Genomic DNA, 576,716 nt, shown 5'->3' with positions numbered 1-576,716 from the left:
CTTGTGTCCTCTTCCTTGATGGAACTCACAGTGTTCAGTATCTCTCCACCATGCAGGTTTGACCTGAGGCTCATAATTTGATAACTTAGGTAGAGTGATCAAATTCTGAGAAATGAGTTGTCGCATCACCGTTTCAATGGGTTCCCCTAAGGGAGTGTATGTGCGTTTTTGTTTTTGTGGACGAGGTCTTGGTTCATCATGAGATGTGATGCGACCTTGATTAGGAGGAACATTTGTGTTATTTTGAGGTGGAGGATTTTGTCCTGCAAATCGAACCACAGGTTGTGCATTTTGGATAGTTCGGGCATCCACAACCCCATCGTTGACGATATTTTTATTCTTGTTCCAGAAGTTTGGTTTATCGCTATTGAAGCGTGGGCGAGGACCATCTTTTGGTTCATTAAAGATTTTGATGAGTCCTTTTTTGATGAGTGCCCTTTCACATTTTATACCTTTGGTGATCATATCGTTAAAAGAATCTGTGTCTTTGACATCCAGGTGAAATTCCATTTCTTCGTTTAAGTTGGAAATGAAAATTTCCACTAGTTCTCGTTCAGGTAACTGAAGAGAACGTCTGCTAGACATTTGGCGCCATCGTTGCAGGAATACTGCGAATAATTCACCTGGTTTTTGTTTGGTGTTGCATAGATCAGCCATGGTGATGTCGCGTTCAATATTATAAGAGTAATGAGATAGGAACTTCTGGATGAGTTCCTCAAATGTTCTAATGCCACCTGGAAGTCGGGAAAACCATGATGTGGTTGTTCCTCCCAAGCTTTGGGGAAAAAGGCGCATTAGGTATGTGTCCTCATAAGCTACTTCAAGACAAGCAGAATGAAATTCTCGAACATGATCACGGGGATCCCCCTTTCCTCTATATTTTTCAAATTTGGGTGTTTCAAACCCGCGTGGAAAGGGTGGCATATAAAGATTCCTATCAAACGGATAGGGACAGATGTCGTTAAGTGAAAATTGATTGGTCTTAACACCACTATGAAGTTGTTGGGCGAGATTCGCGACTTGTTGCCGCAACATCTCCATTTCATTTGGAGGAGGAGGTGGTGGGTTACCTCGAGGGATGTTATATCTGATGGGATTTCTACCTCTTTCCTCCTCATGGCGACTTTGTCTTTCTGATGCTTGTCTTAATTGGGCAAGATCAAAGTCTGAGGGGAGTTTGGCTCCTTCTTGAGCAAGTCTTAAGAAGTGAGCATCTGCGTTGCTCCTTAGTATTTCATCAAATAATCTGTTAAAATGAGGGTTATGCTGAACCCTTTCGATTGTTGAAGGAGTGGGTGTACCTGGGTTTTCATCATTCCCAGTTCCTCCAAGTGCTTCTTGAAATTCTTTGAGGTTGTCCTCTTCTTCCTCAATTTCCATTTCTCGTTGCCTTGATCGTGATCGGGTTTGAGCCATTTTGTTTACAAGTTTGTGTTGAAGTTGATTGAAGATGATGATGAGTTGTTTGATGAAGGATTGATGATTTTAGTGGATTGGTGGTATGTAGATCTCTAGCACTTTAAGGTAGATGCAACCGAAATTCCTTCTTTGAATTGCTTGTTTGTTTTGATAAGATTTGATGTGATAAGGTGTAGAGAAATCTGAGATGTGTTACAGATTTTGACTACCTAGCAATGAGAGGATTCACTCATGAACTAGTTTTAACCTGCGTAGATGTGTCTCTTAGGATGAGCTTATCCTAGATGTAGAAACAATCTAAAAAGTGATGTGATGTGTTTGATTTCAAGCAATATCTAAAAAGGAATCGTGGGACAAGAACCTCTTAATGTTTTGAGAGTTTTGGGATGGATTGATGATGAAGTGATGATGTATGAGTGAGATGATGGATGTTTTTGTTTTCAACTTCAATCTTTCAATAAAAACTTTGTGTCACAAATGGGACAAACTCTATCTCTTCCCTTTCAGGCGTTGGTGGCACTTCTCGAGCTGTGTTGTAGGTGATACAGATGTTTGGGAAGAAATTGGGATTAATCTTTCCTCCTTGATTTTTGTGATAACTCAGAGCTCTATATTGCATAAAAGCTCTACTGTTCAATGATTCTGAATCAAACTCGTTTGTTTTACCTTGAAGATAGAGATGCATGCGATGTAGAAAGACTCTATGTGAGACAAAGATTTGTCTATTGAGATAGAAGAATTTCCTCCTTTTGATCAAAGCCTTTGAGCTTAATGGTCTCCTTCTTAAGTTGATATTCTGATGACACTTCTTCTTTCGCAAGATGTGAAGAATGGTCATAAAAGTTGTGACTCTGTGTTGTTTGCACTTTGTTTTTGATGTTTTTGGTTGTGTTGACAGATGTTGGATGAATACTTTGTTTTTGAAAGTGATTTTCTGATTTTTCTTTGACAAGAAAACAAAGCAAGCACACAAACACAAGAATGTTGCCTAAAAGGCACAAATGAGTATGGGTCTAGATCAACCCAATCCTTGGACTTGTTTTTGACCCTTCCTTTAGATTTATTTTAAGGTGTATTTCCAAAGCCTGAAGTCGGCTCAATTCGCACTAGGTCTGTAAAACGAACACACTTCAAACACTTTTTATCCCTAAGGTCAAATGGCCAGTTGTGATAAATTTAGCCCACATCTTGATATTTCTTCGACTTTGGTACTACATACCTTATGAATCCCGCCATGGCAGGTAAGGATGTGATATACTAAGTCTTGCACGAGCATAACAAATAGATGATCCCTATGATGGGGGAGTCACCACTTTTATCAAGCCACAAGTGACTTTTCAAAAAGCTATGTTTCTACTCAAGGAAATATGTATGGTGAGTATCTTGGGAGCAAAACCATCTATGCTCTTGCACTAAATTATACCTCAAATATCCTCAATCAATAGAACAGGTGGGCTACTACTTAAAGGTGTTTAGTCATGTTCGATGTTTTTGGACATAAGTTCATTCTGCAGTGACTCACTTAAGAGCCTTGTAACTGGTGGTGGGGCCCATTTGTCCTTTCGGCCAGTTACACTGTAGGAACAGCTATACCCAAGGCTACAGCTTTCGCTCACACCTGATTTCTATAGCGGCTCGAAGGATTTACCGCTCAAGGTCGTTCCCAAGAGTGATGTGTCTCTTGGCAGGCCTCTCTTAAAAAGATAAAATGTGAGTGTTACTAACACTTTTCTCTTGCACCTAGGACCACGAAAGCCAAGGGAGAGGATAGTGTGTGTTAGAAGTAGGACCACTCGACCAACTCTTTGCACAAGTGTGCCAAGCACGAAAAACACCTGTTCTTTTTAATCTATCATTGCAATGTGATCTAACTATTTGGAGATGTTGCTCCAACAATCATGGTGTTCTTTTTAATTTTCAAAGGCAATTGTTTGAGTAAACTAGAATTTGAAAATCCTGGTCAACTTAATGAAAAACACGTTTGCATGAAGTAAGATTGCTTTAAAAATGAGACAAGTTGATTGTGAATTTTATTTGCACCAAAAATGGAAGTGTGGATTGTGAGTTTTATCTTGATGCAAGAAATAAAATTTGCCTTGTTGATTTTAAGCACCAAAACGAAGTTTGTTTCCTAACTTGCAAAAAAAAAATAAAGTTGTTTTTGTATAAGTTTGTGGTTCTTTTTACCTTTGAACAATGAAATTCTTTTTAAGAGCCCCAAACAAATGTGTGATTCTTTTTCAAAAGCCCAAATTTGAAATGTGAAGTTAATTTTAAACGAAAATAAAAAGTGAATTCATTTTTAAAACCAACTTCAAAAACAAGTTAGTAAAAAATATAAATCTACTCTTTAATCTAATTTAAATCTGCACAAAAGAGAAAAATAGTTAGTAAAATCCGCCTATTTGGTGGGCTTCTACAAGCCTAAATTTTTTTATTTTTTATTTTTTGGTTTTTTTTTTTTTTTTTTGGTTACAAAGTGATTTGTACAACGTTTTGTTACAATAGCGCTAGTCTGCGTTTGAACAGAGGCACTATTTAACACAAACGTATTAAAAGAAAGGGAAAGACAGAGAAGGGAAAAGCACTGAAACAGGGGGAATAGCGCCAAAATAATGCCAAACGCACCAAAACAGTGTCAAAATCGCAACCTGTGTGACATTTTCAACATTCAAACATGTTATTGGTTAAAAAAAAAATGATCTTTTTGGTGTTTGGATTCACGTCAGGTTCACCAAATGATGCTCTGCAAAAAGGATTAGAAAACCTGTTTGATGGAAACACACACAAGAGCACAAGAAACAAACGTTAGTGTTAGCAACAAAAGATTATCCTAAACAGGCATATCAAGAGAGATATTAAGCATGAAATAGAAAGCATATAAACATAAAATGAAATAGCTAATCAAGATGCTCATAGTTGCTCCTCCCTTGTTCCTCTCCTCTCCAAGTCCCAAATGAGTGTAGCTCTCAGCAGCTTTTTGCACTATGGATGCTTATGGAGGATTGAGATTTAATACTAAGCTTCAAATATGAAATGAAAAGCTAAATACTATGCTAGAGTAGATAGTGATGCTATGAAAAAGCTCTATGCTAATGCCAGTATAACAACAATACTCTAAAATGCTTCTCCTTTTGCTTGAGGAGAAGGGTTCTATTTATAGAAGAAATAGGGAAATGAAGGGTTAAGATTGAGCAATCTTAACAAGGGTTAGGATTGAAAGTTGGGGATCCATGTGCACAATTGGCACCAATAAAATGGTGACAAGTTTCAACATAGGATTGGGTTGAGAGAAGAGGTTGGAGGCATTAAAGGCCTGAGAAGACCTCATGGTTATCTAGAAGGTAAGGGTCAAGTCTAAATTAAGATTACCCATTGGATTAAGAGTTAATCCAAGGATAAACCTTTGTGCAAATGTTTAAGAGATAATCATGGTCAAAGCATTAATGGCCTGATGAGACCTTTGGGTTGGGTAGAGGTTGAGTCAAAACAAATGTTTTAACCATGTGGGAGGGTTGAATTAACCATTAATGGTTATTGGAGACTTTGGGGATTAAGTGGTTGAAGGTTGAAAGCCTTCAATGGTTATCCAAGACTTTGAGGGTTAATTTGTTGAACACACAAAGCATTAATTGCTTTTCAAAGACTTTGGAGTCTTTGAGAAGTGACTCCAATTTGCTTAGGAATGTGACAATATTTAGGGGATGGATTAGGCTAATTAGGAAGGGTTTAGAAGAATTTAGAAGGGGTTTAGGCATACAAGTGGATTTTGTAGGAAAATGCAAGTGGGAGAAATTTTGGTATTTTCAATTAAAATAAAATCATTTATTTCAATTAAATGGTGTAATTTGCATTTGGATAAATATTCAAATAAATATTAATTTATTTAAATGAGAAAATGAAGATAAAGCATTTAAATGCTTGAAGACTTTGAGGGAAACCATTAAAGGCTTGAAGACTTTAAGGAAAACCATTAAAGTCTTAAGAAGACTATAGAAGGAAGCCATCAAGTTTGAAGACTTTAAAGCCATCAAGTTTGAAGACTTTAAAGCCATCAAGTTTGACTACTTTAAGGGAAACCATTAAAGGTTTCAAGTGGGTGAGGATAAATAGGATTTTAAATAAATAATTTATTTAAAATAGTTGTGCAACTTGCTTTTGTAGGAAAATACAAGTGGGTGGAGGATAAAGGTGATTTAAATAAATTATTTATTTAAAATAATTGTGCAACTTGTATTTGTAGGAAAATGCAAGTGGGTGGAGGATAAAGGTGATTTAAATAAATGTTAATTTATTTAAATGTGAGAGGTGGGATTTTTGGGGGATTTAAATAAATATTAATTTATTTAAATGTGAGAGAATATTTAATTAAATAAATATGATTTATTTATTTAATTAATGGTCTGAATTTGGTTAAGTGAATTAAATCAAATAAATTGAATAATTTATTTAATTAATAGGAGAAGAGGGTTAAGATGAATTAATTAAATATTAATTTAATTAATTCATTAATTGATGGTTAAATAATCAAATAAATACTAAGTATTCATTTAATTAAGTGGACAAATTTATGTGACTACACAAATGAAGATAGAAAAATGGATAAACTATGCAATAGTGCCCAACCCAAAAAGTTGTCACTAGGCCAAGGACTAAACTACTGCAATAACCTCTATTAAGCTAATAAGCACACCACCACATGACAACAATATGTGGATATGTACAAAGTGACTCTGTAGGATGACCACCGCTATAGATTTTTGAATATTTTTACTTGGTTATAATGTTTAATCATGAAGTACATACTAACTACTTCCTACTCCTACTCTACTAGCGAGTGTTCTTTACAGTTTAAGTGGACTACTTCCTATTCATTATCTCATAGAGTTAGAGCACACAAAGAAAGACAACAGATCGAGACTAGAAAGAATAGGAGTTGTGTATAAGCATAGAACACAAATATGATATCAATAAAAAAAGCATACTTAGTTATCCATCCCATACTATAGAAATTCACATGTAATACATAAAAGAACCTTACAAAGCTTGTAACAACTTATATTGTTGTCCCATCCATCTAATTTTTGATAATATTCATACCAACAAAATTGACAAGAAGAAACCTAAAGTTATAACTTCCCCAAAAAATCCACAAATAAAATTGTGGAGACATTTGTTTTCAAGTATCATTTACAATGCAAATTTCCTTGCCAATTACAAAAAAAATGCTACTCTAGTGGTAACTCAACTTTCAAGGGTTGAAATTGTAAAAGCTCCTCTAGCTTGTAGCTGTGTGGAAATGCAAAATGACTTACCTTATTGTTGAAAAATTAATTGGCATATATGGCAAATTGCTGGTTACTCCTTTGGTTTAGAATTAAGGAGCTAGCCATCAATGGATGCTAGGTACAAAGTGAGCTTGAATCCTACAAAATATGCTAAAATGGTAGCCTGAAGCTTATGTGGAAACCATCCACATACAAAAATTAACCGTTGACCTCCAAATATTTCACTTACTTGAGGGTCCTTTGGAAGTTTGACAAATGTGGGACCTTGATGCAGTCTCTTGAACAAGCTTCGAGATTTTAGAATTTGACTCTTCGGTATTATTGGGGGGGGAGGTTATAAAGGGAAAAAAATAAACATCAACCTAGCTAAAATAAGGAGATATTTCAATGTAGAGCTATTACAACACTTTAAATAGCCTTTCATAAAATCATAAGGAATTGCCATTTTTCAAGATTGAGCACAACACATTGGAAACCCTTCATAGTTGGGAGGAGAACAAGACACAAAAAGTCAAATAGACATAGAGAATAACATTTGAATCCTCTATGTGGGAAGCACCTATCAAGGCTCAATAAAATTGTGTAGATCCTTTGAAAATCCTTTGAAACTTTCACAATAATTTTTATTCATACATTCTATTCACCTAAAGCATGGTCTAATTTCCTAATTTGAGGAAAATGGAAGAGTAAAAGATCCTTACACGATCCATAGAGAGGCAAACTTGGCACAATCCACTATGTTTTATTTCTATTGAGAAGAATAATCATGCAATATTAAGGTCAGGGCTAGTTAAACTAGGTTTTAAGCATAAACAAATGGTGGACTATTGAATCTTGTTGTACACAACCAAATGCTAAGAGGGGGGGGGGGGGGGGGTGAATCAACATATATTAAATATTTATCGACTTAATAGCACAATCATTTACCACATTTGTAGAAATAAAGAACGAAAAACACAAAAGCAATCGCACATGAACACCATGATTTTTACATGGAAAAACCACGGTGAAAACTATCTCACTATATGAAGAACATGTTACAATGTTTAGGCTCAAGGCCAAGGAGCTCACTGCCCCTGATGTGGAATTGCAAGATTGAGGTGCACAACCTCAGGACAAGATACAAGAGACTTGCAGACATTGAAGATCACTTCTTTAGGGCAAGATATATTACATATGAAATAGATATCAATATTTTTGAATTGTAGGTAACTACATCCACTAATATGCTGATTACAAAAACATATCTAAAACTGCCTTCATTGTTGCACTATTGTACTTTTGAACCTCTGCATTGCTTCACAAACACTTCATGCAACACATACAACTCACATATATCTACAAAATGGTTTCATTCCTTTTATAGCATTCACAACCAAAGCAACATTGATTAGGTTAGCCTAATTAGATGTAACATGTAGAATAAAAAATATTTGGCCCAAAACAACATTTAATGCATTGTAGAAGGGAAAATAAAATGTGTGAGGCATCACACCATGTCAATACACCTTCTTGTCCATCCCAAATCATCTCATATAGATCCACATGAACCAAAGAATCATAAGTTGGCTCCAAATTATAAACTGATTAAGGCACACCAACTCAACTTACTCCAATTGCAATGTGGACCACCAAAATCTCTTGTCAATGTATAAGATAGCATCGCCTTATATCTACGAACCTAAATCAATGAACCAGAATGCAATGGATTCTTATACACTATCACTCTGTCACTATACACCTAAACATAGAATGACATACTCTAGTTGCAGATCACAAAAATCATCTCCAAAGCTTTGAAAAATGTATATTATCGTTTAATATACTCTATGAAGTGACTGCAATTAATCACCAACCATCCACATGACAACTAAACAATTCATTGTGATTTCACTACACATCAAATCCTGACCAAGGATATTGCTAAGTTACATATCTAGATCAACAAGCTAGACATGAATGACACCAAGAACTCGTATTTACAACATATATATCTATAGAGGCGGGGATTTGTTACCTTTAAGATAAGTCTATAGAGAACAAATCTATCCGCCGCTACCTCACTTATACTGGCGCTAAGGGTGAGCTAGGCGATAACAACAAAATAAAAGTACATTTATAAGGAATGATTGAATGATTAAAGCATAGAAATGATAAAATATAACAATTTGAGCTAATAGCATGGTACAAACTTAAGAGTAGGTTATACCAAAGAATTGGGAAGGTGTCGAGTTTTGGATGCTAGTATGGTGTGCAGACGTTTGTGTGATGCATTGTCATATGTATGGCCATAGAGCACATAATTCCATAGAAAGGTAACAATGACTCTCCTCAACTATGCATAACCTGCTCTATTCCAAGGTATACGCCCTTGCTCTCCTTGTGCTATGCAACACAACGCTCGAGTTTATGACATGGCTTAACCGCCTCCTGTGGATTCTATAAGTCTAGTGGTTTTATCGGGCATTAATAGGTCGATCTTTTGGTGCAATGGAAACCACACTTGTAACATGCTCATCACCTACACACACGAAGATGGGGGAAAATGTTGGGGCTGTATAGGGGCACGCCTTAGTTAGACCCCCATTTTGGTATTTCCACCTCCACATATAGCCAGATAGATAGATTGGATAAAAGATAAAAGATAAAATGCAAATAGACACTATGCTCTGCTTAATGGAAGCACACCAAGTAGATAAAAATGATATATTGATAAGCTAAATGCACTTAGATGATAGATACACTTAGAGATATGATAGATAAATTGCACGTAATGATAAAAGATAAATGAATGATAAAGAGAAGACAAGGTGTGTAGCCACAGACCCCTTTTTTGAGATATGAGAGTGATGAAGATCAAGATACATTGCTTGTTGCTGCAAGATGATTGCAAGAGTGTTGTGGATATAGATAGCTTGAGAGTGTTCAAGAGAGAGAGATAAAAGAGCCCAAAAGTAACCCAGTGTAGAACCCTTTCAAATGAGCAAAGAAGGGTTTTTAAAACTGGGGAAAGGCGCAGAGAGCCATTACAGCCGAAAGGAAGCCAAGGGACACACGTTGGAAGACGTTTGATTAACTGCAAGATGCAAGACTCTGCATATCTATAGGGATGTTTGTGAGACGCGTAGACGTCTGCACATTGCATTGTCGTCCTCTCAAAGATAGGCCCAAATGGGGTTTCACGGAAAATGAGGGCACTTTGCCTTTGGGGCCCATGATGTCAAAATGATGGAATTTTGATCAGGAGTATGTCATTAATGCATCGAGCGCCATGCGTAAGTGTCATAAATGCACTAGGCACAATTTAGGACACTACATTTTGCCCCCACTTTAGTGGAGTGATCAACTTAAGGGATCAAGCACACTAAAGTAGTTCTAGAAAGATAAATTCATTCAGCCTATGCAGTGCAATGAATGCAATAAATACTTAGCCCAAAAAGGATACTGTAGAGGGCACAGAGTTAGAATCGACAATCATGGATGATGCCCCCAAATATCCACGAGAAACCACAATATTCAACATGGTGATTCCCATACTGCAAAATTTAAAAGTTTGTCAACACGAAAAACAAAGGAATCTACTTCGGCAAGAAGAATGCTTAAGAAGCGTTAGTATAAATAGAAGAGAAGAATATGATAAACGTGAGTATATGCCCTTTTTTGTTTTACCCCAAGCAAGGTGGGAAAAACAGGAAGGAAAACAAGCCAAGATTGTCCCAAAATGATCAAGAAACATTTCGGGCAAAAATTAGGCTATATACTCTAAAGAGGGCCCCAAAAAGGGTCAATTTTATTATTCACTGTGAGTATTTCCGCTAAGATTTGTATAGTTTGATAAAAAATGCTATGTAGATGGGAGAATAGAGAAATTAGGATCAAGGAGCTTCGGACCGTAGAGGAGCAAGGTGATGATCTCGAGTAGGTACGCCTTGAATCACACTCTTATGCTTGGTTTTATGCATTTTTTTAGCATATTTGATTTTGGTGCTATGCAGGCATCCAAGGGATGCATTCGGGTCTTGGTGCCGCATGTTCATTTAGGGTGTGCTCCATCATTTGGGGATCATGCTTTAGTCCCTCCTAGACGCTGGCGTCCATGAGACACACTACTATCTCAAGGATGCGTTGTCATCCTAATCAATAGATTGATAGAGACTAACTAGAGGTTCTTGTTTTCGTGCAAACTTTGCCCAAGATGCAGGAGCATACTTCGGGACATATGCTATAGACACAGTGGGACCGGGTGAAGGAGTTATCAACTAACAATAGATGATTGCTCAAGAGAGTGGGACTCTGGTGGACCTTCCACCTACCAGAGTTCTAGCTCCACGCACCGATGTTGCGAGCCTTGATGAAGAGATGGGATGTAGACATCGTGTCCTTCCATCTTCCCATAGGTGAGATGACTGTGACTCTCATAGACATCTACCACATCCTCTGATTACCCATCCGGGGGCAGAGAGTGTGTGTGTGAAAAGTGGAATAAGTATTTGCAAGTTGTAAGACACAACACTTCAATTAAGTCATTGCATGCATGGTTAGACATATATAATCATGAATATAAAAACCATAACAAATCAACCTATTGCCTTCTAAAAGATGTGAGTATAGACTTTCCCTCATATTTGTAAAAGCAATACCAATGACTAGACTACACCAAGACGAAGGATTTAATCTACATGAGCACAAGATTAAGCTAAATGGATGCAAGATTAGGCTAGATGAATGAAAGATTAAGCTAGATGAATGAATATTAAGCTAAATGAATGAATAGTAAGCTATATGAATTCAAGCAATCATGATTAAACTAAATATGAAAAAAGCTAAACTAAGATGCAATAATCTCAAAGCACAATATCTTCAATGACTCCAGAGCAAAAACTGCATAATAACAATAAATCTCCAGGGTGTTTTGAATGAGAGATGAAGGCTGAATTTATAGACACTTAAAAGAGAGACCAACGGTCAAGATTGATTAGCAATGAGCGGTTGAGATTATTCAAGAAAAAACACAATTTAGGATAATTGAAATAATTGAGAGATTAGATTTAGTTAATCTTGAGATAGATTCCAATTATAGATTGATTGAATGCATTCAGATTATAAGTCTGAGTTTGCATTGGAGATTAAATTTAGTTGATTCCACGCACTTGAGATAAAAATAGCTGATTCCATGCACTTTTCTTTAATTTGCTCAAGATTTTATTTAGAAAAAGGCTTTTTAATGCGATTGAACTTATTTTCTCAAAAGCTTTGAGTTTTAATTTTAGAGAAAATGATTAATTCAATTTAATTGCTTTTCTAATTTTTCCAAGTTATCTCAATTTTAGAAAAAGAAACATCTTAAGTTTGATTTCTTCTCTCAATTTAATTCTTTTCTTTTGTTTTCAATTTAACTCTTTCTTTTGCAGATTAATTCCTCTTTTTGTGATAAATCTCTTTTTGTAAATTAATTCATTTTTTTGTGATTAATCTCCTTTTTTAAATTAATTCCTTTTTTTATGATTAAATGATAAATTTATTTATTAATTAAATATGCTAGGATATTTAATTAAATAAATAGGTTTAATTGATCAAAATGATTTACTTGGAATGATTTAATTAATTAAATAACTATTTAATTAATGTAGAGTGATTAATATGTCATTTAACATTAATGATTGAGAAATTAATTAATTAGTGCTCAAGGTTGTTTTAATTGCCTTTTGGTTAGGACCTTGGTGATGTTGTCGAGATTAGGGGCCCATGGTTTACATGACCATTTTTAGGGTATTACATTTGCCCCTCATTGAATTAATGTGCGAGCAACGCGTTGGTTCAAAGAAAAGTTGATGTCAAATAGATATTGGTTCTGAACTTGATGGATCACAAACTGATGAAGAGCGATATGTTTAGCTTGATTTCAAGCGATGAACTGAATAGATTTGATACCGATCTTGAACTTGACTGAACTAGGACCGACAAAGAGCGAGCTACCGTTCTTGAACTTGATTGATCACGAAACAAGCATCGATCTAAGACTTGATTGAACTAGATTGAGCGAGAGAGGCAATCGATTCTGAACTTGATTGAACAAGAATCAATTGAGCAAAGCGATAAAACCGATTTCAAACTTGATTGAAGAAGAACCGATTAGCAAGAGAAAATATCTATCTTAATTTGATGCGATTTAAAATTGAACATCGATTTGAAGATTGATTCAGATAAGGACAAAGATTGATATGCCCCTAGAGATTGCTTTATTTGACATCGAAGAATCTCAACTTGATAGGACATGATTTAGTTAAGATGCCCCTAGTAACAAGGTTTAGTTGATTTTCTTTGTTTGAAAATAATTTTTCTCGACTTTAGATGAAGATGATTTGAAAAAATTTCTCAACTTTTGATGATCATAATCACTGAAAATATGTTATGAGTATGCTCCCTTGGGAGCGAAATCAAAAGATAGCAAGGGTACAATGATTGTAGGCAATTTTTAGCAATGATAATTATTTGAGCACGAAGATTGATGTTGAAGATTAAAATCAGAGTTGATTTAAGAATTTAAAATGAGATTTAGAATTGAAGTGAGCGCAAAATGATTCAAAAATTGACTTGAGGATGAAAGTGCTAAGTGGTCAACGTCATGAAATTTTGACTAGAAAATTAACGTTAGATTTTGATTTCGATCTCGAAAATGGACTGAGGACAGTCGATTTAGCTTAGGGTACAAGTTTTACATCCATCAAAGAAAGTTGAAAATTAGGGTTTGGGCTATATAGGGGGTTCAATTTGTCATTTTCAATTCATTGTTACCTCTCAAAGTTTGAAATTTGAAAAACCCTCTGCAAAGAAAAATGGCCATTCTGATTCAGAAGCATCAATTTGAGCGGCAGAGATGACATAATCAACCACAAAACTACGACCCAACAGTAAGTGATCAATCTTTAGCCTGTGCATTTCTTATTTTTTGAATTTTTGTTAAATTTTTGCAATTTATTTTTTGTTCAAAGTCATTTTCATCGTTTTGTTGTGTTGTTGAACACTCTTTCTCATACGACAATCTGTCCTTCTATTTTTTTGTTTGGGCAAGTAAGATTTGTCATCTGGTTTCCTCCCATGAATTGTACGAGAGTGTTCTTGATAGTCCATTTTCTTGTGCGAGAGGATATCATTTATCGTATGGGAATGTTTACTCGTGCGGGGTGTAATGTTTGCTCGTATGAGTTTTTGCTTGTCTGTGAAAACTCCTATAAAAAACAACAAGCATTTTTGAGAATGTTGTAAAGCGGAAAAATCGAACCTTGGTCGTTCTCCCCTCCCCAACTCCAAGGAGAGAGAAGGGAGAGTCACTAGGGTTGATGGTTTTCACTTAGGAGGGACTTTACATTCAAAAGAGGGGTTGAAGCCCACAAGATCCAATCCCACGCAATGCAAGATTGGATTCTATATGAGTTTCAAGGGTTAAGATATCAAGGATACCCTCTTTTGTAAAGAAATGTGGAAAGAATGATTGAACTAGGAATGCATGTAAAGTAGGAAAGATTCGCTTATAAACAGAGATAGGGATATGGGATGAAGCTGCGGACCTGGAATTAGCAGTAAAATGTCGAGATGGTGCTGTTCTGCAAATTTGAGCAAAAGTTGACGGGACGATGGTGCCCGGCGTGCACACGGTCCTCCGAAAAATCCGCGAAACAAAGGTGGATCTGTTCGTCTCTACACAAGGATTCCAGATCTTCAATTACAGCCGCGTACCTGCAACCTACACACAGAAAAGAGAGGACGATTGGGGGGTTAGGGATGAGGGGTTTGCGTTTAGGTCGAACCCCGGTTTTGGAATTAACAAAGAAATGAGAATGTTGTAAATGTAAATGTTTGTAATGTAAACAAGTACTGATACCTTGTTGTAAGAATGTTTGTATTCTTACATGCGAAGGTGTAATGTATGTAGTATGTAATGTGTTGTAAGTGATCTCCTCTTCAATGGTTGAATCCTTGTCTTGAATGCAACACTTAGCCTTGAATGGAGACTTAGAATGATCAATTTCTTGAATGAATGCTTGAATGCTTGAATGCTTGAATGCTTGAATGTTTGAATATCGCTTTCGCCTCTTGCTCACATATGTCCCCCTCCCTTTTTGAGAGAGGAAATGTAGTTTATATACTTGTCAATTAGGGCTGATAGACTGATTTTCCCGACCTTAGGCCGACCAGGAAATGTTATTTTCCAATTTGCAAACTTAAAGACCCGAAGCCCCATAAGAGACTGGGCCCAAAATAAGGTTAAGGACCAGGGCGCTGGGCGCCATGGTCCTGGGGGACCAGGGTGCTGGGCGCCATGGTCTTGAAGGACCAGGGTGCTAGGCGCCATGGTCCCACCTCCAGGGACAGCAGGGTGCAAGGAGGGATCAGGCCAGGGTGCTGAAAAATGTAGTTTTTGGTGTCATGAACAAGTTTCGGGGTCTCCATTCAGGTTCCGTGTTGCATCGCCATCATGAAGACCCAAATGCAGTCGAAATTGCAAGTGTCGCAATTTTAGGATGCTACATTTAGCCCCCACTTTAGCGGGAGTATAAGCGTACGCCCATACTTCTGGTAAAGTACAAGGAAACAACATTGAAAGACTTTCACCACGTCAAGGAGGCAAGATACACCAAGCCCCCAGTGGACTAAGGATCTTACGACTTCGATTGACAAAGTAAAAGGGAAGATCATGAGGGAGAACCATGACTATCAGTAGTAAGGTTCCCTCACTATGAGTCATGCAGGAAAAATACCAAAAATTTTCAAGGCAAAGCTAAGTTCACCAAGAAATTTTTTAGAATCTTGAAGAGATATGAACGGAGTGTATGCCCCCTATGTTAAAGTGATCGCACATGCCTCATCGGGGGTGATTGCTTTAAGGTAGTGATACACATAAGAAATGAGAAGGGAAAGGAGCATGTTATCACAAAGATTTAGCCCCCAAGTGTGAGATAAACCCAAGGATAATAGACACAAAACACAAAGCACGAGGTGACTTCACTTTCCTTGGGGTCAGTATGTTGTATGATAATTCATTTATATCATATGTATGTATGCATAATTGTTCTTCATTACCCAATCAAGGAAGGTCACCTAGAAGAAGGGTGCACATGTGTCTTTTGAGTCAGCATGAGAGAGATCAAAAGAGATCTCAATGCTTTGCATCATCCTCAAGTAGACAACACTAAGGACAACAAATAGAAGAATGAGAATAACACATAGAAGAAGTAACAAAAGAGATCAAGAGAGGAGGAGAGAGTCTGCTATGCTAATGAACTAGTCTAGCACGTCATCCACCCCCCAATCTTGCTGATCAATATTTCGGGAAGGCAGGAAACACGCTAGAGGAGGAACATCCAACACAGCAGATGGAGCTATCACAAGATCCAAACAAGGGCTATGTTCATGTTCCAAGCCACGTTGTTCTTGTCTAGGAGCTAGGATAAGTGCTTTAGAAAATTCGTTAGATAAATGGTTATCAATATCAACATATTCATATTCACTATCAGAAGAAAGAGAAGTAACATTTTCATCATGAATAACATTTTCATCTATATCATCATCAAGATTTATAAAAATAGGATCTTTAACTCACACAGGATCAAAACCATCATGCATCTTATGTTTAGGAGATTTTGACTCAATTTTCAGCTGAGGAGAAAATGGAATAATACTAGCTAAAGGTGTTTTTGGGGATTGCAAAGTTTGGGAAATAGCTGCACGAGCTCTAAGACGACGTTTTCGTCGGCGTTCACGCGCAGAACTATTTCATCTAGTCTTAGTAGGAAGTTGAGAAGATTGAGGAGGAGGAATGTTCTCATCCTTATCACTTGGGTGTTTAGGTTGTGGTCTCTTAGGTTGAATAATAGGAGAAGAGGAAGGTCTCTTCTCTCTATAAGAGGAAGGAGGAGGAACTGCTCCATATAAAGGAGGAATATTTGGTTTAGGAAGGAGACCAAGTCCATCATGACAAGGAGGTATAGGTCTACCTTTAGAAAGTTTATTAGACATAGACATAGTCACATCCATAGGGATGGGTTGGGAATCTTCTCGAGGAAAGACATTAGTTTTATCTTTCAAAGGAAGAACTTCCTTCTCAAGAATGATAGGAATATCAAGTTTGGGTGTTCTAGGTTCACTTAGAGATAGGATCATATCTTTTTTCCACTTTTGATAAGATTTGAAAAGATGATCACTTCGCGGTGGAAGAGATTGAAATTGTTTAGGCCAAAAATAATCAATAGGAACGCTAGAAGTTCTTTCAGCTGGTTTAAAGAGACTATGATTGATAGTAACAACTTCACCATTATGGGGAAATTTCAAACACTTGTGAATAGGAGAAGCAATAGCTTTCATGGAAGATAGCCAAGGATAGCCTAGCTCACACGAAATTGTTCGGATGATGGAATAATAGCAAATCTCACATCAAGGGATTTGTTATGGACCTCAATAGGTAATGTAATAGAACCAATTGCAGGAGAAGAAAATGCATCAAATAGTTTCACAACCACATTTGTTTTGTCATAGATCACTTGATTCAATTGCAAAGTAAAAAGAAATTCTTCAGTAATGACATTAACCATACAAGAAGGATCGATAAGCACTCCACAGCAAGGTGTATTCTTGACTTTTGCAACTATATATAAAGGACCATCAGGTGCCCTGATATATTCACTGGAATCAAATGTGATGGAAGGTACTTTAGGGATTTTCTGCTGCTCCACAAAGTTAATCACATTCGGAGTCATAGACACAAGACCATCAGGTGAGAAAGAGGAATCATTAGTCTCAATCACATTAGATGTATGAGAAGGTAATGGATAAGTAAAAATCTTAAGATTTTGGTTAGGAAGAGCTACAGATGTGTTGCCTTTATCATTCACACCTGAAACAGAGATAGTATTATTATCAATCAAATCTTGAATTTTACCCTTTAAAGCAAAACATTTTTCAGTATCATGCCCAGGTTGACGATGAAATTGACAAAAAGATTTGTTATCAAAATAGGGTGAATTAATCTTTGCAGGATCTATTTGCTTTATAGGAGGGAGGGTAAGCACATTTCGTTCCAATAACTTATTCATAATACTATGCAATGATTCATTCAAAGGAGTAAACTCTCTTTCTTTCTTGAAAAACTTAGAAATAGGAGGCACACCTGATGCTGCATTCACATTGTTGTTGGTAATGTTTTCATTGAACATAATGAACTCTCTATTCGGTTTAAACTTCCCAAATGGTTGTTGACTACTATCACTCTTATCACTCAGAGCCATAGGATTTGCTTGTTCCATTTGACTCACAGTTAGTTGATAATTGTGAAGAGTTGCGCAAAAACTGTTGGAAAGAAGTAAACTCAAAAAACAAAAGTTTTTCTCTAATATCTTTTTGTAAATTAGAAATAAAAATTCTTTGAATATCATTGTCAGGTACTAGAAAAGAAATTTGAGCACACAAATGCTTATATCTACCAATGAAATCAGTCACTTTTTCTTTAACACCTTGTTTACAATGCATTAAATCAATCAAAGTAACTTTAGGACTTATATTGTTTTGAAATTGTTGAATAAAAGCATTTGCAAGTTGTTGGAAAGAAGTAATAGAATAGGAAGGCAATGAGCAATACCATTGTAGAGCCTTATCTCTTAATGTTCTAGTAAACAGTTTTGCAAGCAACCTTTGGTCATGAGCAAAATCGGTACATATTGTTTGAAAGGTCTTAACATGTGATAGAGGATCACCTTTACCATTATAAAGTTCCAACTGTGGGATTTCAACATGCTTAGGGGGGATAGCTTGAACAATGTCAAGAGAAAGTGGGCTCGCAACATCAAATGTGGGCACACTAAACTTAGATTGATTCATAGAAGCAATTTGTTGCTGTAAAGAAGAGACGGTTTGTGCAAGATTGTTAATGGTCGCTTCAGTTGAAGAGTTCATATTAGACATGTTAGATTGTGATGGAGGTATTATGTTATTGAAAGAAGGTATTGATTGAGAGTAAGGTGGCGGGACACTATGATGGTTAGTCATAGGAGATGATTGCAAAAAAGGAACACTACAAGGAGGAATGGAATGGTTAAATGAATTGCCCCCTTGTGTCATGTTCATTTGTGGAGATGTAATAGGGACACTCATTGAAGGAATGAATGAAGAAGTCGGATTGAATGAAGGAAGAGGGTGGATTGAAGAAGAGGGATTGCCCCAATGATTGGTGATCATAGGTGGAATGTTTTGTATTGAAGTAGTCATTATGTTTGATGTAAAAGTAGGTATACTAGCAATAGAGGTTGTCAAAGGGGTAGAATGATTGACTTGAGTAGGAGGTTGTGTATAACCTAAAGTTTCGACACAACTCTTCATAGGCATCACATTCGAATCCACAATGTGTGCAATACTACGTAAAATATCAATTCCATTCTTATCACTTTGAACCATACATTTTAGACCCTCAATTAATGAAAGAGCTTGACTATCGGGGTATTCTTGAGACATCCATTGTTGAAAATCATCAAATTGGTTATCCAATTTTGAAAGTTGTTCTACAGAAACCTCATGGAGAGCTTCTTCATCATTAAGAGGATTAGAGGAATTACCCATGTCCTCATTAAAAAGGCCATTCAAATTAGGTTCCATCTCCTCGGTAATTAAACCTTGGGAAGACTTAATTCTAAGGCTTCATCTAACGGGAATAGTGTAAGTAGGGCTTATTGTTGTAAAACTCATGCACTAGAGAGAGAGAGAAGATTTTGAATTTTGAAAATAAAGTTGGCTAAATTGAACAATGAGATAATGATTATCCAATTTGAACTTTGTGATAGAAGAGGGAAACACAACTTCCAAGAAAGGTAGGCACAATTGAAAATTAGGGCCAAGTGGGTAGCACTTAATTTTAATTGTTATCTAGAAAATTGAAATCTTGAATTTTGAATTTATTTTTGAATTTAGAGGTAGTAAATTTCAATAAAATCAGCCAATCTCCTAGATTTAAGCTGTTAAATGCAATCATGACAATCTCCCGAAGTTTCAGAAAAAATGTCGGGGACCGTGGCGAACGGAGTGCACACGGTCCTCGCAACTTTTTTCGAAATTTTCAGGGATGAAAGTTATGATGATTTTAAAGCTACTCTGAAAAAATTGAGTGATTTTACGATCTGTAGATAGGCCAAATTAAATTTGCAATCTCAAAATTGAACCCTACCAAGATTGTTGAAAAATGCAAAATTTGAATTTTGAAAAAGAGAGGGAAACTGAAATTTTGAATTTTATGATTTTAGAGGGAATCCTAAAAGCAATGCAAGCTTTGAAATTTAAAAGTTGACTCAATTTCATGCAAAATTCAATTTTGAAATCAGAAGTCAAAGTTGTTGCAATTAAACACTTAATTTCAAAAGTCACAAATTGCAAAAAATTTGAATAAAGCACTGAAACTTCGAATGAATGCCAACACACTTTTCAGATTTAGGACTGTAAGAAACACAATTTTAACACAAAATTTTAATTTCAACAATTTTTGAATGGTTATAAGCCTTAATCCAAGCAATCACTAGACCAACTTTGACTTTAATTTTGAAAGTGTTAGAATTGATGAAATCAGCCAAGATTCTGGATTCTAGCAGAAAAATACAGTAAGATCTAGCTCCCGAAATTTCAGAAAAAATGTCGGGGACGATGGCGCTCGGAGTGCACACGGTCCTCGCAACTATTTTCAAAATTTTCAGGGATGAGAGATATTGTGATTTTGTTGCGGAATCCAAAGTTACAGCCGATTTGGAGGTGTTTTGATCAGTGAAATCATCGGTCAAAGGTTGAATCAAGAGGGTTTTAAAAATTAGGGTTTTGACACTTAACCACTTAATTTTCAGAATTAAAGCACAAATATGATTTGACAATTTGCAATAGAAGGGTAGATCTGAAACAAGCATTAACAATTAAACATTTCACAAGCTCAATTACTAAAAAGAAAATTTAGGGTTTTTATGCAATTAACCTCTAAAATTTGCAAAAGATCAAACATGGAAATGTAATTAAGGAAGCAAAATTTTTTTTTTCTTCAGATCTAACCATGAATAATCAGAATTAGGATGTTCACGTCGGGTTCACCAAAATGTAAAGTGGAAAATCGAACCCCAGGTGTTCCCCCACTCCAAGGAGAGAGAAAGGAGGTCACTAGGATTGATGGTTTTCACTTAGGAGAGACTTTACATTCAAAAAAGGGGTTGAAACTCACAAGATCCAATCCCACACAATGCAAGATTGAATTCTAAATGAGTTTCAAGGGTTGAGACATCAAAGATACCCTCTTTTGTAAAGAATGTAGATAGAAGGATTGAACTAGGAATGTATGTAAAAGTAAGAAAGATTCACTTGTAGACGGAGATAAGGACACGAGATGAAGCTATGGACCTGAAATTAGCAGTAAAATGTCGAGACAATACTGTCCTACAAGTTTGAGTGAAAGTTGACGGGACGATGGTGCCCGAAGTGCACACGGTCCTCCGAAAAATCCGCGAAACGAAGGGGGATCTGTTCGTCTCTGCACAAGGATTCTAGATCTTCAATTACAGCCGCGTACTTGCAACCTACACACAGAAAAGAGAGGACGATTGGGGGGTTAGGGATTAGGGGTTTGCCTTCAGGTCAAACCCCGGTTTTTGGAATTAACCAAGAAATGAGAATGTTGTAAATGTAATGTTTGTAATGTAATCAAGTACTGATACCTTGTTGTAAGAATGTTTGTATTCTTACATGCGAAGGTGTAATGATGTTGTATGTGATCTCCTCTTCAATGGTTGAATCCTTGTCTTGAATGCAACACCTAGCCTTGAATGGAGACTTAGAATGCTCAATTGCTTGAAGGAATGCTTGAATGCTTGAATGTTTGAATGTTTGAATATCGCTTCCGCCTCTTGCACACATATGTCTTTCCTCCTCTTTTCTAGGAGGGGAAATGTAGTTTATATACTTGTCAATTAGGGTTAGGAGACTGGTTTTTCTGACCTTAGGCCAACCTAGGAGCATTATTTTCCAAATTGCAAACTTGAAGACTCGATGCCCAACAAGAGATCGGGCCCAAAATAGGGCCAGGGACCAGGGCGCTGGGCGCCATGGTCTTGAGGGACCAAGGCGCTAGGCGCCATGGTCCTGAAGGACCAGGGCACCGGGCGCCATGGTCCTGAGGGACTAGGGTGCTGGGCACCATGGTCCCACCTCCCGGGACAGCAGGGTGCAAGGAGGATCAGGCCAAGGTGCAGAAAGATGCAATTTTTGTGTCATAAACAGGTTTCAGGGTCTCCATTCAGGTTCAACATTGCGCCACCATCGTGAAGACCCAAATGCAGTCGAAATTGCAAGTGTCGCAATTTTACGATGCTAGAGTTACACATGAGGAAGCTAGAAAGGAATTGAAGTGTGAATTTGACAAATGTTAACAAATTGTTCGGCATGGGGTTCCTCGTTTGGTAGACGATGTAGGAGTAATTAAAGATAAGACTATATGGATTTATGAGTGCAAGTCTTTACTTAGTGCAGCCCAAGCCATTGCCAAAACATATATCCTTGATATGAATGACACTGCCAACCAGTTCGATAACTTTTACACAATCGAGAATGCGGCCAAGGATGCGATCTTCAACGCTACAACCTACAAAGATGTGGGCTATTTGCGACATATTCGGAAATGTGGACAACGGTTGGATCGAAAGTCTTAGTTCTTTGTTTTAGTTTTTGTAATGTAATTGATAATTTAGTTAGGTTGTTTAGTTACTGATCAGTTAGTTGTTAGGATAATGGAAGGGTGTGTCCTTCCATTCGTATCTCTTAGCATATAATTTTATAATGAGTCATTTTGTATGAAAAAAGGCCAGGACTCAGAAAACAGATATTGCCTGGCAGGACTGCAAGTTATATGTATTAGGGAAGTCTATAGAACAAAGAGGTATCTTCTTATGCAAAACAGACTGTAATGGATTATTGTCAGGTGCAGCTTGTATATGAAATCATCTCTTAAGGATTAATATATGAAGGTTCATTGTTTCTTTTCCTAAGTATTATGCATACTTTTGTGTTGATGTTTTATTCTGTCCTCTTGATAAATCTATTGCATGATTTACTATGATGTGCCATCACATGTTGTTACATTAAAAGTGATATTGGGTTCTTCATTGTTGTGTAACACATACTGAAACCTTCATAGTTGATAATCAATATTGTCTCAGGAGTTGATAGGATTTTCTTTCCACAAAGTATCATAAATATCCTTGGATAGAGGCATTGGTCTGCTATTTATCTTTTAAGGTTTTGGTTGGTCATGCATTCAAGGTCCCTGATAGAGAAACATTCTTCTTGAATTCTATATGAACTGATCTTTACATATTTATTTTAAGTCCTGAAAGCATTCTTATTCTTAATATACTATTATAATCATTTTTATTTCTTTTCAAAGGCATTTTATTTAAAGAACTTAATAAAGCATAAATTGCAAAACAATAGATTGCCAGTTTTTGTAATTTGCTAAAAAGCTTAAATCCACTTTAAACAATCTCTTTTGTGCTTGGGAGAAAGAGGTATACCTACCCAGATTCAATGGAGCCTTAAGTGCAGAGGGATTTGGTCTTCGACCATACTGTTCGTTGCCCAATGCTTGTTGGATTAGTTGAGGAATTGGCAAACCCTTAAGTTTTCCAATCTGTGGTTTTGGGAACCAAGATAATCAAAGATTACATGAGACATTCTTCTATGCCACAACCAAATCTTAGCAATCAAACAACTTTTCTCACTAGAATTCAAATGAAAAATGTTACCTTCAATCTTAACTCTAGATGCAATCTCTATACCAGAGGCATTCAAGATCTTGCATTTACCATCTTTGAATTGTAGATCATAACCCTTATTTTTGGTGTAAATAATTATTCATCTTGGATATTATTACACTATACTTAAGTTTACTTAGGATAATGCATTTCATAGTAGTTTGGGTATGAGACACTTGGGTGTTTGTACCACATTGGGATAGTGTGTGTAGGAGAATTTCCACCTTTTATGGTGTTGATCGTGTTGTTACATTCCACCTCATGTGGAATATTTTATTGTTTCTCCTACCTACACAAACCTATTTCCTACCTACCCTTGTTTCTTATTGAGCCACATGTCATATTTGTGTGCTCACATATCCATATAGCCTTGCCTATATAAGCAGGCTCATCTACATTGTTTGTAGGGGCAACTATTGAACAACAAGTAATGATCCAGTTGATCAGTATTTTCTTGATATAATACAATTTATTTCTATCATCTATTTTGTTCTCTCTTATTTGTGCTTTCCATTGCCTCTAGATCTTGACAAAATCTCACATGGTATCAGAGCCATTAGAGTGTCATGAGTCTTATGCCAGTCATACGAAACACCGACACATGGAGAAGGAGCTGGAGGAACCGGTCCATGGCTCAACATCGGTAGAATGCTACCTCCAATTCCCTGTATGTTCAATGGATGCTATTTGGGGTTGTGTATTTTGGAGCTTTCTATTGCAGATTATTATTGAAGCTTGATGGGTTAAATATGAGGTTATCATTGGATTGAGGAGGTCCAAGAAAGTCAATTTTGCCTTTTGTTTCATCCAAATCGGACTTTGAAGGCCAAATCTAGAGACATTTGAAGTTTGAAGCTGCAACGGAAAGAAATTATAATTTTGCAGACAATTTTCAAATAGTGATATCTCACTCATCCGGACATCTTTTTTCGAGCAATTTTTTTGTTTTGTTTTGGGGTAGAATTTTGTGATTTGTATAGTGGTGCAAGATTTTTATGATTGTCGGATACAGGTTTTTCTGAAATCGTGAAATCTCGATTTTTTACAACTTTGGAGGCTTTGTTTGGGCTCACATGGACGCCTTTTTAGGTGTCATTTTTTTTGATTGTGCATAATTTTTGTCTACTTTCATAATATATCATTTCTTTGTAGTGATTTTGAGTAGAAATTGTACTTTCAATATTTACTCATTTTTTGGCGTATTTGGTACTTGTATTTTGCTTGGATCTCAGTTTAGATCACTAGTAGTATTTGTTGAGGTATCTTACATCTCATTTTTGAGAAGTTGTAATTTTTTTGTTTGAATATAAGGGGTAAAAACTTTATTTGAAAATCAGAGACAAGAATTACATAGAGACCCAGAGCCCCAAAGCTCCAGCAAAGAACCACCAAACCATCCCTAGATCATCCAACTTCATACCCAACCATGTCCTCAGTGAAAATATTCTACAAGTCCTGACAATAATCTCCAGAGAGATGCTCCCAACCTTAAACTTTCCAATCACTACCATGTTTCAAGGCCTACTTGGCCAAATAATCAGCAGTTCTATTCCATTCACAGGGGATGTGCATGAAAGAGACCTATTCCATTAAAGAAATAATTTGGAGAATCTGTTGAACAACCCCTGCCAACTGCCACTGAATCTCGCTCACCTTCTGCTCCATCAACAAGGTAACAACAATCTGTGAGTCCGATTCACAAATCACCTTCCTTCGACCCAGTTCCCAAGCACGTTCAAGGGCATAGAGAATCGTCAATCCCTCCATAAAGTTATTAGACTACCACCCTTTATGCAATGAAAAGAGGAAAATGACCTCTCCCATGCTATTCCTACCAACACCACCAACTCCAACAGGGCCTGGGTTACCCCTAGATGAGCCATCAGTGTTAATCTTGATAAACTCATCCTGAGGGGGTATCCACCTTCCCATTCTTTGCACCTTCTTCATGGCCCGTCTACCTCTCCCGACACAAGTTGAGGCCAGAGACAACTCCTGTAGACCAAGCCTACTCACAATATCAGTCTCATCCCTACCCAAAGGAAAATTGACCTCACATTTCGCTTCCATCATCTCTCAGATCATTGCAATGATTCTATTCCAAACTTGTTGAACTAACAATCTGACCTCATGAAAGATTCTCCTGTTCCTCTTGAGCCATATCTGCCACAGAATGAAGATGGGCCCAATATACCAGACAATGTGAAGGAAGGAGGAAAGGATAGGAGGTCTGCCCAAATTGCTCCAGAACTCCACCAGAGAATCCGCGTGGATACAAGGATGCTTCCACACCCCCACCAATAATGCCAAATAAGTCGAGAGAATGGATATCTGAAGAATAGGTGTGAGGAATCTTCCTCCCCATTACCACATAAAACACAGATAGAGGGCCCTAGAAATCCCCTCTTGCAGATATTGTCCCAGGTTAGACATCTATTCAAAGCCAAAGTCCAAGCAAAGCAATTACACTTCGGCCAAGACATATTACTCCACACTTGTTTCCACCAGTTCACCTCTCTTCCCTCAAGTCTTCGGTACAACAATTACCAGTATCCACTAGCCATCATAAACATGCCCTTAGGATTGAGAGACCAAGCCAACCCATCCCTACCCTTGATGGAGCTACAATGTCTACTTGCGAAAATGCCCTGCAACTCCACACACTCTTCCTCCATCCCAGCAACCGGCCACTCATCAGGAGACTTCCACCTTTCCAACTCTAGACGTCCACACCTATAAATAGCCTTGAAGTCACTCACCCTTGACCATCCAGCCTCCAAAAACCTCAAGCACAGATTCCCAAGGTTAGGGAACTGATCAAGAATGGGAGGGTAGCCATCCCAAGAGTCTTTCCAGAAAAGGACCTCCTCCCCCCTCTTGCAAATCCAAAAGAGTCCTGCCTTAATGAGAGAAGCTCCCCTCTTGAGAGTATACCAGATCAAAGAGCCCTTTCCCTCAAGCGAATATCTAGGGATTTCCTCCATCAGGACCCTCTGCATATATTTGTTGGCCAAAATCTTGGCCCAGTCCCGATCCGACTCCACACACCACCTCTAATACAATTTAGCCGCAAGAGCCTCCCCAAAAGGAATAGATTGCCTTAAACCAAGCCCCCTTGACTACTTCAGACTACAAACCAAGTCCCAATTGAAAAGACTCCATTTTGAAGAGGAAAGATTGCCTGCCCATAAGAATTGCCTAGCTAGAGAGTCTAGACCCTTCAAGAGCCACTTAGGAGCCACATGAAGCATACATCGATAGATCGAAAGAGCCTGGGCCACCAACTGAATCAATTGAACCCTCCCAACAAAGGATAGCCATCTATGAGTCCAATTTTCAACTTTTGAACAAAATTTATACAAGATACCCTGCCAAGACTCCCTAGGAGGGTTACCAGGAGAGATAGGGATACCCAAATAAATCAACGGCGGGGAGCCAACTTGGAATCTCAAGATAAGAGAAATCCTTCGTTGAATAGCTTCAGGAGTGTTGAAAAAGAGAATAGAAGATTTATCCTCATTGATCAGTTATCCTGACGCCACAAGATAAACATCCAAGACCATACGCAAATTATTAGCTTCTCTGATCCGAGCAAGCCCCACAAGAGCCGTGTCATCCACAAACTGCAGATGAGACTACAACTAAAAGTCATTACCCCATCTCCAACCCTGAGTAATCCTGAGACCCACATTATGCTTAATCAGCCTCCCCAAATCCTCAGCCAAAAGAATGAAAAGATAAGGGGAGAGGGGGTCCCCCCGACGGAGACCCCTAGACGTACCAAAGAGCTCAGTATGATCTCCATTGATGATCATAGAGAAAGAAGTAGTCGTAACACAACTCATAACCCACTGAATCCACTCATCAGCAAAACCAAACTCCTTGAGGATCTTCTGAAGGAAGGACCACCAAACTCTGTCGTACGCCTTAGCCATGTCCAGCTTGATAAACATATCTTTTTCCTTGGAGGTTGCCATAGAATGAATGGTCTTCATGGCAATGACCACCCCATCCAAAATTTGACACCCTTCCAAAAACTCACTCTGCTCCTTAGAGATAACATTCCCCAGGCACTTCTTCAATCTATCCGCTATTAGCTTAGAGATGATCTTATAAATCATATTGCAAAGAGAGATGGGGCGGAACTGGCCTAACCGGTCAACCCCCTCACACTTGGGAATAAGAGAAATGAAAGTTGCATTCAATGCCTGAAGCATCTGCTTATTCCTCTGGGACTCCTGCACCACCTCCAGTAAATCCAACTTGACAACATTCTAGAATTCTTGAAAGAATTCTATTGGGAACCCATCTGGTCCAGGAGCTTTTCCTTTCCTCATGTGGAAGACAATCCTCTCAAGCTCTTCCAACAAAATAGGACACAAAAGTTGCTCATTCATCTCCCCCATGACAAGAGAAGGAATGCAAGAGAGAACTCGGTTCTCCTCCCCCGTTTCCCCCTGCGAGTCCTCCTTGAAAAGGGACCAGAAATACTGAGATGCCTCCCTAGATATCTCCTGCAAGGATAAGCACTGTTCGCCTCTGTCATTAACCAGAACCGGGATGGAGTTTCCATGCCTTCTAGCTTTCACTGAGTTGAAGAAGAAAGCAGTGTTCTTGTCCCCCTCCTTCAGCCAATCAATACGAGCTCTCTGCTTCCAGTAAATTTCTTCCCTAAGCTCCCATTCCTCAACCACCTTGACAACCCTATCTTCCTCCTTGAGAAAGTCCTCAGACAAACCTTGCTCTCTGATTTCACTAGTGATCCCATTCAACACAATTAGAGCAGCTTATTTGGCATGAAAAATGTTCCCGAAGCCCTGTCAATTCCACTGTTTGAGCTGAAACTTAACAAATTGCAGCTGCTTGGCAAAAGAGTACATGGCAGTGCCAAAGGCTGGCCTCCCTTTCCTCCACCACTCTGCTACCAGAGCCTACAAAGAAGGATCCTGAAGCCACATCAGTTGGAATTTAAATGAAGGTGAGCAAGCAACCCAAGCTGAAGAAGAAACCAGCTTGATGGGCCAGTGATCCGACCCTCACCAATCAAGAATCTCCAAACTGGTGGACCACCCCTCGCCAATCCAGAAATTAGAAACCAAGAAACAATCAAACCTCTCTGCAATCCAATACTCTCCCACCCTCCTATTGTTCTAGGTGAACAAGCCATTACCAGGTTTAATGTCAACAAGTTGCAGCAAGGAAATATTATCCTAAAAAAGGAAAGAAGAGGGTTCCAACAACATCACCCCCCTTCTTCTCACTCAACTCTAGGATGGCATTGAAGTCTCCTGCCATAATCCAAGGATGAAAAGGGGCCAGCCTTCGCATACAAGAAATATGAGATCATAATATTTGCTTCCCCTAAAGATCAGTAGGGGCATAGATGTTAGAAAACAAAATGAATTCTCTAGTCTCGAAACTAGAGATAACCCTAGATAATGAAGATCGAGAGGCCATCCACCAGACCGGGTGAAAATTTAGGGGGTTCCAAAGATAGGCCACCCCTCTAGAGGAACCACCTGCCCCAACACACTGACACTCTCCTCGAGCCCACAACTTTGGCACCAAACCCATCATACTCTCCACTATAAGTTTAGTTTCTTGCAGAAATAAGACATCAAGCAAATGATTCCTAATCAACTCCCGAACAACTTTTTGTCTAGGACCACTGTTCAAGCCCCCCACATTCCATGAAAGCACAATCATTTTGGAGGATTGGAAAAGTGAGAATCCAAAGTCTTTACCAACCCTGACTCAACCAAATTCTCCCCCATCAATTTGATCTTGTCCAAATCCTTCTTTCTGCCAACCTTTGAACTCTTCTCTGACGCACTTTTCTTAATATCTTTTTGATGCAAACCCAGATGAGCGGGGGTCTTATTACTTTTGGCCCCAGCCGGTTCCATTTTCAAAGCTATTGGAGATCCCTCCACCTCAACCAAATTCACCTGAACCCTAGAAGTGAGTCCCAACTGAACCCCTACTGGTTGATCTATCTCCATTTGCTGGCTTCCAACCACTAGCAGGGCCTGGATAGGGTCCTCTAGTGCTCTTTCCGGAGCCTCCCCTAATGCACTTTGATCCAGTGGGGTTAATCCCAGATTAACTTCCTGATGGCAAAGGTCATCCAAGGTCTCAAATCTATTAAAGGTATCCTCCTCTTGTCTCTCCTATAAAGGCGTCTTTTGTCCTCGGTTCCTATTCTTTATCTTAACTGGGACAAAACCATCAGCTCCCCCAACCTCAACTGACATAGCAACTTTCCCTTTTTCAGCCCTATCTTGGCTCAGTTCCAACTGTTGAGGTTGGCACACCACCGGTTTATATCTAGGACACTTACATTTTAAATGACCATACTCATGACACAGATGACACTGAAAAGGTAAAGTCTCATAATCTAACTGCTAAACCCAAGAATAAGAGCCTGCACACATATCTATAGCATCTAACAAAGGTTTACTAAGATCAGTTTCAACACAAATACGTGCAAAGGTCATTACCTTTCTCCCCAAGGTTTGCGTAGAGGATCCCACTGGCTTCCCAAGTAGAGTGGCCAGCATCCGAAGCACATCTTCCCGACAGCATTCCATAGGAAAACGTGGTAAAAAGACCCACATAGGAACCCTATTCGGGAGTTCCTCCGAGGGGTTAAACCTCGCATGCCAAGGTTCGATGAACAACCCCACCTGGTTGTAAAAATACGGACCACCTTCAAAGACCCTATTGCGATCCTCCATGCAGTTAAAGGTAACCATGAAGTAGTTATTTGCCAGTAGCATAATCTCTATTTCCCCCTTCGGAGCCCAAGTCCTTAGCGCCCAATTTTCCAAAAACTACAAAGAAACCCTCATTCCCAAAAACTTGCAATATAGCGAGTGTTTGGAAAAATATTCGACGTCTTCTGCTATCATCTCCGGAGGAATAACCACTTTTGGCCTCTCACTGCATCTCTTCAAGCAACCATTAATCTTCAAAATACGAGAGCTAACGACACTACTAGACCCCGAGTCTGAGGAAAAAAGGTTATTATTGAAAGTCTTCATGCTCTATGATGGAGGTTTTGAGCCCACCGTGACACAAAAATCCATGACTGGCTGAGCCTTCGAGGCCTCCCCACTAATACTCGCCATAAAGCTTGAGGCGGATGACACCCTAAACACCAAAGGGGCCCAAAAGATTTAAAAAAACCCCAAAATGCCACCCCTCCCCAACACACCCGGGATGGAGGTCCACCCATGGCCCCCAGCCTCGCTGGAACCTGCTACCTGCGTGGAAAGGTGGCCAAGCCACGTAGCTTGAACCCACTCATAGCCCACCGCTCCTCTCCCCTTCCCCCTCTGCTGCTCCCTGCATTGCCCTGGCACCCCCACTTTGTGCAGACCCTTCTGCGCACCTTGGACACTTTGCAACCACCCCCCATCATGGGCTAGAGCGATGCCCTAGCTTGGCCCTCTGCACCTCATGCCCACGCGACATCATTCCCTGCATTGTGAAACTTTTCAGATTAAGAAGTTGTAAAATTTAAATCAGAAGTCCACCTTGCATTGTTTTGAAGGTGGCCCATTGTACATGCACTAAGTATAAAGTGCCAAATCATGATTTGGGGGGGGCGGGGGGTTTCTTGATTGAGTAATTTGGGGGGGTGTCTTATGTGATTGTGCCTCTCTCTATCTTGTGTTTTTTCCTTTTTACTGCTATGGGTTCTCCTAAGTTTCCTCTCTTAACTCCTCATAATTATGCTACTTGGAAAATCGATGCATGGAGTAAACTTATGGAAAAAGGACAAACTCATTATATTGATGGAACTATTGTTGCTCCCACTGATCCTAAGGCTGATCATGTTGGTCACTTGGATTGGCTCACTAAAAACATCATGGCAATTGGTACCTTAAGAAGGTATGCATCAAAGGATCTCATTTTTCATATTGAGAAATGTACTCTAATCAAGGATGCTTGGCAAAAGTTTCAAGACTTGTATGGTCAAGTTGATGAGATTAGGGGATATCAAATTGAAAGTGATCTCACCATGTTAGATCCCAAGAACTTTGATACTATACAAGATTCTGTCACTAAGGTAAAAGAGTTGAGGGCACAACTCAAGGATTGTGGAATTGATAAGAAGGATACTCAATTGATCTTCAATTTGATGGGCAAACTTCCACAAGAATATGCAACATTTGTTTCTAGTTTCCAAACTCATAAGATGACAATGGGTTCAAGCTACACAATTCCTACATTTGATGCTTTCGCTGAAATTTTAATGATGGAACAAACTAAGTTGATAAGCATGGGCATTCTTAAGGCTTCTAAGTCTCAAGCATTAGTGACAAATCAAGGGAAGAAAGGAAAGGACAACTCAAACAAGAAGAAATGGCAATCAATGCCTAAGGACAAAGCATTACCTTCTCCACAACAAGGAGGTTCATCCTCTTCCAAGAGGGAGAATTCACCAGAGAGGGAGAGACCTACTTGTGCCTATTGTAAAAAGTTTGGTCATGAGGAGCGTCATTGCCATTCTAAGAAGATTGACGAGCTCACACATATCCTCAAAAAGCATAACATTGATTTGCCTAATGTCTACAAGAAGGATGATTCATCAACTTCTACTTCCTCGCAATCAAAAGGAAAAGGGAAAGCATTCATAGCTTCTACAAGTGGGAATACTCACTCTTTTGGGGCAAGAAAAGGAAAATCTCTTTGTGCTACTACAAGTCATGATTCAAGGAGATGGCTTCTAGATTCAGGGGCTTATCATCATATGGCATCTTCGCAGTCTATGTTCTCTTCATTTGAGCCTTGCACCATGCCACAAATTTTGATGGGCAATCATACATACATGGATGAGATTGGGAAAGGAACTATTGCCATTGGGGATAGCTCCTTCAGTGATGTGCTATGTGTACCCCATTTGACAAACAATCTCCTTTCCATTTATCAAATCACACATGGCACAACTAAGAAAATTGTGGAGTTCATACCTGAGTCAGTTTTCATTAGAGACTTGGAGACTAGATATATCATTGTGATTGGGGTGGTTGATCATGCATCTCGATTATACTCCTTTTTATATTTTATTGATGATGATGATTTCACATATGATGATTCTACACATGATGATCACACCTCTTGTGATGGTTCAGATTTTGAAGAGAATTTTGGGTAATTGAACTTGGGGATTCTCACATGTGACCCCGTTCTCAATCCTTGTGTTTCATCTCCTCCTATTGATATCACATCACCTATTGCACCTGATCATGCAGATAGTGCGACAATTTTGCCTTCTTGTGATTCAGTGCAACAGGATATTCCATGTCTTCCAACTTCAGTTTGATGGGATGATTACTTGACAGACATTGCAGGTTTGTTTGTGGAATCCTACATTGTAGATTTGGGAGACATAATTGATGATATTCATCCTCTTTAATGAAGATGATCCTTCTCTGATTGTTGCAAGGGAACACTCTGACCCTCTTGTTAATTCTCTACATGATCACTCTTTCGAGGTTGACATGATTGTGGATACTTATGTACAACAGTTGGAGGAGGTCTCTTTATCCTTAGAGGAGACATGTGATTCTTTGGGACATGTTCTACTTTCATCTCCACTAGATCTTGGAGTGCCTTTTTCAGCAGTGTGGAATAGTTTACCACCTTTGGAGGGGGTATCTTTTAGCATTGACATGGAGACACTTGAGCAGTTTTCAGAGATTCCTTTCATCATGAGTTTTTTTCATACATCTTCCCTTCATGATTGGGGAGACTTCATGGATCCACCTTTCATTTTGTTTCTTCCTAAGGGGAGGAATGTTGTTTGACGTTCTTGGAGTAGTTTCTTCATTCATTCTCGAGCTTTTATCATTGGTGTAGATTCCACATTGAGGGGGGGATTCCTTACTTCTCTTCTTCTCTCATATGGGGGGGGACTTTTTCGTCACATGGGTTTTTGTTCCTCACTTACTTCTATGAGAGTTCTCTTGTATAGCTTTCATCTATCTTTTGGGGGAGGGTTTGTTCCCATTGGGTTTTTCTCTCTTTCCCAGCTTTATGGGAGATTGCATTTGCATTTGCACATGGGTACCTAACATGGCCTCGTAGTTGGGACCCATCTTGCATTGCTTAGTTGCAGTGTAGACTTTAGTGCATTCCCCTAAGTTGCACTTAAGGGGGGTGTTGGTGTAAATAATTATTCATCTTGGATATTATTACACTATACTTAAGTTTACTTAGGATAATGTATTTCATAGTAGTTTGGGTATGAGACACTTGGGTGTTTGTGCCACATTGGGATAGTGTGTGTAGGAAAATTTCCACCTTTTATGGTGTTGATCTTGTTGTTACATTCCACCTCATGTGGAATATTTTATTATTTCTCCTACCTACCCACACTTATTTCCTACCTACCCTTGTTTCTTATTGAGCCACATGACATGTTTGTGTTCTCACATATCCATAAAGCCTTGCATATATAAGAAGGCTCATCTACATTGTTTGTACGGGAAACTATTGAACAACAAGTAATGATCCAGTTGATCAGTATTTTTTTGATAGAATACAATTTATTTTTATCATCTATTTTGTTCTCTCTTATTTGTGCTTTCCATTGCCTCTAGATCTTGGAAAAATCTCACACTTATCAACCATCTGTCCAACACTCAAAATATTATGCTTCAAACCTTCAACATACAAGACATCATCAGTGTTATGATTACCATCAAAAGAAATAGAACCTCTCCCATGGATTACACAAGATTTGTCATCTCCAAATCTAACTATTCCACCATCATACCTTTCCATGCTTGCAAACTTTCTTTCCTCACTGGTCATATGATGTGAACAACCGTTGTCAATCACCCATTCACCTTTTTCTTCTACCTTAGCAGCCAAACCTTTCCCCTGAACATAGCAGCTAGTGGAATCAATAGGCATAGGCCTATCTTCTTTAATGAAAATAAACACAACTTCATCTCCTTCTGATTCTTCATTTGTAACACCTTCATTTGCAACATAATAACAGATCTTCTAGTTCCTAAACTTCCGATTAGACTCATAAGGCTTATCATACTTTTCATGCTTCTCATATTTGTCATTTCTATCAAACTTATCAAACTTATCACGTCTGTCATACTTAGGCATTATCTCTGGACATCTAGAATCAAAATGTCCTATCTTATTATAGGAAAAACATTTTAAGGGAAACTTTGCATCATACTTACCGACACCTTTAGGCAATCTCTGGGCAATCAATGCTTCAATATCATCAAGCTCTGATTCTTGCTCTGCTATCTCTCTCCTTTCTCTTTTATATTTGGATATCCTGCACTCATTAGGATCATATTTCTGATTACCAGACATGGATGTTGATGCTTTTAATTCTATCTCAAACTTTCCATGTGATTCTCCAAATTCACTCAGCTCAAATGCAGTGAGTTTTCCAACCAATACATCTCTTATCACTGTAGTTACACTCTGGATCTCATCAACATCGACAACCTTATGTTTATAAGCAGGAGGCAAAGATGTTATAACTTTAGCAACAATCTCATCTTCTTCAATCTTTCCACCGACAGATCAGATACCAAGAACAAGCTCATTCACCTTAGCCATGTATGCATGTATGTTCTCATCATCTCTCATCTTCAATGTCTCATACTTTCCTTTTAAACTCTGCAACTTAGTAACTTTCACTTGACTATCACCTTTATACAGGATCTCAAGCTTCACCCAGATCTTGTGTATGGTCTAAAGTTCCATAACATTTGTCATTTCAGAGTCAATCACGACACTAAGTAATGCTTCCTTCGCTCTGATGTTATATTCAACTTCCCTAACCTCATTAGGAGTGGATGGTCCATTATGAGGAACAACATAGGCAGTATTAGTAATCTTTCAATAATCTTCTCCAAGAGATTTCAAATGCACCTCCATTTGTTTCTTCCATATAGTGTAGTTGCTTCCATCAAACCTCAGACTGTCCTTCTTGACAACAATATCTTGAGCTGCCATCCTAGATCTCCTCAAGCGATTAAGCTTCTACTAGAGGATCTATCTCTGATACCAATTATTAGCAGCAATCAAGAAGGAAGACTAAGAGGGGAGGTGAATCAGTCTTCATCGGATCTCAACAAATTAAACTTTAGAACATTAACTGATAAACCACAATAATAATAGATAAGAAAATTAACAACATAACACAAAAGACCAAGATTTTGATGTGGAAAACCCGGTTAAGGGAAAAACCATGGTGGGAACCTACCCACAATAAGATGATACTCTATAGTAGTATGTGAGAATATTACAATGGGGAACACACATGCATTCAGGCACACTTCCTAGATCTCACTGCTCAAAAGATATATGCCTGGAAGGCTACAAGCCTCAGGGAAGTCTCACTGACTTACAATATGATTCAGACTACAATCCAGAAGGAATGAACTGCAATAATAGCATCTACAAATGCTTGATGATAGTTCTAGTTAAGCACAATTGTTTGCTTTGCAACATCAATCTCACCACAACACTTTGCTAAATGGTATATCATTTTTTCACACATTTACCTCTCTCTGATAATGCAGACACAATACCAACACCTAAATTACATATGTATATCACCTATATATTCAAATCATCAACCTTGATAACAAGGTCAGCTAAACCCTCAACCCTTAACTCATAATTACAAAAAATACATTACACGATACAAAGATCGACCACTGGACCAATATTATGATTTAAATTACATAGCATGGACCTAATTCAAAGTCCCAAATGATTACATCCACCGAAAATCCCGCCAATATCAACCGCAACACACTACACCAGAAATATTGCATAACACACAAATTATCACTGGTTCTTAGAAATCACAAAAAAATTGCACAACAATCAATGCAGATCGCTAAAACAAATAAGACACGACTAGGAAACATCATCAAGCATGTTAGAATCATCCAGAATAGTTGCACCAACACCTCTTTTCAAATCTTCATTAGTCAATGTCTCAAAGCTCAAGAACACAACCAATCAACAACTGTCACGAGGAAAGATAACTTGCGGAGCACCAAATCATGAATCATCTAAAATAAGATACATAAGGTCACCCAAACAATAATCCAAATTATCAACACAAGATTTGATCACACCGGTAATACTAGAGGGAATACCAAATTCTGCAAAATAGTGATCAACAAAACCAAACTACAAAAAATCGGACCAAAAATTCTTTCCAAACTCACCAGAATAACTCATAGGAATATGTTGCCATCAATGACAAGAACATACCCTAGCAACAACAATGACCAACTAAATCCAACAATCTCCCCAATAATCCAACATAAATTTCTTTTGATTTATATACAGATGTAGTTTAGAGACACATATGCCAACATCATGTGTTTTTGTAGTAATGAGATACATGTACAATGATACTTTATAGTGACATCATACATACATACATACATACATACATACATGCATGCATGCATACATGAGTTTCAGTGTTCCGATCTTATCTTGTGTCATTATGGTTGGATGTACTTTTAGCTCTATATGCTCATTATGCATGCTCATGTGATGGATGGTTTAGACTAGATGTACATCATGATTTAATTTACATATTGTTGTATATATATATGATTAAATTCTATGATGATCATTGTATAGATATTTTGAGACATAGACATGACATGTATACATGCGTGCACACACACACACAAACATATATATGCATAGTCACTCCATAACACATAGATGATTGGATGTCGTGTTGATGAAGATATATCATGACATGACTACTGTAGAGACCTGAGTGTCATGCACATGATACATACAACTTTCCTTCTATGTATAATATCGATGTAGGTGCAAGGTGTTGATAGGTTCCTTAAGAGGAGTACCATCCATATGCAATAAACTGTAGGCACCAGAACCATAGACAAAGGTGACGATGTATGGAACCAACCAATTCGGGCTAAACTTTCATCTTTGATCAAGTGACACGTTGATATTTCTTTGATTCTCGCAAAGCCAAAGATCTAGGTCACCTATCTTAAAGGCTCAGGGCAACACACTCTGGTTATAGTATTTAGACAAATACTTTTTGATTGAAGATGTTAAAGGGCCTTCAAATCACGCTCATACAACAACTCAAGCTGATTGAGGTGAAGGGTATGGTAAGAATCATCATCAATAATCCCTTTCAAGGAGATGTGTAATGATAAAATCTCCAGCTCAAGAGGCATGATAGCATCGACGCCATACATGAGGTTGTAAGGCATTGTCCCTGTAGCCATACGTACACTTGTGTGATAGGCACATAATGCATATACTAGCTAAGTATGCCAATCTTTACCATGTTTGTTAATGGTCTTACGTAGAATCTGTTCAATAGTCTTGTTAGATGCTTCCGCTTGATCGTTAGATTGAGGATAATAAGGTGTAGAAAAGTGATGTTGGATATGAAACTTCTAGAGAAATTGCTTAACCTCTTTGTTCTTAAATGGTGTACCATTATCAGATACGAGGGTAGTAGGCAAACCAAAATGAGAAATGATGTTATCCATGATGAATCCATAAATCAGTCAATAGTGGTGGATCTCAGTGGTATATCTTCAACCCAATTTGTGAAATGATTTGTAGCAGTGATGATAAAGGTATGACCCTTAGAGGAAGGGGGAGATATATTTCCAATCATATCCAACTCCCACATTTGAAAAGACCATGGAGAAGCTTGAGTTTGGAGCTCCTATGTGGGGGCTCAACTCAAGTTACTATGTTGTTGGCATTGGGGGCATTTCTTGACAAAGGTAAAACAATCTTGTTCCATTGTTTGCCAGTTATAATTCATGTGAATCAACTTATGGATCAAGGATTTTCCCCCAAAATATCCACATTTAGAGCCTAAGTGGGATCCTTTGAGGGCCAGGGGTATCTCATCTTTTGTCAAACAACATAAAAAAGGGCCATTATATGATCTTCAATAAAGGACCTTAGATAAGAGAATATAACGAGCAACAAGTTTTCGAATCTGCACATGCGAGCTCTTGCTATTGTCATCGGGGAAACTTTTGGTTTTGAGATAATTATAAATGTGTGCAAACTATTCTCCTAAATCGATATGGGAAAACATGAAATTATCGAATTGGCTTTGATCAGTTACAACCTAAGAGCATAGGACTTGTACCATGAAATGATATTCATCTTGGCCAAAGTTCAGGCCTATAAGGGAAGCAACACTTGCCATTGCATCCACATGACGATTTTCTCTCTGGGAAATATTGTCGATCATATCAGTAGAGAAGTATTTTAGTATGGTTGTGACCAAATCCCTATACTGAGATAACTTTAGGTGATTAACCTGATATGCACCTGTAACCAGCTTTAAAATAAGCTCCGAGTCCCCATGGATAAAGATATGTTTCACTTCCATGGCAATCCCAACACGTAACACAACAATCAAGGCTTCGTACTCAACAATATTATTATTATAATGAAATTCTAAACGGAATGAGAGAAGCCCTGGTTTTCCTTTAGGTGAGACCACGACCACACCTGCTCCTAAACTAGTCTAACATTTTGATCCATCAAACTACATATCTCATACGAGCTCTTGACCAGTGATTAATATATCTTCATCAAGGAAAATATCTAAAGCAAGAAAAGATTTTTTAGATGGGGCATTAGCCAAATGATTGGTGATGACTTTCCCTTTGATTGACTTCTAAGTTATAAACCTTAGGTAAAACTCAGAAAGAAACATCACCCATTTAGCCAATCTACTTGAAAGATCAAATTTGAAAAAGAGATGTTTAAGGATGTCATTCTTAGCAATGATAACCCGTGTTTTTTCATGAAGGATGTAATGCCTTAACTTTTGTGTCACAAAGATGAGATAAAAATTGTTTTTCCATGATAGAATATCGATTTTCATACTCTATCAAAGTGTGGCTAATGTAATAGACTTCTCTCTCTCAGCCTTCGTCATCACGCTGAGCTAGCAAAGCTGCTAGGGCATGAGATTAGGTAGTGATGTACAAAAAGAAAGGTCTATCGGGCATAGTAGACATTAGGATAGGAGGGTTAGCCAAGTAATTCTTAATAGAATCGAAAGCTTCCTGGCATTCGTCATTCCATTTAAAACAAACATCCTTCTTCAACAACCGTGTGAAAGGAAGGGTACGATCATCCAATTGCGCTACAAACCTGCAAATGGCCTGAATCTTCCCTTGCAAACTACAAAGCTGAGAGATGTTTTTAGGTGGAGGCATGTTTACAATTGCGTCGATCTTATTAGTATCGATTTCGATTCCTTGATGGGAGACAATGAATCCCAAAAGTTTCCCAACATCCACACCAAAAACACACTTAAGGGGATTCAGTCTCATCTTGTATAATCGACACCTCTCAAAGACCAACCGAAGATTTTCAATATGTGCTTGACAGGCAAAGAATTTTACTAAGATGTCATCGACATAATATTTTAAGATTTTATGGATAAAATCATGGAATATCAAAGTCATAGCTTGTTGATAGGTTGCTCCTGCATTCTTCAACCCAAACAACATGACAACATAACAAAAGGTTCCCCAAGGAGTCATGGAGGCGGTTTTATATTGGTCTTTTGGGTTAATGCAAATCTGATTTTACTCTGAGAAACTATCCATAAAAGAGAGAAAAGCATAACCTGCGGTTGAATCTACGATCATGTCAATGTTCAGGAATGGAGAATCATCTTTGAGAGAAGCTTTATTGACATCCCGAAAATCAATGCAAATACAGATTCACCCACTAGGTTTTCTAACTAGAACAATGTTCAAGATCCAAGGTGAATAGTCAATGGGATGGATAAATCCAGCCTTTAAAAGCTTTTCTATCTCTGTCTTGACTAGTAAAGCCACCTTAGGATTCATTTTTTGAATATTTTGCTTCACGGGTTTAGCGTCAAGACTTAGTACAATGTTGTGTACCATAATTGACTCATCAATGCCAGACATTTCTTAATAAGACCAAGCAAAGATGTCGGGGAACTGCTGTAAAAGATCATAATATTATTTGAATTATTTAGAGGATAAACACGTCCTGACTTTGATGACCTTATCAAGAGTCTTATCACTCATAACGATTAGTAGTCTCTCCACTAAGGAGTGTACTATAGTCTTTTGGATGAGAAATGGGTATATGTTCGTCATTATGAGATAAAGGTGCCCCCTATTCAATGGATTATCTATAATACGCTTGGTATTGAAACAATAAGGGAATCAATGTTATGATTGTAAGGGGAAAATCCAACATACACACCTAGAAATTCCTTTAAGGACTCTTTCGATGGAAAAATGTCCAAGGGAACTTCATTAGGCGGCGCTGCATTATCAATGAGTTATGGATGAATAAGCTTAAGAGGAAAAGGGTCAACAAAAATCATGTCAACTGTTAACCATGGCTTTTCCCTTCGACTCGTATGATGATATCCTAGTCCATTATTGTGGTGATGAGGTTTGACTTCCAAAGGAATTAGAATACCTTGTTCATTAGGTCAACCTTTTCCATCATAACCGAGCTGTGATAAGAGCTTATATCCAGGACCATGAATATCATGCAATTCCTTAAATGAAGGAGGTTTTGTATAGAAAAGGTGATCAACATGATAAGAATCACCCGACTTTATAGATGCATAGTCATCTTTTGTACCTGGAGTGAATGAAATATTGGGAAGATTCAAGTGGATAGGATCCACCTTGTATTCATCGACATGAGAGTCAGTGAAATCTAAGGAGCTCCAATCATCACCCAAGCATGCATTTACCTTGGATGGAGAAGGCGATTTAGTTGAAGAAGATTTGTTAGGAGTAGACTCCAAGGCTTGTACCTCGAGGAGATCTATATTTGGGGAGCCTTCTTTTAGAGAATCCTTCTCCTTAGGTAGTTTCTCTTTCATAGGATCTTGTTTCTTAGGAACTTCCTCATTCAGGATCTCTTCACTCTTCTGTTCTTCCTTTTTAGGCGATGGGACAAGAGTAGAAGCTGTCACTGAAGAGGATAAGGTAGGTATATAGTTTTGAAAAGAAGGCACAATCGAGGCTTGACCAATTGCTGCTATTTGACAAAGGCGCATAGCTTTGGGGTCAACCTTTATTGTGACATCTTGGTTATTAGCTACAAACTATACAAATCCATGAAGTGTAGAAGATATAGCTCCAAAAGCGTGAAGACATGGTTTACCCAAAAAAAGATTATAAGGCAAAGGACCTGACATCACATGTAAAAGGGTTGGAATAGTAACAGGTCCAACCTTCAAGGACAATATGACCATCCCTACATTGGCTCTACCATTGTTACTTAATCCTTGGATAAAAAAGGAAGAAGTTGCCAAGGTGTTTGGACCCACCTTGATTTTTGGTAATATATCCAGGCTACAAACATTAAGCGCAGAGCCCATATCAATAAGTGTTCTTCTAATACCAACACCATTCACATGAACAATTATCATTAGAGGATTTACCAAATTTATCACTTCAGGAGGCAAAAGTTCATGAGGGTAGAAAGTAATATTCAGTGAATCTACATGAATGTAATCCATCAACGCATTCACATACGCTAGTGTTGTAGAAGAAGGCCATAAGATCTTTTGCAAATCTTCTTGTAGCATACCTTGATACACCGGAGCAGTTTGAAGAAAATCCCATAGTGAGATCTTAGCGGGAGTAACCTTAAGTTTCTTAATAAGTTCATAATTACTAGTTTGTTTATCTACTGATAAAGGTGCTTGAGGAAGATTAGGCTAAGAAGGTGGTAAAGAAACTTGTGGTTGATCAAAAGTTTTCTTATTCCTTTGAGTGTTATATGTGTGAGCAATGGTATTGTAAGACAACTATTTATATTTGCTTAAACTTAGAATACAAATTAGAAGTTTCTCCTTTAAAAGGTTTTCCATTAATGGTTTTGACCTTCTTTGGAGAAGGATTTGTTGCGGTCACATAAATGTAAGGTCTCTTAGGCCTTTGAGCAGCTGCAGAGACAACAATAACATTAAAAGACTTCTCATTTTTGAATGAGGATTTTGTGGAGGATGACACTTCTTTTACATCTCTTTTGGATAGAGGCATTCCTAATAAGTCATCTAAAACTTCATCCAACATATCGAAGTCATCCTTAGATAATGCCTTGTCAAAAGCATCATACTCCAAGAGGCAGAGATCTGACATTAAGCATTCACGTTAGGTTCACCAAAATGTAGAGGGGTTTGTTACCTCTAAGATGATAAGTCTATAGAGAAAATATCTATCCACTGCTACCTCACTTATATTGGCAATAAGGGTGAGCCAGGGGATAACAATAAAATAAAACTACATGGTACAAACTTACGAGTAGGTTATAAAAGAGAACTTGGAAGGTCTCATGTTTTGGACGCTAGTGCAGTGCATGGACGTTTGTGCGACGCACTGTCATTTGTATGGACATAGAGCACATAATTCCATAGAATGCTAATAGTGACTCTCCTTGACTGCACAAAACCTGTTCATCATCTACACACACACAAAGGGGAAAATGTTGGGGCTGTATAGGGGCCTACCTCAGTCGTTCCCTTGTTTTGGTGTTTCCACCTCCACGGACAACCAGATAGATGGATTGGATAAAAGATAAAAGATAAAATGCAAATAGAAACTATATTCCATTTAATAGAAGCATACCCCTATTGCAAGTAGATAAAAATGATATATTGATAATCTAAATGCACTTAGATGATAGATACACTTGAAGATATGATAGATAAATTGCATGCAATGATAAAAGATAGATGAATGATAAAGAGAAGATAAGGCGTGTAGCCAAACCCCCACTTTTGAGATATGAGTGCGATGAAGCTCAAGATACATTTCTTGTTGCTGCAAGATGATTGCAAGAGTGCTATGGATAGAGATATCTTGAGAGAACTTGTAGAGTGTTCAAGAGAGAGAGATCTAAGAGCACAAAACTAACCCAGTGTAGAGCCCTTTCAAATGAGAAAATAAGGGTTTTTAAAACTAGGGAGAGGTGCGGAGAGCCGTTACATATGAAAGCAAGCTAAGGGAAACACGTTGGAAGGCATTTGATTAACCATAGGATGTGAGAGTCAATAGATCTATTAGGATGTTAGTGTGGCACACATACGTCCTCTCGAAGATAGGCCCAAATGGGGTCTAAGGGCAAACAGGGGCACTTCGCCTTCGAGGCCCATGATGTCAAAATGATGGGATTTTCATCATGAGTTTGTCATTAATGCATTAATGCACCGTGCACCATGCATAAGTGTCATAAATGCAATAGGTGCAATTTAGGACTCTACAATATCATTGGTTGATTTCCCAGAAGGAAACCAAAAATAGAACATGACTAGAACTAGAATCAGAACCCCTTAATACAAGGTGCCTTTTTGGATTAAAATAGAAAATCCTTCTACATGGGAGATGGTGACTGAAACAAAAAAGAAGCCTACATATCCATTGTATATCAATGGTCATCATGATGGTGTTGCAACTACCTTCATGATGGAAATTATGCATCATTACTTCTCTCTTATATGAAATGCATGAATGCCACCTAAGATATCCTTCATTTTGTTCCAACTGCTTAGGTAAAATGGATCCTTGAAGCATGTAGATATATACTTGGCATTTAAATATACACCCTCAATTTGGCTATGCAAAGTATATATTTAAATGACAAGTAGATATTTAGATGACAAGTATATATCTATGGAATTTAGTAGATATATATGGAATTTAGATATCTACTAAGTCAACACATGACAAGCTCCACTTGCATTGTGAGCTCCTACGTTCCCCTATCAAGTTTTCCCATAGACGAGACATGTGGGGTGTTAGTAGAGTTTTTTAAATATTCCCAAATTTGTACTTCTCTTCAAACCTTGTGGAGTCAACACGTGGCATGGTCTTCTACAATGCTAAAAGAGAAAAACCTTTGCTTGAAACTATGTGAGGCCACTATGTGGCATGCAAGTGCGCCTTTTGAAAGATGAAGGCCCACAATATTGCTAAGAAATGTGTAGAGCTGCCATGTGTCACACTTTGCATTGAGCTTGTTGGTTGAAAGGTGTGAAGTTCACGGGTCATTCAAAAATGAAATAGCCAATTGGAAGGAAAACACCATCATTGAAGTGAAATCTCTTCAAAAGGTGAGATTATGGCATTTTCTCTATCAATGCTTTGAGCATTAACTCTCAAAGGCTATAGATTCATCTATAGATCTGACCACTAATGGGAGCACCTTCGCCCGTGGAGGTAGAATCCATGACCTTTGGTTTGTAGTCCAAAAGGATATCCATGCTAATAGATAATTTCTTCTTTGTTGATTAATTTCAAATACCCTCAGATTTGTTCTCAATGATGAATCAATGGTTTGGTTTTCTGCTTGACAATCCTACTGATGTCCATCTTTGCTCCATGTTAGTACATCATCAATTTGCATATGCTTGTTGCATCTCGTGGCCTTTATGTTTCTTGTGACCAGATGATAGATATTGCACATGGTTTTACCTCAACTGCTAATCATGAGAATGTGAGTGTAAATCTTCCTTTTGTTGTTATCGCTTGATAAATGTAGCACTACTTTATTTTGTAGAATGTCGTTAGTCAATATTTATCAAATTTATCACACGAGTACCTTAAAAAAGCCTTTTGGTTTGATAATTCATTTTTATTTCTACATCCTGGGATGGGGCTATTTCCTTAAAATCCAATATCTATCCAACTACTAGGACAAAGTCACCTTGAAGGGGACCACAAAACATGTGCACAACTGCACTTAAATAAAATAGGAACCTAAAACACATAATCCTCATAAGGAGGATTCAACTTGTGCAACAACACTTGGGAGAAAAAATTGACTAACCTAACGTATCCTACAAAATAATGGGGAAAAACTAAACAAAACCATTAACTATTTTTACAAAGTAACTTCCCTTTCTTATCAGCCCCTGATATTTTACATGAATAAATGGTTGAAAGAGGGAAAACAACAAACAACAAGCATGCTACTGGAATGTCTCCCAAGTAATAAGAACAATGAAACTTTCCCATTTTAGAATATTATCTTTGTATATCTAATGGATAGGAAATTCACGTTCCTCTTGAAACTTTTTTTCTTGCTCGGAAGTATGTATTACTTAGGGCAACCTACAGATTTCCTATTGGGCTAGATGCTTGATGGGGGATCCTCTTGATAACACTGAGTGATTAGTAATGAGACGTGCAATGAGACCATAATTGTATTATGCTTCCTTTATAATTTGTTGATGAATGTGAATTTATCTTGATAATTTTTTTGATTGCATGCTGATTTAAACCCTTTGTTGTTTCTCAAGCTTTCCCATCATAGGAGATGATGCTTTAATGTCAATAGACAAGCAAAAGGCTTCTAATTCATCCCATAATTGAATTTCATCAATCTCCTTCTCACCTTCTTCCTTGCGGTTAACCTCACAATATAGTTTATTTCCAAGCTTTATCACATCGCTTTGTTGCTAAAAAACTACCTTCAAAACTGGCATAAGCTTGTTCTTTTCCTCCCCTTCATATAAAATGGGAAGATCATTCAATATGAAGCATGAATCAACTTTGTTTCTCTTTTGTAAATGATCCACGCCTTTCTTATGTGGTTGTTCACCTTCATTTTCCTTTTGCCAAGGGAAAAACACTTAGTCTTTATGAGCCTCTGGAAGCCCATTATTAATAGGTTGTTCATCTTTCTTTTCTTTTCCAAGTGACTAATCTTCATTCTAGACCACGAGTGCCCCATTAAAAAGTGAAATAATATCAAGACATAAGGACTAAGAGAAATTTTTTTTGCAAACATGACCAAGGAATTCAGCCTTCTTGAGTGGGAACAGGCTCTTGAGCAATCTTTTTCAATGAAATGATAGGTCTGGAGCCTCTACAAGTAGGCGATTCATTTGAAGGTATCCTCTGTATGGAGCCTAGAATTTAGAGCTTATGGGTTTTAAATGTAATTTTCTCTTTTTAGATGAGTTTTTTTTTTCTCCCCTAGTACTAGCTCATATTTCTCGTAATTACTCTTGTTGCTTTCCCTAGGCTTTCCATTTCTGTTGCTATAGTTGAACTCAGTGAGGAAGTTGATCCTGATATTTTTGTTCTTTCTCAAGGGATTTCAGCTATGCTTGGAAGTCCAACATGATTTGATGCCAACATTACTAGGATTTGTTGTGTTTTAATGTTGGATGAAAGTGTGGGAATGTTGATAGGGGGTAGAATGAACCTCTTGGGTTTGTTGAGAAGTGAATTCATGTTGTCGAAAAAGTAGCACAAGAGTAGGTAAGGGGTAGACATTTGGATCTTGCTCAATCATAGTGAGAGGACGTGGAGAAAAAATAACATTATTACTCATTTGACATTGTGGGTAGGAAAGTAAATGGTATGTATTTGCATGTAAATGAGGAGGCTTGAATTAAAATGTTTGTGACCTCTTTCCATACTAAAGCATGAGTTGGGCGAATGTTGTTTAAATTGGAACAATAGATCCACCCGAGATAAGGATTCTAAGCACATACCTGTAGAGTCATTTGGATGTTCCGATTCCCAACAAAGCCACCAAGTGCTTGTAGAGGTGCCTCTTAAGGCTAAATATGTTGAATAACAATCAAATCTCCAACAATAAAACTCTCATGTCCCACCAAGTGTACAAGAAAAACCATTGACTTTTAAAGTTTTCATTTACTTGAGGGCAGTTTGGAAGTTTCATAGATGTGGTACCTCGATGCATTCTATGAAACAACCTCTTGGATTTTAGAAGTAGGCTCTTCGGTATTATGGGGGGGTTTGGAAAGGGAAAAGATTAAACATCAACCTAGCTAAACTAAGGCGATATGCCAATGTAGAGCTATTGCAACACTTTAAATCTCCTTTCATAAAATCATAGGGAACTATCAATTTTTGAGATTGGGCACAACACATCACAAACCCTTCAATGTTGGGAGGAGAATGAGACACACAAATTCAAATAGACATAGGGAATAAAATTAACATCCTCTTTGTGGGAAGCACCTGCCAAGGCTCGATGAAAATGTGTAGATCCTTTGAATCTTTCACAATAATTGAGCATTCATAGATTCCATTTACCTTGTAGAGGGGAAAAAATAAACTTCTTCGACAGGTGGATAAGAACCTCTCGAAGATTCACTAAACGACCTCTCGACTCAACATGTAGTGTCTTTGTACATCCTCTAATAGCTCTTTGCACAAGGATGCGTGCACAAATTATGGACAACAGCGTGACGCGCTAGCGTCTTGTGCGGATAGAATGCAAAGTTCGCACAAAAGGGCACAATATAGTAGATATGTGTTTTAGATTAATTTAAATACGATAAATGTATATAAAAGAAGGTAAAACAATTATATAAATAGAATAAAAGCCACAAAGGAAAGGAAGAAGATAATCTCACAATCGGTCCATGATATGAAGCCTCCAGCCAAATGAATCTTCCCTAATGCAACCTGTACACAAACCAGAAAGGAAAAATGTTTTGGGTTGCTTGGGGACTTGCCTCTGTCAAATCCATGTTTTGGTGTTTCCACCTCCACAGATAGCTAGATAGATTGATAGCATAAAAGATAACTGCAAGATAAGATAAATGATAAACGATAAATGATAGAAGAGGGATGTGATAAATCCCAGGATGCTCAAAGATAGGATAAATAGATAGATATTACTAAGGAGACATGAGAAAGCCAAGAGAGTTGCAAAAGAACATTGTGAGAGCTTGAGAGTGCTGTAGCAAAATAGAGACTGTTGTAGTGTTGGTTGAAAATTTTGTACACTTGGAGAAATATACAAAATTGTGGTTTCAACCATAGCGTGTGAGTAAAACTCTCCTAATTAAGGGAAGGATCCCCCTATCTAACTACAAATTTGAAAATAAAATAGGATAGGACAACAATCTTTCTTCTTCTTTCAAGAAAGACAATATCCTTTTCTCTTCACAGAAAAGGATAGCGATTTGATATAAACAACAGTAACCACTTTCAAAATGAAATAAGAGAAAGGAAATGAAGTTTCCTGAAAGCGCAAAGACTTCCGTCACTTCCTTCAAGACGGGACAACAATATCAATCTCAAAGACTTGATTATGTGAAGTCCTATCTACCCTTTTCTATACTAATGCTATAAAGAACAAATTATAACATCTCAAAGACTGAAATATCTTATTCTTTTCTACTTAAAACAATGGGAAGTAGTATAAGCTCAAAGACTCACAACTATTTCTCACAAAATCTACTCCTAAATTCTCCTAAGAACAAGTGAAAGCACAAAGACTTACGACTTCTCTCAACAAAATATTTATTTTAATCGATATTAACCTCAACTACTTGCAGCACAAAGACTGCAAATCAGATGTGATTAATCTCTTTAAGAAATACTTGCAAGAAAGATAATATTGAACACAAACTCAAGAATGTAGCACAAAGACTCAAAGCTTGAGCAATTTTCTTCTATTCCTTTCAATTCTTGAATTCACACATGAAAGCTCAAAGACTTCTTTGTTGTAAATTTGGCAGAGTTTTTGCTTGCTTTCCAAAAGATAAAGATTACAATAGACCCCCTCGAGTATTTATAGGAGAGGAGTCATGAGAAAAAGGTGGGAGAATCCCAACTAACTTGAGAAATTCTCTCAATCACCAAGACTTATTCAATAACTAACTATGACTTATTCCAACTATAGTCCTAATTGAACACAACTTGTAGTTGCTTTACATGTAATTACAAAAGTGCAAGTAACGAGTTAACTTGCAATTACAAAGTTATTTTTTCACATGTAACTTGTGAAAACAAAATTACAAATACATAACTAAAACTATTCCATGTGTCTAAAGACACGACTCTAACTGCATCATCCTTTGTCTGTGATGATGTTCATGTCGCTTCAGGATGCTAGAACTTGAAGTATTCTAGATTGGTAAAGGCATCTTGAACCAAAACGAGAACTTGCATCCTTATCTTCTTTCTTGGGGTAGTACTAGCTTTTCAAGAGGGAAATGGTTGCCTTCCTCTTTTCATGTCATGACCATCTTTGTCTTGAAAGCATTCTATGCTCTCAACCATGAATTGTTGTTGTATCTCTTCTTTGTATCTTCCTTCATTCTTGAAATCTTCTTGCAAAATAAGGCCCATGCTTTAATCCATTGATTTGGTATATCGTGTGTGCAAACCGAACTGACAAGGGAAGGGATAAATTGATGCAAAAATGGGCTCACAAGTGAATTTCGGGTTTCGAAAGTTGCATTACATGTGCGGGAAAAACAAGAGCATTAACTTGCAATTGTGGAGAAAAAACATGCAACTTCATATGTGTAATGGGTAACTACAAGTTTGCACTTGTAATTGGACCTTTAGAACTCATTTTCAAGTGTTTTTTGTGTGCATTTTGGACCAATTTCGGGTTCTGGATGGTTGATCGCGGGTAGACTTCAAATAGGGAAAATGAATGAAGGTGTGAAATGAGTGGATGAAATGGTATGTACGAATGATTGAAATGAATATGAGTGAAAATGAAAAGATTTTGGGAAGATCGTCTTCAAAAACATGTAATTCGCTTCTAAAAACCCGATTTTGAAAGAGAGGGTATTTCACATCTTTTCAACTTGGAATTTTAACCAAAAATGGTTAAATTCTTTAACCGTAAGGGAAGAACAAAGATTTCCAACCAACTTGTAATCGAGATTTAAAATCCCGAATACAAGTAAAGAGGGAAAATGAGGAAGAACAATGCAATTCAAAAATTGCATATCAAGGGGAAAAACTCTCTCACAAAACCGATTTTTTGGGGGAAGAACAACATATTTACAAAATTACAACTAGAAAGGAAAACTAAGAAAACAAGAAAATAAGAAAATGAAACAAGAAAAGAAGAAAAAACATACCTTGGTTCAAACTGAAAATGCCTCTCCAAAAGATGATCAATCTTTGTGTTGAAGAAGACAACCCAATAAATAGAGACAATTCAAAATGCCAAACCCTAACCACGTTTTTGCAAAAATGCCAAAAACTGAAAAACGTGGCAGCAAATACAAGAGAAATGGTGTGAAAGATGTTTGAATCTCCTTCTACCCTCAAAGCCTTAGCATACCAAGCCAAAACGATTCATAAGATTGCCGATTCGTGGCATCTTTAATGGAGAAAAACGTGGTTTTTGGTAAAAATGTGTTTGCTATCATAAACCAAGAAACCTTCAACTTTAACCTCCAAATGGCGTGAAAGGTGTCTACCAATGTATGAAAATGGAATCCTAAACGCCTTCCTCTTCCAAAAAATTCTCCACAAAAATTTGCTAAAAATCCTCAAAAAACATTTTTTTCTTGCAAATCGGGTTTTTGGGAACAAATAACAAGTTTGAATTGCATGAAACAATGAAAATCGAGCTTTTTGGAGGAAATAACAAGTTTAAAATTTCACTTTTTCAACTATAAGGCAAAATCCAGGATTTTTAGACCAAATAGCAAGTTTAAAATTGTAAAAAATGCACTCTATAGGCAAAACCGGGTTTTTTTGACCAAATAGCAAGTTTAAAATTGTCAAAAATGCACTTTATAGACAAAATCGGGTTTTTTAGACCAAATAGCAAGTTTAAAATTGTCAAAAATGCACTTTATAGACAAAATCGGGTTTTTTAGACCAAATAGCAAGTTTAAAATGACACTTTATTCATTCCAAGGTAAAATCGGGTTTTTGAGAGAGATGTGCAAGTTTAAAATCACTTGTAAAGGGAAAATAGAATCCCTACAACAAGTTATAATTCACTTGCACACATGCAATAGGGGTTTAAAATCTCTATTACATGTAAAAACCATTAAAGTGGGGGTTTTAGAAAAGAACTACAAGTTTACTTGTAACTTAACCAAAAAATCTCTATTTTAATTAGAAAAAGCCAAAAAATAACAAAAACAACAAAGGGAAAATAAAAAGCAAATTACAATTTTTATTTTTCAATAAAGTGCACATGTAATAAGCTAAAAATTTCCCTACAAAGACCAAAACAATGGAAATCATTAAAACTTGCAGTTCAAGGAAAATTCTCCACCTGCAGTCAAGGAGAAAAAAATTGATTTTGAAGGAAAGACATTGCAAACGAATCCAAAATGCGATGAAATTTGAAACGTAGTTCGAGGATGGACTGATGATTAAGCCAGTCCAAGGATTAGTCAAAATTCTATCTCGGGAAGCATTCCATAGAGTAAAATTTTTATTTTTTCACAAAATTTTTATGTAATGGTCATTCATTTTCGAAAACAAAAATGAGGACAACACGTAGCAAGTGAGAGAGAGTTGAAGAAAGTTGTGAGAGCTCAAAGAATAAGCGAGGTTGTGTTCAGAATCTAGAGTGAGTGAATGGAGAGAAAAGATCGATTTAAAATGAGAGAAGAGGAGGGAAAAAGAGGGTTGGTGAGCCGTTTGAAAGGTTTGCGGCGTTTTCCACCGACATGCGCGAGTGACAAGTGGAAAGGCACGCCCATAACTGACATTCGAACGTTAAGATGTCGCGGGACAAATGCGCAACGCGCAAACGTCCACACGTCACACTAGTGTCCAAATGAATCACACTTTAAAACAACATGAGGCAAGGGAGACACAGAGTTAACAAGAAATAGAAGGGGTTCTTGAGCATCCTGAGAGGGAAAAGGTTGATGCAAGGGCTAAAGTGAGCCTACTCTAATACTAGAGGAATGGACACCAAAATGATTACAAAAATATAGGTCAAATTACAAAGGGGTTGCAATTTTTGACTCTACATACCTAAAGCATAGTCTAATTTCCTATTTTGATGAAAATGAAAGAATAAAAAATCCTTACATGGTCCACCATAATTCAAAAATTATATTGGAAATTATAAAAGCTAAAACTCAGGCTCACTGATAGTTATGTCCACTTCAAATGACACGGATCATTGGAGGATATTCAAAAGGAGACAAAACTCATAGATAAGCAAACTTGGTACAAGCATTTTATTTCTATTGATAAGAATAATAATGTTTGGGCTAGTTTCAATTGGTTTCTTGAGCGTACAAAAATGGTGGACTAGTGAATCCATCAATGGTCAATTCCCAAAAGTGAACCAAAAACATAACATAACTAGAACTAGAATCAGTACCCCCTAATACAAGGTGCCCTTTTGGCTTAAATAGAAAATCTTGTCAAGTGGGAGATGGTGCTTGAATCGAAAATAAGCCTGCATATCCGTTGTGTGTCAACAATCATCATTACGGTTATGCAATTGCCTTCATGCTGGAGATTATACATCATTACTTCTCTCCTGTGCGTGTTGAATGACTGCCACCTAAGATATCCTTCATTTTGTTACAAATGCTCAGGTGAAATGGATTCTTTAAGCACACATATATCTACTTGCCATTTGGATCCACACCCTCAATTTGGCTATGCGACACATTTTGATGCGTTTTCTGCTTCAAAATAGCCTGTAACATGCTTTGGTCCTTCATCCGCTGTATGAATTCCCAAGATAACTGTCGTGTCAACACATGCAAGCGAGATGTGAGCTCGTCCACTCCCCTATTGGGAGTTCATAGTATGTTGGCGGGGGGTTTTTATTCCCTCTTCTATACTTCTCCCATAACCCTGTGAAGCCGACACGTGGCATGGACTGTTGTGAGTGCTAAAACGGAAAAAACCTTTCCTTGAAACTACACAAGGCCACTACGTCTTTTGAAAGACGATGGATCACAATATTGCTAAAAAATGCACAGAGCTGCCATGCGACATGATTTGTGTTGAGCCTACTACTCAAAAGGTGTGAAGTTTGTGGGTCATTCAAAAAAGAAAGAGTTGCTCCAAAGGAAAACACCATTGCTGAAATGAAATCTCTCCAAAGGGTGAGATTATGGCGTTGTTTCTATCAATGCTATGAGCATTAATTCTCAAAGCTTGTAGATTAATCTACATTAACCATTGCATTAATGGTGGTATTGCATTCCTCATCCTCCATCAACAAAAGTACATGTGAATTCACACCTCTAAGATGAACAACTTCTTTTGGGTGGGAAAAAACTCTTCTGGAGTAGTTGTCGTGTCAAATATGGTCTTTGTTGGTGTCTTTGGGTCATGTCTTGAGGTAAGTAGGAACCAATAGTGCAAAACATGAGAGTTTTAGAGTTTTTATGGTCGGGTTATCTCATGACCCATACCATTGTTGAAGAGTCAAGGATTGAAAATTGAGAATGTTAAGGGATTCTTCCCTTTACGCATACACATAATAATAGGTCGAAACTTGCGATCTTGATAAGATAATATAGTGTGAGATATTGATGATTGGAGAGTGGAGATTGAGAGTTAGAAGTACAAGGGTACATTCAAACCTACAATCTAAATGAGATTGTGTAGTGAAAACTATTGATGATTGGGGTTTAGGAATACTTCATACCTTATGTCACATTAGAAGTATTCTTGTATCGTTGACTTTGAGAAAGTGTATAAAAGAAAACATTAAAAGTTAGGGATCAGAGCAACCAAGGAAAAGGTACTTGGGTAAAGGGATAACCTAAACTTTGTCTCTAAAAGGTAACTTAGTGTGAAGGATTGGGTATCAAGGTTTGGATGTGTTGGTAAATAGATTTGTCACTGCGGTCGTTCACCTGAAATTGATCCTGTTTGCTCGATGAGCAGTGACAAACATCCCAACAGTTGGAGAGATTGGCGTAAACCCACAATCTTCCTTTGTGTTTGAGAGGGGAAACTCCCTCGTATGATAGGGGTATTTAGGATTTTTGTGTACTTTTAACCTAAAAGTACATAAAGGAGAAAACATAGAACCTAAACAAGATTAATAACAAAAACCCTACTAGAAGACATACGAACAAGAAGTAGGATTCCATAAATGATAACAATCACAAAAGGGGTTACCACCAAAACGGTTAGTCATGCAACAATGATGAAATAAGTACAATAAACCTCGACACACGAAGAGATAGGTTGTACTAGCACATGCAAGTCAAGATACCATGAACTGATGTATTTCATCAATGGATTTCACCAATACATAAAGGGATTACTAATTCAACATATGAGAAATTAGCAACAATAACTCATGAATACATTCAAGACACACGAACTCAATGCATTCTTCATTATTCTTTTTGAAAATAGACAAGTTCAAAAACCCCTTAGTACAAAGGTATGAATATCAAAACATCTCGCTTAGTTTCTCTACAAAATTCTGCAGAGTTTTTCCCATCTGTAAGAGTCCCTTGTACATTACAAATAGCCTTCTATTTATAGGCTTGTAGGATAACTACCTTATAACCAACTTCAATCTTGGGTTAATAACTGACTCTTTTCTGCATAAATTTCAATGAGTTAATAACTTACACACTTATGCACAGAAAAAATCAATTTCCTAACCTTTGGTTACAATAAGCGACACAAGTCAGTTTTTACAAAAATAATATCAAACCCATTACATTGAAGAAATAATTCGTTTGTTGATTTTGTCGAGGTGGCCTCCATCTTAATTTGCTTCATTCGCACTTGTAGTTATCCCAAAGTACCAACAATTGCAGTATACTAACACATTAACATTTTGACCATTAACCTAAAAGAAATACTTGCCTACAAATATATTGGCCTCACGAACATGCTCTCCAATTGCATCTATATTTGTCAATCATTCTTTAATTTCATAACACATATTTTCATAATGGGAAGGCTCGCATGATGGCATGATTGATTCTTTGCATTCATACGTTGTGGATTCCATCAATCATATTTTGAAGAATATTACTATTCATGTGATTGAAGTATGTGCAACCATCTTCCACTGAATAAGACACATACAAAATGGTTCAAGAGTCCTTCATTAAAAGATCGTGATAGCTCTACTACAAAATACATTTTACCCGAGTCATGTTTCAACATTTTGCATTGCATGCCTGCGGGAGCATTCCCATCTATAACTTCTTAGGAAATCCTAAATTCTATTATGCTTTGTGGACATTCATACTACGTGAGAAATTGGCAAATGTTGTGACATGTATTTTTTTTATCCTGCTGATCGGGTTTATGCAATTGAAGTTGATCTGCCACCATCAACACCTAAAGCAAATCCATTTCCAGTCCCAAATCGGGATGCAGTTCCATATCCATAAGATCCAACACCAGTAGATGCAGCCCCTACTATTCTATGGTTGTTCCACCAAGTCGAAGCCATTCATCCAAGCTGCTCACTGAAAGCCACAACTCAATCGTACACTACAGGAGATTCATACACTGCTGCTACAGTAGCCACCTACAACCCCGCATTTCTATGGATCCCGATCTCTCCATTTTATGTACCCATTTACTAGGTGAAGTCTCTCTTGGATATTTTGGAATTAATTGGGTTTGGTTATCCATGAATAAAGCTTTATTAATGTTCCTCAATAATATGATAGGTCCTTGCGGATTTTGAAAGACTTGTTCTTGCGGAAATCGCCTCATTCTTATTATCTTGAATTGGCCATGACTTGCATTACTGAGAAAAATCATCAAACCTTTCATTTGCATTGTGTCTAAGATTCCACATTATAATTTGGATTATACGCAAATATTTCACGTGCAATGTCTATACTTCCACGATTTGCATTTTATAAACACGACATTCTATCAAAGGGTATATTGTACTGGCTATACTTCCACATTCTGCAACATTTTCTAAACCTCTACCACGATCTTCAATACACGACATTCTCTCAATGGCTTCATCGCATTGGCTATGCTTCTCACGATTTTGCAATCATGTTTACCGGAGCAGTTGCAACTACAACATCTGACAAAATTCCTCTATCTTCGTGGTTTGATCTTGTGCATATCCTATGATCATTGCATTCAACGAGACCATATTTCTTTAAGGCATTCAGTCAAACAATTCACACACTGTGTCTGAGCTTTCCATAATTGCAAAGGTTAAAGTGCATTGTCCATGCCTCCACATTCTGTCGAGTATTCTGTCAAACAAATCACGTGCGTTGTCTATGCATTCACTTTCTGCATCATATGTGGTGTTTTATCAAACAACTACAGCACTGGGTAAGCTTCCATGATCTGGAGTTATGATCACAGTGATTCTTTCAAATAGCTGTAATGATATATTCTTGCTTCTGCGATTTGCATGCATTTCAAACTCCAATTTTTGGCAAAAACAGATGTGTCTTTAACCTGGTTTGAAACTTCCATTTTATCGTTGGCAGGGAGGATGCTAGCAAAGGTTGTGGAATTCGGCCTTACACTTGCAGATTGCACTTGCTTGATAGTTTCTAAAGCTTTTCTTAACACATTGTAGCTTATCTTGCAACTATCGTAAGAGATAACATCGCTTTGAGGAATTTTGTTAAACAGTTTGGATGTGCTATCAATGATTCCACATCTTGCATGTACCCCTACATGCGGTGACTTTATACCTGCAGATTGCACTTGTTCAACAATTCACTCGACTTCCCTTATGCTTTCACACTTGGGTGTGTATCGAACAAAGCATTTCTAACTTTAAAATTTAACAAGTTCCCTTTCCATGATGCTTTAATGCATTTCTACGACTATTTCAAAGCTTCCACAGTGATACAAGAAGGAAGGAAGTTCTACCAGAGCAGTTGAAACTACAACATCTAACCTCCACAATCGACAGCTGCTTAGGCACATGACTACGGTGTCCAAATCAACAGCTTAAACATGTGTATAGCTTGCACCACGTCTTTCAGAGCAATTGCAACAAAACCTCTGGTGAAATCACTTCATCTTTTACACATTGATGAATGTCCATAAGCTGTTCTTTGTACACACAAAAACTCTTCTGGAGAGGTTAAGAATGCTCCAAAACGGAGCATTTCCAACCTTCTTGACAAGGCGGGCCCACAAGGTTAAGAAATGAGGTTAGAAATGCTTAATTTTGGAGCATTCCTAACTTTTTTGTGAGAGGTTAGAAATATGGGTTAAATGCCCAAAAACTGAGCATTTCTAACCTTTTTGGCAAAAGGCTAAGAAATGAGGTTAAGAATGCTCAAAAAGTAAGCATTTCTAACCTTCTGCTTCAAAGATAGTGATTTTGACCTCGGAAACCATTGATCACGGAGAGGAATCAAGGATGAATGCAACTGATATTTTTAGACAACTTTTTATCGCAAATGACCAGAGATATTAAAATAATTTAAAATATTAAATTATTATTTGAGAAATAATTTAAATATTTTAAATTTATTGCTTTGGCTGGAGAAAAATGACACAACTTTCAAACGACAGGGAGTTAGGTCTTGAAATTTGAAACACGCATTGATGATAGGGAGACAAGCCAACAACACCATTTACTCCTCATGAGGAATCCTAAAATGAGAGGTTTTAATCATTTCTAGGCAACAAACACCAAAAATTGAAGGTTTAAAATATGACAAAGTATGAACTAGGTTCAAGTGAAAGTTGGCCACGTGATACAAAATGACGCTTAGATCCTGACTGTCAATTGATTTCCCTCAATTTGTGATCATTTTTCAAAATTCTTCCATTTTTCATATTTTGACTAGTAATGACCTTGGACAACGTGCTCAATACTTACGCATAAACACCCATTGGATCTTTACTCGACACTGAGATTGATTTGAAGTTCAATTTTAAAACTATGCCAAATATGGGGGCAACAAGATGAAATGCCTGTTGGAAAGGGGAAGTCTAAAACTCTCACAAAGGCAAGGGAAAAGAGCAAAGGATGGATGAAAGGGATGTCGAGGATGAAAACTTTGAAGTTCTAATTGGGTAAGGGAACAAAAGCAAGGAATAGGTGTAATGTACACCAACATTGGAAATTTCTGTATCCTAATAGGAACAGACGAACAAGGTAGTGTTGGGTAGAAAGATGTACTACAGAGGGAAACTTTGACATAGGAACAATCCTTAGGAATTTTAGCATAGAACATTTACAGTAAATTTTTTTAGGGCATTTGCAATCTCGAACATATGAGAGACACATGGGATGAAGAGAGAGAACACTTAATGTAAACTTTGACCAAAGGAGACCCATTAGGAAATATCTCAAATCAATTATTTATGATGGCCACAATTAGCCAAAGAGCATAAAGGGGATATGGTTCAAGCAAAATTTGGACATTATGAAATTGGATTGCAACAACAACCACAAGTTGACTACTCATATCACTATGGAAACTATATAAAAAAGGGTGTACTAGGGTGCTTTAGTCAAAATTTATTTGCGCTTTGTTTATATTGGATATAGACTTGAAGTGCTTTCTTGTGACTTTTTTATGTATTTATAATTGTTTCGATTTAAAACTATTGACTGTTGGAATAAATTAATGTTTATCTTAAATTCTAAAAATTGGGTTTTGTAATCTTATAAATAAATGTTGAGCACAAAATTTCCTAATTAAAATTGATGCTATATTTATGCTATTAAACTTATTGTTCTAAGTGAATGTAGTTTTTGCTTATATGGATGTCATGATTTCATCTAATATTACAAAGACTGGATTGAAAGTAGGTAATTAATGTCAAACTTTGTATTGATATTATTTATACATCTAGGTTGTAGCTTGAAGTTGTGTATTGCAAAAACATTTTTCTTTCAAAGTCTTATGTGCATTAGTTTGTTGGTTTTTGCTTTTAGTCAATAGAAAGGTGTTGTGATATTTAGTGTTAGTTTCTTTTAATCTTAGTATAGAATCATACAATCCATTACTCTTGTTTGTTAAAAAAGAACCATTTAAAGTCTTGTGCCCGTACTCAAGCTAACAAGATAGGGCTAAAGATTATTCCATTTATTTCACTACTAAAAAAATCCAAGAAAAATTGTGCATAATATCAACAATTGTAGATTTGTCTATATTTTAAAATTTAAAGTTGACATTAGTTTTTTGGAGACTTCTCCTTATAATTTGGAAGTTTTACCTTACAAATTGTTTCAATCTAAATTGTCCCAGAGAAACCAAGCCAACAAAGATTAAGCCTAAAAATTCTCATGATTCCATCTTATAAGAACCTATTTGATTAGAAGGAAGTAAAAGTATGCTCACCCTAAAGTTGAAGCATAAAGAAAAAAAGATATTCCATAAGTGACACATGTATATAAGACCCTAAAAGAAACCTTTCCTCAAGGCAACTTCCAACACTAGGATTAGTTCGTCTAATCTATTAGAAACATGAGCAAAAGCACTGGAGGTACCACCTATGGGAGACTATGACATACCTAAGTCTCCCATACCTAGTTTTATATGGCCTCGTGGTAGCTAAGAATGAACTTTTCTTTTCTATTAGTACCTTCCAACTCGGATGAATCTGTCAAATCTATCATAAGAACTTTTCTTTTCTATTAGTACCTTCCAACTCAGAGATGAATCTGTCAAATCTATCAAAAACATGAACAAACCATTGCAAGTACCACTTGTGGGCTTGTGGAAGTTAAGAATAAAATGGGCTTCATGTGCATCTATATGCAAGATTTTGGTATTGCTAAGAGTATTAAGTAGGGGGAAGTTATAAAAGGAAAGAAAGAGCTTAGGAGCTATTAGTTAAGGGATACTAGATGCTAAAAATGGAGACACAAAGACATAATCGAACTAGAATTTATATGTTTGATATCGGTGTGTGGATAGAGGAGTTTGAAGTTGCTACTCAAAACATCTATGAAACAAGACGACGTAGCAGACACAATCACGAAAGCAAAAATTAGGTTGGAATCTTATCAGAGTTGAAATTAGAAAGAAACATAGGAATTAGGTGGTATGCCAGTTAGTTCGATCAGGGAACTTGGAGGAAAGAATTTACTTTAGGTTTTTTTTTGGGTGAGAGCTGACTTAAGTAGGAAACAAATCAAATAGATCAATGGTAGTTCACTGACCTTCCCAATAAGGATTATAGGAAGAGCTCTTCAGTCATCAACAAAAGCATCAGTTAACAATAATTCAACTAACATCACCAATAATCCCTGCAAGAGCACACACCATCTCTAAAATGATGAAAACGAACACCATCTCTCACAAATATTTCTCTTCTAGATAGCTTAGATATAAACTTAGTATAAGTATGACAGTCTCCACACACACGAAGATTCTTAATCACCCGAATGGGTGTTCCATGGCATGTACTGATTATTCCAAAAGCTATGGCTAATCTTTCACTATGACCACATAGAATATGTTCTTTCTCATCATCGTCCACATCCTGTAGCACAAAATTAGAATCTGGAACATACCCTGCCTCTTTCATTTCCCCAGCCCAGCTTTGAAGCATGGAGTAGATTTCTTCAATTTGAGGATGTGATTTGTCTCCAACTTTAAATGTGTGTACTCTGTTTTTAACTTCCACCCAGCTGCATCCTGGCCTCTTCTTCAGCCCTCTTTTCTCCATCATCTTCCTTACCTTTCCTTCCTCAACCCAATTGCCGGCCTCAGCAAAGATGTTGGACAACAACACATAATTTGCAGCATTTTCGGGTTCTAACACAAAAAGGTGTTGGGCAGCACGCTCTCCTAGCTTTACATTTCCATGTACTTTGCAGGCACCCAGCAATCCTCCCCAGACGCAGGCATCAGGTTCCACTTGCATCTTACTAATGAATTCGTATGCTTCTTTCAGGTGGCCAGCTCGGCCAAGAAGGTCTACCATACAGGCACAGTGTTCTACAGTGGGTGAGATATTGTGTTCTTGCTTCATAAGTTCAAAATATTGCCAACCTTCATCCACCAGACCTGCATGGCTGCAGGCAGAGAGGATGCTAGTAAAGGTTATGTGATCTGGCATAATGCTTTCGTGTTGCATTTGGTAAAAGAGCTTGAGGGCACCCTCACCATGTCCATGCATAGTGTAAGCTGAAATTATCGCATTCCATGAGACTGTATTTCGTTGATGCATTTTGTCAAACAATCGGTGTGCATCTCCTAAACACCCACATTTACCATAGGTGTCAACAAGGGCACTCCCAGCAAAGACGTCTGAATCGAAACCATTCCTGGCCATATAACAATGTATTTCTCTGCTATACCCCAGAGCTACTAAGTTAGCACATGCAGGAAGAACACTGGCAACGGTGACCGAGTTGGGTTTAAGGCCTGCTTGTTGCATTTGGCAAAAGAGCTCCAGAGCCTTGTTAGAACAGGCGCTTTGAGTGTAACCTTGAATTAGTGCAGTCCATGAGACCGTGTCGGGCTTCATGCCTGCAGATTGCATTTGGTTAAAGAGTTTCATGGCCTCAGCTGTCTTTCCAGTATGGGAATACCCAGCAATCAATGCATTCCAGGTAATCAAGTCAGGCTTCAGACCTTCCCTTTGCATTTCATTAAATATTTCAAGTGCCTCTGCATCTTGCCCATTGTGAGCATACCCTGAAATCATTGAGTTCCATGCAACAAGATCCCTATGAGGCATTTTGTTGAACACTTGGCGTGCGCAGTCTAAACTTCCACATTTGGCATACATGTCTACAAGAGCACTTGCTACAAAGAGATCTATCTCTAACTTGTTTCTGACGATATAATCATGGATATCTTTACCCTCTTGCAGAGACATCAAGTTGGCGCACGCTTTAAGAACACTTGGAATGATGAAGTTGTTTGGCTGCAAACCCAAACCCCGCATTTGATGAAACAAGCGAAGCGTTTCGTGCCATTGCCCCTGCTTGGCAACTCCTCCAATTATCACAGTCCATGACAAGCTGTTTCGTTGTGGCATTTCGTTAAACACTTGTTGTGCATCTTCCAGGTTGGCACATTTAACATACAAGATTGCAAGTTTGTTTCCTAATAGAATGGTACGATTAGTTCCATTTTTAAGCACATGGGTTTGCAGTTGTTTGCCTTGTTCTAGAGCTTTCATGTCAGCACATGTCTGCAAAAGATAAGCGTAGGAATGAATATCAATCGGAATACCTTGCTTGAAGATCTCCGCCAAATTCATCAATGTCTGATTGCTTAAAGCACTAAAAGAGGTTGTACAAGCTTGACGAACGACAGAACCTGCAAGGGTCATCTCTCCACATTATATTTCTTAAAGCCGTGTTTTAAACACGAGCAACCTATACATGGTTACAGCATAAGATAAAGATTTTCGAGTCAACACTTTTTTGGGGGAAGGTTCCAATGGTCCTCCTAAATGACGATTCGAACACCGCATTGTTTTTACAGAGTTACTAAGGCTTGATCGCTGTTCTATCAAGTGCATTTCGGCATCGGGCTAAAAACTGAAATGAGGATTAATTCTACGTCTCCGGGGTTAAGAATAATTTCTGAGGTTTTAATGAGTTTTTTAATTGTTTCTTTTGTAAGATACTAGCATAATTGACATTAATGTTCTTATAGTCTATTGCACTTAAAAATAAAGTGCTGTTGTTTTTTTATTTTCTATTTTATTTTTCATTTTTATATTAGAGATTTAAACTCGACACAATGTTGTATTTTATATCTTTGCATTTTCTTTTATATTACAAATAGCTTATCAGATAAAAAAGTATAAATATAATAGTTCATCATAACAGATTATAGGATCACGCAGGGTCACTCAAGAACACTATGATAGAATTAAACATCACTAAGTAGCTCATGTATGGTTGCCAAATGACATTACTCTCTCTCTCTCTCTCTCTCTCTCTCTCTCTCTCTATATATATATATATATATATATATATATATATATATATATATATATATTCAATCATAGGTTATGCAAGGCTTGCATGGTATAGTATATACAGATTTAAACATGTCCAGGGTTTGTACAAAATAGACAATTATTACACATATGCTGAAAAATTAGAATAGAGCATTTTTAAAAGTTCATACTTTCATTGTACTTATTGATATTATTGCACCCAAATGGTGGATCAATATCAAATGTGTCTTCATTTAACCTTACAACTTCCAAATTATTCTCCTTGGTTTGCAATAAAAAGCAATCCTCCTTTGAATCCAAGATCTTTCTCTAGGGTTTTATTGACTATTTATTGTTGTATCTATTTTGGAATTCTAGATAGCTTCTCATAAAAGACACATTGTTAGTCTTGTTGAATGACCAATGTCTTATATTTTTATTTATCGATGTCCATTATACTAGACTTAGCAACTTATCCTTGGAGATCTCCATTGTTAAGGTAATCTACACAGAGATGTTATGAAAAATGAGTCTTCTACTAGACTCAATAAGTACTCTCCTACTGTCTCGAAATGAATCTTCATTCCTAGCTTTCCATAAAAACCACAAAAATTTAGAAGATGACACGAATCAAAATAAATTAAATGGTTTGTTCAAGACATTCACATAACCAAAATAATTCCCTACCAATTGAACCTAGACCCTTATCCCCCTAATCCTTGAGGTTTGCAAAAAACAAGTTCTAGATTTCTTTGGTATAAAAATAATCAAAGAAAATGTGATTGATATTTTCAAGCTTTCTACAAACAACACACAAATTGAGATTGGAAGAAGACAAAAAAATAAAGTTGTTTTTGCAAAATAAGTAACCACTTGAAATATGTTATTTTTGGTTGTAACACACTTGACCAAAGAGACTTAATATTTTTGGACATTTGTTTCTCAGACATTACAAGTGTTCAACAACTATTTAAGTGCAGGTAGTTATATCCAAGGTTTTAATCAAAGAACAACATATTATTCTAGGTTGCACTTTATGTAAATTAGAATCGCAACACTTAAATTTATGAAGAAAACCATTGCATACCATTTGAGTTTATGAAAAAAACCATTGTTGCCCTCACACTGCACATGGAATCAAATAACCTTACATGCTTCCCTCAAAACTGAATATGCTCTCAAATGAGGAGGAAGGTTAAACTTGGTACGAGTTGAGGCCCAAGATTTCAACTAATTGTTCCACAATATATTATTAAATCTTTTAATTCCTTTTATGAATCATGACTTAGCAGAGCATCCTTGCAATAAGGCAAGGGGCTTGCCTTATTAGTTAAATTCCACCATAATGAACTTAATGGATGTATTTTACCCTTGTTTTGATCTAAAAAATCCAATTTCTTTAATATGTATTCTTACTTGTTCCCAAGATTTCCATGAGCTTTTAATAATTATTAGACCTAATAGAGGATTAGGGAATTTGCCAAAGATTTCCATAAGCTTTTAATAATTATTAGACCTAACAGGGGATTAGGAAATTTGCCAAACAATAAGTCATAGAGGGGTAGATACTCCCAAGTTTTATCTTGTTTTGGAACAAGTAATTGTATATTATTACTTACTAGGATCTTTCAAGGTTCATTACCTTCCAAAGACTTGAGAATACATTTGACTACCAAAGAAATACCATGATTTTTTAGATATTTTAAACATAAACCCCCTCCAGGGTTATCTAAGCAACACGAATCCCACTTAACAACATGTTTCTTTTTGTTTCATTTCCCATCAAACCACAAAATTTGTCTAATCTTCTTTTGAATTCCATTTATTTGGTAATTGCAAAACAACCACACAAAAGAGTAGTATAGACAACAATAGAGTATCTTTTGACATACTTGAATTCCACCCACCAAAGATAATTACCATTTATTCGACATACATAGTTTTTTTAAATATATTTTCTCTTTTATCCAATCTCACATTTCTTTCAAAGATGGTTTTACAACAAAAGGGATACTAAGGTATCTAACTTTTTTTGTTAGGGCTTCTCAATTAGAACTTATATTCAACAAATCAGTTTGGAGGGTTATTTTCCCAACTTAGCATAATAAATTTCACCATAGATAGTTTTTACTCAAAATCCACAAAACAGAGTTTTAGTTTCTACTTTAGATTATCAAAATTGTCTTCCTTGAGATTAACAAAAAGAATAATATCACCTACAAAATGAATGTTTAAGAGGTTATCGCCATTGGGGGGATGTAATATCCCAATAATTTTTTTTTTGATTTTTTAACAATAAGAGATACAAGCAATCACCACAACCCGTTAAGGTTAGAGAAATAATCCAAACTGCTGAAAGGGAACCCTTCCACCTTTTGTTCACCGAGAGCCCCTTCTGGGAGGGTGAGAGTATACGGTGTTCCGAGGATCGTTAGCAAAAATAATCAAACTGAAATTACAATGCTTGGGCAACAAGCCAACCCCTTCTACTTATCCAACAGGATAGAAACCAAACTCTTGGCGGTAAACTGGCCAAGGGAAAATGACAAGAAACTGAAATTCAATCACTCTACCGCATATTTCAACGGGAGGACATTACATTAAACTATCACTCTACCACATATTTCAGCGGGAGGATAATTGCATTAAACTTATCACTCGACCACTTATTAAGTGGGAGGACTGAGTACATAAACTGAATTTCAAAGTAAGAAGGCGGCTAAGTCAGCCTCTTCCACTTATGCAGTGGGAATTACAAAATAAGGACAACAAGAATGATTGATCAGTACTACTGAAACAACCTTACAAAATTAGAGGTGAAAGAAGGAGAGTAATGCAAATTTCTACAACAAGAATATAATTTTCTGTTACAATCAATCTGCAAGCTGAAAATACAAAACAACAGCCCATGGAAACACCCAAATGCTCATAACTCCCTCATTTTTCATCCAATTTGACTCAAACCAGTCCCAATCCCACCATAATTCACTCACAACAACAACCAATCAAAGCTACAACCCCAACAACCCATCAACTATTTGGCATGCATCCCAATGCAAGCACAAAATCCAATGCTAGACCTAGGAAGTTCGATTTTATCTAGAAAAATCATTGCTCAATTAAACTTGCTAAAAAATTACACAATGTATCACCATGGCTAGGAATGAAGGATGAGCTGGTACCCAGAATGATGGAGTTGCCTGGTTAAGAGGTGTGAGAAAAATATACTTTCAACAGTCCTGCAACCAACAACCGGAAAACACTCAAATCCCACACAGAACACTCCATAATCTGCAACTCATTCACCAACAACACTAGGAATACAAGGGCACAGCTAAGTACTATCTTGCAAGTACAAAACTGAGACTTAGCTAGGAAGCCATAATTCGAAGCTCAAATTTTCAGTTGCCAAACCGATAGCATAACAATGCAATTTTCATAGATAGTGCAAATGGGAGCCCAAGTCTCATATTTATAACTTCACTCCTCAAACCCAAATGCAATTCCTCCAAATTCAACGCCTTGCATTTGCATTTCATTCCACTACATGTGGACCCAAGTGTAGCACCACTTTTCATAAGTCAAAACTCATGCCAAAAGGGAGAGGACCCACGTTAATCACTTGGCAAATAATAGAGATGCAATGTGAAATAATATTCGTCTAAAATATTTCGACATCCCATAGTACACATGAATTTCGCCAAAAACTTAGGATAAAATAGGCATTAATCCCAAATTTAATAAACCAGTAGCCAATAATCAGATTAATTAAATATTAACCTTAGGATAAGGAAATAATATTTAATTATGTCGAAAATGACTCTTGTACTGATTATTATCACAACTAGGATGAAACTAAGCCCAGACAGCCATAGAACTGTTGCAGAATCAGTACCCTGTCTACTGCCAAAAATAGAATTGTGCCACACTGCCACTTACTAAAAATAGTAAGTCAAGAACTAAAGCTCAGAAAAGCATGATCTTCGCTTCCAAAGGCAAAGCATGTAGAGCTCAGTAGGACAGTAACACCAGAATGGCCATTCCCCGACTTACTAAAAATAGTAAATCATCGTTTCATCAATGATGGACCCTCATTCTTCATCCCACCTAGCCTACGGGTCTCAGGAATAGGCTAATGGACCACTGGAAGGTCATCAGTGAGAAGGGGACATTATAGGGGAGATAAACCGTTAATCTTAGGATTCATAGTTGAATCCCTTAGAAGATAGTAAATAGCATTTAATGAGACAATCACAAACAAGGTAGTAGAAAAGAAGACAACCTCGCCTTACTCACCTTTGCAAGATGAATTGTTCAAATAAATATTTGTTAACGTACATTTGAGCAATTGCATCCTTCAATAATGTGTTAACCATTCGATAAAAGCCTTTTGAAAATTCAAATGCTTCATGAGTCATCATAATAAAAGACCATTCTACTCTTTTATATGCCTTTTCAAAGTTAAGTAGGAGCATACTTGTATTATGATTGGAAAATATTGCCCATTCCATAGCCTCCCAACTAGTTAGGAGATTTGGAAATATATACCTACTTTTGATGAATCCTATTTGAGTGTTGCTAAGAAAAGTGAGGAGGATCTGAAGCAATCTTATGGCTAAAATATTTGCAAGTATCTTGTAAGAGATATTGAGTAGGGTAATAGTTCTTCAATTATTTATTATGGATTTATCTTCTTCTTTATGCAGTAATTTAATTATACCTTTATTAATGTTGCTACCTAAGGAGAATTTACTTATAGCTTTAGTGTAAACCTATATCGGGTCTTCACTTACCCACTCTTTGTTCTTATAAAATTTCTATTGGAAGACCATTGGCCCTTGGGGATTATCATTGTTTATCTTTTGAATGACATTCACAATTTCCTTCTTAAACACTCTCTTACCCAACATTTCCACATTTCTTTAAATAATTTTTCTTGGTAATAAAATTTTACAAAACCTCATGGCACTGTGTCCCTATGATTTGTCCCCTTTATATGGAAATAGATCTTTGTAGAACCTATAGAATTGATTTTTCACCTCTTCCAGGTCACTCAAAAGAATCTTATCTAACCATACATTTCCAACCTTTTCATTAACACCTTGTTCTTTTATAAACCTAAATGAGAATTTAGACCCTTTGTCACCATTTCACAACCAATTTTTTTTTCTCTAACCCTTAATCCTTGGGTTTTTTTTCATTTGTATATTCATTAATAATTTTTTAGTAGAGATTAATTCTTCATTTAATCCCATATTCCTAGGATGAATTTGCAATTCAGTTTCCAATTTGAATAATTTTTCTTGGAGATCATTTTTATATTTTATGTCATCCAAGTCTCTTTTCTTACCTATAGTTTGAAAGATGGGAGTCCATCCTTTGATGATATTTCTATCCCATCTATCAATAGCTGACATGTCTTTTAGAATCTATCTATTAATTTTTATAAGAGTAAATATGGCCTCATTATATTCATCATATTTTAGCATAGAAGTATTTACCAAGAATTTTCCATCCTTCCTACTCTATATAGGACTTTCTTTAGCTATAAGGATCTTCACATCAATTGGTTGATGACCTGACAAGGAGAAATGATACACTTTTACACTACTACTATCCTAAATCTGATCAAAACTAAAGAAATGTCTATTAGCATAGAATATATCTAATTTGTAATATATACTCTTATTCACTTTTTGGGAATTACACCAATTATACCATATGTGCTTGTTTTCTTTTTAAGTTCTTCAATATGATCAAATAGATTAATTTTATTCTCCATTATATACTATAATTATTTCTCATTTCTTTTCCTAACCATTTCCATACCTCTAGATGTATCTTCACTATTCTCAATCATTTTAAAGTCTCCTCCCACAATTGATGGGATGTCCTGTAGACTAGACAACCATTTCTAAAGCTCAATTCTATCTTTGTATTCTTTGGAAACATAAATTGAGCATAATCCAAACTTCATGTTTTCATTTTCAATGATATTTCATACAACTCTATTGCATGGAGAGACTCCATATTCTATCACAAATAGATATCAACTACTAGATAACAAGATAACAAACCCTCCTTACACTTTACATGCTCTATAAAGGATTGGACAACCTCTTCCCTTATGAGTTTTAGATTATCTTCAATAGAGAAGTTAATGACCTTTACCTCTTGTATAATTACAACAACTTTGTTTTTATCCAGATTTAGGTATCTCCCAACAATGTATTTCCTATAAAGGGATTATGGTCTTCTAACATTGCAAGTAGTTCAATTGATGATCATTATTACTTATAATTGAGATTCGTCCTTATAATTCCCAAATCTATCAAAAGCATTTAGAAAGTTTTCCTTATCTTTGCTTTTGGAGCAAGGTTCCATATCTTCTTTATTCTTTTTCTTTCTCTTCTTTTTCCCTATTTTTATCCATCCATTTACTAAAGGAAAGTTTTATCTCCTTTTCACAATTCATCCTCATTATTAATGGAAGAAGCCTCAATGTTAGTATAGACATGCCCATCTCTATACTCTTCAATGGGAAAATATCCTAATTCCCTTGTTGGTTCCTCATTAGTATTGTCATTAGCGCTTCTCTACATGGTATTGAATAAAACTAATAAATGGGCATTTTTAATCTATCAATACTTAGAATTAGGAAAAGATAGAAAAGTAGGTCTATTCACCTTATTTGGATCTTATATTTCCTCTTAGTTATTCCATTTTTCATTGTCCTCATCATTGGCATTTCTTTGGTTAAACTCTTCATCATTAACACCATAATTTTGCATATTCTTTTGTAAGACTAACATATGATCCTTTATTTTCTGACCAAGGTTAGAGTTAGGCAAGTATTTTTTAGTGATTTTAATCACATTATTATGTTATTCTATTATCTCTTCTTTATTCAATATACTTTCTTTCACTCTTAGCACCTTTGTGATTACCCTTGTCTAAGACTAAATTTTGAGAACAATTTATTTGTCCAAGGTTAGATATAGGTAATAAACTCATAGAAGGGATAATCACATAATTCCATTCCATTTAGGGAGTGTTACTTAGGAATATCTTTTGTAATTGACAACAAAATGTATTTTGTTTCAGTAATACCCCTACCCTAATTAGACCCTTTTTTACCTCGTTGACCATGGTTGACTTTTTAGTGGCTTATGCGGATGATCGATTCATTATGATTGTGATGTTTTATCCTGGTATTATGCTTTGGAGTGTGATTTGTTGTATATGATTATGCATTATTTCTTATTGAGGAGTAGACTTTTATTAGGCACTATTTCTTTGAATAAGTAGTTGCTAATTTTGCTTATGCATTGTATTTTTTAAAGGATGAAATGTTAGCTTTTTTTATGTGCTACTAACAATGGACTAACACATTTACTTCATGTGTGAGTTGCACTATGTATATGTCGTCATGTATGTGTGGAAAGTATATGGGGTGCGAGGAGATGATTTCTCGTCACTCACTTCAGTGAGACACAGAAAGTCACGTTTCTCCTTCACCGGTGTGTTTACCGTATTTGTATATATATGTATGTGTGGTTTGGTGATACATGAATTGTAGGTACAAAGTATCAACTCCACCTGGCTCTACAGGTCTGAGCGTACCTAATTAAGCCGATGGAAGTGGAGGAGATGGTTTTAAGGGCCTAAATGTCATCCCCAACCCTTGCTCGATTGTGACCATTGTCAGTCATTTGTCAACCCTGTCAAATTGCCAAGTAGGCCACTTTTCTGACATTGGTATGTGGGTCATGTCTTTATTTTGTTTAAATGGAGTTTTGCGTGTTATGCATTTTGTGAATTTAATTATTCTCTTCTTATGTTTTTGATAAAGATAAATAGGTTTTACAGGGACTTGAAACCCAGAGTATTACAGACCAAGGCCAACAGCCAACCAGAAAATAAACCTAAGCAAAACAGGGGATAAACCCCACATAGACTGAGAGCCAAAAAAACAAAAACAAAAATGCTAAAAACCAGGGCAAAGCACTCAACCCAAAGAGTGCATCAATACAATATTTTTCTGAATAATCCACTTGTTAATTTTCTCCAAGTCCTCCATGATGAATCTGGAGGTTCCGTGGTGCTAGCTTCGGCTCCTGGTTCTAGTGCAAGGACTTGAGCTAGTCTTCCCACCAACAACACTCTGTCCACCCTCCAAGGCATTCTTTTTTTGCTTTTCCCCCAAGGGAGGGTCACTGGCGATGGTTCTGGTTCTATAGTCAGCCATCATGGAATTAATTTTCTCTAAACCATCAGCACCATTGTTCATCACCTGCCTACTAATTTCCACCAGATTGTTCAGGTTTTCCCTGATATCACTCACATACTCTTCCAGCTTCTCAATTTTGCAGTCATGAACGACCTTCATAGTTTCAACATCTCGAGATATCTTTTGGATCATGCTCATGATCTTCTCAATTTTATTGGGCTTAGGGGATTCCGTGAAAGTATCAATAATTCCCTTAATCCAATCTTTCAGGGATCCAATTTCCTTATCCACCCACTTCTAGCAGTTCTCCTGACTTCTAGTAGCCTCAAAAAATAGATTTCCCAGCACCTTCTCATCCTTTTTCTCGCCTTTATTATCCTTATTCACAAACCCATGTTTCTCATTATCCACATTGATGGGGATGTCCAACCTAATCTTGTGGTCCAGGACTTTGGACCCACTAGATTTGGTTAATTTCATTTTCTTTTTGGTGGGGGGCTCTAGGTCTTGCATTTTTCTACTGCTAGATTTGAACTTACTTGCCACCCACCTTGGAGGATTGGTTTTCCTGCTATTGTTAGCTCTCGGGGTCACCATAAGCTCCCCTTCTTTCTTTGGTCTATACTCAGGGTCCTCTCTATCCTTGATGTCACGCCAATCCATGGCAGTACCACTATCACCCTCATCCATCTCTGTGTCAGAAACAAACTGCACATTAGGGTTAGAGGAGGAAATGTGGGTGTTATCCTTGGGGGAGGGTTTAACTTCATGAGCTTGGGCGTATTCCATAATCAACAAGATAAGCCCTTCATGAATCACAAGGTTATCCTGGTTTTCAAAATGTTTAACTAAACTATTCTCCAAAGACGAAACCAAGTAGAAGGGGATAGAAATAATTATATCATGCCTAAAATGATTTAAGATAGTTAAATGATGCAAGAAAATGCTAGCATATCTACCATTCAGGGTGATGTACTTCATGATGAATTCAACCATATTCTCTTCTTATGTTATTTAATGAGTAATTAATTATTAATACCTTATGGTTATTAATAATTAATGTGTGTTGTGTTTATTAAATTAAATTAAGAGCACTTATGTGGTTAATTAGATAATCAATCATTCTTAATTGTTTAGTTAAAGTGATTGTTGAATTATTCGTGGAATTTATATTATGTCTTGAGTATTTGTTTAAAAAAAAAAAAAAAAAAGGTTAATTTTTACTTTGTAGTTATTAAAATATCTATTGTCTTTTGGTGTTTTAAAAAAATAATAGAATTTTTAAATATAGTCATGTAAATTTTTTTAACAAAGATGGATTTTCAATTTTGAGGAAAAAGTGAATTTGTGCCCTAAAAGAAATTTTTGGGTGAAATTCTTTATAATTTGGATTTTTTTTTAAAAATAGGGATTCTTTTTCTCTTTCTCATTCTTGAGAAATTCTTCCCCTTTGTTGGTTATTGGGGTTTTGGTGAAAGCTTTGGCATTTTTGGGAGGATTGGGAACTCTTCTCAAATTTGACTTCCAGGAAAGCAATGGAAGGTTGGAAATTTTAAAAAAACTTTGTTTGTTTATGTCCTTGTCTGTTGTTTTTCTATTTCCTCTCTATTTGGGAAGAAAGAATGGATGGAGATCTGGTTTTCATGTCACATGTTGTTCTTTCCTGTCTAATTGTTTTGTGTTTTGTGAATTTGGAAATGGGGGTTTGTTGTTTTATCCAGCTTGTGTGTGAGTTTATTTTAAAAAAAAATGGTTTGAAAGGTAGATAGAAAATAAGATTTTAAATTTTAACAATCCCCAGGAAGACAAAATAATTTTATGGAATTGATGTTGTGTTTTTTTAACCTGCTAGAACAAAGGATTTATCAAAATGAGTTTGAGGATTTGCTATTTAAATACAACTCTTTGTCTGATTTGTAATATCTCTGTTAAATTCACAGAGAAGAGAATTTAAATTTTTTTATTAATAATATATAATAATAATAATAATAATAATAATAATGTATTTTATGGGGGGTCGTGGAGCCAAACCCCACGACGTGGGGAGAGGCTGCCGACAAAAATGGGCGCCCCTCTACCCACAACAGTGGGGACAGACGACCACGACTGTGGGCGCCCCTTCCTCCCACAACCGTGGGGGGAGGCGTCCACAACGTGGGCACTTCTCACACCACGCTATAGGTTGGGAGGTGAACCCCAACATGGGTAATTGCAGTTTAAAATGAACAATATTTCAATTTTGACATTTAAAATTATATATATATATATATATATATATATATATATATATATATATATATATATATATATATATATGGGTTAGTGGAATTTTGATTTTTTTAAAGGATTGTCACATTTCAAAGTAAATTTATTTTCTACCTTAAAAAGCGTGCAAGATGAACATTACTAAGTTTTATGGAAAAATCATTGCATGTTGTGATAAGTGGGTAGCTTAGGTAGTTGATGACTTAGAATCTTGGAAAATTCTTCTAAGACATTAGATTTCCTCTAGTTTACCTTATGGGAAAAAGTTGGCAAGGATTCAACTTCCAGAACCTTCTTATCAAAAGTGCCTTTGACAATATTAAGTAATCTTTTTTGCCTTTGAGGTTTATAAGCCCTTCCTCAAATGGGTTGGAGATGGACTCAAAACTTATATCTTTCAACAAATATAATAAATTGTGGCTTCTTGTTATTAATATATTTTTATTAATATATTTTTCATTGGTGAAACACCTAGAATCAAATTCATTTGTCTTTATTAGAAATGCACTCACACCATTTTAGATTTAGCCACTTCTCAAGGTTGGATCTTATCGCAAACATTTCAACAAAAAAATAAGATTTCTAATTTTGACTTGCTTCAAGTTTTTTCTCTTAGCTTTGGGTCTCTAAACCATGAGTATTCTTTGCTTGTTCTTAGACCTTGCACTTTTCAACTAATAAAAAACCATTGCACACTATGAGATGTTAGCAAAATCAATCATAATAAGACTTTCTTTGATACCACCTTCCCTAAAAGGACTTGATATATAATTTGAAGTGGCTATTCCACACTCTAGAATATCAAAAAATGGATTTAATTAAGGTGTAATCTACTAATTATCTCAATATAGACAAAAACAAAAAGATGCACATCTATTCTAAATAAATGCATAAAATGCTATCTAAATGAAAAAACAAATAATTATTCACATACATAATTATAACACAAGATATATATGAAGAGACTGACTCAAGGAACAAAAATACAAAAATAATGAGCAAATCTACTCTTTCGATTACTAATCCAAAAATATAGAGGGGGATTTCACTGCCTCTATCACTCGTATACTACCCCTATGCACACCACCCTAAGAATGACACGACCTATAATAAATTTTTATTTTAACACCAACAATAATAGAAGCTTAAAACTAACAAATACATACTCCACTCTTACATGAATGAAGTTCAAAGTTGCATTGACTCCAATAATCCATCATGCAATTCTTGCAAGTGCTTCAATTATTATCTAAAATTATAGACAATGAGCTCTCAATGAAATTCCACTACACAAGAATAAGAAACAAATGATTTACTCCACACATGGCTTCTTTATGCTCCTACATATAGATTTATATTCTTGCAAGTGCTTCAATTATTATCTAAAATTATAGACAATGAGCTCTCAATGAAATTCCACTACACAAGAATAAGAAACAAATGATTTACTCCACACATGGCTTCTTTATGCTCCTACATATAGATTTATAAATTTTTGTTCATCTACAAGATGACTACTTTAATTTAGACATGGTGAATTAATTTCATCCCAAAAAACCATTAAACAAAGTCTCTTAAATTATGGTACACACTCTACTCTCATTGATCCTTGATGACACTTCCCAACTTTGGTCTTTGAGTACCACCTCTCAACTCAAAGCATTTCAATATCTCCTTTTGTATTATGTTCTACCATCTAAAGGAACAAATGTTTGGGAAAGAAGGTGAAGGGTCATTTCCCACTCACAAGAATGAAATGGCTTCCCAATAAACAATAGATATGTGCTAACAAATGAAATTGATGTTAAGAAGGGAGAATAGATGCCCATGATAGTAGTAATGCAAACCAATATCTTGCTATAACAAGGAAAAAAAATGACTATGCACATAGGAAAGGGAGAATCAACCACCACCACGTGATAAGGGAATCGCCACTCTCAGCTACTACGTAGTACACTTGTATACTTCCTATCCCTTAAAATTCTTCATCACCCCTTCTACCATTTCATCTTCATTTTATTCTCCTTCTACTAATGATTCCACTTATATGTTGTGTGTCTTGAGTTGTTTCAACCCTTTTTACATAACCCATGTCACTCCTAGCCATTTATTTCACCCTTCCCATGATACTATGAATTTATTTAGAGTCCTTATGTTTTCTATTTCATTTAAAATTTATCCTCATCCCATTGCCATAACTCAAATTTTAATTTCCCATTGATTCCTCCCATTAATCCCTTATCAAAAACTTAGAATGTTGTGACTAGCCAATTCTATGAGTAAAAACCAACTTTTCCCATCTTAAAACATGATTTAATGAAGAAACCTATCACTAGATGATGCCCTCAAGCTTAAGGTCCCTTAGAAAGTTGAGATGGAACTGTATTCTTAAACAATGTCCATAGTTTTTCCATCTTATAGGGTGGACCCAAATTTTTATGCTCCCACCCAAATATTTGAATGCAATATAATTAATTGCTATGAATTCCAACCTAGTAATTTCTCGTCTTATAAATCACAAATGAAGATCTTTAAGATTAACCACATTTGCTTCATTTTACATAGGAAAATATATATTTGATTTGTTTGTAACACTTTATCTAACTTTTCTCATGGATGATAAACCAAAACCATTTAAAAAATCCTATGAGTGGGTTAGATTCATTCCCAAATAATAAAAAATAAATTATTTGGCCATTAGCAATAGTGCAATGGGATTCTTGAGACTAGGTGGTTGATTGATGCAACCATGGTTCAGTGGGTCCTCGAAGAGAACTGACCAGATCATGTAATAAGAGTAACACAACGGAAGCAAAAACAACTCATAGAAATATAACATAATCAGACATCCGCATCGTCATATATTTATCATAGAACATTTGGTAATCAACCAGTTACATGTAGGCTAACATGCCAGATTACAATCCATCTGGAACTCTCAGAGTTATCCAGATATCTAATCATGAATCTAGAACTTCATACTAATCAATGTCCCCCTAATGACTACAAAAAACAATATATATATCCTCTGGAACACATCTAGGTTGACCACAAAATATTACATTAACCAAGGAAAGAAAATGAATCGTGTAAGACAAGTTGGCCCCAAACGTGAAGATCTCATCCGCTAAGAACAATTCGAAAGTATGGACCATGAAGGAAGGTCGATCGAGGGCCTAATAATATCGAGTGTGGTGCCAAACTGATCCGCAATCCCAAAAATCGCTCCAAAAAAAGAAGAAATCTCCAACTTAGACGATAAGCTCAAAACTACTCCGAAACATAGAAATAGTTAGTTCGGAAGGAACAACTCACTGGAAAAGAATCCAAATGAATCAGAAATCTAGAATAATGCACAATAACACGCCTAGAACCCAAAAATATGATCTGCAACAAAAGATAAACAACTACCAGAATACACTGAAAGAAACACATAAATCCGTTACATGAACATAACAAGAACAAAACTAAGGAAATATTTTTGGTTGATGCAAGATATCTCATAGACTGGGGATGCTCTTGCATCAGACACCCCGGGTAGAAAGAGATGTTCCATAAGTGGCAACTCAACAACATCGAAAAGGATTTAGAATATAAACCGCATGCTCATTTCTGATCCAAACATCTTCCTTGTCTGTAAACTGCTTCCTTTGCTCTTTCGGAACATCAGCCATATTCTCCAACTTCTGGTTCTCTTTATTCTTTTTTCCTTGCTTCTTACCTGCACACTATTTCTTCTTACTCCTTCTCTCTTTACTCTATATTTTGGATTTATTTCTGCCACAAGACTTCATCCGGTCTGCCACCATAACCTTACGACCATCCGGTTCCATCCCGCTATCAGACTTATCTACTAGATCCTTCTGCAAATACATGCCACCAACTGGTGTAGCCTCTGCAACTGGCTTCTCATTACTGCAAATATTCCTAAGACTCAAATTTTTCACTTCTTTCTCCTTCTCCCTCAAGGAAGTCAAAGTGAACTTTTGCCCATCCTTCTCAATAGTGATCAAGTCTCTTCTACAATCATAAATATCTCTTCTATCAAACTGTCAAGGTCTACCCAACAAAACATGACAAGCACTCATAGACACAACATCACATAAGAACTCATATCTAAAAGGTCCAATATTAAAATGCACTAAACACTGGTCCTTCACTTCTATCTTTTGATCATCTTGTAACCAACTTACCTTGTAAGGATAAGGATGCTTAAGCCTCTGCAATCCAAGCTTCTCCACCATCTCCTCATATTCCAAATTATCAATACTTCCACTATCCACAATAACCTTACAACACTTACCACCTGATTTGCATATAGTCCAGAAAAGACTCCTTCTGTGAGTAGGTCTGCTATCTTCACTGCTCTGCTCCATCAAATTTCTCCTAAACGTAAGAGATTCTCCCTACTCTGGTGCACATTTAGATTCAGTGATTCTAGCTTCCTGATCCTCATTCGTAACACAATTTATTGTCACCCCTTGCTTGCACTCATAAAATCTATGTCCGATCTCTCCACACTCAAAACATCTGCCCAATAATCCTTTGCTGCTATTGCTACTGCCTTTTTTCTCCTTCTTATGATTAGGTTCTTTACTCAACTTAGGTTTTGGCTCTTCAACCACTTTCTGGTTCTCTAAATTGTCACTCGTCTGCCCCTTATATCTCTCTTTTGCTCTAGGGTTATCCTGTTGTCTTCTTTTCACTTTCTCCTCAGCTTTCAAAGAATATTGGTAAGCCTCGTCAACTATAGAAATATTTAACATACTCATCTCATCACGAATTTTAATTGCAAGTCCATTTATGTACCTAGCCACCTTTTCCCTATCCATCTCTCTATGTTGAGATCTGATCATTACCTTGTAGAATTCCTCAGTATACTCTTTCACACTCATGTTTCTCTGCTTCAAGTTCTACAACTTCTCGAGCAATTCCAACTCATAGTGTCCGAGAATGAACTTAGCCTTCAATCTTGCAACCATTTGTCTCCACTAGGTGATCTTCATTTCACCATTCTCCACTCTGTCTCTCTGCAACTCTTTCCACCATAAGGCAACATGCCCTTTCAATTTAGTTTGTGCCAACCTAACCCTCTATGGGTCCTTAATACCCTCAAATTCAAAGTAGTCCTCCAACTCTGCAATTCAATCAATCAAATCCTCTGGATTCATTGTCCCAAAAAATTTGAAATCTCCACTCTATGTATTTGACTTGCTTGTGCCACTGCTCTAAAAAATATTTCCTCTCCCATCTCCGGTTCCTTCAGCCTCTTCCACCTCAAGCTCTTCTCCAGCTTCTTCATATTCATTCTTAGACTCCAGATTCCTCCGCAAACCAGCCATTGCGTTTCAGATCTTGTTCCTCATCTCATTCTTGAAATCCTCCATCATCCGCTCTACCCTCTAGGGGTTCATCCTTCTACGTGGCATCTCCTCCTTTGCTTTGGTGCAACTGCATCAATTTCCTCACACTCGGTGATCTATTGAACACACTCGCAACCTGCCTCCACTCGATAGTCTATTCACCTAAAGGAATGCCTCAAGATTCGCAACTAGCTCTGATACCACTTGATGCAGCCATGGTCCGGTGAGTCTTCAAAGAGAACTGACCAGATCATGCAGCAAGAGTAAAACGACGAAAGCAACAACAACACAAAGAAATATTACAGAATCAAACATCTGCATCGTCATATATTTATCATACAATATCCGATAATCAACCAGTTACATGCAGGCTAACATGCCAGATTACAATCCATTCAAAACTCTCAGAGTTATCTAGATCTCTAATCATGAATCTAAAATCTCATGCTAAATGATGTCCCCCTAATTACTACATAAAACAATATATATATATATATATATATATATATATATATATATATATATATATATATATATATATATATATATCTGTGTGTGTGTGTGTGTGTGTGTGTACATATATGTACACACACACACACACACACACACACACACATATATATATATATATATATGTATATATATATATATACATGTATATATACATATATATATATATATATGTATATATATATATGTATATATATAGACACACACACACACACACACATTCTTTGGAACACATCTGGTTCAGCCACAAAATTTTACATTAACCAAGGAAGGAAAATGAAATGTGTAAGATAGGTTGGCCACAAATGTGAAGATCTCATCCACCAAGAACAATTCGGAAGTGTGGATCACAAAGGAAGGTCGGTCGAGGGCCTAAGAATATCGAGTGTGGTGCCAAACTAATTTGCAATCCAAGAAATCGCTCCAGAAAAGAAGAAATCTCCAACTCAGACGATAAGCTCAAAACTGCTCCGGAACGCAGAAACAGCTACTTCGGAAGGAACAACTCAACAGAAAAAACCCAAATGATCTGGAAATCTAGAATAATGCACAATAACATACCTAGAACTTGAAAATCTAATTTGCAACGAAAGATAAACAACTTCCAGAATACACTGAAAGAAACACAGAAAACCGCTACATGAACTAAACAAGAACAAAACTAAGGAAATATTTTTGGTTGATGCAAGATTTCTCATAGACCGGAGATGCTCCTGCATCATTGATTTTCTAGGATTTGAACTATGTGAGCAAGTTCCATCTCTAGGTTTAATTACAATTAATTTATTTTTCTAATATTTTTGTACTTTTACTATTCTTATCCCACACATACACCCTTACAATCCATAAACATTTTGATTTACTTATATATCTCCCCATTCTCATTATTCATGCTTTTACCTTAGGTTTTTTGAATTTTCACCCAAATCCTCTAGTAAACCACTTTGTGATTTAGAATTATAAACATTAAAAATATCTTATTTTATTGTTCTTTATTCATCATAATCATTTCAGCATTGACCTTGTATGAGTGAAAGTCCTTTTGTGACACCATTTTGAATCGTAAGCTATTACCATGTAAAACTCTCACTAGAGTGATTCATAATTGAGGTTCTTCATTCCTATATTAGTCCTATTTATCATCCCAAAATCCATTTGTATTGAATGAAAACCTTGTTTCCAAAACTATTCTCCCACCTCACTAGATTTGTTGTTATTCCATTTGTCATAGCCATCATGACACAAGTTTTAATGGTTGTGATTTAATTCATAATTATTTCTTTGCATAGATCAAATTAATGGCCTAATAGTTTTTGTATATGCTTTCCATCATGGAAGTTTGATTGCAATTAGTTTTAGATAATATGTAAAGTTTCAAAGAAGTGTTAGAACCAAATTGAGATTTTTTTTGACATAGCTAATGCTTCTCTTGGTAGCTAAAGTTTCTCTATTGTTAGGAGGAATCAAGGTTGCTCTACAGGCTATCACTTGTTAATTATAGGGCTTATTTCAATGTTTTCTAGCTCACTTTGATACTAAATGTAAGTATCAATCTTAAGAATCTATCCATCCTTAGAATTTAAAAAATATATTAGATGATATTACCAATTTGTCTATTTATCTCAAATTTGCCAAATAACTAGGACCTACTAGACTTTTAGTTAGTTTCCATAATTTCTCTATAGATCAAGACTTGATTTTTTTTTATGATGCTTCCTCATACTTTAAAAACTAATCACTATGAATCATATATTGTCATTGTTCTACCTTCCAAGTGAAACTATTCTGACTTAAGTTACATGCATTTACCAAGCATCATAAATTTATTGTCAATAAACTGCTTTCTATTGGTCATTGTCAAGTGGGCACTTCTAAGAAGTTGAGAAAATTTTTCAATGATAAAGATTACCCCCTAGATTTAATCTCACAAGCAAATCTAAGACCTAATTTTGAGAAAACGTTCACTAGGTCTGCTTCTTTGTACAAGTGCATTTGAAGCCACTTATTCATTATTTTTCATTTTCAATAAGACCAAATTCGTTAATTGTTTATTTCCATGTCCTACATTTTTCTAATTTGCATAGTTTGTCCAATTTGCAATCCAATTGATAAGCCTAGCTCATGTGGTTACAAATTATAGCAAGGTTTGTTGGGGATAGTCTTAGGTAATTTTAATTTGCACATTATTTGTGTTGGCATATTGGCATAACTGATAGAGATGATGATGTACTAGTAAAGGATGTTGATGATATATTGATGGACTGTTGGTGATGATATCATTGTGATATGATGCTTTATGATTAGTTATTTGTGTTGTCATTGATGACAACCATGTTTGTTTATGTTTGGTAGATCATCTAAGTTATCTAAGCCTAATCGGTAATGAAATGTTTGCTAAGTTGCAGTCAACTGGTAAGTAGGAACAATGAAGGAGATGGTTGCAGTAGAGATACGTGTTGAGTTAAGTGTTGCGGTTTGGAATGTATGCTTATGACATTATAACGAGTCTATGATTGGAACCACATCATGTTTGGAGAATCGAAAGTCATGTTTGTAATTGAGTGTTGTTTATTCAGTGCAGGGTTTGAGAACCGATGACAAGATCTTTAACCGATGATGATTTATGGTTTGGCGGTGAATCTTATCATGTTCATTACTTAGTGGTGACGTGTCAGAAACCTCGTGTGATGATAAGATTGCATTTAAGCACGTATATGGAGTGAATTTCTTGGGAAACAACAAAGTGCTTAGCAGAATGTGTTAAGGTTTTGACAACTTATCAGATCGATGTGTGGTGATGTGTTATGATCATTCAACAACTGTAATTATTTTGAAATTTGTTGTAATGATTTGTATGATTATCTATAAATGATTTTTAATGATTTGATATGATCTATGATGTAAATTTAATGTATGTTGAATGTTTCTAGGGTTTTGTAACTGACCTAATTGTAAAGTGTTTTTAGGTTGAGTTTGAGAAGGTTTAGTGTGTCGGTGATTAGAGAAGAAGAGTGTGCCGAACCAGATTGATATGTTTGCATGTGTGAAGAAGATTGGAGCTGAAATGGATCTGTACTAGCAAGCAGAGAGTGCATTGATCAAATCATTTACATGTTGTTTCCTAACAGTTGCAGCAGTATTAAAATCCCTTAATCGGGTAGGTCCTAACATTCATGATCTTGTAAATCCCTTAATCGGGTGGCTCATTAACTTGGGTTTAAATCCTTTAGCAAGGCTACTCCTAACAGGGTAGAGCTCGTAATAGAGTTGAGGTTAAAATCCCTTCACTAGGCGACTCCTAACAAGGTCTTCTCTTAACCGGGAATTATTGTAAAGCTCCTAACCAGGCACATTCCAAAAGAGTGCAAATATTTTGTGGGTACCAATTCCCATCGTGGTTTTTCCCATTTGGGTTTCCACTTGAAAAATCTTTGTGTTCATGTTGTGGATGGATTGCTGAGTTATTTATTTGATGTCTTTACTATGTTTTCTTAATGATGAACACTTAAGTAGCTACCAATAATAGTTTGGTAAATATGGTTTGAAGACCGTTTGATCAACTACGGGTACTAGTTATGAACTATTTTTACATGACTTCTTCAAATAATCACCAATGCAATGGATATGTTAAGATTCATCCCCATAATGTCCATCAAAGCACCTTATCAAGTGTCATGCTTGTTGCCCCATATTTTTAGCATGCAATAATATTTAAGGAAATTGACCAACCTACAACATTATTGCAAGTAGTACTATCACCCAACATAAGTGGATCTAATTGACGGAAGTGTTCTAACACACTGCCACTATTTTGAGTTGGCGATACACAAAATCCCAAGTCACATGGAACCTTCTTAGTAGTGCTATAAATAAATTTGCAACCATTTAAAACAATTTCAATACTATTACATATCGCACCTTGACTTGAACCAAAGACCTTTAATATTGTTGTAGCTTAAACTTGTATAACCAAAACACTTAGAACCCCATTGATTGATTCAAATCAGACTAATCCAAATTTAGATCACTTCATCTTTAAGAGCTTGTGCTTGATGTTATGCTTCACACGATGGGTTTTCAACCTTCTTAGCTTAGTGGAAGGATTGTTAGTGTAATTTTGATATTTTAGTTAAAAGATATACCCTTGAAATTTCTTTAAAATTTCTGAATCCTTTTTCTCCCACCCTTTGTAAGCTTAACATGTTATGGGGATTGAGTCTCCCAAGACTTGTATATGTTGGTTTAAACACATCATGTTACAAGGATTGGGTTTCTCCAAGACTTGTATATGTTGATTTAAATTATTTAATTGTTTATATTGATGTACCTATGACTTCCTATCGATTGAATACTTTTACATGTCATGATAGCTCATCCAAGACTTACTTTTTGTATTCTAAAAACCTTTAGGCATCCACTCTAGACTTGTCATTTAGTTCACGATGCTTGGAAGTAGATACATAACTTTTTCTTACCCTTTTTTACCAAGGTTCTTTTCATAGAGAACTATTATAAGGATTCTTCTTTTAAACAAGATATATTATTGAACCTCAAATTTTGTAGCTTTTCTTATGCTTCAACTTGGGAAAGTTGAAAATAATGCTATTTTTATTTCTAATATTAAGAACATTAATTATTTTGATAAAATTCATGTTCATACCTCTACATCCTTTTAGATTTAAGTATAGACAGAGAAGGTGGTGTTATTCCCAACATATCTAGGATATTCTCAATAATGAGGGAGTGCACCTTGCATCACGAGTAAAAGTTTGTCTAATGACCCTTCCTTGTGAACACCACCACCATCTTTGAGGTGTTAGCGTCATTCTGAAGTTTTTTCTTATCACCTCCTTTGTACAGGGACCAAACTCCTTTCCCATGGGAGAAATCTATTGAACCTATGTGATTGAAGTTATTGTTTTTCCTCCACTTTGATTTGAAATTCTTAGGATGGCTAAAAGATCCTTGATCTTCCACTTGGATAGTTTTATAATTTGAAAATCCTCCTCCTTCCTTTTGGTGTGTTGGCATCTATTCTAGTTTTTTCATTTAGCTTCATGATGTTTGGAAGTAGATACATAACTTATTCTCACACTTTTCACCAAGGTTCTTTTCATAGAGAACTATTATAAAGATTCTTCCTTGTAGACAACATATATTGCTTAAATTCATTCTTTGGAGCATTTATTATTCTTAAACGTGAAAAATCTAAAAAACAATGCTAAAACTATTCATTCTTCTTTTTCTTTCAATGAAAAATTCATGTTCATACCTTTGCATACTATTTAGATTCAATTATATGACGAGAAGGCGGTGTTGAAATACCCAAACATCTCTAAGATCTTCTTAATAATGGGGGAGTGCACCTTGTTGACAACCTTTCCTTTTGAACACCACCACCGTCTAGGAGGTGCTACTCATTTTGAAGTTGTTTCTTATCACCTCCTTTGTAGATGGACCAAACTCCTTTCCCATGGGAGAAATCTATTAAATCTGTCACTAAAAGTAATTGTTTTTCCTCCACTTTGATTAGGAATTTTTAGAATGGCTAAAAAAGATCCTTGATCTTCCACTTGGATGGCTCTATAATAAGATAATCTTCCTCCTCCCTTTTGATTTCTTTGCATCATCCTAAAAAAGATCCCCGATCTTTTGATTTCCTTGCATCATTCTAATTGAGATCCTTTAGCTTCCACTTGAATAGTTCTATAATGAGATAATCCTCCTCCTCCCTTTTGGTTTCCTTCCATCCATTCTATATTTGTTGTTTAGCTCATGATGTTTGGAAATATATACACCTCTTTTTTTTTGTACCTTTTTACTAAGGTTCTTTTTATGGAGAACTATTATATAAATTCTTCCTAAACTTCGTAAATCTTTTTACTTCGCTTCTACTTGAAAAATTAAAAAATAATACCATTTTGACTACTAAAGAAAAAAATTATGTTCAGACCTTTGCATTTTTTCGATTAAGTATGGGAAGAGAAGATCTTAATAACGAGAGTGCACCTTGTATCTTGGCAATCCTTCCTTGTGTGAACACCAACACCATCTTTGAGGTAAAATTTTGCTTGTCAATCCTTCCTTCTGAACCCCAACACCATCTTTGAGGTGGTAGAATCATTCACCTAGCAAAGTCATTTACACAACTAGGGGAGAGGACCCAATAGTTGAGCACCCTTACTTAAGATTTCTCAAAAATCCTACGTGAAAATTTCAAATCACTCCCAATTTTTTACATTAGCTTACTTGACAAGTGCCTTGCTTATAACTAAAGTTTCAAGGTCACACCATCAAATATGATGCCACATCAACATGCTTTTTGCCAAGGTTTTTAAAATAACCAGAAAAAAAAAGAGACCAATAGTCGTAGTCGTACAAAAGGGAGACCCATTGTTGTGGAGCTGGTGCGAAACCATATCATTGGTTGCTTTTAACAACTATGGGTAGTCATCATCAACAATAACAACTTTAAAATCACAACTATTGGTGCAATGTTGTAAAAAAAATGGACATTAAATTAACAAGTGTGGATATTAAATCAACAAATATGAGTTTTAAATCAAATTTCATGCTTAGGTATTGAATCCTCTCCCCTAAAGTTGTTTATTAAATCAACAAATATGAGTATTAAATCAAATTTCATGCTTAGGTATTGAATCTTCTCCCCTAAAGTTGTTTCTTATTACTTCCTTCGCAAAGGGACCATGGCAAGTTTTTGGAGGAAGGTTTTCCTCCAAATTGTCATTCAAATTTATTTAGGTTATCGGTTTTCCACCAAATTATCCATATTCAGGTTATTGATTTTCATCCATTCAAGTTTATTCAAGTTATTGGTTTTCCTCCAATTCTTATTTTCTCTTATTGATTTTCCACTGATTCTTATTTTCTCTTATTGATTTTCCTCCATTCAAATTTATTTAGGTTATTGGTTTTCCTCCAATTCTTATTTTCTCTTATTGATTTTCCTCCGATTCTTATTTTCTCTTATTGATTTTCCTCCATTCAAGTTTATTCAGGTTATTGGTTTTTATTGGTTTTCCTCCAATTCTTATTTTCTCTTTTGAGTGGTTCTATAATAAGATGATCATCCTTTTTGGTGCACTTGCATGCACTTAATGACTTGGCTTCATACCTTTAACTTTTATTTTGTATTATAGATTTTTAGCCAAAGATCTTTCTCTTGGGTGGTTCTATAATAAGATGATCTACTTAATGACTTGGCTTATACCTTTAACTCCTATTTTGTATTATAGATTTTTTTCCTTATTTTTCCAAACAACACCCTCTAAGAAATTTAGATAGTTCTCTTTTATAAGACTCTAGCCTTAGTTGCATAATTTTTTACATTTCATTTAACAATCATACTATAAATAAAAAATAAATAATTATGAAACTATGAACAAAAATATATAGAGAGGTCTATAAACAATGGCTGATATATTTTCATAATTTCAATTCCCAAACCCTTTCAAAGAAACTTAAAACATCCATTACAAAGTTTCATTACTACTAAATTTTGTAGATGAAGATTTTTTGATTTGATTTTCCCCCTGAAATCTCTGCTACATGCCAAGATTTTAGAATTGAAGGCCATGGCGACTGTGCCAGTCGGCAATGGATTCCTCCGGGTATCTCCCAAATTTCTTATCCGTTGCAGCAGGGCTTTCATCGAGTTGAACCCACGAGGGCTTAAAATCAACCATGATATGGGTTTTAGTGGGAGGAAGTGGCAGATCTGTATCAATAGCAGAGGCAAAGGGGTGGATGAGGTCTGCCCATTGCGGATCGTCCAACCACAGTGCAGATCCACACTTTTTGCAGAACCTTCTCCTCGCGCTGCTCACCTATAAATACAATCCCAGTCAGGAATCGTTTTAACCCTAAAAATTCAACCACAAGAGAAAATCCCACCTGAGCAGAGGAGTCCTCTGGATTTTGAATGGCGGCCTGATATACAGTAATGTTTTCTTCTCCGCTCACTATTAAAGTACTCGCTTCGCCTGCCAGATTAATGGCGTAACCTCCACCCCCTGCAGTCTTTCTGCATACTCCGCAGTAGCATAACTGCGTTCAAAGGAATTGACTCAACTATAAAGAAATGAAATTTGAATGAAAAATTGACAGCAGCGAATAAATACCTGGTAAGGAACGGGATTCTTGGACTCGCAGGTAAATTTAACTGCCCCGCAATGGCAACTTCCTTGTAACCTCATTTTTCTTGGCTGTTCCTGTTTTCTGAAACCGAAGCCTTTTGCAATTCATGAGGGATCTTGAAGACCATCTATTTAGATTAGCATAACCGTTACCGTGACGTGGGTTAATGCATGTTTGGCAGAGTGTAAATCTGATCGCGTAGTTTTATTTTGGTATACAATTGTAATAGGGGAAATGGCATTTACCCATATGCCCTTTTTAAGGCTTTCCATGTGTTTTATGTAATAATAATAATAATAAGGCTTGAGATAAAAGATTTTTAATAATGTTTACCATGTACGGATCTCTTGTAAAATTGCTAATCGTTTCTTGGGACTAGACTTTCTGTAATGAATTTTGATTAAGGGGTTTGTAGTTTTGTCTAACGTACTTAAATTGTCAAATTTTAATGTGTTTTTATAGTTAGTAAAGATATTGTTGTATGTCGAACATTCTATGGTGAAGTGTCATTCATTTTCTTTTCTCACTCTTTTTTAGGCATTCCAATAAAAAAGTAGGGAAAGTCGCCAATTTGGATTTGAATCTATTAAATTCAATAGAATTTAGTTAATGAAATGATATAAAATTTATTTTTATCAATTTATGTTTAAAAATTAATTTATATTTTTTGATCTTGTATTTGTTATTATCTAAATTAGGTTTATAGTGTGAAATTGATTGAGCTTATTTTAATGATCATTGAAATAATTTCAAACTTTTATTTTCATGATCATGGATTTAAATCTTGAAGTAATAATTATGTGTCAACTTACCACACATTTGTGTTGATTTATGTGTTATTTTGTTATATTTAAAATCATTCATCATTCATTTATAATCTACTCAAGAGATTATGGAAAAAATATTATTAGGGAACATTCATGATACATCTATAGCAACATTATTAGAGCATACATCAACATGCATCATCTTAGACATCCTTGCATGCTTTTAGACATCCTTGCATGCTTGTTTGCTATCTTTAATCATTGTTCCAAAGCTATTGTATTGGTCCTCATAAAGACTTGATTGAGAAGAACATAACCCTCATCCCCAAAATAGTGTATATGAACATCATTTTCCCAAAAATAAAACACAAACACGAAAACAATCATATTATGGTTATTATATTATGGCTAGTCATTTACATAGATACAAAGTTCTAGTTCCTACACTAGTTTACATCCACAAATATGGAAATCAAGTTTGTCCACATAAATCTGTACCAAATTATTAAAACCATTAAATATAGATTATAAGACATTTATATGATCAAATCTTAAAATTCTAACATATGAACAAATCATTTTTTTATAACATTTGTAGTATATTCCATTATTGAAACTTGAGCTAAATATCACATTTAATCTATTTGATTTCTATAATAAAAACGATATATTAATTATTCTAATCATAACAAGTTTATCTATCTAAACTACTTAATTGATTACTTTGATTATTTAATGAACATAGTTAAATTTGTAAGAGCCATTTTATCCATTACAATAGTGTAAAAACCCTTACCTACTCTCTTTAGCAATGCATGCTTTTATTGCTTTAGAGGAATAAAACACCCTACAATCAATGTCTACGATGATACATGTAGTAGTGAGGTAATTAAATAAATTAATCTAGATAAAGAGTTAACTCCAAAAAAGCACTAAATAAATATTAAATTGAGAAAGAAGTGTCAAATTTGTTATTGGATCTATATCATTGGAGCTCTAACAAACTAGAAATTGATTTATATTTTGTTTAGTGTCAAATTTGTATGAGTAATCTTGATCTAAAAATTGATAGCTCCAAATTTTTTGTGTGGCCCTCATCCTACAATTGCTTGACCTTGAATTGTGCTTTTATATCCATAATAAAAATTTTCACCCATGTGTACCAAAACTAGGTGGCTCTTATAAGCATATGTAGGAATTACTGTCAAATGAAGGAATATCTAACTTGTCTTGATTGCAACTAAGCCACGCCTATCAATTCAATAGTATTTGAGTAAGATTAAAGACACACCAAGTCGAATGAAAATGCCTACGCATTTGTCCTTATTCATGTAAGTGTTGATATATACAATGTTCTATATGCTTTTGTAATGATAATGTATGATCAAATTAATCAACAATAGATGTTTAAATGTCCCAAGAATTTATCTTTTTACATAATTCCCTAGCGATCAAATTTCAATATTCACATGCAAGTTGGCAAGTAACAAATAGTTAAGATCAAGTCAACTTGGACACATAATTTTGAATTTGACTTTGAAAAATAGAGACCAAGGCAACCCTAGCAACCATTGATCTAGGGCCAAGGCTACTTGAGTGGCGTTGACCTAGTGTTAGGAATAAGGTGTCATTTACCTTGCAACCCTATATATATTTTATGTGTTGTCAACATTAGTTGTTATATGCATTGATGAAGGAGATACAACATTATTGATTTTGAATTCATTTATGATATTTTCTCATTCCTAGACACTTGAGGAAGAAGTGTAGAATATTGTAATGATGGATGGAGCTCATGGGAGTTATTGGTTGACAATGCCTTTGTAGTTATGTTTTATATTTAGGGAAACATTGTTTGATCCCACATGACACCCTTGTGAAGTTGTTGATGTGTTTATAATTCTCATAAGATGCTCTCCAAGGTGGGCATGATACCATGGTTTGGATATCCATTATTTGTATAAAACCATTTGTGGCTTTTCCCTCTCTCCTTGTCTATTTATTGAAGCTATGAGATAATAGTCTCATATCCTTATTTATAAATGTGAAATGTCTCCTTCTTCGACTTGGGCTAATATGGAGTATTTAAAAATAGTATTTTAATTAATTAAATTAAGTTGCCTAATGTTAAGGTTGTGAGTGATTATTTAATTAATTTTTGTAAAGTGACTTAAAAAGTGTTTCTATAATTAAGGTGTTTTACCTTGGTTATTCTCCACCCAAGTCCTAATTACATGTCACTTAAGCTTACTTAGGGAACCACACTTGAGTTTTTGGAGCATCTCCACTTTAGGTGGCATTATCATGTTATCATTTCCACTTTCTGTGGTGACTCCACTTTTAGTGCCTTTATCACATTATCATATCCACCTTTCATGGTTGCACTTCTCCACCTTTGGTGGGTGATCCACCTTTAATGGTATTATCATGTGATCAATTTTCCACTTTAGGTAGGATGATAGGTTGTCATTTTTTGTTTCATGTCATAAGATTATGACACTTGTCATAATCTTATGCACTCATATGTTCTCACCTTGGCTATATAACCAAGGGGTCTCCTATGTAATGTTCATTCATTGCATATCAATTCATGGAATCCAATTGATTCTATTATATTGCATCATTGATAGGTATACAGTTTATTCTTATCACATTTATTCTCTCTTGTTGTTGTGCTTTCCATTTGGTCTCTAGATCTTGGATGGATACCTTCATAGCCACTTATTGCATGGTATTAGAGCTTTTAGAGTGTCATTGGTTTGCCATTTTGAGAGAATTTTGGTGCAATTTGGGGTTTTACATTTTTTGGGCTTTCTATTGCAGGTCAAAATTGGAGCTTGCTAGGTCAAATTTGTGGTTATCATTGGATTGAAGAGGTTTGAGAAAATCAGAATTACCTTTTGTTTTATCCAAATCAAACATCAAAGGCCAAATCTATAGTCGTTTGAATGTGGTTACTAGTCCCATGAGCGATCTACAATTTTGGAGCACTTTGGGCTAAATCAGACCTCGTCATCATGCTTAGAAGGATCGAGAATCCCAACATCGCCTATCAATTCACCCAAATCATCCACTATCACTCTAAGCTGAGAAAATTTCCTCCCCGATCATCATACAGACTTGTAGGTGTTGGCAATTGACACTCATCGGATTCATTTTGTTGTCATTGATGACAACAAGTTTAGATGGAAATCATTTACCAGCATTAGGAGGCATATACCGGTAGACACTGGCTTTGGAGCATTCAGGGCTACTCCGACACCGACACCGACATTAGTACTTGAAGGAAGCCGACATCAAGGGAGATTTTTTTTAGTAAATCATTTTGTAATTATTGTTGAGGCCGACATTGAATAACTTTTATAAAAACATTGTAAGCCGACATAAGGCATATTGTTTGTAATGGGTATTTAGGTTAGTTTGCTAGGTCATTTTGACATATGTGATAAGGATATGACATAGGAGAACATAGCAAAACTGTATAATGCGAAGTATATGTATATAGATAATTTGTATGCAAGTGTTATATCATGCAATGATATGTAGATAGCTTGGAAATCATTCTTGGAGGAGAAGGGATACCGGTAGTAGTGTTCAAGGTTTATGAACCAGAACTCTATTTGGCATAGCAGATGCATTTTTGAGTTCAGTTTTATTGTTTTAATTCAGCAGAAGCTTGTAGTCAGTGAGACTCTTTAGTGATGAGCAGTATGCTCTAGGCAGTGTGCCTTCCTACATGTGCATGCCCCTATTATATGTAATATCCTTTCATATGGCCAGTGAACTAATATTGTGGGTCACAAATCCAACCATGGTTTTTCCTCTTTGAGGTTTTCCACGTATAAATTCTGCGTGTTATGGTATTCATTTATGTGGATGGTTTATTTGCTCCATGTTATATGTTTACCAGTTTATATGGGTATGGTATAAAAGGATAAAATCTAGTGTTACCGACAGAACACTGATTCACACCCCCCTCTCAATGTTCTTGGATCCCAACAATTGGTATTAGAGCCTGGTACCTCGAAAGAAGTTTAACAGCTTGAGGAAGATCTTGAAACCAAAATATTTGAACATGGCTATGGAGAAGCAGCTTGAGATGGCTCTTGAGGATTATGATGTTGAAAGGATGAAGAACTTGAAATTGCAAGAAGAATTGAATTCTGCAAATGAGTTCATTCTTATCCTGCAAGAAAGGTTATCATCAGCTCAAGCCAAGAGAAAAGAACTTTTGCAAAACCTGGATGATGAGGAGAAGAATGCACTTAAGGAACAATGTTAGAAACTAAGTTAGGCAAACATGCTCCTGAAGAATGAAATGCAACATCTGACTATGAGGTTATCAAAATATTTTGAGGACAAAAAGAAGAAGGAAGATGAGATCTTGTTATATCTCTAAAAAATAAATTTGATGAATGTGGTAGATTGACTCATGAGAATAATTTGTTGAGAACTGGTTTGGCACACTCTCAGAATAATGAACAAGAACTTGAAAGACAAATAACTACTCTGAGAGATGATTTGACTACTGCAAATGAGTATAAAGAAAAATTCAGGATTAGTGCTGCATAGTTGGATGACTTATTGAAAAGACAAAGACAGATTGATGATTCTAGAGGACTTGGATTTGTACAAGGTGAAAGCTCCGATACTGCAAATGAAGATCAGACAATCGATATGCATAACTCATTAGAATAGAGGAAACTGGTAAGGCAATCTAATGCTTATAAATTCAATGGTAGATGTTTTGTTTGCAATAAATTTGGGCATATGGCTAAACAATGTAGAAATAAAGAAAATCAAAACTACAATTCTGTTCTAGGTCAATGCACAAATTGCAAGAAATATGGTCATAGATCAGAAGATTATAGAATGAATGTTAAATGTCATGTGTGTGGAAAGTTTGGACATTTTGCTAATCATTGTAGGTTAAGGAATGACACCGGATTTGTCAAAGCAATTCAGAAAAAAACAATGTTACATGTTATGCATGCAACAAAATAGGTCATATTGCTAAATACTGTAGAAGCAAGACTCAATCGGTTAACAATGATAAAGATAATGAGAAAGGAACATAGAAGGTAGATGAAATACAACAAGATCACACCAAGAGATGGGTTAAAAAAATTTGAAGAACTGAGTGGAGATGGATCTACACCGGTAACTCCACCGATAGAACAAGGTATTCCTCCACTGGTAGGAAATTCCACTGGTAATTGAGGCATAAGCCTTAGGGGTTGGCAAAGTCATTTCAAAATCCTGTATATTACCTCGGAGGAGATCCTAAGAGATCTGGAGAGTTGTGTTCATAATTGATGAAGGTTCACTCGACACAAGACTGTGAAATCGACATCCGTAGGGTTGTTTGTGAAGCATTTATTATAGAGAAAGATTAAGGTTTTATTCGCTGATAAAAGGGGTAAGTGAATTCATTTTCACTCACTGAGCATTCAAGCATTCAGAGCGAAGAAAAGGTAAATTTTAGGCGAATTAAGAGCAAGCAAAGGCATTCTGAAAGGATTTCAAGCATAAACACTCAATCTTCCACTGACGTTCACTTTCAGGTATTCTTCAAAATGGCATCTAGATCTTCAGCTCCTACTTTCATTGCAAATCCCACCATTGTCGAAGTCAAGGATAGATTAAGGCCCATATTAAAGGAGGTTCCCGAAATTGCTAAGGAAGACTCTACGAGAGCATTTTCTAGGGTTCCTGACGACGTGATGTATGTTGAAGATGTGATGGTATACGTTCACTGCACCCTAGAGGATCTAGGCACAAAGGACATCAAAAGCATGTATCAATCCATGATACTGGGAGACTCTGAAACCATCAAAGTGGAATGCAAAGCAATTGAGGATTTAGGGTTAACTGATATTTTGTACATATCGGAATTCAAGGATGAAGTTATTAGATACATTATGAGCAGGGTTCACAATGAGTTTATCTGGTTGGATAGGCCTTACATGATCACGAAGGAGGCTATTCAAGAAGTCACTAGCTTACCCAAAGTCGGACAAGAACCTGACAAGAAAATTTCCAACACAGAGGTCAAGAAACTCACCGGTGCAATTCCTGATAGCAGATCAATGAGGATCAACACAATCACCGACACTGATGTGAAATTTGCAAATTTCATCTTCATTTGGGCTCTCACCTTGGCCTTCGTGTTCTGAGGTCTGATTGGAGACTTGATTATACTCATACCATGTATAATTGCCATATTTTTGACCTTGCACTTCATTACCTGTCATTTTTTTGTGCTTCATTGATCAGGACTAGGGCACAAGCGCCCTCGTCCCATCAGGATCAGAGCACCCAACACCTTGGTCCTCCCAATTAGGACCAATTTTTGGGCCCCTTAATAGTCACAATATTTGAGTGGTAATCTTGACCCTGTGTCGTCTCGTGTTGAAAAATTAAGTTGTTTTTCGACAAGCAAGTATAAAAGTACGTCTACCCCTCTCATTTTGATATATCCAGAAAAGCAATCACACATCTATCAAGAAATCAAATTCAAGTGAGCGAGTAATTAGTCTTCTTTCAAGCATTGGAGCAAAGGTAGAGTCAAGATTCATGCATTGGAGTTGACATTCATGTTCTATGCTATTGAAGACTTCATGAAACCCTAATTCCGTGTGGAGACAAACAAATTTTCATAAGGAGGTATAGCATTTGCGTTTTCGTCATTATTCAACATCTCCCTCAAAAGAACATTTTCATTATTGCAATTCCATCATATTTCATTTCGATTTCATGATTAATTCCAAAACCAGGGTTTGACCTAAGGAAAACCCCTATTCCCGACCTATTTCCCTTCTATACCGTACGCATGAACATGTACGGAGTTGCGATCTTCAGAATTGACTTTATTTATAGTGATGAATCAATCCCCCATTAGAGTGTAAAAAGCATGGAGGACCAGTGCGACCGTCACTACAGTCCCGACAAATCAGAAGCTTCTTCTAGGAACATGTTCAAATACTATTACAATCCTTGGATCTAGGATCGTGGCTCGATCTGATGACTATAGCTTATTGTTCATACATTGAGAAGAGAGATATTTTATTAAAGTTGAAAAAATGGTAACAATTGGTTGTTAAGGGATGTTAGACATGCCCATCAACTTAAAATAAATTTCATTTAGACAATTGCATGCTAAAGGATGTTGTTTCACTTTTGAGTTAAGTGTATGGAAGGTAAAAAAAATGAGTCTTAATGATTGTTAGAGGTAGTAAATCAGGCATTTTGAATGTGTTAGAGAGTTAGATTGAAGTGAGAGCTACAATGGTAGTTACAGACAATAGAATGAAGTCTATGTGCTAGAGAGTTAAATTGAAGTGGGAGCTGGAATGACAGTTGCAGACAACAGAACAAAGCTTCAACATAAAAGGTTTGGTGACAGGAGTAAGAGAGGTCTTGAGATTTTGCATAAGAAGGATCAACTTCTAGGTCTAAAATCGATAGATTTTGAGTTGTGTGAGCACCGCGTATAAGAAAAACAAGAGAGGACAAGATTCTCCATGGAACATGAGAAGTAGTTCAAATGACTATTAGAATTAGTACATTCGTATGTCTTTGGCCCCACAGAGGTAGTATCAATTGACGAATTAAATTATTTTGTTACTTTTTTAGATGACTGCACTAGAAAAGTTTGAATTTATATATTGAAAAGAAAGTATGATGACTTCACTATGTTAAAAAAATTCCAAAGCACTTATAGAAAAACAAACTAGAAATAAGATTAAGTTCTTAAAAACTAATAATGGGGGTGAATATTTTTTAATATAATTTGATTAGTTTGGTGCATAGAATGATATTTAGAGGATTAAAATTGCTCTTCTAGCACGACAAGAAAATAATGCAACTAAAAGATTGAATATAACCATTTTGAAAAGAGCGCTAAGTATTTTCTCAAATGCTGGTTCAGGAAAACAATTTTGGGTGGAGGCAGTAAATAACATTAGTGTATTTGATTATTTGAAGTCCGTCCTCTCAGTTAGATTTTAAAGTTCTCAAAAAGATTTCAAAGTTATCAAGAAAAAGTGGCTGTGAAGAGAATTTCCTATAATCATTTATGGGTGAGAAAAAAGAATGAAGCTTGAAGTGAAGTCGAAATGATGTATCTTTATCAGATATAGCCACTACGATTTATGGATCATGTATTGAAATAAGTCAGATGTAATAGAAATGTAATTTCTCATGAAAAGTAATGCTAAGTTTGCCAGACCATGGGGATGCCTGCAAAGGAATATGTGCCATTGGAAGTCATCATCACTGGACAATATACTATTCAAAATCTGCCATTGCCTAACATTCCTAATATTTCAATGCAGGATCAGGGCTATCCATATTCAACACAGCACATAGGAAATACACCGCAAAATATTTAACAACCTTTAATACATGCTACGCCACCCCCAAATGTTTCTCCAAACTTTGCCTAGGGATCCTCATACTCAATTACTATGTAGCTACGCAATTTACATCAACCATCCATCACATTAAATCTGTCACCAAATACAATTCAGTTGCCCCATGTTCAGACTCTACTGCCAAACCGGTTTCAATAATGAAGGGCGCAACATCTCACAAGAATCACCAAGGAGCATGGGACTCTTGCAAAATATAATGACTTCATTCAACATTTATTGTTTTCAAATGGAGCTGAAACTGCCATGTTTGAAGAAGCGTGTCAAGACTTAGACAGTAAACAGTGGATTGAAGCCATGAGATATGAGATGGGGTCCTTGATAGAAAATCACACATGGGATGTAGTGATACTCCCACCTGGCACCTAGTAAGAAAGTATTGAATATATATGGATATATAGGTTGAAGTAAGGAGGCGGGAAAAAGAGATGTAAGGCCAGATTGGTGGTGAAAGGATATGATCAACAAAAGAGTATTGATTTCTATTAAAGAAATTCATGAGTTGTGATAAATGATTTCTATTAGAATAATGTGAAAATGATTTCTATTAGAACAATGCTGAGACTAACCGTTATTTATGATCTTGAATTATAACAACTTGATGTCAAGACATCCATTCTACAGATTAATTTGGAAGAAAAGTTGTACATGAAAAAACTTGAAGACTTCAAGAAAGAAAGTGAAGAGGATTTAGTTTGGAGATTGAATCAAAGTTTGTATGGGCTGAACCAAACTCCTTGACAATAGTATTTAAAATTTGATTATTTAATGGCTTAGCAAAATTTTATTAAATGTGTATTGAATCATTGTATGCATTATAAAACTTTGGAGAATTGTGAATTTGTGTTGTTATTGTGTTGATTATATACTAGTGGCATAAACTAGCAAGACTGTATTCAATCGATTAAAATAATAGTTGGCAAGGAAATTTTTGATCAATGATTCGGTTGTTGCAGAAAAAATCTTTGGAATGAAAATAATCAATTATAAAAATAAGAAGGAAATAAAATTATTAGAGGAAAAATAAACAATAAGATTTCACTATGTATAGTGACATCAAAACTACAATTCATCTAGCCAAAAATCCAATATTTCATTCTCTAAACCAACACATAGAGCTTTGATATCATTTTATAAGAAGTGTACTTGAAGAAAGCAAGTTGAAATTGGAGAAGATTCATACTAATCCCAATCCTCTAGATGCTTTGATGAAAATGGTTGCAAAAGAGAATCTAGAGTTTTGAAAAGCTTCTCTTGATCTGGAAAACATATGACATTAAGCTTGAAAAAGAAGGTGACATCTTCAAACTTAGCTATTTGCAACATGAGTTGGACTTCAAGTGGGAGGTTGTTCAGTTATGAAGTCAAAACGACACAATCTTTGAGTTCCTTAAGCTCTTCACATTATTATGTTCTTTTTACTCTTCATTTCAGTGATAAATTTTATTGAAAAAAAAATTAGGAAGAACATTTGCTATTGATGATAACTTATGCAATTGCTGCTTGATCATTTAAGGAGAATAAAAAATCTGTTGTTCTCATGGTAGCCAACTTCATTGAACCATGCAATTGTCCTCTCCATATAGAAGCAACATTTCTAAACACATCGAGTTTGAATGGCGTCAACAACTCTCTCTCCCGCCTCTGCATCTGCGACTTCCCTCACGACGTCCCCTGCTGGCGATGGCCCTCCTCCGCTTGTCGTTCCCCCTGCTTCACGTGCGTGAGATGATGGCGTTGCTTGGCCTTCGGTCTCTGTTGCTGACGTTGCTCGGCCCTCGGCATCTGCCGTTCCTGCGGGGGATTTGCGGGGTAAGGGTTCCTCTTGTCCCTGTCTACAAGGTGGGCGACCTTCCAATTTGGGGCAGAGTGAGGCTCAGAGGTATTGGCCTGGAAGACAAAATATTGGTGAGTTCATCCCTATTGTTAATGTCATCTCAGTTAATTTGAGAGATGATACGCCAGAGGAGATTGCTTACAATGTGTCTATTCTCTCTTCAAATGGTGTGATTTGCTGGTTTAGGGATTTTTGGCCTTCTCTCCCTCAACTGCACACCTTGGTCTCTTATTACTGGTAAAGTCCATATTTTCTCATGGCTAAGGGGTTTTTTGTTGCTAAGTTTGATAATGTCCAAGATAGAAATAAAATCTTATGTGATAATTTTTTTAGCTGGGAGGATAAATTTCTGTTAATTTCAAGCCTTGGCACCTTGATTTCAACCCTTCTACTGAAATGTTCAATAAGATTCCAACTTGGGTTAGGCTCCCTAATCTCCCATTGCATTTATGGAATGATTCTCTTTTAGAGGAAGTGGGTAATGCCTTGGGAGATTTCTTGATGATAGATGATGAATCTTTGATATCTTCCACTCCACATTTGCTCACATACTGGTTGGTTTGGATGTTTCAAAAGGGTTGCTCGCTGAGATTTTACTTAGATTTTCTAAGGGTTCTTGGGTCCATGCCTTGGACTATGAAGGGATTCCCTTCCATTGCAGAACATGCTTCAAAACTGGTCATGCGACGACACATTGTGGTTTTGAGAGAAAGGCATCGACTACCACATGTTGGAATGGCGCTTCTCATCAGCATTATATGGTAATGAAGAAATCTGAACAACCTAGGAGTTTTTCAGATGCACGGTTGCTACAAAATCACAAGATCTTAGGGTATCCCCTATTGGGGTTGCTGAAACCGTGCTAGAGTCTCCAGTTGAAACCCCTATTGCGAGAACGAATGGGCCTTAGGATGCTACTTCTGGAGATAATGCTTTGGCCGTTAATTCTGGTGGCCTTTCTGATAAAGCCAAGACAACAAATATTTCTATTTCTGGTGGCCTTTTTGATATAGCCAAGTCAGCAGGGACTTCTGAGTCTATGGATGCTAGCTTTCTCTCACAGATTAATGATGCACTGAGGTGGCATGACTTGGCAGCGCAAGTGGAAGAGGGTTGGATTTCTGTCAAGGGCAAGAAAACTAAATCCTCTAAGCCCTCTTTTGACATGACTCTCCGCTCCCACAAGAGTAGCTCAAAATATAAACCATGATGGTTCTCTTTCAGGGGCTGGTTTTTTGCTGGCGGCAAGCTGTTCTTTTTGCAGCATTGTGTGAATGGTTGCATGATGTTTTTTTTGTAGTCTTTTTTCCTTGGTTGTTTGTACTTTTAGGTTGGACAACTTTTTGGTTGCGGGTTCCAGATCCTTTCAAAATCTGAGTGTAAAGGGTTTCGGCCCCTTCAAAACTTGATTTTCCTTTAATAAAAAACTTTAGTGAACCATGTAATTCATGTATTGATAAAGGAGAATCTTGAGGTGTAAGGGCAATTTTGCATCACTCAAAATATATCCTAATAAATATTTTATTTTTTATTTAGTTTGTTTTGTATGTAATTTATTTTGGTAAACAAGTTTTTAATGCATTTTTACTATTACTTACACTTGAATAAAATTATTGTTGTTTTAAATACTTAGAGGTGAACATCCCATTTCATGATGGATTATTTTAATATATTTTATGATAGGGAGTATTGTGATGAATATTTTATATTTTGAAATCAGCAATCAATTTGCAATATAAGACCGAAGGGAGCTATTGACTATTTTTAGAAGTAATCTATAATAACCTAGATATGATAGAGAATCAAATAAAGATAATATATTAATAAAAATGGAGAGAATCTTGAACGTCAAAATTGAGGTTATTATTCATATATTTTCAAGATTTAAATTTTTTAAATGATGAGATTTACCAAGTGAGAAAAAGAAGCTTTTATTGGAGGACTATTTGTGACATTTTTAATTGAAAAAAAAAGGAAAAATGTACCAAAATATTTTTGAATGAACAAGAGGAGATTTGGGAAAGAAAAAGAAAAGATATTGGAGTTCTTTACAAATTTGGGTGGTGCATGAAAAAAATAAAATTACAAGAAGATAGCTACGACAATGCATTTTTGGCTCCAAATTGTAGTCTTTTAGCATGTAGTTTGATGTTCTTTATTGGTGCAACATTCAAACTTTTTAATTATTTTTTGTGTAAACTGTCATATTTTGTTGTATCTAGAGGTTAAATAATTTGTATGTTGAAGAGAACAAGTTTTAACATCGATAAGATCATCTGATTTGAAGACTTTAGTGATTATAGTGAAGCTGTGCAATTTTGAGTTTGTTGTCCTAGTTTAGATGAGTGTTGTATAATAGTTTTTGTTCCTGAAAAAAGGTCTTGAGACCCTTGTTTGACTATGATTCCATATTTGAAATGGGTTGCTTGCTTTCATCTTGTGTAGTTGCAAAGAGAGTAGTTTATGTGAGTATGTTTATAAGGGGAGTACCCTTCATAAGAGTCCTTAATTTTATTTTTGTTAGTATATGAATAAGGGGAGTATCCTTCCATCAACCGGTATCAAAGCATGAGTTCCTAAGTATCTAGACAAATCGCCGATTGTGATAGTTTGCACCACGGTCCAAGGTTGTGGTGTGCATGCAATTGCTTGTTCTCCAATAAAGATCAAAGTTGGGTAAAAGATGTACAAAATATTCTCTAGTATGGGAAAATAGTTAGAGAGAATTTTGAGAGGTGCATCTTTTAGAATCTTTGTTGGGTAGAGGATAATTGCTAAATGTGAATGAGTTTTTCTGAAGATACTTGAGAGCAAAGGTGTCTTTGAAAAATAATGACTTGATTGTCTTGAAGAGGTTAGTTGTGTAAATAGACATGGAACAATATCAAAGGAAGATAATCATTGAAATGATGATGGACATACATTTGAGATTGGCTATATTGGAGGCTATGCAATGTGGAGAAGTTGTAATTGATGTGGTCAAGAATAATCAATAATATCATCTATATAACATGAAAGAAAAAAAGAACCAAATCATAGCTAAAACATGTCTTTAAAAGGCATGGATGTGTTGATGGATGAGATTGTAGCAAAGAAGCGCGATGCTAAAAACCACGTTGTTCTAATATTGTTTTGTTTGCTAATACGAAATTAGGTGAATAAATAGAAGATATTACAATAGTTTGTTTAGTTGAAGACATGAAAGAAGGAAGCAAAATTGAAGTTGCAGGGATTGCAGAGGATGAAGATATGAATACAAAAGTTGTAGAGATAAAGAGTGAGTTGACAACAAAATAATAATAATGATGATATGTTATTATGGATTTTAGAGAATTGAAAAAAAATGGCTTGCATTGGTTGCAGATGAAAGAAATATTGCAGTGCTAGTAGTGAAAAAAAGAGGTAAAATTTGGAATTTCAGATTTCTTTGATGATAAATATGATGTCAATTCACATGTAAATCATAAGGATATGAGGAAGTTGAAAAAGGAGTAAAAATTGTAGGGGTTGAATGAAAGCTGTTTGCAAACAAGGAAAATGTTGAAGAAAAGATGGTGATAAATATTATGATTTTCATATTGTTTTTAATGAACTATAAAGTGGTGTTTGTGAGATAAGAGAGGAAGTAATCATTTTTATAAAATTTATTGTGAAGATATGTTCTAAGAAAATAAGAAATAGATGTAGTAGTTGAAATAATGGCTTTGAGGGTCCCATATATGATAAGGCAATTGATGAGGATGATCTTATAGTTAGAGAGGAGATGAAAGGATTGATAATTTATTTGAAAAATAAATGTTAGAGGCATTTGATAAGGAGATGGGGGAGGAGGTGCAAATTGGAGTACATGAATCCCATGATTACATTGACATTGTTTTGAATGTAGGAAAAGAATATGATCATAGCATAAGCATGTCTTTTGGAAGACATGAAAGACACATAATAAGTTGCAAGAATATCTAGAAGGAAAATACTATAGATGTAATGGTTAAATTTCATGATTTTATTAATGATGAAGATTATACATATTTGTATGTAGATGTTGAGGATGATGAGATAGAGTAGGATGATGCATTTTGGTGGAGGTCAAATTATAGTGGGTTGACTCCTACGAGAGGGAGAAAGAGGGGATAGAGAAATCAATTAGATATAGAAGATAGGAGGATTAAAAACAAGCATATAATTTTCAAATGTTCGTGAGTCTCCAACTCACGGAACATATTATTTATCTCGGGTGTCTAATGTAGGGGCATTTTAGAGTGAGAAAAATCTTGCTCATCCATAAATATTTCGTAATCCTTTATTGTATTTTTATTTAATTTGTTTTCTAGGTAATTCATTTTGCTTAAAATAATTTCCAATGCATATTTACCATTAATAATTTACTAATAGTTGAATAAGAGTCACTATTGTAGTGAATATTTAGAGGTGAGCATCCCATTTCAAGATGGATTATTTTAATATATTTTATAACATGGAATATGGTGTCATGAATATTTTCAAATCAACAAATAATTTACAAGATAAGACCAAAAGGAATTATTGACTATTTTTTGAAGAATTAATCTATGACAACCTGATTATGACAGAAAACAAAATAAAGAGAACATTTTCAAGATCAGTGGCTATTCTTGCTCCAAAAATGCATTAATGTACTATAGAAAGTCGCATAATACGCAGTTTTGGAGGGTGTCAATAACAAGAATGATTTTGAAGCCAGAATAGCTGCATCCGAAAGTTACAAAGGGGACACAAGACGCTCTTATTGGGGAGGCCATTTTTAAACCTTTTTTATTATGCCAAAACGTTTTGAACCAAGAGGAATTTGTATGAGAAAAACGGAAGATATTGAAGTTTATTTACAAGTTTGGGTTGTGCATGAAGAAGGACTAAGAAGAAAATGCAAGAAGGTAGCTTCAACAGTGCATATTTGGATCAGACAACAGTTTTTAGCATATTGTTTGATGTTCTTTATTGCTTTGCAACATTCTCGATTTTGTAAGTGATATTTTTGTTGTAGAACATCACATTTTGCTATAATTAGAGGTTTGATGATTTGCATGTTGAAGAGAACAAATCTACATCGAGAAGATCACCCGATTTCAGGAAATTAGCTCCAAATGGTAGGGATTACACAATTGAGAATTTGTTGTCCCAATTCAAATGAGTGTTGTATATAACATTCATTGCTGCTGTAAAAAGAGTTCTTGAGACCTTTCTTTGATTGTAATTCTAAATTTGAAAATGTTTAATTAGATAAAATATGAAATTGTGTTGCTTGGTCTCATCTGGTGTAGTTGAAAAGAGCTATGCTTCTGAGAGGAAGTACCCTTCATATTAGTATTTATTTTGCTGTTGTGAGTATGTGAGTGAGAGGAGTACCCTTGCAACATGGTGTATGTGCCATTTGTGTTTACTATTTAGTCTGCTATAATTTATATTGCGCTGTTTCCTTAACAATAAAGGAGAAGGGTAGGATTCTTCATGTGCACGAGGCCAGAAGCCCGATTAAGAGGAAATCATAGCAGCAACTTAAGTCGGTTGAACCAAGAAAGGAGTAGAACAGCAAGATATAACTTCAGCATCTGCACAGCCAAAACGATTTCCCCAGGATAACTTGTTTTTTCAAAGATTTCAGATTCTATTTTTAGACTCGATATAAAAATATCAGTAACTATTGATATTAGAAGATTTTATTTTAGATGGTTTAGAAATTAGTATTTTTAGTTCAAAGCTGAAAACTGTCGTGTTAAATGCAATTTTTAAGTGTTTTTAAATGCATGTCCAATTTTTTTGTGTATGTGAACCTTGCCAATTGAATACAAGTGATTAGTTTCAGTTTGTGGGATTTTGTGAATGCTGGTATCTTCAATTTTCAATGCGTTTTATCTAGTCTCTGAAATCTCTACAGAAATACATTAATGCGTATATCTTCAATATTGAATGCATTTTATCTAGTTTCTGAAATCTCTCCAGATATAATGTTTAATTGTTCAAGAGCTATAAAAATCTTTGCATGTTGATTCAAATTTCATATTAGCTTGTGTTCTATATCAGAGGAACAGGAATTTTACTTACACGTGTTGATTTCTTACCACACTGAAATTGGAATCAAAAGTTTTACAAAAATTTGAATCTTGTAAATATGGTTCATAGTTTTAATATTTTAAATTATAAATAAGTTTTGCCTTCTAATTCAAAACGAGGTTTTAGCTCATTTACTGTCTGTTTGAACTCTATTCTTAAAAGGGCAAATTCAAACGCTAACAATCTGGTATAGTAGACTGTGAAAAGAGTCCATAGCAGGAACGCAGGACAGATTCCTAGCATTAGAAACCTTCGTATCAGATAAAGTGATTCTTAAGTCACAGGGAAACCTTCAATTTGAGTTTGTAGGAAATCATGGCGTATAAAAAGAGCATTAAGAGAGTGAAGTAAGTCCACCTTTGGGAATTTATTTTAAAGGAGAAAATATTGGAGCAAACACCAAGAAATAATGTAAATTGTTCTAACCAAGGAAACAACTCAAGAGAATTGCCTTAGAGAAAACCGAAAAAATAAGGCAATTTGAGAACAGGAAGAGGCAATGTGGAGACAGTGGTCTTGAGAACAGAAATTGGAATACATCATTCTATAATAAGACCAGAATACATTCAAGAAACAAGTACCAAGCACACCATGTTAGGACAGAGGAGATTTGACCTACTAGCACCAGCGGAAATGTGTTCATATGCTAGATTATTCTGGACTCCTTATGGACTTGACAAAGATAAAGTAAGGATACGGATTTCCAGTACATTGTTACAAGTTTCCGAGTGATGGAGATAATCAATATTTCTCTAAAACCATTACCATCAATGAATTCCACACCATTGTTTTTAGCATGGCGGAAGATAAGTCTCCAGGTGTGAACATAATTTCAATAGAATTTTATCAATTCGCCACCGTATGATTAAAATGACTACCTACGGGCACTAGAATTCAGTAGTACATTATTGATTCTCAATTCGGCTGATAGCACCTTTCGAAGATTTATTCTCAAAAGGTAGCAGGGCTGATACAGTAGACCAATTCACATCATTTTTTGTAGAGGCAAAAAGCAAATCCAAGAGCGAGTGATAGTGGCAGAGGAGGTTTTTACTAAATACATAAAACTGAAGAAGGTTGGATAGAGAATCTAATCTCATCGTTTAGCATCACTCTCCACCACATTTGTTCTGGCATTCTTCTCCCTGCATAGTACAAGCCCATGCAAATTATTTTACTATCTAATATCACACAATTGAAAACTCTTCTGAGTGCTTGCCAAATTAAATTTTAGTATGACCAATGATATAGAAGGGTTAGTTCCCAAAGGAGCGTCGGGATATATTTCCATGGAGTAGGAGGTTCTATGAAACAAATTTTTTTTTATGTTACATGATTATTTGAAATATTTTCTTTGAAAAATAGCCTTTCCTACTTTTTAAGACTACATATTTCACCTCCATAGAATCTTTTTCTATTTTTGTGGAGTAGTTATTATTTAAATGAAAATATGCCATCTAAAAAAAGGTAAGGCTGAAAATGAGCAGCCATTGTTTATGAAAAAAATGCCCCCTCCTTTCATAAATTTCTTTCCCTCTTTTATTCCCTCTTATATTTACCATCATGTACTGGTTTCATATAGTTGGAGACAAGTGGCGAGGGTTCTATTTTATGTCACTGTTTAGCTTAACATCTTAAAATTAGTATTGAAGAGATAAACCTAAAGATTGGATATGTTTTGAGTAAGTCATATATATATATATATAACAAATTCAAAATATAATACACTTCATAATAAATGTTCATTTTTCCATAGATATTATTATATTATACAAACATTTATTTATTAATTTAATAAATAAACAACATATATTATATAAATGTAATAATAAATATTTAATTATTAATTTAAGAAATTGAAAACATATATTATAGAAATATCATAGTAACATTTATATATTAATCTAAAAAATAGACAACATATATTATTTATATAAATAAATATCAACATTTACTTATTTAAATAGATTAAAAGTTAATATCGAAAAATTAAAAAAATATAAAATCAATAAATCAAACAAAAATGAAAAATCAAAGAGCTGGAAAAAGAAAAGAAATTGTAAAATCATTAGGGTTTTCCCTTTCGTGCGAAGGGAGCAACGATCAGATTCGAATTAGTAAAGACGACAATGTAACTGGCGCGAACAATATTAATCCCTCAGCCGTATGCTTGACGAGCTGGTTTCACGCACTTTCGAGGAGTTTGGCATCATCTATGCGAATAGAGAAGCATGCGTTTCGCTGTCTTTTCTTCTCCTAATGGCGGATAAAACTAGCGATATAAACAAAACGATAAGTTTAAGGGCTTAAAAATTTGAACAAAAACCCTTCAAAAATAAGTCTGCAGTTCAAAACGCCCAGGATTCGGTTGGACATCGCCACGTCATTGTTGGAGTCGACCAGATTCACCACGGGAAAGTTGGGAACGTTTTAGATGGCAAAATTTCGAACCCTAATCGAATCCATAGGAGATTCAAACCAATATCCGATTCCAGACGGTTTGTATCCGGAATCGGCCTATGCCGATTTGGTAATTTTTGGAGTCATGTGGTATTTTTGGCAATATGTAGTTGCTTATTTCCAGCTCTATCTAGCCATGTGGTATTTTTGGCAATATGTAGTTGCTTATTTCCAGCTCTACCTATTTTTCCACGGCTTATTTTCAATTCTGAAATAATAGCTGCTCCATTAAAATAGCACAAGATTTTAAATTATCTTTCTCAACAAATTTAAATTTGCATAAGCTCTATTTTTAAGGAAGAGGTGGTTCTATGAAGAAATTATTTTTTTGCTACAAGATTATTTGTAATCTTTTCCTAAAAAATAAGTCCCTACTTTTTAGGTCTCTAAATTTAAGCAGGTGAAAATGGGGTGGAACTAAAAATCACCCCATCAGCTTAGGAATATTTTATGCCACTTGTTAATCATTTGAATTTTAGAGGGAAACTAAATTTATTTACCATCAACTTGCTTAAATTTAGGAGTTTAAACTTCAGTTGATGTGCACTACAAATTCATGGGACCGCTAGTATCCTTAAATCTAGGAGCTTAAACTATTAAGCTAAACTGCACTACAAACTTCATGGGACCACCAGCTTTAAAATATTCCTAAAAAATATCAGCAGCGCCTGCTTTATTTTTTAGGAAGCCCCCCATCAAGGGACCTTAGCCTAAGCAGCGGCATGGGGCCTTGCCCTCAACGGTGAAATTGGGGTGGGGCTAGAAATTGCCCACCAGATTAGGAAAATTTTATGGACTTGTCAATTAGCTAATAATTTAGATTTCAGCCAGAAAAAAAATATAAGGAAAATGATGTTTATTTATTATTTTTTTATTCACAGCATTCATGAGACCAACTACTTCCCTAAATTTTGAAGCTTAAACTTTTAAGCTAAACCATATTGCTAAATACATGGAACCACCAACTTTAAAATATTTCTAAAAAAACTCAGCAGCACCTACTTAAGTTTTTTTAGGAAGCCCCCTCCATGAGACATTACTCTAACTCTCCTTTGGCGATAAAACAAGAAACAAACAAGGTTTTGAATAGCATGTCAGCGGAGACTCAAATATTTGATTTTTCTTATCATTCACAATTAGCTAATGGATTGAGTGGAGGCTACAAGAATCCTATTCTTTCCTACATTTAGTACTTTATTTAAGTTGTGATTGATATGAAATATGACAGGATCTTACAAGGACAACGTTGATTTCAGTTTAGTCTGCATTGGATTGGTTTAACAGCTTCATTTATATGGAAGGATTTTCTGAGGCTGCATAAAATTTGTATTATGTTCAATTTTCGTTCACTAGGAAATTAAGGGTGCAAGTGTTATGATATTTCAAAAATATATATATGTTCATACAAGAGTTCAAATCTGAAGGACCTTTCCAGAATTCCAAACACAGGATGATGCACGTATACCCTTCAGTATTTCGGATGCTATGGAATCTATTGTACCATCAAATATGAAGTTGCTAAATCTTGTTTTTGCTTAGAAGTGGTGCATGAACATTCAGATGTTTTTGCTAAATAATTTGTATTATGTTCAATTTTCGTTCTTCAGGAAATTAAGGGTGCAAGTATTATGATGTTTCCAAAATATATATTTTCATAACAAGGGTCAGTTGTGCGTTCAAAGCTGAAGGACCTTTCCAGAATTCCAAACACAGGATGATGCATGTATACCTTAAGTATTTCGGCTGCTATGGAATCTATACCATCAAATATGAAGTTGCTAAATCTTGTTTTTGGTTAGAAGTGGTGCATGAACATTCTAAGGTAAAAAAATATATGTAAACAAACTGAACTGCAGTCATCAACAAACAAAAAATAAGGTAAAATGATTGTTGCTCTTGGTATTCACGATCAAAAAAATTGGGTTAACATAGATGACATTAATTTTGTAATTGTCCAGAATCCAGATAACGACCTCAGCAACCTGGTATGCACTTTCTTAGGAATCACTTTCCATGTTTCCTTTGTACAGTAAGTAGAACATGCTAGAGAGGAGAGAACCTCCTATATCCTAGAAGAAAATTGAGGTACAAATATTTTATAAGGATAGCTCCTTATTAGCTCTGTAACTCTTGCCATGCATATAAGATAGATTCTCATGAAGCCACAACCATCTCATTTACATGCCACTTTTCAAATCTTAGATCATTTTTGCCATACACCATCATCCATGTACAATATTAAGAATAGCTCCTTATTAGCTCTAACTTCTCCAATGCATATAAGATGGATTTTCATGCAGCCACAACCATCTCACTTCAATGCTAGTTTTCACATCTTAGATCAACGTTGCTATATGCTGTTATCCAGTGGCGATGTTAGGAATTTTTACATTCAATATGTTGAGCTTGGATAGGGGAACTGCTGCAGCCACGGCAACTTCTTCAACTGTTGCAGGTGAGCGTAGTGAGAACCATTGACTGTTACCCCACTCTGCCCTCCCAGCAGCAATAGCTTGGCGGACAGCAAAGAGAGCACTGCAACCAATTATTTGTACTTTTTCAATAATACAAATTTGAGATTCGGGAACCAAAAGCATATCACTCCTATAGTACACTATCCGAGTTGAACTGTTGCATTAAACTCACCTACATGCAATACCATATGGTGGTTCACCAGAAAACTGCAAAAAAGGATGCATTAAAAGCTCTTCTCAAAAACAAAAAAAATTAATCTATGATAACAGAAATGAATTAGTACTCAAAATAGATTGAAAACAGACTGTTCTAAAATATAAATGGGAAAAACATTGGAAAAGGGTCCATAATACATATAAAGCATATATTGACAAATGCAGAATCTTCTACCATGTAAAAAAATAAAATTATGCTAACTGAAATGATCTATCATCTGTTTGTAACCATTGAAAAAGAACTAATACTCATAATTTGAACCTTAGAACGCAAAACTCCATATGGATTAGAGCTGTTGGAAAGAAGAGCCACATTGAAGATAACAGGTATGTCCTTGGATGTAGGAGGCTTGTATTCCCATGTTCCATCCGTTGTCAACTTCGTCAATTAAATGCAATCAAGGAACGTGTTAGAGAAACTCTAAAGCAATGCAATGAGCAATTTTACATTATATCTCCGATTACAAACTTCACATAATGCCTATAATACTTTTGGTCACATAGTATCGAGATTATTTTCTCCATACTAAAATAGACTTGCTGCTACATGAAGAATCCAAAAGTCAAATTAAAGTTAGATGGAGGTTAAAGGATTGACATTTGACACCAGATTGTATGCACCGATTTGTCATGGGATTGCACTCAACAGCAGGCCCTTCGAATGTTTTATCAAAAGAGTTGGCATTGTGCATTCAGCAAGGAAGTAATATGTACTAACATTCAAAGATGAATATTTCTTGTGGCAAAATTTTAATCGGGTTTGCAAATCTGTTACCTTTCAGCAAGGAAGTAATATGTACTAACATTCAAAGATGAATATTTCTTGTGGCAAAAACTTAATCGGGTTTGCAAATCTGTTACCTTGCCTGTTTGTTTGCTAAAAACTTTTTGTTCCGAAAGATGGTAACCCAAACCTTGAACAAATGCACCTTGAACCTAAAAAGACAAGAAAATTTATAGTGAAAAACTATTTTATATATTATAGCACAAAATAGCAATTCACCAACTTGTAAACAAATGCTATAACATGTCCCATTGCATATGCCATAAAAGTAGAGTTACAAATAAGTTTTTAGGAGTTTTAATACAACGTTACTAGGAATTTGTAACTGTGAATGAAAAAAATGTTACATGATGTTTTATAGGTATTCAATTGCATAGTATTTTTTTTCAAGTTTATCTCCTTATATTTTACGGGATTTGATATTTCATCTCTATGGACATTATCTAAACGTAACAAGTGCTAAATGGACTATTTCTAGTTTTATACTAATAAGATGAATTCTTATGAACCACTAATCATAAAATATAATTATAAAAATTACCTTTAGAACTATACAACTGAATCCTCATAAAACGTCATATAATTTAATACAATGCAAAGTAACATCTAAATTTATATGAAAATATATTAAAAAACATATTCATACAATGTTAATGCATGTTTTTGATTAAGGTAATTAGGGTTTTTGAAAGGGCCTAGAACCTTGAACAAAGAGAAGAATAGAGCATGAAGCACAACAAGACACCAAAGAACAACCGAGAGGAGCTACATTGAGAGTACAAAAGACAAAGCATTACAAAACCATACAAATTACCAAAGTAGCATAAATCGTTTGGGGGAATTAATCAGCAAACCAAAAGTATAAGATTTTTTGAAAAAATTGGGGGAAAATTGGATTTACAAAAAAATGTAAAAAATTACAGAAAAACAATAAAAACTACTTTTTTAAAAATATTTAAGGGCATTTAGCATAGAGATATCATAGGCAAATAAAATAGAGACTTCAACACATGAATTGTAGAAAATAGATTCATATCGTTGATTACATTGCACAAAACATACCACAACATAAATAATAACTAGATTGCAACACTTGTCAAAATGTCAATTACAATATAGTTTTATGACTTTCTACAAAATCAACCTTAACCTAAGTACAAGATTTCAAAATATAAACAAATTTATTGATATTAATTAAGAATTTATATATTTTTTAATTTATTTAATATCTTTTATTAGTATCCTTTATAGATCATTTTTAAAAAATACCCGTTTTTGTGTTATTATGATAAAAAACAGTATTTAATATTGAAGTTGAGATTCAATACATTTCATATAAAACATCTATATAATTATTTTATTTGTAACTCTAAAAACAAAATAAAAATACTAAATTCTATTTTAAAAAATATTTATATTTTTAACATTGAAAAAAAAAACACTTAACTTTAGTTTTAAAAGTATAAAATCAAACTATAATAATTTTGTATTTCAATTTAAAAATAAAAATAAAAATAAAAGTACCAAATTATATTGTATTTGAAAAACATATGATTAATAATTATATTAAAATAATAGTAAATTTAAATATATTAAATATTAATTTCAATATAAATTTTATATAAATAAGATGATAAAATGTAAAATCATTGCTTGAAATTTAATAAAATATAAAAAATTCGGATTAAATTTGGATTTAATATAAAATTTTTGGATTAAATTCAGATTAAACTCGAATTTAATATAATTTTTTTTTTATATTAAATATAGAGAGACCAAAATAAGGAGAGTTTATACAAAAACATCAGAGAGATTATCGCATGAACATAGACATCCTCCTACCAAAAAAGAGTTACAAGAGAGAGTATATACTAAATTTAACATAATAAAATTTAATAATAGTATTCGATAAGGAAAAAAAATTGAAAAAAATTAAATTAAATTCATCTTATATAAATTAATTTTTAAATATAAATTATTAATCTAAAAAATATTGCATTAAAATTGAATATATTATAATAAATTTTAAAATATTATCATATATAAGTTTAAAATTTTAATTTAAATATTATTATTATATGAATCATATATTAAAATACAACTTTAATATATATATTTGAGAATAGACGATTTAACATGGTCGACAATAAATTTTTCATCTCAACCGTCCGCCTGTGTCTGTGTCTGGAATTGCCGAACAGAAAAAAAAAGAATCGAAGCTGTAAAAAAATTAATTTTGAATACGTTTTACTGAAACTCGTTGTGCCCTAGCAGCCAGCAACAAAAAAATCCGTCTGCAAAAGATGCGGCCAAAAAATATTTAGGGTTCGCGCTAGTTAGGGTTAGCGTTTTTTCCATGTTTCTTCCATCGTTGACTGTGCAAGCTTGCCAACTGCCAATTAATCGCGTATAATCGTGATTTTTTCTAGATGTTTGCTTCCATGCAAATTACCAACCCAAAGTCAGGGTGGTTTAAAGAATTGTTCCAAAGATTTTTGATTTACCTCAGTATGCAGATCATTCTCCTGTAAACTCCTTTTCTTGTTATGAGGATAAATCCTAAAACACCAATAGATCCCTCATGCAACCCCTCGGGTTTAGGAGAGGTAACATTTCAATAGGAGATTTCTCCCTATTAACTGCCATTTGTATTTGAATAAAATTAGTAATAGACGCCTTAATAGAAGTAAGCATTTGTTACTATTTCCTCCAAACGGAGTGGCACTTCTTATTGCTCAAACAAGTAGCAGTAGGATGGCCCAAATTACCACAAGAATTCCAAATAATAGGAGAGCCTTCAAATTCAATTTGCTGAACCGAATTACCAAATTAGGAAGATAAGTTTATCTGAGTAGGAAGCACCTAGTTCTTTTCTACAAACACAAAAAATCTAGCAAATAACAAAAACTTCATGAATTTGGTGATAGCGTTAGTAGCAAAATATTCTCAAAAAAGATTGACAATAATCATAAAAATCTTTTCATTCCATTATTCTAATGGCAACCTTAGAAAGCAAACCCAAACAAGAAACTTGAAGATTATATCATTCATTGGGTTGAAACTTGGAAACCACTTTTTGAGACAGCCCATTCTTTTGTAATATCCCGATTTTGAAATAGGAATTAATAATAAATAATAATAGACATAAAATCTATACAAATACAATATACTATAATTAAAATCTAATTAAGTTAATGAATGGTCAAAAGGTATGGAATGCAGAGTTGTAACTCTCTCAAACATGGGATATAAGAGAGATAAGAGATCATTTGAAAAGGGATGAGGAGGGAAGAAATGAATGCAGCATGGGAATCAAAGAAAGATTAAAGATTAATGGAGGAATTAAGGAATGGGAAGTAGATAAGGTTGTCTCCTTCAAAGGGCAAGAATTATGAAGGGTTGCACTATTTCAAAGGGTGCTAATTGTGAAAGGTTGTGTCTCTTGTCAACGGGCAGGCATGATGAAGAGATGTGACCTCTCCCTCGCATGGGAAGATATAAAGGGAAGAAGGTTCATTTGAGGAAGAGATGGAAGGGAGATCAATTTAGAGAATAATATATTATTCTCAAAAGTGGTGACTTAATTGTTATGAAAGGTGGTGCCTCAATTCCTATGAAAAGTGGTGACCTAATGGTTATGGAAGGTGGTGCCTCAATTCCTACGAAAGGTGGTGACTCTTCCACCAATAGAGTATAAAGGAGAGATCATTTAAAGGGTAGGGAGAAAGAGGGAACAAATATAGGGCATATAAAGCAGATTTAGGAGCAGATTTAAAAATGGAAGTCAATCAAGATCGATAAGATCAGATTGAATATTAGTAATTAATATACAGATATTAGAACATACTTGTTGTTTGGTATGTGTTATTTATGCATAGCATGATGAATGCTACTTATATCTGCTCATTGATGATTAATAATATGTTGTGGTTTATGACTGATTAATATATAATATATAGAATACATGCATAATATTGGATTCTTTATTCGTACTGATTGTTGATTAAAGTTAGCCATGGTAGAGAAACTAGGGAATTACAAGTACGGGAATGGTGATGGGATCATCTTCTAGGTACACCACCTCATAGTATAAGACCGAGGAGTCCCATGGGGCCAAAGGGGTACAAAGGGTACCACTTTTGGGCTTAGAGAGGATGGACTTCTGGGGCAGCCTATTGTGAATGCTCCTAATACTCTCTATCATGGTAAATAAATGCATTAAGAAAGTTTAATCATGGAAGTAGGATAGAAGTGGCAAGATTAAGGGGAACGGTTATAGGGCACCTCACTAGGTACACCACCTCATATGGATGGCACAAGCCACATGAGGCCAAGAGGGATGGTATATCCGCTCTTGGGGGCAACGTAGAAGATCTCTAGGGCACCCTATCAAGTCACCTTATCCTCGATTCCCTATGGTTGAATTTCCCCAATAAATTAGAGATATGTTATGATTAAGCTTATGTTCCTAACCTAGTAGGAAAGTTACTTGAAATTATGATTTTAGGGCAAAAAATTAGGGCATTTATACAATGGGACATTACAAATGGTATAAGAGCATGATCTTGCCAACCTGCAGCGAAAAGCTAAAACAATGAAATGCATTCTATTCAAAAGCAATTTAAAGGTCTAAGAAAGGGATCTATAAGCTCAGTCCAAAAACAAAATCAAGTAGACCAACATTCTATATATGTATGCCTTTGACTACTTCATGACTAATGTGTGCTAAGCATGCTTATTCCATATATATTCAATATGCGTGCTTTTCTCATGAATGCCTTGTGTTTGCTTCATGTCTGATATGTTTTAAGCATGTATACCTTGTCTCTTATGTCCATTTATGTGTTTCTTCATGACTGATGTATGTCCACTCCATGAGTGCCTTTCTCATATATGCTTTGTACCTTATGTGTATTTATGTATTGCTTCATGCATTACATGTATACTTCATGTCTCCATGTAGTTATGTGTATTAATTCATGTCTTACATGTTTTACGTGCATGTTTCATGCTTTACACCTTGCATGGATGTGTATGATAAATAACTTACGTTTGTGTGTACTTCATGCTTTACATGTATGCTTCATGTCTTACTTGTATTCATGTGTATACTTCATGCTTTATGCCTTGTGTGTATTCATGTATATGATTCACGCCTTATGTGTATTCATGTGTATACCTCATACTTTATGTGTTTGCTTCATACCAAATTTGTTTCAGCATTTTTACTCCATGCGTGTTTTATGTGTACACTTTTCATGTATGCTTGGTGTCTTGTATATATGCTTCATATCTTATGTGCATTTATGTGTTTGGCTCATGTCTGTCATGGTGTGTGTGCCTTCCTAATGCATGCCTTATGTCTTGAATATGCTTCGCATCATGTTTGATGTGTTTTCAACAAGTTTGTTCCATGTGTGTTTCCAAAGCAATTTCATATTGGGAATCATCTTCAAAAACTCAGGATCATTGCTTGAGGACAAGCAATCTTGGCGGAGTGGACTGTGATGTCCCCATTTTGAAATAAGAATTAATAATAAATAAAAATAGACATAAAATAATACAATATAATATACTATAATTAAAATCTAATTAAGTTAATGAATGGTCAAAAGGCATGGAATGAAGATTTGTGACTCTCTCAAAATGGGATACAAGAGAGAGAAGAGATCATTTGAAAAGGGATAAGGAAGAGGGAAGAGATGAATGAAGCATGGGAATCAAGGAAGGATTAATGAATGAAGAAAGGAATGGGATGTAGATAAGGTTGTGTCTCTTTCAAGAATTATGAAGGGTTGTACTATTTCAAAGGGTGCTAATTGTGAAAGGTTGTGTCTCTTGTCAAGGGGCAGGCATGATGAAGAGATGTGACCTCTCCCTCACATGGGAAGATATAAAGGGAAGAAGGTTCATTTGAGGAAGGGATGCAAGGGAGATCAATTTGGAGAATAATATATTATTCTCAAAAGTGGTGACTTATTTGTTATGAAAGGTGGTGCCTCAATTCCTACGAAAAAGTGATGACTTAAAGGTTATGGAAGGTGGTGCCTCAATTCCTATGAAAGGTGGTTACTCTTCCACCAATAGAGTATAAAGGAGAGATCATTTAAAGGGCAGGAAGAAAGAGGGAACAAAATATATAAGGCATAAAAAGCAGATTTATGAGCAGACATAAATCAGGAAGTCAATCAAGATCGATCAGATCAGATGTAATATTAATAATTAATACACAGCAATTCCAACACACTTGTGGTTTGGTATGAGTTATTTATGCATAGCATGATGAATCTTATTTATATCTGCTCATTAATGGTAAATAATACATTGTCATTTATGGCTGATTAATATATATGTATATATAGAATAAATGCATAATATTGGATTCTTTATATATACTAATTGTTGATTAAAGTCAACCATGGTAGAGAAATTGGTGAATTACATGTAGGGGAATGGTGATGGAGTCATCTTCTTGGTACACCACCTCATGGTATAAGACCAGGGAATCCTGTTGTGAGGTATTCACACATCGCTCCATTTCAAACGTGGACCCCCGCTTTTTTTTTGCTTTCTAGGGTAGTGTTAGAGTCCTTAGCTATTAGCCTTTACATTGAAGAGGTATCAATAGGGAAACCCTTAATCAATTCTAATCAACAGCACAGGTGTTTCCTTGTTCATCCGGGTGACTTATATATGTTACAGTGAGAGGTGACTTCTAGAGGCAAAATTTAACTAAGTATGCCAAAATTTCAAGTGCTTCTCTCCCAGAGCGAATTTCACTCCTTTTGCCTCAAGTTGAAGGTGAAATCATAAGCAAGGTGATTTTTGAAGACTTTTGGTGTGTAGAAGCATAAACTAAGGCATAAAGTGATAAGATTCAACTCAAAAGGGTACGTTTTCAAGTCACTTCAAGTGCTCAAGGTTGAGGGAGAAAAACTTCAAGTGCTCCTCTCGAGGATTGAAATTCACTTCAAATGTCCTTAGATGAGAGCGAAATTGTTCCTAAAACGCACCATGAGCCTAGTTTCAACAAACTCACATGGAAGGAATGAAAAATCACTAAGTGTCAAGTTTCAATCCACTTCGGGTGAACACTTGTGCAGCGAACTTCATGTGCTCAAGTCTCAAAGCAAAATTCCTCCTAAGACTTCATTTTGAGCATGGTATGATGCATTAGAGTTGAGAGAGTGAGTGAAACAGAGAGAAGGAGAGTTAGAGTTTTGATTTGAAATTCACTTCAGGTGCATGACCTTAGGAGCGAACTTCATGTGCATCACTTTTGAAGCGAATTTGCCTTAGAAGTCTTGTTTGAGTGCGAATTAGAGCGTTTGAGTTATCATGAGTAAAGATAGTTTTGATTTGAAGATCACTTCAAGTGCTCCTCTAGAGGAGCAGATTTCACTTCATGTGCTCTTTGATAGGAGCAAAATTTCCTATTTGGCCTTCCATGAGGTAAGTTTGACATGTTTTCATGAATGAATGTTTGAAAAACCCAAGGTTTGAGTCGATGAAGCAAAGTAACTTGATGGAGAACAAGTTTAGTTCTGCTTTGAAATTCACTTCAAGTGCATGCAAATTGGAGCAAACTTCAAGTGCATTCAAATTGGAGCAAACTTCAAGTGCATGCATATTGGAGCGAACTTCAAGTGCATGCAAACAGGAGAGAACTTCAAGTGCATGGATGTTGGAGCGAACTTTACTTCATGTGCTTCACTCTCAGAGCGAAATTCCTCTAGAGGCCTTTCCTAAGGTTAGTTTGTCATATTTTCAGCAATAAATGGTTGAAGGACTCAATATTAGAACCCATAGAATGAAGGGAAATGAGTGAAAGCAAGTTCAATGACAAGGTCGAAGATCACTTCATGTGCATCCAAGTTGGAGCGAACTTCAAGTGCATAGCCTCAGGAGCAAACTTCAAGTGCATCAAAGTTGGAGCGGATTTCAAGTGCATCAAGGTTGGAGCGAACTTCAAATGTTCCTTTCTTGGAGCAAAATCTACTTAAGTGCTCCGTGCTAGGAGCGAAAAACAATTCAAGTACTCCTTCATGAGAGTGAATTTTTTTCTAAATGCTCTTATCAAACCTACAAACCACATAAAATCAGAAATTATATCAAATTAAGAGATTATAGAGGCTATACATCATGTATGCTTGATGCTCATTCGTTTGATTTGCAGAAGATGAAGAAAGAAATCAAGGGGATCACGTTGGAGGAGGATCAAAGCAAGTGTTCTAAGGAGGAAATTTCAATGTTAGGGTCAAGAAGACGTCCTCAAGAGGAAAACTTCAACAAAAAATACAAAAAAAACATCAATGATGGTGATTGCAAAGCAAAAGGGGGAAGATTGTAAGATCTACACCACTATGCAAAGGAGGGGACTTCATAGACAAGCACAAGAAACATTCACTAATACAAGGGCATGATCCAGCTACTCAAGGTTTGATGCATTGAAAGAATCAACAACATGAAGGGAGTCATAGAGAAGGAATTCCAAGGGAGAGAAGCAGTGGTAGCATCAAGAGTTCGTTCCAAGGCAACATCAATACTTCAAAACTAAGATCTATACCTTGCATCTTCATGATTGAAGCATTCAAGATGATTGCACCAAGAATTCTGACTTCTCTTTGGTCGGGAGGAAATGATATGGAGACGAATCCACTTCCTCGTCTATATCAATTGCTTCGACAACCGCCGCATGAATGAATCACTGCGGATAGACACCCACCCTATATAGATATAGTTCCCTCCTCACACGCGCTCCCCAGGGGCTGGAACCTCGACCGATTCATTTTTATCCGGCTGCCCTAAGGAATATAGGTTGGTGGGCGATGCAATGATTTCATTGGAATGGAGATAGATTTCGCGGATCGGATCTCCGGATCCATATTCATCACTCCCCATCCCCCTCTCCCTCACTATTGCCGGAACCAGGGAATTGGGGCTTCCTCACAAAGTTCAGAAGAATTAATCAAATTTAGAAGATCATCATCATCACTGCTGAAGTTGGATAATGTTGAGTATCAAGAAATATTCCTTCATGATGATCTAACAAGTCTACAAGTGCAAGTTGAAGTGGCATCCTAGTCATTATCCCAGTCACTACTCCACCAATCAAAGAAGTTCCACATTAGCATGTCTAGATGCAATGTACCTGACTCATCCATGATGGCACAAACTTCGAGGCACCTACCCCCATTATCCATTGGTCGAATATCCCAGAGAGGATATGTGTCCAAATATTGTAAAATCTTGGCCATTGATCTCAAATTGATCCGAGCCATTGAATTGTATTGAGAGCATTATAAAAGGCTCAAGCTCTTCATTTGTAAAGGTTAATAATAGATAGTCTTAGAAGAATAGAATAGAGAACAGTTCAATGGCATATAGCAATTAGAGTAGAAGTTCGATTAGGAGAAGGCAAAGATTGTTTCCAAACCTTGTTGTAAAGAGCAATTGATTTCATTGAAGTTATGGTGAATTTGATTTGTTGCTTCAACAACTTGCATGGTCTTTACTTCTCAATTTATTTTCATGTTGATTAGATTGAGTGGAAGAAATTATTGGATGGATTTACGTGGAATCCGTTTAGTCCTTACCACTAGCCTCTTGCTAATTGTAAGGGTGCCTTGCGTGGTCAATTGCAATGACATGCGCTTAACTTCAAATCGCTATACATCCATTGTTTATGCATTGACTTGAATGGCGATCAATGTTTGATGGTAATGATTTGAACATCTTTGAAATCCCTTCGAAGATTGCACTGAGCTTGTGTCAAATTGTTTTGTTTGATGGTGAGACCTCGCCCAGTAGGATTCCATCTAATCGGTCACCCATATTCTTGCATTCTAGGCTTTAAGATAGAATTCCTCAACCCTTCATCTTTTGTCCTTTTTTTCAACTCAAGATAGTTTAGGATAAAAAACATCGCAAGATTGCAATATTGGATGATCAAGATCCAGCGATTTAAGCATTCAACAATTCAACGTAAGTCCCCTCATGATTCCAGCATAATCACATCAAACCAACGAGCTTATCCACACACTGTGACCTGACATGCAAGAACTTTGGAGTTATCTCAAGTGATCCTTAAGCGAATCTTCAGCATTTGAGTAACTTCGTTCAAGAGAGGATAAGATACTTTTAGGTATTTTATTCTGTGTTTGCATGTGCATAAAAACCAGAGTTCCATGACTTGCCATGACTCGCCAAAACTCGGCAAGTCACGGGCCGAGTGACCCTCGGTGAGTCCTGGGTGGCTTAGACTCGGCAAGGCTGACCCGACTCACTCTAGGCAAAAATCACTAGAAAATTGATTTTTTTGCCGAGTCCTATCGATTTTTTGTTGAGTCCCGAGTCGGGTCAGCCTTGCTGAGTCCGCGTCGAGTCTAAGTCTCGTTTCTATGATAAAAACACATCAACAAGTCCCATGGGGCCAAAGGGGTACAAAGGGTACTACCTTTGGGCTTAAAAAGGATGGACTTCCGGGGCACCCTATTGTGAATGCTCCTTGTGCTCTCTATCATGGTAAATAAATGCATTAAGAAAGTTCAATCATGGGAAGTAGGATAGAAGTGGAAAAATTGAGGGGAATAGTTATAGGACGCCTCACTAGGTACACCACCTCATATGGATGGCAAGGGCCACATGAGGCCAAGATGGATGGTATATCCGCTCTTGGGCCTAGGGTAGAGGATCTCTAGGACACCCTATCGAGTTACCTTATCCTAGCTTCCTATGGTTCAATTTACCCAATAAATTAGAGATATGTTATGATTAAGTTTATGTTCCTAACCCTAGTAGGAAACTTATTTGAAATTGTGATTTTAGGGCAAAAAACTAGGGCATTTACAAGAAGGGCTTTCTTAGAAAGCAAGGGCCATCTAGATGAATCCTTGAACAATCCTCTAGATAAGAAAAAGAAGAAAGAAAAAAAAATTCGTGCGGCTGTTGCACATTACAAGATTCAGAAATGTTGAATGGTATTCATGTTACACCAATTGTTTCATGAAATGCTTTTGGGCTAAATTCAGAAAATTGCAAGTGTGTTTAAAATTTCTTGGTAGAGATAGTAAAGTAGGTACCAAAAACTTAGATTAATAATAATTGAGAGCTTCAGTTACTAATTTCTCTTCATTTATATGATTTTTCTACCAAATTTCCCACATTTTCTTGGCTACTTTCTAAAGGTGAAATTAACCTTAAATTTCCATTTCCACATTGTTCAATTAAATGCAGGAATTCTTGCAAAACTTATTTTTTATCATGGGATTTGTGTTGAGTTTCTTCAATAATGTATGAAATGCTTTTACAATCATGACTTATACGTAGGCTTTTAAAACATAGCATCTCATTGCTTAGGCGGCATTTACTTCCTTGATGTAAGACCAAAAAATCTCTTTTGTTCTTCTTGGAATCCAAATTGTTTATCAACATTTATGCTAACTATTGAAAGACTAGAACCTGTATTGGCATCAAATTTAGAATATTTTGCAAATGCAGTCTAGGGATTACTGGATAAAAGAAGTTACTAATCATTAGTGTGTTATAAATCGAAGGTGGGATTTCAATATGAATAATTCTAGAAGCCGAGGAAAAGCTACAAATGGATAACCTAACACAAGGAAAGGAAGAGCCAAACAATGGTAATATTAATTAAATACAAATGATGATAGTAATTGCCAAATTCACAGAAAAGATGACAAAGCAATGAAAGAAGTATTAAAACATATCACACATTTGGAGTGGTTTTTACTTGCTTTTGTTCATGTGTTTGGAAATTCATTTCTTAAGTTCTCAAACTTTTTTTTTCCAGATGCGCTTTGTTTCATGTGTCGGAATATATTTTCATTTAGTAGGCCATGATGGGATCCACAGAAAAAGAGCCCACCTTTAACACCCTGAAATGTTCTTTCTTAGGAGAAGGATTCATGGGGAGGTGGAGGCATGGAAAGGAATCTAGCAAGTACCTGTCCAATGTCCACAGCAGGATTTAAGCTCTTTCCACAATCCAGTAGAACATCTGCCCTCAAAATAATTGTTTCTCCTATAAAAGAAATATGTAACATAAGTACTGAAAAAACATAGAAAGTAATAAGAACATTTTCTTTCTCTACTTAAATTTCTAAAGATTCTAGATTATTATCACAAATAAAGCAGTGCCATTCATAAAATTTCTGATATTATTTAGCGATTTCCTACTTAATGAGAATATAACTGACCAGTTAGCATGTCAACTTCTACTTCAGTGACACCAGCTCCAAATGAGACATACCTAGAGAAGCACCCTTTTGGTCAATTACTATAACCACAAGTTGACAACATTTATGTGCTAGAAATGCCAATTATGTATTTACTCATCCATCATCCATCATCCATATAATGTTTTACAACTTGAAAAGTTTCATGTCATGCCATTGTCTGTTTTGATAGAAACTTCAAGATCAATATATTAATGAGGAAACATTACAGTATAGCTACCTCTATTGATAAGGCCAGGAAAAAGCAAAGAAGATTGTAAGGCAAGAAAGACAATACAACTATTCATCAATAGGAAAAATCTTCACAATGTTCAATATAAGCTTCAACCAAACCTTAGAAGCTATGCAACAACAAAATGCTAAAACAAGAACTACATTTTTATCGATTTTAAAAATACCAGTTTGTCGGGACTTGCCGAAGACCTGTGTAGAATAATGAGACTGGATCTGAGGTGGTCCTGGCAAGGCCCTATGCCCAACTTGCAGACTTACCTTGGACTCGCAAGCTTATCAGGGCAGATGTGTTACAGAAAAACGCACTTTAAAAACCAAGAAAAAAAAGGGCAACATCATTTCCTACTGTAATTAAGTACTAGCACATTTAATCACTACTATGACCATTTTGAGTTTATATTCGTTTACCCTGTGCTGTCAAACTATTTTCATCCTCTCTCACTTTGTTTCTTACTCTTTTGAAAGGAGCCGAACATTGCTGTAAAAGGAACTGATAGTTGATGTTTGATTTGTGCATGTGAAAAGGTGGAAGGTGAGCCACTAGTCAGGGATTCACCACATTCATATTATACTCCTGTACCTAAGGTTCTTATTGAGGATGATGTTGCTCCTCAACAAGAAGTCACATCACTACCATCTGGTTCAAGAACACCCATGACAACACAGTGATTTAGGATCTTTCTTCATAGAAGAAATTTATAGATTAAGAACATTGAAATTATAGTTTGTAAATTTTTATTTATATTCAAACTTGAAGTTGATATGCACAATTGTATTGAGCTCAGTTTTTTAGTCCATGATGATGTGCTGAACTCTATTTTTTATCTATATGTGAAGGAAAACAGTAATATATTCTTTAAATTCAGTATTATGTGTGTTTTTGAAGAATAGTTTTACAAATTTATATGCTTTTTCATCTTGGAAAAATTTGCTGAGATTTTCCCCAGCTTTAGCCGAGTCCGAGTGTTTGAGTGTTTAAGGGTTTGCAAAATTATTGCTGTCAGAATTTTTGAAGTATGCACGTGACTTCTAGATTTTGGGAAAGCAAAAAGCAGAAAATGCATTATCTTGATTTTTACCAACTGTATTTCATAAAAGTCTGAGAATAATAAGAAGTTAAATGAACATACAAAGAAACATCTTAGCTTGATAGGAAACAAGTACTTCCTTCCGATTATTTCCATGCACTATGGCATAACAGATGTAACTTATATTTCTGTTTATGTATTTCTCCTATATTTATTATGAAAAATCCAATGAAATTTCAACTATTGCATAATGTGCACAGAAACACTAAATATTGAAGATTGTATTCTTAAACAAGAAGAAATAATACATACTGAAAGGGTCCATTGGGGCCTGGTCCAGGATAAATTCGACCCCGAGCTTGAAGATCAATACCAATATCTAAAGCTTTTGCAATGAGCTTCTGCCATGTAGGTTTTCCTCTTGTTGATGAAAGCATTTTACTAATACATTCAAGGCGGCTCACAAGCTGCTGACACGAGTCCTGCAGAAATATCCCAGTGAGTTGTCAAATATATGAACTCTTTCATTATCTTGGATAATATTGATGTTTGAATGTTTCGTTGTCACATAAAATTCAGAATTTGCTGAAACATTTCATATCTGAAATATTGAACATGACCTTATTTCCCACTGATTATTAGGTATATTACACATTCTACATTGGAGAGTAAAGCTATAGCACCTAATTTAATTAATGAAGTTTTAATAAATTTTGTCAACTTCTATATTAGATGAACATAAGATTATTTTCACTCCATGCAAATTATGTAAAATGCTTTTGGAAACAGCTGTAAAAGTTTTTGCATGAAGGTTTCAAATCACACTTTAATCCATCATCAGAATCAGAATGATAGTTGTTTCCAGAAGCTTTTTACATATTTATCATATTTGTTTCATTGCATTACAATGATAAATAGGAATATCACAATGGTAAATCACAAAGGTAAAGGGGCAACAAAATTTATATCAACAATTCATCCAACATAGAATAAAGTCAAGCAAAGATAACACACGGTTATATCGAGGCCATAATGATATGGTCTGAATTGTCCAAAACTGAAGTGCCATTTTCTTTCTTTCTTTTGGGTGAAGGAAGGTTTGATGTCAAGAAATCAGTAATGCTTAACAAAATAAATATATAAGCCATATTTTGCAATAAAGTTTAATGTGCATTAACATTCTAATTGCTTATACATTTAGATAGGTAGAAAGACATGCGTTCACTTCTAGATATTTTTCAAGTGTGTTCACTCTAGTTTAAGCTGCCACTTTCTATGCCTATGCCTTCCCTTGCAAAGATCCGATTCAGCTTTTGGTGTGACAGTCTTCATGAAAAAGAAAGATCAAGCCATGAGAATATGTCGGCTTGGAGAAAAAAAACTTTCTCAGCAAAATTCTCCTGACTAGTGATATCCATTACCCATAAGATATGAATTATTTAGCTAGTTCATAGGAGCCACTATTCTTTGATTAATAGAGCTCAACGTTAGCTACGATTAAGTATGATTAAAGAAATATGCTATTATGCATGTTAAAGAAAGCTCTTACATGGTCACAAGGAGTTTCTACTAATGCTCTTCAATCTAACTAGTGTTAACTGGTGCATCCACCATAATTGTGACAAAGATGAAAACAGCTCAGAGTTTAAGAAAATTCATCTCTCAAATGAGATTGATTTTCATCAAAGAATATGCTAAATACTTAAAAATAGAACTTAAATCTTAAAAGAAACATTCTATGCAAAACCTACATTATTGGAAACACATAAATTTAGAATCAAACAAGACTGAATATGAGCAGAGGGCCAAGGATGGGATGGCCAAGGCATGCCCCTGCTACTTCAAATACCTTGTGGGTATGTCCCAAGGCACACCCAGCCTTAGATACCTCATGGGTAGATCCCAAACGTACCCACAAGGTACTTGAAGGTTAGAGGAGTGCATTGATTGTCTTGTGATGTGCCTAGGTACTCCCAACTGCACCCAAGCCTTTCCAATAGGTTTTAAAAGAATGTCTTTTCAACTTCTAAAATATATTTTAAAGCCTACAAAACGCTATAATGTGATTGGAAACCTCAAAGGTGACCATTCAACACAACACACAAAAACAATCAATATAATGTGTGTGTAATGCTTCTGGATTTGATTGTGTGAGTTTTTTTGCATCAACGTTTCAGATCACACTCTATGATCCATCATTAGGATAGCTACCTCTATTTTTCCAGTTTTCCAGTTTTGCATTTGTGAAGCTAGCTATTTTTTGTGAAAGGTGAAGGATTGAAAAGGTGTCAAAGTCACTTGCTAGATGTTATGGGAAGGAACTAGCTTACTTAAAGGCGTTTTATCAAAGGTAAGTAGTTTGTGAGATTCTTTGAAGCTTTTGAAGAAATTTTAAAATACATTTTCTCAAAAGTAAAATTTAAGATTTTTCATTAATTTGTTTTTTGCTGTTATTAGGTTTATATGTATAGTAAGATTTAAATTTTCATTTTTACCTTCTTTTTTTTTTTTTCTTATAACAAGCTAGTCAAAATGACTACTAGTTCAAGTTAAGTAGTCCCAAAGACAAGTAGACACTTCAAATACTATTTGTGATGTCCGCGATATAATTAAATAATAAATTTAATTACTTTATTGTAAGGCCCCAAATTTAATAACAAATCTTTCGGGCCCTTTTATTTAATTAGATTAGGCAAGTCTTGGTTGGTTGTGTCGGCCCGTTTGTAACCCTTCGGGAAGTTTCCCGGAGCCCATATATATGGCCGAGTTAGTCTTTGTCTTAGGTAGGCAAATTTTGGTATTTTCTCTTGTTTGTGCGAATTCCAGTTGGAGTTCAGCTTGTCTGTCATTTTGGAGGTGAGAGATCCTCCCTACCTTTCCGAGTCTGTGTAATCTGTTGTTCGATCATTATCAATATAATTTCCTGTGCATGTTCGAATATTCATTATCTACACCTAAGTCTCTTGTGCCTGTGATAATAATAATTCATTCCACTACGCTATACAACTTCGAACTGACTAAGTATTTGAAGGGCTCGAGGGCGGAACTTGGCGAGCATACACCCACCGTATGGCCCACTACCGTACACCTCCATCCAATGCCCACCGTACGGCCCACTACCGTACCCCTATCCAACTCCAACCACACCTTTGCACCTTCACCGTACGGTCACACCGTATTGCCATCCCTCCTCACACCACCATACATCCTCTGTGCCCTACGGTCTCCCTCACTCCACCATACAACATTCACACCATACGGCCACTCCTCTCACCACTGTACGACCTATTTACCGTACAACCCTTTCCCTTGCCTTGCCAGCCACACCGTACAGTCAGGGAACATTAGTGGTATTAGAGCTGGTGATCTTGCCAGCCTGTCATGTAGTGGATGCAAGTGTAAACCAGAAGGAGGTACCATTCGGCCGATCGAATGGGGGAACCACAGGATCCTGCAAGAGAAGTCATGGCACTATTAAGGGAGCTAACCAAAAGCCAAGCTCAGCTCAACGACACCATAATCAGAGGGGAGAAACGACAACAAATCATGGAGGAAACCTTACGACAATTAGCCTTGGGAAAAACGAATGGAGAACAGAATGGGCAAGGCGATGATTTGGTCACGGGAAGGTCAAACGTCCAACACTCACATTCATGGCCGTTGATGCTGACTTTTCCTCAGAAATCAGAAGCACCACGCGGGGAGCAAGAACCCACCTTTTAGGAGATGCAAGCTCAGTTGAACCAAGATTGGAGGGATGCAAATCTTGAGGGGGACATATCCTTCAAGGATTATGTTGAGCTCCGGATGAAATACTCGAGAGACAGAAGTCGGGGCTATTATGGACACTTTAACAATGACATCAAACGGAAGGTTGGCAAGATCAACCTGTCATCCTTTGATGGGACCGGAGCAACCTCGGCACGAGCCTGGGTTCAAAAAGTAGATACCTACTTCCAACTCAACCCGATGCCTGAAGATGAAGCTATTAAGTTTGCAGCACTCCACCAAGAAGGGGTCACGCATGAATGGTGGCATCATGGAATGGTCACTCTCGGCCATGACCAGATAACCTCCTATGCGGAGTTCACAGAGAAGCTCATAGATCGATTTGATGGGAAGGATCCAAAACTCAATTTCAAGGAGTTGGCGCAACTAAAGCAGTTGGGACCTGTGGACAGTTACATCACAAAATTCCAGAGACTATCCATGTTGGTAATAGACATCTTAGAGCGGAGATTGGTGGTCTTGTTCATGGACGGGTTGATGGAACCACTGAAAGGTTGGGTGAAAGGGTTCAACCCCAGCACGCTCACAGAAGCAATCAAAAAAGCCCATAACATGGCAACATCTTCCTCTTCCAGAAATTTTGCACACACCAAACCACCTTTGTTCTGAAGGAGAAGGATAATAAACCCTTCCCGAAGGGGTCATCGCTCGATGAAACCACAAGACAGGAACTTAGAAGGAAGAAGCTTTGTTTTCACCTGCAAGGAGCCATGGGAACCAGGACACCGATGTTTGGGCAAAGGAAAGATTCACTATATTGAAGTGATGCTCGATGGAGAAGAGGAGCATGAGGAAAGTGAACCACCAAAGGAAGAATCTGCCGAAGAAACCAACCTGGCGGAGAGAATCTCCACATTGGTACGGAGGGGAGGCGTCATTGCCACACTGGCGGGTACCCCAAGGTGCAGTGTATTTAGAGTACGTGGTACACTCCAAGGGCAACGAGTCCTTGTTATGCTCGATAGTGGGGCCTCGCTCAACTTCATAAACTCATCACTCGTCACCCGAAGGGGCTTGTGTACAAAGGAGCATGAAGAGTTCGATGTCAAGGTGGCAGGAGGCAATCTCCTATCATGCACTCACCTGGTTCTGCAATTGAGCATCACCATGGGAAATTACACGGTGACCAACGATTTCTTTGTAGTAGATCTAGATGACACGGATGCCATATTGGGCATTTAATGGATGGAGACCCTCGACCAGTACACGCAGAGCTTCAAAAGGATGGAGTTCTCATTTGAGGTGGATGGCAGGAAGGTGGTTCTCAGGGGAATGTCGAATGGCGGCCCGAGGGAGATTTATGCCAAACGGATGGAAGCCATCTTCAGACATGATGAAGTAGTCTGGGCAGCACATTGCTTGATCTCAACAAAACCTATGAAAGAGCAACCGACTTACTGCGAGGATGAGGAACTTCCGTCGGTTTTGGATAAGCATAGTTTGGTCTTCGCTGATATTCCACCTGGCATACCCCCACACTGAGGGTTTGAGCACACCATCAAGTTGGAGGAAGGAGCAAAACCCGTTATCATCACACCCTATCGCCACCCGAAGAAGTTCAAAGATGAGATAGAGAAAACGATCCAGGAACTCCTCGATAAAGGATGGATCCAGCCCAGCTCTAGCCCCTTTGTGTCCTCGGTGGTACTGGTGAAGAAGAAGGACAAAACTCTCAGAATGTGTGTTGACTACCGTGCATTGAACAAAAAGACTATCAAGAATAGATACCCCATTCCCAGGATTGATGAGCTACTGGACGAACTACATGGCGCAGTCTATTTCTCCAAGATTGATCTTCGCTCCGGCTACCATCAGATCTGTATGAGGGAGCAAGATGTGGAAAAGACAACCTTTCGTTGCCATTACAAACACTATGAGTTCTTGGTCATGCCGTATGGATTAACCAATGCTCCGACGACTTTTCAGTCCTGCATGAACCACATCTTCAACAAGCAATTGCGTAATTTCCTATTGGTATTCTTCGATGACATACTCATCTACAACAAGACCTGGGAGGAACATGTGGGGCATTTGGATGAAGTATTGGGGATTATGGAATCACAATCACTGTATGCCAAAAGGTCCAAATGTGAATTTGGAATGATTGAGGTCCTGTACTTGGGTCACGTCATCAGCGCCCAGGGGGTACAAGTTCACTAGGAGAAGATTCAGGCAATTTTGGATTGGCCTCCACCCAAGACTCTCTCGGAGCTGCGTGGATTTTTTGGTTTGTGCAGTTATTATAGAAGGTTTGTGAAGGGATTTTCACAGCTTGGGGCACCACTGACAGATTTGACAAAGAAAGGATCCTTTTGTTGGAATGCGTAGGCGCAACTGACCTTCGACAAATTAAAAGAAGTTATGAGTACGTGTCTAGTTCTGGCACTACCAGACTTCACTCGCCCTTTCATCCTGGAGTGTTGTCATGTCCCCTTTCTAGAGTGGACATCAGAGACAGAGGAGTTGGCCTATCATTGGAGTCTCGTAGGCTAGCAGAGGTTGATTGGGACTCATTCAATGCATATAGTGACTGGATTTTGGCTTTACAGGCAGTTTGGAGCCAGTTTGGAGCAATTCCTAGATTTTAGGGGATATCCCTAAATTTTAGGAGGTCGTGACAGTTGCTAATCATGAGGTTATTCACGACCTTTCAGATGGTTTCAGTTTTAGGAGATTTGGGTGTGTTTCCTAGTTTCTAGGAGCATCCCTAGATTTTAGGGATGAGACTGCCAGTTGATCCATGATTTCCGACATCAGTCACAGACAGGTGACAGGTTCAGTTTCAGGCTTTTGGTGTGTTTCGAGCTTTCTGTAGCTATTTGGGTTATATTTTTAATATATTTAAATATTTCCTAAGTTAGCATTTTAATATTTTCAATAAGGCTATGTCTATAGCCATTTCGGAGTAATAAGGGGTTATTGGCTTCATCTGGATTCGTATGCCCATGTGTTATAGCTCGTTGGAAAGGTCTTGAACTTTTCTAAATGATTTTCACTTGCCAGGGTCCTTTTGGCGCTTGGAGTTATTTTATATTGAAAAAGTGGTGTTTTTTCTATACTTGGGCGCCCAATATTGGGAAATATGACTTTATATTAAAGCGCGCTTTTCATATATCTTTAGGGTTCGATTTGGAAGGAAAGAGATATAAGGAGAAGGAAACCTAATTTCTCATTATCTTTTACATATTGAAAACTTGTTGGTGCGATAATGCTTTGGTAGAGCAATTCTTCAATCTGGGATGCAAACCCCATGATTGGTACTGGTTGGGACGTAGCCCTCAGCTATTGATTGGCAGTGGATTCTTTTGGCATTAGCATTATTGGTCAGAGTGCATGCGCTATTCCTTGTGGAGATTCAGATTGCTTGGTGAGGGTTTCAACAGGGTGGTTGAATTTCCCAGCTGGGGCGTGATTGTTTCAGCTTGATGCCACCATTACAGCAGGACGCTGGAGGTGGTGAAGACTTTCATTCAGCCATAGCTGGTGCTCTAGGTTTGTGTTCATCATCTACCCTTCAGTTGGCGTCATTATTGGATGTAAGCACATCCCCAGTGCGTAGGGAATAATTTGGATATTATAAATCAGAAATCTGCCTGGTATGATTTGTATCAATTCTGATTTAATTGAATGTTCTTACTTGTTTCAGCTTCCTTCCTTATTTGCTGTTCTTTATTCATTACTTGCTTATATATTCAAAAAAATACAAAAAGAAACCAAACATTCTGCAACTTCTCTCTATTCTGTAAGACCATCAACAAAATCACAGGAAAAATATAGTTTATTATTTTAAAAATTACAGCGGATCAGCAAGGGGATCCATCAGGGATCTTTCAAGTGCGATGCCTCGAGAGAAGGCATTGGAGCGGTGTTGATGCAAGACCATCACCCCATTGCGTTCGAGAGTCGGAAACTCTCGGGAGTTGAGCGGTTGTACTCCATCTACGACAAGGAGATGCTCGCCATCATGCATGCACTGGTGAAGTTTTGACAGTACCTCGTCGGGGCAAAGTATGTTGTGCAGACAGACCACAACAACTTGCGATATTTCTTGGAGCAAAGGGATCTGAATGAACGACAATAGAAGTGGGTGAGAAAAGTCCAGGCATTTGATTTCGACATTGAATATTTGAAGGGCAAGAATAACGTGGTCACTGATGCCCTATCAAGAAGGCCTGCCATATGTTCTTTATCTCACATTTCGGCGGACTGGAAAGAACACCTGTTGGTTGAATACTCCAAGAACACTTTTGCCTGCGAACTGATGGATGGTCAAGTGCAGGATGACAGATACAAGGTGGTTGACGGCATCATTTACTACAAGGACAAAATTTATCTAGTACTCGAGTCCAAGATGAAGGAAAAGATTCTGAAGGAAATGCATGACTCTCCCTTGGCTGGACACCCGGGATACTTGAAAACCTATAGATAGATCCGAGAAAGGTTTTCTTGGAAGGGGCTTAAGAACGACATCCTGTATGTACGGGAATGCTCCACCTATCAGCAAAACAAATCTAAGCATACCCTACCGGCAGGACTGCTGCAACCACTGCCAATCCCCGACCAGAAATGGGATAGCATCTCGATGGATTTCATTACTAGGCTCCCCAGAGTGCAAGGAAAGGATTGCATTTTCGTCATAGTTGACCGCTTGACCAGGTATGCATATTTCTTTGCCGTCCCCACAGGATATCAAGCAGTTCAAGTGGCTGAGTTGTTCTTCCGTGAGGTATTTCGCTTACATGGTTTACCACGAAGCATAGTCAGTGACAGGGATAGCCGTTTCTTGAGTACCTTTTGGATGGAGTTATTTCGGTTGGCAGGAACCGATTTATCGCCCAACACAAGCTACCATCCGCAGACAGATGGACAGACCGAGATTGTGAACAAATGGCTGGAGGGTTATCTCAGGAACTACGTCTCAGCTCAACGGAAGGCTTGGGTTCGCTGGTTACATTTGGGTGAACACTGTTACAACACCACTTATCACATGTCGATAGGCATGCCACCTTTCAAAGCACTGTATGGTTATGAACCTTCTTCGTTTGTTGACCTGGCATTGGGAGAGAGTCGTGCACCGAGGGCCAAAGATTGGCTTCAAGAGAGTTTAGACATCCTGTCATCTCTCAAAGATAACCTGCAGAGGGCTCAAAACCAGCAAAAGATGTATGCTGACCGACACAGGATTGAGCAAAACTTTGAGATTGGCAATTTGGTATACCTCCGACTTCAACCGCACAGACAATCCTCCTTGAAGACAAGTGGTAAGGAGAAGCTGAAGCCGCGTTTCTATGGACCCTACAGGGTGGTTCGGAGAGTGGGTGAAGTTGCCTATGAGTTGGAGCTTTCTGAGGGGAGTCGGATTCACAATGTTTTTCATGTGTCATGTCTGAAGAAGGCCGTCGGGCAGCGCGTCACAGTATCCAAGGATTTGCCACCCATCGACGAAGAAGGGAAACTAGTTCTGGAGCCGGCCGAGATCATCAATGTCAGAGAAAAGAGGTTGAGATCACGCGCAGTCAAGGAGTTCCTTGTGCGCTGGAAGAATCTACCCATCGAGGATGCCACCTGGGAAGGTGAGCAAATTTTGGAGCATCCAAGCTTGCAATTGCTTGAGGGCAAGCAATTTTTGGTCCAGAAGGACTGTGGTGTCCCCGATATAATTAAATAATAAATTTAATTACTTTATTGTAAGGCCCCAAATTTAATAACAAATCTTTTAGGCCCTTTTATTTAATTAGATTAGGCAAGTCTTGGTTGGTCGTGTCGGCCCGTTTGTAACCCTTTGGGAAGTTTCCCACCGCCCATATATATGGCCGAGTTAGTCTTTGTCTTAGGTAGGCAAATTTTGGTATTTTCTCTTGTTTGTGCGAATTACAGTTGGAGTTCAGCTTGTCTATCATTTCGGAGGTGAGAGATCCTCCCTACTTGGCATCCGCAGTTTCGGTGGGAGTCCTCCTCATCCTAGTCTGTAACTGTTCCGAGTCTGTGTAATCTGTTGTGCGATCATTATCAATATAATTTCTTGTGCGTGTTCGAATATTCATTATCTACACCTAAGCCTCTTGTGCCTGTGATAATAACAATTCATTCCACTACGCTATACAACTTCGAACTGACTAAGTATCTGAAGGGCTTGAGGGCGGAACTTGGCGAGCATACACCCACCGTATGGTCCACTACCGTACACCTCCATCTAACACCCACCATACGGCCCACTACCGTACCCCCATCCAACTCCAAACACACCTCTGCACCTTCACCGTACGGTCACACCATACTGCCATCCCTCCTCACACCACCGTACATCCTCTACACCGTATGGTCTCCCTCACTCCACCGTACGACATTCACACCATACGGCCACTCCTCTCACCACCTTACGACCTATTTACCGTACAACCCTTTCCCTTGCCTCGCCAGCCACACCGTACAGTCAGGGAACATTACACTATCAAACATCACCTCTATAGAAATATTTTCTGGTGATAGAAAAACTTCCAAGAGTTGGGAATTATTGTAGCATTGTAGTCATTGTAGAATCAATTATAAGAGCTTATACGATTGAGTGAAAGCTAACCTCTATGCTATGATTGGCCTAAAAATTAGAGTTTGTCAAGAAGCAAACAAGAAAGGTCTGCCAAAGGAACAAATTATGACATATACTAGAGAAAAAGAACTTGAAATTGTGAATGAGAGAGCAAAATAAAAATCTCATCCTTTGGCGAAATAAGGATTAGGGAAGCCCTTCAATAGTGGCTGCCCCCACATCCTTTTTTGGAGACACCATCTACCAAGAATAAATCCCTCTATTTCTTTTCACAAAAAATGCCAATTGGAAAAGGCATTTCAAAATGAGGTGAGAGACAATGCAAATGAATACATTGCATGTTCCACTTATGCCAATATTCTTCTTTTCACATGGTGAGATCACCAAATCGGTGAGAAATGGTGCTGCAATCAGCCACACATTTTGGTTACACAAGTCCTTGGTACGAGGAGGTGTGCACCACTTTATTAGCAAAAGAAATTTCTTTAATAGAGACATAATTAAAATCAATTGGGGATTCATGGGTCGAACAAGAGTGTCCACTGTTTTTGTTGGATGGCAAGATTGTAAAAACCAGCCTTTAATAAATGTCATTGCAATGTCCCTTAAAGGGGCAATGGTTTTGAAAGAATTTGATAATGAGGGGCAAGTGAAAAATGCAAACTTCATTTCCAAAATCCTCATTGAGTTCATAGAGATGGTGGGTGCTGAAACATTATCCAAGTCATAATGGACTGTTGTACCCAATCCAAAACTTTATTGTTATATACAAGAAGCTCCTTTGTCATTAGCTAATCGTCATTTGTGTGTAAAACTTGTGTTATGGAAAAACTAATCTTTGACAAAATCAAATTGTCATATCAAAATCCAAAGAATATTGAATTACCGAATGTTCGTAATTTGTTCATCAGTTCTAACTTTAAATATTAATTAATAATTGATAATTTATTATTGGTTTTTGGTTCATAATTTTAATTAAAATTATTGTCAAATATTATTAATTTATTTATTATTATTGCCCGTCATTTTAATTTTGAATTATTAATTATTTTAGAAGTATTATAGAAATTAAAATTAATAAATAAAAAAAATAAAAAATCGAATGATAAAAAGCCACAGCTCACTTTCTAAGTGCTAATACAATTAATTTACATCATCAAATTAGAATCATTTAAAGTCACCATTGACCATTCAAAAGTCTATTTTTAACACACTCTAAGAATAGCTCATCATCATTTTTTGAGAACATGAGCATATTCTACAACAAAGCTATTATTGTTAGACTCTGCCACATGTTTGGATGTTGACCCTAAAGATGTCACACAGGTTGATGAGGAGGCGACACAAGAGGGATTGATTGGGGTTCCATTGGATAATGTAGCCCATTGTAGTAGCAATGGCTCCAATTTAGACTCTGATTTTGATGCAATATTAGCAAATGTTGATTAGGGGCAATGACAAATATTCCATGCATTTGTCAATTTCTAATTGAAACTTGAAGTATTTGGGCATTTTATTGTAATTTTGGTATAATATATATGAACATTGACAATGAGAATAGTTATATTTTGTCAATTTGTGTGTCCACTCATGTGAAATATCAACTTAACTCCAATGCTATGTGTTAAGGTTTTATAATGTTTATGATGAATACTTTATCAATGTTATCGTATGAATATTTTAAATTTCTTATATTTTTAAGTTTCTCTTTTTTATATTAATCATCCCTTGCCATCCCCTGGGACCAGAATCCCACCCCCTTTCTGGTCCCTGCTCCCTACCATTGCTGTTAACTGTCATCCCCATTCTAGAAACTTGGTGTAACATAGACACATACAAATTAAAGAGAAACCATTGCATATTTTAATTTTAATTATAATTCTACTTACCAGAGCATATGGTTGTTTTCCACAAAGCAACAGATATGTAGGACTGTAGCTTAGTTAAAAGTAATATTAAAGTCTCTTAATATGGAATAACTCTGGAATCAAAACCAAACAATTTAGATAACCTAGATTTTTTTTTAAAGAAATACAAACATTCTAGCAAAAAACACACTTGAAAGCTAAAGTAATATTATGAATTGCAGCACAGTTATGCCACATTCCTAGCATAAGTAAGATAGTTTACACTGTACATAGTTGGATGTGGTTTTCAGATATGATTGTACCTGAACTGCCTTTGCACACAATTCTGATGTTACAGAACCTCCACTTTCTGCTACATTATTTGCCACTATAGTAGTTGTTGAGTGCACATAGATCTCATCCATGTCTAGATGACCATCAATTAATGATCCCAATGACATTGCAGCAACCTGTTAAAAAGTTATAAGTAAAAAGGAACATTTTTCAATCCTGATTTCAAAGTATTCATGATGATTCATACTGCTCTACACCCAATACTGTCCAAAAATTTGAAGGAGGAATGCATTCCATTTTGTGTTTAAATTGAATCATAACACATACCACACACATTTGCATAATGTAAAAATCTTGAAATAGGATAAACAAACTTTTAAGGTTAAAAATAAAGATGAAGATAAAGATATGAATATGATCTGACTCAAACGTGATTCATAGTGCTCTATAATTCATCAAAAGTTCATTCCGTTGGTGTGCAAATTGAGTCATGATGCATACTTCACAAAAATGCATAATGCATTAAACTTGAAACAGCATAAGCAGACTTTAAGATCTAAAGATAAATATAAAGATACAAATAGGATCTAACTCAAAGAACTAAATGGAATTGAACAACTAGAAACAGAAACAAACACATATTTCTATTATTGCTCAAAGAACTAAATGAATTAAATAACTAAAAGCATAAACAAACACATATTTGTATTATATCATATACACACCATTCACAGATGCATCAGAATACAAAATCATCGGCCTTTAAGTTTCATTTAGATAGTCAAATAATATTATTCACACTCCAGTTTTAAGTGGCTGTTATCACTTATCTTGTAACCCTTCATCTTGCTATTTTCTATTTTCAACTTTTCTTGATAGTAAACAACACCATATTGATAAAGAATAATTACTGGCTCCATCAAAATGATTGACATGAACTTAAGTCACATCAACATTCTAAAGCTAATTTAAATTTTGTAATGTATTTGTTTATGCACATGTACATTCGTAGTGACTACCAGTTCAATGGAATCCTACATAATAAAATCTGAGACAAAGTCAAATGAACAAGCTTATTCATACCCTTGTTTAGAGAATGTGAGTATTAAATGTTATCATCAATTGGAAAAACAACATTACCTGAGCAACTTTAACATCTAGTCCCTGTCCAAGTTCACATCCTGAATGATAAATGCTAATACTACAATCTGGATGAACATTCACCAAACAGATCATTTGCTGCGCCTCCCAGAAGGCATTGAACTTTACAGGTACCAAACTTATTCCTCTTTTCACCCATTGGTTCTGATCATTGAAGGTCTTCACGTCTTTGGTGCGCTTTTCATAATTGCTTGATGCCTGTCATTGAGAGACAACAAAATAGGTGAAATGACAATCTAACCCAATTTTGCAGTATGCAATTCACTGTTCCTGAAGGTTCCAACAAAGTTCATCTCGACAATTCTTTACTGAATTAAAACACAAACAATTATGATTTATAGTTACACACCAAATAGAAGTTCATATTATTTAGATCAGCATAGCAGAAACAGCACACTGCATTGAGTGAGGCCAAAACCGCCAATAACATATCAAAGAGATTTAACACACAAAGGATGTTGCTTATTAAAATAAGAGATGAATTGAAACTAGTCCTTACATCCCTTGTAAAAATCAAAACCAGCGTAGTTGACCATAAGTGATTAGGAAACCCTTTCTAATAAGAACAGAACAGTAGAAACTCTCAGCAAATCTAAAATCCATCTTGACAGGGGAATGGAATAGATTAGTAACAATGTAGGGCGACTGCAATTTAAAGAATTGAGGATATCAACAAGGCTCAAACTTTCACGTAACCTTTATTGATTCATGCCTCCGAATCCAAACATTCTAACACAATCTGTTTAAACTTCTAATGATGACTTAATGTTATATAAGAAAATCCTGAGATAAGTAGGTGAATCAGCATCCCTTTTTTGAGACTAATATAAAAGAAGTGGTATACCAAATTAGACTAATATTCAAATAGTCCAGTGCATATTATAACCAAGGACCTTAATAGGATATGGGTAGAAAAATTTATCCATTAAAACCACCTCTTGAAAACTTCTAAACGAATGGCTCGAGCAGACAAATTGGAATAATAGTTGATGTTGAGCCTATGCTGAAATATACCTTTCTAGAATAGCCAACAATTTCCAATGAATTTTCTAAATTTTTGAAGTTCTTTTTATTTTTTTAATATCTTTTTATTCCCAAAAATTCTGATTTTTCCAATATAATATTTGAGCAATAAATACTTATTTGAATATAATTTCTCTTGTGAATAAAATATTCATTTCATACCATGGGGGGCTGAATTCAAATAATATTTAACAAGTTCAGAAAATGTTATATAAAAAAGAACCTTATTAGGAGGTTGCGTTGACTTCTATAGACCTTCACGTCCTCCTATTATCTGCTGCAACTTCCTGTGTTTTTATACAGTTTAGCATCATCCAATAGAATCACATTACAAAGATACTCCCCATGGCAGCCACTTTGGACCTGTTGATTCCTTCCACATCAATGATCAACTTTAAGAGGTTTGGATAACTTTAAAAAGCAGTACAATTGGGAATTTATTCTCTACAATGATCTTTTCACTTTCAACAAATTCCATGCCTACTTTTCGATTGGTTCAGGCACCACTTGAGTTCCATCACTACGGCTAGTTACTATGACCAGTAAAATACGATATAATCTTCCAATTTATCCCAGACAATAAAATTTACAAAATCAATATTTTTTATTTTTACAGTTTTTTCACAAATCTGCTGCCATATGTAAAACCTGCAAATTCCACTTGTAGGTCTAATTTTGACCACTGATTGAGGTCAACACTCGAAACCAGAAGATTCTCATTCCCCAAATCTCGAAGATTCAAGAGGGTTTTCATCCTCAAGGAGAAGTGTTGAACCAAAACTTGCATAAGGGTTTCTTAAAATTGGTAATGATAGAATGATTTGCTTTTACCAAAATTTTCTTCTTTTGTACTTTTTCTAACAAACCCTAAAAAGTAAATTTTTATTATTTTTTAATTTTATTTTAAATATCCTTCTCTTTTTAATTATTATTTATCTTTTTGGAGATTAATGTATCTTTTATTTGAATATTCACCATTTTTCACTTTATGAATTTTATTTGATTTAAATTTTTTTGTGCTTATTAATAATAAATTGTAAATTTTTTCAACATTATAACTTGGGTGCTTTTTGGACACTTAATAGATTATTATTATATTATTCCCTTGTAAATCTCCCCTCCAAACTATGGGGAATAAAGATAGGATTCGTGTTTTTTGATTTGACTCAATTCAAAAATGGGGACATTACAATCCGTCCTTCCCAAAATTGCTTGCTCTTGATTAATTGCAAATTGGGGTGCTCAAGAATCTCTACACCCTCCCAAGTGGCATCCTCTATAGGAAGGTCCTTCCATTATACCAGATACTCTATAACTATCTCCTTCCTCAATTTGCTTTCTTTGATATCCAAGATAGACTTAGGTACCAATTAAAGTTTACCTTCATCATCCAAAAGAGGCAACTCAATAGAACTAGCATGCTACCCCAAGCCCTTTGAATGCACAAAACATGGAACATGTTGAGTATCCTACCATGGTCCGATAACTCAAGCTCATACACCACCTCACCAATTCTCTGTGTGATCATATATGGCCCATATAAATGGGGCTTGAGCTTATCAGCTCCACTCTTCTTGATAGAAGATTGTTTGACTTTGTATAGATGTAGCCTCAACAAAACCATGTTAACTCAAAACTCCTCTTTGTATGGTGCTGATCCACATACAATTTTTGCTAGTTTTGAGCATATTGGAAGTTTTCCTTCAAAATGCTCGATATGTCATGGCTTTGTAAGAAACTGTGCCTAATTTGAACTCCAAGTTTTTCTCATTTTCCCTTACTCAGGTCTGAGACATTATGTCAAACAGTTTGCATGTTTACTTAGTATGATATTTTTTCTTCCAAGTTTTTACAACTACACTATTGATGTTTAATTACACTTACGAGTTTATGTAAAGACAAGGGCCATCTAATATTCTCATTCATACATTCAATTACAATTTGAAATTGCAGAAATCCGAGAGATAGACCAACTTATATTATTAAATTCAGATTACCATCTTCTAGATCATTGCCATTAGTTTCCAGAAATATAAAGGAATCAATCTTAACAATTTCTGACCTGATGCACTGGTTGCAGCAAGATCGACCATCAAATATAATCTTTTATGATTCCCACGTTCTTCTTGCTTCTCCTTGCTGAGCCTCACAACTTCAGAAGACTCCAAGCCAATAGTCACAGCTCCAGGAAATAAGATACATTTATCAACAAATTCTCACGTTAGCATGCACAGAATCGAATAGTCTCTAATCGACCCCATGTAGGATATCTCTGCAAGGAAATACACTCAAAACTGGGTTCGAAATGCTGAGGAAAGCCTGCGTTTGAGTTTTGGAGACCTCCGGTAGAAAAGTGAGTGTAGAATGTTAATGGCACGACACACGGAATCACAATGATAATCTTCCCACAAATCCTCATGCTGGGAAAGACAGGCATATCACCCCTGTATAATCACCCTTCAATGCCAATCATGAATGCAATTAAACCCAACCTTCCTTAGTTGCCTTTACAAGCTAGTAAAGACTATGCCGAACTTACAACCCATCTAATGAAATTTAATGAATAATAGTGGAAATCATGCTTATGCTATAGAAGCCTATTGTGATGTCTTCACACATTGGCCCATTGCAAATGGGGACCCCCAGTTTTTTTTGCTTAGATTAGGTGTCTTAGTTTTCTTAGTTTCTTTAGTCATTAACCTTTGCTAATGAGTAAGAGATGTCAGGTTGAGGTCTCGTTGTAAAATTGCTTGAGGTTGTAAGAAGTTGTCAAAAATCTCAATATGTTGCAGATCAACTTAGATTGATAGGAAGTCCCTTGCAGATCAACCTAGGTTGGTAAGAAGGTGAAATTACTTAAATAAATGCTAACATCCAATGATGAGAAAGAGATTGCGAATCAATCTAAGTTGACAATGAAAAGTGACGAAGAGCACTTTAAGAAGCATTTCGACTTTAACAAGTATTGAACCTCCTGCACACCAACTTAAGTTGGAGAGAAGTAAACAAGTACTACAATGTTGCCTGCACATCAACTTAGGTTGGTCGGAAACTAAATGCCTATTCAAACTTAACTCTCAATGATGAGAAGGATACTCAAGATCAACCTCAAGGGATAGGAAGTCGATCTTCCTTAGAAGAGAAATAAATGTTAGAGGAAAAGAGATGGATTTGCATTTAAATCAAGAGAATTTCAAGAGGTAAAGATAAGTTGATTCTTTAAGAAGGTGAAAAATGAAAATCTTAAGTTGCAAGGATGAAGGTTGAAAATTGTCAAATATCAAAATCGAACCTCCAAGGTGTAAGTTGGTAAAATTGTCTAAGTATAAAACATGGGCATCATCTTAAGTTGGTAAGAAGGGTGAGACTTCTAAGTTGCAGTGATGAAGGTTGGAAACCATCCAGTATCAAAGTCGAACTTCCAAGGATGTGGGTTGGTGAATTATTAAGAAGATGCAAATTAATCCAAGATTGTGGGAAAAAGCATCCAAGAAAGTAAGATCAAGATGAAACGTCTACACTTGGACGGTTGAGTAAGGCGAATTTAAGATATCAATAGGTTAGACAGATACAAGTTGGATGAGATGAAGTTTGCTGGAAAATAAAGAAGGATGAATTCGCTAAGCAAAGACAGATCAAATCGACCCCTAACAAAAGTGCAAAGATGAAACTTTCAAGTTGCAAGGGTGGAGGTTGGAAATACTTAAGTATCAAGGTCAAACCTCTAAAGATGTAGGTTGGCGTCAATCTAACCTCCAAAGAAGCAAGTTAGAAAATGATAAAGCAAATTCGAACCTGGACAGCTGGAGGTTAAAATCATTAAGTTTCAAAATTTGAACCTCTAAGGAAGTGAGTCGGACAAATAATAAATAGTAAGACGAATTTGAGGAAGAGCCAAACTAAGATGGCTGGGAGTTGACACAAAATTGGAAAATGTTAAGAAAGGTGATTTGGATTTTAATTTCAACAATTTTAAATTTACTTGCTAAAGTCGGCCCTCTAAAGAAGTTGAAAAAATGCAATTTATTAAGTAACAAAACATTTTTGTTTAAGTCGGCTTCGTGAAACTTTGAAAAGATGCGACTATGGTAAGTTGAAGCATATAAAGGTGTGGAAGTGCATGCTCATTCCTTCATATTCACAATCAGATTCACAATCATAACCTGCAGGAGTAGAGGTTAAAATCTAATCGAACTTGTTTCAAGTTTGGGTAGATGAAGTTGAAAGCATTATAGAAATTGCTTCAAGAAATATTATCGACTTTTCCTAAGAACTAGCCAACCTCAATCCAATCAGCTTTGAATCTGTATCAAAAAAGTACTCAGCGAATTTACCTTAAGAACTGAAAATCAGAGAACTGATCAAATACCATGAAATCTACCTTAAAGAGGATACAGCTGGAAAGAGGGATCTTCAAACATCAACTCGAGGAAGGAAGAATCAAAGGGGCTGGTCAAAGACCAAAGCCCAAAGGGTTTTAACTCTGATTTTCTGAGAGTAATCAGACTTTTTAGAGTCACAAAAATCAGGTTTTGTAATGCAAATTAAATGAACTATCATGCTATTTTCCAGAATTTAACATAGATAATTCTATTTTTGATCTGAAAGCATTTGTATTCACAAAAGGAAATCAGAACATAGAAGTATTATTAGAATTAAGCTTTAAAATATTCTTTAAACCTTCTAACTTCTAGCTTCGTACATGAACATGTCAGGGGAAGATACACAAGGCAACTTGAAGAAGGCGAACTGGCATCATAGAGGAAGGTTGAAAATCTTAGAGATAGAGAGTATCACAACATCAACACATTTGAGTTAAGGAGATCCACACATTGAGGTCTAGCTCAACGTTCCGAGGGAAGGACATGCTTCACATTTCAACATCAAGGTCATCAACATGATAGAAGATACCTCAAAGATGCATGAAGAAGATACACGTCACATGGTTTCCAAAGGATCAAAGTCTACTTTTCAAGACAACAACATGTTCCAAATCCAAGGCAAGGAATTTCAAGATCAAAAAAATGTTAAGGAAGGAAGTACTTCATGATTCGAAGGTTGAAATTGTGAATGCATCACAAGGAGGAAAAATTCCAAGTTAAGAGTGAAGAAGAATGAACATGATCAAGGAATGGAGATAGTTTCAGAAGGGGTTGATGTGGCATCCTATTCGCATTCAAGCCAATCAAGTTGCTTCCACATCAGCAAGTCCAAGTTCAATGAACCTGATTCATCTCATGGTGGAGCAAGTGACACATGGCGCCTCATCAAATAATATTTTATGTACCTAACCTATTCTCTCATTGGTTAGAAATCAAGATGGACATGTGTCCAATTCATTGTAATGATCTTATTGGCCAGAAGGAAGTTTGTTGTAACAAATCCTAGTTGAGGTTTTATTGTAAAATCTCTGCCATTGATCTCAAATTGATCTGAGCCTTAGAATTGTAAGGAGCACTCTATATAAGGCTCAAATCTCTCATTTGAAAAGGGTTAATAATAACAAGAATAGTTCAAGAATAAGAAGAATAGAATAGAAGATAGAGTAGAGGTTAGATTAGGAGAAAGCAAAGATTGTTGCCAAAATCTTGTTGTAAAGAGCATATGATTTCATTGAAGCTATGGTGAATTGATGTGTCATTTCAACAAGTTGCATGGTCTCTACTTCTCAATCCATTTTTATGTTGATTAGATGAATGGAAGATCTTTGTGCATGATCAATGGTGGAATTCACATATCCATACCACTAACAATTTGCTGATTGTAAGTTTGCCTTGTGTGGTCAACTGGAATCCTTAAACGAGCTTAACTTCAATTGTTGTTCACACTTTGATATGCATTGCCTTGATGGTATCCTTGTTGATAGTGACTTGAACATCATGTGCTTACCTTAGGAGATCGCACTAAGCTTTGTGGATTTGTTCCTTTGCATGTCAAAACAAGCCTTAGTTGAGTTTCTCCAAAGATTGTCCACCGTTCCTACGTTCTTAGGAGTAGTGTAGACTTCTTAAACCCTATCCTTTTGCCATTTTATTTTCCAAGCAAGTAGTTAGAATCTAAGTTCCAACAACATCTAAACATTCAAGCATTCAAGTATTCAATGGAAGTCCCCTTGGATTACCAACAATCACATAAACCAATTGAGCTTATCCACGAGTCAAGAGCTAACAGTAGAAACCTTGGAGTTGTCTCATTTGATCGCGAAGCATAGTATTTGAGAGACTTTATTCAAGAGAGGATAAGATACCTTGGTATTTTATTTTGTGATCGATTGTGCTAAAAAACACACCAACAAAGCCATTGTTCAACAACAATGATTGTGTAGCTATGGTTGCATGCTCATAATTTCTCAAAGAAAATTGAAAGTAGATTGTTTTGATTCACACTTTGTATAAGCAAAATTTCTTTATTTACATTGTGGCTTTGGAAGTTTAAATATTTCCTTCATGAAATTGTGTAGTGCCCACTCGTCCAAAACTTCTTGTCGATATAGATTTATTGTTCTTTGATTTAGCTAGGAGTTAGCATCCACAGATATATTTTTTTCTTCAAATCTTTGTTTACATTGAAATATTAATCTCTACTTTAGCCAATAGGAAAAGATCACTTATCCTTAGTAGCTATCCTCCTTTAAATCTCAAAACCTTGCTACAAGTATTGAATATTGACAATCTATTGGTTGCATCTACAGAAAAACATAGTTAATTAGATATTTAAATTTATGGAAAAAACCCCCTTATTAAATCTTGTACAATGTGAAAAATTGTAAATTTTGTTAGTAGCTTAGGGTTTTAGGTTTAATTAGGTCTCAAGGAGCCTCCCCTTATAATTTGAAGAATGGTACTTCTACTACCATACACACTATTCTAGTCTGAGTTGTCCTAAAATGGACAAATTGAAACACTAACATGCACCAAATTTTTCCAAGATAGAGAAAAACAAGAGTTTTGGGGAAGGATGTACAAACCTTCCCATGGTCCCTATAATCAGTTTCTTTTACCAAATTTACGTCACTACTAAAGCTTGTATCTCATTAGCAATGTGTTTGTCACTCATTTATCACTCATCCTAGTAGACCAAACTCTAGTTTCCTTGAAATATGAGGATCCCTCTAGTCCAAATCTAAGTTTACAAACTTCAAATGAACTACCATATTCATTGGGAGTATTTTATGATGCCAAATTTGTTCTTTAGATTCTCGAATTGAAGAACATTTCATATTCAAATGCTTCCCTAATATGAGATTTAGGGCAATTCTCTCTTCAACAACTAACATCACTGCATCAAAACTTGTGTAACCAATATATGTTTAGGTCTTTTCTTATGGGAGATGATTGGTAGTTAACCTACATTGACAATTTTGTAAATTCATGATGCAAGAGCATCCCTAGTTCTTGACAATCTTGCATCAACCAAAAACATTTTAGTTTTAGTTTGTTTCTTGTTTTGTAGTTTCAGTATTTCTTTAAGCATTTCATTTTGTTTGCTCACCGGATGTTGCAAAGCTGGATTTGGTTCGTGGACATGTTCATCAATCTTATCCTTGGGCCGTGGGACATTTGGATCTTTTTCTGACAAGTTATCGCTTCTAGAATATGGGACAGTTTTCTTTCCTGTGTATCGGAGCCGCTTGGACCTATTTTCTATTGGTGATTCTTGCAGATCTTTCTCATAGCTTGTGGAGTTTAATTTTGTTGTTTACAACGTTCCTTGGTTCATGGCCGACCTTCCTCTTGGGTCCGCACTTCATTGTATGTTGCTTCCAGAGGGATTCCTTGGTGGAGGCCGACCTTATGTTCTACACGTTTCATTTTTTTTCATTCTTCAGTGTTTGTTCCTTCTTGGGCCAACGTGGATCATCCTGGAGCTTGTATTTCATATAAATCATTGTATTTGTGCTTCTAGAATCAATCAAGAAAGAATATATCGAAGATAGAAGAATAATCATAAGACTTAGAGATCCGGAGTTGGCTGGCATTCTTACTTGAGCCTAGATACTGTGTAGTTAGGCCTATGAGCCGAATCTGTGAGCCCGCATGATGCTAGAAGTTTGTAATCAAATTCTATGATATAATAAAGACTGATTTTGCATTGTCTCCATCCCATTGTGTTGTTTGTGTTGTGTTTTATTTGCTGCACGGTCCAAATTGTTCTCTTTGAGGACCCTCCTAACCGTGATTGCACCAATTCAAGTCATTCAAAGTGGGACATGCTATGATAATTAATTTCTACTTTCATCATTCAATCGCCATGAGAAGGGAGAGAACACCTCAACAACAATTTAAGCTCAATTGGTAGGTCATAAGGCATCTCAAATCCAGTGGTTCCGTTGACCCAACACTCAACACTAGGTTTTTGGAAACCTCAAAGCATAGAGGAGCTTTTGGGTGAAACAGTAGTCACATCCTTAAAATATCTTTTCCTCTTTTCACCCTTCTTCATTATCCCTTCAATTATTTTGGGCAGGTTGGCCTTAGCTAACCTAAGATTTTTATTTTAGATGCAAATTCCTTTATTTTTCGTGTATTTGGTGAGAGGTAAATTGGCACTCCCAATTTCCTTTTTATATGGAATTATTGCACTCTCATGGGCTAATTTTAGCCTTCAGTTGACATTATTAGGTAAATCAAACAAACATAATATAAATCCAAACTCCTTCATGGTTGACTGCAAATTCAGAATTCCACAAACTCTCTAAACATTTAAATTGGAAATTAAAAGAAAAAAGTTCCTTTTAATTGAGAAAAATATCTGAAAAAGGAATTGAACTACCTTCACAGTATCAAAAACTAATTTTGCATTACAGTATATGAGTTCTTGACCAGAAAGTGCCATGTCTCCTTTAGTATACATATTGAGTTCCCGGACAATATCAGGCAGAAGTCCTAGTGCATGTGCTATGTGCTCCATCACTGTTTCAATCATGACTGCTGTCTCAACAAATACTGCATGACCAATGGATGGATTGGATTAGTACAATAATGGAAGAGCTAAATTATAAACAAAAAGGAAACATTCATACATAACTCAAATCTAAGCAACCAATAAATAAAAACTTTCACCTAGTTATTGAAACCCCATCAATTTAAATGCCAATTCAATCATGTGATAAATTTATGATATGGAATCATAACTCAGAAGCAAAAGAAAATGGTCAAGTACCCGGTCCTCTCATGTAGGTACATGCAGGCAAGTTAGTCTTGGCTATTTTTCCTTCAATTCTCCAGTTGGCAATGTTATATACCCCATCAATAAATAGTGGGATTGAACTCAAATCTGGATACTCAAAATCAAAGTGGGCTCCCTATGATGAAACATACAAAAAATGGAAGTTATGCTTCAAATAGTATCAAATGAAATTGATCTACTCGATTACTACATGCTATAATAGAAAATAACTATGGGAACTGTGAAGATATATGGTCCCCAAGACTATTCTCTATGAATCATTTAGCCATGAAGTACAACTCTTAATACGTGCAATTTTCTAGTGAAGAGAGTTGACAGAAAAATGCCTAGAATAAAACAAACCTGGTTATTGAACACTTCCATCTGAATTGCTGAAATTTTTCCATTTTTCTGAGAAGCAACTTTATACTTGCACAAGTATGGACTTCGACCACCAACAAGCTACATGTGCCAGCATTAGGGGCATTTTACAAATATCTTATAGAATTTTAGAAAATATAAACGAAATGGGTGATATATTAAGTACAATAAACAGTTTAAAGGCATGGCTGAATAGAGAAAAATAAAGTTTGATAATAGTTATCAGGTATAAACATTACCACTAGAGATTATAAAAACACCCTCTCATAATAGACTATTAGTGGCTTTAGTATGACTACCTTGATTAAATAATGAACTTAAACAATGATTTTAAACTGAAAATTGTACTAAGAAAATATCTTTGTAGTTTATTTAGGTTAAACCTATGTTATACAATAGATTGTAAAAAATGATGTTATTAAACACATATATGCTCAAGGTCTAAAGTTAAACCATAGTTTGCAAACCGGAATACTTGCAAGAAATTTTCTTGGGTGACTTTTTGCTATTTACTTCCTTGGCAAATTGTGGCACTTAACTTGTGTGGGTACCTGTGAGTATTTGACATGTCCAGCACTTAAACTCACTGATATAAAAAAGTGGTTTGGATGCAAGATAAACATTGAAAAACCATTTTATTTTCTTTTCTATAAATCCTCACACCCACACATCTTCCTAACACTCCATTTGTGCATCACTAGAGCATCTTTGTGTGAATTGGAGAGGATTTGAAGTGCAGATTTGAATACTTTCAGGTTTCCAGGTTGATTCTTTTTCCTTATTTTTCTCAAGCATGTAAACTAGCTCTAGCATGTATATATTGGGTTTGTACACATTATAGTAAGTGTTAAGGATAGCAAGTTCCTTAGTTTATTTTAGCCAAAACTATATTGATAGATAGCACCAGTTATCATGTTGAAATAGATGGGAAAACAAAGATTGTGAATAAATGGGATGAGGGGTATTTGAGAACTTATGTATAAAGGTGGCAATCAATATGGATCAAATGGCTCATCTTGGGGAACATAGCTAAAATACAAATCACATGTCCATTGGTAACTCTATTCAAGGAATTATGGAAATGATGTACTAACTTTTATGGATTTGGTTATTACGGTCAATAGAGTGCAAAGGGCAAGAGACCTAGTCAAGCAAAGCCAAAAAAATTAAATTCACTTAAGGAGAACCTCTAACAAGCATAAATGTAGAAAAAGGTGTTTGTGATTTCGCATCACATTTAGAGGACTTTTGAGGTGGGCCATGTGGTTTTCTTGAGATCACAAACTTATAGACAGTCTTCACTCAATAGAAGTGGACTTGAGAAGCTCATACCCCACTTTATAGGCCTTACAAGATCACATAGAGGATCAGAGAGGTTGCTTGTGAACTTGAGTTGCCAAAGCATAGTGGGATTCACAACATCTTTCACGCTTCATGCCTCAAAAGGACACTTGGACAACATATCAGTCCTTTAACAAATTTCCATCCTCTAAATGATGAAGACAAGTTGATTTTGGTATTAGAAACCATTATGGATGACAATAAAATATCCCACCTTTACTATGCCCTGTTTTTGCTGGTCTGAATCTTCTAAGTATGTTTTTGAGTGCTTTGGTTTGGTTTTTATGAGTTTTCAATGTGTAGATGTTTTTAGCATGATATGAAGCAACTATAGAAACATTTAACATAAGAAATAACAACAAATATATGGACTGGTATAAAAATCAGAAGTCTTGTATAGTTCTGAACAGCAAGGTTTTCTTATTAAATTCGACAAGTTTCAATAAAATGACATACCGATTGTTGCCTTCAATGTTATGATACATAAAATGCCAATCAACAAGGTATGGATGCTGATTACAAATCTGACTATAAATCTGATTTTTATTGCAGACCTGAAACAAGGATGAGGCTGTCCCAAATGTCTGTCATAGCTCCTTAAATCACCTCCAAAGGTTAGCGCGCTAGGTCTCCAAGCTAAGTGCCCAAACCCTTTGTACAACTTAGCAATGAAATTCTATCAAGCCTTTGTTCAAACAAATCCAAACCTTCCTGAACTGAAGTCTGATATTAATTTTGCCAGGTCTGAAACACAAATCTGAATGATGACAGATGCCAACAATCACATAAAACCCTTTAAAACATGACGTTTACCTCCAAACCCTAGCTACCCAAGTTATTATGAAAAATGTGGCAATTAAACCTCCAAATCTGAAGCAATATGTCTTCCACTTGCAAATAATCTTCAAACCCTAGCTAATATGATTTTCCTTCTTTCAAACCCTAGCTGGTTGAATCTCCAAAATGATGTAAAACCTGCATGTTTGCCACATACAGGTAAACGATTAAATGCAGAAAGTAAATGCACAAAACATAATGGGAATATATTAAAGAACCAGTCCCTGTATTAATTCAACAGTCCATGTAAATCAAGTGCTTATAACATCACACCCAGATACGACCATCATGATCCTACTTCGAAGGAAAGGTATGCAATATATAATACCCGAAAGGGTGCGACCAACTGTCGCGTCCAACTGCCCTTCAGGAAGACTAACTGATTGCCGTAACCCACAATTACCGACGACAACATAAAATAATGATTATTCCCGACAACATCATCCCCCCCAAGAAAAGAATAATACAAAATAGAGATGATGTTCATACACTAAACATAATTAAGGTATAGAAGAAGAAGGGGGCTGAGGGGGCATCCCTGAAGCAGCAAGTGGTAGGGCTGATGATGATGCTGGTGTCAATCGTGCATGCAGATCGTACACCTGCTGTGTCCGTACCTGCAGGTCCCGCTCAACAACCTTTCTATGCTCAATTGAGACTTAACCATCCGGGCAACCTCCAGGAGCTTTCTCTCCTTGGCATCCAACGTCTCTTGCACCTTGACCAGACTAGTGCTCAGGGTCGCCTGCTTTGCCCTTGCATCCTCCAACTCTGCAGCTAACCGTGCCTTCTTGGCTTCCCACGCCGCCTCCCGGCGATCCAAGTCTCTCTGCACGGCCTCAACCTGGGTGGCCAACTCCTCCTGAGCTCTCTCCACGGCCACCCTTGCAGTTAGATGTCCTGCAGACGTGGACTCTATTCGGTGAAGAGTGTAATACCCTTCCTTGAAGGTCTGCTCAATTTGTCTCCCGAGAGACTCCACTCTACTCTCCACTACTAGCGTGCTCACTGCCCACGCGGCCAACATCTCTGCCGTCTCAATTTCTGGCCATCTGCCTCTCTCAAAACAAGCAGCAAATGCCTGCGGACAACCTTCCCGCATAAACTTGAGCAGCTGCTCCAACTCCTGAACGGTGCTGTCAAGGCCCTTCGACTGAAGAGAGGTGATAACCTCCCGCCCTTGAAGGACCTCCTCCTGCAGATAAGTCTATACCAACTCCTGAAAGTAAGTCTACCCTAGGCCCACCATATCTTGGAGGTAAGCCTCCACGTCTACCCGTCCTGGCTGCTTGGTCTCTGTGTGGATCTCTACCCTATCTCGCTGGCTATCCACGTGGACCTCCGCCATCTGCTCTAGTGCCAACTCCCTGCCCTGCACCTCCGTCGAGTGTGTCACATCTCTGGGAGAACCTTCGCTATCTAAGTCCACAACCTCTGCGTCTAAGTCCTCCCGAGGGTCCCTGCGCATGGGGGTAGCCCGTGAGGGAGAAATGGTAGTAACCGGCCTAGGCGACATGGGTGTCATCTCGAACTCCTTGCTCAATCAACTGTCCTCCTCGAGGGGGCATAATATCCCCCCGCCTAGTGTTGCTGCTGTCGTTGTCTGATCGTGCCCCTGCACTTTCCTTGTGGGTATGGATTCACCCACTTCTTCTGATGTAACTATCTCTGTCTTCCCTTCCTCGGTCCCTGATGGCAGCCTCATTACTACCGGCAGCCTTTGCTCCTCGAAGGTCGGGATGGACGCAATGCCACCCGTAGGCTGACTCAAATGCGTTGAGGCGGTCAGCATGGGTGTGGCGAACAAGACTTGGGGTGGGGGTGTGGATGCTGGTATGGCCTCGACTAAGCTTGCCCCACTATCTCTGTCTGAATCACTCAAGGCTTCCGAGGTCTCTTCCCGTCCGCTGTCAAAGTCGTCAGACTCGGACACATCCTGCCTTCGCCTCTTCTGCCCTGCCGTAGGTGTCAGCCTTACATCCATATGTCGCCAATAGAAGATGGGTGGCTCACCTGGTGCCAGTCTACCTACTGGTTTGATGTCGACTTCGTCTTCCGGCAGCTGGGAACGCATGGCCTCCAGGAACAACCCAATGGCATAGTGCGGCATGTAGAAGGTGAGGTGATGTAGAGTCATGAACTCATACATCCTATCAGCAAGTACTGTAGCCTAGTCGTACTATACCCCATTCATAAGTCCATTCATCAAAATAATCTAAGGTAGGGCGATATCCGATGCACGGCTGGACCTGGTAAGTCGGCTCTTCACAACATCCATGATGCAGCGCCAAGGCCCTTCGGCTACAAATGAACTTTTCATTCCCCTATTTTTTGTGGCGTTGGTCACAGAGGCATGTTCAGCCGGTGTAAGGTTGCGGGAAACAATCTTCACCCAGTGTTCCTTCATGTCCTTATTCATTTTCTTAGCTTTCAACTCCACTTTCTTCCCATTGTGGCCTGGTATGCCAAATACCCTTGTAAAGTCAATTGCTGTGAAGGAAACCCTTAGCCTATGGTTGTCGTAGTCAAACGTGCTCGTTCTGGAGGTAGCGTCAAATAGGTTGACCATCATTCGCAGTGGTACCTTGAATTTCTTTATGGGAAAAACAAGCATCTAGATAGCCCTGTGAACTCCTGCTCGCTGTAAATTCTTTTTCACCTCGTGATCTGCAGCAGTCTCCTACCACCACTTGCGGCACTCGGCTCCATTCACACCCTCGAACACAATAGTGTCGGTGGTGACCTTTCCCGTGGCTGTGGCTGTGGCTATCTTTGGCCCGTGTTTTTGTTTGCTGGCGCTAGTGCTTGTATCCGTGCCTCCTGAAACTTGAACTCCGAATGGTAAAACCCCCGCGGTATTGTCCATGTTTGTCTGCAACTTTGCTCGCCAATGGTGTTTGCCAGCTGAATGCATTCCCCATATTTTGCCTCTCCTTAACGTGCCAGCTGATATATGGCTAACTGTAGAACCGTTACACTACTTCCCCTTCCCTGCGGCAATGGTTGCGTACCCATGTGACTGCAACAGCCCCTTTCTTCTACGACGGATATGCCAGGAATCTCTTCTTCCACGGGACTGTCGCCTTTTTCTTCAGGCCGAAGGCCTATGGCTGCGTGTGCGTTGGTTTGGCATGGGCTACGTCTTATTTGTGTCGGCTCTTGTGGTGGTGGTTTGTGTGGTGGTTCCACTGCACGGGGTTCTTCCTATCGTGGGTGGTCCCACTGTACGGTGGCTCCACCGTGGCCTCTTTTTTTTTTTCAATTTTTCAATTTTTCTATATATTTTTCCAAATTTGTTTATTTATTTATTTTTATTTTTTTTCAATTTATTTTTCCACTTAAGACTTGCTGGTGCCGCTGTCGCTTGTGGTACAGCTTCAATTTGGAGCCGTTCATAGCCTGGGGCACCTGTTTTCCATCCAACGTTGTCAGTCGGATGGCCCCGTTGGCCCCGACTTTGCGAATTCTGAAGGGTCCTAGCCATCTCACCTTAAACTTCCCTGGTTTGATCTCGTTTTTCTCGTTGTATTTCAAAACCAGCTGTCCTAGGGTGAATCTTACCCGTTTTAAATGTTGGTCATGCCATACTTTTCTTCTAGCTTGTGTGACCTCCGTGGCCCACTGCGCCACCATTTGACGCTCATCCAGCTTGTTCAAGTTGTAAAGCCTCTCCCACAGGCTTTCCATGTCTCCGAGTCTATTTTCAAATGCTATTCGCAGACTCGACACCATGAATTGCACAGGCACCATTGCTTTCTGACCATACATCAGTTGAAATGGAGTTTGACCGGTGATCACCTTGTAAGTCGTTCTGTAGGCCCATAATACGGAGGGTAGCTTCTCCTCCCAGTCTTCCTTTTCTACCCTGCAGGACTTGTAGATTACCGACACCAATATTTTATTAGTGGCCTCAGCCTGCCCACTGGCGCGGGGGTAGTACGGGCTCGATAATGAGTGGAAAATCTTAAACTCGGTGGTCAACAGCCGTATGACATGGTTCACAAAGTGGCCCCCTCGGTCACTTTTCAACTGAATAGGTATGCCATATCGCGTAATAATTTGTTCATAGATAAATTTAGCCGTACTTACTCAGAGTTATCCGGGAGAGCCCTCGCCTCCACCCACTTAGTCAAGTATTCTCTCGTGACCACAATGTAACGACACCGTCGTGTACGGCTAGCCTTAAGAGGCCTTACAAAGCCGAGTCCCCATTGTTCGAAGAGTTCCTGTGCATGCGAAGGGTTGAGGGGCATGAGGTCCCGCTTCAAAGGTTTATCCACCCATTGGCAAGTGTCGCACCCCACGACCCACTCCCTGGCGTTGTTGTGTCCGGTTGGCCACCACAACCCTGCTAGCAACACCTTGCGTGCCTTAGTGTCCGGGCCCATATGTCCGTCTGCGGGTCCTTCGTGTGCCTCCCTCAATACACTGGGGACTTCCTCCTCCATGACACAATGCCTTAGTACCTGGTCTAGTCCCATTTTGTAGAGTAAGCCATTGATCAGTGAAAAGGTCTTGCTCCTTAATACTAGCTTCCTTTGTTCCCCTGGAGGTATGTCCTTCGAGAATCGGGATGTCGACAGGTACTCTCCAATATTCTTGTACCACGAAGGGAGTACGGCTATTTGGAACAACTGCGCATCCGGGAAGTCATCATTTACTCCCTCCGGAGGTTCCCCCGACTTAATCTGAGATAGCTGATCAGCTATGACATGGCTTCGTCCTGGTCTTACCACAATTGTAAACGTGAACTCCTGTGGGAGCAATAGCCAACGACTTATCCTTCCTTGAATAATAGGCTTGTTTACCAGGTACATTAGTGCCTGGTGGTCTACGTAAAATGTGAATGTTGTAGCGAGTAGGTAATGTCAGAATTTCTGTATGGCGAAGACCATGCCGAGGGCTTCGTGTTTCGTGGTACTGTAGTTCTTTTCAGCCTTGGAGAGCAACCTGCTCGCAAAATAAATTGGATGGTCCAACCTGTGTCCCCCTACCTGGGCTAGTGTAGCCCCGATGGCATAATTTGAAGCATCCACGTGAACGTGGAATTCCTTATCCCAGTTTGGGTATGCGAGTATGGGTGCTCCCATCAATCTTGTTTTTAGCTCTTCAAATGCGTCGCTTTGTGGCTTTGTCCATATGTATGGCTCCCCTTTTCGTGTCAATCTATCCAATGGGTGGGACACCTCAGCGAAGTTCTTTATGAACCTCCAGTAGTACCCTACATGACCAAGGAAAGACTATACCCCCGTGACGTCTGGAGGAGCTTCCATTTCTACTATGACCCGAATCTTGTCAGGGTCCATTTTCAATCCTTCTTTGCACACAATGTGTCCAAGCAATCTTCCCTGTGGTACCATGAATCTACATTTCTTCGGATTAAGGGCCAACCGTGCCCTTCGACATCTCTCCAAGCACTCCTCGAGGGCCTTTGGGCGGTCCAGGAAAGCTTTGAAGTTCTCTACGGACATCTTGTCGAAGATGTGCAAGATGATGCGCTGAAAGGTCGCCAGTGCATTACATAGGCTGAATGGCATTTGGTTGTATGCATACACACCGTCCTCCACCACGAAGGTAGTTTTCAACTTATCTTCCTCGGCGATGGATATGTGGTTGTACCCAGAGAACCCATCCATGAAGGAGTAGATTTCATGTCCAGCGACTTCCTCAAGGATGCTGTCGGTGAAGGGTATGGGAAACGAGTCTTTAATAGTGACAGCGTTTAGACATCGGAAGTCTACACAGATCCGAATCTGATTGGCCTCTTTCTTGAGGGAAATCACAATGGGAGACACCCATTCGCTTGTCTGCACCTTAAAGATTATGCCCGCTTCCAACATCCGCTCAATTTCGTCATTCACTTGTGCAGCATAATTTTTGTTCATACGGTAAGGCCGCTTCCTTACCGGTTGGGCTCCCGGTACCAATGTTATGCGGTGTACACATAGCTCTTGCGGCACGCCCTTCAGGTCCTTGTACGTCCATGCAAAAACATCGTTGTATTCGAGGAAAATTTTGAAGGCTCCGGCCTTCAACACTGGATTCCAGTCATCTCTGGCAAGGATGATCTTGGGGTCACTCGTCTCCCCAAGATTTGTCTCCTTCAAATTGGCTTCCTGATATTTAATAGGTTCGCCCTTCGGGAGCTGGTGTGCGGGAGTGTCATTCACAGAGGCCTCCCCTTCCTTGTACTCTCCGTATTCTGGAGGAAATATATCTGGTTCTTCCTCGATACTAAATACATTGCACGAGGGTGTAAACAATTCATAATCCTCCATTTGCCAGTGGAAGAGGCCATTCATGGAGTCCCCGTCATCCCCCGAGCATGCTTTCAATTCTAATACCCCTTCGTCACTGGGCTCCATTCCACATCGGTCTTCATTCCCACCCAACTGGTCTCCTTCAGAATCGGACTCGAAGGAAGATGCCAACTCCTCACTCACCATCTGCGTATGGAGATCGATCAAGTACTTCCTCCCCACGCTTTCCAGGGAAAGCGTATTCCACTTACAACTATGGTTTGCCTTTGCTACAATTAGCCACCCACATCCAAGAATGGCGTCGTACCCTTTCTGCTTCAGTGGAATCACTACAAAGTCCAACATGAATGGCTGCGTGCCGATCATCACCTGCTGGCCCATGAGGGTACCCAAGGGTTTAATCCCATGTTGATCTGCCCCTAGTAGGTTGAATATGGGGGGCCACAATGTAGGTTTTGCCAGTTTTTTCCATGTCTCTTATGGGAGCACATTTACTCCTGACCCTCCGTCCACAATGGTGTCCGTCAAGGTAGTCCCCAGGATGCCCATGTCTACCACCGCAGGGTGGTGTCCGCTGTTGACTACTAGCAACATAGGGTCGACCGTGGGGCTTATGACCTCCTTCATTTTAGCTTGTGTGGGTACGGAGTTCAAGATAGCCGTTTTCAACTACGGTATGGTTTCAAGGAGGTCTTGAACCTTCACGGGTACCTCTATTTGCAATATTTGCCATAGGATTCTCTCTTCTCCCTTCATCCGTGACGGGCTTGTGGCCTCGTGGCTACTTTGTCCTTGTGCGGCCATTTCCTTTGTGATCTTGACCCTTGCTTCCCGCACTCTCTCGGTCTCCGTGCAAGGATCGAGGTATGTGGTCTTTTTGGCTTGTGCCCTTGTGATTGCCAACATTTCTGCCTTCGTGGGTTTGATGTTCAAAAGGTTTACTCCTGGCTTTAGGCAATTTGCATCCTCATGGTCGCCTGGCCCACACCAGCGGTAGAGGTGCTGAGGGGTGGCTTCCTTCGTGCAATCCCGGGCGAAGTGCCCCCACTGATTGCAGGCTCTACATTGGATCATTGGTCGGCCCTTGGCGTCATACTGGACACGGCTTCGGGTATTGTTATTCCTTCCACCGCTGCGTTTGTTGTCTCGATAACCTCCAGATGATGCCGTTGTGTTGGTTTGCTGGGCCGTACCCGCTGGTGCGGATGTTGTGGCTTGCTCAGTGAACAACACTTGCGTATTTTGGGTCTTCATATTGTATGGGCACTCCTTGATGGAGTGTCACATTACTTGGCAAATTTTGCAAAAGGCCTTCTTCGAGCATGTACCCTTCGTATGTCCTTCCTCCTTGCACTCCATGCACCACACGTCTCCTTTGGTCCGGCTAGTAGAGCCTTTCATCGCTTTGAATTCCCTCATCATACGCTCCATGTCCCTCTGCAGGGCCGTCACTTCCAATAAAAACTTGCTAGACCATGAAAACTCCTTACCTCCATTACACTTTTTGGTATTGGCCATTCAAGTATGGCTTGTACTTTTTCCTTGTCCATCTTTCGCCATCCTTGGACACCACAATGCCCATGTAAATCAGTTCGGTCTGCAAAAATAAACACTTCTTGAGATTTATTTGCAACTCCTCCTCAATGCCTGCCTCAAATGCTCCAAGTGCTCCTTCTCAGACTTGCTAAACACTAGAATGTCATCCAAATATACAATCACAAATTTCCCTAGGAAGGGTTTCAAAACCTCATTAATCAGTCTCATAAAGGTACTAGGTGCATTAGACAATGCAAAAGGCATAACCAGCCATTCATATAAACCATCACTAGTCTTAAATGCTATTTTCCATTCATACCTGTTGTGACCATTTCACACATCGCCCCATTTGAAATGGGGACCCCCTCTTTTTGCTCGCCTTTCGCTTCGTTTTTTTAGGGTTTTGTTAGTCAGTCAATTGTCTGGATTTAGGGTCAAGCCTTAGGGTTTTAATTGCCGTCTTTTCAGGCCAGAATCCAGTCAGTTTTGAGAGCTTTTGAGCTTCTTTTGTAAGAATGCAAATTTTGAATGCAATAATTTCGTTAAAATGGTCTATTTTCAATTGGAATTTTGAGTGCAGAGCTTAAATTTGTCTAAGTGTTGAAGATGAAATGTGAATTTTTGTCCAATTGAGTAATTTTGACCAAATTTTGACTTTTTTGATTTTTGATCCCGGGCATTGGGAATGATTCGTTTTTGCCTCATGAATTGATTAAACTTGTGAAATCATGTTATTTTGGCCTGTAGGAGCAAAATCGCTCCTGTCCCTCAGTGAAGGACCGGAGCTCGTTTTCAAATATCTTACTGTCCCTGCAGAGTCAAGATGAATTTCGAATTGGAAGTAGTAGAGAAAGGCGTGATCTTTCCGTTGAATATAAATTGAAGAATTTCACGAACACGGAAATGCCTCCAGGAGTCAAAATCGCTCCTGTCCCTCAGTGAAGGACCGAAGCTTAAAATCAAATATTGCCTCGTCCTTGCAGGATTTTAACGACTTGATGATTTGAAGAGGTCCAAGGAAAGATGTTTTATCAAATGAATATAACCTGAAGTGTCGTCTTAAAGGAGAATGAACTAAAATGCTAAAATTGCTCCTGTCCCTCAGTCAGGGACCAGGGCGAAGTTCTTTGTAGCTCCCGTCCCTCTCCCAGGGACCAGAGCGAAGTTCTTCATAAGGCAAAATCCAGGCAAAAATCAAGTAAGTTTTATGTTTGAAGGCAAGAAAGGAGGTGAATCGAACCCGTTGAAGACAAATTGAATGTTACCAAACGTCAACAAGGGACCTAAATGCCCAAGTTTGCTCCTGTCCCTCAGGCAGGGACCAGAGCGATTTTTGCCTTTGACAAATTTCTTGCCAAGTTAAAATGGATTCCAAGGCATGGATGAGTGGAAAGGTACATTACGAATCCGTTGAAGATAATTTTTGAAGGTGATAAGGTAAGATGAAGCCCACAAGAGCAAGATCGCTCTTGTCCCTCTCCAAGGGACCAGGGCGATATGATGGTTATATTGCCTTTTATCCAAGTTTAGACCACTCCAAGACGAAGTACATGGTGGTGAAGACATTTTAAGGCGTCTTAGTCAAGCACAAAGTTACAAAGGTCGCCAACATCGAAAGATTTGCACTAAAATATCTCAATTCGCTCCTGTCCCTTAGGAAGGGACCAGAGCGAAATTTGCATAAAGGCATAAATTTTGAAAGTTTATCACACATCAAGTAACTAAGAAGGATCAAAGGACTTTATTTTACGCGTTGAAAGTAATTGCAAGTTGGCCGAAACAAGGACAAGCTCAAAACATTGAAGTTCGCTCCTGTCCCTCAGGAAGGGACCAGAGCGATATTAATCATATTGGCTAAATCTCTCAAAAATCACGTGAAGTCAAGGTTTTTGCGGATCACACAAGGTCTAAGGCATCATAACAAGGTGATATGCAAAAGGGTTAAACGTTAAATGATCATCAAATTGAACAAAGCGGCTATATCGCTCCTGTCCCTCTCCAAGGGACCGGAGCGATTTGCATAGGATCCTTCATTTTCCTTCAAATGCATGTCAAGGCAAGTTTATACAAGATCAAGGACGCCCTTTAAGAGGCAATGAACGAGGAACCAAGGTTAAAAAATAACGCATTTTGGCTAGAGCTTCAAGATCGCTCCTGTCCCTCTCCAAGGGACAAGGGCGATGATCCTTCCAACGTCTAAATGCCTCATAAAAGTCAAGTGATACAAGCATGGAGTAAAGAAACAAGGTTATTATTCGCCTCGTGATGGAAATTTGAGATCAAAGATGCAAGATCAAGGAGAAAACACTAGGATCGCTCCTGTCCCTCTCCAAGGGACCAGGGCGATATTTGCCAAAGCATTTATTTTCCTTCGAAGAAAGTTGCAAAGGGTTCAAAGCGTTGTTTGAAAGGTAATAAAGGGGAGTCGATATCAAGAATGGAGAATTTCAAATGAAAACATTAAGATCGCTCCTGTCCCTCTCCAAGGGACCAGGGCGATATTACATCCAAAGGCACTAGTTCGCACAAAGCAAGGCAATCAAGCTCGAAGGACCCAACAAAAATAGCAAATTCAACGTGAGGATCAAGACTTTGGACGTCAAAAATGCAAGGATCATGACCCAATTGATGGATCGCTCCTGTCCCTCAGTCAGGGACCAGGGCGATGAGGTTTGTATATTTCATTTTCAAATTTTGGCGCTCAAGCACACATTTTTGAATTTATTTAAATGCTAAAATTCGATAAGTTTGAAAATCTAATTAAAATGGCATTTAAAATTTGCGCTTAATATTTATTAATTATTTTGCCTTTATAAAAATCGAAATTGTTAAATTAAAAACGAAGGCATTTAATAATTAATTATTAATTTAATAAAAAAAAAATCAAAAGGAGTGCTTGGTTTGTGAGAGTCGGCCTTGTTATTTATTAAAAAATCGTTTTAATTACCTAATATTATGAAAGTCGGCCTATATGGAGGTGAGAGGTAAGCGCTATAAAAGGAGGGTGAAAATCTTCATTTTCTCATCATCATTTATCATCTCTTGCATGCGATTTGGAAGACAAAGGGAGAAGTGCGAAATTGAGTTCAAGTGCGAATTTCATTTCAAGTTAGGAGGTACGAATTCATATCCAAAGGAAGGCGCAAATATCATCCAAGGAGGTGCGAACTTGAAGTTTAAATTGTGCGAATTTGCCAAGGCGTTAAAGAGTACGTCAAAGACTTGAAGGGTGGTGAAATTGACAAGAGGAACGTTGCTTTGAAGATCACATCAAGGACATATCAAAGGTGGCGAAGTTGATATTTTAAAGAAGAAATCACGTTGAAGAGAGATCTAACGTCAATTTCGCCTAGGCGATTTTATTCTTTTGCATTCTAGAGTTAGTTCTCAAGTTGAGGTATGGCGATTTGGTTTTAGTGTTTTAAGTTTTAGATCGTCATAGCTTAAATTTTGAATTTTTTTGAAATTTTGAATTCCTAGCTCGATCGTTTTTTAGGAAATGATAACTCAAGGACTTATCATGAAGTTTCCTAAAAATATTCTCTAATCTATGTTATATATTGCAAAATCTAGTTTCTCATTATGAAATGTTGTGTAGGTATGGCAACCCCTAAGGCGGGAGCATCCACCAGTCGTTCAGCTCTCATGAAAGAAGATCAGAAGACCGAAGAAATGGAGACTAAGATCGTGTCGAAGTGGAGCAACATTGGAGATACTAACTTGGGTAACTTTAGCATGAAGAAGTTTCGAGAGGTCCCTTACATTGGCAAGCCATCACCTGTCGCCTGGAGAATAATCGAGAGTGGCATCATTAAGGCGGCCGGCTTTCCTCCAGCCGTTCAGTGCCATGAGTTGATGATCGAGTGTGCTCGCCACTATGATCCACAGTCCAGAACGATCGTGTCCAATGAGGGAAACACTTTGGCGTACCTTTCAGAGGAAGCTATAAGTGAAGCTTTCCATCTTCCAGAGCACAGGGACATGATATACAAGAGCATAGAAGGAGCCAGGTCAATGTACGAAGATGATCCAGATGCTTGTCTAAGCATTATCAACAAGAACTGGTTACTCAAGAGCCGTCCCCGTCTAAGCAAGGTACCGAACACACCACACAGGATTGATTTCCAGGAGGAGTACAGAGATTTGATTACAATGCTCAACCGAGTTATAGGAGCCCCTCACGCCTTCTATTTTGAGAAGTGGATGTTCTACTTCATCCAGGTGATTGTTCAGGGAAAAGGTACGATACATTGGGCTAGGATGATTAGCCATTGCTTAGACGTACAGTTGAGGAGACTCAAGGCTACTAAGTCCTTCCACATGAGTTCATACGTCATCTATGCCTTGATTAGGAGTTTTGAGTACGCAGGACTACCTCACAGAGGGGTGATTGGAAGAGGACCCGGTGAGGTCAGAGCTTGTGATTCCTATGCCTACTTGCATCATCCGCCAGGAAGCAACTACAAGCTAGTTAATGATACCTTCACGATGAACATCACAAGGACATTGCAAGGTGGGATTCACAACAGATTATCTCAAAATGCACAGGAATTGGTGAAGAGGTACGGTGCTTGGTTTATTCAGTTTCCGAAATTCACTTATATTAGAGTGCATGGATGTCCTTTACCTCCATACATGTTGCCGAGATATCCGACAGACAGAATTGTGTTACTTGAAGTAACAAGGCAGTTGGCAGCATATGCGAAGGCATTCAGACACAGACATCAGAATGGAGTTCCAGTACCTATCATTTTGGGTAATTCAGTTGAGGTATGTCCTAATGCTTTAGCTATGGATGACGCAGAGAAGGAGTTAGCCTTGTATTCTTTTTCAACCTTTGCTTTGAGAGAAAGCTTTGATCCACATGGACATTTAGAGGAAACAATCGGTAGGAAGTTTAAGCATGAGTACCAAATAGAAGATTTTATGATGAATCTCTTAGATGATCTCGAAGTAAAACGGAAAATGCATTCTAGATTGCCTTTGGATTTCATCAGGAAATGCAGGATTTATAGAGTGGCCGACCAAGCTCAGGACAGTGGTAGGCATATCCAGTCATCCTATGATCGAGAAAGCAAAACAATAAGGTTGGATTGGAATGAGCCCGAGGTCGTGGATTTAGATGCTTTAATGGCTCCAGTTTTGTCTTGTACTCGCAGATGGGTTGACGTACAGCATCAGGATTTGAGAGAACAAGGCATAGCTATGACTTTCACTTTGGAAGAGAAACCAGCCGAAGGTGGAGCTAGTGTGAGTGAAGGCAATCCTAATCCTAGAAATTCAGGTGAAGGTAACCTTCGATGTGCCAGTGAGGGCAATCTCCATCCAAGAGGTTCGAAGAGGAAAGAAAGACCTGGAAAGAGAGAATCTTCCAAGAAGAAACAAGAGGCCAACCGAGATCGTTCATCCGGCACATCTTCTAGACCAGAGAAGAGGACACTTCAAGTGGAAGAATCCATGGAGTCGATGGTACAGAACGACAGGCAGGAAGAAAGACAGGCACAGCAAGGGTCACCAGATGGATCTCTCTAAGATTATGAGTTAGATGAAGATAAAGAGGACAACGAAATGACATCTCCTCCCAGACAAGAGGAAGTAGTGCATAAAGAAATACAAGTTCAAGAAACAAGATCAGCTATCCCAGATTGGTTGAAGGAAAGATTAACCAAGGTGATCGTAGTAGAGGACGAGGACAATGCAATTGATTTAGAGAGCCTTGTTGGACGTTCTCACGAAGTAACAGAGAAGAGAAAGGCTACCAGGATGTCCAAGATGATTCGAGATGAGACTCGATCCAGGAAATTGCAGATAGCTACACCGGCAGTAGACAAATATGAAGGTGAGATCCTAGCAGAGGAATATGATATACAGACTTTTGAGCTAGGACCATCCACAGCAGAGCAGACGTTGGATGATGCTACCGACTCATTTGAAGCATTAAAAGACAAGCTTAGAGAAGAAATGGAGAAGAATAGAAAGCTTGAGAGAGAGGTCGGTGCATGGAGGACATATTTCAGTCACATCAATGAACCTTTGGGACGTCAGGATCTAGCTAGGTCACCAGTGCAAGCACTTCCACTTCAATCAATCAATGAGGCAGAAAGATTCAGGAACATGGTCCAACGTACAAGTAATTGGATGGATAGATCTCATACAGTGGCCATAGAATTTATAACAAGAATGATGAAGATTATTCATCAAGCTATCCAGGTTCTTGAGATAATCCACAATTTGATGATAACAGTAGCCGCATTTGCTCATACCAAAGATGTTATCATTCCTGTCTTGAAAGTAATTAGACATACATCAAGGAAGGTCTTAGCACAAGAGAAGATCATAGATGGAGGACCTCACAGTTTGCTTCAGTGGTCAACCTTACTCCATATGAAGAATGTTTTCTTCGAGGACATCAGTACTAGATGTAGCCAAGTTGAGGAGGTGATCAATCCGATCCAGGACAGGGTATTTGAGGTACTTCATACCATTTTTGGCAGAAGGATCGAGGTCGAGACAGATGTGGATATGCAGGAATTAGAGGATAGAATCAAGGTCATCTTTTGCAAGGACGCTAATGTTACAGATGAGCAATATGATCAGATGTTTGCCACCATGCTCCTGATTGAAAGAACAAAGGAACTTGAATCTACTTGGGACGCAGCTCTTCTAGATGCATTCGATCAGGTCATCCACTTGGAAGAGAGTATGAAGAATCTTCCCGAGATTCCAATTGCAGAAATTGAAGGAATCGTGACAAGATTCATTGCATATGCCAAAAAAGAACATTGGAAAGGGAATAAGATTCTAGATGAAAGGTTGTTATAGATGACATGGCATCTTATTTGTCATTGGTTTATGTCTCCTAGGTTTTTGTGCCAAATTTAATATTTGGCTATGCATTTAATATTGTTCAGTAAAAAGGAGGCCATTTGTAACAAACCCTAATTAGGGTTTAGGTGTCATGATCTTGACCGTTGATCTACTTTCAATCTAGACCTTTCATTGTAATTGAGGATGCTATTTATACCCTCACTTTCATTTCATTTGAAATGAGGTTGTTTTTTTTTTTTTTTGTAATAGAGAAGAGAGATAGCTAAGAGATTAGAAGTTAGAAGCAATTTTATTTTGTAGCAAGATTGAGTTTTGAAGAGAGGAATTCAAGCAATTGTTGTATATGATGACTTGGAAATTAATGAAATATTGAAGTTATGGTGTTTTGTTGCAACTTTCTTGGTTATCTTCATGGTTGTTAAATTTACTTGAATCATGCTCAATCAAAGTAGTGTGTTAATTTGAAGGACATAGTGTGAGACTTGATCTTTGGTAGGATTCCTAATCCAAACCACTAGCTTCTTGCTGATTGTAGGAACGCCTTGCGTGGTCGACTGGAGAATACCTTGAATCCCTTAATCTTCAATCATTATTGTACCTTAGATATGTACCTTCGTGGTAGTATCTTTGATCTTTGATGTATTGAATATCATTTTGTTACCTTAGAAGATCGCATCAATTTCAATTGAGTTGTTATCTTATGGCAAAATTGAAGTTGGTTGAATCTTGCCAAGTCATGACTACACGAAGTCATTCTTAGGGTTAGATTAGATTAGACCTCTTTCAAACCCTACTCTTTTGTTATTTTTGAATAGTTTCTTAGTTTAGCAAATCTTTAGCTTTCGGAATGTGTAAGACCCCTTGAAGGAAACAGCAAATCACATCATACCGCTGGAAGCTTGTCCACACGTAGAGACCCTACTAACCAGAACCTTGGAGTCTTCCTAACTGATCCTTTATGCGAATCTTCAGCAGTTAGAGGCTTTTTCTCAAGAGAGGATAAGATGCCTATTGGTATTTTATTCTGTGTATGATGGTGTATAAAATACACGTCAACAATACCCTGGTTTGATTCTTATTTGGTGGCAGCCACTTTTCACGTCTATCTTAGAAAAGTACATGGAGCCACTTAAACAGTCCATTAAGTCTTCAATTCTAAATATGTGAAACCTATATCTTATAGCCATTTTATTAATACCCCTTCAATCAATGCACATATGCCATTCCCCTCCTTTCTTTGGTACAAGTACTGTGGGAACAGCACAAGGGGCTGAGACTTTCCCTTATCAAACCCTTCTTTAAAAGATCCTCCACCTGCTTCCTTATCTCTTCATTTTCCATGGGCGTCGACCTATAGGCTGCCTTGTTGGGAGGGTAGCTCTTGGAATCAAATCCATGTGGTGCCTAATGCTCCTCATAGGTGGCAACTCACTAGGCAAATTAGATGCAACAATATCTAAATATTCATTTAAAATACCTTGCACTTCAGAAGGCAAATCATCCAGTTTTGTAGAAATAAACACATGCCTAGGTTTAAGAACCAAAGCAACTCCTACTTCCTCATTCTTCATATCATGTATGAATTCCTTACCACTTACCAACATTACCATACTGTTGTTGTCCTCTTCTTACCCTTGGAGAGGCATCAAGGTATGCATAACTCCATCCTTCTCTATGGTATATGTGTTCTCCCTTCCGTTATGCACTGCCTTCCTGTCAAATTGTCACGGCCTTCCAAGCAATACATGGCAAACATCCATGGGCATCACATCACATAACACATTATCTTTATAACTTCCAATCTGAAAATTAACATAGGCCTGCCCATTTACTAACAATTGATGTCCTTTTTGTAACCATGATACCTCATAAGGAGATGAATGCTTGATCCTTGTAAGGCCTAACTTATCTACCATCTCTATTGCAACAATATTGTCTATACTACCACTATCAATGATTAATTTGCAACATTTACCTTTGGACTTACATTTAGTTTTGAACAAGGCTCTCCTTTGGATTGGTTCTTGACTTTCTTTTTGGGGCTTCAACAAGACCCTCTTTAGAAACAATGATTCTCCTGATTTGGGTTCCTCCTTGTGGTGAATAGGTGATCTTACACTCTTTTGGTCAGCATGGACTATTTGATCACTTCTCTCAAACTTTGAATGCTCTCCTTGAGATGATTCAGAGCATTCCCAACTTTTGTGTCCATATTGGTTGCACTTAAAACACTTTCTAGTAAACCCTCTACCTGTAGCTTGAGAACCACCTCTACCATAGGATCTTCCACCTTTGTTTTGGTAACCTCCTTTATCATTGTTGGCTGTTCCACTAGAACTTCCAGCCTCTTCTCCTTGATGAGGTTGCTGTCCTCTTGTAATGTCCCCTACTTAATCTATTTCAACATACTAAAGTTGATTGATATTCTTCAATTAGTTATTAACAAGTTCTTATTTATTTTCCTCATTAGATGATTAATTTCATTATTCATAGTTTTTAATATAGATATCAGACCTTGCTACTACTTCAGTTTTAAGGGAGAAGGGTCTATTTATGTTACCAAAGCGCTTAGAGACCAAATACAATAGGTTCCCTCACAGTTTACAGATCCAAGCCCTTACCTATCTTGGGTCTATACCCTCGAAGCTTATGGGTCGCTGATTCCCACCCTATCTTGGGACTTACCTATTGTTTGGATTTAGACTGCCCCTCTTTGGAACATCTCATTCCCATCTTCTTAAATGCTAACAATAATAACATGATTTAGACTATAAGAATACTAATTTTTTATGTATTATGAATATATACGAAATTAAGTATGACTGTCATACATATTGCAGTCCATATTAATATTACTATTAATTATGTATAAGAACATTATCAGGTTCCATAAATTAAGCATACACACTCAGCTCATCCCTATGCATATCACCAATAACAAAGATGTTACTGCTTGTAACTTAATAACACTTCTGATGTTACTGATTTGTAATGTCCCTTTGTCTGATTACTATGGAGTAGGTACAATTATCTAATAAGACTTGACCTGAGAATATGACTTTCCTTTGCAATTGATATGGATTATCAAAGATAAGTAATGAGCATTAATAACGTTATTCAAAGAGCAATGTAGGAACTGATTAGAGGGGTGCAGTACTCCTTGGAAATACACAAAATGGTATTGTTTCAACCGACTGATTTTATATACTGAACTGTGTGTTCCTTCTGATACAAATCTGATCTCCTTATGCAGAAGTTATCTTGACTCCGGTAAAAGCTTTTAGAGAGAGTTCAACTGGATCCACAAACAATAGCTAAATTCCACCATCCCCTCTTGAAAGATTATGACTGCTTTTTTATACTTTGAGTTGGGTATGGAAAATCACAAGGATGAGGCACATCTCGTGTCTCTTGTTGATCGTCTCCTTTCATAATTATTAATCGCATGCATTAGTAGGTTCTTGTACTCTTGCTTAAGACAATCACACCTTTTAACTATATTATGCTGATCGCATCTCAGATCAAATAACCAATCAAGGATCAGTTAGCATTATTTTATAGTCTTCCCTTGGAGGCGATAAAAATATTATGTTTCATTTGTTTGTTCGATAATTACTCATGGATGATTCTCCCGTGTTCCTTTTGGTTTGACTATTTATTGATTAGTCGGTCCTTTCCTTCATTGAACATGGTTGGTGTGTATCATGTCCATTGATCTTAATCATCACAAGCGCTGTCATGTCGATAAGGATTCTGAATTCTTCATGATACGAATTCTTCCTTAACCGCTATCGTAGAAGACTTAGTATTATGTGTTGCCCTCTCATACTTCTTATTCCTAGTCTCAGCCACGTTCCTTAGACAATTCATCATGTATGCGATCAATGATGTATTACGGGAATTGTTTGCTCTTCACTAGATAGTTCCGTCCTTCCTTGAGGTAGAGCATCGATCATATGGGATGAAATAATTATATATTGCTTCTCATGGCTGTGAGACTTCAGCCTCTTCCTTATACATTCTTTAGTCAATGATTCCTTCTAATTCACATATCTGTTTCTAGTTGACAATTTCTTGGGGACATGTATTTTGACAATTTATGTTATATTTTATATTTATTAAATAGCACGTTATATGATAAGTGTAATATATAGTATTTTATGGTAAAATTTCTTTAATAGTTAATATAATATTACTAATTGAAATATGAACGTTACATTAAAATAAAACAATAATAATAAATAATAGTCATAACAAATAATAAATATTAATAATCATATATTAGAGGAAAATCGTGAAGTCTCATAAATGAGACGATTTTTTAATATTATTAAATGTTAATTAATAAATGTTTTAATTATCGTATTTATTTAATCCAATGTCCAAAGAGGGGTTATGACACCTCTACTAGTTTGTTGTCCTGTTCCTCTAAAACCTCTTCCCCTCTTCTTCTCTTGCTGACTTTGCTTCCTCTGTAGCTTCTCTTTTTGCCTTAATAGCCAGTTGATAGGCCTCTTCCAGACTTCTACGGGACACAAGACTTAATTCATCTTGTAGCATATACTTCAGCCCATTCATGTATCTTACCACTTTCTCTAAGTCCTCCTCACTATGCCCTGATCTAATCACCGGATTATAGAATTCCTCCGTATACTCCTTCACAGACGTTTCTTTTTGTTTTAAGTTCTGCAATCTCTTGAAGAGATTAGTTTGATAGTCACTTGGAAGGAACTTAGCCTTCAACTTTGCAACCATCCGATCCCAAGAATTTATCTTGTCTTTATTTTTCCTCCTCTCTGTTTGGACAAAGTCCCACCACATAGCAGCGTGGCCTTTCAATCTGGTGCAAGCAAATTTAACTCTCCTTTCCTCTACCACTCCCTCATACTCAAAACACTTGTCTAAATCATTGATCTAGTCAATTAGATTTTGACCACTAAAGCTTCCCGAATAAGTAGGAACCTTTATCTTTGTCATGTCCCTATGCTAATTGTACATAATATGTTTGCATATATGTATTTAAATTTCTGATATTCATTTAATACTTATGTCGCTACTCAGAAAACAGTTCAAACCTTATTGTGTTAGATTAATTAGTGAATATTAATTAATATGAAATCATAAGTATTGCGTTGATCATTAACAATTATTGTTGAATTTAAAATTAATATACTTAATTAATATACTTAACATACCTATAATTATTAATGTAAATATTGCATAGGATGTGTAATAAATATAATATTAAATAAATGCACTGGGTCTGCGTCTGAAGAGAGACACGACCCAAACAAATACAAACAAAAGGGCAGCGAACTATAAAGTAATCACGTCTCTTCTAAAAAGAGACGTGACCCTCAGTTTGACCCGCCACATACTATAAGACAAACACATCAAAGGGGGACAAGGGATCACGGAGGAATATATGGAAAGGGAATCGACTACAGCCAGGAGACCGACTGCCAGGTATGCCATCATACTCAGATTCTAAAGGATATGAAATTATTGGTACGTTAAAATCGTAGCCCTACAAATACGTCTATAGAATGATATTTCTGTCGCTGTTTAAACCAATTTCCAAACTGTATAAAATATACTCCATCACGGTGAACTTTAAGCGATTCTAACAGATCTTATAATTCTGATTAAAAGACTAAAAATAAGCATCTTTTACAACTTGCACCAGTATAATAAATAAGGTAATGATAAAGTCTAAACAAAGAACACAATAACATCATATGTAATAACTTATCATTATATGGCTGCTCTTTGAGAGGAGGGGGATCTGTAGTGGGGTCGATTGCCCACCTAAATAGCCCACCTACTGTGTGAAGATGAACCAGTAGGCCAAGAGGGCAAGTGACCGCTCCTGGGTTTGGGTCTGGCATGATGAACCACCATTACCATCCATCGTCCTTTGGAAAGATGCAGGTCATTTATAAGATAAAGTATAAATCTGTTTGGGAGAATAATTAGGAGACTGAATCTATGTGATTACCCCACTCAATTCTCAATGCGTTAAAGTGAATTGAGTATGAACAATAAACTGATGTTTACTAATTCTGGAATGGCAATTGTTCAATATTATTTCTGTTTCTTGTATTTGTAATCGATGTATTTTGTGGATACTTTCGTACGACTTCCGTTGTGTTAATTAATACAAATATAGTCTTTTATGATGAATAATTAAATTCAGTTGTTCCATTAACCTAATTCCCAATTGTATGTCCTAGTTTCTGACCTGTCTCCTTATAATTTCTGCCAGGCAAACTTATCAGTAATAGTAATCTAAGAAGGGGACATCACAATCTTGGATTTGGAACCCACATTCAATATAGTCCTCAATAACCTTTCCTCAAATCTTTCAAGTTCTTCATGTTCTTCCTCATTATCTTCCTGTACTTGTTCTTCCTCTTCATCATTGCTCACACCCTCATCAGGGGTTCCTCTTCTTTGGACCCTTTCTAAGGCATCCATTTTTGCAATCAAATGCTGCAACATCTCGGGAACTCTTTCACCATATTCTCTTCTGCCTCTTCCTCAGGCTCCTCCTCTGCCCATTCTCCTTGGAGGCATTCTATCCACTCAACTTAAGCCCAATCTCTTTTAGAATCTGATACCACTATGATGGCACGCCTTGTTGATCACCAAAATACATATAACAAATAGGAACTTCAATCAAATAACAAAAGCAATAATGATGGGAAGTTTTGGACATATAACCAATGTTTGAATAAACAACAATTATACTTCAGTTGTTACAGGCTAAGTCACAGAGTTCGGGATTCGGCGAACCCATAAACACTGCAAAAAAATTGTAAAAATATGCCTAAAATTCGTAGGGTTTCCATGTCACTGTCTCGGTTTTCAAAGCATTTTTTTGCAGGCGCTTTTTAGGGTTTACATCATTTTTTTTTAATAAATATGATGCCGATTTTGTGTGAAAAATAATTAGTTCGCGGAGTAGGGTTTTCTATTTGTTTTTCCGCTTGCGCCGTGTTCATTCCTGTGCGTCATGCCTGTGAAGTACATCCGTGTTCGTGCCTGTGCGTGTTCACGCCCTGTGTGATCTCCCTTCGCGCCCTATTCGTGCCTATGTGTGTTGGCGCCATTCGGGCCTGCATGTTCAAGTAGGCCATTATTTCTTCCCACATTTTTTTTTATATTTTATAATAATTTATTAGATATTATTATATTAAGATATTCTATATTTAGATTTAAATGTTTTTATATTTTATATTTATATTAAGATATTCTCCAATCTTTTATATAAATGTTTTTATATTTTTATGTTTTATTAGATATTAAGATAAATTTTATATTTTATTTTTATATTTTATAATAATTTGTATTTTAGATAAATTTTATGTTTTCTAATTTATATTTTAAATAGATGTTTTTATATTTTATATGTTTTATATTTTATGTTTTATGTTTTACATAAAAAGGTAAAACATGTTTTAGAAGATATAGTCAGATTTAATAATAAAAATTGATATATTTTTGTTTTATGCTTATTGAAATATAATTTAATATTACTTTTCCTTTTTAGAGTCAAAAGTAAAAATTTCATATATTTAGTTTTGATGTTTTTTAAATAGAATGTAAATAATTTAAATACTAACTATTGTTTTTCTTTTGAAACATTACAGATTGTAACAAAATGCCTCCTAAAAAAATCAGATTCTCTAGTATGGAAATATGTGACACATGATGGTAATGAGCTCTTTTGTAAGGAATGTAAGAAACCTTTCAAAGGAAGTTTAACAAGGGTAAGAGACCACTTACTTGGAATTAATGGGGGTGCAGGAGGAGGTGTTACTGCATGTCCAAAAGTGACTGCAGAAATGAGAGCTGGTTTAGAAAGAGAACAGTCCTCTTCGATTGTAGGAATGCTCAAGATGACACAAGAAAAACAAAGAATTCAAGAGGATGTGTCCAGGTTCACATCTATCTCTTCCTCTTCCAGTTTACCCAATGCCTCTTCCAGTTTACCCAAGGCCTCATGTGCATCAGGAGGAAGTGGAACATTGAAAAACTTTTGGAAACCGGTAGAGAAACAACAAGTGGATGATGCATTGGCTGATTTGTTTTATACAAGTGCCATTCCATTCAACGTGGCAAGAAATCCACATTTTCGTAATGCAATTCAGAAAGTTGCAGAGTTTGGCAAAGGCTACACACCTCCAACTTCAGAGGCTTTCAGAACAACTCTTTTAGAGAGGTCAAAAGATAGAGTGACAGAAAAGTTAGCTGAGGTCAAAGCTTCTTGGAAAGTAACAGGTTGCACCATATTGAGTGATGGATGGTCAGATATATGTCAAAGGCCATTGATTAATGTTTTAGTAGCTTGCCCTGAAGGTGTTGTCTTCTTGAAAGTGATTGACACCATGAACTAGAAGAAAACTTCAGAATATATTTTTCAGATACTAGATGAAGCCATTCTTGAAGTAGGGGTGGAAAATGTGGTTCAGGTGGTTACTGATAGTGCAGTGAATTGTGTGGGTACTGGGAAGCTGATTGTAGAGAAGTACCCACAGATATATTGGAGCCCATGTGCAACCCATTGTCTAGATTTGCTACTTCATGACTTGGCAAAATTCCCATGGATACATGAAGCAATCCATAGAGGAAGAGCAGTAGCAAATTTCATTAGAAACCACCGTCTCACATTGAGTCTATACAGACAACATGCATCTAGGGAGTTGTTGAGGCCTTGTGACACATGGTTTGCTTCATTTTATATCACTTTGAAAAGAGTGATTGAAGAGAAAGCAGCTTTGAGATTGGTTGTTTGTTCCAATGAGTGGGAAAGTTCAGCACTTTCTAAAAGTGCTAAGGGGAAGAACATAGAGCAAATCATTTTGAGCAGAAACTTTTGGGGGAGTGGAGCAAAAGTTTTGAATATATGTGGACCAATTGATGATGTTCTTCGTATGGTGGATAGTGACACTCCTTGCCTTGGCATGCTTTATGAAAGCATGGACCGTTGTAAGGAATCTATTCAGCGAGCACTAAATAATGTAGAAGCAGAGTACATGGAGATTTGGGAGACAGTTGATTCCAGATGGAAGATGATGCACACACCTTTGCATGCAGCAGCATGCTATTTGGAGCCTAAGTTATTTCATATTGATAGACAAGCTGATCCTGAAATCATGCCAGGGTTTTATGAAGCCATTAGCAGGTTTGAACAATATAGAACAATTGCAGGTCTAATTTGAGACCAAAATTGGAAATACAAGAGAGCAGAAGGGTTGTTTGGAATAGAAGCAGCTTGAGATGATATGACACAAGATGAGGTACCTGGCTATAGATGGTGGATGAGCTATGGAGCACAAAATCCTGAACTACAACGCTTTGCCATTCGAATATTGAGTCAGGGAGCTAGTTCATCAGCTTGTGAGAGGAACTGGAGTTGCTTTGACCACATCCATTCCAAAAAGAGGAACAAGTTGCTGTCCGGAAAGTTGGGAGATCTTGTCTACATTCAGAGCAATTTAAAATTGTTCATGAATGATCAGCAAATGACTCCACATCTTCTTCACAACAACGAATTTCAGAAGGCATGGTAACTGGAGTTGCAGATGAGCTTGAGGATGACTTTGTGGATGATGAATTGAGCAGTGATACTGATGATGATGATGATGCTACAGCAGCAACTTAGCCATGTGCTCTTGACGACCTGGAGCTTTTTTGAAGCTCTATAGTCTTGAATTTTGATTATACCTTTTTGACTAAAAACATATTCGCAGTCTTGATGACTTGTAGGCTTGTAGCTTTTTTGAAGTTCTAAAGTCTCAACGTTTGATTGTATCTTTTTGATAAAAAAAAACTTGACAATCATGATATCACATGTTTCCTATGGTTTATATTAAGAATGTTGCATCTTTCTATAATGAATTTGAATCTATTCTGCAGTCTTAAGTATATTGATAATTTGTTTGATATATTACTAATTTAAAAAAATAAATTATATAAGGCGAATTTGGTGCCGAATTTTTTTTCTGAACTTTTTGCCCTTGCCGAACTTCATCCGAACTCCATAGCTGCCGAACTCGAACTCGAACTCGAACCTTGTGACTTGGGTTACAGGAACAGGTTTCAATTCACACAAACTTCAAAGAACTTCAACAAGAGAATCTGCACCAAACATAATTCACCAATCATTACACTGTGATTCAACTTCTACTGGAATCGGACTGTCTAACATTTCAATCATTATACATCCTATAGTTGTCTACGACCTTCTTTCTTACAGGCCCGATTGACCAATTATGATCGGCTTCTTCACTTACAGCCTTCTCTTGTCTATTTCTCTGCTCTTCTTCCGTGGAGACTAACCAACCCGAATACACTAGCAATCCCCCTTTAAATAGGCGGACAATCAGTTGTATTAACGCCAAACTGCGAACGGGGTTGTCGTAATTATCGAGTTGTTGCTTCCCATCTTCCTGTCGCCAATTAGACAAAAAGCCCTTCAACAAGAAGTTCAAAACCAAAACTAACCTATAGAGAACAAACTCAACAAAAAAACAAAATTGTAAGAAGGGACACAAAACAAGGAATGGGAAGGAAATGCCCCTGCATCAGACCTCCTAGGCAGAAAAATGATCATGAGCTCGTGCCCATGAGTTCTGCAATAGAATAATGCAACTAATTGAGTTCAGATTCAGTGAACCAAGAAGCATCTTCTACTGGATGATTTTTCCACTTCACCAGATATCTAAAGTATTCATGCCTTCGGGTTTTCTTCCACAGCTATGTATCCAGAATGTACTCTATGTCTTGCAGAGATGAAGTCCCTTGCTGGTTTCCAGTTTTTGACAGCTCTATCTCTGTTGTAACATCCTCAATAGCTCCCTTATAAGGATACAAATCTACGACATTAAAAATGGGAGAGATGCCAAGGTTCGATGGTAGAGCAATTTCATATGCATTATCTGAAAACATTCTGAGAACTTTACAAGGACCAACCTTTTTCATTTTCAGTTTATTGTACTCCCCCTTTGGAAATCTCTCCCTCTGAAGGTGAGCCAATACAAGGTCTCCAACCTCAAAATGTATCTCCCTCTGCTTTTGATCAGCATGTTGCTCGTACTGCTGATTTTTGCTTTTATATTGAAAGAAAGGGAGAGTGCCATCTCAAGAACTACGATTATAGACTAAAGAAAGAAGAAGATCAAAAGAGGGGGAATTCGTATTGAAATTGAGAGAATTAAAAAGTTTACTAGCTCTGAGCATACAAGAATCAACCTATTTCTAATTTGAGAAGACCCACTAGGCCAGTTAATTTCCAAAGATCTAAAAGAATAGCAGAAAGAGAAGACATGATACAACAGGTGTGATAGCACTCAAACTCAATGAAAAGGCAGAGTATCCAATATATTAGGATGACACGATCAGAAGACAGTGTGAATGTGAATTCAAGCATAGAGAAATATCTCAATGGAAAAGTAGTTACAAGTGTCCAAAAGGGGCTAACTGATGGTAGGATACTGGAAAAATTATTCAAGAAAAGATTGAGAATGTTGGAAGGGCCATTTCGATAGTAGGAAGATTGTCAAGCAAGAAGCTGGTTAAACCAATAGTGGTAGAAATGTTGAAGGGAGGAAGCTTGATGACTAGGGTGAGAGAAACTTGGGTAGTGGAGGGGATAAAAGATCTGATTAAAATAGATAGGGTACTAAGTGGCAATTTTGGGTCAAAAATTGCACTCTTTTTCCTAAAAATAATAATATTAGACTTCCAAATCAACTATACTAACTTGAAGTTAATTTGTATACAAACAATCAGGTAGTAGCAAAGGAGAAGTTGTCAGTATGCTAGAAGATGAAAAGGCTTGTCAGGCCCATCAAACTAGAGGAAGATACTACCAAGACAACCACCACAACCTTTAAGAGACTCGAACACTACGCTTCTCTGGAAGGAAACCTTTAAAGACATCAATATGTGGACATTTCTAACATTTTATAAACAAGTATGAATCAAAATAATAGCTTTTATAACTATGAAATTGTGCTAAAATTTCGTGATATATATTTATGATTGTTGCATTGCTGTCCTGCATACAAATATCATACAATACTGATGCATAGAATCAGTTTAGATGCTTCATCAATTTACATTGATGATCCCAGTGTAACCATTGAAATTGTCAGATTATGTATAGGAAAGTGTAATGGTTCAGACAAAAAAGACACCAAACCAGCAAAAGGATGGATACAAGAAGTAAAAAAAATAAAGCAGAATGTGCATATGTTTGTCTGGGCCTGAAGGAAGAATTATCCACAAGACATTCATAATGATCAAATGTGAATATGTCCATTGGAAATAGATTTAATTTCTAAATCATTAGAGCTTATTATGTTTGAACCACAAGACCTACTAATAGGTTATGAGACAATAATTGTATCCACTCATGATTCAAAGAAACTTCTCTGTATGAGGCAGAGGAAAAGAGTGATAGAGCAAGGAATGACAAAAAGAGATCCTTCTATAGGGTAGCAGACCCAATCGTCCATGGCTTGGAATAGGAAAATATTTGGCAACTGGATGGAATGACAGCCAGCTAGTGTCCATCAGTTTCATACGTCAAATGGCCCTATTAACTTGAATTTAAAGTGTCATAGCAATCAAATGGTTCTTTCAGCTTATATGGAAAGTGGATGGAACTAATGCATTTCCCCTGTTTCTTCTATCAAATGGTCTTTTTAGCTTAATAGTATCCTTTCACATCGCATAGCTTCACAGCTTCACAGGTTCTATAACATTAAATGTTCTGTTAATTTTTGTAATGTGTTTGTTTAAAAATGAAAATTTTTTGTAATGTGTTTGTTTAAAAATGAACAAAGGAAGAAGCTGTACCTGCATATTTGTATTTAGATCAAGCAAGAGACGAACAGGTTTTTGAAGTTTATCAGCAGCCATTGCACATGCCATTGCGACTGGGGGCGTTCTATTTAACTTGGCACCATAAGCACCTCCAACACGTGCTACATTTACCTTTTACAAATAAAAAATAAAGCAGAATGCTTAGCAATGCTTTATTCTGTTTGTGTAATAAGGTATCAAATTTTGGATGAACCACAAGCATGGTCTGTACCACAAGAGAAAGACCCGGAATCTTACATTTACTTTGTGTTGCGGCCTGTTCAAGGCTACTGCAACACATTGTTGAACCTATCATCATGTAACATCCAGACATTGTAAGTACACAAACTAAAGCATTTCAAAGAAGAAAACATTTAGAATTATAGAGAAATACTTGGTCTCACCTGTGAAGGGTTCTGAGTTGATGAGTAAACAGTCATACAACCCTCCTCACCAGGTATACATAAGGACCTTTGTGTTTCCAAATGAAAATGGTATTGATGACCTATACTAACCTGCAAAAATTTTAAAATAGATATAGCTCATAGTTCATACAAAGGTGAAAGGAATACACGATAAATAAAATTGCTCAAGCACCATTACTTGTTTTGATAATCAAATGTTCATGATGAAATTGGGATTTGCATAAAGTGGACAAATAGCATACATTTTTTAACAAAGAGAAATGTGCATATCTATGAAGTGTATTATAACAGAACAGAACTTTGTTCAAGCCATAGTGGCCATAAAACGATGGTAGGATGGTACAGAAAACAACTGTATAAAATAGTACAACTACTCAAAGAAAACTCACCAAGAGAGAATTAGAAAAACTGAAAATCTATTCATATGGGAGTGAAGTGAGCAGATATAACAGCAATTAAACAAAAACCATTAGTGCTGTTTCATCAAAGACTGATTTTGGGCCTTCTCCAGAAGGAAGGGTATGGCTCCAGTTTCCTCTTCATAGTGATTTGGCACTGCAACAAATTTTCACAATTGGATCCTTGTGTATATGACAGGTGGCTGCGATGCAAAACTAAGCTGTATGTCATTTGTTGACTTTTGGGAGCAGCTAGGTTGAAATTTACTAAATAGTTACAGCAAGATTTTCTTTATTCTTTTCCTTGGTGAGAAAAACACCTATCGCTTCCTCTCTGTTTAGAGTCTTAGACTATGCTGATAATTGAACCCTAAAAGGTTGAGAAACTCCATTGCTAACTCATGCATTTGAAGGAGATTCTGGTGTTCTTTCTGCCAATTAATGTGGGTTAGTAACAATGGAAAGTGAAACAGCTACTGAAAAAGAGGGATGCCAGCTTCTTTCATCCATCTTAAAACCAAGTCTAGCCAAAGTAACATTACAGGTGGCCAAAGGGATTACCAAAAAAGAATTGGGGTTTCTATGTTGAGGATTCTGATTGGTGGGGCGAGTTTGTTGTGCTGGAAGATAAGAATAGCAGGGATTGGGACAAGATGAAAGAGACAATGTTTTCTTGGTTTATAAGTTTTGTGGGAGGGTAGTGACTATACAAATTCGAATGAAAGTAGCAGTGCAAAATCTGCAGCGAAGGTTGAAAAGATCTGCAGGTGTGAAGACTCTTCTTACCATATTTTGTGTGATACTTGTGAAAGCCAAGAAAGCAGGGATTGAAAGAGTACTTGGATTTGTTGACAAAAGAGAGGCTCATAGGTTACCTATCAGAGCATCGATGGCCATTATCTCCATAGTCATATAAAACATAGTTGAAAAAATCAGACTTGGTAATAACTCAGCAGACCCAAAAATTTAAAAAACTCAGGTCTAGGGTAAAATCCTGGTAATAACTTGGTAAATTTATCGAACTTTTGAAAATACATAGTTTTTCTAATACTCTTCAAAAACACACATATATACTGAATTTGGGTTTATTAATTTACAATTAACCAGTTTATTTGCTACTAAATTACTAATTCATAACTCAAGGTTTCTAGAAAATCACCTTTTTTTATATGATTTGGTGAAGTTGATACCGCGTCTAGTTGTTGGTCAATAATATTGAGAATTTATCACGGTGGTGGCCCACATCCAAACATAGATATAAAATATCAAAATATTAAAAATAATCGAAATTCATGGGTACATATAATCTAAATGTGATAAAATCAATTTATTTTGCCAATAGTTAAGATTGAAGAATAGATAGAATTTAATATAAGAAAATCTCAACCACCCATTAATTGAAAAAGTAAAGAATAATATTAATCGCATATTTAAAATAAGATCACTGCTATAATAAAACTAATAATCACATATTTAAATGCTCAATATTTTTTGTAGCGATTTTTCCCCTTACTAGGGCACACTAGTAACACAAAATAATTCTGATTATTTGCAGCAGTCGTCCTCATTTGTGCCTTCAATTTTTGCAACTGAAAACAGTAAAAAACCCTCAAAAAAATCATAATTCCAAAATAAATCGATTATCAATGAACCACGAAAAATGCATTTCCCCCACCAAACCCCCATGTTTCCAAGACGAGGATGTCTCTGTGATGCGAAGATGGGGATGAGGTGTCCCTTTGTAGTTCCAACATTGCCACCTCCTGTCCAAAGATGCCGGGGACGCCTAGATATCTCCGGAATACTTCGAGGATGCCCAGGTGTCCCTTGGGAGTCTCCGGGACATGTGGAAGTCTCTCGTCTTGGGACGCCACAAAAAAGCATTTAAAAAAATAATTTTTTTTTTCTTGTTTTTTGCGCTAGGGTCGAACCCTAATGCGATGTGGGCCCTATCCATGCTCTCTACCCTTTACAAAACCCTCTCAAATACTCTTTTTTTCTCACAATTGGTTTTTGGCCAATCATTCAGTGGAGATGGGGCAAGTTCAACACTCCCTTGCATATGGCTGCCTATGCATTGCATTCTAAATGGTACAAGGCTAGGCCTAGTAGAATTACACCAATTCAGGATGATGAGGTGAAGGTAGGGTTCTTTAGGTGCATTGATAAGATGTATGATCCTAATAATGCTAGCATGATTCACACTTAGTGGACCAAATTTGCCACTCTTAGGGGTTATTCTGACGCAGCTAAGATGGATATAAGAACTATGGCACAAAAGGACCCAATTTTGTGGTGGACTTGTCATGGGCAAAAATATTTGACTAACACTCTAGCCATTCGTTTTCTATCTCAAGTTTCTAGTTCTTCAGCTGCTAAGAGGGACTAGTCTGCTTATAGATTCATCCACTCTCTTAAGAGGAATAGACTTACCTCTAGGAGAGAAAAGAAGCTTGTGGTTGTACATAGTGATTTGGATCTCATTGACCGCAAGACACTTGTGTACAAAGAGAGTTCAGCAACACAATGGGATGTAGAGCCAGAGGAGCCATCAACACCGTCCCCCGCTACCCCCTGCCCCTATCCCCCCATCGTCCCCAAACTTAAGTCCTTGGTCCCCCAGTCCCCACATCCCCCCGTTTGGAAACTTGGTGGAACATTAATGATTATATGCTAACACTAAACAAGTTTTCCATGAGTTACATGGCAAAAAAGTGCACATTTTTGTAATTTTTTGAGTAATAATCCCCACAATTTTTCTACAAAACACACTGCCAAGTAATGGAGCGATTAAATCATTGGGGTTTCCGACCTACAAGTACTCATGAGTCTTGCAAGTATCTGCAGGGTTTTTCAACCATGTGATAAAACATTGAATGAAGTATGAAATGTATTTCCAATTCTTTTAAGTCACTACTGTTAATAATTTTATTTTTTATATATATACAATTGTGTTTGTACCTAAGAATTTTTTTTTTTGTACTAGTATACACAAATCCTAAACCCATACATGTTCCCATATCCATAGTGGCAATTTTACTTTTAGGTACATAATTTGATTTCTACATTGCAAAGCCTAAATGAAAATAGCACTTCCATTCCTATATTGCGATTAAATCCTGAAATATCGATGATTTTATCCTAGAAATTCTTCTTTTACAAACAAAACAAGGATTCTATATTTTTGTAGTTACTAGTGTTTCTTTTTTTTTGTATGTATATAAATTATACAACCATATTTGTACCCAAGAAAAAAATTGTTGTAATAGCATAAATGAATCCTAAACCCAATATGTTCCCATACACATACTAGCAACTTAGCTATCAAGTACATTATTTTATTTCTAGGTTGAAAATTGTTGTACTAGCATACATGAATCCTAAACCCAATATGTTCCCATACCCATACTAGCAACTTAGCTATCAAGTACATTATTTGATTTCTAGGTTGAAAATTTAAATGAAAATAGCACTTCCAGTCATAAAAATTCTTCTTTTACAAACAAAGCAAGGATCATATATATATATAATGCCATACCTATACCCAAGAAAAAAAATTCCACCTTGGCATACACGAATCCTAAACCCAAACCCGTTGCCATACCCTACTAGCAACTTAGCTTTCAGGTACATAATAGGATTTATAGGTTGGAAATTCCAAATTAAAATAGTAAACTCATTCCTAAAAATATTATTAATTCTCCTAAAAATTCTTCTTTTACAAATAAGACAACAGCAAAGTAAGTTTGAGGTCATTCCCTTGTCATTATAAATGAAAAATGAAAGAAATAAAGATGATATTGATTTTATCTACGTTCCATCATATCCTTGTGTTGTATACAAAAATAGAATAAATATTGTGATCGTTGAAATTTGTGAGGCTCTCAAAATGCTCAAATTTTTTATTTAATGGCATATATGAATCCATGTGGAGTGCCATAATTAAGTAGGCCTGTGATGTGCCAAAACAAAGAGAAAAAATTGAATGGGATAGTCAAGTTAAAATTTGGTACAGCACTTTATGTTTAGGGTTGGCATCACAAATTAAACTAGATACATGGAAGGAAAGAGTTGCAATGAGGGAGAGCATGTGTGTCATGCCTTGTCCTTGAGAATCATATTTTTTTGCTTATCAATGAATATAACCTAAATGTAGCAATTAAATTATTGTTAATTAATGAATGTTTATTTATTAATTTAATATATTTAATTTAAATTTGAAATAAGTGTAACAATTATTATTAATTAATTAATGAACGTTTATTTAATATTATTAATTAATTAATATTCATTTATTTATTAATATCTGAAACTATTATTAATTAATTTACTAAGACCAGAAATGATATTAAAAACAACAATGATTATGATTATAAAAAATATAAAGTTTGCGATTTCATTAATACATGACAACAGTTATTAATAATTATAAAAGAATATCAGTATACAACGATAAAGGTGATCGTTGTGGATACCTTATTCATGGTAAAGAGACAATTCAATTGCATAAAGTCAGATTTGTTAATATAGACAGGCTTGTTTATATTTACTATTTGATGCGATTTACCATTACTTGAAAGGGTGCAACTTCCTTAACGAAAAAATGACTTTAAATAAATGGTTGGTAAGAACGAATAAATCAAAAGGTGCAGACGTGATTAATGCTAGATGAAAGGGCAGTTATAAATGAAAGGCCAAACAGCCACGATGGAAAGGGTATGTCTCTCAATGAAACAAGATATAAGAAGAAGCCATTTTGGGAGATAAAGGGAGGAAAAATTATTAAGGCACGGAGATAAGGGAATAAGAAAAAACAAGAAAATAATGGAAGACAAAAAAAAAGGTGGCAGCAGTCATCACTACCTGAAAAATAAGTACGGATATAAGATTGCTGTTAATACAATAGGCTGCTATTAATATAATATAATATTGTTAATACAATAGGATGTTGTTAATATGATATAATATTGTTCATAGCATACAATATAATGATGTCAATATAATATAATATGATCTTGTGAATATAATATAATATTGTGTTGTCCTCATTTTTGAATTTTCAAAAATGTGACAATCTTTACAAATATTTTGCTCAAAATGTGTCATTTTTGTCTCCAAGGCACTTTTTACAAGGTGCAAAACTCACATTTGTTAGTGTCAAATCATTAGGGGTGTCTTTGCCATCATTGTCCAAATTTTGGTGAGTTTTGTTCTTCTTTTTCCTAGCTTTTTGTGCAATTTCGGGTTTTAGAGCAGTCACTATAGGTTGAAGATTTTACTCTTAAGGCACGCTTCCCAAGGCAAAAAAATTGCCCCTTGATGAATTGCACTGATCGTCGGTCCATCCTCAATTCACGTTTCAAATTTCACCACATTTCAAGTTTGTTTGCTATGTTTTTTCTTAAATTTCGGGGTTTTTCTTCCTGATTGCAAGTTTTAATTTTTTCTTGTTTTAGTGTTGTAGGGAAATTTTAAAACAATTAGAAGTGCACTTTATTTAAAACTTGTCACTTGTAACTTACTTTTTATTTCCCCCTTGCTTTTTATGTCTTTTAAGTCATTGTAGGAATTTTTTGGACAAATTGGAAGTGAATTTAAAATTATAAGTTTAAAAAGAACTTGTAATTTCTTTTAAAAGTTCCTACTTAAGTGATTTTAAGTTGTAATAGGGATTTTATTTCCCTATTACAAGTTTTTATGTGTTGCTTTTAGTTGTAATGAGAATTTTATTTCCCTATTACAAGTCTTTTTGAGTTTTTGAAATCTTTTATGTTTTATTTTTACTTGTAATGAGAATTTTATTTCCCTATTACAAGTTTTTAAGTTTTTATTTCTTTTAAGTTGTGTTTTTTTTTAAACTTGTAATGGGGATTTCATTTCCCTTTTTTTAAGTAGTTTTGCTCTTTCTTTTTGTCATTTCTTCCCTAAAACCTGAACTTGCCTTAGGAGTTGAAAAAGTGAAACAATTAAAATTTGTAAAAGGGTTTTTAAAACCCGATTACATGTCTTTTGCAAGCATTTTAAACTCGTTCCTTCTCTCCAAGAACCCGACCTGAGTTTTTCCCAAGAAGTTCGAATTTGAATCCATTTCTTTTGCTTTGAATCCGGATTTGATGGTGCCAAGTGTTGAGGGAAAGAGGCATGGGAGTTTTTGCTTTCATTTTTGGTGATTTTCTTGCCACGTTTTTGCCCTTTCTTAGGCATTTTGAAACAGCAAGTCGTGGCCCTTTTGGCCATGTTTTTGGCACCCTATCAATCCATATTTACAGCATTAATGTAGGCGTTTTTGGTTTCCTTGCTTCCATACGTGGTTTGTTGGGCGTATTGACACGATTTTCTTCCTCTTTGGATGTCGTTTTTGAAGGAGGATGATGAATCAAAATCCGTTTTTGGCTGTCAAGGGTTTTCAGCATGTCTATTTATGGAGCATTTCAGTTCTTCCCAAGCTCATTTTTTTGGTCTAGGGCCTTTGACCAAGCAAGGATTCGGGTTTCTAAGTGATCTTCCCAAATGGATAAGTTCTCTTAATGCAATTTGTAAATTTGCATGATTTTCCCCCTTTTTAGATTTTTCCCATTCATTCGATTTCGAGTTTTATAAATCTGATTGCAAACAAGAGTTTTTCCCATTTTCCAAGTTTGCCATTACCGGTTGGTATCATTCTTTCCATTTTCCCCTCATGTCAAAACCCAATTTCATCCATTCATTTCACTTTCATTCATTTTTCCCACTTAAAAGTCTACTTGCAATCGGAATTTTAAAACCCGATTGCAGTTGTGCCTTCACTTGCAGTTGGAATTTTAAAACCCGATTGCAGTTGTGCCTTCACTTGCAGTTGGAATTTTAAAACCCGAAATTGGTCCAAAATGCACTCAAAAAACACTTGAAAATGAGTTTCAAAGGTCCAATTACAAGTGAAAACTTGTAATTATCCATTACACATATGAAGTTGCATGTTTGTTCTCCGCAATTACAAGTTAATGCTCTTGTTTTTCCGCACATGTAATGCAGTTCCCAGAACCCAAAATTCACTTGTGAGCCCTTTTTTGCATCAATTTATCCCTTCCCATGTCATTCTTGTTTGCACACATGACCTACCAAGTCAATAAATTAAGGCATGGGCCTTATTTTGCAAGCAGATTCCAAGATTGGGGAATGCTACAAAGAAGAGATACAACAACAATTCATGGTTAAGAGCATAGAATGCTTTCAAGATAGAGATAGGTTTCTTACTTCAGCCTTGCAAAAGACTTCCCTCCTGAAAAGCTAGTACTACCCCAAGCAAAAAGATAAGGTTGAAGTTCGTTGGCCAAGGACACAAAGATCATTAAGGATGCAAATTCCCATTTCCGGTTCAAGATGTCTTCACCAATCCAGAATACTTCAAGTTCTAGCATCCTAAAGCAGCATGAAGATCATCACAGACAAAGAATGATGTAGTTAGAGTCATGTCTTCGGACACAGAATAATCTCAATTATGCATTTATAATTTTGTTTTGACAAATTACATGTAATGTCAAATTTGTAATTGCAAGTGTCACTTTCACTTGCACTTTTGTAAAAATGTAATTATATGTAAGGCAGCTACAAGTTGAGTTAGATTAGGACTGTAGTTGGAATAAGTCATGGTGGTTGAGAGAATTTCTCAAGTTAGTTAGGATCCTCCCACCTTTTTTTCAAGGATCCTCTCCTATAATACTTGAGGGGGGCTATTGTAATTGATATCTTTTACCAATACAACAAAATTCAGCCAGTTTGTATGTGCACTCTAAGACTTTGAGCTTAGATGTAAATTAGATTGCTTTCAATAAAAGAGGCAAGTTGTGTTGAGACTTTGTGCCAATTCAAGTTGTTATGTGACGACATTTTCTGGAGTTGATTGTGAGTTTTGCTCTATTGTTCAAGAGGGATTTAAATTCAATCTTGCAGACTTTGAGCTGCTAATTGTATTTAGAGTTATATGTTTGGTTTTCAGATTTGGTCTTGTAGACTTTGAGTTGCTTATCATATTTGAACCTGGTGTGAAAAACTCAAGTGGGAAAATAGCTTGTAGACTTTGTGCTGCTTCTATTTTAAAGACTTGTGCATGTAAGGTGAAGTGCATCATGTAGTTAGACTTTGAGCTGCTATATACTGTGCTTAGTTAGCAGAAAATCATCTAAAAAGGTTGATAGGAGAATAGATAGTTGAAGACTTTGAGCTTTTTTTCTGTTTTCCCGTCCTGGGGAAGTGATGGAGGTTTTTGTGCTTTCATGGAAACTTTGCTTCCCTTTATGTTCCAAAAATTCTACAAAAAGTCTCATTTCTGTATTTGTTGTTATTTATTTCCAATTGCTATTACTTTTTTGTGAAGAGAAAAGAGTATAGTTTTTCTTAAAAGAAGAAGAAAGACTGTTGTCCCACTCATATTAGATTAGTTTAGTTTGTAGATAAGGGGAGCCTTCCCTAAATTAGGAGAGTATCATACTCACACACTGTGGCTGAAACCACAATTTTGCACATCCCCCAGGTGTACAAATTTTTCAACCAACATATTGTTAATTCAATATGATTAATATGACAGAGGAAAAAGAATAAGAAGAATGGTTATTATAATTGGTGATCACCCAAGAAGACTATAACTGGTTTGGTCTCATGGATTGCTGGTAGCTTAGGCTAGTCATCTTTCTGAGGGAGGGAACCACATATTCTTTTAGGGAATCAAAATATTGGCTATCCTATTATGAAAAGGGGTGTTCCATTTATGTGCATTATGAACTCAGTCATACTAGAGGCTTAATAAAACTCTTCTCTATTTTGTTTATATGATGCAAATGCTTAATATATGAGCTTCTATCAACCTTATTACTTGATCTTCGCGATGATTGGTTTGCTCAAAGATTTTGGTGTTCCTTTCTCACCAAATTCATTAGAAAATTAAATATGGGGAACTTTGACTTTTTTTTGAAGTATGGACATTGTGTCACCATTCTACTTTAACTGAATTTCCCACTAGCACAATCTACTATAGATATTTTAATATGGTGGCTTGGTGAAGAAGATCTCATCTGCTATTTATTTCCATACTTTTGTTTGTAGATTGCAATTTATAGAAATAGCGTTGAGAGCCAAACTCAATGAGAACTTAGAAAGCCAATTGTTGATCCAAACTTGGACTTCGTGCCAAACCTCAGTGAAGACCTCAAAGAACTATATGAATTTTAAAAGTCATTAGAAAATAGCAAATTTTAAAGAAAAATACTTATTGTATTGTATCTCATATCAAAGCAACTTCAAATACACAAAAACCAGTCATCTAGACCTACTATTTACTTCCTACGGTGAGTTGTTCAAGTTCATAGAATAAACAAGAAATGCACACAGGACATATAACCAACCACCTCAATTATATTCCGAACATAAATTAATATCAACAGTCAAAAGAATATGGTAGAAAGATGTTTCCTTTATTGCATTCCAAAATTTGGTACATCATAATTATTGTCGAGGTTCCCTTACATGGCAATATATACTACTTGGCAATTGGTCGACGTACCAACCGTCATAACTGACACAAGAACCCACACAACCGACTCCACACATAACAAAAATAACATAAACCATAACTTAAGAGTTTTATTCCTAATTGCCGCCTAACAATAGCCCCCCAAAAAGAAGTCGTCTTCCAGACGACTGAACAAAATGGAAGCTGATGAAAGCTAAACTGGAACTAATGTGGAGAGGGATGAGAGGGCATCCCTGGAAGTACAGACGATTGAGAAGTGCCAGCCCGTTGTTGAAGGCACTGGGTGGCCGCAATTTCCCATTCTCCTGCCATCTTCACCATATGGGCCGCCTCAAGTACTTTGTTGCAAGCTTTCTAAAGCTCCTCGCTCTGGCCGTGCAACTCATTATCCTTCTCCACCAGGCTAACCTCTAGTCTCGCCACCTTGGCCGCCAACTCGGCCTTCTCCTCACCACTCGCTTCGAGGTCCTGGACATACTTAGCCACAGTCTCCTCCAAGGATGTGACCCGAGAGTGCTCCTGGCTCTTCTGTATGTGATGGGCCAAAGTTTTTCTGGCACCCTCGACTTCTCGTACCGCCTGATCTCGTTGTGTTGTCACGATCTCCATCCTCACTACTGTCGTCCTCCAATGCTTCAGGACCAAGTCTCGGAAGGTCGTCTCCACACCACGCAGAGAGCCATAAATGTTGTTCTCCTCAGTTACAATAGCATTGGCCATCCACGCACTAATCATCTCAGGGGAAAACAGTGACAGGTTCCGAGAGGCTATCTATGCTAGATGGATTTTCGGGATACAATCAGATTGAGGTTAGCGACCCTGATCAACATAAGATTGCATTTACTACTCCATGGGGTACATTTGCATACTGCAGAATGCCTTTCGGGTTGATCAATGCAGGGGCTACTTTCCAACGAGCTATGGACTTGGCTTTCCATAGTATTGTAGGAAGGTATATTGTAGTGTATCTTGATGATCTTATTGTTTTTTCTAAAGATCGTGAAAATCATCTTTTTCACTTACAAGATGTACTTGAAAGATGTCGCAAGCACAACATCTCCCTTAATCCCAAGAAGTCAGTTTTTGGGGTGACCGAGGGAAAACTTCTTGGTCATATTGTTTCCAAGGAGGGTATAAAAGTTGATCCTGAGAGGGTTAAATCTATTCAGAATCTCCCTTTGCCATCCAACAAGACTGTTGTTCATTCTTTTTTTGGTAAGGTAAATTTTCTGCGAAGATTCATTCCTGACTTTGCGGAGAAGACTCGTCATATTGTGGATATGATGAAAGGAAAGTCTGCTTTCCATTGGAATTCTGAAGGAAGAGCAACATTCAATAAAATCAAAGATGCAATTGCTCATGCACCCGTGTTGGTTTGTCCCAATTACACCAAGGAGTTCATCATGTACAGTTATGCTTCCAAGCATACTCTGTCGGCTATTCTGATGCAGAAAAATTCAGAAGGGATTGAATCTCCTATCGCTTTCATGAGTTGTCCTTTGAAGTCCCATGAACTCAAGTATTCCTCTATTGAGAAGAATGCCTATGTAGTTGTTAAAGCAGTTAAGAATTTCCGTTTTTACATCTTGAATTCCCATACCGTTGTGTTAGTCCCTGATACATCAGTCAAATCTATCTTAACACAACAGGATTTTGGCACAAAGAGAGGAAATTGGATTGCTAAAATCCAAGAGTATGACTTGGAGATCAAGCCTACAAAGCTTGTTCGAGGAAGAGGATTCTGTCAACTGATGGCGGAAGGTATTTTAGAGGAGCAAGAATTGGATGATTCTGAAGATCTTCCCAAAGTATTGTTTGTTAGTACTACTGATGAATGGTACTCTAATATAGCATTTTTCTTGACTTATGGTGAATGTCCACAACATTTGTCGTTCAAGGAAAAAAGAAGTGTCAAGTTGAAAGCTGTGAACTTTGTATTATGGGATACTGGTTTGTACAAAAAAGCCATTGACAGTACTTTCCTCCGTTGTGTTGACAAAGCACAACAAACCAAATTGCTGGAATCTTTCCATGACAAGGCTTGTGTAGGACATTTTTCTGTGCCAGTGACTGCTCACAAAATTTTGAGAGCAAAGTATTATTGGCCTACGCTCTTTCAAGATGCTTTCCGGTGGGTGCGTAAGTGTGTACATTGTCAGCGGTTTGTAGGCAAACCAAAGCTTGCAGCATTACCATTGAAGCCGGTCATTGTTGAAGAGCCTTTCCGGCAATGGGGCATTGATTTCATTGGTGTGATCAATCCCTCTTCGAGTGCAGGTCATTCGTATGTCCTTATAGCTATTGATTATTTCACCAAGTGGGTGGAAGCAATACCGGTAAAGAACGCTACTTCTAAGATAGTATGCAGATTCCTCAAGGAGAATATTATCTCTAGGTTTGGTGTTCCATTCAAAATTGTGACTGATAATGCAGCCACCTTTTCTTCCTCAGAAATTTCACAATTCTGTTTTGAGTATAATATCTTGTTAACTCATTCATCCGATTATTATCCCCAAGGTAATGGTCAGGTGGAATCTAGTAACAAGAATTTGATTACTATTATTCGCAAGCTTGTGGAGGAAAATCAAAGGTCCCGGCATAAGGCTCTTTTTGATGCTTTATGGGCGGACATAATCACACCCAAAAGGGCTATTGGTATGTCACCATTTCAGCTTCTTTATGGGATCAATGCAGAAATACCCATCACTTTGGAACTTCCTGCTCTCAAGTTGGCTAAAGCAATTGAAGACCAAACTTATGAGAATGCTTTAGACAAAAGGATCATGTATCTTTCTCAGCTGGAAGAACAAAGAACACAAGTGGTAGACCGGATTGCTCAGCATCAGCAACAAGTTAAAGTTCTTTTTGATAAGAAAGCAAAGCAAAAAGGATTCCAAGTTGGTGATCGTGTTTTGCTATGGGATAAGCGAAGGGAACCGAAAGGTTTACATGGCAAATTTGATTCTCTTTGGCGAGGACCCTTCACTATTCACCGTGTTGCTGGAGAAGATAGTTTTATCTTGGCTTATCATGATGGTACACCATTTGCGCTGCCTTATAACGATCAGCATTTGAAGCATTACTTTGAATGAAGATTCGAGGTAACTTCTTGTAAATAATGTCTTTCTCTTGTTTGTTTTGCGTCTTTTGTTTGTTTGTTTTTACTTTGTTTGACTCTGTGACCCAATGGATAAGAGGAAGGCACTTAGAGTTTTGGATTCTTTTCTTTCACAATCTTGAAGGATAAATGAAAGAATTCCCCAATCAGAGCCAGTTGTTGTCCTCATTTTTGTTTCCAAAAATGAAGGACCACTACATGAAATTTTTGTGAAAAAATGAAAAATTTTACTCTATGGCACGCTTCTCGAGGCAGAATTTCGACTAATCCTTGGACTGGCTTAATCCTCAGTCCATTCTCGAACTGCGTTTCGAATTTCATCAAATTTTGGGTTTGTTTGCTATGTCTTTCCTTCAATATCGGGTTTTAAAATCCCGACTGCAGGTGGAGAATTTTCTTCAAACTGCAAGTTTTAATGATATTCATTGTTTTGGTTGTTAGGGGAATTTTTAGCTTATTACATGTGCATCTTTATTAAAAGATGTTACTTGCAATTTGTTTTAAATTTCCCTTTCTTGTTTTTGTCTTTTTTGTTGTTTTTTGGTCTTGTTTAGTTAAAATAGGGATTTTTTGACTCAATTACAAGTAAACTTGCAGTTTGGTCAAAAAACCCCACTTTAATGGTTTTTGCATGTAATAGGGATTTTAAATCCCCATTACATATGTGCAAGTATTTCTAACTTGTTGTAGGGATTTTATTTCCCTTTTACAAGTAATTAAAACTTGCAGTTTGCTCCAAAAAACCCAATTTTGGCCTAGTAAGTGAAAAAGTAAAATTTTAAACTTGCTATTTGTCTTAAAAATCCCGATTTTGGCTTGTAAGTGGAAAAAGTGAAATTAAAACTTGTTATTCTCTCCCAAAAACCCGATTTGCATTCCCTTATGCAAATTTGAACTTGTTTTTTGCTCCAAAAAACCCGAAATGCAAGGAAAAACGATTTTTGACCATTTCAAGACAAATTTTGTGGAGAGATTGTTGGAGGAAGGAGGCGTTTTGGTTTGCATCCTATTTCCATGCATTCTTGGACACCTTTTGTGACATTTGGAGGATGCATTGACTGGTTTTTCGCCCTAAATCAGCAACCACGTTTTTCATAAATGCCACTTTTTGAGGGATTAAATCTTCAACAAACTGCAAACTCCTAAATCGTTTTGCCCTTTCTCACCTAGGCGTGGAGTTTGGGGGAAGTTTTGAGCTATTTAATGATGCCTTTGAAGATTGAAATGGTGGCCACGTTTTTCTTCACGTGATTCCTTTGGCTACGTTTTGCAACACTTGTCTCCATTTCTCCTACCCCTACTTAGGCATTTTGCTCCAATCCTTTTGGGCGTGCTCTCTCATTGGCACTTTGATCTTCCAAATTTGGGATTGCTGCTACATTTATCAATTTGGGGCATTTTTGCAAAAACGTGTTAAGGGTTTTGGCATTGCGGATTGCTTCTATTTTTGGTTTTTCTTCTTTTTTCCAAAAATTGGTTGCATTTTTGGAGAAGCATTTGCATTTTCAAGAAAGGTATGTTCTCTTTCCTTTCTTTCTTTCATTTTATTATTTTCTTGTTTTCTTAATTTTCGTTCTTAGTTGCATTTTTTTGGCATGTGTTGTTCTTCCCCCAAAAATCAGTTTTTGTGACAGGATTTTTCCCCTTGGTATGCAATTTTCGAATTGCATTGTTCTTCCCAAAATTCCCTCTTTACTTGTATTCGGGATTTTTAATCTCGATTACAAGTTCGCTGGAAATTCTTGTTCTTCCCCTACGGTTAAGGAATTTAACCATTTTTTGTTAAAATTCCAAATTAAAAAATGTGAAATGCCCCTCCCTTGCAAATTCGGGTTTTGAAAACCGGATTACATGTTGAAGAGTTCTTCCCATTTTCATGAAAATGACTTTCCCAGATTTTCCCATTTCTATCCATTCATGTTCCCCATATCCGTACTTTCCGTTTCCGTCATTTCCCGCAAGTCAAAATCTCATTTTTCGTCCATTTCTCCATTTTCAAATTTACAAGTGTACTTGTATTCGGGTTTTAAAACCCCGATTGCATGTATGTCCTTTCCAACTTGTATACTTGCAAAAATTCTCCCAAGATCCGAAATTGGTCAAAGTCAAGATTTTCCCATTTCTACATATTTCCTCTCTTCCTCTCACAAAATCGTGAAATTCAAGAATCAAAGTTTTACCCATTTGGAGAAGGAAGAATGATATTTGCAGCTGACTATGATGTTGCCTTAACTCTCTTAAGTTTTCATCACAGCATTCCAGGTTCACAATCAATGTCAGATTTGCCGGCATCTCAAAGGTTCGCGACAAGCAAAATTTGTTAAGTAAGAAGCAACTTCTAAAGGGTACTCATTTTTTCTTGGATGAAGATCTAACTATGAGACAACTAGAAGAAAGAAGGGCTAAAATGGCAAAGATTAGGGCAGCTAGAGATGAAGGAAAAAGAGCGTGGTTGTTCAATGGCAAAGCAGTAATTGCATATTTTGGTCCCCAAAATAGGACAGAGCAACAAGAGAGCAGCAAAACAACAACAACAAATGGAGCTAGGTACATTGCAACAAAAACCTTTCAGCCGTATAGAGATGAAGACTTAGCACCGAGCCTTGCATCCCAAGGCAAATAGCAATCAAGATCTACCCAGGCCTCTTTGAGTCTAGTTTGTTGGAACTGTAGAGGCTACCCTTGGAGACGTGGGCCTGGGTTAGGGCCTATTGCGGAAGGTAGAGACGTTATTTGTCTTGTTGAGACTCATGAACACGAAGGTTGTAAAACTCCCACGTTCGAAGGTTATTCAAAAATGACAGTGTGGAACAAAGCAGCTAGCAATGGCAAGGGTCATGGTGGGATATTGGTGTTAGTGAAAGAAAAAGAAGGGCGTCTCATTCAGCTTGAAAAAGAGGACTCCAATAAACAGTTTTTATGGTTTAAGATCTCAGAAAATTACAATTTTATTAGGATTGCAGCATGTTATTTTGCTCCGCAGGTCTCCAAAACTTACAAGAAATGTGGTCTTGACAGCAAAGACCCCTTTGCTGCCCTAAAAAAAGATATTGATGTGTTCTCTCAGCTTGGCGAGGTCCTCCTTGTGGGGGATTTCAATGCTAGAACTGCAAGTGAACAGGCTTGCATCTTTAGCTGTAAAGATGATTGTAATCCTATTTGGCTTCTAGAAGAAGAAAATCATCAATGGGAGAGAGTGTCAGAAGACACAAAAGATTGCAACCAATTTGGGGAAGAGTTGCTTACTCTCTGTAGCATGTTTGACTTAATTATCTGTAATGGTCTGATTAGATGGACAAATTCCAGCAATTTCATTTGCAACACTTACAATGGGGCGAGTGTGGTTGACTACGTTGTTTGTTCGCATAGCCTATGTGAAAAAATCGAAGATATGGTGATTGGTGAACATTTATGGGACCTCAAATCAGATCACAAACCGATCTATTTAAGTATTGTTTGGGTAGAAAAGAGGTATTATGTGGAAAACAATCAACCTTCCCTACAACAACATTCAAAGGGCAAAATTCTTTTGACGCAAGAAAATGCTTGTATCTTCCAGGCTGCTTTGGAGAGACATCTTAAATGGGAGAAAAAGACATTTCATGATCTCAACAGTCATAAGTTAACAAATCTGATCCATATGGCCCTCTCAAAATGCAAAAGAACAAAAAACAAAAATTCTGAGACAAATTGTTTCCCGGTGAATGCTTGGTTTGATGAGGAATGCAAAATGGCTAGAAGAGGTTTAAGAAAGTCAAATAATAAAGAGACTCACATCAAAGCTTACAAACAGATTTTAAAGAAAAAGAAAGCTGATTTTATGTGTACTAGGAGGGAAGAGTTAATTTTTCTTAGCAAATATAATCCCAAACTGTTTTGGAAAGAGCTGCAATCAAAAAAGAAACAGATTGACAATAGTATCACAGCCACTCAATGGTTTGATTATGCTAGGCAACTTTATGAACATGATTTGGAGGTGGCTCCCCCACCCTTGGTCAACATTTCTACTAATCTTTTCACCGTGCAAGAAATTGAATTGGGTATTAAGAAATTGGGTGTTGGTAAAGCTAAAGACTTAGGTGAACTTCAAGCAGAGTTTCTCAAGTGGGGCATGAAAGTCCTTGCCCCTCATATTGCAAAAATATTCAATAACATCATTCCTCATGGGTTGCCTAAAGATTGGACTACAAGTCTTGCTATACCTCTTTTCAAAAGTGGAGATGTCAATAACCCCTCCAACTATAGGACTATAATGATCAATCCTTTGTTTGCTAAGTTATTTGGCAGCACAATAGAAAATAGAATCAGCAAATGGGCAGAAGAAAATCATAAACGTGCAAAAGGCCAAGCTGGTTTCAGACCTAAACATTCCACAGTTGATCATGGTATTACTTTGAGACACATCATCGAAAAAACCTGGGAGAAAAAGGAAGATGTCTTCTGTTGCTTTGTTGATTTCAAAAAAGCTTTTGACACAGTCCCACGTGACAAACTGTGGCACAGAATGGAAGAGCTTGGTATCCCGGCTCATCTTAGGGCTTCTGTTCATAGGCTTTATGAGGAGGTTAAAGTGAAAATCAGAACTCCTGATGGCATTTCAACTAGTTTTAGGAGTGATATTGGTGTCAAACAAGGGTGTCCTCCTTCCCCTACCTTGTTTGGCTTATACATTGACAAACTTGAAGAATGGTTAAACATACAGAATGGTGATGGTATTCAATTGGGTGAATTTGTGATAACGCTGCTCCTTTATGCTGATGACCTCATTTTGCTTGCTAATTCCGCTCTTGGTTTGCAAGAGCACTTATTTGCCCTTGAGCGCTTTTGCAATATTGTGGGAATGCAAGTTAATATCAGCAAGACGAAAATCATGGTTTTCTCAAGTAGAAGGAAACAAGAGCAACATAAGTTTTACTTTGAAGGTAGCATTCTTGAAGAAGTTGCAGATTACAAATACCTTGGAATTGATTTCAACAAGAGTCTTAGTTGGGAAGGTTGTAGGAAGAAGAGAACTCTAGGCGGCTGGAAGGCACTCTATGCACTTCAAAATAGATGCAGAAAGGCTGAGCTTTGGGATTGGAAAACCATCCAAACGCTTTTTAGGCTTTTGGTGTTGCCGGTTATTCTATATGGTTGTGAAGTTTGGGCCAGCAGTACTTTAGATTCTCAATGGAAGCAAATTGAGAGAATGCAAAAACGTTTGATCACAAGCAAGTTCAAAATTAAAAGCACGGTCCCATATGATATCATGTTAAGTGAAACGGGTGCTGCCCCTATTGAGGCAGCTGCTATGGTGAGTCTCATTAGCTTTTTAAAAAGAACCGAGCAAATGGGAGAAGATAGATGGCCTAAGGTTGTTGTCAACGACACTTTGTGCAAAAGGAAGAAGACGTGGATGAAACAAAACATCAAATGGTTGAAAAAATGGGATATTTATTTGAACTCATGCCCCACAAACAGCAAGGAGATAAAGGTCTTCGTTATGGAAAAGTTTTACAAGAAAAATTGGAGTATTGGGTTAGGAAGGAAGAAACAATACTATATTAATGAGTTCAACCCCAATTATGATCATCTTCAAAAAGTCTATATAGGGGCTAATATATCATGGAAGGCTAAAATTCTAATCGCACAGCTTAGAACCAACTCTCACCAACTTCGGTGTGAGACCGGGCGGTGGAAAAGGCCAAAAGAGATTTGAGAAGAAAGAGTTTGCCCGTTTTGTGTCAGCGGGAGGGTGGAAACTGAAAAACATTTTATCTTGGAGTGTGAAGCACTTAAAGTCAGCCGGGAGAAGTTTGCCAATTTCCTAACTGCCAGCACATGGTATAACCTGTTCAGCGAGGAGCATATCGTGAAGATGGGTGCTCTCATCATCAGCTTGAATAAGCAGAGATCAGACCTTAAAAAACTGATTCAGCTTGATCAGATTGTCCCATAGGCTATTCTTAGCCTCGTGGACGTTAAAATTCTTTCTTTCTCCAACTCCAAAGAAAATGAAATACAAATATGACAAATATCAGAATGAGGTTGCACCTTCCTAGGTTTCTTCTCCTTTGAATTGCATCAGAGACATGGAGATAGGGCACGTTGATATGGCAGAATTCGTCAATAGGGTAGAAGATCCACAGGATAATAACTTGCAGTGGCTGTTGGACAGCCATATCCATCATGCATCTTCCTTCCCGGTGGCTGCCCTAGAACCTGAGTTCGTTCTTGCATGCGCCCATCATTTTGACAAGGAATCAAGAGTCATCAAAAATGATGATGGTGAAGCTATAATTCGTCTCGATGCGGATACAATTGAGAAGGTCTTCAGAATACCTCCTACACCTGTTTATATGGAAATCACCAAAGAAAGTGCAGTGGAATATTACGTGAAGAAGGAAAAAGATTGCAAGCGGCACATCAATAGGTGAATCCAAGAGCCACGATCTTTCTTCTCAAGGTGGGCAAAGTTGTATCGTTGTGATTTCAAATGGGGGATAGGAGACACCATCACTCTTCTCAGCAGGATGATGGGCCTTGAACATTCCAATGTCTTTGAGCCATGGATGTATCAATTCATTATGTTCATATGGCAGTCACATCACATTTCATGGGGGGAAGTCATCAGCGATGCCTTGTGCGAACAACTTGCAGCAGTTCCTACCACCATGACCTTCTTCATGAATTCCTATTTGGTATATTTAGCAGCATCACTTAGACACTTTCCAGGTCTTTCTACCAAGGGTGATCGCTCACTTATACCAGTTTGGGAATATTATGACCAGTTGCCCTTGAAACCCAGCAGACTGCATTTCAGAAGGGTCCAAGATGCATTCTTCGGATATTTCATGTGTCAGTTTGACAGAAATCTCAGGAACAAGAGAGTATCAGATGAGGCATGGGTCAAGGTGTCTGAGTATGGGTGTTTGTTTCTGCAATTTCCTACCTTTACCTATATGAGGATAGGATGCTATGATGGTCAACCATACATGCTTCCGAGATACCCAACCGATAAGATAATTCTTATGGAGTTGGGAAGACAGATCATGGCTGTTCACACTTTTCAGTCTGCTAGACACAAGGTTGGAATGGGGATCTCTACCAGAAACCCATTGAAAATTGGTCGATACTCCCTTGTCACATCTGTGAAGGCTAAGGCCATGGAGGCTGAATTGCAGGAAATCAAGCTTAAAAGGTTTAAACCTAGAGCTGATTTTGATTATAGAGGAATGAAGGAGAAAATCAAGAAATCCTTTGTGCATGTTCATCGCATTGAAGACATCTGGGTAGATCTCTGCACAGAAGCCGAAGTCCTCAAGATGGATTACTGCAGGCTCACTGTTGAGCAAATTGTTGATTTGAACTTGGCAGATATCCCACAAGGGATGATTGATGACGGGCATATACTTGATCCTGAATACACTTCACGGAGGGTTGAGGAAGCTCCACTTCCTTTGATCCAATGGTCGCACAAGGAGTGCATCTCCATCCTTGATAGATTTCAGCCTATCTTGGCCAACTGTAATGACCCCTTCTCAAACCTGATCCTTTCTGCAACCGTTGGTCTCTTTCTAGGAAGCTCGGAGGCCAGTCGGAGGGTAAAATTAGGGTTTCCTATTTTTGAGGAGGTCTTTTTGGATGGGTTCATCGTCGGCTTTTTCTGATGGTTCAGAGGGCTTCGCAACGATGTCTTCATCTCAGTTTTTGGAGCAGTTTTCAGAATTTACTATTTTTAGTAAGTTCTATTTTTGGCAGGGCTCGCGTGGCATCGGGCAATCTCTACATCCTGTTCAGTTAACTCCAGGAGCATGGTCAGGTTCTAGCTTCAGATTTTGGAGTTGTGTGGTCAAGTAACTTTATTTTAATTAAATAATCATTATAATTATAAAGTTGCTTATCCCCCCTTGGCCTAGTCCAACAACTTAAAAACATCACTTAAAAGGGGGACTTTATGGGTGGCGCCCTCATGGAGGATTTAATTAATATTTTATCCTTGGCCAAAGTCAAAACATGGCGAAACTTACCAAGGTGATATTTTTATATTATTTCATTGACTTTTTGGCTAGGTGTGATGGCGCCATGTTGAGGAGGGGATTAGGGTTTGCCTTGGAAATCGAATTAGGGTTTTGAGGAGGCAAGTGAAGCTATTTATTGGAGTCTTGGGAGGATTGAAGGGATCTTTTGGCAGAATTTGTATTTGGGCAGCCGTCTGGCTCTGGACATGCTTCAAGGAATGGAAGCCTTCTAGCATAGGCATCTCTTCTTGCTTGAAAGATAGCAACTAGGGTGATTATATTCTCTATGTAATTGCATTTAGCTGTAGTTTATCATCAGAGTTTTCATTGTAATCATTTAGGCTTATAGTTCATTCAGTTTTCTGCATCTAGAATTTCCGCGACTAATTTCATGTTTTGTTCACAACCAGAAAATACAAAAAAATTGCATTGTGGGTATTAGTTCTTTGCATTTGCCTCACCTAGGCGTTGCATTCCCTAGGGTTTCAGCAAGTTTGGTTCATGCATTTATTTTTAATGACAAATCGTATTTTGCAGCCAGCCGTACCATTTTAAATGCATTGGAAATCGTGCCATTTTTCATTGTGAGGGTTTTGCAGTGTTGTTTGAGTCTTTCGCAGGTTTCCACGTCACCAAGGCATTTTGCAACTAGTTTCCAGAGGAAAGAAGATTGTACGAGGAAGAAATGAGCTGTTGGCAGTGATCCATGGGTTCGCGGTTGAATGTGCAGATTTATGTTGAATCAGAAACTCTCTTCTAAAAGGGGAGTTGTGAAAGAATTTCTTTTGATTGTAATCTGACCAGTAGTACTGGTAGTCTTGAACTGTGATCTTGGTTGTAATTGTCAAGCTAACCAAACTTATCTTATCTACCTCCATCCTATGGTAGCTCCTCTCCCTGTTGGGATTGAAAGCACATCCTGGATGTCGAGTGTCTTTTCAGTTTCTGCAATCAATTAAATTCAAGCATTTAAGTTTCACTCCGTCATATGGTAGCCCCTATCCGTCTGGAGTGGGTAGCACATACTTGGCGTTGAGTTCCTTCCAGTTCTAGATTTCAGGGACCCTCTGACCAATGCTCGCCATCCCGGCGCCATACTGGTTAGAGTTCTTTGCATAAGCAACTAAGATCCTCTGACCAATGCTCATCCACACGGTGCCATTCTGGTTAGGGTTGCTTCAGCAAATCAAATACTTTTTCTCAGAACTAATTGATCACTCATATAGTTGTTGTAATTAAGTTGATCAAAAATTTCAAAAAATTGGCTAGGGATATTTCAGTGGTATCAGAGCCAAGATCCTGCCATCCTGTGAGCAAGTCTGTCTATGAGTGACAGAGAAAAAAGATACTGGGCAAGAGAAGATAAGAAGGTTGGGAAACAATTCCAGTTTCATCAACCTCCTGAGGGTCAGACAGCCTCAGAAGTCTTAAGGGCTCACTGGGAATCTTCCGGGGAATCTAACATGGCTGAAGGAGAAAGGTCAATCGGGGGAAATGAGGGGTTCATCCGCAACAGAGATGATAGTGGAAAGGAAAGAGAAAGATCTCTGAGTCCTGGGAAGAGATTTGAAAGGAAGATGGATGCTTTAATGGACATGGTATCCCTCATGATGGGAAGAGTGGGTCAGAACACCACTCCTCAGAATAACTCAGGCCATAGAGGAGAATATAGTGCCTCCAAACCCCAAGATGAACATGCAGGCCGGGTAGTACCTAATAATACCAACATATCTTCCAGGCCCTTTAAACCCACTTTCCTGGCACCTACAATCAACCAGCCAGATCCCGAGGAGAATGCTTCATTTGTGGAGCAGTTGAGACTCGGTAGAGCAGAGTATGATTCTCTGCCTGATGACATCAAAATGGATATGTCCTATAATGATTTTATGGATCATAAAAGGAAAAACAAAGGACAAGGGAGGTATTATGACCAAAGGAGATCATTCAATCAAGGGGATTTGTACCAAGCTGTCAACAAAGTCATCCTTCCACACTTTGACGGGAGTGAGACTAATTCAGCCCGAGCTTGGATTCAGAAGCTGGATAACTATCTAGCTCTTAGGCCAATGGCAGAAGAAGAAGCGATTAAGTTCGCTACGCTGCACCTGGACGGAGTAGCGCACGAGTGGTGGTACCATGGCCTCATTACTCTTGGTCATCGATCTATCACAACGTATGATGAGTTCACCACTAGGCTCATCGAGAGGTTTGAGAAGAAGGATCCTGAAATCCATTTCAGAGAGCTTGCTCAACTGAGACAATATAGTACGGTCGAGGCTTACATTGCAGAGTTTCAAAGGCTCTCAGTCATGGTGACTGGAATCACGGAGAGGAGACTGGTGATTTTGTTTAGTGAAGGGTTGACAGAACCTCTCAAAGGTTGGATCAAAGCCTTTGACCCTCCATCACTGCAAGAAGCCATGAAAAAGGCAAGGAACATGGAGTGGGCTGCTCCTAAGGCCAAGTTTCAGTCAAATTCCCCCTTTCAGAAAAGGGATAAGGGAAAAAGGCCTCAGCATAGACCACCCTTGAGACCTTAACACCAAGAGTTCAAGAACCGCAATCCAAATGTTACCAGGTTGGATCCAGAAACCCTGAATGAACTCAGAAGGAAAGGGTTATGTTTTCGGTGTAGAGAAAAATGGTCTCAAGATCATGTTTGCCAAAAGGGGGTTAAGTTCAATCAGATTGAATATTATTCTGCTGGTGAAAGTGGGTCTGATTTATCCGACCAGCAATCTGATTATGAAGAAAGTGAAGGTGATAGAGCCCCAGAAGAATCTGGAGATGAAAAGGAGTGTGGTGGAGTCTTGGCCCAGCTCTCTAGTTTTCAAAGAAACGAATCATTCAAGGTTCGTGGGATGATCAAAGGGCAGCGAATTGTTGCCTTGATCGACACCGGAGCAACACATAACTTCATTGATGAAGTTGTAGTAGCCAAGAAGGGGCTGCAAACTGAAGAGTTTGAAGGGTTCAAGGTCATGGTTGCAGATGGATTTCATATCTCTTGCACCAAGAAGATTTCAAACATGACCATGCAGTTGGGAAACTACGAAGTCAAGGATGACTTCTACGTAGTACACATTGGGGATACTGATGCTGTCTTAGGTATTCAATGGCTGCGATCTCTTGGAGAGATCTCCTTGAATCTGCAAACTATGGAGTTAAAGTTTCAATCAGATGGGAAGAGAGTAGTTCTAAGAGGCATGTCTAATGGAGGTCCGCGAGTGGTGTCATTCAAAAGAATGGCAAGACTGATCCGTCATGATCAAGTTGAATGGGTTGCCGAATGTATGATCCTCCCTGCAAGTCCCATTGAGGCTAAGCGTGATCAACCTCCTGATATCCAGTCTCTGCTTGCAAAGAAGAGTGCAGTTTTTGCCGACTTGCCTCCTGGACCTCCCCCTGAACGGGGTTCAGAACACATTATAGAGCTCAAGGAAGGAGCTAAACCAGTGATCACAACTCCATACCGGTATCCAAAGAGGCAGAAGGATGAAATAGAAAGGAATATTCAAGAACTCCTGGAGATGGGTTTCATTCGCCCAAGCAAGAGTCCCTTTGCTTCAGCAGTAGTGCTTGTTAAGAAAAAAGATGGGACCATGCGCATGTGCGTGGACTATCGTGCTTTGAATCAAAGCACCATCAAAAATAGATACCCCATTCCCAGAATTGATGAACTCATTGATGAGTTACATGGGGCCAAGTTCTTTTCGAAGATCGATCTGAGGTCGGGCTACCACCAGATTCGGATGAGGGGATCTGACGTGGAAAAGACAGCCTTCAGATGCCACTATGGCCATTTTGAATTCCTAGTCATGCCCTTTGGGTTGACTAATGCTCCAGCCACCTTCCAGTCTTGCATGAACCGTGTCTTTCAGAATCAGTTAAGGAAATTTGTGCTGATATTTTTTGATGACATCCTGATTTACAGCAAGACTTGGGATGAGCACCTTAAACATTTGGAGGTAGTGCTTAGTACCCTAGAGTCAGAAAGTTTGTTTGCAAAAGCTTCCAAATGTGAATTTGGAATGGAGGAGTTATTGTACTTGGGTCACATAATCAGTGCTGGGGGAGTAAAGGTGGATCCGGAGAAAATAAAAGCAGTAATGGATTGGCCACCTCCCGAGAACTTGACTCAATTAAAAGGATTTCTAGGTCTATGTGGTTTTTATCGGAGGTTTGTTAAGGGGTATTCCCAGAATGCAGCTCCTCTTACTGATCTCACCAAAAAGGGGGCCTTTGTTTGGTCCGAAAGAGCTCAAGAGGTGTTTGATAAATTTAAGAAAATCATGAGCTCGTGTCCAGTTCTAGCCATTCCAGACTTTTCCAAACCATTTGAGTTGCAGTGTGACGCATCAGGTGAAGGAGTTGGCGCTGTCCTGATGCAAGACAAACACCCTATCGTGTTTGAGAGCAGAAAATTGAGGGGTGTGGAGAGATCCTATTCAATTTATGACAAAGAAATGCTTGCCATTATGCATGCATTAGCCAAGTTCAGGCAGTACTTGGTGGGAAACAAGTTCGTGGTAAAAACAGACCACAATAGCCTCAAGCATTTTATGCACCAGAAGGATTTAAATGAGAGGCAACAGAAATGGGTGAGTAAGCTGCAAGCTTACGACTTTGACATTGAATATGTCAAAGGGAAAAATAATGTCGTGGCCGATGCTCTCTCCAGACGGCCTCATCTTAGCTCATTGTGTGAGCTTACTGCAGATTGGAGAGACATGTTGCTTGCTGATTATGCCAAAAATCAGTTTGCAACCAGCATTTTAGAAGGTACTTTCCATGATGAGAAGTATCAGGTGGTTGAGGGATTGATTCACTATAAGGGAAGAATCTTTTTGGTGGCTGATTCTAAGCTCAAAAGAAAGATCCTTGTGAATTTTCATGACATCCCAGTTGCTGGCCATCAAGGTTTTTTCAAGACCTATAGGCAGATCCGCGAAAGGTTTTCTTGGAAAGGTCTGAAGAAGGAGGTGCAACGCTACATTCAGGAATGTCCTGTTTGTCAAGCGAATAAGAATGAGCATACATTGCCCGCCGGATTGCTGCAACCACTTCCCATTCCCAATCAAAAATGGGAAAGCATTTCAATGGATTTCATCACTGGGTTGCCCAAGGCCCAAGGGAGGGATTGCATTTACGTGGTGGTTGACAGATTAACCAAGTTTGCTCATTTCTTTGCCATTACCAGTACTTTTTCTGCAGCCCAAGTTGCAGATTTATTTTTTCGAGAAGTGTTTAGGCTTCATGGAGTGCCAAAGAATATTGTAAGTGATAGGGACAGTAAGTTCCTAAGTACATTTTGGCAGGAAGTCTTTAGAATGAGTGGTACTGTGCTGACTCCAAGCACAAGTTATCACCCCCAAACTGATGGGCAAACTGAAGTTGTGAACAAGTGGCTGGAAGGCTACTTGAGAAATTATGTGTCAGAGCAGCAGAAAGCTTGGGTTAAGTGGCTGCATATAGGCGAGTATTGCTACAACTCTACCTATCATATGTCAATCAAAATGTCTCCCTTCTTGGCACTTTATGGGTATGAAGCACCCAGCTTTGCAGATTTGGTGTTTGGGGATAGCAAAGCCCCTTTAGCCAAGGATTTATTGCAGCAGAGTCAAGACATAATGAGGTCCTTAAAGGATAATTTGCAGATTGCACAGAATCAGCAGAAGTTATATGCTGATCAGAGACGGGTAGAGCGTTCTTTTGAGGTTGGGGACATGGTCTATCTCCGGTTACAACCTTATAGACAGTCTACTCTCAAGAAGAGTGGAGCTGAGAAGCTGAAACCGCGCTTCTATGGACCATTTAGGGTCATCAGGAAGATTGGGGCTGTAGCTTATGAATTAGAGCTACCTTCAGATAGCAGAGTGCATAACGTCTTCCACGTGTCTCGCCTCAAGAAGGCACTTGGACACAATGTGGTTGCTTCTTCACAGTTGCCACCGTTGGACGAAGAAGGACTATTGATTCTAGTTCCCGAGGAGATACTTGATGTCAGAGAACGTTCTTTGAGGAATAGAACTGTCAGAGAATATTTAGTGAAGTGGAAGAACCTACCTTTGGAGGATGCAACATGGGAAAATGATGAGATATTGCAGCATCCTGGGTTGCGATTGCTTGAGGGCAAGCAATCTTGGGGAGGGCGGACTGTAATGACCCCTTCTCAAACCTGATCCTTTCTGCAACCGTTGGTCTCTTTCTAGGAAGCTCGGAGGCCAGTCGGAGGGTAAAATTAGGGTTTCCTATTTTTGAGGAGGTCTTTTTGGATGGGTTCATCGTCGGCTTTTTCTGATGGTTCAGAGGGCTTCGCAACGATGTCTTCATCTCAGTTTTTGGAGCAGTTTTCAGAATTTACTATTTTTAGTAAGTTCTATTTTTGGCAGGGCTCGCGTGGCATCGGGCAATCTCTACATCCTGTTCAGTTAACTCCAGGAGCATGGTCAGGTTCTAGCTTCAGATTTTGGAGTTGTGTGGTCAAGTAACTTTATTTTAATTAAATAATCATTATAATTATAAAGTTGCTTATCCCCCCTTGGCCTAGTCCAACAACTTAAAAAACATCACTTAAAAGGGGGACTTTATGGGTGGCGCCCTCATGGAGGATTTAATTAATATTTTATCCTTGGCCAAAGTCAAAACATGGCGAAACTTACCAAGGTGATATTTTTATATTATTTCATTAGACTTTTTGGCTAGGTGTGATGGCGCCATGTTGAGGAGGGGATTAGGGTTTGCCTTGGAAATCGAATTAGGGTTTTGAGGAGGCAAGTGAAGCTATTTATTGGAGTCTTGGGAGGATTGAAGGGATCTTTTGGCAGAATTTGTATTTGGGCAGCCGTCTGGCTCTGGACATGCTTCAAGGAATGGAAGCCTTCTAGCATAGGCATCTCTTCTTGCTTGAAAGATAGCAACTAGGGTGATTATATTCTCTATGTAATTGCATTTAGCCGTAGTTTATCATCAGAGTTTTCATTGTAATCATTTAGGCTTATAGTTCATTCAGTTTTCTGCATCTAGAATTTCCGCGACTAATTTCATGTTTTGTTCACAACCAGAAAATACAAAAAAATTGCATTGTGGGTATTAGTTCTTTGCATTTGCCTCACCTAGGCGTTGCATTCCCTAGGGTTTCAGCAAGTTTGGTTCATGCATTTATTTTTAATGACAAATCGTATTTTGCAGCCAGCCGTACCATTTTAAATGCATTGGAAATCGTGCCATTTTTCATTGTGAGGGTTTTGCAGTGTTGTTTGAGTCTTTCGCAGGTTTCCACGTCACCAAGGCATTTTGCAACTAGTTTCCGGAGGAAAGAAGATTGTACGAGGAAGAAATGAGCTGTTGGCAGTGATCCATGGGTTCGCGGTTGAATGTGCAGATTTATGTTGAATCAGGAACTCTCTTCTAAAAGGGGAGTTGTGAAAGAATTTCTTTTGATTGTAATCTGACCAGTAGTACTGGCAGTCTTGAACTGTGATCTTGGTTGTAATTGTCAAGCTAACCAAACTTATCTTATCTACCTCCATCCTATGGTAGCTCCTCTCCCTGTTGGGATTGAAAGCACATCCTGGATGTCGAGTGTCTTTTCAGTTTCTGCAATCAATTAAATTCAAGCATTTAAGTTTCACTCCGTCATATGGTAGCCCCTATCCGTCTGGAGTGGGTAGCACATACTTGGCGTTGAGTTCCTTCCAGTTCTAGATTTCAGGGACCCTCTGACCAATGCTCGCCATCCCGGCGCCATACTGGTTAGAGTTCTTTGCATAAGCAACTAAGATCCTCTGACCAATGCTCATCCACACGGTGCCATTCTGGTTAGGGTTGCTTCAGCAAATCAAATACTTTTTCTCAGAACTAATTGATCACTCATATAGTTGTTGTAATTAAGTTGATCAAAAATTTCAAAAAAATTGGCTAGGGATATTTCACCAACACTAACGCATGGCTGAAAAGTAATGCTGTTAGACTTATCAAAATCAAGGTTGGTAAAGAAGATGACTCTATAGGTCCTCTTGGACGGAAATCTGAGATTCAGAATGACAACAAGGAGGGTGCTTCATCTTCGAGCACAAGGATCAAGTTACGAGTCAGTTGTGCAATAGTGCTTCCTCCTGAGGAGATGACTGTTCGTGGGAAGGAAAAATCACGATTCCATGTTTAGGTGATCGATCTGGATAATCCAGAAGAGGGGCAGCAATCTGATGATGCTCCTAAGTCTCCAATTTCAGACTCACCTCATGAGGTCATTCCTCCAGTTTCCATTGAAACGCCTCTTTCTCCTCCTGATTTGCTTGTAGATGAGTCTCCTCAAAATGCAATTCCCATTTCAGCATACGAGCCATCTCCTGATCATCAACAAGAAAGTGTGTTGAAAGTTCCTAAAGATATTCCTACTTGCATCCAGTTATCAGAAATTGATACTTCCACTTCTGGTTTTGAAGAATTCATGAGGCAATCTTCATGCCCATTGGTAACTGAGCAAACCGTGGTCGCTGTCCAAATAGATATTCCTCCCAGGATGACCATGGTAATTCAAACAGAAATTGTTTCTCCTTTGCCTACGGCTGTTACTGGAAGAGAGTTGATGACTTTGCCTCCATGGCGTAATTCTTTTACCCCGAAAAGGAAGAAGCAAGAAATCTCACGTGATGCCTTTGATTACCAGCAACTCAAACAATCCAGATCCAAAGTTGCTAAGAAGGCCAAGACTATCTCTAGGGTAACTGTTGATAGCAACAAGATGAAAGTAGCTGAAATTGTGGAACCTATTGTAGATAAGCCACTTGATGAAATGTTAGCTGCTGATTATAAGGTTACAAGGGTAGAGTTGGGCAAGCAAACGCACGAGGTCATTAAACATGATGCTCAGTTTTCTGTTGCTTCACTGGTGCAAAGGTGTGATGAGCTTCTAGTGAAGAAAGACAAGCTAGAAGAGGAAAACCGACAGCTTATGGCAGCCATTCATAAAATCACAAAACCGGCTGCTGAAGGGAGTAACTCCATAGGTTCTTTTGGTTCCCAAGAATCGATTTGTGGAGTGGAAAGGGCTGCTCAAAAGGTACAAGCACTAGATTCCTGGGTTGATCAACTTCATGATCAATGTGTACAAGTAATAAAAACATTTTTCAAATAATGTCTAAACTAGAGACCATTGAGGAGAAACTGGATCAGACTTCTAACACTTTCAAAAAGAATCTGGAAAGTGTTGAGAAAAGTCTGACAATCTGGCGTACCATGCCCCAACAACAGCTGAGTATTTTGTAGGAGCATGCCATCATCTCTTCCAGGGTCATGTACTTGGAATTTGAAGAACTCCTGGAAAACAAGACCCTTGTTCTTAAATCCCTCATTGAGGAGATCGGTGATGCAAGGAGATTCCGGGGTGAAGTTTACCGAGATATTGTCTCACATTATGAAAGGGCCTCATGCAACATAGTAAGTCAGGATGGAGAGCTGATTCTACAAGAAGAAGTTCTTGCTGATTTACAGATGAGGATTCATAATGAATGGAGGAGCAAACAATTCTCGACAGCTTCGATTCAAGCATTGATGAAACACCAAGCCTTTCTGCATGAAATCCAGTCTATCCTGGATAAAAACAATTCTGCGCTCCTCCGCTGTCACGACACTATTGTGAACACTATGGTTGTTGCCAAGAACACCCATGAACCGAATTCCGAGGAACTACAAGCGAGCATCCGGAAATTTCAAGGATTTGTGTCTTCACAAAATGCAACTTAGTTGTTTTCAACACTTAGTTGAATTTTCCCTCTTTTGTAATCTTTAGTTGTAATTTAGTTTTGGCAAATTACATGTAAAAGTATTTTTTGTAAAATGCAAGTTACACATTACTTGCACTTTTGTAATTACATGTAAGGCAACTACAAGTTGTGTCCAATTAGGACTGTAGTTGGAATAAGTCTTAGTTAGTTGAAGTAATTCTTAGTTAGTTAATGAAGTCCCAGTTAGTTATTGAATGAGTCTTGGTGGTTGAGAGAATCTCTCAAGTTAGTTAGGATCCTCCCACCTTTTCTCAAGGCTCCTCTTCTATAAATACTTGAGGTGTCCATTGTAATTATCATCTTTTGGAAAGCAAGCAAAAACTCTGCCAAATTTACAGCAAGTCTTTGAGCTTATGTATGTGAATTGAAGGTTTTGAAGAATAATAAAGAAGGATTAGTCAAGTTTTGAGTCTTTGAGCTACATGTTTGAGTTTGAATCTTTTTATTTCTTCTATGCAAAGTGTTTCTAAAGGAGCTTAGTCCAATCTGATTTGATGTCTTTGAGTTGCAAGTAGAGAAGATTAATTAAAATAGGAAACTCTCTTGAAGGAGCAGCAAGTCTTTGAGCTTGCGTCTATTCTTGAGGAAAAATTACTGTTTGATAAGAAATAGTAGCAAGTCTTTGAGCTTGCATTAGTTCTTGTCTTTGTGTTAAAATAATAGATTATTCCAGTCTTTGAGCTGTTATCTTTTATTCGTTGTAAAATTTAGTACAACAAAGGGTAGATAGGACTTCCAATAGTCAAGTCTTTGAGCTTGATATTGCTGTCCCATCCTGAAGGAAGTGACAGAAGTCTTTGCGCTTTTAGGAAACTTCATTTCCTTTCTCTTATTTCACTTGAAAGTGGTTATTGCTGTTCATATTCAATAACTATCCTTTTCTGTGAAGAGAAAAGGATATTGTCTTTCTTGAAAAAAGAAGAAAGATTGCTGTCCCATCCTATTTTATTTTCCAAGTTGTAGTTAGATAGGGGGAGCCTTCCCTTAATTAGGAGAGTTTTTACTCATGTGCTGTGGTTGAAACCACAATTTTGTATACTTCCCCAAGTGTACAAAATTTTCAACCAACATGACTTGTAGTCGGTACACCAGAGTTCTTTACCCTCTTTGCCATTCTCCTTGTCGGCCTTCAACTCTCTCATCATCCACATCATATCCCTACGGAGGGCTTGTACGTTCTTGGACTCGCCATCACTATCTCCATCCGTACTGTCATCGTCGCTTGCCTTCCTCTTCCCTTTTGATGTTTTGTTTTCACTTTCAATATCCATTGCTCTGTTGTAGGCCTCGTCGTATGACAACGGAGAGATCACCTTCATCTTTCTTCCGAGGGATGGTACGAGGCCCTCCACAAACCATCTTTTCTTCAACCCATCATCTGACTGATTCTCCATCTTGTTTAGTAACTCCTTCAGCCTACGGTTATAGGCCCGGACACTTTCACTTTTCCCTTGCTTAGTACTATAGATCTGGGCCACAATCTCATTATCATCCCTCAAGAGCTTGATTCCTCTTGGAAAGCCCTCTTCAAAGAATTCCAACTTGTTTTGTGTTGGGCATCAAAGTTCGTATACCAGTCAATCACGATCCCCCAGAGATTGGCTAGGAACTCTTTCAACTAGTAATCTTGGTCATCTTGGCCGTTCGCTTCCCATATGGTTACACATGTTTTGCAGTGTCGTACGGGGTCCTTTGACCCATCGCCCATAAGTCTTGGAAGTTTTTGCTTCTCTAGAGTGTTCTGGTTGTGTGCCATTGCTTTTACCTGGAAGGTACTCTGTCCCGCCTGGGAGGTGTTATGTGCTGCCTAGAAGGTGTTATATGCTGCCTGGAAGGTACCATATGTGTTCAACCAGATTGGACCGTTCGGCTCCGTACGCGAGCTTTCTGTGCGTCCCCCTCTGTCCTCCGCACCTTAGTCACCCTCACTCCTATAGTCCCTCCTTCCTGGGGTTTTTGGCTCTGGCCCTCCAATTTTTGACTGTTCCGCAAGAGACAAACTCCCAATTCTATACAGATTATTTTCAAAGAGTTCGGCGACCTCACCTTGTAGGTCCTGTGCGACCTCTTCGTCACAGTCTGATGCAGGAGCATCCCCGGTTCATAGCAATCTTGCATCAACCAAAAATGTTTCCTTTCTGTTTGCAGTTTTAGCATTTCTTTCTGTGTGTTCCAGATTTGGCTCACTGGAACCTGTGGAGTTGGATTTTGCTTTAAGACCTGATCATCTTCCTTATTTCGAAACCGTGGAGTATTTGGATCATTGTCCGGCAAGTTATCGCTACCAGTTTCCGAGACAGTTTTCTTTTACCAGTTGCTTAGACCTATTTGCATTGGTGATCTACCAGATCCCTTCCGTAGCTTGCGGATCCCTAAGAGTTGGTTTCGATGTTCCGTAGCGTGTGGCCGACCTTTTCCTGTGATTTACACCATCCTTTGTATTTTCCGGAGGAATTTCTTTGGCAGAGGCCGACCTTGTTGGTTTTGCATGTTAGGTCTTGTTCTTCGGGTTTTGATATTTTTTTGGGCCGATCAGATCCCCTTGGATCGTATAAATCATTGTAATAGAGCATTAGAATGCAATCAAGAAGTTAGATTGAGCATAGAAGATAGATCTTAAGATTTGAGGTCCCGGTCGTGACCTGTTCTGTATTTTGAGCATGTTTTAGCAGGCCTGTGAGCCGGTTTCTGTAACCCAGTTGTTACCAGTTGGTTGTAATCAGTTTTCATGATATAATTCAATCTGTTCTGCATTGCCTCCATCATGTCCTTGTGTTTCCGTTGTGTTTACTCTTGCTGATCGATCAGGACTGATCTCTTTGAGGTCCCTCCTAGCCGGTGACTGCTTCATAGTCGAATTGCTCCAATGGATTGCTCTCAGACTGAGTACCGGTTTCTTCACTCGATGTCAAGTGAGTGGCCTGGTCGGCGAGATCTTACTCCGCTACGTCCGGCAGTGGTAGGTTGCTCACAACCTCTACCAACTAGTTCCACATACACGGTTGTTAACTCTCCCGACCACGGCTCCAGCTCTTGCTCTGCCTTTCCGAACTCTCCGGGCCTTCAGCAATCTCCCTTAGCTAATGGCTCCACTCGTTTTGTTCTCTAATTCGTAGGGATCTCCGTACCGACCTCTCGCCTACCTCTTCGTTGGTACCACACAGTTGGTCTTTGTTGGGAGGTAGGGGCATTAATTGCTAGGGTTACAATGTCTGCTCGTATCCCTCTCTTCCTCTTCCCTACAGCTCCTTTCTTCGTACTACTGCAGGATTTGCTGCTGACGACGTTCACGACTGATTTCTTCCCTCTGCTCTTGTCGTTCAATGAGGTTCCATGCCAACAGTTTAGGAAGGCTCCCAAGAAGATCAAACACGACAAAATTTACTGTGAGTTCCTCACGTCCAATGCCCTCAGGGACCGCTCTCTCTTGATCTTCCCTCTGCACGTACTGGGTGATGGAAACGTCCCACAGTTCCACCAAATCCTCTGTCAGTTGATCCTCCCACACTTCTGCTTGCGTGGCCTCTTCGTGTGTATCACCTTCAATGACTATCAACTGTAGTTTGAATGGTCGTCCCATTAGTGGTTATGTCATGTCCCCATCTTTTTGATGCAAATCCCACATTGCATTTGATGAATAAAGACCCTTAAAAATTTCGAAGTGTCAAAAGTTAATAAGGAAAAAGTAACTTTTATAAAGTTACTTTATAAGCCTAAGTTTCTTTTTTTAATAAAGGCTTATGTTTGAATAAAGTGCTATGCGTACCTTTTATTAAAGTGGCCCCTTTAATGTCAACGCCACCCCATTGCTCAAATCACTTAAATGACATGGCATGGTGGGACCCTTGTCATTCTTTAAAAGCCTTTAAGCCTTTAAGCTACGTTGACCCAAAAGATGCCAAGGAAGATGCTTTTTTAGTTGGATTCCAATGGGATATTCCATTTAGGGTTATGCCACTCTTTGGAAAAGGTTATTAGATATTTTGGAGGAGGGAATTGGTATTATGTTATTATTTTTATTTCTGATTTTCTCTGCTCTGCATTAGCAACAGAAATTGCAGGTGATTGGAGGATGTAAACCCTCAGATCTGCATTGATAGTGGAGGTGTACCCACTAATTTGCCCACGTGGGACAAGGATGTGCCTTGTCTAGACCCATTGGGGGTCAATTTAGCAACAAAACCAGCCCAACAATCACCATTAGGTATGATACATCAGTTTTGAGCAGTTTGTCTTGAAATTGCAGCAAGTGTGGGTTTCATAATTGCAGCCGTACCATTCCAGGCAGGGCCGTACCATTCTAGAAGGTTGTGCATCAATTTAAAATTAAATGGAGGGTTGTAAATCCATTTCTTGTGCTCGATCTCATTGTTGGAATTAGAAAGGGTAGTGTGGAAGAAATCACAGTCAATTGACTAGATTTGCGATCAGGGTGAGCAAAACAGTGGGAAAAGAAGGTCAAAATTGTATAATTTTGCCTGGTAAAGGTTGGATATCCAGCTGGTAATTGGGTTCTTGCCCAATTTGTTATTGGTAATTCATCTTATGGCAGAACAAGCAGATTGGATCCACTGATCTGCTCTTACACCATCTTTCTCAGCTTGTATCCATTTTCTAGATAGCAAACCAGCCTCAAACCCTAGCACTGGATCCTTGGTATGTTTTCTACTTGTACATGTGAATGTTATTTCACTTCTAGATGATTGTAATCTGCGGTGATATAAAAATCAGAAGCTGATCTCTTGATTACAGTTCATTTTTATGTTGTTTCTTGTCACATGTTGCAAACCCCATCACCCAAAAAACAACACAAAAGAAACAAACTCTTCTGCATCTTCTGTCTAGTCTCTAAGAACACCAAAAAGGCCCCAAGATATAGTTTATTAAATTAAAATTTAAATAGGGCAGCAAAAGACCTATTTAGGGATCTTTCAGGTTACCACCTGCTACCATATTGATGTCTAGAATTCGAATTGGCAACGGCACCAAAATGTTTACTCCCTACGGTGAGTTGTTCAAGTTCACGGAATAAACAAGAAATGCACACAAAACATATAACCAGCCACCTCAATTATATTCCGAACATAAATTAACATTAATAGTCAAAACAATATGGTAGAAAGATGTTTCCTTTATTGCATTCCAAAATCCGGTACATCATAATTATTGTCAGGGTTCCCTTACATGGCAATATATACTACTTGGCATTTGGTTGAGGTACCAACCATCATAACTGACACGAGAACCCACACGGCTGACTCCACACATAACAAAAATAACATAAACCATAACTTAAGAGTTTTATTCCTAATTGTCACCTAACATCTACCATATATGTGTAGACAATGAAATAAGTAAAAATTACCACAATACAAAACAAAAATTGCTTTTATATGCTTAAAATTATTTCCTTCACACAAAAAATTAATTTGGAAATTCATGTACATGAGATTGGCAAAAAGTTACATCAAAAAACCAAATTGAGGTTGAGAGAACCACTCCCAAAAATAGATACAAGCCACTAGAGCTGATGTCTTATTGTGTATGCCAAAGAAGCAATTGCCGACATTTAATCCATAAAAGAGGTAGCAACATCATCTTAGTCAATTTCTTTGTTTCTAGTTGCATGAGTTTGCACCTCCCCTTCTTCCATTGCTATAATCTCCACTCCACAATCGCCCTAATTGACCCACTCGTGATCCTACACCAAAAAAATTGTGTCATCCTTGGTGATCCACTCAAATGTGGGATCATATTCCAACGCAACAAAAATTCATTCCTCATATGTAGCAAATTTTTTCTTTTGATGAAGGTATGGGTTGTAATGCACAAATGCAAAGTCATTCAACACTTGCATTGGCAACTTATTGTGCTACTTGGAGTGAATATGCTCAAACATACTTCCATTGTAAAGCATTGCACGGTTAGCTCTAGACATGAATGGTAAATCTTTGAAGATTAGGCACATTAGTGCCAAAATTTTTTCACCAAGCATATAATCATAAAATTAAAACAATTAAGATTAATAAATTGAAATAATACAAAATAAAAAAATTAATAACAAAGAAAGAAAATATTTAAATTTAAAAACAATGTTGCAAATAATGCAACTTTAACCTAGCCTAGTAGTCATTTGTATCAGTTTGTGTCTCAAGAAAAGAGATATCCCAGTGCTTGTTTATAAATTTGAATCTTAGTTATGATCTTCATTCTCATGTATTAACTCATCCATTGCTTGTATCATGTTGTAGAGCCCTTCCATAAAATCCCTATCAATCTTGAATCTCTTAAGAAATTGGAATGTTAGGTTGAGGGAGAGTTCATAGGCATAAAGTGGCCTATGAAATTGTCTTCTCCAAGGCTGGTCTATAACATCCAAATGGGCCCATATTTGTCCCATACCACCATATAATTGTCTAATATGCTCCTTGGCTCAGTCTTTTCCCTCATTTAGGCGCCTTGTTGGATGTTTTCTATAAACAATACGAAGGAGAGAAACCAACAACTCAATCACCTACAAATAGTCAATATTCAAATGGTTGAAGAAATGACCCTAGTTACTCTACAATTTAAGCCTTAATTTGCAAATGAGGGAAACAAATTTATAGACAGCAAAAAAAAGAAAACAAAATAAGCAATAACAACTTGCTTATGTAATCTACTTGGCAAGGATCCAAAAATAGGATTTTCCATACCCAAACTACCCAATCAATTTGACAAATTATCTCAAAGTATGAGTGGCTCCACTGGTCACTAGCAAACATTTACTTCAAAGAAGATTCTGCTTGTAGAAAAGATAGTAAGTTCATGAATAAGATTGCAAACCAAGTCACATAATGTCAAACCAACTCCTTTTTGCATGCAAATTATTTCATAAAGAGAGTACCCAACCATGGTTAAAGTATATTTACTATTGATTTCTCATGATCCAGAATTGGCTTGACCCAGTCTAGCTTTCCTGTGTCCTCTGACATTAGATCAATGTAATGTATTAAGCAAGGAGTATAAAAAATGTTGGATTGCCTCCATTAATAATCTAACTACAACAACATAATTTTTATCTATGTTGGTGACTAATTGCACTAGATTTTCCTTCCTTTATATCACCAAAACTTCTTCCAAAACAACACACAAATAACCTGCAATTTTTATTTGACTTCAAGAAGATTGTGCCACCCAATGAAGTTGGTAAAAAATCAGCAGTATCCTTTTTTTTCTATTATCCATCCATTGGACATGATAGCACAACCCATCCTCCTCCAAATAGCTTGCTGCCCATCAATAATTAACTGTGCGTCAACCACCTTCTTCATCTAAATTAGTGCCGAAAGATCATCAATAGAAGGGAACTCCTAATCAGCCACAGAAATTGCATCAACCATTGCTTTCCAAAAAAGGGGATCTAAAACAAACAAAATATGTATTTTAGAATTTCCTTTTTAAATGAAAACCCTAAACACTTACCAAAATCATGAAAGTAAAATTTATAAATTTTAATGTTATCTTGTTGCATTTAAGAATGTCACAAAAATAGTAATAAAAATTGCCAATTGCACTCCTTGCTGCTATGTGGTTGTCCTTGCTCAAACTCATGCTTTCCAATGCTATTTGGGAACAAAAACACTGCATGACAAAAACCAACTCCGCAAAATATGCACTCAAGGCCCAATGCTACTAGAAATCAATCCACTTATTAGCATTGAAGAAATTGATATGCAACTATTTGTTGGTTTTTCATGACTCTTTTTCATTCTTCTCTTCACAATTCTTCAATTGTACTATTACCTTCCTCACAACCTTAGGCCCAACAGTTTACACAATGAAGCATCAGTTCAAGGATGCAAACATTGTTTTCTTTAATAAAATTAATACTCCCTAAAAAATCCACACCAAAACCCTTGCCCTTTCTTTGTGCCTAGCCTACCATACTTCCATGAAGAGTCTTTCCTTTGTGATTTTGACATATTCACAATATAAACCCTAAATAATGGAGAGATTAAAAAAAAGATTTAATTAAAAAACACAGGCAATGAAGCTTGAGAAATGCACGATAAAGAAATTAAAAGGAAAAATGTTTATAAAAAACATAGGCAATGAAGCTTGAGAAATGCAAGAAAAAAAAATTGAAAGGAAAAAAGTTTTAAAAAAATGCAAGCTTTTTTTGTTTAAAAATAGATAAAAACTCTAGGATTTTATCTTTTATTTTTTCAGATTTTGAATTTACAATGTATAATACTGAAAATATGATTATATAATGGTGGCCCTATGGACTTGTCAAATCTAAGCGACTCTACACAAATTCATGAGGCCTACAAATCTAATCTATAGAATCACTAAGATCACTTCGGACTTGAACTCATGATTTTGAGGGAGTCTTAATCTGCACAAACTTATGAGGCCTATGAACCCAATCTGTAAACTTGCCAAGGTCACCTCAAACTAGACTTTTTGATTTAGCATAAGTCCTCAACAAATCTCAACACTATGGTATAAAATTTAAATAGATGTTGCATGGTTTCTTCATTCTGTTAGCAATTGGAACATCTGTTTGGCCTCAACTTACACAATTTCTATAATTGAATGGTTTGGATTCTCCTATGATTGACAAGCAAAGGAAAAGTGTTATTTTGCGATTACTTGGATTAACCATTGTTGTTTCCTTTCCTTATCTGTTATTTGATTACCATTTGTTATGTCTCAATAGGTTGAAGCAGAGATGCTTGTATTTCACTTTTCAAGAGATACTGTTAAGAGTTTTGAGCATTGTGTTTGCAGGCATTCTGGTTGTTGAAGTAGTCAAAGGTTCGAAGTCTTTTTGTCAATGGCATTAGCTAGATAGTGGGGTTTCCAATCCAATTTTCCTCCCAAATTTTGTCTGCTTCTGCTCCAATTTTTCTTGTGGTTTGTTGAGTAATCTGTTCCATAATATTTTTATATGCTTTGTCACACTCAAAACTTGTATTTCCCAAATTTCTTTTAAAGGATTGATTGTGGGATCTTGTAAGCATTTGAGTTTGATGATTTGTGCCCAATTTTTGGTGGATATGCTCCTATACTCCATGCTAATTACATAGCCAAGGTTGTATTTAATGCCTTTATTTTTTTTTATATTCAACCCCCCTTTTCTTTTTAACTTTGCATATGCCTTCCCAAGCCACTAGTTGGTACTTGAAGTTCTCTTTTGTCCCTTGCAAAAGATTTTTTTCTAGAATTCCACGATTTTGTCTTGAATACTTTCTGGAATTTTGAGAGGTTAGAGGATGAATTGACACTCTGTGAAACAACCTTATATACTGTATTTTTTCTGCCAGACAGAGCCAATTGGTTGTACAGTGCAAGGTTTTGTCCTTGAACTTGTGAAGAATGGGCAACCATAGGTTTATTGTTTCTTTCCTATTAATTAGAAGCCCAAAATAAACCTTTGGAAGTGATCATCCTCTGTATCTAAGAGTCGAAAAAAACTGATTTGGTTTCCTTAAGGGTACACATTTGAAGCATATACAAAGATGCCTACACAAATCAAATTTAGATATGACACATCCTTAATATGTTAAAAAGATGGCTTACAATGGAAGTACAGATTATACATAATTCAATGAATGATATAAATGTCATCTCTAATTACAAGCTATAATGATCAAAGACACAGATGGTGTAGATGAAAAATCACCTAAACATGAGAATGCATTTAGGTTTCAATATCCAAGACATCTCCAACTCTTAAGGAATCATGAAAAGATCCCGTTGTTAGAATGACAATAAAGAATAATACAATATGTATTCCATGGATCCTAATATGGTGAAATGTCATGGTCAAACACTAATTGTTATTGTAAGCATACTATCAGATTCAAGATCACCTGTGTGCATTTGAGCGGTTACAAACATCCAAGATTATTTGCAAATTGATTCAAATAGACTTTAGTAAACTAATTTCTAAATATTTTTCATTGATTAGATGGAATTCAAACAAAATGTAAAAAGCAAAATTTCCACCAGTAACAAGTGAAACCTCATTTAATTAAAATTTCATCAATCAAACTGAGACTTTATAGGTTATGCTAAGCAAAGAATAATTGGCATAAAGTTAGACGCTTACCTCTCCTTCAACAATGACTTCGTCAGATCTAAATGAAGAAGCTACATTTCCTGTGATTAAAGGATATAATTTAGCGAACTGAGGAAAAGAATTATAACATGAACTTGATTCTTCACCCTAATATAAAAATAGAAGTAAGCACTGTAGTTTATTTACATATGAAACAGATCTTCCATCAGATGAAAATTGAGGTAGTATGATTTCACAACAACAATTATCATATCTGTTCAGTTTTTGGAACCAACTTCATATATGCTTGTGAATTCAGCATTTTGAGTCACACTAATGGACTCATCATCAGAGGAACAAACCGGTGTAAGAATTATCATCATTATTTTGATAAAAAGTACCAGTTAAGGAATGTATCAGTAAAAACTTACAGAAAACTCAACACCAACTACGAAGGTTAAAGGAACAGGAACTCAACATCAACCTCTAATTCACTGAGAAACATAATAGCAAGGAAACTGGATTTGAAAACAAAATAATATTGTGAAAACAAGAATGTTAAGCACCTAAATGATCAAGAATGACTCCTGCCAACAATAATGTTCCCCAATAATGAAATGGTCGGTACAACTAAGGTTCACATCAGGAAAGAAAGATCAGTTGTGTATTTTACCTTGGTTAGTAGAGTTTGGTCCATCCATAACTCAGGGTTCCAAAACTACCATACCACATCTTTTACCTGGAAAACCATGTAATGTCCCCATCTTTAGTGAAATTGTTTCTTGAGATTTTGCTCAGTTTCCAAGATTTCCCGCGAGCTTCTTGGGGAGCTAGGGAGAACTCCAGACTTCTTGGAGAATGCAAGTTGAGTTACTCTTGGTTTCTATTTATGGAAATGAATCCAATTTATGGTATGGATTGCAATGACACTTTCTAAAGTGTTTATAGACACCTGAGATCTTCTCCAAATTTCTTAGAGAGCACGTCTATTCTTAGTAAATCACTAAGTTGGCACCAATCTTCATCCCATTGCTTCAGTTTCATCATGGCATGATCAGAATTGTTTTGATGTTTCAGTGCTTTTCACAACTTTGGTGAATTATTGAGCTATTATTTGATTAATTCACTAAAGTTGTCTAATGTTGGGCAATATTAAAAGAATAACTTAGTATAATAGCTCATTAGAAAGGTGATTAAGTATTTTAAATGTTGGACACCTAGATAAGGGGGGTTTTGCTCATGAAATGTTATTATTATTTCAAAAAAGTCATTTTTGAGGGATAATAAATTATTATAATTTTTAAATTGCGAGTTCCTTCCAAAAAGCTATAAAAGGAGGTGTTGGGGCTCATTCAAATATGATGTTGATCGATATTGTTATGCTGTCAAATTGAACCTAAGAGTTCTTCCACAGTTTTCTAAGGAAAAAAAACCTCTTTAAATTTCTAGTTTCAGGTTTGAAAGGAATTCCTAGCTAGACTGGTGTGATTTTTTATTTCAAAAATAACCAAAGTGTTTCAACATAGTTTTCAATTTTCGATTTCACTCATGAAGGTTTTTTGATGTTTTCTAAGGTTGCAGATTATTGGATATTTTTGTGTTGTAGGATACTTTACTGAGTTTTGGGGGCATTTGAAGAGATTTCTTCTGTGTTGGCCGTACCATTCCATGCTTTGGCCATACCACTCTTGCTGGATGTAAATGATGGTATCATTTTCTAAGTTTGAATTTCATTTGTTGTTTCGAGAAGCCTTTCTGATTGTCCTTAAAGGCCATAAAAACCATTTAGAGAAGATATAACAATATTGGAGGCTGTGCTATTTATCAATGATGGTCGTACAGGCTTCTTGGGAGGTGGTGTGGAAGTTCTAGACTGAAGTGCCTAGTCTCTGGGGCTCCTTTCATTCAAATTTGTGGTGGTTTGGTACTAGCAGCTATTCCTAGGCCATTTTGAGTTGAACAAATGAAGATTTGATGAGTTATGTTGATTATATGCTTGCTGCAATGTTTATCATTGCCATTTTCAGCCATATGTATGATTGAGGTTAGTATTAGTCTGATGTAGTCTTTTCCCAATGAGCTATAATGATGATTTTGGAGCTGATTTGACATGGTGTATCAGATTTATATCATTGAGGTGTGAAGCGAGATTGACGAGTTTCCTAAGGTGTTTTCCTTGCTGTCCATATTGTTACAGTGTGCTTTCAGTCCTTTGTAGACCCACACCAGCTTTCTACTTCATCTATTTAAGGTATCGAGTTGTTATTTACGTAGCTGGGTTGTTGGGCATTGGTAATTTGGCACTTTGTGGAGGTATTGCAGCAATTTTCTTTATATCAACACTTATATCAGCAGTACTTTCCTTTATCAGTACTTTGTGTCGGCACCTTGTTGTATCAGCATCTTTATTGTAGTTAAGTAGTGATGATAATGCATGTGAGGGAACAATGTAATGCTTTGGATGGTCATATTGCCAAAGGCTATATCCTTCCTCTGCATTTCATTTGTAACAATAAATGGTAATATTGCTAGTGAATTGTTTTGATATTGCTGATACTTACCCCATTAAACAAGTGGTTTCATTTGTGATTGCCCACCACTAGACAAGTGGAAGGAGCTTGTTAATTACTGATAGTTTAAATAAGCTTTCCCACGGAAAAGTGGATGTGCCACTAAGATTTCCCATGGAAGTGGATGTGCCATTGTAATTCTTGTTGACTAAATGTATGTTTACTTTCCTATATTGAAATGCATCCCATTGAATAAATGGTAATAGCCGACTTATTGCCTAATGCTTTCTTTTCTACAATTGGCTTTCAGTACTTTGTAATCCATAAAACCCTATCACCTTGCCCTTTATGGGATCTAGATAATCAAAAAGTGGAATGGAACTATCATGCATTCCATTTCTAGTTGAGTTAACATATTTCAAAAAAAATCTGAAGTAGTTATTGTTGTGACGTTTTCACACATCACCCCATTGCAAATAGGGACCCCCACTTTTCATTTTTTTAGGGTAGTTGTTTTGCTTAGTTTGTTTATCTTGGCAGTAGTTTTGCAAGTCTTTAGCCTTTTCTCATGGGAAAGGGGGGTATGCATTTTGAGTCTAGCATTGTAAATTGGGGGCATGATTGTGAAGAATGCATAGTGTGGTTGAAAGTTGTCACTAGGGGTGGAAAGTTGCTCAATGTTGTAGAACTTATCAATCTCGTCAAAATTGCAAAGTTGTCAAAATGCAAGAAAAGTTGCAAAAATGTTGTCAAGGCAAATTGTTCAAATGCAACTATGCAAATTGAAATGTTACTTTCAAGTGGAAAATCACTTGCGATTCCATCAAGAATTGCAAGTATTGCATATGAATCTTGCTCTACAAATTGTGCAAAATGTTGCAAATACCTTAAATTTTCACCCTAAATTGTTACATTTTCGCCACAAATTGTTAAACAAAATGTTACGTATTCACTTCAAAAATGTTGCACTTATGCATCTTTATTACAAAATGGTTCGATCGAAAAAAATGTTGCGTAAGGATAAAAGTCCGCCAATGATTTCTCTCTTCAATCTTTGCACTAAGTAACATCAATGTGGGAGATCATCTCAACTCCGCCATTCACCTTTACAACAATGCCAGAGTTTGCTTAAAGTCCGCCACTGAGTTTTGATGAAATCTTTACACTAAGTGAAAAATGCTAAACTTTCTCAAAGTCCGCCATCATGAAAGCAAAATGTTGATCAGCTTGTCAAAATTTGGCAATCTTTGAGAGTCAAATTGTTAATCACCATGCAAATTCTGCCATTATGTGGATCAATAAAATTGTTGTTAAGCATGCTAAGTCCGCCCTTTTGGTGAGGTAAATGTAAAACTCTCCTAAAGTCCACCACTTTGGTAGGTGAAAATAGTAAAACTTTCATAAAGTCCACCACTTTGATTGACAAAAATGCTAAATTTGCACAAACTCCGCCACTTATTGGAGTAAGAATAATATTAAAGTCCACCATGGTGTAAAGACAAAATGTGCTTAAGGGGTGAATCTCCACCATTGCAAATGCTAAATGTAAAACTTTTTCAAACTCCAACATTCAAGAGGAAAAACAATGTCAAACTTGGTTAAACTCCGCCATTGGAAAATTGTGAAAAATGCTACAAAGAAAGTGCAAAACTTCTCCTAAACTCCGCCATTGCAGATCAAGGAAATGTTAAACAAGTCCTCAAGTCCGTCGATTTAGGTTAAATTTTGGCAAGTCATAACAATGCCGGACAAGGTCCATTGTGAGAATATAATGCCAGACATGTCTCAAAGTCCACCAATGATTGTGCATTTAACCCTTTAAACCTGCTCATGGAAAACCAAACCCTCAAGTCGGCTACATGGATGGGAATTCAGATTTCAAATTAAAAAAATAAATGCGTAGGTCATCTCAAGTTAAGGAAGGATTAATTGAATCATTTGAATTCTATAAGAGGAGACGGATTTTCATTTCAAAAACATTAAGTCAATTCAAGATGGAGGAGACCTACCAGTCAGGAGCAGAAATCAGACATATAGGCAAATTGCAGCAGGTAGAAGAGTGCGAGCTTAACAAAGATGAAGTGCTATTAGTAAATACATAAATGCAGATCTGAGTGAATTAGAGGAATGTGAACTTGAGGATGGAAGGAGATCAGACTTAAAGGGATGAGTTTGTTTCAAAAATTATGATTTTATGCAATGTTATTGATGTAGCTCACAAATATTTGTCTTTCTTTTCAGGTTATGGGAACTTCACAATACAAAGGATGCTATTACAACATCAAGATCCTTACTTCAAGGGGTCGAATCATGGAAGGAGGGAGGAACACCTCAAGGGCGTGGAAAGATATCCTAATACACAAGGAGGTGTGAAGTGAAACATCTCCACATGAAAATTCAAGTTTTCAAGAGGCTAAACACATTCAAAGTCCGCACTACAACATGAAAGCTCAACACATTTAAAGATGAACATCAAGACTTCATGAAGCAAGAAAGAGGTTAGGCTTCAAGGCAAGGAGGTCAACATATACACCTCACAATTTCAATACTGAAAAGGATGATGCCATGATAATCTTGAATTTCCTTTGAAAATCCAAGAATCAATGTTAGTACAAGGAGGAGATCGCAGTCACATACATTATGCATAAAAGGATTAAGCATGGACATTTTCAAGGAATTCCAGGATCAGGGATCGCTTCACAATGAAGGGCTCTTCATCAAGATAGGCCATTGCAAAATGAGGATGCAAGGTTCAAGATGAAATGCATCACAAGGAAGATTCCCAAGTATAAAGATCAAATTGTGCAAACATGATCAAGGAAGCAAATGGTTTCAGAAGAGTTAATCAAAGTTAGAAACTTGATCACTTAGATGATACAATTTGGGAATATGCCCCATCTTCATCGTGTTGAACAACAAAATAATGTTGAGTATCATGAGATATTGCTCAACCACAAACATTTCTTCATAGTGATCTACAAGGCATGTTGAGGTGGTATCCTAGTTGTCGTCAACCAATCAAGTTGTGCCATATCAGCATGTCCAAGTATATCGAACCTGATTCATCAAGTGGAGGAGCAAGTGACACATGGCATTATATTGGAGTTTGTTCAACATATTTCTCATTGGTTAGAATTCAAGGAAGGACATGTGTCCAAATATTGTAATTTTCTCATTGGTCAAATGAAGTTAGTTGTAACTAACCCTAATTAGGGTTTTATCATGTAATCTCGGCCATTGATCTTGAATCAATTTGAGCTTTTGAATTGTAATTGAGACCTCTATGTATTGCTCATTCCTCTCATTTGTAAAGGTTAATAGTTAGTAGTCAGAGAATAGATGTTAGTTGGTAGCATTAGAGTAGGAGGAAAGGAGATTGTTGCCAAGGTTGCCTGTAATAAACATACTATTTTCATTGAAGAGATGGTGGATCTTGTGTTCTATTTCAACTTGTTGCATGGTCTCTACTTCTCATAGTTTAGATGTGCTAAATGAATGGAAGATATTATTGTTGACGAATGGTGAATCCTAATGTTCATACCAATTTGAGTTTGTTGATTGCAAATTGCAGTGCGTTGTTAGACTGAACTTATCTAAAAGCTAACTTCAATTGCTATATGCTCATTTTACATAATGTTGGTGTGCATAAGTGATATGAAAATCATTTGCTCATCCTTAGTAGATTGCACCGTCTTTGTGTAGTTGTTTCCTCATGGCAAAGCAAAGCTTGGTTTGGTTGCACCAAGTCAACAATCATTTCTTACATTGTTAGGAGTAGCTTAGAACTTTCTAAACCCTTATATCTTTTATCTTTATTTTTTCCAAGCAAGTTAAGTTTAGTTTCCACACTCCAATTGTGATTCAAAACATAAGTCCCCTTCCGATTCCAACAAATCACATCATAAACACTGAGTCTATCCAACACTTAAAGTCAATTGTTCGCATTGTAAACCTTGGAGCTGTCTTGTTTGATCACATCGTATAGCATATGAGGTTTCCTTGTTCAAGAGAGAATAGAATACTTTGTGTTTTATTCTGTGGCCTAGGTGTCCTAAAAAACACATCAACAATTATTATAGTGGTATCAAAGCTAGTGATCTTTCCAGCTAATTGGGAAGCTAGCCCTTGTTGCAGATTCTTCAATTGCATATCATTGTTTCAACAATTGCTACACCTTTCCATCCACTAGTGACAAAGAAATCAGAAAGTTTTTATTCACCTTTTCGTGAATCATGGAATTCAAATTTGAAGGAAAGCTTTATATTGTAGGAAAGAGACTACAACACCTACCTCTATCTAAGGATGTACTACTAGCATTCTGGATACAATGGAGAGTTATTTTTCAGAAATAGATCAGCTCAATTCAAAAAGATAAATATTGTTGTGGTCCTTACAATGAATTTTTTAGTTAAGCCAAAAAATTTGAGTCATCCAGATCAGGAAGTAAGACTTGCAATTACTTCTTGTGTTAATGAAATTATGAGAATAATAGCTCCTTGGGTTCTTTATGAAAGATGTTTTTTAGGAGGTATTTCAACTAATTGTGGAAGGTTTTCAAAGTTTGGATGATATGAGGAATCTTTCCTTGTGCTAAGAGGGTTAAAAATTTGGAAACTGTTGCAAAAATCAGATCTTGTGTTATTATGTTAGTTCTTGATTGCAAAGATCTTATTCTTGAAATGTTTCAACATTTCTTGGGTGTTGAATGAGAACCATGTGGATAATGTTATTTTTCTATGCATACCATCATGAATTTGATTGTGAGGCAATGGACAAAGAAAAGGAGCATATTAGACAATGTTATGGTAGTGTTCAAGCCAAAAATGTGCCCATTTGGGATATCATTGACCAGTGTTGGATAAGACAGCTTTATAAGCTACTTCATGCTTGTGCAAGCTTCCTCAACCCAGCCTTCCAATATCTTCATAACTTCAAGGTTGATAAGGAGGTTATGGGAGGCCTCTCACCTCGTAGAGGATGTGGAACCAGGACCACAAATGAGTCTGAAGATTATGTCTAAGATTGAGATCTACAAACAACCTATATGAGATCTCTTTTTCAAGACATATTCAAGATAGCAAGAACAACTAGTATACCTAATAAATTTTCATTGATTGAAATTTAAAATTTGATTTATAATTTAATGATTTTCCTTTATTGTGGTTGAATGACCTTGGGTCTATGAATCAAAACTTATGCCTCCACCACAAGGGAAACTTAATCACAAATGAAGAATTAGTTGCTGTGGAATTGAAGGAATATGATCCTTCATCTATGTGGATCATTGAGGATGACCCTATTTTTTCAAAGGGCAATATATGAGTTAATCATGCTAATAGTGTTCTCAAGACACCTCTTGTTTAATCAGAACAATAAGATCTCAATAAACAATATATTGGTGAAGTATTTAGCTCCTTCAAGCTGAATCCGCTGAATCATCAATCCTTGGTGATGAATACTAGTTCTTGATTGTCATCTTGTTGAGTGTTACAAAATCTATGCATGTCCTGTAAATTCTATCCTCCTTTAACACCTTAATCATTGATAAGCCACATTGAGAAACACTTGATCTAATTAAGCCTCAATCAAAGAGCTGTGGTATCTACTTCTTAATCTCTTCAGTATCTAACAAGAAGGTTTTATGGATTCCAATATTCAAAAGGCCTGAGGCAAGAGGAAATTTGATGTTAATGTCAATTGGCCATCTTTCAAGCAATCCTTTGGGGTCAAAAAGACATTTGTATATTTCTTCAATAACATATCTAGTTGTCACTTAATGCTTTGTCAAAGAATCTTGTTTTAGAAAATCGTACAATTTTCTTTAATTTTCCCATCTTATTACTAGCAATATAATATCTCCTAAGATTATTGCAGCGGGAGAAATATTTCCTTTCCGTTCATATGCATTCCAAGATAAAGACTTCTCCTCCTATATAAAGCGGTATTTGTCAGTGGGCCTAAGGAACTAACAATTCCTTAATTATATCTACAGACACTACATCACATATAATTTCATCCATGAACTGAGAAGAAAAGAAAAATGAAAACTTGCATTGCAAAGCATTAATCATCCAGATTAATCAGCGAAAGCCATTTCAATGTAGCAGAGCAAAAGTGCTATAACTTTTAAATTACAAATGAATAGTGCATTTGAGCCAAACCTCTCTGAAATTCAAGAGCTCTGCTATCAAAGAATGAGTTGGACTTTATAGCATCTTCAATTGTGAGTATAGGCTTCACTACATCGGTATAAATAACATGCACAAGCTTTGAAGCTGCATCTGCAATGGACTGCAGCATAAATTTTATATTAATTTTGTATATATAAACAATGTAAAACAACATCAACAAAAATTGGATCATGCGTTGCAGATTTCTTTTCAATCATTCAAGCTGATACAACATAGCATTTAAGATCTGTATGAGATATGAATGGGAATAACAAGACAATAACGACCCTTTCATAAAAGTTGAGACTAACAGAAACTCTCAACCAATACTATCAAAATAAAGAAAGAAAGACAAAAACATAGACATGTAGATGAGTCTACCATCTAGGAGATCCCTCAACTTGTAACCAAGATACAATTAAATATTCAAAACATAACAACAGGCCTTTTTGTCACAGTTTTATGCAGGAGTTCTGTCCTAAGCTCTTGTGTGTTGTGTCCTTTAGATATAAGATATATCTGAAATATTCACTCTAGTTTTTAAGTATTTGGGAGCACTGAAAACGACAAAATAGATAATAGAACTATAATATCATAATTAAAAATAGGACCAATCTGATTTGTGCTGTTACAAACTTTTAAACCCTTGATTAATGTTGCAGGACTTGCTGGATACTTGGCGTATCGCCCCAAAGTAAGCCTACTTCAACAAGGCCCAAGGACTCAAAACTGAGTCTTCGTGAATCTGGTCAAATGCACCAAGACTACCAGATTTGCAGACTCACCAAATGCTGATGGGTAGACTCAGCAAATGCAGGTGAGTGAAAATCAGAAAACAAAAAAACTTAGAAAACCTAATACACTTAAGGGCACTCACAACACCTCCAAAAGGCATTCACTTCATTTGCAAGCATAAACAAGTAGAAAAACCAACCATTGAAGTAAAAAAACAGCAAGAATATTGGAAGCAAACATTGATTTAACTAAACTTGAGCAAGTTTGTAGTAGTACAGTAGGATCCCACGGTGTAGTTATAGGAGCCCACCATTAATTTGGAGTATTTCAGCATCTACTTTTTGTAGCCCACTCCATTTCAACAAATTCCAAGAGATATTTTGATTATTGATACAAATTTTTGAGTAAGCTATGTGTGTTTATTTGATCGATGTTTCAGATCACACTCAATGATCCATCATTAGGAAGATAAATACAGTAATGGATTCTAGATAGAGTCTTAAAAAGGTTGCCATAATTGAGAATAAAAGATAAAAAAGTTAAAAAATAAAAGAGAGAAAATAAAATAGGAATAAAAGTAAATAAAAAGAGGAAATAATAAAGAAAGAAACTAAAAAGACAATGAAAAAAGAGACTGAATGAAAATTAAAATATCCAATAGATGGGTAAACAAAGGACAAAAAAGAGGAAAAGAAAATAAAGAACAAGATTAAAAGACCATAAAAAGAATCTTGAAACAACCAACTATTAACATAATAAAAAACAAGAAATTAAACCTCTATTACTGGGTACGGGGGTCAAGGGCTAGGTGCAGGTGTGGCTTTGGCCAAGATTTGGGTTTGATACAGGTGCGGGCTTGGGTTCACATTGGATTCAGCAGCCTATAACAAATTGTTTCTGCGGGTATCAAAATCACTTGCCGAGTCTGTGCCTCCAAAACTCATGCAACATATGTGCCTGCAATATCGTGCTCACTCCTCCAACAGAAATAATTATATTTTTCCTTGTAGTTGAATATTATGATAAATAAATATTCATAATGCTTTTTTTTTAATTATAATGAGCCAAAGCCAATGAGGTGTGTTGGTTGAAAATTTTGTACACTTGTGAAAGGAAACAAAATTGTGGCTTCAACCACAGTGTGTGAGTATGAAACTCTCCTAATTAAGGGAAGGCTCCCCCTATCTATCTAAAACTGAAATAAAAACAAGATGGGACAGCAGTCTTCCTTCTTTCTTCAAGGAAGCCTATATCCTTTTCTCTCCTTAGAAAAGTGATAGCAAGAAAGTGTATAATAATGGTAACAACGTCAAATGAAAACGATAGAAAGCAAATGAAGTTTCCTGAAAGCTCAAAGACTCCCGTCACTTCCTTCGAGATGGGACAGCAATATCAAGCTCAAAGACTTGACTATTGGAAGTCCTATCTACCCTTTGCTATACTAAATTTTACAACGAATAAAAGACAACAACTCAAAGGCTGGAATTATCTATTCTTTCAACACAAAGACAAGAACTAATGCAAGCTCAAAGACTTGCTGCTATTTCTTATCAAACAATAATTTTTCCTCAAGAATAGACGCAAGCTCAAAGACTTGCTGCTCCTTCTAGAGATTTTCCTATTTTAATTAATCTTCTCTACTTGCAGCTCAAAGACTTCAAATCAGATTAGATTAAGCTCCTTTAGAAACACTTTGCATGGAAGAAATAAAAAGATTCAAACTCAAACATGTAGCTCAAAGACTCAAAACTTGAGTAATCCTTCTTTATTATTCTTCAAAACTTTCAATTCACATACATAAGCTCAAAGACTTCTTGCTGTAAATTTGGCAGAGTTTTTGCTTGCTTTCCAAAAGATAAATATTACAATAGACCCCTCAAGTATTTATAGAGGAGGAGCCTTGAGAAAAAGGTGGGAGGATCCTAACTAACTTGAGAGATTCTCTCAACCACCAAGACTCATTCAATAACTAACTGAGACTTCAATAACTAACTAAGACTTATTCCAACTACAATACTAATTGGACACAACTTGTAGTTGCCTTACATGTAATTACAAAAGTGCAAGTAATGTGTAACTTGCATTTTACAAAAAATACTTTTACATATAACTTGTCAAAACAAAATTACAAATGCATAACTAAAACTATTCCATGTGTCTAAAGACACGACTCTAACTGCATCATCCTTTGTCTGTGATGATCTTCATGTCGCTTCAGGATGCTAGAACTTGAAGTATTTTGGATTGGTAAAGACATCTTGAACCGGAACGGGAACTTGCATCCTTGTCTTCTTGCTTGGGGTAGTACTAGCTTTTCAAGAGGGAACGGGCTGCCTTCCTCTTTTCATGTCATGACCATCTTTGTCTTGAAAGCATTTTATGCTCTCAACCATGAATTGTTGTTGTATTTCTTCTTTGTATCATCCTTCATTCTTGAAATTTGCTTGCAAAATAAGGCCCATGCCTTAATCCATTGATTGCTAGATCGTGTGTGCAAACCGGACTAACAAGGGAAGGGATAAATCGATGCAAAAATGGGCTCACAAGTGAATTTCGGGTTTTGGAAGTTGCATTACATGTGTGGGCAAAACAAGAGCATTAACTTGCAATTGCGGGGAACAAACATGCAACTTCATATGCGTAATGGGTAACTACAAGTTTGCACTTGTAATTGGACCTTTAGAACTCATTTTCAAGTGTTTTTTGAGTGCATTTTAGACCAATTTCGGGTTTTGGATGGCTGACCGCAAGTAGACTTTAAATGGGGAAAATGAATGAAGGTGTGAAATGAATGGATGAAATGGTATGTACGGATGATGGAAATGAATATGAAAAGATTTTGGGAAGATCATCTTCAAGAAAATGGGAAGAAATTTTCAACATGTAATCTGGTTCCAAAAACCCGATTTTGAAAGGATGGGTATTTCTCATCTTTGCAACTTCATATTTCAACAAAAGATGTTTAAATCTTTTATCCGTAAAGGAAGAACAATGATTTTCATCCAACTTGTAATCGGGATTTAAAATCCCGAATACAAGTAAAGAGGTAAAATGGGGAAGACCAATGCAATTCTAAAATTGCTTTACAAAGGGGAAAATCTCTCTCACAAAACCGATTTTTTGGGGAAGAACCAACATATTTGAAAACAAGAAAAATGAAACAAGAAAACAAGAAAATGAAACAAAGAAAGAAAAGAAATCAAACCTTGCTTCAAACTGAAAATGCCTCTTCAACAAGATGATTAATCTTTGAAATAAAGAAGAATATCCCTTAAAAAGAAATTAACCGTATTCCAAAACCCTAGCCACATTTTTGAAAAAATGCCCAAAACTGAAAAACGTGGCAGCAAATGCATGAGAAATGGCATGGAAAATGGCCAAGACTCTTTCTAACCTCAATGCCTTAGCATACTAAGCCAAAATGATTCATAACATTGCTGATTCGTGGCATTCCAAATGGCAAAAAAAACGTGTCTGCTGTTATAAAGCTAAAAACCAGCAATCTTAACCTCCATGTGGCGTGAAAGGTGTTTGAAAATGCATAAAAATAGGGAGGAATCCAAAACGTCTTCTATCTCCCAAACAATCTCCACAAAAATTTGCTAAAAATCCTCAAAAAAAACGTTTTTCCTTGCAATTCAGGTTTTTTGGAACAAATAGCAAGTTTAAAATGCATGAAACAATGAAAATCGGGTTTTTTAGAAGATATAACAAATTTAAAATTTCACTTTTTCAACATGTTGGGCAAAATTGGGATTTTTTGGCCAAATAGCAAGTTTAAAATGTCAAAAATGCACTTTATGAGCAAAATCGGGTTTTTTAGACCAAAATGCAAGTTTAAAATTGTCAAAAATGCACTTGCAAGGCAAAATCGGGTTTTTTGGAGAGAAATGCAAGTTTTAAATACTTGTAAAAGGGAAATAAAATCCCTACAACAAGTTATACTTGATTGCACATATGTAATGGGGATTTAAAATCCCTATTACATGTAAAAACCATTAAAGTAGGGGTTTTTAGACCAAACTGCAAGTTTACTTGTAATTTAGCCAAAAAATCCCTATTTTAACTAAACAAGACCAAAAACATTAAAAATAATAAAAACAATAAAAAGGAAATTTAAAACAAATTACAAGTATTCATCCTTGAATAAAAGTGCACATGTAATAAGCCAAAAATTCCCCTACAAAAACCAAAACAATGAATATCATTAAAACTTGCAGTTTGAAGAAAATTCTCCACTTGCAGTCAGGATTTTAAAACCCGATTGAAGGAAAGACATAGCAAATGAACCCAGAATTTGATGAAATTCGAAACGTAGTTCGAGGATGGACTGAGGATTAAGCCAGTCCAAGGATTAGTCGAAATTTTGCCTCGGGAAGCATTGCATAGAGTAATTTTTTTCATTTTTTCACAAAAATTTCATGTAATGGTCCTTCATTTTTGAAAACAAAAATGAGGACAACAAGGTGTACATACTTTACTGTAACGTCCCCTTCCAGCCAGTGATCACTCCTAGTGATGAATAGCCTATTCAGGAGGCCCGTAGGCTATTTTTGACAAAATTAGGGTTTCCATCTTCTAGGAGGATTTTGAGTGTGAAGCAGTTGGAGTTTGGCAGAATGAGTCAAAGTTTCCTTCTGGGTTTTCTGTAAGCTTCGCAGTGGTATGACATGCAATCAGTTCAAGGGAGTTTGCACAACTTACTATTTCTAGTAAGTGGTTGTCAATTGTCATGATTACTAGGTTTTTCTGGGTTTCTCGAGCTGAGCTACAGGGTTCGAAGAACATTCTTTTTGGAGTTGTTTTCGGGACTTACTATTTTTAGTGTCATTTCAGCCAGTTCTATTTATAGTAGTTCAGTTGTGAGTTCTGACTCAGCTCAATTTGATGGTTTTCAGCACTTCAATCCATCAGTTCAATTTGGCATAATCAGTATTTGATTTTCAATGATTTATTAAATATTATTACTTTATGCTAAAGTTAATATTTAATGTGTTTTGGACGACTTATGGAAAAATATTTTGCACCTAAAAATATTATATTTTCCCCAAGTCAGTGGCGTGAGAAAAGGAGGCATTTTCATGAAGTTTATTATGTTTTTAAGTTGTAAGTCTTACACCAAGGAAAAGTTCGAACTTTTGCCTAGGAGTTGGACGCCAAACATATGAAGGAGTGGGAAATGAAATGCAAATGCAGAAGTTGTAATTTGGACACCATTTGGAGGTGAATTTGGGGTCTCAGAATCTATAAATATGAGAGCTTGGTCTCTCATTTGGTATCTTTGCTGCCACATTTTCAGTTTTCTGATTGCTGTTGTGTTTTGCGTATAGTGGCTGACGTAATATTTTGATCATACCTCCTCGTCTGCTGAGCATATCAACATGGGTATTGGCTCTGATTTTATCTATCCCATAGGTGATGATGTCCTCCAAACGGGAAATGCTAGTTTTCTGATTTGGATTTTTTATTGCTGATCGAATTTTTCTGCTGGGACACCCCTTCCCTAGCTGCATTGGGATGCGTGCATCTAGTCGTGGACTTCGGAGTTGCAGGTTTGAGGTTTGGAAATGGTCGCTTATGCCATGTTAGTCATTTGATTTTGATTTGGTGTGATTTGGAGTAGATTTGTGTTAGTTATGAGCATTTTGGTGTTTCCAATAGTGGCTGGTCTGCGTGTAATGCAATTTTAGAATTAAGAACAGCAATAGTCGCTTATATTTGAAGTTGGTTTTAGAGGTAGCTTTCATTGTGATCAGTGTTCTTCTATTCTAATCAATTGTCTCTATATTGTAAGGTTGAATAGTAGTACTATCAACCACTTCTGGATTGTAAAGCATACCCGTTGAAAAGTGGAAGAGGCTGGCTTGCCGCCTACATTTGATATTTGTAATTCTATCCTCCCGCTGTATATAAGCAGTAGAGTGATATTTTGTTTGTAATGGTCCTCTCGCTGCATAAGCGCTTGAGTTGAGTTTGTGTATGTGTTCAGTCCTCCCACTGAAATATTGCGATAGAGTGATTCGTGGTTGGTTTTGTCATTGTTCTCTTGGCTGGTTTACCGCCAGATTTCTAGTTTTCTATTCCTACTGGAAAGTGGAAGGGGCTGGCTTGCCGCCCATTATTGTAATGAGTATTTTTCCAGCAGTTTACATTTAACGATCCCCTGCTACTGTATGCTCTCACCCTCCCAGCTTGGGCTCTCAGTGATCAAAAGGTGTAGGGTTCCTTTTAGCTGGTTTAGTTTCCTTTCTCTAACCCTAACGGGTGTGGTTGTGTTTGTAATCTTGTTGAAAAATCAAAAAAAAAATCTTGGGGATATTACACTTACGCCCTTGTGGGATTTGAACTTGTGACACCTCTTTCAAGAGCACAAGTTCACCACTAGGCAAACTCAAGTTGTACAAATAAATATTCATAATGTTGTTATATGTTTATAAGTAATATATATTATGTATATTTATATATATCAATATATATTAACATTATGAATATTTGTCTTAAATATTTTACATATATATTATGCATTGTTAATTAATATATAGTTTTATTAAATATATATATTATATATGTATATATAAATATCTATACGGGCGTACCCATACCCAAGAAAAATAAATTGTTGTACCCATGTACCCAAATCCGTATCTCATACCCTTACCCGTACTTGAATCAGCAACTTAGAAATAAACAAATAAAATAAATGCATAACAAGAAATGCCCAAAGAGCAACTTGGAGATACACTTTAAAGTTTTCATAAAAAATTAAAAGCAGCAACTTAGAAGTAAAACAAGAATAATTTAAACTCGTTACTTGCAAACTTGAAAATAAATACATTAATACTTCTTACTTAAAAATTAAATCATTAATAGTTAGAAAATATATTATTCAAAACAAGCAAAAAATTTTAACTCTCTATTTGCAAACTAATAAAGGAAGTTAATGTAATTAATATAAAGGAAAGCATAATAAAATAACTTGAAATCTTAGAAAAAAATTAACCTTAAAAATCTAAGAGTATGATAAGCAGTCCTTCACTAAGTTTCGAAATGAGGGGATGGGTTTCAAGGATGGGGGGAACAAGGGTCTAAGTTTGGGGACAATGGGGGGATGGCAGGGGGACAATGGTGGCGGGGGGAGGGGGAGTGGCGGTGCTGATATACATATAGTACTTGAAAAACTAGTCATGAAAAGATGTATAAGATTGACATTTCAAATGAAACTTTGGCAAATTAGTAAAATAGCAAAATTGCAAATACTAAATACTAGGATTTAAGATTTTCATTTTAATTTTAAATACTTGAATACTAAATAAAATTTGACAGATGAAATTCTCAAAGTGGAGATTTCTATTATATCAAAAAATATCATAAAGATGATTACGAGTAGCGTGATATCAAAATAAGTACAAACTACAAAATGTCAAAATGTAGTGAGGGAAGCCACTAATCATCCCCAAACTCCTCATCACTAGAACTACTGGACTCCTTATGGTCAAGATCTACCAAACTAACACCGACCAGCCTTACATTTGAAGTCGTAGCATCCTGTTGTGCAAATCGCACACCCATCCCCGTCTTGGACAGGGACCCCCCCCCCCAGTTCGTGCCTTTCTGTCCTGCCTTGAAATTTGGCTAAGTCTAGAATGTCCTGATCCTGAAATTTGGCTAACTCTGAAAAACTGAAGGGGTTTGTTTGCTTTTCCCAGCTCTGGTGTACGAAGTCAGGAAATTTTTTCCGGCTCATTTCTTGGATGCCGACTTTGGTAGAGCGCCTAATTGACGGTTGCCCCCGTAGTCAGTCCATTTTGGTTTAAGGCTTAGTCAGTCTAAAAATTTAGTTGCTTACTGCGTCTTGTCACCAACGTTGTGATCACTGCACTTTAAACGCTTAAAATGCTTAAGTCTGTCGTTTTATCAAAGGGAGGTCACTGCAAGTGAAAAAATTCTGAAGCTCTGCTTCAGCGACCACTGTAACGCTCAATCCCATGTAGGCTTCACTGCTTACCAGCCAAGGTGAAAAAGTGAAAATAAAAGAGAAAAATCAAAAGAGAAGAAATTGAAAAGCAAAGAAATATCAAGTTGCTTGGTTTTGGGAATACAGACACCTCTGCCGATTTTCAAAAAGAAAGTTTATCGGAAACAGAGCAATCTCTGTGAGCTTACAGCCGATAACTCTGTCGGGGCTATAGACGCTTGCTGGCAGCGGGGCTCTATCCAGGTTGCTTTTGAAGTTAGAGTCGCTCTACGTAACTTGCATTAACTAAACAATGATATCTCAACCTTCTTTAGGCTTGAATGAACTTCACTGCGCACACTCGATTTTTCAAGGTTGGTGACTTGATTCAGTTTGCGACCTCATTTTTACTTTGAATCTGTCTTCTGTCATTTGGGTTGTTTTGTGGGGTATATACCAGAGATTCTCGGGTTCGATCCGGATAGTCATCCTTGAAATGTTCAGGAACATTTCCCAGCCGAGTCGCCATTTGTTGTGCGAATCGCACACCCATCCCCGTCTTGGACAGGGACCCCCCCCCAGTTCGTGCCTTTCTGTCCTGCCCTGAAATTTGGCTAAGTCTGGAATGTCCTGATCCTGAAATTTGGCTAACTCTGAAAAATTGAGGAAACCTCCAAAAACTAGAATTTGCAATATAACTCCTAGAGGTCTGAAACCACTCTCAAACATCCTGAAAGTATATATAGAATATAACTTAAAGTATGATCCTCCGGGGAGATCTGGACAAACTTGCCCAAGTGCCCAAGCTCGCACTTCTTGAGAAAACGTTTAAAATCGCCCAAAATGCCCAATTTCGGACCCTGGGGCTAAAATGTGAAAAAGTTCAAAAGTTGCGAAAAAGCCCCCAGAGGTCCGAAAATCACTTAAGTCTCCCAATTTCGAACCCTGGGCCAAAAAGTGAAAAAGTTGACAAAACTGGCTGGAAGTCCGAAAAAGTGAAATGTTGCAAAAGTGCCTTCAGGTCCGAATTTCACTTAAAGCACCAATTTCGGACCCTAGGGCCGAAATTCGAAGTTTCTTCTAAAATTGCAAAACGCGTTTATAGGTCCGAAATTCTTCTGAAAATTACGAAATATGCCTTATGGTCCGAAAATGCCTTTCGGCACCAAAGCGCGAAAACTCCAAAATCGCAAAGGCAGAAAGTATGCTAACACTCCGAAATCTTCAAAATCGCGAAGGACGCCTTAAGGATCCGGAGTTTGCTATAAATTGGCGAAAGTCTCCAGTTCGCTAAAACACCTTTGCTCCGAAATTTGAAATAATGGCAAATCACAAAAGAGGCGTTGAAGCTCCGAAATGTGTAAAACCCTCTATGTCCGAAATTCGCCTTAACCTCATTTTCGGACCCTGGGGGGAGGTAAATGGAAAGTGTATCGAGTTTGAAAAGGGGCATTTAGGTCCGAAATTTCTAAAGGTTACAAAAAAATGCTGGAAGCTCCGAAATTTATTTAAATTCGCAAAATATGCTTCAAAGCGTTGAAGGCTCCAGAAGGTTAAAATCGCGAAAATACCTTTGGGCACCAAAACGTTAAAACCTCCAAAAATCCGAACTTCACTTCAAAGAGTTGCAAAAATCCCCAAATGATCCCAAATTTCACTTAAAACGCCAATTTCGGACCCTAGGGGGCTAAATTGGAGAATATGATGAAATTTCAAAAACGTCTAAGTTCTCCGAAATTTACCAGAAAAGCATGAGAGTTAGAGTTTTAAAATTTGCAAAAGCTCTTCAAACCTCCAGAATCGCGCCATAAACCCATTTAAAACGTCCAAGACTCCAAAGGTAAAATCACCCAGAAGTAAAAGACCAAGGATCAGATTTCACAATCAAAGAGAAAGAGAAGCATTTTCAAGATACATCTCACAAAGAGCTTCTCAAGCCAGACGTCGTAATTAAATTTAATGTTTGTTAAAATTAAATTATTTAATTTTCCAAATTAATTTAATTAAGTGAAATTGGTTGATCGCAGGACGTCATCGAAGAACTAGGAGAAAGACCTGAAACGCAAATCGAGGAAGGATCGCAATTCAAGGCCAGGCACTAAAGATTGGAAAAGAAAAGATGCAGGAGCGCAAGAGCAACCGAGCATTGGGAACTGTGTCGTTGAACATAGATGAAGTCAACTAGCGAAATTGAAGGCAAAAAGCAAAAGAACACTCAGTCTATGCATTCTTGAGAAAAGAGACACAGCTGGATTTAATTCCAGGAATTCAATTCCTAAAAGCTGAAATTGCTTTATTGTAAACTGCCTATGGGTCCTGTGCAAGATATTTTTGTGGATAACTATTCCCAACCACCAAGAAGACCGGATAGACCTGAATTAAAGCCAAAAGTGGTTGGTAGTTGAGATATTTGTTGGTTGGATAACTGAGAATTTAATGGGCATGGGTTAAAGCTGTCAACTTCTGGAAGACAAATCAGGACCCTTGGATGCAGTCCATCCTGGCCTCTGATTCAAAATTGTAATATCTATAAAAGGCAGAGGCCTTTCTTTTGTAAAGGGTTAGATAGTTAGATAGTGAGATAATCAGAGCTTGTTAGATAGTTAGATTTTAGAGTTAGAATAGGTTAGATCTTAGCAGTAGCATAGAGATGCTGCAGAAATTGTTGTAATAGGCAGATGAGATCAATATATAAACATTGATTTGGTGTTTATTATCTTGTTTTCATCCTGTTTGCATGGTTTCTTTTAGTATTTTAGATAGATCTTTCTATTTTGGGTGTGCAGGTATTTGATAGATTCGGGCTCATACCACTGAGGATATGCTGATTGTGTATCCTTTTGTGTGGTTAACCTGAGCCTTCGATTGTGCTTAGTTCAATTGCAGATGTCCGTCTAAGCTGCGCCAGAATTGGGTACTTAGCTGTGCGTCTCCAGTCTAAAAATCTTCCAAGTCCCTTTGAAGATTGCACCGTTCCTGCAAGGTTGTGAGCTATTCTGGCCAAGTAGGAATTGGTTATGTGGAATCCGTCTACCCGCATACCCGTGTTGTTAGTTTTAGATCTCCTAAACCTTTCCTTTTGCTCTTTATTCCGTAATTCGAGAATCACAGCAGACTAGCTTGTTGCAAATCGTAAGTCCCCTTGTGTTTCCAACATAAATACATCAAGCCACTGAGAGATCCCACAGTCAAGACCTGACAAAAGAAACCTTGAGGTTATCCCCTTTGATCAAAGCGTAGAAAATAGCATTAGGGATTCCCTTATTTCAAGAGAGGGTAGGATACTTAGTGAGTTTATTCTATTCTGCATTGGCCGTATGGAGTTTGCAGCGATGCGATTTCAAACACATCAACACATCCCCATCAATCTGTGATGGCTCCTCTAGCTATACACCCCATCATGTTGTTGGATTCTCTTTGTACACAAGTATCTTGCAATCAATGAGATGCAAAGCCCTATGTATAGCTACAAACTTCTCTTCTCTCCTAGAGATAAGTTTGTTCCTCTTAAGAGAGTGGATGAAGCTATAGGTAGACCAGTTCCTTTCAGCAACTGAAAAACTAGAACCTTGAAATAGCAAACAAATGGCCAGAGTGGTAGTCAAATTTTTTTGTCCATGACAAGTCCACCACAAAATTGGGTCCTTCTATGCCCTTGTTCCTATATCCATCTAAGCCATGTCAAAATAACCCCTAAGAGTGGCGAATTTGGTCCACTCAATGCGAATCATGTCAACATTATTAGGATCATACATCTTATCAATGCCCCTAAAGAACTTTGCCTACACCTCATCATCTTCAATTAGTGTAACTCTACCAGGCCTAGCCTTGTACAACTTAGGATTCAATGCATAGGCAGCCATATGCAAGGGAGTGTTGAGCTTGTCCCATCTCCATTGAATGATTGGCCAAAAACCAACGTGAGGAAACAAGAGGATTTGAGAGGATTTGTAAAGGGTAGATGGCATGGATGGGGCCCACTTCCCATTTGGGTTTGACCCTAGCACCAAAAAAATGATTTTTTTAAGAAAATGCCTTTTTGTGGCATCCTAGGACAAGAGACTTCCAGATGTCCCCGAGACGCTCAAGGGATGCCTAGGCATTCCTAAGACGTCTCGGAGATGTTTGGACATCCCTAGTGTCTCCGGACATCCCAGTGGCAGTGAAGGGATGGCGGAGGGACGCCTTGTCCTCGTCCTTGCTTCCCGGAGACATCCTCATCACGGAAATGTGAGGGTTTGGGGGGGAACACATTTTCGTGGTTCAATGATGCTAAGTGTTTTGGTACTTAGACAAAGGACACAATCATGTGCGACCAATTACTATGGTAGTTGTAGAAATCTTAATGCATTTTCTACACAGATTACTAATTAAATAAGCGTAATATAATAAAAATATATATATGAAAGTGCTGATCAAATTCTGAAAAATGTGAGACATAAAAAGGATCTAAAAAATTACAAAAGAAAATTCGCTCTCTTTTCATTGTCATTTTAGTTTCTTTCTTTCTTCTTTCCTCTTTTTTATTATTTTTTATTCCTATTTTATTTTTTTCTCTCTTTTATTTTTTAACTTTTTATCTTTTTTCTCAACCATGGCAACCTTTTTAAGACTCTATCTGCAATCCATTACTGCATTTTTCTTCCTGATGATGGATCACTGAGTGTGACCTGAAACATCGATCAAATAAACACACACAGCTTACTCCAAAACACTATGCACTCATTATTAATGTTTGCATCATCATTTTTAGCTAGCATTTTTGCAGTTCCAACAAAAAGATTTTTTCAATGCATCAAGCAGTGTGAAGATGAAATCTTGGATGATGAAGAAAACAAGGAAATTTTAAGGCAAGGAAATGCTCATTAAAGCTCCCAGAGCATGCTTAAACAAATGATGAACACTTTTTGATAATTTTGAATTGAAAAAAGATACAAAATTCATCTTTACATATTTTCTCTGTTTTTGCATTCTCCTGAAAGGAGCAAATTAAAACATTCACAAAATGTAACCTGTTCAATATTAAACAATTTAGAGCAAGAAAATTGCACATTTAAACAAAGATCTACTAAGATAAATATACATCGTACCTTTGTTTTTGCTACAATTAATCCCACAGCTTGGCCATAGTAGTGAACCCGTTTAGATGCAAAAACTAGTTCATAATCACTGCAAAGAGCAACTCATAAACATTATTCAAAATATTCCACAATACTATACTTGCAGTGACAACTAAGTCCAGAGATAATAAAATTCAACAATTTGCATTGTCCATCAACAAACTGATATATCATTCACATTAGTCTTTCTTTTTCATAAGTGACAATTATCGACCTGGTAGAAAGTAGAGATATCCAAACTAGAGATACATTAGCCCAATGTACATATTTATAAAATATTAATTAGCAAAACAGTAAGCATATCTTCAGAGATCTAGCCATCACTCATATTAGCATAGCAACGATATAAGCTAAATTTTAGGAGATTTAATTCAAGCAAAACAAATTCAGTGTGAGAGACACAAATCAGATTGGATTTCAGAAAAACTTCTACCAACAAAGTAATTAAAATGATATTAATTTTTCTCTTTTTTTTCATCTATCTAGTCTTAAAAACTTGCACATGAACCTGTATTTGTCATTGACTCTATCCAATTTAGAAGGTACTGTTGGAAATGTTGTCATTGATGTCAAGTAGGTAAGTAGACAATGCCATAGACAAATTGTCATTATTGTCAATGGAGGAAAGATATTGACATTAATGATTAAGTTGAGGAAGAAATTGTTCATGTCAAATAAAGGCATACGTGGACAACAATCATACATGAACAGCTACACAAATGACTCAGGGTCATAGTGTTGAAGCTGAAGCAAGAGACCTGCCACAAGCTAATACAATAGCAAATTGATGATATAGATGAAGACATTAAGGGCTTTGAGTTTAGATCACTGAAATATGGAGCACCAATATATAAACAAACAGTTTGTGAGGACATGATTGGATGCTGTGAACATGAATGTTGTTGAAGACTATTCAGTTCAAGAGCTGATGTGCAAGAGCTGTAAGAATAGAGCCATTAAGATTTAAGAAGGATGAAGTCTATACTGTGATCTTTCCCGTCCATTAGAGAGCCATTTCGTTGCAAGTAGAATCGACATTGACTTGAGGAGAGATTGTATGATATAGATCAGTAAATAAATATACAGTGATAGCAATACATGTTTACAGATGTGGAAATCAGCCAAGGAAAGAATCTAAACAAAGCATCAAGTAATACAAGCAATCAATATTAAACTAACAAGTCAGTAAATCAACAAGCTTGATTAAAAAGAACAGACGATGATTTTCTACAGCAAATGGTTGGTGATTTAGAGTGGTTTCTTACCAAGTCAATTAATGATGAATTTTTGAGAGATGAGCAAGCTAAAGGTTGAAGTATATGCTCATATATCAGTGAAAGCATAGTCAAAATCAATATATTCAAACTATGTTTGCAAAACACAATATAGCTATCTACGAGAAGAAGAAGAATGTCAATTATTATCAGCAATTACCATCTTAAGAGCAGCGATGGAAATAATAATTAATACTGGTAAATTAGAATGACAGCAATGATTATAAAGAGATGCAATTATTAACATGTTTTTAATATATTGAAATATGATTCAGATTAAAGAGGGACCAACGTGGTAAAGCACTGAAGAAAATTACTAAGCGATTAGAGTAGAAACAGAATTAAACAAAGGCAAAGATACATATAACTAAAGACAAATATCCTACAGCAAACCAGAAAAAGACAAAAGCAAATAAGACGAAAAACAGAAAAAGACAGACAAAAAGTGCACGATTGCATTTAGATTAGAAGAAGCAATGACTAAGAAAAATTAAAGAACATCGAATGTTTTGAAAAGCCATATAAGACAAAATTAGACGTAGCATGAAGAAAGCAGTCAGTAAATGACAAAAATAGTACTTAAATAGAAAGTGCTTTGTTTATTAAGACAGATGGTAATTACAAGGCATTACAAAGTGATGAAGTCTAACTAATAGACAGTGATAAAATTAAAGAAAAGCATTATCAAAAGTAATTGTGATTAAGGAGCAGCTCTTATGTTTATGGTAAAACGATCCTCATGAAAGCAAACAAAGTAAGTTTATCAAAAAGGTGTGGTGCAACTAATTAGTTAACTTGTGTTTAAATCATTTGTAAAAGGTGCGATTTATTTGGTATCTTTTAAGAAGGATATTAAAGATTCTTTTGAAGTCACTTCGTTTGAGAAGACTCTTCATAAAGAGGCATGTCTTTTGAAGATATAAAAGGAAGGTTGTTTAGAAGATTTTTAAGAGATGTGAAGTGTGATTGAAGAGTGTATAAATTAAAAAAAAGATTCTATCAATTAGACATAAACAGGTCTACATATAAAGAATAGAATAGAATTCTGATGTATCATATCCTCTCTTGAATAAGGAAATCTCTAACGCTATTCAGATTGATCATACGAGATAACCTCAAGGTTCCAACTGTCAGGATTTGACTTGCTTAGGATAACTCAGTGTTGATATGTTTTGCTGGTAAACATGAGGGGACTTATGCATTTGACAAGCTGGTCTGCATCTGGTATGGCAATCTTGTGATGCTTTACTTCTCAAATTGGAGAAAATAAAAGGCAAAAGGACTGAGTCTAGAGATCCTAGGGACAATGATAGTAATGGCTACAGATAGACAGATCTCAAATAAACTAGTTCCTGCCTAGCCACAAATAAACTCACAACTCCACAGGAATAGTGCAAGCTCCAAGGGGAAGTAAAAGATTTTTAGGCCACAAACATTCATTTGGATGCCCAATTCTGGTGTAATCCAAAAAAAAACACCCACGGTTGAACTAAGAGCAATAATAGGCTCAAACTAACCATGCATAGAGACCTACAATCAACAAGCCTCCAATGGTATGAACCTAAAATCAAATCAAATACCCTCACACTTCACTGTTAAGATCATTGAGCTTCAACTAAATGAAAAGAAACCGTGCAAACAGGTTAGGGCAAATGGTAAAACACCATGCTTCAATGATTTAATCATTTGTTCTAACTGCGATTACAACAAATCCTATCCAACAATTCCTACCCTATTCTAATTCTACTCCTAACTACTGCTACTTCCAACCTATTAGCTTCTAAAATTCTAACTGTCTAACCCCTTACAATGAGAGAGGCACTGGCCTTTTATAGATTCTACATTCTAAATCAATGGCCAGGATTCCATCTATCCAATGGCTCTAATATCCCTTCTATAAATACTAACAACTTTTTGGTTAATGATCTCAACAACCATCAACCACCTTTTCAGCTACTTTCAACTATTTTCAATTAATCCCACTAGAAGACAAAAATTCATGGGGCCCAAGGCACAAAAAGTTAAATTTGGTAGCTGGGAAATAACTAACTTTTTAGCCCCCTTTTGAATTGCATTAAATGGGGCCAAAAGTAGTCATTTTGCAATATAATAGTTGTTATTACAATAAATCCAACATCTATCATTCTCAGTTGTTCATTTTCTGCTTCTGCATACTTTTGTAGCATTCTATGTCTGCCACTGCCTTCCAGAGCCTTGGGAATGGCATCACTTTGGTCTTATGCACTATGGTGGTGGTACTTATCTTCGTGATTAATAATTGGCACTACTCTGCGATCGCGCATTCAATCCTGCATGTTGCATCTTCATCCTCTCATTTGGTCATGATCATACCTTCAATCTATGCACTAGACTTCATGCGTCCTTTGGCTCCATGGAGGGGTCCTTATCTCTTTGATCCTTCCATCTCTCGGGTTCCCTTGGTAATCGCCTTACCTTGCATGGACAAACTAATTCGACAATCAGCCACATTTTCACCTAATCATTCATTCATTATTATCACATTTATTGGAGACTTGCCCTCTACAACATTTAGCCCTATTGATCATCATCATGTCCCATGAACCAAGAGTTAGAAGATCATTTTGACCTAGGCATTAGAAAGAACTAAGGGAAAAGTTTACTATCAAGGAGGGCTTCAAGACCTAATTTCTGGTCTGATTTTGATTGCAAAGAACACCACGTTTAGCCATCTTATTAGCTTGGGATGAGAAAACCTTTTGGAAATAGGTCTAGTAATTCTTGTAGCACCATCACCAAGCTTTGTGATGATTCGATGGACTTCAAACTTTGGAAGGTAAATAAGATAAGGGGCTGCTTTGACTCGGTCTCTGTAGTATCCCAGTTATTTTTTTTGTTTTTTAGGCCAATAATAATCATCCACAAACAAATAACCCGTTAAGGTTAGAAAGCATAAACTGAAAACTTGCTGGAAAATGCAACCCTTCAAGTTTCTAATCACCAAGTGCCCAATGTGGGAAGGTGAGAGCATACAGTGTTGAGGGGATCATTAGCTTCAAATAACTGGAAATAATACAATGCTTGGGCGGAAAGCCAACCCTTTCCGCTTATCCAGCGGGAATGCAAGAAACTTAGCAGTGAACCAGCCAAGAGAAACATACAAAGGCACAAATCACTCAACTGCGATATTTTAGCAGGAGGACTGAAATTACAAAGCAATCTCAACTCAACCGCTTATGCAGCGGGAGGACCATTACACTCAGACATCACTCGACCACTTAATACAGTGGGAGGACTGAATTACAATTTACTTGAAAATAGGCGGCAAGCCAGCCTCTTCCACTTTTCAGTGGGGTGAGAGTTACAAACCAGAATTGGTTAGTAGTACTACTACTTAACCTTACAATAATCAAGATAATGTGAGAAGAAAGTAATGCTGAATATCCAAATAAGAACATGAAATTTCTGCTAACATCAAAATCTGCAGGCTGGAATTGCAAAACCAACATCCTATGGATTCACTAAAATGCTCATAACTCTCTCATTACTCACCCAATTCACCCAAAATTTGTTCTAAATAATTGCTATACCCGCTACAATGAAAACAAACCCAAGGAAAGCCATCGAAACACCCATATTTATTTTGCACCCAATGCATTCACAAAACCCAACACCTAACCTGGGAAGTTCAATTTGCAATATAAAAATCCACACTCAAAATAAGATGCTAAAAACTTACAATATGCATCGCCAGTGGTAGGAAGGAAGGATGAGCCAGTACCCAGAATGATGGAATCGCTTGGTCAAGAGGTGTGAGCAAAATACACTTTCAGCAGTCCCGCGACCAGCAACCAGAAAACACTTAAATCCCAAATAGAACACTCCACAATCTGCAACTCACTCACCAATAGCACTGGGAATACATGGACACAATTAGGTACTATCTTGCAAGTACGAAACTGAGACTTAGGTAGGAAGCCACACTTCGAAGCTCAGATTTTTAATCGCCAATTCGGCAGCATAACGATGCAAATTCATTTGATTCCAAATGAGAGGCCAAGCACCTATATTTATAGATTTTTCCCTCTGAAATTCAAATGCAAATGGCACCCAAAACCATTGAAATTCAATTTCATTTCATGTCATAGCCTCCCCTAGACATGGCGTTAATTTTTCCAAATTCCCTAGGCAAAGTTCGAACTTTTTCCTAGGTGACAACTTTGCGATATAAATTATAAAAACATGAAATATTTCATCTTTCTCAATGCCACCTTTTTTAATGCCATTGACTTAGGAAAATACCAATAATGCTGGCAGATAGATATTTTTCCTAAGTTGCCCCATAACACAATTAATTAGTAATAAAAATAATTAAATATCAAACCTTAGGATAAGGAATTAATATTTAATTAAATAACTTATAACTCCAATATTGATTAATACCAAAATCAAGGATGAAGTTGTGCAATGAAGACCATTGAACTGTGCTGAGTCAAGATCCTGTCTGAGACTGCTAAAAATAGAAATGCTCAACACAGCCACTTACTAAAAATAGTAAGTCAAGAAATACTACTCTGAAAAACATAATCTTTGCACCCAGAGAAAGAGCTTAGAAAGCTCAGTAGAACTGCGTCAACCAAACAGCCAAACCCTAACTTACTAAAAAAAGTAAGTTCCGACTTCACCAAAGAATCAAATGCATGTTATGCCACCTTGGAGTTCATGGAAAACCCAGAAGAAAACCATAAGCAGAACTGAAGAATTCCCTCCTGACAAACCCTAAAAAGCTCGTGCAGAACTCCACAAAGGTTGGAAACCCTAATTCTCTCTTCCAAATAGCCTACGGGTCTTCGAAATAGGCCAATGGACCACTAAACTAATCACTGCGGAGAAGGGGACATTACAGTCTTCAAACACCAAACTTTGATGAAATGTGAAACTAGGAGGAAACTTCGGCATTAGGAAAAGGTTTGGGATTAAAGCACAATTTGACTTTATACACCACTACCAAATTTGAGGGCCATAATCCAAGTTCTAAGGAACTCATCCCTTGTTGCAACTTATTTTCCTTGGCCCTCAGCCCTTTATTATTGTTTACAATTGCAAAGCTTGATCTCAGAAGCAAACCTTGGCATAAGGAAGAGCATTAAGAATAAGCCAGATCAGATTCACTATAACATCACCGAACTTTGGCAAGTTCGGCCTTTTCTTCGGCCTTGGAAGGATCATTGGAACAAGGCTTATTCCCACCTATATGAAAACACTAAAGTTTAAAGGAGGTTAATCAAGAATTTGGCTTGAATTTCGACCTAAACCTCAGCCATGGAATGCCAAAAGTTTTGTAAACACCGAACTTTGCTCAAGTAAATATTAAACTTCGGCCTTTTCAAGCACTTTGGGAAAAAGGACATACTCCATACTTCATTGCGAATACTGAATGTTTGTAAGATCATGGGCAAATTTCGGCCTTGGAATGCCAAAAATTTTCCAAACACCTAACTTTGTGCTGTGCCTTGCACACACTCCTCGTCATCGACCCAAGATATAATCAGCATTCAACTGTCGAAAATCGACCCTTCCCGCCGGAATTTGAGACAGAGACAAATTTAGGAATCTTGACACAGTTTCACTCCCATAAACTCGTCTTTAGGAAATTGTGAGCACAAAATCGTCTTTTCAAAATGCACATTCAAAACGATTAGCACAAGCAAGATTGAAAACTTAAATGCTAAGTCGTGCAAATCAATAACACCTGCCCCCTTTTTATTGTCAGCAACAAAGGAAACCGCATTTTGAATTTAATCAAACCAACTAACCAAACCGACTGATTTTCAAATTCAAATTGCATCTAGTCCCCAACGTAGAATTCAAATTGTTTAGAAGGCCTGTTTCAAAACATTTTTGAATATTAAGTTGTTTGGTTGTTTAAACAATTTTTTATTGCTAAAGCCATCTTCAGGTACTACTAACCCATATTTTCACATTAAAACCTGTCTCGTAATTTGTGTCCGGGTGTGCAGGATAAATGCCTAAGCCAGTGACAGAATCTTCAAAGGCACCCGATGTGCCAGGAGCATCGCAGACCTCCAGAGTCAACATCCCTCATAAGCTCAAAATAATGAAATATTAGTATCAGGGAGGAGTGATCAAAGAGTCAAAAGTCCAAAGTATTTGAGACAATATAGGGGATATAGACCTCGAGCACATAGACATTCATGAATTTAGAAATAGGGTGTACTCTCCCAATGCATATGGCAAACCCAGATGCATGTTGGAAAGTGGTATTGCTCAGGCTGGTGGTTTCCCACTAGCCGTGTGAAAGATCCCTGATGGATCTCTTTTACCAATCTGCTGTAATTTTTATTTATTTAAATTGATTTTTCCTGCTTATTAATATTTTCTTTCAGAAATAGACAGAAGTTGCAGAAGGGTTGAATTCTTTTTGTATTTTGATGATTTTTCAACAAGTAAATAATGAAGTACAAGTACATGAACAAAGTACTGAAAATGAAGTTCATATACAGCCAAAACAAATTCGATTCAAGGCAGATTTCTGAATATAAAATCAAATATTTGACCAGATGAAGATTTCCAATAATTTCAGGAAGATTACAATCAGGAATAATTCCAACCTGGATGCTGAAAGAGTAACATAACTAGGAATGAAGTTGTGGCAAGATTCCAGCCCTCCAAGTGCTGCACGTGGGAAGGAAAGTGGCTGCCAGGTACAGCCGTATGGTTGCCAAGTACACCCAACTGGTTAGAAACCCCAAACCCCACGCTGAACTCTGTCAGAATTGCTGAACCTCCAGAAAGAATGCCGTACAATCTCCAAGATGCTAATAGCTGCAAACAAATCCAAACCACTGTATTGGGGGCTACGTCCCAAACAGGCAAGGCATTGGGGTTGGCGTCCCAGATGCTGAAAAGCTCTTCCAGAGCCAAATCTCAAATCCAAGATGTAAAATGTGTAAAAGATAATCATAGAATGAAGCTCCTATCCCCTTATAACCCCTCTCAATTGCAAATCGAACCCTAATTGTCTCCAAGTGGCGTGGTCTAGTGGAAATGTTATAATTTCTTATTTTAAAGTGGTCATGTTACTAGAAAATGACCTTTTTCCCCATAGACAGAAATCCGCTCACTGAATTGCCCTGAGACCAAAGAGAAAGATTTAAAGAATTTCAAGATCTTTCCAACGAGCTATCACACAATAGGATGCGCATCCAGATGAGACCAAAAATCCCCTTATTACTCCAAAATGGCTAACAACTTAGCCTTATTTAATTATTAAACGCTAACTTAGGAAATATTAAAAATATAACCCAAATAGCCACAAAATGCCCAACTGACATTACAAACCCTAAAATCATCCTGTCACCTGTCTGTGACTGAAGTCGGAAATCAAGGATTCACTGGTAGTCTCATCCCTAAAATCTAGGGATGTTCCTAAAATTTAGGAAACAAGCCCAATCTCTTTGAAACTGAAACCATCTAAAAGGTCATGAATAACCTCACGACTGGCAACTGTCACGACCTCCTAAAATTTAGGGATACCCCCTAAAATCTAGGAACTGCTCCAAACTGGCTCCAAACTGCCTGTAAAGCCAAAATCCAATCACTATATGCACTGAATGAGTCCCAATCAACCTCTGCTAGCCTACGAGACTCCAATGATAGGCCAACTCCTCCGTCTCTGATGTCCACTCTAGAAAGGGGACATGACACCGTGCAAAATTATGAGCTTGTGGTTGAAGCCGCCAAGCACTACCAGCCTGAAACCAGATTAGTGGTGGTAAGAGGAACGGTGATGGCTGACTTCACACCTGAGGCTATTGGAGAAACATTTGATATCCCGCTTCGTGATCGCGCCACTGCAGTAATCATTGATGAAGCCCAAATCGCTTATGACATGAATCCTAGTCACTGCAAAACACTGATAAATGAAGAATGGTTTAAAGAAAGAAAAGCCTTGAGCACTAGGATTGGCAAAAAGGCCCGCAGAAGCGAGTTTAACAATGAATATGGGGACATGGTTACCTTGCTTAGCCAGGTCATGGGATTCCCCACTCCAACCTATTTGAGGAATGGATGCTCTATTTTACCAAGCAAGTCTTCAGTGGGAAGGCTAAGTTTGACTGGGCTCAAATCATCACCGACAACATTCATACACAGCTAGTTGAGCTCGAGGAGAAAAAGTACTTCACCATGACCTCCTACTTAGTCTATATGTTTGCTCGGCATCAGCCGCTACCAAGATTGATAAAAAAGGTGAGATTGGGAATGGGCCAAATCAGGTGAAAGTGTATGACTGCTACCCTCGGCTGCATTACTATAACATAGCTCAGAGAGAAAAACAACATTGCGTATGCAATTGGTCAGTATGAGCGTGTAAATGACGCTTTTACAATGCGCATGGTCAGATTAATGCAAGGGGGGTTGCACATAAGATTATGAAAGCAGGCTACCACATTGATTCGGAAGTATGGTGCGTGGTTCATTCAGTTCCCTTGATTGTCCTACATCAGAATATCAGGCTTTGAGGGGACATCGTATCGACTTCCCCGTTACCCATCAGACAGATTGGTCCTCATGGAGGTTGCAAGACAGGCACACCCAGCAGGCAACGTACTCAGGGACAAAAAGAAGTTGGGATTCACATTCCCAATGATCATAGACAACCTTGATGTGCACTTCAAGAATTTTGTGCAAGCCGAGGAATCATTCGACAAGCTAGCATCATATTGCTTGTAGGAGCACTTCCGCAAGAAGTACTTTGATCCTGCTGGATTGGGAAAGAAGGCCTATGGCAGGCATTACAGGGCTAAGGCGTCCATAGAGGACTACTAGAGCAATTGTTCAGATGACTATGAGGTACTCAAGATTGAGTGTTCAGCAAATGCGACTTTATGAATACCGCCAGGTCCCAGATCAGGTAATAGACTATGGGAATTGCTTGCAAGTTCAGGAGTATGAGGCAGTCAAAGACCTCCCGCCAGCCATTGATTGGGCTCAGGACCCAATCACGGACTTTGAGGCCGTCATGGAGGGTCCATGAAGATATATAGACAAATGGCTAGCCTAGCAAATAGAGAGGCTAACCCATGAGGGAACCCAATTTTAGTCTAGATTTCCAGTCTTCAGAAGACAAAGGAACATCATGCGCGCCAAGAGAGGAGGTTGAAAAATCTGAAAAGAAAAGAAAGAAGGCAAGGGCCAGTAGGGGAACCCGGACATCAAAAAGGACAAGAAGGGAAAAGATATCAATTAGGCGGCCAGAAGTTACTACCTCATCCAGGGATCCCAATTCGGATGATGATGTGGTCAAGCTTGATCATCTACCAACTCCACCTTCACAAAATGATCCAATTGCATCAGAGGCGAATAATTCGCGGACGCAAAGTGAGCATGAAATAGAGACATGGATCATTGGTTTGGAGAGACCTGAAAATCGAGTCGAAGATGGAGAGATTGTACCATATCAAGGAATTGACAAACAAGAGCCCATGCAAGGGAAGGACATGAGTTGCAGCAATAAGAAGGTGGCAACAAGGATGACACCATGGTTGAGGGAGAAAGAGAAGAAGATAGAACCCAAGAACCTAGTAGAACTGAGGAGCAGCCACTACTAGAAGCTACACATCAATTGCTCAGTGAGGTGGGAGAAAACTCAACGGTGAGTAAAGGACCGGATACTGCACCCAATCCTCCTCCTATGTCCGATTAGTTACGGATAGGCAGTGAATCAACTGAGGCATCCAAAGAGCAGAGTGGGGATTTGGTAGTCACGTCAGGACAAACCATCCCTCATGACTGGTTAGTATCTCGGGCACAACAGAAAGTGGTTGTCAAGTCACCGATTAACCTGCAGGACATCTTCTCTCGGATAGGAGAAATAAACGCTGAAGGAAAGAAAAAAGCCAAGAACTTACTCCAGGATTACTAAGGATGAGCAAAGGAATCGAATGATTCATATTGCTGCCCCACCTACAAACAAACCAGCAGATCAAGTTGCATTAACCAACTATAGCATCACATCCATCCTGATAGGGAGAGCAACCAAAGAGCAGGAGAGGGAAGAATTCAAGGATTTGTGCAGAATGTGCTCAAGCAGCTAGATGAAATAACAGCTGAAAGGGATATGTAACGAGCTCGTGCTGAGCAGGCTGAGGGATACATAGATCACCAGTTAAGACCGCTGCAACACACTGCTGAGTCCCACATTCCTCCATTGGTGTTGGCACAAAAAACTACAGCTGAATTTGAAGGAGTGTGTGACATCGCCAAAGCCGTCAGAGAATGGATTTGGGGCATTAAGACGAGGAAAGAGAATCATCGATGATGTATTTGAAGTAACACTCAAAATACATTCAACCCGACTAAAGATGGTGGAGGTAGAGAAAGAGTACACCAAAATCTAGGAGACGATTATCATGGCGTAACCATTCATGAGGGCTCTCTTCTAGACTCACGTTTAGATTCCCACACTGCATACTATCTTGGATCCCCATGACATCAACACTTTCAAGGAATGGTATTGGATTATCTGCATGAAGATGGACATGGCGGACATCATCAGAAAAACTTAGGAGGAGTGCGAGGAGGACTTGTCTGGTATTGAGAGAACCGGTGAAGATATCCTTAAGGCATTGGTCACTGAATGGAAGGATGGCATGGGAGATGACGATGTAGGATCATGATGGAATGGCAGGCTGACGGCCGATAAAACTAAATACTCTGCGGAAGACATAGAATGCATCAACAAGCTACATGTAGATATACTGCGTTTTGAGGATCATTAATCAGATTGGCGCGAGCAGCTGAGGATAGTGGACACTCACCTGGAGGGCACGCGGTTCAAAATGCGCAATCCTCCTATTCCCTCTAATAAGGAATTGTTCTCGGTTTGCATGAGGTTTCAAGAATATGTTTGGGAAGAGCACGTGGCAAATCGGGACATCTGGAAAGGGTACTTGCGCGAGGAGATTGAATTTTGGTGAAAGAATCTGCCTTGGGAAAGGAAAAAGTGCTTTCTTAAAAAAAGTATTTGTTTCTTTTAAATTCCAAATGCACTTTTCCAGGTTAAACTTCTTTTCAACTACCCAAAGTCATTGCAGATTTTGAGCTCCATGCAGGTGCACTTTTTGGGGAGCAACTTTATGTTGGGTAGTTGGTAGTTTTTAGGTAGTTGGTAGTTGGTAGGGGATATTTTGTTCCTTATTAATAGGTATGGGCAGCCATACTTTGTAGGATGATTCTGGGCCACTTGTAAGAATAAATCTTGGCCATTCATCCATTTTTGAAAATAAGGGATAATTTTTCCCTCATTTTGTAAGAAGTCTAAGATTGTTGCTGAAACTCTAGCGAAATTTATGCAGAATTAATGGAAATTAAAGCTATCTAGTTTCCTTGTGAGTGCATGGTCTCCTTCGCCCTTTAATTTTCCTGTTATGTATTTTGATTTCAAATAGTATTTTTAGGATAATATCTGATAGAAACCTTAGTGTTCATACCATTAAGGATTGGATGATTGCCATTTCCTCCTGCATGGTTAGTCTGAACCAATTTATATGCTTTTGTTCGGTTGTTAAACATCAAATGAATGGATGTCAAATTCTGCATTTATGTTTAGTAACATGAAAATCCAAATCCCTTCGAAGATTGCAGTAGATATTACAAAATTGTGCTTTATTAGCTGATAATGTTAAATCTAGTTTTTTTAAGGTTTCCGTCTATTTTTCCTGAATATGCTATCTTAGATAGATTAATTAGATATTTTCTTTCTCTTGCCCTTTACTTTTTCCTTTTTTTTTTATCAAAGTTGAAGCCTAAACAACATCATGTCAAAGATAAAAATCTAATGGAATCAAGACTGTAGAGTGTTAGGGAACCCGTACGAACAAAACTAATTCTATCTAACCGTAAGTCCCCTTTGTGTTTCCAACAAGACACATCAGACCATTGAGTTATCCTGCACTCATGATCTGACAGTCAAAACATTGAGGTCATCCCCAGTAATCAATCTAAATAGCATTAGGGATCTCCTTATTTCAAGAGAGGATAGGATACTCAGCTAGTAAATTGTATTATGTGTTGGCCGGATAGAGTTGTAGCGACATGACTTTAGCCACGTCAACACTTTGCTGAGGCTTTGGTGAACTTCGGCCTTTCTTAGGCATTCGGAACACTTTTAGGAATAAGTCATAATGTGACTTTTGGGATTTAAAACACTGAATTTAAGTTGCCTTTGTTCTAATCCAGCTTGGGACTAACTCAAGATAGACTCATTGAATAATTGCAACATGTGTAATGTTCTTAGCAACAATGCTTGTTCCTTTTCCCAAGCCAACCACCAAACTTTGCAGAGTGGAAGGCATAGTCCTTTCTACCTAATAAGAACCCATCCTTGAGAAATTCTAGAGTAGGATCCTATCTCACTTGTTTCATCTTATGAGCCCTATGAGTTTCAACTCTCTCTTTCATGCTAGCAAGGCAAAAAAAGTAAGGGGGGTCCCTATCGGAGACGAGGAGGGTGTGCACAGCACAAGGCGTAGTAGAGACTATATGAAGAACCTGCATTCTGGCAGCCATACACAGGTACTGCTTATTCCATTTAGCCAACTGGTTCTCAATTTTCCCTTTGATCCATAGCCACATTTCTTTCAGACATGGGTTGACAGCAAAAGGAATTGTAAGCCAGTTAATTAGTAAATAAGGCTTTTTGGTAATGTATTAAAATAAAACAATAGTATTAAGTTATAACTACGGGGTAGTTGGTTGTCTGACGGTTGATGGCCTAACCAACCGCAAACTCTTTATATGTAAGCTTGTAGCACATTTGGGGAGACATGGGAGTGGAGATTAATATGATATACATCTATGTTACATGAATATATCTCGGTATACTGTGTCATGTGTTGTTGGTTCCATGATAGTGTTTTATTGTACTCTGGTATTATAGTTGGATCTTGGTGTTTTGTATGTTACAACGAAATCCACTTAGGCTACTTACATTTTGGCGCTGCTGCCTAAGTCTAATCTGCAAGTCTCAAGAGGGAAAGCTGGCGGGATGGAAGTATAATGGGTCATCCATTTGACCAAAGCATCCTGGTGACAGACAGTGACATGGAAGATAATACGGAAGTAACTAGGGAGGATCAGTTGAAACAAGACCTGATTCATGCGTGGAACGTTTCCGTGGACCGATACGTACAGTGAGAAGCGAAATTGAGCGTTGTCTCGGCTGGTACGGTACGGGCGGAACTCAACGTGAACTAGGCCATGCACGATCTCCTGGGTAGTCTTCCATGGTTGTTGGCACGTGTACTTGTGGAACGTGAAGAGGTACGAGAGAACACACGAAGGGAGCAACGGAGGCAGCAAGTGCTTCAACAGTATAGAGAAAGGAACCGAAGGGAAGAAGAGCAGAGGGACTACACGCAACGACGAAACCACCGCAATTAATGTCAAATACACTTAACAAAGATCGAAGCCGACAAGCCTCGGAGGAACAAGAAGGGAACGAAGAGGACATAGTGAGAAGATCCCTACGCATCCAAGAGCAACTGGAGAGGTGCCTGAAACTCTACCGGATAGTTGAAGAAAGAGGGAGCCTGGCAGAAGGTCCTCGACAACATACACAAGAGTGGGACAGGAGCCACAACAGCCCAGTTGAAGAAAGAGGGAGCCTGGCAGAAGGTCCTCGACAACATACACAAGAGTGGGACAGGAGTCACAACAACCCAGAGGTAATAGGCAGCAATGATAATTGGGAACAAACAACCACGCCATCTGAATCATTCAACAATTCCCAGAATAACTCATGGGGTACGAGGAAGATGGCACACAACCCCGAAAAACAGAAACTTCCTCGATTCAATGGACTAGGATCGGAGGACACCGCTCGCCACTGTAAAACGTGTGTCACCATATGGCAGGCCAATGGCGAGGATGATGAGGATAATTGGCTGAAAGCATTTCCGGCCACCCTCCGAGGAATTGCCATTGACTGGTACACGGACCTACCCACCACTGCAAAGGATACCTGGAAAAAACTGGCCAAAGCATTTGAGGAGGAGTTTCGGCTACTAAGGGACGATGACGAGATCATCGCAGAAATATACAACACTAAACATGGCAAGACTGAGACCATACGGTCCTATCACTGCAGACTAAAAGAATTAATTGGAAAAATGGACAGTACGCTAGTTGATGGGTTGAAGAAGCGATGTTTCATCGAGGGTCTGCAACCATCCCTGAGGAAAAAGATGAAGGTAGTACCTCCATCTACTTTCATGGACGCTTACAATAGAGCCATGGATATTGAAAGTGAGAGCAAAACATCAAAAGGCAAGAAGTGCACAAGTGATGAGGATAGTAGTGATCAGGAAAGCGAGGAAGAATCACAAACCATACAGGCACTCAGGAAGGATATGAGACGGATGATGCGGGAAATACGAACACAAAAGGAGGAAAGTAGGGAGGGCAGGGACCTCTGGTGCACAGAGTGCAAACTAGAGGGACACACAAAAACCAATTGTCCAAAGAAAACCTTCTGTGACATTTGCCAAGTGTTGGGACATTCCATTAAGTAATGCCCCTACAACTTGAAAGCAAGGAGTGCCCAGGTACTATATACCCAAGAACAATCAACACCGCCAACCACACCCTCTAAGAACACAAACTCAAACGCATCACCAGGTGGCTATAGGAACAACCGGAGGGGAACTAACAACAGCAGCAATAATAATACACCACAAGGACGCATCCAATATGATGCAAAAGGTAGACCGATGATACAATGTCGACGATGTAACGAATGGGGCCATTTTGCACGAGATTGCCAGAGTGGTGTTGGACAACGAGGAGGGCTACTCTGCAAATGGTGCGGACCGGACAACCACGAAGATGCCGAATGTCCAAGACAGAAAGGCGTGAACATGCTGGAGGTAGTATGGTCAGAACCAGAAGTATTGGCCATTACTCGGTCTCATACACGGAAACTAACTTACCCTGAACTAGGTATAGAAAAGGAAAGACTAAAGGAGGCACAAAAGGAAGTAGAAAGGGAAATGAGTGAGGGACGGTGGAAGACAGTACCCCACAAAACTACCAGGACCATACGAGCCGACTCCGAAGCTACCATAATGAACCAGCTGCTACAAACCACCGTACCAGTCTGTGTAGCGGATCTGCTGCAGACACTACCACAACTACGGATAGCAATAAACCAAGTGGAGGAGACCACAAAGGGGGAAAAGACGCCGGGCCACAGAGAAGAAATGGAAGGAAGGAACCACTCAAAGGAGACCGCTAACCCTATGTTGATGGCAGTAGGGGTAGGGAGGACACCAGCCGTAGTAGAAATGGAGATTCTTGGTTACAGACTTACTAACACGATTGTAGATGGTGGGTCCGCGGTAAACGTGCTACCTGAGGAGACATGGAAAACCTTGGGGAAGCCGACGCTCTGGCCACCTGCCTTTCACCTCGTAGGAGCAGATGAACATGGCATAAGCACACTTATGGGCCAAAAGGTAACCATTGGGACCCAACAATTCTTTCTAGATTTTATGGTTATATCCTTAGCAGGGAAAGGATACGATGCACTCTTGGGAAGAGGATGGCTCATCATGGCCAAAGCGGATCACAATTGGAAGAAAAACACTCTCTCAATCGAAAGTGAAGGGAAGAAATATATCATTGATCTAGGAAACCAAGTAGTAAGTCAAGAAGTGGCTTCAGATTCCGGGTCCGAGAGAGGCACACTGTCATGTCCCCTCCTTGATCGTATATATCGTAAATAAAGCAATTAATATTATTAATTAATATAATAATTACCAACAAATGATTATTTGAAATTTATTTATTTATTAAATATTATTAGTTAATTAATATTTATTACTAATAATATTCTGAAATATAAATTTATACTATATTATAGATCATAAACATAATTTACATTTAATGAAGACAGTGATTTTGGTTATTAACAATATTACCGATTTCATACCATTGATATATACGCAACAATATATATTAAAGAAAACATAAGTGCCAATGATTCTATCCTGATTATTATTTATTTCTCTAATGACATTTTAACCAATCCAATATAGTCGATTGCCATAATATATACAGAATCACAGTATGACCAATACATTAGTATCTATAATATTTTAGATTCCTACTGAATGGAGAAACACGCTTTAATACTTTGATTGGTGTCATCACTTACAGCTTGTTAATAATTTAATACTATATAATACAAGTCTTTTTTAAAATGATATGATATGTCGGGGTAAATTATAATTATCGTGTTAATTACATCCAAATTCCAAACTATAATTCAGCAAACAATGAGTCTATATTAGACATCTTATGAAGTGCGATTTGTTAAAAGAAAAAGAGGGATGCCATGTAATCTTATAAAGGTGAGATTAATAAATAGTTTGGGAGCCCGATAACTAATTGGTTACGTTAAAAGCATGGTGACTCTTACGTAGAGATGTCTCTTATTCAAGAGGTGTGTCTTCTTCAGCATATGAAAAGATGTATAAATGAATTTAATTTATTGGAGGGGGATCATCGATTACTCCTTATTCTCTTTACATCCTTATTGGATCAAGGGGAGATAAGAGAGGTTAATAGTCTGCAATTCATACAGCTCAGATCAGAACGGTTATTGAGTTACAGGCAGTAACATCTGTGTTCTTGGTGGTATACATGGGGATGTGCTTAATATGTATGCTTAATATATGAAGTCTGATAACATTCTTGTGCAGAATTTAATAATAATAATAATAATAATAATAATAATAATAATAGTAGTAGTAGTAGTAATAATAATAATAATGTTTTATAAGAACGGCATCTGCTGTAATATATAATGATAATATCTGAGAATAAATAATGTGTATAAATAAAGATATATGTATATTAATAATAAATATTAGAATATAAATCAGATAGAATCCTTAAGTTAATGTCAGTTTGAAGCCTATGTTTCTTTGTTATCATTGATTGGATTCATGTTAAAGATAGTTTTGTCTTCTAATCAATTTATTTTAAGTCATAAGTAAGTTGAGATAGATTAATTATGATTAAAACAAGCCTAAACTTAGTAGGGGACATTACACACACCAGGGGAGGACGCTGAAATGGAACTGTTAAGGCACAAATTTGCACCCTACTAAACTATAAGTTTAGCAATCTGGCCTAACATGGGATTCACTTCTGCATGTGGGCAATGCATAACCTGAAATGAAACCTCCGGTTCCTAGGCCGGTTCCTATTGGATAATCACCTGATACTCTCTAGTATTGGACTAACTTTGCAGGGTAAAGGATAAGAAATTACAGAAATGGAACTTAAAACTGAACTAAACTTAACTTAGAACCTGGTGATACACCAAAATGTGAGAGATAAATGATAAAAACCGATCTCAATCTACAATATTCTACTTTAATTGATAAACACTTCTTTCCTGTTATAAGTTTGCATAAGTATTTCATAATAAGGTCTTGAGATGAACCAATGAGGAATAGTAAATGTTTCACTCAAAAATTTTGAACTTTTAAACACATACTATGACCTGCAAACATACACACGTTCCTATATTAAGGTACTGACTGAGACAAGTAAACAAGGAGCAATATAACTCACAAATTTAGCTTCATCAATCATGCTTGTACACAAAAAATTGGAAGGAAAACAAGGTTTGATTCCATAGAAAATCGCTCCAAAAGATGCTGTCACATATATAATATCTCTAAATCTGAGTTACAGAATCCGTGCAAAAGAAATGCTAAGGACAAGAAAACTGTCTCTGAAAACACTGTTCTTGCATAAATCTGAACTCCTCCAAATCAAGTGTCTCCAGGCACTAAGTACAAAAACTCTCCAACTGATTGGGTCGGATGCAAGAAAAGGGCCTCAAAAAGAGGAGTCTAGAAGACACCAAAAAGGGCTATAAACATGGAAAAGTCTTTTTCAATCAATAACCAACCCAACAGACCACTAGAAACAGCCTTAAAAAGCTCAACCAAGTAATAAAAGCTCCCCAAAATGGTGGAAAAGTCCAACTTCGACCCTTTGCCTAAAAGTGCTCCAACCTCCCTAAATTCACTCCATTTGATTTCAAACAACCTCATGTTCCTATAAAAACGTTCTTGTCTCCAAAATTATCTCAACTCCTTTTGAATATTTCCCAAGTGGTTATGCATGCTCCTATATGCTCTCCTTATGTCTCCAAACCGAAAAGAGTTCTTCAATGAGAGCCTTATCTCTCCAAAATTAACTCATCTTTCAAACTAAGTCAAAAGACTTAGTCTCCTTCTTGCACATGGATACACCTTTTACATTTTAAATAATAATATTTAATTACAATTTATAATTATATTGTAATTAAATACCTTTTACAAAGAGATACAGGTTTAGACAAAGAAAGAAAACAAAATATAAAAAGAATAAAATAAAACATATTTGATAATATCGATGGAAAATTTAAACATTTATTTTATCAAATATGTTTTATTTATTCTTACTTTGTTTTCACAAAGCCCAGCGGACTGGAGGGAGAATATAAAAATTACAAAGGGCTTTTTGTTACCCTAAAAGCTTTACACTCCTATCGCACATTTCCCATTTTGCAAAATGAAAACAACTAAGAAGCTCTTCGAGGGTTTGAGACCCTTTGGTGCCGCCATTGATGTTCTGATTTTTCCATCGCTTTGTGAAGTCTTTGATGAAGGATATATGTTTTTACTGGTGTTGCCGCCCAAGACAAATTTGATTGCAGATTTTTTTTTTTAAAACAACCCAGGTCGCGACTGTGCATTAAAAGTTAGACTCTTCTTGAAGGCATGCTGGAGTTTTCTGAATCTTCTTTTAAAAGCAAGTCCCATTTTCTACAGGTATGAAACGGCTCCTTAGCTGCTGCATTCTCTGTTAATATGCCATTGTTGGAAGTACGAAGAGGGTTTTTTGTTATAATACATCTTCTCTTTTGTTTCTTCGACATCTCAAATCTGTGTAAAGCTTTTTTTTTTTTAAAAACCCATTTTGTGCGTAGCCTACAATCATTGCATTTCGTGAGAAGACATTTTTTTGAAGAGTATTGTCAAACAATTCACGTGATCTGTCTATTTTTCCACATTTTGGATACATGTCTGCCAGGGAAATAACGTGCTGTGTCTGTTTTTTCACATTTTGCATACATGTCCACCAGGGCACTTGCAACTACAACATCCGAGAAAAATTATCGGACTATACCCTATTCTAAAGCTCCCATTTTGGCACAAGATGGGAGCACAATGACAAAATTTGAAGAGCCTGGCCATACACCTGCCAATTGCATTTGCTTACAATATTCAAGGCATTTCTAAAGAATCCATTTTGTCCATACTCTGGAATCATCGCATTCCATGATACCGCATCTTTTTGAGGCATTTTATCGAACAGTTCAAGCACGCTTTTATATGCTTCCACATTTTGTATACAATTCTACTAGGGCATTTGCAAGGATGATATCTGATGAAAGTGAACATTGGATTATGTTTTTATGGATATCCATACCTAGCTCTAAAGCACCCATTTTTGCATAGGGTGGAAGGATTACACCTGCCAATTTCATTTGTGGGTGGATAGTCTGACTTTGCACCTGTCAATTTTGAGCAATCATTGCAATCCAAGACACAACATTTCTTTGAGGCATTTCTTCAAAAGATTTTAAGCCTCTCCAAGAACACAGTTTTGTGCATATCCTGCAACCGTTGCAGTCCTTGTGTCGTTGAAAATTTTGTGAGGCATTTTGTCAAACAATTCAGGTGCCTGGACACTTGCAACTACGACTGATTCAATCACGAAGCTCAAGTGGCCGAATCCCATCTGCAGGAAGCATATTTCCTATTCTTAGATTAGGCAATGTTCAGAATCCCCAGTGAAATCCCTTCTTGCTTGCCATAAAACGATAGAACCCAACCCATCCTTGGCCCGTCGAGAACGAGAATTAAACAATGTCGCTTGATCCCCCAATCAGTGGCGGTGGGATGGTCACCAGAAGTTTAGGATATGCGAAGAAACCCAGCCATTCAAGGGGTAGCTCCTTAGTATACCACTAACATCTGACCTGCAAAAAGCTTTGTAAGCTGTGGTTCACCCATCTTTGATATCCTTGATGTTTGGTAATCGTTATAAGCTTTCTCTTTCATTCATTACATCCTCTAAGAACAGTCATTGATATTGCAGCACTTGTATTGTCTAGGCATTTGACTGAACTTTCTTTTCCTTGACTGTCATTGCATTCTTTGATGAGATTGTGTTTTACCCTTGTTAAATTTCCGACTTTGGCACATGCTGGGAGTGCGCTGGCAAATGTGAAATGATTCGTTTGGAGATCTGTTAGTTGCATTTGGTAAAATAATGTGACTGGTTTGTGAAGGTACCCATGTCTTCTGTATGCTGTAATAACTGTATTCATTTTACAAGCTTCTCCCAAACTTCCGCACTTCACATACATGCTGATAAGCTTATTCAACATAGATTGAATAACAGTGCAGATTTTCCTTGCTCCAATTAGTCATAAAATGCCATTGCTACCTTATGTCTCCTGACTGTGCATTTTGATCTTATGCAGAAATGAAGTTCGAGCACGGGCTCGTGACACTCATTTCATTACTAGTTGATTCTGATTTCTTTGAAGTTTACTGTTTGAACATGCATTAAAATAACTCAGATACTCTGTTTCTATACCAAACTGTTGCATTGAATTGTTTATCTTCATTATGTGGTATTGACCCTTTTAAATACTGTAAGGTTTCACATTGAAATAATATGTCCCTTAAAACAGTTTATCCATTAATGTTTTCTTTTTATGTATATCATGAATAGTAAAGTAAAAGGTTTCATATTTAAAACAAACATGTCCCTTTGATACTTCAGTTGGTTTCTTCATCATTCCATTTTGATATTCTGAGATTAGTTACTCTAAAAGGTATGTCGGGCTCATACCCGAAGGGAGCCTCGGTCAGGGGCACATGCCAATTAGAGTAACTAATTATCTGCACATGAAACAAACACATTAGCATAAACATTTCTTTCTCCTGAAGCAGTGATTTGTGTCTTTATCTTTCCCACCCTTTCAAAACAGAAATAAGATAGGATATGATAAATGATATATTGTAGGATAATCTTTCATTGCTTAGATCTGTTGGATCTAACACCTCTTCTCTTTTGTGCAGGAAAGTAGGGGTTTTTCAGAATTTGAAGATCAAGAAAACAGTCATAAGGGCAATGGGACAGCCAATAACCAGTCAAAGCAACCCAAGGCAATGACTGGTTATCCTTACACTCACTATTTGATTCTATCCTTTTCTGTTTTGGATATGCAGGAAAGATAGAAATGCTAAGCTCACGACTTGTGTGAGGTTTTAAGAAATTCAGTGCATGTATAAATATGCTTCAAATGCATGAACTCAATTTGTAATCTATCATTGTTCAATACAAATGAAAATACCCCTTTTTTTTTTAACACTGCAATGTACCTTTTTGTAAATGCAATCATTTGATAAAATGCATCCTTTGGCTAAAATTACATGGGTAATGAAATTTTAGGTAACAGGAACCTGATGAAGAAGGAGTCCTCCGCCTGGGGAATTGCTCAAAGGACGAAACAAGTTCTATCAATGGGTTATTCCATTGGCAGATGGAAGATTATGAAATCTTTCACCCGTGCAACGTGCTGGAGATCCTGGAGATCGAGGAAGGCAATACTTACCCACCACAATTTGCCGAATACCAGGAAGGGGAAGCCCAGGTAGATGGGACCCCGGCCCACCAATTCGGAGAAAATGAGATCGTACAATATGTGGAACCCAAGGTACAACAAACCAACCTCGGCGAAGAAAAGGATCCGAAAGTAATACTAGTAGGGGACGATTGGGACCCCGTACTAAAAGCAGCAGCATTTAAAATATTTCTCGAGTACAAAGATGTATTCGCATGGACATATAAGGATTTGAAAGGAGTACCTCCAGAACCATGCGTACATCGCATACCATTAATACCAGGGGCGAGGCCAATGAGGAAACGCCCGTACCGCATGAATAAGAACTATGTGGCAAAGGTACAAGAGGAAATAGAAAAAATGTTAGAAGCCTGAATCATATTCTAGGTGCAAACCAGTGAATGGGTCTCGCCTATTGTCATTTCGCTCAAAAAGGAGGGAAATCAGATCCACATCTGCGTAGACTTCAGATGTTTAAATGCTGTGACAGTGAAGGATCCCTTTCCCATACCGTTTACTGATAGTATACTGGAAGAAGTGGCGGGGCACGAAATCTATTCCTTCATGGATGGCTTTTCGGGCTACAACTAGATCAGCATAGCCGAAGAGGATAGGCTGAAAACCACCTTTATTGTGGAAGATGGAGTTTACGGGTATAATCGGATGCCATTCGGATTATGCAACGCCCCAGCCACATTCCAAAGGATCATACTGCATATCTTTGACAAAATGGCAACTGGAAATTTTAAAGCATTTCTGGATGATTGGTCAGTGTACAGTGAGAAGAAGAATCACTTGCAAATACTAGGGGAGTGCATGGAGAGGTGTCGTCGAGCACGACTTGCCCTCAATCCAAAGAAGTGCCGGTTCCTCGTTCCCCAAGGAAGGTTACTTGGCCACATAGTCTGCAAACCAGGGTTGAAGACTGACCCTGATAAGATAAGAGTCATCATAGAAATGGAAGACCCAACGGATGTTACAGGAGTAAAATCCTTCCTAGGCCACGTAGGATACTATCGACGGTTTATCAAAGGATTTGCTGAGGTGTCCCTCCCATTGGAAAAACTCACAAGGAAGGGGGAGCCATTCGTATGGCACCAAGACCAAGAAGAGGCCTTTAGAGAACTCAAATCCAAGCTTGTAAGTGCACCTATCCTGATATACCCAAATTGGGATGATAAATTTCATGTGCATGTGGACGCCTCCAACTTTGCCATTGGCGCCACTCTAGCACAAGCAGGAGCCACAGGCTTGGACCACCCTATATACTTTGCCAGCTGCCTACTCTCGAGAGCAGAAAGAAACTATAGTACCACAGAACGAGAAGCCTTGGGGATGGTGTACGCAAAGCAAAAATTCTGGCATTACCTCCTGGCCACGCCCTTTACCTTCTTCGTAGATCACCAAGCACTCTTGTATCTGGTAAACAAACCGATCATCCAAGGGAGAGTAAGTCGATGGCTGATCTTACTCCAGGAATTTACCTTCAACATTGTGGTGCGACCAGGAAAGAGCCATGTAATGGTTGATCATCTGTCAAGGATAAAATCGGGGGAACGCGTAGAAGGGGGGGTAAACGAGGATTTCCCGGATGGCCACTTGTTTCAAATAGCAGTCTTACCATCGTGGTCTGAGAAGCTCGGACAATATCTCGCCAGCGCAACGTTTCCAAAGGAGATGCCCCCAAGTGAAAGAAGGAAGCTGGCATTGAAAAGCACAATGTTCCAATTAATCCACGGCCTTTTGTACAAAATGGGCCCCAATGGGGTACTACGAAGGTGCGTCTTAGAAGAGGAAATTCTGGGGGTTCTCAGGGAATCACATGAAGGGCTAGCCGGAGGGCATATGGGCCCAGATGCTACCACAAGAAAAATATTACTAGTAGGGTTGTGGTGGCCTACACTTCATGCAGATGCGCGGGAATGGGTGTCAAGTTGTGATACTTGCCAAAGGGCGGGTAAGCCACTCAAACGAGACTTTATGCCTCTTTTTCCATCCCAACCACAGGAGTTGTTTGAGAGATGGGGGCTAGATTTTGTAGGGCCACTCAGGGTAAGCAAAGCCCATAGATGCCGGTATATAGTCGTGGCCACATAATACCTTACAAAATGGGCCGAGGCTAGACCTCTTCCAGACAATACAACACTCAGTACTGCCAAGTTTCTATATGAACAGATCGTAACTCGATTTGGCATACCGATACAGGTCACCAGTGATAGAGGCATACATTTCGTGAATCAGGTAATACGCACTATGACAATAGAATTCAGAATTTTTCACACTATGTCGAGTCCATACTACCCAAGGGCGAATGGACAAGCAGAATCAACAAACAAAGTATTGGTGTCCATTCTATACAAGACATGTGGTTTAGAACAAGAGGACTGGGAGGAAAGATTGAGCGCGGTGTTGTGGGCCTATCGTACTTCTTACAAAGCCACTACTGGGCACACCCCATTCCAACTCATGTATGGATAGGAAGCTATGATGCCAGTAGAATACACTGTACCGAGTTTGAGAATAGCGGTCCAGAACCGGTTGGGGGATGAGGAGAGCTTAAGGGAGCAGTTGCATACATTACTTCAGATGGTGGAACGTAGAACAGTAGCACAATGGGCCACAGAAGTAGCCCAAAGAAGAAGGAAGTTCTGGCATGACAAACACTTGAGACAGATGAAATTTTCACCGGGATAGTTGGTGCTCAAATACAACGGCCGGAATGAACTCAGACCGGGGAAGTTTAGAGTACGATGGTTAGGACCCTATAAAATAGAAGAAGTAGGGGCGAACGGAGCTATAAAATTATCTACCCTAGAGGGCAATCCAATCAAAAACCCAGTAATTTGCTCAAAACTCAAAATCTACAAGGAGAGAGAAACTGTTGCAATGAATATATTAGGGTATGCCTCGACAGAATGTGGGACCAAGGAAGACGAGAGGCCACGAAAGTTAAAAACATGGGCCCAGAATAAGGGGAAATTAAATACAGAAAGAACCAGAATAAAAATGTTTTGCATGAAAAAAAAAGACTAGAGAAAAATAGAGGCCATAGAAAAAATAAAGAGACTATTATGGGGCCAGCAAAATAAAGAAGGGAGTGGTTCACAAAAAATCAAATGGAGAATAAAACGCATCGGGCATAAAAGGGGGAAAGTGGCACAAAGGCACATAAATTTTTGCGAAGGCAAAGGAGAAGTGTGGGAGAGCATCCAGGGCGTACGCACAGAACCAGTGGCACAAAAACACAAAAACCCCTGCGTAGGCACTACGCAGCCCGTACGCGCTATGCAGCACGTACGCGCAGGCAAGGGAGGACACGTACGTGCGAACAATGGAGGACACGCCACGCGTAGGAGCATACGCGTAGGGTGGAGCATACGCGGAGTCGCGCAGGGGAGACGTGACGTACGTGGAGTCGCGCAGGGGAGGCGCGGCGTAGGCGGTGGACACACGGAGGGACGTGGCACAAAGGAGGGAGGCGCACGCAGGCACGGTGGCACAAAGGGAGGCGTAAGCAGCGGTCATGGACGGAGCGGCGCAAGGAGTGTACGCATAGGCACACGCAGCACACGCAATGCCCAAGGCACATGTAGCACAGGTAGCACCGTAGGAGGAGGCGGAGCAAGGTGTACACATCAACCAGCCGTAGCAGTTGCCAAGTGCGACGTACGCCTTAGCTACAGCAAACGCAAGGACTACGCCATACACAGCAACAACGTAGGTAGGAACGAGGTAAACCAACCACATCAGCCCCAAGTATAAGAACTCAAAACCACCAAAGGGGCCATCACTACAATTGCACAGCGAGGGAGAAGCGTATGCCAGCAAGACACAAGATGGTGAAAGGGAGTCACGGCAACCCTAGGACGGGTAGTTACGACATAAATTACAAGGCGAGTACCTCGAACAAGCAACCAATGGCCATGCCAGGAACCAACAGGAAAAGCCAGGACAGGGTAGCAGAACAGGTAAACGTGGAGAATATCACGTTTGAAGGAGTTGTTGGAAGTGAGTGCAGGAGATGGTGGGAGAGCAATGAGGAGGACCACCCTCTAAAGAGTTCACTGAAGAAAGCAGAAGTTGATAAAATCATTTTTATGCCCATCTTCAATCTAAAAGAATTTGAGCCTATATTGCATGCCATGGTCCATGGGTATGAGCCGGACAGACATAGATCAGTAATTGACTATTTGGGACAGACAGTGGTCATTTCTTATGCACCCAAGGAATTCAGCAAGGTTTTCGGCATTCCTAGTAGCGGCGATTCAGCTATGAAACCATCAGCAAGAATGCCTATAGAAGAGAAGAAGTGGCTATTGGAACACATCTGTGGCGATACACTCACAAAAGAGCAATGGGACAGTTTATGGCAGAATAGCAATATAAGGGGCCTAAAGAAATCCTATCTCAGCTCACCAGAGTGGAGATGCGTCATGGATATCCTGAAGAGTAAGCTAACAACAGCAAGCAAAGCATCTGATGTTGCAATATGGATGCTACGCCTCATGCACAGACTGAGTAATGGCAAAATTTATAACTGGGTTCGCGTCCTCTCCAGCCGGGTAAAGGAAGCCATGCTCCTCAAACACAAGACTCTATATGTGCCCCATCACCTCATTGCCCTCTTCTTGGAAGCATTGAGAACTCAAGTAGCGTTGGAAAATAGAGGAGGTTTTGTGGCCTCAAGCCGGGTGGAGCCCTACAAGCCAGCCATGTATTATTGGCTACACCTAGACACTTTTATAGTAACCACAAAGACAACACCGAGGAAAAAAGCAAGGCAAGAACTCGCAGGGAGCATAGAGGAGGGAGGAGAAGAAGACAACAACTCAGAGGAAGAGGTGGAGACAGGGGAAGAAGAGACATACATATCATCTCCAGAGGAAGACGAAGGAGAATTCCGTATGGAGCCAATGGGCATGGAACAGGAAGGAGGTCACGTAGGAGGTCTGCGGCAGGTAGAAAGCCGTACGGGGGGCATACCAGTCGTACCAGGATGGGGAGTAAGGAAAAAGGTACTTTTCAAACCAGCACAGATTCCCATCACGGCACAGTTGGCAACTGGGGTCACAGGGACCCCATCTCAGTTAGTAGACTTGAGGGGACACAGTGCTGGGGCCCACACCCTCCATATAAACACACCCAAGGGCGTGGAAGCGGCTAGAGATGTTGCATTGGTAGTGGCACCAATAACTGATCCGCTTGCAACCATGGAGGTAGGAAATACAGAAGGGGGAATACACTGTGAAGAACCAGAGGGAGACATAGGAAAGGGCACCGAGGAAACAGACATGGAGACAGAAGCAGACAGCCTACCAGCGAGATTCCAGATGGACATAGAGATTCCACCTCCTTCACCATCGCTGGGGCCTGATTAGCAGGAGGAGAGCCTGAGTATTGAAGAAATCGGGAAAGGGCACAGTACGTCCTCACCAGCAGAGGGGATCTGAGAGTGGGAACCGGTTGCGCAGCATTTTCTTTCTTAGCTGGAAGTAATGAGGACAACTACGGAGAGGATGATAGAGAATTCTTGAGGATCTGATATGCCTGCTATAGTAAGAGCAACGGAAGCACTATTGGCGTTTATGACAGAAGGCTACGAGAGGGAGTTCTCAAAGGAAAATTGGGAACCACGGTTGGCCCGACACGGAAACTCCGGAGATAGTAGCAGAATGGGGTGTACCACAGATCCTTAGTGGGCATACAGGAGGTAATCAGGAAGTAATGAGAACTCTCACTTCTATGGAACGGATTTTCCGTACTACATTTTTATAGCTCCAAAGGATGACCTGGAAAGCGAGCAAAATAGAAGGAGACCACACCTTAGCCCTAAAGCGAGAGAGTGAACTGAAAGAAAGGATCCATACTATAGAGCAAGAAATGGTTCAAGAGAGAACCACGCGATTGGAACAGGAACGGAAGTTGGCTACCTCTGAGAAGGACCGCATGGATGCACTCAGACTTCTGAAAGCCACTCGAGAGAAGCAACTCCTCGCTGAAAGGGATCTGAAGATACTCCAGGAGTGGACCAGTACGGGAACAGGGACGTCCTCTTGTCCCTCTAAATAGATATTTCTTGTTATTTTGCTGTGGTGTTCTTCTGGAAGACGAACAAGTTTTGGGGGGGGATGATGTAAGCCAGTTAATTAGTAAATAAGGCTTTTTGGTAATGTATTAAAATAAAACAATAGTATTAAGTTATAACTATGGGGTAGTTGGTTGTCTGACGGTTGATGGCCTAACCAACCGCAAACTCTTTATATGTAAGCTTGTAGCACATTTGGGGAGACATGGGAGTGGAGATTAATATGATATACATCTATGTTACATGAATATATCTCGGTATACTGTGTCATGTGTTGTTGGTTCCATGATAGTGTTTTATTGTACTCTGGTATTATAGTTGGATCTTGGTGTTTTGTATGTTACAACGAAATCCAATTAGGCTACTTACAGGAATGCCCAGGTATCTAGCTTGTTTAGAGGGCCTTGCCAATTGATAGCTCTACTTACTCACCCAAGCAGGGTGGATTTGGCATAAGATGTATTGGCCCCTAAAACTTCATAGAAGGGATTAAGCTTCAACATTAAGGAATCCATGTTTGCCTATTCAAGTTCTAAAATAGAGTTGTGTCATCAGTGAACTGAATATTGATTATGTCCTTCATGTTAGGCAAGGAGATGCCCTTGACCCTTAGGGAGAGAGTAGATTCTCCAAGAAGATAGAAGATACCATTAGATGCTATACAAAAGGGCAGGAGCCAGTGGGCACCCTTGGCTGATGGACCTTTCCAACTTAAGAGGCTGAGTACGGGATCCGTTGACCTCAACCTACACAAAAGCATCATTAAGCAGAAATAGAACCATCTAACAAAACTCCTTTGGAAAATTGAATGCTTCCAACATCATGATGAGGAAACTCCATTCTATCCAATTGTATGCCTTCTCAAAATCAATTAAAAACATAGCCACCATTTCGTTCGTACATTTGGCCCAATTCATTGCATCCCAACTAGTGATTAGATTTTCATGTATGTATTTGCCCTTGATAAAGCTAGATTGAGTATTACTCACAAACTTGGGTAAAATATCCACCAATCTGAGCACAATAATCTTTGCTAGGATTTTATATGATACATTTAATAGAGTAATAGGCCTCCAATTTTTTATGAGAGACTTGTCCCCATCTTTGGGGAGTAATTTAATCACCCTCCCAATAAGCCCCTATTAAGTGCTTCCTCATATACCTAAAGTAAGTCCATGCTTATCCAATCCTTAGCATCTTTGTAGAACTCAATAGGCAAGCCATCAAGACTAGGGGCCTTGTCATTGTTGAGGGTGTTGATGGCCTTGAGGATCTCCTCAATTGCAATTGGCTTCTTTAGCGCATTAGCCTCCCCCTTCGAAATCTTCCTTGGGATAAGGGCTCTGCACTTGTCTCTTGCAAACTAACTAAAAGGGGAGTTCCCTTGAGAGGAGAACAACTTTTGGTAGTATAAGGGGAATGCTTCTTTGATGTCTTTATTGTCTGTTGATGTTATAGCAGCAGGACATTTCTTTCTCCTGACATCTTAACGATTATTAATACCTTATTTATTTCCTAATCATCGCTATCTTTTATCTGCATTTACTAAGTTGATTGTTAGCTTGTATCTATTTGTTATTAGATAATTAAGTATAGTTGTCTATCAGGTGTTAGTTATATCGCAGCCCCTTGTTTTGGTGGGTTACCCTGATTGGGGTCATGTCCCTTCATATGCCTTGGACAAGTATATTATTTCTTCTATCAGAGCTTTAGAGAATACATAATAATCGAAAGGATATGCTGTATCTATTCGTGTGATATCCGTGAAAACATAGCTGTGCATATTCGCATTATCTTTAGGAGTTATATGCTGTTCATATACTGCAATCTCTGTGAATGATCTGCTGTATAGTTTGTGGATGTCATAACCCCTCCTTGGATACTGGATTAAATAAATACGATAATTAAAACATTTATTAATTAACATTTAATAATATTGGAAAATCGTCTCATTTATGAGACTTCACGATTTTCCTCTAATATATAATTATTAATGTTTATTATTATTTGTTATGATTATTAGTTATTATTATTGTTATATATGATTATTATTTATTATTATTTATATAATAACTATCAAACAATTATAATGCAATAAGGCAGCGGTCATCAAAGATATGTTAAGGAGGAAATAATCATTAATGATATTTGTTAAGGCCCAAAAGTGCACCCCAAAACTAAGCTATTAAAACCTAGTACTTTTGGGGACTTCCGGATTAGGCCGGTTCCTGATATTGATGGATCATCTATTCTAACAAGACCTTAAGAAAACCTTTGAGGAAAAGGGAGAGAGAATAAGAAAATAAGGATGAAAGAAATGCTACAACATAAACAAGGTGATACACCAAAATATCTGAAAGATGATAGAAAAACTCTTTTAAAGCACCTGTTCTACACATATGACAATCTCTGAATTCATATCACAAAAAGTGTTTCATACAAAGGTTTCTTGCTCAAAAACTTGAAAGGAAATGACTTTCACAAACAAATTTTTTTTTTTTTGCTGATAAAAAAAACTGCAATGCATGACCTGTGATTCATGCATGAGACAAAAAAATTCAAGAAAGGTTATTTCACAAATAACACAAAATTGAAAGTTACTCTCAATCACACAATGAAAAATAACTCAAAAAATGATAAGGCATGAACTGATATTTTATTCAAATCTTCTGTCAAAACTGCAAAATGGGTTACAAGATACAATAACTTAGCTAGGCTTGAGAAAAAATCCAAAACCTGGTACAGTAGATATTCCTGTGGCCTTTAGCAATTTGAGACAGTAAAATACATCTGGAGCCTTTCCAGCCTCCTTTGCAGCTGCTATAGCTTTTGGTGGCAATTTTAATTGCGGGGATGAATACATGGCCCCTTCTGTGAAATTGCAGACAACATTCCGACAACTATTGAATCCATCAGTCATTATTTGAGCTCTTCTCCTCAGTGACTCAATTATTGCCTTGCTTTCTGAAACAAATTGTGCATATGAGATGTCACTTGGTTTTGGTGGATTCATCATCAATCCTAGAAATATTTGTCCTGGTACATTAGGACTTAAGATATTGATGCCACTTTATATATCTCTTCAACTGTCCTTGGAGAAATGTTTGTCATTTCAAAATAACCTCCACGTTGCCCACACTCACCCTAGTATCCTTTTGAAACAGTATGATATTGTTGTCCTCATTTTTGTTTTCAAAAATGAAGGACCATTACATGAAATTTTTGTGAAAAACTGAAAAATTTTACTCTATGGCACACTTCTCGAGGCAAAATTTTGACTAATCCTTGGACTGGCTTAATCCTCAGTCCATCCTCGAACTACGTTTCGAATTTCGTCAAATTCTAGGTTCGTTTGCTATGTCTTTCCTTCAATTTCGGGTTTTAAAATCCCGACTGCAGGTGGAGAATTTTCTTCAAACTGCAAGTTTTAATGATATTCATTGTTTTGGTCTTTGTAGGGGAATTTTTGACTTATTACATGTGCACTTTTATTTAAAAGATGTTACTTGTAATTTGTTTTAAATTTCCCCTTTGTTGTTTTTATCTTTTTATTGTTTTTGGTCATTTTTAGTTAAAATAGGGATTTTTTGGCTCAACTGCAAGTTTGGTCAAAAAACCCCTACTTTAATGGTTTTCACATGTAATAGGGATTTTAAATCCCCATTACATATGTGCAAGTAAACTTGCAGTTTGGTCAAAAAACCCCTACTTTAATGGTTTTTGCATGTAATAGGGATTTTAAATCCCCATTACATATGTGCAAGCAAGTATAACTTGTTTTAGGGATTTTATTTCCCATTTACAAGTATTTAAAACTTGCAGTTTGCTCCAAAAAACCCGATTTTGCCTTGTAAGTGAAAAAGTGACAATTTAAAACTTGCACTTTGGTCCAAAAAACCCGATTTTGCTCATAAAGTGCATTTTTGACATTTTAAACTTGCTATTTGGCCAAAAAATCCCGATTTTGCCTAACATGTTGAAAAAGTGAAATTTTAAACATGTCATATCCTCCAAAAAAACCCGATTTTCATTGTTTCATACATTTTAAACTTGCTATTTGTTCCAAAAAACCCGAATTGCAAGGAAAAACATGTTTTTTGAAGATTTTTGGCAAATTTTTGTGGAGATTTTTTGGGAGATAGAAGGCATTTTGGATTCCTTCCTATTTCCATGCATTTTTAGACACCTTTCACGCCACATGGAGGTTAAGTTTGCTGGTTTTTAGGTTTATAACAGCAAACACGTTTTTGCTAAAAAACCACGTTTTTCTTCATTAAAAATGCCACGAATCAGCAATGTTATGAATCGTTTTGGCTTGGTATGCTAAGGTATTGAGGTTAGAAAGAGTCTTGGCCATTTTCCATGCCATTTCTCATGCATTTGCTGCCACGTTTTTCAGTTTTGGGCATTTTTTCAAAAACGTGGCTAGGGTTTTGGAAGACGGTTAGTTTCTTTTTAAGAGATATTCTTCTTTATTTCAAAGATTGATCATCTTTTGGAGAGGCATTTTCAGATTGGAGCAAGGTAAGTTTTATTTTCTTCTTGTTTCCTGTTTTCTTGTTTTTCCTTTCTAGTTGTAAATTTGTAAATGGTTGGTTCTTCCCCAAAAATCGGTTTTTTGTGAGAGAGATTTTCCCCTTTGATAGCAATTTTAGAATAGCATTGTTCTTCCCCATTTTCCCTCTTTACTTGTATTCGGGATTTTAAATCCCGATTATAAGTTGGATGAAAATCATTGTTCTTCCCTTACGGATAAAAGATTTAACCATCTTTTGTTGAAATTCCAAGTTGCAAAGATGAGAAATACCTATCCTTTCATAATCGAGTTTTTAGAACCGGATTACACGTTGAAAGTTCTTCTCATTTTCTTTAAGATGATCTTCCCAAAATATTTCCATATTCATTTCCATCATCCGTACATACCATTTCATCCACTCATTTCACACTTTTATTCGTTTTCCCCATTTAAAGTCTACCTGCGGTCAGCCATCCAGAACCCGAAATTGGTCCAAAATGCACTCAAAAAACACTTGAAAATGAGTTCTAAAGGTCCAATTACAAGTGCAAACTTGTAGTTACCCATTACACATATGAAGTTGCATGTTTGTTCCCACATTTGCAAGTTAATGCTCTTGTTTTCCCCACACATGTAATGCAACTTCCAAAACCCGAAATTCACTGGTGAGCCCGTTTTTGCATCAATTTCTCTCTTCCCTTGTCAGTCCGGTTTGCACACATGATCTACCAAATCAATGGATTAAGGCATGGGCCTTATTTTGCAAGCAAATTTCAAGAATGAAGGATGATACAAAGAAGAAATACAACAACAATTCATGGTTGAGAGCATAAAATGCTTTCAAGACAAAGATGGTCATGACATGAAAAGAGGAAGGCAGCCCGTTCCCTCTTGAAAAGCTAGTATTACCCCAAGCAAGAAGACAAAGATGCAAGTTCCCGTTCCGGTTCAAGATGTCTTTACCAATCTAGAATACTTCAAGTTCTAGCATCCTGAAGCAACATGAAGATCATCACAGACAAAGGATGATGCAGTTAGAGTCGTGTCTTTAGACACATGGAATAGTTTTAGTTATGCATTTGTAATTTCGTTTTGACAAGTTACATGTAAAAATATTTTTTGTAAAATGCAAGTTACACATTACTTGCACTTTTGTAATTACATGTAAGACAACTACAAGTTGTGTCCGATTAGGACTGTAGTTGGAATAAGTTTTAGTTAGTTGGAGTAACTCTTAGTTAGTTAATGAAGTCTTAGTTAGTTATTGAATGAGTCTTGGTGGTTGAGAGAATCTCTCAAGTTAGTTAGGATCCTCCCACCTTTTTCTCAAGGCTCCTCTTCTATAAATACTGGAGGAGTCTATTGTAATATTTATCTTTTTGAAAGCAAGCAAAAACTCTGCCAAATTTACAGCAAGAAGTCTTTGAGCTTATGTATGTGAATTGAAGGTTTTGAAGAATAAGAAAGAAGGATTACTCAAGTTTTGAGTCTTTGAACTACATGTTTGAGTTTGAATCTTTTTATTTCTTCTATGCAAAGTGTTTCTAAAGGAGCTTAGTCCAATTTGATTTGAAGTCTTTGAGCTGCAAGTAGAGAAGATTAATTAAAATAGGAAACCCTCTTGAAGGAGCAGCAAGTCTTTGAGCTTGCGTCTATTCTTGAGGAAAAATTACTGTTTGACAAGAAATAGCAGCAAGTCTTTGAGCTTGCATTAGTTCTTGTCTTTGTGTTAAAAGAATAGATTATTTCAGTCTTTGAGCTGTTATCTTTTATTCGTTGTAAAATTTAGTATAGCAAAGGGTAGATAGGACTTCCAATAGTCAAGTCTTTGAACTTGATATTGCTGTCCCGTCCCGAAGGAAGTGACGGAAGTCTTTGCGCTTTCAGGAAACTTCATTTCCTTTCTCTCATTTCACTTGAAAGTAGTTACTGCTGTTCGTTTTCAATCGCTATCCTTTTCTGTGAAGAGAAAAGGATATTGTCTTTCTTGAAGAAAGAAGACTGCTGTCCCATCCTGTTTTTATTTCTGTTTTAGTTAGATAGGGGGAGCCTTCCCTTAATTAGGAGAGTTTTTACTCGTGTGCTGTGGTTGAAACCACAATTTTGTATATTTCCCCCAAGTGTACAAAATTTTCAACCAACAGATATGACACAAGTTGGACTTCTTTGCTGAAAGGTAAGCCCATTCTCATCAACATCTTCTTTTTGAAAGAGCCCAAAAAATTCTCTTTGTAACAAAATTCTAAGATTTCCTTGATATTAGCTTTGCTTAGACACTGACTAGTTGGATTCCCTAGATTTATAATCACCATGGCTTTAACAGTCAATCCCTTGCGACGTGCTTCCCAAACTGACTGCCTTAGTTGGCCAATGTCAAGGCCCCAATTTGCAGACTCTTCCAAGTAATATGGTACAAGCGAACCACCACACAGCGAGATTGTTGCCAAGTAAAGAGGATATTGTGGAACCAGAAATAAAATGTGCATAAGGCTGATCATTAGAGGATGCACTGCTTCTATGAGGCCTTTTACTATGATTTTCGTCATTCTTTGCTGCTTTTAAAGCTTTTAAGAGATCCATGTATACTGTATGCTTGTCAAAGTTACTCTCCATGCATCTTTGTACTGGTCATTTTACGTCATCTTATGCTTCCTGTGTATACCTGCAAATATCCTCTGAACAATCAGATAGTTTTCATGAGTTGGGCTCAACCCTCGTGGGAGCCTCATTTAACCCCACTCATAATAAACCTTCTGAAACTTGCAATTCTTTACCTGTCTCTGCACATAAAACAAACAGTTAGAAAAAACACTAATTCTTCAAGGAATGAAGGTGAACTTTTCTCTTTTTGTTTTTTGTCTTCAAGATGTTTATTTTTCTGTGTCGAGGGGAGCTTGATTAATGATGCAAGTGTATAGGTAAGATAAGTAGATATCTAGTCATTGCTTAGATCTTTTGATCTAACCCACTTTACCTTTTTTTGATTTTTTCTAGGACAAGGAGGAAACTGGAGGGATACGGATGCAGACTTACAATGTCGAGAGCAGATTTACACCAAGCAGATTTACACCAGCCATATACCCCCAGGCAATGGCTGGTTCCTTTCTTGTTTTATCTATGCATTTGCTTTATTTTTTCAGTTTTCTCCTTTGCATAGGAAAGTAAGGATTACTCTCACGGTCTTGTGTGAGAGAGAATTTATTTTAGATTACTTCTCGTAATCATTTCCTCCTTTCTGTAGATTACTTCTCGTAATCATTTTCTCCTTTTTGTAGATTACTTCTCGTAATCATTTTCAACTGTATAAAATATAATGCATTTAATGACAATTGAAAGATTACAATTATGTGACTGTAATCTTTGCCTAGGTACTGAAATTTTCCATTGAATTGTAAATATAATGAAAATTTCAGTAACAATATTAATTAAGATTAATAAATTAGTAAATCGAATTAAGCAACACTAAATTGATATTATTGGTATGAAATACACTTATAGTGATTCGAGCATCACTAAGGAGTGGTTAAGATTAGCATTGAATATCATCGACTAGTCATAAAGACTATCAATTTAAGGAAAGAGTGATTGTCTATACAGAATTAAGGAAATATTAATGAGATCAACAACACTCCATGATCTGCGATAGTATAGGAGCCAGCGATCATCAAAATAAACAATAATCCAAGGTAGCGATGTTTATAGGAAAATAATAAATTAGTGATTTGGAAGACATTGGACAGTTTTTGAAGCAATATAATTATAATGATCCATAATTCTTTAGGGTTTAGCAATGAAGGGAAAAGGATCATTATCGAGAATAACAAATACAGATCGATTAGATTAAGAAGACAAATTAATAATGGTTACCCTATGTGCTTGCTTGGTGTAATTAGCGGCAACTAAGAGAGTCATATTATTCACTAAGAAAGCAATTACAAAATGATAAAAGAATCATTAGCTTAATGAAGGGATACGATCTGCTTTTGAGACATGTCTCTTGGGTATCCAAGCAATACGACCCTTCAAACATGTTAGGTATTTATTGGAGGAGATTTAGTAAACAATAAGAAGGGGGATATCTTTATTATATCGTATTCAGATTGCCCAACTTGACCATTCGACCTAGTGTCCAGAACTAGCTGCATATACTTCAAGAATTAATAGTGTAGAGATCACCATGGATCAGATGGGATCAGAACTGTTATTAAGTTACAGGCAGTGACATCTTTGTTCCTTGTGGTATGCACGGGAATGTGCTTAATATATATTCATAATATATGGGAGCCCGATATCATCCTTATGTAGGATTTAATAAACTTAATAATAATAATATAGTTTTAATAATAATAATAATAAAGCTGTAATTATAATTATTATATAGTGTAATGATATTATGTGGCAATATAACTCAGAAATTATTCTTTTAGACTGACCTTCAGCAGACTTATAAAGGAAATTTCCAGATAGGCAAATTACATAATACTAGTATAAGAGTGAAACATATGTAAAGCCAATGTATAGAACATAAGAATGGCAGACCAGATCTGTCATGTGTCAGATCTGTCTGCCACATTACTATATTTACTTATGTATGTATCTATATAATTAGAATGATCAATGAGGGATAACATAAAGATGGATAATAATAAATATTAATATAATAATTACAGTTATTATTAATATAATAAAAAGTAGTTATTAATTAGTAAATTAATAAATATTTATTAAATCACCAGAACAAAGTATTTATTAATTGATTGATAATAATAAGTATTTATTAATTAAAAATTAATAAATGCGTAAATGATTTATAAATCAAAAATAGGATTAATTATTTAGTATGGTGAAATAGGTAGTACTTGAGGGACTAAAAAAAAGGTAGAACATCTTAGGTTGGATTCATGTTAAGATAGTTTTGTCTCTTAATCGATTTAGTTAAGTTATAAATATATTGGAAATCAATTAATTACAGTTAAACTGTCTTGAACCAAGTTGGGGACGTTACAGTGGAACAATCGGTGAATCACATGTGGTGATTATATGTGTGAAACCTGTGAGAATTACATGTTGAATCGTGTGTGAATTATATGTTGTTCACATACAGTCAAAGCTCGTGATATATATATATATATATGGTGGGTATCTTATATGCTTGTCATTAATGCCCAGCAAACTGGAAAACAATCGAATTAAATACATTGGAGAAATCTAGCACTTGAAGAGAAAATCGATATCTTCAATATATTGATATATATTGCTTCAGATTAATTCAAATCTAAGAAATATTAATTCTGTACTTCTGCCTATATAATTCTGGTCCAAAATCAACATTGTCCACCAGCTCTCTACCATCTTCCCAGATTCTATCTATCCTTTCTTTGAACTCCCTCTGTCTCAACATATTAAAGAAGAACTTGGATCCCTTCTCACCCTGCTCTGACTAATTGATTCGAGCCCTCACTTTGATTCCTTTAATCTTTTTATTCTAGATGCTTCGTAGCAAATCTCTGGTTTGGGTCAGCGATTGTGCTAATTCAAGGTTCGCAGGATCCATTTGGGATGTGTGCTATGTGTTTGGGGGCATATTGAAGCTCAATTCTAGTTTGTTCTTAGTCGCTTTATGCCTAGTGTCAGTTTGGGTGTCGTGGGGTGTTTTGGGTGAGTTTGGAGTGAGTTGGGAGCATTTTGGTGTGGTTTGGGGGTTGTTGGTTATGCATTTCCAGCCTGTTGTTATTTATATCAGATTTTTGAAAGTTGATGTTTGACTGAGTTCTTGCGAGTGTAGTTTGAGCTGGTTTTGGTGGTAGTTATCTTTTGTGATCAGCATTGCTCTTCTATTCTATCTTTCCTCTCTTTTTGTAAGGTTGAATGGTAGTACTATCAACCACTTCTGGATTGTAAAGCATACCCGCTGAAAAGTGGAAGAGGCTGGCTTGCCGCCTACTTTTGATATTTGTAATTCTTGTCCTCCCACTGAGTAAGTGGTTGAGTGATATTGTCCTCCCGCTGAAATATGCGGTAGAGTGATAGTTGTTATGTATTGTCCTCCCGTTGAAATATGTGGTAGAGTGATTGAGTTGAAATTCCTTGTTGTTTCCTTGGCTAGTTCACTGCCAAATATTTTAGTTTCTATCCTGTTGGATAAGCAGAAGGGGCTGGCTTGCCGCCCATGCATTGTAATTTCAGTTCAGTTTATGGTGCTAATGATCCCCGGAACACTGTATGCTCTCACCCTCCCGAATTGGGCTCTCGGTGAACAAAAGGTGGAAGGGTTCTCTTTTAGTTGTTTTAGCTTATTTCTCTAACCTTAACAGGTTATTGTGTTTGCATTGTAATCTTACTGGAAAATCAAAAAAAAAAATAAGGGGAATATTACAGTGGTATCAGAGCTAGTTTTCCTTTCAGCTTGTGTGACTGAAGGGTTCCATGAGTGACAGAGATATCAAATACTACAACCGGGAACAAAGAAGGCAGCAGTACCAGATACCGTCAGTGACAGTGGAAGAAACTTTTTCAGAGGTCCTGAGGAACAAGGACAAAGAAATTGATTCAGTAGATTCAATGAGAGAGAGGTTATTTGGTCAGAATGAGGCAGCAGTGGTTGTGGAGAAAATGGAGAAGAAATTCGACACTATGATGGACATGATGTCCCAGATGATAGCCACCTTTAGACAGAGTGCTAGAGGAGGGAAAATCTAAGAACTGAATCAGACTATGACTGGAAATAATGCCAACACTTCCAACAACTCCGGTGGTAATGGAAATGGCAGCAACAATGGTAGCAACAGCAGTGGAATGCTTGTTGGGTCGATGACAAGGCTATCACAACCTGTTTTCTTTCCAAGAGAAACACCACCTCCTAAAGTTGAAATCCCTATGGCTAATGAGATCTGGGCTAGTTTTGTGGAGTATGCATCACTTCCCCAAGAGATCCGAAATGTTATGTCTCTTGATCAATACATGAATCAGAAAAAGAGGAGGGAAGGAAGATATGATAATCGATACTCCGCTCCGAGAGATTATCAACAAGTTCTTGGAAAGGTCACCATAGCGAATTTTGATGGAAGTAGTAAGAGTACAGCTAAAGTGTGGGTGCAGAAGTTGGACAATTTTTTTGTCCTTGAGGCCTATGCCCGAAGAAGAAGCCATCAAGTTCGCCACCTTGCACTTGGATGGAGTTGCTCACAAATGGTGGTACCATGGGGTGGTCACCCTTGGTCATAGCTTGATAACCACCTATGCTAGAATCACCAACAAGCTGATTGATAGGTTTGATTCTAAGGACCCAGAGGTGAAGTTTAGGGAGCTTGCTCAACTCAAATGGCAAGGCTCCTTGGACAATTACATAACTGAGTTCCAAAACCTCTCAGTTATGGTCAGCAGCATCTCAAAGAAGGGGCTAGTTATTCTTTTCATAGAAGGTTTTGAAGAGGCTTTGAAAGGATGGGTTAAAGCTTTTGATCCGCTTACCTTGGTAGAGGCCATCAAAAAATCTAGAAGTATGGAGTTGGCTGCGCCAAGGACTAAATTTTAGTCCAAGTTGTTTCCTTTCTGGAAGGATAAAAAGAAGTTTCCAAATCAGTCTAAGAAGTTCCCTTCTTGGATGGATGATGAGCTCCGTCAAGAGCTCCGGAGGAAGAATCTTTGCTACTCTTGCAGAGAAGCTTGGGCCTAGGACATAAATGTCATGGGAAGGGCAATTTACACCAAATGGAGTGTTACTCAGTTGATGGATCAGATTCTGAGAATTCAGAACAGCAGACTGAAATTGAGGACAGCAAGTATGAAGATGCTTCAGAAGGGCTTGAAAGTGAACCAGAAGATAGAGGAGTGGTTGCTCAACTCTCGAGCATTCACAAAAATGAGTCCTTTAGAGTTCGGGGAGTGATAGGAGAACATCGTGTCATTGCTCTCATTGACACAAGAGCGACTCATAATTTCATTGATGAGAGAATTGTTGCGAAGAGGGGGTTAGTGGCTAAGGAAGTAGAAGGCTTCAAAGTCATGGTAGCTGATGGCTCCACTATATCCTGCAACCAAATGATTTCCAACATGTCTCTGAGTTGGGAAATCATGAAATTAGAGATGACTTCTTCGTGGTTAGCATTGGAGGGACTGATGATGCAGTCCTTGGAATTCAGTGGCTAAGATCTCTTGGTGAGATCACTTTAAATCTGCAAACCATGGAGCTGAAGTTCATGTCTGATGGGAAGCAGGTGGTATTGAGAGGAATGTCAAATGGTGGTCTTAGAGTTGTTTCATTGAAGAGGATGGAGAGGCTGATCTGCCATAACCAAGTGGAGTGGGCAGCAGAGTGTTTGATAATGCCGTCAAATCCATTAGAAGACAAGGGCAGCTACTCTACAGACATTCAAGCATTAATCACAGATAAGAGTAAGGTCTTTGGGAAACCACCTCTTGGTAGATCTCCTGAGTGTATGATCATGCCATCTAACTCACTTGAAGAGAAGAGAAGCTATCCTGATTGCATTCAAGCTTTGATTACAAAGAGGAGTAAGGTGTTTGAGAATCCACCCCCTGGTAGACCTCCTGAGCGAGGTACTGAACACTTTATTGAGTTAGAAGAAGGGGCTAAGCCTGTCATGACTACTCCTTATCGATAACCCAAGAAGCAAAAGGATGAAATTGAGAAAGCCATTAAGGAGCATCTTGACATGGGTTACATTTGACTGAGCAAGAGCCCTTTTGCTTCAGTTGTAGTTCTGGTGAAGGAGGACGAGACCATGCGCATGTGCGTGGATTATCGGGCTCTCAATAAGAAAACCATAAAGAATCAGTATCCTATCCCTAGGATTGATGAGCTCATTGATGAGCTACATGGTGCTATCTACTTTTCAAAGATTGATCTCAAGTCCGGCTATCATCAAATCAGGATGAGGGAATCTGACATTGAGAAGACAGCCTTCAGATGCCACTTTGGGCATTTTGAGTTTTTAGTTATGCCCTTTGGCTTGACTAATGCACCTGCTACCTTCCAGTCATGCATGAACAAGATTTTTCAGAAGGAGTTGCGGAAGTTTGTGCTTATCTTCTTTGATGACATCCTCATTTTCAGTAAGTCATCGAAGGAGCACCTGTAGCACTTAGATGAAATTCTTAGCATTCTGGAGTCTGAATCATTGTTTGCAAAAGAATCAAGGTGTGAATTTGGAATGAAGGAGTTGCTCTACTTGGGGCATATCATTAGTGCAGGAGTGAAGGTTGATCCAGAAAAGATCAAAGCCATAGTTGATTGGCCTCCACCTGAGAACTTGACTCACCTGAAGGGGTTCTTGGGTCTATGTGGCTTCTATCGGAGGTTTGTGAAGGGTTACTCTCAGATGGCTGCCCCCCTCACGGAGCTCACTAAGAAAGGAGCTTTTGTGTGGTGTTGGTGTTTGTTTTATCATCTCCCAAACATTAGAATAAACTACCTGTTGTGCGTTGCGCACACCTCGCCCATTTGCTTTACAAGGGACCCCCATTTTTTTTGTTGTCTGCCCGTTTGAAAGTGAGAAAGAGATGGGTCTGTAAAAATGACCCTCCAGGCCGAAATTGGCAAAATCACCATCCAGGCCGAAATTGGCAAAATCACCATTTAGGTCGAAATTGGCAAAATGATCCTCCAGGCCGAAATTGGCAAAATCACCATCCAGGCTGAAATTAGCAAAATCACCATTTAGGCCGAAATTGGCAAAATGATCCTCCAGGCCGAAATTGGCAAAATGACCATTTATGCCAAACTTCAATAATTCAAAATGGCATTCCAAGCTGAAAATTGCTAATGAATGGAGGGGCATTTTTCATTAAGTTTGCAAAAAATGACTTTGGCCTGAAAATACCAATATGAGAAAGGGGCATTAAACTAGAACTTTTCAAAATTGCCTTCTAGGCCGAAAATCGCAAATATGAGGGAAGGCGTCATTCTCTCCAACCTTTTCAAAATGGCATTTTGACTCGCAGATGACGAAAAATGAATGGAAGGGCGTTTTAACTTAAAACGTTCCAAGGTGACACAATTAGATAAATCGCAGAGGTAAAGCTAAAACTTATAAGATAAAATCCCACGCAGTTTGGTGTAAATACCCAAGTTCGGCTAAGAGACATAAAGCATTTAAAAGAAGTAAATCTTTCGCAGTTCACCTCTCAGGCCGAATTTTGTCTAAATAGGAGAGCGAATCAAGAAGACAGATCGAACTTCATATAAGAAGTGGGAGATTCAAAAGATACATCTCACAAAGAGCTTCTCAAGGCCCGAACCCCACAAGACGAAGCCAGACGTTAAAAATTTAATATTTGTTAGATTAAATTATTTAATTTTTCAAATTAATTTATTGAAGTGAAATCAATTGATTGTTCGTAGGACGTCATCAAAAGAACCAAGAGAAAGCCTGAAACGACAAACCCAGGCACTGAGCTAAAGAGGAAGATGCAGGAACGTGCTGCAAGAGCGCGAGATCTGAACCGGGCATTGGGAATCATGTCGCTAAACAAAGATGAAGTCCACCACCAGGACCAAAGACCAAAGAACACTCCGGATGCGGCAAGTCTATGCATTCTCAGGAAAAGTGGACAGCTAGATTTAATTCCAGAAGTTCAGTTTCTGAAAACTGAAATTGTTTTATTGTAAAACTGCCTGTGGGCCCCACTCAAATATTTTTGAAAGAAAGGGGAAACAAGTCAGTTGTGGACAACTATTCCCAACCACCAAGAGGACCAAATTAATGCCAAACAGTTGTAGGCAGCTGAGGATAGTGGTTGAATAGATGACTAAGAGTTTAATGGGCATGGGTTAAGGCTGCCAGTTTCTGGAAGGCAGATCAGGACCCTTGGATGCACTTAATCCTGCCCTTCGATTCAAAATTGTAAATTCTATAAAACGCAGAGGCCTTTCTTTTGTAAAGGGTTAGAATTTTGTAGTTAGATTTTAGAGTAAGAATAGGTTAAAATTTAGGCATAGCATAGAGATGCTGCATAAATTGTTGTAATGGCAGCTGAAGCAAATATATGACCATTGAAATATGGTGTTTGTAGTCTTTGTTTTAGTCTGTTTGCATGGTTTCTTTCAGCTGGTTAATTTTAGAGTACAGGGATTTTAATGGTGAAGTGTGGAGGGGTATTTGATGCATTTCTAGTTCATACCATTGGGGGTCTGCTGATTGTAGGTCACCGTGCATGGTTAGTCTGAACCCAAACTGTGCTTAGTTCAACTGCAGGTGTTCGTCTTAGGCTGTGCCAGAATTGGGTGCCTAAAACGAGTGTCTCCGATCTAAAAATCCTTCATCCCTTGGAGCTTGCACCGTTTTTGTCTAGTTGTGAGGGTTATCTCTAGCGAAACAAGAACTAGTTTATCGAAATCTGTCTACCCACCGCATTAGTTGTTATCATCCTTGTCCTTAGGCTTCCTGAACCCTTCCCCTTTGATTTTATTTCGTAGTTTGAGAACCACAACACACCACCTTGTTGCAAAACGTAAGTCCCCTTGTGCTCCCAACAAATCACATCGACCGTTGAGCTATCCTGCAGTCAAGACCTGACAATCGAAACCTTGAGGTCATCCCCATTGATCAAATTGAAACAGCATTAGAGATTTCTTTATCTCAAGAGAGGATAGGCTACTCAATGAGTACATTCTATTCTGGGTTAGCTGGATGGAGTTTGCAGCGATGCGACTTTAGACACATCAACAGTACCCAAAGATAATTTATCCTCTCTTGAAAAATCACCGATTATGCTAAGATTGCAAGAAGATCATATGGCGATTCCAACGTTTCTTTAGTCAAGTCTTGACGTGTGCATAAGCTCAATGGGCGTTGTAATTTGCTGGTAATACACAAAGGGACTTATGCTTGGATTGTTTAATTCACAATGAAGGTTTTGAGAATGAAGCTCTATCATTTGGGACTTGGATCATAGAAAAACTAAAAAGGAGACAAGGGTTTAGAAGTTCTAATCTATCCCTAAGAATTCCAGAAACGGTATTAACTAGGCGTTCTCGAGAAACCACACTTTGCTTTGCCACACTAAGGACAACTACACAAAGCAGGTGCAATCTTCAATGGGTTGTGCTTATGATCGAAGTTTTGGCATACACAGGGGATAGGCTCAGACTAACTTTGCACAGTGAAATGGAAATCATCCATTCTCCAAAAGTATGAGCGGAGATACACCATTAATTAATACTTATCAAATCCTTCATTCAACTCAAACAACTTGAAAGCAAATCTAAATTAACTACTAATTAATGTGTTGAGGAAATTGAAACCATGCTAATCACTCAAATAACAAAGATTACAAAGCCTTAAGAGAAAGCATACATGCAATGTATTATTTGAAAAATGACCTTCACGCAACAATATATCAAAAACCTCACACACTCTCCAAATGAGAGGACGCAACTTATATGGGAGTCCAATGATAAAAACTTAGATAGAACGGCCTAGATTGAAAGATAAAACCCTAATTAGGGTTTCCCAAAACTAACTACCCTTTGACCAATGAGAAAATTACATTTGGGGACACTTGTCCTTCTTGCTAAATATGAACCAACAATAAAAATAGAAGGTTGTTGGATTGTGAAGTGTGCCCTTCTAGAAGTTTGTGGATAAGTCAGGTTCATTGAACCTGGACAAGCTGACTTGGAACAATCTGATTGGTTGGAAGATGACAAGGCGCCACCTCAGCGTGTTGGATGTCTTCTCTGAATTCTCCAATTTGTGTGAAGAAATTGGTTAAGTATGGAAATTTGTTTCTTCTTGTCACCATCTGATTCTGATTGGGAGCTTGTTTTTAATTTCTTCCAGAGATGAAATCCTTCAAGAAGTTGTCCTGATTGCTCCAATAGGTTTGGGATTATGGATGAAATTTCCCAAGAAGTCTGAAATTCTTTTCATCAAGTCTGAGGACTTTTTTTTCTTGGTGCCTTGAGATTCTTTCAAGTGCCTTGAATTTGGCTTGAAACTCCATTCGTGTTTTCTGTGATGATCCCACCTTCAACTGCCAATTTATGTTGCGCGTGAGGAGGGTAAAAATCTCTGGATAACTCCTCACAAATATGAATTGATGTGATCTAAAGTTCAACTTTTCAAAGAATCATCGCGTTCAGCCATCATCCAAAACCTACAAAACCAAAAGAAAATTAAGTTAAGGTTCTATATTTGAGTATAAATTTTGAAGGTCTGATGGCAGAGTGCTTTGATTCTCCACTTCCTCAACACTTTTAGCTTTCAACAAGCTGCGAACACTTAGAAACCCTTGAAAACTCATTCTGATTTGAAGGTTTGGGAGTGAAATTTGTCTTTGATCACTCTGAAAACGAACAACTTAGTCCCAAAATCTGTGAAATGAATGTTGAAATCAGATTCCAATCCTTGAAAATGTGTGAAAATCAGACTAAGTCTCTGAAAACTCTATTGAAAACTCAATAAATCTGCCTTGAATACCCCTGTCACCTTCAGAATTTCAGAAAATATGTGAATTTGCTCTTCAAAACAGTCAAGAATCTCCTTCAGACCTGCACAAAATCTCTCTCAAAAACCATTTTAACCTGCACAAAACCTCTTAGAAACTCTCTCCTCTTGCTATCCAAAACTCAAACTTCATGTGAGAAAATGAAAGAATGATGTGTATTTGTGTTGAAGTTCGAATTCTCAATTAAAAACTCAGAAATCTCTCTAAAATTTGTTTCTAATTCATCCCCAGTCTTTCAAATCTGCAAGGAATGTTTGTAATTCAGGCTTTAGTTGACTTGTCACTACTATCAAGTTCAAAATCTTCATCTTGTCTTTCCAATGCAACTTTCTAAATTGATTTTTAGTTCACAATTCGAACCAAATCTGCAATATTCTTGTTTGAAAAAACCTTCTAATTTGGTCTTAGTTCAAACTTCATCATCAAATCCTGCTGACATCACTTGAGAATATTCCTTTCTCTCCGAACTTAGCAAGTTCCTCATGAGGGCGGACTTCATTGATTTCATGACTTCTTATCACCTCCAAAATTGGGCGGACTTGGTTAAGTTTGTGCACCACTTTACTCCTGCTAGGGTGGACTTTGTAATGTTTGTGCACTCAACCTCTTGATAGGGAGGACTTTATCACTTCCTTGCACCTCAACTCTCCACTCATGGCGGACTTTGTTCAACTTGGGAACCTTTCACATGGCATTTCTAAATCCCTTGGGCAGATTTCACCAACTCTTGACACCATGGCAAGGGCGGACTTCATCAACTTCATGCCACATTGCTTGTTTGCTAGGCAAACTTGCTTTGAGTTAGGAACCTTTCATCTACAGCATAAGGCAGACTTTACTCTCTTCATGACTCATGGCGGACTTTACCTTGCATTGGATCCTTCAACTTTCTTCCTAAGGCAGACTTTGTTTGATGTGTGCACCTTAACCTTAACCAAATTTCTCTCTCCTCAAAGCGGATTTCCTTGGTTCTCCTCAAAGCGGATTTCCTTGGTTCTTTCCTTACTAACAAGTCATTCTTCTTCATTTGAGCAGACTTCTCTTCCAATGTGCACTTCATATGTCCTCCTCCTAGGGTGGGCTTTGCTCATTTCATGCACCACTCAATGCATAGTGGGCGGACTTTACCAACTTTGTGCACCAAAACTCATTACCTCCAAGGCGGACTTTGCACAACTTGTTCTCTTTGTAACCATTCCCTATGGCGGACTTGGGAAAAGTAGGAACCAAGACCATGCTACCTTCATACCCTTGGGTGGACTTCATCACTTCCTTGCTCCATGGTGAGGGCGGAGTTGGATCACCTTAGGCACCTTTCATTTGCAGCAGGGCGGCCTTTATTGATGTCATGCACCTTGATTTGAAGGAGGGCGGACTTTGTAATGTTTGAGAATCTTTTAACCTTGTTATTTCCCTCACTTCTTGGGTAGAGTTTGAGATACTGTTGACGTGTATTTTGTACACAATCATACACAGAATAAAATACCGACAGGCATCTTATCCTCTCTTGAGAAAATAGTCTCTAACTGCTGAAGATCTGCAAAAAGGATCAGTTAGGTGGACTCCAAGGTTCTTTTAGTGGGGTCTCCACGTGTGGACAAGCTTTTTAGTGGTATGATGTGATTTGCTGTTTCCTTCAAGGCTTCTTACGGATTCAATGGTTCGAAGATTTCACTAATCTAAAAAGAACTTTCAAAAAAAAATGGAAAAAGGACAGGGTTTAAGTAAATCTAATCTAGCCTAACCCTAGGAACGACTTAGCATGAATGAGATTTGGCAAGACTCAACCAATTTCAATTTTGCCATAAGATAACAACTCAACTGAAATTAGTGAGATCTTCTAAGGTAATAATGGTGTTCAATGCATCAAAGACCAAGGACACTACTACGAAGGTACATATCCTAGATGCGAAAATGCTTGAAGGTTAAGGACTCAAAATGTTTTCCAGTCGACCACGCAAGGCGTTCCTACAATCAGCAAGAAGCTAGTGGTTTGGATTGCGAATCCTACCAAATATCAAATCTCACACTTAGCCTTTCAAATTAACAAACTACTCTGATTGAGCGGGATTCAAGTACATCCAACAACCATGAAGATAACTTAAGAAATTTGCAACAAAACACCATAACTTCAATATTTTATTAATTTCCAAGTCATCATATACAACAATTGCTTGAACTTCTCTCTTCAAGACTCAATCTTGCTACAAAATAAAAATTGCTTACAACTCTAATTTCTCAACTCTATTCTCTATTTTTCTATTGACTATTCTATTATAAATGAAATGGAAAATGGGGGTATAAATAGCATCCCCAATTACAATGAAAGGTCCAGATTGAAAGTAAATCAACGGACAAGATCATGACACCTAAACCCTAATTAGGGTTTGTTACAAATGACCTCCTTTTTACTGAACAACATTAAATACATAGCCAAATATTAAATTTGGCACAAAAATCTAGGAGGTATCAGCCAATGAGAAATAAGATGTCATGTCATCTGTAACAACCTTTCATCTAGAATCTTATTCCCTTTCCAATTCTCTTTCTTAGCATATGCAATGAATTTTGTCACAATTCCTTCGATTTCTGTGCTTGGAATCTCGGGAAGATTCTTGATACTCTCTTCTAAGTGGATAACCTGATCAAATGCATCTAGAAGAGCTGTGTCCCAAGTAGGTTCAAGTTCCTTTGTTCTATCAATCAGGAGCATGGTGGCATACATTTGATCATACTGCTCATCTGTAACATCTGCGTCCTTGCGAAAGATGATCTTGATTCTATCCTCAAATTCTTGTAAATCCACATCTGTCTCGACCTCGATCCCTCTGCCAAGAATGGTACGAAGTACCTCAAATACTCTGTCCTGGATCGGATTGATCACCTCCTCAACTTGACCACATCTAACACTGATGTCCTCAAAGAGAACACTCTTTATATGGAGTAAGGTTGACCACTGAAACAAATTGTGAGAATCACCTTCTAAGATCCTCTCTTGTGCTAAAATTCTTCTAGATGTATGTCTTATAACTTTCAAGACAGGGATGACAACGTCCTTGGTATGGGCAAATGCAGCTACTGTTGCCATCAATCTGTGGATTATCTCAAGAACTTGGATAGCCTGGTGGGTGATCTTCGACATCCTTGTAATAAACTCAATGGCCACCGTGTGAGATCTATCCATCCAATTACATGTACGCTGGACCATATTCCTGAATCTTTCTGCTTCATTGATTGATTGAAGGGGCAATGCCTGCAATGGTAATCTAACTGGATCCTGACGTCCCAAAGGTTCATTGATGTGACTGAAATATGTCCTCCATGCACCGACCTCTTTCTCAAGCTTTCTATTCTTTTCTACTTCTTCTCTAAACTTATCCTTCAATGCCTCAAATGTGTCGGTGGCATCATCTAAAGTCTGCTCTGCTGTGGATGGTCCTAACTCAATAGTCTGTATATGATAGTCCTCTGCTAGGATCTCACCCTCATATTTGTCTGCTGCCGGTGTAGCTATCTGCAGTTTTCTAGATCCAGTCTCATCTCGAATCATCTTGGACATCTTTATAGCCTTCTTCTTCTCTGTTGTCATATGTGAACGTCCCACGAGGCTCTCTAAATCAATTGCACTGTCTTCATCCTCAATTACGATCACCTTAGTCAATCTTTCCTTCAACCAATCTGGGATATTTGATCTTGTCTCTTGAACTTGAATTTCTTTATGTACTATTTCTTCTTGTCTGGGAGGAGATGTTATTTCGTTATCATTATCTAAATCATAGTCTTGGAGAGATCCATCGGACGAAACATGCTGTGCCTGTTCCTCTTCCTGTCTATCATTCTGTACCATCGATTCCATGGATTCTTCCACTCGAACTGTTCTATCCTCTGGCCTGGAAGAAGTACCTGGTGTTTGATCTTTGTTAGCACCTTGCTTTTTCTTGGAAGGCTCTTTCTTTTCTGATCTTTCCTTTCTCTTTGAACCTCTCGAATGGAGATTGCCCTCACTGGCACATCGAAGGTTACCTTCACCAGAATTCCTAGGATTAGGATTGCCTTCACTAACACTGGCTCCACCTTCGGCTGGCTTTTCTTCCAAAGTAAAAGACATGGCTATGCCTTGTTCTCTCAACTTCTGATGCTGAACGTCTACCCATCTGCGAGTACAAGACAAGACTGGTGCCATCAAATCATCTAAATCCACGGCCTCGGGCTCATTCCAATTCAAACTTATTGTTTTGCTCTCTCTATCATATGAAAATTGGATGTGCCTGCCGTTGTCCTGAGCTTGGTCGGCTACTCTGTAAATCTTACATTTCCTGATGAAATCCAAAGGCAATCTAGAATGTATCTTACGTTTCACTTCGAGATCATCTAGGAGATTCATCATAAAATCTTCAATCTGGTACTCATGTCTAAATCTTCTACGGACTGTCTCCTCTAAATGTCCATGAGGATCAAAACTATTCCTCCAAGCAAAAGATGAAAAAGGATACAAGGCTAACTCCCTCTCTGCGTCATCCATGGCTGAGACATTGGGACATACCTCAACTGAATTACCCAAAATAATAGGTACCTGAACTCCATTCTGATGTCTGTGTCTGAATGCCTTCACATATGCTGCCAACTGCCTTGTTACTTCAAGTAACACAATCCTGTCTGTCGGGTATCTCGGCAACATGTATGGAGGTAAAGGACATCCATACACTCTAATGTAAGTGAACTTGGGAAACTGAATGAACCAAGCACCGTACCTCTTGATTAACTCCTGGGCATCCTGAGATAATCTGTTGTGAATCCCTCCTTGCAACGTCCTTGTGATGTTCATCGTGAAAGTATCATTGATTAACTTGTAGTTCTTCCCTGGCGGATGATGCAAGTGGGTATAGGATTCACAAACTCTGACCTCGCCGGGTCCTCTTCCAATCACTCCTCTGTGAGGTAGTCCTGCGTACTCAACGCTCCTGATTAAGGTATAGATGACATATGAACTCATGTGGAAGGACTTAGTAGCCCTGAGTCTTCTCAACTGTACGTCTAAGCAATGGCTAATTATCCTAGCCCAATGTATTGTACCCTTCCCTTGAACAATCACCTGGATGAAATAAAACATCCATTTCTCAAAATAGAAGGCATGAGGTGCTCCTGTAACTCTGTTGAGCATGGTAATCAAATCTCTGTACTCCTCTTGGAAATCGATCCGGTGTGGTGTGTTCGGTACTTTGCTCAGACGGGGACGACTCTTGAGTAGCCAGTTCTTGTTGATTATGCTTAGACAAGCATCTGGATCATCATCGTACACTGATTTGGCTCCTTCAATGCTCTTGTATATCATGTCCCTGTGCTCTGGAAGATGGAAGGCTTCACTTATGGCCTCCTCTGAAAGGTATGCCAAAATGTTTCCCTCATTGGACACAATTGTCCTGGACTGTGGATTGTAATGACGGGCACACTCGATCATCAACTCGTGACACTGAATGGCTGGAGGAAAACCGGCCGCCTTAATGATGCCACTTTCTATTATTCTCCGGGCGACAGGTGATGGCTTGCCGATGTAAGGGACCTCTCGGAACTTCTTCGTGCTAAAGTTCCCCAAGTTTGTATCTCCAATGTTGCTCCACTTGGACACGATCTTGGTCTCCACTTCTTCAGTCTTCTGATCTTCTTTCATGAGAGCCGAGCGACTGGTGGATGCTCCCGCCTTTGGGGTTGCCATACCTACACAACATTTCATTATAAGAAATAGATTTTGCAATAAATAACGTAGATAAGAGAGATAGATTTTAGGAAACCTCATGATAAGTCCCTAGAGTTATCATTTCCTAAAATACAACGATTGAGCTAAGAGATTTAAAATTCAAAATTTGAAATATGACGATGAATGAATAAAACAATAATAATTAAATCGCCATACCTCGATAGAGAGCTAACTCTAGAATGCAAAAACAAAATTTGCCTAGGCAAAATTGAGGTATAAAGATAATCTTCAATATGATCCCCTCAAATTTGATTTCGCCACCTCTGGAGGGAATGTGATCTTCAATTATCACCTTGGACGTGGTCTCAAATGGATCTTCAAATTCGCTCTTGGTGTGGTCTTCGAATTCGCACCACCTTTGATCTTCAATGCAATTCGCACCTCTTTAAACACACCTCGCACGTCTCACACCACCTTGAGAATGTCTACGCCACCTTTGGTTTGAAGTCGCACCACCTTTGGAATGTCTAAGCGCGCCACCCTTGGTCTTCAATGCAATTCGCACCACCTTTGGAGTGTCTTCGCCACCTTGGATAAATGAAACTCGCACTATATTCGCCTCTTGTCAACTCGCATAAAGGAAGGTAAAATAATGATGTAGAAAATGATAATTCTACCCCCCTTATATAGCGCTTGCATCCTTTACCCCTTAGGCCGACTTAATAAAAATAAAACCATTTTTTAAATGATTTGCAATGACATAACAAGGCCGACCTCCACATATGAGCGCTCAAATCGATTTTTTTATTAATTAAATAATTAACTATTAATGCCTTGCGTTTTTTAATTGAGAATTTCGATTTTAAATAAGGCAAAAATAATTAATAAGTGTTTAACGCCACATTAAATGCCAATAAAAAATGGATTTTCAATTTTTTAAATTGATTTAGCATTTAAAGAAAATTCGAATTGTTTTAATTTGGCGCCAAAATATGAAAATAAAGGGACGTACCTCATCGCTCTGGTCCCTTGAAGAGGGACAGGAGCGATCCATGATTTTTGGCATGATTCTTGCGTTTTCAACATTCAACCCCTTCATTTCCACGTCCCAAATCGATCATCTGGTGGTCCTTCGAACTTGAATTTCTTCCTTGTGCGAGCAAGTGCATCCCATGACCATTATCGCCCTGGTCCCTTGGAGAGGGACAGGAGCGATCTATGATTTTTGCTTGAAATTCTTCATTTTGGTACGATCCTTTCCTTGCATCATCTTTTGAATGTCATTTAAAACCCTGTGCGTCCTTGTCTTAACGTGATTTTCAAAAATATCATGTGTTTTGTCTAACATCGCCCTTGTCCCTTGGAGAGGGACAGGAGCGATCTCCATGTCTTCACGTTCACCTTGCATTGTTGACCTTCGAAATATCATTGCTCGTGTCCTTTGCGCTTATTTCCATTGGCTTTCATTATGTGTTTAGATGCATTAAAGGGACCATCGCCCTTGTCCCTTGGAGAGGGACAGGAGCGATCCATCATTTCTCCTTGATCTTGGCGACTTTTAAACTTCGATCTCCTTTGCAATGTCCTTCAAACGTTGTCCTTCGCATTTCCTATCCTCATTTCGCCTTGATCTTTGAAGGAACGTGAATGTTTTGATAGGATCGCCTTGGTCCTTGTCCAAAGGACAGGAGCGATGGGAGACTTTTACCTTGATTAGCAATGTTTGGACGTTTAAAACTCTTGCAAATTGTCTTCAAACGATGTCCTGGAGCATATGTAACCTTGTGTATCTTTGTCTTTACGTAAATCTTGCATGGATTAATCTAATATATCAATATCGCTCTAGTCCCTTCCTGAGGGACAGGAGCGAAGTTCATCATAACATGCTTGTTCTTGTTTGTACCAACTTGCAATCATCTTCATTGCGTGGAATGATGTCCTTTCGACCCTCTTGGTAACTTGAAACTTGTTTGCCTTTTGAAATTTACGCCATTATGTAAATATCGCTCTGGTCCCTTGGAGAGGGACAGGAGCGATCTAGGTCTTTAGAGTGCAAATCCTTCCATGTGATGACCTTTGCAACGTTGCGCTTGATGGAAATGCCTTGAAATGTCCTCGCCACCCTTCGTCCTGGCTCGGATCGGCCTTGAACCTTGGAGGGACGACCTTGAACTTTGGAGGAACGTATCATCACCATTGTATCGCCCTGGTCCCTTGAAGAGGGACAGGAGCGATCATCCCTTTGTGGCCTTTATCTTACTTTGCCAGGTTCCAAGTTTATATTCAACGGAGTCGTCCTTCTTTACTCGATCCACCCATGCCTTGACATTGTTTGTAATTTTGCAAAAAAGGCAATTATATCAAAAATCGCTCTGGTCCCTTCCTGAGGGACAGGAGCGAACTAGGCATTTAGCACTGGTATGGACGTCCCAAAAATCTTCAATTTATATTCAATGCATTCATCTCATGTTCTCCTTCGCTTTTGAACGTAAACTTGCCTTGACCCTTGTCTGGATTTTGCAAAATGGAGGAAATCGCTCTGGTCCCTAGGAGAGGGACGAGAGCTACAAGGTACCTCGCCCTGGTCCCTTGGAGAGGGACAGGAGCGATTTAATCAATATAGGTCATTTTCCTTCGTTTTTGCATCTCAAATTATATTCATTTGGCAAAGTATCTTCCTTCGGACGTCCTCAAATCATTAAGTTTTCAAAATCTTGCAAGGACAAGGCGAAATTTGAATTGTAGCTCCGGTCCTTCACTGAGGGACAGGGGCGATTTTCCTCCTGGAGGCATTTCTGTGCTCATGAAAATCTTCAATTTATATTCAAATGAAAGATCTTGTCGTTCTCTATCACTTCAAACGTAAAATTTGTCTGGACTCTGCAAGGACAATAAGATATTTGAAATTGAGCTCCCGTCCTTCACTGAGGGACAGGAGCGATTTTGCTCCTACAGGCCAAAATAACAAGATTTTTCACATTTTAACACTTCACGAGGCGAAAACAAATCAATTCCAATGCCCAGGATCAAACTTCAAAAAAGTCAAAATTTGGTCAAAATATTCAGTCAGACAAAAATTCATATTGACGGTCATCATTTAGACAAGTTTAAGCTCTGCATGAACATTCCAATTGAAAATTAGACCATTTTGGCGAGATCATTGCATTCAAAAATTTGCATTCTAGAAAAGAAGCTCAAAAGCTCTCAAAAGTGACTGGATTTTGGCTTGAAAAGGCAATATTTAAAACCCTAAGGCTTGGCCCTAAATCCAGACAACTAACGGACTAACAAAACCCTAAAAACGAAAGCGAAAACAAGCGAAAAACAAGCAAAAAGAGGGGGTCCCCATTTGCGATGGGGCGATGTGTGAAATGGTCACAACATCTGGCGACACCACTGAGAAATGTTGCAAAACATTTGGGAATCAATCTTTCTAAAGGAAGACCCAGAAAACCTCCCTCAACAAATCCAGGAGTTAAGAAACACTTACAAGAAGAGACTATCATATTGAGACAAAGTATCAAGTCCACAGTTACCCATGTGTGTGCAAATGCGTTAATTCCCCTCAACAAGACAATCATAATCTTCAGGTTCCCCTGTGATAAGCTACGTAGTTGGTCTAAACTCCAAAAGCATCCTGGATAGAGCCTCGCTGCCAGTCAGACGTCTATAGTCCCGACGAGGTTATCGCCACAAGCTCACGAATATTGCTCCATTGCCAGTTAGGCGTCTATAGCCCCGATGGAGTTACTCGCATATTCCCTTTAGCCAATTTGATATTTCCTCTTAGCTCATTTCTTTTCTTTTGATTTTTTTTCTCATTTTTTCATCTTTTCTTTTGATACTGCTTTTCAGTTCTGTCAATTCTTTGGCTCGTGAGTAGTGAAACTCACTAGGGTTTGAGGATTGCGGTGGCGCTGAAGCTAGACTTTAGATTTTTCACTGATCACAGCTTCGCCTGTAAACCATAATGACTCGGAGATTATAAATATGTGAAAATATAATAACTGGAGGACAAAAATACGTGAGTTCAATAAGCTAACCTACTTCAATGCAAATACGTCCTGACTCAAAGCTTCATTAAAAGAAACTCCCTTAGTAATTCCAAAAGACCTCATGATTTTCCAAATGCATCCAACAATCCGGCAGGAAGTCAGAGCGTTATATAACAAAATCACCCAATGTCAAATGGATACCCCTCAGGACAAAAACAACTAACCTAAAAACAAAAGCACCTAAACTACAACAAAACGGAAACAAAACAAAACCAAAAAACAACGAAAGCAAACTAAACTAGCTATGTACAAGGGAAGGCCTTGGCATTTTAGGATTGAAAATAATGTTTGAGATATCTCCCGTTGACAGGCAACGGGATGTCTTCTCCAGTTAAAGTCTGCAACCTAAATGCGTTTTCTCCCAATATCTCTGAAATTTGATAAGGACCTTTCCAAAGCTTATCAAACTTATCATGTTCTCCTCTTTTCTCATGCGCTTTGTCCCAATACAGGACGAGATCCGAAATTCGGAACGCCTTGACTCTTGCTTGTCGATCAAACCATCTCTTCACCACTCCTTGGTGTTTAGCAAAGTTATCCAGTGCTTGATCTCTTTTCTCTTCTAGGTTCATCAACTGTGTCAACCTGGCCTGCACTGCATCAGTGTCTTCCATGTACTCCTGAATGAATCTCAAGGTTGGAATCCTGAGTTGCATGGGGAAGACTGGGTCTTGGCCATAGACTAGAAAATAAGGCGAAATGCCTAATGCGTTCTTTGTTCTGATTCTGTCTGCCCACAAAGCAAATCTCAACTGGGTGTGCCATTCTCTGGGGCTTCTCTCTATTAATTTCTTGATAACACTGAGCAAATTTTTGTTTGTAGATTCTGCTAATCCATTACCCTGAGGATAATAGTTTGATGAAAACTTGAGGGTTAGCCCGTACTCAAAAGCCCAATTTGAGAATCTCAATGATGTGAATGCCGATCCATTGTCGCAAACCAACGCATAGGGACATCCAAACCTTGTGATTATGTTCTCTTCTAGAAACTTGATTACAACTTCCGTAGAACAAACCTTAAGTGCCTGTGCCTCTGACCATCTGGTACAATAATCTGTAGCTGTAATGATGTACTTGTGTTGTGCTGAGGATGCAGGGTTGATAACACCAATAAAGTCCATTCCCCATTTCGCAAATGGTCTGGCTTCAATCACGGGATTCAGTGGCATGGCAGGATTTCTCTCTCTAATAGCTGCGACTTGACATGTGTGGCAAGTCTTAATGTGATTGAACGTATCTTTAAAAAGCGTAGGCCAGTAATATCCTGCTCTTAGGATCTGGTGAGCTGTGGCGAGGTTGGCTCCATGTCCGATTCCAAACTTGGAATGGAAATGTTCAATTATCTGCTTTGCTTCGTCTTTGCCAACACATCTCAGGTATACTCCTTCATAGTTTTTCCGGTATAGGACAGATCCTTGAAGCACGTAATGTTGACACTTTAGTCTTAATGCTCTCTTTTGTGCAGGTGCCATATGAGCGGGACATCTGTGATTGAGCAAATATGTCACAATGTCTTTGTACCATTCATCAGGTGTGACATCTTCTAATTCATAAATTTGTTGGACTAATCCTGGCCCATCTATTGCTAGTGTCTGTGCCAAAGCTTGTCCTCGGACTAGTTTCATGGGCTGAATCTCAATGTCAAATTCTTGGATAATGGCGACCCACTTTCCTCTTCTTTCTCCTAATTTATTTTGCATGAGAAGAGTCTTGACTGCCGCATCAGGCACTATTGCATAAATCTTGGCTCTCAGGAGGTAATGTCTGAATTTCTTAACTGCCTTTACTAATGCGTATGCTTGCTTTTCAACATTTGGATATCTTAATTCTGCATCTTTCAACGGGGTGCTCATGAAAGCAATGGGATTTTCATCCCTCTCTTCACTTCTTTGGGTGAGAATGGCGGCACAAGTGTATTCGGAAGCGAAGGAATATAAATAAAATGGTTTGAGATAATCAGGACTAATCAAAACTGGCGCTTCCATGATTGCGGTCTTTATTTCTTCAAATGCCCTTCTGGCTTGTGGAGTCCACTCGACCTTTGCATCTTTCTTTAACATTTCATTCAATGGTCTGACAATCTCGGCAAATCCGGTAATGAACTTTCGGACGAAGTTAATTTTGCCGAAAAATGATTTGAGCTCTTTCTTACTTGCTGGCAAATTGATAGTAGATATGGCCTTCACCCTTTCAGGATCAATAGATATTCCTTTCTCTGAAATGACATGTCCTAAAAGCTTTCCTTCTGTGACTCCAAATATGCATTTCTTCGGATTAAGGGAGACACCGTATCTTCTACATCTTTGGAAGACTCTTCTCAAATCGTCCACATGATCTTCTCTCTGCCTAGAGAAAACTGTGATATCATCCATATATATAATAATGCTTTTACCAATTAAATCTCTGAAAGCGATATCCATAGCTCTCTGGAATGTGGCCCCGGCGTTTATGAGTCCAAAAGGCATTCTCTTATAGGCAAATGTTCCCCATTTGGTGGTGAAAGCAGTCTTTATTCGATCTTCAGGTTCGACTAGGACTTGATTGTATCCTGAATATCCGTCTAGGAAGGACATCATCTGCGATCCATTGACGATCTGCAATACTTCATCTAATGATGGGAGCTGATAGTTATCTTTCTCTGACGCTCTATTGAGATTTCTGAAATCCACACACAATCTGATCTCTCCATTTTTCTTTCTAACCGGCACCAGGTTGGCGACCCACGTCGAATGTCTTACTGGGAAGATGATTTTAGCTGTGAGTAACTTTTTCACTTCTTGGTATATCAGCGGTTCTAACAAAGGGTTGACGGGTCTTTGTCTTTGCCTGAATGGCTTGCTTCCTGGCTTCAACGGGATTGTGTGAGTGATAATCGCAGTGTCGTAGGTCTTGAGATCTTCATAGCTCCATGCAATGACATCTGGGAAGTCCCTCATGTTCTTTAGGATTCCATCTTTTTCAATTGCTGTGCAGGACTTTCCAATGAAAACATTCTTAACTTGTGTCTCATCACCTAGATTGATTGCATCACACATATTGCCTTCTACATTGTGATTCTTCTTTTCTTTCAACTTGTCAGGATCAAAAATCCTTTCTAATTCAACCATTCCTTTCGGAATAGTGTTTGTCTTTAAGTTCAGGACTCCTTCGGCATCGAACTCAGCTTCACCTACTTCATCTTCATCTATGATCTGTGTTAAGAAGACGTCCGTGCTGGTTAGGAAGTCTAGAATGTGCTTGTCGTCTTCGAAAACCTGGAAATTGGCAACGTTATCTGGGACTGAAGGGACTGATATTAACTCGATTGTAAACTTCTTTAATCCTTCCATTGCTAATGGAATCAATGAGCTCGCGGCCTGTGCAAGTGAATTGGCCACTTGATTCTGATGTCTATAAATTGAATTGATATTGAAAGCTTAAAAACTTTCAATTAGATCCCAGACTCGATTCCTATACTTAGTTAGCCTTTTGTCATGGCAAACATATTGTTTCCTGATTTGCCTTATTGCGATTTCTGAGTCTCCGTATACTTGCAGTATCTTTGCCCCCTTTTGGATGGCTAACAGTAATCCATGAACCAAAGATTCATATTCTGCTACGTTGTTGGTGCAAGGGAACTGCAATCTGTGAGCGGCAAGGTATGTTTCTCCTTTTGGACTAATTAATTCATATCCAGCTCCGGATCCTTGTTTGGACTTAGATCCGTCGAACCTTAGTGTCCATATCTGATTTTCTTGATTGTTTGTTTCTGGACTTTCATGACTTTCATTTGTTGTATTGGACGAAACTTCATCTTCCATAGAACTTTCGGTGTCTGTAGAGCTTTCATTCTCTGAATCTTGAATTTCTTCTATAATTGGTGTTTGTGGGACCCTTTTGTATACTTGTTCCAATGCGGTCTGGCATAAAGCACAAGACAATTCTGAGTGGACGGCATTGTGAATTCTACACCAATTCGGAAGGAGCAACTCTCGAACAGATGCTAGATTGCCAAGTTGCACACTTTGCTGGATGTTTCGTTGCACGAACCTTCTGAAGTTTTCACACATCCCTTCGTCCTCTTGGTCGGATCCTTGATCGCTTTCAATGACGATCTCGGTTGACTCCATGACCTCTTGTTGGGTATTTTCATCTTGTATATCTTGTATCATCAAGATTTCCTCCACTTTGGGTTTATATGTTCCTAGGTCGGACTCTAAAAATAGGACTTCATTGTCTTCTCCATACTCAGTTATCATCAATCTCAACCTTGGGGTGCTATCAATTTTAATCTGGTTCGGGACTCCTCTCCATGGTAGCCACATGTGTGCGAAATCGGTCGATACATATCCATTCAATTTTCGGGACCAATCTCGACTCAGGAGCATTCCATATGAATCTGGAATATCCACTACTGATATGTCTATAAAATTCTGGACCCTTGGGTCTGCGGCCAATTGCATGTGAATATTGTTCAATTCTCCCATGACTGGAACTTCTGTCTTGTCAAGCTGAGTGACTTTTCTCTTGGTAGGTGCGGGAGTTATTCCCAGTCTTTGACAAACGGCTAAGGGCATGACATTGCTTGAGGCTCCGGAATCATAAAGGCAATTGTGCAATAATTTTCCAAATATTCTGACTGATAGCAGGAACGGGGCCGGTTCGTCCTTTCCTTGAGAAGGCACTGAATTTTCTTCACTTGATTCTTGATGTTTGACTTGATTAATCTTTGAATGATCATCCTTCGCTGGGCTCTCCTCTTTTGAGTGACTGGCTTGGTTTGCAGATTTTCCTTTTTTAACCACATCTTTCTTGATTGTAACTTCCTTCTCGGGCAGAACCAAGTTAGTGGTGAGGTTCTCTTTGACTGTAGGCTGAGCTTTCTTGGTTTCGCCTCTTTTGAGTAATACTTTTCCTTCCAACATATCTTCCTTTTTAGCTGGGAAGGTTATAGTTTGAACCATGCACTCATTTTGCTCGGGTTGTTCTTGAGAATCGGCTTCCTCTTGAGTCACATTGATAGTGGCTTGAACATTTGACCTTGTTGCACTAGGTTCATTCAAACTATTGATCACTGCCTCTTTAATTTCAGACACTTTGAGCAACTCATAGAGTGGTAAACTCACCTTGACTTTCTTGAGTTCATCCAATACCAAGGCGGCCAATCTTTTCATTTCATTTCCCGCAGGAGGTGAAATATTTCTTTGTCTGTATTCTTGAGTGTTTTGTGGATATTCAGGGACGTTGCTAGCTTGGGGATCCGGCGGAGTTGAAAAATTGTTTGGAGGAATCGATGTTGTTAATGGTTCGGGATTTCTCTGATTCCTGTGATAAACTTTTTGGTTCCCACCTGATGATTGGTGGAATACTTCCTTGATTCCTTCTACTAAAACACTGTCGTTCAATGGTGGGAAATAGTATTCTGAATCCTCTACAGGTCCATTTGCAGATGCTGGCGGAAACTGAGATCCTGGCGGCACCATTGGTCCATTGGCCGATTCTGGAGGAAATCTCCCATTTTGTACTTGACTAATTTCTTCTTGCGAATATCTGCAGGTTTCAACGATCATGGCTTGACCATACTGCGTGGTTGGAACAATTTCGTACCCTGTGGTGGGAGGATTTTCAGGTGGATTGGTAGTACGCATTTCCTGTTGGAAAATATCGGCCGCAATCTTGAATTCAGGGCATTGCAACTCGGAATGTTGGTTCGTGTTGTGGAGTCTGCACCAACTAGACAAGGCTGCTTCAGCTAAAAACACTTTGCTCGAAGAGGGGTTCTCTTGACTTTGCGCATTTGGTGGATTATCCAAGGGCGTCACCACATTTCCATTGTTCGGAGCTGTATTCCATGGTCTTCTTTGGAAACCTTGATTGTTATTTCCTTGATAGTTGTTTCTAAATCCTTGATTATTATTCCCTTGGAAATTTTGGTTGTGATTGATCCTTTGCATGCTTTGGAGCTGATTATTTTGGTTCCTCAAATGGGTGACCTCAGTTGATAACTTCTTGACTTGCTCAATCAGCTCCTTCATTTCATCTTTCTCTTCTTGTGTCCTTGACGAATTTGTAGCATTTTGCAGGTACACAGGTTGAGCGGGTGGGGCTTGAGAGATTGGAGCTCCTGGGTGAAGGACCAACTGATTTGCCGGCTGTACGCTTGGATAGGTCGCTTGCGGAATTGGGTTCATGACTGGAGTATGGTTGGCCAAAGCCGTGCCAACTGCCTGCATCTGGTTAGGTGCTGCGACGGATCCCATGTGTAGTAGTGGTCCAGTGATGTTTTGTCCCATGTGCTTACTCACTTCAATGGCTCTTGTATATGCCGCATTTAGATCATTCGGAGTTGGGTGTGTCCTTACGAACATGGCTGTGAGATGATCTAAGGCTCCATAGTAAATTTCCCTTGGATCTGCAATAAGATAAGGAGGACGTAGCATTGTGTATGCTCGGTGAAATCTGTCGTTGAAGGAAGTAATAGGTTCATGTTCTCTCCTTCGAACCTCAACAAACTGTCTATATAACTCTGCTGGCGTAGTTGGGATGCCAAATTTAGCAATGAATGCGTCTTTCATCGCGTCCCAAGTCCTGATGGACCCTGTAGGCAAATGAATAAACCAAAAGTATGCCTCTTCTCCCAATGAGTAGGGAAAAAGCCTACATGCCACGTCTCCATATTCAATTTGTCTGTTACGAAGAAGGTCCTCGAACATCTTGATGTGATCTTCTGCTGTGCGATGGAAATCACTAACATTGAACTTGGAACAAAAGTGTTCTGGATTCTTCGGCATATCATGATAAACTGCAAATTCCAACGGTGATGGATTGTTGACTAGCCACGTCGCACCATTAAGTACATGAGGAGGAGGAGGTGGTGGTGGAGCACGATGAGCCATTGTATTCCTTGAAACTGAACTTGATGAACTAGCTTGGCTCTTTGTTTGTGAAATTGCCTGGATACTAGATTGGATCACCGCTTGGACTTGTTCTTGGAGAACTTGTGATGACTCAGGAGATCCTTCCAATCTTAGTTCGAACTCTTTGGGAGTGTCCTCTCTTTTAACTCGCTTTGCTTTGGAAGTGAACTGAAGTTCGCTTAGATCTTTGATGCCTGGTGTGGACCTCAACAACCTTTGATGTTTCTCGGGCGAGAATGAACCAATGCGATCCAGCGTGAAGTCTCTGCAAGGATTATTGTGGGTTCCTTTGATTGCGAAGATTCCTAGCTATGACCCTTTGATGTTCTTCGGCTATATCTTCCTCTTGCTCTAAGATGATTCTGACTCTGTTATATTCGACTTGGCTTCTCCTTGCGTTCCAAGCTACTTGATTCAATTGGGAAATGATGTCTTCTTGGGTATTGCCTACTTGCAAATTGGGTTGCACCACTTGATTCAGTCCTTCATTCGGCAACACCATCGTACTTCATGATCATGTTTGCAATGTTTTTCCTTTTCAAAATCTTCGGACTTCGAACTTTGAAACGGAGGAGAGCCCTCCTTCTAGCGCCAATTCTGTTGACGTGTATTTTGTACACAATCATACACAGAATAAAATACCGACAGGCATCTTATCCTCTCTTGAGAAAATAGTCTCTAACTGCTGAAGATCTGCAAAAAGGATCAGTTAGGTGGACTCCAAGGTTCTTTTAGTGGGGTCTCCACGTGTGGACAAGCTTTTTAGTGGTATGATGTGATTTGCTGTTTCCTTCAAGGCTTCTTACGGATTCAATGGTTCGAAGATTTCACTAATCTAAAAAGAACTTTCAAAAAAAAATGGAAAAAGGACAGGGTTTAAGTAAATCTAATCTAGCCTAACCCTAGGAACGACTTAGCATGAATGAGATTTGGCAAGACTCAACCAATTTCAATTTTGCCATAAGATAACAACTCAACTGAAATTAGTGCGATCTTCTAAGGTAATAATGGTGTTCAATGCATCAAAGACCAAGGACACTACTACGAAGGTACATATCCTAGATGCGAAAATGCTTGAAGGTTAAGGACTCAAAATGTTTTCCAGTCGACCACGCAAGGCGTTCCTACAATCAGCAAGAAGCTAGTGGTTTGGATTGCGAATCCTACCAAATATCAAATCTCACACTTAGCCTTTCAAATTAACAAACTACTCTGATTGAGCGGGATTCAAGTACATCCAACAACCATGAAGATAACTTAAGAAATTTGCAACAAAACACCATAACTTCAATATTTTATTAATTTCCAAGTCATCATATACAACAATTGCTTGAACTTCTCTCTTCAAGACTCAATCTTGCTACAAAATAAAAATTGCTTACAACTCTAATTTCTCAACTCTATTCTCTATTTTTCTATTGACTATTCTATTATAAATGAAATGGAAAATGGGGGTATAAATAGCATCCCCAATTACAATGAAAGGTCCAGATTGAAAGTAAATCAACGGACAAGATCATGACACCTAAACCCTAATTAGGGTTTGTTACAAATGACCTCCTTTTTACTGAACAACATTAAATACATAGCCAAATATTAAATTTGGCACAAAAATCTAGGAGGTATCAGCCAATGAGAAATAAGATGTCATGTCATCTGTAACAACCTTTCATCTAGAATCTTATTCCCTTTCCAATTCTCTTTCTTAGCATATGCAATGAATTTTGTCACAATTCCTTCGATTTCTGTGCTTGGAATCTCGGGAAGATTCTTGATACTCTCTTCTAAGTGGATAACCTGATCAAATGCATCTAGAAGAGCTGTGTCCCAAGTAGGTTCAAGTTCCTTTGTTCTATCAATCAGGAGCATGGTGGCATACATTTGATCATACTGCTCATCTGTAACATCTGCGTCCTTGCGAAAGATGATCTTGATTCTATCCTCAAATTCTTGTAAATCCACATCTGTCTCGACCTCGATCCCTCTGCCAAGAATGGTACGAAGTACCTCAAATACTCTGTCCTGGATCGGATTGATCACCTCCTCAACTTGACCACATCTAACACTGATGTCCTCAAAGAGAACACTCTTTATATGGAGTAAGGTTGACCACTGAAACAAATTGTGAGAATCACCTTCTAAGATCCTCTCTTGTGCTAAAATTCTTCTAGATGTATGTCTTATAACTTTCAAGACAGGGATGACAACGTCCTTGGTATGGGCAAATGCAGCTACTGTTGCCATCAATCTGTGGATTATCTCAAGAACTTGGATAGCCTGGTGGGTGATCTTCGACATCCTTGTAATAAACTCAATGGCCACCGTGTGAGATCTATCCATCCAATTACATGTACGCTGGACCATATTCCTGAATCTTTCTGCTTCATTGATTGATTGAAGGGGCAATGCCTGCAATGGTAATCTAACTGGATCTTGACGTCCCAAAGGTTCATTGATGTGACTGAAATATGTCCTCCATGCACCGACCTCTTTCTCAAGCTTTCTATTCTTTTCTACTTCTTCTCTAAACTTATCCTTCAATGCCTCAAATGTGTCGGTGGCATCATCTAAAGTCTGCTCTGCTGTGGATGGTCCTAACTCAATAGTCTGTATATGATAGTCCTCTGCTAGGATCTCACCCTCATATTTGTCTGCTGCCGGTGTAGCTATCTGCAGTTTTCTAGATCCAGTCTCATCTCGAATCATCTTGGACATCTTTATAGCCTTCTTCTTCTCTGTTGTCATATGTGAACGTCCCACGAGGCTCTCTAAATCAATTGCACTGTCTTCATCCTCAATTACGATCACCTTAGTCAATCTTTCCTTCAACCAATCTGGGATATTTGATCTTGTCTCTTGAACTTGAATTTCTTTATGTACTATTTCTTCTTGTCTGGGAGGAGATGTTATTTCGTTATCATTATCTAAATCATAGTCTTGGAGAGATCCATCGGACGAAACATGCTGTGCCTGTTCCTCTTCCTGTCTATCATTCTGTACCATCGATTCCATGGATTCTTCCACTCGAACTGTTCTATCCTCTGGCCTGGAAGAAGTACCTGGTGTTTGATCTTTGTTAGCACCTTGCTTTTTCTTGGAAGGCTCTTTCTTTTCTGATCTTTCCTTTCTCTTTGAACCTCTCGAATGGAGATTGCCCTCACTGGCACATCGAAGGTTACCTTCACCAGAATTCCTAGGATTAGGATTGCCTTCACTAACACTGGCTCCACCTTCGGCTGGCTTTTCTTCCAAAGTAAAAGACATGGCTATGCCTTGTTCTCTCAACTTCTGATGCTGAACGTCTACCCATCTGCGAGTACAAGACAAGACTGGTGCCATCAAATCATCTAAATCCACGGCCTCGGGCTCATTCCAATTCAAACTTATTGTTTTGCTCTCTCTATCATATGAAGATTGGATGTGCCTGCCGTTGTCCTGAGCTTGGTCGGCTACTCTGTAAATCTTACATTTCCTGATGAAATCCAAAGGCAATCTAGAATGTATCTTACGTTTCACTTCGAGATCATCTAGGAGATTCATCATAAAATCTTCAATCTGGTACTCATGTCTAAATCTTCTACGGACTGTCTCCTCTAAATGTCCATGAGGATCAAAACTATTCCTCCAAGCAAAAGATGAAAAAGGATACAAGGCTAACTCCCTCTCTGCGTCATCCATGGCTGAGACATTGGGACATACCTCAACTGAATTACCCAAAATAATAGGTACCTGAACTCCATTCTGATGTCTGTGTCTGAATGCCTTCACATATGCTGCCAACTGCCTTGTTACTTCAAGTAACACAATCCTGTCTGTCGGGTATCTCGGCAACATGTATGGAGGTAAAGGACATCCATACACTCTAATGTAAGTGAACTTGGGAAACTGAATGAACCAAGCACCGTACCTCTTGATTAACTCCTGGGCATCCTGAGATAATCTGTTGTGAATCCCTCCTTGCAACGTCCTTGTGATGTTCATCGTGAAAGTATCATTGATTAACTTGTAGTTCTTCCCTGGCGGATGATGCAAGTGGGTATAGGATTCACAAACTCTGACCTCGCCGGGTCCTCTTCCAATCACTCCTCTGTGAGGTAGTCCTGCGTACTCAACGCTCCTGATTAAGGTATAGATGACATATGAACTCATGTGGAAGGACTTAGTAGCCCTGAGTCTTCTCAACTGTACGTCTAAGCAATGGCTAATTATCCTAGCCCAATGTATTGTACCCTTCCCTTGAACAATCACCTGGATGAAATAAAACATCCATTTCTCAAAATAGAAGGCATGAGGTGCTCCTGTAACTCTGTTGAGCATGGTAATCAAATCTCTGTACTCCTCTTGGAAATCGATCCGGTGTGGTGTGTTCGGTACTTTGCTCAGACGGGGACGACTCTTGAGTAGCCAGTTCTTGTTGATTATGCTTAGACAAGCATCTGGATCATCATCGTACACTGATCTGGCTCCTTCAATGCTCTTGTATATCATGTCCCTGTGCTCTGGAAGATGGAAGGCTTCACTTATGGCCTCCTCTGAAAGGTATGCCAAAATGTTTCCCTCATTGGACACAATTGTCCTGGACTGTGGATTGTAATGACGGGCACACTCGATCATCAACTCGTGACACTGAATGGCTGGAGGAAAACCGGCCGCCTTAATGATGCCACTTTCTATTATTCTCCGGGCGACAGGTGATGGCTTGCCGATGTAAGGGACCTCTCGGAACTTCTTCGTGCTAAAGTTCCCCAAGTTTGTATCTCCAATGTTGCTCCACTTGGACACGATCTTGGTCTCCACTTCTTCAGTCTTCTGATCTTCTTTCATGAGAGCCGAGCGACTGGTGGATGCTCCCGCCTTTGGGGTTGCCATACCTACACAACATTTCATTATAAGAAATAGATTTTGCAATAAATAACGTAGATAAGAGAGATAGATTTTAGGAAACCTCATGATAAGTCCCTAGAGTTATCATTTCCTAAAATACAACGATTGAGCTAAGAGATTTAAAATTCAAAATTTGAAATATGACGATGAATGAATAAAACAATAATAATTAAATCGCCATACCTCGATAGAGAGCTAACTCTAGAATGCAAAAACAAAATTTGCCTAGGCAAAATTGAGGTATAAAGATAATCTTCAATATGATCCCCTCAAATTTGATTTCGCCACCTCTGGAGGGAATGTGATCTTCAATTATCACCTTGGACGTGGTCTCAAATGGATCTTCAAATTCGCTCTTGGTGTGGTCTTCGAATTCGCACCACCTTTGATCTTCAATGCAATTCGCACCTCTTTAAACACACCTCGCACGTCTCACACCACCTTGAGAATGTCTACGCCACCTTTGGTTTGAAGTCGCACCACCTTTGGAATGTCTAAGCGCGCCACCCTTGGTCTTCAATGCAATTCGCACCACCTTTGGAGTGTCTTCGCCACCTTGGATAAATGAAACTCGCACTATATTCGCCTCTTGTCAACTCGCATAAAGGAAGGTAAAATAATGATGTAGAAAATGATAATTCTACCCCCCTTATATAGCGCTTGCATCCTTTACCCCTTAGGCCGACTTAATAAAAATAAAACCATTTTTTAAATGATTTGCAATGACATAACAAGGCCGACCTCCACATATGAGCGCTCAAATCGATTTTTTTATTAATTAAATAATTAACTATTAATGCCTTGCGTTTTTTAATTGAGAATTTCGATTTTAAATAAGGCAAAAATAATTAATAAGTGTTTAACGCCACATTAAATGCCAATAAAAAATGGATTTTCAATTTTTTAAATTGATTTAGCATTTAAAGAAAATTCGAATTGTTTTAATTTGGCGCCAAAATATGAAAATAAAGGGACGTACCTCATCGCTCTGGTCCCTTGAAGAGGGACAGGAGCGATCCATGATTTTTGGCATGATTCTTGCGTTTTCAACATTCAACCCCTTCATTTCCACGTCCCAAATCGATCATCTGGTGGTCCTTCGAACTTGAATTTCTTCCTTGTGCGAGCAAGTGCATCCCATGACCATTATCGCCCTGGTCCCTTGGAGAGGGACAGGAGCGATCTATGATTTTTGCTTGAAATTCTTCATTTTGGTACGATCCTTTCCTTGCATCATCTTTTGAATGTCATTTAAAACCCTGTGCGTCCTTGTCTTAACGTGATTTTCAAAAATATCATGTGTTTTGTCTAACATCGCCCTTGTCCCTTGGAGAGGGACAGGAGCGATCTCCATGTCTTCACGTTCACCTTGCATTGTTGACCTTCGAAATATCATTGCTCGTGTCCTTTGCGCTTATTTCCATTGGCTTTCATTATGTGTTTAGATGCATTAAAGGGACCATCGCCCTTGTCCCTTGGAGAGGGACAGGAGCGATCCATCATTTCTCCTTGATCTTGGCGACTTTTAAACTTCGATCTCCTTTGCAATGTCCTTCAAACGTTGTCCTTCGCATTTCCTATCCTCATTTCGCCTTGATCTTTGAAGGAACGTGAATGTTTTGATAGGATCGCCTTGGTCCTTGTCCAAAGGACAGGAGCGATGGGAGACTTTTACCTTGATTAGCAATGTTTGGACGTTTAAAACTCTTGCAAATTGTCTTCAAACGATGTCCTGGAGCATATGTAACCTTGTGTATCTTTGTCTTTACGTAAATCTTGCATGGATTAATCTAATATATCAATATCGCTCTAGTCCCTTCCTGAGGGACAGGAGCGAAGTTCATCATAACATGCTTGTTCTTGTTTGTACCAACTTGCAATCATCTTCATTGCGTGGAATGATGTCCTTTCGACCCTCTTGGTAACTTGAAACTTGTTTGCCTTTTGAAATTTACGCCATTATGTAAATATCGCTCTGGTCCCTTGGAGAGGGACAGGAGCGATCTAGGTCTTTAGAGTGCAAATCCTTCCATGTGATGACCTTTGCAACGTTGCGCTTGATGGAAATGCCTTGAAATGTCCTCGCCACCCTTCGTCCTGGCTCGGATCGGCCTTGAACCTTGGAGGGACGACCTTGAACTTTGGAGGAACGTATCATCACCATTGTATCGCCCTGGTCCCTTGAAGAGGGACAGGAGCGATCATCCCTTTGTGGCCTTTATCTTACTTTGCCAGGTTCCAAGTTTATATTCAACGGAGTCGTCCTTCTTTACTCGATCCACCCATGCCTTGACATTGTTTGTAATTTTGCAAAAAAGGCAATTATATCAAAAATCCCTCTGGTCCCTTCCTGAGGGACAGGAGCGAACTAGGCATTTAGCACTGGTATGGACGTCCCAAAAATCTTCAATTTATATTCAATGCATTCATCTCATGTTCTCCTTCGCTTTTGAACGTAAACTTGCCTTGACCCTTGTCTGGATTTTGCAAAATGGAGGAAATCGCTCTGGTCCCTAGGAGAGGGACGAGAGCTACAAGGTACCTCGCCCTGGTCCCTTGGAGAGGGACAGGAGCGATTTAATCAATATAGGTCATTTTCCTTCGTTTTTGCATCTCAAATTATATTCATTTGGCAAAGTATCTTCCTTCGGACGTCCTCAAATCATTAAGTTTTCAAAATCTTGCAAGGACAAGGCGAAATTTGAATTGTAGCTCCGGTCCTTCACTGAGGGACAGGGGCGATTTTCCTCTTGGAGGCATTTCTGTGCTCATGAAAATCTTCAATTTATATTCAAATGAAAGATCTTGTCGTTCTCTATCACTTCAAACGTAAAATTTGTCTGGACTCTGCAAGGACAATAAGATATTTGAAATTGAGCTCCCGTCCTTCACTGAGGGACAGGAGCGATTTTGCTCCTACAGGCCAAAATAACAAGATTTTTCACATTTTAACACTTCACGAGGCGAAAACAAATCAATTCCAATGCCCAGGATCAAACTTCAAAAAAGTCAAAATTTGGTCAAAATATTCAGTCAGACAAAAATTCATATTGACGGTCATCATTTAGACAAGTTTAAGCTCTGCATGAACATTCCAATTGAAAATTAGACCATTTTGGCGAGATCATTGCATTCAAAAATTTGCATTCTAGAAAAGAAGCTCAAAAGCTCTCAAAAGTGACTGGATTTTGGCTTGAAAAGGCAATATTTAAAACCCTAAGGCTTGGCCCTAAATCCAGACAACTAACGGACTAACAAAACCCTAAAAACGAAAGCGAAAACAAGCGAAAAACAAGCAAAAAGAGGGGGTCCCCATTTGCGATGGGGCGATGTGTGAAATGGTCACAACAGATACCTAAGCATCAAATGATATCCTCTTGAGCGGACTTTGCTACATTCATGACCCTTCTCTTTGGGCAGGGTTGAAGAGACTTGTGCACCATTCTTGTTATTGCTTCACCCCAAGGCGGACTTTGTGAGTTTCAAGAACCAAGGTGAGGGCACAGTTCATTAACCTCATGCACCTTATATTAAATCAAGGGCGGACTTCATCCATCTTAGGCACCAAAGAGGGCATACTCCGTGAAGTTCATGCTCATATCTTAGGCAGATTTCATCATTTCCTTGCACCATTCACAAGTTACTTCTTACATTCTTGGGCGGACTTTGCCAAAGTTGTGCACCTTTCACATTAGTCAAGGGCAGACTTCATCATCTTTATGGCTCATTGCTTGAAGACGGAGTTTGTCATCTTTGGAACCTTTCATTTGTAGCAAGGCAGACTTGGTGGCACTTAGTAACTTCAAGTTGCAAGGTAGGGCGGACTTTGATGATGTGCTGCACCATTACTCTTTTCTTGGCGGACTTCCTTAACTTCATGCACCTTCTTCATGGGCAGAGTTCAAGAGATTCATGCACCAACACCTTGCAGATTGGGTGGACTTAGAGAGACTTAGGCACCAAAATTCATGTCTTTCGGCGGACTTTGCTGAGTTCATGCCCCTTGACTTAGCCATATTTCTTCATCCTCAAGGTAAACTTCACTCTGATTCTTTTCTCAACACCTCCAAAGCGGACTTTACTTATTTCAAGTACCTTGTAATCACTTCCCTAAGGCGGACTTCACCAACTTTGTGAACCATCTCACTTTCATGACTTCCAAGGCGGACTTGCCTTGACTTAGGAACCATCTTCATGTCCTTGGCGGACTTTGTGAAGATTATGCACCAACTCATGGCGGACTTTGCCAACTTTAGGAACCAAGAAAAGGGTGGACTTCATGAACTTCATAACCCATTGCTTCATTTTCAAGGCGGATTTCACCAAAATCGGGAACCAAGGAGGGCGGACTTCGTGAATTTTAGGAACCACATGATCAAAACTTGAAATTTCCATAACTTGTGCATTTTTTGCCGGATCGCCTTGAAATTTGAAAACTATACTTCAATCATTCATTGAATTCCTCGAGATCCCTAAAATTTAGGAGATTAGCTTTTTGGGTCAAAACTTGGAGTTTAGGAGGAATTTGTCAATCATTTCAGTGCATCTTAGTGTGAATAGTGCAAACCCTAGATCCACCTTCTAAAAATAGAAAAAGAAAGCATCCCTAAAAAATAGGAAAAACTTTCTAAAAATAGCCACTTCGGGGATCGCGCTCAAAATTCCAAAAAACGAAACTTCCTAAAAAAATAGGAAAAAGGAAAAAAGAAAAATTTCCCAAAAATAGAAAGTTGTCCAAATTGACCCAAATCAATTGCAATCTTCGTCCTTCGGACTTTCTAGGCACTCTGACGGTGTCTAGACCATGGCTTGCACAAACTAGCTCATAATGTTCAAAACTCAGGTCGCTCAAAACTGACAAACTTAGCAATACTGGCGCAAGAAGGTCACAAGGCTCTAACAAAAACCCTAGAAAGAAGGAAAAAGGGAGGGTCCCCATTCTCAATGGGGTGATTTGTGAAAAAGGTCACAACATGTGGTCAGAAAGGACACAAGGAGTTTTTGACAAGTTTAAAGAACTTATGAGCTCATGCCTTGTTTTGGCCTTGCCTGATTTCACCAAGCCTTTCGAACTATAGTGTGATGCATCAGGAGAAGGTGTTGGAGCAGTCCGTATGCAAGACAAGCATCCTATTGTCTTTGAAAGTATGAAGTTAAGAGGCCCTGAAAGATTGTATTCAATTTATGACAAAGAGATGCTTGCCATTATGCATGCTCTTGCGAAGTTCAGGCAGTATCTCGTAGGGAGTAAGTTTGTTGTTAAGACTGACCATAACAGTCTTAGACACTTCATGCACTAGAAAGATTTGAATGAAAGGCAGCAAAAGTGGATTAGTAAGCTTCAGGCTTACGACTTTGACATTGAATATGTCAAAGGAAAACGCAACATAGTGGCAGATGCACTTTCACGGAGACCACATCTAAGCTCTATATGTGAGCTCACTGCTGATTGGAGGGACTTGTTGCTTGCTGATTATGCAAAAAATCAGTTTGCACCCAGCATTGCTGAAGGTACTTTTCATGATGAAAAGTATAGTTTGGTTGATGGATTGATTATGTACAAGGGGAGGATCCTTCTTCTACTTGAGTCTAAGTTGAAGGAGAAGGTATTACAGACTTTTCATGACATGCCCCTTGGTGGTCATCAAGGGTTTTTCAAGACATACAAGCAAATCCGAGAGAGATGCTCTTGGAAAGGGTTGAAAAAAGATGTCTTGAAATACATTACGGAATGCCATACTTGTCAGAAGAACAAGGACGAGCACATTGCACCCGCCGGTTTGTTGCAACCATTGCCGATTCCCAGTCAAAAATGGGAGAGTATTTCTATGTATTTCATAACTGGGTTGCCTAGAGCTAGTGGGAAGGATTGTATCTTTGTGGTGGTAGATATATTAACAAATTTTGCTCATTTTTCCTCTATCACCAGCTCATTTACAGCAGCTCAGGTTTCTAATTTGTTCTTCCGTGAGGTGTTTAAGCTACATGGGCTGCCTAAAAACATTGTGAGTGATAGGGACAGCAAGTTCCTAAGCTCTTTTTGGCAGGAGATTTTCAGATTGTGTGGTACTATGCTTACCCCAAGCATGAGTTACCATCCACAGACAGATGAACAAATGGAGATAGTAAATAAGTGATAGGAAGCCTACTTGAGAAACTATGTTTCAGAATAGCAGAAGGCATGGGTAAGATGGCTGCATCTTGATGAATACTGCTATAATTCCACTTATCACATGTCCATTCGGATGTCTCCTTTCATGGCACTCTATGGTTACGAGGCCCCTAGCTTTGCTGACTTGGTGTTTGGAGATAGCAGAGCACTCCAAGCTAGGGATATGGTTCAACAGTGTCAAGATATTCTGAAGGCATTGAAGGACAACCTCCAGATTGCACAGAATCAATAGAAGTTGTATGCTGATCAGTAGCGTATTGAGCATTCATTTGAGGTTGGTGATATGTTCTACTTGAGACTACAGCCCTTCAGACAGTCTACTCTTAAGAAGAATGGAGCGGAAGAGCTTAAGCCACGTTTTTATGAACCCTTCAAGGTCATTAGGAGAGTGGGAGTTGTGGCTTATGAGTTGGAACTACCAGCGAGTAGCCAAGTACATAATGTCTTTCATGTGTCATGCCTCAAAAAGGCGCTTGGGCACACTGTGATAGTCTCTTTTGATTTACCTCCTTTGGACGAAGAGGGAGACTTGGTGATAGTTCTTGAAGCAATCCTTGATGTCTAAGAACGATTTTTGAGGTGGAGGACCATCAAAGAGTATTTGGCTAAGTGGAAGACTTACCAGTTGAGGATGCTACATGGGAGAATGAGAAGATTTTACAACATCCTGGCTTGTGATTGCTTGAGGGCAAGCAATTTTGGGGAGGGTGGACCGTAATGTCCCCTTCTCAGTGATGCTCATTCAGTGATCCAGTGGCCTATTCCGGAGGACCGTAGGCTATTTGGAAAGGAGAATTAGGGTTTCCTACTTTTGTGGAGTTCTGCACAAGCTTTTTGAGGTTTGTCAGGAGGGAATTCATCAGTTCTGTATATGGTTTCCTTTTGGGTTTTTCATGAACTTCAGGGTGGCATAACATGCATTTGATTCTACAGTGAAGTGTGAACTTACTATTTTAATTAAGTTAGGGTTTGGCTAACTGGATGGTACAGTTTTACAGAGCTTTTCAAGCTCTTTCTCTGGGTGCAAAGATCATGTTTTTCAAAGCAGTATTTCATGAATTACTATTTTTAGTAAGTGACAATTTGAGCATTGCTATTTTTGGCAGTCTTGGGCAGGGCTCTAATCCAGTTCAGTTCAATGGTTCTCATTACTCAGTTTCATCCTTGATTTTGATGGCAATCAGTATTGGAGTTATAGGATATTTAATTTAATATTATTTCCTTATCCTAAAGTTTAATATTTAATTATTTTATTACTGATTAATTTTATTGAGAACTATGCATAATGTTGTTTTCCTAAGTCTGCTAGGCGAAGTATTTATTTTATGGAGGACACCAAAAGTGAATGTGGACGAATTATGTTATTTAACAAAGTGCATTTACATGCCAAAATCGTGGTCTTTTCCCTCTAGGCGCGATTTTTGACTTATGTGTGGAACACCATACTTGGGCCCACCTTGGGGAAACGAAATGCAAATTGAAGGGGTGAATTTGGCGGTAATTTGGTTTGAATTTCAGATTGGGAAATCAATTTATACAGGTGCTTGGCTCCTCATTTGATTATCTTGAAGAAATCGTATTGTTATGTTGCCAGAATGGTGAGTGAACTTGAGCTTTGGAGTTGTGGCTCCCTAGTTTAGCAAGTTTCGTACTTGAAACATAGTACTTAGCCGAGTGTTGGATTGTGGTGAAGTTTTCAGTGTGCATTTTCAGTTTTAGTGTGGTTTTTGGAGTGTCGAGTTTGCTGTTGTGATTTCAGTGTTCCTACTTTTTGGTGTAGCTGAACCAAAGATTCGATCCTACCTCTTGCTTGTGTGACCTATCATTCTGGGTATTGGCTCGAAATATTTCTGTGCATTTGGCCATAAGATTTGTAATTTTTTAGCCCCTAGTTTGAGCTCTTTAATTTTATAATGCAAATCGTACTTTTCCAGCATAAGCGTACTTTTTGTGGGTGCATTGGGATGTGTGATATGTGTTTGGGGGCATATTGAAGCTCATTTCCAGTTTGTTCTTAGTTGCTTTATGCCTAGTGTCAGTTTGGGTGTGTCGTGGGGTGTTTTGGGTGAGTTTGGAGCGAGTTGGGAGCATTTTGGTGTGGTTTGGGGGTTGTTGCTTATGCATTTCCAGCCTGTTGTTATTTATATCAGATTTTCGAAAGTTGATGTTTGATTGAGCTCTTGCGAGTGAGTGTAGTTTGGGTTGGTTTTGGTGGTAGTTATCTTTTGTGATCAGCATTGCTCTTCTATTATATCTTTCCTCTCTTTTTGTAAGGTTGAATAGTAGTACTATCAACCACTTCTGGATTGTAAAGCATACCTGCTGAAAAGTGGAAGAGGCTGGCTTGCTGCCTACTTTTGATATTTGTAATTCTTGTCCTCCCACTGAGTAAGTGGTTGAGTGATATTGTCCTCCCGCTGAAATATGCGGTAGAGTGATAGTTTTTATGTATTGTCCTCCCGCTGAAATATGTGGTAGAGTGATTGAGTTGAAATTCCTTGTTTCCTTAGCTGGTTCACCACCAAATAGTTTAGTTTCTATCATGCTAGATAAGCAGAAAGGGCTGGCTTGCCGCCCGTGCATTTTAATTTCAGTTCATTTTATGGTGCTAACGATCCCTAGAACACCGTATTCTCTCACCCTCCCAGATTGGGCTCTCGGTGAACAAAAAGCGGAAGGGTTCCCTTTCAGTTGTTTTAGCTTATTTCTCTAGCCTTAACAGGTTATTGTGTTTGCATTGTAATCTTACTGGAAAATCAAAAAAAAAAAATTAAGGGGAATATTACATAGTCCCTTAACATTCCAAGATATACAATTCAATTCCATGAGACACATTAAAGAACAATGTCCATAGCAGCCTTAAAGTTGTCAAAGCATTTAGGAAGCTCTTTGTTATTATCCTTCTTAGGCAGAGGAGAGTGTTTTCCTTTAGGTCTCCCCCTCTTCCTCTTAGCTTTAGTGAACTGACCATTTCCAACAAGAATCAACACCTCATATTCTTCTTTCTTGTTCCTTTTGTGTCGACTTAAAAGTTGCTCCTCTCTAGTGGTTGAATCACTGGATATTGATCCAATTTCCAAGTCTGACTCCAATGGTCGTGTTTCAGAGTTGTCAACATTGAGACTCACTCTAGATTTATCATATGGTACTATGGCCAAGTCGTGGCCCTAATTAGAGGCCTTATTTCTAATAAGAGGATCAGCAATAACAATATCAAAGAATGTATTATCCTTGTCAACTCTAGAATTAAGTATATTGTTGGTAGGAATCATGCTACTACAAAGTTGGGTAGACGGGGTAGCCTGCATATCACCAAGGGGGGAGGACCAACTATCAATCTCACCATCTTGGGGCTTGTCAATCTAAGACTCTTCAAGAATATCGAAATTATTAGAGAGCTTTAGTGAGGTGGTTCCCTCGTTGGGGATAGCCAAACTATCCGACTCACTTAGCTTCATACTAGAATGTCTCCTTTCTTCGATACCCCTAACTATAGATTTGACAAAAGAGTGGTTATCCTTTTCAGTCACACTAACCATCAGTGGTAGAGATTGGGAATCATCATCCATTGGAACAGAGGCAAGGTTAGCAAGAGATGGCTGGTTAGCAAGAGATGGCTCATCAAGAGATTGTATAACCTCCATCATGTAGTCCCTGGCCTTCTTAAGCTTCTCCAGAGCAAGTTGTTGGTAATTTTTCCTTCTAGATTTGTGAGTTGTAAGATGAATGAACTAGTCATAGGTATCCTTCTTAGTATGGCTTAACTAAGATAACAAGACAGAGATAGCAAAATGTGGTGGGGCGTCAACATTAACATTCCCATTTTTTAAGGAATTGTCAAGGGTGGGGAGGTTAGCGGACGAAGCGGTAACCGCATCCCTCACTACCTCCTTCAAAGAATTGAGACGCTCCATAACAAGCCCTTGTCCATCGTTTGAAGTACCTTCAGGATGAGTCTAATCAGATAGGACAGGCTCTCTAACAACTTGCTTAAAGGAAGACCACCAACAAAGGTGCCATTAGTTTTAATAGGAGGCTTGTGTTTCGTCAAAATAGGGCAATTCCTTCGAATATTGCCCTCATGTCTGCAGAGACAACAAGCATTAATCCCGCTAAGGGTTTCAACCAAGTAGACCATGGGTTCCTCATCGACATTGATTTCAATAAACCTTGGAAGATCTTTGTCCTTGTTAATTGAAATTAACACCCTAGCAACCATATGGGGAACTACAGAATGGGTATTATCCACCATAAGCACTTTCCCCACGAATTCCAACAACTGGGGAATAAAATTCCACAAAAGAGTGAGCTTCTTGACCACAATCCATCTAAGGAAGGATAGGGCCAAAATCTCATTAGAAATCACATCAAGCGACCACTTGAGGGCCCTAAACGTGCACCTTCCTATGGACCAGTACTATTTCTCAATCACTGTTGCCTGAGATTTAGCATTATTGAAAAAAATAACAAATTGCCCTTTATGAATCACTCTCTAGAAACAAAAATCAAACCCTAGTTTCTTAATCCATACATTTTTAAGCCATTCATCAAGAAATTTGTGAGTCAGGCACTTAGTAACATCCACAGTCGTGAGAAACACAACACTTTTTAAACAAGATTTTTCATTATCCAAAGTGTTAATCATTTCAAGATTAGTAACAATACTAAGGCTAAAAACAATAAGGGTAGCCTGCTTACCTCCTCCTAATTCACCATTACCTTCAAATAGGGTAGTAAAATTTGTGTCGAATTTCGCAAAATCAGGAATGGAGATTAGGGTTTCAATTAGCGCATATTTGAAAGATTTGGTACCGCTCGCAAGAGAACCATCGTTTTTAATAGCATGCCTAGTCAAATTAATTGCATCATTAACCGGATTGCCATCCATATGATCGCATTAACAATTCCTTACGTGTGAATTGAGAAAAATATACACCAAACACAAACAAGCATTAAATGCAATGAGAAAAATTAGGAGAGGAGTGGGCTGCTTACCTCAGTGGAGGAGGTAGTATGCCCTCCTCCACGACCTCAATGACTCCTGCGTTGGGGTAAACCCTAGGTCTTTGTGCCATCAGTTTTGGAGAGCCCTCTCCCACGAAATCCTCCCAAATCAATTTCTAGTTAATTCATATTTAAAATTTAAATAATTAAAATTATTAAAACATGTGCATGAGAGAAATTGAATAAATAAAATAAAGATTTTACTTCTTTTTAAAAGAATTTGATTTTCGAAAATTGAAAGATTATATAAATTAAAGAATTTATTTAATTGTGCATGAAAGATATAAATAAAATAGAGATTTTATTTATTTTTATGAAAGAACACGTCACCTTATTGATCAATGAGTCATTGGGAGACTTGCCTCATGAACCGATCCTTACTTATGATATTTAGCCCAGCCCGGTTACTTTCCACCCCCCTGCATGCACAGTGGGGGGCTAAAGGGCCGCCTTATTATATTACTAGGGTAGATCAGATTAGAACCAACTCCCCCATCCCAATAGCAGGAATTGGGGGTTCAATCCTCCATACAGAGCCAATGAGACACTTTTGCATTCAAGTGCTTAGAAAATGAATAATTAAATAAATTAAAGAATTCTTTAATATTAAAAGACTTACTTAGCTAATTAAATAATTAAAATGATTATTTAATTATGAGAGAAATAATTAAATGATTAACATTATTTAAATGTGCATGGTTGAAGAAAATTAGAATAATTAAACAATTAAAATTATTTAATTATTTTGTGAAAGAAGGAATTAATTAATATTAATGTAATTAATTTTGGAAGATGTTAAGACAATTAAAAGATTTAAAGTTATTTAATTATGAAAAGAGAGGGAAATTTTGCTTTTGATTTCAAAATAGAAGAATGACATTGTTTTAATTAAATACCTAAGATTATTTTATTAAATAGGAGAAATATTAGTAAAGTGTTCCATTGCAGTCGTCAGGTCAATTTTAGGTGTCTACAGTGGCCTCACTGGTTCATAGCTCTAGTCGAAAGCATTTACCCTTTAAAAAAAGGATATTTAAAATTAGATTATTAAAAATTTAAATATTAATAACGTTGAGTGTTCATGTTGGGGATGAGGTCCCCATCTGTGGCTGTTAAGACTCAATCCAATTTGCTATGCAAAAAACTTCACTTTCTTCAATGTTTAATGAGTGAGCATTTTATCACAATTTACATGCATGTTATTTGAAGAGTTTTTGATTGAAATACTTTGGTAATTTTCTATCACACTGACATTATATAATAACATCCATAAACTAGTTTTGATACTCAATGGTTTGAGGGGACAATATACAAAGCTAATGCAATAGGGTATTGTTGTGCTCTGCACAGCACACCCTGTCTTAGACAGGGGACCCCCTTGGTTGTAGTTTGCCTAAGTGATAGAGAGGAGTCCAAACGAGCATTTTGAACCCTGTAGAACCTGATGACTGCTCAACATCACCATTCACACCAAGGTTGCAAGTTGAGTTGTGGCACTCTAAAGAGTTTGAGCCATTGGTCTTCAAAGCCAAAGGAAAACCCCAAAATCGTGGAGGCCAAGTTCACCAATCCCCTTTCATTTCACCAGAAAATCCCAAAAAATCCCCCCAAGTAATCACGCACAGTAAGGGATTCCAGATAGAATGAATATCGAGGATTCAAGGCCAAAACGAGGACAACATATCGTGCCTCCATTTTCCTCACAAATGACTGAAAATATCACGATATGACCAATATGGGAATCGCGGAGAAAAGCTTCGGCATTTGCTCGTAAATCTGAAATTAACCCTAAGATAGAATAAGCTTTGCATTTTACAAACTTTTGCAAGTAATAAGAAAGTTCATATTTAACCTAAAAGGCTCGAGTTTGCAAGTTAAAAGGGGACGGTGTATAAAGAAATCAATAAAGTTCGGCATTTCTATTTGACTTACAAGGGACGTTTGAAAATCGCACTTTGGAGGTCGAGTTTTGCAAGCGATGAAGCAGACAAGATCGCACATTTCAACCAAAAATCCTGAATTTCACAAAGTGAAGGGCGAAACAGCAAAGTTCAACATTTTTTGTTACTTTGCAAAAAGCATGAAATCACATATTTCATTAAAAAAGCCCGAATTTCTCATATTCGAAGGGACAAAGGAGAAACTAGGCACTTTTACTGGTTTTGTGAGAAATAATAAAGTTCACATTCCCACTCATGAAGCACGAGTTTTTCCCAAAGGGGTATGACTCGCATTTTATTAAAAGGGGCCAAATTCTATAAAGTGAAAAACGAATCAAAGGAGAAGTTTGACATTTTCATTAAATTTGCAAAGTTTTGGCGATAGCCGAGTTTCGCCCCACCATTTAAGTCGGCCAAGGGATATAAAAAATAAAGTTCTAAGGAAGGCGTTTTTAAAGGTTATTCTCACATTTTGGTTAAAAAGGGCCAAATTTTCTCCTTTACTATGCCCAAAGTGACGTTAAAAAAAAGGGGGGGGCCTTGGTAAAACATTAACTTACTTTTTGCATTCCTGCTCACAAGGCCGAGTTTTTGCCTATAACGGGCTAGGTGGCATGATTTTAAGCGAAAAATGAAATGAGAAAAGCAGGGGTTCGAATTGTTTTAAAAGCAAGCATCTTTCATTTTCGAAGCTCGACATTGCCTTGACAACGTTTAATATTTGTCAAAATTACTTGAGTATTTCAATGTCATTGATTCAAGTTGCAATTGTTGTTTGCAAATTGACACCGCTGGAAGGGTGCGAGGAAAAAACTTAAAGCTCAGATTAAAGGCCTAATTGCGATCGTAGCCGGGAAGTGAGGATGCAACACACAGGATCAAAATGTTGATCGTAGAGCATTGAAGAGTGTGCCATAAAATTGGGACCAAGAGGATGATGTTCCAAGTTTCTGCAAAACATCAATTACAACACTCAAAATGCTACCATAGAAAATGCAGATTTAGAAAGGATGCAAAACAAAGAATTCCAGAAAATCAAGTTGTGTCTAAAATTGAATTGCCTTATTGTAAAAGAAACTATCTGTGGGCCCCATTTAATGCATTTAAAACAAGGAGGTACACAAGTCAATTATGTCTAGCAGCTAGCTACCTAATTGACCAAATTCATGTAGAACAGTGGTCAGTAGTTGGGGAAGTAGTTGAGGTGTGCGGCTGAAAAGTCTATGGGTATGGGGGTGCATACCTCCTAGGTATGGCCTCCTTGTCTCCATAAAGATGCCAAGCTTCTAGAAGGCAGATTGCAACCTTTAGATGCAGTCAATCGTGGCCTTTCATTCAAATTGTAAAATCTATAAAAGGCAGATGCCTCTCTTTGTAAACGATTAGATTTCAATAGTTAGGATTTTAGAGGTTAGAATAGTTAAATGTTTCAACAGTTAGCAGATTAGGAGTAGAATAGGAATGCTGGAAGAAATTGTTGTAATGGCAGTTGAAATCAATACATAAGCATTGAGACATGGTGTTTATTATTTTGTTTTTCTCCTATTTGCATGGTTTCCCTTCAGTTGGTTAGTTAGAGTTCAATGATTCTGATGGTGAAATGTGGGGTATTTGATGTATTTCAGGTTCATACCATTGGGGACCTGTTGATTGTGGATCACCGTGCCAAAACTTTGCCTAGTTCAACTATGAGTATTTGTCTCAGATTGTGCCAGAATTGGGTGCCTAGATGAATCCCCATAGTCTAAAAATCCATTTATCCTTTGGAGCTTGCACCATTCTTGTCGAGTTGTGATGGTGTCTCCCGCGAAACAAGAATTCGTTTATAGAAATTTGTCTACCCGTTGTGTTAACCCTTTCTATCATTGTCCATAGGATCTCTAAACCTTGTCCTTTTGCTTCTTTATTTTCCCAGCTTGAATCACAACATCGTCAAATGCAGGCCAGCTTGTTACAAACGTAAGCCCCTTTATGTTACCACCAAATTACATTAAACCGTTGAGTTATCCTGCAGTCAAGACATGACATTTGGAACCTTGAGGTTGTCCCCCTTGATCATCTAAAACAACATTAGGGATTTCCTTATTCAAGAGAGGATAGGATACTCGCATTCTATTCTGCGTTGACCGGAGAGAGTCGGTAATCCGACTTTAGCCATGTCAATAGGTACTCCCCTCCAGCTTCTAACTCACAAAACTCAAATAAATCACCTAACAATAAAACAGAGATTCTTTGTTTTTATTTTAACACCAACTTTGCAAATAAGAAAATAACTTTACTCCAATCAAATACATTCATTTATTCTACAGCGAATCACAAACATCAATGGCCTTTCAACAGCCTCTCTTGCAGCCTAACATTTCAAAATTTTAACAAATTTCCCTCTTTATCCTATTCCTCTCTTTCACTCTGCTCTCTTGGCTGAGAACCCTTGATACTCTATTCTCTTTCCACTCTACACAGCTTCCTCTTCAAAATTCCTATGCAGCCTACTGCTAACACTCCACACAAGCACCTCTCTCTCTTGGACCGCTCCTACCCAAAACGCAGCCCCATCACATTTCTTTCCTGGCCATACTTTGGCTCTCCCTTCTCCCTTTTGCAGCCCCTATCTCTAGTTTTCCGGGCCAATGCCTCTATCATCGATGCCTACCTTTCTTATAGACTTATCGTATTAAAACTGACAACCATTTCATGCCTTTGTGTCTTTACACACACCTCTGATTTCCCTCCAAGCTTCTTCATTTTATCTGCACATTGTCTTTCCTGAGGCATTGGAAGTTGAATGGTTTGAAGCCATGCTTCATTTTCCCCTGCCCAACAATTGTCTTTCCCTTTCGTAACTGACTTCTCATTCTTTCTATTATCGACCCCTACTTTACTTCATGTTTGAAATGGAACAAAATGTTATCAGCTGCTGATTGCATTTGTTTGAAAGTTTCTAAAGCTTCTCGAACAATTACATTCTGCAAAAATAACTGACAGACATTCGATACCTTGCTCCAAGACTCCCGCTTTGGCTCATGCTAGGAACGATGCTGGCAAATGTTGCGGAAGTTTGGCTTTACGTCTGCCAACTTTGCTTGAAAGTTTCTGAAACCTTTTTGACAAATCAATTTTGTGTGTATCCTCCAATGCGATGGGAACGTTTTCCTTCACTTGTATGGCCATGTCATGGTAACATGGCTCAAGAATGTAAAATACATTAATTTTAGAAACTATTCCAGTTTTGCATCAGTATTATAGTCATCTTCTGTTCTAGAGTATGAAAAGCCAACTCCAGATGGTAAATCCAAATAGATGACACTCGAGACCTTTGACCAGGCATATGGGTTTAAGTGCTGCTTGGGCAAACTTCCAGAACCATTTGTGGCCGCTTCAAAATTGAAAGGACCGTGCTCATAAATGAATCCATCAAAACTACAGAACAACAGGATCTTCGGCAGGATTTCCTTGTGATGTAACAAAGTAGTAGTACAGATACCTTCTATTATATGTCCTCCATAATGTTTTGAAAGAAGACTACCATCATAACCAGGCACTAACATTATCAATGTTTGTTTCACAGTGCTGCAGCTGCATAGTACTGAAATCCTAACAATGCAAGAAGTTGACATGTCCAGATAACCTTCCCAAAAGTCATAGTCATGCTTCTGCAAAGCTGAAAGAGAGATGCCCAACAAAACTGAAGAACTAACAGGAAATGTTTTTGGTCAGTGCTGATCGCCAATTCGCCCAAGTGCTCCTGCACCAAAAGACTTGCATTAAGCAATATGTCAAAGTACAATGAGAATGTAATGATAATCTGCTGTATTGATGAGCAGATGTACAGGGATACTAAAAATGAATTTCCTGGCCATTGTAGCAGCAAGAATAGCACTTAGAATAGAGCAGAAATCCACTTCAGAGTTCAACCCTCCACCATGGGAAGCCAATAACTTCTGCCTAAACAGTATTGCCCCTTATTTGACTGCAATATCAGTGTATTTTCCTCACATTCTGCTGTTGGAATTTGCACCAGAAGTGGGAAAGGTTGGCACCCAGCTATAAAATTAAAGAGAAAAAAACACATGCAAATTTTGGAGCAAAATAAGATTGTAATTGAAGATTTTGCAAATGATGCACGACCATCAGATTTGCAAGAGATGAATACAAAATCAATGAGCTGACTGAATAAGAAAACATTTGAGTTAAAGACTGTCTGCAGAAAATCGTATTCTAGAAGAACAATTGCAAACAAAGTTGCTAAAAGTGATGATTCTTTTATTCCATCTACAACTTGCATCTTTTAAGAAACAAAAATATATATATATGGAGGCAAGATTAACAATGGATATAGGGATTAAAGTACTGGTATAAAGGATGTGTACAAATGCAAACAAAAGTATAGGATTAACATATAAGGAGTGTAATGGAAGAGGTGATCAAAAAGCTAATCAACAAAACAAGATTTCTGATCAATAGAATTGTTCATGGAAAAAATATAGAACATAGGGTTTTAGATTCAAACCACCAAGATAGGTGAATCGTCAAGAGTATTAAAGTTTCATCAAAGGGTTTGCTAAACTTCGTCAAAGTATAGGAAAGTATCAGGTAACAAATCATTGAAAGCCATCTTCCAAAAAAATCAATTTTTAGCCCGTGCTAAAAAATACTTCACTTTTTTTTAAAAGTAAAGCATATTCTGACTTTGTTATGCTTGAGTTTGTCATGTACTTTGGAGGTCCATGACACTCCAATGATTTTCTAGGCCCCCCTTCCGAAAAGTTTCAATACAATGTAGCTTCATTTTGCCTCTTTCACATGACTAAGTGGCATGTTATAACTTTATACTTTTAGTCTTTTAGGAGCTATAAACCTCATTTCATCACTTGGACATTCATAGCACGTCTTGCATCATATCAAGAACATTAATAAATATGTGCACACTAAATATGAGTAATCACAAATGCATTCATTCACAAAGGAGGACACAGTACATGCAATGCTTCATCATCAATGTCAAATAAACAACAATTGTTTAAAAGATTTTGGATGAGATTTCCCAATGTACTTATTCATTGCAATTTATAGATACAAAAGAATCTAAAGATGGATAAGACCTCTCTATTTCCAACAGTATTACAATGGATTTTCTCAATCAATCGGGCTCACGAGTAAAGATATTGTTCATACCTAACAAGATTACAATATCCATCTGCAGCTATTGTATCAGCAGAGAGAAACGCAACAACTCCTTTCTTTGAAAGGGCTTCTGAAGGGTCTATCTCCTTGATAGTTCCATTTGCTATTGTTGAAAGAACAAAAACTGCATGTAATCCATCTCCAAGTTTCAAATCATCTAAGTACTCTACTTCCCCTGTGACCTGTGGAAATTGAAAATATAAAAGTTAACCACATTGTAGAGAATGAAGAAAAAGAGGAAAATGTTTACGTTATTGTTCATACATGGACAGTAGTAAGGAAAATGTATTTTAAGGGTAGTACTAAAGATGTATAGGCCCATCAAGCCTTTCTTGGTAGCAAACTATGCCATGAAGAAAAAAATGGTTCAAGAACTATCAATGCTAGCTCAACTACATTCAAGGCTCAAAATTAACTGGGATAAAAAATAGTCAATGTCATGTTCATGTCACAAGTCACCCTTCATCCCTAGTAGTGTATTGTTGAATAGGAGCTCAAACTAGTATAAAACCCAACTCTCTCTATACATAAAAATGGGGCTCCAAAGATAGTCAATGCTTGACTCTTGTGAGTATTTAAGGTGTAAATCACCAACCATACCTAACATTAAATGCCAAATAGAAATTCAAGGTTGAATAATACTCTAGCTAGCTATTTCCCTATAGAAATGGGGCTCCAAAGATGGTCAATATTGACTCTCATGAGTGTTGAAGGCATAGATTGCTCATCATACCTAGTGGCAAATGCAAAATGAGATTCAAGCTTGAAGAATACTCTAGCTAACTCTCTCCAATAAAAATGGGCTACAATGATTTTCGAGAGTTGAAGTTCAAGAGTGACCTTTCCATGTAGGTAAGATCAGAGTTTTCACTGCTACAAAATGAGAAGTATCAAAAAACTGATTTACATATAACTATCTATAATCCATCCCTTCAAAGTAGTAAACAAAAACAAATAAAATATATTAAAGGTGATCAATGTTTCCCTCCATCTTCAATGGCTTACCATTAAATATCCTACAACTCAGCAAACTGTTTCACCTAAAGAACATTTCAATGCTATGATAATCATTTTTCAATCACAAAAGTAACTGGCAAAGATTCTGATGAAAGCAAATCAAGCAATGCCTCCCCTGTGAACAAAGACCAGACAACTTATTGAAGAAGTAGAGAGTTTGGTTATGAGAACCTCTATAGGATTTACAATATATATCACTGCAACTGTTTCTTGGAAGACCTTATTAAAAATTTGAATGCACCATTTAGTAATCCTCATTTACAAGCAGAGCTAGAAAAAAAAATTTAGATGCCTTAAAACCTACCCTCCAAAAAAAATGAGTATAGTTATATAGTTAAAATTACAACAGAATACAATGGAGTCCATCAGTGCTTCACCAAGCTTGTTTCTGTATTGTTCCTTGAAAGATGCAAAGACTTCATTTGAATCAAACCCTCTCCTGTACTATTGTCAACACAGATGAGAAACATTTTGCCAGTCCCTCAAGTAATCAATAGCAAGAAATACTCCTCACCATGATATGGGCTCAAAATGTACATACTACATCCTATATGTATAATGTCCCCTCTCCGCAGTGATTAGTTTTGTTCGCCGTTAGCCTAGTTCGGAGGCCCGTAGGCTTGTCGGGGGCAGAAATTAGGGTTTCTTATTTTCTAGGAGGTTTCTTTGGTGATTTTAGGGGCTATATGTGGGAGTTTGACAGTTTGGATTATGGATTCCTTCTGGGTTTTCAGAGAGCTTCAGGATGGTTCGACATGCATCTGCATCAGGTGACTCTTTCCAGACTTACTATTTTTAGTAAGTACGACGATTGCTCAGAATGTGGTTAAAATCACTTTGGAAACACTTACTATTTTTAGTAGTATGCTATTTTTAGTAAGAACTATTTTTAGCAGTTCTATTTTTAGCAGGATGTCAGCAGGCTTGTTCAGATGACTATTTCACACAGGTTAGTTTGAGTAGTTGGTCTTCCCTCATTTTTTGGTGCTATTCTTGGCAAGGGTTCCTCAACTCAGTTCAGTGACTATTTCTGGCAAGGCAATTCTCTCAGCTTGTTTCCCCATATCCTTGGAGCTTGTTTTGGCAGGTTCAGTATTTGATGAAAAATGGTGTTTTAAATTAAATTATCACTTAAGGCAAAGGTTGGACGATTTTTTTAAAAGGAGTTGCTTAAGTTATATTGATATATAAGTCATTTCCTTAATTATATATTGGGTGATTTATTGTTGAGGAAAAATACTTTATAAAGTGAAATATTAATATGGCAAGATGAACGCCTTATGGAGAAATAAGTTAATTTTATAATATATTTCACTTATCTACCTTGGATGCCACATTATGATTTTATTGTCTTTTTTATAAAGAATATTTGCTCCTATGAGAAGGTCGATTTGGAGAAAGGAGAAATGAAATGTTATTTCAAAATAATGTGAAGTGAATGTGCATTTGGATTTGGCGTTCATTTGGAGGGATTGTGAATTTGAATTTGTGCCCTCAAAATCTATAAATGAGAGTGTTGGGCTTCTCATTTGGTATCAAATGAATTTGCATCGTTATGCTGCCGAGTTGGCGATTGAAAAATCTAAGCTTCGAAGTGTGGCTTCCTAGCTAAGTCTCAATTTCCTACTTGCAAGATAGTACCTAGCTGTGTTCATGTATTCCCAGTGTTGTTGGTAAGTGAGTTGTAGATTGTGGAGTGTTTTGATTGAGATTGGAGTGTTTTTTGGTTGCTGGTCGCGGGACTGCTGAAAGTGTATTTTGCTCGCACCTCTTGGCCAGGCGATTCCATCATTCTGGGTACCGGCTCATCCTTCCTTCCTACCACTAGCGATGCATATTGTAAGTTTTTAGCATCTTAATTTGATTGTGGATTTTTATATTGAAAATCGAACTTCCCAGGTTAGGCGTGGGGTTTAGTTAATGCATTGGGAAGCGTGCAAAATAAATATGGGTGTTTCAATGGCTTTCCTTGGGTTTGTTCTCATTATGGCGGGTATAGGAATTGTTTAGAACAGATTTTGGGTGAATTGGGTGAGTAATGAGAGAGTTATGAGCGTTTTAGTGAATCCACAGGCTGTTGGTTTTGCGATTCCAGCCTGCAGATTTTTTATGTTAGCAAAAATTTCATGTTCTTAATTGGATGTTCGGCATTACTCTCTTCTCACATTATCTTGATTATTGTAAGGTTAAGTAGTAGTACTACTAACCAATTATGCCTTGTAAATCTCACCCCGCTAAAAAGTGGAAGAGGCTGGCTTGCTGCCTATTTTCAAGTAAATTTTAATTCAGTCCTCCCACTGCATAAGTGGTCGAGTGATGCCTGATTGTAATGGTCCTCCCGCTGCATAAGTGGTTGAGTTGAGTTTGTTTTGTAATTTCAGTCCTCCCGCTGAAATATTGCGGTCGAGTGATTTGTGCCTTGTGTGTTTCTCTTGGCTGGTTCACCGCCAAGTTTCTTGCATTCTCGCTGGATAAGCGGAAGGGGCTGGCTTGCCGCCCAGTATTGTATTTCATTTCATCTTTTAGCAGTTTGAGATCTAACGATCCCCTATTCACTGTATGCTCTCACCTTCGCACATTGGGCACTTGGTGATCAGAAAGTGGAAGGGTTGCAATCTTCAGCAAGTTTTCAGTTTATGCTTTCTAACCTTAACGGGTTATTTGTTGTGGATGATTGTTATTGGCCTAAAAACAAAAAAAAAATAACTGGGATATTACAGTGGTATCAGAGCTAGTTTTCCTACCAGCCTGTGTGTTCAAATTGATCAGAGCACAAGTTCTCCCTGCCATCCTGTTGGGTCGTGGTTTTTTGTTGCGTATCAGAGTTTGGAAGAATGACTACTACAGATAAGTCTATTTGTGAGTTAATGCAAGGATTGATTAATTTGATGAAGGATCCAGATATTAAAATGGGGTTCGTGAAGGTTCTTGCAAAATCCAAACATAAGGAAGTTTCTGAAAATAATATCTTTAATACAAAGACAAATGATGGATTTGGTGTTTTGAGACCTAACTTTGAGACAGTGCTCCATGAAGACTCTTTGGTGATGCATGCACCTACCATTGATGAGGTTGTCATTCAAGAAGAAGAAAAAACAATATTTGAGGTTGTGCATGATGAATCTCTTATGTTTCTTATGGAGCTAGTAACAGTGTTGAATGCACTCATGTGCTTCTAGAGGAAGAGCAGATGAAAATTGAAGATGTTAAACAAGAGGGAAAGATTAACAGATTGTTGGATGGAGATTCATGTTATGAAGCTGAAAATATTGCAGCTAATGATGAAGTTCCCAATGACCAAGAGGCTGTCCTATTTTGTGAGTTTAAAATATACCAAAATGATGACATTCAAGGGCCAGATTTAGAAGACCAATCAGAAATTGCATTTCAGAATAATGGGGTTGAGACTCGTAGTTTGAAGAATGAGCTTGACCAAATTCTGAAAGTCTTTGAGCAATGTCCTAAATTGGAATTTTCAGATTTAGGACAGCAGGATTGTTGGTCTAAGTTGGAAAGAGGAAATACTTCTAAAATCGTTGATAACCCATTGTTTGAGATGGGTAAAGTGAAAACATATGACAATCCACTGTTTGAGTGGGAAGATGAAACATCACTTGGTTCTAGCATTGCTCTTGGTGAGAATAGCAATGTGTGGAAATTAAGAGAAGATTCAAGATCTAAGTTGGATGATACTTGGAGCTATGGTGAACACTTTTTAACTAAACAAAGTAATCAACCCTTTAGCACTTGGGATCCAGTTATGATGGCACCTAGCGATGACAAGGAACCTGTGTGGGATGAATTTCCCTTTGATCCTGATGAAGCTCAAAAAGTAGATTGTGTTGTAGAGTTAGAGGACCATATGGTTTTTGATGATGGAAAGTTGAAAGAGGTTCTAAAATGCAAATCTGATTCACCCATTCATGAAGTTGGTAGTAAGCGAAAAGTTGAAGATTTAGTAGAATCTGATCCTCTTCATGATATTGAGCAATTGCAGCTAGTGGGTGGTGAAGAAAAGGAGTCTTGGAGCAGCTTTGTGGGCAGCAAAGACAAGAAACAAAGTTCTGATTTTCAGTTGCAGCCAATGACTAGTACACCACCATTAAATGTTCACGAGTGGAAGGATAAATTCATGAGGTCCTTTGAGAATGAGGTGCGAGTTCTATCTGGGTTTGACCATACATATAGTTTGATAGAAAAACTCTATTGGAAGGCTCAAATTGAAGAGAGACGGAAGGGAGTTAAGGATGAAGTTGCTCTCCCTAATCTGCAACTCATCAAAGACTCTTTGGAGATATTGAAATCAGAGTGCATACAATTGATCACAGATCGTGATTATGCCATCGAATCAGCAAAGAAGATCCTTAGTGATTTCCAGGGAAAAGAGAAGAAAGTTGAAGAGCTTACTCTTGAGCTTGAGTCAACAAAGGACATGTTAGAAAATACTCAGTTGGTTCTAATGGAGGTAGAAGATCAGTTTGCTGATTTCAAACATTTAAGAGAAAGAGAATAGAGAAATGGCCAAGGAGATCAATCAGGTAATGGAGGAGCTTGATTGCATTCAGGAGGAGTATGATCTTGTTCTTTGTCCCCAAAGATCTAAAAAAGTGATTTTGGAGCAAACGAATGTTTGGGTGGAACATGACTTTGATAGTAATCAGCGGGTTGATAGTCCATTGTTTGATACAGATGCTGATTGGACATTTATTAATCCACTTTTCAAGTTTTATGTGGGAATTCCTTTTGACTTCAGTGGTGAGGGTGGATCACATTGCAGAGTCTGGGATCTAGGTGCAATTTGCAACCATGAGATATTGTTTCAAAATTGGAGCATTGATCAAATGCATACTCTTGGGCATCTTCTTTGGAAAAGAATGGACCAGATTTTCAGATTTGGGCTTGCTCATTGGTTGCAGATTAGCCATTTCACTTTATGGTTTGCTCTCATTCAGGGGAGTTGGTGCAATTTCTTGGTCATGCAAGTAATGGTTTTCAATTGGAGATTGCTTGGAGGTGTTTTCCAGCCTTGGACATGAGTAGATGTGTTGTTTTGGACGACGATCTCCTGTGTTGCAGCAACTGTTCATCTTCTTGGATGCTGATTTTCCTAAAATCAGACCTCAAGACAATCATTTCAGACTTGGTGGGCTACTGGTACACTCTTTTTCAGACTTTACAGTCTCCTAGCAAGACGGGTTTGTGGTCTCAAGTGAGAGGTATGGCGAGTTGGGGCAATCAGTATCCGTGTATGGGAAGTGTTCAAGCTCTAACTAGAGGTTATCCTTATGCCCTTTCTTCTTCTTATGGTTGGGACAACGAACCTTTGGTTTCTTTGGTTCACCTTTTTGAGGTGCTTGGAGTGCGAACTGTAAGAGTTTTCAGAAATCTCCATGGTTGTATCAGGATAATTCAATTGAGGCATAGTAGATTCATGTGCAGATATGAGTATGAGTTTGTTGAGCTCTTGCAAAGGAATGCTTTCCTCTTTGCAAGAAGATTTGGAGATGTCACATTGACAATCGTAGCTCTGTTAGATACCATATGGAGATGTGTTGTGGAGTTTGATCGTGAGTTGAGTAGACCTTATTTTCTATTGCCCAAGCTTGTGATAGACAGTGGCACTGTTGATATTTATTACTTAGAGCCTTATGGGCACGACATGTTGCATGATATTGATTTCAATCCTTCAGGGATTTTCAGTTTGAGTATCATGGATGGTAACATTTTGGAGTTACAAGGGAGGTTAGTGCAGTTTTGGCGTGATGTTTTCACTGATGTGATCAGAGTGGTGCAGCATCGGCATGTAAGTTCTTCTTGAGACAAACATGGGACCATGGGCTCATACTTGCTTGGGTGTGGATTAGTTTAAAATTTTTTAGAATTGTGGTGGCATTGCTTGAGGACAAGCAATTTTGGGAAGAGCGGATTGTAATGTCCCCTCTCCGCAGTGATTAGTTATGTTGGCCGTTAGCCTAGTTCGGAGGCCCGTAAGCTAGTCAGGTGCAGAAATTAGGGTTTCCTATTTTCTAGGAGGTTTCTTTGGTGATTTCAGGGGCTATATGTGGGAGTTTGACAGTTTGGATTCTGGATTCCTTCTGGGTTTTCAGAGAGCTTCAGGATGGTTCGACATGCATCTGTATCAGGTGATTTTTTCCAGACTTACTATTTTTAGTAAGTACGACGATTTCTCAGAATATGGTTAAAATCACTTTGGAAACACTTACTATTTTTTGCAGTATGTTATTTTTAGTAAGTACTATTTTTAGCAGGATGTCAACAGGCTTGTTCAGATAGCTATTTCCGACAGGTTAGTTTGAGCAGTTGGTCTTCCCTCATTTTTTGATGCTATTCTTGGCAAGGGTTCCTCAGCTCAGTTCAGTGACTATTTCTGGCAGGGCAATTCTCTTAGCTTGTTTCCCCATATCCTTGGAGCTTGTTTTAGCAAGTTCAGTATTTGATGAAAAATGGTGTTTTAAATTAAATTATAACTAAGGCAAAGGTTGGACGATTTTTTTAAAAGGGGTTGCTTAAGTTATATTGATATATAAGTCATTTTCTTGATTATATATTGGGTGATTTATCGTTGAGGAAAAATACTTTTTAAAGTGAAATATTAATATGGCAAGATGGACGCCTTATGGAGAAATAAGTTAATTTTATAATATATTTCACTTATCTACCTTGGATGCCACATTATGATTTTATTGTCTTTTTTATAAAGAATATTTGCTCCTATGAGAAGGTCGATATGGAGAAAGGAGAAATGAAATGTAATTTCAAAATAATGTGAAGTGAATGTGCATTTGGATTTGGCGTTCATTTGGAGGGATTGTGAATTTGAATTTGAGCCCTCAAAATCTATAAATGAGAGTGTTGGGCTTCTCATTTGGTATCAAATGAATTTGCATCATTATGCTGCCCAATTGGCGATTGAAAAATTTGAGCTTCGAAGTGTGGCTTCCTAGCTAAGTCTCAGTTTCGTACTTGCAAGATAGTACCTAGTTGTGTTCATGTATTCCCAGTGCTATTGGTAAGTGAGTTGCAGATTGTGGAGTGTTTTCTAGTTGTTGGTCGCAGGACTGCTGAAAGTGTATTTTGCTCGCACCTCTTGGCTAGGCGATTCCATCATTCTGGGTACCGGCTCATCCTTCCTTCCTACCATTGGCGATGCATATTGTAAGTTTTTAGCATCTTATTTTGAGTGTGGATTTTTATATTGAAAATCGAACTTCCCAGGTTAGGCGTGGGGTTTAGTTAATGCATTGGGAAGTGTGCAAAATAAATATGGGTGTTTCAATGGCTTTCCTTGGGTTTGTTTTCATTGTGGCAGGTATAGCAATTGTTTAGAATAGATTTTGGGTGGATTGGGTCAGTAATGAGAGAGTTATGAGCGTTTTAGTGAATCCACAGGCTGCTGGTTTTGCAAATCCAGCCTGCAGATTTTTTATGTTAGCAAAAATTTCATGTTCTTAATTGGATGTTCAGCATTACTCTCTTCTCACATTATCTTGATTATTGTAAGGTTAAGTAGTAGTACTACTACTAACCAATTCTACCTTGTAAATCTCACCCCACTGAAAAGTGGAAGAGGCTGGTTTGCCGCCTATTTTCAAGTAAATTGTAATTCAGTCCTCCCACTACATAAGTGGTCGAGTGATGCCTGATTGTAATGGTCCTCCTGTTGCATAAGCGGTTGAGTTGAGTTTGTTTTGTAATTTCAGTCCTCCCGCTGAAATATTGCAGTCGAGTGATTTGTGCCTTGTGTGTTTCTCTTGGCTGGTTCACCACCAAGTTTCTTGCATTCTCGCTTGATAAGCGGAAGGGGCTGGCTTGCTGCCTAGTATTGTATTTCATTTCATCTTTTAGCAGTTTGAGATCTAACGATCCCCTATTCACCGTATGCTCTCACCTTCCCACATTAGGCACTTGGTGATCAGAAAGTGGAAGGGTTGCAATCTTCAGCAAGTTTTCATTTTATGCTTTCTAACCTTAACGGGTTATTTGTTGTGGATGATTGTTATTGGCCTATAAACAAAAAATAAATAACTGGGATATTACAATATGATTACAACTTCATGAGAGAAACAAATGATTTGAATCTTTTTTTGAGCCATCTTTACTCCAAATATTCAGTTGTCTTTACAAATGTCTGGAAAGAATTTATATCATACTACAAACCCCATACCTGCTTATGTATCATAGGCAGTCAAAAAGAAGAAATTGTTCATGTCCAATGGGTTCTTAACATTAATTTTATATGATGTATTCACTATTTACTTATGAGTCCATGTTTGATATTTTGCAAATAAAAAACTTGAACATGTTTACATTCAGAAAATATGTAACACAAAAACTATCACCATAGAAGCATATGGAATGCATCAACGCGTCATAATAATGTATTCCAATAAATATGTTAATAGTTGTGATTATCAACATTATTTTCAAGCCTTTAACACATTTTGTGCCATCTAAGTAGATGATTTCAATTTTTATCTTATATTCTTTTTGTTTGGGGTGCAAATTTGCAGTCCTAATATTTTTCAAAAAAAACATGTCCCCCTTTAAACCATCAAAAGGATCACTGATGTGCACAAGTGGATACTTATCTTTAATGAAAACACTATTTAGGTCTCTGTAACCTTCACACTTGTATTTTTATTCTTTTTTCTAATTTTCATTTACCAAGTTAACAAGTCTCTTGGAAGGGCGCGGATAGGATTGAATTAAGCATTAAGAATCAAACAGCTAAGGTTTCTAATAAGTAGCAAGTCTCTTGACTTCAAGCTCATTGAGAAAGATATGTCAATGGGAGCTGTGGATATCAATATTTTGGTATTTAATATAGTCTGGTGAATTTAAATAAAATAACAATATGTTAATAAAGTTAGATTAAAGATTTAACTTTTATCATTTTCTGAATATCTAATATAAGACTATTTGGGGTCCCAATATTAAAATAAAGGGGCCTTTTGGAGACATGGACGCCACTTTATTAGGATAGTGATTTTATTTTTATGTTTTAAAAAGAAAAATAGAAGAGGCCAACCCCTTTGGGAGGCTATAAAGAGGAGATTGGGAGTTCATTTGTAATATGTTCGTTTTGATATTTGATATTGCTTCTTGTTTTGGAGGAGATTGCTCTTCTCAGGGTTTGTGAGGACAAAATCCCTTATAGGCAACATTCTCTACATCGTTGAAAGACACAATCTGGAGAATATCTTCACGATTTCACACAAAGATCACGACTAAGTTTCAATGGTGATTTGTTATTTCCTTATTCTTCAATTTCCAGAGTGCCTAATTGTCTGAGATTATTTGTGGTGTTTGAATGAGAAGATTTCTTGAGTTTATTGTACATATTTTTATTGTTTGAGGCTGGTCGTACCATACATTTGTAGGTTGTACTTATAGAGGGTTGTACATTCCTACAAAGTGGCATAAGATTTTATTGAGGGATCGATTTGGTCTTGAAGTGGTTTAATCAACATTTTGTGGCAACATTTGTCGTCTATCCTCCCTTGATTCTAGCCATCCAATTTGGAGCTTCTTGGTGTTGGTGTCTAGGGTTTGGCACCTCTAGCTAGCATATTTATGTATCATATCAGACCTCTTAATTGCTTGTAATGTCCCCATTTGGGATTTGCCTTCTTGTAGTCCTACAACAACAATTTTTATTTAAAGTGACAGTTGTAATATATTAATCAGCATAATTTTATCAAAATTGAATACATTTCATTATAATATTGACTTAAAACTTTAAGAATAGTTCAAAGCATAGAACTTATATTGATAATTTTTTCTGATTTGTATACTTGAAATATATGCCTCAATATTATAAATTGCTATTGCTCAACTAAGCCTTCAGATTAAAGCTAAGTTGTAGGGTTCGCCCCCCTAACCCCCTAGTACCGGTCCAATCCGGTCCTGGTCTGGTCCACCTGTGGTCTGGACATGGTCCATGATTCATAGGCCTGGTTCAAACCAGGTTGAACCCAAGTGGACCCAAGTAGAACCCGAGGGGCCGGTGGCCCAAAAACGAACTTTTTTTGCAAAATTTAATTTTTTTCCAAATCCGCTACTTTAAAAATAAAAATAAAACCCTAAAAGTGAGTTTTAAAACATAAACTTGGCTCATTTCTCCTCCTTTGTGTTGCAAACAACAGTCTTTTGCTAGCAGGTTGAAGAAAGGGTAAACAAAGTTTGGCTTCCAAAATTAAATAGGAGTTGAAGACTGATTTTTAAGCTTCAACAAGTGTTGCAGCATCATTTCCACACATTTGCAAGCTCCCATTGGCTGAAAGAAGTAAGTTTTTTAACATTTTTTCAACTATTTTTTTTTCACAAATTGTTCACATGAAACATTAATTGTTTTTCATTATTTTGTTTTTGTTTTGAATGTGTTCATATTATTTCTTGCCATAGGAACTAGAATGGCATCTACCTCTTCCTCCATTGGCACAAATGAACAATCAATATCAAAACAAAGAAATGATCCAAATTCTCCCCTATGGAAGTATGTTGACATTATAAGACCACTTCTAGGAGGTGGGGGATTCTGTTGGAGATGCCAAGGATGTGGTGTAGAACGTAATAGTTCATATTTTCGAGTGGTAGGTCATTTGTGTGGAATACAAGGAAGAGGCATCAACAAATGCCCTAGAAAAGATGGTAAACCTATACCAGATGAGACGGTGATGAAATATATTACGGAGCATGAGGTAGTAGAAGAGAGAGAAGCCCGGAAATTGAATCAAACCGTGTAATGTCCCCTTCTAGCCAGTGATCATTCTTGGTGGAGAATAGCCTATTCAGGAGGCCCGTAGGCTATTTTTGGCAGAATTAGGGTTTCCATCTTCTGGGAGGAATTTGAGTGGGAAGCAATTGGAGTCTGGAATTTCTGATTGTGGAGTTTTTGGGGGTTTTCAGAGAGCTTCGCAATGTTAATACATGCATCGTATTCAGTTGAGGTTCACATACTCACTATTTTTAGTAAGTTAGGGTTTGGCTGATTGGATGGTACAGTTTTATCGAGCTTTCCAAGCTCTTTCTTTAGGTGCGAAGATCATGCTTTTTGGAGCAGTATTTCATGACTTACTTTTTTAGTAAGTAGGAGTTTGAGCATTGCTATTTTTGGCAATTTTGGACAGGGTCCTGATCCAATTCAGTTCAGTGGTTTTCATTGCTCAACTTCATCCTTGATTTTGATGATAATCAGTATTGGAGTTATAAGTTATTTAGTTAAATATTATTTCCTTATCCTAAGGTTTAATATTTAATTATTTTATTACTAAGTAATTTTATTGAGAATTGTGCATAATGTTGCTTTCCTAAGTCTGCTAGGCGAAATATTTATTTTATAAAGGGGGACGCCAAAAAGGTGAATGTGGAGACATTAATTTATTTAACAAAGTGTATTTTCATGCCAAAAAATCGTGGTCTTTTCCCTCTAGGAGTGATTTTGACTTATGAGTGGGACGCCATACTTGGGTCCACCTTGGGGAAATGAAATGCAAATTGAAGAGGGTGAATTTGGTGGTAATTTGGATTTGAATTTCAGACTGGGAAATCTATAAATACAAGTGCTTAGCCTCTCATTTGGTTATCCAAAGAATTTATACTGTTATGCTGTCGGAATGACTCCAGACTTCTTCGAGGGTGAAAACCTCCTAAAGTATCCTTTGCAGTTTTGGGTGTGAGACATCACTCCTAGCTATGGTTCGATTTTGTTGGATTGCTTGGTTGTTTCCTGTGGATTGCGTTTTGTGTGGATTTGGAGAGTTTTGTTTGTAATTTTTTGGTGTTGTTGGATGTGGTGGCTTAAGCATTATTTCGTTTATATCTCCTTGCCTATTGATCATTACATTTTGGGTATTGGCTCTATCCAACCGTACTCCCTAGGCAATATAACTCACCAATTTGCAGAAGGGGACGTGGTGATTCTGATTTTTATCTGCAAATCGAAATCTACAGCAGGCCGTACCATTTGGGAGGTGCCTCAGGTTGCGTGCAACACTCCTGAAGCTTCCACGTTGCTGGTTTGAGGTTTGGGGATTGATCACCTATGTCATTTCTTTCATTTGTTTCAGATTTGGTGTAATGTGGTGTAGAATTGAGTGTGTTGTGAGTTTTTTGGTGTTGCCTAGTGTGGCTGGTTCTGTGTGTCATTGATTTTCAGTTTCAGAACAGCAAGTAGTGTTTATGTTGTATAATTTTGGATAGCTTGAGATCTGCACTTAACTTCCTATCTATGCTCATATCTCTATTTGTAAGATTGTTTCAGTAGTACTGATCAATCATTCTTATTGCTTCTTCTTTTGTAATTCCCACTATGCAAGTGGATGAGGATGGCTTAGCCGCCTTCTTGTTTGTAATTCAGTTTGTAGTTTTTGTCCTCCCACTGAGTAAGTGGTTGAGTGATATATTCCTCCCGCTGACATATGCGGTGGAGTGATAGTTTCTATGTCTTGTCCTCCCGCTGAAATATGCGGTAGAGTGATTGTGTTGAAATTCCTTGTTGTTTTCCTTGGTTGATTCACCGCCAAGTAGTTTAGTTTATATCTTGCTGGATAAGCAAAAGGAGCTGACTTGCCGCTTGTGCATTGTAATTTCAGTTCAGTTTTTGGTGCTAATGATCCCCGAAACACCATATGCTCTCACCCTCCCAGATTGGGCTCTCGGTGAACAAAAGGTGGAAGGGTTCCCTTTTGGTTGTTTTGGCTTATTTCTCTAACCTTAACAGGTTATTGTGTTTGCTTTGTAATCTTATTGAGAAAATCAAAAAAAAATTTAAGGGGAATATTTCAAATGGCACCAAAACAAAACAAAGGGAATGCAATTCCCATCTAATCCCATTGTTGTAGTGGAAAGCCACCCCTTCATTTCCACAGTTGCACGTCAAAGTGAAGCACCCTTGAGACGCAAAAGAACAAAGGGGCCTTTAGAAACTGCATTTCAAAATGAGAGTCAAGACATTGTTGACCAAGATGTAGCAAGGTGCATATATGCAAATGGGTTGGCTTTCAATGTTGTTCGCTCCCCATATTAGAAGCAAATGTTGAGAAGTGTTAATGAAGCTCCAAGAGGGTATAAGAGCCCAGGTTGTGAGAAGGTATGTGGAACCTTATTGCAAAGAGAGGTGAAGGGGGTTGAAGATGTATTAAAACCCATAAGGGATTCATGGGCTAAGACAAATGTATCAATTGTTTCAGAAGGGTGGAAAGATTCTAAAAATCGTCCCTTGATCAATGTCATAACAGTGTCACCTAAAGGGGCAATGTTTTTGAAAGCTATGGATTGTGACGGCCAAGTAAAAGATGGCCAATTTATTACATATATTCTCATCTCCGCCATTGAGTCTGTGGGACCTCACAATGTTGTCCAAGTCATAACGGACAACGCAAAAAATTGTAGAGCTACTGGTTTGTTAGTTGAGAAATGCTATCATCACATCTTTTGGCCACCTTGTGTGGTCCATTCACTCAATCTTATGCTACAAAAGATTGGGAATAAAATTAAATGGATCAAAGATGTGTATGCAGAGGTTGAGGACATCCATATGTTCATCACAAACCACCACTTCTCAAGGGAATTTTAGACCTTTTTTGAATTTGGAGCTATTGAAGGTAAGTGAAATAGTAATTTAATTTTACATTTTCTGGTTTTTAAAATTTTCAATGTTCATAATATCATTGTGTAAGCTATATTGTGTATTCTTCTTTAACCTTTGGCTTTATTTTTTAATCATTTTGGCATTAATTTGTGTTATAGGTTGTTGAGACCCATTTTGCATCAAACACAATCGTCTTGAGACGACTTGTGAAAGTTAAAGTGGCACTTTGCAATATGGTGATCAACACAAATTGGACTATATGGAAGCAGAGTAGCAATGAGAGGGCAGCAAAAATTAGGGAACAGATATTGAATGATTCATGGTGGGATCTTGTGACATATCTCCTTAGTTTCACTGAGCCCATTTTGAGCATGATTCGCTATACTGACATGGATAGGCCTTGCATTGGTGAGATTTATGATGGCATTGACTCAATGCTTGAAAAAATGAAGTGCATCATAAATGCAAGAGAGAAATCCCCAAGGAGAAATTCTTCAAACAATTGGAAGCAATTGTTGTAGAAAGGTGGAATAAGATGACCACTCCTTTGCATCTCCTTGCCTATGACTTGACACCAAAACACTATAGCAATCATTTTATTGATCAACCAGGAAGGCTTCCACCATGGAGAGATCTAGAAGTGTCTGATGGGTACAAGGAAGCATTCCTTAGACTTTATCCTGATGATGATTTGTGAGATATTATTACAAATGAGTTCCTAGAATTTGCAAATGCAAATGGTCTAAGTGTTGATGCTCTTCGTCATAAATCGAAGAAGGATGCTCATAGTTGGTGGTACTTCCATGGCACATGCTTCCAAAACCTACAACCCCTCATTGTAAAAGTTTTATCACAAGTAAGTTTAATTAATTAAAATTTATCACAAGTTTTATTTATAGTTTACTTTGTCTTCATAGGTTGCTAGTAATTTTTAATTTTAATTTTTATAAATTTATAACTTCAATTGTTTACTTTGTCTTCATAGTTTGCTAGTTCATCTACTTTAGAAAGAAATTGGAGCACATACTCTTTTATCCACTCAGTAAAGTGAAATAGATTGCAATCAAAAAGAGCGTAGAATTTAGTATATCTGCATTCCAACCTACATCTTTCACACAAGCAACGTGACTACAACCAAGGGGAAATGAAGATGTGGGATATAGAGCCAAAGTATACTGATTTGGATGCTTCCGCTTCTCAGCTTGTTGCATTTGATGACTCGGATAGCAAGCAAACTTATAGTGCAAGTGGCATTGGCACTAATACATTTGGCCTCAAATTTCGACGGAGGTTTTCGACGGACAAGGCATTTTGTGATCAAATTTGATTTTTTTTTTAAATGCTCAATAACGTCGAAATGTCGACGACGTTTTTCGACGAAGCTCGTGTTAGTCAGAATTCCGACGACCACAGGCATTATTAAAAAAAAAAGCGCGAGTTCATTTGAAAACCGCGTGCAATAGATTGAATTAACAATTCCTTTGTTTCTTTGCCCCTCTGCAAATCAGGTTCGATGTGTCCTTCTCCCTTTAACTCCCGACTTGCTAATTAACAACAACAGATTTATATCAACCATCTTGTTATCTTTTCCTGGTCTGGTTTAAAATTGGGTTGTCTAGCAGGTGATATCAAACGATTGAGTAGCTAGTTTGGAGGGTATCGAACTATTGAAGATGGCGAAATTCCTGTAGATTTTTGCATGCCTGTAAATTCTTGTGGACTTGCAGGTTGTGTGTTTGCATCATGTAAAGTTGGTTGCAGACAAGATCATTTCAGTGTGTGTCATAAATTTGAGCTTGTCATCCTACCAGTATGTTCTCATTTATCTGTTTTTCTTTACTTTCCTAATGCTGCAATTCCTAGTTATTGAAAAGTCTTCCAATTATCGATTATGTTAGATAAAGGCTAAAAGTATTGTATAAAATTAAAAAATAAGTAAACCCTATTTACTATACCAGAATCGGGACATAAGCAGCAGTGATGTCCACATATTTATCTAAGTGGTGTTACAAAATAGACTTCATCTTCCAAGTTTTGTCAAATCCACAGAAAAATCTTTTAGAATCAAATAAGGTGATAAACATTTGAATCTTCCATAGTTCAATTTGGCACCAATTGTAGAGTGTGTTGGGATTCAATCTAACAGTTGAAATTTTTGCTTGAATGCCCCCTTGTGTATATAGCCTTATTTTGCCCATCATATATAACAGATTTGAGAAATCTTTAAATGGATCTCCCTCGGTCAAATTTGTCTAGGTGTCGTTCCTCTTCATTCCACTTGCTATTATTATATGTTGAAAGTTGCAAAAGCCCAAAAAATTTCTCTGTCCAGGAAGGTTTTGGTCATTTTTCTCACTTTTTGTGGAGTTGCAGACTTTTTGTTGACTACTGGACTTATTCTAATTGTCTAATATCCAGTTCCAACTGTCAGTCCCACGTGGAAGCTCTGCTAAGTATATTGGGTTTTTCTTCTCTTCATCTATTTGTATTTCCTCCTTTTGTGGGTTTTTAACAAACAGCTAGACTTTTGTCTCTTTGTCCCAATATTCCATTCTCGTCTACCCCTAATTACCTATTTGAGGTTGTAGAATGAAGAGTTATCTTTAATTCAAGACATGTTTGAAGGTCAACCATGGATTATAAAGAAAGTTCTAATGGTTTTTTTCAAAACTGTCGTAAAACCCTTATTGACAGCGTTGTAGCAAAAGAATTGATTATAACTCAATGTAACTGCTTAAGTTTCTTCATATTTTGGATTCTAATAGTCAATTCAATTCTCTTTCATATGAAGTTGGTTTCATGTTGATTGGTTGTATAAATTATAAGAAATCTTATGCCCTAGCAGGGTAAATATGGAATGAACCTAAATGCCATTGACTCAAAACCACATTATGAATGATAAAACCTTAAAATTCTCAAATTAAAACCTTAATACATTATGAATGACTTGATTGAGTTCTTCGTAAATTCATCATTCCTAAGTTGATTCTATTAGATGACACAATAAAAAGGTTTCTCTTTTTTTAAAACTCAAATATTTTTCATCAACTTGCCAAAATCAAGCTTCTTTTTTAGCCAAGAAAACTATCTAAATAAAATAGTCTTCATAATTGAAGAGAGTCTAAATTTAAATAATATTTTATCTTCTATATAACTGGTTCTAAGAAGACTTTTGTACTTGCGATATCCTTTTGCGTAGCTTGTGAAGGTTGTGAACGAAGTTTCGATAGCCCGATTTTTTTGCATGTGAAGAAAGACCATGTCAGAAAATATCAGCAAAAAACAAAATAAGGAGACAATTGCTAGATTGTGGTCTAACTTGAAAAGAAAATGTGATGGAAAATGTTATTGTCCCTGCAAAATTTGTAAGGGCTTAAAGACTAGAAGACTTCTAATCAAAACAACTAAGAAACATCGTAGGCAGCATAGTCACAATGAAGGGGGACATTATTATCATCCATTGGTAAGTTGTTCATTATATCGTTTTAACAATTTATATAAATAAGAAATCGCTTCATGATGAGATCATGATCATAGTTTATTTATGTTGATCATTTTTATATAGGTCAAGCTCTCCAGGGCACATGATATGGACCAATACAACCCGAAGAATATGTTTTTCAAAGTGGAGGAACATGGAGGTGTGAATATTGAAGCTAAAGATAATGATCCCATGGAAGATGACGATCATGCGCCAGAAAACACAATTGAAGATGATGGTACAAATACATTGATCCATGACACATTTAGTACTGGCGCAGCCGATCATGATGATCAAGATGACTTTGATGTTGTTCATGATTTACCTGTACTTGAGAAGGCATACGAGCCCCTTTATGAAGGCTCCCAAACAACTCTTCTCTCTGTTATATTGTTGTTGGTGAACTTCAAGGTTATGAATGGTTTATCCAACATAACAATCTCATGTATGTTAAGGTATGTCGTATATGTCATTATATTTAATAAAGGGTGAATCATGTACCATTAATATTCTTTATATTAACAAATTAATATTCTATAGATTGATAGGTGAGTTTTTGTTACCACCATCAAATATTCTACCTCGCTCATACCGAGAATTATCTTCCATTCTGAAAGATATTGGAACGGAGTATCAAGCAATAGATGCTTGTACCAATGATCATATTATATATCATAAACAACATGAATTTGCAACAGAATGCCCTGAATGTCATATCAGTAGATATCGAACAGATCAAATAACAAAAAAGGTGTCTCGCAAGGTTCTTCGTTATATTTTCATTATTCCATGTATGCAACGATTATTCAAGTGCACTAGCTTGGCACAATTTATGGATTACCATGCACGCAATAGAAGTCGAGATGACATTATTCGAATGCCTGCGAATGGTTCAGCATTTATGGACATAGAGGAAAAGTGGCCACACTCTAAAGAAGAACCTCGTAATCTCAGGCTTTCATTGGCAGTGGACGATGTCAATCCATTTGGAGAGATGAGATCTGTTTACTCGGTGTGGCCAGTTTTTGTTATCAACAATAACATTCTTCCATGGATGTCAATAAAGAGGGAGCACATAATGTTGGTGATGATTGTTCCAGGTATTTTATCATTTAAAAGTCATCTACATTTAATTATAAATATTGCAATAAAATGGTTATAATAATTATGTAATGTTTTTGTTCATTCAACTAGGTAAGTACCAAGTTAAAGATATGAATGTATATATTGAGCCTCTTATCGACGAGTTGCTGGAGTTATGGAATGGTGTCACTATGTATGACGTCTCTAGACCAATAGGACAAAGACAATTTCAATTCCATGCAATGCTTGTATGGACAATGCATGATGCCCCAAGGCTAACACATTTTTGTGGTATGTTACAATGTTCACGTTGCGCATTATAATTATAATTATAAAAATTAACATAATTATTCCAATTATACATTATCTTGTAGGTCTTCAAACAAAGGAAAAATTTGCATGTCCAGTTTGTGGTCCAAAGATGAAATCTCGTCATTCAAAAAGTTTAGGAAAATAGGTGTTTGATGAGTATAGGCACTTCCTCCACATAAATCATAAGTATCGAAATACTGAAAAACATATTTTCAATGGGAAAGAAGAGACTACATCAAAGCCACAAAGAATGACACCTTGCCTATGGAAGTTGGAAAATAATAGAATTAATCATCAAGGTAATGTCATTCCATCTAATGGTTTATGATTGGAATTTGTATTTTTCTATTGTCTTTTGTTTATTGATGATGTAATTGATGATCGTGAAGGTCGTCAAGGCATTAATGACCACCTTCCAAAGGGACTAAAAAGTTATCCTAGACAATTTAATAGGTTGCCCTACTACGAGCAGCTACAAATTGTGCATTTGTTTGATACTACGCATATTGGAAAGAATATAACAAAGACATTATGGAAAATATTGGAGGGAAGGCGTGACAAATAAAAAAATGTCAAAATTTGTAGTGACATTCAGGAATCCAATCATGCAATGAAAAATGTCATTCAATCAAATAGCAATGGAGACCAGATTAATATAAGTGCCCTTCCTTGCTTATTAACGGACCAGCAAAGCAATGCTATAAAAGAAGTCATACGAAAAATTTGATTTCCCACAGGATTTGCTGCAAACATAAAAAATCTCATATCAAAAAAAAGTGAATTTGGGCCAAGGATGAAAACACATGATTGGCATACCTTCATTAAAGTAATTCATGTTCTTGTGTATTTACTAAATATTTGTATACTACGCATGTATTTTTCATTGTATTATGTTAGAAAACAATGAAAAGATCATTTGATAATTGTTGCAATATGTTCTACCTTTATCTCTCCCAGACAACTTTGACAATAATGTCAAGCAAGTCATATATGATCTTGGAAAATACATGAGGTAAGTAGTGATCTTTGTTCAATTTGTTGTATAGATAATATATTTGTGATTTGTTTTACTTGTTATGTAATATATTGTATATTATTTTGTAAAGTCTCGTTTATATATTTTTGCGTCTTGAATCTCTTCTAGGTGGTTGTCATCTAAAGAAATCCATCAAAAAGATATAAAATATTGGAAGTGAAAAATTTCTCATTTAATGTGTGAAATACAAAAGTGTCTACCTTCAACTTTTTTCAATCCACAAGAACATTACCTCATACACCAAGTTGAGGAGATTGAATTGTGTGGACTTGTACACACTAGGTCAATATGGATGGTTGAGAGACACCTGAAATTTTTTAAGGCTTTGGTTCGACAGAGAGCACATCCTGAGGGTTCTATGGTGGAGGGATATATGGTATACCAGACTATGGTATATATTGCTGAATATCTTTCTAAGTTTGCAGCACAGATCCACATAGATCGCATTTGGGATCCCAACCCCATTAACAAATTTGAAAGCGAGTACTTGATGGGGAAAGGTAGATTGAGGAAAGTGAGTTGAGGAAAGTGAGAGGTAATTATAAGATGTTATTGTAGTTAATTAATTCTTAATCTTCTAAATAAATCGGTTGTAAGTCGTCTATTAATTATTTGTACAGTCGGTCGGGAGTGGGATGCGCTACATTTGTATATTGCAAACAATTTTTATTGGATGACGGTGTGGATTGAACAATGTCAACATTCTGGTCGCACATTAACATGGGAAGGTGTGGCTTCATTGGTTAAAGAAGCTCATCGTAATGGAGATTCCAATGTTACGCAAAGGGAAATTGATTTAGCATATGGTTTAAGAGATAAACAAGTACGTATAATTTTATTAATCACTCGTATGTTTATCAACTCACAATGCAATAATTTTAACATGTTAGACATATTGCAGGTCAAACACCACAAGGCTATGTGTTGCAATGGTCATAAATTTCGCATGAAAAAGTTGGATGACACGAAGAAAATTTGTGATTCTAGGATAACGGCAGTCTTTGAAGTGGCCAATATTTCATCTAGAAACGACATACATCCTCAAGAGTCTCAAAATCGATACTATGGCATTTTGGATGATATACCTGAATGTGACTTTAATTCCTTCAAATTAGTTCTGTTCGTCGTCAAATGGTATAGGCTACGACTGAATAAAAATGATCCTGATAGAATTGTTATTGAGCATGATAATGGATTTACAATGGTTAATACAAGGTCATTTGAGCCAGTTGAGGATGAGCCCTATGTTCTTCCAAGCCAATGTGAGCAGGTATTTTACTCAGAGGTTCCACATAAACCGAGTTGGTCATTTGTTGTTAGACATGATCCAAGAGGAAGGCCGATAAAGTATAATGAGATGGAAGAAGAAGATACCGAAGAAGTAGAAGATAATGATGATGATGATGATGATGATGATGATGATGATGTTGTTGATGATGACGATGACGATGATGATCATGATGGTCATGATGATGAGTTGGATGAAGAAGAAGATCAATGACATGAATGAAATGTATGACATTTTTTGAACTTTGTGTTTATTTATGGAATTTGGACTGTTTATTAGCTATGTGATGGATGGTGATTTAAAATACATATGTGATGGATTACATGTTTATGATGATACATTTGACATTTTTTGAACTTTGTGTTTATTTATGGAATGTGGACTGTCTATTAGCTATGTGATGGATGGTGATTTATGATACATATGTGATAGATTACATGTTTATGATAATATATATGTGATGCCTATGATGCTCAATTACATATATGATGATACATATGTGATGCTTATGGTGCTCATGATACATATGTATTTATTGTTTATCAAATTACAAATGTTATGCTTATGATGCTCAATTGTTGGTGTTGATTTCATGTATATATTTTGTGTGATACTGCCACCCTTGGTGTAAACAGGTAATTGACTATAGACATTGTCAACCTTTTAGTTGAGGATCCTGCACAGTCTACATAAATAAAGCTAAGGAATAAAAAAATATACAATGATTATGATGATTGCATATTGTTCGTGTTATGTACTATGTAATTTTTAGTATACGTGTCATGCAATTCTTAGCTAACATAAGATAATTGAATTACATATGCAGGACCCTGAACCCCTTTGACGAGGATCCTGCACAGTCTCATGGATCGACAGGTATAAGTCAATACACCCTATAGAAATAGAAATAGTTTATTTTTAAAAAATTACTAGGAAAACAAACTTCCTCAGTTCTTCAAACCTCGACATTAGCAGCAAATCTAATACAGTTATCAACACTTGAGGCCCCAGTTGGACTTATTCAATTTTTAATCTCAACGTCAACTTCAAAGCCGACTTCTTCATCAACATTACCCTCATTTGCAAAATATCTCTCTCATTACCAACTAACTCTCTCATTTGATGGAGTGCAGGTACCACCAAATAGGTATTTGTCAAATGTGTCTTCCTCGAATGAGGGAAATGTAGGAATAGTCGACGAAAGTGAGACATGTAGTAGGTCTAAAATAGGAAGATCAACTAGAGGTCAAAAGATTAGAAGAAAATTCAATAAAAGCATGGAATTTTTCCTTGCTCAAGGGGGGTCATGTTCTTATGATGATGAGACCAAAAGCGACATCGAGGTGCCCTTGAGGTACAAACATCTACAGAAACAATGGGTACCCAAGCAACTTCCTCCAATAAACACCGATTTTTGTGTTAACGAGAGGATATATCGCATAGCACCTTCGTCGTTACATGGTTTGGGCCTATTTTCCATGGACAGCATAAAGGTCTATTACAACAAAGTTGTTGAATTGATGGAGTATGTCGGACCTTGTTACAATTACAAAAATTGGATGCAAATTGTTCAATATAAAAAACGTATGCGTAGGTATGCACTGTCACCAAATTATATACAACAGAAAGATAATGATCAAAGTAAACAAGTGGTTGTATACATTGATGGAAGGCCAAAAGCAACAGGGAATATTGCAGGTTTTATAAATAGTACGCGACCTGGGTCAACTAATAAGCAACCCAATTGCATATTTGAGGCGCGCGAGGGAAATCATGTATTCGTATGTGCGGTAAAATCAATAAGTACAGGGGAAGAGCTGCTAATTGATTACAATTTGAATCGTATAAATACAAACAAAGTTACTAACATGGGGGTGGTACATACTATATGCCATTTAAACCAACCTCCAATTAATGACTCCAATATACCATCTTATTAATAAGTTTTTTTGTTAAGTCTATTGGTTTCATTTCGCTAACGTGTTTATATTTTTTCTTTGTCACAGGGCGACATGGATCCGTCACATAGCACAGACAGGGATGTAGGTCCCGACACTTCTACCAAGCAGATAAACCTCATTGTAATTGTACAAATTAGATAGAAGCAAACAATTACATTATTATGTTATTTTCTTGAGTGTTTTGGAGTAATTTTGATAGAGTTAATAATATTCTTGTCACAAACGGATGTTCGGGGAAAGGGAAAGGAACCTCCCTTACATAAACACCTCAGCACAATATTAAGCGATGAGGACTACGCAATTTCCACAAACCTTGTAGAAGTGATAAAAATGTCTATCACAAAAATTAATAAAGAGATTGTTGCTTGCGTATGCACGAACCCTCAAATTGATGAGATAAAAGATAGGTTGCATCAATTGATGCAAGCAGCAAAAAACATGCGAGTAGGCAGTAATGAAAGTTTTAATTATAACAAAAGTTCAATAATGGTTTATGTTTTATACTCTTTTATGTCACTAACTAAAATATGTACATGTTTTTACAGAATTTCATGTGTCATCATCAACCTAGTGGACATGATCAGAGTATTGCAGGTAGTGCAGGTGGTGACCATGTTCTATACATTAAAACTACTCCTTCTTTGGACTTGTGAACTTTCTTTTTTAATGCTAGTGTTATTTACACAGGCCTTTCCCTGTCTATACTATTGCTCTCTCTTTAGAATTATTAATAATAAGTTGTGTGTTTATATATGATTGTAATAATAGTTTATTAAACTGTTAATAAAGTATTTAGTTGCACAATTAAAAGTTCTCATTTGACTTGATCTGATCACCGGTGATGTCTATGGAAGCTATTGATTTCTTTCCTTTATATCTCTTTTAACTTTTCTTTGAAAGACCAACAAGACAGAATGGAACGTGACAACCAATCCTCCACACTAATATTCGAACTGCAACTTTACTTCAAATCATAAAAACATAAGAAAGCACATTGAAGCAATCTAAAGAAAATAGATTGATCTCAAGGAACTAATCAAATGATTGAACAAATAGATGTCATCAAAGATAAATAGAACATCTGATCTTCATATAAATAGAGAACATGAGAGAATCAACTGATAATGTATTTCACTAGTGTAGCATTTCCAGAAAATAAAACTCAGAATGTTGCATTAAAAATGTCTTGAAAAATGATGATAACATGATCTCCTCTGTCTAAAATTTCTCCATATATATATAAGAGAATTTTGTTTGAAAGTGAAAGGACATACCCTTTCATTAAGACTCAAACTAACTAAAGCCTAATTACAAACAAACTAACTAACCTAACTGACAACCGACACAGAAAATATATTACATAAAGCTCTTTAAGGAACCATAGTTTGTTTCATTAGACACAAGGGCTAACTTCCCAGAACTGCACCACACTTCTGAATATGCTCCAAATAATTCTCTGATTTGAAAGTATCTGCATCAAAGATGACATCTCGAACAATGTTTTCCAAAGTGATAAACCGCTCCATTTATGTTGTGGTCTCTGTTAAATCAATCCCATCCTCTAGGCAGCATTAAGGGCAACATCAAGAAGACTTTGACATTCAGAAATCCACTTGTCTTTATCCTTAATTTCCCCTCTCTAATCAACTAATGTAGGAATTCCATGTTTGACCGTGTCCTTGCATTCATCATAATCTGTTTGCAATTGGGCGTCAAATTTGTCATGTTTTTCCAGGAGCATGTTAATTTTATCAATCTCTTTTGCATCTGCTCCTTCTAAAGTTTTCTCATGTAACTTCACACCCAATCTGTTCTTGATCCTGTTGTGAGACACAGCATTGTCCATATTCTTTTGGAAAATAATCCAGAACTGCACTTCTTATTTAAATTAGATCTGCACTCCACATTTCCAAATTCTTCCCCATCTCAAATGAGGTTCTCTTCTCCCTTTTATATCTCATTGTTGAGGGAGTCCCATCTTTTCCTTCCATGTCTTTTGAAGATTCATTAACTTAATTAAATATAATTAATTATTTTCTTTAATATTCTAATTTAATTTTTTTTTTAATTCTTTTGTATTTTAATTTACTATTATTAAATTTAATTTCAAAGTAGGGACATTACAAAGACCAATAAGACCGCATGAAGTTTGACAACATGAGATAGCACATTGAAGCAATCTAAATAAATAGATTCCATGGACCATCTTTTGTAAGGACTATACTAGTTTATCACTTACACTGCCCTCTGGTCACAAATTTCCATACCTTTGTCTTGCTATAATGTCCCCATTTTAGCATACATGGTTTTTTGGTGATTAGCCTATCATTCTGACCCTCTGAGGCTAATGAGTATGGATAGAGGGTCTCCTGAGGCTTGTATCAGCTCCAGAGTTCAGTGTGTTTCGATCTGGTTTTCGTTTGGTATCATTTGGACTTCATTTGCTATACTTACTATTTATAGTAAGTTTGAGATGTTAGAGATGGACCCCTTCTATTTTTAGTAAAGGGGTATGGTCATATGCAGCTTCATCATGTCAGCTCCCAGCTCAGACGGCGTTTAAAAATGTTGAGTATTAATGGAGATATTAATGTTTATTTAGTTTAAATAAACATTAATGTTTTGAACTTATATTATTAAGTTATAATATAATTTTATATTATAACTTAAGTAAGGGTCCAAGTATCATTAAAGGGGACCATTTAATTAATTAATTGTGGCTCTTTTACCAAGGTGAAATATTAAATGACAAAGTGAAAATATTATATCATTAAATGTCATTTAATATCATTAATTGATTTAATGCCTTATTGGAGAAAATCGAACCTTCATGGGAAATATATATAAGGCTTTTGAAAAGAAGAGAAGGGGGATTGATCATTGTTATTTTTGATGAGAAGACTTGTCTCTTGGCTTTGGAGAAGAAGCTGGGGTTTCTGCAGCTTGTCCAGAGTATCGGCATTGGAGAACGTGAAGACTTCATTGCATCAGCAATCTGAGGGTGTGAGATATTCATCTGAAGTTGCTCCTAGGGTTGGCTTCATCCAGAAGTTGACATTGTGCTGATTGGGAATTTATTTTCAGATTTATTGGCATAGCTGAGGGCATATGTATATGGCAGACTGAGAACATCATACAGAGGGTTTATTTGCTGCTACAGTGTCGTGAACAGTGTGCGTGAACAGTGCACATGAACAATGAGCTACAGTACCCGTAAATAGTAAACACTACAGTACTGCGCTACAGTGAATGCTACAGTACCTTGCCAATTTTGTGGTCTTTGTGGAGACCAAATTGGAGATGTTTGTTCAGATTTATGATGAAGATTGAATAAGGAGTCTTTGGCTGCTTCTTCTACATTCTGCAAACCCTTGTAGCCGCCTTCATCACCTACAGATTGGGGTTGATTGATATTCCAGGTGACATTCAACATTGATCAGCCACTTAGCTTTCATGCCAACTGTTTGCTTAAATGCCTAATGGCTGTAGGTGTACTTTGGGATGCATGACAAGTGTTTGTCTTAATGTCTACTAGCTGTACTAGTTAATTTCAGTCATTCCATGTGTGTGTAAGGTCTAAAACAGCTAGCATATCATTTCTATAACAACTTTGCATTGTTAGAAGCTTTCCATAACTTCATTTGCAGCGTACAAACCCAAATAAAACAAATAAAGAATTCACTACAGCGGCTTCAAACATTGTATGCCAAGTGTTTGACAATATTCCTTGGGGTTCAAATAAGCGAAATAGGGTCAGATTAGCCAAGGGATATTACACTTGCATCAAAACCTACCTTCCTTTTTCTCCTTCATACTGTTGTATCATTAAGATTAGCATCGAACACTTAATAAAGGTTCATATTTCTTTACAACTCTTAATAAAGGTTCATCCTTGTTTACAATTCTTGCAATTTTCATATATTTAATGTATTATTCTTCAGGTGCTGCCAATGTTCTAGTGGAAACGCCGCCTCATTCGAGGTTATCCCTATCTATATTGCCGACTGCAATGTCGGCAACAGGCAGCATGCAGACGTCCTCTACTGCTCATCATGTTGACCCACCCACTGTTGGTAGATCCCTTTTTTGCTCTCTTTTGTTATGTGTTTATTTCCCTTGAAGTGTTCTTTCTTGGGAGCATTTCATAGTGGATTCATTTTCTGCAGCAGGAGATGCACATGAGGATGCACCAGAGGAGGCGAATACTAGTGATAAAATATCATCATTTCCTGGATCTTCCCGTATTGCTAATACAGGAACGTTGCAGGCCACATTGGTGGTGAGCAACGAAGAATTGATTCCCTTGAAGATATAGAAGGTTCTAGGTACTTAAAAATTATTATTATATATAGTGTAATTGTAATTTACTTATTGATCACTCGTTTTGGATTAATGGTCCCATGATTTTTTTGCAGGAAAAGATATTTTTTATAAAAAATCTTAATGACATTGCATTGCAGATGTTTGGGTCCACCATATGTAAAAGGTGGAACATCATATGTGAACTAACCCTAATCCACTATTTTTATTTCACATCATTTCTAGAATAGTTTTCCTTTGATCCATTTCTTGAACTATATTAAAGGTAGCTTCAATTCATTTATGAATCTAATAAGTTTGTTTTTGCTTAAAAGGTGGAATGACCAAGAAAACAAGGTAAAAGATGAACTCACAAACTGTATGGTTGAGTTGTTTAGAAATGACACATTCGACAAAACCAAGCTCCTTGAAAAAGATGGCACATATCTAAAGTATGTGAGGGACCAGTACAGGACACATTTAGAGAAGAACGTAAAGTACAAGCATCCCCCCATGATTCCATAGGGGGAGTGGAAGGACCTGATTTTGGATGCGAAGGAGAGAATTGAGAGGAAAAAAGGAAGTACTCCACCAAACGGCAGAAGAAGGTATGTGATACTATTAATAATGTAATTATGTACTAATTAGGCTTTATATTTATATAATCTAACATATTTCAAACTTTTCATAGACTAAGTGACACGTCAAAGGCAACCAATGCAAGACAAGAAAAGCACAGGCAACAGAGACTCGGCTCTGGTGGTTATATGAAACTTGCCGCACGAATTGTAAGTATCAGTAAATGAAATATCGCATCAAAATATTTATAAATTGCAAACAATTGTTTTTTGATCAAACAATACAAGCAAAATTCACGATACTAAGCAAAAATGCAGGGCTCTGAATTCAATAGAGTGCCCACACAAGATGACATGAGAACTGCCTACCAGTAAGGCTATACAGCCGTGGCTGAATGGCTACGAGAATTGAGTGGGCAAACACGAGATTCTGGTGCATCCGTCACACAGGTAAATAAGCTATATGAAAATAATTTCAAATTGAATACTTTAACAATAATCTATTTGATGTTAAATTCCAACATAAAGTGAATTTATTTGTTTTAATTAAGCAAGCAATTATAACAATGCGCATGGCATTGGAATGCAGCCTGATAATCATGGAACACAACCTCCACATGAAGGTCCGGATGTGCATCCCAGCAGTGGAGGTATTCATTTGCTATTCAAATTTTTTTATGTAATTATTAATACAAATAAACATCTCAAATTGTAATTGGTGTAGAAATTAATGTAACCTTTTTTGTTAATATTTTAGAGCATGTAGTCGGTGGTGACCAAGTGGAGCATGATCCCGGTAGACAACATCAGGAACATGATGTTCCCCAGTCAGGTAAAGAGGGCCATTGTTATTCCTTTAAACAAATTTAATTGCAATTGGTGTATTGATTAATATAACCTTTCGTATTTCAACTCCAGAGGATCTAGAGGGTGTTTAGCATGTTGAGGTTGAGGCTAAACAAAATGATTTCGAAGATGATGTGGCCCCATCAAGTAAAGAGCGCCATGGTTATGTTCTTTAAATTAATGAAATACTTGTAACAAAAATAAAAAATGATTTGAATTTAACCCATTTCTTTGTTATTGCATAGGACCCCCCTTTGCATCAGCGTCCTCGTCCTCAGAAGAGGACTAGGCATACATCGAGATCACGAGCAAAGGGCAGAACAACTGAAGAGGGGCGAAATGATGAAGAAAATGATGTTCCACTTAGTCTTTATATAGCTTAAAAAAAAATGATTGTAATCTACATTATTTGATAATGACTGATTTTTATGTGTTAATGAATGTAATTATGTGCTAATGAATGTTCATGAATGATGTGTTAATTAATATTGATGAATGTTGTGTGTTAATGAGTGTTAATGAATGTTGTGTTATTGAACGTTATGTGATAATGAATGAATGTTATACTTTATTAATGGATGAAACAATAAATGAATGTTAGATCTTAACGAGGAATTTAGAGTGATGTTGGGGGGGTCGAGGGGGGGAGGGCCAAATGAGCTTCCACCTTCACGTGGTTGGCCCTGTTACGTAGAGAATATTAAACTATTCTCGAAACCAAGCGAAGCTCAATAAGATAACACACTTTTCAATATTTCATTATGTTGCACAGTTAATCTTATTGAATAATGTATATTGAATCTTAATTGCAAGGTCCAACAGAGCCAACACGAACAACAACACCACAAGTAAGTGGTTTGTTTTTTCAATTTTTTGGTTTTTGTTTTTAACAAGCAGCTATTTTTGATGTGATAAGGGCTGAAGAGCTAGCTAATGTGTATCATGAACTAGTTAAGTATTTGTTGATGGTAAGGAAAAATATTAAAGAGCCAAAGGTTGACAATGAGCTTATCTATGCATATGCTAAGACTTTTTAAGTTTTTTTTTTTTTTTTCAACAGAAGTTGTTTTTGATGTGTGTTCTTTTTTTCTTTTCTATAAATAAGTATTGTGAGATTAAGATTAAACATTTTGGATATTGATGCTTTTAGTCAAAGGCACCTCTTTGTTTTCATGATAATCTGGGAAGGTTCATCTGCAATGTTATGTGTAACTGTGAAGGTGAGAAATTGATATTTTTTGTGTACTGACACTTATTTTTTGTTCCAGGTGGATGACTTGGAAGAGGTCAGTGATTACTATCAAAACAGGGGTCGCTTTGATGAACTCATATCCATGTCTGTGATGAGCAGCAGCACTGGAAGGAACTTACATATTTATATATTCAAGATGATGAATATGATAATGCTGCCACAACTATCATGAACCATTCTCCAGAGGCATGGGATCATATGCAATTCAAAGATGTTGAAGTTAAAGTGGCCAATGTTGAATTGTACTACAAAGTTGTCCACTTTTATTTGCAAGAACACCCAGATCTTATTAATGACCTCTTGAATGTCCTTGCCCTTAGGGTAGACCACACACGAGTGGTTGACATCATGCGTAAGGTATGGCTCTCAACTTTTTTATTCAGTTAGTGTTTTTAGGATTACCGAGATGTCTTTCACTTGGGTATTAAGTTTTTCTAGATGTTCTCTTTAGCAGCTATTTGGTTTGGAAAAATTTCATGAGTATCTTAAATTTACTTTGAAGCACATTTACACTTTCGTTTTAATTTATTTCTTTGGGTTCATTTCCTATACACAATTGATAGAATAGATTGGAGTCTCCCATAGTGCACATACAGTGCCAACCCATTTTAAGTACACATACTAGGTTGACAAGTAAATGTAGCTTCTATTCCATGAAGGGTTGATCAAACTGGATAACTATCCCTGAGTTGTGAAAGCAATTAGGCAAACATCGAATCTCAATTGGAATTAGAAAGCTCAACAACAACTAGGGTAGATAGTTTCCCTACTGAAATTGTATGCCCTTAAGGTTTTCGTTCTAGGGTTATAGCTCCATAAAGCTCTCCAAATTACCAAAGTAGTAGAAAAATCCATGCATAGTCAAATAAGCTCCAAAACATTCTTTTATCCAGCCTGCAAAACATTCTCGAAAACTTTTTCAACTTCCCACTTCAAATAAATCATTTAAGTTCAAAAATAAAGTGACTTTATTATTCCCCTTTTTAATATTTCACTTAAATCACTTTATAATACTTATTAAACTAATTAAATAACATTACCCTTAACTCGTACATTGTCGAATAATATTAAATAATTAATTTCAATTATTCCCTTACAGTTGACTATAGCCTACAAGAATAAGATAGGCTAAATGGTCTCTTAGGCTACTCCTTGAAAGGGGACATTACAGTAAACTGGCTAATGGCAATCCTCAACCCATGAGACCTAATGCTAGATATTGGTAGGTCAAAATGATTCCATCCACAACTTGTAAATACTAAATATAGAAAGCCATCTTGGAGCTGGGAGGATATAGCGAGGTCTAAGTGAACTACATGTAATGACACTAAATGTCCTCTTTATTGGACCAAATGAGCGCTTCCTTCCCAAAAAAGCATAATTAGGGGCACCTAAGGAGTACCTAAAAGGAGGTAGCCTATCCAAAGAAATGTTGATAGACTAGAAGAACAAACTCACCTTGGAAAACCACCAATGTCAATTTTTAGTAAGACAAAGATTCAAACCCATCTAAGGCGCAAAATGCCAAATATAGATACCTCTCGTAAGTCAAAGTTGAATCACCCATAGATCTAAGCTTGTGTATGTACCAAGTGATGCCAAAGATGTTATAGAGGCAACAAGGTTGGGCTACAAGTTTGGCTTAGACAATACACGAAGTGTTGTTTCTTTGCATTGTATTGCAAAGCATTATGGTCTCAAACACTTCGTTGAAAAGGCATATCTTTCAAGGGATATCTTAGAGATGCATCTAAAACCATTGCCACTCCATTAAAAAACTAAGGCAAATTCATTGCAAACATGAGACTACAAGACAAGCTACAAAGAAGGAAATAGGTCAATGAAATAAACCTCCAAATAAATATAGGTAGTCATGATCTCCAATGCAACCCCTTTGTACAAGAAATAAACGTTGACGTCCCACAACTTCTACAACAACAAATGCCTTTGAATAGAGTCGGATTCCTTCATAAAGTCCACAAAACAAAAAAATAGTTTAGAAGACTAATGGTAAGCCTCCTGAATAAAATCTCCGTGATGAACCCTTGCTGGTTCAATTCTTCAATCTGCTGTAATTTAATATTTTGTTTTTGTTTTTGATTATTAGAGATGGTCTTTCAGAAATAGACAGAAGTTGCAGAAGGGGGTTTCTTTAATTTTCAATACATATAGAAAGAATGCATGAAATTAATCAGCTGAAACAAAAAATTGGTGAATTTAGAAGCATACCCGTAGGTCCTTAGCCAATTTATTGAAATTAAAAGATTCAAACCAGCAACTTACAAAGTTCTGATTTTTATTCTGGAAACAATTCAGATTTGCTCTTATTTAATAATAAGACGCCCAAACAGTAAGAAGATGGCGCCAATAAATGAGCAAGTTGTTTGTTTGGGAACGAGACTCCCAAACCACAAAAAATTATCAGCAATAACAGCAAATAGAAAACCTACAACAAATTTTCCTTGTAAGAAGCCAAATCTACACCCAATTTGATTCAATTTGACTTCTGAATGAAGCCAACCAAGCTGCAACAATTCGATTGATCTTTCACAATCTCAAAGTTACTGAATTCTGAAGAATGCATGATCTCCAAAACAGGTCCAAACCCTAGCCGCCATAGCCAAGTGCTCAGAAGAAATGTCAAATGCTCAATATCCAATTAATGAGGTCTAATTTCATCTTGGCTGCCTAAATACCCAAATGGTGCGATTTTAGCTTTTAGGGTTTTAAAAATAATAACTTGCTTTTAGGGTTCCCAACTTAACCCTAAAAGGGACGCCCAACTTAGGAGATAATAAATTCACTTAAATAAATTTAAGTGATACACTTTATGATTAATTTTAATATTTCATTAAAACATTAATTGCCTGCAAGAACCACTAAAAAATTCATATCTCCCTCATTATCGCTCAAAAACTGAATCCGTCAGAAGTTGAGGCCATAGTTCGCCATGCCAATGAAAATAAGACCATGTCAATTTTTAGCAGTTTTTCCTTAAAAAATAGGAAATCCTCATATGATGTCAAAAACTGATGAAACGAAGACCAGAACTGAACTCAACACTAAACTAGAACAAATAGACTGACCACTCCTCAAGATACTGCCTCACTGACCCCCTTATCCATACCCTTTTTGTAAAGTTATTTCAATTTCAATTAAAGAACAAGTTATGAACTATGAATGCTATATATGGATATGAGGAATTATGTCGATGTCTAATAATTCTGATTTTTATCTGCAGGTCTGAAGGAGAGAGATCATTTAATATTTTCTATGTCTTCTCCAAATGAATTCAATTGGCATATATATCATTTAGGCAACCGATCAATTGGTGTATTGACCGGTCATGCCTTTTAGGCATGACCGATCAATGCACCCATTGATCGGTGCCTTTACAATTATACCATTAACACAATGCTGATTATCGGTTCAAAAACCCCCGATAGCATATTGTAATATCATAATATAATGACTGATCAATATAATGAATCAGTTCATATAAACACCGATGATTCAAAGTGCACGATGTATATAATCCAACCGGTGCATTTGTTAACCAATGTTAATGCCAAATGAAGCAATGTATTCATTAAACCCAATAACAAATATGCCCGATATAATTAAGCCCGATAACAGATGTGAATCGGTGCCAATGTTTATGCACCCGATAGCAAGTATGTATCGGCGAATTTAACCCGATAACTTATAGCATTTAATATGCTATCGGGTTAATACCCCGATAGCATATTAATGCAAATTAACAATTGACATTAATATGCTATCGGGTTGTTAGCCCGATAGCATAATGATAAGCAATGTTTGTACAATCCGATAATCATATGCAATATAAATCAGAAATGAAGCATGTAGATAAATAACAGAACAAGGAAGGTTAGGAAGATCTTATCTTGCATAAGCTACCATGCATTAACACTCCCTCTTAGCTTTGGAAGATAGATAAGGCAACCTGCATCACATTTCCTTTTCATAACTAAGATAATGTCAATCAGCAAAAATCATTTATACATGAGAAGTACCATCAAGACATATGATACAAAATAGAAGAACATCACCTGAGAATGTGACATAAAGTATTATTTTAACATGCGATAAAAGTAAGAGAATCATCACCTGATCATGTGAGAAATCACCAAAACATGTGATCTGTAAGATTCATCAAGATATCACCTAACACGTGATATCAGTATTGCCTAACACGCAATACTTAAGGATAAGTCTATGAGAAAGGTTAGTTTCTCATCATATCCAAGTTGTGATAAGTGCAATAACATTTATAAATGTTTATCACAACATAGTCATGGCACATCCATGACTTACCAGAGATCCAACATGATCAATGGTTGAGATATCACCTACACGTGATATCAGTATTGCCTAACACGCAATACAAGGATAACCATATGAGAAGTGCTTAAGTTCTCATCATATCCAAGTTGTGATAATGCAATAACATTTGTACAAATGTTATATCACAACATAGTCATGGCACATCCATGACTTACCAGTGATCCAACATGATTACTGGTTTGACTATCATAAGATCGTCACCTTATGATGTCTACATACAAGTGTTCAGTATCTGAGAGATCGTCACCTCTTAGATATGAACACAGGTGGCAAGAAGCCAAGAGATAGTCCAAACATGACAAAGAAGTTTAAACATTAAACATCTTAAATATATGTAAGTATAGATTACAAAGCAGATTACCTTTCTATCATACCTAAACCCTTTCTTAAGTGATCAACCTTCACTCTGGAAAGTGGTTTGGTCAGAATATCTGCAGTCTGATCTCCTGTACACACATATTCTAACTTTATCACATTCCTGTCAACCATATCTCGTACATAGTGATATGGAATCTCAATATGTTTGGACCTGTCATGAAATACTGGATTTACAGAGAGTTTTATACAGCTTTGATTATCACACTGAATGACTGTAGGTTTCATAGGTTCTCCATATAATCCCACGAGCAATTTCCTTAGCCATACTGCTTCTCGGGCAGCCATTGAAGCTGAAATATATTTAGCCTCTGTGGAACTCTGAGCTACTGAAGATTGTTTTCTGCTGATCCAGGATATCATGGCTGACCCTAAACTGAAGCAGCACCCTGAAGTGCTCTTTCTGTCAGTTACACTGCCAGCCCAATCTGAATCTGTAAATCCATGTAGATCTATGTCAACCTTTTCATATTTAAGACCAAGCTTTAGGGTACCTTGCAGATATCTCATTATATGCTTTACTGCAACCAGGTGTATCTCCTTAGGTTCACACATGAACTGACTTAAGGCATTAACAGCATAGTAGATATCTGGCCTTGTATTTACTAGATACATCAGGGACCCAATCATCTGCCTGTATTGAGTGGGGTCAGTAGGTCTTGATTCTGCTGCTGCTTCTTTAAGTTTATGGAAGTTGGTTTCCATAGGAGAGGTCATGGGTCTGCAGTTTAGCATTCCAAATCTTGTCAATATGTCCAAGGTGTACTTCCCTTGGTTCAGTACAATATTATCAGAATTCTGCCATACTTCCAATCCTAGGAAGTAATGAAGAAGCCCCAAGTCTTTCATATCAAATTCTGTGGATAGATCTTTCTTGCATTGATCTATTAGGTGATCATCTCCTGTGATTAATAAGTCATCAACATATAAAATTAATATTAACATATCACCTTTATTTCTTTTGAGGTAGAGATTAGGATCTACATCATTCGTAGAGAAACCCAGCTTTGAGAGATAGGTGTCAATTCTTTCATACCAGGCTCTGGGAGCCTGTTTGAGCCCATAGAGAGCTTTCTTGAGTCTACACACATGAGACTTTGCATCATGAATTTCAAACCCTTCAGGTTGCTCTAAGTAGACTTCTTCCATGATCTCGCCATTTAGGAATGTTGTCTTAACATCCATCTGATGTACCTTCCACCCCTTTGCTGCTGCAATGGCTAGGACAACTCTTACTGATGTGTACCTGGCAACAGGTGCAAATGTTTCTTCGTAATCTATTCCTTCCTTCTATGAGAACCCTCTAGCTACAAATCTGGCCTTGTGTTTTTCAATACTGCCATCTGCAGCATGCTTGATTTTAAACAACCATTTAGAAGACACAACAGACTTCTTGGTTGGCCTAGGAACAATCTCCCAAACATCATTCTTCATAATGGACTGATATTCTTCAGTCATGGCATCTATCCATATTTGATGTTTGAGTGCATCTGAAACATTGTTAGGTTCAGCTTTAGAGAGATCATTCATAAGTGCAACATAGTTGATGAATTTATTGGGCCTCTTGCTTTCCCTGAAGGAGCAGCGAATTTCTGAGCTTCTGCTACAGTTTTGGTGGCCCATAGTGGTCTTTTCTTGCGATTATCTATAGGTGGGTCTTGTGTTTCACTTATAGTTTCCTCAAGATACTCCCTCTGAAGCTCAGGAGTAGGTTCTTCTTCTTGGTTAGGAGTAGGATTATGAATTTCAGGTTCTATTGTATTTTGGGCCCTTTTGAAGGCTAAATCTTCTTCAAAGATTACATCCCTACTGAGTTCAATATTTCTCTACCCTTGTACATAGATTTTGTAGGCTTTAGAAGTTTCACTGTATCCTACAAGTATTCCCCTTTTTCCAGAGGGTTCTAGTTTTAGTCTTTTCTCTTTAGGTACATGAATATAGACCGGACACCCAAATATCCTAAGATGGCTGATATCTGGTTTTGTCTTGGTAAAGACTTCCTCAGGAGTTTTATTTTCAAGGTGTGAATGAGGACATCTATTTTGTATGTACACAACAATGTTAGTTGCTTCTGCCCAAAGGTTCAAGTTTAGATTTTGATCAAGTATCATGGCTTTGGCAGCTTCTACTATGGTCCTATTTTTCCTTTCAGCTACTCCATTTTGTTGTGGATTATAAGGTATTGTCAACTCCCTCTTAATCCCAGAATTTTTATAAAAGTCTTTAAATAGTCCTGATGTGTATTCCCCCCCATTGTCAGTTCTTAAGGTTTTAATTTTGTTTTCAGAGAGATTTTTTGTTAATGTTTTAAACTCTTTAAACCTACTTAGGATCTCTTCTGATTCTTTACATTTCAGAAAGTAGATCCATGTCTTCCTAGAGTAGTCATCAACAAAAATTACATAGTACAAAAATCCCCCTAGCGAGGGTACGGACATAGGTCCACATACATCAGAATGAATTAACTCCAAAACTTTGCTAGTTTTCCTAGTGCTATTCTGAAATGCACTTTTGGTATTTTTACCTAAGGCACACCCTTTGCATGCCTCTGAATGATATTGCTTCAACTTAGGTAGACCTGTGACAAGGTTTCCCATAGTTGAAAAAGCTCTATAATTCAGATGGCCTAATCTCCTGTGCCATACTTCATTTGCATTAGTTGCTTCATGGATCAATGCTGGATTGGGCTCTGTACATAGCTCATACAAATAGCCTTGTCTTCGACCAATGACCTTAGCGTCTTTGATGGAGGATCTCTTTGGCCAAGCCAACACCTTGTTTTCCATGAAGGTCACTCTGTATCCTTGATCTTCTAGTGCTGATATGGAGATTAGATTTCTTTTGATGCCTGGAACATATAGTACTTCTTCAAGTCGTAGTGACATGCCTGTCTTCAGTTTGATGGTGCAGGTTCCAATTCCTCTAACTGGATGTGAAGAATCGTCTCCGATGGTTACTTCCTCATCATCTTTCTCTATCATGGAGTCTAGTATTTCTCTAAAGCCGATGATGTGTCTGGATGAACCATTGTCGATCACCCATGAGTTAGACTTGTTTGAAGCATGGCTTGTAAGTGTTGAGTAGAGGACATAGTTCTCGGAGTCATTTTCTCTTCTAGATTTCCTCACTTTTGCAAATGTGGCTTGCTTCCCTTTCTTCGGACAGTTTGCAACATAGTGTCCGAATTTGTCACACCTATAACATTGAACATGTGATAGGTCTTTCTTAGAAGTGTTCTTGCCTTGTTTAGCTTTTCTTTTCCTGAATTGCTTCTTTTAGTACTTCTTATTGATGTTTGTATTTAGGACTTGCAAGTCTTCATCTATATTCTTCTCTTTTATTCCTACCTTGTTCAATCTGGATTCTTCTTGTAGACAGTCATCTCTTAGTCTTTCAAACTTAGGATATTTGGACCTAGCATTGATGCCTTGGACGAATGTGTTCCATCCACTAGGCAATCCATCTAGAGCAATGAGTGTTAACTCTTTGCTTTGGATGTCGTATCCAAGGGAAGCTAGGTCATCTCTTAGGCTTGATATCCTCATGAAGTAGGAGTTAATTGTCTCCCCTTTGTTCATACTGATATGGTTGATCTCTCGTTTTAATGCCAGAGTACGACTTGCATTTGATATCTCAAATGTCCTTTCAAGTGCCTTGAACATTTTATAAGCCGTCTCCTGCTTTCTAATGATGGGCATTATATTATTTCTTACCCCATCCACTATTATTTTAATAGCCTTATCATTTCCCTCGATCCATGTGGATTTCTCGGTTTCATCTTCTGGTTGTGCACTTTCAATTTGGACATATGAATCAACTTTGTTTTCTCTTAAAATCATTTTGATTCTAAACTTCCAAGCTGAAAAATCTTCGCTACCTCCGAGTCTATCTTCGAATCTGATAGCATTGGCCATTATGGAAATGCGATGTAGTTTGTAACTTAGTCCTTGAATTTTATCAAAATTGAATAGCCTTAGGTTCGATTACCTTGGCTCTGATACCATGTAAAGTTATTTCAATTTCAATTAAAGAACAAGTTATGAACTATGAATGCTATATATGGATATGAGGAATTATGTCAATGTCTAATAATTCTGATTTTTATCTGCAGGTCTGAAGGAGAGAGATCATTTAATATTTTCTATGTCTTCTCCAAATGAATTCAATTGGCATATATATCATTTAGGCAACCGGTCAATTGGTGCATTGATCAGTCATGCCTAAAAGCATGACCGATCAATGCACCCATTGATCGGTGCCTTTACAATTATACCATTAACACAATGCTGATTATCGGTTCAAAAACCCCCGATAGCATATTGTAATATCATAATATAATGACTGATCAATATAATGAATCAGTTCATATAAACACCGATGATTCAAAGTGCACAATGTATATAATCCAACCGGTGCATTTGTTAACCAATGTTAATGCCAAATGAAGCGGTGTATTCATTAAACCCGATAACAAATATGCTCGATATAATTAAGCCCGATAACAGATGTGAATCGGTGCCAATGTTTATGCACCCGATAGCAAGTATGTATCGGTGAATTTAACCCGATAACTTATAGCATTTAATATGCTATCGGGTTAATACCCCGATAGCATATTAATGCCAATTAACAATTGACATTAATATGCTATCGGGTTGTTAGCCCGATAGCATAATGATAAGCAATGTTTGTACAATCCGATAATCATATGCAATATAAATCAGACATGAAGCATGTAGATAAATAACAGAACAAGGAAGGTTAGGAAGATCTTATCTTGCATAAGCTACCATGCATTAACACTTTTAGCCTACAAGGGTCCACAAAAAGGCTAACTCCTCAAACCACTGCCTATGACTAGGATGGGGACATTACAATCCACCCTCCCCAAATTTGCTTGTCCTCAAGTAAACTCAAAACTAGATGTTGTAAAATAGTATCACTCTCCCATGTACCATCCTCTGCCGGCAAATCTTTCCACTTAACCAAATATTCCCTGATGACACGCCTCTGTAGATGACGCTCTCTGAATTCCAGAATGGCCTCAAGTACTAGCACTAACTTCCCCTCATCATCCAAGGGTGGTAAATCTGCAAAAGGAACTATGTGTTGTCCCAAACCCTTCTTGAGGCGCAATACATGAAACACATTATGTACCCTACTGTCTGTCGATAACTCCAACTCATAAGCCTCCTCACCAACACGCCTGACAATCATGAATGGTCCATAGTAGCGTGGCTTGAGTTTCTCTGCACCATTCTTCCTCAAGGTGAACTGACTGTAGGGCTGAAGCATTAGATATACCATATCTCCAATCTCAAATACTCGCTCAACCCTCTTCTGATCAACATACTGCTTTTGCTGATTCTGAGCCTTCTGGATGTTCTCACGAAGAGCTCTCATAATGTCCTAGTTCTCCTATAACAGATCCCCAACACTAGGCACTCTGCAATCGCTCAACAATAAATCCAAGAAACTCGGTGCATCATAACAATACAAAGCTTTGGAAGGTGTAATCTGAATAGTCATGTGGTGAGTGGAATTATAACAATACTCGCACAAGTGTAGCCACTTCACCCAAGCCTTCTGCTGCCCTGAAATGTAGTTCCGCAGGTATCCTTCCACCCATTTGTTGACAATCTTTGTCTGTCCATCAGTCTGGGGATGGTAACTGGTACTCGGAGTGAGCTCTATCCCGCAAAGTCTTAATAACTCCTGCTAGAAGTGACCCATGAACCTGTTGTCCCTATCACTGACAATACTCTGAGGTAAACCATGCAATCTAAATACCTCACGAAAGAAAAGATCGGCCACCTGTGCAGCTGAACAAGTAGTCGTGATCGGGAAGAAATGTGCTCCTGCTTGTTCTGCTGGCAAACAAAACACTCTCTGAACTATTGAAGAACATCAAACTTGAGACCCTTCCAAGAGAATATCTCTCGTACCTGCCTATAGGTCTTAAAGTAACCAGGATGTCCATCCATAGGTGAATCATTGAAAGTCCTCAATACAATGCGCTTCACCTCAGAACCTGGGACTAAAAATATCCTCTCTTTGTAAATAATGAGGTCATTCACAAGAGAGTACTTGCTGTCATGTACTGTCCCATCAATAATCAAATGTTTCCAATCCTTGGAAACAGCTGCCATGGAGCTCAAATGGGGACGGCGAGATAAGGCATCAGCAACAACGTTCTGAGTCCCTTTGACATAAGAGATGTCAAAATCATATGACTGTAACTTAAGAACCCATTTCTGTTGACGCTCATTTAGATCCCACTGCCCAAGGACATGCTTCAAGCTATTATGATCAGTTTTGACACAAAACTTGCTGCCAACTAAGTACTGCCTGAACTTAGCCATTGCATGCATGATGGCCAACATTTCCTTATCATAAATACTATATCTCCTCTCAGGACCCCTAAGCTTCCTCCTCTCGAAACCTATAGGATGACGATCCTACATAATTACTGCACCAATACCCTCTCCACATGCATCACAATGAAGCTCAAAAGGTTTGGTAAAATCTTGTAAAGCAAGAACTGGGCATGTAGTCATCAATTGCTTGAACTTCTCAAAACACTCCTATGCTCGAGGTGTCCAAACAAATGCACCCTTATTTGTCAAATCAGTAAGTGGTGCGGCATGCCGTGAGAAACCACTAACAAACCGACGGTAGAAGGCACATAAACCAACAAATCCCCTGAGCTGAGTCAAGGTCTCAAGCGTAGGCCAATCAACAATGGCACGAACCTTATCAGGATCCATGTGAACTCCCTCTCTGTTGTTTATGTGACCCAAATACAAAAGTTCTGCCATTCCCAATGCACACTTGGACTCCTTCATGTAAATGGACTCCCTGTCAAGTATGCCTAAAACAGTATCCAAGTGAACCAGGTGCTCCTCCCAAGTTCTACTGTAAACCAAAATGTCATCAAAGAAAATCAAAACAAATCTCCTCAACTAAGACTGGAACACCCTGTTCATAGTGGACTGAAAGGTAGCTGGTGCATTGGTTAACCCAAAAGGCATAACCAAAAACTCATAGTGACCACAATGACATCTAAATGCAGTCTTCTCAATATCCTGCATCCTGACACTGATCTGATGATAACTTGTCCTCAAGTCAATCTTAAAGAAATAACAAGCTTCGTGAAGCTCATCTAACAACTCATCGATGCAAAGAATGGGATACCTGTTCTTTATCATCCTTCTATTCAACATACGGCAATCAATGCACAATCTAAGTGTGCCATCTTTCTTCTTCACCAAAACAATTGATGAAGCGAAAGGAGACTTACTTGGCCTTATGTGTCCCATTGCTAGAAGTTCTTTGATGGTTTTCTCAATTTCATCTTTCAACTGCTTGGGGTGCCGGTAAGGTGTTATCATGATGGGCTTGGTGCCCTCTTCAAGCTCAATATTGTGCTCTATGCCTCTATGAGGAGGCCTACCAAGAGGTATGCCACTAAACACCTTTGTATGCTTGACTCTAAGCTCCTGAATATCTGAATTGTAAGGTGTTTTATGCTGCTCCTCATAAGTAGGCATTAGTTTACACTCTGCTTCCCAATCCACTATGTCATGTCTGATAAGTCTCTCCATTCTTTTAAGAGCGATTAATTTTAAGTTGCTGGCCTTGATAGCTGTAAGAACATGATTAGTCCCATAAACCTTGAATTTCATCACCTATTGCATGAAGCCATGTCATGCCAAGGATGTAATATCCCCACAATTTTTTTCAGTTTTTTTCCAGTTACAATCACAACAAGAACCTGTTAAAGTTAGGAAACGAAGATACAATAATGTTGAAATTGTAACCCTTCCACTTTCTGATCACCAAGTGCCCAATATGGCAAGGTGAGAGCATACGGTGTTGAGGGGATCGTTAGCTTCAAAAAACTGGAAATAATACAATGCTTGGGTGGCAAGCCAACCCCTTCCACTTTTCAGCAAGATGTGGAGAATATTAAAAATCACTTGGCGGTAAACCAACCAAGGATGATGCAAGAACCGAAGAACAATCACTCTACTGCTTATGTAGTGGGAAGACTAGAAATGAAATAGCAATCAACTCCACCGCTTATTTAGCGAGAGGACTGAAAATGAGATTACAATCAACTCAAATGCTTATTCAGCGGGAGGACAGAATTACAATAGATAAGAAGGCGGCAAGCCAGCCTTTTCCATTTATGCAATGGGCCAAAGAACAACAATCCAAGTATATAGTTGTTAGTACTACTAATCATCTTTAACAATGCAAACATGGATTACAAAATTACTAGAATCATTGTCCAAACTAGGCGGCAAGGTCAGCCTCTTCCACTTATGCAGTGGGACTAAGAGAGTTCAAATAAATTGTTGTTAGTGCTACTAACAAGCATTACAATATGATTCATCATGGATATTCAAATGTCAAAACCCAAACTAACAGCTGCAACTTATTACCAAGACTCTTCACACCACACCCATAGACACACACCTGAAAACCAGCTTCAACCCCAAAAAACTAAATCTGATATGAATGAACAGTAGGCTGGAAATATAGACCAGCAACATTAAAATCTTCACAAACACTTCTAAATCACTCCCCACACACTCAACTTATCTCTAAACACACTCCAAAGAACCCACACACTCTAAAACCAACTCCACACAAGGAAACACTCCAAACTAACAATTTTTCAGATTTTGATATGCAACCCATGCGCTGGAAACACACAGACCAGCAGCTTAGAAACTCACAAAAATGCTCGTAACTCTATTCCCACTCAACGAAATTACCCCCAAACAGATGCAAATGAGAGATAAAAGACAGGCAATGAGATTAGAACCAACAAACTGCACCCAGAACCCCCAAATGAATTTATACACGCATTCCTAGGCAGCCCAGCATAGTACGACTAGGAAAGAACTACGATTTGCATTTAAAAAATAAATACTCAACATTAAGCTCTACAAACTTACAAACTTGATCCCCTATGGCATAGGAAGAGAACGAGCCACTACCCAGAATGATTTGACACACGAACTAAGAGTTATGAGCTAAAACGTGCTACAGCCACACCAAAAACCAGCAACACTGAAATCCACACCACACTGAAAATCTGAAAATGCACACTAAAATCGAACCACACATTCAAAAGATCCAATCACAGCTAGGAGTGATGTCTCACACTCGAAGTCTGTCAAGAGCCCTAGGAGGTATTCACCCTCGAAGATTGTCTGGAGTCAATCCGACAACATAACAGTGTAAATTGTTTGAGATACCAAATGAGAAGCCCAACACTCTCATTTATAGATTTTGAGGGCTCAAATTCAAATTCACATTCCCTCCAAATGAACGCCAAATCCAAATGCACGTTCACTTCACATTATTTTGAAATTACATTTCATTTCTCCTTTCTCCAAATCGACCTTCCCATAGGAGCAAATATTCTTTATAAAAATGACAATAAAATCATAATGTGGCATCCAAGGTAGATAAGTGAAATATATTATAAAATTAACTTATTTCTCCATAAGGCGTCCATCTTGCCGTATTAATATTTCACTTTATAAAGTATTTTTCCTCAACAATAAATCACTCAATATATAATTAAGGAAAAGACTAATATATCAATATAACTTAAGCAACCCCTTTTAAATAAATCGTCCAACCTTTGCCTTAAGTTATAATTTAATTTAAAACACCATTTTTCATCAAAAACTGAACCTGTCAAAACAAGCTCCAAGGATATGGGGAAACAAGTTGAGAAAATTGCCATGCCAAAAATAGTCACTGAACTGAGCTGAGGAACCCTTGCCAAGAATAGCACCACAACTGCTCAAACTGACCTGCCAGAAATAGCCATCTGAACAAGCCTGGTGACATCCTTCTAAAAATAGTACTTACTAAAAATAGCATACTGCTAAAAATAGTAAGTGTTTCCAAAGTGATTTTAACCACATTCTGAGCAGTTGTCGCACTTACTAAAAATAGTAAGTCTTGTAAAAGTCACTCGATGCAGATGCATGTTGAACCATCCTAAAGGCCTCTGAAAACCCAGAAGGAATCTAGAATCCAAACTGTCAAACTCCCACATATAGCCCCTGAAAACACCAAGAATCCTCCTAGAAAATAGGAAACCCTAATTTCTGCCCCCGACAAGCCTACGGGCCTCCGAACTAGGCTAATAGCCAACATAACTAATTACTGTAGAGAAGGGGACATTACAAAGGACCACATCCATGTTTCCCATGTTAACCACATAAAAACAGCTTTGAATTCATAATTATTGAGTTTCATGGGTAAGTCTGAAATCATTCTATCACAATCAGCACATTACCATCAGCAACTTTCACCCTTATGCCTTCAAACTCTTGAGTTTGAATCTCATATTTCTCCACCAACCGTGCATCTATAAAATTATGAGTTGCACCTGTATCAAGTAGAGAAATTACTCTTTGACCAACCAAGAGTCCACACAACCTAAAAGAAGCTTCTCCTTGCATGCTAGACATATGAGCTTCCCGTAGATCAAATTCTCCTTCTTTTTCAACTCCCTTCTCTGAATTTTTAGTCTCTGAATCATCTTGATCAGCTTGTTGGTATGTGTTATCAGTCATGTTTTCTCCATCATAAAACCATTCCATATGCCTATTTTGACCCTTAGGCTTGAGGGGACAATCATGGTTTTGATCATAAGGGCCCTTACAATGAAAACACAACTTCCTTCTACGCAAGTCATTAAGTATTTCCCTATCCAAAGGTGCTGCAAACTTCTTCCCTTGATCCACATTTTCTGATTTTTTTGGATCAGACTTGTTGTCATTAAATGATGAGGACAGTTTTGAGTTGTTTGGAGTGAACTTACTACATGCTACATACCTTCCTCATAGCTTCTTGCAAGGTAAGGGGATCAAAAGCCTTAATCCAACCCTTCATAGGCTCATAAAGACCTTCAACAAACAAAATAACCACCCTTCTCTCTGAGATGTTAGTTACCATAACCGAAAGCTTCTGAAATTCACTAATGTAAGATTCCAAGCTGCACAATTGTTTCAACTGAGCTAAATCCTTGAAATACAACTCTGGATCTCTTTTATCAAAACGCTCAACCAATCTGTCAGTGAATTCTTGGTATGTAGTAATAAGGTCATAATGCAAAGTCACCATCCCATGGTGCCACCAATCATGGGCTACCCCATCCAAATGCAAAGCTGCAAACATAATAGCATCTTTTTCTGACATAGGACGTAGGGTCAAGAAAGTATCCAACTTGCTAATCCAAGCTCTGGCTATAACTCTACCGCTGCCATCAAAAGTAGAAAGTGTGAGCTTGTTGATTGCATATTTGAGATCATTAGTTTTGTTCCAAGGTTTTCTATTATTCCAATTCCTGTTATGATCTCTCTTCTGACTAATAAACTTGTCAAAGTTAAGGTGATCCTTAACTCTCTGCGGTAACCTATCCCACTCATCATACATTGCCATGATATTGTCACCAAAAACCACATCATCTCCACCTTTGGAATCAACCTCATCTTCAGGTTCAGCTCTAACAAAAGTGGGAAATGTGGATCTGTCAAATGTGCGTGTGTTAGTCACACGAGCTCTAGAGTGACCAGCAATACTGCCATTCTCTTCTTGATTCAGATCATTACCCTTAGGTATGGAAAGTTGTTGTATGGCGGTAGTCAATTGTTGCAACACTGTTGCTACCTGTTGTTGTCCATTTGCTATACCTCTCATGACCTCCCTTGCCTCGTTGTCATCATTCTATGTCCTGTTATTGTTAGCTTCTTCATTCCTGTTAGCTTCTACATTCCTGTCACCCATATTTTCAAATGGAGTCTGGCCAAATTGATATTGATTTCCTTGTAAACCAAATCTCCTACGTGTATAAAACCTGTGATGCCCAAACTGTTGGTGATGCATATGAAATCCCCTAACCCTCCAAGATGGCAGGATCAAAGCTCTGATACCACTGTGATGAACACTTGCTGGTTAAATTCTTCAATCTGCTGTAATTTAATATTTTTTTGTGTTTTTGATTATTAGAGATGGTCTTACAGAAATAGACAGAAGTTGCAGAAGGGGGTTTCTTTAATTTTCAATACATATAGAAAGAATACATGATATTAATCAACTGAAACAAGAAATTGGAGAGTTTAGAAGCATACCCGTAGGTCCTTAGCCAATTTATTGAAATTAAAAGATTCAAACCAGCAACTTACAAAGTTCTAATTTTTATTCTAGAAACAATTCAGATCTACTCTTATTTAATAATAAGACGCCCAAACAGTACGAAGATGGCACCAATAAATGAGCAAGTTGTGTGTTTTGGAACGAGACTTCCAAACCACAGAATATTATCAGCAATAACACCAAATAGAAAACCTACCACAAATTTGCCTTGTAAGAAGCCAAATCTGCCCCAATTTGATTAAATTTGACTTCTGAATGAAGCCAATCAAGCTGCAACAATTCGATTCATCTTTCACAATTTCAAAGCTACTAAATTCTGAAGAATGCATGATCTCCAAAATAGGTCCAAACCCTAGCTACCATAGCCAAGTGCTCAGAAGAAATGTCAAATGTTCAATATCCAATTAAAGTGTGATGTCCCCTTCTTAGATTACTATTACTGATAAGTTTGCCTGGCAGAAATTATAAGGAGACGGGTCAGAAACTAGGACATACAATCGGGAATTAGGTTTACGGAACAACTGAATTTAATTATTCATCATAAAAGACTATATTTGTATTAATTAACACAGCGGAAGTCGTACGAAAGTATCCACAAAATACATCGATTACAAATACAAGAAATAGAAATAATATTGAACAATTGCCATTCCAAAATTAGTAAACATCAGTTTATTGTTCATACTCAATTCACTTTAATGCATTGAGAATTGAGTGGGGTAATCACATAGATTCAGTCTCCTAATTATTCTCCCAAACAGATTTATACTTTATCTTATAAATGACCTGCATCTTTGCAAAGGACGATGGATGGTAATGGTGGTTCATCATGCCAGACCCAAACCCAGGAGCGGTCACTTGCCCTCCTGGCCTACTGGTTCATCTTCACACAGTAGGTGGGCGATTTAGGTGGGCAATCGACCCCACTACAGATCCCCCTCCTCTCAAAGAGCAGCCATATAATGATAAGTTATTACATATGATGTTATTGTGTTCTTTGTTTACACTTTATCATTACCTTATTTATCATACTGGTGCAAGTTGTAAAAGATGCTTATTTTTAGTCTTTTAATCAAAATTATAAGATCTGTTAGAATCGCTTAAAGTTCACCATGATGGAGTATATTTTATACAGTTTGGAAATTGGTTTAAACATCGACAGAAATATCATTCTACAGACGTATTTGTAGGGCTACGACTTTAACGTACCAATAATTTCATATCCTTTAGAATCTGAGTATGATGGCATACCTGGCAGTCGGTCTCCTGGCTGTAGTCGATTTCCTTTCCATCTATTCCTCCCTGATCCCTTGTCCCCCTTTGATGTGTTTGTCTTATAGTATGTGGCGGGTCAAACTGAGGGTCACGTCTCTTTTTAGAAGAGACATGATTACTTTATAGTTCGTTGCCCTTTTGTTTGTATTTGTTTTGGTCGTGTCTCTCTTCAGACGCATACCCAGTGCATTTATTTAATATTATATTTATTACACATCCTACGCAATATTTACATTAATAATTATATGTATGTTAAGTATATTAATTTAAATTCAACAATAATTGTTAATGATCAACGCAATACTTATGATTTCATATTAATTAATATTCACTAATTAATCTAACACAATAAGGTTTGAACTGTTTTCTGAGTAGCGACATAAGTATTAAATGAATATCAGAAATTTAAATACATATATGCAAACATATTATGTACAATTAGCATAGGGACATGACAGTCCTCCCCTCCCGAATTTGCTTGCCCTCAAGCAATTTGAGTTGGGGATGATTAAATATTTCCTCTCCTTCCCAAGTAGCATCTTCTTTAGGCAATCCTTTCCATTTCACTGGGAATTCCGGAATAGTTTTATTCCTCAGTCTCTTTTCTCTCATATTCAGTATGGTCTCTGGTTCCAGAAACAGTTTACCCTCATCATCTAGAGGTGGCAATTCTGAGCAAGGAACAATATGCTGCCGCAAGACCTTTTTGAGTCGAGATACATGAAAGGTGTTATGGAATGGATCCAACTGTTCTCTGGAAGCTCTATCTCATAGGCCACTTCCCCTATTTTCTGTAATACCTTGTAAGGTCCATAAAATCGGGGTTTTAGCTTTTCCGCACCATTAGACTTCAATGATGACTGTCTATAAGACTGAAGCCTTAAAAAGACCCAGTCTCCTTCCACAAAGGTTCTTTCCTCTCTATGCCGGTCAGCATACATCTTTTGCTGATTCTACGCGTGATATAAGTTATCTTTGAGAGAATTCAGAATGTCAATATTTCGTTGCATAAAATCTTTAGCACCTGGCACTTTGCTTTCTTGTATGGCTACTCCTCCAAAAGTCATGGCATCATACCCATAGAGAGCCTTAAAGGGACTCATACCAATAGACATGTGGTGAGTTGTATTGTAGCAATACTCTCCCAAGTGTAGCCACTTAATCCAAGCATTCTGCTGGTTCGTAACATAATTTCTCAAATATCCTTCCAACCACTTATTTACTATTTTTGTCTGCCCATCAGTCTGTGGGTGATAGCTGGTGCTGGGAGTAAGGTTTGTTCCTGCTAATCTGAACAATTCCTACCAAAACTGGCTAAGGAAACGGCTATCCCTATCACTAACAATGTTCTTTGGTAGTCCATGTAATCGAAACACTTCATTGAAGAAAACTTCCGCCACCTGGTATGCTTTATGGACCTCGCAAAGAAGTGAGCATATTTGGTGAGGCAATCCATTACAACATAGATACAATCTTTGCCCTGCACCTTAGGTAGGCCTGTGATAAAATCCATGGAAATACTTTCCCATTTTTTATCAGGAATGGGTAGAGGTTGTAATAGTCCTGCCGGATGTGTCTGTTCAATTTTATTTTTCTAACAAGTCATACATTCCTGAACATATTTAAGAACATCTTTTTTGAGTCCTTTCCATGAAAACTTCTCTCTTATTTGTTTGTAAGTTTTATAGTACCCCTGATGTCCAGCCATGGGGTTATCATGATATTCCTTCAGAATGGTATTCTTGAATTTGGAGCTAGGTATAAGAAAAATCCTCTCCTTATATAGAATCAATTCCTCCACTACCTTGTAATCCTCATTTGGTAAATTCCCTTCCATTATTTCAGTGGCTAAAGGATCCTTGGTATATTCTGTTGTGATTTGAGTCTTCCAATCTCCCTCAATACAAGTGAGTGTTTACATAAGACCATTGGGACAAGGCATCCGCTACCACATTATTTGTTCCTTTCACTATTCTATATCAAAATCATATGCCTGAATCTTTCTTACCCACTTCTGTTGGTGTTCATTAAGGTCCTTCTGATTCATAAAAAATCTAAGACTATTGTGATCTGTCTTTACATTAAATTTGCCACCCACTAAGTATTGTCTGAATTTTGCAAATGCATGCATAATAGCCAACATTTCCTTATCGTAGATGGAGTAATGTTTTTCTCCCTCTGTCAGCTTATGACTTTCAAAGGCTATAGGGTGCTTGTCTTGCATGAGTACGGCCCCTATTCCATCACCTGAAGCATCACATTGTAGTTCAAAGGGTCGTGTAAAATTGGGAATGGCAAGGACTGGACATGAACTCATTGCCTCCTTTAGTTTTTCGAAGGCTTGTTGTGCTATATCATTCCACATGAAAGCTCCCTTCTTAGTCAAATCTGTGAGGGGGGCTGCTATTTTTGAAAACCCCTGGACAAACCGCCTGTAATAACTGCACAATCCTACAAAGCCCCTTAACTAGGTCAAGGTCTTTGGTTTTGGCCATTCTCTTATGGCTTTGATTTTCTCTACATCCACACTAACTCCCTGAGAGTTGATTTTGTGTCAAGGTAAAGAATCTCTTCCAAGCCAAATTCACACTTAGAAGCCTTAGCAAACAAAGATTCTGATTTGAGGACACTCAGTATGTCATCAATGTGTTGGAGGTGTTCCTCCCATGTTTTGCTGTAGATTAGGAGGTCATCAAAGAATACAAGTAAACAAGTTCGGAGGTGTTTGCAGAAAATATGGTTCATACATGATTGGAATGTGGCCGGTGCGTTGGTAAGGCCAAACGGTAAAACTAGAAATTCAAAATGGCCGTAATGACATCTGAAAGCTGTTTTGGGAACATCTTCTTTCCTCATTCTGATTTGATGATACCCTGACCTCAGGTCAATTTTTGAGAAATATTTGGCCCCATGAAGTTCATCCAATAGTTCATCGATTCTTGGGATTGGGTATCTATATTTTATAGTCTTTTTGTTTAGTGCTCGGTAGTCAACACACATTCTCATTGTTCCATCCTTCTTTTTCACTAGGACCACCGATGACGCGAATGGACTCGAGCTGGGCCGAATGTGTCCCATCTCCATCAATTCTTTGATGGTCTTCTCAATTTCCTCCTTGAATTTATGGGGGTGTCTATAGGGGGTAGTAATAACCGGTTTTGCCCCTTCCTCCAACTCAATCGTATGCTCAAACCCTCGGCTGGGAGGTAGGCCTGGTGGAATATCTTCAAACACTCTTTTGTGTTTCCTTAGGATGGGTTGAATGTCAATGTGGATGGTCTTATCATTGGGAACTGAATGGTCCAAGACCATGCATCTAGCAATCCATTCTCCTTGACCATGCTTGAGAATTTTACTCATTTTCTTACAATTAACCAACTTAGCTGCTCTGTTAGGTATTCCCTTGAGTGTAACCTCCTTACCCTTGTGCTTAAAACAAACTTCCATATTCGGAAGATCCATAGCAAATCTGCCTAGGGAATGAATCCATGGCATACCTAAAATGACATCATTATCAAGTGTTACCACATAGAAATTTCCTTTGATTGTATGGTCCCCCACTTTGATCTCTAATTGTGGAATATGGGTGTTGCAAGGGGCTATGGACCCATTTGCTAATGCCACATTGAATCCCTCAAATCCTTGAGTTTTTAGTTTTCTTCTGTTTGTTAGCTCCTTGCTGATAAAATTGTGGGATGCCCCACTATCAACCAAAGCAATTACCCTTTGTCCCTTAAGCATGCCTTTCAGTCTAAGTGGTTTATGCTCAGAATCCCGAGAGATGGTAGCAAGGGTGACCTGTTCAACACTATCATATCTTGCCTTTTTAGTTGGGCTTTCTTCTACTTCCTCGTTCAATTCTCTTTCCAAACAATGTGGTTGCATGTTTTTGCATTGATGTTTTCTTTCCCATGGTTCCTTACATTTGAAACATAATCGTTTCCTTTTAAGCTCCTCCTGTTGTTTTTGATATTCATTACACACGTGACCCCTCTCCCAGGGTGCTTTACAATACTGGCACGGATTTGTATGGTGGTGCTCTTTCTTCTATTTGTCCCCCTTATGCGGATATTTTGGTTGAGTATTTGATGGAAAGGTTTTTGATTTCTCCTTTGATGAGGGGGTGTCAAATTTCCTTGCCTTTAAAATATTTTCTTCTAGGTTGTCGGGCTCCATGGCACTCACCGCACTACAGATTGAGTCTTTTAGTCCATCCACAAAGAGGTAAGTAAGTCTCTCTTGTGAAACTTCAGGTACCATCACTGCTAATTTTTTATACTCGGTGGCATACTCTTCCACTGTCCCCTCATGTTTTAGGTGAGCCAGTTCTTTAAAATAGGACTGTGGGTGCTTTTGATCAAACCTTTTGATAATTTTCTGAGTAAACTCTTCATAGGAGGTGATATTTTGGTGGCCTAAGGTTATGAGACCATGGTGCCACCAATCATGGGCGGCCCCCGCAAGATTTAGAACTGCAAATTTGATTGCATTCTCTTCCGTCATTGGGCTGAGGGACAAGTAAGTGTCGAGTTTTTCAACCCATGACCTGGCTGAAATTTTTCCCGAGCCATCAAAGTTGGGAATGGTAATTTTGCTTATTCTCTCCCTAAGGTCCTTGTCACTGAATCTTTTTCTTTTTACTTGGGGAATGGATTTTAGCTTAGCTTCATGATAATCCCTGAAAGATACATTTGCTTTGAGTTCAGGATCTAAATTTGAATAGGCTCTTAGTACCTCATCCACATCAACCAAGGGTGAATTAGCTTCTTCTTCCCCCGGTTCAATACTGGGTAAAAAATTGGGTTTGGTGGGCCTAGGGTTAGCACTGTTATTACTTTGATTATTTTCAGGATGATGGGAGTTGGTGTCCCTTCCATTATTTTGAGTAAATCTTGCGTTGTTATTATTATTGTTGCTTAGGTTTTGGAGTGTTTGTAAGATCAATTGATTGGTTTTCTCACTCTGCTCCATGAATGTTCGGAACTCACTACTTAATTGATCACCCATCTTATTACCCCGTCTATGCATTTAATAATTCCTACAGGATGGCAGGAAAGTAAGCTCTGATACCACTTGTGATGTCCCCTTCTTAGATTACTATTATTGATAAGTTTGCCTGGCAGAAATTATAAGGAGACAGGTCAGAAACTAGGACATACAATCGGGAATTAGGTTTACGGAACAACTGAATTTAATTATTCATCATAAAAGACTATATTTGTATTAATTAACATAGCGGAAGTCGTACGAAAGTATCCACAAAATACATCGATTACAAATACAAGAAACAGAAATAATATTGAACAATTGTCATTCCAGAATTAGTAAACATCAGTTTATTGTTCATACTCAATTCACTTTAACGCATTGAGAATTGAGTGGGGTAATCACATTTTTCAGTCTCCTAATTATTCTCCCAAACAGATTTATACTTTATCTTATAAATGACCTGCATCTTTCCAAAGGACGATGGATGGTAATGGTGGTTCATCATGCCAGACCCAAACCCAGGAGCGGTCACTTGCCCTCCTGGCCTACTGGTTCATCTTCACACAGTAGGTGGGCTATTTAGGTGGGCAATCGACCCCACTACGGATCCCCCTCCTCTCAAAGAGCAGCCATATAATGATAAGTTATTACATATGATGTTATTGTGTTCTTTGTTCAGACTTTATCATTACGTTATTTATTATACTGGTGCAAGTTGTAAAAGATGCTTATTTTTAGTCTTTTAATCAGAATTATAAGATCTGTTAGAATCGCTTAAAGTTCACCGTGATGAGTATATTTTATACAGTTTGGAAATTGGTTTAAACATCGACAGAAATATCATTCTATAGACGTATTTGTAGGGCTACGATTTTAACGTACCAATAATTTCATATCCTTTAGAATCTAAGTATGATGGCATACCTGGCAATTGGTCACCTGGCTGTAGTCGATTTCCTTTCCATCTATTCCTCCCTGATCCCTTTTCCCCCTTTGATGTGTTTGTCTTATAGTATGTGGCGGGTCAAACTGAGGGTCACGTCTCTTTTTAGAAGAGATGTGATTACTTTATAGTTCGCTGCCCTTTTGTTTGTATTTGTTTTGGTTGTGTCTCTCTTCAGACGCATACCCAGTGCATTTATTTAATATTATATTTATTACACATCCTATGCAATATTTACATTAATAATTATAGGTATGATAAGTATATTAATTTAAATTCAACAATAACTGTTAATGATCAACGCAATACTTATGATTTCATATTAATTAATATTCACTAATTAATCTAACACAATAAGGTTTGAACTTTTTTCTGAGTAGCAACATAAGTATTAAATGAATATCAGAAATTTAAATACATATATGCAAACATATTATGTACAATTAGCATAGGGACATGACATAATGAGGTCTAATTTCATCTTGGCCGCCTAAATACCCAAATGGTGCGATTTTAGCTTTTAGGGTTTTAAAAATAATAACTTGCTTTTAGGGTTCCCAACTTAACCCTATAAGGGACGCCCAACTTAAGAGATAATAAATTTTCAGTTAAATAAATTTACGTGATGCACTTTATGATTTGATTTTAATATTTCATTAAAACATTAGTTGCCTACGAGAACCACTAAAAAATTCATATCTCCCTCATTATTGCTCAGAAACTGAATCCGTCAGAAGCTGAGGTCATAGTTCGCCATGCCAATGAAAATAGGACCATGTCTATTTTTAGCACTTTTTCCTTAAATAATAGGAAATCCTCATATGATGTCAAAAATTAATGAAATAAAGACCAGAACTGAACTCAACACTGAACTAGAACAAATAGACTGACCACTCCTCAAGATACTGCTTCACTGACCCCCTTATCCATACCCTATTAGCCTACAAGGGTCCACAAATAGGCTAACTCCTCAAACCACTGCCTATGACTAGGATGGGGACATTACACTCTCAAAATGTGAAAATGTGATCAGAAGTCTACAAATCTCTCCTAAAGCCAAGTTGCCCCATGGCTCTCAAATTCATGTCCTTTGGCTCCTCAAAAAGTAGCGTGCCTACTAGGTGTTAGAGTTTCACAAATGTATGCCCAATCATGATATTCCTATAATTACTTAGGTTGGAACTATCCCCAAATTTATGAATGGGGTGAATGATATGTTGTGACCAAGCAAAGGGAAACCCGAAACGAATGACCCCATTGAATAGCCTATTTACAGGGGTACAAAACTGCAGGTATGTCAACTAGGAACACATGACGAATCAAAGTAGTAAACAAGCATCTACCTATACAGTTTATTTTCTGCCATTGCTTGGTTTTATGAAGATACAAAACTAATGATTCTCATTTTTATAGTTGCTAACCTTGTAAGGAAGACACTAAAGGATTTTACAAATTATGTGTCCACAAACAATGATTTATTTCCCAATTTATTCCCCTCTCCCATCACTTGGATTTATGAGACACCAAAACATTCTTCTTTTAAGACAATTTCATACCTTGTGAGGAAGACACTAAAGGATTTACGAGTTATATCTGCCAACCAATTTGAAAGATCCCAAATGGATCCTTTGCTATTGCTGTTGTAAATTCTTAATTAAACATACTATATTTTTTTAATTTTCCGGTGATCCTATAGAATAGACAAAAGTTGCAGAAAGGGATTGTTTCTTTTTGGGTTTTGATGTTATAAATAAAGTAATTGATAAATAGCAACAACTGTGAAATAAAACAATAAACAATGTTCATATGTAAGAACACTTAAGCAATCTGAAAATATTGCAAATCATACTAGGCAAATAACCTAGTTTTGTATTCAGCAAGAATCCATACATTTATTTGGAGTTGTTCTCAATCTGGATTGATGCCAGATGGAGGAATATTACTGGCAATGAACAAGGAAGACCAAATAAGCTGAATACAACCCTTCAAGCCAACATACAAACAAGGCGTGGTTGCAAAGGAGGCGTGGAAGCTGCTACAAATCACGTGCCAGCTGAAATAGACCAGCCGCCCTGTTGAAACCCCCAATATGCACGCTGAATCTTCAGGACAAGAAGATGTGCCTTCTACCTCTGACAATCTCTATGCAATCCTGGATAAATCCACTGTCAACTCCTGCTGAGGGCTACGTCCCACCAAGCTCAGACCTAGGGTTTGCATCCCAAACCAAAATCACTCTTCCAGAGGCAATTCCCAAATTCGCAAGTTTCAAAATGATCAAAGATGCTATCAATTAGGTTTTCATCTCCTCATAACTCCTTTCCCTTTGCAAGTCGAACCCTAAAGAATAATAAAGCTTGCGCTTTATAATTAAAGTGACACTTTCCCAATTATGGCATCAAACTATAGAAAAATATCACTTTATTGCAAATAAATAGCTTCAAGCATCCAAAACGACTCCGGGAGGTGAGAATCATGTAGCAAAGTTCAAGACCTTTCCAACGAGCTATAACACATAGGCATATCAAACCAGATGAAGCCAAAAACCCCTTATTACTCCGAAATGGGTATATACATAGCCTTATTTTAATTTATTTAATCGCTAACTTAGGAAATATTTAAATATATTAAAATATTTCCATAGATCCAATAATAGCCCAAAATAACCAACCAAACATGAATCTAACTTCGTCACCTGTCTGTGACTGATGTCGGACAAGATGGGCCAACTGGCAGTCCCATCCCTAAAATCTAGGGATACTCCTAGAAACTAGGAAACACACCCAATCTTCCTGAAACTGAAACCATGGTATGGTCCCGTGGAACCTCAAATATAGAAACTACCACAACCTCCTAAAAAGTAGGGAATCGCCCTAAAAAGTAGGAACCTCGCTCCAAACACCTGTAACTGCTCAAAAGGATCCTTCTCTACTCCTTGGTTCCCCAAGTGGTCATTCAATCAACTGCCACTTCTCCCTAAAAAATAGGAACTGTCGTCTGATGGTCCAAAATGGCTCACAGAGCCCCTGCAAAGCTCCATGACCCTCAAAATGAGTCCCCTAACCATGTCATTGACCTACAAGAACTCGAATGGTAGGTCAACCCCTGCTCATCTCATGTCACCTAGAAAAGGGGACATTACAAAATTTCCCTAATTTTTCCTCTTTAGAATCAGTATTTGTATTTGTGCAGTACAACAAAGTGTCATGGTAATAAATAAACCTTTAAACCAAATCACAAAAAGGTATCGCACTTGTCAATCCTTGTAAAAGCTAAGTCCTTGTAATCATCATATAGTTGAAGTAAAGAAATATTTCAGGCATATACAAAATAAATTAAAAATGCATGTTTGTACCTCCAACATGGGTGTATAATTTTGAAATTTTCACTAAGAGTACTGTTGAATTTCATACATTTTGATCAAAAAATCAGGCTGAATACCATGATAACCCAAATGAGTACCCCTCAGTTCCTACTGTTAAGATTTAAGATCAGATTAGGTAACACAATAATTCACACAAATGCACAGATATTGCCCTGGGAAAACCTTCCTCTTGAAGGTGAAAAACCTAGCAATGAAATATGACTTTATTATCTTAATTATGTCAAGGTACTTTACAAAGAATTTGCTTCACTCTTGAAGCTATATATATATATGACAACAATACGTATAAATAATATGCGATCTGCAATAAGGAATCAGAATTCCTTAGTTGATGCTTAACCTGTTGTAGATAGACTTCTATCTGCTGTAAAATCTCAACAAACTGCTGAAGAAAACAAATATCTGCAGAATGTCTACGGACTGTTATGTGAGTGTGTTCTTCGATATATTTTGAGAGGGATACAAAGCTTCATATATATACCCATTTGGATGTGACTTTAACCAACGCAACTCCTCCAAGGGTCGTCTTCCAATCAACACGTTATAATAGTGCATCGGTTATATTGTTTAAGCATTGGTTACATTAATCACGTCTCTTAAGGTTGGTGGAATTTGAATAAATCGGCACATAAGGAATGAATACATTTTGATATATATATTAATCGTGATTTGCTTTCATAATTTTAACGATACCATTTAATTAGTCTAAGGCCGATAGGCCAATTAGGTAAATTAGAAATATTGTCAGCCCTGAAGGATATCGACCAAAGCTATTCAACAACACCTACTACCACCTACAATTGTATCATATTGTTCTGATTTCAAGAAACTCCGAATAATGCCATGCATTTAAATATCACTTGAATGCAGAATGAGCTTTCATGTTTCTTTTGATATTTACTGATTACACATCCCAGGCTCATGAAAGTACTAGAACCAATAGCTACATGTAGAATCAAATCCTGTCAGTATAATTATTCAAATTCTCAAATAGTTCCCAGTCAGATCTTCAACAAATAATAATTTGACCGAGAGAATGTTTATGCCAAACAGAAGTTGATTCAAAGAAAGGCATATAAACCCTAAAAAAGCCAAAAAGTCGCATCCATTACCAACTGCTAAATGAAAGACTAATTCAAGATAATGCATCAATACCTGTGCTTGAGCTGATAATTTTGGGAGTGGCTGTGACACTGGATACTCTGATGGGTCCCCCTGCGGAAGAAATAAAATTTCAAAATATCAGTCTGCTGTCTCTTAAAATTTGATCGGTCTACCTTCAATCCCACCTAAAAGAAACATACTAGGGTTTTAATCTATCAATTCAATTTTCTTGACTAAGAAAAGATTGTACAAGACCAACTACTTTAAATAGTTAAACCTCATAAAAGACTTTGTAGAGTGTTACAGAAAATATAAGTTCTCACCTGATCAAAACTGATGGATCCTGATGAAATTGTTCGGATTTCCTAAAGACATTCCATGAATTATATCTCAGACACTATAATGCTTACAATGAAAACAGATAAGATACTGTACCTTGAAGATGGATCTACAAGATAGACCCATATTGATAATATAGAGAAATCATAAACTCAAACCAGAAAAAAATAAACCTAAAACAAAATTTAAATTCTCTAAATATATAACAATCAAGGCATATTTACCTTCTTAATTGCTGAACAAAGTCGGGCAGGTAGGAAATTTTTGGGCCATAAAGAGAGGATAGCTTTGTAGAAAAATGTATCCACTAATAAGGATCGATACTTTGAACGACCAAAAGAAGGATCGGGCATCAATTCTGTCTGCAAGAGCATTAAACATTCTTCCAATACCTGTAACATGGATGCACAAAAATGATCAACTTGCTCTAAAAGTTTACAAAACAGTTCACAGGTTCTTCTACGACCAGATGCACAATACTGTAAACGGTGTATAAAATCTGTTAGGGTTAACATCTAAATCTTAGAACCTGTCAATTAAACTCAAGGGCACCAAGCCTCATCAACAACCAATACAAATCAGTCTATAGTATACCATCACTATTTGTCTGAGTGTGTAACCAAGATTGTAAAATATTAGCATAACAAACTAACACTCCAAAACAATTAAGAGACAGCAATGTCATCCTTATTCTCATAGCTAAAAGTGGGGAAGACATAAATCTTCTGACATTCATTTTTTGTCGTAAAGGAGAACTAGACAAGCATATGTTGGAATTTTTCTAAAACTTGGCATGGAAGGAAAAATTCAATCCAAGTTGTCTATTTGAAAAAATTGTAGTTTTGATTCAAAATATTTTAGGGAATAAATTCAGCAAGGAGAAAAATGTTATAAGGGAGAAAAGGGGTGGTTTTCCCTTCTCCCCCCAACCCCTAAGTTGCACATGTGTTAAGGAGAGTGGGCATCCCTTCCCCCAAGCCTACAATCAGCCACTATCTCTATTGCCCAACCACATCCACTCTTTTCCTTCCCTTGATAACATAGAGGAAATTGAATGACCATCTACCATTTAATTTCCTTCCACCTTTCATTGCCCATCCCACATCTACAAGTAACTTCTTGGGAAGGTGGGACAACCATCCCTTCTCCCCCTAAAGGTACCAAATCAAAAAAGAAAGGACACTTGGGTTAACCCAAACCAAAGAGGAGAGATGTTTCTCCTTCCCACACAACTCAATTCTGATGAACAAGAATTCTTCTAGCTCAATGCAAGAAACGGGAAGGACCATTCTCTCCCATACACCAAAAATGTAATGTCCCCTTCCTAGGTGACGGGAAGTTGAGCAGGGATTGCCCTATCATATGGTTCTCGTAGGCTACTGAAGTGAAGAGGGAACCCATACTGAGGCTTGTGGAGTTGCGCAAGGGCTTTGTAAGCCATTTGGATGTTCAAAGGCAGTTCCTATTTTTTAGGAGGGTCTCTATTTTTTAGGGAATGACTGAGAGTTGGTCTCAGGATGTCTATAGACCATTCTGGATGATTTGAGACCATCTCCTAATCTTAAGGAGGGTTCTGTTGTGACGTTTTCACACATCGCCCCATTGCAAATGGGGACCCATGTTTTTTTTTCGTTTTGTTCGTTTTCGCTTTGCTTTTTTAGGGTTTTGTTAGTCAGTTACTCGTCTGGATTTAGGGTCAACCCCTAGGGTTTTAACTTTTGTCTTTTCAGGCCAGAATCCAGTCGTTTTGAGAGCTTTTTGAGTTTCCTTTTCTAGGATGCAAATTTTGAATGCAATAAATTCGCCAGAATGGTCTAATTTTCAATTGGAATGTTGATGCAGAGCTTAAATTTGTCTAAGTGTTGAAGATGAAATGTGAATTTTTGTCCAATTGAATATTTTTGACCAAATTTTGACATTTTTGATTTTTGATCCTAGGCATTTCAAATGATTTGTTTTCGCCTTGTGAAGTGTTAAAATGTGTAAAATCATGTTATTTTGGCCTGTAGGAGCAAAATCGCCCCTGTCCCTCAGTGAAGGACGGGAGCTCGTTTTCAAATATTTTACTATTCCTGCAGGGTCAAGATGAATTACGAATTGGAAGTGATGGAGAAAGGCGAGATCTTTCCATTGAATATAAATTGAAGATTTTTATGAACACAGAAATGCCTCCAGGGGAAAAATCGCTCCTGTCCCTCAGTGAAGGACCGGAGCTACAAAATCGCTCGTGTCCCTCACCAAGGGTCCAGAGCGAAAATGCTTAGTTGAGCCATTCCTGACCTTGTTTGGACGAATCGAGACATCAAAGGCATGGTGAAGGACGAAATGAGCATGATAGAACATCCAGACTTGATCAAAAACAATGAAATGATGAAGTTTTCGCCTAGAGGGTCAATTTCGCTCCTGTCCCTCACTGAAGGACCAGAGCGAAATTCTTCATAAGGTACGATCTGGGCAAAGATCAAGTCAAGTTTATGTTTGAAGGTAAGGAAGACGGTGAAATGAACTCAGTGAATATAAATTGAATATTTTAAAATGTCAACAAGGGTCCCAAAATGCTCAGTTCGCTCCTGTCCCTCAGGAAGGGACCAGAGCGATTTTTGTTATACATGATTTTCTTGCTAAGTTACAGACGATTTCAAGGCATGGATGAATGGAAGGACGCATTATGAACCCGTTGAATATAAATTTGGAAGCTAGCAAAGTGAAATGAAGACCACAAGAACAAGTTCGCTCCTGTCCCTCTCCAAGGGACCAGGGCGATACAGTGAATATATTGCTTCTCACTCAAGTTCAAAACCGATCCAAGTCAGGAACAAGGAGGCAAAGGACGTTTCAAGGCATTTTCAATCGAGCACAAGTTACCAAGGTCGTCACAATGAAAGGATTTGCACTCTAAGACCCAGTTCGCTCCTGTCCCTCTCCAAGGGACCAGAGCGATATTGGATATATTGGCCAATTCGTGCGAAATTTACATGAGGTCAAGGTTTTGCAAGATCATAGAAGGTCCATGGCTTGATTAAAAGGTGATGCACGAAGATTTCGAACGTAAAATGATCATCAAGTTGAACATAGGGACTATATCGCTCCTGTCCCTCTCCAAGGGACCAGGGCGATTTACTTAAGACTCTTCATCTTGCTTCAAGTCCATGCCAAGTCAAGACTTCACAAGGTCATACGGGGTCCAAGGTTTTTTTTGAGATGACATGCAAGTGTTTTGAACATTGTCAAACATGCTAAAGAGCTCATATCGCTCCTGTCCTTTGGACAAGGACCAGGGCGATATCACCACAAAAGGACATTCAATCGCAAGGATAAGTCAATCAAGTTCGAAGATCCCAAGGAAAATGGCAAATTCAACATAGAAATGAAGACCTTGGACATAAAATATGCAAGGATCATGACCAAGGTAATGGATCGCTCCTGTCCCTCAGTCAGGGACCAAGGCGATGAGGTATGTATCCTTCATCTTCAAAATTTGGCGCTCAAACACATTTTTTGAATTTATTTAAATGCTAGAAAAAAATCGATATTTAATTAAAAGCATTTAAATAGCGCATGGTATGTATTTATTAATTATTTTTGCCTTTGTAAAAAATCGAAATTTATTAATTAAAAATAAAGGCATTTAATAATTAATTATTAATTTAATAAAAATCAAAAGGGAGCGCTTGGTATTTTAGAGGTCGGCCTTTGTTATTTGTTTTAAAAATCATTTAAATTGCGTTATTTTTACACAAGTCGGCCTATATGGTGGTAAGAGGTATGAGCGCTATAAAGGGAGGGTGAAAATCTTCATTTTCACATCATCATTTTCATCTCTTACATGGGATTTGAGGAAGACAAAGGAGAAATGCGATTTGGAGTATACAAAGGAAGTGCGAAAGTATCATTCAAGAGGAGGAGCGAATTTCAAAGGGAAGGTGCAAGCATTATCAAAAGAGTTCGAGTTTCAAGTTAGGCAAACTTGCCAAGGACATTGAAGATCACGTCAAAGTCATCTAATTTCAAATTTTGCCTAGGCGATTTTCCTCATTTTGCATTTTAGAGTTAAGCTCTTAAGTGAGGTATGGCAAGATCTCTTGTTTTAATTTCGAATTTTGATCGTCATTGCCTTAAGCTTGAATTTTGAATTTTGAATTGTATTAGCCCAATTGTTTTTTAGGAAATAATAACTCAAGGATTTATTATGAAGTTTCCTGAAAATTAATTTAATCTATGCTATTTGTTGCAAAATCATGTTCCTAATTTTGAAATGTTGTGTAGGCATCAAATGGAGATCTCTTCAGGGAAAATCAAGCCGAATCCAGGACGGTCTTCGCCGGGACGGTCTTCGCCAGGACGATCAAGTAAGGACATGGGCAACCTCTTTCAATCCAACGTTCCAAGGCGAGGTACATCATCATCCTGCACATCAAGGACACAAGGAGTTAGAACAAGGGCTCGTTGAAGAAGCATATAATTCCAGATGAATTAATTAAAGCAAGCTTCTCAACAACATCAAGTTGAATATTTACCAAAGTTACAAGTGTCAGATGAGGTGGCATCCTAGTCATCACGTCTCCAATCAGTGAGGTCCACCTCAGCATGTCCAGATTCAATGTACTTAACTCATACAAGGTGGCACAAACTCCGATGTACCTACCCCGGCTATCCATTGATCGATTTTTCTAGAGAGGACATGTGTCCAAGCAATACAATTATTTCATTGGTCAAGCATTAAATGTTATGTAATGGTTGTAACAAACCCTAATTAGGGTTTTCATTGTAAAATCTTGGCCATTGATCTTGAATTGATCTAAGCCATCAAATTGTATTGTGGGCACTATATAAGCCCAGGCATTTCATTTGTAAAGGCTAATTAGCAATAAGTTAGAGATAGCATGTAAATAGTTGGAAGAGTTAGAATATAGTTGATAGAATAGCAATTAGAGTAGAATAGGAGGACAAGGCAAGAAATTGTTGCCATTGATTGTAAACAAACTCCATTTTCATTGAAGTAATGGTGAAATATGTCGTTTTCTTGCAATTTGCATGGTTTCTTGTTGAGTCTTCAATCTTAGATGGTAGATGATTAGATGAATGGAGGAAATGTTATTGATTGATGGTGGAATTCGTACATCCATACTACTAGCAGTTTGTTGATTGCAGACTTGCCTTGCGTAGTCAACTGGAATCATTCAGCCTAAGCTCAATTTCAATTTGTTGCCTCTTCATTGATATGCATCAACTTGGATGGTATCTATGCCTGCGGTGATGATTTGAACATCATAAAGCTTCCCTTAGAAGATCGCACTAGTCTTGTGTAGATGTTCCATTGATGTCAAAACAAGATCTAGTTAGAGTTTCATCAAAAATCAAGTCATTGCTCCTACATTCTTAGTATTAAGATTAGATCCTCTCTTCGCCCTTATCCTTTTTTCATTTTTCAAATCTAAGTCAGTAAGAGCCTGTGTCCAGCAAAGCAGATCGGAAGTTCAATCATCACATGTAAGTCCCCTTGTGATCCCAGCAAATCACATCATACCACTGGAGCTTGTCCACACGTGGAGACCCCACTAAAAGAACCTTGGAGTCTATCTAACTGATCCTTTTTGCAGATCTTCAGCAGTTAGAGACTATTTTCTCAAGAGAGGATAAGATGCCTATTGGTATTTTATTCTGTGTATGATGGTGTACAAAATACACGTCAACAGGTTCCTATATTTTAGGGAGGACTAACGGTTGACTACTTGACCACTCGGAGGGCCACCGAGCAGAGAAGGATCGTTTTTGAGCATTCCCAGATGTTTGGAGACAGTTTCCTACTTTCTAGGGGGGATTCCTACTTTTAAGGGGATCGCTGCCAGCTTGCCTGCAGCATTGGAGTAACATCCTCAGTCGGTATCTTCAATCAAATTTCAGTTCTAAGACCCGAGAAGCATTTTATGAATTATTTGGGAAATATTTAATATTTCCTAAGATGGATCTAAATAAATAATAATAATGTTACTTTATATTATTATAATAAAGTAACAAGTTGGGGCCCCCTTGTGCCATGATGCCTAGGAGACATGAGTTAAGTTGTTTTTTAAAACCAAAATTTTATTAATAAGGGAGCCTAAGGGGGTTGAGGGAGGCATAAGGAAAAGAAAAAATTTAATTAAAAAACAATGCAAGGGAACCCTAAAAACGAATTAGGGTTTGAGGCCCATAAAACAACTTTTGGAGGCTCATTTTGGCATTATGTTATGGTGATTTTGGAGAATTCTTCATCTTCAGCAGGTTTGCAGCACTTGGGCAGAATTCTGGAGCAAGTTTGGGGACGAAAACCTCCAATCCAGGGTGTTAGGACGAAATCCCTTGCACCAATCAGCAATTTGTTCAACAAAGGAAGCTCTTATCAGGTTAGTAGAACCAAATTCAAGAGCTACTTGCAGACTTGATCATAATTTGTCAAAAACCTTGCAGACCTGGGGAGACTAAAAGGATTGCTGCAAAAAGACCCAAAGAACCACAACCCAAAAGACTAAGAGGACCTAAAACGTAGGGGGTCCCCATTTGGAATGGGGTTGTGAGATTAGGTCACAACAAGCCTCACTGGAAATGAATGTAGAACATGGTGGCATGGAATGTAGGAGTGACCATATGCTGAAAGTAGCACTTTGACATGTGCAAGTGGACAAGGTTACCCAGGTTCCCTTTTTCAACTCGCAAGACTCTGAACCTTACCTACGAGACATTCAATAGTGCAATACAATCGACTTGAAATCAATTATTGACTATAGGGAGTACCAGGTGGCAATATCCTTCTGCCCAGCAAAATTTACCAAGGTATTTGGGATACCTTCCAGGGGAGCATCAATGTGTAAGTCAACGGGAAAGATTACACACCAGCACAAAGAGTCTCTTTTGAAGTCAACCAGCATAAATAGACACTCTCACAAAGATTCTTGGAGAGCACACCAAAAGTCGGAAAATACCCCCAAAAGTGGCACATAAATCCTCTAGGCCATCTGAGCTCACTAGAAACATGAAATAACTCCTCTGGTAACACTAACACACACCTTGAACATCAATGCCAACTGCAATGCAAGAGAACCCCAGAATGGTGACATTACACACATATACTATATTTTATACAATATTAATATGTACTTTTATTATAAATTTATATTAATCATATAATTATTATTATCTATGAATAAAACGTATTATATTTATATTATAAATAAATAAAACAAAACATAAAATAAATAAATAATATTGAAAAATATAAAAAACATAGTAAAATAAATAATATGAAGAACATATTGAAAAGAATAAATCTGAGGGCTACCAAAGGTGGAGTCAATAGTGTTGAAGCGGAAGAGGAAGTCAAAGGAGATAGTGGAATAGATAGAAAAGAAATATTTGAACATTGCCTAATCCCTCTGCTCTATGCTTTGACCAATAAATCATGTAGTAAGCATCCATTGAGAAATTTGAAACCTATCGTAAAGGAAGAAAGGGAGGATGTTAAATGGCACTTGCAAATACATCATGCCGACCCATGCACTATATACAAGCAAAAGATACGAAAAAAAAAAAACGAAAAAGAAACCCTAAAAAACTTTTTATAAAATATATTTCAATTAAAAAAATTGTACACTTAATCCCTATGTCATGTCCCCTTTCTAGAGTGGACATCAGAGACGGAGAAGTTGGCCTATCATTGGAGTCTCGTAGGCTAGCAGAGGTTGATTGGGACTCATTCAGTGCATATAGTGACTAGATTTTGGCTTTATAGGCAGTTTGGAGCAGTTCCTAGATTTTAGGGGATATCCCTAAATTTTAGGTCATGACAATTGCCAGTCGTGAGGTTATTCATGACCTTTCAGATGGTTTCAATTTCAGGACGACAGGGTGTGTTCCCTAGTTTCTAGGAGCATCCCTAGATTTTAGGGAAGGGACTGCCAGTTGACCCATCTTGTCCGGTATCAGTCACAGACAGGTGACATGGTTAGTTGCATGATTATTTGGTTGATTTGGGCTTTCAGAAGCATAAAGGGAAATATTTTAATATTTCCTAAGTTAGTAATTAAATAAAATATAATAAGGCTATTTATATAGCCATTTCGAAGTAATAAGGGGATAACTGAATAATTTGGGCGTGTACGCCTATGTGTGATAGCTCATTGGAAAGGTCTCGAATTATTATAAACTATTTTCACTATCCGGAGGCTTTTTGGTGCTATGAGTTATGACATTTTAATAAAGTAGTGTTTTTCCTATAGTCTGGACGCCTTTAATTGGGAAAATGTTATTTTATTTTATTTTGTTTAAAGTGCAAAGTGTAATTCCCCTTTAGGGTTCGATTTGCACTTGGAAGGGGATATAAGGAGATGGAGACCTAATTTCTCATTATCTTTTGACATTTCAAACTTGTGAAACTTGAAATTGCTCTGGTGGAGTGATTTAGTGGCTTGGGACGAAACCCTCAAGTCTGGATTGTTGGGACTCAAACCTCAACAAGGAATTGGTGATTGAAGTTGTTCTTTCTTGCACTCAGATTGATAGAGGAAGAGGTTGAACTTGTACTGGAATGCACATATTGGCAGTATTGAGGAGTTTTAGTAGGGGCGGCTACCTATTTCAGCTTGTGCATTCTCTCTGGGAAGCTCATGTGAGGTTATTAGAGGCGTTTTCCTCTTGCATTGGATGCCATTGTGTTCAGACTGGTATTGGAGGGTTTGAGGCAGAGTTTTCCTCGGGTTTGTTGATGTGTATTTTGTACACGACCAAACACAAAATAAAATACCTAAAGGTACATTATCCTCTCTTGAATAAAGCTCCCGAATGCTGAAGATATCGCAGAAGGATCAATCGGAGAAGCTTCAAGGTTCTGTTATGTAGGTTCTCTACTCGTGGATAAGCTCTTTGTGGTATGATGTGATTTTGTTGGAATCACAAGGAGACTTACACTCGATGACTTGAACGTCTGATTTGCTGGAATCACAAGTCCTATTTACTAACTGGAAGACAAACAAATGGCAAAAGATGCAGGGTTCAGGAAGTCTACTCTACTACCTAGAATGCGAGAAGATGGATGAACGAATAGGTGGAGTCCTACTGGGCTGGGTCTCACCATCAAGTTGAACAATTCAACACCAACTCCGTGGGATCTTCTGGGGGATGCTTCAAATATATTCAAATCAGATACTGATCATCATTCAAGTTAATGCATGAACAATAGACATGTAACGACTTGAGATTAAGCTCATTTTATGCCAGTTGACCACGCAGGGTGCACTTACAATCAGTAAGAGGCTAGTGGTATGGATTAGACGGATTCCACACAGGTGCATTCAACAACTTCTTTCATTCAATTTAATTATCTATCATCTAAAATGAAGATTCAACAAGAGACCATGCATATTGCAACGAAACAACACACTTCACCATAACTTCAATGAAAATGGAGTTTGTTTACAATCATTGGCAACAATTTCTTGCCTTGTCCTCCTAATTTACTCTAATTGCTATACTATTAACTGACTTATTCACTATTTCTAACTATTCACCTTCTAACTCTTGACTAACTATTAGCCTTTACAAATGAGGAGCCAGGGCTTATATAGCGCCCTCAATACAATTCAATGGCCTAGATCAATTTGAGATCAATGGCCGAGATTTTACAATAAAAACCCTGATTAGGGTTTGTTACAACAAACTCAATTCTGGCCAATGAAATAATTGCATTATTTGGACACATGTCTTCTCTGGAATATTCGACCAATGGAGAACCCGGGTAGGTACATCGAAGTTTGTGCCATCTCCCATGAGTTAGGTACATTGAATCTGGACACGCTGAGGTGGACCAATCCGACTGGAGGAGTGATGACTGGGATGCCACCTTGTCTAACACTTGTAACTTGGTAGATATTCAATTTGATGTTGCTGAGAAGCTAGCTTTAATTAACTCTTCTGAAACTATCTGCTTCTTCAACGAACCCTTGCTTTAACTTCCTTTGTCTTCGATGTGCAGGATGGATGGTGTACCTTTCCTTCGAATGCTAGACTGGAAGTGGTCGTCCCTGATGATGCTGGACCGGAGAAGGCCATCCTTGATGATGTTGGGCTAGAGAAGGTCGTCCTTGTTGATGCCGGACTGGAGAAGGTCGTCCTTGTCTTGCCCTAGTCCCCTTTTAACTGCAAGACAAACAAAAAGATGATTAAGGACACATAATAAATTCATTTCAACATAGCGTTTTATACCTTAAATCATCAACAAGAAGACATCAAAATTAAGTTTGTTCAAGAGTCTTTCTAGGGACAGGCCCTATAAGAATTTCGCCCTGGACCCTCTGGAAGGGTCAGGAGCGAAATTCACCTTTTAGCTCAAAATTCACACTTTTGAAGGTCAAACATCTTTCCAAGGCATTCCAAATAGCTTTTCTCATCCTAGTCTAGGCCTGACTTAGCACAAAATTTGGAGGATGAGATGGTTTTAGTGTTTTTCGCTCTGGACCCTTTGGAAGGGTCAGGAGCGAATTTTTTGTTTGTAGCTCACTTCTCAATCATTTCAACTTCAAATCACTTCACAAGGCAAGGAAACACTTCTCTTCTCTCATCCAACTCCAGTTTGACTTAATTTTGCAAGGAGAAAAAGGTGATTGAAGAATTTTCGCCCTGGACCCTTTGGAAGGGTCAGGAGCGAATTTCTTCCTTTAGCCCAAAATCATCATTTCTAAAGACAACAATCAACTCAAGGGCAATCTCAGGGGCATCTTTCACCTTGGCCTAGGCATGGTTTAGCATAAATTTGAAAGGAATATGTAAATTTTAGGATTTTCGCTCTGGACCCTTTGGAAGGGTCAGGAGCGAAAATCTTGTTTTAGGGTTATTTCCTCATCCTTTCAACTTCAAATCACCTCCAAGACTTAGAACACCTTGCCTCACTCCTCTCTAGGCCATAAAAATCAAAATTTTACCTTGCCTTGCAAAGAAAATAGGTGGAATTGGGATTTTCGCTCTGGACCCTTTGGAAGGGTCAGGAGCGAAAATCACTTTTTGGCTCAATTCCTTCAAGTTTGATAATCATTGCTAAGTCAAAGTCATTCCTGAGGACCTCTCCCATCAAAACTCGCCCTAGTCAGCACTTGGCTTGGCACAAAATTTGGAAAAAAGGTGATTTAGAGAAAATTTGCTCTGGACCCTTTGGAAGGGTCGGGAGCAAAAATCTCATTCTTGACCCAAAATCATCATTCTTTCAACTTGAAACTTCATTGCAAGGTAAAATCTCATCTCTCTTCGCCCTAGGAACAAGGTTTTAAGCCTAAGAAAGGTCAAAAAGTAGGCTTGTAAGGAATTTCGCCCTGGACCCTTTCGAAGGGTCAGGAGCAAAAATTCCTTTCTTGGCTAAAACCCTCATTCCTCAATGCTATCAAACACTCTCAAAGGCAAGATCATGTCCATTTTCCCTTTCAACATGCTTTGCAAATCAAAATTTGGTCAAATAGGGAAGGAAATGAGGTCTAGGAGGATTTTCGCTCTGGATTCTTTGGAAGGGTCAGGAGCGAAAATCATGATTTGGGCTTGATTCCTCACTTCTCCAACTCAAAATCACCTCCAGAGGTAAAGACATGCTATCCCACTTCCATCCACGCCATAAAAAAATCAAGGACTTGACCTCCTCCAATGGAAAAAAGGTGTTTCTAGGAATTTCGCTCTGGACCCTTTGGAAGGGTCAGGAGCGAAATCCTTGGTTTGAGCTATCTCCTCCATCATTTGACCTCAAACAACTTCAACAGGGCAAGAACACCTCTCCTCACACTCATCCAAACTATAAAGACTCAAAGTTGACTTGATTTTGCAAGGAAAATAAGGTGATTTTAAGATTTTCGCTCTGGACCCTTTGGAAGGGTCAAGAGCGAAAATCTCATTCTAGGCTTGATTCTCCATTTCTTCAACTCCAATCCACTCTAGAAGACAACTAGACATCATTCTTCACCCAAGGGATAAGGTCTTAAGCCAAAACAAGGTCAAAAGAATAGGCTTGCAAGGAATTTTGCTCTGGACCCTTTGGAAGGGTTAGGAGCGAAATTCACCTTCTTGGCTAGAATCCTGCTCTTCAAAATCAGCCAACTCCATCTCAAGGCAAGAACATACCAATTCATTCCCCAACATGCCCTAGAAACCAACACTTAGTCAAAATTAGAAAGGAAATGAGAGCTACAAAGATTTTCGCTCTGGACCCTTTGGAAGGGTCAGGAGCGAAAATCACTTTTTAGGCTTGATCCTTGACTTTTCCAACTCTCATCCTCTTTGGGAGGCAAACATAGATCCTTCCTCATGCATCTCCACCTTGGTCCTGACTCTTGCTAAAGGAAAAATGAGTGTTTTCAAGAATTTCGCTCTGGACCCTTTGGAAGGGTCAGGAGCGCAATTCACATTCTTGGCTAAAATCTTCACCTCATCCACCTTTACTCACCTCCTAAGGTTAGAACATGTCAAGACACCCCCAAACATGCCTAAGGAACTATGAAATTGGTCTTGACAAGTGATAAATTGAGGTGTAAAAGGATTTTCGCTCTAGACCCTTTGGAAGGGTCAGGAGCGAAATTCCTAATCTTGGCCAAGATCCTAACTTCATTTTCACATTTCTTCATTCAAACAAGCGTTTTTACCTTCATTCAATCCTGGGAATGCGTTAGTTCTAGGTTTTGGTCAAAGTAGAATGTCTTATGGAGAATTTCACTATGGACCCTTTGGAAGGGTCAGGAGCGAAATTTGACATTTTGGTCTCTCCATCAGGATCATTTTATGGAATATAACATTCACTTATACTTTAAGTTATATTCCATATATACTTCCAGGATGTTTGAGAGTGGTTTCGGACCTCCAGGAGTTATATTGCAAAATCTAGTTTTTGGAGGATTCTTTAGTTTTCAAGACTTAGTCAAATTTCAGGATCAGGACATTCCAAACTTAGCCAAATTTCAGGATCAGGACATTCCAGACTTAGCCAAATTTCAAGGCATTTGAAGATCAGCAGACATTCCAGACTTCATCACTCACCAACTTGACCTAGCTCAGACCTTCAAGAATGATAGCCACTCACAAAGCAAGACACAATTAGCAACAAGAGCAAAACCAGGCCCTAAGGAAGACTCTCAAAGAAACCCTAACCTGGAGCACCTGCTAACTCCCCTGGCTCAAGAAAAGCCTACCATCCTATTGATCCCCTGGCGATATTCAAAATGCAAGAAAACCCCAGAAGCAAAAAAGTAGGGGTCCCCATTTGCAATGGGGCGATGTGTGAATACATCACAACAAGGTTCTTGACTCAAACCAAGCATTCTCCTATAGCTGGTATTATTTCATTATTGTAAGACAGCACTGAATCTTTGCATTAATTCCATTCTGAAATAAAAATCAGTTTGCTGGCTTATTCCGGGTATGTATTGTTTCAAATTACAGTATTGATTAATTTCTTGTTATGTATTTACCTTTCATAGTTGGAATCTGTTTGCTATCTTTTATGCAATTATTTATATTCCCAAAAATCCAAAAAATTGAGAAAAGGCACAAAAATCAGGAAAAAAATCAGATTTCTAGAAATTCCATTCAGAGCTTTAAACCGTTGGTCAAAGATTCAATTGAAACAAAAACAGTATTGTCTTGGTATCCGAGATTGGGGATCTTTCACCCTCTGAATATTTAACAAATTTCCATGATTTTTCAGTAGTGTTTTGAAGTTTTCCAAATTTCAAACCTCATGGCTGAAATTTGGCAAACCCTGTGACTTATGTCCCAGATACATTTGCATAAACAAGGATCTGACTAACCTTAGGGCAGGGAGATGAGGGATGCAAGCAAAGATACATAGGCACATAAGGAAAACATTATGTTATTTTAGAATTAGAAATAAGCAAAATAATTGGTCATATAAACAAGCCTAGAATAAGTTTCCAAGTAGTGTACACACGCCTACTTTTACAATTAGTTATGTTAGGTGGTTGCCTATGGGATGACCAATCAGTTGTGTAAACATGCCTACTTTTACATTTAATTATGTTAGGTGGTTGCCTATGGGATGACCAATCAGCTATCACCAACCAAAATACCAATCATGGCCATGACTATATATTCATTTCTGACACATGCTGAAGAAGCTCTCACATCATTCTCCTTGTATCATATTGCCATACATTTTAGAACTTGTGCATTACAAATGAACATATAGAGTATAAAATCATTTCGGTATATTATGGATTTGATATACCAGTCTATGACTTTTTCCTGTTTGTATGTATGGTATTGTTGATGTGTTTTTTATGCACATGTGAACACAGAATAAAATACCAAAGTATCTTATCCTCTCTTGAACAAAGTTCCCGACTGCTGAAGATCTCGCCGAAGGATCAGTCAGAGTAACTCCAAGGTTCTTATATGTAGGTTCTCTACTCATGGATAAGCTCTTTGTGGTATGATGTGATTTTGCTGGAATCACAAGGGGACTTACACTTGATGACTAAACGTCTGATTTGCTTTGAATATTGTTGGAACACAAGATTTCACTAGCCTAGATTTTTTGAAAAAAAGGAAAAAAGAATGAGGGCGAGGGAAGGATCTAATTCTTACACTAAAAATGTAGGAGCAATGATTGATCTTTGATGAAATTCTAACTAAGTCTTGTTTTGACATCCCAGGACCATCTCCACAAGATTAGTGCGATCTTCGGAGAAAAGCTTTATGATGTTCAGATCATCGCTACACGCATAGACACCATCAGGCTGATGCATATCAGTGAAGAAGCGACAATTGAAGTTAAGCTTAAGCTGAATGATTCCAATTGACTACACAAGGCAAGTTTGAAATCAATCAAACTGCTAGTAGTATGGATATACAAATTTCACCATCAATCAAACACATTTCTTCCACTCATCTAATAACATGAAATCAAATCTGAGAAGTATAGAGACCATGCAAATTGTTGAATCGACCCATAGATTTCACCATTTCTTCAATGAAGTTTTACAAGCCTTTTACAACAACATCTTGGCAACAATCTTTGCCTTCTCTTTCTATTCTACTCTAATTGCTATATTATTAACTGACTTATTCACTATTTCTAACTATTCACCTTCTAGCTCCTAACTAACTATTAGCCTTTACAAATGAGGAGCTAGGGCTTATATAGTGCCCTCAATACAATTCAATGGCTAAGATAAATTGAGATCGATGGCCGAGATTTTACAATGAAAACCCTAATTAGGGTTTGTTACAACAAACTCAATTCTGGCCAATGAAATAATTGCATTATTTGGACACGTCTTCTCTAGAATATTCGACCAATGGAGAATCGGGGTAGGTACATCGAAGTTTGTGCCATCTCCCATGAGTCAGGTACATTGAATCTAGACATGCTGATGTGGACCTATCTGACTGGAGGAACAGTGATTAGGATGCCACCTTGTCTGGTACTTCCTTTGTTGATGTTCAATTTGGTGATGTTTAGAAGCTAACTTTAATTAACTCTTCTGAAACTATTGGCTTCTTCAACGGACCCTTGCTTTAACCTTGTTTGTCTTTGATGTGCAAGATGGATGGTGTACCTTTCCTTCAAATGCTGGACTGGAAGAGGTCGTCCTTGATGATGCTGGGCTGGAGAAGGTCGTCCTTGTTCTGGCCTGGTCTTCTTTCATCTGCCAAAACAAACCAAAAGATGATTAAGGACACATGATAAATTCATTTCAACATAGCATTTTCAACTTAAATCATCAACGAAAAGATATTAACATGAAACTTGCCCAAGATTTTCTCCAGGAACAGACCCTATAAGAATTTCGCCCTGGACACTTTGGAAGGGTCAGGAGCAAAATTCCAACTTTAGCTCAAAATTCACATTTTTGAAGGTCAAACATCTTTCCAAGGTATTCCAAATAGTTTTTCTCACCCTAGTCCAGGCCTGACTTAGCACAAAATTTGGAGAAAAGGATGGTTTTTGTGTTTTTCGCTCTGGACCCTTTGGAAGGGTCGGGAGCGAATTTCTTGTTTGTAGCTCATTTTTTCATCATTTCAACTTCAATCCACCTCACAAGGCAAGGAAACACTTTTCTTCTCTCATCCAACCCAAGTTTATCTTGATTTTGCAAGGCAAAATAGGTGATTGAAGGATTTTCACCCTGGACCCTTTGGAAGGGTCAGGAGCGAAAATCTTGTTTTAGGCTCATTCCTCCATCGTTTCAACTTGAACTCACCTCCAAGAATAAGGACACATTGCCTCACTCCTATCTAGGCCATAAAAATCAAAATGTTAACTTGTCTTGCAAAGAAAGTAGGTGATCCTAGGATTTTCGCTCTGGACCCTTTGGAAGGGTCAGGAGCGAAATCCTTGGTTTGGGCCAATTTCCATCATTTTTTAAAACCAACTAACTTCAAAAGGGAAAGAACATGTCTCCTCGCACCCATCCAAGCCATGAAAACCTAACGTTTGACTAGACTTGCAAGGAAAATAGGTGGGTTTAAGATTTTCACTCTGGACCCTTTGGAAGGGTCAGGAGCGAAATTCTTATTTTGGCTCAATTCCTTCAAACTTGATAATTATTGACCATTCAAGGAAATGGCTAAGGACTTCTTTAATCATGATCCACACTAGATTTGGCATGAAACTAAGGGAAAAGATAGGTTTTACACAATTTTGCCCTGGACCCTTTGGAAGGGTCAGGAGCGATTTTCCTTTTCTAGCCCAAAATCATGATTTTTTCAATCCCAATCTTCTTTGCAAGGTGAAATTTCATCTCTTTTCGCCTTAGGAACAAAGTTTTAAGCTCAAGCAAGGTTAAAAATATATGCTTGTAAGGAATTTCGCTCTGGACCCTTTGGAAGGGTCAGGAGCGAAATTTCCTTCCTTGGCCAAAACACTCATTTTTTCAACTCTTTTGAACGTCCTTAAGGGTTTCAATATGCCCATTCTCTCCTTCAACATACCTTGGACATCAAAATTTGGCCAAATAAGGAAAGAAATGAGGTCTAGGAGGATTTTCGCTCTGGACCCTTTGGAAGGGTCAGGAGCGAAAATCTCATTCTTGACCTCATCTTTTCAACTCCAATCTTCTCTGGAAGGTAACAAAACATCATTCTTCACCCAAGAGACAAGGTTTGTGGTCTAAGCAAGGTCAAAAAATAGGCTTGCAAGGAATTTCGCTCTAGACCCTTTGGAAGGGTCAGGAGCAAAATTCACCTTCTTGGCTAGAATCCTTCATTTTTTCAAAGCTTTCAAACATTTCCAACGTCCAAACATGTCCACTCTTCCCTTCAAGATGCCTTACAAATCAAAATTTGGTCAAATAAGGCAAGAAATGAGTCTTAGGTTGATTTTCGCTTTGGACCCTTTGGAAGGGTCAAGAGCGAAAATCACCATTTGGGCTTGATTGTTCATTTTTCAAACTTCAATTTTCTCCTGGAGGCAAATATAGATCGTTTTCCATCTAAGGAGCAAGGTTTCAAGCTAAAAAAAGGGAGCAAATGAAGTTTATAGGGAATTTCGCTCTGGACCCTTTGGAAGGGTCAGGAGCGAAATTCTCTTTTAGGCTAAAATCTTGCTCTTCAAAATCATCCAACTCCATCTCAAGGAAAGAACATACCAATTCATTCCCCAACATGCCCTAGAAACCAACACTTAGTCAAAATTTGAAAGGAAATGAGAGCTACAAAGATTTTCGCTCTGGACCCTTTGGAAGGGTCAGGAGCGAAAATCATGTTTTGGGTTGGATCCTTGACTTTTCTATTTTCATCCTCTTTTGGAGGCAAACATAGATCCTTCCTCATGCATCTCCACCTTGGTCTTGACTCTTGGAAAAGGAAAAATGAGTGTTTTCAAGAATTTCGCTCTGGACCCTCTAGAAGGGTCAAGAGCGAAATTCATCTTCTTGACTAAAATCCTTCATCTTTCAATCTTGACAAGGCTAGAACATTCAAAAATACCTCCAAACATGCCTTAGGAACTAGAAATTTGGCCTTGATAAGTGAGAATTTGAGGTCTTCAAGGATTTTCGCTCTGGACCCTTTGGAAGGGTTAGGAGCGAAATCCCTATTCTTGGCCAAGATCTAACTTCATTTTCACATTTCTTTATTCAAACAAGCGTTTTTACCTTCATTCAAGCCTGGGAATGCGTTAGTCCTAGGTTTTGGTCAAAGTAGAATGTCTTATGGAGAATTTCGCTCTGGACCCTTTGGAAGGGTTAGGAGCGAAATTTGCATTTTGGACTCTCCGTCAGGATCATTTTATGGAATATAACATTTACGTATAAGTGATTATACTTTACGTTATATTCCATATATACTTTCAGGATGTTTGAGAGTGGTTTTGGACCTCAAGGAGTTAAATTGCAAAATCTAGTTTTTGGAGGATTCTTCAGTTTTCCAAACTTATTTCAGGATCAGGACATTCCAGACTTAGTCAAATTTCAGGATCAGGACATTCTAGACTTAGCCAAATTTCAGGACATTTAAAGATCAGGATGACATTCCAGACTTTATCACTCACCAACTTGACCTAGCTCGGACCTTCAAGAATGATACTCACTCACCAAGCAAGACACAATTAGTAACAAGAGAAAAACCAGGCCCTAATGAAGACTCTCAAAGAAACCCTAATTCTGGGGCCCTGTGGACTCGCCCTGGCTCAAGCAAAGCCTGCAATCCAACGATCCCCTCGACAGCACTCATCCTGCAAAGGCTAACAGACAAAACCCTAAAAGACCTAGAAAACAAACCCTAGAAAGCAAAAAGCAGGGGTCCCCATTTGCAATGGGGCGATGTGTGAATACGTCACAACAGGTATGTATCCCATAATTTTTATATGGTCATGTTTTGTCTTTTTTAGAATAGTTGGTGGTTAATTTATTATATTAAAACTCAAAATGACCCTTCCCAGATTTGAAAATAGGCTCTTCAAAAAATAGCTGTCTATGATTTCAAAATATCACTCAAAATAAGGCTACCTTCTTGTAAGTAGATGTTCAAAACCATATATACTGCAGAAAATATAATAATCTATACAATTTCCAGCTCAGTCACATTAATGTGGCTTTGTAACTTCCCCTGTTTACTTGGTGTTGCACCTAATGTATTTAAAGTTTGAGAATGGAAAGCCTTTTTCATATATTACAATCTTATCATCATTCTTTATTTAACTTTCCATCACTTGATAAAATTGTAAAATCTTTACTTCTTATATGATAAAGAATTATTCTTGTTATTTTTGTAGCTATCATTATCAGTTCCTATCATGATTTATGCTCTTGATTTCTCAGCTTATTAATGAAGATGTCGGGCTTCTTATATCACAAATGTGACAAAAGCAATCTCAATGTAATCAACTATTGTTTTATCTCAATGGGAACATAAAATAAATTGATTCTTGCTAATGATAATGAAAATATTCAGTATGAGATGCAACGTAAGGACAACTCAAGGACACTAAACTCAACAGAAATAGTTCCAATGCACTGATAGTTCAAGCTTGAAAGATCATTTGAAGCAACATATATATGACTTCAACTCAATGTTTTAGCTTTATTGAAAAGATAATAATCAATCATCAAACTAGTTTTTTTCCTGCTATAATGGTACAAAAGAACAGTCCTCTTGATAAGAAGATGGGCCAAACAAGTAAAACATTGAAAATATTACCTTTGGATCTTGATAGGATTTTCCTGTAAGCTTTTTTTCTACTTGATGTACTCGTTGTGGGAATGGCTTGATGCCTCCATAAACAATGATTGGAGAGCTTAAAATTTTATCTGTAAAAGTTAAATTTCACTTCAAAAAAATTGAAACATCAATTTCCTATTGTAAAACAATACTGTACTATAAGCTAAATATCATATTTATTGGTACTTAGTTAACATTGCCAGTTTAAAGAATAGAATAATGTGTGGGAAAGATTAATAATTTTCCAGGCTTGGCAAGAATATTTTGTATTACATGGAAAATGTGCAAAATTTATATACTGGGTGATGTGGCACCCTCGTCTCAGGTACCTTATATTGGTTTACAATTTAAAACAGTAGGTACAGAAAGAGAGAGAGAGAGATACATGGTTTACACAGCACTTGTCTTATCAGGAGTAGACAATTACTATGTATATGTATGTTAAAGAGGAGATTCTCTGAGTCCCAAGTACATTTATTATATGCACAAGTCCAAACAATCATTGTTGTAAATATACATATGAAAAATGTGAGAAACTGCACATTCACAAAACATGAAAACTACAAAAAGAATAGAAATAATACAAATAGGCTTTTTTTTAACAAAAGTAAATAAACTGAATATGTATGTTACTGAATATATGAAAGTTACAAATCTTCCACTATTGTTCCACCATAAGTAGATGGAGTGGGGGCAGTCCAAGATCATGGAAACAATAACATGACAAGACATCAAAATTCTCCCAAAAGCATCTTGTCAAGAGAGATTATAACTTAAAATGGGTAATTAAACAGGTATGCAGAAAATATAGAGCCAAAATGTAACTGAAGTAGGACAACTAGGAGACATAATAGCACAGAAGCATATCAGATCTCAAAATGATTAGAAGGATCTACAAAACAGCTGTCATAACCAGAAACACACTTTTCCCCAGACCCATTAATCCATTCTGAGGTGGGGGATTCCAGTTGAGAATGAGAAATATGGAGGTGTCTTTAATTGTTGTAGATGGTGAGCAATGTGTTATATCTTGTAAGGGTATGGGCAACCACTCCATTCAAAGTTCGATACCTAAGTATAATGTTGTTGAAATTGATTGCAGGCAACCAAGAATTCATTGCTAGATGACACATGGAGTGCACAGTTGATCAACAAGAGCATTTAAGCCATTTTCTTTGACTGGCATCCTCAATCCAGCACTGGTAGACTCCAGATTTGTAAACACAATGTTGAACGTGGAAGTGTGGATTCTGGGCTTGGGATTATTGTAGGTTGGCAATGGGTCCTGACGATGAGGGGATCGTTCATTGCATTCTAAGCCTGAGTGGGAAAACCAAGGACCCATCACATCTAGGTGGATTGAAAGGCAGCCTATTGGGAAATCTAGTTTGGATGAGATTGGAGAAGGTGGGCAATGGGTGAGAGGTTTCTAGTCTAGGAGAGGATGAAGAGATTAACAGGCCTGTTGGGTCTAGTACTATGATTGAAAAAACCAGCATATCTGCTGCAAACTTTGTCCACGCAAATATTCTTGTGTTGCAACATGGGGGTGAACAGTTCAGCCAAAGGCCAAGGTGAGTTGGAGGTGGCTGTTGTGCACCCGGAATTGAACTATATGGAGGGACCATAGAAGAGGGACTAGGTTGTTAAACGATATCTTCGTCATCAATCTTAATGGTTCTTGTTGCCTTTTTATGACACCCTTGGTCCAACAGTGAGAACTGATCAGAGATATGTTCTATGGACTAGCGCTGCCCCAAATCATCAAGGACAAAACCAATGGAATCATGAACTGGTAGATCACTGATTCACCCCTCCTAGTGATCCCTGATTCCAACTAAACCCTTCTTGCTTCCAAAACAAACTCATATTCAAACTTCTTGCACAAAAAACGACATAGGAAGAGGGAAGAAAGGCATTGGGGATGAAGAAGGAGAAACGCCTTGCAATGGAGGATCAAAACGCAACAACACGTGTTTACCAAAAATGCCCAGCAAAGAGAAAAACGTGACTCATAAACCAGCAAATGAGGAACAAAACGTCCCATGTCTCCTTCCCTCAACGCTTAACACCAAACAAATTGGATTCAAGGGAGCAAATCCACAAAAATCAGGTTCATGAAGTCATTTGTCCAAGCTCAATCTTGCAAACTTTGAACTGGTTATCGTGTTCGGAGTTTGAGATTGGTTTTCATTCTGAAAACTTGCAGACTTTGTGCTGCAAATAGTGAAGGTGGAATTAATTTAGTTTATGATTAGAAGCTGAGAAGAGTTGCAAGATTTTGTGCTTGTAGTAATTCCCATCAAAAGTAGTGTTAAGGTACATCATATTTGCAGACTTTGGGTTGCTATGTGCTGCACTTTGTTCTTAAAATTATCATTATAAAAGGGTAGATAGGATTATGAATATTCAAGACTTTGTGGTTGATATTGTTTTCCCGTCCCGGAGGAGGTGACGGAAGTCTTTGTGCTTTCAGGAAACTTCATTTCCTCTCTCATTTTACTTTATAAGTTGTTGTTATTTATTTCCAATTGCTATCACTTTTCTATGAAAAGAAAAGAATATAGTTTTTCTTGAAAGAAGAAGAAAGATTGTTGCCTCACCCATATTAGATTAGTTTAGTTTGTAGATAGGGGGAGCCTTACCTAAATTAGGAGAGCATCATACTCGCACACTGTGGCTGAAACCACAATTTTGCACATCCCCCAGGTGTACAAAATTTTCAACCAACAATTAGCAAAGTTTCTGCTTATATACCTTGATGATATAACCGTTTATTAGAAGCATGCAGCGGATCATTTTGGTCATCTTGAGTAGGTGTTCATGAAATGCAGGGAATATGGTGTGTCCTTGAACCCAAGCAAATGTGTATTTTCTACTGATAGGAAGATTGTTAGGACACATTGTATCTAAAGAAGGCTCAGCCATTGATCCAGAGCAAGTGGAAGCTGTTCTTTCCCTTCCACTCCCTAGTCACAAGAAAGGATTACTGAGTTTTCTTGGTAGGATCAACTTTGTGAGGAGATTCATTCCCAACCTTGCCACCACGGTAAAACCCCTCACCTCCATGCTAAAGAAAAATTTGGCTTTTAGTTGGACCAAGGAAGGGAAGGCTGGATTTGAGGAAATTAAGCAAGCACTTGCTTAGGCCCCTACTCTTGTCAATCCTAACTATGAAAAGGATTTTATCCTCTATACCTTCAGAGGAGAATCCATAATATCATCTATCCTAACATAGCTCCTTCTTTAGTGAAGGATTAAAGGATTATGAGCTTGGATATAGCTATGTAGAGAAGCAGGTCCTCACTATTGCAAGAGCATTGAAAAATTTTAGACACATGTTGTCTAACAACAAGATCCAACTCTTAGTTCCACATGCAAGTGTCAAGGATTTCCTTCTAAACAAGAACATCAGTGAGAAGAGGGTTGGGTGGATAACAAAAGTCATGGAATACGACATCAACATCAAGATCACCAAGCTTGTAAGAAGCAAGGGCCCATGTGAACAACTTGTCTCTTCTTTTGAGACTCCTTCAAAGGTTGTCCTTGTGTTAGAAGAAGATCAAACAGCTAGCAATGGCAATCAAGTCAATTGAGTGAGCAATATGACCACCTTCTTAATGGAAGGTAGATACCCCAAGGGTCTAGATATGACCAAAAGAAGACAATTCAGGTTGCACTCCATCCCCTACATCTTAGTGGATGGCACCCTTTTCAAAAGAGACTCTAATGGAGTCCTACTAGAGTGTATTGAGCAAAATCAGGTCAGCAGACTATTAGAAGAATTTCATGATGGCTCTTTACGGGCCAGTTCTCTACAAGGACTATAGCTATCAAAATAATGAGGGTTGGTTATTACTGGCCAACCTTATTCCATGACTCACATAGATAGGTGAAGAATTGCAAGAAATGTGCTTTCTTTCTTGGAAAGCAAAGGCTACATGCCCTTCCTCTCCACCCTATTCGAGCAAATCAGCCATTCGTACAATGGGGTTTAGACTTCATTGGCATGATAAATCCACCTTCTAGAGCTGGTCACAAGTGGAAATTGGTTGCAACAGACTTCTTCACCAAGTGGACAGAGGTAGTTACATTGAAAGATGCTATAGAGGGCCTCAGTGTTAGAATTCCTTGATAGAATTGTGACAAGATCGGTGTCCCCTCCACCATCATATCAAATAATGCCAAGGCATTTGTTGGAACCCAAATCAATTTTTGGGCAGTTTAAGCATGTTATATAGTATATGCTTAAAGACATCATCCAATTATTACCCTCAGGATGATGGCTTAGCTAAATCTTCCAACAAAAACCCCATCAAGATAACCAAAAGAACAATTGAAGACAATCAGAGGTCTTGGCATACAAAGTTGAGGACAGCCATATGGGCTGACAGGATCACACCCAAGAGGGCGATTGGTAACTCCCCTTTCATGCTGGTATATGGGAGGGACGCAAGACTCCCATCTTTCTTCGAGTTACCCTCTCTTGAACTAGCACATCAGCTAGAATTTATAGAGAATGATTGAAATATCCCTAACCAATTTTTTTTTTGAAATTTTAGATCAACTTAATTACAACAACTATATGAGTGATCAATTAGTTCTGAGAAAAAGTATTTGATTTGCTGAAGCAACCCTAACCAGAATGGCACCGTGTGGATGAGCATTGGTCAGAGGATCTTAGTTGCTTATGCAAAGAACTCTAACCAGTATGGCGCCGGGATGGCGAGCATTGGTCAGAGGATCTTAGTTGCTTATGCAAAGAACTCTAACCAGTATGGCGCCGGGATGGCGAGCATTGGTCAGAGGGTCCCTGAAATCTAGAACTGGAAGGAACTCAACGCCAAGTATGTGCTACCCACTCCAGACGGATAGGGGCTACCATATGACGGAGTGAAACTTAAATGCTTGAATTTAATTGATTGCAGAAACTAAAAAGACACTCGACATCCAGGATGTGCTTTCAATCCCAACAGGGAGAGGAGCTACCATAGGATGGAGGTAGATAAGATAAGTTTGGTTAGCTTGACAATTACAACCAAGATCACAGTTCAAGACTGCCAGTACTACTGGTCAAATTACAATCAAAAGAAATTCTTTCACAACTCCCCTTTTAGAAGAGAGTTTCTGATTCAACATAAATCTGCACATTCAACCGCGAACCCATGGATCACTGCCAACAGCTCATTTCTTCCTCGTACAATCTTCTTTCCTCCGGAAACTAGTTGCAAAATGCCTTGGTGACGTGGAAACCTGCGAAAGACTCAAACAACACTGCAAAACCATCACAATGAAAAATGGCACGATTTCCAATGCATTTAAAATGGTACGGCTGGCTGCAAAATACGATTTATCATTAAAAATAAATGCATGAACCAAACTTGCTGAAACCCTAGGAAATGCAACGCCTAGGTGAGGCAAATGCAAAGAACTAATACCCACAATGCAATTTTTTTGTATTTTCTGGTTGTGAACAAAACATGAAATTAGTCGCGGAAATTCTAGATGCAAAAAACTGAATGAACTATAAGCCTAAATGATTACAATGAAAACTCTGATGATAAACTACGTGTTGGTTGAAAATTTTGTACACTTGGGGAAATATACAAAATTGTGGTTTCAACTACAGCACACGAGTAAAAACTCTCCTAATTAAGGGAAGGCTCCCCCTATCTAACTACAACTTGGAAAATAAAATTGGATGGGACAGCAATCTTTCTTCTTTTTTTCAAGAAAGACAATATCCTTTTTCTCTTCACAGAAAAGGATAGCGATTGAATAACAGCAGTAACCACTTTCAAGTAAAATGAGAGAAAGGAAGTGAAGTTTCCTGAAAGCTCAAAGACTCCCGTCACTTCCTTCGGGACGGGACAGCAATATCAAGCTCAAAGACTTGACTATTGGAAGTCCTATCTACCCTTTTCTATACTAAATTTTACAATGAATAAACGACAACAGCTCAAAGACTGGAATAATTTATTCTTTTAACACAAAGACAAGACCTAATGCAAGCTCAAAGACTTGCTGCTATTTCTTATCAAACAGTAACTTTTCCTCAAGAATAGACGCAAGCTCAAAGACTTGCTGCTCCTTCTAGAGATTTTCCTATTTTAATTAATCTTCTCTACTTGCAGCTCAAAGACTTCAAATCAGATTGGACTAAGCTCCTTTAGAAACACTTTGCATAGAAGAAATAAAAGATTCAAACCCAAACATGTAGCTCAAAGACTCAAAACTTGAGTAATCCTTCTTTATTATTCTTCAAAAACTTTCAATCCACATACATAAGCTCAAAGACTTCTTGCTGTAAATTTGGCAGAGTTTTTTCTTGCTTTCCAAAAGATATATTTACAATGGACCTCTCAAGTATTTATAGAAGAGGAGCCTTGAGAAAAAGGTGGGAGGATCCTAACTAACTTGAGAGATTCTCTCAACCACCAAGACTCCTTCAATAAATAACTGAGACTTCATTAATTAACTAAGAGTTACTCTAACTAACTAAGACTTATTCCAACTACAGTCCTAATCGGACATAACTTGTAGTTGCCTTACATGTAATTACAAAAGTACAAGTAATGTGTAACTTGTATTTTACAAAAATTACTTTTTACATGTAACTTGTCAAAACGAAATTACAACTAAAGATTACGGAAGAGAGAAAATTCAACTAAGTGTTGAAAAACACTTAGGTTGCCTTTTGTGAAGACATGAATCCTTGAAATTTCCGGATGCTCGCTTGTAGTTCCTCGGGATTCGGTTCATGAGTGTTCTTAGCAACTACCATAGTCTTCACAATAGTGTCGTGACAGCGGAGGAGCGCGGAATTGTCTCTATCCAGGATGGACTGGATCTCATGCAAAAAGGCTTGATGTTTCATCAATGCTTGAATTGAAAGTGCCGAGAATTGTTGACTCCTCCATTCACCATGAATCCTCATCTGTAAGTCCGCAAGAACTTCTTCTTCTGGAATTAGCTCTCCATCCTGACTTACTATATTGCAAGAGGCCCTTTCACAATGTGAGACAATACCTTGATAAACTTCATTCCGGAATCTCCTTGCATCACTGATCTCTTCGATGAGGGACTTAAGAACAAGGGTTTTGTTTTCCATGAGTTCCTCAAATTCCAAGTACATGACCCTGGAAGAGATGATGGTGTGCTCCTGCAAAATACTCAGCTGTTGTTGGGGCATGGTACGCCAGATTGCCAGACTTTTCTCAACACTTTCCAGATTCTTTTTGAAAGTGTTAGAAGTCTGATCCAATTTCTCCTCAATGGTTTCCAGTTTAGACATTATTTGAAAAATGTCTTTTATCACTTGCACGCATTGATCATGAAGGTGATCAATCCAGGAATCCAGTGCTTGTACTTTTTGAGCAGCCCTTTCTACTCCACGAATCGATTCTTGGGAACCGGAAGAACCTATGGAGTTACTCCCTTCAGCAGCAGGTTTTGTGATTTTATTGATGGCTGCCATGAGCTGTCGGTTTTCTTCTTCTAGCTTGTCTTTCTTTGCAAGAAGATCGTCACACCTTTGCACTAGTGAAGCAACAGAAAACTGAGCATCATGTTTAATGACTTCATGTGTTTGCTTGCCCAATTCTACCCTTGTAACCTTATAATCAGCAGCTGACATTTCATCAAGTGGTTTATCTGCAATAGGTTCCACAATTTCAGCTACTTTCATCTTGTTGCTATCAACAGTTACCCTGGAAATAGTCTTCGCCTTCTTAGCAACTTTGGATCTGGACTGTTTGAGTTGCTGGTAGTCGAAGGCATCAGGTGAGATCTCTTGCTTCTTTCTTTTCGGGGTGAAAGAACTAAGCCATGGAGGCAAAGTCATCAACTCACTTCCTGTAACAGCTGTAGGCAAAGGAGAAGCAGTTTCTGTTTGAATCACTGTGGTCACCCTGGGAGGAATATCTGTTTGAATAGCGACTATGTTTTGCTCAGTTACCAACGGATATGAAGATTGCCTCATGAATTCTTCAAAACCAGAAGTGGAAGTATCAATTTCTGATAACTGAATGCAAGTGGGATTATCTTCAGGAACTTCCAACACACTTTCTCGTTGTTGCTCAGGAGAAGGCCCGTATGCTGAAATGGGAACTGCGTTCTGAGGAGACTCATCAATGAGCAAATCAGGAGGAGAAAGAGGCGTCTCAATAGAAACTGGAGGAATGACCTCATGAGGCGTGTCTGAAACTGGAGACTTAGGCGCATCATCAGATTGCTGCCCCTCTTCTGGATTATCCAGATCGATCACCCGAACATGGAACCGTGATTTCTCCTTCCCACGAGTAGTTGTCTCCTCAGGAGGAAGCACTACTGCACGACTAACTCGTAACTTGATCCTTGTGCTTGAAGATGAAGCACCCTCCTTATTATCAATCTGAATCTCAGACTTTCGTCCAAGAGGCCCTGTAGAATCATCTTCTTTACCAACCTTGATTTTGATAAGTCTAACAGCATTGCTTTTCAACCATGCGTTAGTGTTGGCCAAGATAGGCTGAAATCTGTCAAGAATGGAGACGCACTCTTTATGTGACCATTGGATCAAAGGAAGTGGAGCTTCCTCAACCCTCCGTGAAGTGTATTCAGGATCAAGTATACGCCCATCATCAATCATCCCTTGTGGGATATCTGCCAAGTTCAAGTCAACAATTTGCTCAACAGTGAGCCTGCAGTAATCCATCTTCAGGACTTCAGCTTCTGTGCGGAGATCTGCCCAGATGTCTTCAATGCGATGAACATGTACAAAGGATTTTTTGATCTTTTCCTTCATACCTCTATAATCAAAATCAGCTCTAGGTTTGAACCTCTTAAGCTTGATTTCCTGCAATTCAACCTCCATGGCCTTAGCCTTCACAGATGTGACAAGGGAGTATCGACCAATTTTCAACGGATTTGTGCTGGAGATCCCCATTCCAACCTTGTGTCTAGCAGACTGAAGAGTATGAACAGCCATAATCTGTCTACCCAACTCCATAAGAATTATCCTATCGGTCGGGTATCTTGGTAGCATGTATGGTTGTCCATCATAGCACCCAATCCTCATGTAGGTGAAGGTGGGAAATTGCAGGAATAAGCACCCATACTCAGATACCTTGACCCATGCCTCATCTGATACTCGCTTATTTCTGAGATCCATGTCAAACTGACACATAAAATATCCAAAGAATGCGTCTTGGACTCTTCTAAAATGTAGTCTGCTAGGTTTCAAAGGCAGCTGGTCATAATATTCCCAAACTGGTATGAGAGAGCGATCACCCTTGGTAGAAAGACCTGGAAAGTGTCTAAGTGATGCTGCTAAATATACCAAATAAGAATTCATAAAGAAGGTCATAGTGATAGGAACCGCTGCAAGTTGTTCGCACAAAGCATCGCTGATGATTTCACCCCATGAAATGTGATGCGACTGCCGTATGAACATGATGAATTGATACATCCATGGCTCAAAGACATTAGAGTGCTCAAGGCCTAACATTCTGCTGAGAAGAGTGATGGTGTCTCCTATCTCCCACTTGAAATCACAACGGTACAACTTTGCCCATCTTGAGAAGGAAGAACGTGGCTCATGAATCCACCTATTGATGTGGCGCTTGCAATCTTTTTCTCTTTTCACATAATACTCTGCTGCACTTTCTTTGGTGATTTCCATGTAAACAGGTGCAGGAGGTATTTTGAAGACCTTCTCGATTGTATCCGCATCAAGACGAATTATGGCTTCACCATCATCATTTTTTATGACTCTTGACTCTTTGTCAAAATGATGGGCGCATGCAAGAACAAATTCAGGTTCTAGGGCAGCTACTGGGAAAGAAGACGCATGATGGATATGGCTGTCCAACAGCCGCTGCAAGTTGTTATCCTGTGGATCTTCTACCCTGTGAATGAATTCTGCCATATCAACATGCCCTATTTCTGTGTCCCTGATGCGATCCAATGGCGAGGAGACCTGGGAAGGTGTAACCTCATTCTGGTATTTATCATATTTGTATTTCATTTTCTTTGGAGTTGGCGATGCCGGCAAATCTGACATTGATTGCGAACCTGGAATGCTGTGATGAAGACTTAAAAGGGTTAAGGCCACATCATAATCAGCTGCAAATATCATTCTTTCTTTTTTTTTTAAATGGGTAAAACTTCGATCTCTGAATTTCACGGTTTTGTGAGAAGAAGAGAGAAGACATGTAGAAATGGGAAAATCTTGACTTTGACCAATTTCGGATCTTGGGGGAATTTTCGCAAGTATACAAGTTGGAAAGTACATACATGCAATCGGGATTTTAAAACCCGAATACAAGTATACTTGTAAATTCGAAAATGGAGAAACGGATGAAAAATGGGATTTTGACTTGCGGGAAATGATGGAAATGGAAAGTGCGGATATGGGGAACGTGAATGGATAGAAATGGGAATATCCGGGATAGTCATTTTCATGAAAATGGGAAGATCTTTTCAACATGTAATCCGGTTTTCAAAACACGAATTTGCAAGAAAGAGGTATTTCACATTTTTTTTTTTTTTTAAGCTTGGAAATTTAACCAAAAATGATTAAATTTCTCAACCGTAAGGGAAGAACAACAATTTCCAGCGAACTTGTAATCGAGATTAAAAATCCCGAATACTAGCTAAGATGGAATTTTGAGAAGAATAATGCAATTTAACAATTGCATTTCAAAGGGAAGATTTGTTTCATGAAAACCAATTTTAAGGGAAGAACAACAATTGTGAAGAATGCAATTAATAACAAAAAAAAATGAAGAAAACATGAAAATAAAAAGAAGAGAAGAAAGGAAGAACATACCTTGATTGGAAAATCAAAATGCTTCTCCAACAATGCAATACTTCTTGAGATGAAGAAGCAAAACTGAACTTTTAAACCCTTATCACGTTTTTGTGAAAATGCCCCCAAAAATGGTAGCAATCTTGAACTTGCAAGAGTAAAATGCCAATGAAAGTGTTCATTTCAAGTTTGTTGAAGCAAAACGATCAAGGTATTTGCTGGAAAAATAACACCAAAGGTGTTTGAAGAGATATTAATGCCAAAGGATTCAACACGCAGCCAAGAGAGTCACGTTTTTGTGAAAAACGGGGCATTCATCACACATTACACATTCAATGCACCATTAAATGGTGCGAAACCTCTCTTACCCTCCACGCCTTAGGAAGAAAGGCCAAAACGATTTAGGAGTGTGGGTAACGTTGAAGATTCAACCGCTCAAATCGTGGCATTCATGAGGCACGTTAAAAAAACGCAGTTGCTGTTTCTTACGGTAAAAACCAGCGGATTTATCTTTGAAATGGCATGATAGATGTCAAAAAAATGCAAGAAGATCGGATGCAAGCTCAAAACGCCCCCATCATTCAATGATTCATCCACGAATTTCGCCTTGAAAAAGTCCAAAATCGCTTCATTCTTGCATTTCGGGTTTTGAAAAATGAATGACAAGTTCGATTTTCTTCAAAAGGAAGCAAATCGGGTTTTAAACATAAAATGACAAGTTCGATTTTTTCCTTTTTCCTTTTCATGCTCAAAATCGGGTTTTAAATATAAAACAACAAGTTTAAAATTTCACTTTTCACTCATTAAGCCAAAATCGGGTTTTTTTGGACAAATGACAAGTTTAAAAATTGTCAAAAATGAACTTTATGTTAAAATCGGGTTTTAAAAGACAAACTGCAAGCTTAAAAATACTTGTAAGGGGGAAATAAAATCCCTACAACAAGTATTAAACACTTGCACACATGTAATGGGGATTTAAAATCCCTATTACATGTAAAACCCATTAAAGTAGGGGTTTTTTGGACAAACTGCAAGTTTACTTGCAGTTGAGCTAAAAAACCCCTATTTTAACTAAAAATGACCAAAAAACAACAAAAAGATAAAAACATTAAATGGGAAACTTAAAATAAATTACAAGTGACATATTTGAAATAAAAAATGCACATGTAAGTGATCAAAAATTCCCCTACAAAGACCACAACAATGAATATCATTAAAACTTGCAGTTTGAAGAAAATTCTCCACCTGCAGTCTGGGTTTTAAAACCCGAAATTGAAGGAAAGACATAGCAAACGAACCCAGAATTTGACGAAATTCGAAACGTAGTTCGAGGATGGACTGAGGATTAAGCCAATCCAAGGATTAGTCGAAATTCTGCCTCGGGAAGCGTGCCATAGAGTAAATTTTTTCATTTTTTCACAAAAATTTCATGGTAGTGGTCCTTCATTTTTGGAAACAAAAAATGAGGACAACAACAGGCTCTGACTGGGGAATTCTTTCGTTTATCCTTCAAGATTATGAGAGAAAAGAATCCAGAACTCTTAGTGCCTTCCTCTTATCCATTGGGTCACAGAGTCAAACAAAGCAAAAAAAAAAAACAAAAAAAAAACAAACAAACAAAAGGCGAAAAACAAACAAGAGAAAGACATTATTTACAAAAAGTTACCTCGAATCTTCATTCAAAGTAATGCTTCAAATGCTGACCATTATATGGCAGCACAAATGGAGTTCCATCACGATAAGACAAGATAAAACTATCTTCTCCAGCAATACGGTGAATGGTAAAGGGTCCTCGCCAAAGAGAATCAAATTTGCCATGTAAGCCTTTCGGTTCCCTTCGCTTATCCCAAAGCAAAACACGATCACCAACTTGGAATCCTTTTTGTTTTGCTTTCTTGTCAAAAAGAATTTTAACTTGTAGCTGATGCTGAGCAATTCGGTCTACCACTTGTGTTCTTTGTTCTTCCAGTTGGGAAAGATACATGATCCTTTTATCTAAAGCATCCTCATAAGTTTGATCCTCAATTGCTTTAGATAACTTGAGAGCAGGAAGTTCCAAAGTGATGGGTATTGATGCATTAATCCCATAAAGGAGCTGAAATGGAGACATACCAATAGCCCTTTTGGGTGTAATCCTGTCTGCCCATAAAGCATCAAAAAGAGCCTTATGCCAGGACCTTTGATTTTCCTCCACAAGCTTGCGAATGATAGTAATCAAATTCTTGTTACTAGATTCCGCTTGACCATTACCTTGAGGATAATAATCAGATGAATGAGTTAACAAAATATTATACTCAAAGCAAAATTGTGAAATTTCTGAGGAAGAGAAAGTAGCCGCATTATCAGTCACAATCTTGAAAGGAACACCAAACCTGGAAATAATATTCTCCTTGAGGAACCTGCATACTACCTCAGAAGTAGCGTTCTTTACTGGTATGGCTTCCACCCACTTGGTGAAATAATCAGTAGCTGTAAGGACATAGGAATGACCCGCACTTGAGGAGGGATTGATCACACCAATGAAATCAATGCCCCATTGCCGGAAAGGTTCTTCAACAATAACCGGCTTCAATGGTAATGCTGCAAGCTTTGGTTTACCTACAAACTGCTGACAATGTACACACTTACGTACCCACCGAAAAGCATCTTGAAAGAGTGTAGGCCAATAATATTTTGCTCTTAAAATTTTATGAGCGGTCACTGGGGCAGAAAAATGTCCACCACAAGCCTTGTCATGAAAAGATTCCAGCAATTTAGTTTGTTGCGCTTTGTCAACACAACGGAGGAAAGTACCGTCAATGGCTTTCTTGTACAAACCAGCATCCCATAATACGAAGTTTGCAGCTTTCAACTTGATACTTCTCTTTTCCTTGAATGTCAAATGTTGTGGACATTCGCCATAGGTCAAGAAAAATGCTATATTAGAGTACCATTCATCAGTAGTACTAACAAACAACACCTTGGGAAGATCTTCTGAATCATTCAATTCTCGCTCCTCCGGAATACCTTCCGCCATCAGCTGACGGAGTCCTCTTCCTCGAACGAGCTTTGTAGGCTTGATTTCCAAGTCATATTCTTGGATTTTAGCAATCCAATTTCCTCTTTTTGTACCAAAATCCTGTTGTGTTAAGATAGATTTGACTGATGTATCAGGAACTAACACAATGGTATGAGAATTCAAGATGTAAAAACGGAAGTTCTTAACTGCTTTTACCACCGCATAAGCATTCTTCTCAATAGAGGAATACTTGAGTTCATGAGACTTCAAAGGACAACTCATGAAAGCAATAGGAGATTCAATTCCTTCTGAATTTTTCTGCATCAAAATGGCTGACAAAGTATGCTCGGAAGCATAGCTATACATAATGAACTCCTTGGTGTAGTTAGGACAAACCAACACGGGTGCATGAGCAATTGCATCTTTAATTTCATTGAATGCCGCTCTTCCTTCAGAATTCCAATGGAAAGAAGACTTTCCTTTCATCATGTCCACAATATGACGAGTCTTCTCTGCAAAGTCAGGAATAAATCTTCGCAAAAAATTAACCTTACCAAAAAAGGAATGAACAGCAGTCTTGTTGGATGGCAAAGGTAGATTCTGAATTGATTTAACCCTCTCAGGATCAACTTTTATACCCTCCTTGGAAACAATGTGACCAAGAAGTTTTCCCTCTGTCACCCCAAAAACTGACTTCTTGGGATTAAGAGAGACACCATGCTTGCGACATCTTTCAAGTACATCTTGTAGATGAAAAAGATGATTCTCACGATCTTTAGAAAAAACAGTAAGATCATCAAGATATATTACAATATATCTTCCAACAATACCACGGAAAGCCAAGTCCATAGCTCGCTGGAAAGTAGCTCCTGCATTGATCAACCCAAAAGGCATTCTTCGGTATGCAAACGTACCCCATGGAGTGGTGAATGCAGTCTTGTGTTGATCAGGTTCACTAACCTCAATCTGATTGTATCCCGAAAATCCATCTAGCATAGATAGCATCTCGGAACCTGTCACCGTTTGCAAGACTTGATCCATGATTGGCAATGGATAATTGTCTTTGAGTGATAGCTGATTAAGATTTCTAAAATCCACACAGATACGTATTTCTCCATTCTTCTTACGCACCGGTACTATGTTTGCCAACCATGTTGAATGATGGATGGGAAAGATAATCCGAGCATCAAGCATTTTTTGAACTTCAGAAAGAATGGTACCTGAAATCTTTGGATTATATTGGCGTTGCTTTTGTCTGAAAGGTTCCGCACCAAGCTTGAGAGGAATGTCATGCTGCACTTCCTTGGGTTGGAAGGACTTTAAATCATCATATGAGTACGCCAAGACATCATGATATTGACACAAAAGCTGAATAAACTGATTTCTCTCTTCTAAAGTGCAGTTATTGCCAATATTGACAAACTTTGGATCTCCGTCAGATCCAATATTGTATTTCTCATATCCCATAAGAGAATCAGTACCCTCTTGTTGTCGTCTCTTGATATAACGATCATGTTGATCGAAAAGTTTTTCAAGAGAAACCAATCCCTTGGGGATTTTATTTCCTTTCAGCTGAAGGATATTTTCATCTGATTCAGATGATGTATCAGGCACTGGATCTGAAGAGGAAGAAGAAGGAGAATTACTTCCTTCAAAATACAAGTTGTTGAAACCATCCTCAGCTTGCAAGAAATTATTAATCTGCTTATCATCATTGAAGATCTGCCAATGATCCCAATTATCAGGCACACTTGGTCTGCAGATTATCTCAATGATGTATTTATCCTGACCAAAGTCAAGATGTGGAATTAATGAAGTAGCTGAAACAGCAAGAGAATCAGCTCTATCATTGTATTCACGAGGAACAACTGAGATATTGAAAGAATCAAACTCTTCAATATTCTCCCATACCAAATTGCGATAATGCTTGAGCCTGTCATTCTTAGTCTGATATATATTTCTCACTTGACAAACAATTAATTCTGCATCGCCTTGGGCATGAAGGTTTCTGATTCCTCTTTTCAATGCAACACTCATTCCCAACAAGAGCGACTCATATTCAGCCGTATTGTTGGTATTAGCAAATTGTAATTTGAAAGAGTAAGGGAAGATCTCTCCCTTGGGAGATATAAGAACTACACCAGCTCCGGATCCATTCGTAGCACAGCTACCATCAAATTCAAGAGTCCATACATCATTTGAACTGTTGTTTTCATTGGAATGATTAGAGCTGCCTTCCTCCGAGATGAGTGCATTGTGAAAAGAAAAGTTATCATCTTCTTCCATAGGAGAGGATGAACTTTCCTCTTGAACAGACGAAGAATGAAGCTCTTCTTGTTGAGGAGGTGATGGGATACTTTCATCAGGAACTGAAGATGCGACCTCTTCAACCATAACATACGAACTGGATGACCCACCTTCTGATGTTTGATCCTGATCAATATCAACAAAACTTTCATTTGCCGAAAGTAATGAAATGTCAGAGCTGCTAGAAGGATAATCTTCAGCAAATTCTGAAATTTCATCAACATGGAGGTAATAATTACCAAAACCTGAAGATTCAAAAAGAATCTGAGCATGAGGGTCATTGGATTTGACAACCGTGTACTTGGTCTCTCTTTCAGGAATTAACTTCTGCACAACACCTTTGACAGGTATTCTTGCTTCTGTCATATCCATGTTGAGTTCACCTCCAACATCTTTACAAAAATTACGGCCAAGCAACATTCCGTATGATGCAGGAACGTCAGCCACCAAGACAGTCATCTTTATCTTATTATCCGGAAAAGCAGCAAATGCAAATTGTGCGTCCTTGATTTGTCCAATAAGGGGTACTTGCTTGTTCTCCATGGAATAACAATGACCAAAAGTTTTGGTCAAAGTCAGCCCCAAAGCTTGAGCAACTTTCGCAGGCATGACGTTATCAGAAGCACCAGAATCCAAGACACAATTGCTTAATTGAAAACCATTGATCAACAAGGAAATGTAAAAAGGTTCTATTTTTCCCTGGGTGGTAGATGGAATGGTTACCAAATGATTAGGCAACTTCTTGGGTTCTTGTGAGATAGTGTTTTCAAGTATAGGACGAGTCTCCTTGCTTCTAACAAAATCAGCTAATCTATCAAATTGATCAGGATTAGCTTGCAAATACTCAACTTCGGACATCTGGATCTTAGTCTTCCTAGCATGGTCAATAATATCAAAGGCTTGAAATGAACCAGCTAGAAAAGGATTAACATTGTCTGATAATGTTTTGGGGTTGGGCATACTGGGCTTGGGATCAACAGATGAAGCAAGAGGAGGACTTTTGTTACTTACTTGGTTTTTCGCTGCATCCTTTGAAATATAAGGCAGCGGTGTTCCTCTTTGAGCAATAACAACAGGTGTTTGTAAATCGCTTGCGATCTTTGCAGCTTCTTCTTGCTGGGCCAACCGGGTCTGGGATCTTGTCGTTACAGCAAATGCTTGGCTATGAGTACTGTCGGTAGCAACAGAGTCATCATAGTGCATGTAACGTATAGTAGAGTCGCCAGTCACTTCTTCTTCTTCTTGTTGAGGAAGAGCAACTTCATCGGACTGATAATCAAAATAAGAAGACTCATTTTGATCAGTCTCATAATAACCAACTGCTGCCTTTGAAGGAGGTGGCTCAAGCGCAAGTTTCTCCGGAGGGGGAGGCAACTTGGGTTGATTTTTGGCAGCATAACTGGCAGCAGCATTAGGATATGTCCTTCTTGGGATATCCTTGTATGGTGCGGGGTAGGAATTCTAAGACGCTTCTTCAAAGCAAGAAGTTCATTTGCCAATTTCTGTACCATTGGATCGGTAGAACCAGAAAATGAACTATCCTGGTGCGAAACTCCTTTGAACCGATTAGAATCCTTCTTGATCTTACCAGCTAAGATCAAGTCGTCCTCAATTTCAGTAGCCATTGATTGAGCAACTTCTAAATCAGCAGGAGATGCTCGTCTTAAGAAGAAACTAACCTCGGGCAATTGAGTGTTGATGAAAAAACACTTGAGGTTTTCAGGAGTAGGCTTAGAATTAACGGGAATTCTATTTGCTAATTTGTTAAATTTAGCAATGAATTCACGCATGCCTTCATGCGTATCCTTCTTCATTTGTGTCAACTGGGCCAATAAGGCGTGCTCATCTTCTGCAGGCTTAAAACGTTCCTCGAACTTGTCTCTCAACGACTTCCAGGAAACAATTGAACCAGCCGTAAGATTGAAAAACCAGTCGGCTGCAATACCTTGAAGAGTCTCTATGAACAACCGAACAGCAACATCTTGATGTTCAACCCCAAGAACACCACATGCCATATAAAAGGACTTGACATGTTCATCTGGGTGTTGCTTTCCATCGCCATAAAATTTGGGAAGATTTTTGCGCGAACCTTGTGGAAGCGGATGAAGAGGCGGGGTTAATGCCAAAGGCCCACAAGCTACTCCCCATGGACCGGGAGGAGGAAGTGGAGGATTAGCCATATTAGGTAATGAAGGAATTAGTGGTTTGAAAAAGAAGGAAGAATTTTCGTCTGGGATGGATTTCTTCTTCCTTGAAGGAGGATAACTTGTGGTTCGTGAAAGGGAAGATGTACTAGCGAGCAAAAAGTATCTAGCTCTTTCAGCAACAGATATTTCTTCTGAATGTTCACCTTTCTTCCGACGAACGTAAACACACGAACTTTCCAGCTTAAAGAAATGAAGGAATTTCCAAGATCTTCTTTCAAAATGGTAGGACACTAGTCTTCAAACGAAAGCGTGAGGCTCCCGAATGCGTCCGTGTCCCCAGCAGAGTCGCCAAAAAACTGTTGGTTGAAAATTTTGTACACTTGGGGAAATATACAAAATTGTGGTTTCAACTACAGCACACGAGTAAAAACTCTCCTAATTAAGGGAAGGCTCCCCCTATCTAACTACAACTTGGAAAATAAAATTGGATGGGACAGCAATCTTTCTTCTTTTTTTCAAGAAAGACAATATCCTTTTTCTCTTCACAGAAAAGGATAGCGATTGAATAACAGCAGTAACCACTTTCAAGTAAAATGAGAGAAAGGAAGTGAAGTTTCCTGAAAGCTCAAAGACTCCCGTCACTTCCTTCGGGACGGGACAGCAATATCAAGCTCAAAGACTTGACTATTGGAAGTCCTATCTACCCTTTTCTATACTAAATTTTACAATGAGTAAACGACAACAGCTCAAAGACTGGAATAATTTATTCTTTTAACACAAAGACAAGAACTAATGCAAGCTCAAAGACTTGCTGCTATTTCTTATCAAACAGTAACTTTTCCTCAAGAATAGACGCAAGCTCAAAGACTTGCTGCTCCTTCTAGAGATTTTCCTATTTTAATTAATCTTCTCTACTTGCAGCTCAAAGACTTCAAATCAGATTGGACTAAGCTCCTTTAGAAACACTTTGCATAGAAGAAATAAAAGATTCAAACCCAAACATGTAGCTCAAAGACTCAAAACTTGAGTAATCCTTCTTTATTATTCTTCAAAAACTTTCAATCCACATACATAAGCTCAAAGACTTCTTGCTGTAAATTTGGCAGAGTTTTTGCTTGCTTTCCAAAAGATATATTTACAATGGACCTCTCAAGTATTTATAGAAGAGGAGCCTTGAGAAAAAGGTGGGAGGATCCTAACTAACTTGAGAGATTCTCTCAACCACCAAGACTCCTTCAATAAATAACTGAGACTTCATTAATTAACTAAGAGTTACTCTAACTAACTAAGACTTATTCCAACTACAGTCCTAATCGGACATAACTTGTAGTTGCCTTACATGTAATTACAAAAGTACAAGTAATGTGTAACTTGTATTTTACAAAAATTACTTTTTACATGTAACTTGTCAAAACGAAATTACAACTAAAGATTACGGAAGAGAGAAAATTCAACTAAGTGTTGAAAAACACTTAGGTTGCCTTTTGTGAAGACATGAATCCTTGAAATTTCCGGATGCTCGCTTGTAGTTCCTCGGGATTCGGTTCATGAGTGTTCTTAGCAACTACCATAGTCTTCACAATAGTGTCGTGACAGCGGAGGAGCGCGGAATTGTCTCTATCCAGGATGGACTGGATCTCATGCAAAAAGGCTTGATGTTTCATCAATGCTTGAATTGAAAGTGCCGAGAATTGTTGACTCCTCCATTCACCATGAATCCTCATCTGTAAGTCCGCAAGAACTTCTTCTTCTGGAATTAGCTCTCCATCCTGACTTACTATATTGCAAGAGGCCCTTTCACAATGTGAGACAATACCTTGATAAACTTCATTCCGGAATCTCCTTGCATCACTGATCTCTTCGATGAGGGACTTAAGAACAAGGGTTTTGTTTTCCATGAGTTCCTCAAATTCCAAGTACATGACCCTGGAAGAGATGATGGTGTGCTCCTGCAAAATACTCAGCTGTTGTTGGGGCATGGTACGCCAGATTGCCAGACTTTTCTCAACACTTTCCAGATTCTTTTTGAAAGTGTTAGAAGTCTGATCCAATTTCTCCTCAATGGTTTCCAGTTTAGACATTATTTGAAAAATGTCTTTTATCACTTGCACGCATTGATCATGAAGGTGATCAATCCAGGAATCCAGTGCTTGTACTTTTTGAGCAGCCCTTTCTACTCCACGAATCGATTCTTGGGAACCGGAAGAACCTATGGAGTTACTCCCTTCAGCAGCAGGTTTTGTGATTTTATTGATGGCTGCCATGAGCTGTCGGTTTTCTTCTTCTAGCTTGTCTTTCTTTGCAAGAAGATCGTCACACCTTTGCACTAGTGAAGCAACAGAAAACTGAGCATCATGTTTAATGACTTCATGTGTTTGCTTGCCCAATTCTACCCTTGTAACCTTATAATCAGCAGCTGACATTTCATCAAGTGGTTTATCTGCAATAGGTTCCACAATTTCAGCTACTTTCATCTTGTTGCTATCAACAGTTACCCTGGAAATAGTCTTCGCCTTCTTAGCAACTTTGGATCTGGACTGTTTGAGTTGCTGGTAGTCGAAGGCATCAGGTGAGATCTCTTGCTTCTTTCTTTTCGGGGTGAAAGAACTAAGCCATGGAGGCAAAGTCATCAACTCACTTCCTGTAACAGCTGTAGGCAAAGGAGAAGCAGTTTTTGTTTGAATCACTGTGGTCACCCTGGGAGGAATATCTGTTTGAATAGCGACTATGTTTTGCTCAGTTACCAACGGATATGAAGATTGCCTCATGAATTCTTCAAAACCAGAAGTGGAAGTATCAATTTCTGATAACTGAATGCAAGTGGGATTATCTTCAGGAACTTCCAACACACTTTCTCGTTGTTGCTCAGGAGAAGGCCCGTATGCTGAAATGGGAACTGCGTTCTAAGGAGACTCATCAATGAGCAAATCAGGAGGAGAAAGAGGCGTCTCAATAGAAACTGGAGGAATGACCTCATGAGGCGTGTCTGAAACTGGAGACTTAGGCGCATCATCAGATTGCTGCCCCTCTTCTGGATTATCCAGATCGATCACCCGAACATGGAACCGTGATTTCTCCTTCCCACGAGTAGTTGTCTCCTCAGGAGGAAGCACTACTGCACGACTAACTCGTAACTTGATCCTTGTGCTTGAAGATGAAGCACCCTCCTTATTATCAATCTGAATCTCAGACTTTCGTCCAAGAGGCCCTGTAGAATCATCTTCTTTACCAACCTTGATTTTGATAAGTCTAACAGCATTGCTTTTCAACCATGCGTTAGTGTTGGCCAAGATAGGCTGAAATCTGTCAAGAATGGAGACGCACTCTTTATGTGACCATTGGATCAAAGGAAGTGGAGCTTCCTCAACCCTCCGTGAAGTGTATTCAGGATCAAGTATACGCCCATCATCAATCATCCCTTGTGGGATATCTGCCAAGTTCAAGTCAACAATTTGCTCAACAGTGAGCCTGCAGTAATCCATCTTCAGGACTTCAGCTTCTGTGCGGAGATCTGCCCAGATGTCTTCAATGCGATGAACATGTACAAAGGATTTTTTGATCTTTTCCTTCATACCTCTATAATCAAAATCAGCTCTAGGTTTGAACCTCTTAAGCTTGATTTCCTGCAATTCAACCTCCATGGCCTTAGCCTTCACAGATGTGACAAGGGAGTATCGACCAATTTTCAACGGATTTGTGCTGGAGATCCCCATTCCAACCTTGTGTCTAGCAGACTGAAGAGTATGAACAGCCATAATCTGTCTACCCAACTCCATAAGAATTATCCTATCGGTCGGGTATCTTGGTAGCATGTATGGTTGTCCATCATAGCACCCAATCCTCATGTAGGTGAAGGTGGGAAATTGCAGGAATAAGCACCCATACTCAGATACCTTGACCCATGCCTCATCTGATACTCGCTTATTTCTGAGATCCATGTCAAACTGACACATAAAATATCCAAAGAATGCGTCTTGGACTCTTCTAAAATGTAGTCTGCTAGGTTTCAAAGGCAGCTGGTCATAATATTCCCAAACTGGTATGAGAGAGCGATCACCCTTGGTAGAAAGACCTGGAAAGTGTCTAAGTGATGCTGCTAAATATACCAAATAAGAATTCATAAAGGTCGTCATAGTGGTAGGAACCGCTGCAAGTTGTTCGCACAAAGCATCGCTGATGATTTCACCCCATGAAATGTGATGCGACTGCCGTATGAACATGATGAATTGATACATCCATGGCTCAAAGACATTAGAGTGCTCAAGGCCTAACATTCTGCTGAGAAGAGTGATGGTGTCTCCTATCTCCCACTTGAAATCACAACGGTACAACTTTGCCCATCTTGAGAAGGAAGAACGTGGCTCATGAATCCACCTATTGATGTGGCGCTTGCAATCTTTTTCTCTTTTCACATAATACTCTGCTGCACTTTCTTTGGTGATTTCCATGTAAACAGGTGCAGGAGGTATTTTGAAGACCTTCTCGATTGTATCCGCATCAAGACGAATTATGGCTTCACCATCATCATTTTTTATGACTCTTGACTCTTTGTCAAAATGATGGGCGCATGCAAGAACAAATTCAGGTTCTAGGGCAGCTACTGGGAAAGAAGACGCATGATGGATATGGCTGTCCAACAGCCGCTGCAAGTTGTTATCCTGTGGATCTTCTACCCTGTGAATGAATTCTGCCATATCAACATGCCCTATTTCTGTGTCCCTGATGCGATCCAATGGCGAGGAGACCTGGGAAGGTGTAACCTCATTCTGGTATTTATCATATTTGTATTTCATTTTCTTTGGAGTTGGCGATGCCGGCAAATCTGACATTGATTGCGAACCTGGAATGCTGTGATGAAGACTTAAAAGGGTTAAGGCCACATCATAATCAGCTGCAAATATCATTCTTTCTTTTTTTTTTAAATGGGTAAAACTTCGATCTCTGAATTTCACGGTTTTGTGAGAAGAAGAGAGAAGACATGTAGAAATGGGAAAATCTTGACTTTGACCAATTTCGGATCTTGGGGGAATTTTCGCAAGTATACAAGTTGGAAAGTACATACATGCAATCGGGATTTTAAAACCCGAATACAAGTATACTTGTAAATTCGAAAATGGAGAAACGGATGAAAAATGGGATTTTGACTTGCGGGAAATGATGGAAATGGAAAGTGCGGATATGGGGAACGTGAATGGATAGAAATGGGAATATCCGGGATAGTCATTTTCATGAAAATGGGAAGATCTTTTCAACATGTAATCCGGTTTTCAAAACACGAATTTGCAAGAAAGAGGTATTTCACATTTTTTTTTTTTTTTAAGCTTGGAAATTTAACCAAAAATGATTAAATTTCTCAACCGTAAGGGAAGAACAACAATTTCCAGCGAACTTGTAATCGAGATTAAAAATCCCGAATACTAGCTAAGATGGAATTTTGAGAAGAATAATGCAATTTAACAATTGCATTTCAAAGGGAAGATTTGTTTCATGAAAACCAATTTTAAGGGAAGAACAACAATTGTGAAGAATGCAATTAATAACAAAAAAAAATGAAGAAAACATGAAAATAAAAAGAAGAGAAGAAAGGAAGAACATACCTTGATTGGAAAATCAAAATGCTTCTCCAACAATGCAATACTTCTTGAGATGAAGAAGCAAAACTGAACTTTTAAACCCTTATCACGTTTTTGTGAAAATGCCCCCAAAAATGGTAGCAATCTTGAACTTGCAAGAGTAAAATGCCAATGAAAGTGTTCATTTCAAGTTTGTTGAAGCAAAACGATCAAGGTATTTGCTGGAAAAATAACACCAAAGGTGTTTGAAGAGATATTAATGCCAAAGGATTCAACACGCAGCCAAGAGAGTCACGTTTTTGTGAAAAACGGGGCATTCATCACACATTACACATTCAATGCACCATTAAATGGTGCGAAACCTCTCTTACCCTCCACGCCTTAGGAAGAAAGGCCAAAACGATTTAGGAGTGTGGGTAACGTTGAAGATTCAACCGCTCAAATCGTGGCATTCATGAGGCACGTTAAAAAAACGCAGTTGCTGTTTCTTACGGTAAAAACCAGCGGATTTATCTTTGAAATGGCATGATAGATGTCAAAAAAATGCAAGAAGATCGGATGCAAGCTCAAAACGCCCCCATCATTCAATGATTCATCCACGAATTTCGCCTTGAAAAAGTCCAAAATCGCTTCATTCTTGCATTTCGGGTTTTGAAAAATGAATGACAAGTTCGATTTTCTTCAAAAGGAAGCAAATCGGGTTTTAAACATAAAATGACAAGTTCGATTTTTTCCTTTTTCCTTTTCATGCTCAAAATCGGGTTTTAAATATAAAACAACAAGTTTAAAATTTCACTTTTCACTCATTAAGCCAAAATCGGGTTTTTTTGGACAAATGACAAGTTTAAAAATTGTCAAAAATGAACTTTATGTTAAAATCGGGTTTTAAAAGACAAACTGCAAGCTTAAAAATACTTGTAAGGGGGAAATAAAATCCCTACAACAAGTATTAAACACTTGCACACATGTAATGGGGATTTAAAATCCCTATTACATGTAAAACCCATTAAAGTAGGGGTTTTTTGGACAAACTGCAAGTTTACTTGCAGTTGAGCTAAAAAACCCCTATTTTAACTAAAAATGACCAAAAAACAACAAAAAGATAAAAACATTAAATGGGAAACTTAAAATAAATTACAAGTGACATATTTGAAATAAAAAATGCACATGTAAGTGATCAAAAATTCCCCTACAAAGACCACAACAATGAATATCATTAAAACTTGCAGTTTGAAGAAAATTCTCCACCTGCAGTCTGGGTTTTAAAACCCGAAATTGAAGGAAAGACATAGCAAACGAACCCAGAATTTGACGAAATTCGAAACGTAGTTCGAGGATGGACTGAGGATTAAGCCAGTCCAAGGATTAGTCGAAATTCTGCCTCGGGAAGCGTGCCATAGAGTAAATTTTTTCATTTTTTCACAAAAATTTCATGGTAGTGGTCCTTCATTTTTGGAAACAAAAAATGAGGACAACACTACGGCTAAATGCAATTACATAGAGAATATAAACACCCTAGTTGCTATCTTTCAAGCAAGAAGAGATGCCTATGCTAGAAGGCTTCCATTCCTTGAAGCATGTCCAGAGCCAAACGGCTGCCCAAATACAAATTCTGCCAAAAGATCCCTTCAATCCTCCCAAGACTCCAATAAATAGCTTCACTTGCCTCCTCAAAACCCTAATTCGATTTCCAAGGCAAACCCTAATCCCCTCCTCAACATGGCGCCATCACACCTGACCATGCTCCTGGAGTTAACTGAACAGGATGTAGAGATTGCCCGATGCCACGCGAGCCCTGCCAAAAATAGAACTTACTAAAAATAGTAAATTCTGAAAACTGCTCCAAAAACTGAGATGAAGACATCGTTGCGAAGCCCTCTGAACCATCAGAAAAAGCCGACGATGAACCCATCCAAAAAAAACTCCTCAAAAATAGGAAACCCTAATTTTACCCTCCGACTGGCCTCCGAGCTTCCTAGAAAGAGACCAACGGTTGCAGAAAGGATCAGGTTTGAGAAGGGGACATTACAGTCCGCCCTCCCCAAGATTGCTTGCCCTCAAGCAATCGCAACCCAGGATGCTGCAATATCTCATCATTTTCCCATGTGGCATCCTCCAAAGGTAGGTTCTTCCACTTCACTAAATATTCTCTGACAGTTCTATTCCTCAAAGAACGTTCTCTGACATCAAGTATCTCCTCGGGAACTAGAATCAATAGTCCTTCTTCGTCCAACGGTGGCAACTGTGAAGAAGCAATCACATTGTGTCCAAGTGCCTTCTTGAGGCGAGACACGTGGAAGACGTTATGCACTCTGCTATCTGAAGGTAGCTCTAATTCATAAGCTACAGCCCCAATCTTCCTGATGACCCTAAATGGTCCATAGAAGCGCGGTTTCAGCTTCTCAGCTCCACTCTTCTTTAGAGTAGACTGTCTATAAGGTTGTAACCGGAGATAGACCATGTCCCCAACCTCAAAAGAACGCTCTACCCGTCTCTGATCAGCATATAACTTCTGCTGATTCTGTGCAATCTGCAAATTATCCTTTAAGGACCTCATTATGTCTTGACTCTGCTGCAATAAATCCTTGGCTAAAGGGGCTTTGCTATCCCCAAACACCAAATCTGCAAAGTTGGGTGCTTCATACCCATAAAGTGCCAAGAAGGGAGACATTTTGATTGACATATGATAGGTAGAGTTGTAGCAATACTCGCCTATATGCAGCCACTTAACCCAAGCTTTCTGCTGCTCTGACACATAATTTCTCAAGTAGCCTTCCAGCCACTTGTTCACAACTTCAGTTTGCCCATCAGTTTGGGGGTGATAACTTGTGCTTGGAGTCAGCACAGTACCACTCATTCTAAAGATTTCCTGCCAAAATGTACTTAGGAACTTACTGTCCCTATCACTTACAATATTCTTTGGCAATCCATGAAGCCTAAACACTTCTCGAAAAAATAAATCTGCAACTTGGGCTGCAGAAAAAGTACTGGTAATGGCAAAGAAATGAGCAAACTTGGTTAATCTGTCAACCACCACGTAAATGCAATCCCTCCCTTGGGCCTTGGGCAACCCAGTGATGAAATCCATTGAAATGCTTTCCCATTTTTGATTGGGAATGGGAAGTGGTTGCAGCAATCCGGCGGGCAATGTATGCTCATTCTTATTCGCTTGACAAACAGGACATTCCTGAATGTAGCGTTGCACCTCCTTCTTCAGACCTTTCCAAGAAAACCTTTCGCGGATCTGCCTATAGGTCTTGAAAAAACCTTGATGGCCAGCAACTGGGATGTCATGAAAATTCACAAGGATCTTTCTTTTGAGCTTAGAATCAGCCACCAAAAAGATTCTTCCCTTATAGTGAATCAATCCCTCAACCACCTGATACTTCTCATCATGGAAAGTACCTTCTAAAATGCTGGTTGCAAACTGATTTTTGGCATAATCAGCAAGCAACATGTCTCTCCAATCTGCAGTAAGCTCACACAATGAGCTAAGATGAGGCCGTCTGGAGAGAGCATCGGCCACGACATTATTTTTCCCTTTGACATATTCAATGTCAAAGTCGTAAGCTTGCAGCTTACTCACCCATTTCTGTTGCCTCTCATTTAAATCCTTCTGGTGCATAAAATGCTTGAGGCTATTGTGGTCTGTTTTTACCACGAACTTATTTCCCACCAAGTACTGTCTGAACTTGGCTAATGCATGCATAATGGCAAGCATTTCTTTGTCATAAATTGAATAGGATCTCTCCACACCCCTCAATTTTCTGCTCTCAAACACGATAGGGTGTTTGTCTTGCATCAGGACAGCGCCAACTCCTTCACCTGATGCGTCACACTGCAACTCAAATGGTTTGGAAAAGTCTGGAATGGCTAGAACTGGACACGAGCTCATGATTTTCTTAAATTTATCAAACACCTCTTGAGCTCTTTCGGACCAAACAAAGGCCCCCTTTTTGGTGAGATCAGTAAGAGGAGCTGCATTCTGGGAATACCCCTTAACAAACCTCCGATAAAAACCACATAGACCTAGAAATCCTTTTAATTGAGTCAAGTTCTCGGGAGGTGGCCAATCCATTACTGCTTTTATTTTCTCCGGATCCACCTTTACTCCCCCAGCACTGATTATGTGACCCAAGTACAATAACTCCTCCATTCCAAATTCACATTTGGAAGCTTTTGCAAACAAACTTTCTGACTCTAGGGTACTAAGCACTACCTCCAAATGTTTAAGGTGCTCATCCCAAGTCTTGCTGTAAATCAGGATGTCATCAAAAAATATCAGCACAAATTTCCTTAACTGATTCTGAAAGACACGGTTCATGCAAGACTGGAAGGTGGCTGGAGCATTAGTCAACCCAAAGGGCATGACTAGGAATTCAAAATGGCCATAGTGGCATCTGAAGGCTGTCTTTTCCACGTCAGATCCCCTCATCCGAATCTGGTGGTAGCCCGACTCAGATCGATCTTCGAAAAGAACTTGGCCCCATGTAACTCATCAATGAGTTCATCAATTCTGGGAATGGGGTATCTATTTTTGATGGTGCTTTGATTCAAAGCACGATAGTCCACGCACATGCGCATGGTCCCATCTTTTTTCTTAACAAGCACTACTGCTGAAGCAAAGGGACTCTTGCTTGGGCGAATGAAACCCATCTCCAGGAGTTCTTGAATATTCCTTTCTATTTCATCCTTCTGCCTCTTTGGATACCGGTATGGAGTTGTGATCACTGGTTTAGCTCCTTCCTTGAGCTCTATAATGTGTTCTGAACCCCGTTCAGGGGGAGGTCCAGGAGGCAAGTCGGCAAAAACTGCACTCTTCTTTGCAAGCAGAGACTGGATATCAGGAGGTTGATCACGCTTAGCCTCAATGGGACTTGCAGGGAGGATCATACATTCGGCAACCCATTCAACTTGATCATGACGGATCAATCTTGCCATTCTTTTGAATGACACCACTCGCGGACCTCCATTAGACATGCCTCTTAGAACTACTCTCTTCCCATCTGATTGAAACTTTAACTCCATAGTTTGCAGATTCAAGGAGATCTCTCCAAGAGATCGCAGCCATTGAATACCTAAGACAGCATCAGTATCCCCAATGTGTACTACGTAGAAGTCATCCTTGACTTCGTAGTTTCCCAACTACATGGTCATGTTTGAAATCTTCTTGGTGCAAGAGATATGAAATCCATCTGCAACCATGACCTTGAACCCTTCAAACTCTTCAGTTTGCAGCCCCTTCTTGGCTACTACAACTTCATCAATGAAGTTATGTGTTGCTCCGGTGTCGATCAAGGCAACAATTCGCTGCCCTTTGATCATCCCACGAACCTTGAATGATTCGTTTCTTTGAAAACTAGAGAGCTGGGCCAAGACTCCACCACACTCCTTTTCATCTCCAGATTCTTCTGGGGCTCTATCACCTTCACTTTCTTCATAATCAGATTGCTGGTCGGATAAATCAGACCCACTTTCACCAGCAGAATAATATTCAATCTGATTGAACTTAACCCCCTTTTGGCAAACATGATCTTGAGACCATTTTTCTCTACACCGAAAACATAACCCTTTCCTTCTGAGTTCATTCAGGGTTTCTGGATCCAACCTGGTAACATTTGGATTGCGGTTCTTGAACTCTTGGTGTTGAGGTCTCAAGGGTGGTCTATGCTGAGGCCTTTTTCCCTTATCCCTTTTCTGAAAGGGGGAATTTGACTGAAACTTGGCCTTAGGAGCAGCCCACTCCATATTCCTTGCCTTTTTCATGGCTTCTTGCAGTGATGGAGGGTCAAAGGCTTTGATCCAACCTTTGAGAGGTTCTGTCAACCCTTCACTAAACAAAATCACCAGTCTCCTTTCCGTGATTCCAGTCACCATGACTGAGAGCCTTTGAAACTCTGCAATGTAAGCCTCGACCGTACTATATTGTCTCAGTTGAGCAAGCTCTCTGAAATGGATTTCAGGATCCTTCTTCTCAAACCTCTCGATGAGCCTAGTGGTGAACTCATCATACGTTGTGATAGATCGATGACCAAGAGTAATGAGGCCATGGTACCACCACTCGTGCGCTACTCCGTCCAGGTGCAGCGTAGCGAACTTAATCGCTTCTTCTTCTGCCATTGGCCTAAGAGCTAGATAGTTATCCAGCTTCTGAATCCAAGCTCGGGCTGAATTAGTCTCACTCCCGTCAAAGTGTGGAAGGATGACTTTGTTGACAGCTTGGTACAAATCCCCTTGATTGAATGATCTCCTTTGGTCATAATACCTCCCTTGTCCTTTGTTTTTCCTTTTATGATCCATAAAATCATTATAGGACATATCCATTTTGATGTCATCAGGCAGAGAATCATACTCTGCTCTACCGAGTCTCAACTGCTCCACAAATGAAGCATTCTCCTCGGGATCTGGCTGGTTGATTGTAGGTGCCAGGAAAGTGGGTTTAAAGGGTCTGGAAGAAATGTTGGTATTATTAGGCACTATTCGGCCTACATGCTCATCATGCGGTTTGGAAGCACTATACTCTCCTCTATGGCCTGAGTTATTCTGAGGAGTGGTGTTCTGACCCATTTTTCCCATCATGAGGGAGACCATGTCCATCAAAGCATCCATCTTTCTTTCAAACCTCTTCCCGGGACTCAGAGATCTTTCCCTTTCCTTTCCGCTATCTTCTCTGTTGTGGGTGTGCCTCTCATTACCCCCAACTGATCTCTCACCCTCTGCCATATCAGATTCCTGAGAAGACTCCCAGTGAGCCCACAAGACTTCTGAGGCTGTTTGACCCTCAGGAGGCTGATGAAACTGAAATTGTTTCCCAACCTTCTTATCTTCTCTTGCCCAATATCGTTTTTCTCTGTCACTCATAGACAAGTTGCTCACAGGATGGCAGAATCTTGCTCTGATACCACTGAAATATCCCTAACCAATTTTTTTTTTGAAATTTTAGATCAACTTAATTACAACAACTATATGAGTGATCAATTAGTTCTGAGAAAAAGTATTTGATTTGCTGAAGCAACCCTAACCAGAATGGCACCGTGTGGATGAGCATTGGTCAAAGGATCTTAGTTGCTTATGCAAAGAACTCTAACCAGTATGGCGCCGGGATGGCGAGCATTGGTCAGAGGATCTTAGTTGCTTATGCAAAGAACTCTAACCAGTATGGCGCCGGGATGGCGAGCATTGGTCAGAGGGTCCCTGAAATCTAGAACTGGAAGGAACTCAACGCCAAGTATGTGCTACCCACTCCAGATGGATAGGGGCTACCATATGACGGAGTGAAACTTAAATGCTTGAATTTAATTGATTGCAGAAACTAAAAAGACACTCGACATCCAAGATGTGCTTTCAATCCCAACAGGGAGAGGAGCTACCATAGGATGGAGGTAGATAAGATAAGTTTGGTTAGCTTGACAATTACAACCAAGATCACAGTTCAAGACTGCCAGTACTACTGGTCAGATTACAATCAAAAGAAATTCTTTCACAACTCCCCTTTTAGAAGAGAGTTTCTGATTCAACATAAATCTGCACATTCAACCGCGAACCCATGGATCACTGCCAACAGCTCATTTCTTCCTCGTACAATCTTCTTTCCTCCGGAAACTAGTTGCAAAATGCCTTGGTGACGTGGAAACCTGCGAAAGACTCAAACAACACTGCAAAACCATCACAATGAAAAATGGCACGATTTCCAATGCATTTAAAATGGTACGGCTGGCTGCAAAATACGATTTATCATTAAAAATAAATGCATGAACCAAACTTGCTGAAACCCTAGGAAATGCAACGCCTAGGTGAGGCAAATGCAAAGAACTAATACCCACAATGCAATTTTTTTGTATTTTCTGGTTGTGAACAAAACATGAAATTAGTCGCGGAAATTCTAGATGCAAAAAACTGAATGAACTATAAGCCTAAATGATTACAATGAAAACTCTGATGATAAACTACGGCTAAATGCAATTACATAGAGAATATAAACACCCTAGTTGCTATCTTTCAAGCAAGAAGAGATGCCTATGCTAGAAGGCTTCCATTCCTTGAAGCATGTCCAGAGCCAAACGGCTGCCCAAATACAAATTCTGCCAAAAGATCCCTTCAATCCTCCCAAGACTCCAATAAATAGCTTCACTTGCCTCCTCAAAACCCTAATTCGATTTCCAAGGCAAACCCTAATCCCCTCCTCAACATGGCGCCATCACACCTGACCATGCTCCTGGAGTTAACTGAACAGGATGTAGAGATTGCCCGATGCCACGCGAGCCCTGCCAAAAATAGAACTTACTAAAAATAGTAAATTCTGAAAACTGCTCCAAAAACTGAGATGAAGACATCGTTGCGAAGCCCTCTGAACCATCAGAAAAAGCCGACGATGAACCCATCCAAAAAAAACTCCTCAAAAATAGGAAACCCTAATTTTACCCTCCGACTGGCCTCCGAGCTTCCTAGAAAGAGACCAACGGTTGCAGAAAGGATCAGGTTTGAGAAGGGGACATTACAATGATGCCATGACAATAAGGCTAGCTGAACGAATGGAGCTGGAAGAGGTTAGAATTCATGTTATGCATATGTTTGAGGCTCATCAAGAGCAAGTTAAAAGAAGTTTTGACAAAAGGCTACTAATAGGGTCTTCAAAGAGGGAGATCTAGTTCTCAAGTGGGATGCAGACAGAGCCAAAGCCGGATGACACACCAAATTTAATGCTATCTAGAGTGGTTCATATGTCATCACCAATTGCAAGGAGGCCAATGCATTTCATCTCTCTAGGCTTGATGGTGAAGTTCTTCCAATCCCAATGAATGGGATTCATCTCAAGCCTTGCTTCTAAAGAGGGTCTTGATGACAATGTAAATATTAGATCAGAGGTTGTTTTGCTCTCATAAGTGCTTTTGAAACTGCCGCAATCTCCTTAAGAGAATGTATGCTCTAGTTTACAGCTTCCCTCCGATTGTTGGCACGCACATGTTTTGAGGTCCTTCTAGTGACATAGTGCCCAATGGATGCTCAAAGCTTCTGAATTTCGCATAGCAAGCAAGCATCCCGCAGAGGTCGCCAAAATGTTGTCATTTTACGACACCCTTGGTCCATCAATGTGAACCGATCATAGATGTGTTCCATGGACAAGTGCTACCACAATTGATCAAGGACAAAACCAATGGAATCATTAAAATATTAAGTGTTATCTTGTCAGGAGGCAGTTTCAGGCTTTCCTCCTTTCCTCTTTTCCTTCTGAACACCGGAATCCCTTAACCCCCAGGTTTCCAAATCTCCTTTCCTACTTTCCTTCTGAACCCTGGAACCCCCTAGTTTACAGACCCTAGAATCTCGAAACCCCAGGTTTCCAAACCTCCTCTCCTCCCTTTCCTCCTTTCCTTCTGGACCCCAAAATCCCAAAACCCCCAGGCATCCAACCCTCCTTTCCTCCCTTCCCTCCTTTCTTTCGGGACCCCAAAATCCTGGAAACACATGAATCCGAACCTCCTTTCCTCCCTTTCCTCCTTTCCTTCAAGACCCTAGAATCCCAAAACCCTAGGTTTCCAAACCTCCTTTCCTTCTGGACCCCAAAATCCCGGAAACCCCAGGTTTCCGGACCCCGAAATCCCAAAACCCCCAAGTTTCCAAACCTACTTTCTTCCCTTTCCACCTTTCCTTCCAAATCCCGAAATCCCAAAACCCCCAAGTTTCCAAACCTCCTTTCCTCCCTTTCCTCCTTTCCTTCCAGATCCCGAAACCTCAAAATCCCAGAACTTCGAGATTCCTGACTCCTCTCCCCTTGCAGCATTTTCCTGAGGGCCCAACATTCAACTTCCAACGACTTGTGATGCTTCTAGATGACGTGATCAACACTCAAGGCTCTTAGTGCTCCGCCAACCTCTGCAACTTGTCTACTTTCATTCATGGAGCTACAGGGGTGCTTTTAATGTTTTTGTAGGATTGTCATCAAGTGGAGTCCAAGGCCATGCTTATTTATGGTTACTTGATGGCCTTCAAGTCAAGTCTGCATGCTCTAACCTTGGAATGTCAGACAATCCACCTTCTAGAAGTACTCTTCTTGGGATTGCCTTGTCAGGGTATAGCCAGGTTGCTTGCATGCATAACCATATCAAATCTATGCACTTCCCTACCTTCCAGAACTAACATTCTTCTGCGCACGCCAGGGTCAAGGCATCCCCCCCTTGACCATTGGTCTCTCTTCTACGACTAGTTTGCTATATATAGGTTGTTAAGCCTCATTGTAAAGGTTTCTCTCCTTGCTCGCTGGAGCTACTCTTTGCTCTCTCACTTCTCTTGAAGATTTGTATATTTTCTTGCATTTCCACAACTGTAAGTTTGGCCATTGGCCTAAGAATGAATTGAAATTATCATTCTTCACTCCTTTCAACTTATGCATGGTGTGTATGTTTTTTGACCTTCATTGTAAGTGTATGTTTTATGGCTTTCTCTCACGTATATGCCGTGTTAACTTGTTTCTAAAAGTGACTTGTGGCAAAACTTCACCCCCTTTGACATTTAGCAAATTCTAACCTTCATACATGTGTTTTGGGTCATTCATGCAACTGAAGTTTGTTCATCTTCAATGTATTTCGATTGATTCTTTGTGTCATTTGGAGGTGGGAAGAGGAACATATCTCATCTCGGTGCATCACCTCCTTTCATTTCAGCATTTCTTTCTTCTCTTTTCCTTTGCAAACTATTAGGATAGGTTTGGAGGTAGAATTTGGAGTGTTGAGTTAGTTCAACACCTGCACTTGGATTGAGAAGGAATCCAACCTTCTCCGGAGATTAAACCCCGTTGCGCAAGGTCCCACACTTCGGAATTGTTTCCATGTTTCACGAGATTGCTAGGTTGATAGCTCAGCAAGGGTGCGAACTTTTGTGACAATATTTCCTTGGGAAGGAGATTCACTACCAATATCTTAGCTAGTGCTATAGTTTGGATTATTGAACTGCTCCATGTTTGAAACGTTTTTGTAGTACACCTTGTACATAGCTTTTTCCTCCTCAATAGTGGTGGATTTGGTGTCTTGTGCAACTCATATAGCTTTAGTTAATAGCCTCAGCGTTCTGTTCAAACCAAAGCTTATCCCATCAATACTAGGTTACATAAAATCATGGATCAAAGTATCTAAACAATCTTAAGCTGTAGGAAGATTTACACACTTATTGTCCTTGAGAAGCCTACCATGAATCCCATTAAATGTTGTGTGGGTGGATGAGTTGGTAGGTATTTTGATGGATATTTGAAAAGAGAGGATTTAAACAATGTCAAAGGGATGAAAATTTAACCTTCAATACACCAAGATTCATTTACAAAGAACCAATCCACATCATCATTCTAGCGTATGAAGTGGCTTTCATCATGGTGCTAGAAGTGTAGAAAAGGGTACTGATGTTGTAATGGTAGATTGATTGCATATGAGGTATGCACGCATCATAGTTCAAGAACCCAAAAAGTACTTGTAGTACTCAGAAAATGGTAGGCTGTGAGTAATACAGATTAAACTTGCAATGCATAACAATAAAATACCTAAACCTTGCAAAACTTGCACCTCTGATAAAAATTGCCAAAAGTTTTAATAAAAAGGGTTTCAATTCTTTTATTTTTGCTCATTATTTTCAGACACAACAGTGGAACAGCAAAAAAGTGTGAACCATGAATGGTGAAGTGCAATTGCAAACTAGGTTTTCAACAATGTCCTATGATTATCTGTGATCCACAAACAGTGAAGTGACAGCTGCTAATTGAAATTTTACAATCCATTACTCAGTTAATTATTTTTATTCCTCAAATTCTTAATTTCAACAAATTGATCCAGTTGCTAGTATGTTTCTTGAAAAATATTGAGATATGATAGATTTATCAACTAATTAAGGCTTATACTATATTTATTCATAATTCTGCACATCAACTATTATTGTTCCTTAACCTGGTGTTTGTATAAATTACTGCCATGCAATACTTTCTGGGTTTGTGTCAGCTTGATCAGAGGAGTATTTTGATGTTGCTAGTGAGTTCAAAAAGTTTAAGAAGTTGTATGACACTTTCTGGAGGAATTTCAAGCAATTTGTTTGTACTTACTATTTATAGTAAGTGTCAATTTGATAACTAACTTGGTTAGTTGACAGTACTTCTATTTTGGAATGGTTGGTGATTGCATAAATTGACAACATCTTGATGACTAATGGTGTCTAGAGATATTAATTAAAATATAAATAAGGTTAAATTATTGAAGTTAAATTAATTATGTAACCTTACGTTATTTAAATTAATAAAGTGACTTTATTTGGGTGCCTATGGTGTCATAAAGTATTGTTTTAATTTATCAAATAGACTGTTTTTTTTTTAGTGGGCACCAACTTAGGGAGATGTAATGTCCACCCCTGATTATTTTTTGTTTTGCTGATAGAAATAGATAGAAAAGCAGAAGTGTTTTGTTTTCAAGTTTCATTCAACAATATGATTGCAATAAGGATAACAACATTGCTAGAGTAATATTTAATATTATCACTGTTAATGGTCAATAATGTAACTGGCTATTCAACATCTTAAATGTCTACAGGAACAAGTAGCTAGAAGTAGGTAGTTAATTAGTAGCTACAGGATTTTGTAACTTCTATATAATGTAATCCTTCCTCAATTAAGATGAATGAAGTTTTTTACGAGTTCATTTCCTGAACTTGGTATCAGAGCCCCAGGTTAGGAAATTTTTCGAAAATTCTGTTACGTATAATATTTTTGAAATTTTTCAAAAATCCATCTAGGGTTTTTTGTGCCTAGTTCTTGTGCTAGGGTTCACGTGACTATTTTAACCCTGCAACTGGCACGACTAGTAATTTATAAAAAAAAAAAAAAAAACTGCAACCCGCAATTTTTCTGGTTACATTTTTCTCAAACCGCGCATTTTTTTTCCCGGGCATTGGCTTTTCTGGCCATTTTTTTTTTCTTGTTTACATGCGATTTCCCTTTTTTCTGGTATTTTTGCAACCTGTAAATCGCGTTTTCGTGATTTTTCTGGTATTTTCTATGCGATTTTTCTCAGAAAAAGTGATTTTTACCTCGCAACCTACAAATATTCGTGCAATTTTTCTGTATTCCACGATTTTCGGCCGCCATGCCTAGGGTTTTGCCGCTTTGTGTCTGCAAATCGAGATTTTTTTCTGCCTAGGGTTTCAAAAAATTCGTCTAGGGTTTTAACCCTCTATTTCAACTCGAAAAAAAATTCGATTTCAAATTCTTGGTAGGTTTTTCGAGATCTGAACTAGGTTGTCGACGGATTTTTCTGGGTCTTCAGAAAATTTTACCTTGAAAACAGTGCTAGGGTTTTGTAATTATCTCCTTATTTATGGTCAGAAAAAAATTCTAATTACAAATTCCTTGTGGTATTTGAGTGCTCTTATGGATCTTTGTCGGTTTTTTCTTGGTCTTCTGAAAAATTTATGTCTCGAAAACCATGCTAGGGTTTTAGTTTATGCCTTAAAAATCTAACTTGCAAAATTTTTGGATAAAAACCCTCTGTTTTCATATGCTGGTTCCCGTCTCTTGGAGTTCGTGCCTTCACCAGTTCGACCTCGGGGTACATGATGGCATCTCTGACAAATATAGTGCTCAAAAGCAGCCAGAAGTTCAACGGCCGCAACTACAACACCTGGAAGTAGCGTATGCTGACCATTTTTGAGTACCGATGTCTTGATGCAGTTGTTTTGGGCATGTCTCAACATCCAACCACTACCAAAAAAGATTAGGACAAATGGGATGAGCGCAACCAGGAAGCAATCATGCTCATCAAACTCTTCGTCACTGATGAGCAGCTACCTCAAGCACCGTCCGAAAAAACTGTGAAGGAAATATGGGATCATTTGAAGAGTCTCCATGAAACTTCTGACAAGAGTCAAGCATTCTTTCTGAAGAACATGCTCTTTTCGATTATGATGGACGAAGGACACCTCTGCAAGATCACTTGACAAAGATCAAGGACATCCGTGACCAACTTGAGGCGATTGGTCCCACAATGGAGGAAGAGGATATGGTTGTCATGACTCTGAAGAGTTTGCCAAAATCTTATGAGCATTTCATTGAAATGCTGAATATAACTTCCACTCAAGTCAATTTGAGTTTTCTGATCTTTGTAACAAGCTTTTACAACAAGGTCGGTGGCACCAGCAGTTTGAAAGCAGTACCAGTTTCACCTCCACCGAGCAAGCGTTCTCTACAAAATCTTCTGCAAAGAACAAAGGGAAAGCTCAATCTTCTCAGCCGAAAGGCTCTGGTTCTTCTCAGGCCAGCAAGAAGAAGAAGAACGTTCAATGCAATTATTGTCATAAGTTTGGTCACATGAAGGCCGAGTGTCGAATTCAATTGGCTTCTGAACAAAAGAAGCAGGGAGGGTCTCAACAAAAGGCAAATGTCGTTGAGCACTCTAAGCAGAAAGAATCTGCATTCTATGCTTTTATGGCCAAGAGAACAGCAGATCCAATACACTCTTATGCCTGCTATGTCATGTCCCCTCTTTAGCTCTGTCTAGCAGAGACATGTGAGTCAGCTTATTATGGGGTCTTGTAGGCTAACAGCGTTGGATAGAGACTCAGTGTGGTTATACAGTGTCTGGGACTTGGTGTTCTGGCAGTAGTTGATCAGTTTGGAGCAGTTCCTTATTTTTAGGAGACAGTTTGTACATTTATGGACGATATCCCTACTATTTAGGAGGTTATGACCATACCCAGGGTTGGGTCTCCTTGAGATTATTCTTTGGGTTCAGTTTCAGAGGATTTGGGTTTGTTTCCTAGTTTCTAGGAGCATCCCTAGATTTTAGGGATGAGACTGCCAGTGGATCCTTGATTTCCGACTTCAGTCACAGACAGGTGGCAGGTTGACTTTCTGGTTTGTGGTGTCATTTGAGCATTTTGCAGCTATTTGGGTTATATTTTTAATATTTCCTAAGTTAGCGTTTATTATTTAAATAAGGCTATGTTTATAGCCATTTTGGAGTAATAAGGGGTTTTTGGCCTCATCTGGATGCGTATCCATTGGTGTAATAGCTCGTTGGAAAGGTCTTGGACTTTTCTAAATATTTCTCTTTTGACTCAGATCCTTTCGGTGAACGGATTTCTTTATATTTGAAAAAAGGTCGTTTTTCTATACACTAGGCAACTTAAAATGAGAAATATAACATTTTAACCCTAAACGCCCCATTGAGTCACTTTTAGGGTTCGAGCTAAGTGGGAAGGTGTTATAAGGAAGTTGTGACCTAACTCTTGGATATCTTTTACATATTCAAAACTTGCTTCTTGCGAATTTGCTCTGGTAGAGCGATTCTTCATCTGGGACGCAAACCCCAGGTTGGATATTGGCTGGGACGTAGCCCCCAGCAGTAGTTTGTTAGTAGATACTTCAGGGTGTTGGGCATTGGTTGACAGAGATTGGGTGCGCTATTGATTGCAGAGGATTCAAATTGCATTCAGAGGGTTTCATCAAGGCAGCTAACCTTATTCAGCTGGCACGTGACTACAGCTGCAGCCCATTGGGAGTTGTGGTGGCGTCATTCTTCCTTGCTATCCACGTTTGGTTTGTTGCTGGTGTGAAGAGCTGGAAATCTGCATATTGTATCTTGCTTATTCATTGCTGGTCAATTCATTTTGTAGCAGCTCCAAATTGGTAAATGATAATTGTTGGAATACAAGGAAATCAGATTATTGTCCTGGTACGAGTTGTAGTATTTTAGATTGTAAGTGTTCTAATTTATGAACATTGTTTCCATTCTTATTTCGCACTCTTATTGTTTATTGTTTCTTTATATATATATCTTAGAAACTCCAAAACAAAAGAAACAAACCCCCTTTCTGCACTTCTGTCTATTCTATAAGATCACCAGAAAATTACAAAAAACCTAGTTTATTAAATTAAAATTACAGCAAATCGGAAAAGGGATCCATCAGGGATCTTTCAGTGGTATCAGAGCTATCATCCTGCCAGCCTGTAGGGTTTGTGTGGAATTTTCACACTAGGGTTACATTTTATTATATGCATCCGGGTAGAGAGGAGATACACAGGTATTATACACGCAGGGTAGCTCAACAGGAGCATGCGATTGGAATTGAACAGATACCCAGAATGGCAGATGAATAAGGGGGTGCTAGACAGAACCAAATTGACGATGAAGAACGGGAGATGATGAGAACTCTCATCACTCCACAGCCCAGGATAGTCCAGACACTTGACAGATTACAGGAAACCTTGGCACGAATGGAGTTGGATAGAAATAGGGGCAGACATGGGCGGAGCAGATCAGTTTCAGTGGCAGGTAGTCAGCATAGCCATCAGTCCCATTCATTAGTGGGGAGCTCCCTTCATTCCTCTAGGCGGGAACGCCATCGTACACCTGCTACGGATAGACCTTTGCTTCCTCAGTTTGTACCAAGTGCACAGCCAGCACAGGAAGATCCACCAGAGGTTGGGTTCCGAGAGTCGGTTTTGGCAGCCACAGCTGAGTGGAGAGCCCTACCCCCAGAGGTTAGGGATGTTTTCCCTCTTCCCCAGTATTGTGCACAGCGTAGAGATACAACTAGGTTCAGGGGAGATCGTGGTTATAGACCACCACAGCAGCAGAACTATGACCTCAATAGAGCTACTGGGAAGATCACATTGGCTACATATGATGGCTCTGGTGATACGAGTGCACGAGCTTGGGTGCACGAGCTGGACATATAACTATCCTTGGGGCCCATGCCTGAGCGTGAGGCTATTCAGTTTGCTATGTTGCATTTAGACGGGATTGCCTATGATTGGTGGCACCATGGATTGGTCACCCAGGATCATGCCTTGGTACGTTCCTATGTCGAGTTCACTGAACGACTCATTACACGATTTGACCGTAAGGATACAGAGCTCTACTATAGAGAGTTGGCACATCTTAGACAGACTGGGCTTGCAGAAGCTTATATTAATGAGTTCCAGCGTATTGCGGTTATGGTACCTGATATGCCCCAGAGGCGGAGTGTGATGTTATTTATTGAGGGATTGCAGGATAGACTTAAGGGATTGGTACGTGCTTTCCAGCCGGCCACTCTTAAGGAGGCCATTGATGTGACATTGAGACTAGATATCGTTCCCACTTCTTATAAGGTAGATAAGAAGCAATTCAGGGACTCTCGGCCTGCACAGAAGGCCAATACTTCACAGAATAAAGGAGGGTCATCATCTAGACCCCCTTGGATGAATCAAGAGACAAGGAACGAATTGAGAAGGAAAAAGTTATGCTTTTCCTGCAAGGAACCTTGGGAACCAGGACACCGTTGTATGGGTAAAGGAAAGGTTCATTTGATTGAGGTGACATCTGAGTTAGGGGATGAGGAGGTACCCGACACTGACACTGAGGATAGCATGGAGGATGTTGAGCAGGTGCAGACACAATTGAAGTTAGATACCCCTAAGCCTTTGGCGACAACCAAAGTAGCTATGGCTACCCTCTCCGGTTATCCTAAATTTCATGCCTTTAGGTTGAAAGGTACACTGAAGGGCAAGCGGGTCATGAGCTTGGTAGACACAGGTGCCACGCATAACTTTATTGATCAGAAGTTAGTGGAGAGGCGTGGATTACAGTATGAGGAGTTTGGTGGTTTTGGAGTGAAGGTGGCAGATGGTGCAATTTTGGGCTGTACTAAATTGATTCCACAGCTCAGTATTCAGATGGGGGATTATACTCTGACCGATGATTTTTATGTGCTTCCATTAGAGGATTATGATGTGGTCTTGGGCATGCAGTGGTTACAGGGTATTGGGCGTTACATTATTGATCACCACCGTATGCAATTAGAGTTCCTTTTGGGGGGAAGAAGACTATCTTAAGGACAGCGTCAGATGGTGGACCTAAGGAGGTGTCTTCTCACAGGATGGAGACTATTATTAGACATAATGATGTGATTTGGGCTACACATTGTTTGGTGAAGTCCAAAACACCTACACCTCAGGATGGCAGGGTATTTCATGTTGATATTCAGTCAGTGATGGACCGTCATGGGAGAGTATTTGGTGACATACCTTCTGGAGTGCCTCCAAATAGAGGTTTTGAGCATGGTATAGAGATGGAGGATGGAGCGAAGCCAATGATTACTACCCCATATCGTCATCCTCGAGCCTATAAGGATGAAATTGAGAAGACTATTCATGAGTTGTTGGATATGGGTTTCATTCGGCCTAGTTCTAGCCCCTTTGCTTCTTCTGTAGTGCTTGTTAAGAAGAAGGATGGGACTCTACGGATGTGTATAGATTACAGAGCCTTGAACAAGAAGACAATCAAGAACAGATACCCTATTCCATGCATTGATGAGTTGTTGGATGAGCTTCATGGAGCTATCTACTTCTCTAAGATTGATCTTCGTTTAGGTTACCATCAGATACGTGTACGAGCAGAGGATGTACACAAGACTGCCTTCCGTTGTCACTATGGGCACTGAGTTTCTGGTAATGCCTTTTGGCCTTACCAATGCACCAACCACTTTCCAGTCCTGTATGAACCATATCTTCAACAAGCAGTTGACGAAGTCGGTTCTAGTGTTCTTTGACGACATATTGATTTACAGTCGTACTTGGGAGGACCATCTCAGACATGTTGAGGAGGTACTTAGCATTATGGAGAGCCAGTCTCTATTTGCTAAGTTATCCAAATGTGAGTTTGGACTTAGGGAGGTTTTATATTTGGGCCATGTGATCAGTGCTGATGGGGTGAAGGTGCATGAGGAAAAGATTCAGGCGATTCGGGATTGGCCCCACCCTCAAAACATTACTGAGTTACGTGGGTTCCTTGGTTTATGTGCTTATTACAGAAGATTTGTGAGAGGTTTTTCTCAGTTAGCAGCACCTTTGATAGACCTCACAAAGAAAGGGGCGTTCAGATGGACAGAACAGGCACAGGGAGTCTTTGATAGACTCAAGGAGGTTATGAGCACTTGTCCAGATTTGGCATTACCTGATTTCTCGCAGCTATTTGTCCTAGAGTGTGATGCTTTAGGTCTGGGCATAGGAGTTGTGTTGATGCAGAACAGACATCCCATTGCCTATGAGAGCCGAAAGCTGCGAGATAATGAGAGGTTGTACTCTACCTATGATAAGGAAATGTTGGCTATTATGCATGCTTTAGCCAAATCCAGACAGTATCTTGTTGGCAGCAAATTTGTGGTAAGAACCGACCACAACAGTTTGAAATATTTCCTTGATCAGACGGAGCTCAATGATCGACAACAAAAATGGGTGAGCAAGATTCAGGCTTATGATTTCGATATCGAATTCATAAAGGGGAAGAATAATACTGTGGCTGATGCACTCTCTAGGAAACCATCACTTGCTGCCCTATGGTCATTGAGCGAGATTTCAGCAGATTGGAAGGCTCAACTTTTGGTTGAGTATTCCAAAAATCAGCATGCTTGTGAGGTCATGGATGGTTTGATAGTGGACGACAGATACAGTGTGGTAGATGATATTATCTATTACAAGGGCAGGGTTTATCTTGTTCCGGGTTCATAGTTGAAGAAACAAATTTTGCATGCTTTCCATGATACTCCTACGGCAGGACATCCAAGGTATGTTAAGACTTACAGAGCAGTTCGAGAGAGATTCTCTTGGAAGGGTCTCAAAGATGATGTTTTGCGGTATGTCCGTGAGTGTATGACTTGTCAGCAGAACAAGTCGGAGCATACTTATCCTGCTGGGTTGTTACAGCCCTTGCCTATACCGGAACAGAAGTGGACTGGGATTTCTATGGACTTCATTACAGGTCTTCCTCGGGTGCAAGGGAAGGATTGTATCTATGTGGTCGTGGATAGGCTAACAAAAGATGCCCACTTCTTTCCCATTGCAGTTGATTTTACAGCATCTCAGGTGGCTGAGCTATTTTTCAGAGAGGTGTTTAGACTTCATGGTCTTCCCAAGACCATAGTGAGTGACAGGGACAGCAGATTCATGAGTTCCTTTTGGCAAGAACTTTTCAGGCTAGCAGGCACTGAGTTGACACCTAGTACTAGTTACCACCCTCAAACAGATGGACAGACCGAAATAGTCAATAAGTAGGTTGAGGGATATTTGCGTAACTATGTGTCAGGGCAGCAGAAAGCATGGGTACGTTGGTTGTATTTGGGCGAGTATTGTTATAATACTACGCACCATATGTCCATTGGTATGATGCCTTTCAGAGCTCTCTACGGCTATGAGGCATTATCCTTCATTGATTTAGCTCTGAGTGACAGAAGAGTTCCTTTGGCTCAGGATTGGTTACAGGAGAATCAGGATATCATGAGATCTCTCAGGGAGAATTTACAGCATGCACAGAATCAGCAAAAGATATACGCTGATCGGCATAGGATTGAGAGAGCATTTGAGGTGGATGACATGGTTTTCTTGCACTTACAGCCATACCGGCAAAGCACCCTTAAAGGGGGGGGAGCTAAGAAGCTCAAACCACGTTTTTATGGACGATATAGGGTACTCAGGCGAGTTGGAGAGGTTGCTTATGAGGTTCAGTAAAATTCATAATGTGTTTCATGTATCTTGCCTGAAAAAGGCCCTTGGACAGCATATTACAGTTTCACCCGAGTTGCCCCCCATGGATGAGGAAGGTAAATTGACTTTGGTTCCTGAGGAGATTCTTGAGGTGAGGGAACGGCGGTTGAGAAGCAAGGTGATTCGTGAGTATTTGGTACGTTGGAGAAATCTTCCCATAGAGGATGCCACTTGGGAAGGTCAGGCCATTTTACAACATCCAACATTATAGTTGCTTGTGGGCAAGCATCTCCAAGAGGGGAGGACTGTCATGTCCCCTCTTTAGCTCTGTCTAGCAGAGACATGTGAGTCAGCTTATTATGGGGTCTTGTAGGCTGACAGCGTTGGATAGAGACTCAGTGTGGTTATACAGTGTCTGGGACTTGGTGTTCTGGCAGTAGTTGATCAGTTTGGAGCAGTTCCTTATTTTTAGGAGACAGTTCGTACATTTATGGAGGATATCCCTACTATTTAGGAGGTTATGACCATACCCAGGGTTGGGTCTCCTTGAGATTATTCTTTGGGTTTAGTTTCAGAGGATTTGGGTTTGTTTCCTAGTTTCTAGGAGCATCCCTAGATTTTAGGGATGAGACTGCTAGTGGATCCTTGATTTCCGACTTCAGTCACAGACAGGTGGCAGGTTGACTTTCTGGTTTGTGGTGTCATTTGAGCATTTTGCAGCTATTTGGGTTATATTTTTTATATTTCCTAAGTTAGCGTTTATTATTTAAATAAGGCTATGTTTATAGCCATTTTGGAGTAATAAGGGGTTTTTAGCCTCATCTGGATGCGTATCCCTTGGTGTAATAGCTCGTTGGAAAGGTCTTGGACTTTTCTAAATATTTCTCTTTTGACTCACATCCTTTCGGTGAACGGATTTCTTTATATTTGAAAAACGGTCGTTTTTCTATACACTTGGCAACTTAAAATGAGAAATATAACATTTTAACCCTAAACGCCCCATTGAGTCACTTTTAGGGTTCAAGCTAAGTGGGAAGGTGTTATAAGGAAGTTGTGACCTAACTCTTGGATATCTTTTACACATTCAAAACTTGCTTCTTGCGATTGGAACTTCGCCATACCACTTGGTGTATGGCCTTGACCCCATCTTCCCGATACAATTGAGAATACTAACTTTGCAATTCATGAGCGAATACCTAGGAATCAATAACGCCGTAGAAGCCAGGTTGTCCCAGCTGTTATACTTAGAAGAAAAAAGAGACGACGCTATAGATAATTTTGCCAAACACCAAGAAGTGGTCAAGCGTTGGTTCGACAGAAGGGCGAAAGTAAAGGCCTTTCGCTTTTCCGACCTCGTCCTTTGTTGGGACAAAGCTCATGAAAGAAAGGGAGAGCACGACAAGTTTGATAATCTGTGGCTCAGTCGTTTCCAGATTTCAGAAATTTTGGGAGAAAATGCATTCCGACTCAGGACCCTAACGGGCGAGGGCGTTCCCTTGCCTGTAAATGGTCAATTCCTCAAGCATTATTTCCATTCGTAGGCTTCCCTAAGCCTTTTCGCTGTAAATAGTGGTTTCGTTTTCGTTTCCTGTTTTAGCTTAGTTTCCTGTTTTCTTGTTTTGCTTTGGGACCCCTGTCATTTTGAAGGAAGCCTTCGTCGTGTACAACTTTGGTGCGATGTCAGATTGCTGTAACCATCTGTTTTTAGGATCCAAGCTCGGGGAGACTCTTGATTGATGGAGCACCCCATGATAGGGTCGGTTAGATCTAGATGACCTTTCTCTACAAGATCTTGTCCTAGTCAAAACCTATCCCCGATATCGTGATTACTGCACAAACACATATTAAAATTGCATACAATCAGTTGTTAATCAAAGGGACGCTATATCGATGAAGGGTCCGAAGCTATGCTTCAGCGACCATTGTTACGCTCAATCCCACGTAGGCTTCACTGCCTACTATGGCAAAAAAAAAAAAGAGAGAAAGAAAAGAAAGAAATCAATCAAGCGCTAAGCGTAAAATTGGCAAATGGGAATGCAGGCACCTCTGCCGGTATAGAGCCAAAAAGGGTAAAACTTTCTTGCCGGAAACAGAGCAATCTCTGTGAGCTAACAGGCGATAACTCCGTCAGGGCTATGAACGCTTGCTGGCAGCGGGGCTCTATCCAGGTTGCTTTTGGAGTATCAGCTCGTTGGACATCTCGACACGATGAAACATTGATGCCTCAACTTTTTCTAAGTTGGAATAAACTCCACTTGCACACACTAGTTAATCCGATCTGCGTGTGGTTTGATTTGACTATTCACATTATCTCGTTTTAAAAGACTCTTCTCCTTCTCTCCTCTCAATCGTGGTGGTTAACCAAAGATCCTAGGTTCGATCCGAACTTGCGTCCCCGAAATGACTGGGAGCATTTCTCCAGCAGAGTCGCCATTTGTTGTGCGTTGCACACGCTCCCTATCGTCGACAGGGTCCCCTTTCCTGTTTTGAGCTTTCGGTCGTTGTCCTGAGGTTCCGAGCAGAGTTTCTCGTGTCTCTTCGAGCGAGTTCGTGACTCATCCGTAAGCTGATTGACGTTGAAGTAGTGAGCCGATGCGTCTTCCCGGCTAGCCTAGCTCTTGGGCGTGAACGTCAAGAGCTTTGTTCAAAGTTTTGAGAATCGCCTTAGATAGGCATAAGGTGGTAAGAATTGGCGGAGCCCGCCAAGCCAGAGCAGTGCGCCTAAGGGTCGCACGAAGACCAAAGTCGACATTCTTCGCACCAGAGCTGCGAGGCCGATTGCATAAAGATTGTCACTGCGATGTTTATAAGATTTGGGCGAGAGATGTCTTTCGCCTGCCAACGAACGACCAAGTTGCCTGGCCATGTGCCTTGATATTCTGAGGCCTCCTAGAACTAAATTTGTTAAGTCCGGCAGAGGCCTGGTTTGAGGTCTGGGCAACTTCACTAAGTTAAAGCCGCCAAAATCACCCCAAGGGCCCCAATTTCGGACCATGGGGCGAGAATTTCGAGGTCTGATGTTTCCTACTTGGTCCGATTTCACCAAGGCGTCCTCATTTTCGGACCTGGGGGGAATTTGAAAGGTGTATCTAGTTTGGGAGGGCGTGTTTAGGTCCGAGGTTCCTTTTAAACTTCACCAAGAGGTCCGAAATCGCCTGATTTCACTTATGTTTCCAAATTCGGACCCTGGGGAGCAAAAGGTATAAAACGCGAAGTATTTAAAAGGGACGCACTTGGTCCGAAAATCGCAATAGTGCCCCTCACCGCCGAAAATCACCAAGCGATTATGTTTTCGGACCCTTTCGACCAAAATAAGGAAATCGCGAAATGTTTTCAAGACTCTTCCACCGCCGAAAATCACTTGAGTTCCTGTCTTCGGACCTCAGCGCAAAAATAAAATAAAGGTATAAAGCGCGATTTCGGACCTGGAAGTTAAATAAGATGGTGAAAAGGGTTAAGTCGCGAAAGCGCGTTTAGATCCGAAGTCGCTTGATTTCACTTAAGTCGACATTCTTCGGGCCCTTGGGTTTAAGACGGAAAGTGTGCGAGGCATTTAAATGGACGCCTCCAGCTCCAAAGTCGCGATGAATTAGTAGTCGAGTGCTCCGAGGTATTGGCAAGATACACTTCGGACGCTCAAGGCAACGTAGCGCCTGGAATACGAGCTTCCCCATTCGAGCCCCGAGGTCATCGCAGAATTCACCAAGGCGCCTCCAGCTCCGAAAACGCTAAGCCCTCAAATTCGGACCCTACAGCAAAATAAAGAAAACGCGAAACGTTTAAAGGGATCCAAAGTCTGAAAACGCGAGAACTCTTTCCAGCCCCAAAGTTTTTTTTTTGCGAATTGAGGCATCGTAATTCCAGAGGTCGCGAAAAGCGTGAGGGACGGCGTGGTTAGAGGGGTTCACGCAGCTTACGAACTCTTTCCAGCTCCGAGGTTCCATTGGCAAACTCTCCAGGTCCTCCGCAGTTTTGTTTTTTTTTTAAGACCGCTAAAACCTCTTCCTTTGGCTCTCGACAAGCATCCAACAAAGCTGCAAGTATAGCGTCCGAATCCGAAGTCTTGGGCGAGGCCAGCTGAAATCCGAGAACATCTCCGAGGTAGCAAGAGCCTCCCAGCTCCGAAATTCGCCATAGGTGGGCAAATCAAAAGGTAGAAGGCGCGAAATTTGCAAGACTTCCAAGGAAGAAAACGCAGTTCAGAATTTGAAAACCATCCAAAGTCTGAAAACAAGAAGGTAAAATGTTGCGTTAAATCCTCCTGATCATTTAGACTTAGATTGCCAATTACCCAGGATAAGGGAGAAAACTATTTAAAATGATGAATTCTCTTTGTCCAGCAACCGCGAAAATTTAGAACAAAGAGATAACCATTGGAATTCAAAACTTTGCAGGATCGGTCGTTCATTTCACGCGACAAGGTTGGGCAATCTCTCACCATCCACTCCTGTCAGGTAAGAACGCTTTGTCGCATATGATCCTTTGAAAAATGCTTAAAGGGTGAATGTGTAAAATTTGATCGCATTGCTTGAATTCTTGAAATTTACATCTCTTTTGCTCATAAACCTTGTTCAAAATGCTCGAAAATTCAGAATTCACTCCTAAAGCTTCCCCAAAGTTGCATCTCTTTTCAAAACTTGAAAATTTTCATGCTGTCTATGTTAAAAGTTAATCCGAAATCCAAAAGTGATAAGTAAAGATGCATGGTAAAAAAGAGGGAATCTTCATGAATATACTGCGGTTAAAGTTGATCAAGCTGTTAGCTAGAAGTATTACTCCATGTCCAAACTAAACTTTAAATTAATCCCGGCCTGCTGGAGCACTTCTTTTGTTATCTAACCCGCATGACCTTTCATTATATCATCTCGTAATCCGCGTTCGGTTGTGCAGGATAAATGCCTAAATCGGCAGTAGAATCATCAAAAACTCCCGCAGCAGTCGAAACCTCACGAGCCTCCAAATCAGATATCCCGCGTAAGGTTGAAAGGATGAAGTATCAGTATCAGAGGGGAGGATTGAGGGAGTCGAAAGTTCAGAGTGTCTGGGACAACATTGGTGATACCGACCTTGGCCATATTGATATTCAGGAATTCAGGAATCGGGTCTTCTCACCCAACGCATATGGCAGGCCTAGGCAGATGGTGGAAAGTGGCATCGCCCAAGCGGCAGGTTTTCCTCCAGCAATAAAGAACTATGAATTAGTAGTGGAGGTTGCTCGGCATTACGAACCAAAGTCCAGGCTAGTGCTTCTGGAGAATATGACTATCGCCGACTTCTCCCTTGAGGCTATTGGTGATGCATTTGATATCCCCTTTCCGAATAATCCCACAGCTACAACCATAGACGAAGCACAAGGGGCATATGATATGAATCCGGCCCGATGCAAGGCACTAATTAACGAAGAATGGTTCAAGGAGAAAAGGCCTTCGAGCACTAGGATTGTGAAAAAGACCCCCCAGGAGTGATTTTCATAATGAACATGGGGATATGGTCACCCTACTCAGCCGAGTTATGGGACTTCCTAAGTCCAGCTACTTTGAGGAGTGGATGTTCTATTTTACAGAGCAGGTCTTCGCCGGAAAGTCTAAGTTTGACTGGGCCCAGATCATAAGCGATAACATCCACACTCAGCTGATTGAGCTCGAAACGAAGAAGTACTTCACCATGACCTCCTATTTGGTCTATATGTTCGCAAAGAACCAGCCACTACCAGGATTGATAATGAAAGGTGAGATCGGGAATGGGCCCAGTCAGGTGAAAGTCTATGATTGTTACCCGCAGCTGCACTACCAGGATATAGCTCAAAGGGAAAAGAACAGCCCGGCTTACGCGGTTGGTCAGTATGAACGTGTCAATGATGCCTTCATGATGCACTTGGTTAGGCTAATGCAGGGAGGGTTACACATCAGGCTCTCGGAGCAAGCTACTACTTTAGTGCAGAGGTATGGAGCCTGGTTCATTCAGTTCCCAAGGTTTTCTTACATCCGAATAGCTGGCTTCGATGGCACTCCCCTCCGACTTCCACGGTATCCAACCGACAAAGTAATCCTTATGGAGGTGGCAAGGCAGTCACACCCCGCCGGCATCTTACTTCAAGAAAGCAAGCAGGCTGGATTCACATTTGCTATGATCATAGGCAGCCATGATGTCCATTTGAGGACCCCTACCCTAGCAGAGGAGTCCCTTGCAGAGTTGGCCTCTTATGGCCTCCAAGACCATTTCCCAAGAAAATACTTCGATCATGATAATCTGGCAAAAAGGGCCTATGGTCGAAGATACAGAGCAAAGGAGTCAGTTGAAGACTATTGGAAAAATTGCTCTGATGACTACGAAGTCAGGTGACGGGAATATTCTAGGTTGAGTGTGCAGCAGATGCGGCTCTTTGAATACCGTCGGGTCCCAGATCAGCTCACGGACTCAAGAAATTGCCTCCAGGTCCGAGAATTCGAAGCGGTAAGACACCTCTTGCCAGGCATTGATTGGTCTCAAGACCCAATCACAGATTTCGAAGCAGTTATGGTAGCCCCAGCAAGGTACACAGATCAGTGGTTACATCATCAGATCGAGAGGCTAGTCCATGAGGGGGTCCAGTTCACTTACCATTTGATGGGCAGTCTTGATTCTCAGTCTTCCGAAGACGAAGGGACATCAACTGAGAAACCAGAGAAAAGAAAGAAAGCTAAGGCTTGCAGAGGAACTCGGACGTCCAAAAGAACAAGAAGGGAGAAGATTCCTATAAAGAGGCCAGAGGTCACTTCATCTTCAAAAGATCCCAGTTCGTCCGACGATGTCATAGAATTGGATTGCGTACCTGCTCCGCCTTCCCAGAGCGACATCGATGCATTTGAGGCCAATGATCCTCCTGCGCCTGATGTACTAGACACTGAGCTAAAAGCCCTCGAGTTGACCGAACTGGGTAACCAAATAGAGGAAGGAGAAATCCCATCCACCCAGGGGGTCGAAGTGCATGAACCTACCCAGCAGAGCCGTCACGAGTTGCTACTCCTCAATACAGCCAAGGACGACTCCACCGTCGAGGGAGAACAAAGGATAGACGAAACTCATGAGCCCGAGAGAACTGAAGAGCAACCTTCACAAGAGGATGTCAGACAGTTGTTCAGCGAAATAGGGGAGAACTCAGCTGCAAGCAAAGAGCTTCCTCCCTCTTTCACTCCTCCGATGGCAGGGCAGCTACGAATTTGTGGTCAGCCGGTTGAGAACGTAGGAGAACAGAATGCTAACTTGACCCTATCATCGACCCAGACAGTGCCTCAAGAGTGGCTGATCGCCAGAGCTCAGCGTAGGGCCGCCGCCAAAGCACCCATCGATCTAGAGGATATCTTCTTGCAAATGGATCAAGCAAAAGCTAAAGGGAAGAAGAAACCAAGGGCATATTCTAGAGTAACCAGGGATGAGCAAAGGAACCGCACTCTTCATATTGCCACCCCGCCCGTAGACAAGCCAGCAGATCAAATAACACTGACAGATTATAGCATCACGACTATCCCCATCGGACGAGCTACAAAAGAGCAGGAAAAGGAAGAATTTAAGGATTCAGTGCAGAACACACTCAAACAGCTCGAGGAGATCACAGCGGAAAAGGATATGTATCGGGCCCGTGCTGAACAAGCCGAGGGATACATCGATCAGCTCCTACGGCCATTGCACAATCCCTCCGAATCCCATATTCCCCCAACGGCATTGGCACAAAGGACCATGACTGAATTTGAGGGAATTCGAGATACTGCAAAGGCCGTCAGGGAGTGGATGCAGGACATCAAGAAAAAGGGAGAACAGATCCTTAAGGAGGTGAAAGAAATGGCCCTCCATCGAGAGCTCACTCTAGTCAGGCTGTTGGAGGTAAAGAGGGAATCCCTTCACATGCACGAAGTGGCAGCCTCTACCCTTCCCCTCATGAGAGCTCTTTTTTGGACACATGCGCAAATTCCCACATTGTCTGACATCCTAGATCCCCATAGCATCAGTGTTCTCAAAGAATGGTACTGGACCATCACCATGAAGAACGACGCCCAGGAAATTATTGACAAAGAAAATGACGCATGTGAGGTAATTCTGGGGAACATGCAAGAACTAGGTAAGACCATCCTCCGATCAATGGTTTCAGGATGGATAAATGACCTGTCCGACAGTGTAATCCAGCCAGACTGGGAAGAAAGGTTGGGGGCAGATAAGGTTTCCTATTCCGTTGGGGACTTGAATTTTGCTGGTCAGTTCCATTCAGACATATTATGCTTCGAGCGTAATCGCTCCAGCTGGAAGGACGGTTTAAAGCACGTGGACCAGTATCTCGAGGGCATGCAGTACAAAATTCACCACCCTCCCATGCCTCCGTTCAGTCTACTCTTCCAGTTATGTATCAAATTCCAGGAATACGTTCACAAGGAACGGGCAGCAGGTCATGATTTATGGCGGGAATACCTGCATGGCGAGGACCAGTTTCTAAAGAAAGAGTGTGAAACAGAAATAGAGAAAGTAGTTTCTCAAAAGTGCTTTTTCCCCTCCAAATCTTAAAATGCACTTTTTGTCCCAAAAAGGTGACAGTTGACTTTTGGTCAACAAATTGTAAAACTTTTGTGCCCCCTTTTTTTATTTGTTCCAAATTGTTGTAATTATCCCTTTTTGGGTAGTTATTGCCCATTTTGGGGTAGTTGTTGATATTTGCCTCCCATTTATGGGTATGGGCAGCACTGCTTTATGGATGAATCTGGGCCACTTATTTAGATTTAATCTAGGCCATTCATCCTTTTTGAAGCCTATTTAAGGGACTGGTTTTCCCTCCTTTTTGCAAGAAGTTCTTGGATTGTTGCGAAAGCTCTGAAGAAATTTGCAAGAATTAATACAATGAATTAAGACTATTTTCAAGTTTCCTTGTGAGTGCATGGTCTCCTTCTTCACTTAATTTTGAAAGCTTTTAGTTATGTCTATTTATTTTGCATAGCAGTTTTTTTCAATCAAGCATCTGATAGAATCTTCACAGTCCATACCATTAGAGAATAGCTGATTGCTTTTCTTTCCGCATGGTTAATCTGGACCATTTCATGCTCAGTTCGATTATCAAATATATACTATGAATGTAGAAATTCTAATATCGTACTTGGTAATATGAAAATCTGGTTTCTCCTTTGAAGATTGCACTAAGTTTATGCAAGCATTGTGTCTAAATGGCTGATGATGTCTAATCTAGTTTCCTGGAGGTGTCTGTCTGCTTGACTGAATTTGCTGTCTTAGTTAGAGTTTACAGTTCATGTCTCTCTCTCCCTCTCTATCCTTCCTTTCTTTTCTCCATTTTTTTTTTATTATTCAAAAAATTTGCAGCCCTACTAAAACAGCATCAAATTAACCACTATCATCCGATGGAAAGATCGGAAAAGTTCTAGGGAACTTATCCATAAAATTGCCAGTTCAACGTAAGTCCCCTTGTGTTTCCAGCAAAAACACATCAAGCCACTGAGAGATCCCGCAGTCAAGACCTGACAAAAGAAACCTTGAGGTTATCCCCTTTGATCAAAGCATAGAAAATAGCATTAGGGATTCCCTTATTTCAAGAGAGGGTAGGATACTCAATGAGTTTATTCTATTCTGCGTTGGCCGTATGGAGTTTGCAGCAATGTGATTTCAGACACGTCAACAGATACTGGCTGGGATGTAGCCCCCAGCAGTAGTTTGTTAGTAGATACTTCAGGGTGTTGGGCATTGGTTGACAGAGATTGGGTGCGCTATTGATTGTAGAGGATTCAGATTGCATTCAGAGGGTTTCATCAAGGCAGCTAACCTTATTCAACTGGCACGTGACTACAGTTGCAGCCCATTGGGAGTTGTGGTGGCGTCATTCTTCCTTGCTGTCCACATTTGGTTTGTTGCTGGTGTGAAGAGCTGGAAATCTGCATATTGTATCTTGCTTATTCATTGCTGGTCAATTCATTTTGTAGCAGCTCCAAATTGGTAAATGATAATTGCTGGAATACAAGGAAATCAGATTATTGTCCTGGTACGAGTTGTAGTATTTTAGATTGTAAGTGTTCTAATTTATGAACATTGTTTCCATTCTTATTTCGCACTCTTATTGTTTACTGTTTCTTTATATATATATCTTCAAAACTCCAAAACAAAAGAAACAAACCCCCTTTCTGCACTTCTGTCTATTCTATAAGATCACCAAAAAATTACAAAAAACCTAGTTTATTAAATAAAAATTACAGCAGATCAGAAAAGGGATCCATCAGAGATCTTTCATGCTATATCGATTCAGGGGCTTCGCGGCACTTTACTCATCGTCGGGATTGGTTCACGAAATTTGAACCACTCTCAAATTTAGTAATCTTCGAAGGAGGAGAAGAGTACATAGTTGCTAGTAAGGGCATTGTTCAGATTCACTCAGGAGAGAGAAATTTAATTTTTCCTGATGTCTACTATGTTCCAGGCATGGAACATAACCTCCTCTTCGTTAGTCAGATCATGAGGCATTCTCCTCAATTAGATGTTGTCTTCAGTTAGCCCATTTGCAGCATTGTTGATAGGGAGACTCATACTACAATCGCTACGGGACTTGAGGATCATGGTTTGTATAGACTTATCGATTCCGACGATTCTCAGGAGCATGCTTTGGTTGCTAGGAGTACATCCATCATAACACTTTGGCATCAGCGTTATGGGCACTTAAACATGCACTATCTCTCTCAGTTATATTGGTAGGGTTTGGTTGCTGGTCTACCTGAGATCCAACCTCAAAATCATGGAGTTTGTGCAGCCTGTCAAGCTGGGAAGCAGCATCGCATAAAAGAAGCAACAAGAATAGCTTCTCCACAAACCCATGGTATGATGAAGACTGTAAGGCAGCAAAGAAAATGGTCACACTATGAGGTAATAACAAGGAATATTCAAGCTAGTGAGAATGAACAAAGAGGATTACATGCAAATAAGAAGAAAAGAGTTGATTTCACTTGGGAGGCACAATGCAAAAGGCTTTTGGAAAGACTTGCAACAAAGAGACACAATCAAAGAGAATAATATCGCAGATCTTCAATGGCTAGAATATGTAAAGCAGCTATATGAGAGAGCTCGAGAGAAAGGTACCCCTCTAGTAATCAATTCAAGAACTAAACTCTTCTCTTCGAACAATATTAAAGAAGGAATTTAAAAGCTTACAGTGGGTAAAGTTAGAGAGATAAATGGCCTACAAGTAGAATAATTAAGATGGGGCTTGGAAATCCTCATGCCTCACATCAAAAGAATATTCAAAGGAGTCATTCAAAATGGATTTCTGACAAATTGGACAACTAGTGTTGTCATCCCCTTGCTCAAAAGTGGCGACATCAATAACCCCTCAAATTACCACACTATAATGATCAATCCTCTTTTTGGGAAACTTTTTGGGAGCATGATAAAAAGACGAATCAATATTTGGGTTGAAAAGGAGGGAAAGAGGGAGAAAGGGCAAGCGGACTTTAGGCCAAAGCATTCTACCATCGATCATTGCATTACACTCGGAAACTTGATTGAAAAGGTTTGGTACAAACAAGGAGGGGAGATCTTTTGCTGCTTCATTGATTTCAACAAAGCTTTTGACACAATATCTAGAAGCAAATTGTGGCGTAGAATAGAAGAATTGAAAATTCCAGAGCAATATAGGGCTGTTGTTCATAGGTTGTATAACCAAGTCTAGGCCAAAATCCGAACCAAACAAGGATTATCAGAATGCTTTGGAAGTGACATTGGGGTCAAGAAGGGCTTCCCATTATCTACTCTATTTGGAATATACATTGACAAATTAGAGGAATGGATGGACAAGTTTGGTAGTGGGGGAGTTCATTTAACCAATTATGTAATAAAGTTGCTTCTATATGCTGATGATCGTATTTTAATGGCAAAAATAGCACAAGATTTGAAGGAACACTTGAAAGCTCTAGAAATTTTTTCCATGAGGTGGGGATGTGGGTGAACACTAGCAAAACCAAGGTCGTGATTTTTACCTTAAAGAGAAAGAAGGTTCATTGGGAATTTTTTTTTGAGGGCAACCCCTTACAAATTGTAAATGAATATAAGTACCTTGGCCTTGACTTCCACAATAAACTCAGCTGGGAAACATGTAGATCAAAAAGGATTCAAGGGGATGGAAAGCCTTATACTCATTGCAAAAATAGATGTAGAAGAACTGAACTATGGGCCTGGAAAAATAAGAAAACTTTTTTTGGGTTTCTTGTGGTTCCAATGGTACTATACGGATGTGAGGTATGGGGTAGCAACACTTCAACAAGAAAATGGAGACAAATAGAGAGATTACAAAAGCATTCAATCACAAATAGCCTCAAGATTAAAGCATCTATTCATACGAGATTGTCCTAATGGAAGTGGGGGCTTTTCCTATTGAGGCACTGGCTATGTTCCGGTCACTAAGTTATCTAAGAAGATTAGAAAACAAGGAGATACATCATTGGCAAAACATGGCAGCGCAAGAAAAACTAGACAGAATGAAGAGCAAATGGATGAAACAAAACATTAAATGGATTAATAAGTGGGATATTAGCATAAGAGATTCCCAAATAACAATGGGGAAATAAAAAAGTATGTGCAAGAAAAATTCAAAGAAAACATGTGGATAGAACAACTTGGGAGGAAAAAGGGGAATACCATATCAAACATTTCAATCCTACACATGACCATATGCAAAAGAACTACATAGGAATGGAAATAAAATGGAAAGAAAAAATGTTCATTGCTCATATAAAAACTAGCTCACATCAACTTAGATCCAAAACCGGAAGATGGATGATACCTAAAGAGGAGTCCACAATTAGAAGATATAGCTACTGCACTCAAGTAGTGGAGACAGAATGGCATTACATCATGGAGTGTCCAACCTACAAGGATATTTGGATCAACTATACTATGACACATAATGTAAACACCTTGAGTAAACTATTTGAAAAAGAAAAGATAACAAGAGTTGCAGGCTTCCTAATCAAGATACACAGTAGAAGATCCAAGATGCAGAAGGAAAAGTAGGTTTAGCAGGCACAGTGTTTTGAGCTTTGCATGCTTTTCTTTGTTGGCTACCCGTTGGTCCCATAGGTTGTTTGGCCTCGTGTATGTTATTAAAAACATTCAACCATTTCCCCTCCAAAACCGAAAGTTTAAATCCCCAAAAGTTCAAACTTTTTATGAGCTCACAAATAAAATATTTTAATTTACTTTTGTCTCCATAAATCTCCTAGACATCCCCTTAGGCATAAAATATAAACTTATAAAATCTAAATACGTTTCCTTCACATAGATGGCCCCTATTAAAAACAGCGTTGTGTTACTAGGCCAAGGGGGGATATTTTAAAAAGCACTTTATAAGACTCAGTGAATGAAATAAAAATACAACTCTTCTTAAAATAATAAAAAATTCACCAAGTCCAACTAAAGCCCATTGCACTAAACTAAGGAAGGAATTGAGACCATGGCCAAGTGTTAAAAATAGCAAAAACTACCGAAACCCTGAAACTGAAGATGTTGCACACTGAAGCTGCGAGGAGATGAAGCTATGAAGAGCTGCCAAAAATAGTGGTTACTATAAATAGTAACTTCTAAAAATAGTAAGTCTTCCAAAACTCCTCATTGACCAATTGGAGTCCAAACTAACACTTACTAAAAATAGTAAGTCTTAGACAAGTAGTTTGAAATCACTAAAAAAAGTGTCATTCATCTCCATTAATCCGTCTGAACACATTGGTAACATCAAAATGCCCCTCTGATCTTGCTAACACCACCCTAGAAAGCCAACATTAGATGCACTACAAGAGAACCAGAAAATGGGGACATGACAAGAGACATAAGGTGAATTCAAAGTTAAATAAAAAATTGCAAATACACTAATTAGGGTATTGTACATCGAGTTTTAAGAAGATTTTTGGAGCTCATTCAAGGTATGTTGAAGTTTATTATTTCTAATATTTCTCTTTGATAAAGAAGAAAAAACTTTGTGTGGTTCTAAAGATTGAATGTGGTTCATCTCAGCCTTGGATGATGAAACCCTCTTCTAGAAATCAGTTTTGGTGGTGGAAGATCTACCCTAGTTGGTATTTGTCAGAGATATCGTACAGGTATTTCACAGTGCAGATATATATGAGATTTCTGTGTAGTCTGTTTCCATGGATGATTTGCAGTTTAGATTCATGAAGTTCGTTTAAGCTAAAGTCTTGCATGCTAAGATGATTTATATCTCCTATGTAAATCACTTTTCAAGAGAAATAATTAATAAATATTATTCATAAGTTTTGAAGTGGCATAAGGATTCAAAGGAGTGATGTGAAAGACAAGAAGAATAGAGGGACGAAGTCTTTCAAGAGAGGTGAAGGATTGGGAGGCTTAAAAGTCTTGTTTACACCCCAATGCAGCTTATTGGGGAGTTAACAAACCATCCCAGCAGCTGGGAAAGGTTATTTGGAGAGTCCAAAGACAAACAGTACTCTTATTTTTCTAGTTGCCAGCCAAGGAAATCATCCTAAATTAAAGTCAGCATCATATTATTCAGATTTGGGGGTCATAGGTTTATGAATAAATTGTTATAAGAGCCACAACCTTTGGGAAAAGTGTGCCACAGCTTTTAGGAAGAGTTTCACAGCCATTAGGACTCTCTAATGGGAGGACCAACCTTTTTGAAATTATCTGAAAGCTTAAATTGCAGCGGTTTCAACTAAATCAAATCATACATTTAGTTTTTGGAAGAGTTTAAATGCATGTAGGACTCTAATAATGGTAAGCTGGCTGCCTTACAACATAAATGTGATGCCATACCATGTTATATGCTGCAATAAAAATTTCGAGCTTGTACAACTTCAAATAGAGAATCAAGATTGCTGTTTGGAGTGATAAGGATTATTATTTGTGTTTAATATTTAATAAGCTGCTGTCCAGGTCAAACGCTTCAAGCACCACAAGTAGGTCAAGCTGCTCAAGCAGGCGAAGCACCTCAAGCTTGTCAAGCTCGTCAAACACCTCAAGCACCTTAAGCAGGTCGGCCATTTGGAATATAAAATATTGATGTTTTTGTGGTCTAATGACTGTATTTTCTGTAACAGAATTATATATGTAATGAAGGAAATTTTCTATGCATAATATAATGCAATAATTGGTATATTTGGAGTTGTCATCAATATTTGAAAATATGGAGATAATGTTATGCTAAATATTGCCATATTCTCTCTAATAAGTTGAAACAAAAATCAAACAACGGACATTTAAACTGCTTGACGGAATGCCTACGCATCAACTGTGCAAGCAAACTATTTGACAAAATATCTGTGTTTAAAGGTTACAAAAAAAAAGTAGCAAACAGGGCAACACGTTTCAGGGGCCTAACCTTTCTTTGCAATGGCTCCCCTCAAACTTGTTGACTATACCTTAGGTAGATTTATTTCTCTCTCTGGATATAGCTTCTCATTCCCATCCCACCTTTGCTTAGTTGCATGTAGAAATAAACATCACACTGGATCTTCTTGAGGAGATTTGGCTTAGGGTTGAAAATCACATTTGAAAGCAATCACTCGATTACGAGAGGGTCGCTTTTAGGTGAAGAGCTTGTGTTGACCTTGGCCATCTAGCTAAGGCGTCTTAGCCAAAAAGAAACAGTATTCCTTGTCAAGCTTCTTGGTGGCAAGGTGTAAAGCTCATCACCAACGTTTTTGGGTGTAATGTCCCTTTTTAAACCTAGGTGCGTGGAGAGAACCCTTTAGCCTATTTCATTTCCATAGGCTAAGTCAAGGATTCGAAAAGGGAATAATTTAATAGATTAAATTGTTGCCTTAAATTCTTATTTTATGGGAAACTTTGGTTTAATTAATTATTTTTATTAAGAGTGACCATTTAAGTTTAAAGTGACTTTAGGGGAGTCCAAAAGTGAACTAAAAATAAAAAGGGGTCACTTTATGATAAATAAAGTAAAAAGTTTCTCAAAAGTTTGAAAAGGGATATAAAACGAGTTGCAAAAGGGAAATTTCTAGTCTTTGGGTCATTTCATTTTCTCATTCTGAAGTTTGACTTTGAACATCTTTGTTCAACTCAAACCCTAAGACAAAAACCCTAAGGGTTACTGGCTTCGAAGAAGGGATTTTTATTCCCAGTCAAAATCGAGGGAATTCAATCAAGAATCTCAATTGTGCTGAAATGGAGAAGTGGAGATTTCAAGCTAGATTGCTATATTTTCCAAAATCATAAAATCTACAAGCAACAAATTTATAGAGGTTCGCAAGCAAATATAAATTTGCAAGTGAAGTTAAATCAATAAGGATTTGCAGGAAAAATATATTTGTGAAAGAATTACTATTGATTGTGCTGGTCAATCATATTAAACTCCCGTGTTTAAAATAGTTGAATGCCATTGATATGAAGGTAGCTTGCAGGGTTAATGGAAGTGATGACTATTATGTTGAATATATAGCTTGAATATACCAGCCGCAGCATTGTGAGAGGAGGCATTTGAATTTGGAAGGCATTGGATGTGTTTGGAAGGCTTGGCATCTACTATATATAAAAATAAGTGAAAGTCATATTTTAAACTCAGCCACTGACCTGGAGACTGCCATGGGATTATGATAAGAGTATCACTGGGGTTGAAGGAGATTGATAGCAAATAGGATTCTATGTCTGCTGACCAGTTACATTGCCCAGTTTAGGAAAATATGATTTAAAGAACTTTATTCAAGAAGTAGCCAAAGGAAACTGATATATGTTATATGCTTGGAAACTGATAGCAACAGGAATCATGGGTTGTGCAAGCCTGGAGAGCAAATGAAAATAAAGAGAAATAACCTTAGAGTGCTGCCATAGGGAAATTGAGCTGGGTTGGACACTATTTATCAGCAATCTATAATTGTATTAAGGAGCTTCAACTACCTGTATACGAGATGACAGGTCAGAACTCTACTCATTTCCTATCACTATGTAACTCTGCCAATTAAATACCATTATCATAAATTCCCAGATTTCATAAAACTAGTTTACTGTGGAATTAATTGTAAGTTTTTATATTGCAATTTGAATTCAGAAATTGTAATGCGTTATCATCCTATTTGCCATTCTGTCAAGCGCTTTGCAAATATATACACACACTGCATAAAAAAATAGTTCATTATATTGGGCCTACAGATCCTTTCCTTGGCTGCAAGGAAATCCTTGGCTCTTTTGTTAGATGGATTTTCCTCTATCCTTCAAGACAAGGGTTCTTTTTTATCTGGATGGACAGGCTATTGCAAAAGCGAATTCCATGAGTAGCTCCCCACGCATGGATGACTGGGCAATGGTTTCTACTAAGAAGTCTTATTCTAGAAATTTAGCCTCCTCCATATGATTCTAAGGGACCAAAAAAGAAGGGGTTAAATTGATTAGTAGGGTGTAGATTTATTTTGTCTTTTTAGCTTGTTTTTCTTGTGTGGTTTGGGTGAGTTTATAACCTGATCAGGGGTTGATTTGTAAGATCAGTTGTAGCAAACTTGCTGATTTCTTTTGGTTGTCCATGACCAGATACTTTGGCTTTCTTTTGTAGCTTGTTTGGATCTTTACTTTTTCCGACAGGTGAAGGCCCCAATAGAACCCTCAGTTTACCAATCAAAAAGAATAATACAATACCTTGGCTACAAAAAAAATCATGTAAAGGGCATTAATTATTTGAAGATAAAACCATGCAAACTCATGTATTTATCACAATGAAAAAAAATGTGACTAATGCTTTAGAGCTGAACATTGAAAGTTTAAATTGAAACTATGCTTATATTTGGCACCCAAATCAGCACAATGAATTTTACTGCTCCAAATAAATGCATATGCAATAAATACTTAAATACATAAAACCTTGTAGGGTCCAAGACCAAATGTTATTTGTTAAATTCCTTGCATGTTTACCAGCTCTAATTAATTATATGCAAGCAAAAGAAATGAACTTGAACCTGTCTGGGGATCAACTTCAAATTTAAATGCAGCAGTCACAATAGCATGAGCATTTACTCTTCTCAGAGCAACCTTCTGCCTGAAAAAATGAGAATTGCTAGGTAATGCTGGAATATTTATCTCTGTTATCACCTTCCCATCCATGTCCATGCCAAAAAATTGCTCAATATTAACAGATTCAGGCAATCCGTTGCAGTAAGCATAACATATTTTCATTCTTGTTTCAGCAGCCATCAGGATAGTTGCAAGGTCTGAAACAAAATCTGGATGTTCATGTGCCATCATCAAGTTCCCAGCAACACTTCCAATATTGCGTACTTGAGGAGAAGCAACCTGTGTATTATTTCAGAAGGGTATTATGATGCTGAAGTGCAATACCAATGCACCTCAAGAAATCAAAAGCTACGGAGAAACAATACTATTTTAAGCAGCAGATGCACATAAATTAAAGAACTGCCTTATAATTCTGAAATTCTTAACATATTACATAAGTAGTTTATTTAACACAATTATCTGTCAAAGAAATATAGCCTATTATATAAAGGTAGGATGATGCCAAATTTAGCGAAAGAAGCTCAGCAGTTCCTTGTGAAACATCTGAATGTGCATGTCAAGGAGGACAGATAGAACTTGATTCCATCCCTAAACCACAGGTTACAGGGCAATCTAATTATTATCATAATTGATTAATATCCTTGTGACAGCAAATGCCATTACAGCAGATTTCAAGGCATTTCATCACCCAAATGAGGATCAAAAACAAATTTCTGGAGGATAAAGAAGAGATTATAGAAATGTAAAGGCATTTTCTGAGAATCCATTCTCATGAATTTATTTCTGATGCCTTTTCAAAAAACAATTTCCAAATTCTATTTTGTTCCAACACTTCAATATTTGTTGGAGATATTTGACCTTCTCCATGAATCTATACATTTTGTGTCACCATAAATTATCCACTTATTGCCTCCTATGATATATTTTGCTCAAGATTTGGGTTTGAAAGTCACATTTGCTCAGCGATTTTGGCAATAGGATTTTGATCATCACATCAATCAAACGCTTCATCAAGGTGCAGTTTTGATTTGAAAGGTCTAAGGATTGACTTAGAGACATTGTTATCCAGTCTTTTGAAAGCAGAAGGGGCAGATTTTGAAGGAATTCTATTACATTATCAGACATGTAGTAACAAAAACAGCAAGTTTGGGCAAGGTCAGACATTAATGAGAATTTCCAAGTTCTGATTTGATGTAAAGTATCAACAATTTAAGCAGACCTGATTTTGGCAATTTTTTTCAGATATATCCTGTCTATAATTCGATCAGTATCATCATGTCCAGATTTGAATGGGTTGTAGGAAGCTTGATTTTTGCAGATCATTCCTAATGTTTTGATGCAAAATATTACTTTTTTTTGCATTTCAGGTTTGATAGAAGGATGGAAAGCTAGAAAGGGGAGGATAAGTCATTCATTTCAAACATCAAACAGTCTAATTCAGTGCAGATTGAGAGACAAATCCAGCAATCAAGATCAAAGATCAGAACAAAACAAATGAGATCATCAAGGCCGATTTCTCTAGGATTGAGAAAGTGATCAAAGTCTGCAAATGAAAGTAAAAATACCGAGTAGCAATGAGAGAATTGGTGCTAGAAAAGATTAAGTACGGTGTTCATCAAATTGTGTTTTGTACAAATCAAACCCTTAAGACCGATCTGTCTTAGCAAAGAAGGGCAATCAACATTTGATCTAAAGGATAAGCTGATACAAATGAAGGCCATTATGCCGATCTTGTAAATGAATCACTAAATACTGATTCAAGTAAGCATATCAATCCATAAATACCAGCTTGACTGAGGGAAATAAGGTGATCATATTAGATAGTGAACAAATGAATTCTTTAGCAAACAAGGCCCTGAAAGCCGATCCACCTTGATGAAGGAAAGTGACAATAGCCTGATCAATCAAAACAGATCTTACAAATGAGCCTTAAAAGGCCGATTTGATTGCTTGCAAATCCAAAGTTGATTGATCAAATCATTCAAAACAAATGAAAATGCAATTACCGATCAAGGATAACATGCAAATGAGGAACTCAATGCCTATTAAGATCTTGTGGTACGAATGGAGCCTCAAATGCCGCCAGCATATAGTGCAAATGAGAGAAGAAAAGCTGCTTGAGTTTGCAAATACAAGTGTGACAATACAAATGAAAGCAAAATTTTAATAAGTGTTGGGTCATTTCCTTTGACCCTGAAAATTTTCCTTTGCTCTCTAAGATGTCCGATCAGCATGAGGCATAGTCAAAATTTGAATGGAAGAAGTGCTTTTTGAGGTTTCTTGGTGGTTGGAAGGCTGAGCTAACGAGCTGGACATTTCTTCCTTTGCTCCTCGAGAAGTTCGAATTTCTTCCTTTTCTCCTCAAAAGTCCGAAATTCTTCCTATGATCATGGGGAATCATGACCGCCAAAATCAAAAGGGGTTTGATTTTAAAGTTTCAAAGAAAAATATTTAAAAGGCAAACCAAGTCGTCTGGGAGATGAAAGGATGCACCCTTTCTCACATCAAAGCCTATATAGAAGGGTGTTTCATTATATTTCAAAGCATCATTCAAACGATCTGCATTCTGATTTAGATATCAGGGAGCAAAATACATCAAGAGCAATGATTTTGGTTACAAAGATTAATCATTTCATTGATCAAACTTTACTCTAAAGCAAAGCAATTTTAGACAGTGATCTGGGCAGAATTGTGTGAAGTTTTGTATATCATCAGACCTGTAGCTGCATCAAGGATAAAGAATCAGATTAAAAATCAGCCCATGAAGTAGCCAAAAGTATGAAGATCAGACCAATCAAAGATCATATCAGAACAGAGGATGTTTGATCAGACATAGATCAGACTTTAACCAGAGCTAAGATATCATTTGATCAGATGAATCAGAGCACATAAGAGGTGAAAGATAGGTAAAATTCAGTAGGAATTATATATATTTTTTATGCCGCCTTGTTTGTTTTGCAGGTAACAGCAAGATGAGCATAATACAATCAAAACTTTCATTGCATCATAGCGACATGAAAAAGTTTAGTTGATCAAGACATCATCTCAATACCAGGAAGTCAAGACCTTGGAGCATGAAGGAAAGATAACTTACATGATGAACGAATGTTTTACAATCTTGAATTGCCTTTGGGAATCCAAGAATCATAAGAATCATAGTCAGTACATTGAGGAGTTAAATCTAACTGGGTGCATCATTCATCAAGTAAATCATGAATAAGGAAAGATCAATCATCATCGTCACATTAAGCAAACTGAATAATGTGAGTATCAGGAGATATTGCTCGAGGCATCAACACTTGCTTGTGACGAGGTATCAAGTCTACCAAGCAAACTGAGGTGGCATCCTTGTCATCACTAACCAATCAAAGGGTTCTACATCATCATGTCCAAATGCAATGTACCTAACGCACCCATGGAGGCATGAACTTTAAGCTACCTACCCTCATATTTCATTGGTTCAAATTCAATATTGAACCTAAATGTAATTTTCTCATTGGCCAAAAGGAGTTTGTTGTAACAAACCCTAATTAGGGTTTCCATCTTGTAATCCTGGCCATTGATTTGAGCCATTCATTGTTAAGAGCTATCTATATAAGGCTCAGTTTTCTCATTTGTAAAAGGTTAATAGCAGGTTAATAGTTAATAGATCAATAAGCAAGTTAAATAGTTCAGTAATAGCAGATAGTAGCAAGAGTAGAATAGGAAGAGAAAGCAGAACTTGTTGCCAAAGTTGTAAATAAACTTCCTTTTCATTGAAGTTATGATAAATGTGTTGTTTCCTCTACAATTGCATGGTTTCTTGTTGGATTTTCATGTTAGATAATGATAATTAGATGAATGAAAGAACTTTGTGCATGATCAATGGTGAAATTCATATATCCATACTACTAGCAGTTTGCTGATTGTAGACTTGTCTTGCATAGTCAACTGGATCTCTTTAGCCAAGCTTCACTTCAATTGCTACTTCTTCATTGATACGCATCGTCTTGATGATGTCTATGTTCGTGGTGGTGATTTGAACACCATATGCTTACCTTAGGAGATCGCACTAGCTTTGTGGAGATGTTGCTCACATGTCAAAGCTTGGCTTAGTTGGAGTTTCACCAAAGATTGTCAATCATTCCTACATTCTTAGGAGTAGATTAGACTCCTTGAACCCTATGCCTTTTGCCATTTTATTTTTTTAAGCAAGTAGTTAGAATCTAAGTTCCAGCAGCATTCAAGCAGTTCAAGCACATTCAAGATTTAATGTAAGTCCCCTTGGATTACCAGCAATCACATCAACCAATTGAGCTATCCACACATCATGACCTGACTATAGAAACCTTGGATTTGTCTTGGTTGATCACATCATTTAGCATCCAAGAAGATTTTGATCAAGGGAGGATAGAATATTTTTGGTATTATATTCTAAGTTTGAAGTGTCTAGAAAACACATCAATAGATACTAATGTATGGCATAGGATATTTGTGTCAATGATGTCGTAATGAATAAATAAGTATGCACCCACCTTCCAACATGTGCCCATTTCCCTCATTGCCTTCATACAATATTTGACACTAGAGGTTGAACTACACCTAGACATATGGAGGTTGGGCTAAAATTTTCTACCCATGCTAATTCACCACCACTCAATGCATTAGATCGTTCCTATCAAAACCAAAATTGATCCACTAGTAGGTAGCATAAAAAGTCCTCTAAAATGTCTAAGGAACACTTGACTTTGACATCTTGTACCAATACACTTTAAAGTTCAACTTGTTAGGCTTATAGACACTCTGCTTGGGTCGATTCTATTCAATGTTCTAGAGGATGTGTTCCCAAGAAAAAACTAAAGATTTCCAAGACAAAGATATTCCAAGATGTGGGAATTCACCACCACTCAATGCATTAGATCGTTCCTATCAAAACCAAAATTGATCCACTAGTAGGTAGCATAAAAAGTCCTCTAAAATGTCTAAGGAACACTTGACTTTGACATCTTGTACCAATACACTTTAAAGTTCAACTTGTTAGGCTTATAGACACTCTGCTTGGGTCGATTCTATTCAATGTTCTAGAGGATGTGTTCCCAAGAAAAAACTAAAGATTTCCAAGACAAAGATATTCCAAGATGTGGGAATTCTAAGGAAATGCCCCCCCCCCTCCCCCGTTCATTCCAACACTACCTATCAAGGGACATTTCGAGGGCATGCCCTTGTTTTGGGGACTCCACAAAGATGTTGACGCATCATTGGGACCCTCAAGGGACTCTATCACATCTCCCAAGAAAATTAGAGATGCCAAGGCATTCCAAACATCAATTCAAGCAAAAAGTGCATTTTTGTTTAAATCAGAAAATTTTGGATGTTAAAACTTAATGTCAATAACCCTAACCCTAATGGTCTACAAACTCCACCCACACCCTAAGGAGTCACAAAAATCTATAAATAGGCATCTAAGCCTTGCTTCAAATCACTCTCAAGTTTCAACACCAAGGTTGGAAGTTGCAACAGCAAGCTACAAGGGTGAAAAGGATTGTAAGGGTGAGAGTGGCAGGATAGGAAAAGAGAGTGCAACAAGAAGAGTGAGCATTTGCCCAGTCTTCATTGGGTGAATGAGAGCATTAGGGAGAGTGAGAGTGAGAGTGAGAGCAAGAGGAAGAGAAAATGCAAAGTCTTCATCAATCAATATTTGATTCAATGCAATCTTCATGCCTCAAGGTAATCTTTGGCCCTGTTGTCCTCATTTTTTGTTTCCAAAAATGAAGGACCATTACATAAATTTTTTGTGAAAAAATGAAAGAAAAAAAATTACTCTGTGGCACGCTTCCCGAGGCAAAATTTTGACTAATCCTTGGATTGGCTTAATCCTTGGTCCATCCTCGAACTACGTTTCGAATTTCGTCGAATTCTGGGTTCGTTTGCTATGTCTTTCTTTCAATTTCGGGTTTTAAAATCCTGATTGCAAGTGGAGAATTTTCTTCAAACTGCAAGTTTTAATGATGTCCATTGTTTTGGTCTTTGTAGGGAAATTTTCAGTGTTCCACGGGGACGCGTCCCCCCCCTTTTTGGGCGCGTCCCCCCGTCAGAGACGTCTCGGGGACGGGGGGACGGGGACGCGACGTCCCTCGCCGTCCCGCCACCGCCACCGCCACCCAAACGCCACCGGGACGTGGAGACGTCCCCGCGTCTCCGCGTCTCCCAGGAAGACGTGGAGACGTCTGGGCGTCTCCGTGGGAGACGCCTCAGCGTCTCCCCATCCCTCAAGAGACGCTCAGGCGTCTCTCGAGGGACGGGGAGACGCCTAGGCGTCTCCGGCGTTCCCACGCGAAAAAAGGCACTTTTTTCAAGTTTTTTAAAAACATGTGCCTTTTTGGGGGGGTTAAGGGGTAACCCTAATTGGACGTGGGCCCCACCCTACCCCCCAAAACAACACAAAAGCATGTTTATTTTGGATTTCACTCTCATTTTGGAAAACTGATTTTTTTTCCAGCAACTTGAAGAGGAGGAAATACTTGAAGAAGATTGATTGAAGGGGTGAGAAAAGTGATTGCAAGTGTGATAGGAGCTAGAACAAGCAAGAAGAAGAGGAAGAAAAAGATTCTTCTACATTTTGGAGAGATTTTTCAAGCACAAGGTAGGGTTTTTCAACTTCTTCTTGTTTTTTTTATGTTTTACTTTCTGATTTTCATTGTTCTATGTCATTTTTGGTTTTTTTTTCCCTATTCATCTCAAGACTCAAAATGAGATTTGATGTTGAGTCTTGAGGGCAAAATGATTGGGTTTTTCAACTTCTTCTTGTTTTTTTTTTGTTTTACTTTCTGATTTTCATTGTTCTATGTGATTTTTGGTTTTTTTTTTTCCCTATTCATCTCAAGACTCAAAATGAGATTTGATGTTGAATCTTGAGGGCCCTCAAGATTCAACATCAAATCTCATTTTGAGATGAATAGGAAAAAAATTTAAAAATATATTGTTAAACAAGGCTGATTTTATTTTTATTTTTATTTTGTGAAATGCAGTGTCAATTTCACAATGAGCTCCCAAGGCATGAGTGAAGATGACATGGAAATCCATTCTCATAGTGAGAATGATTCAGAATATGAACCTGAAAATGAGGGGGGTGACCATGGGGCTGATCCTGGAGCCCAATCTAGTTCTATGGCAAGTGCACCAGCTAGTACAGGTTACCCTTCAGAGTTGTTGGCACCATATGCTAGGGGTCATTTTGATCCTAAGTCTCCTCTAAAACAGTTTGCTTCACGAATATCAATACAAGGCACTGCATCACATTTAAGTGGGGGAACAAGGAAGTGGAAGTGCAATATTTGTGAATTGTGACAGAGAATGGTTCGGTAGCATTAGTAGGGTGAATGCACACTTTCTGTTTTGGAGAGGAAAAGGCGTGAAACATTGTAAGCTTTTGGAGGAACCCAAAAATATACAGTACAGAATTGAGTTTAACAGGCTTTGGGGGCTTCCAGATGACACAAATATTTCAATGCCTACTACTTTGTCTGCTAGGGCATCACTTCATGACAACCAGAATGTGCCAGTGCCACATACTTCTCATGCTTCGCAGGCGGGAGGAATGATGTTTGGATCTCCATCTACTTCCACTTCTATTACTGCCAGGGCTGGGAAACGTAGGTTGCATACACCACAGAGCAACCCCATTGCTGATATGTTTAATGTGCAGCTGAGAGATGAGATAGATGAATCCATTGGCAATTTCTTCTTTGCCAATGGCATTCCATTTCATGTTACACGGTCTCCTTATTATAGGAAGATGATGGATATGGTGGCCAAGGGAGGACCATCTTATGTGCCACCAGGGGAGACGAAAATGAGGACCTCGATCTTGGATAAAAGCTATTCCAAGATCAATATTTTGATGGAGAAGATGAAGGCATGTTGGGTGGCATCGGGGTGCAGCATAGTTATGGATGGGTGGACGAACATTAGCCATCGTCCACTCATCAACGTCATGGTCACATGTGCAGAGGGCCCATACTTCCTTAGAGCAGTTGATTGTACAGGGCATCGTAAAGATGCTGATTTCCAGTTTCAGGTCCTCAGGGAGGCTATTGAGGAGGTTGGGCCACAAAATGTGGTCCAAGTAGTGACAGATGCAGCCTATGTGTGTAGAGCAGCAGGGAGACTCGTTGAGGCAGCCTATAGACACATTTGGTGGACCCCATGTTGTGTGCATGCCATGAACAATGCACTCAAGGACATGGGGAAGATTGACTGGATTAGAGGAGTGGTCACCGATGCGAGAGATGTGCAGATGTTTATCTGCAACCACCACACTTCACATGCACTCTTCAGGACCTTCGCGAAGAAGGAGTTCTTGAAACCAGTTGAGACTAGATATGCATCCTATTTCATTCTCTTGGAGAGGATGATTGAGTTGCAAGAGGCATTGCAACTCATGGTTATGACTAATGAGTGGAATAGGTGGGCTGAGGCCAAGACAGAGCAGGGGAGAAGGGTGAAGGAGATAGTGAAGAGTGATGTGTTTTGGACTGATGCGAAATACATTGTCTCCATCATTTCTCCAGTATTCCAGGTGATCAGATATGGGGATGGGGATGCACCTAACCTTGGAGAGGTGTATGAGTGCATTGACTCTATGCTTGACCAGATGAGGGCTGCTGTACGAGTGAAGGACCCCTCTCTAGCATTCTACAATGAGCAAATCCGACCTATCATTCAAAGTAGATGGGACAAGTTGAACACTCCTTTGCATATGGCTGCCTTTGCCTTGAATCCTAAGTGGTACAAGGCTAGACCGGGTAGAATGACACCGATTGAGGATGATGAGGTGAAGGCGGGTTTCTTTAGGTGCATAGAGAAGATGTTTGATTCCAGAGATGTCGGCACAATGCGCACTGAGTGGGGAAGATTTGCCACTCTTAGAGGTTATTTAGATGCGGCAAAGATGGATAGAGACACTATGGCACAGGAGGACCCACTTTTGTGGTGGACTTGTCATGGCCCGAAATCTTTGACCACCACTCTAGCCATCCGTTTGCTATCCCAGGTTTCCAGTTCTTCAGCTACTGAGAGGAACTGGTCTACATATAGCTTCATCCACTCTCTTAAGAGGAACAGACTTACCTCTAAGAGAGCAGAGAAGCTTGTGGCTGTACACAGTGCTTTGCGTCTCATAGACCGCAAGACACTCGTGTACAAGGAGAGTCCAGCGGCACGATGGGATGTAGAGCCAGAGGAGCCTTCACAGATTGATGAGGATGATCCTACCACTTCAAATACAGGGCTAGTTGGTGTGAGCTTGAGGGACCTTGATCTTCAAGAGTCCAGCAGTTCCAGTGAGGAGGAGTTCGCAGATGATTAGAGGCCTCCATTAGCTACATTTTGAGTTTGTCATTTTGTCTTTGACTCTAGTCTCTTTTGTAATGCTATTGCTACACGTATTTGTATTTGGCTACTCAACTCATTGTAGAGATGAATTATGTAATCATCTTTATTATTATAGACTTTGCAATGGCATCAGATATTCGTATTTTCGTTTTCCTTTTTCGATATTCATATGATAGAAATGAGAAATCTCCAATTTGACAATTTCATTTGTCAAATTTTATTTAGCATTTAGCAATTAGTATTACTAATCTAAGTAATCTTGGTATTTGCTATAGTTTCATTTGAAATCTAATTCTTATACTGTTATACTGTTATACATCTTTTCAAAACTAGTTTTTCAAGTACTATATGTATATATATGAGCACCACCACCCCGCCACCCCCCTGCCGCCGTCCCCCCGCCGTCCCCCTCGCCGTCCCCAAATTTAGGCCCTTGGTCCCCCCGTCCCGGAAACGCGTCCCCCTCGTCCCCCCGTCCCCCCGTCCCCAACGCCCGTGGAACACCGGAAATTTTTAGCTTATTACATGTGCATTTTTATTAAAAGATGAATACTTGTAATTTGTTTTAAATTCCCCTTTTATTGTTTTTATTATTTTTATTGTTTTTTGGCTTTTTTAGTTAAAATAGGGATTTTTTGGTTAGTGTAGTTCTCTCCAAAAACCCCTACTTTAATGGTTTTTACATGTAATAGGGATTTTAAACCCCTATTACATGTGGGCAAGTAAGTTATAACTTGTTGTAGGGGTTTTATTTCCCCTTTACAAGTGAGTAAAACTTGCATCTCTCTCCAAAAATCCCGATTTTGCCTTGTAGGTGAAAAAGTGACAATTTTAAACTTGCACTTTGGTCTAAAAAACCCGATTTTGCTCATAAAGTGCGTTTTTGACATTTTAAACTTGCATTTTGTTCTAAAAATCCCGAATTTGGCTTTGTTGAGGAAAAAGTGAAAATTAAAACTTGTCATATCTTCCAAAAAACCCGATTTTCACTTATGCAAATTCGAACTTGTCATATCTTCCAAAAAACCCGATTTTCAGTTGGAAACAAATTTGTGGAAATTTTCAATCGATTTTTGTGGAGATTTTCTAGGAAGGAGAGGCGTTTTGGATTTCACCCTATTCCTATGCATTTGTAAACACTTATCACACCATTTGGGGTTTGCATTTACTGATTTTTTGGTCTAAATCAGCAATCACGTGTTTCCAAAATGCCACATTTAGGGGGATCAAAACTTCATGAAGCTGCAATCTCCTAGTTCGTTTTTACCTCTCTTACCTAGGCGTGGAATTTGTGATAAGTTTTCAGTCATTTAATGAGCCATTCAAGAAGCATTTGTTGCCACGTTTTTTCCACGTGACCCTCCTTTGGCTACGTATTGGAAGGATTTAATGCCATTTCTTCATCTCCTCCTTGGGCGTTTGGCTTTGACACTTTCATACATGGTATTTCCCTAAGGATTTGGCCCTATTTTCTTGCATCTATAACCACGTTTTTGCAACTAAAAACGTTTTTCCAAAAACGTGGCAAGGGTTTGGGGATTGCGGTTTGCTTCTATTTATTGGATATTCTTCTTCATTCCAGGTTTGATTGCATTTTTGGAGAAGCATTTTCAGTTTGAAGAAAGGTGTGTTCTATTTTCTTTCTTTCTTTCTTTTTATTATTTTCTTGCTTTCTTTGTTTTCCTTCTTAGTTGCATTTTTGAAAATATGTTGTTCTTCCCCCAAAAAATTGGTTTTTGTGAGAGAGATCTTCCCCTTGGTATGCAATTTTCGAATTGCATTGTTCTTCTCATATTCCCTCTTTACTTGTTTTCAGGATTTTTAATCCCGATTACAAGTTCGCTGAAAATTCTTGTTCTTCCCTTACGGTTAAGGAATTTAACCATTTTTTGTTAAAATTCCAAGTTGAAAAGTGTGAAATACCCCCCCTTTCAAATTCGGGTATTAAAAACCGGATTACATGTTGAAAAGTTCTTCCCATTTTCATGAAAATGACATTCCCGGATTTTCCCATTTCTATCCATTCATGTTTCCCGTATCCGTACTTTCCATTTCCATCATTTTCCGCAAGTCAAATTCTCATTTTCCATCCATTTCTCCAGTTGCAAATTTACAAGTGTACTTGCATTCGGGTTTTAAAACCCCGATTGCATGTATGTTCTTTCCAACTTGTATACTTGCAAAAATTTCCCCAAGACCCGAAATTGGTCAAAGTCAAGATTTTTCCATTTCTATATATTTCCCCTCTTCCTCCCACAAAATCGTGAAGTTCAAGAATCGAAGTTTTTCCCATTTGAAGAAGGAAGAATGATATTTGTAGCTCACTATGATGTTGCCTTAACTCTTTTAAGTCTTCATCACAGTATTCCAGGTTCACAATCAATGTCAGATTTTCCGGCATCTCCAGTTTCAAAAAAGATGAAGTACAAATATGACAAATATTAGAACGAGGTAGCACCTTCCCAAGTTTCTTCCCCTTTGGATCATATCAAAGATACGGAAATAAGGCACATGGATATGTCGGAATTCATCAAGAGGATAGAAGATCCACAGGATAATAACTTGCAGTGGTTGTTGGACAGTCATATCCATCATGCATCTTCTTTCCCGATGGCTGCCCTAGAACCTGAGTTTGTTCTCGCCTGCGCCCATCATTTTGACAAAGAGACAAGAGTCATCAAAAATGATGATGGCGAAGCTATAATCCGTCTTGATGCAGATACGATCGAAAAGGTCTTCAGAATACCTCCTGCACCTGTTTACATGGAAATCTCCAAAGAAAGTGCAGCAGAATATTACGTGAAGAGGGAAAAAGATTGCAAGCGACATATCAACAGGTGGATCCAAGAGCCACGAGCCTCCTTCTCAAGGTGAGCGAAGTTGTACCACTGCGATTTCAAATGGGAAATAGGAGACACCATAACCCTTCTCAGCAGGATGATGGGCCTCGAGTATTCTAATGTCTTTGAGCCATGGATGTATCAGTTCATCATGTTCATAAGGCAGTCTAATCACATTTCATGGGAAGAAGTCATCAGCGATGCCTTGTGTGAACAACTTGCAGCAATCCCTACCACCATGACTTTCTTCATGAATTCGTATTTGGTATACTTGGCAGCATCACTTAGACACTTTCTAGGTTTTTCTACCAAGGGTGATCACTCACTTATACCAGTTTGGGAATATTATGACCAGTTGCCGTTGAGACCCAGCAGATTGCATTTCAGAAGAGTTCAAGATGCATTCTTCTGATATTTCATGTGCCAGTTTGACAGAACTCTAAGGAACAAAAGAGTATCGGATGAGGCATGGGAAAGGGTGTACGAATATGAATGTTTGTTTCTACAGTTTCCCACCTTCACCTATATGAGGATCGGATGCTATGGTGGTCAGCCATATATGCTTCCCAGATACCCAACTGATAAGATCATTCTTATGGAGTTGGGAAGAGAGATCATGGCTGTCCACACTTTTCAGTCGGCTAGACACAAGGTTGGAATGGGGATCACTACCACAAATCCACTGAAAAATTGGTCGGTATTCCCTTGTCACATCTGTGAAAGCTAAGGCCATGGAGACTGAATTGCAAGAAATCAAGCTCAAAAAGTTTAAACCTAGAGCTGATTTTGATTACAGGGGTATGAAGGAGAAGATCAAAAAATCCTTTCTGCATGTGCATTGCATTGAGGACATCTGGGTAGATCTCCGCACAGAAGCCGAAGTTCTGAAAATGGATTACTGCAGGCTCACTGTTGAGCAAATTGTTGATTTGAACTTGGTGGATATCCCACAAGGGATGATTGATGATGGGCACATACTTGATCCTGAATACATTTCTCGGAGGGTTGAGGAAGCTCCACTTCCTTTGATCCAATGGTCACACAAAGAGTGCATATCCATCCTCGAGAGATTTCAGCCTGTCTTGGCTAACACTAACGCACGGTTGAAAAATAATGCTATTAGACTTATAAAAATCAAGGTTGGAAAAGAAGATGATTCTATGGGGCCTCTTAGACGTAAGTCTGAGATTCAGGTTGACAAGAAGGAAGGTGCATCATCTTCGGGCACAAGAATCAAGTTGCAAAGTTAGTCGTGCAGTAGTTCTTCCTCCTGAGGAGACGACAGTTCGTGGGAAGGAAAAATCACGATTTCATGTTCAGGTGATCGATCTGGATAATCCAGAAGAAGGGCAACAATCTGATGATGCTCCTAAGTCTCCAGTTTCAGACTCGCCTCATGAGATCATTCCTCCAGTTTCCATTGAGACGCCTCTTTCTCCTCCTAATTTGCTTGTGGATGAATCTCCTCAGAATGCTATTCCCATTTCAGCATATGAGCCATCTCCTGATCATCAACAAGAGATTGTGTTGGAAATTCCTAAGGATATTCCTACTTGCATCCAGTTATCAGAAATTGATACTTCCACTTCTGATTTTGAAGAGTTTATGAGGCAATCTACCTGCCCGTTGGTAACTGAGCAAAACATGGTCATTGTCCAAACAAATATTCCTCCCAGGATGACCACGGTGATTCAAACAGAAACTGCTTCTCCTTTGCCTACAGCTGCTACTAAAGGGGAGTTGATGACTTTGCCTCCATGGCATAGTTCTTTTACTCCAAAAAGGAAGAAGCAAGAAATCTCACCTAATGCCCTCACCTGATGCCTTCGACTATCAGCAACTGAAACAGTCCAGATCCAAAGTTGCTTAGAAGGCCAAGACTATCTCCAGAGTAACTGTTGACAGCAACAAAATGAAGGTAGCTAAAATTGTGGAACCTATTGCAGATAAGCCACTTGAAGAAATGTCAGCTGTTGATTATAAGGTTACAAGGATAGAGTTGGGCAAACAAACGCATGAGATCATTAAATATGATGCTCAGCTTTTTGTAACTTCGCTGGTACAAAGGTGTGATGAACTTCTAGCAAAGAAAGACAAGCTAGAAGAGGAAAACTGACAACTTATGGCAGCCATTCATAAAATCACAAAACATGTTGCTGAAGGGAGTAAATCCGTAAGTTCTTCTAGTTCTCAAGAATCAATTCATAGAGTGGAAAGGGTTGCTCAGAAGGTACAAGCACTGGATTCCTGGGTTGATCAGCTTCATGATCTATGTGCACAGGTAATGAAAGACATTTTTCAGATGATGTCTAAGTTAGAGACCGTTGAGGAGAAACTGGATCAGACTTCTAATACTTTCAAAAAGAATCTGGAAAGTGTTGAAGAGAGTTTGACAATCTGGTGTACCATGCCCGAACAATAGCTAAGTGTTTTGCAGGAGCATGCCATCATCTCTTCCAGGGTCATGTACTTGGAATTTGAAGAACTCGTGGAAAACAAGGCCCTTGTTCTTAAATCCCTCATTGAGGAGATCGGTGATGCAAAGAGATTCCAGGGTGAAGTTTTCCGAGATATTGTCTCACATTGTGAACGAGCCTCTTGCAACATAATAAGTCAGGATGGAGAGCTAATTCCAAAAGAAGAAGTTCTTGCTGATTTACAGTTGAGGATTTATAATGAATGGAGGAGCAAACAATTCTCGACCGCTTCAATTCAGATATTGATGAAACACCAAGCCTTTTTGCATGAATCTAGTCTATCCTGAATAAAAACAACTCTGCCCTCCTCCGGTGTCATGACACTATTGTGAAGACCATGGTTGTTGCCAAGAACACCCATGAACCGAATCCCGAGGAACTACAAACAAGCAACTAGAAATTTAAAGGATTCATGTCTTCACGTAATGCAACTTAAGTGTTTTTCAACACTTAGTTGTGTTTTCCCTCTTTTTGTAATCTTTCATTGTAATTTTGTTTTGACAAGTTACATGTAAAAGTATTTTTTGTAAAATGCAAGTTACACATTACTTGCACTTTTGTAATTACATGTAAGGCAACTACAAGTTGTGTCCAATTAGAACTGTAGTTGGAATAAGTCTTAGTTAGTTATTGAAGTCTTAGTTAGTCATTGAATAACTCTTGGTGGTTGAGAGAATCTCTCACGTTAGTTAGGATCCTCCCACCTTTTTCTCAAGGCTCCTCTTCTATAAATACTTGAGGGGTTTATTATAATCTTTGTCTTTTGGAAAGCAAGCAAAAACTCTGCCAAATTTACAGCAAAGAAGTCTTTGAGCTTTCATGTGTAAATTCAAGAATTGAAAGGAATAGAAGGAAATTGCTCAAGCTTTGAGTCTTTGTGCTACATTCTTGAGTTAGTGTTCTATATTATCTTTCTTGCAAGTGTTCCTAAAGAGCTTAATCACTTCTGATTTGGAATCTTTGTGCTGCAAGTAGTTGAGTTTAATATAGATTAGAATAAATATTTTGTTGATAGAAGCTGCAAGTCTTTGTGCTTTCACTTGTTCTTAGGAGAATTTAGGAATAGATTTTGTGGGAAATAGTTGTGAGTCTTTGAGCTTACACTACTTCTCATTGTTTTAAAGAAGAAAAAGAATAGTGTTTTTCAGTCTTTGAGCTGTCATAACTTGTTCTTTATAGCATTAGTGTAGAAAAGGGTAGATAGGACTTCACATAATTAAGTCTTTGAGCTTAATATTGTCGTCCTGTCCCGAAGGAAGTGACGAAAGTCTTTGCACTTTCAGGAAACTTCATTTCCTTTCTCTCATTTCAATTGAAAGTGGTTATTGTTGTTTATATTCAATTGCTATCCTTTTCTGTGAAGAGAAAAGGATATTGTCTTTCTTGAAAGAAGAAGAAAGATTACTGTCCCATCCTATTTTATTTTCAAAGTTGTAGTTAGATAGGGGGAGCCTTCCCTTAATTAGGAGAGTTTTACTCACGTGTTGTGGTTGAAACCACAATTTTGTATATTTCCCCAAGTGTACAAAATTTTCAACCAACAGGCCCTCCATAATTCATTCCTGAATTTGAAAGATCAAATTAATGATCATATGACAGTTTTTTTAATTTTGTTTGTTTGTTTTCAATTTACTAATTTATCTATTAAGTAATTTTGGGGTTTACAATTTAGTTTTTGTTGTCCTCATTTTTGTTTTAAAAAATGGACCATTACATAAAAAATTTGTCAAAAAATGAAAATTTTACTCTATGACATACTTCCCGAGGCAGAATTTTGCCTTACCCCTAGACTGGACTATTCCTCAGTCCATCCTCAAACCACGTTTCAAATTTCGTCGCATTCTGGTTTCGTTTGCTATGTTTTTCCTTCAATTTTGGGTTTTTTCTCCCTGACAGCAGGTGGGAAATTTTCCGTAAGTTGCAAGTTTTATGTTTTTCCTTGATTTTAGTGTTGTAGGGAAATTTTTAGTTAATTACAAGTGCACTTTATGAAATTAGAACTTGTAACTTACTTTTTATTTCCCCCTTGTTGCTTTTTGGATTTTTAAGTCATTGTAGGAACATTTTGGGCATATTACAAGTGAACTTTAAATTATAAAGTTAAAATAAAACTTGTAATTCTTTTAAAAAGTTCCACTTAAGTGATTTTAAGTTATGGTAAGGGTTTTTCTCCTCCATTACAAGTTTTATAAAGTCAATTTAAATTGTAATAGGGATTTTATTTCCCTATTACATGTTTTATTTTTTAAGTTGTTTTTGTGACTTGTAAAAGGAATTTTATTTTCCCTTTACTAGTCTTTTGTTGAGTTGTTTAAAACTTGTAATGGGAGTTTTATTTCCCTATTACAAGTATTTTAAATTTGTTGTTTTCTCTCAAAAACCTGATTTTGCTTTATGAGGGGAAAAGTGAACATTTTAAATAGGTAAAAAGGTTTAAGAAACCCGATTTCCCTTATTGCATGCATTTTAAACTTGTTGTTCTTTCCCAAAAACCCAACCAGCAATATTGGAGGATTTTGTTGAAGATTTCCACCGATTTTTATGCAGAAATCTTAGGAGGAAGGCGTTTTGAATTCCTTTCTATTTTCATGCATTTTCCAACTCTCTTCATGCCATTTGGAAGACATTATCGCTGGTTTTATGGTATTTTAACAGCAAAAACATTTTTGAAAAAAGCCTCGATTTGCCTCATTCAAGTGCCATGAATCTTGTCTTTCCTAAATCGTTTTGGCTTGTCTTACCTAGGCGTGGAGGTTGGGTGCTTTACTTGACCGATTCTTCATGCTTTTAATGGGCATTTTGATACATATGGCGTTTTTTTCAAAAATGTGGCTAGGGTTTTGGAATGTGGTTTATTATCTATTTTAAAGTTTCAACCTTCCATTTCAAGGATTCCTTCTTGTATTTTGGAGGACGTTTTGATTGATCAAGGTATGTTTCTTTCCTTTCTTTTTTGTTTTTATTTCTTGTTTGTTTGGTTTTCCTTGGTCAATTTGTAAATTTGTTTATATGTTGGTTTTGCCTAAAATCGGTTTTGTGAGAGATTTTCCCCTTTGGTCCAAGTTTGCAAGGCAATTTGTGAATTGCATTGTCTTTCCCATTTTCCCTCTTTACTTGCATTTGGGATTTAAAAGCCTAATTGCATGTAAGATGAAATAGTTGATCTACCCTTTTGGTTGAAAAATCTTAACCATCTTTTGGTGAAATTCCAAGTTTCAAAGTTGGAAAAAGCTTGTCTTTCCAAAATCGGGTTTTTAAAACTTGATTACAAGTAAAAGTTCTTCCCATTTTTCATATGGTCAACATGGAAAAGTTCTTCAAAAATCCATTCATAACCATCCGCACTTGTTTTTGGTCATAAGCTTCATTTCCCTCATATCAACATACCATTCCCACCATTTCATCCACTCATTTCACACCTTCATTCATTTTTTCCATTTAAAGTCTACCTGCAGTCAGCCATCCAAAACCCGAAATTGGTCCAAAATGCACTAAAAAAACACTTGAAAATGAGTCTTAAAGGTCCAATTACAAGTGCAAACTTGTGTTTACCCATTACGCATATGAAGTTGCATATTTGTTCCCCACAATTGCAAGTTAATGCTCTTGTTTATCCCACACATATAATGCAGCTTCCAAAACCCGAAATTCACTTGTGAGCCCATTTTTGAATCAGTTTATCCCTTCCCTTGTCAATCCGGTTTGTGCACACGACCTACCAAATCAATGGATTAAGCCATGGGCCTTATTTTGCAAGTAGATTTCAAGATTGGAGGATGATACAAAGAAGAGATACAACAACAATTCATGGTTGTGAGCATAGAATGCTTTCAAGACAAAGATGGTCATGACATAAAAAGAGGAAGGCAGCCCTTTCCCTCTTGAAAAGCTAGTACTACCCCAAGCAAAAAGATAAGGATGCAAGTTCCTGTTCCAGTTCAAGATGTCTTTACCAATCTAGAATACTTCAAGTTCTAGCATCCTGACGCGACATGAAGATCATCACAGACAAAGGATGATGCAGTTAGAGTCGTGTCTTTAGACACATGGAATACTTTTAGTTATGCATTTGTAATTTTGTTTTGACAAGTTACATGTAAAAAAAAAATAATAACTTTGTAATTGCAAGTTAACTTATTACTTGCACTTTTGTAATTACATGTAAAGCAACTACAAGTTGAATTCAATTAGGACTGTAGTTGGAATAAGTCATAGTTAGTTGTTGAATAAGTCTTGGTGGTTGAGAGAATTTCTCAAGTTAATTGGGATCCTCCCACCTTTTTCTCATGACTCCTCTCTTATAAATACTAAGGGGGTCTATTGTAATTGATATCTTTTAGAAAGCAAGCAAAAAACTCTGCCAAATTTGCAGCAAAGAAGTCTTTGAGCTTTTATATGTAAATTGAAGAATTGAAAAGAATAGAAGAAAATTGCTCACGCTTTGAGTCTTTGTGCTGCATTCTTGAGTTTATGTTCCATATTACCTTTCTTGCAAGTGTTTCTTTGATAGCTTAATCGAATCTACTTTGCAATCTTTGAGCTGCAAGTATTGGAGATTAATTTAGTTAAAGTAGAAGTTCTATTGGGAAAAGTTGTAAGACTTTGTGCTTGCACTTGTTCTTAAGAGAGTTTAGAAGTAGATTTTGTGAGAAATAGCTGTGAGTCTTTGAGCTCACACTTGTTCTTGTTGTCTTGTGTAGAAAGAATAAGATATTTCGGTCTTTGTACTGTCATAATTTGTTATTAATAGAATTAATATAGAAAAGGGTAGATAGGACTTCACATAATCAAGACTTTGAGCTTGATATTGTTGTCCCGTCCCGAAGGAAGTGACGGAAGTCTTTGAGCTTTTAGGAAACTTCATTTCCTTTCTCTCATTTCATTTTAAAAAATGGTTACTGTTGTTTTATATCAAATTGCTATCACTTTTCTGTGAAGAGAAAAGGATAATGGCTTTCTTGAAAGAAGAAGAAAGACTGTTGTTCCATCCCATTTTATTTTTAAAGTTATAGTTAGATAGGGAGAGCCTTCCCTTACTTAGGAGATTTTTACTCACACACTGTGGTTGAAACCACAATTTTGCATATTTCCCCAAGTGTACAAAATTTTCAACCAACAGTTTTACAAATGAAATTACTAATTACATTATAGTTTTTAAACTTCTAGTTTTAGCTTTACAAATTTGCAATTTATAATTGGATAAAATCAGTATTTGGGTGTTTAAATTTTCTTATTAAATTATTTTTAATTTTTTTCTTTTGCAAATTTGAATAAATATAATAATATTTGTTTAAAATTTAAAAGTTAAAATAGAATCTCATCTTTTGTGTCTCATCTACTTTGTGCTCCCTACAACCTAAAGTAAGAAAAACAAAAGCGAAATTCTTGTTTGATGAAGGTAAAAGAACAAGGATTCATATTTTGTTGTAACCTCTACTTTTGCGCTTCATGCGACAAAAAGTAAGAAAAACAAAAAGAAAAATCCTTAAATTTGGAGCCCTTGCATAATTCATTAAATTTAATGACAAGAAGTCCCCTTTGAGCCAATTTGCAACCAAAGTACAAGAAAAACTTGGGTCAACAAGAGGCACTAGGTTGTGGAGATGTTATTTCGGTCTACAAGAATTTCAAAGCAGCATTAAAAGAGTAAATACACACTTTCTTCATATCTTATCAAAGATGTAGAAGTATGTAAGGCATTGTCACTTGAAAAAAGAGTTGAAATAAATAGACTGGGGGGTTGTGGTTATGACTAGACACTTGTACCTGCTACCCTACCATTGAGGAGGTCTACTCCTACTAATACTAGGACTGTCCAAGATCCATGAGTTTTAGTTCATTATACTACTACTTTTCCATTTAGTTCAAAGGCAGCAGAGCCTAAGGATAAATATAGAATGACTACTAGTGCTGCTGCAAACACAGTGGCAAAACAATACAATGAACATATTTGGCCAATCATTTATCATAGTTGGGAGAAGCTCAACAATCCTTGCACATGGCTGCCAGTGCATTGAACCATGAAATGGTACGTACAAAGACTTGGAAGAGTCACCCATATATAAGATGTTCAAGTGAAGGCGTGGTTCATGGTTGTTATTCAGAAAATGTATGATTCAACATAGGCCAAATGAGTAGACAAAATTTGCCACTCTTAGGGGTTATTAAGAAGTGGCCAAGATGTTAAGGACACTATAGCTGAAGTGATTCAATTCTATGGTGGACTATGCATGGGAATAATTCTTTGACAAGCACACTAGCCATTTGTCTAGTTTCTAGTACTTTTGTAGACATCTAAAAGTTGCACAATGAATTAAGTGAATTTTATTCATTTAATTATTCTTAATTCTTCCTATTAATTAAATTAAGATTTAATTAATATACCCTTCTTCTATCTAAGCCATTTAATTAAAAATATCAATTTATCCCCTTTCCCATTTTAATTAAATCTACATTTAATTAAAATCTCATTTGTATTTAAATAAATCTAAATTTATTTAAAAATCTCCCCACTTACAAGTTGCAACCACAATTGAAATAAATCAATTTTATTTTAATTAAATTCTATTTTCCCCACCCACTTGCATTTTCCTACATCTCCCACTTGTCTCCTAAACCCCCTTTCTAAATTCTTCTAGAACCCATCTAATCCCAATCAATTAGCCTAATCCCTCCAATCATCCTCTTTCCCTAAATTTGAGGATGTCGCTTCTCAAATTTGGAGAAAAGTCTTCCAAAAGCAATAAAGCCTCTATGTCTTCAACAAGCTAACTTGTTGAGTTCCCCCAAATTTGGAAGGACTCTTACAAATTTGTCTCCAAAGTCTTCCAAACCATTAATGGTTAACTCACCCTTTTGGCATGGTTAGAGACTTTTTGCCTAACTCAACCTTCATCTAACCCAAGGGTCTCATCAAGCATTCATGGCTTTACCCTTGGTTATCCCTTTAACCCTTGCACAAGAGTTTACCCCTTGGGTAAAAGCTTTGTCCAATGGACAACCCTAACCTGTAATGTCACCTTCTCCGCAGTGATTAGTTATGTTGGCCGTTAGCCTAATTCGGAGGCCCGTAGGCTAGTCGGGGGCAGAAATTAGGGTTTCCTATTTTCTAGGAGGATTCTTTGGTGTTTTCAGGGGCTATATGTGAGAGTTTGATAGTTTGGATTCTGGATTCCTTTTGGGTTTTCAAAGAGCTTCGGGATGGTTAGACATGCATCTGCATCGAGTGACTTTTACAAGGCTTACTATTTTTAGTAAGTGCGACGACTGTTCAGAATGTGGTTAAAATCACTTTGGAAACACTTACTATTTTTAGCAGTATGCTATTTTTAGTAAGTACTGTTTTTAGCAGTTCTATTTTTAGCAGGATGTCAGCAGGCTTGTTCAGATGGCTATTTCCAACAGGTCAGTTTGAGCAGTTGGTCTTCCCTCATGTTTTGGTGCTATTCTTGGCAAGGGTTCCTCGGCTCAGTTCAGTGACTATTTCTAGCAGGGCAATTCTCTCAGCTTGTTTCCCCATATCCTTGGAGCTTGTTTTGGCAGGTTCAGTATTTGATGAAAAATGGTGTTCTAAATTAAATTATAACTTAAGGCAAAGGTTGGACGATTTATTTAAAAGGGGTTGCTTAAGTTATATTGATATATAAGTCATTTCCTTAATTATATATTGGGTGATTTATTGTTGAGGAAAAAATGTTTTATAAAGTGAAATATTAATACGGCAAGATGGATGCCTTATGGAGAAATAAGTTAATTTTATAATATATTTCACTTATCTATCTTGGATGCCACATTATGATTTTATTGTCATTTTTATAAAAACAATTTGCTCCTATGAGAAGGTCGATTTGGAGAAAGGAGAAATGAAATGTAATTTCAAAATAATGTGAAGTGAATGTGCATTTGGATTTGGCATTCATTTTAAGGGATTGTGAATTTGAATTTGGGCCCTCAAAATCTATAAATGAGAGTGTTGGGCTTCTCATCTGGTATCAAATGAATTTGCATCATTATGCTGCCGAATTGGCGACTGAAAATCTGAGCTTCGAAGTGTGGCTTCCTAGCTAAGTCTTAATTTCATACTTGCAAGATAGTACCTAGCTGTGTCCATGTATTCCCAGTGCTGTTGGTGAGTGAGTTGCAAATTGTGGAGTGTTCTATTTGGGATTGGAGTGTTTTCTGGTTGCTGGTCGCGGGACTGCTGAAAGTGTATTTTGCTCACACCTCTTGACCAAGCGATTCCATCATTCTGGGTACTGGCTCATCCTTCCTTCCTACCACTGCGATGCATATTGTAAGTTTTTAGCATCTAATTTTGAGTGTGGATTTTTATATTGCAAATAGAACTTCCCAGGTTAGGCATTGGCTTTCCTTGGGTTTGTTTTCATTGTAGCGGATATAGCAATTAATAGAATAGATTTTGGGTGAATTGGGCGAGTAACGAGAGAGTTATGAGCGTTTTAGTAAATCCATAGGCTGTTGGTTTTGCAATTCTAGCCTGCAGATTTTGATGTTAGCAGAAATTTCATGTTCTTATTTGGATATTCAGCATTACTCTCTTCTCACATTATCTTGATTATTGTAAGGTTAAGTAGTAGTACTACTAACCAATTCTGATTTGTAACTCTCACCCCGTTGAAAAGTGGAAGAGATTGGCTTGCCGCCTATTTTCAACTAAATTGTAATTCAGTCTTCCCACTACATAAGTGGTCGAGTGATGTTTGAGTGTAATGGTCCTCCCGCTACATAAGTGGTTGAGTTGAGATTGTTTTGTAATTTCAGTTCTCCCGCTGAAATTGTGCAGTTGAGTGATTTGTGCCTTTGTATGTTTCTCTTGGCTGGTTCATCGCCAAGTTTCTTGCATTCCCGTTGGATAAGCGAAAGGGGTTGGCTTGCCGCCCAAGCATTGTATTGTTTCCCGTTATTTGAAGCTAACAATCCCCTCAACACCGTATGCTCTCACCTTCCCACATTGGGCACTTGGTGATCAGAAAGTGGAAGGGTTGCATTTTCCAACAAGTTTTCAGTTTATGCTTTCTAACCTTAACGGGTTATCTGTTTGTGAATGATTATTATTGGCCTAAAAAACAAAAAAAAATAACTGGGATATTACATAACCTAACCTTAACCCTTATCTCCTAAGGCAACCTTCATGTCTTCTCAAGCATTTAATGCTTCTTTCATCTCCTCTCAAGCAGTCTCTTGTTGACAATTGTTGCCATTTCATTGGTGAGAATTGTAAACATGGATTGATTAACTTTCAATCCTAGCCCTTGTTAAGATTATCCAATCTTGACCATCCATTGCCCTATTTTCCCTATAAATAGATCTCATTCCTTCTTCAAAACAATCAAGTCTTTGTGCATCAAACTTATAATCTCATAACATTAAGCATATTATCTCTCTTTGATAGAATAGCATGTTAGATCATTTTGATAGCATTATAATCTTAGATATATCATGTTAGCTTCATCTTAGTATCATTTTCATACTAATTTAAGCTTCATATCAATATCTTGCATCCTATCATCATCTAGTTTCATATCTAAATCATCACTAGGGTTTTGGTTGCATTCCATTTAGATCTTAGAATCATTTAAATCTCGTTCTTTAGGTTGTCATCTTAAAGAATCAAGTGCTCTTCCAAGATGAGAGCCACCTTGAATCTTGAAGATCCTTGGAGATAGAGGAACATGGAACGATTTTAAGAGTTTAGATCTATTAACTTGTTTTGATTGATTTCTAACCTCTAATGCAATGTTTCATGTGTGTGTTTGAATTGTTTTATCCTCCTACAGGTTGACACCACATTTTTGACATACATTTCTGGCGCCAACCGTGGGGCATAACCCCATTAATCAAATCGGTTTTTAAATTTGACCAACTTTGCAGGTACGCGGGAAACAAGAATTGGCATGTCGGGAACTTTTCTTAGTGCATCCGGTTAAACCTTCAGCGCATCCGGTATATTGTTCGACGCGTTAGACGCATTTCCTAGCGCATAGAAACCCTCTCCCAGTGCATAGAATTTTTAAAAAATTTCTTGTAGCTTTCAGCACGGGAATTTAACAGTCCAGCGCATTGGTAAAACAGTTTAGCGCGTAGGGTCTGTCTGATAGCGCATCTGGGGCATTTTGTAGAATGTATAGTGTATTCTGTAGTGCATCATAGACAGAAGACAGAAACTAATTTGTAACAGAGAACTCAAAAGTTAGACTTGTGGAAGTCCACAAAGCCATCATTTTGCTAACTGATTAACTGTTTGTTTTGCAGGTTACTAATGATTTAAAATGCAGGTTGGAGCTTCTTTTTTTTAAGCTAGATTTAAAGTAGTTTGAAGTTTTCACTAACTTAGCTAAGTTAGTTAAAAAAATTTAATTTCTTTCATTTCTTGTTTAAAGTTAAAAATTGAACTCACACCTTATTTGGGAACTTAAAAAGAACCACAACAAAAATCTTTCTTGCTTTCCTAGGAGAAAAACTTTCATTTGGGCATCTAAAAAGGACAAAACAATCTTTGATTTTGCAAAAGAGCTTTAAAAAGAACCTCACCATCCTTTGGTGTATAAAAGGATCAATTTTTAAATTTTTTGCAAGGTAAAAGAACCACACTTGTCCAGTTTTATTCAAAGTTAAAGAGGGAAGTTCTTCCCCTTTGTCAATTTATTTTGTTGACCAAAATCGAAGTTTTGCTTTGTTGACCGGGTTTCATTTTCTAGATCAAATAATCACTGATTTGATGGAATAAAATGAACACCATGTTTTTGTAGAGCAATATCTCCATATAGATTTTACCAAATCATTGCAATAAAAGGCTAAAATGAACACTTGTGTGCTTCGCTTCGAAAGTGGAAGGTATATGCTCTCCCCTTAACTGGGTGATCAAAAAGTCAAACCACTCTTATGCTTTCGATGTTTTTAAGCATTAAAACCTTTAGCAGGTCTGCCCTCCCGAGGAGTTGAACAACTCTTAAAGCCATTCTTTGGTCGGTGTGAGCGGAACGACCTAAGTGGGGAACGACTTTATCGCCAAGTGTTCCAACCCACTATAATCAAAAGTGGAGGGTGACGAAAGTCCCTTTCAATGGTTTCGCGCAGCGATTAGCCTTCCCCTAGTATCTTTACGATACGTAAAGCCTTTGTTCTAAAGGTTGGGAAGCCTCCCAAGGGAGTTTATCACTGACGGCCGAACAGAAAGCTTGATTATGAACCTTAGCATTAGAAACTTTGAGCTGAGTCAATTGCCAAACATTGGCAATATCATAGTGCAAGGGTGGGGAAGAATCTGCCCCCAAGATTACTCACTATATATCTTCCAAGATAACTACTCAATTGTGAAGCAATTCACTTTGAGTTAAATTCTGGCAAAAGACAAAAAAACGGGCGCCCCCTAGGGGGTGACAAGGCTGTTTGAGCTGACGAAGTATCGAGACTCGTGGGCTATGATATTGTCAATGACCTTTGAATAAAAAGTCTATCTGATGTGTCTTTTGTTGTAAATCAAACCAGTGATAACATCGAGGATTTCAACACATCCTCAAAAGAACATACACTCAATGTTTAACATTAGGATGACAATTGTCTTCATGTGTGCTATGTATTCTTGTCACAAATGTTAAAATATCTAGCAAAGTATCCAACAATAAAACTCAAAAGTCAATTCAAACAAGGAAAACTCATAAAGTGGAGAAGATTTCCAAATCCAACAAAGCATCTTTTGAGATGGTTATCAACATTTCAACTATCTTTAAGAAAGACTTTCATCCAACAAGATTAGGGGAATATCAAAACAAGTGATCAAGAGTTTATCTATTCGACTTAGTAAACTTGAGAATCCAAAACGAAATCATCCATCAAAATAACAAGTGTTAAAATTCAAAAACAGAGCAATCATGGCAGTTTAGCGCGTAGGAGCAACTTCCTAGCGCATCTAGAACATTCTCTAGCACATACAAGCCGAATCTTAGCGCTTTCATCAGTCAAAATAGCGCATAACCAGTATCATACTGGTGAAATTTCAGGTAGCGCTTGTCAACATCAATCTAGCGCATTTAGACATCAGTGTAGCGCATTAGAGACATATCATAGCACTTTCAGTCCAAACAAAAGCGCATAATCAAGACATATTAGCGCATAACCCATCCAGAGCAATCATTTTCAAACAATCTAAGTCAGCGCATAGGAGAGGCAGCTTAGCGCATAGAGAGCCTTCTGTGGCGCATCTGGAACATTCGTTAGCACATCCAATCTCTGTTTTAGTGCATGGTAAAAACCAAGAAAAACAGAGAGCAAATCAGGTCTTTAAGGAAATTTTCATCAATAGTCTTGAGTACCCTTTTAGGTCTTCTATCAAACTCAACAGTCAGAATCCGAATCCAATTATCAGAGAAAACAATTCCAAATCAAGAAAGCATCCTGAAAATAAATTTGTCGATCTTAAACTAGCTAGAGATAAGACTTCATCCAACCAAAATCAAGTAGTACCATCACATTGATCAAAAGGTCCACCATCTAAACAGATTCTATCAAACAAACAACATACCGAGTTTAAACCTTAAGTTGTCAAATCAAGTTTCCATATTGGGAGACTCTTATTCATATCATTTGACACACTTTGTCATGGAGGCGAATCAAACAAAACCTCTGCTTGATAAAGTAAGCTTGAGTTTTTCAAACGAAGTATCTCAATCCAAACATCGAAGGAAACCATTGATCATTCGTGTATGACCACTCTTCATATTTTGAGAAGAACAAGTCTTCATCACAAAACTAAGTTAAAGAAGAGACAACCTAGTCCTAGGGTCCTTATCAAAAGGAGTAAATTTCTCTACGTCAACCTATCAAAAACATCAACTTTGATCATTCATATGACCATTCATTATCAAACCAAGAAAAAGGAAACTCAGTCAAAGGAAATAAGTCCTAACATAAATCAAAATCACAATATCATGACTTCCCAATCTGATCCCATCTTCGATCAAGATCCCACCTGTCAAGAATCTTTTGATGATCCGCTAATATTTTGGTATTCCATCCACAATGATCCCCTTTCATCTCAAGAGCAGAGTCCCATTCAACATCCATCTCTTAAGCAAAAGCATGATATCCCTTCCATATCCTCCACTAATCTAATTCAAAATCAAGAGAAAAGCACAAACTCAAATGATCCTACTCCAAGTCAAGATCAAGGTCAAGTAATCTCTTCATCCTCCAAATCTATCTTAGGTCCTTGCATTCCAAAGTCAGACCCTTCTTCCTCCAGATCTATCTTAGGTCCTTTCATTCCAAAGTAAAACTCTTCTTCTTCTAAATCTATCTTAGGTCCTTTCATTCCAAAGTCAAACTCTTCTTCCCTTCCATCCATCTTGGGTCTTTACCTTCATCCATCCACCAATCCATCACCTCAAATGATCCATAAGAAAGATCAACAAAGGAGCACATCTTTGAACTTCTTTCAGCCCTCTATCTAAATATCTTTCCAAAACTATTCTTCCATCATTTCCTCTATCTATTTTGGGTCCTTATGTCCCAAAATTTGATTTTCCTCCATCTCTTCATCACTTCTCAAGTTGTGTACCAACACTCATCCTGAATACATTTCCATCTATCCTCATACAAATCTTCAAACATTCTATCTTTTATCCAACTCCTCTTTTCTATCCTTCCATCCCTTTCATTCAATCCTTTGCATAAATCCTTCATCTGTGAGATAGGTGTTTATGTCATTTTGTCACATACTTGCCCATGCTCGAATCTAATGTTCAGTCCTTTTCCCAGATATCTATTCATGAAATGCTTCAGAATCTGAGGTTGTTCCTGTTTAACATTTTCTTTTGGTTGGGATACACACTCAATCCAGAAAAGAACCACTTATCGTATCTTGGTACCGACATCTTTTGATTACTACATCTCATACACTTAATAGATTGCTCTAAATCATTGTGATCTCTTAAATTGAAGACATGGCTAGTGAAAAATCTAAAATCTTGCTTCAGCGCCACTGTAATTATCAGACCCATGTAAGTTTCATCACTTACAAGCCAATGCAAGAAAAATAAAGAGCAAAAAGAAATATCAAAAGCATGAGCAAGAAAATGAATATCAAGAAAAGCAAAATGCAATGAAATGCAATATCAAAATGATTGGCTATGGGAACATGCAAGTAACTCCATCCGGGCTATGGACGCTTGGCTGGCAATGGAGCAATATTTGTGAGATTACAGCGATAACCTCGTCGGGGCTATGGACGCTCGCTAGCAGCGAGGCTCTATCCAGGATGCTTTTGAAGTCAAGGTAACTCATGTAGCTAGCCATGCTAGATTCTGAAAATTACAATGATCATATGAGCCGGAATGAGCCCACTTGCATACACATGGATAATCAAAGACTAAGTACCTTGATCCAGTTTGGGATTCTTCTTCCCTTTTGAGTCTACATCCCAGTTGCTAGAAATGTCAATTGAATTTTTCGGAGGTTCCAAGTGTGGGTTGGGTCTCTATCTTTGAAAAGATCATGAACACTTATTCAGATGGTGCTAAATACCGTGACAATCTTACATATCACCTTTTTGCAAATGGAAACCTCTATGCTTGGGGGCAAAGTTCATCCACTCTATTCTTCCTACCATATCTCCCATTATCCTTCCTCCAATATCCATTACCATATATAAATTCATCATTATCTACAATCTTGCTTTGCTATCCTATCTATTCATATCTTTTGTCATCCAGTGCTATCTATGATCTTGCTTCACCGCATCCATATCCTCTAATCCATACCATCTATCCTATCTATTCATAGCTTCCATCATCCAATGCTATCTATGATCTTTCTTCACCTTATCCATATCCTCTAATCCATACCATCTATCCTATCTATTCATTTCTATCCATATCCTATCTCTATCCATATCCCCTTTTCCATCCTTGATCTTGATCAAAACTAAGGACAAAAACATGATTTAAAAAAATCTCTTAAGCTACCTTCATCTTTCTCCTATAGATTTCCACCTCAACAGTCCATTCATAATATCCTTGCCTTGCTATACATTGGGGCAACTAAATACATCTTTCTTCTAATCCAAAAAAAACTCAAAAAAAAACAAAATATCAAAAAACTAAAAATCAACAAAATCAACAAAATCAAAGCATGAACGCATGGCCCATCCATCAAATCAGATCAACAACAAGCAAACTCTCAAAGTCAGCAATCAAACTAATCACATATCTTGTTAATCAATTCATTACTTGAAATCAACATCAACATCAAACATGTCTTATACAAGGATAGGTACAGTCGAAACCAGACAGATCGGTCTTATACGGGGTACTCACTCTTTGAAACCAGACATTCCTATCAATCATCGAGTCTTGATAATCAATCCATCTATCAACATCAACATCAACATGTCTTATACAAGGATAGGTACACTCGAAACCAGACAGATCGGTCTTATACGGGGTACTCACTCTTTGAAACCAGACATTCTTATCAATCATCGAACAAAGCAAAACAATGACATAGATCCGTATGACTGCTAGATTTTGTTCTAGTTAGCCTTATCTTTATCAATTGATGGCAGTACATGTTTCACAAATCATATTGTACATATCATATCCACCCATCTGAGACATCACCAGAAATATACAAATGCTTATCAATCCTGGACATACTTAGCGTAGTCACTGTCTTTGGTTTATCTGAATCAGTTATCCAAATCGTATCCCACAATGGCTTGGTGATCAGTGTACATATCCATATCGAAGTAGTATCAGCAACAAGGGGCAAAATCCTGACCTTGTTGGGGGCATTTCGTCTTCAGGGTTTTCAACATCAGACAAAAAATGTAGCAAGACAACAAGGATCAGAACAACCAACAAATGACAAACGACATTGCAAGAAGGCTAGACATCACAAACTTAAACTGATTTCAACTAAACAAAGATCTATTTGAAAGATGTTTTATTTGACAAGAATACACTCCAAATAGCATGCATGCTTACTTATGGTTGTTAATTTTTGCTTATCATATCTCCTAAGTAACTCGAGGATGTCTCAATGACTAGAGAAGCAAGGAAGGAATGTGATGTTTTATTTGTCTTCTATCTGTGAGTGAAGCCTTCTATTATGCAAATTTGTCTTACGACGTGATCAAGTAACATATCACTGAAGACATTTTGGATTTGTATGAGACAAAGGTTAACTCTTGTCTGTTTACGCAAGCAACACTCAGGACATCTTGGTTCAATTATACCTTGATGCTTGTGTCGTCTTGTAATATCAAAATCCATGTAAGTTATACTCAGGTTGTTATGGTTCAATTATGGTTCAATTAGCTGCACATCATTATCATCTTAATCTTGCATCAGGTTGCACATCATTTTTCTTGCATTTAGTTGCACATCATTATCATTATCATTATCATTATCATTATCATACAACTCATTTTCAAGATACATCTCACATCTCATAAATCAAAGCAATGCATCATCACATTTTCGTTCATCTCATCATGAATCATACATTCGCGCCATAATCAAAATCAAGAGCATTTATCTAAGCATCACATCATCCTCATAGAATCTCGTATCGAAACATGATGCATATCATTCATCATTGCATCCCTCACATGCATATCTATCGCATCATCATGGAATCTTTCTTCACTTTCATATCTTCATCATTCTTCCAAACTATCTTCTATTATGTCTTATACAGGATGTATCTTTCCTGAATCCAGATGTTTTGATCGATTCTTATATAGGATATATCGTTCTTGAAACCAGATGTTTTGATCAGCTCTTATATAGGATATAACGTTCCTGAAACCAGGCGTTTTGATCAGCTCTTATACAGGATATATCGTTCCTGAAACCAAATGCTCGATCATCCATGTCTTATACAGGCGGTATCATTCCTAAAACTAGATGCTCAATCATCCATATCTTATACAGGCAGTATCATTCCTGAAACCAAATGCTCGATCATCCATGTCTTATACAGGATGTATCTTTCCTGAAACCAGATGTTTTAATCAGTTCTTATACAAGATATATTGTTCCTGAAACCAGATGTTTTGATTAGCTCTTATATAGGATATATCGTTCCTGAAACCAGGCGTTTTGATCAGCTCTTATACAGGATATATCGTTCCTGAAACCAAATGCTCGATCATCCATGCCTTATACAAGCGGTATCATTCCTGAAACCAGATGCTCGATCATCCATGTCTTATACAGGCAGTATCATTCCTGAAACCAGACGCCCGATCATCCATGTCTTATACAAGAGGTGTTATACCTGAAACCAGACTTGATCTCAATCTAATCAATCTTATCAAACCCATGCATGTCATCACTATCCACTCTTCTATCTTTCAAATAGCATTCTTCTTCTTTCGAGAGATCATTCATGCCTTTTGTTCACGAATGATCTCCCGAGGGGGCATTATCATATCAAATCTCGACATCAGTTTCATATCTGTTTCATATCAAATCTCGACATCAATTTCATATCAGTTTCATATCAAATCAATTCTTCATATCTTGGGCATCATCAATATCGTTCATCAAACCTGGGGCATCATATCGACTTTTCATATCAAATCAACTTTTCATATCGATCAAATTTTGATAGCATATCCGACAAATTTTCTTTGAATCAACACGTGATCACACGTTAACTCAAAGAGAGGCAAAATGTAGACACCTAAAAGTTGCACAATGAATTAAGTGAATTTTATTCATTTAATTATTCTTAATTCTTCCTATTAATTGATTTAATTAATATACCCTTCTTCTATCTAAGCCATTTAATTAAATTCACATTTAATTAAAAATATCAATTTATCCCCTTTCCCATTTTAATTAAATCTACATTTAATTAAAGTCTCATTTGCATTTAAATAAATCTAAATTTATTTAAAAATCTCCTCACTTACAAGTTGCAACCACAATTGAAATAAATCAATTTTATTTTAATTAAATTCTATTTTCCCCACCCACTTGCATTTTCCTACATCTCCCACTTGTCTCCTGAACCCCCTTTCTAAATTCTTCTAGAACCCATCTAATCCTACTCAATTAGCCTAATCCCTCCAATCATCCCCTTTCCCTAAATTTGAGGATGTCACTTCTCAAATTTGGAGGAAAGTCTTCCAAAAGCAATAAAGCCTTTATGTCTTCAACAAGCTAACTTGTTGAGTTCCCCAAATTTGGAAGGACTCTTACAAATTTGTCTCCAAAGTCTTCCAAACCATTAATGGTTAACTCACCCTTTTGGCATGGTTAGAGACTTTTTGCCTAACTCAACCTTCATCTAACCCAAGGGTCTCATCAAGCATTCATGGCTTTACCCTTGGTTATCCCTTTAACCCTTGCACAAGAGTTTACCCCTTGGGTAAAAGTTTTGTCCAATGGATAACCCTAACCTAACCTTAACCCTTACCTCCTAAGGTAACCTTCATGTCTTCTCAAGCATTTAATGCTTCTTTCATCTCCTCTCAAGCAATCTCTTGTTAACAATTGTCCCCATTTCATTGGTGAGAATTGTAAACATGCATTGATTAACTTTCAATCCTAGCCCTTGTTAAGATTATCCAATCTTGACCATCCATTGCCCTATTTTCCCTATAAATAGATCTCATTCCTTCTTCAAAACAATCAAGTCTTTGTGCATCAAACTTATAGTCTCATAACATTAAGCATATTATCTCTCTTTGATAGAATAGCATGTTAGATCATTTTGATAGCATTATAATCTTAGATATATCATGTTAGCTTCATCTTAGTATCATTTTCATACTAGTTTAAGCTTCATATCAATAACTTGCATCCTATCATCATCTAGTTTCATATCTAAATCATCAATAGGATCTTGGTTGCATTCCATTTAGATCTTAGAATCATTTAAATCTCATTCTTTAGGTTGTCATCTTAAAGAATCAAGTGCTCTTCCAAGCTGAGAGCCACCTTGAATCTTGAAGCTCCTTGGAGATAGAGGAACATGGAACGATTTTAAGAGTTTAGATCTATTAACTTGTTTTGATTGATTTCTAACCTCTAATGCAATGTTTCATGTGTGTGTTTGAATTGTTTTATCCTCCTACAGGTTGACACCACATTTTTGACATACAACTTTTATTGCTAAGAGGAACTAGTATGTAGACTTACAGTTTCATCCACTTCATTAAGAGTAAGTGACTTACCTCTACGAGGGCAGAGAAGCTTGTAGCTATACATAGTGCCGTGTGTCTTATTGACCCTGACACTTACATGCAAGGAGAGTCCAACAACCCAATGCAATGTAGAGTCAACGAAGCCAACATGAGTTGATGATGATGCAACATAGACAAGGTTGGTTGGTATTGGTTTGGAAGCACTCGACCTTGAAGAATCCAGCAGTTCAAGCAATGAGTTTTGCATGGACTTTGGGGATGAGAGATGACTGGAGATACTAGGCCATTAGCCAATGTATTTGAATTTTAAATGTAATCATCATTTCAAATATAATTAGTAATACAAATATATTTATATTCAGCATTTTCATTGTTCAATGCAATATGCTTGAGTATTCTAAAGTTTCATTTGTTATTCCTGATATAATTTTGTATAACTATTTTTTAAGTACTATATATATTTGCACTATTATCTCCACACTATCCCTATTTTAATCCCATGGTTCCCACATCCATGAGACCAATGGTACATAGTTTCTATTGATACGAGAAGATCCATTGCTACCTATGTTTTTAATATGAATTCAGGAGCTATTTCAAGGAAAAATTAAAAATAATCTCTAGCATGCATCACCTCGTCTTCTTAAGTGGAGTACAAAGAAGCCATTTGTGTAGGTTGTGAGAGTCTGGGACAAAATGGTTACAACAATTGCTCTATATGAAACTGAATATAATCACACTAAGTTCACTGTACCACAACAAACAAAGTGTTTTTAAGTTGGTAAATAACCCAGCATCTCATGGTAGGACCAAACACGTTGAGGTTCATCACACTGCATTCAACAAACTTTTGACAGTGAACATATTTGCCTTCATTGTTGTGTGGGTGCCACTCAAGAGTAAATTGCAAATATAAGAACTAAATCACTGGACCCGATAAATTTGTCGAATTTCCAGACAAAGTTGGAATTGTCTCTGGTTTAGGCATTGAAGGAGGGGTATTACACACAAGATATTAATGTTTGTAATGTTGCAATGATTTATATCAATATGCCTAGTAACATAATCAACTGACACAATATAAGTTACAAGTGATGTAACTTCCTCCCTCATTAATAAATAAGCACACGCATTCAAATGTGTGCGCATTTCCCCGTTACAACAGCTTTAATAAATTGAAATTCTAATAACTATTAGATAAAACAAAACTTAAAAGACTAGCAGGAATACATGCTCAAAATTGAGAATCAATCTATGATATGTTATGTTGTAACTTACACGTGCCAGGTGCTGCCATATGGGCCCATAGCTAGAGGAAAGGTCTCTATGTGCCTTCAGCAGTAGCATAAAATCTGAAATTGTAACTCCTCCTCCAATACAGAGTCCTTTATTGCTAACAATAGTCTTTAAGAGAGCCGGTACTTGAGATATGTCAACAACCACATCACAGAAATATTCGGGATAAACCCCAGATGATGTATTTCCTCTGACCATTCTGACTATTCCTTGATTTCTATAAGCTGTCAGAACAGAATATAAATCTTCCAAAGAAAGCACCCTTATCCAGGTAACACCTGCTTTTGAGAGTAAAAGCTTTTTTACTGAGTTTCTGGGAATGCCGTTATCACAAATATCCTCCATGTCAAGCTCTAACTTCAGACAACTGCTTCTTTTATCTGCTTCATTGCAGTTTCTGTCATTTTCACATGCAAATGTCTGAAAAGCATCCAATAGGGGACGATATCCAGTACACCTACAGATAATGTATTCGTGTCAAATGGAATAAAATAATGTTTGTCTTGGAGATGAAGTTTTCATAGCCATATTATTTTGATCATTACCATCATACCTGCATAGGTTGCCATCGATCTGGTCTTCAACTTCTTGTGATGATGGATTTGGATTTTTCTTTAGCAAGCCATGCATACTCATAACCTGGAGAGTATGTAAATATGCCAAATAAGCCTTAAACGAAACTTATATGTCAAATACAAAAAATGTCAAAAAACAAGTAGGAATAGGTGCAAGTATTTAAAGTTCAAACGAATACTTCTATAAACAAGTCCATTATCAGATTCTAAATGAACTGCTCCCTAGAAATGACAACCAACCTTCTCATGAACCATTGGAGTTTTCCCTTTTCACAAGACAATCTGTAATATAAGTTAAATTAAGCAGAGAATACGAACTATCTTTTGCTTTAGTTCTGAAACAAAAGAGTCCCATTTTACAATCAGCCTCAAAGGAATGTCGGATGGCTTCAAGCTCAATATCAACAATGGAGGCCTTCAACATTGATGTAAATGAAGAGCAAAAGTATGGCATGCAAGACAAAAATGTTCATGTCTTCCAAATTTCTATGAGATGAGCCTCAAAAAAATTTAGGTTACACAGGCATAGGCAAAGTCATTTTGGTAGTGATGTAAAATGCTTCTCGAGTAATTTCTAGTTTCTAGTGGCCATGAGAAGCCATAGAATGGATTATCATAGTGAGGATGACATTTTATTCATCTTGTAATATCATGCAATACAGTGCACTCATTTCTAGGTAAATACTGCTATTAAGAAAATTCTACAATGTTTCAAAAAAAAATGTCATAGCCGAGTAATACTATTTGAGGACAACGGATCAAACAAAGATGTTTTCTGTGGCATCCTAAATTATCAAACTGACATCATCTATGGTGGTTTAGAATTGAAGCATATTGGTGAAATTAGATTGATGCTTTTAATGATTCATTTATTGGAGATAAAAACATTCTTTTAAAAACTGTATATGAGTGTAGAAGATTGAAATTTTTAAGCCTGATTAATTGTAATTTCCCCTTTCTAGGTGACAGGAGAAGAGTAGTGGGATGGTCTATTATTTGGATCTCGTAGGCTGGCACTGGTGGATAGAGACTCGTGCAGGGTATTCAGTATCCAGAGTTGGCATTTCAGACAGTTCGAGGGCCATTGGGAGCAGTTCCTTGATTTTAGGGAGATTCCCTATTTTTTAGGAGGTTGTGGCAGTTCCCATATTGGAGGTTCCACGGGACCCTGTCATGGTTTCAGTTTCAGGGAGTTTGGGTGTGTTTCCTAGTTTCTAGGAGCATCCCTAGATTTTAGGGATGGGACTGCCAGTCAGCTCAGCTTTTTCGGCATCGGTCACAGATAGGTGACAAAGTTATATTCATGATTGTTTGGTCATTTTGGGCTATTATTGGATATCTGGAGATATTTTGATATATTTAAATATTTCCTAAGTTAGTGATTAAATAAATTAAAATAAGGCTATGTATTTAGTCATTTCGGAGTAATAAGGGGTTTCTGGCTTCATCTGGGTTGATATGCCTATGTGTTATAGCTCGTTGGAAAGGTCTTGAACTTTGCTACATGATTCTCACCTTCCGGAGTCTTTCTGGATGCCTGAAGCTATTTATTTGCAATTTAGTGTTATTTTCCTATAGTTGATGCCATAATTAGAAAATAACACTCTTTTCATAATGCGCCAACTTTACTCCCTTTTAGGGTTTGGCTTGGAAAGGAAAGGAGATATAAGGAGATGAAGACCAAATTGTTCATTATTATCTTTTTACAGAATCAAACTTATTTTGCGAATTAGCTCTGAGTGGGCGATTCTTCATCTGGGACGCAAACCCCAAGATCTGGACTGGCTGGGACGTAGCCCTCAGCAATTATTGGCATTGGATTCTTTAGGCAGAGTGCATTGTTGACAAAGATTGAGTACGCCATTCTTCATTGTGGATTTAGGTTGCAGAGTAAGGGTTTTAGCATGGCAGATTGATTCTTCAGCTTGGGCCTGATCCTTGCAGCCTTAGGGCCGCAATTTGCAGCAGGTACATCCCACGTGGAATGTAAGGAATGCATGTATTCAGCCTTAGAGGTATTCTCGATTCATGATCACTATTCACCTTTCAGTTTGGCATCATTGTTGGATGTAAGTTCCTTGGATGTGAATTGGAATTATTATTTGGTTTTACAAATCAGAAATCTGTCTGGTATAGCTTGTAGCAATTCTGAATTTGGCTGTATGTTCTTATTTATTTTCAGTCTCCTTTCATGTTTACTGTTCATTATTCATTACTTGTTTGAAAACTATCAAAAAACACAAAAAGAAACAAACCTTCTGCAACTTCTGTCTATTCTCTAAAACCATCAAAGGAATCACAGGAAGATATAGTTTATTAATTTAAAAACTACAGCAGATCAGCAAGGGGATCCATCAGGGATCTTTCAGTGGTATCAGAACCTAATCCTGCTAGCTTGTGGGTTATAATTGCATTCACTTGTTGTGATTGAATTTGGTTTTCAGTTGGACAATAAAAGAATCATCATGACAGGGTTGTGTAAAAATAAACAAGCAGGGAGGGAATTTGATCAAACACCTTCAAAGAGTTCAAGACACTCTAGAGGTACAACTACATCTAAAAATACAAGGAGGAGGCCCCCCGTTAAAACATTCAATGATACAGTCATAAGCAACTATCATGGGTATTGCTCCCTTCCAAAAAAGCTACAGGATATGCTTACCTTCACCCAATTTATGGGAATTCCAGATGAAGTTGAAGATGCTATGAATTCATATCAGCTGCAAATAAAAAGAGAAGAACCGATTGACTCGTCCATAAATGAGGTTTGTAAAAATCTCTATGAGGAATTTGATGAACATGCTACAATGGATGAAGTGGTACCTATGAATGTTGAAAACATGTCACAAAGGTATGGCAACCATTCTGATTTTTATAACAGCAGTCCGTCATATGAACACAATGATGATTCACAGATCATGGCACATGAGGAGGAAGTTGTAGGAGGGATTCCTACAATTGGCACACAATATATGAGTGTTAAACAAGAAGGATGCAAGGGGATAACAAGCCATAGCAGCCCTGACTTTTATAACAGCAGCGAGTCATTCTCTCCTTTTCATGTTGTGGGTGCTTCTAATTATTGGGAAATGAGTCATGAAAATTCTATTATGGTGGGTACACATGAAGCATGCTTTGATCATGATAAGTCACATGGTATATCTCATGCTAGGACTGGGTTTAGACACTTTGGAGCAGCTGATATAACTCAGTCCCAAGTGATGAATGATGCTTGGCTAGAAAGGGCAAGGCAAACCAAGCTATTGGCTCAACAAGCCAAGATCAATCTTCAACGTGTTCGTGTTGTTCACCATTCATCTAATGATGAGAGACATGAGTTGCCTAATTCAGAATTTCCAATTGAGGTATTTGATCATTCTCCAAGAGATGATAGTGGTTTGATTGACGACTCTTTTAGTGGGCCAGCCACTCGAGAGTTCTTTGTGTGGAGTAGTGTTGGCATGCATACTTCATTTCTGAGTTTGTCACCTATTTCACTTGATATCGCAGCGATATCTTTGTTGGTTGGTGACTTCATTTTCTTCGATTCCTTGAGGACTAGTGACTGTCCTAGGTGGAATCATGTGGCATATCCTGACATTTCATTGTCTACAATAGTTTACCAACAGTCTAGGAGTGTTCGGAGGTATACCTTTGGGATAGAGATGGAGTGTGGGGTGATTTTCGTTGATTGTCATTGGTTTGATGACAAATTTGATACCATCTATGTTGCTGATCAGAGTTATGACAGCGAGGGTTGGCGGTCACTTGTTTTGGTTATATGGCATATGGGGGTTCATTTTCACATTGTTTTGATATTCTACATGTTTGTATGGTTACTTCAGGGTGAACATTTGACATTCTCCTACTTCATCTCCTACAGCAAATTCTATATTTTGATTTGGGATCCGGGTATTGATTTGCTTGGTACATTATTTTACATGGATTCCCATACGTTACTTCATGGTTTGTGGTATTCGGGCATTTTTATCAGAGTAGCGCAGCGGTTGGGTGAAGCAACATTTATCAGATTGGTATGGGGTCCGAATGTTGGCTTGCTGGGTACTTTGTTCCTCATGGATCACCGCATGTTATTGCATAACATTCTTGTAGACTAGAATAGGAGCATTCAGTATTTTATGTACGGCTTGTATGGGATAGTGGTGGTACATGGAGGCATTGCTTGTGGACAAGCAATCTCCGGGAAGGGAGGACTGTAATGTCCCCTTTCTAGGTGACAGGAGAAGAGTAGTGGGATGGTCTATTATTTGGATCTCGTAGGCTGGCAGTGGTGGATAGAGACTCATGCAGGGTATTCAATATCCGGAGTTGGCATTTCAGACAGTTTGAGGGCCATTGGGAGCAGTTCCTTGATTTTAGGGAGATTCCCTATTTTTTAGGAGATTGTGGCAGTTCCCATATTGGAGGTTCCACGGGACCCTGTCATGGTTTCAGTTTCAGGGAGTTGGGGTGTGTTTCCTAGTTTCTAGGAGCATCCCTAGATTTTAGGGATGGGACTGCCAGTTAGCTTAGCTTTTCCGGCATCGGTCATAGATAGGTGACAAAGTTATATTCATGATTGTTTGGTCATTTTGGGCTATTATTGGATATCTGAAGATATTTTAATATATTTAAATATTTCCTAAGTTAGCGATTAAATAAATTAAAATAAGGCTATGTATTTAGTCATTTTGGAGTAATAAGGGGTTTCTGGCTTCATCTGGGTTGATATGCCTATGTGTTATAGTTCGTTGGAAAGGTCTTAAACTTTGCTACATGATTCTCACCTTCCGGAGTCTTTTTGGATGCCTGAAGCTATTTATTTGCAATTTAGTGTTATTTTCTTATAGGTTACGCCATAATTAGAAAATAACACTCTTTTCATAATGCGCCAACTTTACTCCCTTTTAGGGTTTGGCTTGGAAAGGAAAGGAGATATAAAAAGATGAAGACCAAATTGTTCATTATTATCTTTTTACACAATCAAACTTATTTTGCGAATTAGCTCTGAGTGGGCGATTCTTCATCTGGGACGCAAACCCCAAGATCTAGACTGGTTGGGACATAGCCCTCAGCAGTTATTGGCATTGGATTCTTCAGGCAGAGTGCATTGTTGACAGAGATTGAGTACGCCATTCTTCATTGTGCATTTAGGTTGCAGAGTAAGGGTTTTAGCATGGCAGATTGATTCTTCAGCTTGGGCGTGATCCTTGCAGCCTTAGGGCCGCCATTTGCAGCAGGTACATCCCACGTGGAATGTAAGGAATGCATGTATTCAGCCTTAGAGGTATTCTTGATTCATGATCACTATTCACCTTTCAGTTTGGCATCATTGTTGGATGTAAGTTCCTTGGATCTGCATTGGAATTATTATTTGGTTTTACAAATCAGAAATTTGTCTGGTATAGATTGTAGCAATTTTGAATTTGGCTGTATGTTCTTATTTATTTTCAGTCTCCTTTCAGGTTTACTGTTCATTATTCATTACTTGTTTGAAAACTATCAAAAAACACAAAAAGAAACAAACCTTCTGCAACTTCTGTCTATTCTCTAAAACCATCAAAGGAATCACAAGAAGATATAGTTTATTAATTTAAAAACTACAGCAGATCAGCAAGGGGATTCATCAGGGATCTTTCATTAACAATGTTTCACCTAAGTTCCAAGCTTACTTTGAACCTGATTGTAGACTTAACTGAGAATTATTATTGCCTCATCTAGCAGCTACCTATATGGATAAGTCTCCAAAGTCCCTCCCTAGTTAGTTTCAGTGTGGGGGAGTGAAGCATAAAACTCCAGCTCTTTTCTCTGATTTGTGAATGTTGAATCTATTCAAAAAATAGACAAACAGATTTTATACTTCTATCTTCATCAGATTGTGAAATGTACGTAGCAACATTTTGTTTGGTGATTATGGATTGAATAAGCTTCTAACATATCATCCTTCACATGCCAAAGAGTCTTTCTACATATTTTTACAATTTGTAATGTCCCCAAAATAATTGAATAATAAAAATTAAAATATCTTATTGTATGGCCCAAATTTAATAATAAATCTTTCGGGCCCTTTTATTTAATTAGTTTAGTTTTTGTATTGTCGGCCCGTTTGTAACCCTTCGGGAACTTTCCTGGAGCCCATATATATGGCCGAGTTAGTCATTGTTGTAGGGATGCGAATTTTGGTATTTTTCTCTATTGTGCGAATTCCTGTTGGAGTTCTGTCATCCGCCATTTCGGAGGTGAAAGACCCTCCCTATTTGGTATTTGTAGTTTCGGTGAGATTCGCCCCTCACCCTATTTTGTTTTGTTTACTCGTTCTAGATCTGGCAAATCTTGAATCTCATCATTGTTTACTTTCTCTAGTTGCATATCTGTTAATCTGATATACATGCATAAGGGATTCCTAATATTCAGAATTCATTACTTACGGAAGATCAACCCTTCACCGCACACCCGTTGAAGCCCACCGTACGGTTATACCACCGTACATCCCTCATCGTACGCCACACCTCCACAGTACGTCCTCACCATACCTTCCCATTGTACACCTCACCCCACCGTACCTCTCACCTCACCCCACCATACATCATCACCACTCCCACCGTACACCCTCACCTACACCATACGGTTCCACACCCTCACCGTACGTAGCACCCCCACCTGCAACCTCACCTCCACCATACACCCTCACCCTCACCGTACGGTCACACCCATACATTCACCCTCTTGCCATACATTGACAAAGGAACATTACAGTGGTATCAGAGATGGTGATTCTGCCAGCCTGTTGAGAGAATCATGGCAACGAGTAATGGATTGATAGATGCGTTGAGGGAGTTAACAAGTGGTGAGCAGAAACTCTCCCAAACCCTCGTGAAAAGGCCTGCCATATATTCTTTATCCCAGATTCCAGCAGATTGGAAGGAAGACCTGTTGGTTGAATACTCCAAGAATACTTTTGCTTACGAACTGATGGATGGTCAAGTGTAGGATGACCGATACAAGGTGGTTGACGATATCATTTACTACAAGGATAGAATTTATCTGGTACCCGAGTCCAAGATGAAGGAAACGATTCTGAAGGAAATGCATGACTCTCCCTTGGCCGGACACCTGGGATACTTGAAAACCTACAAACAGATCCGAGAGAGGTTTTCCTGGAAGGGGCTTACGAATGACGTTCTGCAGTACATGTGGGAATGCTCCACCTGTCAGCAAAACAAATCTGAGCACACCTTACCTGCTAGACTGCTGCAACCATTGCCAATCCCCGACCAGAAATGGGATAGCATCTCGATGGATTTCATTACCGGGATTCCCCTAGTGCAAAGAAAGGATTGCATCTTCGTCATGGCAAATCGTTTGACCAAGTACGCTCATTTCTTTGCCATCTCCACTGGATACCAGGCAGCTCAAGTGGCTGAGTGGTTCTTTCGTGAGGTATTCTGCTTGCATAGTCTTCCATAGAACATAGTGAGTGACAGGGATTCCGGAACATCACAGTGGTATGAAGAACATGCGACAGACATGAGCATTATTTTTTAGGAAGAGCGACATCTACATGAGAAGAACCTATTGCAGATGAGTTTTGAGATTTCAGACCATCATTGGAAAATGACTGATTGTCGTGATGGCATGATAGCTTGGGATCTGGGCATTGATGTGTTTGATTATTGGTTTCAATGGGATACTGACGACTCCAGGCATGGAAACGTTTATATCAGGGTGGAGCAGTGGAAGCTAAAGGGAGGTTTACCCTTCTCACTTACTTTCATGTGTGGGCATGTGGTCATGTTGCGACATGGAGATTTCAGCTATCGATGTTTGCGCTTGGTTTGGGACCCTGGATCTCTGCAGTGGGCAAACCATTTGATGATGGATTGCTTGAGGGCAAGCAATCTTTTGGCAGCGAGGATTTGTAATGTCCCCGATATAATTGAATAATAAAAATTAAAATACCTTATTGTATGGCCCAAATTTAATAATAAATCTTTCGGGCCCTTTTATTTAATTAGTTTAGTTTTTGTATTGTCGGCCTGTTTGTAACCCTTCGGGAACTTTCCCGGAGCCCATATATATGGCCGAGTTAGTCATTGTTGTAGGGATGCGAATTTTGGTATTTTTCTCTATTGTGCAATTTCTTGTTGGAGTTTTGTTATCCGCCATTTTGGAGGTGAAAGACCCTCCCTATATGGTATTTGCAGTTTCGGTGAGATTCACCCCTCACCCTATTATGTTCTGTGTGCTCGTTCTGGATCTAGCAAATCTTGAATCTCATCATTGTTTACTTTCTCCAGTTGCATATCTATTAATCTAATATACATGCATAAGGGATTCGTAATATTCAGAATTCATTACTTATGGAAGACCAACCCTTCACCGCACACCCGCTGAAGCCCATTGTACGGTTATACCACCTTACATCACTCCTCCACCATACATCCCCCGCTGTACGTCACACCTCCACCGTACGTCCTCACTGTACCTTCCCATTGTACACCTCATCCCACCATACATCATCACCACCCTCACCTACACCGTACGGTTCCACAGCCTCACCGTACATAGCACCCCCACCTGCAACCTCACCTCCACCGTACACCGTCACCCTCACCGTACGGTCACACCTGTACATTTGCCCTCTTGCCGTACATTGACAAAGGAACATTACACAATTTTCTAAAATCCAATTTCTTACCCATTTTTTCAAAAAATCTTATACTTTTGGTTTGCCGATATTTTCCCCAAATGATTTTTGTTACTATGATATAAAGCATTGCAATTGTGGAATATGATTTGATAAGCTTTCTAAAATATTGAATTAACCCTACAAAACTCCTTGCCTCAATCACAATGAAATTCTTGGATCACTTCAAAATGGCTTTCACTTTTACTATTTGTCTGTTTGATCTATGTTACTTCATAGACTTAGTTAATATTTGATCTGACTTAGACAACTATTTGGTGTATTTGGTGACTTAGTTAATATTTGATCTAACTTAGACAAACTGATTATTTGCCTATGTAATCAGTAATATAAATATAAACAACAAAAAATTATTTTCTACTATTCACAGGTTAAACTCTATTTTATTTGCTCTTTATATCTCTATGCTATGGAAATGCCCCGAAGTTATTTTAAAAAATAGTTTTTGTCTCTTTTTCTGCAATTTTTTATGTTTTCTTTAAATCTGATTTTTTCCCCATTTTTTCAAAAAATCTTATACTTTTGATTTGTCGATTTTTCCCTAAACAATTGCTACTATGATTTGAACGCTTGATACCAAAGGAGCTTTACAAACATAGGTATAGTGCAGTGCAACCAAGGTGCAGTTACGTTGGTTTTGATTTTAGTAGTTGCTGGAGACGTTAAGTTGCCAAAGTTACGAGTGTGGCGATACATCTGCATCACATTGATGAGGAATCCTACATTTCAAAATAGATTCAAGTTTAATTGCTAGACTCTAATCTTACTCTACGGTATGAACTGAATTTTCGAGTCTGAAGACGAAAGAGTTAAGCCGATTCATTGGCTCAGTCTGCGCGACATCAAAACCGTCAGTGGGCTTGCGGTATGCTCTGTTCCCCGTGTAAGGCTGGATAGGGCCAAACAAACCCCTCATTTTGCCCCTACAACTACAGATTTAGAATATTTTTGTTGCAGTTGGTTTTCTGTAAAAGGACGATTTATACCCTCCCTCCCACTTTCTGATTTTGCACAATAATTTAAAATTTCTAGCGTGAGAAGATTATATTGAGGTATTAGTTCAAACTTCTTGTTTTTCTGCAGTAGATAGGATTTCTCTGACGAAATTGTCTCCAACAGCAATATCAAGAAAGCTTGGAATGAGAAACTTGTCAGGGAATGAAATTTTTCTGATTAAGTTAAATTTTAAGTATTTAATATAATTTTATTTAGTCGACTCTTGTGCCCAGTTTTCTCTAAGTCTCTGCCGGATCTACCTTGATTTGAACTCTTCACCTTGATGAGTCCAAGTTTGGCTACAATGGCATAAAGAGTGCAGAAATCTATGGCAAAGAGTACTGCCGTTCTGTGAAACAAGAAAGACGGCAGCCAATCTGTTGAAACCTATTGCTGGTATGAAACCCAATAATGTAAAGATTTGTTCATTTTGATGAAACTTAATCTTACTATTTTTAATTTTCTAGACTGTTAGATTAAACAGTTTAAGTTATAGTAGTCAAATACTAATGTATCAAGGTCTTGGTCTAATATGCTTAAGGTTTTAGTGCATTCCTGTTATACCATTCCGTCTTGAAACGCTAGCAGCTGTTGTGAAACCAGTCATTTTAAGAAATCTTCAATCTTACAAATATCAGCCCAAGCCAAACAGTAAGGTTTGTTTTTTTCGGAGAAATAAGTCACACTCAAACTGTGAGAAGGAATTTACTTTAAAAAAAACAGAGAACTTTAATCACGAGAACGGCTGGTAGCTCAGTACTAAAATACACATAGAGGTCAAGTCCGAGCTTCGAGGTTTGAACAGTAACTAGGATACAATCAGCCCCTTCCAACAAGGCCCACCGAATTAAGCATGTGTATTTCATTTCTGTCTGGAAATTAGGTTTTCTTACCTGGGTTTTAAGACGCGCTAATCAACTTCATTTTTCTACCGGAAGATTTTGTAAGCATCAAATTAGTAGTTATGGTCAAACAATTACCTTTTATTATTTACCCATTTGATACTCAAGGCCTACCCACTCACAGACATCTAATTTGGCGAACAGGGTGATATGACTCCCACTGTCACAAACCCCACAGCAATAAATATATTCACTTAAATGATCTGGTTATGCCGATTGGATTCTGGGATTAGTAACAAACAACCAACCAAAAGTAACCATAATGGCACAGGCTTTATAGTATGTATGATTACCATGCCGGGGGTACAAAATCCACACTGAGTGGCATGGTGGGTCACAAGTGCTTTCTGAACAGGAGAGAGACCTGTTTTGATAGTCCCCACCCCTTCAATGGTGGTCACTGACATACCATCGATAGAGCACAGAGGCCTGAGGCACGAATTCACAGGGCGCTGGTCACCTTGAGGATCAGATATTATGACCGTACACGCCCCACATCCTCCTTCCCTGCAGGGCATTTGCAGCCCCTTCAAACCCATCTCGTTCCTCAGAAAGTCACCCAGTATGCTCTTCGGATTCGGTTTCTGCACTTCCACTTCTTTTCCATTCACTACAAACTTCAATGAAGCTATTCCTCCTCCTCCTGGCATTCTTCTCTTCCGGCGTGGATGGTGCGGTGCTCTGTACTCTCAATCCCAGAGCTTTGAAGCTTTGAATACACTACCAGAGCTCTTCACGTCAAAGCTCTCCAATTGAAGCAAAAGAACATTAAAGATTAATCAGGACATTTATCTTACATAATTGGTATGCACTATGCAGTCAAAATTAACAGAGGGTGATAGGAATATTCTTATATAGTGATATCCATCAGAATTCTTTGGAGGTATGATGTAGTGGATGAGAATGGATAAGCTCTTCTCCAACTTTAAAGTAAACGTCTACTGTTTTTTTAATCATTCATGCTATATACAAGCCCAACAAGAAGAAGAAGATTGAATTTATCCTCCTGTTTCGAAGGAAAAAGCCGTCGGGCGAGATGCTCCCGACAATGAGGACAGTAGGACTCGCCAATAATTTAAGATTCCAATAAATTAAATAGATGACAAACAAAATACCCAGTTCACATCGAAAGTCTCACATGCTAATTTCCAATCACTTAACAATAATATTGTGGTGCGTATGAAATAAGCAATTTTCTTCCATTTACTTTTTTCAAATATATATTGACAAATAGTATATATTAATCTTAAAAAATTATAATAAGTAATATATATTATATATTATTATATTTAATAATATTTATATATATTATTTTACAAGGTTTATTATAAATATATAAATTTATTTTAAATATTTTAAAATTGTAGGATTAAGATATAATTGTTTCTAATTTTATATTATTTTTATATGAATTTTTAGTATGTTTTTTCTTATATAAATTTAAAAACTTTGAATTTAGAAACTTACAAGTAAATTTAAGACTTTTGAGTGCATTACTAATTTATCATTATTTTGTAAGTAGTGCATTACTAATTTATCATTATTTTGTAAGTACTTTTTTTAATTCAATATCTTATTGTAAAATAATATTTTATACATAATTAATATATTTTATATAAAAGAATTTATATTAAAATGTCAAATGAATCTAACTTATTGATTTTTTGGTCATTAAGATTTAAATCTTAAAAAAAAAAAATCAAATCAATGAGATATTTTTAATGTAGGAATAATATGTTATCATGAAGAAAAAAAATTCATTTATTTTCTATTATACAATTTTAATTAATTAAATATTACATAAAAATTATGTAATATTTTTTTGTATTAGAAATCGAGAGATCGAAAATCGGAGAGTTTATACAAAAAGAGATTACGGGAGGTAGAGCCTCAACTGCCAAACTGTGAAACCAGAGAGACTAAGCAAGAAGCATATACAGTTATCACCTAATCACAACAAAAAAGGGGGACGTTGAAGAGTATATAGATTATTATCAAGGGGCACTACTGTAGAACCTCATCTTGATCCTCTAGCAATGTGGTCCAACCTTGTGCTCCTTCCATCCAGACCACCTTCTTTCTCTCCAGGATCTGGGAGCACATCTCTATCTTGTTGAAGGGAGGAGGCCTGTTATCCTGTAGTTCCTTTATCAACTTCTTTATTGCATTATCAAAGGAGGTTTGGTTCTCTGCGAGCCTGGCCCATTCATAACCGTCTTGCATCTCATAGACAAACTTGGTTGCTCTATTGTCTTTGAGGAATCGTAGGAGTTTGTTCCTCTCAATGTTCATCAGAAAGCAAACCTACATAGCAATTTTGTAATGTGTGAGTTTTTTTTAAAAACCAGTAAGTTCCCTTGCATTGCCTTGAAACTTCTCCTCATTCCTAAGTTTCCAAATAAACTTAAGTATGAAGGAAGATAGAATTTGCCAAACTAGGTTAGCATCCTTCCTCAGTCCATGAATAAAACCAGTAATTATATCAAGAGTACATACATGTTCTGTGATAGAGATTCCAAACATTAACCAAATTTCTCTAGCAAAAGGGTAGTCAAAGAAAATGTGGTGCGCAGTCTCAGGTTTTTTGCAAACAGAGCATAGGTTGTATGCAGCCGATTTATTCCTAATAGGTAGTATGTCCAGTATAAGTTGTCACCTGAAGCATTTGACCTTAGGGGGGATGGCGGATCGCCATAACTTCTCAAAGGTTTTCTGCCATGCGTGGGGGTTATGGTCAACATACCACAGAGTATTAATATGATCGATCACCGAGGTATCATTATTGAGCAAGTTATAAATAGATTTGGCTTTGATCTTGGGGAGGGTGGAGCCATCCTTCCATAGGAATGTAAGGTACCTATGAGCGTCTACATGTGTGCTCCTAGGGAGATTAAAGGGAGTGCATGCATTTTTAATCATATTGTAGGTCCTCTTATGTGAAGTAGGGAGATCATACGTATTGCTAAGACTCTCCCAGCTGATAAGATTATCATGTTCTAGGATATCCATAAGATACTTAATTCCTTTATTGTGCTAGTACTTAGCAGAGCATCCTTGGGTTAAGGCAAGGGGTTTAGAGTTATGATATAGGTTCCACCATATTGACCTTTCACCGTGGAGGGTACTATCACAGTTAATGCTAGAGTTGTCAATAAGTCTACGCACATGCTCCCAAGCTTTCTAGATGGATTTAAACACCCAGGTGCCTTGGACAGACACAGGGAAACCACCTGCAATCAAGTCACTGAGCGGGAGGGCTTTCCAGGATTTGGCAGTCTTGGGAACACCATTTTGTATGTTGTTTCTAATGAGAATCTTCCAAGGTTCTTGTCCTTCCAATGTGTGGAATATCCATTTGGCCGCAAGGGAGATTCCTTGCAGCCTAAGATCCTTAAGGCCCAACCCACCAAGTTTTTTGTCTAAGTAGCACCAGGTCCATTTGACCGTGTGAGCTTTCCTTTTGCCCTTGCCATCAGACCATAGGAATCATTTGATAGCCTTTTGGATTTCAAAAACTTGGTAGTTGTTGAACATCCACACAAAAGAATAGTAAATACTGAAGGAGGAGAGGATTTTCTAGCAGACTTGAATCCTGCTAGCTAGGGAGAGGACCCTATTGTCCCACTTGTTGAGCTTTCTATCTATTTTTCCTTTGCCCCAGCTCCACATGTCTCTGAGAGAGGGAGATACAGAGAAGGGGATACCGAGGTATCTAACTATCTTGTTAGGTTCTCCCCATGCATATCCAAACTGCTGAAGCCAGTCCGGAGGTATATCTTCCCACCCAAGTAGAATGGATTTGGAGTTGGAAATCCGGGCGCCAGATGCTCTACCAAAGGTGTCAAGTTTTTGATTAAGGGAATCGATATTATGCCTAGAGAGCTTCAAGAACAATGAGGTATCATCGACAAACTGAATGTTGAGCAATTCAGAGTCGTCTGGCATCTTAATACCATGGATTCTAGGGGATAGGGTGTCATCTCTAAGGAGATAGTATAGGGCATATGATGCAATGACAAACAGTGCAGGGGCAAGGGGGCAGCTCTGCCTAATTGATCTAGAAAGAGGAATAGGCTGGGAAAGAGTCCCATTGACTTCGATCAGGGTCGACGCGTCTTTGAGGAGGATCCGAACATAATCACATAATTCGCTAGGGAAGCCAAAGGCTTTGAGCATCATGAGGATGAAGTCTCATTCCACCCTGTCATAGGCTTTCTCAAAGTCGACAAGGAACATGGTTGAGTCTTGGTTCAAGGTTCTGGCCCATTCCATGGATTCTCAGCTTGTTACAAGATTCTCCAAGATATACCTGCCTTTAATGAATCCAATTTGGGTAGAGCAGATGAACTTGGGAAGGATCTTCTCAAGGCAGGAGGCTAAGGCTTTGGCTAAGATTTTGTAGGAGACGTTGAGGAGGGTAATTGGCCTCCAGTTTTTTATGAGGGCTTTGTCCCCATCTTTAGGGATAAGTTTAACAATACCCATATTGATGAACTCCCCCAGGGTGCTAGTGTCAGGTGCTTCATTGTAAATACCATAGAGGTCATTAGTGATCCAGTCAATGTTGGTTTTGTAGAATTCAGCAGGAAGTCCATCGAGGCTTGGGGCCTTAGGCCTTATTATCCTTGAGAGCCTTAATGGCATCAGCAATTTCTTGCACGGAGATCCTAGCTTTGAGGAGGAGAGCTTCATCCTCAGAGATTCTATTTGGAATAATGGTACTACATTTAGTTTGAGCATCTTTTGAGGCCTCATTATCCTCTGAGGTAAACAGAGTCTTGTAAAACACTTTGAAGGCATCTTTGATATCATTAATATTTAGGAGTTTCATATCTTCTACCGTTATTCTGTCGATTTTTTCTTTGGTTTGTTTTAGTTTGAGAAGATTCAAGAAAATTTTGGAGCCTTTATCTCCAAATTTGAGCCAGTGATTACGGGTTGTGATGAAGGCACCTCTTATTTTAACTTGTTGATGTTTTTTGAGGATATCTCTAGCCTCAGAGACCCGTTTGGCCAAGGTAGGGGAGGAGGGTTGCATTTGTATTTCTTGTTCCAGAGAGTGAAGTTGATGAGTAAGGGTTTTCTCTAGGGCTCTAAAATCCTTGACTTTTTTTTGGCCAATGGTTTGGAATAATTTCTGCCATGAGGAAATGTTCCTCTTCCATCTGAGAATGTGGGATTGGGGATGTTGTGGCTGCAAGTTGAAGAGTCTAATTATTTTGATGGCATTTAGGACTTCCTCATCCTGCAGTAGGTGGTGTTGAGCAAAAATTTCTTATTGCGAGAGTAGTTAGGGGTGATGGAGTTTCTAGTGTTAATGATGGCTACGATAGGAAAATGATTAGAAAGGATTATTGGTATGACAGCCACCGCGTTCCCAAATTGATTAGGGGAGAAGGAGAAGAAGTCCTTATTAACATAAAACCTATCTAGATTGGAGTAGATTCTATTAGTGCCTTGTTGAAAGTTGCACCAAGTGTACCATAGGTTAGGGGTATCATATTTGGTGCCTTCCAGGGGGTCAAACAGCTGCAGTTGTTGTTTAAACCTACCCCATTGAGGTTTTTCTAGACTCTTCAATTCAAAAGGAAGGTCCCCAGCCTTGTCATCTTGGTGTTCAGTCATGTTAAAGTCTCCAGCCATGACCCAGGGGATATTTGGGAGGGATGTTAGCCAAATCCAGAGGGACATTCTTTCCTTATAGTCTTTAGGTGCATATATGGAGCATATGCCAAAGCAAGTTCCTCTAACATCTAATGTAGCCCAGGCCACTCTATTACATGGGGAAGTTCCCTTATCTCTAAGGTAATTTGCCCATTTAGGGGCTATAAGAAGGCCAACTCCTCCCTTTCCTCTCAGGTGGTTGGTGCAAATTTTGATTGCATCTCTCCAAATGAAGTTGAGTGTGGTGTCGAGAGAGAACCCAACAGCTTTAAGTTCTTGTAGCATCAAAAAATCTAAATTTTTATGATAATCCAGAAATCTTTTAATAACAAATTTCCTGTCAGGCGACTCAAGGCCTCGAATGTTCCATGATATGTACTTCATTAAAGAAGAGGATTAAGAAGGGTCGGTAGGGAGAGCGTGTTGATATCCAGGCTTCTTCTTGTTTTTGGAGCCCATAGGTCTACCTTTCTTTTTATTCACGGAGTATCCTTTCATAAGGTCCTCATCATCTTCACTAATTTCTGACAACTCAGCTTTATTATCTAGATTTCCTCCTATGTCGGACCCAGACAACTGGGAGCCTGGAAAGCCAAGGAGCATCGTGCTAGACCTAATGTCATCTAGACCCTTATTGGCATAAATAACTTCTATAACATGAGTGTCCTCTATTTCATTGAGCATAGATGCAGTCGAGGGGTTGGTGGTGCTAACATCAGAGGTAAGTCCTGCAAGTGAAGAGGAGACCGTTTGTTTGGGGGTTCCAGATCTGAGAATCATCTTTGTAGGGTTATCACTTATGCTAGCATCATCAGCACCACGAGTAGGGTTTTCCAGATTTTTAACCATGTTTTTAACCACAGAATTTACTGAGGTTTGGGAAGTTGAAGGGAAGTCATTGGTCAATGGGGGGGAGTTTACTATTAAGGGCCAATTGGTTGGTATTTTGGACATTAGAGCGCCTATGGTTTAGGGCATTATGATGGGCAATTTTGTGTCTTCACTTTCTTGAATTAACCACTTGAAAGTAGTCGGAAGGCGATTCTTCAGGACCTTTTGAGGGGTCGGAAACAGGGATGAGGGGTTCAGGGACCAAAGGTGTGTGGTCAATATGCATTAGATTTACTTCATTAAGATTGGTGTCGGGTGTCGATATCTCTTTGTTAGCAGAGTGCAGGGGAGTTGAGTTTAGGTCATTATTGGTTTTAGGGTTTATTGAAGTCTCGGCTAAATTATTCTTTTGTTTCCTATGATTGATGATTGGGCAGTTTTTACGAATATGCCCTTCTTTCTTGCAGAGAAAACGGGCATTCAATCCTCCAAGCATTTCAACAGGACAGACGAAGGTATCTCCATTAATATTTAGGTTTAAACACGGAGGGATGTCAATTCCAGACTTAATTGAAACAAGCATTCTTGCATCAAGATTGGGCACCAAACGAGTAGTCTCATCAATCTGAATTGTTTTGCCAAACAGTTCCATTATTTGGGGAAGAAAATGCCAAAGAAAGGGAGGGACATCTTTAAGGATGACCCATCTGGGAGAGGATAGTGCAAGCACTTCCTCATCAACTGCCTCTGGAGACCAGGCTAGGGCTCGAAAGGAGGTATTCCTAACCGTCCAATATTGGCGTTTGAGGGCTTCCAGTTGGGATTCATGTGTGTTAAAGAAAATAAGGTAAAGGCCTCTCTGTATTTGCCTATAGAACGAAATTTTAAGCCCTAATTTCAAATTCCAAAGATTATTAAACCAATCATCTAAGAATTTCCTAGGTGGGCATTTTTGGATATCAACACAAGCAAAAAAGATGGCAGTGTCACATAGCCTAAGTTTTTCCGAGGCAATTTCATTCAACATTTCAATATTTGGTGAAATGTAGAAGGAGTCTGTGGTAATGCAAGGGCACTTACCATCCTTACTGGGTCCTTCGTCTGCAGGAGCCTTAAGGAATTGCACCGACGAGTGGACTCCATTTGCAGGCGGGGCAATGGTCTCTACAAATGATTTTTTTAGGGTTGGGTTTGTCTGAGTGGCAGATTTAGGGCCATTAGTGGCACCTCCATCTGACTCTAGCTCCATTGGAAACTAGGGTTGGGTCACACGGGTTGAGCAGATGGGCGATGGAGTTAGGCGTAATTAAAGTTGCAAAGCATTTAAACCACAAAGTTTTAAAGAAAAGCAAGTGGATGGGGTAGAGAGCGCAAACCGAGTGGAGGAGATTAACTCCTCCACATTAATGTCGAGGTTCCCACGTCATTGCCTGAACGCCTCGATTCTGCTTCCGCCTTTAAGGAGAAATCACATCAAGGCCGAAAATTTGCAGTCCTCCAAATTATGTAATATTAATATTTATTACTATCAAATATAAAAATATAAATATATAAGCTTGTAAATAAAATTTTTAAGTAATTTATATAGATTTTTATTGGCTAGATGATTTAAATTACTAGTAGTATTTATATATTACAAGAATTGTATTATACTATGACAAGATGTGCCATGATAAAGACTTTTTATTAGACAAAATATTCGTCTAATATTTTAATTTTGAATATGGATATTTTTAAATACTAAGCATAACCATATGAAGTCATGTAGACAACATCGTTTATGACCTTTACAATTTTATATTTATAAGACAATTGATTTTCTTTTAAAATTGATATAAAAAATAATTTGGTAAAGACTTGTAGACAATGACATTTATACATTTGTACCCTTTATAATGTTATATTTATAAAATATAATTGATTTATTTATTTTTTTAAATGAATATAAAACATAATTATATGAAGTTATGTAGACAACATTTATGACCTTTGTAATTTTATATTTATAAAAAAAAATTGATTATTTTGAGAGAGAGAGAGAGAGAGAGAGAGAGAGAGAGAGAGAGAGAGAGAGAGAGAGAGAGAGAGAGAGATCTTTTTTGAAGTGCCTATTTTTAAACCAATTTGTTATGCTACTTAATTTTAGAAAAAATAATCTCAAATTTAAAGACAGATATGCTAGTTAAGATATAGAAGCATTAATTATTTTTTTGTGTTTTTTTAAGACTTTTTAATTTATTCATTTATTTTAATTTATGTTTGAGTTTTACACGAGTGTGTGTATAACATTGTCATTACTTTCATTCATTTTATCAGATTATGTTAGTTGTATATTTTTATTAAAAATATTATTTTATGTTTTTAATATTAAATATCAGATAAAAGCATTACAGTAGCAAGCTGGGATAGATCAACACAGTTCATTTCACCAATTCACATAGTTCATCTACCACAAAAGGACTATAATTCACCTATTCTTTGTCCCATATACACATTAGAGTGGTTTGACATACACTAGATATCAAAGTATGCACAAAATGAGAGAAGTTGATTACAAGATATATCCATCCCACGCAAATATTATAAACTACACAAACTAGAAAAAGTCATCCTCAGGAGCAATTATGCCAATGATCTCTATCCACGCGGTCCATCCTACAGGCCCAACCATCCATAAAAGTTCCTTACTACTGGGATGTGTTCTAGCATCTATGGTGCTTACCTCCTCCTATTTGCATTCAACTCCCTCATAAAGTTGTGAAGAATAATCTTGAAGGGGGATTTGCCCATGAGAAGCCATGAGAGGCTTCCCACTTAAACACTCTGGCTACGCCATCAATCATGAGTTCTTGAAATTTCCTCCTGGACAGCTTCATCACCACCATTACCTACCAAGAAACATCATGCAAGATGAGTCTCCTTGGAGACTCAGTAAGAGATCTGCTCCTATCATTAAATATACTGTCATTTCTAATCTTCAAGATGGCCCAAAGGATGTTAGTTGAGAGAACATACCAAAAAAAATTAAATTATTTCTTGAACTTAATAATAGAACCACTCAGAATATCAATTACACCAATATTGTCTCCAATCACAAGCCCAAATAAGTTCCAAACTTCTCTAGCAAAAAAATAATCAAAGAATATATGAGAGGCAGATTCTGGAAGCTTACAACAGTTACAAACATTAAGGTCGTCATTAGTTTGTTTAATGGGAAGTCTATTCAAAAGCAATTTCCACATAAAAAAAAATTATTGGGTTCAACAGGAGAGTGCCATAACTGGGTACAACATTTTTGTCATATCTCTTGGGGAATGGTGGGGTACCAAGATCTTGACAGGTGGTTCAAGATCTCTCTGTTGTTAGATAAACTTGCATAAATGGTTTTAGTTTTGATAGAGTGTAGGGGTGAGCCGTCAATCCAAGTGAAGGAGGTAAAGGGGTGATGAGTTGACACATTGGCATATTTTTATCCTTAGAACTCTTAAGCTTTTGTCATATTTGACTTACATAATAGTAAGGATGTATCGGAAGTTTACTATATGTATTTCAGATGTTAGCCTAAACCTATTAAAACATGTTTTGGCTTTGCCAGTTTATTCCTGCAGCCATGTTATTCATTCATGTTGCCATGCGGATTGTTTAGGGCAATATCATGTGTGAAATAAATAGATGTCCTGATTAATTAAAATATGTATGTATGTTCTTGTATGTTATTTCTTTTGAAGTGCAGGGAATAAATGATGTTGCAGTGGAAGCTCACCTATCATGCCAGTTGCAGGAAGAGATATTCAAGGAGATGACTAAAAGATAGAACAACAAAGATGTTGAAGAGCGTAAGGAATGATATAGGAGAAGCAATCACACGATACTACTGATGTCTAACTCAAGTGGACATTGGTGTTGTAAATACCGCCACAGTATGTTATGACTATGGTTCAGTTTAGATCCGCATTTTCTATAGCTTAACTCCAGCTATCTCCTTTCTCGATTAGTTATTCGCCTCTTCTCTTCGGCGTGATCTGTGTTGATTAAAGTAGATGATTTCTTTTAAAATAAGCTATTCATCTCTTCTCAAATGTTAAATAGAAAAGAGAGAAAGCAGAGCAGAGGATTTTGAAAATAAAGTTACAAGTGTTTTTGAGTTTCTTTTTATGTTGAATCATGTAACAACTTCCGAAGAACAATGAATAAAAATATGTTATTCTGAGAACTTAGAGTTGTTTTTGGGAAGCCAGGAATCACTCATCCAAGGGGCCCACTTGGTGAGTGTTCCTGTGCATTTGTTAAGCTTAGTTTTCTTCTTTAGCTACAGTAGGCATTCTTGCATTGACTGTTCCTGCAGCCATTGGAAACAGATCCACTGACTTTTCCAGCAGCCAAACCAAAATAGAGTAATTTATGTTTATCAGCATTGAACTTAGCCGGTATTTCTTGAATGAATTTATGTTAATGCAGAAGTTTTCCTGTAGCATTTTAATAGTTTCAATCCTTTCTTATCTTTTCTACATAATGTTAGTTGCTATAGTAATGCAGAGTAGTTGTTGCAGGAACTTAGTGCATATACAATGCAGACCCATTTCAAGTATTACGTCCCTGGGTTGACAATCAAATAAACACTAGCTATAGAAATAGTGACTTTACCAAGTGAATGTCCAAACTTCAGGTTGAGACTTCAGCTAGAGTCATTATTCTTATTGTTGGGTTGAACATTTTTGGCGTCATTGTCGGGGATGGTGTCAAACTAAGAACCTGTTATGGTTATTGTCTTTTCAGTTTTCAGTTAATTGTTTTTCTGGCATACCTGATTGTTCGAAAAAAAATTATGAACCTGCATGCATAGGCGAAGAAGAGATGTTCTAGGTAGATTTCTACCCAGTCATCCTAATCATGCATAAATTAATTCCCTAGATATAAATCCTTTTATTGAACTTTATCAAACCCCAGAGAATTTGAACCACCTTGAATCTGAATTTCCAGAAGGCAGCCTTCAGTTCCTCTTTGGACCCCAAGAAGAATAATTTCATATAGTAACTCCCCCCACAAGTTCAATGCAAGGAAACCCACCTCCTGGTGGAAATAATCCACCACCACCTTTGGACCGAACGTTTGAGTTCCCCATATCTGATCAGAATGATAATGCTAATCTCAAGAACATTCCAACTTCTTCCCTCCCTAAATTCTATGGATTAGTGACAGAGGATTCAAACAAATTTCTGTTTGATTTTGATGTTCTCTGTAAGAGTTTTGATTATACTACAGATGCCCATAGACTCAAAATATTTCCTGCCACTTTGAAGGAATCATCTTTAAGATGGTTTATGAGCTTGGGTAGTAGCATAATCAATACATGGGATGAGATGAAACGGTTGTTTCTTGCAAAGTATAAAGATTATTGTAGAGGCATTGATCGTCATGGGGATGATATTTTTAGAATGACACAAAAAGAAGATGAGAGTCTTGAAGATTATCTGGAAAGGTTTCTGTTTAGTGTCAAAAAGTCCAAGCATAGTACTCTAAATGAAGATTCCCTCAAGTTGATATTTTTTAGGGGAATCAGTGATGACTGCACTGATGCTTTGGATCTTATGGGAGGAGGTGACATTACACTGAAATAGGACAAATTTGTAAGAAGTATTCCAGATCTGCTTCTAAAAAGAACAGGCGTTTCAAGCCAGGAGTGCCTTCATCAACATCTAGTACTGGAGTTTCTAGAATGGAACTTATCCATTTGTTGAAGGACTTTAAGGAGGACATCATAAACAATATGGCTACTTAGTTGGATACACTCTCAGCTAAGAAGAAGCATGAAGAAGCTGATGCATTTCTTGCAAAATTTTGCCCTCATTGTAGACAACGGAAAAAGGATTGCAAATGTAAAATGGTTGCAAATCTTGAGATTCCTAACTTCAAGCCAATACAAGGTGAGGATGAACAAGTTTTCTATGTTGCTCAAAGAAGGTCAAATTTCCAAAGATAAGGTATGCCTCCGGATCCACTTTCTTTTCCTGGTTATAGTGGAAATTCTTATGTACCAAATAATCAATGGCAATCACCATATGCTCAAAATTTTGGTAATTATCCAAACTGGTATGGTTCTTAAGGCCAAGAATCATTTTGCTAATCAAATGCCACAGTGGCAACAACCACAAGGAAATTGGTATCCACCTCAGGGCCAAGGGAGCCAGTTTCAAACGAATTGGCAGCCTACTCCTCAATGGAGGGGGAGTCAACCATGGACTACCCAATCTTCTGGATATCAACAACCTATTCAATAGCCACAACCGCCTACAATAATGCCTCCCCCCGCCGCCACTGTTGTCCCACCTAAACCAATGCAGTTGCCCACTCGGCCAATGCCAAATCCTAATATTAAATCTCAGCAACAACAATTTAAGCTTATTCAGCAGACCTTAATCAATACCCAACCTATTCTCTATCTATAAGTGATATTCACCTCCAATCCGGGACAACTCTGCCTAATCCATCTCATCCAGTTATCACTGAGGTACAAGAAGAACAAGAAATCTCTAATCCAACAGCTACAATACCTCAGAAGCATAGATTACCACCATTTCCCTAGAGATTGCAAGAAAAGGAAGTTCTTACAGAATAGGAGCAAGGTTTTGGTATCATAGATCAACTGAAACATGTTTGTGTTAAAATTATATTGTTGCAAGAAATAAAAGATGTTCCTATATACAGTAAGGCACTTAGGGAGGCATGTCTAAAAAAACCTGGCAGGAAGAAGAAGAATCCGCAAACGGTGCATGTGATGGGTCAACTAGCAAATATTATGCCAGGAAAGGTTTCAATTCCTAAATATTCTGATCCTGATAGTCCTATTGTGACTATAGTCATTAATGGTAGCCAGATAAGGAATGCTTTAGTTGATTTAGGGGCAGCCATTAATGTGATGACAAGAGAAGTAATGCAACAACTTGAAATCAATAGTCTTAGGCCTACACCTACAGTCCTACAACTTCCTGATAGCTCTACAATGCGACCTGATGGTATGATTGAAGATGTGGTTGTTATTTTGGATTCTTGGGAATACCCTACAGACTTTATGATTCTATCTCCAAAGGCGACACTGAGAGGATATCCAGTGATTTTGGGAAGACCTTGGCTTGCAACGGCTGATGCATATATTGGATGTAGATCAAGGGATATGACTATTTTAGATGGGAACTCTACAAAAACATTAGCTTTTTATTCTCCTGCTTAGCCCCAGTTTGATCAACAACAAGTCGTTTGGCCTACTTTGGGAGAAGAATCTAAGGGAGTAGACTCTATTAATCACCTTATGATGATTAATCGAGAGTCATTCATGCAATTACATGATGAAGACTCAATTCTTTATAAAATTCTGACAAATAAATTAAAACAAGAACAACAATTGCAGGAGTTGGTACCAAATATTGTAGATTTAGACTTTCCTGTAGACACCGGTATATTGCATACTCTATTGCCGTAGGAAGTCTGTACTTCTCATTTTTCTGATATATCTTAGATTGATCTTACTATCAAAAGAGAAGTTGATTTGTATAAATATTTGAATATCAATAGTGATCTTGCAGATACTCAAAAAGTAGCACTCGTGGACTTGCTTAAATGTCATAAACATGCCTTTGCATGGGATTACAAGGACATGCATGGAATAGATCCAACAGTTTGCACCCACCATATCTATATAAAAGAAGAATGTTTCCCACTCAGACATCCACAAAGAAGAATCAATCTTGCATTAAAAGAAATAGTTAAAGAGGAATTGCAGAGTTAAAGGTTGGGTTTATCTATCCTATCTCTGATAGCCAATGGGTACCACCTTTGGTAATAGTTCCTAAGAAAGGAGTAAAATGGAGGGCAAGTGTTGATTATAGAGCTTTGAACTTAGCAACAAGAAAAGATCATTTTCCATTGCCATTTGTGGATCGATTATTAGACTCTTTGGCTAGGAAGAGATACTTTTCATTTCTTGATGAATTCAGTGATTACAATTAGATTCAAATAGCCCCAAAGGACCAAGAAAATACCACATTTACTTGTCCTTGGGGAACATATGCATATTTTGTTTTTCCTTGTGGATTGTGTCATGCTCCAACCACTTTTCAAAGAGCAGTGATCAATATATTTTCAGATATTTCTCAAGACATCATGGAAATTTATATGGATGACTTTACAAGTTATGGTTCTGAATTTGATGAAGCATTAGGGAACCTGAAAAAAGTTTTGCAACGGTGTGAAGACTATAGTTTGTCATTAAACAGTGAGAAGTGCTTCATAATGATGCAGGAAGGAATAGTCCTTGGTCATCATATCTCTATAAAAGGAATACAGGTTGACCCAACAAAGATTGAAGTCATTCAGAATATCAATGCACCGGTAAAGCAAAAAGATGTAAGAAGTTTCCTTGGTCATGCTGGATACTATAGAAGGTTTATCAAAGATTTCAGCAAAATTGCAAGTCCCTTGTATTCTCTACTTATCAAGGATATGGAATTTAAATGGACTTTTCATGCAATGAAACTTTCTTGAAGCTTAAGCATGCTTTGACCCAAGCACCAGTTCTTAAAGGCCCGAATTGGTCTTTACCATTTCAAATTCATACAGTTGCATCTGATTATGCAATAGGAGTAGTCTTAGGACATAAGATTGATAACTTGGAAATTGCAATATATTATATTAGAAAGAACTTGTAGGGGCCTGAGTTAAATTACACAGTCACTGAAAAGGAGATGTTAGTAGTTATATATGCACTCAACAAATTTAGGCACTATATCACAGGGTATCCCATATTTGTGCATACTGATCATACTGCAATCAGATATCTCATGAATAAGCCTTCAATTACTGGTAGATTAGCTCACTGGTTATTGTTGATGCAAGAATTTGATATCACAGTTATTGATAAACCAGGAAAATCCAATGTGGTTACAGATTATCTTTCAAGACTTTAGTTACAGGAAGACTCTATAACCATAGATGATGTTTTTCCGGATGAACATATATTCCTTATACAAGCCCACACTCCCTGGTATGCTGATATTGCCAACTATTTAGCTGTTGCTAAAATGCCACTTCATTTCTATCCTAAGGAAAGAAGGTTGCTAGTAGAGAAAAGCTTTAACTTCTCATGGATTGTTGATTGTTTGTTTTATACTAGACCTGACCAAGTCATGAGAAGATGTGTAAGAGAAGATGAAACATATGATATCCTGCATGCATGTCATGATGAGCCGTGTGGAGGATATTTTGCTACTAAAAGAACAACACTCAAAATACTGAATACATGATACTATTGCCCCACATTATATAAGGATGCAACACAGTATACAAGAAAATGTGACAGATGCCAACACATGGGGAGACTTACTAAATCTGATGAGATGCCATTGTATCCACAAATATTGGTTGCACCGTTTGATAAATGGGGATTAGATTTTGTTGGCCCAATTGCTCCACCTTCTAATGACAAATCCTACATTTTAGTATGTACAGTTCATTTAACCAAATGGGTGTAGGCTCGTGCCATGACACATGCAAGAGATAATAAGGTGGCTGAGTTCCTTTATGAGGAGATATTTACAAGATATGGAGTACCAAAGGAAATTGTATCAGACCAAGGCACACAATTTACTTCAACATTGATTGCAGCCTTGGTCAATGAATATAATATTGTTAGGATTCTCAAAGATACTGAGAGAGGGGGGTGAATCAATATCTGACCGGTATGTAAATTTACTTGAATTATAACATAAAAAACAATTCAAAACTGTGTACCGATAAACTAAAAATATTGCAGTAAAGAAGAATAATAACCACAACATAAGAGACACACCATAACACAATATTTTAACGAGGAAACCCAATGTGGGAAAAACCTCGGTGGGATTTGTGACCCATAATATTCACTTACTGGCCAATAAGGGAATATTACTATTTACAATTGGGGCCTGCACATGTAGGAAGGCCAAGTGCCTAGAGCTCACCGCTCAGTTACAAAAGAAGTCACACTGACTTACAAAATTGGATTATACAAATCCAATGTCTTGTACTTCTTCAAATCAACATCTACTATGCCAGATTCAGTACCGGTTTAAGCTTTGCAATATACATAAACCCTTATCCCAATAATTCGCGCATTAGGTCTGCTATATTCTTTTCATACTTCACTTCCTAAATGATCTACAATGATCTCATACTTATATGAGTCATGTTACAATCCGCCAAGTCAGCTTACAAAAGATTTTTCAATTAATTACAAAATATATTTATACAAAATTCTTGTCAGCCAGGGTGCCAGTAATCTTCCTTTTTGGTGCCGGTGATCTATATGCCGGTGTAGAGTCTGTCGGTGTCGGTGCCTGTGTCTGCCTGCCGGTATCACATGATTGTAAGGTTGCCATCAATGATAATACCTTCAATCACCTACAATTTCTCATTGGAGTGTGCATTTACCAACAAATATAAGGCACAAAAAATCTACCCCATAACATCCACAAGCTAATGGACAAGTAGAGGTTACAAATAGGGAGCTTGAGGCTATTCTTACCAAGACAGTAGTTGCTCATACAAAAGGCTAGTTTCATAGGCTTTCAGAAGCAATTTGGACATACAGAACAACTTGGAAGACACCAATTGGTTTTACACCTTTTGAAATGGTGTATGGAAAAGTAGCAATGATGCCTATTGAGTTTGAGCATAAAACTCTAAGGACAACTTTGCAATTAAATATGACACTTTCTAAAGCACAAAAGGAATGTATTCAACAATTGAATGATTTGGATGAATGGAGAAAAATGGTTGTCCAACAGACAAAACTGATACAAAATAAGAGGGCAAAGTGGCATGATAAATAAATGTTACCCCTATATTTTTGTTCGTGCCTAAAGCCTCATAATCAGCTAAAAATCAGTTATTGTTAATGTTTTAATGCTGAAGTTTTTATAGCCAAACTCTATGTCGACTGAGAAATTTTAATTGTTTTATTTTTGGGTTACCCATATACCCAAACAATTAAATCCTAAGTTTTATGTGTCTCATGCAAAGATGATTTCTAGGTTATTCTCTACTCAGCTTATTTATTCTACAGTTAAAATTTCACAAGAAACAGAGCTTTCAGTAAAAAGTTATGCAGGTTTTTCTATGGCAACCCAAAGGAACAATTATCATTGAATTTGAATCTTGAACCTACTTAGGTTCAAAAGGTTCAATGCGCAGCCAAATATGAAAACAAAGTGATAAATCAAATATAATGTGGGTGCAATTTGTGTTTTTGAACCTTCTGATTGAACCCTGCAAGTTCAAAAGGTTCAAGCGGTTCAAAAAGTTCAAAGTTCAAATTTCGGGTTCATTGTAATTTTTGGTCTTTGAACTTGAACTTTGAACCTTCTTTCGTTCAAGCACGCAGGTTCAAGCCCACAGGTTCAAGGTTCGATTTCAAAAGTTCAAATTCAGAATTCAAAGATTCATCAGATGTAGGTTCGAGGTGTGTGAGTTCCAAATTTCAAAAAAAAGTTTAAAAATCCAATAACATTGGCATGGCTAATGTTTGTAATTTTCAATGTAATCTAGAACCATGGATTTTCTGAGACAAAAAAATCAGTCTCGGTGCGGGGGGCATAACGTTTAATTGAACCATTGGATCGTGCTAAATTTTTACGCCGAGAGGCGTTCCTACAGTCACAGCAGGGGGGGAGTGAAGGCATCCGTGTATACACTAAAGAAAACGGAAACCTGATGGCGGCCATGCATTGTAACGGTTACAAATAAAAAATGGAATGATCTGTAATGGAAGGTGAGGCGCTTCAATAAAAAAGATATACGGGAAATGGAAGAGTCATTTGGTTGGTCCAGTCTGCGTATGAGAGCATGCGGGATGCTTTCAGAGCAGGGACGAAAAGCCTTAAGAGCATCGCTGGGTTTTCTCTGTTTGATACCTGCTATGATTTGTCAGGCCTCACCACAGTCAAGGTGTCGACGCTGGTCTTCCATTTCGACAGGGGGGCCCATTTGTCTGTGCCTGCAAACAACTATCTCATTCCTGTTGATAGTTCAGGGGTTTTCTGCTTTGCATTTGCAGGTACCACGGGCGGCCTCTCCATTATTGGAAATATTCAGCAATAGGGATTCTGAGTGGCTTTTGACATGCAATCCAACCGTGTTGGGTTTGCTGCCGGTTCATGCTCCTGAACAATTTCAACTCTTATCTATCTTTTATTAGTAGACCTAATGAAGAATGTGTTTTTGGGGATCTACATACATTTCTTTATGTATCTCTTCTCCATGCCCATTTTTTTTTATTCTATTTTTCAGTATTAGTATATGAATATTAAAAATCAAGCATACTGAAAGTGCTTTTCAGTATTCCAAACATATTCAATGTTATTGGCCTCTGATTTTTAGATTTCTTACTACTTGATGTCAAATGGTATTATAAATCAAAATGGATGTTTTTTAAAAAATTTAACCCTAGGGCAATTTTGTTGGGATTGAGTTGTGTTAAAACAAATTATATCTGTTCTGAATGTTTTCAATTTGAGTAGTGATTTGCTGAATTTGTTTTCTAGAGCACAAATAAAAGATGGCACACTCAGCATGCACTGATCACTAGTCCTATCTAGATTGCTCAAAAGTTTTGTGCCCACTATTTAAAGTTATTGAACCTTTATTTAAAGTTTTACATAAAAAAGTTGGAGGCTGGAAATTTGTTATTTTCTCAATCTTTGACTGAGTAGCCAATAGAGTAGCCAATATGTTGAGTGAAGGGCTTATGGAGATCTTTTGTTGGATGTATTAGATTTGTAGATGATGTTTTGTGATGTACTTTCTTTTTCTGATTATCAATGAAGGGACTACCTTCATAATGATAGATGTTTATTACAAAAAAAAAAAGAAAAAAGAGTAGCTAATAGAGTCGAAGCTCATTAAATTCTTCACATTAAATGGTATGTCTTACAGTTTCTACAAATCTCCAAACTCAATAGATTTCAACGAAATTTTTCAAGAGTTAAATTTTCATGCTCTATATCTCCATTGTTGTTAAATCAAAAAAAGTTCTATGAAAAAACACGTTTTGCAAATCTGAGATTTTTTAAAGTGTTGTTTTGTGTAGAGATTAGTCTGTACCAATAGAAATAGGATATGCAAATGGTAAACATTCGAAGCAAATAAAATAGAAAAATCAGTTTGCTAAGATTTTCATAGAATGTTAAAACAAATAACTTTTATATTTGGCAAGTTATTGTTGTCTAAATAAAATGTTATTATTGTTAATTATTTTTCTTTAAAAAAATTAAGAGAAGTCATAGTGATAGAAAAGATAAGGAAATAATCATAATTTTGAATTTAGAAGCATCCATAAGATTTTCTATGTTTCTAAATATTAAACATAAAAATATAATGTTTCTAAATTCAAAAAATCTAAATTACATGTTTAGCAAAATATTTCAAAAATAATATTTAATTTTCATTTTAGAAATATCAAAACTTAAAATTATGCTTCTAAATTTTAATGGATGTTTCTAAATTGAAAGAAACAATGTTACATACACATAAATATTATTTCAATGAACTTCATAATTTATATGTTCAAGTGATATATTGCAAGAATTACTATATTAAATATTTAGTATCAATTAAATATCAAAAACTTTTCATTTTCATAGAGTGATAAAACAAATAACTTTTATATTTGGCAAGTTATTGTTGTCTAAATAGAATGTTATTATTGTTAATTATTTTTCTTTTAAAAAATTAAGAATAGTCATATGATAGAAAAGAAAAGGAAATAATCTTAATTTTGAATTTAGAAGCATCCATAAGATTTTCTATGTTTCTAAATATTAAACATAAAAATATAATGTTTCTAAATATAAGATTTTACTTATTATTTAAATATTTTAAAAAAAAATTATTAAATGTTTCAAATTATTTCATAAATCTTAAACCCTCAATTACTTTTTTTGTAAAATTATTATGACGGATAGGATTAGAGTTAGGGTTTGACAAGCTCTCAATTAATATTTTGGTTTAATTACAATTAGGGCTACAATTTAATTTTTAGTGAGGTTAGGGTTAGAATAAAGTTTTCAAAGAGTGTTAGTGTTAACTTAAGGTTAAGATATGATTAGGGTTAAGGTTTAGGGTTTAATCATAGTTAGATTAGGGTTATATTCGGTATTAGATATAGTAAGAGAGTTGGGATTATGGTTATAATTATAATCCAACCCTAATTTAATAGTAATAGTAATTTTAACCCTTAGGTTTAGTATTAGGGTTATGTTAGACATACATTTACTATTATTAGGGTTCAATTAGGGTTAGGATTAGGAATTTTGGTTTAGTATTAGGGTTATCTTAGTGATATATTTATTAGTATTAGGGTTCAATTAGGGTTAGGATTAGGAATATAGTTTAATTAGAGTTTAATAATGATTAGAGTTTAATTGACATGTAATGCCCATACCCTAGTTAGACTTGTAAAACCCGTTTGACCATGATTGACTTCCTGTGTGGCATTCTTGAATGGTAGATTAACCGATATGCAATGTGTAGTTTAGATAATACAGATAAATTGTGCATACTTATTATTGTGATTTTGCATCGATTCTCATGTAAATGTAATTGTTTCCTAACCCTTGAGATAAATCTTGAGCTAACGCCTTCATTGAATATGTATATGTATATGTGTGCTTGTATGAATTCTTGGGTGCAGGAGATTGTAGGTACAACACCGCTTAGGGCAAGGTTCATCTCCTTTGGGATTTGCAAGGTTGAGTATGCCTCATTCATCTTTGGAATTCGAATTTGGTGATCATATAACTCTCGTCTTGCCTTAGCCATGGTTAGGTGAGCATCATGTGTGGATTCGTGGGGCTTGCTTTTCATTGGGATGCGTGTCGAGAGATTGGAGGACTCCCTCGATTTGTGTGCCATGCGCGAGGTAAGTGAGGTTTGTGATCCTAAGTATTAAATTCAAATTTATGAGTAGACGAGCACATTAGAAATTTAGAAATTTAAATGGGTAGCTTCTTTTATATGATTAATCATTAATTTAAGAGATTGCCTTAAATTATTAATGTAGTAGGCTTAAGGTATTTAACTGGGGTTAGTGTGCTTATTTGCGCATTTGTAACATTTATGTATTTGTAGTTGAGAAATTAGAATAAATAAGACTCTTGTACTAGATTAGTCATGTATTTAAAAAAAATGTCGCTTTATTTTGTTGTAGCGAGTTAATTTAATAGTTAATTTTAATAACTACGATTTTAATAAATTATGCGTTTTGGAAAGGAAAAATTTAAAAGTCAATTGAGAAATAGAAATAAATTAATCATTTTCGCATGTTGGGAGAAAAAGGGTAAATTTTATTATTTAAAAGGAATTAGTTCCATTTTACTTGTAAAGTGGATAAAGTATGAAAGTTCGATTTTTAGAAAATTAAATTAATCAAAATATAAAGTGTTGGCTAAAGTGATATGAGGAAAATTTAAAAAAATTAGAGTGGAATAAGAGATGGAAGCTTTTAAATTTTAAAAGAAAATGAGTAAGGAGGAAAGGAATGACTCCCATTGGGATTTTCATCTATTTCATTTTAAAAATAAAATGCCTAAATTCGAAATTAAAAATTAGGGTAAAATTAGGGTTTCACTTTTTAACCTAGTTTTGGAGACATTTTGGGGGTTCTCTTTTGGGGGGGGAGAAATGGAGTTTTTCTTGCTTGCTTAGAGTTACAGGTGGAGCTCTTCCTCAGATTCATCCAGGAATGCTAATGGGAGGTAGGCCTCTTGTGTATCTTGTAGTTGCATTTAAAACCATAAGAAATGTGTTTGGAGGAAAACCTTGAACTGTTATTTGGAAATCTTTCCCCATTTGATATTTTAGCTATTCTGAAAAGAAACAAAAAAAAAATGGAGAAGAGATGGCTGTGACTGTATATGCATTTTGTGTTATCCCTCATTGCTGTTTGGGTATTTGAAAACCCCTTTGTGTTTGGAGAAGAATGAAATCACCAAAGGAATGGATACCAAAACACAGTCCGTTTAAAACGAACTTATTATTTTGAGCCTGTGCGTTTTTAATCTTTTATGAGCATATTGTGGCGGGCGTTTTGTTTATCATTGTTTCCGAACCCGTGTGTTTTTTTAAAAAAAATAAAAATATATAATTATATTTTTACGCGAGTTGGGCGCATGTTTTTTTTTGTTATATCGGCCCGGGCGTATGTATTGACTGAGGGTTTGGGGTTGGAGGGCGGGGAGCGGAGCTCCACCCGCTCCTCCTCCCCTTCCCCCCCACGCGTCCCCCTTACCTCCGCTCGCCCCCTTACACCCCCGGCTCGCCTACGCAGAGACTGCGGCTCACAGCGGTGGCCGCAGGGCGCCGCGGCACCTGCGCGCACCACCGTGAGCGCCGCCCGCGGATCCCCTCGGCTAGGGTTTGGCTGGGAGCAAACTCTTTTAAAAAAAATTGTTTTTATTTGCTTTGTAGAATGGAAGTTATTAAATTAGTTTTATTTAACTTTTATTTCGCTAAATATTGTTTATATATATATATAAATATATATATATATATATATATATATATATATATATATAAAATACGAAGTTTATGTATATATAAATTTGTGGATTTATTTAAGAAAATAACATTTTATTAGTCATGTATTGTTAAATTTATTTTGATCACGTTTAATTTTGGAACCAAATCTAATAGGAAAGTATACTGGAGATGAGATCAAATATTGACTGTATTTGAAGACCTTTGAAATAAAACACCATTGCTAACGTCGTGAAATATATCTTAATAAGACGTTGTTCTTCTTTAAAAAAAAAAAAAAAAAAAAAAAATCATTGTCTTTCAAATTTAATGATTAAGATCTCCCGATAATCTTTCAAATGAAAACTAAAGTATAGGAGAGTATGAAATTTGAATCGAAATTATCTTCGTATATTTTGTATTACTTCGTCGGTATGTTAGTAGTACACATGTAAATTTGATATCGCATCGATATAGAAAGGAAAATGTTGTAAGTATAAGTTCCGTATTTGCCTTGTTTGGGGTGGCGTCATACCTTGGTGTATTTGTTTTCAGACCTTGTTATCTAGATAATTGTGTCGGTCATAGCCGAAGTATGCCCCTAGTCAGAATATCGTCAGTCATTAGAACCTGCATTTGCCCTTGAAGTGTCAGTTGGAATCCGCTTTAGGAGGGACCCATCTTGTAAAATTCAGACCGGGGTGTCTGTTGTATATTGACTGTATTCGCCTAAGTGGCAAGATGTAAAAGACCTATCAATTATGTAATTCCTAATGATATAATACCAAAGGGGTCTTGCAGTTGAGCAGACCCGGAGATGTAGCCCATCAGGGGTGAACTCCGAGATCATATCTGTGTTATGCGATGGTTTTAGTTTACCTTGTTTTATGTTTTAAATTATCATGAATGGTTGTATTCTTGCATAAGTGTATGGTGGAAATTTAATGAATTCAAATTTAAGTGCATGACATTATTCATATGGATAAATGTAGTTATTTAAGTTCATAAAACTTTGTGAATCATGGTTATGGCAAAGCATTTAAAATATTGTAATTAGAGTTGTGGAAAGGAGTATTTTGATAAGGTTAAATAAACGTAGTAATAATGGAAGGAACCTTGCTAGTTTTCATTATTGGATTAACTTATTATTAAGTATATAAATGGAATGAATGTAAAAAGGAAACAGAATTAAAATCTATGTCACAATTCTTAGATTGAAATCTAAAAGATGAATGTATCATATAAATATCTATCTTTTTACCTTAGTAAATGAATCACGCCATGTTAATTATGTTTCATTACATTGGACGAATTTGTTAAGTTATTTCACGCTTTAATCATAACCAATAATCCTCACCAGAGTAATTTGATAATCATGTGGACTCAATTAGGTATTCATGTAGTATATTGGATGTATAAACTTAGTAATTTATGTCGTAATTATAATCAATAACCCTCACCAAATTATTTCTATAACTGGGTGAACTCAACTAGAAAACCCATATGTTAATCCTTATAAAAAGGAATCCCTCATGTTTGCTAAAGATGAACTGAAAAGGAAGGGACTCAATTAGTTGTTGATACATTAAATCCAGAAAAAAGAATCTCTCTCATATTATCTCCATTTAACAAAAAAAAGGGGTGATATGCAACAAGATAACTGTATTTTAATCCTAATAGAAGAATGTCACTATGATCTTAATTATTCTAATCTTGAAATGATAAATGTCATCTAGCTGACGAGACTTTAATTTAAAGGATGCCCTCGTTGTCCTAATGCATATCCATCTTAATGAAGTTAGCCCATTTAATTGCATTATTAAACTTCAAATGAATTCCATGGCTACTCACACTATAACTTTCATAAAAGAAATTCAACTCATTAGTTGGCTATGCATGAAAATAAATGAAGAGACCTCACTCTACTAATGGAAGTTTAATCCTTAAGAAACGGATTTTTCTTATTAACCATACTGTTTAATATTTTAAAAGAGGTATCAAATGTGGGTGAATATTTTAAAATCAAATGAAGGAATCCTCGCCTTACTAATCGTAGTTTAACCTTTAATGAATGAATCTCAATAGGCATATTTCTAAACATTAAAGGATGAAATCAATTGTGAATGGATACCATAAACCCAAGGAATGAACTTCATGAACCCTTTTTGAGGGCCTCTTATTGTAATTATGAAATTAGGTGTATTGAATAAATGACTCCTCAATGGCCTCCTAATCACCAAAGTAAATGAACGCCTCCTAAAATTTTAAGATGTCATATCTTTGAACACATATGTAATTAAGATCCATGCAATATCTCGTAATTAAGATATCCAGATTAACGGATCTAATGACGCAAGTGGAGTTAGGTGTAAGGATATGTAATCGCGTTAGGAAACTCCTTAGGATTGTTTGAGCCTTCCGCTGTGATATCTAAGTTGACAGATAACTCCAATGTATTTTAATGTCGTGTCTAATTATGAACTGAGTTAACTTCAAAACTATCTTAATATTGTAACTTTTCGTTAACGCTCTTAAATGTTATTTAAAAAAAAAATTTACACTCTAATTGAGTGTTTTTAACTTAAACCCCTTAGGGGTTTCCTGGCGGGGCATTACATGACATCTAATCATAACCCCAACTATAATTAAACCCTTTCAATAGTTAAACCCTAACTCTAATTAACTATAACCTTAACCCTAAACCCTAATCCATCTAATTGAATGATAATTTCAACTCTGAACTTAACTCTAACCATACAATTAAACCCTACCTAAAAATTGAACCTTAATCTAAACCTATATTTGAACCATAGCTCTAATATGAACCCTAACACTAATTAAACCTTTTAAATAATAATTGAATTCTAGCCCATAGCCTAACCTTAATTGAGATTCAACCCTAATTTAACCCTAACCATAATTCAATTAAATCACAAACCCTAATTCTAACCCTAATTGAACTCCAATACTACCTCTAACTATAATTAAAATATTGCCATAACCTTAATTAAACCTTTATGCTAACATAACCCTAATCATAATTAAAACTTTATGCTAACATAATCATAACCCTAAGTAAACATTAGAATCCTAACCTTAACTCAATATTCATTATATAATCCTAACCCTCATATCATGCTTTATCCTTAAACCCTAACCCTATTTGAATCGAAACATTAACTCTAACCTTAATTAAGCCTAAATTAATTATAATACTAAGCCTAATGATAATCATATCACTAACCATAACCATAACACTAAAACTTTTAACACAAAACTTAATCCTAAACTTTACCCTAAACTCAAACCTCAACCATAATTCTAATCCTAAACTTAACTTTAACATAAGCCCTAAGCCTAAGCCTAACCCTAACTATGATATAAAACCTAACCATAATCATAATCCTAACCCTAAACCATAACCCAAACCATAAGCCAAACCCTTACCCTAACCCTAACCATAATCGTAATCCCTAACCTTGACCATAATCCTAATCCTAACCCTAGCCCTAACCCTAAACCTAACCCTACCCATTATATAAATCTTAATAATAATCCTAACACTAACCCTAACCATGATGTAAATTTGAACCCTAGCCATAACCCTAACCCTAAACCCTAATCCTAACCATAATCCTAAGCCTAACCATTATCCTAAGCCTAAGCCTAAGCCTAACCATAATCCTAATCCTTAATCCAAATCATAATCCCAACTGTAACCCTAGATATCACCCTAACCATGATGTATACCCTAATCATAATCCTAACCCTAAACCTTACACTAACCAGAACCATAACCTTAACCATGATGTCAACCCTAACCCTAACCATGATGTAAACCCTAACCCTAGCCATAATCCTAACCATAACAATAAACCTAAATCCTAAGTCTAACCATAACATTAACCCTAACCTCAATCATGATGTAAACTATAATCCAAACCTATCCATAACCTAACCCTAATGATAATCCTATCCCTAACCATAACCATAACATGAAACCTTAACCCTAACCTTTTAAACTCATTCTCTACCATGGCGCAAACGATGATTGCAACTAACACAATGTGTCAGGTGCTTTCGCAATTTCGCAACTTCACGGGTCTATACCATCTGTTGACCTGCGAGACGACAATATCGACTAACACGGCATGTTAGGTGCTTTCAAATTTTTGCACCTAACCTAATAAATGCATTCTCTACCATCACGAAACAACGATTGCGATTAACATGGGTTGTTATGCACTTTTGCAATTTCTCGACTTCATAAGTCAAACCATCTATTCACCCACTGGATGACGATTGTGACTAACATAGATTTTTAAGCGCTTCCATAGTTTCACATGAACATACACAACCGATTGTGACTTTTGTCATTTCGCTACTTCGCAGATTAAGCCCAATCTGTTAACCCGCGAAACGACGATTATAACTAACACGACCTATTTTTCACAGATTTTAAGCCTAAAACTAACTATATATCTAACCCAAAACCTAACCCTTAATCCTTAACCCTAATCCCTCTAACTGAATGATAACCCTAAACTCAACTCTAACCATATATTTGAACCCTAAATACAACTTGATCCCTAATCTAAGCATTTAATTGAACCCTATCTTAAACTTAACCATTTTCCTCAATTGTAACCATAATTGAATCCTAGCCCTAAACTTAACCCTAGCCCTAATTGAACTCTAATCCTAACCTTGATCCAACGTAAACCCTAATCCTAATTGAAGTGTAATACTAATTTAACCCTAACCATAATGTAGTTGAATAACAACCCTAATTCTAACCATAATTAAACTCTAGGACTAACTGTAATTGAACCCTTATAATAACGTAACCTTAAAATTAACCTTAACTGCAATTACTATTTAAACCCTATTTTTTTTACCACAACCATAACCCCAAAGTGACCTTGATTGTAAATCCAACCTATGCTTGATGTTATCCCCAATCTATATGTTAACATAACTCATAACCCTAAATAAATTCTGACACTAACCTTCAAACAAAGCTCTATTATATAGTCAAAAAGCTAACAACATGCTTTATCCTTAAATCCTAACCCTTTTGGAATCATAACACTAACTCTAACCTTAATTTAGTTGTAATGCTAACCCTAATCCTAATTAAACCCTATCCCTAACCCTAATACTGATTCTAATTGAGCCTCAACCCTTACCCCAAGTATTATCCTACAATAATTTCTCTAATTGTTAACTAAAACCAAATATAACTATTATTTTATGTATAATACTATAAGTCCCTCTAATCTAGACCCTAACCCTAACCCTAACCTGATAATGACCCAAAACCTAACTTTATATCTAATTAGTTATTTAATAATGCATTTAATAATATTATAACTAAAAATAATTTAAAATAAAAATATAATACATTTAAAATATTTCAAATTTATATTATGAATATTATTTTCAACAAATTATAAAATAATATCATAATAATCAAAACAATATAAATTAATAATAATAATATATTATAATAATGTTACACAAACAAATAGAAAATAATAATAATAATTGCAATAATAATATTACATATTATTGCAACAAACATTAATAATATAATATTATATAGTTCTATTTTAAATTTTTTATTGTTTCTCATGTTGCCGGCGACTACTACTAGCTTACATATATTTGAATTTAATCAAATATATATATATATATATATATACGCCGAGAGATATCCTTATCGAGGCGCCTATTTTTATCATGTACCTGAACTCTAATAGACGCCTCGATAAGGATATCTCTCGGCGTATTATTTGTAAGCTAGTTAATATGTTTTAGAAAACCTAGTTTCTAAATTCTCACTGGAGCGATCGGGAAAATATTATCTCAGTCAAAAGTTATTTATCTCTGAGTACGGGTCTATAAAACTTCTGAGATAAAATATTTGAAGATTTAAAACAAAAAAATTATCAAGAAGAGGATAAAAGATAAAAGAAAAGATTAATTAATTATCTTTTCAAGAATCAGTTATTGATAACTGAAAGTCTCTTTAAAAAAGAGAGAGAGAGACTATATATATGAGGGAAAGAGAAAAGAAAGGGGCTAGGAAAAACTGTGATTTTTCGCCAGTAGTTAATATTTATTTTGTTTTGTTTATGAATTGTTGTAAACTGGAATGACTGGAAATCAATGAAAAGTTATGGTGTTATCTTTAAATCTGTGTGTTTGAAGATTAGTAATATTTCCTGGGAAGTTTTCTATGAGCACGATAGCATTTTATGATCAGTTATTTCTGTGTTTTCTTCAATTCATGTTGTCATTACTTGTTAGCAGACCCATTGTGGATTGATTTGTGCTAATCCCCCTTGTCCTGTGAGGCATGAGAGAGAATCAATTAGGCATCAATACTGTTGTGTTTTTTCTATGCTTTGGATTTATATAGTGAGCATGTTTGTAAATTAGAGTCTATGAACTTTCACTAAATGTTTAGAAGGTTTTCTCTATTTTTAGTTTGTAGGCATTCATTTGTGTTGATGGATGAATGTTAAGGCCTTTTAACGCTTTCTGGTAAAAAGTGTCAACATATATAATAAATTCATTGCAAATCATACGAGGAGTTGCCCTCTAATGTAGAGGTTGAATTTTCATTAATTCTTCCAACTGTTGGTATATTTGTTTCTTTCTAAAGGGTAAAACAGAGTCATATTTTGCTTAAAGAAGATAATTGTTAAGGTTTCAAGAAAGGGACAAATCTGTTTACCATAGTGATTTTAATAGTAGAAATTCTAAAGATGATGCAGTCAATCCTGCAAAAATTTCTGACTGTTATTATTTGCAATCAAAAATAGAAAAATGCTTGAATAGTACCATGCAGGCAGTTCAAGAAAATTCAGAAATTTATGATGAAAGGTGGTTTTTTGAAGATGAGCATATATACAGGTTTTTCTTGCACATCATTAATCTGAGAGTAGCAGTGAAGCAGTCGCCAGAGGGTCATTATTATTAGCTGCATTTTATGGTCACAACCCATTGCTGAGGAAAGGCTCATATTTTTCCCAGCCAGTTAACGGTTTTGCATGAGCAACCTAGAGTTTCCCTATGGTAAAGGGATTTCCCACCCATGCACATGCTTGCAAATAAATTTTTGGTTTGTTGTAGGCTTTAGTGATTTTGGCTTGTTAGTTTTCAGTTCTTGTCATGTTCCCCTCTCTGCAAAAAGCTCCCCATGCTCTGTTTCTTCTTGACTCTATTGCCCAATCGCTAGGCACTATTCTTCTTCTCTCCCAAAGACATTCTGGATTCTCCTAGTCCTTTACAGTCTTGGTCATGCCTAAAGCCTCATAATCAGCTAAAAACTAGCTATTGCTAATGTTTTAATGTTGAAAGTGTTGGTCACCTTTGTTCAAACTTTCAAGCACCCTCCTGGACATCCCCTATCTGTCAGTAAAAAAGAAGTCATTTTTTTTCAAATTCTGTGAAAGATGACATAAAATCCTTTTGCAGAGATAATTTTAACATCCTCGGGCCAAACTCCATGTCGGCTAGGAGATTTTAATTGTTTTATTTTTGGGTTATCCATATGCCCAAACAATTAGATCTCATGTTTTATGTGTCATATGCAAAAATTATTTATGGGTTATGCTCTACTCAGCTTATTTATTCTACAGTTAAAATTTCACAAGAAACAGAGCCCTCAGTAAAAAGTTATGCGGGTTTTTTTATGGCAGCCCAAAGGAACAATTGTCATTGAACTTGAACCTTGAACCTTGAACCTTATTAGGTTCAAAAGGTTCAAGGTTCAAAGGTTCAACACGCAACCAAATATGAAAACAAAGTGATAAATCAAATATAATATGGGTGCAGTTTGTGTTTTTGAACCTTCTGATTGAACCCCACAGGTTCAAGGTTCAAGCGGTTCAAAAAGTTCAAAAGGTTCAAAGTTCAAATTTCGGGTTCATTGTAATTTTTGGTCTTTGAACTTAAACTTTGAACCTTCTTTGGTTCAAGTGCGCAGGTTCAAGCGCGCAGGTTCAAGGTTCAATTTCAGAAGTTCAAATTCAGAATTCAAAGATTTATCAGATGCAGGTTCAAAGTATGTGAGTTCCAGATTTCAAAAAAGTTCAAAAATCCAATAACATTGGCATGGCTAATGTTTGTAATTTTCAATGTAATCTGGAACCACGGAGTTTCTAAGACAAAAAAAATTAGTCTCAGTGCAGAGAGCATAACTTTCAATTGAACCATTGGATCGCGCTGAAATTTTAATATGATTTGGAAATTTTAATATGTTTTCTAAATCCTCACCAGAGTGATCGAAAAAATATTATCTCAGTCAAAAGTTATTCATCTCTGAGTACGGGTCTATAAAAATTCTGAGATAAAAGATTTGGAGATTTAAAACAAAAAAAAAAAGTTATCAGGAAGACGATAAAAGATAAAAGATAAAAGATAAAAGAAAAGATTGATTAATTATCTTTTCAAGAATCAGTTATTGATAACTGAAAGTCTCTTTAAAGAAAGAGAGAGACTATATATATGGGAAAAAAGAAAAGAAAGGGGTTATGAAAACTGTGAGTTTGGGAGCAGTAGATAAAATTTTGATATGAATTGGATGATAGAATGACTGGTTATTAATGAAATGTTGTGTTATCTTTGAATCTGTGTGTTCTTAGATTTGCAATCTTTCTTAAGTTTATTATGGACACAATATAATTTGATGATCAGTTACCTTTGTAATCCTTTTCAATTCATGTTTATTATTGGTTGTTGGATGACTCACATTGTATTGATTTGCTTAATCCCCCTTGCTCTGTGAAGCATGAGAGAGTATCGATCAAGCCATTAGTCATTGTTGAGTCTTTATTTTGCTTTGAATTTATACAACAAGAATGTTATGAATCAGAGTCTGTGAACTCTCCTTTGAATATTCTTTTCAGAAATTTACTATGTATGCAGTTTTGAAGGCATTTATTTGTGTTGATGGATAAATGTTGAAGCCTTTCGATGCTTTCTGGTTAAAAGTGTTAACGTATCAACTGTATAATAAATTCATTGTAAATCTTCCAAGAGGGAGCTGTACCTCTCAATTCAAAGGAAGATTATCACTTCAATGATAATCTATCCAGCTATTAGTGCTCTTTGTCCTTTATCCTGGGCATTTGGAGTTAGTATGTGTATTTATTTTTGAGGGACAAATTTGTTCACTAACAATGTATCAAAGAGAAAAAGTTTAAAGCAGGTGACTGGGCAATATTGTATGACTCCAGATATAAAGATACCATGGGAAAGATACAAACCAGATGGTTAGGTCCATATGAGACAAAGGAAGTTTTCAACAATGGAGTTGTTCGTTTGACCACAATTGACCCGGTTCGGTTTAAGCTTTTGGTAAATGGTCACCAATTACGCCTTTATCATAAGTCAGCCAACAAAGAGGAGTTCCTGCAGCAATTTGCTAAAAAGGATCAAACAAAAGTTCCTGCAGCAACTAATCAAGTTCCTACAACCACTGATCAAGTTCCTTCTGCAATTGAGCAAAGTAATGGAGGTAAGGTTCCTGCAGCCACTGCAGTTAACATGCTTGGCACTTCATAATTCTCCTCGCATCATTTCACAAAAATATTTCCATGTCTTATGGAAATATTATTCTCCATAAATAAAATTTCCATCCACGTCATCCCATCTCATTTCTTTATCTGTCATTTCATTTCATTTCGCCTTTCTTTTCGCACGATTGTAGATATGTACATATTTTATTTTATTTTAATTAAGTATTTATGATTTTATTATGAGTATTGCCTTTGCTAAATCCGCGTACACTTCCCTAAATCCTTTCAGCCTATGTGGATACATGCCAAACTAAGTTGGGGGGGGGGGGTGTTTTATGGTTTGGTTTCCAAAATTAGTAATTACTCATCCTTTTCGGTACTTTGATTTGATTGCTTGCCATCATTTCTTTAACAAGATATTATTTGGCATAAGAAAGTAATGAACTCTGTCGCCAAACTCTACCACCAAATTTGGAAATGGGTAAGGAAGTTTCAATTTTAAGTCTGTAGAATATTTTGGTTCTCCGTTTCTCAGTTGCAGAGTTTGCTACATTAACAGATTAAGAAATGGGTGGAGGTCCAATCCGCCATGAACCAACAGTCCATGATGGGTTGCTATAGGATTCTCTTTGTGAGCATTATTTCAGGCAGCATGGTTGGATAGTTTACTTTCTAAAAAATAAGGGATTATAATGAAGAAATTACTGCAGAGTTTATGCATTCATTCAACGAAGGAGAGGCTATTGTTAAAGGATTAAGGGTCATTTCTATAGAGCAACGGATAGCTGAAGTTACAGGGTTGTCGTAGGAAGGAGAATTGTTTCAAGAATCAAAAGACACACGAAGCGCCAGTTTACACTTCCCATAGATGGACCTCTAACAGTGGACAAGCAAGGAACTAGGAGGGTTTCCCTAGCAGCAGAGTGGCCCCGGGTGTTGGCAAATGCACACTCCAATGAGAAATTGTAGGTGATTGAAGGTTTTGTCATTGATGGCAACCTTGCAATCACAGGACACTGACAAGACAAAGATACTGGCACCGGCACCAACAGACTCTACACCGGCATACATAACACTGACAATGAAAGGAAGGACACCGACACCTTGGCCGACTTCAATTTTGTTTAAAATGTATTTTATAATTAATTGTTAAATCATTGTAAGCCGGCATGGTGAGTTGTAATATGACTCATATATGTACGAGATCATTGTAGATCATTTTGTAATAAGGATATAGGCGAAATTATGTAGGCCTAATATGTGAGTTATTGGTTAAGGGTTTATGTATGTAGCAGAGCTTAAACCGGTACTGAACCTAGCATAGCAGATGTTGATTTGAAGTAATACAAGACATTGGATTCGTATAATCCATTTTTTGTAAGTTAGTGTGACTTCTTTTGTAATTGAGCAGTGAGCTCTAGGCACTTGGCCTTCCTGCATGTGCAGGCCCCTATTGTAAAAGTAATATTCCCTTATTGGCCAGTAAGTGAATATTGTGGGTCATAAATCCCACCGAGGTTTTTCCCACACCGGGTTTCCTCGTTAAAATACTATGTTATGGTGTGTTTCTCATGTTTTTGTTATTGTTCTTAGTTAATGCATTATTCCTGGTTTACCGATACACAGTTTTAATATGCTTTTCATGTTTTAAGTCAAGTAAATTTATATACCAGTTAGATACTGATTCACCCCCCCTCTCAGTATCTTTGGGAATCCTAACAATTGGTAACAGATCCCGGTCCTCTATTTTCAAAAGACTAACAACTTGAGGAAACAGTTGGAAATAGCTCTTTCAAACTATGATGCAGAAAAAGTGAAAAATATCAAACTTGAAGATGATCTAAAGGCTGCTCAGGATATTATTCAAGCACTTCAAGAAAATTTTACTATTGCAAGGAACAAGAGGAGAGAACTTTGTGAAAAGATGCAGAATAAGGAAAATGAAAAGGAAACTCTTAATGATCTGGTGAACAAGCTAAGACAAGAAATCGGTACAACAAAGAATGAGATGCAGGATATGACTATGAGATTCTGTAAAGAAATTGAAGATAGAAAGAAGAATGAAGATGACTTGGTTAGAAGACTAAATGATGTTGGTAATGAAAATGTAAGACTCAATCATGAGAATGATGTGCTAAAGACATATTTAATTCACTTGGAGCATGACAAAACCGAACTCAGGAGACAAAAATACTTCTTGGAAAATGAATTGGCTACTACAAATCATCACAAGGAGAAATTCAAGAAAAGTTTAGAAGAACTTGGTGACATGCTGAAGAATCAGAAACCTAATGGTGATACAAATGGCCCTGGCTTTGAAACTAGTGAAAGCTCTAGTATTGCAAACAATCATGATCACAGCAAACTGGTAAGACAACCTACTACTTACAAATTTAATGGCAAATGCTTTAACTGTAACAAGTATGGTCATAGAGCAAATCAGTGTAGATTCAAAAATTATCAGAACACCAATACACCCACCGGTCAATGTTCTAAATGCAACAAAGTTGGTCATAATTCAGAAAATTGTAGAATGAATGTAAGATGTTATGTTTGTGGAAGATTTGGACACTTATCTAATCAATGCAGAACACATACTGACATAGGATATGGGAAAGCTATTCAAAAAAAAAATGTGACTTGTTATGCCTATAACAAGATTGGACATATTGCTAAATTTTGTAGAAGCAAGTCCTCACCAGCAAATAACAAAGATCCTAGTTTGAAAGGTAAAGAAAAATTTGAAGAGGTAAAGCAAGAATTCTCAAAACAATGGATCAGAAAGTCAGATCAAAATGTTGATAGGAATACTCCTCCACCGACAGAACAGAGTAACACTCCACCGGCAAGAGAATCTTCATCCAACTGAAGCAAATCTTTTGGGGGTTTAGCAACAAAATGAAAAACATGCTATTATTCACTCGGTTGATGGTAAGAAGTTGAAATTACTTCTATATCAGCAGATGAGTTAAGTTTTGACTTAACGGGCAAGCATTAAATGTGGTAGTTGGAGAAAATAACATTATAAAGCAAGTGTTTTGGCTCTTTTTAATTCACCGAGCATTCAAATCTTTGAGAGCGCGAAAATTCCCGAGTGAAGGCATTCTAAGCGAAGAAGTGAAGCAATCCATCAAATCATTCATTCTTAAGGTAGATTGAGGTATCTATAGCTATGACATCTTCATCCACTCCTAAATTTATTGTAAACCCTACTGTTGTTGAAGTTGTTAAGTGCCCTAGACTCGTCTTTAAGCTAGTTCCCAAAATTGCGAAGAAAGATGATAGCATAGGTGCATTTTCTCAAATCCCTAAAGGAGCAGTATATGTTGAAGACCCTAGGATGTATATATACTGTCATATTGAGGAATTAGGTGATGATGAGATTAAGAATATGTATAAAACCATGATTTGTGATGAATTTGGAAATGTCAAACCCGAACATAAGATAGTAGAAACCCTAGGTTTCACTGAAATTCTTAGTATCCTGGATTTTCCCAAGGATATCATAAGGATTGTGTTAAATAGAGTACATGGTGAATTTTTTTGGTTGGACTCAATTCATAAAATCACAAAAGAAGCAGTAAAAGCTGCAACAGGGTTACCCTCCATCGGTAACAGACCTGACAAAACAAAGAAGGTCTCAAATGACACAGTGACAAACCTAACTAGTGCAACATTTAATAAAATATCTCTAAGGGTAAACGATGTAAAAAATATAAATGTAAGATTTATCAGTATGATCTTAGGATATAAGGCTACACATGCAAATAGGTTAAATTTAGTTTCTAGCCTATGTATCAAGAGTGCCTATGATATGGTCAATGATAATGCAAGGATATATATATGTGAATGACTCAAAGATGAGTTGATAGACAATTTGGGAAAGATTAAAGGAGATAAGAAAGGAACATTCAGATTTGGAAACTTACTTGTTTGTTTGATGTTGTACATAACCAAACAAGTACCCGGTATTGGTGCTAGAGATTTTGGCTTTGACATACCGGTAGGAAAACAACTGTTAGATTTACTAAACAATATGGGAGAGAACAGGGAGAAAAACCTAAATGAGCATTTTCAAACATTAAAGGCTCGAATGAAAACCAGAGTAAGACTGTCAAAAGCTATTATGGATAAGTATCAGAAAGAAATCTATTTTGTGATCAAGAAAGATGAAATTTGGATGGAAGCAGTTGTCCCTAGAACTATTTGGGTAACTGAAATGGGCTATGAAACAGATGACAACATCATAGAAACTTATGCAAAAGCCCTCCTTGAAGCACCCAAGGAACCATAAGAGAAAGTGTTTGGTAGTGCTGAAACAATAGAAAGTACTATTCAATCTAAAAAAAGGGTTAAGAAGGTTGAAGCAACTGTAAGAAAAGGAACCTGACAGGCAAAGGAAATTAAGGAAGATGTGTTAAAAAAATTTGGTATAACTGAAAGTGAGTTGGAAGAACTTCAACCGGAAACTCATCTTTCACCGGTAGGAACTTCTTCTGAGAGTGATATACCAACAGAATTTAAAAGGGTTGAAAGGAAAAGAAAACCCTCACTGACACCCTCTCCTACACCAAAAAGAACAAGATAGAAGCAACAGGCAGTAAGGCCTTCGGTGAAGAAAATGACTCGTAAGAAGAAGAAGGTGAAACAATCTATTGCTCCTCTAGACAAACTTCTTAGCGAAATAACAGAGGATGGTAAGTTGAAAAACATCAACAAAATATACAACACACTATCAACAGATGACAAGGAAAGTATAGAGAACAGTGTAATTTTACACTTAGATATATACAAGAAATTCTGAATGGAAGTTATTGATGAAATTCCTAATGATCTTTATAGGAGATTAGAAGCTAGAAGATTAGTCATTGTTGAGCTGGATAAGAAGATTAAGATTGAAAAATTACTTGCAGTACATCCGGATAACTCACCTAATGAAATAGACAAATTAATCAGTGAGGCTAACCGAACAGTATTCTCCACTGCTCACCAGCATGTAGCACTAATGGCAGGTAGAGTAAATGAAGTATCTGACGAAGCAACAGATGGATGGGATATATTCTTTGTGGAAAAAGAAAAAGAGGAAGAACTACTTAGGCCAAAAACTATCAAAGTATATCAAAAGGACAGAGATAAGGGGAAAGGTAAGGTAGGTGGACCACCAAGCCTAAAAATAATTGACAATGTGTCTCCACCTCTTTCAGATACTCCACTGGTAGACACTACTGACAATCAACCGGCCACAGAGAGTATGGAGACTTCGATAGAGGATACTAATCCTGAATCAGAAGTTTTGTATATGGTAAATGTAGACACACAGGAAGTTAATGTTGTGGTTGACAGAGAAACCACTCAGGATAAGGAGAAAAATGTGACTACTGAGTCACCGATTGTAGAGGTTGAGATGAACATAGAAAAACCTACACAGGCAGAGAAACTGGTAGATACAACAGAAAAACCATCTGAAGAACTGAAAAAAGAGAGTTCAGAGGTACAAACAAAGATGACATCTGAGAAACCGATAGTTAAAAGATCAGAGAAATCGTCTGAGATACATATAGAGAAACCAAAACCGGTATAGGTTGAAGCTCAAGTTCAGACAGAGATAGTGCCACCGGCCCAAACTGAAAAGCATAAACCTTTGTTTGTATAAATGCAAACACAGACTGACCTACCAGAGGTCGAATCAAGCAAGGTAATTACCACAACCAGTAGCATGGCTATTGTAAAGACTATTCGACAAACATCTGGTACATCTATGGTAGAATTCAAACCTACAAATGTAACAGAGGTCATGTTAGATTCAATAAAGAAGATCACCGAATGAAATGCACAAGCCTATAAGGCTATTGATGCTACAATACCAATTCTTAAATTGATTGCACCAAAGTGCACAATTGATAATAAGGATTCTTTAGGACAACTAGACACATTGTCTCAGTTCATCACCGGTAACTTATTGACTATTGGTCAAATAAATGAGGATGCATTTAAGGAAAGAATGATAAAAGAAAAACATAAATTCTTTGAGGAAATTGTTAATAAGAATAAAGAGAAAATGGATACTCGATTACTGGAACTTGGGGAAATAATTTTTGACCTCAAGAAACTGTACAGAGACACTTGTAAAACAAATATTTTGATAGAGGATCTTGACAAGGAGATCATAAAAGCACAAGATAAGATAAATAATATTGCTGACAATCTGATAGGTGCATCGGATTCATTTTTGGAGTTAGAGAAGAAGATTGCAGAGCAAGAAGAGAAAATCAAGAAACTAGAAAATGACAAACAAGGAATAAAGGATAAAGCAAAGGACTTGAAATGCAGACTTAGTCCAAGACTAGAATACCTTATTTCTTTGAGAAAAGAAATATCCAAGGCTTTGGTTCCCGAACTGAAGACACTGGAAGAGAAAATGCATATACTCACTGGTACAGTGCAGAGAACTCAAGAGGCAATAAAAGATATCAAAACATTTAATAACAGTATAAATCTAATTTTGACAGATATTTTTCAGATTGTAAACCACCGGTTACAAGAATCTAGGCAGGACTCCACTGACATCGAATGACAACCTTTGTCATTGATGTCAAAGGGGGAGTAGTGGGATGAGAAAAATGGTCAGAGAAAGGACATCATCAGCTCAAGGGGAGCATACACTTTTTTGGCACACAGTTTTGGTAAGACAATTTTGGCAGACTAATTTTAGATATCATTTTGGACACTTTTGATTTTTCTCACGAGTGTTGCCATCAATGCCAAAGGGGGAGATTGTTGGAAAATGCACACTCCAATGAGAAATTGTAGGTAATTGAAGGTTTTGTCATTGATTGTAACCTTGCAATCATAGGACACCGGCAAGACAAAGATACCAGCATCGGCACCAACAGACTCTACATCAGCATACAGAACACCGACAGTGAAAGGAAGGACACCGGTACCTTGGCCGACTTCAATTTTATTTAAAATGTATTTTGTAATTAATTATTAAATCATTGTAAGCCGACATGGTGAGTTGTAATATGACTCATATATGTATGAGATCATTGTAGATCATTTTTTAATAAGGATATAGGCGAAATTATGCAGACTTAATATGTGAGTTATTGGTTAAGGGTTTATGTATGTAGCAGAGCTTAAACTGGTACTGAACCTGGCATAGCAAATGCTGATCTGAAGTAGTACAAGACATTGGATTAGTATAATCCATTTTTTGTAAGTCAGTGTGACTTCTTTTGTAATTGAGCAATGAGCTCTAGGCACTTGGCCTTCCTGCATGTGCAGGCCCCTATTGTAAAAGTAATATTCCCTTATTGGCCAGTAAGTGAATATTGTGGGTCACAAATCCCACCAAGGTTTTTCCCACACTGGGTTTCCTCATTAAAATACTATGTTATGGTGTGCTTCTCATGTTTTTGTTATTGTTCTTAGTTACTGCATTATTTCTGGTTTTCCGGTACCCAGTTTTAATATGCTTTTAATGTTTTAAGTCAAGTAAATTTATATACTGGTTAGATAACGATTCACCCCCCCTCTCAGTATCTTTGGGAATCCTGACACCGGGTGACTTTATATGTAATGAAGTACATTACTTGCAAAGGGAGGTATTCAAATTTACATTCACCCCATTTCAAATTGCTTACTCATTTATGGCATGGTCGCAGAGTGAATGTTCCTAATTTTCTATATCGCCTCATTTCCATAAGTGCCAAAGAAACACAAAAGAATGGAAATCATTTTGTCAGCCATCATGGTTTGATTAAATTGCTTGTAGAATATTCTCTTAGGGATGTTTCACAGATGGAATGGGGGGTATTTGAAGACATATTGCAGTTTAGGGTTGAAGATGCTCCTGTTGTAGATGAGCCAATAGTTAAAAAAGAAAATTCTGAAGAACCCTCTTCTCCTATAGTTTCTGCAGAGAATGAATTGCTCATCACTGAAGGAGTTGTGACTATTATGGAGGAAGAGATGGTTGAGACAAATGTGGAGCATCCCTCCACTTCTTTTCAAAGAGAATCACCATCTTCTAAAAGAAAAGGGAAAGAATTGGAAATAATTGATGCAGATGATGAACCTATGGTTCAGCCGCAGGCAACTCAAGTTTTTCCTGCAGCCAAGAGGCATAGGTTGAAAAGAAATACTCCTGCAGCAAAGCCACAGGTAGAAACCATTCTTGCAGCCACTCCAAAGGTTTATGTGAGAAAGACTCAGAGTAAAACCCAAAAGGCCCGTCAAGTAGATGATTCGACATAGGTTATTTCAGTGGAAACATCAGAAGAAAGGAGCCCTGCAGATGTTGAAACTCAGAAAGAAGATGATGTTGATAGACTCTCAAATCTGGCATATGTGGGAGAGCAGCTTGAGGAACCTGTTGATGAGATTCCATGGCCTAAGGTAACGGCTATTAGACCTCCATCATCCCTAAGCTGTTTATCTATTGCGTTAACATTTTATAGGCAATGGGAAAAAGAGAGGGCTAGATTACAGGGGATTATTGACAAACAACAAAGAGAAATTGAAAAGAAGGATAACAAAATTGAAGAATTAGAGGCTAAAGTTGATACAATCACTAGTATGGTCCCTGAATTGATACAATGTAGGGCACCGCCAAGGGTTTATGCTCTGCATTTAAGGGATTGGTATTTAAATTTCAAATTGAACCGCATTGTTAGGGACCTTAGCCCCTCTTTCGAAACCCATGAGGAATTTTATGATGCTTACTAGACTACCCCAACAACCGTGAAAAAATTGTTGTGTGAACTTTATTTGCATAACTATGTTGTATCTTCTGATAGTGAGTGGAATCCTTTGTTATACATTGGTGATATCCATATAAAAGCTTTAATGTCATGGATTCAAAATGAGATCAGCATGGGGGCACAAGCCAAAGCACACAAGGATTTCAAATTTGATTGTCCATTGCCTTTAAGGAAGGAAGCAAAAGAGCCAAGAGTTCTTTATTATGAATGACAAAAGTTACTGGTAAGGCAAGATGTTAGGAATCTAGTGCTGCCGATGAGGGAAGAAATATACCAAGCATATGAGCATTTAGTTCAAACTGAAAGTCCAGCTGCAATTGATGGCTTAACTTAATGCTGGAATAACTTGCCAGAAGAATTGAAAAAGGGAGAACCTCATTCACTGCCAAATTTCCATGCAGCTATGCAAAGAGCCCCTAAATATATACAACTGGGTAGAGTGAAAACCAATAACTCGGTACCTTTGATCTTTCAGCCTCCTATTCTTATGTGGCCATTATTGGGATGTAAGACTATAGATAAGCCCTATGAAGTAGTTACAGAAGAGGCCAGATGGTCCAGGTTGGAAAAGATGAAAGGGTTTTACTGGAATTTAGCTTTAGGAGGAACAGGTCAAGGAACCATTGGTGACCTAAGAGTTAGTACAAGAATAAAAAAATTTCCTCTCGCTGGAGGATCAACAAGACCTTAAAGTTGATGAGTTGAGACATTGGCATATTTTTATTCTTAGATATCTTAAGCTTTTGTCATATTTTGATTTACATAATAGTAAGGATGTATCGGAAGTTTACTATATGTATTTTAGATGTTAGCCTGAACCTATTAAAACATGTTTTGTCTTTGCCAATTTATTCCTGCAGCCATGTTATTCATTCATGTTGCCATGCGGGTTGTTTAGGGCAATATCATGTGTGAAATTAATAGGTGTCTTGATTAATTAAAATATGTATGTATGTTCTTGTATGTTAATTCTTTTGAAGTGCAGGGAATAAATGATGTTGCGGTGGAAGCTCACCTATCACGCCAGTTGCAGGAAGAGATATTCAAGGAGATGATTGAAAGATAGAACAACAGAGATGTTGAAGAGTGTAAGGAACAACATAGGAGAAGAAATCACATGATACTACCGATGTCTAACTCAAGTGGACATTGGTGTTGTAAATACCACCACAGTATGTTATGATTGTGGTTTGGTTTAGATCCGCATTTTTTGTAGCTTAATTCCAGCTATCTCCTTTCTCGATTAGTTATCTGCCTCTTCTCTTCAGCGTGATCTATTTTGATTAAAGTAGATGTTTTCTTTTAAAATAAACTATTCATCTCTTCTCAGAGGTTAGATAGAAAAGAGAGAAAGCAGAGTAGAGGATTTTGAAAATAAAGTTACAAGTGTTTTTGAGTGTCTTTTTATGTTGAATCATGTAATGACTTCCGAAGAACAATGAATACAAATATGTTATTCTGAGCACTTAGAGTTGTTTTTGGGAAGCCTGGAATCACTCATCCAAGGGGACCCACTTGGTGAGTGTTCTTGTGCATTTGTTAAGATTAGTTTTCTTCTTTAGCTGCAGTAGACGTTCTTTCATTGACTGTTCCTGCAGCCAATGGAAACAAATCCACTGACTATTCCTACAACCAAACCAAAACAGAGTAATTTCTGTTTATTAGCATTAAACTTAGCCAGTATTGCTTGAATGAATTTATGTTAATGCAAAAGTTTTCCTGTAGCATTTCAATAGTTTCATTTCTTTCTTATCTTTTCCGCATAATGTTAGTTGCTACAGTAATGCAGAGTAGCTGTTGCAGGAACTTAGTGCATATATAGTGCAGACCCATTTCAAGTATTACATCCCTGGATTGACTATCAAATGAACACTAGCTATAGAAATAGTGACTTTACCAAGTGAATATCCAAACTTTAGGTTGAGACTTCAACTAGAGTTATTATTCTTATTGTTGGGTTGAACATTTTTGGTGTCGTTACCGGGGATGGTGTCAAACTAAGAACCTTTTATGGTTATTGTCTTTTCAATTTTTAGTTAATTGTTTTTCTGACATACCTGATTGTTTGAAAAAAAATTATGAACCTACATGCATAGGCGAAGAAGAGATGTTCTAGGTAGATTTCTACCTAGTCATCCTAATCATGCAGAAATTAATTCCCCAGATATAAATCCTTTTGTTGAACTTTATCAAACCCCAGAGAATTTGAACCACCCTGAATCTGAATTTCCAGAAGGCAGTCTTCAGTTCCTCTTTGGACCTCCAGAAGAATAATTTCATATAGTAACTCCCCCCACAAGTCCAATGCAAGGAGAAAGAGAATTATCCCTTAATAGAAAATATAAGGCATGAACAACTAGCACATAGAGTGATGGAGCTAGTGAACATCCTTGTCTTATGGATCTAGTAAGAAAGAAATATTTAGATCTTCTACCATTCACCTCAACACAGGCCCTAGCAGCTATCATAAGCATCTTAACAATATGGCAAAAGAATTTGGGGAACCCCATAATTTCCAACATCATGAAAACAAAACTCCATTCAATTCTATTGTAAGCCTTTTCAAAGTGAAGCAGCGTCATTTCTGCATTCCGATTAAAATCATGAGCCCAATGTAATGAATCCCAGCGTGTAACAAGTTTTCCAAGATGTACCTTTCTTTAATGAGTCTAGTCTAAGTGCTACCACTTTAGGCAAGATCTTTTCAAGTCTTTTGGCAAGCACCTTAGCTAAAAATCTTATATGAGACATTTAGTAGTGTGATTGGTCTCCAATTATTAATTAGAGCCTTGTCACCCTCCTTAGGAATGAGTTTGATCACTCCACTGTTAATTTTGCTACCTAGAGAACCTTTATTAGTGGCCTCCATGTATAGGTGAAAAAGATCCTCACTAATCTAACCAATATTTTTCTTGTAAAATTCAACTGATTAAAGGATTGAATGGCCACCTGAAATTTATTTACAGTTAAAGGTTTGTCAAGAAGTACAACATCTTTTATAGTAACTCTCTTAGGGACAATAGTGTTGAGTCTGTATCTATCACCATTCATATTAGTACCAACATCCTCCAAGGAAAAAAGGTTATGGTAGAATAAAGAAAAATCTCTAAGAATGTCTTCTTGATCTGAGATGTCAACCCCTTCAACACATATGCTATTAATAAATGTAAAGTGGAAAATTGGATCCTAGTGACTCCCCACCTAGGAGAGAGAAAGGAAGCCACTAGGATGATTTTCACTTGGAGGAACTTTGCATTCAAAAGAGGGGTTGAATCCACTAGATCCAAATCCAAGGGAAACAAGGATGTGAATTTTAACTAGATTGCAAGGGTTGAAGTGTGATTTACCCTCTTTTGTAAATGAGAAAGTTGACTTGTTGACTATGTGGAAGAGAGAGACAAAATGAGTGAAATGAGGGGCTATCGGTTCGGGATCGTGTTGTAACTTTGGATCTGAGCTAATTAGATTGATATGAATCTACCCTGCAAATTTGGAGAAAAGTCATTGAGACTGTGGCGGGAGTGAGAGTTCTTCCGTCTCTGCAAATGAATCCCAAACTTATAATTATAGCTGCACACCTCTAACCTACACATGTAAAAGAGGGGGAAAGGGGTTGTGGATAGGGGTTTTCCTCAGTCAAACCTTAGTTGAGGAATCAACCTTGAAAGAAAGTAATTGCAAATGCTTGAATGCAAACAATGGAAATGTATACCTTGTAGATCTGCAACTTGTTGACGATGATTGCTTTGCTTCTTGAATGTAATCACAAGTGTTGCATGGAATGGCATGTAACATGAAAAAACCCTAACACACATACATTTTTACAAATGAATGTTGAAATATTGCTTCAATGGATGAATGAAGAAGACTTGAATGCTTGAATGCCTGATGGTGTATATCTTCGCCTATGCTTTCTCATCATCCCTTTGCTTGAATTTTGCCTCCCATTCCTCCTTATGCAAATGAGAAAACCAAATCCCTTTTATGCATGGCTCTTGAAGATTAATTCATCTCATAAAAGGTCGACGTCGGGGAGATTTAGGATCCCGAAGTGCAGATGGGCTCGAGGGGACCTATCTTGGGGCCATCCTAAGAGGGTGGGACAAGGACGCCACACCCCTGTCCAAGGGGGACAAGTGCGCCATGCCCCTGTCCAAGGGGGATAGGGGTGCCATGCCCCTATCCTGCCCTATCTTGGGGCTCAGACAGTGTCCTGAGGCTATCTTAGGGCTCAAACATGAAGGGGGCAGGGGGTGAAAATGCAAAAATAGGTCTTGGTTGGGGAAGAAGATGTCATCACCAAGGTGAGGACCTCGAATATGGTTAAAATTGTAGGAGGCATAATTTTATGCCACTACATTAATCCCCCACTTTAGCGGGAGTATGGCTTATGCCACAACTGTCGGTAAAGTAGAAGAAAGAGAGAGATGAAGATGAGAGATGTAGAGCAAGATTACAAGGTATATAAGATGCCACTAATCTTGAGTAGCAAAGTCTCCCAATCCTAGGATCTTAACTCACTCAAACATATACAAGAGCACACAAAACAAAAGGAACAGGACACACAAAACAAAAACAAAGCGCAAAAGACACACGACAAAAACAAGACACAAGATGACAAACCAATTAGCCGAAGAGACCTTGATACTCAGATGTCTCAACAACTAATCAAGACACAAAGACCAATGCCATCACATAAGCACAAGCGATCACATAAAAGAGCAAAACTAACATCATCCATGAACCATCAATATCAAAACTATGGGTTCATGAGAGGAAGAAGACAAAGGAAATGAATACACACTTTGGTGGTCCATGAGAAGAAAGGCGAACAAGAGAGAAACCATGGACATCTCACCCCTAAAACTAGGTGATCCATGGATAGAAGGACATGGAAATCTAGCCCCTAGAGAGTATTTGGGTGATCCATGTAAGGGAGGAGAGTGAGAACACCGTTAGTTCCACCCAACCTCAAGCACGTGTGTGTGAAAGTGAGGTTTAGAGCGCCTCATAGGAGTCTATGCCCGAGTACACTACAACCTGTATAAAATGTATAGTACATGTGTCAAGAAAGGCATGATATCTCACTCTAAGAGTCTGTGCTTTGGTTCCGAGAATAATCACCCTACAAAAAGTGGTGTCATCTCGTTCTAAGAGTCTGTGCTCTGGTTCCAAGATTGACCCACTCTATAAGAAAAGAAGAAGTGAAGACACCTCGCTCTAAGAGTCTGTGCTTTGGTTTTGAGAATGACCCACTATACAAGAGAAAAGTGATGACATCTTTCTCTAAGAGGCTTCCCTCTGGTTCCAAGAATATCCCACTATACAAGAAAAGTGATGACACCTTGTTCTAAGAGGCCACCCTTTGGTTCCAAGAATGTCCCATTGTACAATGCATAAGAGAAGTATAGTACTTACAAAGGAGCAGTGAGGGTGCCCCCCCCTTAAGATGTCAACATAGACTAATGTTGATATCTTAAGGAAATAAGAACAAGGATACCTACCTTCATCACAAAGAAGATATCCATTATGCAACAATGTCATAAATCCAAGCAAGAGAGGGAATACTCTTCAAGTGAGGATAAGATAGTTGAAAAGAGATATCTTGTTGTAAGTGTAAAGGTGGTCCTTGGAGGAGAAGATATCTTTGTTCAAAAGACATCTACCCCCAAGAGGAGTTGTCTTAGACAAATATAATATCTTCTAGAACAAAGAAAAGAAGAGAACAAGAATGCAATCCTTCCTCCTATTCCTAGGTGAAAGGGATTCTCGATGAGGGATGACTCACTTTTAGCCCCAATAGGGATGGGTGAATTTATCATAGATGTACAATACTGAGTGTGAAAAGAGGTTGTAGTCAAGGATTGACACCTCTTGTATAAGAGAGAACCCTTGAACAAACAACCAACAATTTCACACAAGGAATGACATCAAGTAATAAAGCTCACACCATCCACACAATAGGGAAAAGTGGATCCTTAGAGAAAGAGAGAGGGAGAGAGATAATTGCCCCCCAAGTGTAGGACAATGAGAATAATTTCACAACTTCTAAAGAGATATTACTCATAAAAGACGTACTATTTCAAGCAAGGAATACATCCTAACCAAGGAACAAACATGCGCTCACATGAAGGATAACTCCATTCAAGAAAGGACATCAAGTTATGAATAACACAATAGAAGAGGTAATTTTCAAAGAGAGAGAAAGAAGAATAAAGTTCACAAAGTTTCTCTAAATAGAGATTATTCATAATAGACACATTGTTTCAAGCAAGTAGAATATCCCACTCATAGAATAGACATGCTCTCGCATGAAGGAACACTCCATGCCAAAAAGGACATCAAGTAATGAATAAAACAATATAAGAGGTAATTGTCAAAGAGAGAGAAATAAGAAGGCTCACAAAGTTCTTTAAATTTAGATTATTCATAGTAGACGTACCGTTTCAAGCAAGGAGAAGATCCCACTCATGGAATAGACATGTGTTAGGATTCCCAAAGATACTGAGAGGGGGGGGGGGGTGAATCAGTATCTAACCGGTTAAAAGATTTTCTTAACTTAAAACATGTAGAGCATATCAATATTGTATACCGGTAAACAAGAAATAATGCAATAGACAGAGATAACAACAACCACATGAAAAACACACCATAACACAGTAGTTTAACAAGGAAACCCGATGTGGGAAAAACCTCAGCCGTATTTGTGACCTACAATATTCACTTACTGGCCAATAAGAGAATATTATTGCCACAATAGGGGCCTGCACATGCAGGAAGGCCAAGTGCCTAGAGCTCACTGCTCAATTACAAAATGGGAAGTCTCACTGACTTACAAAATGGATTATATAAATCCAATGTCTTGTACTGCTTCAAAATAGCATCTACTATGCCAGATCCAGTACCATTTTATAGCTCTACTTCATACATAAACCCTTAACCTATAATTCGCATAATACGTCTGCCTTATTTCGCCTATTTATTTCCTTCCATCTATTACAAAATGTTTTACAATGATCTCTTATATATATGAGTCATTTTACAACTTGCCAAGTCAGCTTACAATGATTTTACAATAATTAACAAAATATATTATAAACAAAATTCCTGTCAGCTTCTGTGCCGGTATGCTTCCTTTCACTGCCAGTGCTAGTAGTCTATGTGCTGGTGTAAGTCTGACCTTGCTAGTGCCGGTAAATTGCCTTGCTGGTGTCATAGGATTGTAAGGTTGCCATCAATGACAAAACCTTCAATCACCTACAATATCTCATTGGAGTGTGCATTTGCCAACAATCTCCCCCTTTGGCATTGATGGCAACACTCATGAGAAAAATCCAAAAATTGTTATCCAAAAGAGTCTCCCGGAATTGTCTTACCAAAAATTTGTGTACCAAAAGAATATGTGCTCCCCCTGAGCTGAAGAGTCATTTTCTGGTTATTTTTCTCATTCCACTACTCCCCCTTTGGCATCAATGACAAAGGTTGTCAAAGTGTCAATGCGTGTGGTTTCCTGTTTCATCTTTGTAATCAGTTGGTTACAATCTGAAAAAGATCTGCCAAAACCAGATTCAGGCTTTCAATGAACTTTTTGTTGTCTTTTATTGTGGCCTCTGTCCTCTAAACTGTACTGGTGAAGTGTTGCATTTGCTCTGCCGGTGTTTTCTGTCCTTGAATCAAAGCATCAGATATTTCTTTTCTTAAGGAGGCGAGGTAGTCCAATTTTGGACTAAGTCTCCATTTTAGATCTTTAGCCTTTCCTTTTATTCTCTCCTTCTCTCTTTCCAACTTTAGTGGTTCTTCCTCAAAACCTGTTATTTTCTGCTCAAAAACTGATAATGAATCAGATGAATTAATGAAATTATCAGCTAGTTGATTTATTTCCTCCTGTATCTTGCTGATCTTCTTATCTATATCAACTGTCGAAAAGTTAGTTTTGCATTTATCCCTGTACAAAGTTTTAAATTCCTTCAATGTTCTGCACAGTTCCGGTAAAAGTGTGTCAAATTGTCTTGTACACTTCTTTATTTCCTCCTCAAAGAATTTGTGTTTTTCTTTCTCTAATCTCTCCTTGAATGCTTCCTCTTTTATTTGTTCAACTGTCATAGTGTTGTCAGTAATATACTTAGACAAAGTGTCATGTTGACTCAAAGAATCTTTATTATCTACATTACATTTAGGTGCTATCATTTTCATAATTGGAATGGTATCATCTATTGCCTTGTATGCTTGTGAGCTACAATCTATTATCTTCTTTATGGAGTCCAAAAGAACTTCTATTACATTAGTTGATTTGAATTCTACATTTGAAGAGCCAACACTTTGTATCCCGCTGGTGGGAGCAATTTTCTTGCTGGTGGTGACCTCTGGTAGGTCAGTTTGTGTTTCCATTTCTTTAAGCAAAGGTTTGGATTGCTCAGTTGTTACCAGTGGCACTGTCTCTGTATGAACCCATTGCTGTGATGGAGCATGTTGCTCTGCCTATTGCTCAGTGTTATCATCTGTTGGTTTACCTTCTGTACCATTTGTTACTGGTGGCTCACTAGCCATATTTGTTTTCCCAGTTGTATCCTTATCTACCACAATATTGACTTTTTGTGTGTCAATGTCAACTATATATAACACCTCAGAATTGGGATTTGTGTCCTCTTGTGGTATGTCCATACTCTCACTAGCTGGTTGATTGTTAGTGGTAACTACCGGTGGAGTATCCAGAGGTGGTGGGGATAGATTATCTGTTATTTTTATACTAGGTGGTCCACCAACCTTGCCTTTTCCCTTATCCTTCTGATATACCTTGATGGGTTTAGGGTTTTGATATTCTTCCTGCTTTTCCTTTTCTATAAGGAATATGTCCCATGCATTAGCAGTTTCCTCTGCTAACTCATTCACTCTACCAACCATAAGTGCTACATGCCGGTGTGCAGTTGAAAATACTGATCGGTTAGCCTCAGAGATTAGATCATCTATCTCTTTTGGTGAGTTGACAGGATAAACAACAAGTAGTTTTTCAACTTTTATTTTCTTATCAAGCTCTACAACAACTTGCCTTCTAGCTTCAAGTCTTTTAAATAGTTATGTCGGTAATTCATCTACAACTTGCATTAAAAATTTCTTGTAAATGTCCAAGTGTAGAATTACACTGTTTTCAACTTTCTCCTTGTCATCAACTGATAATGAATCATATAATTTATTGATTTTTTTCAGCTTTCCATCCTTTGTGATTTCATTTAGAAGTTTGTCAATTGGAGCAATGGTTTGTTGAGTCTTCTTCTTGGGTGTTAACTTCTTCTTTGGAGTTACTTTTCTAGCCGGGGGCCTTATTGCTTGTTGTTTCTATCTGGTTCTTCTAGGAGAAGGTATAGATACCGGTGAAGGTTCCCTTTTTCTCACAACTCTTTTAAATGCAGCTGGCATATCACTTTCCAAAGAGGTTGTAACCGGTGAAAGGTGAGTTTCTGGCTGTAGTGCTTCTAACTCATCTTCAGTAATTCCAGTTTGTTTAAGTACATCTTCTTTGATAGCTTTAGCTTGTCTAGATCCTCTTCTAACTGTTGCTTCCACCTTCTTTACCCTTTTCTTTGATTGGATTTGATTTTCAATAGTCTCAACACTACCAAATACCTCTTCTTTAGGTTCCTTGGGTGCTTCCAGGAGGGCTTTTGCATATGTTTCAATTATGTGGTCATCAGTTTCATAACCCATTTCAGTAACCCAAATGGTTCTTGGGATAATTGCCTCCATCCAAATCTCATCCTTCTTAATAATAAAGCATATTTCATCCTTATACTTATTCACAATTGCTTGTGATAATCTAACTCTGGTATTCATCTGAGCCTTCAATGCCTGAAAGTACTCATTTATATTCTTTTCTCTATTTTCACCCATGTTATTTAGTAAATCAGACAATTGTTTGCTTACCGGTATATCAAAACCAAGATTTTTATTACCGATACCGGGCACTTGTTTTGTTATGTGTAGCATTAAATAGACAAGTAGGTTTCCAAATCTAAATGTCCCCTTTTTGTATTTCTTTATCTTTCCAAGATTGTCAATAAGTTCATCTTTCAACCATTCACACACATCTATTTTTGCATTATCTTTAATCATATCGTAGGCACTCTTTATGCATAGGCTAGAGACTAAATTTAACCTGTTTGCATGTGTGGTTTTGTAGCCTAAAATCATACTAATGAATCTGATATTGATGTCGGTTACATCATTTACTCTTAAAGATCTCTTATCATATGTTGCACCTGTTAGGTTAATCACTTGGTCATTTGAGACCTTCTTTGTTTTATCAGGCCTGTTACCGATGGAAGGTAACCCTGTCACAACTTTTACTGCCTCTTTTGTAATTTTGTGAACTGAGTCCTACCAGAAGAATTCACCATGAACCCTGCTTAGAACTATACTTATAACATCCTTAGGAAAATTCAGAATACTAAGAATTTCAGTGAAACCTAGGGTTTCAACTATCTTGTGCTCAGGTTTAATATTACCGGTTTCATCACAAATTACAGTCTTATACATGCTCTTGATTTCCTCATCACCTAATTCTTCTATGTGACAATGTATGTACATTCTAGGGTCTTCAGTAAAAACTACTCCTTTGGGGATTTGAGAAAATGCACCAACATTATCATCCTTCTTAGCAATTTCGGGAACTAACTGGAATACGGGTCTAGGGCGTTTGATCACTTCGACTACAGTAGGGTTTGCTATGAATTCAGGAATAGATGAAGAAGCAATGATTATAAATACCTTTATCTACCTTAGGAATGATTGCTTGCTGAGTTTCACTTCTTTGCTCGAAATGCCTTTGCTCAGGAATTTTCACGCTCTTCGAATGTTTGAATGTTCGGTGAAATGAAATTGGAGCCAAAACACTGATTTATAATGTTATTTTTGCCAACCACCACATTTAATGCTTGTTGGTTAAGTAATCACTTAACTTATCTGTCGGTATAGAAGTAATTTCAACTTCTTACCATTAACCAAGGAAATAATAGCATGTTTCACATTTAATTGCCAAACCCTCAAATGAATTTTCTTTAGTTAGATGAAGAGTCTCTTGCCGGTGGAGGAGTATTCCTATCAACATTTAGTTCTAATTTCCTGATCCATTATTTTGAGAATTCCTGCTTAACTTCTTCAACTTTTTCTTTACCTTTCAAACTAGGACCTTTATTATTTACCGGTGAGGACTTGCTTCTACAAAATTTAGCAATATGTCCAATCTTGTTATAGGCATAACAAGTCACATTATTTTTCTGAATAGCTTTCCCATATCCTATGCCAGTTTGTGTTCTGCATTGATTAGATAAGTGTCCAAATCTTCCACAAACATAACATCTTACATTCATTTTGGAATTCTCTGAATTATGACCAACTTTGTTGCATTTTGAACATTGACCGGTGGGTGTATTGGTATTCTGATAATTTCTAGATCTACATTGATTTTCCTTATGATCATACTTGTTACAGTTAAAGCATTTGCCATTAAATTTATAAGTAGTAGGCTGTCTTACCGGTTTGTCTTGATCCTGTGTGTTTGCAGTACTGAAGCTTTCACCAGCTTCAAAGCCAAGGCCATTAGTGTCACCATTTGGTTTCTGATTCTTCAGCAAGTAACCAAGTTCTTCTGAGCTTTTCTTGAATTTTTCTTTGTGCTGATTTGTAGTATCCAATTCTCCTTCCAAGATACCTTTCTATCTCATGAGTTCATTTGAGTTATTTTGTGCATGCATCAGATCTATCTTCAACATATCATTTTCATAACTAAATCTTGTGTTTTCATTTGCAACATCATTCAGTCTTCTAGTCAAATCTTCTTCATTCTTCTTTCTATCTTGAATTTCTTTACAAAATCTCATAGTCATATCCTGCATCTCATTCTTTGTTGTCATGTTTTCTTGTTTTAGCTTATTCATCAGATCACTAAGAGTTTCCTTTTCATCATTCTCATTTTGCATCTTTTCACAAAGTTCTCTTCTCTTGTTTCTTGCAATGGTAAGATTTTCTTGAAGTGCTTGAATGATATCCTATGCAGCTTTTAGATCATCTTCAAGTTTGATATTTTTTAACTTTTCTGCATCATAGTCTGAGAGAGCTCCTTCTAATTGCTTCATCAAGTTTTCCATCTCTACCAGTGTCAAGATCTTCCTCAAGCTGTTAGGCTTCTGAAAATAGAGGACCAAGCTCTAATACCAATTGTTAGGATTCCCAAAGATACTGAGAAGGGGGGGGGGGGTGAATCAGTATCTAACCAGTTAAAAGATTTTCTTAACTTAAAACATGTAGAGCATATCAATACTGTATACCGGTAAACAAGAAATAATGCAATAGACATAGGTAACAACAACCACATGAAAAACACACCATAACATAGTAGTTTAACAAGGAAACCCAGTGTGGGAAAAACCTCGGTGGGATTTGTGATCCACAATATTCACTTATTGGCCAATAAGAGAATATTACTGCTACAATAGGGGTTTGCACATGCAGGAAGGCCAAGTGCCTAGAGCTCACTGCTCAATTACAAAATGGGAAGTCTCACTGACTTACAAAATCGATTATATAAATCCAATGTCTTGTACTGCTTCAAAATAACATCTACTATGCCAGATCCAGTACTGGTTTATAGCTCTGCTTCATACATAAACCCTTAACCTATAATTCGCATAATAGGTTTGCCTTATTTTGCCTATTTATTTCCTTCCATCTATTACAAAATGTTTTACAATGATCTCTTATATATATGAGTCATTTTACAACTTGCCAAGTCAACTTATAATGATTTTACAATAATTAACAAAATATATTATAACCAAAATTCCTGTCGGCTTTTGTGCCGGTATGCTTCCTTTCACTGTCGGTGCTGGTGGTCTATGTGCCGGTGTAGAGTCTGACCTTGCTAGTGCCGGTAAATTGCCTTGCTGGTGTCATAGGATTGTAAGGTTGTCATTGATGACAAAACCTTCAATCACCTACAATATCTCATTGGAGTGTGCATTTGCCAACAACATGCGCTCGCATGAAGGAATACTCCATGCCAGCAATGACATCAAGTTTATGAATAATGTACTTCATAAAGAAAATAGTGAAAACCTTAGAAAGAGGAAAAGAAATATTCTTTCCCCCCAAGCATAGAGGAAAACATAAATAGACTATTATGTTGCTCACTTAGTATGATTGCACCTGAAATTGTACCACCACGAATGACAAGGAGCCCCCAATAGGTATGCTAACTATGTCACATAATGAGGAGCAACATAATAGGAACTTGAATGTTATTTTAAATGATCATGATGAATATGCCATTCATTATCAGATGTTATTTCTAACATGCCAGAAACAATGAAATGTTTTATTTGTGTTTTCAAAACTTGACACTCATTAGTAGAATGGCCATGGGTTTGATGATATTGACAAAAAGAAGAAATCTGAGAATGTTGTGTATGTTTTCTTCTTCATTTAGGACAAAGATGAGATATTAAGTTGGAATTTTGAAGATTGGTCAACACATATTCTTGTTATAATTCAAAATGAGAATGAGAAGGTGTGAATTTACAAGACAATGGAGAAGAAGATGTGGACAAAGGAAAGTGTGATTTCTTATGACTTTGTCGCATGAATTCAAGCATTTTGGCCATTGCATCCATGTGTATGTTCAAAAGAGGGTTAAGTATTAGGGGGAATGGGATTGAAGTTTAAAGAGGCCCAATAAATTTCAAGATTTGTGTTAAGATAAAAATTTGGAATATGAAATTCAGGCATCTTAGACTTTCTAGAAAAGGTAGGAGTGAAATCTAAGGACCCCCAATCATCCTCTAAGAGCTCTACTTTAGGAACTTCGTTGGTAGGAGATGGGGTATTGGAGAGAATTTAAGAGAGGATTGTAGGAACTAAGAAAGAATATGATGCTTTACTTATGTTCTCATCAACTACCTCATTAGTATATGTGTTGAGAAAATACAACACCACAGGAGCCCAAATGATCTCTGCAAGCTGAAAAACCTGTTACATCGAGAAGTAAGGAAGCAAATCATAGAAGGAACAAAAACACAGGAAAAATATGCTCCAAAAGAGAGAGCTCAATAATCTCCAAAATGTATTGTCAATAATAATCCTTTTTACAATGGAAAGAAAGAATTCAACCTTTAATAGGTCAAGAAACCCTAAAAGGGAAACCTAGGTTTGCACATAATAATTAATTATTATGCACCTAAAGTTAGCTTAAGTGTAAAAGAGATAAAGGGAACTTAAATAATTAAACAAATATTGTTTAATTAATGAAGTAAATACCCAAATACTCTAACATCCCCCCTTAAGCTAGACTTAGGGAGAAGCTAAAACCTAGAATAGCTACTGAAAGCAATAAAGATGGGTCCCGAAAACAAGGCTTGATAAGGTACCCAAATACAATGAAATCTCTATGAACTGGAGAAATAGAGAAAACCACGTGGGAACAAAACTCTACTCCAAAAAGAGATGGAAAAGAACATCACTGAAGCATGAAGAAATTGCAAACTCTGTCGAAGAATAAATGCTGATATGAAGAACCTCCACTGAAATAGAACATGACCAGGTAGAGAAGACTGTAATCTGCATGAGTGCCCTCAAATGACACTACTCAAATAAAAAGGCAAACAAGGCAAACAACTGAAATCAAAGATACAGATGGCATGAAAACACCAAAGCCTGAAGAGCTGATCAATCAAACCACGAAAGCATTAGAACCAACAAGACAAACCTCCCCATAATACAGAAGAGGGAGAGGGACAGGAACACTGAAAAGAACAACCAAGAAGAACTACATGACGAAGAACCAAGAACATCAAAGGTGTTGAGAAAAGTACAGGGTGTCATGGAAGGGACACTCACTTGACACACATCATGAGGTGAATGTCGTGGAAGGAAAACTCACTGGACAAAGGAAGATGGCAAAAAACACACAAACATCAACCTCCTCATGGCACTTTATCAATAGTGCATGTACAACAAGGCACAAGATGTGCATGATCCCAAGTAAACAATGCATGATGGCACTTTATCTCAGTGCGTTTGCATAAATACAAGCTACAATGATAAGAAGACTGGAAATAGACAGGAGAACCAAAATAGAGACACCCTACTCAGAGAAGAGATCCCAAGACCTGAAACAACCACGATATCCACTAGAGTGCTGAAAAGCAAAAAACTGGATAAAATATGCATGGAGTAGAATCTAGAAATAAAAATTAGATGGCTGGAAAGTACACAACACACGCTTTCCAAAAATATAAACTTTTCAAAAAACAAAGTTCGGATGCTCATTTTATGGCTCCCAGAGTGCAAAAACAAGACCTCACTTTGACTGGAAAAAAACACAGTCAAACAGCAAAATTGGAAAATATTACCAACACCATGAGGTCTGGCTCTGATACCATAAAGGAGTTGAGAAAATACAACACCACAGGAGCCCAAATGATCTCTGCAAGCTGAAAAACCTGTTACAAGGAGAAGCAAGGAAACAAATCACAAAAGGAACAAAAACACAGGAAAAATATGCTCCAAAAGAGAGAGCTCAATAATCTCCAAAATGTATTGTCAATAATAATCCTTCTTACAATGAAAAGAAAGAACTCAACCTTTAATAGGTCAAGAAACCCTAAAAAGGAAAACCTAGGTTTGCACATAATAATTAATAAAAAAATTAATTATTATGCACCTAAAGTTAGCTTAAGTGTAAAAGAGATAAAGGGAACTTAAATAATTAAACAAATATTGTTTAATTAATCAAGTACATACTCGAATACTCTAACACGCACAACATGATAATCAGGAAGAATTTTTGGTTTCCTAGGAACATGAATGGAATTGATTTGATTTTTGGGAGAGAGAGAATTATGATGAGAAATAATATCATCCTCTTGTTCTAAGGTATCTTTATGTTCAAGACACATTAGAAAAAGGACTATCATATGTAATTAATGCTTTATCTTTAGAGGGAAGATCATGAAAATAAGGTATGGTATCACTAAGATAAGTAGCCATAATATCATCCTCTTGCACCAAATAATCTTTATGAGGGAGATATTTGAAAGAAGTGTCCATGTTCCCTTTTTGCACCAATGTGCCCTCATTAATGAGATTAATTTTGGGAGAGAGTAAATCATAGCTATGAATGAAAGGGAGAACTAAATTATCATCATATGCATGAAATGGAACATCATGAACATCTTTAATGTAACTCGAAATTGAATTAGCAAAATAAGATAAGAACTCCATATTCATTGATGATCAAACAAGAATAATGTTCACCCCATACATGCATAGAAAATTTAACAAAGGAGGGAAAATGGAATTTGAACTGTAAATTTAAAATTTGCAATTTGAAATTTGAATTTGAATTTGTGTTTGACCTTAGAGGGTGTTAAAATTTATAAAGTACACCAATTTTCTGGATTTAAGTAGAAAAACACAGTCAATTCCGTCTCTTTAAATTTCAGGAAAAAAGTTGAGGACCGTGGCGAAAGTGCACCCAGTCTGACCAAATTTTTTCAAAATTTTCAAGGATGATAAGTATTATGATATTAGTGCGGATTCCAAAAAAATAACTAATTTGGAGATGTCTAGATCGGTTAAATTCGCAGTCAAAAGGTCAAAATAGAAAGATCTTAAAAATTAGGGTTTTATGATTTAACCATTGAATTTTTAGAATAAAGAGACATATTTGAATTGCAATTTTGAAATAGAAATCAGATCTGAAACAAGTAATTAAAATTTTTCACTTCACAAGCTTAATTTTCTCAAAATGAAAAATTAGGGTTTTTATGCAATTAACCTCTAAAATTTGCAAATAGATCAAACTTGGAAATGCAAATTTGAAATCCAAATTGGAATTAATAAAATCTAATAATGAGAAATCAAAATTAATGTGTAAGACATCAGGTTCACCAAAAGGTAAAGTGGAAAATTGGATCCTAGTGACTCCCCACCTAGGAGAGAGAAAGGAAGCCGCTAGGATGATTTTCACTTGGAGGAACTTTACATTCAAAAGAGGGGTTGAATCCACTAGATCCAAATCCAAGGGAAACAAGGATGTGAATTCTAAGTGGATTGCAAGGGTTGAAGTATGATTTACCCTCTTTTGTAAATGAGAAAGTTGACATTTGCACCACAATTATTTTGGTTTTGAAGCCTCCTCAGCTCATCTTTAGCCACTTTAAGTTTGTTAAAAGCCTCAATATTATCAGGTTGCATTTGTAATATTCCTTCAATAGCAACTATAGTTTCAAGCATTTTAGTTTCGAGCTTCTTATTTTTCTTTCCCATAGTTTGGAAAAGCACTTTCCAGCTCTCAACATTTTGATTCCATATATCTATGTTACTGGCAAAATTAGAATACCAGCAGTTGCATTGTCTAATGATGAATGAGGCAAATACTACATCTTCATCTTCTAATAGATTGGTGTTGAGAGAGAAAACACCTCTCACAATATGAGGGGTATGGGGGGCGGAGTTAAAACAAAAGGAGGCAGAGATGGAGTGATGATTCGACAATGTTTAAGGTATAACTTTAACAATGCCACCATTCTCATCATGCAAAATGCCAAACAAATCTCTATTGAAGTAAAATCTATCCATCCTACAATATATCCTCTTCTTGCCTTAGTGGTGATTGCACCATGTATACCAAATATCACTGTGTTCTTTTAACTTCCTTTCCAGGGGATCAACCACTCTAAGTTTATTGGTCAGGCTCTGCCAGAAGAACCTTTCATTGGGTTTCCATTCAAACTTATTCCCACTAATCTTATCTTGGGGATGTTCAATCATGTTGAAGTTCCCACCAAAAATCCAAGGGATGTCCTCTAATTGAGCCAACCACCTCCACAATTCAATACGCTCCCTACAATCATTTGGGGCATAGACAGATGCAACCCCATAGATTTAATTTTTGTAAATTTAAAAATAACCCAAACAACTATGTTGCATGGGGAACAACCCCATTGCCAAACAAAATTGGCCCATTTTTTGGACACCATTATGGAAGCTTCCCCTTTACCTTTGGAGTGGTTAGTGACATAGTGGGAAACCTCTCTCCATATGCATTTCAAATTAATATCAAGAGCAAATTGGACTGCCTTAATTTCTTGCAAGAGTAATGAGTCCACATTATTTTTCATTCTCAGGAATCTCTTTATGACATACTTCATGTCCGGGGATTCTAATCCACTTACATTCCAAGAAATATAGTTAAGGTCCATAAGTAAAATTAAGGAGAGGTATCGATTGGGATCTTAAAATATTTATAACACTTAGGCAATTGTCCTTTCGGCTCCAAATTGTCATGTTTCTCATTAATGTATCCAATAGGTCTACCTCTCTTATTTTTGAATTCAAAGGGTTGTTCAACCCAAAGAGAGGGAGTCAGAGGTCTTTTACCCCTTTTAATATGTTTCTTTCTTTTCACCACCGCCTTTCTATAGCCAATACCTG

The 576,716-nt window shown here is 37.8% G+C and overlaps 3 protein-coding genes across 3 annotated transcripts; all 3 read right to left on the bottom strand.

The window, feature by feature from the left end:
* Positions 1-59,628: 59,628 nt before the first annotated feature.
* Positions 59,629-62,803, bottom strand: LOC131079443 (pentatricopeptide repeat-containing protein DOT4, chloroplastic-like). Its single transcript, XM_058017398.2, has 2 exons — positions 62,436-62,803; positions 59,629-62,306 (listed from the first exon to the last, which is right to left on the bottom strand). The coding sequence occupies exons 1-2, from the start codon at positions 62,533-62,535 to the stop codon at positions 60,484-60,486; spliced, it is 1,923 nt and encodes a 640-aa protein (XP_057873381.1). The 5' UTR covers positions 62,536-62,803; the 3' UTR covers positions 59,629-60,483.
* A 24,143-nt stretch (positions 62,804-86,946) lies between these two features.
* On the bottom strand, positions 86,947-87,886 carry LOC131079442 (uncharacterized). Its single transcript, XM_058017397.2, has 3 exons — positions 87,663-87,886; positions 87,436-87,588; positions 86,947-87,368 (listed from the first exon to the last, which is right to left on the bottom strand). Exons 1-3 carry the CDS (start codon positions 87,735-87,737, stop codon positions 87,102-87,104), a joined length of 495 nt encoding a protein of 164 aa, XP_057873380.1. The 5' UTR covers positions 87,738-87,886; the 3' UTR covers positions 86,947-87,101.
* Positions 87,887-109,135: 21,249 nt separating this feature from the next.
* Positions 109,136-517,948, bottom strand: LOC131079441 (uncharacterized). The gene is made up of 27 exons (XM_058017395.2): positions 517,195-517,948; positions 506,275-506,360; positions 505,704-506,178; positions 470,508-470,841; positions 408,240-408,349; positions 388,805-388,972; positions 388,565-388,606; positions 388,293-388,352; positions 328,840-329,030; positions 241,881-241,959; positions 228,093-228,222; positions 219,473-219,522; positions 178,544-178,654; positions 178,398-178,448; positions 178,134-178,271; positions 148,447-148,545; positions 148,078-148,219; positions 147,688-147,860; positions 137,872-138,090; positions 136,761-136,907; positions 124,567-124,736; positions 122,954-123,006; positions 122,702-122,778; positions 110,813-110,887; positions 110,214-110,330; positions 109,908-109,942; positions 109,136-109,796 (listed from the first exon to the last, which is right to left on the bottom strand). The coding sequence occupies exons 1-27, from the start codon at positions 517,549-517,551 to the stop codon at positions 109,622-109,624; spliced, it is 3,864 nt and encodes a 1,287-aa protein (XP_057873378.2). The 5' UTR covers positions 517,552-517,948; the 3' UTR covers positions 109,136-109,621.
* Positions 517,949-576,716: the final 58,768 nt, after the last annotated feature.

Source organism: Cryptomeria japonica, chromosome 8, assembly GCF_030272615.1.
Source record: "Cryptomeria japonica chromosome 8, Sugi_1.0, whole genome shotgun sequence".
In the NCBI taxonomy this organism is placed as follows: Eukaryota; Viridiplantae; Streptophyta; class Pinopsida; order Cupressales; family Cupressaceae; genus Cryptomeria; species Cryptomeria japonica.
This window is presented reverse-complemented; position numbering and strand designations above follow the sequence as displayed.

Coding starts and splice junctions, on each gene's coding strand:
- LOC131079443 (XM_058017398.2), bottom strand. CDS start 62,535: ATGACCCTTGCAGGTTCTGTCGTTCGTCAAGCTTGTACAACCTCTTTT. Junction 62,307..62,435: donor GGCGGAGATCTTCAAGCAAG/GTATTCCGATTG, acceptor CCATTCTATTAG/GAAACAAACTTGCAATCTTG.
- LOC131079442 (XM_058017397.2), bottom strand. CDS start 87,737: ATGAGGTTACAAGGAAGTTGCCATTGCGGGGCAGTTAAATTTACCTGC. Junction 87,589..87,662: donor AGAATCCCGTTCCTTACCAG/GTATTTATTCGC, acceptor CTTTGAACGCAG/TTATGCTACTGCGGAGTATG. Junction 87,369..87,435: donor CAGAGGACTCCTCTGCTCAG/GTGGGATTTTCT, acceptor TTGTATTTATAG/GTGAGCAGCGCGAGGAGAAG.
- LOC131079441 (XM_058017395.2), bottom strand. CDS start 517,551: ATGCCAGGAGGAGGAGGAATAGCTTCATTGAAGTTTGTAGTGAATGGA. Junction 329,031..388,292: donor AATTATCAGCTCAAGCACAG/GTATTGATGCAT, acceptor CAATTTCCACAG/GTCACAGGGGAAGTAGAGTA. Junction 122,779..122,953: donor AGAAGTTGACATGCTAACTG/GTCAGTTATATT, acceptor TTTCTTTTATAG/GAGAAACAATTATTTTGAGG.